This window comes from Corvus hawaiiensis, chromosome 18, assembly GCF_020740725.1.
Source record: "Corvus hawaiiensis isolate bCorHaw1 chromosome 18, bCorHaw1.pri.cur, whole genome shotgun sequence".
Classification (NCBI taxonomy): domain Eukaryota; kingdom Metazoa; phylum Chordata; class Aves; order Passeriformes; family Corvidae; genus Corvus; species Corvus hawaiiensis.
This window is the reverse complement of record NC_063230.1, coordinates 5,368,413-5,929,951: the sequence shown is the minus strand read 5'-3', so window position 1 is coordinate 5,929,951 and position 561,539 is coordinate 5,368,413. Positions and strand designations below refer to the sequence as shown.

The 561,539-nt window shown below is 42.1% G+C and overlaps 17 protein-coding genes and 1 long non-coding RNA gene across 73 annotated transcripts; 5 read left to right on the top strand and 13 right to left on the bottom strand.

Annotated features, from left to right (window-relative positions):
* Positions 1 to 16,544: 16,544 nt before the first annotated feature.
* ADORA2A (adenosine A2a receptor) lies at positions 16,545 to 46,327 on the bottom strand. Of its 6 annotated transcripts, none has more exons than XM_048323068.1 (4): positions 46,243 to 46,327; positions 44,836 to 44,961; positions 29,786 to 30,663; positions 16,545 to 22,486 (listed from the first exon to the last, which is right to left on the bottom strand). In XM_048323068.1, exons 3-4 carry the CDS (start codon positions 30,133 to 30,135, stop codon positions 21,526 to 21,528), a joined length of 1,311 nt encoding a protein of 436 aa, XP_048179025.1. In that variant the 5' UTR covers positions 30,136 to 30,663; positions 44,836 to 44,961; positions 46,243 to 46,327; the 3' UTR covers positions 16,545 to 21,525. The 6 variants fall into 6 exon arrangements, with proteins under 6 accessions (XP_048179025.1, XP_048179028.1, XP_048179027.1 ...); XM_048323071.1 differs by having other exon boundaries at positions 44,934 to 44,961; positions 46,243 to 46,319; XM_048323070.1 differs by lacking the exons at positions 44,836 to 44,961; positions 46,243 to 46,327 and adding exons at positions 37,024 to 37,145; positions 44,584 to 44,639.
* A 6,494-nt stretch (positions 46,328 to 52,821) lies between these two features.
* On the bottom strand, positions 52,822 to 116,360 carry SPECC1L (sperm antigen with calponin homology and coiled-coil domains 1 like). 2 transcript variants are annotated; one of them, XM_048322755.1, is made up of 16 exons: positions 116,249 to 116,360; positions 102,383 to 102,572; positions 96,946 to 97,105; positions 94,590 to 96,223; positions 92,989 to 93,196; positions 86,824 to 86,897; positions 86,161 to 86,336; positions 84,775 to 84,941; positions 83,052 to 83,143; positions 78,273 to 78,363; positions 76,292 to 76,375; positions 74,960 to 75,116; positions 71,452 to 71,554; positions 62,374 to 62,490; positions 61,778 to 61,837; positions 52,822 to 60,019 (listed from the first exon to the last, which is right to left on the bottom strand). In XM_048322755.1, the coding sequence occupies exons 2-16, from the start codon at positions 102,533 to 102,535 to the stop codon at positions 59,930 to 59,932; spliced, it is 3,366 nt and encodes a 1,121-aa protein (XP_048178712.1). In that variant the 5' UTR covers positions 102,536 to 102,572; positions 116,249 to 116,360; the 3' UTR covers positions 52,822 to 59,929. The 2 variants fall into 2 exon arrangements, with proteins under 2 accessions (XP_048178712.1, XP_048178711.1); XM_048322754.1 differs by lacking the exon at positions 116,249 to 116,360 and adding an exon at positions 106,174 to 106,264.
* A 9,729-nt stretch (positions 116,361 to 126,089) lies between these two features.
* Positions 126,090 to 219,523, bottom strand: BCR (BCR activator of RhoGEF and GTPase). 3 transcript variants are annotated; one of them, XM_048322752.1, is made up of 24 exons: positions 219,288 to 219,523; positions 217,402 to 218,949; positions 171,705 to 171,889; positions 161,745 to 161,849; positions 161,059 to 161,244; positions 157,374 to 157,481; positions 155,916 to 155,976; positions 155,413 to 155,465; positions 154,929 to 155,069; positions 146,107 to 146,228; positions 144,697 to 144,865; positions 143,259 to 143,378; positions 142,255 to 142,330; positions 141,567 to 141,671; positions 140,894 to 140,968; positions 140,218 to 140,315; positions 139,418 to 139,549; positions 132,303 to 132,362; positions 132,061 to 132,170; positions 131,094 to 131,233; positions 129,539 to 129,673; positions 128,835 to 128,940; positions 127,868 to 128,030; positions 126,090 to 127,150 (listed from the first exon to the last, which is right to left on the bottom strand). In XM_048322752.1, the coding sequence occupies exons 2-24, from the start codon at positions 218,909 to 218,911 to the stop codon at positions 127,061 to 127,063; spliced, it is 4,050 nt and encodes a 1,349-aa protein (XP_048178709.1). In that variant the 5' UTR covers positions 218,912 to 218,949; positions 219,288 to 219,523; the 3' UTR covers positions 126,090 to 127,060. The 3 variants fall into 3 exon arrangements, with proteins under 3 accessions (XP_048178709.1, XP_048178708.1, XP_048178710.1); XM_048322751.1 differs by having other exon boundaries at positions 217,402 to 219,523; XM_048322753.1 differs by lacking the exons at positions 217,402 to 218,949; positions 219,288 to 219,523 and adding an exon at positions 182,133 to 182,230.
* A 2,907-nt stretch (positions 219,524 to 222,430) lies between these two features.
* On the bottom strand, positions 222,431 to 238,744 carry RAB36 (RAB36, member RAS oncogene family). 4 transcript variants are annotated; one of them, XM_048322409.1, is made up of 14 exons: positions 238,559 to 238,744; positions 237,807 to 237,883; positions 237,481 to 237,683; positions 235,936 to 236,073; positions 235,136 to 235,224; positions 233,887 to 233,975; positions 231,323 to 231,388; positions 230,568 to 230,669; positions 228,923 to 228,987; positions 228,288 to 228,339; positions 226,819 to 226,900; positions 225,923 to 226,013; positions 225,263 to 225,382; positions 222,431 to 225,030 (listed from the first exon to the last, which is right to left on the bottom strand). In XM_048322409.1, exons 5-14 carry the CDS (start codon positions 235,202 to 235,204, stop codon positions 224,966 to 224,968), a joined length of 801 nt encoding a protein of 266 aa, XP_048178366.1. In that variant the 5' UTR covers positions 235,205 to 235,224; positions 235,936 to 236,073; positions 237,481 to 237,683; positions 237,807 to 237,883; positions 238,559 to 238,744; the 3' UTR covers positions 222,431 to 224,965. The 4 variants fall into 4 exon arrangements, with proteins under 4 accessions (XP_048178366.1, XP_048178367.1, XP_048178368.1 ...); XM_048322410.1 differs by lacking the exon at positions 235,936 to 236,073; XM_048322411.1 differs by lacking the exons at positions 235,936 to 236,073; positions 237,481 to 237,683 and having other exon boundaries at positions 237,809 to 237,883.
* RSPH14 (radial spoke head 14 homolog) lies at positions 238,737 to 315,328 on the top strand. Its single transcript, XM_048322408.1, has 7 exons — positions 238,737 to 238,888; positions 239,316 to 239,764; positions 241,017 to 241,119; positions 241,304 to 241,422; positions 311,276 to 311,501; positions 312,837 to 312,973; positions 313,984 to 315,328. Exons 2-7 carry the CDS (start codon positions 239,566 to 239,568, stop codon positions 314,241 to 314,243), a joined length of 1,044 nt encoding a protein of 347 aa, XP_048178365.1. The 5' UTR covers positions 238,737 to 238,888; positions 239,316 to 239,565; the 3' UTR covers positions 314,244 to 315,328.
* GNAZ (G protein subunit alpha z) lies at positions 244,892 to 272,111 on the bottom strand. Its single transcript, XM_048322407.1, has 2 exons — positions 271,143 to 272,111; positions 244,892 to 246,976 (listed from the first exon to the last, which is right to left on the bottom strand). Exons 1-2 carry the CDS (start codon positions 271,863 to 271,865, stop codon positions 246,632 to 246,634), a joined length of 1,068 nt encoding a protein of 355 aa, XP_048178364.1. The 5' UTR covers positions 271,866 to 272,111; the 3' UTR covers positions 244,892 to 246,631.
* Positions 272,336 to 299,722, bottom strand: LOC125335111 (wiskott-Aldrich syndrome protein family member 2-like). The gene is made up of 2 exons (XM_048322414.1): positions 299,076 to 299,722; positions 272,336 to 272,426 (listed from the first exon to the last, which is right to left on the bottom strand). The coding sequence occupies exons 1-2, from the start codon at positions 299,689 to 299,691 to the stop codon at positions 272,398 to 272,400; spliced, it is 645 nt and encodes a 214-aa protein (XP_048178371.1). The 5' UTR covers positions 299,692 to 299,722; the 3' UTR covers positions 272,336 to 272,397.
* A 3,518-nt stretch (positions 315,329 to 318,846) lies between the features above and the next one.
* Positions 318,847 to 357,604, bottom strand: SLC5A1 (solute carrier family 5 member 1). 4 transcript variants are annotated; one of them, XM_048322404.1, is made up of 16 exons: positions 357,458 to 357,604; positions 346,979 to 347,111; positions 343,191 to 343,262; positions 335,673 to 335,777; positions 333,638 to 333,697; positions 333,187 to 333,291; positions 328,577 to 328,682; positions 328,265 to 328,345; positions 327,689 to 327,909; positions 326,614 to 326,749; positions 325,745 to 325,852; positions 324,663 to 324,813; positions 323,895 to 324,063; positions 322,664 to 322,879; positions 322,257 to 322,359; positions 318,847 to 321,469 (listed from the first exon to the last, which is right to left on the bottom strand). In XM_048322404.1, the coding sequence occupies exons 3-16, from the start codon at positions 343,257 to 343,259 to the stop codon at positions 321,246 to 321,248; spliced, it is 1,854 nt and encodes a 617-aa protein (XP_048178361.1). In that variant the 5' UTR covers positions 343,260 to 343,262; positions 346,979 to 347,111; positions 357,458 to 357,604; the 3' UTR covers positions 318,847 to 321,245. The 4 variants fall into 4 exon arrangements, with proteins under 4 accessions (XP_048178361.1, XP_048178362.1, XP_048178363.1 ...); XM_048322405.1 differs by having other exon boundaries at positions 357,549 to 357,601; XM_048322406.1 differs by lacking the exon at positions 346,979 to 347,111.
* Positions 357,605 to 373,142: 15,538 nt separating this feature from the next.
* Positions 373,143 to 380,370, bottom strand: YWHAH (tyrosine 3-monooxygenase/tryptophan 5-monooxygenase activation protein eta). The gene is made up of 3 exons (XM_048322959.1): positions 380,281 to 380,370; positions 380,019 to 380,249; positions 373,143 to 374,565 (listed from the first exon to the last, which is right to left on the bottom strand). The coding sequence occupies exons 2-3, from the start codon at positions 380,103 to 380,105 to the stop codon at positions 373,909 to 373,911; spliced, it is 744 nt and encodes a 247-aa protein (XP_048178916.1). The 5' UTR covers positions 380,106 to 380,249; positions 380,281 to 380,370; the 3' UTR covers positions 373,143 to 373,908.
* Positions 380,371 to 380,484: 114 nt separating this feature from the next.
* On the top strand, positions 380,485 to 387,065 carry LOC125335387. Its single transcript, XR_007207435.1, has 3 exons — positions 380,485 to 380,551; positions 385,596 to 385,820; positions 386,718 to 387,065. It is a non-coding gene; the product is annotated as an uncharacterized LOC125335387 (long non-coding RNA).
* A 672-nt stretch (positions 387,066 to 387,737) lies between these two features.
* On the bottom strand, positions 387,738 to 399,806 carry ANHX (anomalous homeobox). 5 transcript variants are annotated; one of them, XM_048322365.1, is made up of 10 exons: positions 399,641 to 399,806; positions 398,089 to 398,362; positions 397,345 to 397,469; positions 397,005 to 397,128; positions 395,923 to 396,109; positions 395,314 to 395,446; positions 394,762 to 395,063; positions 393,912 to 394,059; positions 390,520 to 390,607; positions 387,738 to 388,657 (listed from the first exon to the last, which is right to left on the bottom strand). In XM_048322365.1, the coding sequence occupies exons 1-10, from the start codon at positions 399,679 to 399,681 to the stop codon at positions 388,565 to 388,567; spliced, it is 1,515 nt and encodes a 504-aa protein (XP_048178322.1). In that variant the 5' UTR covers positions 399,682 to 399,806; the 3' UTR covers positions 387,738 to 388,564. The 5 variants fall into 5 exon arrangements, with proteins under 5 accessions (XP_048178322.1, XP_048178323.1, XP_048178325.1 ...); XM_048322366.1 differs by having other exon boundaries at positions 393,912 to 394,056; XM_048322368.1 differs by lacking the exon at positions 393,912 to 394,059.
* A 163-nt stretch (positions 399,807 to 399,969) lies between these two features.
* DEPDC5 (DEP domain containing 5, GATOR1 subcomplex subunit) lies at positions 399,970 to 441,121 on the bottom strand. Of its 18 annotated transcripts, none has more exons than XM_048322348.1 (44): positions 441,026 to 441,121; positions 440,067 to 440,181; positions 439,256 to 439,343; positions 438,540 to 438,586; positions 438,128 to 438,213; positions 437,241 to 437,324; positions 436,526 to 436,575; positions 435,957 to 436,026; positions 435,553 to 435,631; positions 433,920 to 433,981; positions 433,424 to 433,493; positions 432,899 to 432,971; positions 432,641 to 432,744; positions 432,184 to 432,258; positions 431,857 to 431,991; positions 431,329 to 431,390; positions 431,158 to 431,231; positions 430,554 to 430,623; positions 429,041 to 429,077; positions 428,500 to 428,620; positions 427,232 to 427,452; positions 425,478 to 425,681; positions 424,848 to 424,983; positions 424,384 to 424,481; positions 423,019 to 423,099; positions 422,401 to 422,466; positions 420,897 to 421,080; positions 419,646 to 419,806; positions 419,140 to 419,257; positions 418,798 to 418,965; positions 417,740 to 417,959; positions 416,755 to 416,888; positions 416,289 to 416,397; positions 413,479 to 413,541; positions 411,767 to 411,918; positions 410,924 to 411,001; positions 410,355 to 410,487; positions 409,426 to 409,534; positions 408,924 to 409,148; positions 404,906 to 405,075; positions 403,778 to 403,949; positions 402,684 to 402,744; positions 401,536 to 401,618; positions 399,970 to 400,757 (listed from the first exon to the last, which is right to left on the bottom strand). In XM_048322348.1, the coding sequence occupies exons 2-44, from the start codon at positions 440,122 to 440,124 to the stop codon at positions 400,462 to 400,464; spliced, it is 4,887 nt and encodes a 1,628-aa protein (XP_048178305.1). In that variant the 5' UTR covers positions 440,125 to 440,181; positions 441,026 to 441,121; the 3' UTR covers positions 399,970 to 400,461. The 18 variants fall into 18 exon arrangements, 16 of the variants coding, with proteins under 16 accessions (XP_048178305.1, XP_048178309.1, XP_048178308.1 ...); XM_048322352.1 differs by having other exon boundaries at positions 408,984 to 409,148; XM_048322351.1 differs by having other exon boundaries at positions 420,897 to 421,053.
* Positions 441,122 to 441,294: 173 nt separating this feature from the next.
* PRR14L (proline rich 14 like) lies at positions 441,295 to 461,575 on the top strand. 2 transcript variants are annotated; one of them, XM_048322692.1, is made up of 9 exons: positions 441,295 to 441,342; positions 442,690 to 443,185; positions 444,285 to 444,366; positions 445,601 to 451,937; positions 454,902 to 454,970; positions 455,727 to 455,901; positions 456,178 to 456,284; positions 457,237 to 457,308; positions 457,931 to 461,575. In XM_048322692.1, the coding sequence occupies exons 2-9, from the start codon at positions 442,733 to 442,735 to the stop codon at positions 458,205 to 458,207; spliced, it is 7,572 nt and encodes a 2,523-aa protein (XP_048178649.1). In that variant the 5' UTR covers positions 441,295 to 441,342; positions 442,690 to 442,732; the 3' UTR covers positions 458,208 to 461,575. The 2 variants fall into 2 exon arrangements, with proteins under 2 accessions (XP_048178649.1, XP_048178650.1); XM_048322693.1 differs by lacking the exon at positions 441,295 to 441,342 and adding an exon at positions 441,441 to 441,610.
* Positions 461,576 to 462,353: 778 nt separating this feature from the next.
* On the bottom strand, positions 462,354 to 475,911 carry LOC125335236 (melanotransferrin-like). Of its 4 annotated transcripts, XM_048322700.1 has the most exons (19): positions 475,834 to 475,911; positions 475,406 to 475,478; positions 472,210 to 472,347; positions 470,556 to 470,719; positions 470,103 to 470,202; positions 469,530 to 469,706; positions 469,182 to 469,344; positions 469,012 to 469,076; positions 468,187 to 468,344; positions 467,525 to 467,711; positions 467,226 to 467,374; positions 466,927 to 467,017; positions 466,554 to 466,622; positions 466,118 to 466,300; positions 465,701 to 465,857; positions 464,920 to 465,002; positions 463,923 to 464,107; positions 463,400 to 463,586; positions 462,354 to 463,108 (listed from the first exon to the last, which is right to left on the bottom strand). In XM_048322700.1, exons 3-19 carry the CDS (start codon positions 472,262 to 472,264, stop codon positions 463,059 to 463,061), a joined length of 2,223 nt encoding a protein of 740 aa, XP_048178657.1. In that variant the 5' UTR covers positions 472,265 to 472,347; positions 475,406 to 475,478; positions 475,834 to 475,911; the 3' UTR covers positions 462,354 to 463,058. The 4 variants fall into 4 exon arrangements, with proteins under 4 accessions (XP_048178657.1, XP_048178659.1, XP_048178660.1 ...); XM_048322702.1 differs by lacking the exons at positions 475,406 to 475,478; positions 475,834 to 475,911 and adding an exon at positions 475,091 to 475,130; XM_048322703.1 differs by lacking the exons at positions 475,406 to 475,478; positions 475,834 to 475,911 and adding an exon at positions 474,985 to 475,006.
* PISD (phosphatidylserine decarboxylase) lies at positions 475,161 to 499,925 on the top strand. Of its 7 annotated transcripts, XM_048322707.1 has the most exons (9): positions 485,961 to 485,978; positions 486,141 to 486,211; positions 490,405 to 490,820; positions 492,441 to 492,606; positions 494,595 to 494,831; positions 494,957 to 495,095; positions 495,830 to 495,976; positions 496,693 to 496,853; positions 497,161 to 499,925. In XM_048322707.1, the coding sequence occupies exons 3-9, from the start codon at positions 490,624 to 490,626 to the stop codon at positions 497,380 to 497,382; spliced, it is 1,269 nt and encodes a 422-aa protein (XP_048178664.1). In that variant the 5' UTR covers positions 485,961 to 485,978; positions 486,141 to 486,211; positions 490,405 to 490,623; the 3' UTR covers positions 497,383 to 499,925. The 7 variants fall into 7 exon arrangements, with proteins under 7 accessions (XP_048178661.1, XP_048178662.1, XP_048178666.1 ...); XM_048322704.1 differs by lacking the exons at positions 485,961 to 485,978; positions 486,141 to 486,211; positions 490,405 to 490,820; positions 492,441 to 492,606 and adding exons at positions 475,161 to 475,237; positions 478,190 to 478,284; positions 482,131 to 482,306; XM_048322705.1 differs by lacking the exons at positions 485,961 to 485,978; positions 486,141 to 486,211; positions 490,405 to 490,820; positions 492,441 to 492,606 and adding exons at positions 475,879 to 476,027; positions 478,190 to 478,284; positions 482,131 to 482,306.
* Positions 496,073 to 526,612, bottom strand: SFI1 (SFI1 centrin binding protein). 6 transcript variants are annotated; one of them, XM_048322694.1, is made up of 31 exons: positions 526,486 to 526,612; positions 524,017 to 524,100; positions 520,774 to 520,845; positions 519,012 to 519,119; positions 518,748 to 518,842; positions 517,144 to 517,261; positions 516,426 to 516,528; positions 515,383 to 515,539; positions 514,064 to 514,225; positions 513,590 to 513,660; positions 512,870 to 512,962; positions 512,395 to 512,492; positions 512,026 to 512,107; positions 510,927 to 511,105; positions 510,624 to 510,699; positions 509,759 to 509,854; positions 509,271 to 509,347; positions 508,534 to 508,624; positions 507,943 to 508,039; positions 507,119 to 507,279; positions 506,632 to 506,706; positions 506,262 to 506,336; positions 505,717 to 505,893; positions 504,761 to 504,897; positions 503,735 to 503,830; positions 503,311 to 503,554; positions 502,507 to 502,654; positions 501,603 to 501,726; positions 500,813 to 500,915; positions 500,133 to 500,269; positions 496,073 to 496,880 (listed from the first exon to the last, which is right to left on the bottom strand). In XM_048322694.1, exons 1-30 carry the CDS (start codon positions 526,569 to 526,571, stop codon positions 500,162 to 500,164), a joined length of 3,393 nt encoding a protein of 1,130 aa, XP_048178651.1. In that variant the 5' UTR covers positions 526,572 to 526,612; the 3' UTR covers positions 496,073 to 496,880; positions 500,133 to 500,161. The 6 variants fall into 6 exon arrangements, with proteins under 6 accessions (XP_048178651.1, XP_048178652.1, XP_048178653.1 ...); XM_048322695.1 differs by having other exon boundaries at positions 526,230 to 526,576; XM_048322696.1 differs by lacking the exon at positions 526,486 to 526,612 and having other exon boundaries at positions 524,017 to 525,058.
* Positions 526,613 to 526,803: 191 nt separating this feature from the next.
* EIF4ENIF1 (eukaryotic translation initiation factor 4E nuclear import factor 1) lies at positions 526,804 to 547,252 on the top strand. 6 transcript variants are annotated; one of them, XM_048322938.1, is made up of 19 exons: positions 526,804 to 526,911; positions 527,364 to 527,487; positions 530,720 to 530,793; positions 531,588 to 531,715; positions 532,275 to 532,555; positions 533,171 to 533,372; positions 534,501 to 534,676; positions 536,204 to 536,339; positions 536,678 to 536,857; positions 538,765 to 538,994; positions 539,886 to 539,957; positions 540,326 to 540,509; positions 540,955 to 541,034; positions 541,402 to 541,541; positions 541,711 to 541,795; positions 542,859 to 542,991; positions 544,121 to 544,465; positions 544,683 to 544,847; positions 545,380 to 547,252. In XM_048322938.1, exons 2-19 carry the CDS (start codon positions 527,392 to 527,394, stop codon positions 545,604 to 545,606), a joined length of 2,934 nt encoding a protein of 977 aa, XP_048178895.1. In that variant the 5' UTR covers positions 526,804 to 526,911; positions 527,364 to 527,391; the 3' UTR covers positions 545,607 to 547,252. The 6 variants fall into 6 exon arrangements, with proteins under 6 accessions (XP_048178895.1, XP_048178890.1, XP_048178891.1 ...); XM_048322933.1 differs by having other exon boundaries at positions 526,829 to 526,911; positions 539,889 to 539,957; XM_048322934.1 differs by having other exon boundaries at positions 526,829 to 526,911; positions 541,000 to 541,034.
* A 1,269-nt stretch (positions 547,253 to 548,521) lies between these two features.
* On the bottom strand, positions 548,522 to 553,987 carry DRG1 (developmentally regulated GTP binding protein 1). Its single transcript, XM_048323153.1, has 9 exons — positions 553,859 to 553,987; positions 553,531 to 553,654; positions 552,563 to 552,738; positions 552,095 to 552,164; positions 551,368 to 551,537; positions 550,504 to 550,634; positions 550,133 to 550,300; positions 549,105 to 549,227; positions 548,522 to 548,639 (listed from the first exon to the last, which is right to left on the bottom strand). The coding sequence occupies exons 1-9, from the start codon at positions 553,898 to 553,900 to the stop codon at positions 548,540 to 548,542; spliced, it is 1,104 nt and encodes a 367-aa protein (XP_048179110.1). The 5' UTR covers positions 553,901 to 553,987; the 3' UTR covers positions 548,522 to 548,539.
* Positions 553,988 to 561,539: the final 7,552 nt, after the last annotated feature.

Genomic DNA, 561,539 nt, shown 5'->3' with positions numbered 1-561,539 from the left:
GGAGAGGAGAAGGTCTAAAATATAGAGGGAGGATAAAACACTAAATTCAGGCTCCTTAATACACAGCTAAAAGAAGCTGTCTGTCCTGCTTTGGTTTAAGGGTTCTGCGATGCAGGAAAACCAAGGTTCTCTGTTTTAAAGTCACTCCTTTGTACCATGACCTCTTGCTAATAATGCTTAACTTTGGTGGGGTTTTTGGGGTTTAGGGTTTTTGCCTTTACAGACAAAGCTCTCTTCCTAATTCTACTTAAATCCTTACAAGCACTGTTATCAGTTTTAGAAATGGGTCTGTATGTAAACTGAAGCTGAAGTGAAATTGAGGATTTTTATATGGATGGAAAATTCCAACCAGCATTTAGATTACCTGTCTCACCTGTGAACTCTGCAAAAGTCATAGTTACAATCACCTAGAGATCAGGAGAGACAAATTATAAACCTCATCTACTTGGCTTTGCGTCCTCTGCGTTTGGCTTCCTGCCGTTCTGAAGACTGGGTGAGGGGAAGTGGCTGAAAACTGAGGAAGTTTATTGTTGACAATACATTTTGTCTGCTTTCAGGCATGCCTGGGACCAATGGCAGCCAAAGTCCCCAGGCAGCCCCAAATGTGGGCAGTGAAATCTAAGTTTTCAGCCACTCTCCCCTCCCTCCCACAGGAAAAGCCCAGCTTACAGTTTTCAGAATTAATGTATCTTTGGAAGATCCCTTCTGTTGTTAGTGCTGTTGTCTTTCTAGCAAGAAACATTTTCCTTGATTGCTTTGACCGAATCATACCTGAAAATGTATCTTTAAAGCAGAAGAGATTCACAAATTCGCTACTTTGCCAATTAAAGACTTCATCCTTCCCTGGAATATGGCTATCTCCCTGGTGCACAGGAAGTGCATTAAAGAAGTAATAAACACTCATAAAACACATTTAGTGATCTAACATTTAAGAGCAGAGTTCTTGTTCATTACTGTAACTTTCTGCTAAATTACCACCAACAAGATTGCTCATGGGCTCAAAAGGTCATTGTTATTTTTGCTGTTGAAATCATGGAGTCTGGGAAACAACTGTGTGTAAATTGCTGATAAACTGGAACAAAGACAGAAGAGAAAAACACTGAACATATAAGAATGCAAGTAAACCAGCAGGAAAGGAGGGGAGGGGAAGAATCTACAGACAGTTTATTAAAAGAACAAAAGAATGAAATCTGGCGCATTTGTTTTCCACGGGTTCAGGAAGCCCGGTCTTTAAGCACCTACTATAAATAGTGTTCTAATCCTTCATCAAAGTGGGTAGTAGTCTATACCAAAATGAATGAATTTTAGTTATAATCTGGGAAGAGGAAGATGTCCCTCTCCTCATGGGAGGAGAAAGATCTTTTGTTTCAATCCTTGCAGAAATTAGGTATTTCAAAGTGTAAGAGCTGGAGAGATGAGGAAGAATCTGGAACATGACATTTCTATACTGGCAGATTCCTGTCAAGAATATTGTTAGAGAATGGAATTAGCAAACATCTAATTTGTAATTGAGTAATCTGATTTTGAGAAAGATGGATTTGAATTTATTACAGGGCTAACTTCAAAATCCTCAAGGAGTTCCCCTCTGAGTGGAAGTGCTATGTGAATTGTATGAACTTTGGAAAAGCATTTGATAGGGATATCATATTGAAAGGAATGGGAGCTTGTTTGAAATTCCGAAAAGGACAATTTTCAGTCATTTAACCCTGTATAAAGGATCTGATTGTAATGTAATCCCAAACAGCTGCCTCAGAGCCATCCAAGTTAAAACCAAATGCAGAATACAGGAGCCTTACATTGCCCTTAAGGGGAAAAAAGTAATTTAAAAAGTATTTCATGCAAAGAACTGCAAACTGTTGCAGGCGAGCTTATTAGATGGCCCCAGGACCTATTATTTTCTAGGTGAGAGCTTTGGTTAACAGCTTGACCAGTGGCAAAGTGGTATTAAATGATTCAATACACTGCCCTGGCTCTCAGTGGTTTAGGGTTTGGTGGTATTCAAAGCAACTCAGCAAGAACCTTGAAGAGGTTTGTTTCCATAGCTTGCCCATTGAACTGGACCCTAATGGGTAACTTTTAGGATAGGCACTGAATATTTTTCAGGGAGGTCAAAACCTGCACCCAGCAGTCAATAAAGTACTACATTAATCTTTAGTTTTACACTTGACAGCACAAAAGGAACAGCAACATCCACTAACAGCCAACACCTTGCTTTTCTGGGAAGGCATTCAAGCTGAGATTGAAGAAATTACAATAAGGCTCTCTCTCACAGAGGATGAGATCCTTCCCACCACTAGAATTATTAGGGGAAAATTGCTAGATCTTTCACACAGGCCCTGTATAAAAGGACTTCCAGTGCAGATTGCACAGGGTGGCCCAAAGACAGGACATTCTCCATATTAAAGTACTTCCTCAGTTTCTCACCAAAGCCATTCAACTCACAGCTCCCACTAACCAGAAGGAACTAGACCTGCAGAGTGATTTCAGTGGCAGGAAAGGGAAGATAAAAAGGGAGCATCTGTGGGATCCACCTGCTGCACCATGATGTGGGAGCACAATTTTGTGTTAACAAGTGGCAAAGGGGCTTCAATCCTTCAACACCTGGGAACAATCTCTCAGGATTTTAGAGGTTTTATACACATGGACTTACACTGACACCCAGCCTGGAAACTTCTGCTTGAGAATAACCTGATCTGCTCTAGAATTTATTCTGATATTGTGAATATTCTTATTCCACGGTGAGAATATCTGTGACATTACTGGGAATACAGGGTGCTAACCAGAAGTAGTATCTCACTTGAACTGCAGACTCCACTGCAACCCAAATCAGTTGTTCATTGTAAACAAGCCCTTTTTTCAGAGAAGTTGGAAGACAGCAAAGCTTGCCATCTTTTAAGGACAACTCATGGAAGAGATGCTGTGAGGCCTCAACAGCACATTTGTGTAGTAAAGGCCAATATCTCTGGCTCACAGCAACATGTGAAATTGGGCAGGCGGCTGCAGCTGCACTTGGCAAACAAACAGTCGTAACATCATCTTGACACTCTAAGTGATGGTTATTGAACTAGTGTCTTCATGAATAGCCTCGATTCTGGCAAAAGGGCATGAGGAAGATAAAACAGAAGTGTAATTAACTTAACAGGAAAGGAAAAATCTCCTAGATAAAAGGAAAAGAGCCATTTCTAAGCCAAGTGTTTAAAGGGTTCTCAGACCTTCCCAGGCTGAAGAGTGTCTGTGTTTAATGCTGACTTCCTTCCAGCTCTGTGCCAGAAATAACTCATCAATGGAGTATATCTTATTAGTATACCTTTTATCAAAGCCATTCCTGCACAGGAAAGTGATACTTGCTGCTGACGTGCTGCTGGCACATGAGGAAGAAGGAAGGTGTACTTTTGAAGAGTGTAACACATCCTACTGTCCTTCCTGAGCCCATATGAATTTCTGCAGACTTGTAATGGCACAAACTGAAAACTTCCAAATGAGAGACAGCACCTGTGCACCAAGGCAAGAGGGGATCTGCAAGGACTGATTTGCTTCTTCAACATCTTGGGTATTTTCAGCATCTTTTAAAGGCTTGTTAGCAGTTTACATCACTGATACTGTCATTGGTGACATGTTCCCAGCCACAGTAGAGGGAACCCAGAGTGATGACTCTGGGTCATCACATTACGGTGGTCACACAACACACTGAAACGTGGCCAGTCGGGTTATACGCACAAAACAGAGTCACGTGGTGCCTCGAGACACAACGCGTAACTTGACTTGAGCGATGCGCAAGTCGCTGGAATTGAAACCAGTGGGACAGAGATGAGAAGACAGGATGTGTTAGAAACACAAAGTAGAAAGAAGGAAGGGAAGAGATTGTGGATGACCTGCTGGTGGAGATAATTTCCCTGCTGAGCAATAGTTACCATACCAACAACTTCTGAGCAAATTTCCAGCAGTAACTCTAGGAAGGCTCTTTGTTTGGCTTTGGGGATTTTTCTGTTTACCAGCTAGACTCCATATGAGACCTTTGGTCCAACCTCACAGTGCAGAGTTCTGTGGGTCCAGAGGAGATGACAGTACTAAATTTATAGCCCAAATATCATTAAGGATGGAATGTAGTCCTTTCCAGGAACGAGTGAGACACTCTTCCCACAGCCAAAGAGAGGGGCTTTTATCTCTTTCCTTCTACACACAGGCACCCTCCTGCTCCCCCACTGTGCTTCATGCATATAGCCATTTCCTGAAACATTTCAAATTTGTTTTCCTTAGGTTATTTGTGTCTACAGCCACCAGATGGTCTGTGTCAAAGCTGATATGTTCAACATATTATTCCATTATCCTATTAGGTTGAAATGTCCTTCCTCCCATGAGAGCTGTTAAGATATCACCCTTACAGAAAAAAGGCAGCTTTAGTCCCACTGTCACCTCCTTTCTCCTTCTGTGTAACACACTATCCTCAGTGATCCTATAGCACATAGCTAACATTTTAGCTTATCATGATATTCTGTGTTCATACTTTCAAGAAATAACATCTAGCCATTTAGTATCCAGCTCCATCAGTGAATAAGCTGCACACATGTATCAGGTGTGATAAAAAATATCTCTGAAGACTTGAAAAAGACAGTGATGGTGCTTTCGTCTTTTCAAATAAAAATTTCCTCTGTTGTTTTATAGGACTCTGTAATTTGAAATGATCCTCCATCAAGATACCAGTCATATTTCCAAAATTGCTCTCTTGATCTTAAAAAGTCTTGGAAAACATCTGCAATTCAGGTCAATGACATTTAAACTGAGGAAATGGTCACCTTTGGTTTTCCTCTGCGGGCTCCTCATGCCCCTGGGAATGGGAGAGCAGAAATTCCTGGCTGGTTTCCATGACCCCAAGGACTGAACTTTCTTTGCTTGAGGAGCCTTCCCAACCCCTGCAGCATCTACAACTAAGACAACTTGTGTCAACGAAGATTATTCAAAAGATGCTGTTTCAAGTTGGTAGGGGTAGAAGGAAATGGGAGAAGAGAGAGAGGCAGAGAAAGCCCCACTGTTGGGGATGGAGGCAGCCAGCACACAGGAATGAGCCTGCATCAAAGATAACACAGGATCTCCTGTGGGAGTTCTTAATCCCTAGCAACAACAAGAGCACTAACTCTTGCTTTTCTCCAGGATGCAACTCTGGGTGAGAAATACCCTGAACGAAGAACCCTTCTTTTTACATACCAAAAATAAATGTTTTTGGAAAAACGCATGCCCCCCCTTTATTTGCATGCCTGGAGATTTTTGCTATCTGCTTACTGACCCTTTACATCCCCTGTTCCACAACAGGAAGCAGTCACAAGTGTGTCACTCACAAATATGTTGACACTCAGTTCAGTTCCTCCTGGCCCCAGCATAATGACAGTCAGCAGCATCAGCTCAGTTCCAGGAACTGAATAAAATTAGATATTTTTTAAAAGACTCCATCAAGCCAGGCTGCTGCTCGGAAGCCCCTCTAGCACAGCCTCCTCCTGTGTTAATCAGAAAGAGCAGTGAAGAGCACATACCTGCTCACCTACACATCCACATTCCTCACCCCGACTCCACAGAGCATTAGCAGGCACTTCAAGTGGAGGTGAAGATGTGTGAGTAGGGTCCACACATCTCCTTCGAGAGGCACCAAAATTCATAATTGTCCCAGGAAGAGACAGTGTTCATCTCAATTACTGTTGCATCCCCTTCAGCAACAGAGTTTTTATGATCCTGTAACACACGGGTTGTATGTTCTCCCCAGAGAGGTGGGCAGTGGCAGGTGAAAATTAACCAACATGCACCTAAAACACAGAAAGGTAATTAATAAATTGATATTAGGGCAAAATGGTAGAGGCTATTATCAGTAGTTCCTACTGCAAGTGGCTGATGGGTCACCATTTAGATGATGGCAGAGGAGCTCTGAGAGATATTTTGGCTGAGGAGCCATCCCTGTGAGCAGCAGTTCCCAACAGTGGAACTGCTACTGAGCGACGGGACAGTTGGGGGATGCTGGAGAGCCTCTTAACATGTGCTGTAACTCAGACCATATCTAGTATCTCTTCTAATCCACAGGGGTACCATTTCTCATGCCCTTTCTTGCTGGATTGCTTTTGTCACCATACATCCAGATGTTTAGGCTTTGTGAGGGAAGGAGCAATTACACTGAAGGGCTGCTCAGCATTGCAAAACAACATCCAGGTAGGCTCTGGTCCTGAGGAATTGCAACACTTCAGAGATTCGCTTGGACCTTGCGTTCAGTGTATGAAAAAATGATACACTGACTGTCACATCTGCTGGTCTGTGCTTCTCTGGTCACTTTCTGTGCCTAATTTCATGTTAACTATTGCAGGTGTTCAAAGCTTCCTTCTAGCATAATGCAATTTTCCACTGCAAGCAAGATCTTTCAGAAACGAAACCACTGGGAAGCTCTGCATATACAAAGCTGTAGTTTTCAGAGTGGAAGCTCTCCCCAAGATTGTAAGCAAAATCTCAGTGGAAAGATTCCTCACTTCCTACAGGTACAAAGAATCATGCTCTAGTCATGTTGAATTACAGGATCTTGAATTACCAGTCCTAGAGGAATGCTTACTTACAAAGCAGAGATTTAACAGAATAATAGAATATAAAGGTGAGAGAAGCAGCAGTATACAAATACCTTCTGTCTCACCGCAGTTTCAAAATGTCCCCTGCCCCTGGAGCCATAGATTACTGGACAGAGGCTGGGAGCAGCAATAAAAGCTGCCTGTAAATGCTGTTCCTAAAGATTGTGCAATTTAACCCAGCTATTATGAAGATGAATGGATGCAGCATGCACATGTATTGCTGTCTGCTCCACACAATGGCTGAAATTGGGCAGAGGGAGGGAAGACATAGTGCAATTTGCAAATAACTAATATGCCTGTGGCCCTTCTTCACCTTTCGATCTCCTTATGCATTAGGCAAAATATTAATATCCCAGGCAATAACCCTTCCCAGTTCAGACCTCTGCATCTGCCTCTTTCTTCCTGCCTCTGATTTGCCAGTGATTCAGCTTCCCTCATCCACATGTACTTGGCCTATAAGTATGTTCTCACTTACTTTCATAAACTTGAACAAAACTTCTAAAATTACTACCATTTTGTCTCTCAGCTGCCTGCTTACAATTCACAGCTTCCATATGGTCTGGATGAACTCAGATACACGATCAAATTGGTGCTTGTTTCTGTTATTCCTTTGTCTTATTTCTATATCTCATCTTTTTTAGGCTATATTTTATTTTAGCTTGTTTAATGTGTACAGCTGCTAACAAAGCAAGAGCCGAACATAACAACAACAACAAAGATGTTTAAGGTAATTTCCTTTCTTACATGTAAAAAACCATCTAATGCCCAGCCTCTCAGGATGACTTACTTTGCTTAACAATGAGCCATTTGGGTTTATTGAACCTCCACGTCTTGTGCATGCAGGGACATGTTTGCAATTTAAACAAGGTGAAGAAAAATAGCACTTTTATTACTTACCAGGCCAGTGAACAATCACAGCCAGAAAACCTTGTTGCTTCTGACCAGTCACTCATCCTTCAGGGGCACCTGAACCAAATGAAATACCATAACAAAGGATCAATTATGTTACAGCCGAGAAACACAGAAATGTCTTCCTGAGCACAATTCCAGAATGTGGTTTGCAAATAGAGAGTGCTGAGCGGAAAAAAAAAACAACCACAAAGCAAGCAAAGGGGAAGACCCTCCAAAAGAAAAAAGGCCTCATAAACATGAAGTGAGAAGCCACACAAGTCCAAGGCAAAGGGAAGAGCTGCCACCCAACTTGCTGCTGCAGTCTGGCAAGGCACCGTCCAGTTCAACTAGCCAGAATGTTTTCTATCTACAACCAAACAAATAGGGACCAGGGTTATAAGCTCAATAAACCCAACATTCAGAGTCATTTATAGGAACTTTTTGGTCTTAAGTTACTTTTAAAAATCCTTTGTGGTTGCCCCATTCTCCTTTGACTTCTTGGCACCTTCCTAAGGGCTTTAGTCTTGATGCTGAGTCAAGTCATGTGTCCTGAGTCTGAGTCTCCATCGTTCTCTCCTTTAAGAGTGGAGAAACCTCCCTGAACTAAACCACCAGAGAAGTCCGCAGAAGAAGCTGCTTTACACACCTGAGATTTCTACCCAAAATTGAACAGGATTTTATTTCCTCTTGCCTCACGCAGAATGACACATCACAGGTGTCACCTCCTCAGGAAAGACCACTTGCATGAGTGTCCCCCAGTCCAGTCCATCCTCAACTGAATACAGAACTGACATGTCCATCCCTTCTCATTGGGGTATAACAGTCCCAACCTGAATTCACAGTCACGCACAGGCTGTGAGTCACACTGGGCCTTGCATATAAACAGCAGTAAATATATTTGATGGGTTCTTTATAGAGCCATCTGTAGACCAAACAGCTTCCCGTGTCATCTCCAGCCTGGCAAAATATTTAATCTGAGCAGGGACCAGATTAGCCGGGAACCTGAAAGACCACAGACAGCAGAGGGAGCACTCACTGCTCCTGTCCTCAGCTCGAACATCCTGTCCGAGTTCACCAACAAAAACCAAAAGTAAAAATTACCCTCGGCGGCCAGCTGGAAAAATGGAGGTACCACTATGCACACACTGCACCTGTGGTTCAAATGCTGCTCAATTATTAGACCAAGTTAATGCCCAAATCAGGTGCTTAAGAAGGGCTGTGTTTTGGAGGATGTTTCCCCTGCTGTGCTGCACCTAGCACACAGTGATCATAGCACACACTTAGTCCAGATTCAGGTTTGTATCTAGAGTTTCAATGGAGATATGGAGATGGAAATGAGGTCTGGACTGGACTGCTGGAGCCACCAGTTTTGGTCCCACCTTTCCTGCAGTGCTGCTGGAAATTCCTGTGAAGACTCCATCCCACCACATCCCAGCCTCCAACTGTTGAAAGTGGAGGCAACACTGAGCTCCCTCATGAAGTGTGGAGACCTCTCATGACAGTCACTAGAGATGAAACATTTGGTGAGCTGAATCCCATCAATTTAGTGGCTGAAACATTCCTGTAAGTACCAAACTTTAAGCAGCTAAAAAAGAAACAGTCAGGGGTGAAATGTCAAGTTTACTCTATTGAAGTGCAGGGCAGATGCTTCCTAGTCTGTTTACTGGCACCTTACTGGTGGGTTGTTGTCGGCAGTCCTGTCAATCCAGGCTTTCTAGATGTGTGAGGAAACACCCCAATCTCTGGGCTCCAGAAGTCACCTTTTCCCCACCATGTGTTTCGCAAGGTATAGGAACAGCAATTGCCTCTACTCAGCAAATCGAACTTATTCAGATAAAACACAAGCCCTTTAGACAACCCTTTCTGCTCCCCTAGCAAGCAAAAGGAAATGCTGTAAATAAGTAGAAAGGCTCAATGCTGCCACTATTTCCTGACTCCCAGCACCAAATGAGAGCACAGGGGTGTGTGATCAAGGAGAATATTCCTGATGACAAACTATCTGCGACCTTTTGGAAATTTCGTATTAAAAGGGCCCCGTTTGCCTGCACACCCACCTGAGCCTCAGACCTGGTTTCTTCCAGTGATGCTATTCTTTTCTCCCTCTTCCCTTCTTGCTGCTATTTGGCACAAAGAATTATCAGGGAATCAGCTAGTATACCCTTGGATACCAGTGTAGAGAGGTATGGCCAGCCTCAGGGCCTCTGCCTGACACATTACAGCATGCAGCTTTTCAGGAAGCAGGAGAACATGGGGCAGAGGAGAAGAAACCAGCAAAGAAAAAGAAAGCTAAAAAATGAAAAAAGTGCAGAACAGATTCACAAGATGAAATGAAAAAAAAAATAAAAAAGTGAGGAGGAGAGGAGGAGTGCAACCACCTTCAAAACACAGCACAGGTAGAAGTTGGGGAGCATAAAGAGACACAACATACTTGAATTTATTGGAACAATAAATTTTCATCTATTCTTCCTGTGATCTTTGCCAGCAGTTGCCTCCACCCACCCATGCAGAGTCAGCTTCAATTACCTTACCTCAGGAACATGCATTACAATAAGATGCCCTGTGTGTATCAAATTAGTGCCTTAAGAAAGCCCATTCAGGAAACATCTACATGCTCCTTATTCAGTTAGCAGGAAGGGATGGAGTGGGGATGCCAGCTGAGAAGGGGATTTTATGCAAACACAGGACTGATGGACTGACAGGGACATGTCCTGCCCGTACCGAATCGGTGCAGCCTCACAAATGCTTTTGGGCACAAAACCCATCATATTTTAGAGTTGAAAAAATTCTTAGATGGAGAGTGCTGAGATGAACAACTGGGCCTGGAGGTACCCACAGGGGACATCCCCTTTTAATCTACATAAGAGACCAAGGTTGATGAGCCTTAGATGCCTTTGGAAGGTGTTTTAATCTCAGAGTTTTGGTATGAACTTATGGCATTGAAACAAGCAGCCAAGTCACTTGGAGCAACAACAAAGACAATACCAGTCCAAAATCTCTATTCCCCCTGTAGCTGGGGTTGGGAAAAGGTGAGATTTCCATGTTGCAATACACAAAGGTCTTAGATGCTGCAAAATCTACCTGTCAGCTATTGGAACAGCCCCTGACACACTGGTGCAAGTCTTCAGCACATTTCCTAAAGTGATGAACAGAGATCTCAGAGGACATAGCCACAGACTAATACCTCTTTTAGGGACATGGTGTCTCACAGAAATGTCCCGTTCTCCTGCTTTCATTGCCCCAGAGAAATGGGATGTAACCTGCTGCCAACAGCTGTGGGCAAACAAGATTGTCCACACAGCAGCTGTAAAGCAATGGAACTGAGGAGAGAGAAATTTCTGTCTCTGACAATAGCTAATGGGCTCCAGGCAGACTGGCAGCTGCAAAGCACCCAGTTCACTGACTAGGCACCTCTGGGACTGTACTTTGAGCTGGTGAAGAAAAGAGGCAGAACAAGTCTGCTTCCATCTATTTTTATACTGCAGATCCATCTGCTTCTCTCCACAGCTGGCAAGGCCTGGAGCTCAGTTTAGATCCTCCCAACAAAAGCCTCTTTATGAGGCATGGGAATCCCCCAGCACTATCAACACCATTTGGATTGGATTGCCCAGGCACGGGCTATTTTGGGCACCACAGGTGGCTTCTCCATCTCACTGAGCACAGGGATGGAGCCAGCAGATGCCTCACCACAATAGTGCTCAGCCATTCCACCAGGGGTAAACTGAGCAGTGTGAAGGCTCTGATAAGCCCATTGGATCTGGGGGGATGGGACACAAAGGGAAGAGTTCAGGGAATGGATTTCACAGGTGAGACAGAGCAGAATTTCCATCAACACCAAGAACTGCTTTTGAGACAGAAAAACAGAACAGAGCTGATCAGAGCCTCTGCCCTGAGCAAAGCACTAACTCACCCCACATCTAGACCCAAGATCTTCATTCCACAGACCCCACACCCTAGAGGGCAATTCCTGCTCTGTCTGGGCAAAGCAGAAACCTCTTTTTCTCTCCTTTCCTCTCTGTCCAGGCAGTAACCCCTTCCTTTGAGCTGAGGTTCAACATCTGCTTGCTCCTGTTGGAGAGAGCTCCAAGCTCTGTGTTTCCCCCCAACACACATGCAGCAGAAAGCTCTCCCAGCCTCTCCTTTCTCTGTTATCTTATTGCATGGATGCTATTTCCTGTGTTTATTTTTCTTGTCTGCTTAGCTGGTGGGTCTCACCTGCTGGAAAAATGCCATTACTTCTCCATCTGCAACACTGGCCAAGGGTTAGCAAAAAAAATTAGTTTTAGGTCACTTCTAGTTTCCTTAGGATGCCTGACTACCAGCAGAAGCCAAAGGCCACAGATGCTGAGGGAGAGCAGGTTCCTGTGTGTCCTTACCTGGAAGTTGACATCAGCAGATGCATCTCTTTAGGAAGAAGAACAGGGACACATTTCACAGCACTGGGATTCATCTGGCATGGAGAGAACAAGCCACCTGGAAAACACTGAATTCATGGCCCTGTCCTCAAGGACCTCTCTTTGGAGAGTGTGAATATGTCTGTGCAGCAGACAGAGCACAGCTCTTCCAAGACCTGACTGACACACAGGCTTCAGTGTTCAGTGTCAGCCACATGTCACAGACATCCCGACCCCAGGACACAGCCTCATGCTTTTGATGGGAAGAAGGCATTAAACTCTCCCTGGGAGGATTGAATGTCCCACACAGTGTTTCCAAATCAAATGCTGATGGAAATATCCTCCTGCAAGGGAATCAGAGACTTCTGTTAGCATAGAGAGCCCATCCTTTCCTCCAGCTACAGAGTGAAAATCTACAGGAACATGGTTGCTACAGTCCTTGAAAGTGCAGGTAGCGCTGAACCATGGAAAGGCACAGACAGCCCCTACAATCTTGGATAAACTTCTTGAGCATTAGGTCTGGTACATGGCAGGAAAGAAGGGATCATCTGCAAATGTAGAATTTAGGATGGGAGAGAAATTGCTTGGGAAGCAAGTGCTCAGAGAAAGCAAGCTAGAAGTGTTTCTGGTGAAGAGACTTGATTCCTATGCATTGGCTCAATCCGTAAGGAATAGGGGATCTTGGGTTTAATTTTGTTGCAGATGAATGCTAGCTGGGTTAGTTCTGCAGACTGGAAGGCCTAAGTGCAAGTTAGGGATATTATTGTGTATTTCCTCTGGAAGGAAATCAAAATGCTGTTTCTCATGACTTCAGAAAGGACGCAGCTGTAGAACAAGCAGCTGAGTCTCAGCTTTACTTGTGGCACTGCATTACTGATGGTGGGAGAAAATACTGTTTCTGTTTTTCGAATGCAACCTTTAGCATTTTGATCCTTCTGGAATTAGAGGAGGATCTTGAGGAGGGTCTGAGATTTTTTTTGTCTCCACCCTATTCTGTTAGTGCTTTTGGCATGGATATAAAGAAAGGCAGGAAACACTCGGAATACTGGACTGTTCCCAAATGGCCGGCACCTCAGAAATGAGGCAGTCAGTTGTCCCTTAAGGCGCTGGGTGCCATGTAGCCCAGCACCCCTGTGCTGGTGCTGGGTGCTCTCCTCTTGAGACTCTGCCTTTGAATTAGTCACAATCGTTGTGAATTAACTGCAGCTGTCCCCTGTTAGCCTCTCTGGGACTGGGAATGCAAACATTAGCCCTCTTCTCCCCGATGCCTTTTGGATCTGCAGAATAACTTCACAATCACATCTGTTACCAGCACAGAACAGCTTCAAGTCAGCAGCACGATCTTCAGTTGCCTGCAAAGGAGCCTTGTGTATCACAAGGCTGGATCAGGAAACCTGTGATTGCTCACAGTCACATTATCAGAGAAGACAGGATGTCAGGCAGTCACTTGGCAGCAGGCAAGGCTCAGAGCTACCATTCCTGTCACCTGTGAAACCAGTCAAATTCTCTGGATGATGGAATGGTTTAATATCACAGGATCCAGTGTGTGTGGCAGGGCTGCTCAAGACATTAACACAGGAAGCAATATTGTTCCATGTTGACTTAACTGCCTGGCAGGTTATACAGTAATGTGGAAGGATGGGAGCCCGCTTGGGCCCAAGACTCACACCCCAGAAAACAGCATTTCTCCTTGGCAGGACTCTTCTTTCTATGGCTTGGTGGTAAAAGGTTGTATGAGCATGGTGTCAAAACGGCCTTCACCCAGCCCAGATCAGCATGGTCAGAGGTGCCGGGCCCAGTGCACCTGTCCCACAGGAGGCTCCAGCATCTGCCACTGCTCAGCCCTTCAGCACCTCCAAAATAGGAACTTGGCAAACAAAGCTAACAGAGTGCATTGCTAAGCAGAACATTCTGCTGAGTCCCAACACCAGGACTGCATGTTATAGGGCACTTGCCAATTCCTGAGTCAACTTTATTTATTATACACTAGAAAGGTCATGACGAATCTCAAAAGATAAAATCTGTGTCTCTCAAGTCACCTTCCTTATTTTCATTGGCCCAGACCCTCACGTTCCACACCAACAATAACAGGACATGGGTTCAAGAGGCACCATGAGTGCAGCTTACCCTGAAATGGCCCAGGCTTGTTTTGCATTCTTCATAGAACTGATCCAGGCTGCTCAATTCTCTTTATTAGGAGGTGGTTTTTTCCCTGGATGCAATCACCACACTGCACAATAGCCCTGCATCCACAGAAATCCCAAAGAACAGGCACAAGCTTTCACAGCCCAGATGATACCAAATACGCAAATGATGCAGCTGCAAGTTCTCCAGCAACACGAAGATATGCTTAACTCCCATTTAGAAGTAACATCCTGGACCAATATCAGCCCAAAAGACATCCCCACGATCTCATCAACAGCCGAGACAGCAAGATGCCCCATGCACTTCATTGTCATTATGAGCTGCTACCTGGGAAAGGCAAAAGATTGGCGCTGCCTCAGGCTCTGGGTAAATCCTTGGCAAAACCTGAGCAATTGCAGCTCCAGTGCTGTCGGTGTCCAAACTAGAAGGTTAAAGACTTCCCTGGGACCTGTAGAAGTTGCAGTCACCTCTCTGGATTGCAGCAGAACACTCCCAAAAACCACAGTCCCTGCTTTGGAGGTCAGCGTAACAGTCTTGGACCACACAGTATGGATCTGCACTCCACATAACCTCATCTTTACACAGCTGACTCTGAACTTGCAGATGGAAAGTTTTTTTCCCTCTCCTTGCCTTTCACTTGCTGAAAAATCAGCATGCTACTCTCAGACCCAAACTTGGTTTAATTACTTTCTTTGACGTGTTGCAAGGACTCCAACTCTTGAAATGAAATTCTGATTTCCTGAGATCTAGACAGCACTTTCCTGATACTGCAGGATCTTAGCAGTGACTGCAGCAGTCCCAAAGCAGAGAAATGACTGCATCTTACAGCCAAAACTCCTCCAACAACTCCACCCACTGGGTCATTTCTGAGGAAACATCTCCGATATCCAGAGATGCCCCTCTTTGTTATCCGAACAACACTGAAGAGGAGATTGGGAAGTCAGGGAGGAACACAGCTCCACTTACTATTCAGTGAGACTCCAACCCACAGTGTGTCACGTCATCTAACCTGAGGTATTTATCTGTGGGATCAGAGAAGTGGATTCCTCCCAGAATCACTCCAAGCTGGCAAAAGTCTGTCTCCTTCCCATGAATGAACACACAGAGAATCTCATTTCTCACGTGGTCACAGTCAAATGCAAGACTGGAGGCATCTTTCCTGTGAAAGTAAATTGTGAATTGCACAGGACATCAGAGGAGGCGCTCAGAGCTTTTTAACTACCTGAAACTTCTTGAAACACATGCGGGCACTTGTGTGTATTTTGCTTAGCAGCAAAGGCCTCCTGTTTGGGGACAAAAGTGGCAAGGAAGATCCTGCTGCTTTAAATACTGTGAAAAGCTCTTTAGCCAAAATCATTATCTACCATTAGTAGGGAAAACCTACTAATCCTCCACAGCCCCATCCTACTTCATCATTCAGAAATGTCAGCAGTTCCCCAGTGCTGCAGTCAGCTCTTGTCTACAGCAAAAGCCCTGCAGAGTCTAATTGCTCCGGGTGACTGAGCCAAGGCGTGGATCTCTGAGCAGAGATTTCCCGATCAGGCCAATTGTGTTGTTAAGCTGGGAGCTCTCTCTGTTCTTCCAAGTTCTCTTTCTTAGGTAAGAGCATTGTTCCCGCTGGGCTCCTGCAGACGCCCATTGTTCCACAACTCCCAGCCTTTGATGCTGCAGAACAAAACGCTCAGTGTTTGTGAAAGGAGTGAAAATCAAAAAGATTTTCAATTATACACTTGGTTGAACAGCTTGGCCAGTTGGCTGCAGAGCACCAGGGTGCCAGCACCTCTCCACAACCTGGGGCCTCCCATGAGGAGGCCTTGAGCACAGCTGCAAAGTGACCCGAAAGAGGGTTGATGGCTATCTGGTGAACTTTCATTTCAGAACCTCCCAATTCCAAGTGCTCTTGGATTGAACAGACTTTCATTGACCTCCTTAGACACACATTTAGTAGCTGCCAGCCGGAAAAAGCTGGAAATTACTCCTGCTTCAGCACTGCTCACATTTGACAGAAGAAGCACCACAATAGCATCTAGATTTCTTGCCTCCATTTCCAGACTAATTTGGCTGGCAAGAACTGGGCGGAAGTCTGAAAGAGCAATGGTCTGAGGTGCACCGGCAGGGCCACATGGAAGGAGAGCCAGCAGGGTGGGATGGCCCAGTCACAGCTGGCAAAGCTGTTGCACGGTGCAGTTATGGACCCTCAGGTCCTGCTGTGGAACACCTCCTTCCTGCCAGGGAAATGGTTTGGGTGAAAACAGCTCTACTTTGTGTTCCATACACAGCTGTGAATGATTTCTCCTACTGCCACGATGACAGATCCCGGGACGTCAGAGATGGGAGGAGCCTTCTAGTCCATTTGGGTCTGTCACCTTAGTCCATGCTAATCTCTTCTGTGAAAGTACAGGCAGCACCAGGGAGAGAGCACTCCAGAAGGATCGATCTATGGAGACAGCTAATAATATAATAAGAAAATACTCGCACACAAGAGCCAGCCAGCCGGATCTTCCTGGGACAAAGGCACTTACACTCTCTTTTACAAATATATTTTATTATTTTAATGCTTATTAAGAAACGTAACCAAGACAGACTCCGCAGCACCAGCGGCTCCTCACTGCCCAGCAGTCTGGTGACTTCACAGATATGAAAACTTCACAGATTCAAAAAAACCTTTGGTCAATGCACTTGAAATACATTTGCATGCACAGATTCTCCTATCCCCTTCCCCCCTTCCCCCCTCCCAATGGTTACTGACAGAGGGAAAACAACACCTATATCATAAAACATTTAAATTAAAAGAGTAATTGTTTCATACTGACAGCATGTGCAGCAGGGTGTTCATAGTGTCTTGGTTTGCAGACCACAGAGAACCTCTTCATAGGGCAGGAACACCAGCTCCCGAGACAGTGGGGGGAGCGAAGGATGTTCCCAGGTCCCAGTCTTGATTTTAACACATCCCTTGTGTGAACAGCCCCAGCAGGCAAGTAAGATGGGGAGTTACACACAACATTGCCCCAGTTTGGGGATTCTCATCTGTCAGTGTTAGTCACCTCTCATGCAAATGAAGAACTGGTGATTTTTGTTACTCTTGATGTGTTTCGCCATAATGCAGCCAAGAAGCTCAGGGCTGGAAAGACAAAACTCTGAAATGACTCAGTGCAATTTGATGCCCAAAACAAATTGGGAGAGAACTGACTTTTAGGCAGCTGAACTTAGCAAACACCACCAGAGAGTATTGCATGCAGGTTTAATGCATTGCAGCACCACTGCAGCCTGTTTGTCCTTCCACAGAACTTGGCTGGATGGATTTGGTGTTAGGTAGGGCCCATGCTCATGGAAGCAGAATGGGATTTGTTATAGCTGGATGTGCTCATGGAAGGGGACAAGGTATCTGGAAAGGCCAGAATCCATAAGAACCATCCCTGCCTCAGTCATTACAGACCATACAAAGTCAACCCTCTGCACACCCCAGGCAGGGCTGATCCTTGCAATGACCCCAGGAGAGCTGTAAGTCTGTACATCCCTTCCAGAGTCCTTCCTCAGCAAGTCACACACTAGGTCTCAAACCAGCATCATCTTTACACCCCACAGCACCTCCCAGCACATTCCTGCTCCCCTGAAATCCTCCCAAACACCCACTCTACAAATCCTCCTTCACTACTAAGATTTCTTGTCCATCCTGACCCTCCAGTCTCCCACAACTTAGAGACTTCTCTATATCCACCAGCATCTCCTGAGGCCTCTTTTCAAAAACTGATCAAAGGTTCAGACTATTCTATGTCACTCCAAGTCCACCTGCACCCTAATACCAGCTGGGACCAGTGAGAAACCCTTTCTGCCTCCAGTATTCCCAGCTGTCCCACCATGCCAAATTGCTTCTCTGTTCAAGAGCTGCAGTTCAAGCTTGCACAGAGCTTTGAAATATCACCGATCCAAAAGGGACTCTGCAGGACTCAGCTGTAAGTGCATTTATTTGCACACACAAAAACCAGTGCCCTATTGAGGAGAGAGCCCCAAGAACTCTTGATAAAATTACTCCTGGCAACTGATCAAACTTTGCTTTCTTCAAAACTCTTATAAAGCAAATAAACCCTGGAGCCTACGAGTCTTCAGGGAATGATGAAATTCATGGAATGCCCTCACGCCAAATCAGGCACCACATGTCTCTATGCATCTTCAGATTTTTTAGCAAGAAGTTCTCATTCAATGAAATTAGTCTCTTCTGACCCCAGCTCCTACTCTCTGGACCCACTGCACCTGGGATTCCCAAGGTCTTCTCCAGCCTCTCCTGATAGTCACCTCATTCTTCCCTTTGTCTTGGCACCATCTCTGTTTATGCAGAACAGCTGGATCAGCTAAACGTTCTCCAGCTGGAAGAAAAATGGGGGTATGAGTGGTCCTAGGAAGTCTGGAAGGTGGGTACTTTTCTCAAGAGTGGAGAGCTTCCAGGAGAAGGAAAGAGCACACTTTATTGATGGGACCTATTGCTTCTTTTTTTTTGAAGGAAAACAAACCAAAAAGCAGGAAGCCCTGAAATTATGATCACTAGGAAACAAGAAATAAGAAGTCCAAAATTCTGTTCAAAAGGCTCCTGCTCTCCCCAACAACTGCTTCAGAAACATCCGCTGAGGGTCCATCTCGGCCATATGTTTGCCACAAGGCCTAGCATGTGGTGCAGCTGCCACCCCTTCCTTCCTGTGACTGCAGAGAGCTCCACAAACCACACTCTCTGTGCCCTGCACTTCCTCCTGCACACAGCCCACCCCCTTCACACACCCTTTTCACTTCAAGTCTGGATCACTAATATTGAAAGAGACTGGACACACTTGGAGGGCAGCTCAAGCAGTAACACAAAAGCTAAATTCAAGACATCTGGAAAGTCAGTAAGCTTGATCTGGTTGGGCAGGAAAGTTTTCCAGAGCAATCTGGAAAGCAAAACAATCCTAAGTTTGTCCATCAACATAGATCAACTTGATTCTTGGGGCAACCAAGCAAGAAACTGCCACAAGTGAGTGTGGAGACGCTCAGGAAACAATAGAAAGCAACCAATCCACACCAGCTGTTGAAAGCCTGATCCAGTGTGGTGCAAATCATCCCTTCACAATGGTAACTAAAGCTCAATAGGCAACACTTCTGCACTCGCGTGTGTTCCAGCATGAGAGCCGTGCTGGTATTTTCCCACACTTCCTTCCCTGCTCTGTGTCTTTGTGGACCTAATTGTTATTGACATGAGTGCCGGATGTAATCTTGTGTTATTCTTAGAACCATTTCAGCTCCCAGCTGAGGCCTGAAGAGAACAGTCCCCCATTTTCCTGAGTTCCTCTGCCACTGTTACAGGAGGTCAGAAGAGCCATCACACAAATAACCTACAGAAATATTCCATCAAGAAAGATAAAGAGTAACGAGATCTCGAGTCACCCTACGGAGGAGCTACCTATGACATCAGTCACAGAGAAATGGCTTAGTGTTCCTTAATGGTGCTGCAGTGATAATCCTCTCCTCTGACATCAGACTAAGGGGGAAGAGCCCTGCCAAGAAAGCAGCAGTTCAATTAAACCATGAAATCTATTGTTTCACAAACTGGCCTGTCTTTCTGCTAAAGACTGTGGTGGCAGCCACATCTTTTTATCCATCTCACAGTAAGCTTTGTGCTAGCCCGGAGCAGCTACGTACTCAAACACATTCAGCATCACAAACTTCTCCCTACATTCATGTAGGGAAATTGGCAAAAAGAAAATTCTCCTCAAAATAAAACTGATTTTTCTTTTCAATAGTTTACAATATATAAAATAAACATGAAATAAGAACACACAAACCTAGCCTGCTCTTCCTCAAGTACGAAAATCCAGTTTCCCTTGGCTTCTGAAATGTTAGGGGACAGGCACAAGGAGGAACCAGATTGGGGGATGATATTTCTGATGTTTTCAGCTAGGGAATAAGCTTCAGGTAATTCCATTGTACCTGGAATTACCAGAGTTTTCATTTCCCAGTAGGACCACTGCTGCCTCTCTCTCCGGAAGGCTGGTAGTATTGAACATGGATTATTTGTCTGAAAAACAAAACCCAGAACCAAATCTTCAGGTAGAATTCAAGCTGATGTGGTTTTCTGCTGTCCTTGAGCTGCCAGACTTCCTGTGACCCAGAAAATTATCAAATTACTGTGAAACACCTCTGCAACAAACCACATCAGTGTGTACACTCGCTGCAGCACAAATTTGCCTGTTCTCTTCTACAGAAAGTAGAAACTGCAGTTTCTAAGCTGAGTTCCAATACTACGGACACCTTTCAGCTTCTCAGAGTAGGAGCATCTTCTAACCAGACAGGCCCAGCTCTGCTGGCCTCTGCACCACAGGGACACCCCAGGCTTCACAGGAAAAAACTGAAATCACAGGAGAAAAGGTGTTTAAATAGAGCTCATTGGAATTTCAAAATTAAGTGGAAGGTGTGTGTGTGGATTGCTTCCTATCCCAAGAAAGAAGAAAAAGTCCCGCAGCCTGTTGAGTGAAGATGAAGATGACTGAAATTTGGAGTATCACCTCGCACACATCTGGGGCCGTTGGAAAGAATTTGCATTCTAGGAGCTCAGGAGGACAAGCACAGAGATGGGGGAAAGCAGAAAGTGCCACGAGCCTACAGAGAGCTCACACACCCACAGCCCTTCACAGTCCTGCTGGGAGGACACAGCTCACAGCCCTGGCCTGCAGCACCACGTCCTGCCAACAGCCCTTTTGCCAAGGGACATCTGTATTACAGGCTCTGCTTTGGTGACTTGTTGGACAAAGTGGAGAGCTAAGAGGTTATATTTGCCAAGGGAATCTGGAACACTGAGCGCTCAGGGAATGGGTATGAGTTCTTGCCCATCTTTTGTAACTTAATGTAAAGTAACCTTATCATCATGTGGGAAAAAAATGTTGGAGCAACCTGTTGCAGTATAAGCTTTAAAAACACAAACTGAAAGACAAAGTGCCATGGTTGAAAGTATCCAGAGTTCCCATCAGGTAAATTCCTTCCCTCTCCAAGCAGCTCTTGGCATCCTTCCTGACAATAGATTTTGCTATCCCCCCTTCTGCTTGTTGCAGTGCCACAGGAGGCCCTTCCCAGTTGCTTTTTGTTATTCAGGGAATACTTCCAGCCACGCTTCTGTTTCCACTGGTGAAGACAGTGAAACCAACATACAACCACAGGCACAGTACAGGACAATGTCACGAAATCCCTGAATCAGCAGTCTCCCAGTGCTGAACTTGGAATGCCATCCTTGACCTTGGCACTGCTCTTGGTGACAGGTCATCGATGGGTAACGTGTCCCTCCTTCCTTAGTCCACTTCAGTGGTCTCTTGGCTTTTCTCCAGTCTGGTGTTTAGGATCATCCAACAGTCCTGGATATGGACCCCTTTCTCCACAGCAATCTGAATACACTGCTCTCCCCCCGCCCCCCAACCTCCCTTTCTGCCATGGCAGAGGTCACCAATGGAAAAAAAAATAATTCTACCAGGAAAACTTCGAAAGTCTCATCAGGAAACATCAGCTGCAGCAAAGGCTGCTCTTTCCAGATCTGAGTAAGACACCTGGGCATCAATTAGCTCTTCACTCTGAAGTTCCCTGTTCAGGCATGCATCTGAGAGAATTCCATTTTTGCAGGAATGTGGGAGATGCCCATTTGTCTCCAGGTCCAGAGCATTTCCATTCTGGTGCCATTCCAAGCCAGCTTTGCATCTGTTTAAGTCCTGCTTTTCGGGATCCCTGTGGATCTCTCCGTTGGTGTATACCTCTAGTGCATACTCACTGATCCGTATGCTGGCGTTCTCTGTGTCCCCACCATGGGTGGAAGTCCTGGAGCTGGCTATTCCCGCCTTGAACGGCTCCTTCCGGCCCAGGATATGCTGGCTGATGATTTTACGGAAGGTGTATCGGAACTCCCTGATCCGGTAGGCATAAATAAGGGGGTTTACAACCGAGTTAGCGTGAGACAGGATAATAGCCAGATACATCAGCCAGAGGGGAGCGTGGGCACAATTTGGGCAAAAAAGGGTAAAGCAGTTAATAATGTGTAGTGGAAGCCAGCAGACTGCAAACAGCCCAACAATGATGGCTAAAGACTTGGCTGCATGGACTTCCTTCTGCAACGTGGAGCGGGAACGTTCCCCATGTACCATCTTGTTCTCCATCTGCTTGAGCTGGCGCCGGGCTGCCATGAAGATTTTCAAGTAGATACCAAACATGAGAAGGAGGGGCAGGAGCACACAGGCAAAGAAGTTGTAGTAGACCATGTACTCCATGGTGACCACGGCCTCGAAGAGACACGCCACCATGCTGTTGCTGCAGTTGATGGGAGAGGTTCTGTTGGAACCCAGATCTTCGATCTGGGCGCGGTTGTGCCACCCCAGCATTGGGGTCAGGCCGATGATGAAGGACAACACCCAGCAGATGGCAATGATGCCTTTGGCTCGAGAGCCGGTCACCAAGCCATTGTACCTGTAAAGCAGAGGAGATGGGAGCTATATCAGTGTCATTCAACAAGCTCCTGGCACCCATGCAACCTCACAATGGCCCCATGTTCCAGAAGACAGTGAGAAAGGCACCTGCTTGATCAGAGGGCTCTCTGCTGTGCAGAACTCATGCAGCACAGCAAGGACTCCATGGTGACACTGTCTGCCACCTATTTCCCTCCCCTTTCCTTTAAGGGGTGAATAGTTGACAGAAAAGCAGGGAAATTAATTCAGTTTTCATCTGTGCTCCTTCACTCCACCAGTCCACTTGGGTGTGCACACAGATCTTGCAGCCTGGATAACCAATAGTACTGCTCTGACCCTTGTGATGAAGATCACTGTGGGTCTCTTGCCAAAGGCTAAGGCAGTGTCTCCTTCCTGGCAAAAGAGCAGCCTTTTAGCATGGAATTGTTAGGTCTGTCTTGCAGTAGATCTGTAAACCAAAAAGCACAAAAGAACCTGGAGGCACAGTGCCACCAGCCCTGTGTCCACATTCTGGTGCGCTCCAGGGAAATCCTGCTGGCTCAGTTGCAGCAGCCAGGTTGGCATTGCTTTGCATAGCATCTCACTCTGCTCCACAATGGCACTTTTAGGAAGACCAGCACCACCAACCTTCTTGAAATAACTGAGACAAGTCAGCAGTTTTCCTCACCAGCCCAGCTAAGCCAACCCCATGTCTTTCTCAGAAAGGAGGAATTAAGCTGAGGACAATTGTCAACTACAGGTGTGCCATGGGCTGCACTGCACACACCAAAGGGACCTCAGGGGTGGAGGTACTGATACACCTGGCTGAAGCCAGTTAACAGTAAATTCTCCAAGATCTGTTGAAAGAAAAAATAAGCAACATGGTAAGAATCTGACAGTGTAGCAGAGACCTTGGTTTGTTTGAAATATCAGCCAGTTTCCAAGGCCTCGCAGGTTACTGCGAGTCCTGAGCTGACTCCACCAGTTCTTCCCTCTGAAAATGTAAATCAGGGCAGCAGTTTAACATTTCAGTGCAACTGCCTTCCCTGGGTAATGCTCAGCATGGAAAGTAGATGGCTGGATTCCCACATTGTCCAGCGTGAGTCCCACACTGTATTTGACCCCGTGTGTCTGCGATCCGATGGTAGCGCTGGGCTCCCAGTGTTTACCCAGTGCTCCTTCTCCCTCTGTCCCCAGAATTCTCTCAGAAAACAAACATTAAAAGAAATAATATAACAAGCCACAGAAATCTTTCCATCTCCCAATGAAATAATTACTCCCACAGGTTCATGCTCCTATCCCAACACAACTTCAAGACAGGGGAGGAGAGAGGCTGCTTTTGCACAGTAAAGAATGGAGATCGTGCTTTAAATCCCTGACAATGGGCCTTGGAAAAAAAAAAGACCCATCAAGCTTGAATTTCCCTTTCTCAGTTGCATTTCAAAATCAGAAAAGAGTGAGTGGATAAGGGAGCCAACCACACAATTCCCAGCATGCAAAACACACCTAAATTGTCCTTCCAGAAATGAGGGAGGAATTCAGCTGATTCTGAGGGAGAAAAAGGTTTTTTCCAGCAATTAGTGGATCCTGCCCAGTGCTTAAGGGATGCAAAGGGCACAGCATGAATGGTAGCAAAGAGCTGCTCCATTCAGACTTCATCAACACATCAAAACAGCATCTTCACTTTGAAATGTACACTCAGGGAGCAAGAGAGTGGCTGAAGGCCCTTGAAGCTTGGAAAAACAAAAACCAAAACAAACAAACAAAGCAAAACAAAAAACCCCCAAGAAACAAAAAGAAAAAAAAAAACAACCAAAAAAACCCCATCAAAACCCTGCAGCCCTGGAATTAGCTACATCTTGTCAGAGGAATTTTGAAATTGTGCAGCTGTTATCCCACGACTAGAGATGTCCCTTCCCTTCCACTAAAAATATATTCCTTACTTCTCCAGACAAACACTCCCCCCCACTTCCCCCTCCCTCTTACCCTCTGGGAATTCCCATGCAAGAAACTTTACAAGGCTTTGGAACAGCACTCAACCCAAGCAGCTTTCCAGCTGCAGGGTATTGTGCTGGAGTTCGTGTCCATAACACCTTGCTCAGTATCTCCAAAGGTTAAGACAGAAAGCTCACAGCATCTCGTGACATAGTCAATGGCCTTGTGTTGGCCAGGTACCCACTGAGAAGTGTTAATTTGTTTAGGAGAGCTTAATTTCTAGGATCCACATGAGGCACCTCTGACTGACTTGGCTGAGGTAGGGTTACAGTCCAGATGGGCTTTCCTGGACTCTTTCCTTTTATCCACTTAGAGATGTCATTGAAGACTTTGTGTACATCTTTGTGTACTTTGTCTCAGTATCTCTGCAGGCTCACAGCAGCCAGGTCAAAGCCACTCTCCATATTCTCCATGCTGCAGAGCTCTACAGGGTAAGTTCAGGGCTTCCCAGACACAACCCCTATCCTGTGAGTTGCTGGCACCATGCAGGAGACACAAGCTGCTGAAAGGAGCTAGTCACACCTGCAGCTCATGTTCTGCACAGCTGGTAGGTGACTTTGCAGCACGTCTGATGTGTCCAGACAGCACTGGATTGTCTGTGTCCTGCTTCCTGGAAATAACGCACTTGCCACACAAACAAACACTTCTACTTGTGAAATTACACAAAGGATGTTAGTGCAGAGCACAGGGATGCTCATGGTGGCACTGGGTGTGGGGATAGGGTCACCTGCCTCCTCTAAAAAGCAAAACCAACTATTGCAAACACATGAAAATGCGAATGTTTTCCCCAAAATAGTTTCACCTGCCCTGCTGCTCTCCCAGCCACCCAGCTGGCAAAATGACTGCAGGAGAATAGCTGCCCTTGGTGAATGTACAGCTCCTCTGGACTGCCTAAAGTAACTTGGCTGTGGATGTGACACTTCTGAGTCCTTGGATTAAGTTCTGTGCCATGGAGACAAAGATTCCTGCACAGAGTCTGTGAGACTGGGTGGAAGGCAGAGCTCGTACTCTGTCCACAGAGACTTCAGGGAGCACTTAAAGTCTTTCAATACATTGCACGGTATGTAGCTGGCCTAACTCACCATCACAGTGTCCAGCCATCCTGCTTGTCTTCCAAACCCTCCTCTGCTGGACAGCACTGCACATCCTCTGCCAGGTGTGGAGCATTTTTCAGACACCTCTACTGCATCACCCAGAAAGCCTGTGCTCAGCTGAGGGCTTTCATCTGAATTCCAGCAGTGCTCAAAGGTGTTTAACAAATCACTACAAAATGCTGCTCCCTGAACACATCCACTCAACAGCCAAACACCTCAGGCAGCTGCAGCCATCAGGGACAGGACCAAGCAGGATATTCAATCCCTATTACATGTATCTGGAAATGAGAGACTCTGGCAATCCCAGGTCATCTAGGAAATCTGTGGCAGGGCAAGAAATAAAACTGATACCTTCACATGTACCAACTAAACAACCTTTCCCAAACCCCTCAGTGAGGAACCTTTCTCCCCTGTTGCCAGGTACCAACTGATCCTGGTGCTTGTCCATGCTATGGGGATGGGGGAGGTGGAGTCCTGCAGGTGGGCACAGGTGCCCAGCATTAGCTCTTCTCTAAACAGCGGAAGAGGAATGGTGGGCAGACACAGTTCTGCTTGTGACATGATCAGCTTCCTGAATAAAACCTTGGTAACAGCAAGTTCTGTGCAGGCCATGAAGCCACTGCTTTTAAAGCCATACCCATATTCAAAGAAGGAGGGGAATTACTCTTTTCTCCCATTAGGCTGAACCTGCCCTAAATCTGTTTAACATGAGCATATGTAGGAAATGCCTGCCATAAAGTCAAAAGGTTTATGGTGAGCAGGGAAAGAAATATGGCTCAAAGTGACAATAAAACATTAAATCACTGGTTTAGATGCTCACATATGAGCATTTCAGAAGGCAACCCTAGAGAATTAAAGCAACTACTGAAACAGGCCATTCTCAGCACAAAGGTCCCTTGCACATCCTATACTTTATTCAGGGTTGGTGTTCATCTCCCCTATTCTTCCTACTCCAGACTTTGAGAAGCCAGTTCTTCATGTCCTCTGTCAGAAAAACATCCCAGTGCCACCTCAAAGCTGCAGTTTAAATCACCACCACATGGGATAAATCAGTCCCAAAGTTCCAAACAGCTGGGATCTGCACCTTAATAATGTTTCCCCAGAGAAGCATTGCAGCAGCAAAAGCAGCTTTCATCAGAGGAAAAGGCCTGCAGTTGGCACTGTATGACCTGCATGTTTCGTGCCTGAATCCAGCACAGAGAGCAAGCAGCAGCCTCAGTAACTTCAGAACAGTTTTCTGTTTGGCTGCAGGAAGGAAAATTTCCCCTCTCTTTCCAGGGTGTTGGAGCTACCTGTCCTCCCCCTGGGAATATCTTTACACAAATGCCTGCACAGGGGCACGTGGCTGGGCACAGCGCCCACAGAGCCTTTGCTGGCACCATGGAGCCTGGAAAGCAGCAATTGTTCTTGGCCCAGGGCTTCATCCTGGGGCTCAGATTCAGGGCCAGTTTTGTTCAGAGCACCTGGGGGTTTGATACTAGCCAATGCAGGTTTTCAGGTAGCTGCCATGTGAGAGACCTCATTTAGTCCTAAAACGAACAATGGCTCGGGCTCCCTTCCTTGGGAGTGCCTTACTGCCACTTGTAGAGTGTTACATTTTTATAAAACTTGGCAGAATTCAGCAAAGTGCTTGGGAACTTGTGGAAAATTTACCAAACTCTACAAAACGTTTTAATTGTTTGAAAGGCAGAACACATAAGATATTCACAAATTAGTTTTTATCCATTTTAAAATTTCACCTATAAATGTCTTTTCCCATTGCAGTTTTTTGGAGGAGGGTCTCTTCTCCACAGAAAAATAATTTCAAAGGTAACTAATAATGTACTGAGGGGTCCAAAACCAAGCAGTATCAGAAAACCCACTCTTCTGCCTTCTTAATACTGACACAGTTTATTTCTGTTGGTATACACATCCACATATGCAGCTACCTTCATTAGGACAAATCAGACATGAAATACTTAAAGAGAAACAGAAGAATAAAACACAGGTTTGACCCTTTTTGGTTTCACTAGAGTGAAGGAAGTCTGGTTTATTAATGATTCAGCTAATGAATGTTAGGAATACCTGGTGGTACCTTTTATGTGCTGTAAGAAGAATTATTAAAGGTATTAAAGGATGGGGTGAAAACAACACATTGTTAGTGGCAGAACTTTCCTTCAAATTGTTTGACCCATGTTTGAGACAAACAGGTATTAGAAGAAGAAAAAAACATGAGGATGTGGGCAATCTAAATTATACCACATTTCCCTCTTCAGATAATCAGCTTTCACTTTCTTAGCATGTCTGAGGCTATAAATCTAGCACTTATTCATCCATAAATTCTTAAGGGGAAACACAATTGACAAGTTCATCACTCCTGTTGTGAAAGGACAAACCAGCAGAGGACAGGGAGGAGGAGGAACCCATGGATGTACCTGTGGGTTTCTGCATCCAATCAATCCCTCTGTTACTGGGGCAGAAGAGGGTGTGTTCTGTTTTTTCCAAAACAAGATAGTGAAACCGGTGCTGTGCCCAGCACTGATGTAGTCTGTTTTTTTGAAAAGACTCTTTACCTTGGCTCTTCCAGGAAATTACATTTTCAAGACAATATAGTTACAGTGATAGCCCAAAAAGTGGGCAGAAATCCAGATTTTTAAAATCCTATTCCTGGCAAGTCATCCTCTAGCAATAAGAGTGCTTAAACTGTCAGCAGGCATCCTCAGAGTTAGCTCGTGAGAGATGAAATCAAGACATCTGCCCTTCTCAAAATCATTTAGAGGCAGCTCCCAGGGGCTACTCTACATGTTTCCTTGTACCATTTATCATTATTTTGGTTCATAAAATGAAATCATCTATAGCAGGACTGTAGAAAAGTGAAGACAGTCCATTTTATAGGTAACTAATATTGACAGAGTTTTCTCTGCAATTGAATGGAACAGTTATTCCTTACATCTACACCAAAACTATAGAAGCTGTAACAAGTATGACCAACAGGTTTTGGAAACCACCCATTAAAGGTAATGTTATAGCAGCACAGACTTGCTGAGGCGAGGCTTCAGGAAAGACTTGGCTGCACTGATCCACATGGAAAGGCAATTTCTGCTCTCCAGGGCACCCATTCTGGTTTTGAACGGGAGGTTTGTGTTAATTGACATAAATGCTGCATGACCAAACTATTCAGAAGAAACAGAACTAAATTGTACAGATCAGCACAAGTGATTTAAGCTCAAGAAGAGTGAGGATGTCCAAAAACACAAACTCGAGAGTACAAAAATCAGAAATTTGTTCCATTTTTGCAGCCACATTGGTTGTTCAGGAGAGGAAGGCAGTCTCTCCATTCCTGAGAGCGTGCTGCATCCTCCTAAGGACAAGACAGGAAGGAAGAAGACTCCTACAATTCTCCTGCACCAGCCTCCCCAGGGGCTTCCTCCCCATCTCTGGAGCTCAGTGAATGACTCGGAGCATTGTCACAGAAACGCGGCGCTGCCTCGCGCCCACAGGCAGACACAGCCCATCTCAACAACGCGCTCCTGGAAAACTGAACTGAGCAGCAGCCTCTGTGTGTGTGGCAAAACTTCCCCTTGTTCCATGTCAGCCTCCCTGGTTGCACACCAAGTAGCAGCCAGCCTGTAAATAAAATGTCCTTTACTTTCTTTAAACTGCAGAGACCACAAAATCACCATCTGCAGACGTGGGTTGGGACAAGCCTCCACCTTGACCCAATATATGCTGTGCTTCCAGAGGCAGGGCCTAAGCCAGTCCAAATCTTCCTAAGGCCCATTTCTTGGTAGCCTGCTGCTGCTTCTCCTGTCATATTTAATGGACTGAGAGAAAACCCTACCTCCCTCTCCCCAGTCTGCTGCTACAGCTTCAGGCAGAACCTCCCTCCTCCCCACGGGGAGGGGGACAAGCTAACCTCACCCCCTTTCTGCCCTCTACCTTCCCAGTGATCCTTCTGGTGCCACTGGCTTCAGGGCACAGGCTGCCTAAGTATGGAATGGCAGCTCCCAGGCAGCACCTCTGTGATGCAATGGACACACACCATAGGAGAACAGAGAAGAACAGGAAAAGGAAGCAACCAGAAAATCCAGCAGCCAAGGCAGACTTTAGGACCTAGAAAAGTTTTTTTTCAAAATACGAGAGAAAAAGCACTGATCCTCATTTAACTTTTCCTTCCTTGATTCATCTCCAGACCTGTGGTTTCTAGGGATGTTGAGCCCTTACCACCCCAGCCCAGCCCAGCCCATGCTTACCTGAGGGGTATTCGTATGGCAATGATTCTGTCGATGGCAATAGCAAGGAGGCTGAAGATCGAGCTCTGAGTCAGGACCAGGACAAAGCAGGCAATGAAAAGGCAGCCATAGAAGAAGGCACAGAAGCCAGTGCTGATGGTGATGGCAAAGGGGATTGCCAGCACGCCCACGGCAATGTCAGCAGCAGCCAGGGACACCACAAAATAGTTGGTGACGTTCTGCAAGTTGCTATTCAAATAGACGGCCCAGCAGACCAGGATGTTCCCCAGGATGGCCAGCACTGCGATGATCAGTTCCAGGATGATGTAGGCTATGTCTGAGAGGAAGTCGTCCTTCCCATGTACTAGCATGGTGAGAACAACCAGGCCCAAAGATCAGCGTTCATATCTGCAGAGCACTGAACAGCCAAGACACCTCAAAGCTGCCTGGGGTCCATGGAGCACTCGGCTGCCAGCCCAGGAAGGCTGCTCACACACACATTTTTCTCCCCATAGCTGTTCAAGGATTTTACAGTAGCTGGTGTCAAGAAAAAAAAGCCCAGGGTTTGCGAACTCCAGCAAAGTGATTAACCAGGTGCAGAATAATTCAAACTCCAGCAGACAAACAGACAGGAGAGTCTCTCTCGGAGACAGACACTGCTCCCCAGACCTCAGAGTCCAGCAGGCAGCACAGCACAGCAACTGTACTGTACAGCAGTGTCACATCAGCTGTGATGCTTTGTTTCCTGTTGACAGTCACCCTTCTAGTCATGGCTTCCTGTCATCTCCATACCTACTAGCAACATTCTCCGGTTCTCTTTTTCACCTTTTCCCACTAGGACTTGGGCAATATTCTCTTCAGCTGAAGCAAACATTAAACTTCTTCACTTGCAGTTTCCTCTAAAAAGAAAAAAAAACACCAACCACATACACTAAGTAATCAGCTCTACGGAGGAGATGGAGAAAGCAAAATCTCATTAAAGCGGCACATTAAATTGATAACGGATATTAAACAGACCTAGAAGAATACATTATCGGCAAAATTCTCACATTTTGTCTATCCTGAAAGCTGCAGGGCCAAACCCAAGTTCATGAAGGCAGCATTTCACAGTGGTGATGAGAAACAAGGGATGTTTTGTTTTCAAGGCTACCATCTGAGCTGGCACTTCAGCAGCTGCTCCGTAGCCCACCCTGAAACACGAGAGCCCCACTAATTATGTCCTGGCAAGTGCTGAGGCTGCACAGAGGAAAGGTTGAGGAGCCTTTCACACACACCTGTCTCCCTCTGATTGCAAACACTGGATTTGAGCCATCATGTGCTGCCCATCCTCACGTGCTTTGCCACAGAACTGCTGCACCAATACCCTGCTCTGCAAGGACATGAACCCTCATTCACAGGGGGGCTATACTGCTGGCGTGTGTGGTCACCCCTCTGTGGCCATACCTGTCTGGCCTTCACACACACAGGCCCTGGAACAAGATCCACGGCTGGGAGAAGTGTTCAAGGTATGCCAGACAGGGACATCTTTGAGGACATTCCTGCTGACCATGCACACTCTTTGCAAGGGTCTCTGCAGGCTTCCCTCCTGCAACTCCATTCTTTTTGCTCATGTAAGTCTGTATCCTATAAGCAAACTATTTGTTCATTATACCTGCACTGTCCATAGTGTTTGCTGCATCCAGGACAGCATCATTCTTCACCTACAGGCAGACAAAAACATGTCCACCAAAACACACCTCTCCCAGAAATATACACATAGGCACGATGCCAGTGTCATGTCTCAGGGCTACATTTGAGTTCCTGCAGTGTCATGCACACAGCTCTGGGAGTAAAGCTGGTGCTGCTTGCGAGGAAACAGTCCTGCAGCTGCGTTTCATACGAGCAGATACACGTCACCTGCACGCCCTTGCAGGTCACCTCATACCTCTGCTTCAGATATGGGTGCATTTCACCACAGCCTCAGCTAAAAATACAGAGGAGAGAACAGTTCCCTGAGCTTTGTGCCACAGTAAAGAGATAATTGCTTGCTATCCTCGCCTGTCACTTCCAGAGTGGGTTTAAAACCTTATTTAGTAAGCTTTAGCAATAATATTTTCTCATAAATTTAAGAAACAGCTTGATACATCAGAGGGCTGGAAGACAGAGGAACACAGCACTAACGGATAAATCACCAAGCTCAGTTTTGGATGCAACATGAACCTCCAAAACACAAGATTTTTGGGCCCCATCCATGGGTGATCTGGCGTGGTCTGATCCATCAGGGTTTGATGCCTTCACAGTTCACTGTTTTCAAGTCAGAAACCTAATTTCTCAGGATAAAATAAAAGGGTAAAGACAGTGATAATAAAAGAAAATATGATTAACTTGTGATTCACATCTGATCTCAGGAATATAATCTAATTTTAGACCTTTCATTGATTTAGAGCTCTATTGCTAATGCTGCATTTGAAAGGAAAGTGAATGATTCTTGGTGGTTTGGATGTGCTTCAAAACTCTTGCTTTTCTCCACCTTCGGCTATCTTGTTTCTGTGTTTTGTTTGGTTTTGGTGGAAGAAATCAACAGAAGAGATTAGTGTGTGAACTAGCTATGAAGAGGAAGATAAAGATCATCCATTTAATCTTTTTTAAAGAAGAAAAACCCCAAGAAGTCTCTATATTGTCTGTGCTCCTACAGCAAAACCTCCAATTTTTCAGTGACTTCCTAAAGATGGCTTCTACTTTCTTGGATTTCAGCGATGTCAGTGATATGCCCCTACATCACTCTGCAAGCATCTGCTTGTCCATTACAAATCCCAACAGGTTTGTTTCAAAGCAGCGATATTGAAATCTAACCCTCCAGCCCAACTTCCAAGGAAGGGGATTGAAATTAATATAAAGTAGAAATAAAGAAGATCTGGAGGGAGAGAGAACAGAAGGGGCAGGATGAGAAATAAACAATGCTTTGTGCATGTGGGTGAGCAAAAAGGGAGGAAAAAAAAAACAGGAAAAAGCTGGTAGGAGGAAAAAATAACCAAACGAAGGAAGCAGTGAGCAAAACAGGCCCCGAAGAGGAAGAAGGGGTGCAGGACAGCTATGCCTGAGACTCTGAGGCAAGTGTGAGCCCTGAGTCCCTCAGCAGGACAGGGTTGGGCACAGAGTGGGAGCACACACCTCCCACAGGCTCACACCTCCCACAGGCTCACACCTCCCCATGCAGGACGAGAGCCCGGCCAAACTCCAGTGCCAGGCCAAGTTTAGAAAAACGTAACAATTTACTGTGACATACTTAGGCCAAAACTACTGCTCTGGAAAATAAACCCAATATAATCCCCTGCCACAAGCTGCTCTGAGATGGAGTCAGAAGAACTGAAGGAACCCCTGTTTGAAAGGAGCCAGCCTGAAAACAGGGCACCTTAATCCTGATGCTCAGAGCATTTACCTGAAGTCCTGCTATGTTGCTCTTGCCCATCATGTTCACAGCTCATACACCTCAGTGAAGAGAATCAAAGCAAAATTACTGGATATTCTTCCCCATTTGAGTGCTTCCTTGAGTAGGATCACGAATCCATACTAATCCTAGATGCATTTTGTTTAACCTGACTCTTTCAATGGCTCATCTCAAACTCCAACAGGACATGGAGGAAAGTTACAAACTTCACTGTGGAGGTCCTGCACATACTAATTGCTCAGCACAAAGCTAAAATTTCCTACACCTCTGCATGATCCTGAAAAAGCACAATATTGGAATCTGAAGTTTAATGACTACATCACACAGTTTTCTGACACAACAGAGCTTTTAACCTTCTACTTTAACTGTTTCACGGCCTGATGTTAAATTTGAATGTTTTATCTCTGAATTTGTTTAGTCCCTTGCTTCCCATCTCCCTACGCAAACAGTGGCCTGATCATTCATCCCAAGCCCCAGTCATTTATTCTGAAGCAATCGGAATGTTATGTCCAGAAAAGGACAGCATGTCCTTCCACTCTCTGCTCTCAGATGGGCTGGAAAGAGTTCTGCAGAGCCAGCACATCTCAGGGGAGAAATGGCTGGAGCTGAGCAGGTGTCCCAGCCACGACGAAACAACATTTTGTGTCTGCTTCAGCACCGCTGAGCAGCCACTGACATTAGAAAAACAAATTATTGGCCACACAACCCCAGCCTCACCTGCTGTTGACAGAATGTGCCACAACCCGAGAGGATTCATGTTCAACCTGAGCTCACCCACATCCCCTCATTCCTCTCTCACAGTGTCAGTGCTGTAGTGCTCACCTGACACAACAAATCTCCATTTTAGGAGTACGTGCAACTTGCTTTAAAACAAGAACAGGCTCCGTCTTTCTGCTTATACAGCCAGAAATTCACTGCACAGGGACAAAATGAAATAGAGACCACCTAGAGAAGATGACATAGATCCAGAGGCAAGATGAAATTTATTGTAGAATTGTCTACTTCATGCAAGACCCAAAGGCTCAGCAACCAGGTCTAATAAGAAAAAATTAATTAACAATATGCTTTACTCACTGAGGAAGTGTGTATTTAACATCTCAGGCCCTTGAGGGATCAGCATGGCAAGCTTCTTGAAACCTAAGAAAAATAACCTGTATCACCCAACAGGGTGGACAGCTACAATTAGTATTTCTTTATAAGCCCTTGTTTTATGTTGTTAATTCCTTCTTGATACCCCGGGCTATGTTCCGGCCTTTCCCCCATTATTAAATAAACCTTTTTTGTCATTCACAAACCTGTAAAGCTGGTGTTCTGTTCATTTGTAGTGACTTGGAACACTCTGTTCTCTCTCATATTTCAGTCCCAATGAGAAACTCCTCCTTGAAAATTCAATAAAGCATCTGCACAGCACGTTCCCATGAAGCAATTCACCAGCAGAGCCTAAGCAAGCTTTAGTTTGGCATCTCCAGTTGACTTTGAATGAAGGTGTTGCCCCTTCTCTCTCCTGAGTGCCAAAAGGAACAAGCTGAGCCCTTGGCCACTGCTTAGTTCAAATCACCCACCTCAGACAAGCCCATCTCCTGCTCTCGGCCCCTCCGGGCTGAGTCCATCCTGCTCTGGGAGGTTTTGGCTGCCCAGGCTCTGCCAGCTGGTACAGAGCAGACGCACCCTCTGTGCCTGCCAGGCTCACAGTGCCTGTGACACTTCAGTTTGACAGCTCCTCTCACATATTAGCAAAATCTCCAGATGATCAGCAGCCCTTAGGGCACCCAAGACAGTCTGTGGGCACGTAGGTGACAGACAGCAGCTTCCCCAGGCTCCAGAGAGGTTGGTTTCTGTGTCTGCTCTAGGATGGGGCAGGAGAGGCAGCTCATGGGCCTATGGGGGGGTGTTCATCAAGGCTCATTCCACAGATCACAATCTTGCATCTCCTTTTGACAACATGGCCCTTCCCAGGTACCAGCCACATGCAGAGTACCTAATTCCCTTAGGGGACATCCTTGAATTCACGAATGGCCGTAAGCGAAAAATTGGTGCTGCTAAATAATTTGTTTCCTACTTTCCAAAGCCTGGAGGGGGAGATGCTTGTCAGTTTTTATCCTCTCTTTGAAATGCCTTCAGCTCAAAGAGAATCTCCCTATCTTTTAAATCAAAAACTCCAAGAAATCTTTTCTCTCCCTGCCACTTCAGAGAATCAAGTCACGATAAAGGAGCCGATGTGCTCACAGGCAGTACACAATTTTGCAAAACAACTGGGGCTGTAAAACATAATGAAAATAGGTGTCCTTTGGGGAGAATGATAGGGAAGGGAGCAGGAGCACTTCTCTGTGTTTCTCAAGGGTTTCCTTTCTGAAGTTCAGTATTTTATGAATACTTCACATAGAGCAGCTTCCCTGGGTCCCTGACTGCTCACACACAGCTGTAGGGAGCATCCTCAGCCCTGCCTCCCATGGAAGGATGAAGAGCTGTGGCGGGGTGGGGCAGGAAAGAGGAGGAAGGAGGCATCACCCACCTAACCAAGACATACATTTTCTGATTCCTCTATTTGCTTTATTATTGGCTGCTGTCTAAATGATCTTTTAGGTCATCTGCTTACAGTAGTAGGAGGAAATTAAATATTAATAATAGACTATTTCCCTCTAGACTGCTCTTTGTTAACAAAGGATACAAGTGAAACAAAGCAGGCAAAATTATCAGCACACCGTGGTCTTGGCTTTCAGGTACCTGCAGCACTTGCACTTTCCCTCAGCCCTTCCTGGAGGCCCTTGCACGCCTGCCTGTGTGGACACCATTGCAAGTGCAGAACACAAGGAGGTGTGGAAATTTTTGTTCTATCAAGGGGCTCCACATGCCAGTCTGACCCTTCCAGGCACCTTTCCGATTTTATCCAAAACATCATCTGAACCATTGATGCTCTGACTGCAAAAATGCAAGGCCAAGGATTTTTGGAAGCACAGACTTTGTCTCCTCTTGGGAAGTGAAGTCTGCTGTAATATAAAGCCTACAGTAGGGTTACAAGCGTTCTGGATAGGCTTTGCAAATTCTCCTGAAATAATAAGTAAAACGAGAGCTTCAGCTTTGCTAAATTCGGTGTAATCCCCTCTTTACAGGAAAGCAACAGCCCTCCAAGACTTAAAACCTTCCCTCCACGTACTTTTGAAAAGCAGAAGAAATGGCTCTTCAGAGACCTGCACTGTCCCTGAACTTTGTCTGTCAGTTTAAAAATGGGTAATAGGGGCAACAATTCTTTTTTACATTTCCATCCCTGCTGCAGTCCAGGCCAAGAAAGGAGGCTGTACTCCAGCAACAAGCATGGTGAACCCGGGTGTAAAGTCTTGATTGATTTACCAGAGACACCCAGACTGCTGAATCAGTGACAGCAACCAAAACCATGACAAAACCACACCCTGTGAGCCTGTCCTGTGTCTCTCTTCTCCTGTTTATGCACATTAAAAAAAAATTAAAACCAAAACTTCCTCAAAAGTGAAATCCCACTGGACAACAAGCAAAGGTCATAACACAGATGGGCTGGCTGACAGGAATGGCTAATCCCAAACCAATATTGCAGCTTTGCCTCCTGCCCTCCAAGTGCTAGAAGTGGATTAATTTTTATTGTGGTAGCGGAAGATTAGAACAGAACACATTTGACCATATTTTTTTCCTAAGTGGATGCTATAAATGTTTAAAAGCAAGGAAAAAACCTCACAGTAATTATTCCAATTCTAACGGTCACAAAAAGCCAAGGAGGGCAAAACTAAGTAAGGCTGAATGACCAGCAGTTAAATAAGCCAGATCAAACAAACAGAAGGGAAAAAGGCTCCCCTGTGCTCACCAAAGTCTCACTGGACAGCAGGCATCGTGATATATTGCCAAAAGACACCGAAACATGTTGGATTTTTGAGCAAACTATTTGTACTCAGGACGGCTGATGTTCATTTATCTATGGTGGCATTTCTAAAAATAAAAAAAAAACCAGAGCATTTGGATAGGCTTTCATAAGGCAGACAAGTAAAAAAGCATAATTAAAACCATGTACCATGGCCAGAAACAAGTTAATACTGCCAACATCATCCACGATGTCTCTGAGGAGCCAGTTTTCCTTTCCTGTGTGAGGGAAGAACTCAAAGGCAAATTCTGCCTCCTCACAGCCCTACTAAAGCCAGCTGTGTTCACACATGAGGAGCATTTCCTTCAAGGACAAAATAAGAGAAATGAGGAAACAGAATATAAGGAAGAGGTGACCCACTGAGGAATACAGGCAAGGGAAGAATTTACTCTGAAGATATTATCATATTGCTAATGCGTCCATTCTGGTCTATTTTAAAGTAATGAAGTAGACTTCTCTCCAGATGTGACTTTGCCTCTCATTTCTGTATGAAGTTTCCAGACAGGCAGCTGAGAATTGGGTACACCTGTTAGTTTTCTTGCATTTTTATCCAGTTATTCCCAAACCCTATTTGCCTTCTCTAAGTACAGGTCTTCTCTCCACCATGCCCGGTGATCCCTGCTCCAGCTCCCTCGAGCACTGTCCTGCAGGTTGCCAGGAGTGTTTGTGTAAACCCTGATAGTGAAACAAAAACTCACCCCAGTGCGGGGAGGGCTGTTGTAGCCGGTCAACCAACATCCTTCTACAGCAGAAGGAACATAACTCTTTCCATCTCTCTCCACATAACTTAAAATGATTCCCCAGCTGTCCTTCCCTATCCTGATGAAAGCATGGTACAAGATTGTTCATCCCAAAAGCAGGCAAAAGCCACAATAGCAAATTTTCTGTCCCTTGAGTTTGTTTTCAGCAACTTTCCCTCATCCATTTTGTAAGGTACTCTGACTGCTAATGCTTATTTGCTCAGTGTCAGCCTCACCATCCTGTCAGTGTTTCTGTCGCACCCTCAAAGCTATTTAAGCCATTTTTAGGACTCTGCCACCCTCTGTGGATAAGGAGTTGATGCTCCGATGATGCCCCAAGGCCACATGCCCTCACTTTGTCATTCCTTCTCCTCTTTGATGTGACTTACACCACACTGCTGTCACCCTTGTCAGGTGACTTGCACTTCCACTATCACAGCCAGCCACACTGACACTAGAGGTACTCAAAGGGACTGTTTTTTTCCCCAAGTCCTTGATTATAATCCGATTTATTAAGAACTTTCCAATGTCACTGTTATTGATCCCAGAGTGTCAGTGTTGGGCTGGTGCTCTGAGGACTCTTAAGTCCTTTTGTCATTTCCTAAGACCCTGTGCTGTGGTCAGAGCACATCCACTCCAGTGACAGCCTTGTACCTCTCCCCGCTTCCTGCTCCGACAGCTCCAGCTGGAGCTGCTGCTGGGCTGGGGTGGAGAGCACAGAGCTGCTGGGGAAATTACACTCCTCACCAGTGACTGCTGTCCTTCTACATCAAACCGTCACACTGGAGAACTAGCAGCCATTCATAAATCACTTCAGAAACCATTTTACTGCATTTGCTGGCTGCTCATGAGCTGCTGTTCTTGTCCAGAGGGAGCAGAAAGGAGAGGAGAGCAGCAGTCAGGACTCACTACAGCAGAGATACCTCCACCACCCTTGGGAAGTGGCCCTTCTGTCCAATGAAAACTTTAGACATTTTACAGCCTCTGCACAACAAGACATCATAGAAAAGCTCCATCTGTAAAGAAACCTGTGATCTTTTCTCAAATGCATGACAACCATGATCCTCACACCTTGCCAAACAAGGATAAACCAAAAAAGACCCCAAAGGCAAATTCCTTAGGGACTGTGACATTTGACTCCAAACACAAAAGATATTAGTCAAGCAGAGATGGATCCCAGGGAGGTGCTCAGAACAGATACCCCCAAGCCTTTAGGATGGTTTCTCCCACGTGGACTGTGTCCATCTCTTGCCTGCTGTAATCATACAGCTGGGCTGTACAGTGGCTATGTGGAGAAAAAGGAAGATTTCCCTTTAGGAACGGGGTAGGAAAGTTAACAAGAACCCTAAATGAATCATAATAGTCAAGCAAAATTTGGATCAACATTTCATAAGACACAGGATGACATAAAAGAAAGTATTAATTGTTTTTTAGGTGTTTGACAAAGTTAGGTGCCTCAGATTTAAAAGGTTCAGCTAAAGAGGTCTGAGTTTTGGGATTATCAGAAACAGTCCCAGACTATCCCTCACTAGGCAACCATTAGCACAGGTAATTTTTTTTACCAAAATCTGGGCTGCAGAACATTTTACAAACTTTTTAAAAGTCAGTGTGCTTCCCCACACGTGCTCCAGGAGCTGTAATGGTGCTGGTGCCAGCCCAGGTCAGTCTGATGTGATTTTCCACCGTCCCATTGAACCTGGGCACTGATCTGTGGATTGGACGTATGTGGAAACTGTAATTATTCAAATCAATTTCAATCACGTGTCTCTCTTCTAAAGATTTTATTAAAAAGCTGCATACCTCTTAGCTGTCTTTTATCCAGGGGAATGTTTCCTATGGAAAATCCCAGTCTGTGCCCAAGTATATGGATCTCATACTGAAACCAAAGTTGTTATTATCACAGAATATGACATTTAACCACCTACTTTTCTTAAGTCCTTGAGCTCAACAGCTGATCCATACCAGGATCTCACAGTCCTGTTCTATTGAGAAAAACTCAATAACCAAAATGATAGGGCTGTTCGTAGAAGACTTTCCAAGTACAAGAAGGGGGATTTGCATAAGAGGCCAACATTACAGAACGGGCAGAGAGAGCAGAAACATTTACGCTGCCCTAGTTAGAAAAAATAAGAGGGTGGGGGGAAAAGGAGAGACAAGAAGCAAGAGGAGAACACAATAGTGCAAACCCAAACCAAAACATCCCCAACAAAGCAAAGGTAAGAGAAAAACGGAGGAAACTCTGAGGTCTGAATACTAAATGAGGAAACTTCTAACAGGAAAAACTGCAAACCTCACCATTCCCGAAGGGATGCATTAAAAGATTGCACTTTGCTCCGTTCAGCTGCGTTCCTGCCCCGGATGGGTGAGGGACTGCCCTGCCCGGGGGGATGCTCAGACGTGACCCGGCGGCTCGGGCTGCGCTTTGAGAAGCTCCACCAGCCAAGCCCCCCGGGGCGCTGCTGAACAAGGGCCACAGCTGTCGCTGGGAGCCACAAACACCGGGCACAGGGAATGCCGTATCGCAGCCTGCCGCAGATAAAACAGCCCCAATCTGCAAGGACTAGAATGCCGGAGTGCCTTCCCCCTGGAACTGGGAGCAATCACAAATGCTAATCAACACACAGACAGGAGCCCAGCATGTCACCCGTCACGTCTCCAAAGCTCCAGGAAAACCCCCCTTTCCTCTCCTTGTATCAGAGAGGGACAGGAAGATTCCCTTATCCCCTGCATGCCTTTCCCTCCCCCTGTCCCTGGCTCAAACCATCCCTGCAAGAAGTTCCCTCCCTGCTAACTTCTCCATTGTCTCAGATGCATTGTTTGCAAATGTTCCCTAAAAATGCTTTGTAAAGTATACTTTATTCCTGTTTCAGGTCTTTTCACATCCCTGTGTAACACCTGGACTTTATCTTGTTACCTGTCAGATAGTGATAAACCTACTGCATGCAACCCCTGGCTTACCATCTAAGATAAATACAATTTGTCTTGTAGCTGTCATTTCTTTTCAAACCCTGCCTTCCGCAGCTGCATTTGTAGTGGTAATAAAATTACTTTATTTGGGCTTGAAATGTATAACTTTAAAAGAAATAAAAATTTAAAAATCCCCATCAGCAAGAGCCCCAGGACCCAGGTTGAGGAGTGAAAGAGATCACACCTTTACCTGCTCACATTTACCAAATAACTGCATTTGGTGAAGTGCTCTGACACACTCTTTGCTGATAGTCTGTGGGTTGCCCACTGTGGTCAGGATGAAGAACGAGTTAGAGCAAAGCAGGTTTAACCTGGGCATCAGGGTGTTTCCTGCACACCAGGAAAGTGACGAGTCTCCACTGCAGGTCTTTAGGAGCAGGATAGAGAAAGATGTCAGAAATGGCAAATCCATAGCAGATCCTTCCTTTGGGCAGAGGCCTGGATTAGATGACCTCCAGGTGCCTCCTAAGGATGTTTTCCATAATTGAGAATTGTATGTGCCATCTGTCCATTCTGATCTGCAGAGATTTACTGCAGAAAAAAAAGTGCAATACAACCAATAATTATTCCTGATACAGATGCAACCTTTGTGAAAGGAGAGGCACCTTCTGACTCTACAGAAGGAACTGAAGCCTTCAGAGGTTAAATCACCTTCTGTGCATCTGCCCAGACCCTCCTACCCTTCCAAGACAGAATGCTTCCAGTTCTCTACCCCTAACTGTCCAACCCTCAATATTCAACTACAAAAGCATCTCATTAAGTAGGCAGCTTCCTCTTAAAATCTTCCATTCTTAAAATGAGCAGAGAGGCAAGGAACTGGTGCTATTTTGTTCAAGCAGCTTCACCAAGGCTGTTCAGGTGCACTGATGCAAAACCTGAAGATAGTCCATGAAGCAACCAAACCTTCTGGTCCTAAATACCAGATATCAGAATAAAAGGGAATAGCCCTCCATTGATTTGTGACAATCTTCTCTGATTCCTTGACACACAGCTCAAGATCTCTTTCCTGATTTTTACTTTAGAGTCCAACAACAACAATAAAATGTTTAATAGTCCATCTCCATTTTCAGATGGAAATCACACAATAAAGAACAACCTTGGGAGTTAATCACAATCCAGATCAGATGAGAAAATGAACAAGCAGAGCTGGAATCTGTCCAAGCTGAAGACAAGGACAAACTTTGCAGGACACCAAGAGAGATGTTGGTACCAGCCGTTGGATGGAGAACACCTCACTCCCAGCTGTGCAGAACTCAGAGACCTTCCCCAAACTGTGCCTTGTCCCATCTCACATAGACTGAAATGTCAAACCAAAGTGAAGAGCTGAAGCATTGAGAAAATGGTGGGAAGTCTGTGAAACTTTAAACATCCTGTACAGACAAGAAATTATACAGCCATCAGTCTGCCAGGCAGAAAGGAAGTGGTAAAGGGGGAGGCTTTCGCTCAACACAAGATGGAAAAGCAGCCAGGCTCAAAACCAAAGGGGGACCAGAGCCTTCCGAAAGACAGGACTGAAAGGAAGCATGAAGATTCAAAGCAGTCCCCCCAAACCTTCTGTGGGACTGAGCTTTTCCCAGTGGTTCTTAAGAGAAAACCACACGGCTCTACGTGAAATCCATTATTGAAGATTAAACAAAAAAGATGAAAAACTTTCAAAAGATGAGTGTATCCAAATGCACTAGCACCAGCAGTCCTTATGAAAACATCCTATTAAAATACCAGCAAAAACAGAAATGCAAACATGGGTAGACCTGGCAGATGCTTTCCAGCTCAGACCTTTAGTGCCTTTTGCACCCACTGATAGAAGGGCAGAGGCTAAAAACATCATTATTGGGCCAACACCCCTTGACCTAGTACAGGGTGATGCGGATTCTATTTTTTATGTATAAAAATACATATGGCTTCAAACCATATGGAAAAATACATATGGAAAGACATAGATTATATACACATGAAAATTACAAACATGGCCACCATTAAAAAGGAGACCTGCTTGCCTTTTTTTTTTTCCACACACTGCAATAGGTCGTTTTTATTTTATGTACACACATACATGTTTGCAGTTTGTACCAACATGTTTTCTCTACAAATTCAGAGGTTCACAGCTTTCCTGGTTAATTCAGAATTTAATCAATTTGCCACATTAGACAGGATTTCATTTCCATAGGTTTTCGTGATACATGATTACATTTATATTGACTTTTTTATTGAGATTCAAAATAAGGTATTTCCTCCACAGACCTAATTAAATTGAAATATTTCTCATATCCCTGCTGGTCACTTTATCTAATCTTTTTCTACTTCACTTGGGCAATACGCTCCGGGGGTGTCTCTAACAGCAGAGGCTGACCATGCTTTCTCTCTTTCTGTTAGTTTCCCCCATGCGGAAGAACAAATTTATCAATTACTCCAGTTCTTGAGTTACACGTGTCTGAGACTTACGAGCCTGATAAGAAACCTGAAAACAAATACATCCAAAGACCGAGTTATCTAATAGTTGGCCATCTGCTTAGGAAAATAATTTTAAGTAGTTACAGCAATTCTATTAACTATTTACCAAGTGAGTCATGTTATTCTCTTTAAGTTAACCCTTCCTGTCTCTCTCTGGGCTCAGTGCCCCAAGCAGTTCTGAAGAAGGTGCTCAACCACCTTTCCTCCTTTCTGGCTATAGCAAAGCCTGCAGTCCCCCTGCACTCGGGAGCCCCCAGACTCACACTGACCAGGGCATAAAAGAGCAACAAAGCAACCGTGACTCTCAGACCACACAAACGACCGTGCAGAAAATCTACTCCCAGGAGCATCCCCGGCAACGGCATCACACAGCAGCACTGACACAGCGGAATGGGAAAGCACCTGCTGCCTCGGGCACTCCGTGAGGGCAGGTCACCCCAGAGGGCTCCGGAGCCCCGTCCACCAGGGCAAAAAGCCTGCATCCACATCCTGCCCACAGCTCTGGGGACACCCCGTACCTTGCAACCTATTTCCCTGTCCTTCATCCGCCCTCTTGCCCAGCACAGGGGTACAGGCCCCTCTGGGAGTGGAGACTCCATAGACACGCTAGCAGGGTACCAAGGCTGAGCGCTCCCGGGCACAGGGGAAGGCACTCCGCTGAGAAACTTTCAGCGGCTCGGCAGAGATAAGGCAGAGCTGGGGCTTTTGGGGGCAAGGAATAGGATAAGACTGCACAGGTTTGAAGCCATCTATTCCGTCTCTACCCTTTCCCCCTTAACACGACTGTGAAAGTGCATGGAAATCTCCTTTGAAAGCACTACGGAGTAGTTTACAGGATGAGGGGTGCTCCTATGGAATCACTATTTTATGATAAGCACAATTATCCGCTGAAGGGCGGCAGGGAGGCAAAGTCCGGCACCTGATGTTTGGGGAAAGATCCGTGGAGCAAACATCTTGGAGCGCGGGGGTGTGTCGAGGGCCTGACAGTTGGGAATCAGCACGGAGTGAAAAGCACCGGCTCCACGGGGGAAACACCATCCGAGCCGGAGCAGGAGAAAGCGGGAGCAGGGCAAAATCGCCCCGTCTTGGGGCTGGGGGCTCGGCTGCACCGAGAGAGCAGCGGGCAGCCACTTTTCAAATTCGCGGGACAGGCAGGAGGGGGACCGCGGACGCCGTGAGGGAAGCCGAGCCGCGCACCGCGGCTGCCGGGGCCGGGGACCGCCGCGCTCGGGATGCTCCAGCAGGACGAGCCCCGCAGCCCGCCCCGGCCGGGAGGTCCCGCTCCGCCCCGGGAGCTGCACCCCGGGCCCTCGCCGCCCCTCCCCGCGGGCCCGCCGGCCTCACCCACCTGGCCTCAGGGCGCCGCTCCGCTCCGGCCGCGCCCGGAGCCGTGTGGCGGTGTCGGCGCTGCCCCGCTCCGCTCCGCTCCCGCCTCCGCGCAGGACGCGGCTGCCGCGGCTCCCCCTGCAGGGCGGCGCGGGGCGGGCGCGGCGGCGGCCACGGGAACGGCACCGGCACGCGAGGCCACGGGAACGGCTCCCGCGCCCGGCCCCGGCCCCGCTCCCGGCAGGATGGGCGCCCGGCAGCCCCGCAGCTTTACCTGGCGGCCGGCGGCGACCCAGCACCGCGGGGCTCGGTGCCAACACGAACAGCCCGGAGCAGCATCCTCGCAGCGGGGCTGGAGGAGAGGCCACTTACTTGAGAGTCCTCGCTTGTCGTGAGGGACCTGCAAGTGACAGAAGCGGGTTTGACTGGGCTTGATCTGCATACAATGAAAGGAGGAAAGAAAGGAGAGGAGAGGAGAGGAGAGGAGAGGAGAGGAGAGGAGAGGAGAGGAGAGGAGAGGAGAGGAGAGGAGAGGAGAGGAGAGGAGAGGAGAGGAGAGGAGAGGAGAGGAGAGGAGAGGAGAGGAGAGGAGAGGAGAGGAGAGGAGAGGAGAGGAGAGGAAAGGAGAGGGAAAAGGGAAGGGAAAAGGAGAGGGGAGAGGACAGAGGGGAGGAGAGGAGAGGAGGGCTTTCTCACTACATTATTTTAAGCATCTACTTCTTTCCAGGCTGGAAAACCCACCCAGCGAGTCGAAGCCTACAGCTGTACCACACAGGGCTGCGGTGACACCGTGCAGTGCTGCGGGGGACACCAGGTCAGACTGCACACACACAGAAACTTCACTCTCTTCTCTTCCTAATTGCCATTACTACCTGCGGAAAGGAACCCTTGTGCATTACTACTCTGGAAGTGTTTAAGAGTTCTCTGCAGAGATATTGACTATTTGACAGCAGTTTCACATTCCCACCGGCTAGGTGGCTGTGGATCCCACCAGCACACAGCACATTTCCTGCCTGCAGTGCCCCTGGGGCTGCGCCTGTCCCCAGCCAGCTCCCGCTCCTCCGAAGGACTTGGGGACAGCCATGACTCATCTCACAGCAATTTTGAAGCAGGGAGAGAACCTCTCAAGAATTTGGTCCCACTGGTCTTTGTGGGCATCTCCTAAGTTTTTTAACTTCTATTTTTCAAGTTTACCTCTTAGTAAGTAAGTAATCTACGTGTTCCTATTGGGTGGAGATTACAAACAGGAAAAACCACCAGTGTGACTCCACACTTCCCAGCAACTCCATGGCAGGTCCCAACTTCTGATAGACTGATCCATCTCAGTGACTAGCCAGCCCAAGCCCCTCTGTGCAGGGACTGCCACAGGTCAGGTGCTTGTGTCATGCAGTGAGGTTTTATTCTAGGATTCCCCACTCCAGAGAGACTTTGCTCCTGCCACCTTGTCCAAAAGCATTCCCACATCACTGACACACAGCACCACTTACCCTGCCTTTCCTGGCAGCAACAGTATAAACGATGCTTTACATTTCTTCAGTGTAACAAGACAGTAGGAAAGAAGTAGCAGAACTGGCACCAGCCCCTTCAGTGGCAACCTCAAAATCTATGAGCATCTAAGCATTAAAAATTCAGCACTGGCAGCAGCACCCAGCGCCTGAGCCACCCTCCCCTCCACTCTTACCCCAGTCAGGAAGGCAGGCTGGTTCATGGGCTGTCTCAGACACGCAGCTGGGAACTACAGCATGGAGTGAAGGCTGCTCCAAACACAATGGGAATCCTCTGGGGAGAAAAAAAAAAAATAAGTAATTTTTCCCAGGAAGTTACAGAAAAGGCTGGAGTAATTTACCACACAGTAACATGAAATGATTTTAAGGAACACATACAGTGACTAGCCAAGTCAAGAGAAAAAGCAAAAGTGGGAGATGAGAAAATTAGAAGCCTCATCAAAACGTGCTGCATAAAGGATAGATTTAGAAACATCTACACGATGTTTACCAGAGCTCTTTAAAAAATGCTGACACTAGGAATGGGATACTATTCATGCAATGGCCTCATGTTTGCCCTGTACAAGAGGTAGTATTTTCCCACTCCTAGTTGATATTCCAGGAAATTTTATGCTGTGCGATTGTTTTCAAACTAGAGGGGCAAGTCAGAATCAGCTGCCTGCCAGGCTCTGCTGTGTCTGCTTGGTGTTGCTGCTTTCCAGGGCAGTATTTCCAGTATTGTAGAGGCTGCCTCACTCTTTGGCCCAAGAGCCTCAAAGCCATCCAAATTACTCTCTGCCACAGAAATCAATTAAAGCTGGAAATCAAAATACTTTTAAGGAGCAGGGATGCATTTCTAAAGATTATTTTGTTCCTGAATACAGTAAACCCAAAGCTGTTGCAGTCAACCCCCTTTGCTGAACTGTCAGGCTGGTTTATTCCAATCTCAATATATCACCTTACAAGTTTCCCAAGTCACAAATGTTGATCACCATACCTTTGAAGGACCCCAGAAATGCATCGAGTGTTTCTTTTCCCAGTCGCAACTCTTTGATTTTTGCAGCTAACCAATTTTAAGATTATTTGATGTAGACTATGTAGATTTTCTTTTAAATCAGCAAGTCATAGAAGATCCAGAGCAAATGTCCAAGTACGTTCACAGGACTGGCTGATAAAGGCTCCCTGACCAGCTTCTAAAGTTTCCTAGAAATTGCTTTCCTTCCATAAAAGCATTCTGACACCAGAAGCACCAAACCACTGGTTCCTTCCCTCACTGGCCATGCCAGTATGGATAGCAGATCAGATCCCCATTGTTACCCAGTGATTTTATCCCAGTGCAGCTAGGAATTCTGCAGTGATCCAAGATGTTAAAAATCAGTATTAACACCTCCCAGAGCAACTGGGCCAGACCCTCTATGTCTTCTGCATGCTCATTTTTCACTTCTGTACAAGTAACTGTGTTTATAATGAGCAGCTGCTGTTTTATGTCCAATTCAGCAGTTGGATAGGATAACTTCCATTACTATAGTAAGATCCAAATAGATCTGTTGCCTTTCTTTTGAACTAAAAAATTAACTGCTTTTCTATTGGTTTTATGCCATTGTCCCTGTCAAGTATCAGACCATAATTCTTGTGCATGTTTCATGTGCATTGTCCTTATCTCTGGGTATTTCTACTTATGCCCTCCCTTACCAGTGGCCAATGACAGTAAATGGACAGTAAGGAATACAAACAGCTTCTATATCTTTTGTTTTTTATAATATATGCAGGGGTAGCAGCACCAGGGAGTACAACTTCCCTTGGTCACTCTGGAGAATAAACCAGCATTACTATGACTGCTGTGCCCTGGCACAGTTTGAGAAGGGATGACATGAAGAGACAGGCTGAAACCACCTGGAAACAAAACAGCTTCCAGCAGCCTCCGCAGCCATGGGAACGTACTGCCACATGTTCAGAGCTGGCTCAGAGGTGAAAGGAGTCCAGGACTGCAAGGACAGAAACTAAATTTTCTGATTCTCTTGTAGAGCCAAGAAAAGCTTTCTCATTCCTGGAAAGCAGAGCTGCAGTAACATCCTGTTCACGGTTTCACAGAACAAGCCAAACTCCAGAGTTTTGGGCAGCTGAAAAGTAGTGATAAGAGTATTTGCACTTCTCAGACTTAGCAACTCAGCTCAAGCAATAAGCTCTAGAAAGCCTGTGTAGATCAACCCTTGAAATACTTCCTTCAAAAAGGTGAGAGCAAAGTAAATAAAAACCTCATGCTTGAGACCTATTGTGAAACTCACCCTTTTCTTTGCCGGCACTGCATGAGTGACACCTTGGGCATGTCAAGGATACCCCTGAAACACAAAACAGGCTCAGAACCAAATGCAGCCTGTCACTCTGGGAAGCAGAAAATCATACCCAGGTACTGAGGCTTTCATGTGGAGGACTAGAAATGATCAGTTTGCCTAAAACAGAACCTGGAAGAATTAATCTTATTTTAAATAGAAAAATTATTTCTGTCTTTACAAAGAGATGAATGCTTTATCAGTTTTGAGGCTCTTCTCTGTCACGAAACCTTTCCTTCTAACAAGAATAAATTATTTAATATGTGCAAAATTACATTTCAGGGATGCATATTTTGCCAAGAAACATCAAACTGAGTATTGCATTAGCACACGTGTTCAATGTTGTTAAACAGGACATTTAAAATGGTGTGTTCTGACTTGAACATATCCCATTCCCACAAATAGTCCCTGAATCTCCTCAAAAGCAATGAAAGACACCTGTGGTTTTCAGGTGAAAGGATGAGGGCACAGTTACTTGAGGTCCTTTGAATACAACAGCAAATCCTTCAAAATTAAAGACAGATATAGATACAGATATAGATACATAAATAAAAATCTGTGTGTTTGTATATATGCAATTACTTCACTCACATTGTTCAACATTAAATATTTGATAGCATTAAAATCAACATTGGGAAAATCTAGGTTTTTCTGAAGAGCGTCTCCTTTAACAAAGTTACACATGCAAAATTTTTCTGAAAATACCCATGGCTAAAATCATAATGAAGGACACTCCTGTGACAAAGACTGAAGCCTTTGCACAAACTGTTCAATTCCAGCATAGGAGGAGTTCAGCCTTTACCAAAGGCTTAAGGAAAAGAAGCTGAAGTCAAGGTAAGATTTGCCCTCACATGGAAATGCAAACAATATCCCCAACACAGTCTGAATCCAGTCTGGGTCAGGAACGAAGGAAGGATTTTCAGTAATTTCTTATCAGGAGTTGACTACTCTCCGTAAAAGGCACTGCCCAAACAGACTGTGGCTTTATTTCTCTCAATGCTATTCAGCATGACAGACTATGAGATGGAATTCAATCTAAATTTAAGCACTCTCTGTAAACTATTAATAGAAGAAAAACTGGCAGCATGAATCATCATGTGGGAGCTGCAGAGCAACAGCTAAAATATAACTTACCTTTACACAATAAATGAACTGTTGGAGTTGAAAGGCCCAGCAGAAGTCACTTGATTCTTCTTCACTTGAACTATTCTCATTTTATTCTGAGGAGCAACGAGAGGGCAACCCTTATTTAACTTGACAAAATACACATTGTGTTTAACCCAGTTTTGTCACAACACAAATTGGAGACAAAAAGTAACTGCTGACCCTGCTCTCCACCACTCCCTGCTAGGGAATAGTGTGTGCTGGAAATGTTGGTGCAAAATGACACAACTTCAGAGGTTTATAAAGTTGAGCTCATGTTTTAGCACCCCATTCCAATGCCAGCTGTACCTCTGGCCAAGAGGAGAATGGCAGCAAACATTCCCTTTACATTTCTTCTGTGCCCAGACCAAAGGCCAGCTGTATTAATTTCTTAGAGCAGCCGTTTCAAGGGGGGATTTTTTTGCAGCTCCTGAACTGCAAAGCTGACAATGCGAAGCTGAGATTTTGCAGACAGCCCTATGACCATGTGCCCTGGTGCAGCCCATGGACTGAGTGTGGCCGCATGGAGACACAGCCTTAACTCAACACAGTGGCATTTTGGTGCTCTGTGGGATATTTATTTTTGAAAAATATGATATTGTCAACAGCTTAGTGAAGTTGTCTCCAGACTGTTATGTCTCCTTCTCAAGTTTCTTTCATTTTTAAGAGCTTAACTTTTAGGCTTCTGGCGTGAGGAAGGAGCCTAAAATGGTTTAAGAAAAGGACATAAACGAGGGATTGAGCTATGCACAGCACTGGAGAGAAGCACAAATAGTGCCCTGCACTATAGAATCAATGCAAATATCTAAGAGCAAAAATACTGTGATAAGACACTACTGTGTCCAACCCTATTTTCATAATGAGATTAAGAAGGTTCCAAAGAACTGAAAATCCTGAAGAACAAAGACCATTTAAGAAAAGTTGACATCATATTTTTCAAATAGGACATTTCATATACAGAAATTCAGTTCTACAAAAAGGGTTAAACGATGGTGACACAGAGGGCAATAGCAGTCAAAGACTAATGCAAACCTTAACCTGGATTAGAATTGGTGGCACCCGTCCCTCATCTGCTTCTTTAAAAATTCATAGACAGTTTTTTCTGAACAAAGACTTGCATGGGAGAAGTTTCAAATAAACTCTTCTAATAGAAATGAAACTAATAAAAATAATTAATTAGACATAAATGCTCTTCTAATCTTCAGCTGCCAGGAACAGAGACACTAATTAGCCAACTTCCCCATTCAAGGTACTGGGCTGCAGCACCAAGCAGTAATTCGTAGAGAAGGCACCGGAGCTTCCTCAATGCCATCACAACTTTTCAAGCAAATTCAAAGAAGAATTCACTCAACCTTTAGTATTGAGGATGAAAACAAAAACCAGCTTAAGATATGAGAACATCTCAACATGAAATGCTGGGCTCAAGGAAAGATAGTACTGAAAAACAACACAGACAAAGCACTGAGTGAGGGAGCTGAGAGGGGCACAGAATTCAGCTCCCTTTTTGTCTGTTTTTTAAGTTCCATCAGTAGCTGCTGGCTGCAAATAGCTTCCTACTTAATAAGAAAGTTAAGAAAGGAGTTAGCTTTCAATGATAAGGGTCTCCTCTCAAATAATTTTGTGTGGTAATAGCACACATCTTCATGAGCCCCTCTGATCTCTGCCCTTTGTGGAACTACACCCAGCTCTCTGCAACATACATTATTTTTTCTGTTGATCAAAGCAATTGTGAAACAATTGAATGACAATTTAGCAGAAGTTCTGTATTGCTAACCTAGTTCCTCCACAGAATTCAACTGCAGAAAAACCATGACTCCGATATTAGCTTTTGTGATTTAATACAGTGGAATATTATATTGCTGTTGCTTCTGAGGTATTTATTTTACTATTCCATATAGCTGCAGCTTTTCATTACAGTAAGATCTTAGAAATGAATGAACCAATTTTATTATATTCAACTTAGACACACTTATGGAGCTGGTTTCACATTTTTAACAAAATTTTCTAGTGACAGCTTGGAAGGCAATCCATGAAAATACTTTGGTGAGGGAATGTTATTTCAGTGGATATGGGAAAGAAAAGTTGCAGCTCTACAGACTGTGCAGACACTGCAGTTTTAGCATCCCTCAGGCCTGGCCCATGTCCTGCAGTCCAGATGCCCATGTAGGTGGACAAGTCCCTCCCATGGTGCTGCCATGCACTTGCTACAGAAAAGAAAAGTATCTATTTTCTGATATCAGTCTACTACACTACACTTCTGAAACATGTATTTGCAAAAGAAGTATGAAAACTGAAGATCCATGCTTAAAAACAGGATATAAATCCATTTTAAGAACTAAAAAGAGTTTTCTTAAATCAGGCATGTTCTTAAACCACACACCTCCAGCACAACCAGACACTGCAGGAAGGACAGCACGGAGTTCTCAGGGAGAATATTTCACCTCAAGAAAGGAGAAACAACACATTTTCTTGCAGAATAGCATTACTGAGACAAAGACTTTCCTGGATTGCTGAACAGTCAGAAAACACCACACAAAAATCTCAAAAAAAAAAAAAAAGGCAGAATTAAAATACCTTTACTAGCCAGTGCATTCCAGAACAATATTTACAATAATTAGGAGCTCAGTCCAAACCTCTGGGTCCAATTTATTCCAGAACACTTGAAATTAAAGCTCCAAACGAGTATTTGAAAACAGTTACCATCCAGGATGATTTGAGACCAAACCAGACTTAAGGTGTTCTAAGCTTTATTTTCACCTGGAAAATTTATGTTTAGGCATCTGCTTTAAATAGTGTGAACTGTTTTAGAGATTAAGTCCCCAGCCTCTCTCCAGCCCAACTCCTTTAGAGACAGAGAGGGAATGAGCACACAATTGCCTTATTTGGGTTGGGCTAAGTAATATTTAAATAATTCTAATCCTGCAATGTAATCCTGCAATGTAATCCTGCAATGTATTACAGAAGTTGCCTAAACTGAACATATTCTCTGCAATTTCCTTCTCTAGAACAATACAGGCTCAGCAGATGCCTTAAACATGTCCCTCTTATCTGGGGTATTCACTGTCTTATCACCTAAAACCCTTTGGGGGTAGATCCTGTAAAGGCTGCTGGTATCCCAAGAGAGATATGACTTCCAAAAAAAATCCTGAGGTTATGCGCACACAAGCCCTTCACACACACACTAGCGGATGAACCTCCACAGTTGCTTCCTGCAACCCTTCTGAACAAACACAGTGCCAAAACCAGAGTTAAAACAGCCCCTTCTTGTAGCAGCTTCACCCAAGAAAACAAACACACGTTCTGCTATTTGCAACCTTTATTTCATGAATAATTAAGAAGAAAACATGGCAACATTGGCAAATTGAAGGCATACATACTAAATACTCATACAGAATACATTATGGAGAAAGTAAAATGCCCAGATCTTCAGTGGTCCTTGCAAACTGAAAGCATATTGGGTCCTTCAAAAGGTTTAGCTTAACATAGGCTTGCTGACTTTTCAAGGTCCAATGATTACCAACTTGTGCCTTTCAAACCAGAAACAGGGTGAAATACAATTGGAACACTCATCAAAATTTTCCTCAAACCTTTATTTCTCAGCTCTAGCCAGAAGCAAACAAAATGTTTTTTTCCTCCTTGCCATTTAAATTTATACACTAATACACCAGCCTAAGTATTCAAGACACAAGCACTTCTTGAGACATGTTCGTGTTACTCAGAACCTGCAGGAGTACAGATCTGTACACACACATTTATGCATGTGCATATAGGTACATCTATACATTTATGCAAAGCCTCTCTCTATGTAAGACGTGTGTAAACTATTCAAAAGGGTTCTGGGAAAAAAGCAAAGTACTTGTACTTGTCTAGAAGAAGAATTACTAAACACATACACTGACATACAACAGCTGTTTCAAGGGAGAGTAAAACCAATACAAATCAGAAAAGCTGGATGGATGAGAAGAGCTTTTAGAATCACTGGTTTTTATATCATCTTTAAAGGCCATGGAAAGTAAGCTTTAAATTAGCTATTTAGGAGATATCATTACTGGCTGCAGTGTCATCTCAAACAAGGTTACTCCTTATCCAGTATAGTGCTGTAAAGTCAGACTGAGGCATCAATAAAATTCCGTTCTTTCACTAAGCCCAAAATTCATCACACTGTTCTGTCAGATCTGCCTCACACCTGAACTGGAAGCACCCTCATCCTAGAGGTGGAGGGTACCAATTAATGCCCTTCTGGGTTTGATCGGGAGAGTTCTCCAGTATTAATTTGGATCACTGATTGATTTCAGATACACTGAACAACTCTTGATCATTCCTGACCTAAAATGAACTTACAGTCTGGAGGCAAACTAGTCTGTGCCTTGTTTAGTAGTGTTATACTTTCTTCCCATTAGATAATATACAGAAAAAACACATTTCTGTTCAAAAAACCCTTCAGATACACATAAAAGTGCTACTCATAGACAGAAAAATTAACTTTACAATACACATAAAACCAAAAGTGTCTATCAAACTGAAATGCTATAAGTTACAAGGATTAATTACTTGAGTATGTTACATGTATTTGTGCCTAGCTGAACTGATTCCCAAGTAACCATCCTAACTGAACATATGCAATAATTGGAAACCATTAAAAGCCTCCAGAGAAATTTCAACAATGGAACAACAAAAAACCAAACCAAACCACCAACAAAAAGAAACAACAAAAAAAACCCCCAAAACCAAACAAAAAAAAAGAGCCCCCTTCTCCCCATTTGTTGAAAGTGTCTTCTCTCCACTTGTTGAAAGAGTTCAAAATCAAAAATGGACTATTCCACTATTGCAAGTGCAGTCTACAGTCAAAACAGGCCAATTCTGTGGAACTGGGACTGCCAATGGCTCCTCTGCAGCAGGAAATGTCTGCTGGGCTCCCTCACTACCATATAAATACACCAGTTACATGCAATTAAAATAATACATGTATCACTAGGGTGAAAATGCACATAATACATTGCTATGCTGGGGCAGAGCAAATTTTAAGCCTTGGCCTCCCCAAGCAGATTCCTTATATTCCCAAGCAGCTTCCTTATATTCTAGAACTATGCAAAATACAAAAGCCTTAGAAAAGTGCAACAAAACTAGCTTTATGACATTTTTCTTTCCATTTCCATAAATACAATCTCATAAAAATATTATTAAACAGAAGCATACTTCCCAGTGGAGAACTAACAGGCCACATTTCAGCTTTTAGTAAATGATTTTGCCTAAACTGAAAACCCCTGAAAATAGGGGATTAAAATGAAACCAGCTTAATTACATCAGGCTGCTGCAATATTCTGCCAGAAGTTTACCCTCCTGCTCTGCATCCTCAAGTCCTGCTGGGACCGATGGGAACTTTATGTGCAACTCTGAGGCAGACACTGGCCTATTCCCAGTGGTAAGGAATATTCCAAGCAAAAGCTAATGTCAGTTGGAAGGAAGTCATCTGGTATTCATAGGTTTTACTACAGTTTCATTGTTAGGAAATAATTCTAATATCACAGAATGAATTAGCTCAAGGAGATTAGGACAGTGGCTTTCTCAAACCGAGTTCAAGGGTGTTGCATTCAAACAACTGGAAAGTGTAGCAAAAACGTAAGAAAAAAAGACACTTGTATCAATTGACAGAAATCAGAACTGTACAAACCTCAACCTTTTAAGTTATTTAGGCATTAATTATCCACAGCATACTTGCTACATATTCCAGATGCTTAACACGGGTTTGATAATTATAGAGCGTACTACAACACTGATTCTGAAATCAGGGAATACAACAGAAGGAACTTAGATGAAGGAGGGACACAGCAAGCCACACAGTAATTTAAAACCCATCCAGCCACTCTCCTGTGAAAGCAGAAACACTATTTAGGATACCTTTCTAAATAGGGACAATTAAATGTATTAAGAGAAGTCTGTGTTTTGCCAGTCAACACACACTAACTTGGGAAAGCACAATGGCATGTCCAGCACTCATGAATGATGAAGACACTTTAATAGCACTTCTCACCAAGTAATTTCTCAAACTGCTTAATGTTAGCTTAAAGAAAGGGATACAATAATGGTAGCTTAAAGAAAGGAATTGCAGAAATAGAGCTTGGTAGAACATAAAAATACAACAGAAATAAATATTTACCAAATCAAGGGAAGGACCACAAACAAGCTATACAGTTAACTCAGTCCATATATGGACATGACTATTTTAAGGTCCTCCTTCTAGGCCACCTCAGCATAACTCACAATAGGCAAAAAGTAGCATGAAAGTGTACAACTGCATTCCTTCCCAGAAGAATTTTGCCCCTTAGTAGCTCCTACTTGGGGCTGCGTTAGTTGCAAGAGGCAAACAAGAAGTCAAGTCACCACAGGAGTCACAGGAGCACAGTTTAAAGGTGTAACTACATCACTTCAGCCAGCCCGGGGCAGCTTTGGAAGGAACTGTCACACACCATCTGAACACCAGGCAGTGTCCCCAAAGCAGGCACAGGCAGTAAGAAAAACAACCACAAGTTCTCCAAATCTCCAGCTTCCCAAATAATCTTGGTTAAAACTACACTGGCATAAAAATTGTGCCCTGGGCCAAATCTGTACAGAAATAGAATTGAGTGAAAGTAATTTTTTGGTGGTGCAAAAGAATCCAAATGCCTAAAGTGTTGAAACTGAAAAAACACTGAGATTAGTAATAGAAGGGAGACTCCAGTGTCACAGCTACACGATTCACAAGGCAGATCCTCAGCAGCTTAAACCACTGTACTGCACTATTACAGGAGGGGTTTAATTTATTTCTCCCCATGCACGTAAAACCACAGCATCACTGCTGCCAGGGATATTAACAGGAGTTTACACCAATAAATTAAAGCAGAGTTCATTTAGCTCTGGCAAATTAAGGGCCTCCTAAGACATGATGATGGACTTTACAGAAAAACACAAACAGTGGAAATATTTCATAAAATTGGAGACAAAAAAATATCAGAAACATTACGTGTAACTTGAAGAATATATTTTATGCAAAAGAGAAAAAAAATCTACCTTTAAATCAGAATCTGTGATAATTATATACTATATTCTGGATAAACTACCCACAAACACAAATTTAAAAGTGAAAATTTCACTCAGTTTTTCAGAGGCACAGGAATAAGACATTTTTTGTGAGGGCCAGACACTGGAGATCCTAAATTGGTGTTTCTATTTAAATAGACAGCCAAACCAAACTGGATTAAACAAAACCAACTGGAAACCAAATCAAGTGTAACACCCATAGAAGTGTTTCCATCCACAGGATCCAGAGGCTGACACAGCTGTACCTGCATCAGGATGTCCCACAGCTGCACTTGGTTGCCCACCCTACAGCTGGCCATGAGTAACCCTGATATTCTACAGCACAGGCACTTGCAAGGCACACAGTAAAATATAAATGGATAACAAAATATTTTCAGTACATTCAGAAATATTTTCTGGATTAAAAGGAAAGTAAATCAGCATAAACTTGCACTTCACATGAACAAAAACCCAGGCTGTTTCAGGATTAACTATGAACAGAAACCAAACACAACAGTATATTTATTCCACATCCAGAAGGGCTACAGCTATTTTTCCTCTTGAACAACTGAATGTGGTTTGAACCTTCAGAAAAAAACAGATTGTAGAGTGCAGCAGGGCATTATGTTTGCTTTAGATCTTCCATTGCTTCATTCCTCATTTGTAAAGGCTCAGATACATCAGCACACAAAAAAACTCTTCACAAAGCCCAGTGTTCCTGGGCTGGATTCACAGAGTTTTATCAGACAGATCACACCAAGAAAAAGTTTACAGAGCTCTGAAATTTGTAACAAGATTCCTTTTATAATTACTGCTAGCTTTTTTCTCTCTTCCTTTCTGAAGACCAGCAGCTCATGTTTTTTACAGAAAGGATCTGGCAAACGTGATTTCTCTTTTGACAAATGGTTACACTCTCAGTGTTACTGCAGTTAAGGACTCGGACAACATTCCAGGTAAACGAAGATGACCATTGGACAGAAAAAAAATCAGCTCAAAGCTCGAATTACCTCACCAAAACAGGTCATGAGTGACTTTAGATCAAGAAATGCTATCCTTTTCATTAGAAAAATATTTTTTTTTAAATCTAAGGCAATGAATAAGACAATCATAAATAAGGATATCTGTTCAGAGGATAAAGAGAAGGGTTTTTTAAACACTGACTGGCAAAATCTGGAATTTAATAGTAGGAGATAGAATGCAAGACAGCAGTAATGCATATTTCCAGTAAGACTATTCTTATTGGAAACTAAGAAATGAAGTAAAAAAAAAAAAAATTTGAAGAAATATAGAGGAGAGGAAAATGCATTTCAGACTTATATTAAAATCTATTAATGAAGATTTTTCACTTGAAACCTCTCTTGCAACAACCGTCTTCAGATTATGTTGGCTCTTCAAATGCACCAATTAATAATCTGACAGTATCTACTTCTAGTTCTAAAGAGCTGTAAGAATGTTTGAGACACTGCTGCTCTGAAAACTTCTCCAAAGGCCCTCAGCACAGGTTAAGTAGTTATTCTGCAAAGTTCCATAGTTCTCACAGGCACATATCAGTATAAATGTGTATTCTTATACAATGCTGGAGACATGCTGAATTATTACTCTTCACATGGGCCATGTTCTTCAGATGATGGGGTTTTGGATTTGGCAATACTTTTGAGTTAAATCTGTGCTTTTATACCACGAAGAAGTTTCACAGATGCCAAGCACAGTTGCATTCACTGGGTTAACATCTATGACATTCAAACTGTCCTTAACAGTCGTAAGAGCACCATAGAACAGATTTATTTTCTTTACAGTGGGGTTACTGCTGAAAGAGCCTGTGCTTATAAATAGCAGCTGTTACAGAACTCACTGCTCAAGTTGGCTTCTGCTTAATATTAATGAGATGTTCCGTGGCTGAAGTGCTGGAAAGTGTTCAGAAAAGCAAGAGGCAGAAGCAATGACAGAGTGAAGTCTCCCCTCAATTTGACAAGCAAGATTACAACAAACAGCTCGTGACAAATGGAGCCATGAAATCACCGGGAGCCATTAACATTCCACACCAGGCCCTGAAGTGCCAAGACGTATCAACTCAATGATCGCTAAGGCACTTAAACTCTCTTGCCCAAGAGCTGCTAAATGAATTCAGGTACATTTTCAGAAAAAAAAAAAAGAAGTTGAGCAGACTAAAGTTTCTCAATTCCTTCCTTGTGACAGTGAGTCATTTCCACGCAATATTTGAGACTACTGGGTGTACACACATTACATCAGTTCCTCCATAGTCCTTCCCAGAGAACATCTCACCTTCTGTCACTCAGATGAGGATGTGCAAGACCAATGAAAAACACACAGAAAACATGGCAAAGCTGGATTTTGAGACAAACTATTTCATTATTACAACTTATTGAGAATATCTTCTCTGCAGAGGAAATGCTATCCCAGTTCCAAACTTCTACCACAGACATCCACGACATGTGCTCATATTGCTGTAGAGGAAAGCCCGGGGTAGCTGTGTGTGCTGCACAGGCAAAGGAGGAAGAGAGGAAAGAACAAGCCAGACAAGGGGTGATTATTGATTCATTTCTGTTACAATGGAAGCACAGGGAGTTTGCACAGATTCCTTGAAGTATAGTATACCCTGAAAGCCAGGACCTGCATGTGCTAGTCTTTAACAATCCATAAGATAAAGATGAAAGCCACATCACTGTGACAGAGGTAGGCTTATAATGAAGCTTTAGAATGAAGACTTCTTCTGTGCCAGATTTTTCGAGGTATCGAGAGCACTTTTCCCCTCAGTTTATCATTATGGAATCAAAGCTTGTTTTCCTAGAATACTGTGCACATTTTAAAGGATGAAAAATAGGCAGTAACTAAGTTACCATTAAGAACTCTACTGTATTGGGCTGCCATATGCTGTGGGTAGAACATTCAGAGTCTGTGGAATCAGGATACTACAGAAAGTCCAGTAATATGATGCCATGTTATCCTTTTCTTTCTCAAAGCTTTATCTGTACATTTAGTCTCCTATATGCTAGAGGAAGCATTCATCTCACTCTCCCAGGAAAGAAAGTTTCAGGAAGTCTGACTGGAAAGGCAGCACATAAGTAGTCCAGGCTCTTTAGGCTACATAATTAATCTGAATAGCTTAATAACCTGGGTTATTCCAAGCACTGTGGCAACAAGTTCTTGCTTTTAAACAGTTGTTTCCATGCTTAGTAGCTGAAGCAATCTGAGGCAATCCATGATAGAGTCACTGAAGTTTGAGGGGACTCAAATGTTGCCGGTTTTCAGTGAAATGGGGATTAGCATTTCAGTAAGATTTCCATCTGCTAGCTCATGTTGGTTGTATCCCATGGATCTGCCGAATGATTAGGGTTCAGGTTTCAAAGTATTTGTAAATTGCTGTAACATACAGCATGACATTCTGCCAGTCTGGACGCTCAGTTCGCACCATTTCATTGATGTCCTGTCACAGAAAACAGATTGGTCAAAATCAGAAATGAAAACCTTGAGAGCAATGCAGCAGTGTTTTCACACATTCCTGGGAATGGTAAATCTGTCAAGTTTCCACAATTTAAAGCACTGATGAAGAAAGCTCTGTTTTCCTCCATATATCTTGGTATTACTTACAAAATGTAATGAATAGCATATCTGTAGATAGTTCTTTTGTTGACTTAAGATTGAAATGTCTGATGCTGTGCATGCTCAAGCTGTCCCCCACTGAGCACAGCTGGTACAATAGTCAGACTTTAGTGTTCACACAACCCTGCGTCAGCCTTGCAAATCAACTCAACCTACCCCAGGAACTGTGAGCCACAGAATCAAGACCCAGATATTAATTACAGTTCAAAATTCCCATCAGGTTAAGCATCAATAAATACTTAAATCCCACCTACTCTCTTCAGCATGTGTACAAAGCAAAACAGAGTGATGTAGTTTCTAGTAATTTCTGTTTACTGTAAAGCTCTATTTGAAAGCTTTGGATGCAGGAATCTCCAGAACTCAAAAAAGAAGTTGTGAGTTTTTTTAGCTGAACACCTTCAGAGGATGAATAACTTCTACTTGCATTCCACTCCTATTTACATACAGGATTTTCACACCCTTCTTCACCCTCTACTCATGTAATATGGATTAAAAAAAAAAATCCTCAAACATACACATCACATACACTGTGCATGTAGGTATGTAAATAGATACTAACTTATTAAGATGGATACAATTTGCACTTAGACTTAATTCCATTCAATTTGTCTGTTTATGGTATCAGTAATGAAGTACATCAGAAAAAAGGAAGGACAGACAGCAACCATTTAGATTAAGGCTGAATTATGCAAGAATTTTTGCAGTTATTTTCCACAATCTCATTCTTACATCAGCGCTTGGTAAGAAACTTCCACATTTCAAATCAGTGCCAAAGTCAAAGTATGAAAGCCCAGGAGCTGCACTGCCATTGTTAGCAAACACAATGCTGGGGGGGTAAAGCACTGATAAGGATCAAGGAAAGTGTTATTTTTAAAAACTCTGTCATACTGTTAGTTGCTAACTATGGCAGCTTTGTTAGAATTTAGGTTGCAAAAGTATCACTTAAGTATAATTTCTGATAATGGCCATTTCAACATTTTCATGACCACTCACAAGGGTTTGGGATCCTCCCAATTCCGCACCTTCAGAAATACTCCTTTTCTAGTAAACACTCTACTATTGAAAACTAATTATTTTTCTCTAAAATTTGTGTAAGACAACTTATAAACAACCACTGAAAAAACCTTACAAATATTTGCAATGCTGAAAAATTAAAAGTCTAAACTGAAGAGGCAAATCTCAACTCTCACAGTACACTGAGAAAAAGAAACAAATTACATTGCTTGATTTGTAGCTCCAGAGTTCCAGAAATCCCAAATAATATAGAAGTATGTCAGAGACAGGAGAGATTTAATGGATTCTTGAAAACTGTATCCCATAACTATTTCCCAAACTATTCTCAAACAAATTCATTGCCGTTATTAATATTTCTTTTTGTATTGAGAGATAAGTGTTGGTGAACCTTCCTTTTAAAGCTTAATAGGTCTGTATTTCAGTCATTATTTAGTGCAAGAACCTCTAGCTGAGCTCATCTGCTGCTATTTTTAAGTATAAACATCCAAATCTTTTGAGACTACAAAATAGAGTAATTTTGATTTTTATAAATGGGTCATAATTCATTCAATATGCATTTAAATCTTACCAGAGTAGATTTGATGCCAACACTTTCAGCTGCCTGAAAAGCCAAAGTAAAATTTCTTCTCTGCATGAGATATAGAAACATGTTAGAAAACAAGGAAATACTATTTCAAACATAACAAAATGATCTTAAGAATGTTCATAACAATGCTACTACTTTTGCTTCAAATGGAGTTATAATTTGACTACAGTAATTCAAAGGAACCACAGGAATTAATGTGTTTTAATATCATCCAAAAATTTATGAAAGATTTTTATTAATTGCCTGTTCAGAAGATAATGCTGAATATCATTGTCAGTGAAGAACAACTGATTTATAAAATACTAAAGAAGAGATTATTTATTCTCTAAAAAGCATGAATAAAAAAATCTCTTCATGCATTAGTGAAATAATCTTATGTTTTTAGGATCTATTATTAATTGTACATTCTGGGCTAACACACCAATAGGTAGGAACTGTGGCAGATCAGAACACACAGAGATTATTTGGAAATCCTAGTAACACTGGGGTTTTTAGAACTCAAATTAGTTCATTGTTCTTTATTAACTCATATTAATTAAAGCATTGCAGTGCTGGGAATAGGATTTTTAATGTCTTACCTTGTCCTGGCTGTTCAGTTCTTGATAGGGAATATGGGCTGGGAGGTAAGTGTGGAGAACTGCACAGAAAGCCAGGCCATCATTCCAGCTGCTGCTGAAGTTTGTGATGTCAATATTCTTGAAGGGAAAAAAATATAAGCAATATCAAAGCCATAATCTAAGAATTATTACATGCTACCAATTCATCAATACTTCTTTTTAATGCCTTTGAAGAAATTGGCAGAGAAAGCGGACAGCCCAATACCAACATTCTGTGGTAAGAACTGCACTACTAAAAAAAATATAATGATAAGAAAGTCAGTTATTCTACATATTAATTTCAGATAATATTAAGCCCTCCCTCAAAAGAAAGTGCAAAATGTATGCCTGAGTGTGTGTTAAAAGCTGTAAAATGCTGTGCTAGAAGGTAATGGATTTGGTGCAACTGTACACCCCAAAACAGAAAAGCAAACGAGTTAAATATGTGTATCCCAAATCCCTGATCAGGAAATGTGTTCGTATCTCTGTTAAGGTTCATTCTATTTTCTGCTTCTACTACATTCATATCCAGACAAAATTTCTAAAAGATGAGGACAAATTTTCTCTTCTAAACAAACCATTTCTCTATAGAAACTGATGTGAAAAAGATCACAAACAAAAGTTAACTTTCATTTGGAAATAAAGATGTTCCAGCACATTTAGTGCTGACAGTAGCAGAGAATCTTTGGGATTGAAACTGGAATTGAAAACTGCTGTCTTGCACTCTTGATCTTTTAGTTCCCGTAGGAAACTCAGTGGCACTAGTAAATGCATCTCCTGAGACTGTATAAATTATTGTAGAGTCAGCCCAGTCCAAAAGAATTATGAATAAGATGCCTCAGTGACCTTTTAAACGACTGTATATTTGACTGTTGGCAGTTAAACAGTGTTAGAGAGGCTAAGTGGATAGCAGTCAGTTTAAACTTCAGTTAGGAAACAACCAGTAACAACAATATATCATCTATCTTTTACACTTCCATGGAGAAATATAAATATGGTTTAATATCTAACTCACTTAACTGGGCTCAAGCAGAAGCTTACTTAGTTTTCAAAATTTTAACAGCAGGAACTAAAACCTCCAGTCACAGAAGTGCAGAATCACAATCACCTGAGCAAACCATTCACCTGACAGCAATTTAGTCATCATCATCACCTGTCTTTGACAAGACACTAAAACTTGGCACTCCTAAGGCAGAAAACTCCACCCAGAGCCAGTGTTCTGTGCCAGGCAGAGTGGGAATGAAGGCACTTGTACTTCTTGTCAAAGCAGTGCTTTGGACTTCAAATGAACAACAACCACAGTCTCCTCCAACAAGAGGACAAAACCAAAACTCTGGACAATTTCTAGAAGAATGCAAGGGAAATCTTTGTTTCCTGCTCAGCTTTAACACTTTTGATGCGAAGTGGCCCCGGTGCAGGTCCAGGCTCTGATGTCAGTGTACGTGCTGGGGCTCACAGTGCCCGGGGCCGGAGCCGCTCCTGCCGCACAAGGAAACGGCGGCGCTGGAGACCCCCAGTCTGTGGGAACAGCTCTGCACACAGCTTCCTCCAGCCACAGGGGTGGGAAAATTTAAAAGCAAAAGGGAAAAAAAAGAAGGGAGAAAAAAAAGTGCTCCTTTCTCCTCAAGAGAGACAGGAAATTGGATTTAAATTAATGCCCAGTTAAAACTTTCTCAATGTTACTTAATTAGGGAAACATATGCAACACACAGTCTGAGGTTTTAAGGGGAAAAAAAAGGAAAAATGTCAGCTTGTTAAAGCCAATAAATTTCTACTTGTGTCCATTTACAGAAGTTACTTTTTGGAAAGTTCTTTCCTCCTATCCTGTAACCAGTAATACCTCAGCTCACATTTGTGTCAGTAAGATGGATAAAGGTAGGGAGAGGAGCTTTTTCTTGTCACAGTCATGTGTGGCAAGCTGGCTATGTAAATCAGGTGTGAATGATCATATTTGCTTTGCTATACAATCCACTGAGGGAGAAAAAGCTTAGTCCTGAGCTTTTCAGCTCTTGGCTGAAATGTTCTCCCTCTGTCCCTGAGATGGCCAAGTGATGTGGGAATGGTAGGAGAAAGATGTAAACTGGCATTGCCACAGTGAAATTACAACAAGCAAAAGTCATCTTCCCTTAAACATTACAATAGTATAAACTAAAAACTTCGCTTTAACTATTAGTAAGTATCCATAGAATGCTGAATTTTTAATATAAACACTGGAAGGGAAAAGGGCCACTTAAAGTGCGCCTACAAGTTTGGTTGGTTCTCAAACAAAACCAAACTCAGAATACCCTTTTTTTCTAAATCATCTTGTAGGGTCCAGCTTTTATTATTAAGACAACAAGCAGAAAACAAACCCATCATCCAAGAATTTTAATGTATCCAGAGAAGCTGAATTAAATACAACGGAAGGAAACAATTAAAAGGGACTGGTTTCTGTTTCCAATTGCTCTAAGCATTATGAATTATTATTACCTCTCAGACTAAAAGAACTATAATATTGGTCAGACAGTAAAAAACAAATCTAGAAATGGGACAGATTGTCATTTAAACTGAAAATTTAATTTTTCATGTAGGGCTTTGAGCACACAACTGGCACATTTAAATACAGCAAATTTTATTTCCTAAATGCTTTTAACTACTTGTGGTTTTTTTGAAAAAGCTTGGCCAGTATAATGAAATCAATCTTGCATTAAGCTCTTATTTCTCAAAGAATTGATGGTAAACAGAACATCAGCCTAAAATCTCTGACATAATTTCTTCTTTGTTACTGCTTTTATTAAGTAATTGGCTCTATTAAGACAATTCTGCTGGAATCTAATCTAGAATTATTCTTCAAGACATTTCAGACCACAAAGTATTAAAGCAACTGAAGGACATACTTTCAGATAAATTGTCAAATGAGGAATAAGCCTTTCTGGAGAGAGATGAACTAGAAGGGGATTTATCAGCCCTTGTCTATTAGTGATTAAGATGTAGGATGGGAATGAAGCTATCTCTAGTATTTGGGGTAGATGTTTTTTAAAAAGGCAATTCTAACAAAAGTTAAACCAGTAAGACCATTGTAATAAAAAGATCTGTAGAAGCCACTTTCCAAACAGGAGTAAGTAACAGAGTTAAAAATTTTTAAGTCCTTTCTGGAGACAGAACATAAAAATATAAAGTGAAAAATAGATGGTAATTAAACAACCTGGTAGATCCACAACCAAGAAACATTTCAAGCATTACTCAAGCCCCTATTGAACTGGAAACTGCAGAGTAGGAGTCTCTCTCACCACAAAATAAGTATTCCCTTGAGCTCATACAGAAAAAAAGACTAAAAACAGTATTCCCCATGAAACATTCTAGACTGCTTAACAGACTGGGCTCTGCATAACATCAACCAAAGATCTCTGCAAACCTATGACTTTTCTAAAATTCACCATTTAAAAGTGGTTTTAACCAGCATACTGCTAATTTAAAAATTTTCTTCTATTGCTTTTTGCAGTAATCCTAAATTAACAGGGGGTCTTCTAAAGTCAGTGAAATACTTTTTTTAAAAAAAGCAAGAAACAAATGTTAACTATTATAACCCAGAAATTCCTTACTTTTTTTTAGCCCCCCAGAAAACTTCCACAGCTAAAAAACCCCAAAAACATCAAGAAACCCAACTATACAAAACATGTTTTCTAACTCACAAATTAAGAACAAAGTCATTTTAACCACTTGTTTAGACACAGCCACAGGTTCCATCTGCCTGAGCTATGGACATCAGAACTCCAGCAGAAGAGCATCCTGCACAGCAGCTATTTCTCCATCCCTTGTTCTGCACAAGGAGGAGAGATTCCCATATCCAAACTTGGTTTGGCTCTGAAAAGAGTCAGGACATGAAGAAAATAAAAAACATATGTCTATGTCTCTGTTGTATTAGTTAATTAAATAAGTGGGTTGAGAAAGCAAAACCATTAATATGATTCTGTGCTATAATATATTAAAGCCTTAAAATAAGATTTGGAGTTTAAGTGTACAGACCTTGGCAGGCTTCTTCCCATGGTAAAATGTAAGTAAAATGCAAGTAAAATGCTTTTAAAAGCTTTTACAGATACATACACAAATGAAACGAGTATCCATTACAGAAGATTACAAAGGTAAACTATGAAAGAACTGCTATCCACGCTCCATTGAATCAGCATTCACTGACTCTCAAATCATGGAATAAAGCTGTGGCTATCTACTTCGGGCAGTAGGTAAGAACATAATCTGAAACAGACTTAGCAGCAGTCCCAACTACTGCCTCTCCAATCCCAGCTTCTGCAAAGGCAATAAATGGCAAACATAGACCATCAAAACCCTTAACCACTGACTGGTAATGTTCCTTTCCATACCAAACACGTTATTTTTCAGTTTGGGCACAAAAAAGAACCATAAAAGAAGCAGTCATTCTCACAAAATCCAGTAATAGCTTCAGACATTAATGTCTGAAACACTTAGAGGTACAGACAGCTTCATAATTTATTCTAAATTTTGTCATAATTAAGTCTAACAAGTTGACATTTCTGTTGTATCAGAATCCAATCCAAACACAAAAAGGATGCATGTCCTTCCTTAACTCAAGAATTTTTGACTAAAGCATCAGCTTAAACCAAGGAGAGAAGTGTTTTGGCTTCCTGACTACTCTGATGAATCAACCAGACAGCACAGAATGCACACCCTAGAGTCAGTATTTGAACACAGGCTTACATAAGCATAGTCATGTCCTTTTCTTGTGCATTTTTAAAATCAATGTAGTACTTTGAATAGAATATAACCTAGCTTAGCACTGAGAAGTTTAAAAAAAAAAAGCAACCTGAACCATCTTTTACATCTAGTTTTGTTATTCTACACTTACTGCTCAAGCACAAATGAAAATATTGCTTGATTTCAAGGTGCATTGAGCATAGCATTCCATGTTTTGTAAGACATGTAGCTTTGATCTGTACAGGAGGTAAAAATTAGGCGGTCTTTCCAGCAGAAAGCAGCATTGCATGAAATAGAGGACAGGTACTACAGGGCTACACTAAGAGTATCTGTACCTAGGAAGTGTGGAAAGCTTAAAGTTTAAACAAAAAATGAGTCAATTCTTGTTGCTATTTTGTGACAATTGCTTTTTTGGTGTCAAGACTTCTGGAAGTGAATTATCTCTCAGAATGCTGACAAAAATGGAAAATAAATTGAAATACTGCTGGAGATAAGAATGGGTAAGGACGTGTGTATCCTGTTTATTGGTCCTCTTTTAACATGAAACATGCATGCTCACATCCTTTTTGGGATTTTATTAGCTGCGTACTCAAAATGAAAGTAGCTGTGCTCCAGCCAGGGTAAATGCTCCACAACAGCTGGATGGGATTACTTTATGCTTTGAAGATATCTGGAATTTATGGCAGTTTCATGACACTGCACATATTTTAGAGCAGCCAGGAGGATTCCCTCCTCTGAAAAATGCAGGACTTGGGTCTGTACTCTGAAGCAGTGTCAGATCCTGAGCAAAGCTAACACACGATGAAATTTCAAGTATTTTGTGACTGTTGATCTGAAAACTAAAGGTGATTTGCTGCTCTTTTATCTAAATTCTTATCTTGAGAGCAGCTCTCCTCTTTCATGGCTTAGAGATCTGTTCAGCTCAGAGTATAATGCAGCTCAGTAACTTAATGTGTGCAATTGTGTCAAGACTGAACTGGCTCTGGATGGAAGTTAATACAGAATCTGCCTCTGCTAGCTCTGCACTGACCTTCTGCAGATCACCATTCTCAAAACCTAAGCTCCAAGGAGAAATTCTGCCTGCAAACAACATTCAGACAGCATATTAAAAGCTACAATACAGTAAGAGATTAAGTCATTCAGGTTTTTACACCAGTAATTTCTCTTATTTTCACTGGCTTATCAATCTAATTTTTTTATTGAGGTCTTGAAAAAACATTTGGAACACAGTTAAACATTAACAACTACATTTAAAGGTGACTATACATTTATTCCCCTCCAAATTTGCTTGAATAAATCAAGAAAAGTGTACAATGAAGTAATTTATAGGGATTTTTAACAGGGCTTATTCCACTATAATGGACTGAAATCAAGAGCTTCACCACACTGTCATATTTGACTTATTTAGCATTCGCAAAGTTTCAGGCTTCTAAAGCAGAAATAAGTACTTAAGACTTTTAATCAAAAGCTTGAAAGCAATTTTCTGGAAGGGATAGGAAAGCAGGAGTTACTCTTCCATTTTACTTGAGCAGACAAAAAACCCCGTACCAGTTGTACCAGACAATTCTGTAGTGCTGTATTCTCTGCAATTATCTTTTGAATAAAGAAAACCTTCTCTCTTTGAAACAGGACAGACTTTGGTGTGGCTTTTTTCTTCTTTAGTATTTTATCCTGCTGTTGTTGATAAGGATAAACCAACTCCACCACATCTGGTATCTAACAGGCTGAAGCACTAGCAGCTCACCTATAACCCTGTACACCTTAAAAAAATTTTAGAAATTAAGATTTGCATCTGGCTACTTGTGTGATTACTATTTTTTAGTATTTATTAGCTATTTTCCACTATCCAGTGCAAAATATAATGCCAGGGATGAAAGGGAAAACAGTGCCAGGAGCAAACATGTCTCTGTTAGAAATGGAGCTTTAACTCAACATGTACAGTTTTATCTTCCCTGTGAAACACCAACAGCTGAAATAATTTTCTGTAAATACCTTACATGCACTTATCCATAAAAACCTACAGCTGTGGGACATCACCTCCAGGTGAGAGGGAGAAAACAAGACAAAAAAGTGATTACTGTTGCCAATGGATATAGAAGGAGACACATCTTTCTATGCTGGCAAAGACATACTTGAAAAATACTGGTTTACAGGGTTTTACTTAAGTGTGGGTAGTTTAATATGAATAGGACAAAATTAACAAAATAATTATTCTGAAGCAAAAGGCTTCTAACACTTCCTTTTCTTTGTTTCCAAAGGATGGTTACCATCTTCCGGGTCATTTTGGAACTTGTTACAGACTCAATTTGCAAGTATCTTTCCTTTAGCCTGCCATATTTACAGCTAATATTGGCCAAACTGGTAACTGTATAGAAATTGGTGACTGGATAGAAAGTGACCTACTTCTCTTCCTAGAGGAAAAGGCTCTGATATTTAGGACTCATGTTCTGTGAGGCTCCTGCAGCAGCTCAGCGACAGAGGAGGGCTGGGCAGCCAGCATGTACCTGCAGCTCAGAAAAGCATGTGCTGGCTCTTACCCAGGTGCTAAACCAAACAAAAGCAACAGGGGTACAGAGGAAAAATAGAAGTTCTAATGATAGGAAATGCTGGGGAGAAAAGGGAACTGTGGCAGAGTGTGAGACACCAGGAAGAGCTGGAGGTAAAGAGGGTATCCTGTCCATGCCTGGAGGACAGGGAAGGAAGAAGAGGTGAGTACCTTTAAGCAGGACTGAATGAAGAAGCTTCATTACGCTGATGCTTGTTTACTGTTCGTCAGTTTTGAATACACATAGTTTTTTAAAAAAATTAAAATGAAGCAGAGATTCATTGAAAATAAAAAAAGAAAAAAAACCTTATCTGGTATTGATAACATTGAGATGCCAGAAAGCTGGATAAGCACTGTTCACAATGAATACAGTGCTGGGTATGTTTAAAACATTAGAACACCACCAACACGGTGTTCAACCAGAACTGAATTTCAGGCAATGCTGAAAATTATCAAATTCTGTACAACCAAGAAATGAAAAATGAGTGTGCCTAAAGCAAAAGACATTGTTCTACAAGAACTAACTTAATATAACCTCCTGATACTATCTTGCAGTTTCAATGAAGGCATTGCAGCGGCTCTGCAGATGCTCTGTGCTCAGTACCATGCTGCAGGTTTTGAAGCAAGTACATAAAATCTCAAAACCTATCCTTTTACCACTGTTTATAAAACTCAAGAAATTATAAGCAGCAATCTGTAGAATCAGAAGCAAATTCTTGCATGTGCACACAACTACAGAATTAAAAGTTTGGAATAATTTCTATCACTTTTCCTAACCAGATTAGTGAAGCTGTCAAATTCATCTTTCATTTCAAGACAATATGGGAAAATATTTTTGCACTTAGTTCGAGGATTTATAAAGAAATATAACATCCTGCCTTTTTTAAAACGTGGGGAAGGAGAAAGGCTCTTTCCACAAAGCTGCTTATCCTCAGAAATAGCACAGTTTAGTACCAGACGTGCCACAGGAAGAGGGGGAGGGCTTATATCACAGCCTGTCCATTGTGCTGAAGGAGGACTTTTCCTATGGATGGGCGACCATCCTGTTATGCGGCTCTCAACTTCCTTCTGCATTGTGAGGCTCAAGTCATGGAAAGAGTAAAGTTCTTAAACTGAGGATTGTGTTGGGAACTCCAAACACTTTCAATACAAGTTAACCAAACAAATACATCATGGTCAGACTATTAACATCCTGGTTTAGTTTGCTGAAGCCACTATTCTTTTGAAAAAATAATGTAATCAGCAGAACTCTGGACAGTTATCTTGTTAGTTCTTTTGGCTTCTGATAACATTTGGACCAAGTGAAAAAAAAAAAAGTCTGCAACCACAGTGGAGAGCCAAGTTCAAATGCAAGACCATGCCACCTTCACAAATCAAACTATCCCTAATAGGCTAAATGGGAGTGCATTCAAAGATCCTAAAATACCCCTACGATAATTACCTATTAAAAAAATAAATCTCTGGAATCTGAGAAATGGTACTCTAGCTGCATTTGGAAAACATTAATTTAAACCTTAAGTTGATAAAGTTTCAGCTCCAGTTTCAGAAGTGCAACCTGTGAAAGGCTGATTTCAAGTGCCTCAATGGGAGGGCAGCTGCCCCCTTAAGAAAAAGCTGTTACTGCATGGAGCAAAGTGACTGAGGAGCTGTTGGTGCTGGAGCAGGACTCGGAGCACACGTTCCAAGGGGAGGGTACAGTACATGCCAGGGCCACTCAGTATATGCAGTCAGGTGTGGAGCAGCCTGGGCTGTGTCACGGGCAGGCTCCACTGCTGGCCCACAGCGTTAGCCAGCTCTGCAGGTACCTGATAGCCCTCTGTTTTCTTCTGGCACCACTTCAGCAGGGCGTTCCTCTTGGAGCCTCCATACTCTCTTGCTAGGGCAGACAAGGGATCTTTCCTCTCTTCCCTAGGAACAAGGCCAGAAGAGCTTATAACGCAACAGAAATAGGTATTTATAAAGGCTTAAATAGAAGGACAAATTCTTGGCACATTGAAAGTAGCAGGATACAGCACTACTGACTGAGAAACAGAACACACAGGAATACCTGCAAAAGACTTGAGACTTAGTTTGGAGTAATTCTTTCATTAGCAAATCATCCTTCTTTTTCCTTTAAGCTTTTTTTTACTAGATCTTTCCACCTCAATTATATTTCTTTCTAAGAATTTGAAAAATTAAACTGACAAACAGTAAGTTCTAGCCTGAGCCATTAAGCTAACTCAAGTGACTTTATTTTGTATTTAGAAAGAGAATAAACTGATGCTATCTCTTTTGCATTTCATGGCTGATTACAAATGTCACCTTGAAACAACAAGTTTGCATATGAGCAGCACGGCTTTATTAACAGAACATTTGCCTGAGACCTGAAGTTCTCAAAAAAGAAGGGGGAGATCTATGTAGGCTGATCTGCCATTTGCTATTAGCACAATAAAAGCAGTCAATTCATTTCAATTCCAGTTTGTCAAGCTATCTTAAGTAATTTTTTCCTTAAGAAAAAACTGGGGAAGAAAAGAACAACCTAACTAAGTTGGCCATTTTTTCAGGAGTTTTACATTACAAGCATCTCTTTACCAGGCTTCAGAAATTAATTCTTAGATTAAAAACCATATACTATAGAGACTAATACTTCTTTAGTGGCCTAGTTACATGATTCAGTATTTCTATAGATATTAGAATAAACAGTCTTTGACAAAAAGAGCAAGTACTACACCACTATGGATATTAGTTACTGCACGTAAAGTGTGCCAGAAGTTGTTCTTATTTTTAATAATCTCCATTTAGAAAATTAAAATCAGATAGCTATCAGTGAACTGCAAAGACTTCCCCATATGCCATTTTTAAAGAGCACTATCAGATGTAAGCAAGATTTTCAGAGCATTCTCAGAGATGATACCCTAAGTTACTCTTTGTGAATACTTCCCAAAAGACAAAGGGATTGTACACATTCAGTCTCAAATCTTCAACTCTTTGTTTTTTACAGCCCATGTGGTGACTGGAAAGAGAGGTGGAATGTGGAAATACATATCATCTGCTGCAGATTTACAGGTAGCAATTCTCTAGCTCCTGCTAAGGGAAAAGAAAGCATCCATGGAATGTGGATTTCTTCCTGCGTGTGTGCTATAAACAGAACACCAGAGACTGTTCCATGGATCAGCATCTCTTGGTCAATGCATAAAAGACATCATGGCCCAATAGATAAAGAAATGTTTTAAGGCACTAATCTTAAGTATATGTATTGCAATTTTCTTGGCCAGTCTTCACCGACATATGGATGGGCAGGATCTCAAAGTTACTTAGAAAGAGGTAACAGCTGAAATAGCCATGAAAATATATGCTCAGCAGGACAGTAAACACAAAACAGTAACTGCTATCTTTGATGCTGAGCCTTCAAACCTAACTGCTTATCTTGATTTAACACAACAAGGAAGTCAATAATTGTGTATTTTAAATATGAAATCAATTATCTGAATAGGTCAGTGTACCTAAATTTCATAGGCACCACACAGCCAGAATGATGCTTCAAGAAATTCTGTACTTCAGTTCTTAAATCAATACAAATATCAACAACTTACATTGGTGTACTTTTTCCTTTGGTGATTGAAACAAGTAACAATGGAATTGCATATTCAATCTATAATGAGGGTTACACAACACTATGAGAACTGAAGAACAGAGATCTGGGGCAACAATAGAACTCAAATAAAAATATCCCTCTCTCTTTACGCTAAACATACTGTTTAGCCATGAGGGAGCTGTACAGCCTGTTCTCAAATTCCAGCAAGAGCACACGGCTTATATCAGGTTCTCACAGTTATGAAAACACTGCTGAAAAAAATAAATTAGCATTAAGTTGTATGGAGACAATGAAAAACGGCTTGACATACAAATCTTACATGTTCACACATTAGGTCAACTGCATTTCAAATCAAAGAGCTAATGAAGTTTCAACTAGAAGAGGGAACAGAAAACTGCAAGTATTTATTCTAGTGAACTACACTGATAACTGTTTATCTTACAATAACTTTCAGAAAAAGGTAGGGCAAAACAGAGAAACATGATCATGTAACAAACTGAACTCCAGCAGTGACACTCCAAGTGGCTCCAAAGGCCACACTCATCACCACACACCCACTGCTGCACAGTCCATTAAGTCTTTTGTAGTACTGAACATCGCAGGCAATGGTTGGGCAGCACAATAATGATTTCACAATTATAACTGTACAGTTTCACCCTGGAATGCCACACTATTTGCTCCAGTCTGCAGGCTGACACCAATACATCTCAATGTTACCAGTTCAAAGTTCATACACAGGTGTTTTACGTTTTTTTTAAACTTATTTCTGGATGTACTCAGTTTAAATGTAGGTGCTAACATACACATTAATTGTTGGTAGTAAAGCACCCACAATTAAACTCAGTTTAATTTCTGCACAACAAAAGGAGGGCAGCACTGAGGCCTGTCCCAGGCTGATTTCAGGGAAATCACTTTCAAAAGCACCCACAAGCTGTGAATACATCAGAATTTTTTACATATTGCAAGTGTCTCTGAATATTAAGGGTTTAATACTTCTGCTGTACAAAAGCTTTGTCAGGAAGCTCTGTGAGAAATGGTCTTGACAGAGTTATTTAACATTTGTCTGCCAGTTTTCCAACCTATGAAGCAGAGCTGAGGACAGACTTCACTTGGATAACATGAGGACTAAATACTTTGAAGTCCTCTGACTGATACCACAACAGAGAGGAACAGCTTTAAATTTACCACAGACCTATCTTTTGTCTTACTAATCAAAGGAGGTTGTCTGGCCATTTGTTGCTCAGACTTGCACTATGATTCCATCTGTGGGACAAAAAACCCCAGGCCCATTCACTCATGGTTATTAAAAAAGACTTGCCAGTGTCTGAGATTAAGACCTGGGCATGCTGCTTTTTGACTTCAACTGGGATTACAGAAGTTAAGGTTTATCAGGGTCTCCCTGGGTCCAAGCCAGTCTGCATGATCGACTCCATGTGCTGTAAGTTCACTTCCTGAATTTGGCTTCATGGTATTTTGAACTGGTATTATTATTTAGTGACATGACTTTGCTTGCTTTTCTAGTGGACTATAAAGCTCTGGTATAAACTCATAAGTTTTAAAAAGCTTAACTTTTAGTCTAACTTTTAAACATATACTGAGCTGCAGAAAACCCTTTCTGAAGCTCTTACAGATTAGTGAAGATCATTACTGTGTGGGGTCTGCAGTCTCAACACCAATATTATATACTAGGGGTATCCAGACAGACAGCTGTGGAATTAACCCAAATAAAGGATTTTTACCTTATTCTGCTTCTGGTTGTAGGGGTGACTGATGCTGTAGGAGAAGATGAGAGGGACAGCTGTGGTGAGGTGGTACCCATTGCCATGAGAGATGCTGGAGATGCTCCATCAGGTGCACTGATGTCCCGCTTGATTTCTTCACTACTTCTTCGAGACACTAAGGGGGGGGGATTGCCCATACATTTATCATTTGCAAACATAAAAACTTTCAAACTTGCTCTCAGACAAGCATTAGTTCAGAAACCAAGCATAGAAACCTATATCTAATACTAGGTTTCAGCATTCTTTCCACTTTGGAAATATGAAGGATTTAGACTGCACTAGAAACATTCATGATCAAGCCTGTATTTTGAAGCAAAGAAAATTTTCATGGATGTATCTTAATAGAATATCACTACTTCCATTTGAAGGATTTAATGAATGAGAAGGAATTTTAACATCAAAGCATTTACTTTCCTCTAGTCCATATACTTACATTGCGAAGCTTCACGTAGTTAAGGAAAAAGAAAACCAAATCAGTTTAGAGATGACAGCTGTTTTATTTCCAATTAATTTTAATGAAGAATTTGCATGTATGTGATGCTCTGGACATTAATTAAATATCATCAAGTATATCAAACGTTGACCTGAGACCAGTCAGACACATTCCACAGAGTTTGCTTCATTTTATCAGAGGAAATGATTTTTCTTTCAAATGAAAGCACAAGCATTGTACTCTGTAAAACCAAATCTGGAATTGTTACATGTTCTCTACATGGAAGAGTTTCCAGTTAAAAGTATGAGGCTTGCCTTTATACTTAAATGGTCACCATTGTTTATGTTTCTGCAAATCAAAGATTCAACTCTCCACATAAATCAGAGACTTATTTTCTAATGACCTGGAGGCAAGTACATTAATTTATAAATACCAGACACAAGAATTTTGTTTTTTAGGACAAATAAAACTACCTAAAACTTGTAAGCATTTACACAAATATAGGCTTTTAAAAAAAATATTTATCTAAAATCAATTCTGCCTAGATTATACAAAGCATCATTTTCACAGTATCACACTATTCGTGCTGTAATTCATAAAGATTTGGTTTTAGAAGCCCCTGCTGATACTGACATATTAGTATATATAGCTTGATAGTAAATTAACACTCTGCATAAACTTGTATTTAGCAAGTCTGGTTTTTTTCAAATCCAAAGTTAACATCAAATGTCTGGCAACCACCATCAGCAATACTGAAGAATATTTGTAGGTTATGCCAGTCACAAAGTAGACCTGTAAGTACATGGCTGAAATGAGAGTTCCTGATTTTCCTAATCACCTAAAACCCATGGTATTACCTGAAATAGATTTGGCACTTTCCATAGCAGGGACTCTTGGCAGAGACGCTGGCCGGCTGGTGGAGGATGTTCTCAACAAATGTTCTGGACAAAGAAAAAGGAGGGCGATCATCATTACTGAAGATTCCAGTCAAATGTAAGACATTTAGGTTTGAGTCATGAATATTGCCTGAGTTTGGCTATTTTAGGGAGAGCAATTGATTTAATCTGGAAGATAGAGAAGCCCTAAAATTGCCCATTGCCAATGAAGTGCACTAGGAATACAACATGACCACCTTAATCCTTTTTCCCTAAAGCCTCTTGCTAATCTGCATGCCCTGGTATAAAAAAAAAACCCAACAAAAAACCCTTACACCAAAGGGCTGAGAAAGGAACCCCCATTCAGCACATGGCCAAAAATACTCAACATGCCCTTCACAGTGTTCAGTGGTAAACCAGATTGCTTTGTCCCTCAGGTTATTTCTTTTTTCCTCCTCTCTGGTTTGTTGTATTGGCATTTTTTGGGCTTTAGGGGTTTTAAAAATTTTATTATTAAATAAAACTACACATTTTTTCCTTTCTTCCTCCATGGAGCAGAGTCTAAAAGGTGCCTTTACATACTGTATTGCAAGATTAGTTCCGCCTAACGCCAATGAGTTTAAAAAAACTACATCAAAATTAATTTTCTGTAGCAACAAAACAAAGCTATTTCCTATTATGAAATATTCCTTCAAGTAAAAACTGCAAACAAAAGGTTTACATACTCCTATGTAGAAACACTTAGAAGACAGTGATTTGAATATAAAACCTCATGGAAACAAGGATTAAGGAAAGTGAAACCCCATTTATTAGTTGAAGATGTGACATAAGAAACATACATTGCTACAGACATACATTAAAAATATATCTGTATGGCTGTAAACAGGAATTCTGTCTGCCACTCTCACTACTGGAACACAGTCCTGGCTCCTGCATTCACTGACTCTAAGGAAAACACAAAAGCCATGTAAAACATACCACTCATTTTGTGTTTAAGCTTATGTCTACCCATGAACTCTGTAATAATTAAAGAATCCTGAATTATCTTCTTGGAAAGGCATTTCAATATTCCTAAAAATATCAAAGTTTCTAAAATTAAAACTGCAGCTGCATTGTACAAATAGCCTCAATATGGATTCAACAAAAGCAAGAAGGAAATCTGGCACATACAGACTATTGTGAAGTGCTACAGAAATAAGAAACCCAACCCTTTAGAAAACATCAGGCCTCAGGAATACTAAATTGAGAGGAAATATTCTGCCTGGAGTCATATGGGGATTATCTTGAGAAACATCTACACACAAAAAGCCCCTAAAGCAGGCATAAATCAGAGAGCTACACCCAACACATGATAGCCATTCATTCTCACAGGAAGAGCACATTGTGAACAGTGTTTTGAGAGACAAAACAAAGTTCACAGAACAGGGAAATATTGGGAAATAGATAAATCAACACTTGATTCCATTCAATTTTTCATCTGGCTCCTGAAGATTCAATACTTAATACATTTATTTTATTATTCACATGCAATACAATGCCAACCATCATCCTTGTTTCGTTTCGGGGGGTTAAAAAGCCTGCAACCACACAAATAATGTAACCCCAGAGGTGGGATATTTTAGTATCTGGGACACCTGCAAGATATGTCCCTGAAATTATCTTATCTTGATTTTACAAGTGGTCTTAGTTTATGCACACACTAAAACTTGTCAGAATAATATCAAGTTATCAGCATGCAATTGTGGTTCTGTTGAAAATTCAAAAAAGCATCTTTATGTTACACCACCACGTGTGGTGAAACACAAATAAAAAGAACTTAAACATGAGATATTCTATGATTCTATGAAGATATTTCAATAATAAAAAGTACGTAACATGATCATGTCTTGGATACTAAATAACTTTTTTTAAAAGTATTAATAGCAGTGCTAAAACCAAAGTTTAAATGAACTTGAATCAGTACCTTGAACAGGAATTTCTGCATAGCTTGGTCTTTTGTCTGTCAGTGTAGCAAGGGGTTTTGAAGCCGAGATTGGCCCACTTATGGAATGCCTCTGAAATGGAAAAATACTTCTGTCAAACCTAACTGGAAGGTAAAAAAACAAATGTGGAATTGCAGAATCAGCTTTCGAAACTCAGATATTACAGTATTACTAATTTTTAAAGAACTGTGAAATTAAAGGAACCTTTGAAAAATTTTCCTTCTTTACTTTAAAAACCTTTACTTTTGCCAGTCTGACTATGCCTTAATCCTGCAACATTTACTTCTTTAAACTGAAACCTGTTCCTCAGATCAATGTCAAAAATTAAGGCTGTGAATTCTCTTGCAGTTTTTATATTAATTCTCACCTTCATTTATATTTTGTTTGAACAAACCTGTTCTGGTTAAACTTGATGTGTTTATTTAAACCAATACAACCCCCTATATAAAGCCAAGGGTTTAGTGCATGATTTGTGTTATTAACATAAGCCTTTATAGCTTTGTGCCTCTTCCTGGAAAATTGGGATAATGGTGTAATGGGTACAGTGACCCAAAGTACTCTTTGCTAAGAAAAACACTACTGAAAAAATGGAGTTTATTCAGAATGTCAAGAGCTTTTGTTCCCACATATTTAATTGAGATGCTCTGGGAACAAATGGAGAGAGACATTTTATTATTTGTCGAAGATGTAATAAAACACAAATTTTTTTTTTTTTGCCTTCTCAGGTCAGTTTAATTTTTGTTCTCCTCTAAATAGCTACGAATTGAGCATTCTCAAGTTTCATATAAAATATTTAGCAATATATGACTTTTAGCAAGGACATGATCACAGATATGCTAAGACTTATATCACAATTCAGTAAGCACTGAATAGGACTAAAATAAGCATTTTAGTCTCACACGGTGAACTGTACAAAGCAATAATTACCCTTATAGTTACTGAAACTCAGATTCAGTTGCTGAAGACTCATGGAGGATCACCCACAATTATTTCAAATTAATAATTTCAAAGAGCCTATTGCAAATTATAGTTCATGTTTTATTCACCCTGTCCTTTCTATTAGATTCCAATATTTAATCATAATCAGTCCACTAACGTGTTTATCATGAAAACTCTTTCAAGGTCTCCATCTGGCCCAAGGTTAAATGAGTCCTATCTTCATAAAATACTAAAGGTCAGATGTTTCTCATGACAAATTACGTAGGCAAGACAGACAAATCCAGAATTGTGATTAAAACAAGTTAACGGTATATACTTTACAGCACCCCATAGCACAGGCAGGATTACAGGGCTATTTATTCATCACTTAGAATCAAACTAGAGTTATGCTTTTGTGCTAGAAGTCAAATGGAGAGAACAACTGCCAACGTACAGCATGAAGAATTTCATCACTTCATATATCCAATGTCCTGCACATGCATGACAAAGATTATACCTTTAAAGGTGAAAGTGACTGTGGTTGTGAGCCATGCACAGAAATGCCCACAACAGCTTCCCCCAAGAGCTAGTATTCCACACTTACATCATCTACTTAAAAAAACCCCAAATATTTCCTAACTAAAGGACAAGAACTGTACCAAAGTGAGCCATTTAACTGCATCTCCCCATCCCAGGAAACAGCTAAAATGGATAATGAGGCTAAAATAAAAATATTTCATTTTGGTTAGCTTTGGGACTGGCACTGCAAAGACAGGAGAGTACAGAGCTCAACCAGGAAACACAGGTATGTACAGAGCTGGATAGCCATGTACCTTTATCACTTAAAAACAAACATCCTTTATGGATATCGTCAGAAAGCAGCTGTATCACTCAACTGATAACTTACTGTGTATTGGTCTTGTCTCTTTGCAATAAAACAAACTGATTGTCTTTTTGCTCCTGTTGACACTGCAGCCAGGGCTGCATTGCACTGTTTGGTTCCTTATTACATATCTTACAGCTGCCCGCAGTAACACAGTGACTAATACACTGCAAACCAGAGGAAAATGAACCAACTGATGTTTATCTACTTTCACCTGCCTTCATCTATGTATTAGTAGTGGTGCACAGGTCTCTGGGAGATGCTTTAAATTTGAAACAGAACTATGGCAGGATGAGCTAATCACTTCAACTCCAAATATTTGGCTTCTGACTTGTCACTCTTGTGTCTGTTGTCAGCTATGGAAGGAAACATGACCATCAGCCACTATCCAGGTACCTCTTTATGATCACTTTGCACTTCATGCCAGTGCACCTACACATGGCAATTGCAGAACAAACACAGTTTTTCACATATTAACTAGTTAAGATATAGGAAGTCTTTGACACTAAATTGCTTGGACCCTGGAAGTTTATACGCTCAAAGCAAACCAGGACATTCAGTGGTGACCTGTAAATCTGAAACCATGTCTGCTTCAGAGAGCCCTCCAGCTACAAAACAGAAAAAGAAAGTACCCAGGGAAAGCAGCAGATATATTCCCTTGTCCTTATATTCCTCCCTAGGCATCTGCTTTGGTCACTCCCAGTGGCATACCAGACCAGCTAAGCTTTGGGCTAACCCAGCAAGGGTGTTTTCACATTCTGAAGAGCATTCTCTTCATACTTCTCTTCCTAAATTGTTCTACAGTACTGCTAAGAGCCATAGTAAAACACAGCTGTGTTCCACTGCAGACTTGGACCTGAAGCCAGAAAGGGTTTTGTTTGTTTTGGGTTGCAGAATATCCAAGAATCTATCTCCTTACACATGCGCACACAGCTGTAAAGAAAAACAAACCAAGCAAACAAAAACTCTTCAAGACTGAGGAAATTCATGACACAGTCCAAAGACAAAGCACATGGTTGATGCATCTGTACTTGGACAATATTTTTTGCAACCAATCCATCTTATCAAAGTATCAACACTGTGCCAGGTTCTTAGTAGGTATTCATGTAAATATTTCCCCTGTGATAGCATTTAAAAGCAACCGAGATTAATGATAATAAACTGCAACACCCATACAGAGATCCACCTTTCCGCAAAGACCCTAAGCCATGGATGACTTCTATAAGGTGGGAGCCAATAAGTCAACTCACATTGTGATTACTTATTAAAATCTTGCTTTTCAATTTCAAGAGAGCACAAACAAAAAAAATGTTTAAAAAAATACCACAGAACACAACAGTAGAAAGTAAGGCAGCAATATGAAAACAAAGAAAACTCAACCCCCTTTCTCTCGAGCAGAAAATATTCACATAACTGAGGTCATGAAACCAAATTGCCTTCTCGATAATTACTCGATAAGCACTTTGAAGAAAACCACCTATCTTCAGAAAGACAATAGAAGCTGTTTTCATTTACACACCCTCCTTTTTGTTTTTCAGGCAATGTTTCCCACTAATGAGTATCCAGCTGTTAATGACTTGGGTCTATACCAGAAGTTGAATTCAAAATTCAAGTAATTCTGGCAGATCAAGTACATCAAACAAGAGCTTGTAAACCTGAGCAGCTCTGCTGTATTCTAAGAGATTACTTTGGTTCATGGTTAATTTACAGGTAAATAAAGTGAGATAAGCCTTAGGCTTCACCAAAAAGTCTTCTGTCTGCCAAAGGTCTAGTTCGGCCCTTTAGAACATGAGATTAAGTCTGCCTTCTCCTACAAGAGCACAGAAACAAACAGAAATATAAAGACACATCAATAGGAACAAAGCATCTGTTAGCAAACTTGTCACATTTAACTAATTTAGAAAACTGCTGTAAAGAGTGACTGAACCACAAGAAGCAGCAGAAGCTCTCCCAACAAAACATTTAATTCTTTCTCTTTGCTTTAAGGCTATCTATTTGTTTCATGAAATTCACTCTTAAATTAATAAAAGCTGCATTAGTCTGAGAACAGGAGAACAGTCAATCTGTTCCAGGTACTGTTCCTTGAGGACTAAAAGCTAATATGGATACAGAGTCCTCAGTTCAAGCAGAGAGAATGTATTACCAAATCACGCTGACCTACAGTAAAAATCAAGTTTTGGAATTTTGGATGGCAGTGTCTTGAAGGCAACAGGAGAATCATGGATATTGAAGGAGTAAAACAAAGTACATTCTTTTATTTTTCTTTATGAATCTGGTCCCCTCTGCTTTGTCCTTAAACTTGTTGGGTTCTGCCAAAATCTCACTTCACACAGCAAGTGAGATAATAAAACCAGCAACGATCTATAAAGCTGAACATCAGAGTCCTGGCAATGCCATCTCAGTGCACCCAGGCTGCTGCAGTACCTGAGCAAAAGGACAAAGCTTCAGAGGGGACAGCACAAAACACACAGCACCATCACACACTGGCCAAACCCTGTCAGTACAAAATGAACAAAGATCATAAATTTGCAATTATTTCAATCCTCCCTCGTCAGGCCTGTATTGAAAGATACATTTACACTGATGATTGCTGACAGATTCTGCACAGACCTTAGTCCACTGCCAAAGGGGATTACTGTTGTTTTCCTGCCAGGCACAGGACTAAGAACTGACTAACAGCAACTGTACAGCTAAGGAATGCAAATAAAGTCTTCCTCTCATGATTTTTAGTAGCACAGGAATAGCAATGGTTGGGAATATTTAACAAGAACTTCCAAATTTCCAACATGGTTCTCAGTGAAAGACTCTTGTTAGACTGAACAGTTTAGTAATTACTTACTTAAGGCAACATTTTATCATTATTTCCCCAACAAGTCAGCCAACATTTGTATGTTACCACCTGTAGTTTCACACAGTCTTCTTCACAGAGCAGGATTAAGTGCAGTCATAAGACACCCACCTGCATAGGGGATACAGCAGCAGCTGGGGGAGTTTTCATGGGACTTGGGCTCAGGGGAGTGCGAGGAATTGTGGCAGCAGCAGGGCTTGGAACTAGGAGGAACATGGAAAGGAAGCCATTGTGAGCATGACACTGTTCTGCAGTGCAACAGGAGACTGCTAAAGCCAACTCTCACCTTGTACTTTACATTACCAGTTTTACCAGATCACACTTTCAGAATTTCAATTAGCAATTGACTGAAAAGTCATTTGAAAGTATGCCTACACATTTACTCCCCTGCAATTACCTTCATTTTCTGTCTTTCTATCATCCATGGTAAAAGCGTAAGTTTGCTGGGGGTGGACAAGGCTAAGGTGCAGGATACTATTACCTTGGCAGATGTAAATCATGGCATTACTAGTTCTCTGATCTTCAGACAATTAAAGAGATAGCAGCAGGCTCCTGGCTCTGCCAGTAATACAAGAAAGATAAACGATACCACCTGCTTCTCCTTTCTAGTTTCTAATCAAAGTCCACAAGCACTAGACATTATATACCTAAATTTTGGGATTAAACAAATAACATGTTTAGAAATATACGAAACAGAAAAATTCTAAATTGGTGAATCAGTAATCTGATTATTTAACAACATGATTAGCATGAATACTGAGGTAGAAGGCAGATATTAGTTTGAAATAAAAGATTACAACGAAGGAAGAGGGGATTTATCATTTAACTAAACTAACTCTGGCAAGAAAGCACCTTCCTCCAGTAACACACTAAAAAAACTTTCTAAATTAACACCAGAAAAGTAAAAAACTGTAAATACCTATGAACAAAAAGAGAAAGCATGGAAATAGAAGCATTTACAGAATCGTTAAATGACGGAGATGGTTCTATATCTTAAACTTCCTGGTTCTAAGCAGTCAAAAGCAGCTTTGCTGTATACAGTGCTGTACTGTAAGTCTCTGCTAACTTAGTCTGCTTCAGACCAAGCCTTTTCACATCAGACTTTATTGCACATGAAATTCAAAATCTAAAGACCTGGCAAGGGCAATATTTTAATCCATACAAGGTCTCATACGCAGTTAAAGGTGAAACCCAAGTGTTTCTCATTTCAGAATAATAACTTGGACTCCTTATTCTGGTCATCTATAGAGAAGAACAGCACTTGTTCCCACAATCAGAATCATAGTAAAGTCTCAAGAGTGAGACTCTTTTCATGTTAGAAAATATTTCCTACATCTTTCAAATAGGTGATACTGGCTGGATCTTACTTTTAACTTTCATCAGAGCTCTGAACATAAGAACATAAGTTATTAAAAGAAATAAACTCAGCTCTAGCTATTACATGGCTTTTAAAATGCTTAATTTGGTACACTAAGTTCACATTTTAATAATCAGGCTGAAATCAGCTGTGCTTCCAGCTATAATTATGTGTGTCATATGTGTTTATGTATTTCTAATATACAGGAGCACTGAATCAAAGCATCCAGCATATGAGTCACTGGCAATGCGATAGCAAAGAAAAAAAAAAAGACAAGACAATAAAAGGATGCTTATACTTAACTGCAGTGAACAATCTGTTCTGCAGTCCAGTTTGGGTTGGTTTGTTTCAGCCATCACTTATAGGTCATGACAGGATAAAGCAGCTTGCCTCTTAGCTGAGCCATCAGAGGTGACCACGTCAACACATGCAGAAGGGCAGCCTGGTGCAGCTGCTGCTCTGGCTGGTGGAACTCACCTTGGGAGGAGGCACTGTCAAAGGACTTGATGAGTGTTTTCACAGTGGGAGTTGGCTCTGAGGAGGTGGATGATCTGCGACTCAGGCCCATTCCTTGTCTCAGAGCTGCCAAATCTCTCTCTACTGCATTCATGTAATTGTACACTCGACCACGTTCTTCTTCCTGCCTGAAGTCAATGTGCAGCTCATTTAGGGTATTTAAAAAACATTTTAACATGCAAAGTCTTAAAAAAATCAACACAAATTGAAGCTGAATTAAAATCTATGGTCCAAATGGGTTATTACATTAACCTAGTTTTCTTTCCACTGTAATTTAGAAATAGATTATCAACCCAAATTATCACTGTAAATTCTTACTATTTGTCAGCAACAGAGCTTAGCATCTGGTAAAAAAGTCTACCAAATCAATATTTGATATAAGGCTTAATTCCTGCTCCTATCTCTCTCACACACACAGATGGAAAAAATTAATACTTAAGGATTTCATGATTCCACATTAAAATAATCATCTCAGAGGGGAGAATTTTTTTCCACCTGAATAAATGGAAAACAATTTAATACTAAGGAGGTAAGAATATATTTCTGGCATACATCTTCAGGCAGCATCAGCTTTTCCCCAAGTTTCACAGCCTGTGCTATCTCCTATCCTGTTGGATACTGGGCTAAATGTGATGTAAATCCTACAAAATTCCCATTCATGCAGAAAACAATTGTTCACTATATACACAACAAACATCATTACTGTAAGCTATATACATATCTGACCCCTAAAGACAATGCAGTCAGGATTCAAATGGTGCTGTCCAAGATGTTCCTGTTTGAGGACACTCATACTTCTGAAAGACTCAGTTTCTAAGTATCTGGAGCACCTAATTCAAGCCACAATACATCACAATTTGGATTATTTTTGTTTTTATATACAAAGCACCTCTAATTATCAGTGGAAAGAAAACAGTACAGGTTATATCCAGAACTAGATGATGGTTTCTTCTCAGGTAAAAACCCAGCTGTGTTTTTAACCACACCAAAAGCCTTGGCTGCTAATAAGAAATATTAATGATGGTACAGAAAAGCCAACACTGCTTGTTTTTCACGCTGTGGGAAGCGAAATCATGTTTAGCTGTTAAACTGAAAAAATCCTCCACTCCAACCTGGTTTCGTAAAACCCTGTGTGGATGAAGTATACAGTATAAAGAAACAAATATTGCTGTTGTAAGTGTACCTATTTTGACCGCTGAAAGCAGCATAAAGCAGCTTGCTGAAATATGGATCCTCACAGTGGGAGGATTTAAAAACATCTGGAGTCTCAATAATTAACAATCTGGATTTCCAAAACTGCACCTCCCCTGCAAAAGAGACCATATATCCCTGCTGTCATGTGCATACTTGCGTGACTTTATCTCCTCCAGCTCCTTAGTGAGCTTCTCATTTTTCTCCTGAGCTTCGTGCAATCTGCGCTTCAGGTCCCCGATCTCTTCCTGGGCCTCGGACTTGATATCATTGGCTATAACCACTGCAGTCTGCAGGTCTGCCTGGAACTGACGCCATTCTGCTGACTCCTCCTGGAAGCATGAATTTGGAAGTTAAAAATAAAAGTTATCCTTATTATTCATAGTTTTCCTATGCTGTTAAAGGAAACGATTTACAGGAATGGCAGAGGCACTCGTCCAGTGTTAGGCACAACCTAACTCCAAGTTAAATTGAAGAGGTTTTGCTGGAAGTAACTAGACTTTGAAAGTCATTAATTTCTTTTCTGGAGACAAATAAAATGTTCAAAGTGGTGGAAAAGAATATATAATATTAAACTCCACATCAAAATACACAGGAACATTTTCTCCTAAACCCAACATCATATCTTTGTGACACTGAGAAATTTTTAGCATTGTTTGGTGCCTATAGATTAGTAAATATATTCCCATTATGCCTGTCTCTCAGAAATAATTATTTTATTGGCATTATATCTAATCATATTATCTTTTCACAATTTCATATGCTGGTCTTATGACATTCTAAGCTTACAATTTATTAACTTTTTCGGTTTCTACCCACCCGGAGTCTCCTGTGAAGATTCTTGATCTCTCTTTCCATGTCATGCTTTTGGTCCTGAAGTTTTTTAACTGTATCTGGGAAAAAAGTTAAATTCCCTGTAAGATCTTAGTCAGGGATTAATTTACCTAAAAATGAGTAACTGAAAAGACCTGCAAATATTTTTGAAGACTTACTCAGAGAAGATATTTTTATAACCAAAGACATCTGAAGAAACACAGTATGAGAAGGAATAAATTTGCCAGAGGGTGTTAATAGGTACACATTTCTCTGTGACTGGTAAGGTGAGCAGCATAAGCAAGTCAATTCTTATACAAATCCCAAATCACCATATTAAAATGACAAAGCAATAACAAAGAGCAAGTAAACAAGGTAGGTAATTTAACATGAAAGGATCCTAAAAACATGGATGTCTGGGGGTTTTCTCTCCTCAAACATAAGCTGCAGCTACACGAAGCCTTTTGATTCACAGTTTAATTTCTCCACAAAGCAGCTGACACAATACTCGCAGCAGTGCCTTCCACAGGGATAAAATTGAACTCATGTCCCCAAGAATCTGACATTCTTGTCTATCAAGCTACTATTTGAGGTCAAAGCAAACTATATTTACAGCAAAAGGCCAAACAGTCTGTGAGCTCGTGTTATGAGAAAGATGGTCCCCCTAAATCTGTCAGCAGCAACACAAAAGGGTTCACAGCCCGATCACCAGCAGCTCCTGTGTGGCGTCTGACAGACTGGCTACTGCAATTATTATTCATTTGTGACTTTATTCAATACACAAGGACAATGTGATTGATGACTCCATTCTTAAAACAAAGCAACTAATGAAGAAGAACACAGCATAAATTTCTAATTGGTGTGTCACTTCACTGAGTCTTGGATTCTAGGATGTTTTATTTCTATAGCATCGTGTGACCGTAAAAACTGTAAAAATGATGAAGAAACTGACTAAATGCATTTTTTTCTTCAGGTTAATTATCCTAACACCTGCTGGAAACAAATACTTTTCCTGTATATTAGCAATGCTCTTTCCACAACATGACTGAACATGCCTAATATATTTAGGCTATTCAAAACACAAAACCTTCCTCAACAGCACCAAGTACAGGGACTTTTTAAGGCACAGTTAATTTCTTTACAAGAATCATATAAACCTCAGCTGGCCTGAAAACATGATAACCTTTCAAACTTGGAAAAGTTGGAACATTAGACAGATACTTCTGTATTTATCTCCTCCTTGTAAGACTGCCCATTTCAAGTTGCACCGAGCTGATCTTTAAGCTTTGAAGATAAGCCTACAGGGTGGGCCACTCAAATCTCATGCTACCATGATACTCAAGCAAAGCCCTCCAATTTTTAGCTTGTCTCTTTATACACAACTTGTTTGAGCTAAATTCAGAAATAAGCAGCCAGCTTTAGGTCAAAGTTATAAAACTTGCTCCCCCTGATGCCTTAGGTTTTAACTTTTATATTTTTCAAATCCTGTACTGCCTAGCGTGTAACTCTGAAGTTTCATGTGGCCTGTTAACTACTGTTCTCTCGTGCTGGTCAGACGTAACAAAGCCTCTCTAGCTTTGCTCTTCAAGGACACCTTGATTGTCCCAGTCCCCAAAATGTGTAAACTAAAAGTCTTTGAAAAGGAGGGGCAAACTTGGGGTAATTACATCATTAACTGAAGTTATAATTGGAGAATTAACCCTGATATGCAAACGGACCAAACTTATAAAAGTGTGAAGAACCCATGACCCAGCACCCATCTCGGGTGGAGCCCCTCGTAGGCTTTACACTCCCAAGGTGTACCTTTGAAGGCCCTCAAATAAAAAGCTACTTTTATTCTCTTATTCTTGTCTAGCTTCTGTTTTCAGGTAGCCACTTCAAGGCATCACCCCCACCTTTCCCTTTAAATACATTTTGGAACAAGTCAAGCTGATGTTCATTTTCACTTTTAAAATAGTTCAAAGAAAAAATGTTTTTAAAAACAAAATTTGCAGTAGTACTAAAAGCAAACTATCTAAAAATAACTACAAACCAGAAACCATAAATGCACCCACAGCTAAAGCTTGTGTAGTGCCACTGTTTTGAGCTTCTGTGAGTTATGAAACGCACCATTACATTTTAGTGTATTTATGCTTTGAAGTAAAACACAATGGTCTGAATATGCTGCAGGTACCATAAACAATACAGAGCAGTTTACAGCAGATGTTGGAAACAGTGCTCTTTCTCCTCCTCAATCAATCAAGGAGATTAAAAAAAAACAGCCCACCAAATTGCAATTGAATTTGAAATGCGGTGAGAAATGATGACTAATAGAAGTGATTTCACCTCTTCCACCAACTACAGCCTGAAAATTCAAGTAGTCAAAATACGTAGAAGTTGCGATTTGGCATCTTTCCTTTCTGCGTCCCCACAAACTCCACATTCTTCTCTAACACACACAAACTCTTTCCACCTCCACATGCCTAAATTTTCAGTATGGTAGGACAGGTACTTCTAGCATTATCCAGTCTCCTTCTTTTAAGGATCACAGACAATAAAGAAGACTGAGATAAAAGAAAAAGTAACTACACGTTAGGGTAAATGAAGAACAAGGAGACTCTTCTGATGAATGAATAGGATAATCAAAAATGGCAAATCAGCAAGCTTGTGTTTTACTGCATGATCCAATTACATCTACATTTCACAAAATTATATTAATTTAAACCACAGTTTGACAAGGCCTTGCCTCTACCTAATAGGCAGAAAAAAAAATTATGGGACGTGCAGACTACAAATGGTAAAGAAAACCATTACAACTAGAGCTAGGGGTGGGAGGAAGAATTTTGTAAGGCTACCAGGGAAAAGGTATCATGATGTTCTATATCTGCAATTTTTACTAATTATAACTAGCAGTTAGAATTTATCACTTTGAAATAAAAATGAGTATCAACGTTCAGTTGTTTAATTTCAATCATTTCTGGTGAAAACATAAGGGAAAAATACTAACAATATTCAGATACGTGCAGTAGTTTCAGAAAAAAATGACATGACAATTCCTGGGAAAGGACACTAAATGAAGCCATTCTGACACAGGCAATTCCACAATGGACACTCTCACAGTTTTTGTACTGGTAACACAGGCATGCCTTCTACTGGGAGAGCATTTTGATTCTTTAGCCTAGAAATAGCTATCCCAGCACAATCACAAATACACAGCGTAGTTTAAGAAATACAGCTTCCTTCTGTAAGGAAGAGGAAATGGGTACAAATACCAAAGCTCAGGCAACTTGTAGATCAATCTTACTTTTGAGATCATCATGTCAGACAATACGCCTATACAGCAAGAAAGCTGACTTTTTAAGGGACCACCATTAGCAAAAAAAAAAAAAAAAAGAAAAAAGAAAAAAAAGAACAAGTACTAACAAAATATGGTAATGTAAACATTTCATTTCATAACTGCTGTCAAGATCCTTTTCAAATGAGATATAGCAGAATTAAAACTAACGCTGTCAGCTCCATAAAAGAACTATTCACTGAAAATTAAATATATCCACCTTCTAGCTCACCTACCCTTGTCCTAAAAATTTACTGACTTAAATAGTTACAGACTAGGAGAACCTACATGCACATGCACCCTGTGCTAAGAGAACAAGCAATGATTATTTTTGTTCTTCAGAAGAAACCTCTGAGAAGTGGTAAGCTAACCTACAAATACACAGTTTCTGCACATCAGGAGTCAAACTCTTCCAGAAAAAATTTCCTCACAAACTCTTATTAACTGCTTGGGAGAATAATAGGTTTCTATTTCCCCCTTAGTTACTGTGGATGACTAATGTGCCAGCTGGGCTACCTGACTACTGAGTTTTTGAGAGTCAGAAGTGAAACCCAGAGGGAACGCGCCATCTAGTGCAGTGTCAGCCTTCCCCACTGCCTGTTCCAGCTCAGCACAGTAGGGAGGATATAAAACATACAGGTTATTTTAATATTTCTTAGACTTTTTACATAAAATAGAATCATAGAATATCCTGAGTTGGAAGGGACCTATCAGGATCACAGAGTCCAAATCCCGGCCCTGCACAGGTCACCCCAACAACCCACCCTGTGCCTGAGAGCATTGTCCAAACACTCCTTGAGCTCTGTCAGTCTTGGGGCTCTGACCACTGTCCTGGGGAGCCTGTTCAGTGGCCAACCACCCTCTGGGTGAAGAACCTTTTCCTGGTATCCAGCCCAAACCTCCCCTGATTTAGCTCCAGCCATTTCCTCAAGTCACCAGTCACAGAGAGCAAAGATTGAAGACCACAACAAGGTCTCCCTTCAGTCTCCTCCAGGCTGGACAAACAAGTGCCCTCAGCTGGTCCTCATTAGGTTTCCCCTCCAGGCCCTTTTAGCACTATGCTTAAAACTCCTCATCCCACCAGTAACGAGCTCAGCTGCAGTGACTGCAGCTCTCACCACATCTGGATGGATGTCTGGAACATACTGTGTGTTTTTAATCAATGCAATTTGCATCCTACTGCACACATCAAAGAGATCCCTGTTTCTGCAGCCAGACATATTAACAGCTAAAATATGACAGTTCAATATGCGGATTACTGTGAAAAATGTTCCGTTCTAGGTTCCTTGTGCCTCTTTTTGGTGTTTGAAAAGCCCACAGTGAAGTGTGCCCTAAGTACCAGTGCTTGGAGTGTTTCCATTCCTACATTACTATTTGTGTTGATTAATCATTAAACTGAATTAACACTCACCACCTCATCTATGAGGCATCTTTCTCCTAAGTGTAAAGTCTGTCTTTGGTAAATCCTTTAAGTTACAATTTTCCATTTTGTGTTTAGAATTCTATCTTTTAAATGTTGTATGTACTACCTCTAAGTCCCAGATTTTTCACAATGTTCTATGCTGTCAGTACTTAGAGACTACCTCAAAACCCCGTAAGAGGTTTAACTATGACTCTACAATAAACAGCATTTTAAAGTTGTCAGAAAAAATACACTTTTTAAAGTCGATATAATTTTTCGGGTGCCATCCTTTCTTACTGCCACTAGATGCCACTCTCCTTCCAGCCTGTAACTAAAATAACAGCTTGCTTCCTCCGAAAAGATCGTGTCAGGACATTGGCTGGTCCAGATGAATTTTCCAAACTATTTCAAGACCAATGAATAACAAAGACTGTCGCAATTTTTGTTGAGAATTTCTCCCCTGGCAGAGGTTTGTCTGCCTGAATTTTTACCGTTTGAAATTAAGTATCTGACAGCTAGTTTGTACCCACAAAGCAGAAGAATCTAAAAATCAGAGCTGCCTCGTAATCAGGTATTGCTGGGCAGATACCTAAATATCTACTTGACTATGGTGCTGTTCCCTGTATGAGTGTATTTCAGTTAATGGACAAAACAAAACAAGTAGAAAAGTGTTCAACTTTTTTGAGTCTTTGCTACAAAATGACTGTCTTTTAGCACAGAAAGGGAAAAAACTTAGAACAATTTTGTAAAGAGAAACGGTGATTGCCTTTCAAGATAAAAAAGGGTTGCTCAGGGAAACAACACTCACAGCCATGTCTGAAGATACTGAGCTTGAATAAACAATTTAGCTTGCTTAAGATACTAACTTTTCTTGATAGCAGACCAATTTAGAACCTTTTCTATGAATATTTCCCTTGCTGTTAGAAGGAATCATGCTTTGGTTTTTTTGCTATCTTGTTTCATCTTTGAATAACATGGAAGACTAACAGATATTTGAATTCTGTAAGTAGCACTGTGCAAATATAGCTTGCCAGGGTAGAGTTGCCCACGTTCTTATTTAGATGGAGATTAATTGCAGAATTCCAGCCCGTGGTAGGAATGTCTGAGCAGGTCTTCAAGATCAGAGGGGGAACTAAGGCACAGAGAGCTAGACAGGTACACAGTAAACATGTGTTCTACTAAATGTTTTTCTGCTTTGAAGAACAACTTGAAAACGGTATTAGCAGATTTCATATTTCTTCTTTATTCACAGGTTTGTATTCCCACACCAAGTGGGTCTAGAATAGCTAAGCCGACTTGATTTTTTTCTTCCCCAGTGTGTAAACATTCTGCAAAACCCAGTCTGACTTGAATTCAGACATACAAAAGACAAGTGAAAATATTTTCAGAATTACAGTGTTCTTCTTGAGCTTTTCTTAAATTATCCTTTCTCTCAAGAGAAATGCGTAATACTTACTCTCCAAATCAGATATGATAAGATTGTCATGAAGCTTCACAGCACGGTGCTGCTCTACTTCATCCTCCAACTCAAAGATTGTTTCTTTCATGTCACTCCTCTCAGTCTCTTTTTCATCTAGTTCTGCCCGAAGTTTTTCTAGAGTCACATTGAGATCCTCAATTTGTTTCTTGGCTTCTTCTTGGAACACTCGGTATTCATCTTCAACCTGAAGAATATATCTTAGTTGAACATTAAACATACTTTCAGTTTTGTAACTACCACATTTAACAATCTATTTCTGCAAACAGAAAAATATAGAAGTGCAAGCCTTTGACTATGCAATGTTCTAGTGCAACTGTTTTCCTAAGCCAAAGTTAAACTTTTTTCCCAGGCTGGGTATATGAGCATTCCTGGCTACTCTAACAGCAGTGCCCTGCATACAAGTGAAGCAGTTGTACCATGGCTGAGGTTTCATGAGCAGCTGATCCAATTTAACATCCAGCTGCCATGGAAAAGGGACAGGGTGGTGGGGAAAACTCTTTACCCTTCCTTTCTCTTGCCAAAAAAGAAAAAGCCTGCTCTCTTGTGCATCAATTTTAGTGCTTGCTGGACCTGTGTCATGAGTGATTTCCTTAAGCAAGTTTCACACTTGTGTGCAAGGTGCATTAGTGAGTTGAAGCAGTTCTCAGAGGAGTCTGATAAACTATTAAATTGAAAAAGAAAAACAGGGAAGGGAAGAAGTGGTTGACTTCTCCCTGTCAGGAGCAGGGGAAGAGGCTTTTTTATCCTACCTCATAAAACTGTAACGTAAGTAACAGGCTACGATCAGAGGCACCGGAACATTAACCCAACCGCAAAAATAAGGTGTCAGAAAAACAAGAGAAATAAGGCTGTGTCTTGGGGTGGGCAATGCAGGCAGGCACCAAGTTTAATAGACAAAATACCCTGCTTTTAAGTCTGTTTCAGTGGTTTTTATTTTAATAGCACTCTCCAGCTTCAATTATTAAAATTATTTTTTTTTTTTTACCCCAAATTAAGGTTGATTCTAACAGGTTCGTGATCATGACCAACATGTTCATTTGCAGCTAATACATAGTTCACACATTAAATTTGGCATAAATTGTCTCTTCAGGAAGACAGACCTTTAAATGCATATGTAAAGTTATTAAATAAATTGTGTGATTCTTGCTTTTATATTAAATTACAGTAAATGCTTTTACTAGACATATCTACTGCATAAATTAGAAATATTTGAATCAAAACAGAACTGGAAGTAAACATGTTCATCCAAAACCTAATCAGTCTTGCAGAAGGTGTGCAATTTAAGCACTACATTAGTACAGTATCTTAAATACTGTTTAAGTTTGGCCATTGAAATAATTTGTGGAGTTTAAATATTTTTAAAAAGTAACACAACAGTTACCCTGTAGCTCAATGTATCCATATAATTTTTTCAAATACTGCCATCCTTTTCATAACAAAAGAGAAAGTAACCAGTCCTAACATTACTGTAATCCAATGAACCTCACAATTAATCTTTTACTTCTAAAAGAACTACAGAGGCCAATAGGTCATCATGTACATGGGATGTTAGAATGCAACAGTGTTTTAAGCACTACCTTAGCAAGGGCATCTTGCAGTCGATTGGCATCATTGCGGGTGTGTGCCAGCTCTTCTTGCAGACCACTGGCCAAGGTCTCTGCTTTTTCTTTATCCAGCCTGACACTCTCCAGAAGATCTTGTATATCTGATTTATCTCCAGAGTTGTGTATAGAATACAACTCAGCCACTTTCTGCTTTTCATGCTCTAGCTGAGCTTTCAGCCTGTTCATCTCAATCTGGTCACTGGCTACTGTGGCTTTGTACTCCTCTAAGGTAGAAGCCAGAGCTGTTTTGCTTTTCTGCTCTGACTCAATAATCCGTTCCATGTGGTGATTCCGTTCTTTTAATGCCCCTATCATTTCTTGAGCTTCCTTGTTGTCTTGTTCTGCCATCTTCAAAGTGTTGCTCAAGTGCTGCTGAACCCCCAGCAGCTGCTCCCGCTCGAAGCGAGCGTTCTCTGCCAGCTCCATGTAACGCTGCTCCAACTCCATGTAGCGCCCACTCTTCATGTCTTCATCAATTACATAGGAAATATGGTGTTCATCCAAAAGGGACCGGAAATACTCGATCTGACGGCTGAAGTGTTCCAACTTGTCACTTTGCTGACACAAAGACTCCATCAGGATTACTTTTTCCTCTCCAAGTCTTTCATTCTCACTGTTCAGCTCTTGTGTTATTTGTTGCAAATCTGCAAGCTCTTGCAGCGTGGCTTGGAGCTCTTCAGCTGTACTGTGTTGATTCTCTTCCATCTGATGTATCCGTTCTGTCAGACAAGCTACAGATACTTCACTGGCATTGCCACTGCTTCCCTTCCTAGATCTTTCTATGCTTGGTACTCCTTCAGATTCTGAAGATGATGGAGCATCTAAGGCATCATCGCTTGATGTCAGTGGCTGATAAACTTCACTGCACTCACTGTCTAAATTATCCATGGAGTTACTGTGTTGGTTGTCCATGAGAGTGTTTTCATCCTGACTTAATAAGTCTTCCATTGATCCAGGAGCAGAACCTTCCACTGAAGATGTCAGAGTGCCCCCACCGTCGCTGTGGTTGCCAGCTGTAATCTCTGGACTCAAAGACTGATAGCCAAAGAGCTTTTCAGAGTTGTCTAGCCTTTGTTCCAAAGAAAAGCCCAAAGCATTTAGTCTGTCTTTTAACATTCGATTCTCATTCTTCAGCTGGTTGAGCTCTTCTCGGATGGCAGTGTTTTGCTCCTGTAACTGGAGCAGTGTAGACTCTACATCAGTTGGCTGATGGACAACAACGGCTTCTTTCTCTTCAGATTTTTCATCCCCCTCGAGATGATCTTCGTTGAGTCCCAGCTGAGCACGCATGTCCCTTAATTCATTTCTCAGATGCAAGATTTCCACATCTTTAGTTTTTGCTAATGTCAGAAGATCATTCACCTTTGCTTCCAGTGCAGCTTTGTCACTGATCTGATTGTCTGACTTGGACTTGCTCATCCGGATATCAGATTCCGGATTGGTGCGGCTGCGGGAGCGCTTTGCCAGCACCGTGTCACTGGGCCCCTGGCCCGCCAGAGGCAGCTTCTTGCTCTGGCTCAAACGAGAACGATCCCGGATTCTCTCTCTAGAAGAGCTTGACTCTTTATTTCCAGATGAAATGCTACGCTTCGTTGTAGAACTTGTACCTGTATGTTTTTTGAAAGTTAGGAACATGAATTTAAAATACAGTATCTGTCACAGAAGGCTGTGTGCCTGGTATCAGCAACACAGTGGTTGATTTTCTGAATCACACTGGTAAATACACTTCATAGAAAACATTGAAAGTAAACATTAACCCAACATTCAGCATTTTCTATTTTCTGTATTTTCATCTCATTGCATAAAAATGAGGATAGATTATTATTACTTTATTTCCAGATGCTTTACAGCTTTGCAAGCGTTACTGAATCCAAAACACAGCAACGGAAGGCAAGACCTATTTCAATCCATATCGATAACACACTAAATGATTTCACTTTTCTGAACAGCTTCTGAAAGCCCTCTTACTTTATTTCTATAAAGCAATACAAAATGTTCAAAATGTTCACTATAACAAGCCATCTTAGAGATTTAGTGCTTATGTCATGGATTTTTTAAACAGACAATTTTAGAAAAATCTGCAATTCTCTAAATTAATTCTATTATTTCATTTTATATAATAGTTGCATAGTCAGTACTGAAAAAAATTAAAAGGAACACCCTCCAAAGAACCAATTACATTATTAAAAACAGGAAAAGAGTTCAGAAGGTGTGTGATTTGACCGTGGTGTTACTGAGCACTTCAATAGGCAGCATGGATCCTCAATATATTAAATGAAAATAAAAAGCTCCCCAGCTTCCACCTTTCAGAATCAATATATCTGTTTACCTGCAATAGTTTTGGGTTTGTTTTCCAGACTGTTCATGGTTGTCCCTGGAGCTGGAGATGCTGTTGATACACAAGTGTTCTTCTTGGTCTTGACACCATTGGTCATTGTCACTCCACCACCACCAGCCATCCCTGCTAAGAGGTCATCGTTACTCTTAGTCTGAAAGAAAGGGAAGAAGCAGCTTTAAGGCAGCTGGCCCAGAAGTCTGCATAGCCAACATTTCTACTGTTAAAGATTCCCTCAGTTTAAAAAGTACATGCAAGAATGTTGAAAAGTGTAAGTGCACTGCACCGTGCAGAGTTGGTAAACTGAAATGGAAGTTTAACTCCTTACATATGAGTGACCATTGAAACTGAGTCTTCTCTCCCTCCCCAAAAAATTCTTAATGTTTCAAGTACCAAAGAGAAGGGGGAAAAAAAAAAAAAATCAGTTAAAGCACAGTAACACATCATAGCATAAAACTTCTCAATTTTGACTGAAAGTTTGCTTATGCATCAAAGTGAAAGCAATTCTTAGATAATTAAACCACCAAATACCAGGAAGTTAGTATAATATCCTTCAATTGAATATGATCAAATGTTTTCTGGTGGACAAATTCACAACAAAAACATCAAATCAAAGAAGAACAAAAATCAATCCAACATTAGCAAAATACAATTTCTAGCTCAAAATACTAAACTACAAATCACTAGAAACTAGGACAGAAGCAGGGGGAAAGCCACCCTCACCATATATCCTTGCTTTGCTTTCATGCTCTTTACTAGGAACTCTCAGAAATGGGGTATTTGTTTGATGAACTTTTTGTCTAACCTCATATGATTGTTCCTGAAACTACTGTTAGCCACAAAATCTGCCTGGAAGGTGACAAGGCAGCAAGCACAGGATTCTCAACAACTAGAGAATTCTTCCAAACAGAGAACACATCTTTCAGCATAAAGCAGACTCTGGAAATACTAAGCTCTTAAGCATTAATTGGCAGACTTTATACTCTTTAAAATGCAATATTTCAAATGGTGAAAATCAAAATACGCTCAACATTTTTCCCATTATATGGGCAAAAAAAGAAATTAAAAGAAAACAGCTGTGCTAGCAGCATTCCTTGAGCGACTAAATTATTCAGCTGGATAACACATTTGAACTCTCCTCCAACATCCCAGCTAAAAGGTAGTGCTTAGGACTTAACCACTTGCTTTACATCACGTCTGCAAGTTTGTAACTTCCAGCTCCCACACATATTCACATTAAAAACTATATGCCAGACATTACAATTCTATACATTAAGAAAAAAGGTACACTTGCTTAATTTAAAAAATAGTTGCATGTCACACTATTCTCTACAGTCTCTTTTTGCAAGTGCCAATTCCAGAACAGCTAGGAACACTGATCACAACATTGTGGAAAGAGCAGGGATGGGATCTGTGCCATTTACAAAGAGCAGCTGCAAAACAAAAGGGAGCTTGGGAGGAGAACATATTTGCTCTGCATGCAATTGATAGAAATATAGAAAATTTACAGATAGAAACATCTATTTGTAAGGGTAAAATCCTCTAGGACAAGAATGCTTTTATTGAATCATGTCAGAAGTAGTGTAGCATTCTAAAAAGGTTTATAAAAGGCTGGAAGAGAACACATCACTCCAAGGATCTAGTCTGGTGTGCATCTAAAGCTGGCTTTTCTGCTGTGAAAATGCCATTGTTGTTTGCTGTGCAAACAAGGCTTTTCCAAGGGCTTCTTCATCCCAGAAGTCAAACCAGCTCCTTGATTTGCCGTGTCACACAGGCATGCAAACAGGCATAGGCGATGGAAATACAAATAGGAAAGCAATCATGTCAGAGGGCTACAAAACCCATAAAGCCCACCCAAGTCAGGTGGGGAGGATGGGCTGAGCACAAACTACGGGTGTACAACAGTCCTGGTCCTGTGATCTAATTAGATTTTGTACCTAATTGAAACTGATTTTGTGGGCATGGGGGTAGAGGGGGAGGGAAACAACCCTGTGGAACTATTACCTAAACCATGGTATTACAAAAAGGCACAGAACAGTGATTTTCTGCTTTGCTGCTGAATCTGCCCACCCCCCTGCAAACGGAAGAGTTCAAACAGACTATGAGCTGTCAGCATTTTTACCCTGCTGAAAGAGTGGGGAAATTAGACTAAGCTTTTAGACACTTACAGTACAAATACATGTTATCAAGCCAAATAGGTCAAGATGTGACTCAGCTTGAAGAAAAAAAAACCTAAGTAAAATACACACTTTCAGACATTAGTCATCTCCAGTCCTTGCTGAACAAAGGAATTTAAGACAGCCATTCTTCTTCTGACTTACCCATAAACTATTCCTGGTCTAGGTTGGAAGGCACTGCCTCCACTGAAGCCAATTAGTAAACAGTTTCTCAAAGCTGTAACATTATACTCTTGGCAAAGAAAACTACTTAGCAAAGCTTTGGAAAAATTACAAACCAGCAGCTCTCTTCTTAATGGCCCACAATGGCAACCATTCAGAACTTTTAAAATCAAAGTATTTTTGTAGCATATCTTTTTAATCGAAGCAAAAGCAATGGTGTATATTTATTAAACAACTTTTTCCCATTTACTGAGAACTGTTCCATCTTGCTTGGCATTAAAACTCCTACATTAGAATATGAAAAATTAGAAAATATCATAATTAGAAATGTTCATCCAGGACCTATTTTGATTTTCTGTATAAAAAGCCACTTTATAATTATACAATTCACATTCTGTTTTCCTCTCACAACTTTCTTTCAGTGCAACGAAACTTGAATAATGACCTATACAATTAATTTCATCTTAGTTTCTCAACAGGTACATCCTATTTACTGCACCTCATTCAAATCCCTTTATATATATATAATTATTCCTACCTCAGATGTTCTTTGATGATTGCTGTTGCTGCATTAGAGTTTTTCAAACATCAGACTTCACAACAATCTGTAATTAAGTTACTGCATTTTGCAAACAGAATAGAAGCCTAGACACATGAATGCTGAAAACACACTCTAATTTTTAATATTCAAATATTGGTCTCCAAGTCCTGGCTTTTCAGGGACACTGGATTTTGCAATTCGTCTGAACTACAGCTGCTGTCTAATTGCAGTTGGAAGTGTTAGCAGGATCACAAGCTCATTAGCTGAAGAAGTCAAAAAATAATGATCTTAAAAATAAGAACACATTATTTGTATTTTTTGACAGATTAAAAACTAAAAGTGGCTGGCAGTTAAACTTCTATAATAATAATGTGTGTGGGGTCCTGAACATTTACACAAGTCCTGGGCAAAGTGGGAGACAAAAACTACAGAGAAGGAACCGACCGAGCGCATTCAGAAGCAGCCAGACAAACCAACCCCGGGGCAGGCTCAGCTGTGCTGAAGAGCGGGTCTCAAAGTTTCTTCCTGTGCTCATTGTCCACACACTTTGAAAACTCCACAAAAAAGGACAAATGTATGGAACAATGCAGTTAAAGAAGCCCACCCAAAGCTGAACACTGGCCTATAGTTATATCATGAGGAGGATACTATAATTACAAAATAATTTTCAGTTTTGCAACATTATTTCTGACTGAACCAAGATTGTTATAGTACTGTATTTCTACTCTTTAATAGGGGCCTTTCATTCAATATCCAACTCAAAGGACTGAATAAATCAGTAAGCATTGCAATGAAGTTATTTAATACCAGTGTTTGTTTTTTGTCAAAGAACATTAAATGAAATTCAGAACACACACCAATTCATCAACTCTAAGAGAATACCTTACAACCTCTGTGAGGAAAACAATGTGCCAAATGTTTCATCAACAGTATCAAATATAAAATTATACTAAAAAAAATTTTAAAATGCAACTTTTATTGATACTTCTTTCAAGCCAGTAATTACGTGATTTGTCAGTAACAGTAAATAAAAAACCCCCACAAACAACTAACTTTGTTATATAAGTACAGAACACTCAAAGAAGATTCATCACTATCACTAAGTCACACAGTTGGCACAACAGCACCATAACTAGTAAAAGACATCCAACTGTATGAGTAAGCCTGGCTGTAACATAAACCTGAGATAAGCCTTAGTAATCAAGAGAAAACTTTCATTGTGCCTCAAACATAAGTCGTCATGAATTCCAATCCCACACCCAAACACAGCCAGAAGTGTTACTAATATAAGTAAAATTGTGAAAGCATACCGGGTCAAATTTGTTCAGTGTTAGATCATCCTCCTCCTTTATCTCCCTGAGAGGTATGACATAAGAAACTTGATAAGTAAACTACAAAGGACTTTAGTTGCTTTGAGAGGTTTCTAGAAATATAAAGTAAGTAGTGTCAACAAGCATCAAAAGAATATTTAAAGCTAAGAAAACTGCAAGATGCATTGGGTGACGGAAGAAAGGAGGGGCACTGGGAGAAAACCTCCCTGAAACCTGGCTTGCAAGTTCATCAGCAAAAATATTAACCATTCTTCCATAAAAGAAAAGGAAAAGAAATGGAACACACCTTTTGACTTCAGTAATCCTACTGAGCTATTACAGAGAGACCTCAACCCTTACACTTCTTTAATTTTAGGTCTTTATTTGCCAGTTACTTAAATGGCCTGCGTGGCTTCCTGTATGTCAGTGACAGTGGTTCAGGTCCCAGCTGTACACCCTGTTCCTTGCTCTGTTCATTTGCTCCAGGGCAGCAGCAGCACAGCACTGCACACTGGGCTGCAGAGAGCAAAAGGAGCTGGATCCAGCCACATCTCCATGCCAGGAAAAGGAGGCAGACCAGGCAGGATCATTCCATCCATCCAACCCAGATGTGGTTGCTCCCAGGTGAAAACTCCACACCAGCACACCTCAGTATGTCTGAGTGTTTGTTGGAAACCATATGCTCCTACATATACTGCCCTGTAAGAGAAAACCTCTACCTTTGAACTTGTTCTGGGAGCAAGAACCAACTTGTGAAAATTCAGCTCAAGCAGTACTTCAACACATAGCAAAGGCCAAAACAGCCAGAAGAATTCAGCTGCACTGACCCGACATGGATCACTGATATAAAGAAGTTCTGATGTTAGATACTTCATTAGTTCTTTTTTCAGAATTAGTAAATAACTCTTATCAAATCCTATTAGTCACTGACACCATTCAAGCATAACATCACACAAATAACATTGGTCAGAACACAACTTCCACTCTTCTCCTTTTGCAGAACAGCCAAGTCCTTCACAGCACATTGCTCTCCATCTCATCTTGCAGTATGAGAAGTACAGCATGAATGACACACAAGATCCTGTCACCCTGCCCAGTGCTCTGTAACTACCCAGATTCCCTCCAGCTACCCATGCAACCTCTAGTCTAAGCTGCATTACAGACAAGCCTTGAAATTCTACTCTTTTTAAAGCTTTATTGTAAAAAAATACAAATAATCAGAATGTTCTACTGGTTATTACCTTCAAAAGAGATGCCGATGTCCCGGTTTTGGAGAGTTTTGTTACTGCAGACACTGAGGAGCCGTTTTCTGGTTTGGCTTTTTCACTTGTTTGAGCTTTATTTACTCCAGGCACTTTGGGCACTGAGCCAACACTCCTGTTTGCTTTCTTCATTCTGGGCTGTCTGTTTATGATGCATTTACAAACAAATCTACAAGCAGAAAGAAAGAGACTTTAAATATAAAACACAGATGAAAAGCAATGTCTTTTTTTATAATGTTCTATTAAAGATCAGAAATCCAGAAGAGCAGAAAAGACCACAAATTAGAGCCAAACAAAATGCATGTGACTGACCAATGGTTTTTGCCTTTTTTTAAAGGGGATTTTTGCTAAGGACTAAGCACTTCCTAGAGCTCCACTCCAAATTATAATCTTTTTTTTAGTTCTCGTTCCACAAATGGCATTGAACAGAGGATATTTTATAAGTGACCCATGTTGCTGAGTTCACTCGTTAGCCAGCAAAAGAAAGGCTTATTAGGGAGCAACATCCTTTATTTCTGACTGTGGGAAGGAAAACATTGTGGGAGTATTCAGGCAACAGCCTAACTACCAGCAACACTGGATTTGAGAAAACATTACCACCAGCTCGGTAACTACAGTACTGAGAGAAAAACGGCAGCCGCAGGAAAAAACTTACTCCACAAAAAATCCAAAGAAGGTGAAAAATTCAGATTCCCTCAAACCACTTATTATTAAAATTCACAATAATAAACACATGGAATTTTACAAAATTTAACATAAGTCATGTGATTACAAGGATTATCTCCAAGAAGAAACCAGAAGTAGCTCACTGGGTTCCATGGCCCACAGTGAGAACACTCCTGCAGCTTGGCCCAGCCTGCTGTCTCCAACAGCAGAGAACTGCCAGCACTGCCATTCCACCCACAAGTACAGATGAAAGTTCAGAAAACAAAGCTGACTTTATCCAAACCAGGAGCAGCCACAGCAGACCCAAAAACTGCAGGTATCACAACAACTGCTAATTCCAAGGAAGCATAGGCTAACAGGAGAACAGCCACAGAACAGCCATGACTTGAAGCATGGGCTACCAGAAAGACCAGACACATCAGGATGTTCTCCTCCTGCAAGAGTGAGAGTTGGCAGCTGTTTTCTTCATCACACTTGAGTCAGATGTCATGGGATGGAAGATTAAGAGGACAACATCTCCATTCCACTTTCAGTCTTACAGACTCCAGGTGGAAGTAAGTGATCAGGTGTAGCTGAGCCCAGTATCTCACAGCTGATTAGAAACATGAAACACATCTAGTCATTTCCATCTCTTAAAAACTGAAGCATTTCAAAGGCACAACAAGCAGACTGATGACTGTGTGCTTGAGATATTTGACATAACAACACAGTGATCAGAAGTACTAAATAATTTCAGCTAACAAAATTAACACCATACCCTTACAAACACTCCTTCCTTCTGAACACCACCTCAGCTGCACACAAGCGTATTTCAATTCTGACTTTGATAAAAGTCAGTAAAACTCCAGGAGTTTTGCCTCCTCAGATCCCTAAGTACTGTTAACAGAAGCAACATGAAGCTTCATCGTAAGACACTGAAAATATTTGTTTATAGCTTCCAGATTCCCTTTAGCTCTGAAAGCTGCCATGAACGGACACAGAAAACTTAGTTTGCTGTTACATTTTCATCATCATGATGTCAAAAATGCACCAATCCTGCCATGCACCTACTAGTAATCAGAACGCCTTCACAGAAGACTAAATAACTAAGAGATAATTTGAAGTGAGAGTCTCCTAAGAAAACCAAAACCCAAACTAGAAATGCCCCAAGAAGGTAATATGTTTGCTATACACACATAATATAAAGTGGTACAACTGCCTACTAAATTCCAGAAGCAGATGGTAACACTGGTTACCATATAAGTTGCCACACTTCTATTTCTTGCCTTTTTCATGTTTATGAGTCAAACACTTACTTGTGCTTTTGATCTTATTCAACTGAAAACTGAAACTGAAAAGACTAAAGAGGATAGAGTTCTTTAGTAAAACTGGCATCTTTACTATTGAATGCTATTTTGACGTTCTACAGATAAAAATTAATTGCCCACAGCACGCTTGAGGAATAACCAAATGAATTTCCAGAGCACAGTTTATAGTGAAGCTCACTGCACTTAAAAAATTATCCCAAAGAAGAACTATACACTTGCGATAAATCCAGTCAATCAAAACCATCACTTTTTGACAGCTCACAGAGTGAGAAGGCCAGTGCTCCAAGGAGCGTTAGGGCACTGGCAGTGATATGACTATAACACATTTGGGCAAAGCCTGACAACCTTGCCTGGCAATGTAAATAAAGCGGTGGCTCTGGCTGGCACGGAAACACCCAGCACTGGCCACTTGCAATGCACATTTTTCAGGTCTACAGAGCACATTCATCAGACCTGACACACCTTGCCAAGACAGACACAGCACACATGAGCTTTGCATGCACAGTAAATACAGTTGGATCTGTTTATTACAGCAAGTAAGACAATAACATAACCCACTGGATGGATGGCATCAGAAAGAAATGCAGGCTAATGTTAACTTTCACAGAACAAACCATTTATACTGTTATCAGTATATCTCAGGGGGTCAGCAGTGACAAGACCCTGTGAACTCAAATGTTTCTCATCCATGAGAAGTGTTCCTGAAAACACGCCACAGTATTTGCTTCAAGAACAGCAACTACAAAGCACAGTGATGGAAGCAAGCGAAGCTCAGCAAGGTAAGCTAAGTATAATCCTCATGTTTCATCACAGCATTATTTTAAAATAACCATAAATTTGACACGCAAGACCACTATTTTTGATTCACTGAAACTCAAAGGTAGACCCACCTTTCCAGAAACTTTAAAGATACATAGAGGACAAGAAGGTTTAGGTACCACTGTGCCTGTTTTAATTCCAGAGAAACTAAGCTCTAAGTAGTTACTTTCCTAATGAAAGAAGTTTATGTCATTTTAGTTTAAAAACTGAGAAAAATATACAAACGGGTCACACAAAGTAAGAACAAGACATCAATTAGCATTACAGGTTTTAAAAGCAGCTGCTCACTAAGACTCCTAAAGTGAATTTGTGTCCTCATTGTGCCAATTGCTCCCCTCCTGCCTTCTCCAGGAAGGAAAAAGAAGACGGGGTTTCAGCACTGAAAACAGAAGACATCAATATTGTTGGACTGGGAGTAGGAAAAGCCCTACTTCATCCAGTTTCTCAAAAGGCAGGTATTGCAGATAAAGACTACCTTTATGCTTCTAAAGAACACCACTACATTCCTTAGGAAGAAACTGTATTAGGACAACAATAATCTTGTCTCTGCCCAACAATTAATTTTAAAATAAGAAATGAAACACTCTCTAACCAAAGAAAGCTTTCTGAAGAGTAACATACAGCACTAACAATTCAAATGAGAACTAAAATATTATTTCACTATTGTTTTAAAAAGAAAATACTGCATATAAAACTGTAGTTTATATTTTGCCCAAGGGAGAAAGAAGGAATTACTGAAGAGTTCCTTTCCCTTTACATACACTTCTTCCCTCCTCAAAAAAAAAAAAGGAAGGAGAAAAAAAAAGCCACTACTAAAGAAAATACTCATCAACAGGCACAAGACATTACTGGAAAATATTTGATTAATGATAGCACAAACAGTATCAATTAATCAAAATGGAAAAAAGCCAAAACAATGCCAAAATATCAGATAGAAAGACTGCATTCCTAAACTAAAATGTAACTATTCACTCTAACCTGTATGCTTTCCCAGCTGTCTCTCTTTCCACAGCACACATAGTACAGGAAACAGGAGAACCTTGCTCAGGAGTGTGCTCTCCCTGCTCCGTGGAGGCATGTGAAACCAGTCCTGCACTTTATACCAGCTGCAAACACAACTGCATAAATAATAATTTAAAACTGTTTTACCCAATAGCATGGCTCTGCTCCTGACTGTAAACTGATATGATACATCCACCCAGCCAACACACAATGCTTTCAGCATTACTCTTCAGAACCCTGAGCACTCAAGCAGGGCAGGGAGGGTATGATTTCTTACTGTGATTATTTTAATCTCATCCATTATTTAATATTGTTGTCAAAAAAGTAAAGCTCAGTTACAAGAGTACAAAATATAGCTTCCTGTGCCTGGAAGACAATAGAGGGTCAAGCAACAAAAGTATTTTTTTCCCTTGGTTGAAAATACGAGGCATCAAGAGACATTAAGCAGTGTTACCTGCTAAAAATTGCAAATTATTAAGAAAATTATAAATAATCTTAGAATTTTCTTTTAAGAAACCACAAGAAGTAGAAGCAAGTGATCCTTCAAATCTGAGGATACTGAGCACTTTTGAAAAATCAATAACCCAAGTTACAGGGGAAATTGCTCATGTCTAAGAGCAATACAGCCAGTACACTTTCACTCTCTATCTGTGCAAATTCTTTGTGTTTGATATATTTAGGCTGACAACTTTGCCCAAATAATTAGGGAATGACGTTTTCAGGTCACTTATAAAGTCCCAAAAGGCAGAAAAGCGAAGAGATTATAAAATACAGCCTCATCAACCCCCTGTAAAACACAGATACAGAACTTTCCCAAGTCTCTGCAGAAAAGACAGCACAGACACCAAAAAGCCTCATATCTGGAGTATGAAATAAGCTATATAGAAAGAGACACATCTCTCTACATTTATAACTTTCAGCCTGCAAGCTGCACAAGCACTCTGCAACAATGTCTCTTGCTCAATAATTCCAAAAACATGATATATAAACCACTGGATTCCAGAAGCCCAGAGCAAATAATGCATTTCTTTTATTGCTTAAGATCAAGACATCAGTTTTAGTGACTTGAAAGTTTGTTGGCGCTAGCAGGTAATTTAAGACACCAAGGGTAACAGGAGAGTCCATGGAATCACAAAGACTCTTATGAGACTAACTGGACAATAGAAACAGCAAATAAAATTAAATATCGGTAAACACAAACACATCTATCTCTTGGGGAAAAGCAACCTCAGCTTCAACTATAAATGTGCTCTCAGTGTATCAATATTGCTCAGCAAGACTACAGTGTTCTGATTCATAGCTTCGTTAAACTATCAGTACAGTGTTTGGAATAAGGAAGAGAAAAAAGCAAAGCAATTCCAGGAATTATTAAAGAAAGGAATAGACAATGAACCATAAAACACAAATATCACACTCAACAAATCAATATTTTGCCCATCTACCCACACTTTAATTGCTATGTGCAGCTCTTCTCTCAACTTCAAAAAAAAGTTTTCTTACAGATCTAAAAATGGTCAAGCAAGGGGCAAAAATAAGATCAAAGGTATATAATAGCTCCCATGAGATATCTCACAGGGAGCCTATCAAATCTGGAATGGCATCGAGAAGGCAGACTGGGAATGGCTGTTAATCATCTCTTTCAATATTAAAACTAAGGACCAGCAAACAAATTTAGAGCCAGGTTCTAAATTTAAAAAAGTGAGCTGCATTTTTAATGTATATTGTGTGATGGGATAGGGAGACTGGCCATGCACAAGGTACAGAAATTTCCTAATGGCTCTTAAATAGCTGAGTGCAAAGGGCTCAGAAACCCCTCTGAGCCAAAACTAATTGTAGGGTGGGAAAGCAGTCAGGGTGGGAGGGAAGACTTTGGGGTTGGGTTTTTTCCTAAGGCATCTGCTCACAGCTGCAGGCGGGATGGAACTCCAGGTGGGCTGGATCCCTATGCCAGTGTGGGCAGTGTCTGCTCTGTTCTTCTGCTGCAAGGAAAATACACAACTGTGCATTGCAGTGCAATACAGATGGAGCACAGAGGGCTGCGCTCCCGGAACAACAGCTGCAGGGAGTCATTTAGACAGGAAAGACCTTTCTGTTACTTTCTCTCTTAAAAATTCTGAAGAGCCTTTACAGTTTTCCATTACAAGTTGTGGAATTAAAAAATAGGAATTCTGCATTCAAGTTATGCTATCCATCCACTGTTTTCAAGCCACATTTGCTGTTGCTACTTCTCTCAAACAGAAGAGAGGAAAGACCAGAGCTTTGAGCCAGAATTGCCTATTACACACCTCAATTTCTCTACTCCTTCTTTGGAGAAAACTTCAGAGCTGTAGCTGCTGCGAGTGATGTGTAACCGTTGCAATACTTAACATTCCAGACAAGTGACAGGAACATTTACAGAACTCCTGAACTCACAAACTGTGCTCTAAAAGCCTTTTCATAACAAAATTAAATTATGTAGCCTTGTTTTCAAGCTCCTATTTCAAACAACTGCTATTTCAAACCATTGCCAAGGAAAGAAAAAACAACTGTTCATCAACTAGCACGGGGAAACTGCTCCACAGGGAAGGGGAGCACTGACATAACTCGGTCTCAGCATGAGCTTCTACACTGACTGCAGCTTCAGAAGACTTTTTTTAAATTATAGCTTTGAAAAACAGAATAACAGACTAGGTAAATCCATACCTTACTGGTATCCATCACTGAGCCAATTAAAAAATATTCTATGTAGGCTCAGTACCCTTAGCATTCCCATTAACTACAGCTGCTCACACTACAGATCAAAACACCATCCACATCACTATTAAGTAGGGTTTGTTTCATTGGTGTTGAAAATATAGGTAATTTAGTTACACTTCTATGTCAGATTTTACATGCTTGAACAAACATCAGAAATATCAACCTTCCCTGTAAAACCCTTAGGTTAATATTCCAATAAAACAGAGCCAACTCCTACAGTAACACTTTGGCTTTCCAGGAAAATAAAAAAATTAACACACTCATTTTTCCAGCCAAAGGACTGGCCAGCTTTAAGTACAAACCACACCAAACTAAAAGTGATACTTGATCAGTTAACTCCATTAACTGGAAGTGCTCTTACCTGTTATTCCAAGCATGCTCTAAAGCAAGTGTTATTCCAAAAATCAATAACCTTTCAGTTACAAAGGTGTATTTAGTGTCCTATAATCTTAAGTATATACTGTATTCCTCACACAACAAACAAAGTCCACTGGTGGAATGCTTACACTGTTAATTGCTGTGATTCCTACAGCCATAAGTCCTACTGACACACACGTGGAGGTTCTCCTGGCACTGCCAGGCAGCATTTTCAAAACCAGCTATGTCAATTTTGAAACCAGGGGAGTTGGTAGAATAGCACAATAAAAAGTGTACAACCAACACAACAGCTTTCTTCCCTTTCAAACTGACTCGCTCAGTGTACAACATTTCATTGCAATGTTCTCTCTCGAGCACAGCTGTTCCCAAAAGTGCTGCCTAGAGCAGGTGACCAGTGGTAACCTCCTCCCTTCGGTCCACTGTAAATGTTGTCAGCTGAACTCTGATCAACAACTGCAGCAAAGGCTTCTGCTGCATCAAGTTCCTAGGGAGGAGTAAGGCAGGCAGCAGCCAGGTTCCATCACAGGTAGGGGGACAGAGAAAGGACATGCAATGGACCATTTCAGGAGGCAGACCAGTGGCTCCCAGCACATGTGAGTTACAGGTAAAACCCGTAAGAGAAGTGATTAACTTTGACTAAGTCTCATGTTCATCCAAAACACTCCACCAGATCTTCAGTTCATGCAAAATCCAAACACTCCAAATCCTGATACTAGGATAGTTATGATGATAGATCTGCTCTTACCAGCAGTTGATTAATTATCAGCTTGAGGACTTTCTGTTGCCGGGACTTCTGGAACTGGGAGGTGACTGGGTGCTCAGTATGTCCACTTCACCACCAGCCTGGTCTGACAACATTCTTGAAGGCATTGCAACAAAAAAGTCCCAGAGAACAGAAGAAGCATAAAGAGATGCATCCCCTGAGGACCTTCCCAGGCCTCAGGTGCTTACAGCTCTGGAATTCCCAACCCCAGAAGGACCATCCTGGTCTCAGATGCACCAAGAGAATGGCCTGAATGGGAATGGCTCATGCACAAGTCAATCCTGCTAAGGCTGAGGGTGGGAAGTGCCTGCTGGGATTGCTTAAGTTAAGTCATGAAAATAATTTAATTATACCCTGCCACCTAAAGAGGCAGTTCCCCCCCTTCCTCAGTCTTCTCCCTTCTCTCCATTCTAGAGATCACAGCTCATTTTTGATGAGTTGGTCTTTCAGACAGATCAGGACTGATCTGACTCACCTCATAATTGCTAGATACTATGAAAAGGAAGCAGTGGTACTGGGAACAAGAAGGAAGTCTCATTCTTTCAGAGACAGTGTAGCCCCAAAGTTGTTTTAATTTAGTTTCAGGCTATGGGACATTCAGCAGCAGTCCTGCTTTAAATGGACCTCTTACTGCCACCCACCAAACCACCAACACTTTCCAAGCCACACTATTCCAGGGCACAAATGACCTGTGCTATTTTTAAGCAATCAACACAAGACAAAACAGGACACTAAGAGGTCTGAAGCCTGGCTATCTATGGGTTTGAATTTGTGCAGCGGCCGACATCTTCCCTCACCTCCAAGATCTGTCAACAGCACACTCATTACATAGTTTAAAGTCCTTCAGGCTTGGCAGACAGAGAAGAGACAGAGCCACATGCAAATCCTTCCTAAACAGTCTGGTATCACTAAGGGAGGAGCAGTTACCTGACCCGGTGTGGAAGCTCAAGGACATAAATTTGAGTCATATGGAAGAAAAGTCCTTGCAACAGGATGGAGAGGCTCCCATCTACTGACAACTTTTTATTTCCCAAGGGGAAAAGGGTAAGACTATTTCTCTTCCAAATTTTATTCCAAGCTTTCCTGAAAAGGGTGAATCACCAGCCAGTTTATGGAGTTCCTGTTCCCTGGGACAGTTTAGTTGTTGGAGCAATGCAGGATTCTACATGGGACAAAGCCTAGGAAAGCACTAAAATCCCAATACAACATCCCTAACTGATGTAACTGCTGATATCCCCATGGAATGCCAAGTGCACTTTCCACTGTAAAAATATAAAGTATTTCTTTGAAAAGCTCCTGTATCTCCAGGTTTCCTGGCAAGCCTTTGATGTGTGACTGAAGGCCTCAGAATAGCTTTTCCTCCAGAAAAATGTAGTCTATTAAAAAAGGCTATACTGAAGTCTTTTTCTTTTCCTTCAAATATCCTTTATATTACAACACTAATGTCCATAACTGATAGACTTAATTTTCTTCTGTAGATAAACACTATTTATTTATTACGGATGTATATATTAGAAAGATTTTCAGGAAACTTTCAATAAGTTTTGTAACAAGTATTTGTATGATTTCATGTTTTTAATATAGTAAATGTAGTTCTGAATATGAAATGAAGTAGATTGAAATTTCATGTGCACACTTGGATCTATACCCTTTAAAATGTCTTTACGATTTTTCCTGAGTTTTCACAAACAGAATTTACACTGTTTACAGTAATATCTATCCCTGCAAACTATCAAAACCTTCAGAGAACAGCATGATGGCACCTTTAAACTTTTTCAAAGTCACAGGCATGCCCATGCTACAGGGTGAGGAAACCCTTTCTTGTAGTTTTGTATAAAACAGAAAGAACAGCAACAGTTACGGGGGAAAAGCTTGTGTTACAAAGTTTTTGTTTTAACATGTTAATTCTCAATGAAATGTTCTCAGTATAGTCAAATCCAATGATACTGCCACATTCAAGGATGTATGTCATATTTACAAATCCTAAATCAAGAATAATTTGATGACAACAACTACCAGCAACTGTATGTATTTATGAATTTCATCATTTTCAAAAGAGACACTAATTGTCCATCTCATATAAGCAAGTGCACATATAAAGTAGCTTTGCATGGTTCTGTCAATGACAGGAAAGAAGGTTCTTTTTTTTTTTTGTCACAGAAAGAAATAAAAACAAAACTAAAACTTCAAGTATACAGAGTTACTCAGATTTGTGGAAGGAATCATGTCTATAAAAGTAGCTTTAATTTTTCTTTTTTCCTTCAGAAAAGCCTGTATTCCTTTAGGGACTTGAAGGAAGTATTTGCCATTAACTATTTAAACTGCTGGTTACTTCTTAGGGAAGAGCAAATTGAAACAGGCAAGACCATTGTCTGAAAAAACACTGCACAACAGATGCTACTTTAAATGCACACCCTCGGTGTAATTTATTTTGCTAAATAAACTTTTAGTTCCATATAACCTGGCAGCTCAGTAAAAAGCAAAAAAAATTTTAAATCCTTTGCCTAAACAGTGAAAGTCAAGCTCTAGTAGATCATTTTTATAAACTTGCCCGTGTCACTTAAGATCTGTCCATACAAAGACAGCCAACATTCTAGCAATGAACAGTGAAATATGTTGAAGGAGCCTCTCCAGCACCAACCCTCACACAGCAAGGAAATTCTGCAGCTGAAGCTTCAAGAAGGCTCCATCTGCCAAAACCACTGTGTGCTTTTAATTAAGAACATACATAGAAATGTATTAAGAAGAACACAAAGTTTCAAGGAGTGGTAAGAACGCCAGCCTCTTGGTCATGCTTTCCACCCACCTCCCCAAACACAGACCCCACAGAAAGCCCTCACTCACTGCATGTACCTGTGAAGAACGTGTATCCTACATTGGCTAAATGACCAAAGTCAAGCAAATGTTTTTAGCATCAAAAAAATACAAATACTTTCAGACTGATGTAATCAAATACATCACTCGAGTACTTCAACTCTACCTTAACTCTTTTTTACTATTATTTAAATACTACATGTTAGGTGCTCAGTTTCTTTTCATGAATAAAACTGCATATGTAACAATTAGTTACAGCCAATCATTAGCTTGGCTCTTGGCTCCATTCTGGCAAACAGTGATGGAAAATAAAATTGATGCAAAACTTATCTTTCAAAAATGCCAAACCAAGTCTTGAAGTAAGTAAAAACTTGTTATTTACTCTTCTGAAATTTTGCCTTCGTGGCTTCACAACCATTTAATATGCAACAAATGACTAATTCTACTTTTTTTCCTCTCTTTTTGGTACTGAAACCTTGCAGATTGAACCCTTTCAAAAAGTCTCCTTTCACCTAACTTTAGAATTTTTTCTGGTATTACTCTTGCTTGCAATTTGGGAAGCTACTAGTTCTGCCACTGGTTTGCAACATAGTGTCAGTTCTTTGCAAAACTGAAGTACCCCAAGACAGTTACAAAGACCAAAAGTTGTAGCACCTTCACAGTAAAGTCCTCTTTCCCAAAGAAAATCATGCATGTACGTGTGAAAACGCTACTAATGAATTATTTATGTTTAAAGATAGTATCCTGTGATTACTTCCAGGCTGCACTATTGCTAAGTGCCCCAAATGGTGGCTTCTCTGATCACTTCGGTTGGAATAAGCTCAAAAGAAACAAGTAATAGGTTCCTTGTAACTAGTCATGTAAGGATACCATTATGTACATAAATCAGCTTCCAACACTTGCTTTTTCTCCCTTTTTCAGTATAAAGACCGAAAATAAGACAAAATGGGGTGATTTTTTTAAGCCAGGAAGTACAAGCCCGACATTTCTTATGCTGTTTTTCCCAAGGAGCAATAGTGATTCAGTCCCATTAATAGCATTACACACTTCTAGGACTGGATCCTTGTTGGCAAGACAGGCTCCAACATCACAAGGCCAAAAAGAACTTCTGAATTACGTTAGTGAAAAATCTCTTAAGGAGTTTCCGTAGCCTCCACCTACAGAGAATCTACTTTCCTCTTTCATACCAACAGTAAAGCAAAAACGACACAAATTAGTTTGACTTCAAAATGTTACTTCTAAGTATATATCTATTCCTATATAAAATGTTGACTGTACCTCACATTTATTTTGTACAATTAAATCTTTGCAGCATAAAAATATCCCAACATGTGCTTAGACAGAAACTTCTAAAACTCAACAAGTTTTAGACCTGGCCTTTGCCACCTTTAAATGATGTCCAGGTATGGCTCAGGGAAATGCCAGCTGGCTCAAGCAAGCCGTGCCAATGTCCATGCTGGCAACGATGTGGAAATCATGTGCCAGACCTCAGCCTAACACCCAAGTTGTCTTTGATTTGCTACTATGGACACACTCTCCATTAAGGAAAACCTTTGCTCCAACCTGCTGCAGAAGACACTTTTGGCAGATGCCTGGAAGGCCACTGAGATCACACCACCCTCGAGCACAGAGGGAAAGGGAAAATACCCTGGAGCCTCAAGGTATAGTCCATGACACCTGGAAATCCCTGCACAGACTGTTTTCCCACTGTGATGTTCCACCATCATCAGACTTTAATAAAACAATCCCTCATACAAGCAAAGAGAGAAGACAGATCTTTACCAATGATCACACTAAAACACATGTCAACAATTAGCTAGAGCAGATGAAATAATTGGGAAAATATGGGCTGCATTCTCTAACTAGATGGCCCTTCATTTGACAGAAATAGAAAAATACGTTAAAAAGATTTGAGACGTTTTGTTCCCAATTATGTATTGTATTCATTAAAGAAAGAAAAAGACAAGTATCCTCAGCCACACAAAAACATCTGAGAAATCAAGGGGGTTTTTCTTTACTTCACCTAGTTTACCAGCCTGGAATCTGGCTTTTCCATTAGCTGAAAGTGAAGTGGCAGTGTTACAAGAAACATGAGACTACTCCCATCTCAGTTTCCCAGTTTTAATCTCGGACTATTTACAATGACCTTCTATTTTCATTTTGGTTAACAACTACCTAACAACACTCAACTAGGCTGGAGACGGAGAAGAAACTGTACTTCTGAGCTACTGTACTGCAGCACTATATTGTGATCCACAGTGTTAAAAGCAGACACTGGCTTTAATTTGCCTATCTTTCAGCAGCCAAAGTCCACACCACTAATGAAGCAGGAAGCAGCTCCAGAAGGCTTATGTTTGCTTTTGGGGTGAACAGAACTAACACAGACTATGCCCTTCAACAGAACCCGTGGCTTCTTAGAGCTTTTTTCACCCAGCAGAACCACTTACATGACACATTTTCTGCGACAAGAGAGCTGTGTTTTCCAGACCCCAGCACAGACAAACACTTCATGCAATCACAGACAGTGAGATGCTGTTGTGGAGAGAAGGGTGCAGTTTGCTGAGCATCAGCACTGCAGTGTTTTTCTCTCTGAGGACACAGCGTACAGAACCTCTCAGAATAGGCTGGTGACTGGTTTTGGCCCAGCTATAGGAACCTGCCTTCCTACATCACTGGTAATACCAGGTCATGACAGACTTGGAAGCTGAAATACTGTGAGGCACAGGATGGCAGACTGCAGGCACAAAACTGGAACTTAAGAGGCTCTTTCAGCTATAAAAAGGCAGAAAAACCGCGCTCCAGAAAAGCATGAGACCAGAATCCAGACAAAGGTGCTCCCAAACACACCAAAACCCAGCTAGAAAGATGCTGAACGCGGGCACTCCGCGTTTCTCCTCAGGGAGCTGCACACACACCCACCATCCCTCTCACAGACACCAGCCAGCAGCGTGAAGCGAATGATTCCACCGCGGGATGCAAACGCGGGCCAACCTGCGCCTCCCCGCCAGCCGGGACCGGCGGACGCTCCATTCCCTCACCGCCTGCCCCGCGCCCCGCGGCGCTCCCGCAGGGTCATCGCGAGGTGGGTGACAGGGAGGACGCGGCAGGGCGGGTGGAGGGTGCCGCGGGGGTACCCGAGGAGGGCGCGGGGCGGTGTCACCGCCGCGGGGTGATAGTGCGGCCCCTCGGGGGGCGGCGGTGATGAGGGGCCGAGCCCAGGGCTCCCCGCGGCCGTGAGGCGCTGCGGCCAGGGCGCGGGACACAGGCCCTGCCGGAGCCTGCGCGGCCGCGGGCGACCCCCCGGTGGGCAGACGGGCAGGGGTCGGGGCCGGGCTATGCCCGCCGGCGCTTGGCGCTTACCGGGGCAGCCGCCGCCTCCTTCCCGCTGCTTCGCAGCCCCGGGTCCGGGGGCGCCGCGCGGGCCGGGCCGGCGGGAGGGGGGGGGCGCGCACAGCACGGACCCCTCCGCCCGCCTCCGCCCCGCCCCTTGGCGGTACCGCGCACGCGCCCGGGGGCCGTGAGGGGGAAAGGGCGGGGCGCGGCCACGGGTGGCGCGTGCGCGGGGCGGTGCCTCCGTCAGGGCGGGGCTGCTCCGGACCTGGGTCACAGAAACACGGGGGACTGGAATCTGTTAGGTAGGAAAAGAGCTCTGAGGTGGTTGGGGCCGACCTGTGATCTTACACCACCGTGTCGTCTAGAACATGGCAGTGAACTGAGCGCCACGTCCAGTCTTTCCTTAAACACCTTCCGGCACGATGACTCCATCGCCTCCCTGGGCAGCCCGTTCCGATGTCTGATCACCCGTTCTGTGGAGAAATTACTCCTCGTGTCCAACCTGAATCTCCCCTGGCACAGCTTGAGGCCGTTTCCTCTTATCCTGTCCCTTGTTCCCTGGGAGCAGATCCCTCCTGAGCCTCCTCCACGCCGAACCCCCCCAGCTCCCTCAGCCGCTCCTCACCACGCTTGTGCTCCAGACCCTTCCCCAACTTCGTTGCCCGTCTGAGGGCGGGAGGGCGGCAACAGCCCCGGCCCAGGGCCGCAGCTGGGACTGGTGAAAAAATCAATTATTTTGTGGGATTTTTTTGGGGTGGGGGAATAAACATGCATATTTTAAGCTCTGGCACCAAGTGTGCACAGGGCAGGCAACGTAAGTGTGAGTGAGGGGGCTGTGGGTCTTCTAAACGTGTGCCTTACTGTCCAGATCTATAATTGCAGCTTTTCATTCGAGTGAGAAGTAGATGTTTAAATGTGTGTCGTGGCTTAAATGGGCTAGAGTTTTCTTCCCCGTGTTCAGCACAAACCCAAAACATATCCCATACTAGCCACCTTGAAGAAAATTAACTCTACCCCTGCCAAAACCAGCACATTGTGGTAGGAAATAGCTTTGTCTTCTTAGGTTACAAGAACTCATGTGCACACAAGCTTTCAGAGTCTGAGCTGCCTTCAAATGCTCTAAACTAAGCTCAGCTTTGTAGCCCATCACAGTGCAGAATGTTTGACTTGTCATGAATAACCAGCAACTGAAGTTAATAAACCCAAATTGCAGCGTGGGTGCGTTGGTGGGAGGTATAGCAGAGTTTGTATTTACAGGCACTGGCTGGGAAGTGCTACAAATACAGTAATGAAAAAAATGTGCTGATTTGACACATCCCTGTAAAAGTTTCCCCTCTGTTTAGGTTAAAGCTTCTCTCCCAACAGCAACTCAGCTGTTTTAGCAAAAGAAACATTTCAAGTGTAAGATTGAGTTGCATGTTCTCCCTTGAATTCCTTCTGAATTCAGAAGAACAGAATTCACAGGAATATGGAATTTGTAGGCTGCAGACTGGTAGGGCAAGTATGACTTACAGTCCCCTCATTATCTTTGGTGAAGTTAAATTTTTAATATTATAAATCTAAGTAAATGACATCTCTATGACGTCAGAATTGCCTTTAAAACTGACAGGATGTATGCTGCCAGAGATTGCAACATAGTTTGATTTACATGGTGGGAAAATGTTTCTGTTTATGTGTCTTACAAAGGCATTTCACTGAGATATCCTTCCCTGTCACTTTCTCTGTCACTCTGCCTGTTCCTACCTGGTGGGGATTCCCCTGGCAGACAGCTGCACAGACATGGTGTACTCATTTGACAGTGAAATGCTGCTTTATGCTTAAGTAATAATCCTGATGTTTATTTTCACAATATGACCAGTGTCATTCTGCTAGATTTTCTGATCCATGATACCTTCAGCAAAATGTTGTCCTGTGTTTCCACCTTTGGACTGAGTTTTAAGTTATCAGCTAAAAAATGGCATTTCAGTGGCACTACTTCTGTATTAAGGATGTGAAAAATGACTGCAGTTGTTTTGTGCAATGTATTTCTCACAGTAGCCCATAAAGGGCTCAGCTTTCTGTTTTGCAGCAGGAAGTAGTCACTCAGCTCAGTGAATTAACGAACAAGCTGCTAGCTGACGGTGCATATGCCTTGGATCTTGGTTCTGGAACTTAAAAAGACGCTGAAAAAAATGAGTAAAATTGCAGTATTATGTGCTGTAATGTGTGCGAGTGGTTCAGCTGTCTGCTAGGAAAGCTTTCTCATTGTGGTTACGCTCTGAGTTAGATTGCCCCAGAGGATTACAGAATCTCCATAACTGGAGGCTTCTAACAAAGAGCAGACAAATGTCTCTCTGGAGTCAGGCAGGGATGGCTGATCCTGCCTCACACTGACATCTGTATCCTGAGGGCCTCAGGGGAGCTGCTGCCCCAGAGCAGCCTGTCCGAGCCTCAGGGCTGCCTGGAAAATGGAAAGACACCTGCTCAGGTGGAGCAATTTGCACAGAATATCCATGGGTATTATATTCATGGTCTTTCTCATGCTGCTCCAGCCTTAGGTTTTGTTTGCTCCCTCTCATTCCAAGCGCCGCAGGTGTGTGCGGGCTGCTTTGCACAGGCCTGCACGCCACAGCTCGCCTCCAGTCCAGGGCAGCTCTGCTCACCTGGGGCCTTCAGTCAGGGAAAAGCAGAAGTGGCTGAGAAGCTCCAGGCTGGCAGTCAGCAGAGAGCTGGACATGGTAGGAGCGTGGTTGTGCACAGGGGCAGAGTGCCTGGTGCAGGACACAATCCCTTCCAGGCTCATCCAGGGGCTGCTGTTCCATGTGGTTGCACTTCAAGGGTTCACTTTCTGGGAGAGGGAGAACCATTTGGCAGAAGAATTCCACATTGAAGCTATTGGAAAACAATTTTATATTATACAGCCACACCACTGGTCGGAAGTATTAGTAATAGTCATTGAGTTTCCCCTTCTTTGCCCAGTTCAGGGGTAAGTATGATGCTCAGTGTAGTTCCAAACACTGCAGTCAGTTACATTTTACCTACTTCTGCCATTGAAATGCAGTCCTGTCATGTTTGTGATCCACACTTAATGAAATCGGCTAGAGAGCTTTCAAGCAGGTATCTTTTTATTGTAGAAAGGTTTATATATATTATATTAAATTGGACTATATTCAAACATAAATGTACTTTAATTACATTAATAGTTTAAGCAATATTTAAATAAAGCACCATGTTAACTTGATTTAAATAACTGATTCAGCTTCCACACTGATTCCTACAAAATCCCACTAATTTCATGCAGTGTTTGAAGAACTAGAGGCCAGAGCTGATTTCTTAGCAAATACTGACTACAGTTCAAGTGCTCTGCACACAAATGTAAAATTGACAAAGTCTGAGACGGGCTGGGTTTTGAAGCCGAACTCCTACAAAAGGATTCATACAGATCTGAACATGGACTGGGTTGCTTAGCTATTTCTCTACCTTCCGTGTAAACTATTTCCACACATTAAAGTTGTTCTAGTTTAGTTCTCTGTATTAACCTCTAGATTTTAGGTGATACAGCTTTTACCTTGTAAAACAAGAAACAGCTTTTATTTTGAAACAGCAGTGTTAAATTCCATACCCCCAGCAAACTCAGCTGAATGCAATTCACACATTCAGAGTAATGTTGGCTCACTTTTATTTAAATAAGACCAAAAGAACCTGACAACATAGATACAGGAGATTTTATTTAACATTGTGTACAAAGAAAGGCTACAAATGCCTTAAGACATTTTTCCCCCAAATACAGTTTTTGGATCCCTTTTTCATACCACTTTTCTCAAAAAGTTAAAAAAAAAAATAAAATCCAGAATGACAATTTTCCCCTTTCCCCTTCTTTTTGGGCCTAAACTGGGAGACATTTAGCAGTATGCTTTCAACACTTTTCAGTATTAAACTATTAGGATTAGGTTTTCTTTCCCCAAAACAGAGCACTATGAGATACTGAAGCACTAGCAACAGCAGGATAAAATGTCAAAAACTGACTCCCTAACATGGTAGTGTTTAAAATAATGCCAACAGTATTCTCTCTGATGAAACCCAAAATTATCCAAACAATAACAAGTTGTTTGTCTTCTACATCTGATAATTTAGGACTAATTACATAATTTAATTGTATTTATATTTAAATAAATAGTCTTAACTCCTTTCCTTGGAATTCTTCATGGATTATAAACACTTATAATACTAGAGATAAGAACAAACTACACAACTTACATAGGCAAGAGAAGGCTGAGGTTTTTTTTTTTTTTTGCTGGACAGACACAGAAAGGACAACATTTCAGTGTCCTGCTGTGACATCATTTTTAAATTCACTGTTTCATTGTGATGCTTTTCAGTTATCCCAACACAATAATTCCTTACCCTCTTTTTGCTACCTTGGTAATCACTTTTAGTACTCCTGAAACATTGGTCCCTGCATAGCTAAGTTTTATCCAGGATTCTGCAAGTTTTGTATGTGACTGTGAATCCCAAGACAAGATTTCTTTTAGACTGTGAGAAGCAGTAAAGAAGGCAGGGAGTAGAACAGGCTCCTGTGGAGAAGTGACCTTTTGCTATGGCAGCTTTTACATTACCTTCTACTATATATGAAATAGGGTTTAGATACAGATTAGTTTTCAGCTATTTGTATAATCCCAAATTAGCATAGTCCCTGTTTCTCCCAAAATGGGACTAAAATAGAGGAAGTTTGAGCTACTCTAGATCAATATTTGATCACTTGGTTGGGTGCAGTAAGAAGGAACTCACAACTGCCTTCTGAGCCTCTCAAACTGCCTCAGGGGAGATGGGAGCACCCAAGCAGCAGCAAGGCCTTTGCTCACTGGTGGGCTGGATCTTCACTTGAGTGGGCATCTCCAGGAAGCTGCTGGAGTCTCCTTCCAGGCAGGAAGCTGTTTTGTACACAAACCTGCCCTTTTGTACATCCACAGGGATATAGAATGACATGTGGTATAAATCATTCCACAGATTAGAGAAACAGTCTTAGATTCTCAGAACATCCTACCACTGGGGAAAAGACCACAGCAGTTACACAAGCAAAAGCTCTAGCGCAAAATACACTTTTTTCTATTCTGGTGAACCATTTTTGACAAGAGGATCTGAACATGATTGTGATTAAGACAAAGCAGTAGAGCAAACACTTCTGCTAGGCTTGGGCACTCTGTAATCATATTAATTCCCAAATATGCATGAAATGCTGTAAATAATAGAATTTTACTTAGCTCACAACACAGCCCTGTGTGAGCCTAGAACTTTAGCAGTACCTGTCCCACTCTGCACAAGAAGACTGGAAATACTTTAATTATCTCCAGGGCTCTGCTCTGTAGCTCTGCTACAAACTGAACCTCTTGGTGTGGTAGTTGCTATAATGCAGAATGATGTGAAGTGGTTCTGTTGGAAAAGGAGGGGTCTGTCTTATTGTGAGATGAAACATGGCAGGAGGAAAAAAATTGTGTAGAAACTGCTGCACGTTTTGCAGTGGTCTCCAGCGATGTCACTGTAAGATGGTAACACAAAGAGAATCAACAGTGGAGGCAAACTAGGCAATTTAATAATTTTCTAATTCTTAACAAGAGCATTTATGAATTTGCTTGACCCGAGAGGCATAAATCTAATGATACGGTCACGGAAGGAGGAGAATCAAGATGACACATACACTCAGGTTTGCTTTGGTCCTACTGCCCCAACCATTTTGTCATTACAGCTGTTGTGGCATTTTATCCTTGCAGCCCAAAAACAGACTTCTAGCTTAAACAACAGACCAGGTTTGTGGTTCTAGGAGCTTTTTACTTCCTTGTGGTGGTGGTTCACCTACGCTAATATACAGGCACTATGGCTGCTGCCTCAGCGGGCAAAAGGTAGAGAGCAAGTGATAAGCTTTGCTTTCTTAGCACTGAACTAATGTTCAGGAGCAAGAAAGAGGGGTTGCAGCACATCAGAACTGTGAGGCTGCTGTAGCTAAATTCCTGGCATTCCCATATTCATGTTTATTTACTGGCAAGAGAGCCTTTGCTCAGTTATCTAGGGCATGAGCCACCTTCTGTAACTCAAAATGAGAACTTCATTCTAGTCCCAGGCAATGTGACCTGAGCAATTCCTAATTTTACTTCCCTTTTCCATTTTTGTTGGTTTTATTCCCTAAAGATTGTTAAGGAATAGTCTACTAAGTGCTTCCTTTACAGCTTCTGTTGATTTTAAGGGCAATCCATGGATTTAATTCTCTTCAATTAGAAAGTTCATAGAACACACATGAACATTTATTTCATCCTAGGTCAGAATGCAGAATTGCTAATACTAGTCCAAGGCTCCAGTATCTCAGTTGCACAGGCCCTTTGTTAAAGGAAGGGAATGGTCCCATGTTTATTTTTCACTAACAGTAGTAGGACAATATTAGCAAAGACTACAAAGAAAAACATCCCTGGAGTAGAAATTTAAGAGGGCATAAACAAATTACTATCTCCAAGAATTTGATTAATTTGATTGTATCTAGGGATTGCCCTTTCAGATTTTTCTTCTTCAAGGAACAGAAGCAAATCCCCCCCAAGTTCCTGCATAAATGTATTTGTCTTCTGTTATTACAAGTCCCTGTCATCTTGAATTAAGGTAAAAAGAGAAAGGGGAAGTTTTTTTTCTTAAAACATTTCCCACTTTATACTAAAATTTCCATAAGAATAATGCCACATCTAATAAAGTTATCCCAGTAGGTGATCAAGCACTGAAACAGAAGGATTACCTAGTGAGGAATCAGAGAAGGTTGAGTTTTTGCCATCAGACTTTACACATTTTTAAAACCACATTGGTCAGTTTACATTTTATACACACTTGAGAGAATGGCACATTAAGGCAAATGAACACATTGTGATGCCTTCCAGTGTTACACAGGTGACAACCTAATCTGGAGATCCACGTCTGCCTTAAAGAATAGTCCACATGTTTAAACAAACTCATAGAAAACTAACAGGAACAACCATAAAACAGTTTTAAACAGGTAAAACGAATAAACTATAAAAATCCTGCACCTCCCATAAATATCCTCTGTGGTTCCACCACCTCATGGCCAACACCACAAGAGCCATGTGGCTCCACGCGGTGCCAGAAGATTCTGCGTGCGTGCGATGACAGCAGAGCCGAGGCGGGCAGTGGGCACCGGCAAGGACAGGCACCACACTGCTGGATTTTGCCCTTAGCTGATACACTGAAAAATAGCAGCATTAAGATACAGCCTGAAATAGCTTAGCTACTACCTCAACTTGTTAAAAATGTGCAAGAATAAAGAACACCAGCAGCATTTGAATGGATGTATTTCAATTTGGTTTCCAACACTTCCCTCCCAGACAAAGCATACACAAACACAAAGCTGACTCTGAGCTAGTAACTGTTACTTCTTTTCCATCTTTGAAAACTTTTCCCTTCATTTGCTTAACCTTTTAAAATTTTACTTAAAAACCTATTCAGTGTTAAAAAACCCACGAGGATTTTAAGGTAGTTTCTAAATGCCAGGAAACTGATCCTTATTCCCCTCTTTAGTCTGGAGAGACACAGACTATCCTAGTCACCTGAATTTCCTTAGCTGAAAATTTAAACATTTCAGATTCCGGTTCCTGAAAGTGACATTTGTAGAAAAGTCTCTCCAAAACAGTAGAAACTGAAGGAGCAAAATCTCCCAGTGCACACATAAAGTGTAACTTTTCGCTAGTTTGCTCTTGTGTTGTTTATATTGTATCTTTTAACATAGAAATTAAAGAGTTCAGTTTTCTGACAAAACTCACAAGGGAATGTGTAAGAGGAGAAATTGGAAGGCCTTCTCTACAGCCAAGTTTTGCATTTCCCTTTTTGTTTAAGTATGATAAGGCTTATTAAAAAAAAAAAAAGTAAAAATAAAACACAAAAAAACCTCCAAACAAACAAAAAAGCCCAACCAACATCCTAGGGGAAAAAAACATAAAAGCTTTTTGGAAATACTTAATTTCTGAAAACATAAGACTATTGAAAAAAACTTAATTGCAAAATTAAAGGAAATTCAAGAAATCAATTCTCGTATTCCAAATCAGTCCATGATTTCATCATCAGCAATACGATCCACTATCTTTTCCAGCCCAAAATTACCAGCTTTGGGGAAAACATATTCATACTTAACAGAAATAATTAACGGGTTAAGTTAAATTAACTTTTTTCCTTGATCCACATGCCTGCATGTTAGATAATGTTACATTAGAACTGAGCATTGTAATGAGAGACTGACAGCAACAACCTGTCACAGTAACCAAAGCAAAAGCAATTTTCTCATGGTTACACACTATAGCAATTTAATATTAAAACTAACTTCCTATATAAATAAAAATTTAAAACTTGGGCAAAAGTAAATTGGCACAGTCATTGTGGTATTGCTTTCCAGTTTCAACCTGCAAGGAGCAGCCACAGATTCCAAACACCAAAGGAAAAGGCTATCACCCAGCACCAGGTGTAGCTTGGGGATTTTCCCTTTTCCATGGGGTCATCAGCAGTGCTCCTGCCTCAGGTCCATGCCCCCAGAGTGGGAGCAGGCAGGAGTGCAAGGATTGCTGTAGAGCTGCTAGGGAAAAGGGAGAACAAATACAGAGAAACAAACCCAGAGAATGTTTTACTGCTCTGCACAACATGGCTCACGTTAATGTTTTTCAGGATTGTGACTAATTTTTACCTTCAAACAGGCAAAAAATGAAAAAAAAAATTTAAAAAATCAAAATATTAAGCCTTCAAGTTTCCTTGCCTTCATTCCCTCCCTCCCCCAAACAGCACGTCCTACTACAGACATTTTTTTCTTTTTTGCGGGTTCAGAAGTTGGAATGTCATGGAAATACATACAAGAGAGAAGGAATTTCTAGTTGTACATTACATTACAAAGAGGTTTGCTCCCAGACCTAAGGAGGGAGGGATACTAAAGCAATGTTAAATTCCTATAAGAATCCTTACAAAGCATGCAAAATATTGATATACTCACAAAATTGAAATTTATATTTTTTCCTTTCTGATTTTGCAACTTCACAGTACAATAATTTCTAATATTCTGCAGCAGTCAGAATTACAGTGACTACAAAATCATTTCCCTTTAATTTTTTCTATTTGCTTGAAACACTCCTTTGCAATTCTTTTTTTAAATTGAGAGTTTGTAGATCACCCATCAGAAAATGTGCAATTCAGCACAAAGAGGGGTCGCTTTCTGTGTCATATTTCCCTGCAAATGATGTCGACAACCTGACCCTACCAACCTTTCAAAATCTTTCCCTCCCTTCCCTTTTTGTGCCGATTCCTTCCCTTGTCTTCCAGCCATACTTTTCTTCTCACTGGGATGATGATGGACAGATGCCATTAAATGGATGCTGCATAACTGGGTAGGAGTAGCGGGGGCTGGAATAGTTTAGGAAAATGGCATTGCTCCCACCTGCAGGATGTTTGGCACAACTGCTTCAGAGCCAGAATCTGGGCTCTGGATACCAGCAATTAGATTCTGCAGTTTCAATTCCCTGGACAAACACTGCTGCCCTTTTCACCCCTGTAGCTCCAACTGATTTAGGGAGGGAAATACAAAACTGGTGTTTGGCCAGACCTTTTGTACTGCTAAATGGAGTTCCACAGAAATTTTTCCACTGCTCTTATTTAAAACAGTTGGAATTTCTGGAGAATCCACAAGGCATGCTACTTGCTAGATTGTCCATGAAGTACATTCTGGTGTTTTTTCAGAGTGTTTATATCTATCAGAAAAAGACTCTTGTAGAAACAATGTACAAAGCCTCCAAAAATTCAAGTATCAAAAAAAAGATGTTCTGATAAAAGTCTGGAGTAAGCAGCCAGCCAAACTGAGAGCCATTGATTTTTTTTTTTTTTTTTTTTTAATCCACAAATTCTTCAATTACTTTTGCAGAGATAACATATTTTCTTTGGAGTGTTGGGAATTAACAATCTTCCCAATTAATTTACACTAAGTTTGGTGGGGTCTAAGGAATTTATTAGGATAATATTGCCCCTGCTTCTATAAGCAAACAAACAACAGAATCACTGACTGTTATCCTCCCTGCCTCTCTTTAATTTGCTGTATTTACTTAATTAATTTCATTGAGTCTGTCTCAACCCAACAAAACCCATCAGAAGTGCAACGTAAGCAAGAGCAGGGCATCTCCTTCCCTGGGGTGTACAAACATTTGTATGGGAAAGGGTGGGTGAGCCAAAAAAACCCAGCCCCCAACCAGACAACAGTTCTAGCTGTACGTAAAACTGTTTGATTTCCTTAGAACCATATTCAAGACTTGAATTTCTGTGGAGAGAATTTTAGATCCCAGACCCTTCTCTTCTCCTTCCTCTTGCAAAGCAATGCTATTTTTGTGGTCTAGAACAGTACTTGAAAAACAGCAGTTATTAAAGACACAGTTGTGATATATCCTTTAACACCCCCTCACCCAAAAAGGGGTGTCCTATCAAGTGGTCCAGTAGAAATCTTGAAGTTTCTTTATGATAAATTAAATCCATAAAATGAGGAATACTTTCTGTCACAATCCCAACAAGAATAATTGCCACGCTCCGTGCGCATTCATCCAAGTGTCTATTGCTCCTTCTAGTGGAGATTCCGCACAGCTCTATCTCCGGTTAGTTCTGGTTCTACAGCACAAGGAGAGGTTTTTCTCCATTCTCTCCAGCTTGTCTCTGGTTAACAAACAGCAGAAGCTCTGAGGGCTGGAATTCCCTGGCACAGGAACAGGCCAGTCTGAGGAAACACCAGTCATCTTTTTCCCAGGAGTGACAGGGTTATGCCAAAAGCAGTTTGTGTCCTCTTGGTACCGCAGGCACCTACACCTCTGTGGAAAAGAGAATGCTTTGCCTCTTGCTGTCCGGGGTAGGGATAGTCTCTAGCTGCAGGAAGTACAGAAGAACTTGAACCTGGAAAGAGAAACTACAAGGTAATACTAAAGCCCTGCAAGAACTCATTCTCATCCTGGCTATGTGAGAGCTGGTGATACAGCTCTCTCAGGGAACATCTAGCAGCTATGATTTAATACACTGTATAACAGCAGTAGAAATAGTAAAACTTGCAGTGCTTCAGAGACACTCTTTTTAGATTCCAGGTGGAACAATGGTGCTGGTGTTCCAGCACTGAAAAAATTAAATCTAGAATTTGCCATTACTCAACAGAGAACATATAAACCAGTCTGACCCAGTGACACAGGCTCTGTGCTCCAACCCTCTGCATCGCCTTCAAAGGCCACAGTGGCCAAAGCATTTTGTTGTGCATCAGTGAAGGTGGTTTAAATGCCGAGGAGCATTGTGGAAACACTGCCAATTCTTTTACCCCAGGCCAGCAGCATGGTGCTGGGACACAGCTTCCCAAAAACTTCCCATGCACAAACAAACACAGGATGCACACATACAGACATTCCTTCATGAAAAGCTGTATTTGTACAGATGCAAACTGACCTGCCTGAAGGAACACTGTGCTACAGTCAGTCTAAAATGTCTGTGTGAGGGCAAAAGTTGTTTTATGTTTATTAAAAAAACTACCATGAAAACCCAGTGGGATAGCTGAGCCAGGCCTGCCACAGGACTGCACTTTCCCAGAAAGTGTCTCCACGAGATGCAATGGCACATTCAGGATTTTACCTGGGACATGACTTCTAGTGACCAGCTGTCAGTCATTGTGATGGGCTGGGTTGGGTTAGCAGGGATTTTACTGTCCTTCTCCGAAGGTCTGAGCAGTGTTGGTCCAAAGACAGTGGCAAGATTATGCAGGGACATCTTGTTCACACTTTCCCTCTCAGCAACCCTGGGAGAAGAAACAATGCACAAGGCAGACCTTTATAAACATCTGAGTTTTATAAATGAGAAACTGAGGCACAAAGTTTAAAAAATTTTCCCAAGGGCAGAAAAGCCTGCAGCAGAAACACAGGTAAAGCCCAGATTTCCTGGATTTTAATCCAGAATCTCAATCACAAGATGATCTTTCATGTCTCCAGGGACAGTCTCTGGCATGTACAACATACTTAGGCAAATCAACACATTGGGCAAGCATTAAGCCAGCTTAATGCATTAATAGCAAAAGCATGGAAATATTTCTTCCCAGTTACAATCATATTACAAAGACATAGACAAAATCAGAAAGACTTGACTAAAAAAGGAACTGACAACTGCAGTTAAGCAAAGTGCTGGAATTTTAAAAATAGATCATACTGGATTTCAGACACCTTCTGAGACAGGGCTCCCTAGATCTTAAATATGGCCAAAGCTTCATGGTTTATACAAAAACCTTTCCTGGTCTGTTTATCCAGATGCAGGTACAGTCTCAGTGACATTGCAGCAGGAATCTGCATTTGCCATAGATAAGCCCTGACTCTTCTGTTACTCCTTTCCTCCAGTTCTAATCCTTTTTCAGTATGAGTGGGAATGGAATTCAGGATTTACTGCCTCACTAAGTGAGTATGAGACAATAATTATCTGATGAGCATTCACAGCAGATCAGCAAATACTTCTTCATTTATGTGATTCAGCAGGCATTTAAAGAAAAGGCTCCACTTTTCAAAATAGCGATGCTTTACACATTAAATGCATTTCCCAAGGAACCACATATTACCTTTTTAAATGGTCCAGAAGGAAAAGGAATGTCACAAGGTTGGGTTCTGGAAGTGACAGCAACAGATTCAACATACAGCTCTCCTTTGCAACAGGATCTGAAAGTGCTACAAGACAGAGAACGAAACATCACCACAGGCAGCAAGCGTGAATCTGACTGAGCCATGCCCCAGAACAGCCAATACAGATGGTCCCAAAAGGACTGTGATTACATCATCATAGGCTGGAAGGTCAGAGTTGCACATCAATACCCCACAGCATCTTGTTCCTTTATTTCACAAATGCATTAAGAATCCTTTTCTCTCAAGCAGTTCAAGTGCTTTGAGACTTTCAATCATTGATGTTTTTCTCTGCATCAAGATAAGATGAGGTCTATATCTGCCCTTCCCTCCAAAGGGGGCTTCCCTGAAGCCTGCCTGGGCAGTCAGTGTGTACAGCCCCAGCAGGTAGGCTGGCATTCTGTCCTGACCCTATCCTTCAGAAACCTGGGCTTTTGCAGCTTGCAGAGCAGCATGGCAAGTGCCCATATTCCACCACGTGGCAAGGTGATGTCATTCCAACGCTCCATTCTGAGCTCCATTCCACTCCCCTCACAACTTGTTCCAGGCTTCTGTCCAACACTATAAATATAGGGTTTATGTTGCTTTAAGAGCAGCTACCTATGGAAGAGTTTCCATTATCAAGGGTTCCTTGTGTGGCACCTACCAATGCCTTCAGCAAAGTTGGGATACAGCTCGTCTGTGAAGAGGGGTTCCGGCAGCTCCCGGAAGTACAGTTTGAGGGTGCCTGCAATGGCATTAACGTCCATCTCACTCATCATCACTGACACATCCTTGTTATCTGAAAGAGGGGAGAGCAGAGGCAAGGTAAAGGAACTCCTGGCCTTGCATTCCTTCTTTTCCTTGCTTTGGGTCTGTTTATCTTTTATCTCTGTCCAAATAGCTGGGAGTTTTCCTGTTTACATTTCTCCAGATTAAATGAGCAACCTTCCAGCTGAGAAGTGCTGCACAAATGATTGCAAACACTTCATTGCTTTACATCAAGCCAGGGAACCTCACCCTCCCAGGGCTAGCTGTGCTGTGCCAGCAACCCTGGCCGGATCTGAACAAGCCCCACTTGACTGTATGTATACACATTTCAACTTTTATTACTGACAGCAGTTGTTATTCCAACTCCCTGCCTCTAACAGCTTAGAATAAGAGATTCTGAGATTCTCAACTCCCCATGGACTGCAGCTAAAGTACACAGGTAATTCAGGGCTTACACTTCAGTTTTTTACTATTAAGAACAACAAAACCACCCCCTCTCCCTAAACTAAGCATTGATCAGCACTGCTTTCATAAAACAGTGTAAGCCAGCATTTAACAGAAATGAAAAACGTTGTTTTTCAAACTGTGAAAGACCCTTACTTGCACTAGAGCACTATTTCATCAGTGGTTTTTGATAGCTTAGGGTGATTGAAAAGAAAGCACAAGAAGGAAATTTCACTAAAAAAGTGAAGGAAAAGTGCAGGAAGGGTGAATTTGGGTGTCTGGCACAGGCCCTATGTGGCTTGAACAGTTCTTGGACCATCATGTGGAAGCTGGAAGTAGGGTAGAAACTCACTTTTTGTACCTCAGCAACTTGGAGATGTTTCACCTGCCTGATCTCAGGTGTCTTTTGGGACATACAGGCCACACTTTTAAATGTAGCACCAGTAAGGAGCCTTTTTCTGCTCAAGATCAAAGAGAGCTTTGCAAGGGTTGCTCAAAGTGATCTAATTTTCTGAGGCTGTGCACATCAGTCCAGATGGAGTTAGGGAGAGAAGCCCTGACCACCCAACCCCAGCTTCATGAATACCCTTACTAGTTCTAAGGAACATCGGTTTTCACAAAACGTTCTTTATTTTAAGGATTTCTATTAATCTGGACACCTCACAACAGAGAGAAAATTATGACTTCTGATTGGTGATGTTTCCCCCAAGAAAGGTGTCTGCCATTTACAGAGATTTGGCAAGGCGGGTAAACCCATGATGTCATGGGAAGAAAAAAAAAGCATGCTTTGGTGCAAGGATCCATCCTGTTGTGTGCCTTCTGTTATGTCAGCAGCTGAAGAATATTAATAAAATATGCAGCCAGGGATAAAATTATTTTCCTTGAGTGAGAATCTCTACTTCTTAACGCTTCTTGGGCAACATAACATTAAAAATAGCACAGCCACCTGACAGGGCGCTCAGGCAGGTTCTCACAGAGCAAAGGAAACATCAGACACAAATACTTACTGACATCAAAGGCAGCTTTCAAAGCCTGGATGTCGGTTGCAACCCCAGAGACGCGGTAGATCCCCACCTCCTCCATCCCACGCCGCTCGATCTCCTCCACGCACTGCCGTACAATGTACGGCACCTTCGACCTCTCTCTCCTAAGAAAGCCAGACAGAAGAGTTCAGAGTTCAGCCCAGGCCCTCAGTGCCTGTTCCCCAGCCAGCCAGGACGGCTACAAGCACCCCAACATTTATTTCCCTGTGCAAACTTCTTCTGGAAAATGGAGTGGTAGGATGTCTGAGCAGGCAGTCAGGACTGAGCTGAAAAACTCCTTTTAAAACTGGAGAGGGTTTTCTGACTGTCTCAGCCTGGCTTTGGCTGTTCTGCAGCTTCCCTGAGCACTTGAGCTCCTGGCCAGGTCCCAGTGCTCCTAGAGCCTGCGGCTCTGCTCAGGTAATCAGAGGACTCCCAAACAGTCCTCAGATACTTAGTAACTCTGTTGCTTTCAAACTGATGCAATTCCATGGGGAGGAAATACCACACTTCCCAAACCATACAACAGAACAAACAGGTTTCTGCTGGCAAATGATTCATGACAAAGGATCAGGGGTTAAAATAATACAATGGGATCCAAAGACCTCAAACATTTTTGATTATGGAAAGGAAACATCACTGGTCAGTGGCTCTGGAAATTTGTGACCACATCAGCTAACTACAGAGAAGGCAAGGGCAAGGAGGATGTCTAGATTCAGAGGAGTGATAGGCTGTCAGTAAACAGCCTGTGTGCACATTTGTTTTTATCTCTGCAAAAAATGAAGCTCAGAGATTGTAAAGCATCTCTTGTCTGCAGCCACATCTACACTCCTAGACTAGTGGAGCAGACTGACTGAACTGCCTAATCCCTCAGGAGGACACCGGCAGGTGCACCCCACTGGCCAGCTGTCTTCTAAAACACAATGGGCAGAAACGTGACCCATCAGCTCACTTGGTGACAATAGCAATCTTGACCCCAAACACGCCCGTCTGCTTGCGGGACGGCATCCTTTTCAGGCTGAACTCCCGACTGGTGAACTTCACCGACAGCTTCACTTCCACCTGAACCAAAGAGAACAGATGTGACTTCTTAAACATTTCTTTTTTTTTTTTTTTCATGCTGCAGTGAAGAGCAAAGAAATGAAGCCCACAGGAGGTACAGAAGCAGAGCTAATTTCTGTTTGCCACACTTACCCCATTCATTGAGATGACTGTGCGCTGCCAATCTTTGTCCTGCAGCACCTGGGGGTCCAGCTGGAAAACAGAAGTTACCCATGAGCTAGGAACACACTTCAGAGAAAACAGCTAGCCTGGAAGACCTCTGCAAGTGAGCAGAGCACAATCACTTTTACCTTGTTATTTCTTTTCCATAGCAAAACCTACACTCCAAGGTTTCCCTGGTTTCAGGGAAACCAGGTTTTGGATATTGTGCAGTTCTCTAAACAGGGCTGATGAGGCTTCATACACATGAAAAATCCAGCAACATGTGAGCAGTGTCAGCTCAACAATAAAGGCAACCTCAGGGAGCACAATCAATGTTTGAATCGGCTGAGAAATCCTGGAAAGTTGTCCTCCTTCAACCAGCCTCTTCCTTTTAATTTCTATTTGAGCACAGAGGTGGGAAGACCACCAGGCCCTGCTATTGCAAGAACTCATTAAACAATAACAAGTTCCAATCTCTCATTTTCAGCTTTGCTTGATCTCTTGAGTGGACAGTTGTGAGCTGGGGAGCAGCTGACTCAAGTGCTAAAACATCACTCAGCAATTCCAGTACTGCCTGGGAGAGCCCAAACACATCCAAATGCCTGAGGAGTGGCACTCAGCTCCAGGTAGACTGGCAAGAGAGGAAGAGCTGTCTGCCTGGGGGCTTGATCAGCCATTGGAACCAGCCAAAGCGAGAATTCAGTGCCTCCTGAGACAGCTTTGTAACACTTGGCTCTTCAACACAAAGGCACAGTAAGACCAGGAGGAGGCACCTGCAGCAAACCTGTTTTGAGTTTGCTGCTGTCAGCAAACAAACAGTCATAGCCAGAGCTGCTTTGCAGCACAGCTCCCCCCTCTCACAGAGCCCCGTGCAGGGCCAGAGAGCTCTGGCAGGGGAGGGAAATGCTGGAACAATGGCAGCTGCAGGAAATTCTGGGAAAGCTTAGACACGGTCACGGTCACAGTCAGATCATCAACAGAGCAATCCAATGCTGCTGACAGCTACAGAGACAAGCCCCCCCATACCCTTCCCCACTCCCCAAAGAAAGACAAGCAGCAGAGAGTGAAGTTCCTCCCACTGCAGAGACCCCAGGCAGCAACAGAACAAACGAGGCCAACCTTATCCCTGCGCACTCTGTTACGGACATGAGCCCACAGCGGGATGCTGCTGGCACACACATGCTTCCCTGTCGAATTGGACCGGCTCCTATAGGTGCAACTCCGGCAGAAATTCCTGAAGAGCCCTTGTAAGGAATAGTCAGTAACCTGCAGCTCCCACATTTTGGGACTGTGCAAAGGTCCAGAAGGCCAATGGGCAGCAGTACTTGGCTTCAGTGCCTCAGTGACCCTGAACACAGGACTGCTCGCCAAGGGGGTTCGCTTTTAACTCCAGCAGAAAAGATCCGCCCCTGCCTGCAGGGCTGGCCGAGGGCCCTAGGAGCTGGCCAGTTTCTAGGTTGTTCTACCCTGAACTTCCGTGCTGGAAGTTTGGTTTCTTTCAACAACTGCATTCTTTCCCAGAATCAAGAGGAAACCACTTCTGAAGTGTCTGGTTTCCTATGAGGAGCAACCATGAAATTGAGTATTCCTGAAAGCTTGATCTCCAGCTCTAAAGAGTCATCTGGTTAAGCTGCCAAAATGGCCCTGCTGATGGACACAGTAACAGACAATCCTCTTGCTGGGAACCAGTTTTTCATACACTTTTAGAATGGAGTCACTGAGTGTATTATTTATAGCAGGGAGAGACAGCTCAAGACTAAAGAGGAAAGAGGGTTTGAATATTTGCCAAAAACTTTAAAGGAGGAGTCCAGCAGAATCCAGTTACAGCTTATTTAAGCTAACAGGTATTGCTGAGTATGTCTCAGTAGCGACCAGGGAATTCCCACCACTGCACAAAACAAAAGAATGTCAATAGCTGTTAAAAAATTTGAGCCAAACACCACCCTGCTCTGTCTCAAGAGTGACTTTCACACTGCTGCAAAGGACAAGCAGAAGCAGAGTGCTGGAGCCGAGAACTTGCAAAGACTTCTTCCTGGAGCTGAGAGCTCACAGAGACTTTTCCTTGCTGGGTACCTGCTGGGGCTGAGCCAGGACTGCGAGTAAACCTCCATGTACCTGCTGCTGCCTCTTGCTCCCTTGTTTCCAAACTCCGCTGCAGAGCTGGCAGGACCCTGCTGGAGAATGCCTTGTACTGAGTGGGGGCAGCCAGGGAGAACAGGCATCAGGGCTGGCTGACCCAGCCAACCCTGCATAAATCACTGGCAATAACAACAGCAATTAAGGAAAAAAAAAAAAAACAAACCCCAACTCCTCCAAGGTGCTTTTTAAATAACAAAGCAAAATGATGGAAGCTATTAAAAGAGCAAAGCTTGAATAAACTCTCAGCAACACTGAGTGAGACAGGAAGATCAAGTCTAAGTCTGGTAAGTCACAATAGGACATAACAGAGTCAACAGGAAACCAAGAACTGTCATTGAGACTTCCATCAAGCTTCAGTCCTGATCCCAACTGATGACTGACCTTCTGAGGCCAGCAAGAGCAACAGAGGGAAAGGGCAGCTGGAGCAGGCAGGGAGAGAGCACACTGAGGACAATGAGTTCGCAAGAGTGATGCTCCAGCACAGAGGACAAATGGGGCCATGCTGTCTTCTGGCCTGATTTGGAGATAAGTGACCTGAAAGAAGGAACACCAAGTAGAAGAATGCAATCCACAGCCAGCATGCCAAAGGGAGGCAGCTCCGAGCAAGTTGTGCCAGCTCAAGCAGGGGAGGCAGTGTGCAATTGCTGCCTCTGCACTTGACAGTAGAATTTACTGCTCCTCTAGCAGTTCCTCCAAAGAGTTGCTTGGTTTTAGTGACCTGCCCCATCTCCATTGAAACAGAGCCACTGTGTTGTTTCCATGCCCGTACAAATAGGACAGACCTGCTAAAACCCTCACAGACTGTATCGCATGGGCTTGTTTGCACAGTCCCCACCAAAAGCTCATGCTGAACAGGAAAATACAAACCAACCACTCTGCCTGTTTGCTGCTTCCTCCAGTCCCCTTGTGGCCTTTGATATTTGCAGTGGCAAGCTACAGCCCCAAATTCACTAATGAATCAAGCCAATACCTCTCTGTATCCTGCCCAAAACACAACAGAACCAAGCAGCTCAGCACCACAGGGGTATCTGAGTGCAGGTCTCTGGCCCTTGCAGCAGCTCAGCACTCAATTCAGACAGGGCACAGCAGTTAGGAAAGTCTGAGAGCGCACAGCAGAGTGGTGAGAACCTTGAAAAAGGCAAACTGGAGATGCTGCTCTGGCAAATGCAAGCCAGGCACTAGGAAGGGTGTCTGTGCTCTGCCCTAGGAAACCACTACAGAGAGCTTGATCATGATTTCTTTTTCCCCAGAGAGAAAAGAAAACATGCAGAAGGAGGGAAAAACAAAGAAGCCACAGTGGAAACGAAAGAGGCAGGACCGAGGAACATTAAGGTTAGTGTGTTTTATACATTCATTCACATTACTTCTTCCCTTTATTAAGTTTCCCAGGCAACTTTACACTCCATCAGTTTTGAATTGTAACTGATGTGACATACATGTTGTCAAGAGTCTCACTGCTGCTGGAAACTCCCAGTCCTGCCATAACCCCATTCTTCTCACAGCTCCCCACTGACAGGTTAATCTTTCCCACCATCACCCTTCAGCCATGACCCATTGCCTTCTTCATTTCCCCCCTATTTTCATTGCTGGGACAATGTTCTGCTTCAGCAAACTGCTTAAACAAGCTTGAGTGAGTAGAAGGTTTCCAAGCTGACACTTGGGACGTACAGCATGGGACAATCTGGTTTACATGGAAAACAACTTAATGCCTGAAATAGCCATGGGCACTGCTATGAGACATCCCAGATAATTAAGATAAGAGTGATTGTTTTGCAAGGCAACAGAGGAATGGTGCTGCGCCACAGAATGAGTGATCTAAGGTCACATCCTCCCTGATTTTCCAGCACTGCTGTGAGGGAGAAGGAAATATTTAGCTTGAGCTGATCATGCAGAAAAAGAAAACAAAGGAAACGGCATTTCTAGGAGGCACCAGTGGGAGGAGCCGGATCACAGGGTGAACTATCACTTCACTCACGCAGTCTGTTCCCAAGGCAGAGAGGTTGGTCCTGCTGACAAATGTGCCCACTTAGGTACAGTCTCAACGCCAGACAAAAGGCTGCTACACTCCAAACATGGGGATGTGTCTGCCACGTGAAGTGCAAACTTCAAGGAGCCAAAGGGCCAGCCCAAGTACCAAAGATGGACTGCAAGGTAACAACAGAAAGAAAAGCCTGGGGTGCTCACAGAGGAGCTTATGCCCACGTCTGAACTAAGCCTCACATTTCCTCCTATCAGGTGATGTCCATTCCTTCCTCCTCCAACTCCCCCAATAATTTCAGTTTCACAGTGTACCCAGGAACAGTATTTCTCATGCCCGAGGTGCACCAGAAGCCCCCAGCCATGTGTGCCAGTCAGTTCAACACTGCACACCCAGCACTGCTGTGCCCAGGTCTGGTGAGGACTTCACTTCTACATTTACAGGAGGTTCTCCCACATTAAAACCTCATGGGTTTATGTTTCAGAGATAAAAAACTTGGAGACTGGCAGGAAAGAAGCAGCTCTTGCATCTGGCTATAAAGACAGGCAAACAAAATATTCCATAGGAAAAGAAAGTATGAGCAATGGGAGCTATTAAAATTGCTGCTCATTCCTGGAAACTTGTGACTACACGGACCAATTTCCAGCCTTCCTTCCTTCCTTCACTGCCATAATGTAACAGAGAGATTTAATAAACATTTTCACAGCCAAAACAGTCCTCGTCTCCTTGATTGTCTTCATCACTGAGGCTCAGAATTTGGTGAGTCATAATTCCCAGTAGTGGGAAGTTGCATATTTACAATAATACATGGCTTAACAATACACTGCAATTTAGCCAACAGAGAAATTTCTCTGCTTTTATCATCAGGAGGATGCAGGCACGACTCTTCACGTTCCCAGAGCTTTTAACTAAAGGGAATTTATGAAACAAAAATCCTCATCCAACTTCACAGATCTTGCCTTTAGACAGACAGACTTGGGCTGAATAATGACAGTACAACAACAACAAGAAATCAGAAAGCCCAGGATAAACTACAAACTCTAAGGTAAACAAAATTTGATACAAAAGCACCTGGGAGAACACAGCCAACCTTCAGCCGCAGACTGTAATCAGATTTTGTTGCTGCATTATTACTGTTTCTTAATAGAGAAATGGTGTTTACTTCAAAAATAGAACTAAACCAAAATCAAAACATTTAATAATCTTTATCAATCCAAAATCTTACCAGACTGTCATATGACTTCTCTTTGATTCAAAAGTGTTTAAAATTTGTGATGGGATAGAAATCACTGAGAACTAAGAGGTTTTTCCGGTAGTTCATCAAGTATCTTTATAAATTGCAAAGGGGATTTACAGAAAGCAACAGAACTTTTGCATGTGCCTTTTATGATACAACAGAATGCAACATTTGTACATTAATTAAAAACATTTTAATTGATTTTTTCTTTTTTAAACTTTCCTGCTGTTTAGGTTTCTCTAAAAGAATCAAGATGCAATTAATATTCAATTGCCACCAAAGAGTATTTTTACTTACTAAAGTACAAAATATATTTACAGAATATACAATTGCTGTGCATAAAAATGCCCAATCCTGAGAGAAGGAAAAAAATTGCTAAAAATTTAATTAATTTTTTTTTTTTAATCATTCTATGTAAAATATTTGTAGAATTTAGCGGGTCAGTGATTTCAGGGTTCTCTGTTATGAGCACACAAATCTCCAGGGGATCTCAGGGCTGAAAACTTGCTCTTTTGTAGTTGCTCAGCTCCGTGGAAAACAGCCTTTGTTAGCAGAAGGGACATAGGGATTTCTGTCAGCCGAGACACACACACACAGAGGAGACACCCTGTGCTGGCATTTATTGATCTGCACACGCATTCCCTTCCAAATTCCACCATGCATTTGAGACAAAAGCTCTCCCTGAAAACAGGAGGGAGGGAAGGAAGAGGCCTGATCAAAGTCATTTAGGCAATGAACCCTGCCATAGCAAAGGTGGGATGTGATCACACAGGCCACCCTCACCCCAAGCTGCTTCTGCAACCCCACAAATGGCCTTGGCCTGCGTGACCATCGCTCCAGTGCCAGGGGAAGCTGTCATCCATGGGGAGACGGACAGCCAGACGTAAAAGGAGGGGAACTGGTGAGGTCTTTAAACATGCCAGAAAGGAAAAGGTATCTGGGCAAGGTCTCTGTTCTGTTCAACAGCCACTCCAACACAAAGGATGTGTTTGTTCTCAGAGCAGGCATTTAAACACCCTCCTAAAGTTGTGGACAGACAGTGCAACAAACTGGAACAAGATGGGGGACATATGTTCCCCATGTTTTCCTCCACAGATGGCCTGATTTCTCCTACATCCAGCTTTAGTGCTCTATCACACAGCAGCCCCCCATAAGCAGCAGCTCTTTGGAATCATCACCTCCCCTACTGTATTACAAATCTGCCACACAAAGTGTCCCAGGCCAATTCTCAGCAGTGGAAATGTTCCTCGGATGCTGCCTGCTGCCATGGACACCACACTCTGGACATGGCAGTCACGACAACAGTCAGGCTGTCCCAGGGCCTGGCCAACACATCCATCAACTTCCAGCATGCACAGATGGCAGCCCTTCTGCACATGACTTACAGAGCAGACACTATATTCTTGTGTCCTCCTGTCACAAGTGGAGCATCCTCAACAGTGCCCAGGGCCCAGGGGCAGTGCAGTTCCTACACACTGGTCTAGAAGTTTTGAAGTTAATGGGCAAATGAGAGATCAAAACAAGCAGCTATTCCATAAGGGTGCTGAAGTAGGCACATGGCACAAAGCAAGAGGGACAAAGCTGCTGATTTCCTGCCTGTGAATCACCCTGTGTACCTCACAATCTGAGGGAAAAATCTTCAATGCTGAGACAATCAGAAGGCAGAAAAAAATCTCTGCAGTGAACTCCAAGATTCAAAAGTCCTGTGATGTTCTGCTGTAAGGGTATCAGGAATGAGCTGAGCAGTTTTACCTGGATCTGTCCTTTCCCCATTATGCGATCTGTGCTCTCTCCATCCTCTTTGGTGAGCTTGGTTTTGTTGTAGCACTTTTCATAGCACAGAATCCGCAGTGTCTGTGAGCCCTCCAGCTCAATTTCGAACTCCTGCAGGGCACCAGGAAAGGAAAGAGTAATGGCTGCATCACAGCAGGACACCAGTCTCAGAATAATCAATACAGTCTCCTTAATACTCATCAGAAGAGAACTTAAGGACTGGCCAAAACCTCCTCCATACTGGAATTGGTCTAGAAATAAGCTGTAGTTGTATTTGTATCTATAAGGTGGTCAAATCGGACACTAAGATGGTTCACTCGTTAGTCAGGTTTCAAAGGTCTCAGCAAAGCATTATTCAAAGACACAAATTTGCTCACCTTCCTTGTAAGAAATTTTGCTCAGCAGCAGGTCTGAGCTGGCTGTAAACAGGCAAAATGTCTATAGCTAATTCTTCCCCCTCTCAATTAACAAAACCATCTCCTTCAACACATTTTTTACTTGTGTTTTTAAAAAAATTATCAAGCATGCATCTGTTTGAAAGATTAAATACTGGACAAGACTCATTTGTACCAAATTGTTTGTTTAACTACCGCTAATCAAGAGAAAATATGCAAGCCCTGACAGCCAAATGAACCTGGCAGAAAAGTGTTTTTTGAAAAGCAGCATACACAGTACAAATGCTGAGCATGCAGCAAGCTCTTCCACTGGCAGGTCTTCTGCCCATCATGCATTGATGTTTGGCACATGGAACAAGTCATATCCAGAAAGATCAAACCCACCTCATTCCAGTTAGGCTCTGTGGTGTCTCTGTAAACTCTAGTTTTGGCCTTGTTCACAAAATACCCAAAAGAATCCACCTCTAACGTGCAGTACAAATCTGAGGAGGGGAGACAGGGACAAAAACTTTTAAGTAATAGCTAGAATCTCCTAACTTGCATTAATCACTTGGGCACAGGGTGTCTTCATTTCCATCATCTCTGTACTAGTACCAGTAACACCATCCCCATACAAATCTCATCACCTTGATCAGCCCAGCTGTCCTTAAGAAGCTCTGTCACCTTTTTTGATCCTTCTGTCAACTCATTCCCCTGAATTTTAACACCACTTTCTTCACAACAAAAAATCTGGATGTCAGAGAACACTCTCCATTCTTTCATTGCAAAACAAAATACAGCTGAAAGAATTCAGGGTAAGGCCTGAATTGTTTCTAGAACAGCTGGGTAATCAGAAAACACTGCTTAAAACTTCAAACAGACTAGGCCTAAAAATAAGTGCTGTGTGCTTGATCCTTTATGGTGATCTTTTTCGGAGTTAAGAGTGGGAACTTCCAGTTCCCCAAAACACCTTTCCTCTTCACCATCATCACAGATGCTGCAATCCACGCCCAGCTGTCCCAGCACGTGGCTTATCCAACCCCTATCAGTACCTTTTGTGTGTCACAGAACTATAACTCACTTGAGCTTTGCTTGAATCCCATGGCAGAATGGACAATGACGTTCAGGAATCCATAGAGACCTGGGGACTCGTCATCTGTACAAAAGATCCAAGGAATTTTGTTACATTCAGAGTGGAGCCAAGAGTGAAAGAGTGATGAAACTGATATTACACAGGTTAATGAGAAGAGGGTGAACGGTCCCCAAGGATGGCAGGAGCACGTTAACAGCCGGTTCAGCAAGAGAGGAGACCGTTCCATAGTCGTTGTCAGTGGCACCTGTAATACCTTCTGGCACTGGGGGGCTTTTACAGTGACAGTTCTAGCATCAGCAAGACAGCATGGAAGAAATTCCAAGGAGAAAAAGTAAATTATAGAGGTTATGTCTACACTAGCAGATTAAGCAGTAATTTAGGATAGTCCCTGACACAATTTTGGCCAACTAGTGTTGTTCCAAAGGATTCTCAGACATAGCTCAAAGCTGTCCCGGGCTAGGACTCTACCAGGCACTCTTAAACCTTGCACAACAGCTGCATGAAAGGACCGTGTAATAGTTGATTAATGTATACTGGAGGATGCTTGCAACCCGTAGCAAAAGGGAACAGCAAGAGCAGTTCCAGGGGAAAGCACAAAATCAGGCAGGGGGAGAGTTTCACTGCAGCTGCACCATGTGAAAGCAAAACCCAAAAATCTTACCTTCCTTATTGATAGTGAGGGGAATGTTGTGGACTGTCTGAAGCTTCACACAGGAATTTGTTAGCATCTGGAGCTCCACCGATGTGAGAGAGAAGCTTTTAAAGCCTGCCATGGAGATTGAAAGAGAGAGGAGTTAAAATTCCAAGGAGAGGCTGGATGCATTACCCCTCATCCTGGGACACATAGGATAGTGCTCCCTGGGCAGTGCTCAGTGGCAGCACCGGGGTGCTCAGGGCGGTATTGCTGCTGCAGCCCAGCTCTACTGGGGGCATACTTCTTTCCTCTTCCAAGTAAAGTCTCAGGATGGTTCACAGGAAATAGAGGGGCTCTTGGTTCCTTGCAAAGCCAAGAACACCATGCCAAAAAAGTAGGTTTCTTTTGAATGGAGACAGGTAAAAGGGTGCGGTTCTTCCCTCTCCCTGGAACTGCACTGAGCTCTGATCTCTAGGGTAAATGGGAAAATCTCTACACACATTTACTTACTAAGTGCTCTCTCTACACATTCCTCCCATGTTGCTGCAGCCAGAAGTTCCCCAAACAGCCTCAGACAAGAGACATCCATATTGCACTGTGGATTTCAACGCAGATCTCTGTTTTGGCAGGGAAGCCTGTCCCACACCTTATCCTCTGGACCTCTGCTCCCTTAAGATCACAGTATCTGTACCAAAGACAGCTGAGGGATACTCACATTTCTTCTGCTGCTCCCGGATATTCTCCCTCCACTCCGCCCTTTCATAGTCTGATGAAATGAGGAATGTGTAACTCTACCCAGGAACATGGAAGAAAATAGAATATAAGAAAACAGAATAGAATATAGGAGACAGAAGAATATAAAAATATGCATTAGTCTGATGCACCACTGTGGGCTGGGCCTGCCTGCTCCCACCGTCCTCCAGTGCAAGTTGCTGGATACACTGTTCTGCTTGTGTATATATGTATAGCACTTGTCCTGCATCACATCTCTGTCAGGGCAGGCAGGGCTCTGGCGATGTGCCCGTGGCACCAACACAGACAGTCAGAGCTAACAGAGCCCCACCCTGCCAAGGGCAGTTGTGGCCCTGCATCAGCTCCCATGGCAGCTTGTGCTATTCCTCACAACCGGAATTCAGTTGCACCAGGAATGCCAGAAGCCTCCAGCACAGGCCTAGACACTGATGAAGCAGTGACAGTCAGGAAGCAGTGACCAGCTCAAGGATTTTCACTGAGCAGCAACACAACCTTATCAGACTCCTTTGCCATGTGCACGGAAAGGCCACGGTGAGAGGTTACAGCACTGCCATAGCAGGGAACACCCCTGACAGAGGATGACCCTGGCAGGGGCAGCTGCAGCCCTGAGGACACTGCCCTGAGTGTGCCAAGCCTTGAAGTCACAGGGCAATTTAGAAGGCAGCTGCTGCAGAGCTGGATCTTGGATGAAGGGCTGTTCCTACTGCTCCACCAGGACTGGTGCTGAGATACGGGATTCATTTCTATGGTTATTTCTTAAATGCCAGTCTTGTATGCAAATTAGTCACAGCCTTATAGGATGCCATCATAACCTTGGGCACAGCAAGGGTGAGGTGTCTGCTGCTTGCAAAGTGCTTTGAGGACACACAGCAGAGGCCACAAAGCCCTCCCTGTGCAGGAGCATGTACAGTCACAGACACAAGCCCCTGATCTCTGGCCCCTGAGGGTGACAGGGTGTGCTCTCACCTTGCCGTTGCGATTGTGTACCCGGAAGGCCATGTTGGGAGACATCAGTAGTAGGAGGGATTCCTGCTCCGAGAGCTTCTTTTTCAACCTCTCAATGACCTTGCTGCCTTTATTGGCCCTCTGAAGGGTGTGGGAGAGAAGGAGACAGAGGACACGTGTTACACTCCAAATCTGCCCCCATTTAGATTAACCACCATTTTGAAAACCACAGTCTCTACCCTGTGAGTAGGTAAATGGCCCCAGAGTAGAAGAAATGCTGTCAACAGGATCCACAGGGCTCCCAGCTGCTCAGAAAGGTGTTACTTGCAGAATCTCCACTTGGACTGGGCTCTGTTTCTTGATTCCAGCTGTCCCAGCTGAAATGCAGAGGTGTGTGGCCACTGTCCCAGCTGTAACCTGTATTTTCTGTTCCAGAGGCTGCAGTAGCATCATGTCACTGAGCAGCCATATCACTGCCAGGTCCTCCAAGTGTTCTTAACTAAGAAGACTCTAAGGAACTTCTCTAGAAGCCGCCCAGAACACTCCTACTCACCACCCATTGATCCATTTTCATCAGAGGTCCACTAAAAATACAGTTTTTCCTGGATAAAATCCAGTCCCAAACCCAGCCATGTGTATTGTTTAGCACTGATGCACCAAAGCACGTCTTAGACACCTGCAGCTGGTGCGTAAAAGGCTTCCACAAAGTGTTCTTCCTAATACCTTACTTTTTCCAGGAAGCCCTCTTTAAAAGCCAGCCAGGACCAAGAGGCAGAAGCGTATTCTTTGGAAGCGTGGGGAATAATCTTCTCACAGCACATCAATGTTACTCATATCCTGCTCTACACATCACCAGTGTTCAAACTCTTATTTCTCTTTTAGGGTCCAGGAAGCTTTGTGATCTAACAACTCTCAGAAAACATGTCTTGCAAAAAAGAGAAGCCTGGGCCAGAGACACTATGTCCATGTCAGACTGTCCAGTCAGCATAATTGCTGTTTTCCATATATTTGCTGGTGCTTTGACATCTGTGAAGTAGGAAAAAGCTTTAAAGGCATAACTGAGCCTGCTAAAATTCAAGAGTAAATGGCTTCTGATCAAAATCACTGGCAGGATCATAATTCAACAGCCAGAAATTGGCAAGTAACACTTCCAGTCCTTCTCATGTCTTCAGCATAAGATCCCTGCCCTCCACTTTGATGTTCATAGGTGGTTTTGCTGAGTAGAGGAGCTGCTGGGTACAACTACAGGGTCTTTTTATCTGTGCCTCCTCAAAGGGCAGCATCACCCAGGCTGTGCACTAGCATGAGCGAAGCACCTGGCTATCACAAGCCCCTGCTGAATGGTCTGTTGCAGCTTGGCTCCCCACACTGTGCAGCCCTGGGAGAGCTGCTGCCACCAGCACCTCATCTGAGCACAGACACTGAGTCTGCATTGCCTTGGAGTGCTCAACTCCTTTACCTTTTCCCGCTGGATGTCATTCTTGATCTGGGATATCTTGATCTTCATGGCATCCAGTTCCTCATCAGGTACCAATGGGATATTGGGCACTGCCTCAGACTCATCCACCATTTGGAAACTGAGGTCAGTGAGTGGGATGTACCATTTGCAGTCATACTGTTGGCTTTTTCTGAAAGGCAGAAGGTCCAAACCTTTTACTATTACTGGTAAACACCCACTTGGTTTGACAACACCCACTCCTTCCCACAAGTCCTTCCCTGCTATAGTGCATAACATACAGATACTGGCCCAATTTTACTGTCATTCCCATATGGAGAAAGTCTGACAAAAGGCTGCTTTTCAGCAAGACAGACTAGCAGGGCCAGTAGCCAGCACAGCATATAACAAGGCAACTTATTTTGTTATCTAGTTCTTTTCATCCTAAGGAACCACATCCATCTCCTGCAGACAATTTCAGTCTTGTGTGCTCTCTCTTCAAAGCCCCTGGTGTTGCAAAGTTCTAAAGCTGTGCCACACCTGTGACCTGGTGGCCCCCTGGGATCTGAACCTGGGTCTCTCCTGCCTAAGCTGGGGCCAAGACGGGGCAGGTGAGCCAATGGATATAAACCTCTGTGTAATCCAACTGGGGAGAGAAACTACAGCTCACAGCTGCCATTCTCCAGGGATTTCACCAGGATAAGCAGCTCCCTTTTTAAATGTTTAATGTAATTTATTCCCTCTTCACTTCTACTGTCAGGAACATCCACTCTTGGGAATGTCCCACCCCTTTGAAGATTCATTCCTCACTAGCACGTGCTTTGAAAAGGGCAAGCAAAACTTTTTGCTTGAGAAGGGCAATAAGCTGAGTGAGGTCTCCCCAAGAAGAACATTTACCAAATGAAGAAAAGCCCTATTTGAGGCAAGTACATTGGTAATGGTTCCTCCCCCCTCACTTGTGAAAAATGCCAACAAAACTGCTTTTTAGCTGCACTTTAGGGTTGACACATAGTCTGTTTACTGCACCTTTACCATTTTTCTGTAAAACTGTTAACAGGCTGTAGCTGCAAAGCCAAAATTAACAACCTCAGTCACAAAAGAAAGTGAAGAATGTCACCTATTAAAAGAAAGGGGAAGTAGAAAAATGAATTCTGGACATTTGTCCAGAATACCAGCAGCTACAGCATATCCTGCTCTCCTAGGTAGGTTCAGGGCATGGATGGGAGAAATTAACCTTTCCTGAGGGGTCAGGACTTAGACAGGATCTCATACAGTAAACATTCCCAGCTTGCCAATCATTTCTTGTCTAACTACATCTTGTGGATTATGGTTACCCAGGTCTGGTCCATCCATATGCAACTAAAACTGCAGGCCAAACCCAGGGTTCTGTTGCAGCTGAGGTGCAAAGCACGAAGTCCAAAAGGAAACTCTCACCCTCCTATCTGCTTCTTGAGCTTGGCACACAGGAAGAGATCAGTAAAAAGAAAGACATGACGTAGCTTGCGAGCCCCCTCCACCAGCTCCACCATGAAACTGTCCTTCAGCAGCTGCCGGTGCTGGGAAAAAAACAGGGAAAATGTTTCAGTGCAATATGAGCTCCACATGTGGCACTAGGGCAGCACAGTCCTTAGACATGACTCCTACCAGAGCAAATTCAGTAAATCTGTCTAATTCAGAAAATTAAAAAAGCCTACTAAATACTCCTTGCTGTCAACTCTGCTCCCTGCTGCAGCCCTCTCTCCCAGAGACAGAAAGAGCCATGCATCTTCTCCCCTGCCTGGTATTGGGTCAGACTTCGGGCTTCTCTCCATCACCTGTTCCTGAACCCAAGTGCAGTTTGCTGTGAGTCACTGCCCAGCTCCTTCGTACCAGAATCCCTGAATCCCTGCCAGCGGATCGTCTCCTCCCAAGCCAGCAGAGGGCAGCAAACACCGCTTCTTCCAGAGTCGCTTCTCCCAGAGTCACTTCCCAGCATCAGCCTCAGCCACCCCAGCAGGGATAGCAAAACTCTCCTCGACCCCCTCCTCTCCCATTCCCATAACGACTTTGTCAACATTAACAGCTGAATGCCATTGCTGCTCCTTCATTACAAGTGCTGTTAAGGGATAATTCCTGAACACGTGTATCTGGCAAACTTCTCAGGAGTCCCTTATCAGTCTGTGCTTTAAAAGGACCATCTGGATCTACCCTCACCATGTGCCTATTGGAATCTTCTTTATATACCATATAAAGATTCCCCAAACCTAGAAGATGCAAAGAAGCTGCACAACTCTGACGCCTTTAATCGTGTTTCTAGTTCCAGGGAGTTTTACAGCCTCCTAAAGAAGGCGCACATATCGGTAGGCAGAAACACTGCTTTCCTAGTTCCCTTATGGGGGAGGCAGGGGGGATGAATGACTCCATAGTCAAAAGACCAAAAGACTGGAATGTAGGCGCTTAGACAGGTGGCTGTGTGCTCATTTCAGTGACCATGACACGAGTTTCATGCCCTGCTCCATGCTCAGGTCCTCCACTGTGCTGTCAGAATCAGCAGGACTCAGTGCACACCTGGAATAGATACCTCCCACAGATTTTCAAACAGAAGGCAAGGCATTCAGCTCTGGGCAAAGTTTATTTCCACCAATATGTATAACTGTCAGTGTTGCCTCACTTCGCAGCCAGTACAAGCAGGAACCACCAGGTTCCCCACACATGCTAAGGAACTCTTCCCTGACCTGTACTTCCTTTGTTATTCCAGCTAAGAGGATGCTCTTCTGACACCACTAAGTGACACATCAGATGTCCCACATCTGCCTAGACAGCACTGTGGCTGGAGACAGGAGAGTTCTGCTAACCCTGTCCAGGGCTAACCAGCATCTCCCCAGCTGTCTCACTGCCAGCCTTGCCCATCCCCATGCTCAGGACTCGCCCCTGAGGCCCTGCTGCCCTGCCCCATGGCTGTGACCCCCACCAGCGACACACACAGAGAAGGGTCTCCATGGGGCACCACGAGAGCAGCTCCCCTGGGCAAGGTCAGGACACCCACACCAGAAGTGATGCCTCAGTTTCTCAGGTGAGGCCCCTGGGTTCTGTTTGCTGTGTGACTTAACAAACCCTGAACGCATTCCCTGCTGAGGGCGTGGGAGTGCAAAGCCCTGCGCTGCCTCTCCTGCCTACCATTCTTCCCATCTTGGCTCTCCAAAATGAAAACAAACCACATCAGTCCTGAGCCTAGCAGGCATCATGGCAAGGAACACGTGACAAAGAAATGCCCCTGCAGACATCATTCTTCTTTCCACAGTCTGTCCCACAGCACCCTACACTTCCTGACAGGGACTAGGAGTTTGCATTTTCCTGTCTGCAGCTACACAAGCACCACAACTTACTGTGAAAGCACATGCACTCAGCAGCTCATCTTGGTGCTGCCTTCCATTACACAAAGGTCCTGGAAATCTGTGAGCAGGGCAGCAAAAACTGCACTTTTCTCAGAACTGCGGGAAGCAAGGCTGCTCCCTGGCAGACTGCTGCAGCATCTCCGGGCAGGACTCTGGGGAGATCTGGCATCCAGCAGTGCTTCAGCTCAGAAAGGCCTGTACATATGTTAGTGTTTATTTTTAGGTGGGTGTGATCCTCCTGGCTTCTTCTCTATGCTTTTTGAGATAACTCCTGCCTGCACTAATGCCTTTGCTGCTGATGGGCACTTGAGCACGCCTTTCCCTCCTGCCTGGAGAGCAAGCCCCAGATAGGGAACTAGAAACATTGAGCTTTGAAAATAAATAAACAAACAGGAGGAGGCATGCTGTCAGTAGCAAGAACAATCTCCTCTCCTGCAAAGAATTTCATTTGGGAGCAATAATAAGCAGGGAAAGATATTTTGTGAGCAAGCCAAACCCCTGATCTCAAGTTTCTAGATCTGATGCATATTAATTACACTGCAAATCAGCTCAGCTCCTCTGGAGCAATGAGAATAGCTGCTTGCTGCCAGCTCAACCTCTGCACATTGTTCGTAGGTGTAAAGATGTTCTCACGGCTTACTCATCTTTGCTACCCATCAGGATGTGGCACTGTCCTTCCCCTGCCTGGCAGTGACAAGGCACAGTCCTGACCTGACCTTCTGTCCACCTCTGCCAGGCACTGGCAGTGTGTGAGATGAGCCAAGGCCCCAGGCCAGCACCCTGCCGAGAGCACATCTCCCCAGAACCTGAGCAGAAAGCTCAGCCATTCCATGCCAAACGACTCAACAACCTTCACAGTTCCCACCTGGGGCTGAGGTGGCACTGAATTTATTTGGGTTAGCACTCCTGGGAACCAAACCCTATCACTGACACAGACACAGTGCAACCCCGAGGCAGCAAAAAATCCCACAAAGAGAGCTGGGTGGGAGAGGACAAGCCTGTACTTCCTAAGCTGGGCTGGAACAGAAGGAAAGAGGTGAAAGGGGTATACTCCAGTCAGTCAGAAGGAAACACTGAGCTTCCCAGACCCTTCATTCTTCATATCTTCTTGCTCGTGGGAGCTAGTTGGGAAGGTCTGCCTCCAGCAAGCAGTGGGTTTGAACTGCCACAAGAGCAACCAAGCATTTGGGGAGGAGAGTACAGGAGAAAACATTTGTGGATCGAGTCAGGAAATTTCTCCTTACTACCAGCTTTTCTTGGAAAAGAGGGCTTTCATTAGGGCTGGGCACAACAGGCATGCCCCAGGCTGCTCAGCATCCGTGGGGCTGAGGAGGGGCACTTCCAGCAAAGGGGCACATCCTTTGCTGCAAATGAGTCATCTTGCCTGAAGGTGCAGCAGGTCAGAGGGAAACAATAAAAGGATTTCCCAATGGCTTACCAGATCCCTGCCAAACCCCACAGCGTGGGAGCAAAGGGCACCTTCCTGGACCTCCTGACATGAGTCAGCCCATCCTCTCCCAACCCTGGGGGAGCCAGCAGGCCCCTCAGACAGGACTTGTGCCACTCAGGAGGCTTCCTCAGCTCTGCAGTTTTGGAACCAACACTTTGGTCAACTCCTCCCACCCAGGGCCACCAACAGCTATTCCTTTGGTGGCCTCCCATTAAATGGGGTCTCCTGAAACACAAGGTCTTTTGGCTGGGTGATCCTGCTGAACATGCCATACAATAGCTCTCATGTTGGAAACCATCTCTCTACCTTGTTCCCGGAGTTACTGTTTGTTACAGTTACCAAAGGTGCTGAAGATTTCCTAAAATAGCCTGAAATAACACTAACAACAGAAACACCAAATAAACATCCAAGAGAACATAGGATTAGGGTGATAGGGCGACAGCAGCAGGAGAGTGGCAGAGTGATCCCCTCTCTTCCACAGAGGGCCTCCAAGACTGTCAGGTGTCCAGCACAGGAGCTCAGCATAGCTTCAGAAAGATGTTCCAGGAAGTGTGGGTGAAGATTTTGTATCATAATAGAGTGAATTAGGATCATCTTTAGTCTCTCGCACAAGGCCTGTGCTGTTACCTTCAGTGGCTCTTGCAAAGCTCCTGTACTGGTGCAATATAAGTTCCAAGTCTCTTTTCCAGGCCCTGCTTTTCTTTGCGTGTTTTCATCTGCTCCTCCCACCCGCTTCAGTGCTCTGAACAAAAGAGCTCTCCCTGTACCTTTTCCAGTGCTTGGTTATCCTGTTTGGATTGCCTATTGCTGTCCTCCTCCTCCTCTTACCTCTGTCACTGAACATCTTCCCCTCCTCTGCTACCAAGCTCACGACTACCTTGTGCTCATCTATTCATCCTACAGTGTTTTTGTGCTGTTTGCATATGATAAATCCTGCCGCTGTCACAGACTGATTAACTTCAGGAAGTGTGGCCAACTTGTCTGAGACACATTAAAAAAGTGGAATTTAAAAACCTACTCAAGCAGACCCACAGCTGCACAAAAGGCCATCTCCCGCCTGTGTGCCGAGGAAAGAGCTCATCCGATGTGGTGACAGCAGAGGCCTGCAGTGCGTGTGGGTGAGAGCCCCGAGAAGGGCTGGGACATGTGTGAGGCAGAGGGAGGAGGGGAAAACCAGGGGATGGGTATTGGCACGTGTCAGTGAGGAAGAGGTGGTTTGGCTTTCTGCAGAGCGTAGGAAGAAAATGATTCCTCGTGTGTGTAAGTGTGTTGCAAGACCAGCACTGCAAAAAAAACCAAAAGGGATGCTCTGCCTAGGGAGTTAGACTGGCTGCTCTTTGAGCATTTTAATAGTCTTTTTCTTCTTCCCAAAGCTCCTGTCACCAGGAGCTCTCTGGCTCCAGCTGTAAGACAGTGTGAAGCAGCCAAGATAACTTCTGAGTGCTCTATTGCCAACATCTGCCCAAGGCCTCCAGGAACGGTAGGCACCAGGCCCCATGCTGTGCATGGCTGTGCCTAAGCTTCGCTTCCAGCTTTTCAAAGGCTTCAGTTTGCACTTCTGCTCCCTTGCACATGTCCTTTGTCCTTTTCCTTCTCTAGCACACTTGGCCTCTACAAAGCCAAACAGAAGCTTAAGGCAATGATACCCAGTCCTTTGACTGCAGTTTAAAACCACATTTAGAAACATGGTAGAGCAGCTTGCCAAGCAGCCTCTTCTCTCCAGGGCAAGGACAAAGGGTGTACAGTAGCACAAGCTGATCTGTGATGTGATCCACTGGGCTTGATCGCAGAAAAAGCTGCCTGTCAGCTCCCTTGTGTCTGGACTGGTGCTGATGAGACCAGACATGAAGCCGCTCAGCCAGCAGTGACCCAAAATTCCAGGTTCCATTCCTCTGTGCCACTGTGGGATCACACAAACATCGGTATGAACACTTCAGAGAGAGTGGGAGTACATGGTCAGGGCAAGGCAGAGTGGCAGCCACCACACTCAGGTTGATCTGAACTGCCCTGGAACAACACTCTGCAAAGAGCACGAGAGGAGCAGCAGTCAAGAAAGGGACCACCACCTCTCAAGTGAACTCTGCAATTTTTTGCAGTTTCATTTGTGCTTTGCACAAATGGACTGAATTAGCCGGAAACACCAGCCTTGACTTCTGGCAGGGAAAGACACAAGCACTACAGTCATTTGCATCTGGGCTTAGCTGAAAAAAACCCAACATGCAGTACCTAGAGCTGTTCTGTTAGTAAGACTAGAGAAGGTTATTACTGCCCTCCTTCTGAATGTAATAGTGGCACATCCTTCATCGCAAAGCATTTGTTTTCCTTCTTCCCCACGGCACTGTCCCTAGCAGAACCTTAACCTCATTCCCTGTTTAAACCAAGACAACAATAGGGGTGCAGAAGGATCAACAGCAACAAGGAAGATGCCTCTTCCATGGCCCCAGTGGGTGACTCTCCACCACTCACATTCCGAGCCACAAAGTATAGAGCTACTAAGATCCCCTTCCCCTCCATGCATTTGCTTTGTTATTTAGAGGGTTAGCAAAGTGGATACCTGTAGATTATTCATTAAAAAGCAGTTAAAAAGGTAAAACTATAAAAGTAGAAAGATGGGAAGAAAAGAAGGGAACAAGAGAATGTAGTGGATCAAGCTGAATGGAAACAGACCCAAAAGGCCAGAGATGGCCCCCCGGCTCCCCTGTGCTGCCAGGCTGGCACTCTCCTGGCTCCTCTATACCGTGGTCCTTAGCAAAGTCTGCTACAGTCAGCAAGGAACAAATTTTCTGTTCACAGGCTCACTCCACCAATATTGCCTTCCCTGCTGCAGCTCTTTCTGGCCCTCTGGTGAGGGATTTTACTCCCTTTGTTCCCATCTCTTTGCACTACCTGCAATACTCATCCAGCCCAGCAAATTAAACCACATGACAGAAACCTTCCAGTTCCTATGCATAAGTATAGATTAGAACAAAGCCTCTGGAGCCCAGCAGAACCAGGGGGCTGGAGCACAGGATGGACACCTGGCATCACACAGGGAGCCAGCAGGCAGATCAGGCTGAGTCACTGCTCCCAAAGCAGGGAATCACCTCTGCAAAAGAGAAGAACACTGTGCTGATGAGCCCGTACTCTCTCCTGACCTACACTCCCCTCCTTAGCAGCCTGTCACTAGGGAGATTAACAACTGGCTGCTTTCCCCAGTTCAAAGCAATCCTGAAAAAAAGAGCTGGAGCAAGAGGCTGGCAAAGGAGATTTGATTCCTCCCCACAACACACTCAAAGGGAAAAAATATTCCACATAAAAGGCAAGGACTGGGAAAAAAAGATAACTGAGATCAGCACCTAAGCAATACATGAGGGGAAAAGGCTGTTTTACCCTCCTTCCTTTCCGCCAAGGAAACTTCAATGGGAGGAAGACAAATAATGAAAAAAGCCATCAAAGCAAGCTGGTGATTCATTAAAATAAAAAATGCATTATGCATTGAGAGCAGTCAATTAGGAGATGCAATCCACACACTGTCCTGTCACCCCGGGGGAAGCACCAGCAAGGCGAGTGGGAGGAAAGGATAAGTAGAAAAGGGAAGATTTACAGGCATAAACAAAACCCAGCTATGACCCCAAGCTGAGCAGCTTGTAGAAGGAACAGCCATCACTAACCCACACAGAGTAGCCGGGAGCAGATTTCTGTCTCTGGATTACTACATGGAGAGTGAACATACTGACTCTCAGGACACAGAGGGCTCAACTGGGGCACTACTGCTTTGATAGAAGTGGGATATTGGTGCCAAATGACTAAAGAAAATATTCCCGGTCAGATTCCCAGAGTGGAAGGCAAGTCCTTTTCTTCCCTGGGCTCAGTAAAAGCTGTGTGCAGTGAGGAAGGGCACAAAGGGCTCCCAGTACCCCCCAGCATACCCACGGCGCTCTCCTCAGGTATGTCCTCTTCCTCCCTCCCCACATCATACCTGGAGTCACTGCAGGACCAGTGAGAGTGTGAACAGGCCTGCTGAGCCCAGTCCTGCCGTGCCTCCCTTCCTGCTTTTTAAGATCTGACAAATACACTGCTCCAAAAAGTGATCATCAGGTTCATCCTCCTGAGCCTGCCCCTCTGCCTGGGCTCGGGCACCTCATTAGGATTCTGCATGACACGTTTCAAAGCCTGCACCCCTCATTGAGATGCTGACAGACAACCAGAGAACACAAACTGCTCCCTCCCCTTCGAGGGGCATTCTAGCCTGTGCTTTCTGTTATGACTCAATCAGCAGTCACTTTAACGAGGCCATCCCCCATCACTGAGGCACTGGTGACTGATGGCTGAGCTTCTGCCTCAGCCTCCAATTGCCTGGCCTCTCCTCTTCTTTTCTCAGCTGGAGGTGTCCTCGGTTGACAAAATGAGACAACAAGCAAGACAAAGTGCACCAAATTCCCAGAACTGCAGCTTCCAGCAAACCTTTTGTCAGCTGAAAATCAGTTTAACAGCTAAAAGCAAGCACGTTTAGTTGTCAGGATTTGGGAAAAAATCATGAAGGTTCATGGTATCTTAACAATCTCCTGGGCTTTGTAAGAGATGTTTTTGCACAGGGTAATTTGGGTCACTGTTGATCAGCCCATGTCTGGAATGCTGCCATAGTTCCTCTTACACATTTACTATCTGAGCTGCACCTCCCTTTGTCCAACCTCCTACATCCTTCTCTCTCTCAACACTTCCGCCAGTCCTGGCCTTTCTTCATCAGGAGGGACTGAACCCCTTTTTAATGGAATTACAAGGCAGCCGAATCAAGCCATTGAGGAATGCAGACTCCACCACAGAGAAACTCTGTGGCCTCCCTGCACAACACTGCATGCAAGTGAAGGATCTGCACGTCTTAGACCTTTCTGGGTGCAGTCCAGCTCCTAACAGAGCCGAGAAGGGTTATATTACACTCTTAGGAGTCAGTCATCTCCCTGGCTTTCCCAACCTATTCCATTTGTTTTGCTTTCCAGTCACATTTAAAACACTCTCCTTTAGAAATAAGGATGCAGAAAATTAATTTTATGGTGAAAATTAAGATTCTGGAAAACAGCTTTTCCTAATCTTTCATGACTTCTGATGTTTCCTCACCTTCTTCTCCTCCCTGGCTTCCCATTTGGTTTCAGTTTGCGGGTAAAATACAAATCCATTTAGTGCATGGCAATGTGCATCATAGAAATGGATGTATGACAAATGATTATGACAATGCTAAGGACAAAACTCTAATCATACTTTTCCTCTCGGTTTCCAAACTGTTTTCTGAAGAGAAAACAGAGGGAGCTGTACCACATCCTTTAGAGAACAAGGACACTGCATAAACTGTATCTTAGCAACAAACACATTAACAGCATAACTTCCTAGCCAGCTCTACAGAAAAGACATAACTAGTATTTAGAAACTGAGAAAATAACAAGAGCAGGAAGACTCACCTCCCCTTTCTTTACAGTCATGGATTGCCGGCGAGGAGTGATCTCCTCGTTGATGCTGGAGAGGAAGTTCTGTGATATGCGCAGAGCATCCTGCAGCAGGGGATGGTCAGGGTGGCTCACTGGAGTGTGCTTGAGCAAATCCTGACAGTAGGAACACAAAACAGAGAACACAATCATGAACAGCACTGGATGGCAGAAGGGTTCGAGTGCCCCTAATTAGAGCTGTAGGACAAAATGCTCCAGCTTCTTCATACAGATTAGAGCAAGGATTTATCTCTAGAAGATAATAATACTCTGCACTTGGTGATATCACTGAAAAGATAGCAGCATCCTACCTACAGACTCCATCTCCTTAGTGTAAAGGGAAGAAGCTCTTAAGCAGCACAGGTTTATTTTTGCAGTCCTGGAGCTCCATGGAAAATGTGAAGGTCAAAGAAAATAGGACAGCGGTCTAAAGTTTGAAAACTCCCCTTCAGATACTTACATGCAAGACAAGTGTGCTGCGAGTCACTCGATCCACTGGCTTGTACAACAGAGCTGTGAAAACAAAGCAGCAGGAATATCAAGAAGAGTGGTATCAAGAAGAACCCATTCTTCTAGCATGGGTTGTCTTCTACTCATGTGCACAGAGACAAGCCCCATGGAACCTGATCTTGACCAGGCTCTCTCAATGCCCCCATAAAACCATCTGAGATTGCATTTGTGCTATCACTGGGTAGCAGATGTTCTCTTAAAATCACAGCAGCCCTGTGGTTGGGCTGGCTTTGCCCAAAGGCACTGATGAGGTTTGAAGTAGGAGGCATTTCCCCATGCATGCAGCAGGCTTTGCATGAGCTCTGCTACTTAGCAGAAGGGAACTGACTTCGCAGGTAGAGCCAGCAGACTCCATAACCTTCCAGCATTTGAAAAGAAAAAGGGAGAGTGGGGGTTTGGCAACAGCCTCCACACAGTCCTGACAGACCAGTCTCCTCTCCATGGATCACTCACTTTCCAAGGAATTTTTCGTTGTCTGATCTTTAGATTCCTTTGTGCTTCTGGCCTTTAGATTCTAAAAGAAAAAAAAAAACCCATGTAGCAGATGGTCAGTCACCTTGATATATCACATGGGAACACAACAGACTATCTGCTCCTCCAGGGGAAGACCTCCATGTGAAAGGAGGACAGCCCTATCACAGTTCAAGTCAGTGATGGAAAAATGTGCTTTCCTTCTTGGTAAATCCACCAGTGCCATGCCACAGGCACCCACACATCTCAAATACTAAGCAATGTTCTAAGGAGCACCTGTCAATAGACATGAAGCAAAGCAGGGAACCACCTACAGCAACAGGGATGGGGGAGTTTTTAAATCACCTGCAGAAGAAAGACATCCGTAAGGACAAAGCCACCGTCCCAGCACCAATAAATAAAGTACAGGATTGGGATTCAATACCCCCAGGTTATAGTTCTTATTCCTGTACTCAGAGCTGGGTGGCAGTTCTTTCACAGCAGCAAAGGAACACTGTCTGTGACTCTGCTCTTTGCCATGGGCCATGACATGCATTAATGTGCTCAGCTCCAAAATCCTCACCAGGACACAAATGCAAAAGTACCATCACTGTTATTCCAAATATAGTAGATACTGGCATGATTTCAGAATTATTCTTCAGAAACAGCAAAACTGAGGGATCATATTTTACCTCTTTATCATAAAAGTCTCAAGGGACGTGTGATATAGAATGTACTCAGGAGTTTTCTCAGACCACTAAACACCCCTGGTAGTATTCAGCTCTGATTATTCATCTGTTTTTAAGGAGACACATAGGAAATTCATGTTTTCTTGGCAACTGAGTTCTTCAAGAAATAATCACTACAATCCAAACAGTCAATGAGACCATGCACTGCAGGGAAAGCTGGTAGTCTGGGAAGCCTGAAAAAGTATTCAAAATGCTTTGACAAAGGTACTCCTCTGACAGGGAGGAAATCAGAGCAGGCCAAAGAATAGTATTACAGATTTATGGTTGACACACTTGCCTTTTTCAACAGAGAATTACTGTCTCCTCTCCATGCCGGTGAAGCCTGCAATCCCACTGACAGCCATGGTGCCAGCCATTAAGGATGGCTTCTATACCACAGCCAGAATCATCATTAGCAAGAGAAAGACTTGAGAAACTCACATACAGCTTTCCTTTCTAGAAATGCATGAAGGTGGCACAGAGCTGGAGAAGTTCAAAGCAATGCCAGTTTCTACCAGATTCCCTGGGTGGGGACAGAACACAAAGGCTGTGTCTGTGACCAGCCCAAGGTACAAATCAGTGTAAGAACAGGAGCTGAAGCAGGGAGTCTGTGGGAGCTCACAACTCCTCCAGAAGTCAGGGCTGCAGAGGTACTTGGAGAATAGACAGGAGTGACATGGCAGGGTATTAGTCAGCCCCAGACAGCTCGTGTGTCTGAACACCGTGACATTACCTCAGAGATTTCAGCAAACTGAGCATTGGCTTGGCAGCATTTCTCTGCTGTCTCCATAGCAACTTCATAGTTATCCACAAAGGCCCGGTACACTCCCAGCTGGCTGGCCTGCAGGAAGCAAAACAAAATAAAATAAGTGCTGGGGAAGAAGGCAGTTTGGGATGGTCAGCCTTGATATCTAATGATCAGATCATGTTCCTTCACAACAAACAACTACAGGGAATACTGAGCAGGCCCAGAATGACATCTCTGACCTGTCAATTTTGTCTAACCAGCACTGTTGTCCCCGTGCACCCAGTTCCGCCCTATGCTGAACAAGTTGACTGGTGAAGGATGTGAAAGCCTATGAGAATGACACATCCTTATTTCTGACATCTATTTTTCCCTTCTGAACTGCCAGATTAGTATCTATTAATATTGCAGCTCATTAATGTAACTGGAGCTGCTGGCTTTTTGCCACAACATATGAAGGAATGATTCAGCCCAACAGCACAAATGTGACCCCAGTAAGCTACTTGTTGGCTTTTGCATGATGGATATACTAAATCAAACCCAGATACTACCCATATCTGCATTAGTGAATATTATTATAAGGGCAGTGGAGTGCTGAAAATACAGAAGAGAGATCCAGAGCACAATCTGTTTGGATGGCAGTGACTGGGGCACTAGGTGACAGAAAATGGCATATTTTCCAGCAGAAGGAGCATGGAACTGGTCCAGAAGAGGACGGAACAGGCCTCAGAGTGCAGTAGTAAGTCATTATTACCACAGAGTCTTAGCACTGATCCCGTTTGCTGACTTAGGAACTGCAGCCATATTCATGCCAGAGAACACAGGATCCAGCATGGGAAATCCCTGGGTAGCCTCCAAGCCTGTCTGGAGTGCAGAGCTGGCTTTGTGCTGCAGAGCTGCCAGGCTGGGCTGGGAACACCTCGGCAGCCTGAGCCTGCAGTGCCGGCAGCAGCCAAGGGTGCAGTAAGGAGACACTGCCAGGAGGGCTGCACTCACCTCTGCACTGCTGCACATCCCTGCCCGAGATGTGCAAGAGGCAGAGCAGGGAACTTCCTCACAGCCACTGCTCCTTCCCTCTCCTGCTCTTTCTCATAACCACTGTGCTCCCCATTCTCTGTGAAGCTTTGTGCAAGAGGTGATGGAAGAGGAAAAACCACTCTCTGGACAACATTCCCTGCACAAACTTAGTTAACAGAGGCTGAGAAACAGTTAACTATTTCCTAGGTCACATTTTACTGAAAGACTAGAATACAATCTCAACTCTCATACAGAATTACACAGTTGTGACTGAAGCTGAAGAAAACTGTGCTCACTTATACCAGGGATTACCCCAGCAGCACGGAGAGAGAAATCTGCATTTGCCACTGATGCACAGTCCTATGAAGACACTGCAGTCAGAATTACTGACCATTTGCAGGGCTTATGCCATTCAGATTTGGATGATGCCAGCTAACATGGCAGAGCTTTAAAGTTTCTCCATTCCCATGTGGTTCTTTCATTTCCTGCTACTCCTAAACAGTCTTTCTAAGCTTTCATTTTCCTCCTCTGAATGTGCCATCACAAAGACATCTTTTTCATTAAAAACTGAGCTTCCAATCAAAGTAATAATGCTCACACACCATTTTCATGCTGGTTTATTTATTTTTTTCAATTAAAAAGAACACACTCAAAATGAAACAAGAGTTGGTAGAAATAGCTGGCTTTTGGATGTATTTTTTTCTATTTCTGAGGCCTATCAGGGAGGACGTTTGCTAAATATTTCTTCATTTCTAAAAACAGCTCTAAAGAGTTTCCTTCCTAGCTATAAAAAAAATATGTACAATATATTCCCCAAAAATGAGAAGCGTATTTCACTCCCACATGCCTGGCATCTTTTCTTTTTCTCAACAGGAAAAGGTGCAATAACAGTCAATTTGATGTTGCAAATAGATCATACTTTGTGCCAGAACACATGAAATTCTAAAACTCTTTGCATCCACTATCTGTAACTTCAATCTACTGTGCTGTTTTTTGCGTGAGAGTACAGAAAATTAATGTCCTCAAGGACATCTGGATAATAACAAGTATTTCAGTGTTTATCATCAGACTGCCTGACATGACCACGAGTAAACAGTCTGCTCCAAAAGATTTGATGTACATCTACTATAGATGCCTTATAAAGCCTGATGTTCTTGCTGTCATTCTCATCTAGTTGCTTCCCAGTGCCTGCCAAGAATTATTAGCTTTATCTCATCCAGCAAAGTGTTTGCAATTCCCACCGATGCTGTACCAAACCACCCAAAACTGAAACTGCTATGCCAGCTCAAAGTCTCCTGCACTAGGGCAGTTTGTTCTTTTGTTTCCAATGCTAATCCAACAAAATCAACAATTCTGCCACAAACGCAGAAAAATCAGGGGAACATAAGAGAGGAGGAAGGGCCAAACTCCTGCACCCAAAATCAGCCAGCAACAAGAAATAGTCTCAAACAAAAGCCTGAGTAGCCGTGCAGCGAGCAGAGGGATGCTGGACAGCCCTGCCAAGGAATACGTTCAGGTCTTCTCCAGTTAGTGCTATTCCCACTGCTGACCACACGTCCAGTGCAGCTTGTGAGGCTGCCACTTCCAGCAGCCTTCTGTGTCTGCTTCAGCACCCAGCAGCAGCTGGGTTTGTCCTCTCAAACCAGCTGCTCAAATTGCATACCATGAACTATTCACCAAAGCACCAACTTGACCCCTCCTGGCTAAAACATGCTGGCAGTGAAAAGCAGATTCCTGTATTTTCATCTTGAGCTGCTGGCATGTGCAGAAAACATCATCTTCCAGGCCAGCTCCCCCTGCTCCACAGGGGATGGAGCTGATGCTGAGCTACACAGCTGCTAACAATTGATCGACCCTGGTAAAGCATACTCCCCAGCCAATAAACCCCTCACTGGAATGTCACTCCTACCCTGAGAACCAGAGGCACCTCAGGAATGCAGAGCTTCTTTTCTTTTCTTTTCTTTTCTAAAAAGGAAAAAACAGCTCCTTTAATCCTTTCCTCTCTGCACATGCTAGGGGAGAGGCTAAAGGGGCAAAAAAACCCTCCTAGAATGCAAACAATTTGTCATCTGGCTCAGAAACTCAGCAATTTTAATTCAGCCTCAGGAATATGCTGTATATATCTTTGTCCTGTTCTGCACTCAGAGAATTTTGTTGAGGTTGCTTGGAGGATTCTCAGCTGCAGGTTAACTGCATCAGCATAACAGCAAGGGGAACAGAAAGGCCAGGATAGTGGCAGAAAAGCAAAGCCAAAGGTGATGACCATAAATCAGCACCAGGCAGAGCAAAGCACCAGAGAGAGAGTGAGGGAGTTCAACAGTAATGAGGAACACTTCACCATTGGTGTTAAGAAGTTCACTTTGTAATACTGCCACTCTCCCATCTTCATCTAAAGGAAATGCTTTGAGGACTCTGCAGAAACCCTGGAGATTCAACATTTATGTGAAACTGTATTTATTTTCCCACCACAGCTTGCTGCAGTCTTTAATTAAAGACAGTGAAAGAGTCACTTTTGCTGTAGGGCCCTCACTGCAGTGGCAAAGTGAGGAGGTGAGAAGTCTCTCATCTATTCCAGCCACAGACTGATCCCTCTGGTCTCAGCTCCTGTGAGATGGGTGAGGGGTACCAGCACCTTTGGTGATGGCAGCTGACTCACCAGCTTTTGGAAGAGGTCCCCAACACGTTGCTGGTGACTCCATTGCTGCACTCGGGGAAAGAGCCCATCATAGAACTCTTTGTGGATCTCATAGAGCTCAGGCACTTTGAAGAATATTGTCTCAATCTGCTGACTGGTCAGCACGGGCTGGGAGGTTGTGGCAGCGGCTTTCAAAGGCTTCATAGGCTGAAATGAGGAAAGAAGGAAATCATTATCATGCAAACCACCATAAACATTCACCTTTGCCACACTGCAAGTCATTTTTTATCCTATTAAAAACTGATATTTGCATTCACACAACTCCTGAAAGCTACACATGAACAAGTTCTCTCATGGAGATCAGCCACCCCTCGTACATGAATTTTCCCTGGATATTAATGCTGCAATTAAAATCCCTCTGCACTCCATTTCCCTAATCTCTGTCCCACTGTACAGCAACATGTGTAATAATAACCACAGGATACTTAAAGATGGAGCTCCTGGATACTACCACATTAGCAACTCCCAAACTGTGCTATATCCAGTCCTTCCTTTAAGGCTCTCTCTCTACTGGAGGAGTAGCAGGTACCTTTTGCACCCAGCAACTTGTAACCCATGGCACATGAAGTTCAGGGGAACTCTGGATAGAAACAGCAGTGAAAATTCAAGTACCAGTGTTTGAACTGGCATCTGTCCCCAGCACTTACCAGCAGCAGGGCCTCCAGGTGGCTCAGGTAGGTTTCCTCACTGGCTAGGATTCCTGACAGGACCCATTTTCTCATCTCCAGGCCTTTCTCCAGGTCTGGCTCACTCTACAAAGAAGTTGTTTAAGAGAAAAAAAAAATTTAAAAAAATAAAGAGCAGGTTGCAGGGAGAGTAAGAAAAAACACCAAGAATGAGGATGGAGAATAAAAACCATTCAGTTGACCAGAGCATACTTGCTTTTTCTGTTTACTTTCAGACTAAAAACCAAACAAAAAATCCACCTATGCTCAGCATCTTGTTTCTAGAAATATGCAAATGTAAAACATTAAAGAAATTTTTATTTACCAGAAACTGATGCCATTTAGATTATTTACAGGTGTTAGCTTTAGTCATCCAACCATGGTGCCTCAATTAGGTGCCCAGACCTCTTCACAAAATTCAAAACATGGAACTTAAAAATTCAGAATTCATCCTCCTAAACAAATCCTAGGGCCCTTGTTCTGTGCAACTCCCTCCCTCCTCCCACGGGAGCTCTCCAAAGCCATGTTTCTGTGAGCAGACAGGATCACTCCTCTGCACCTCCCCAGGTGTGCACGAACACGCCACAGTCACAGCCTGACCTGGCTCCACGGGGCTGTTCTTCCTCCCACTCTCTACTGTTCCCTAACTTATTTTTCAGTGTCAGCTCGCACAGTGTCTATTTTTAGTGAGAGGATGGAATAATCAGCATGGCTTGGAATGCACATGCTGATTTTCTTATTGGGATTCCATGAAGGAGTTCTTAACCAAAACAACCAAAGAGAGGGAGGAAAAAGCCCCACATAAATATGTTCATGGGCTAATGGGGAAGACTAGCGCGAAGTGTTAAGAGAAGTAGTAATCCCTTCTGTTGAATTTCAATTATCCTTCCTCTCAAAACTGTTACCTGAAAAAGTGTTTAACCTGATAAAGTGAAACTGAGTGTTTTCAAAAACTCTAGAAAAATTTGGTCAGGCAATGAAGGTTATAAATAATGAGAAACATTCCCCTTTTACAGAGTCTTATTTCCAGTTCTTTTTATTTCTGTCATTCACAGAAATAGCATTTTAAAACTCTCACAACCTTTTTATGTTGTTAAATGTCTCTAAGAATAGAGTCAGAAGTTGGCTCTGAAAGGGTACATACTTTTCAAGGGATTTGGGTAGGTTTTTTGGGGCTCCATCCTACTCTTAATATCCAGAGGAATCTTCAGCTTTTGATTTCACAGTGGGAGGATTAGGAAGCAGAGCAGTACACTCCACTCTAGTGACGTAACATACAGCCCTATAGCTGCCCCCAAAAAAGCTCCACTTAATTTAGGGCCCTCTGCAGATGTATAGATGAGGTACCTGGGCTATAGGTTCAGTTTGCAGGAACTATCACACCCTGAGTGTGACTTTGAGCCTACGCACAACACAAAGAAAGAAACAGATCCTCATGCTCCCAGATATTTCTGGATTCTGTCTCATCAATAACCGTTCTGATTTTTGAACAGTTTCATTAAATTTCACAAGCTATATTCTAGCCTAAAAGACTTGCAGCAACTACTTCATAAAAATTTTGTGAGGTGTCAAATACCACCACCACCTCTTATATAAAAGTGGCAGACAGAAGCTGTTCTAAGGAAATGAGTAAGATTTACACACACGTTAGGTACTACATGGAAAGAAGAACTTCTCTTTGCATCCCGCCCTTCAGTGACATTCAGTAAGAACCGCAGTGCCTTTTAAAATCTTGAAAGGGCATCTCAAAGAAGACAGAAATTTGTAATTCACCAGTCAGTGTTCAGAAGACTTCAGAAAAACACCAGTGACAAACTACATGGTAAAATGAACACTGCACTAGACTCTGTGCATCTATGGAGCACTTGTGTGACTGTCACAGAAATGTTCAACGAGGCTGTGACCATTCCTTAGGGTTTCTGTGCTGGGAGTGCCTGGATGTCCAGCTCATGGACCATTTTGTAAGGCATGGTACACACACGTAATCAAGACAGGCAGCCCCAAGACATGGAACAAACATTGCCTTCATCCAAAGAGGAAGAGATGTGGCAGCCCTGGTGCAAGAAAAACACAATTGCTCTTGGTTTCCAAATATTTCTTACAACACTTACAAAAGAAAAGTGCAGCTACACAAAGAAGCATTGAGAAAAACTAACAGTGCTCCAAAGTCCCCACTGCTGAGGACGAGGTAACCGGTCAATATTGACACAGCACTATAATTATCTTTACCAGGTTCTCTTGGAGGAGGTGAGGATTTAAAAACCAGCTGGGTATGTTTGTAACATCTGTAAAGAGCAGCACACAATGACAAGTTATTTAAATGACTTAAACTTCCCCATCACGACAGTGGCACAACAGTTTTCCTTATAGCACTGAGAACAGTTTTCCTCTTCAAAAGTAAAAGCTTTAATTTACAAGCCAGTTCTTGCTGGGCACCGTCAGCTGACGGAGACAGCATTTTCTGCCAGAATGTTAATTTCCTCCCGTTAAAAGAGATGCACTTTCAGAGAGAAAAACATCTCCCAGGACATACTGCAGGCCTTCCTTCCTGGCCATTACCACAAGGGCACTGTGCAAAGTCCACGGTTTTGTCCTAACCCTTTTTTAATAGGGGCATTTTTCCAAGTGTGATGCTTGCAGAAGTCCAGCCTCAGCCACAGCCAGCCAGGACACAGGGCAGAGCCTGGCTGCTTTATGCTCTGCACAGCAACTGCTGAAAAAACCCTCAGGGGAGTTTATCCAACAATCACAGGGCACATTACAAGATCTCCAACGCAGAACCTCAAATTTACATACGGCTTTCTCCAGTGTGAAAAGATGATCCCCTGCTCCTGCTGCGCCAGGGATCAATGCACCACCAGGGTGCTGCTCTGTGCATTGTGCTGCTGCTCCTGTTCCCTCCCGGGAGCTGTGTGCTGACAAGAGCTCCTGCTGAGGGAGGCCTTTGCTCACAGCGTCAGCTGGGGCTGCATGGAGCACGAGGAACATCTGGAAAACAGCCCCCGTGCTTCTTGAGCCTCAGGGTGCTTTTTAAGTCACACTTGTTATGAAATGTACTCCCCAAGACTCAGAAAGTCACTTGGTGCCAAAATCAGGAGGAAGAGGAGTAAGTTTATTATTTGGTATTATAACATTCCTCACTCACAGATTTGGGAACAGGCTCACCTGCTCACCCAGAACAGGACAGCAGTGAGCAGGCAGAGACTGGGTGGGACTGTCCTCCCACCCTGCCCACACAGCAGCCAAGCTGTGATGCACTCAGGGCCAAGGGCATTTCTGCTTTGCCCATATCTGACACAGAAGGGAAACAAAGAGCAACACTGTGACTACAACAGCCTCGTTGCCCCTCTGTTCCTGCAGTCCAGCCAGGACAGTTAAGAGGGAACATCCTGGGCATCAGAATCAAGCTCCCCATCAGTACAGGGAGACCTGCCAAGGCTGAGGACTCCTTTCCCCTAGCCTGGCAAGAAGGGAGCAGTCTGAAATCCTTGAGCTGCTTGTAGCAAGTGGAAGAGCTGGTACCACATCTACCAGACCACAGAGGATGGGGAAAATACACCTATCACCAAAGTGCAGATGGGGTGCTCCCAGCAGGAAGTGGGAGCAGCCTGTATTGGCAAACTCTAACCGCTCAGCAGGGAGTGCCAGGTGGTCAGCAGTCCATCCCATGCTTCCTACCCAGCTTGGTTAGCCTGTTTTCCACTTGTACAAGTCTGACTAGTATTTCATGCTCTGTCTGTCCCTGACTCTTTGATGCCAGCATCCATGTCTAGCCCTTCTCCCCTGCCCTTCCATTTTCTGGCTACCTCTCTACCCACGTGTTTCAGAATAAATCTTACAGGACTGTACCAGGGCAGCAGCCAGAGCATTCCTGTCTCCCTGCCATGGGAGCACCCAGCCAGATCTGAACAAGCAAAATACCAGTGCTTTGTTCCCACTCCTCATGAACTACATTTAAAAAACACCAAAACAATAAGGAAGGTAGAAAGCAGGCTACAGGAAATTACACAGGTATCTCATGCCTACAAGATCCTGGTGTCCCCTCTTCTCAACTGGGTGGTGCTCTTTGCTATTCCAAAGTCTTAAAAACCAAAAGATTGAGTCACAGTGCAATTTTGCAACCTGAACCATGGCCAGTGAGAGGGGTTGGAAGCTCCGCAGATATCAGAGCACACACACTGGCCCTGAGCCATGGCTGGGTTGAATGTGTTTACAGCTTGTCAGCCTAAGCACTTTAGTTTACTAACCAGGTTGGCATCGCATGTTGTGTTCAATTACTGCAAGGCTGACATTCACCAGCTCCAAGGTTTACACAGATTCAGCTCTTCCTGACTCTGTTTAAAGAACTCGGGGCTTCCTGGTTCTTGTTTAAATTAACAGCAATAATTGTTTTCCTGAAAATGCTAGGAGAGCACAGATTAAGAATCTAGAAACCACAACACATAAAATTTTGCAAAGAGGTTGCTGCTGGCACAGCTCTGTAAAGAGAATCAGTGATTCAAAGTGGGTGTATAAAAGGCACTTTAACTCTTCCTTTGGTACGGGGTGTTCATACGCCATGCAATGAATGCGTTCAAAGGCAAGGTTTCCCATAAGGACAGTTTGCAATCTCATACAGAAGCTGACAGCCTACAAAGGAGAAAAAACATTCAGCTCCATTTTTGAAGCGTAAATATATTTGCAAGCTTCTGCTGGAGGTGTCTCATTGTCTTGGTGATATTAAACAGGGCAAATTCTGTAATCAAGAAAATCATGCTCCATGTGGGGAGGGGAAGGAGCAGGGAGAGAAGCCAACATTATTTATAACATCAGTACTGGTGTGCCAGCTCTCTTCAGGAAGGGCTGTACATCCAGGCATAAGGAGCAAAGAATTGGAGAATAAAAAGGAAAACCTGCATCTGTTGGGGGTGGTGAGGGGAAAGTGACAGTAAAAAAACAAACAAATCCATTCAAATACTGAGAGGAAGAAAGGAGAATGATTTAGAAATGCTGGAGGGGGAAGGACAAGCTAGCAAGAGTAGTACCAAGAAGAGCAGTAATCCCAGTTACTACTGTAGCTTCAGAGGTCAGCTTCTCTGCATCCCCTTGGGACCAAGCTAGGAGCAAAATCCACAACCTGCTCTGCCACAGCCCTGCTCTTGCTGAGCTGGCAGACAGCAGGAACAAAAGGATCTGATCTGAGGAAAGGCAATGGCTGCCAATGCTGCACCAACCATGAATGCACAGCAGAAAAGGAAAGAGAAATTCTACCTGAAAGTCTGTAAGTACCAGCCAATTTCTCCTCCAAACAGAACAGACAGTAGGAGGCGGTCGCTCAGCTTTAGCACTCCTGCCTCACTTGCTTTGATATATGCAAGAATTGGAGAGATCTATTTTGTCAAAAACTCATCTTCTAAATTCCTGAGAAGGGACTCCCTTCATTTCCTAAGGCAGTGGAATGAGCTTTGCCTTTCCACTGCCTGCCCTGCACCCACCTCCACAGAGCGCCACGCACGTCTCTGAGCCTGGCTCTGCTGGTGAGCATCCTGAAAGGCCTTTCTTATTTCTGCACCTCCCAGGGCTGCAATCTCTCCTCATATGAGGAGCAGCAACAGGATGACAGTAGGTGAAGCTTCCCCCTTCTCCTAGCCTTCTTTTGCCTCCAGGCTGCAAACTACCCACTCCAAAACTCCTGGCAGTAACTCTTCCCTACTGAAGGGTGTCAGTCACTGACATTCCAGCTGTGCCAACACCTTCCTGTGGCCTAAAAATACTGTAGCAAGCTCTCACTTTGTCCTCCTCTAACCTTATCCAGGTATTTTCTCTGCTCTTCACACTCACTGTATGGGAAAGACAGACACATTCTCTCTCATTCTGGGAGTGAATTATCACTACTTTTTACCAACAGTCTTCAGACACCTTCTGAAGCTACCAGCACTGTCTTATTTGGCAAACATTTGGGCTGACATTTTCCAAGAGAGGTTTCCAGAATTTCTGTAGAGTTCAATCATAACAGTTCAGCTGTTACAGAAAGGAAGGTTTGGGAAAATTCAATCACTCCTCAAGTTAAATAAACAAACAACTTAGGCATTAGTGGAACCTGTTTCTCCTTTTCCCTCTCTCCCTGTAGGCTTGCTTAAGAGCAAAGTTTGGCAAAAGCACTGGTTTTATGGCAGGACATGCATCAGCAGCCCAGCCTGAGATTCTAGAAGAGCCAGAAGAAAGGGTCTGACCCAACCTGCTCCATACGAACATTTGTTAAGGCCTCCTTACCACAAAAATGACAAGTCAAGGGCTGTTGAGATCCACACTACAAATGCCTGTGTTGCTTGTCCCTGTCTGGGTCACAGACAAAACTAATGCTAGTGCAGCCTTGTCCTCCTCCTTGGACAGCAACAGTTTGTGCAGTGGGCAGGGAACAGGTGGAATGGGAATACACCAGCTGTGGCTGAAGTGGCACAGTTTGGAGGCCGAGCAGGCAGCATCTCCTCATCTACTTATGAGATACAGGTGGTAGGAGGGATTAGAAAACACTGCCCAGATGACAAAGTGTAAACCCCGCAAACCTCTGGAAGTCAACTGCAACCCTCAATTCTTGGAACAGAATGTGCTGGGAGTTGGTCACCCTACACACTGAGGGAACAACAGGAAGCCCCTTCACAAATAGTCCAGGAGGTTTCCCTTCACTCTCTTCTAGCAAGAGACAATGCTTTTGGCACTCTGCACTTTCTCTATGGTGGCTGGACAGAGCAGGGGAACCCTGATGTGCTACCCAACCAAAGGCTTTAGCTGCTTTAGGGAGATGAAAGAACTCAGTCAAACACCTGGCAGAAAAATACAAAGCCCAGAGCAAGCCCATAAAATAAATCAAAGCAGAACGCCCTTAATATTCAGATAGCAACAATGCAGTCCCCAAGAGGGAGGCAGGTCTCATGGATAAGGCAGATGACCACCACAGCAAAATTCTGCGAAGTCTGTGTGACAAGTGAATTACTTAGATTTATATTTATAAAAAATAAATTTAAAATATCATTGCTTGCAACATTTTCCGTTTTCTGGGTGCCTGACTGGAGTGCTGTTAACGCTTGGTTTCCAAGTGAAATAAAGGGAATTTTACTTTAATGTGAAGAAAGCTGTGTTAAAAGTCAGAACCTGGTTTTGCAGAATATTACACATCTCACATTAAGCCCCCAAAACTAGCAAATGCTTCTCCCATAACCTGCCTGCCTCCATTACCTGTGCTAAGTGAACATACCATCCTCTTACCTCACAGAAACACTGCTAGGATAATTAAGATCTGTGTGACATTCCAGCTGTATTTGAAGTTAATGGAAATGAATACTTTTGTACCCAGACCAGAGTCTGCAGTGTCCTGTAAATAAGGTGCACATGCAGCTCTAGAGATAAAATATTGACTCCAGTGAGTATCGTTCACTATACCCACTGCACAGGGCAGGAGCCCACAGGAAAAATGGGACAATTGAGTAATTCAAAGTTATCACAAAGATTCAAGACTTCTTAACTTCTGAATTACTTTACAACCCTAATGTTTTGCTATGGTGTACGTAGTGCATGCATTGTGTTACATACAGTTCACTCCCAGACTGGTCATAAAAATAAACTGAAATTTTCAGAAGTAACTGCAGGCACCTAATGAAAAAGTAAAAGGACAAGAAGACAACGTTAAAAGCAAACGCATCTAAACAAAACATGTTTTCTGCTAATCAAGTTTAGTGCAAAATAAAATAGCAGAGACATACGTCCTGATATTTCTGGTCCAACACATGTTTTGCGTTTGGCTCAGCAATGTGTTTAACACCTAATTTTGTTACTGATGTGTTTTCCACTAGAGCTGAAAACCTAACTCAGCAAAAGCCATCTAACAGCTCATGATGACTGAAACTTTAACTTGCTCGGGATATACCTGGACATAAATTAGTCTCTTTATCTTTGTCATGGACTGTCCAGGGACTGTCATCTGTGGACTGATTACAGACAGGATCAATTGAATCAACTAAGGTTCACGATTAAAAGCCTACTCTGTATCAGGACACCCCTTTCTTTTGGAAGCCATGAAACATCTTTTTATAGTCAGAGAAAAGAAAGCAGCAACTTACGTTAAAAACTATTTTTGAATAAGCAGCCTTCAAGCATTATTAAAGTAACTTTTAAATTAACTACTGTTAAATGCTTATGAGGCAATATTTAAATAAATAAAGCACAACATTAACTATTAGGCAGTGTCTCTTCCAGGCCTCCAGTCACAAGCACTATCATAACTGGTTCTTTGAAGATAACTCTCAGCCATGTGTAGTCACACGGTGTTTTTCCTTCATCCTGAGAAACATAACCTGGAAATCTCAAGCCAATATTAAAATGGTTTTGGAGCTTTTTAAATTTACTAATGATAATTTCTTCATTCAAAAGCCTCTTACATATCACAAGAATTCTCATCTTGAGAGATAAGAAAGCATCTCATAATTAATAGACTAAAGCATAAGCAGCTAACTAGGTTCCACACTTTACAGTCAAATAAAATTAAGTAAACACTAACAATATATGTATTTGATAATGCTTCAAGAAATCTTGACAATGAATTTTATAAATGAGAGAGAAAGAGGACACTGTATCAGGAAGGATTCTTAACCTAGAATTCATCCTGGAAGAAGTAAGCATAGATATATGACAGTAACCAGTAGAGAGCAGAAAGATGTGTATAATGAACTCTGAGCACTGGTGGTTTGGGGAACTTCTCAGACTTGCCTTTTGATGCAAGATAAATAAAACTGCCTGATAATGGTGATGGTGTTGATTTACACGTACACTGATATCTCTAAAATATCCATAATTATCTTCCATGACCTCTTAACTAAGAGGGAAGAACAACATAAAGGCAACACAAGTTAAAACACTTGGATGAGAGATTTCAAAGTGTCATTTACAATGTGGGAATTCAAGGTTGTTTGGCACTCTTTCATAGAAATACTGTAGGAAGGAAGTGACAGTTGGCTTTGCGCTATTAAACATTTTTATGAATGATTTGGGGAACCCAGAACTTTGAAAATGACAAAGATATTTAGGGAAACAGCAACTTGGGACTCAAGTGCTCTGCAATCTATTGCAAAAGGATAAAAAGAAGCGAAAGGTTGAAAGTCAAAGAGATTAATCCAAGCTGAAACTAAGACATTTTGGACTGTGAAGACAGCAGAGCCAATAGTTCTTTACCAAGTCATACAGACGACTCACTACCAAGACTATTGTAAAAACAAAAATAGAAATTTTCCTGAAGTTCCAAGCTATAGCCATGCTATTCAACCTGAAGCGAAACCAAAGCAAGGCAGACTGAAGGGCCATGTTAAGCCACAGGTCAGGCAAGGCAGTCCCTTCTGTACTTTTTATCTATGATAACTGATTATACAGACAGCTATTTAGTGAATAGTCAAATCCATCACAAGCAGTGGCCATCTCCCACCCAAAGTCACCACTTCAAAGCTGGCAGCTTTAATTCTTTTTGCTCCATTTTCACAGGCTGAAGGAAATAGGTCTTCCAGATGCTTGATCAAAATCCTTAACCTACCTGAAAAGAACTTTTATTTTCCTAGTGAAAGGCAATGACAACTCACATGCAGAGAGGTATGAATGTATTTCGTTCCATGGTCTCCTTTCCAAAATATCTGCTGTTTAGAGACCCTCTCAACTGCAATTAGTCACCAGTTCTCTCCACTAAAATGCACAAAGTGCTCAAAAATCATATACACAACACTGACCCCCGAAGTTTAGGCCTAGCATCAGCTAGAAGCCTCAGTTTAGCTTTAAATGTACACCCTCAATAGGCAGTGCTGCATTATGTCAGGTAATGTGTCCCACAGTGCTGGCAGTCCCCATCTGTCCCCTGCTCAAGCTGTCCACCCCCTGCAAACCTACAAGGCTTTGCTGACTCCACAGAAGCAGGACAGGACTCACTGATTTTGTGGATTCCAGAGAGCCCGAGGACAGCGTGTCCCGGCTGCCGCGGCTCTTGGAGCTGAGGTGGGGCGAGGAGGATGGCGAGTCGTCGATGTAGGGCATCATGTCATGGTGCCGCCTCTGCTCCTCGGCGCGGTCAGCATCATACGCGTAGCCAGGCGGGGTTCCCCCGAACGGGGCATCTGCAAAACACACACACAAGGGTCTGCTCACCCTGCAGCTGGGCAGGGCACAGGCTGGGCAACAGGTGCAGCCTCCCAGCTGCTGTGGTTAGTTATCAGTAAACCCAGAGTCAGCAATGGTTAAATACAGATCAAGTAGAGGAGTAAATATAATTAAATTCACGTTGTCACCAAAAGTTCATTTCACTTATTCTAAGTCCTAAAAGGCAAAGTCCTTTCTAGCATTAGTGGTCATTTAATTACAGCACTTTCCCTCACATTTTCCTTCAAAAGCATGAGCATCAAAATACCAGTCTGGGTTTAGGAACGTACTGGGTAACAGACCCTGGGTTTTCTGTCGATCAAGAGCAGATGATGCCCCTGACAGTTTAGGAAAGATAGGTAATACATAGCTCAGGGGAGAACTGTAACTCTCTCCATACCTCTCAGCAACAAGAGGACTAGGAAAGAAAGGTCCTACATGTCAAGTGAACCAACCTACTGCCAAAAATAAAATCCTAAAAGGTCCTTTTCTGTTGGCTGCCCCACCTCCTATTTTGAGCTTAACCCCTTAAACAAATAAACAAACCACCACACTGTTCCCTTCTATACATCCCGTCTCCCCTCCCCCAAAAAACCCTAAAACGACACATCCAAAACACAAGCAGAAAAGGATGGTGGTATGAAGGGTCAAGTTAACCATTACTGCATGAGACATCAATGAACTTCTGCAGGAAAAATGAGTAGCAAAACTGGTTATGGCATCTTCAGTTGCTGCGTACAGAGACTGCTCCTGCAAAAGTCTCTAACAAGAACACATGGCTCCTTCTGCCATAAGCTAACAGGCTTTTCACCTCTCTGCACAAAGAAATATACACAGAGGACCCAAATTTGGTGTCTCTACAGTGACACCGCACCACGATTTCCACGGGCCTGTGAAGCACTTTCACCTGCCAATGCCCAGAAGTGTCCTGTGTGTGATAGTAACAGCGATGCACAGGCCACTGCCCACAAAATGGTAGAGTTGTTCCTCTCTTTCAGCTACAAGTCACAGAATGCCATTCTTCTCCCCAAACTGAAGAATAACCCCAAGAAGATAAGCTAGATCTGCCTTTACAGTAGCCAGTGAGCCTTATGGAAGACAAAGCCATCAAAAGAGAAAAAACAGTTATACTTGAACAGATGTAGAACCAATTTCTTACTTTTTTCACAAAAAATAATATCGTGAAAATATTATTTTATATATTATTTTCATATTTAATAATATGAAAATAATAAGCAGTTGCTGCCAAGCATACTAATAATCTTGTTATACATCACTTAGGCAGGGTGGAGGAGTAACATTTTAAAGCCCACTTTCCTCCCTCACAGTAAACTCAGTTAAAGCATGACTCATTTCAGTAAAAGATGTGAACTTTATGTGGAACAGAATAAAACTTGATCTATGTGGCTTTTTCAGGAGGGAGAGCTGGTCTGGGGAATTTACACAAACAATATACTGAAAACCCAACAATAAACTCACTGTAGATGTGAGCCTCTGTCTCAGCTTGGACCAAATGCCACCCAGCTAAGTAACAGCCTGATGCAAAAACTTTAGGCTGCGGAGAGACTGTGGCAATATTATTTTAACAAACTCAGTGAGTTTTATGTCACCCACCTGCTCGAGTTACTACCTTGTGCTCAAGCTCTCAGAGTTCCTCAAAAGACATGTTAGATTGTGCGCAATCACAGGAACAAAGGGCAGAGGGAAGGTAGTACCTGCTCTCTGGAAGGAGCTTTGGTCTAGATGTTAGAGGTTTCCAGGGTCCACAACCATTTAGAAAACACCATAGAAGTTGATTTGCTAAACAGCGGCTTGAATGGGAGTTACTGAAAAAAAGGACCTTCTAACCCAAGAAACCTGTGATATATTACTGCCAACTGAACACTGGCATTATCCAAGGAGGAACATCAGTACTGGGCACTTATGCTGGCCTCAAGCCTACTCAAGGAAGAGTTCCTTTTCCTGCAGAAGTTTCTTCAAACTAATCTTATGCAAACCAATTTCTCCACACTCATGCAGTAACAAGACCAAGTCGCTGTGTGGAAATTAAGGCAGGAATATTTTTTTCACTCCCAGTGCTCACTCTCAGAATGAATAGTTTGCTCCACTTTTTGTAGTGGGGGAGTAAATGCAGACTAAAATACATTAGTAGAAAGGCTTGCAGCAAATAACAGTATTTCCACTTTCCTCACTTTCTCCAGCTAAAAAACAGCTTTGCACTTCTACCTCCCATAATGTGTTCTGTCTCCTACTGCACAGGAAAACCTTTACCTGAAACTGGAGGAAACAACAGGTGGAGGATCAGCTTTGCAACAAGATTCAGTCTACTTTTGAATCATTTTGTCTCCTTAGCCATAAAAAAAGAAAACAAGACATCTCAACAAGGAATGAATCTATCAGTGTCACAGACTGCTATGAGATCTGTTCATAGAGCTCCACACGGGATTTGAAACTTTATTTCTGTATCCTCCAGGGATTCTTCACACATTAAAAAGCTTAGAAGTAGTTGTAATCCCTCTTTCTATTATTGCTGCATACAGCACTGAAATCCACCTATGGAGATCTTAATTATCACAAAGGCAGAAAGACCTTCTTGCATTTATTCTGCCATTTTTTCCAAGAGAAGCGAAGTACTGCCATAGCCAGATACACTGCACGAGCCTGAACACCAGGAACAGAGGTAGCCTTGTATCTCGGTGATTAAAGAGCCCACTGTTGCCACGGAAACTGGGTTATTCAGATCTCCTCAGCCCAGCACAATGCTCACAGGCTGTTCAGCCTCCACCTGGGAGCAAATAGACCACAGCAAAGAGAGCAGAGCCAGGAGCTCACCTGCTCTGACACTTCCAGCTGCTCTAGGCGCTGCCATGCTTGATGGCAAGTGGAGACAGCAGATGGGCTCAAGCAAGAGCACTTGGTTTCTTAGCCAGTGCCTCTGTTAAGGAGAGCATTAAGAGGGTTCTTATTCTCATGTTAGGGCCAGCCAGTCTCAGACTTACTATCAATAACTGAGCCATCGAGGCCAGAGGAAGATGAACCACAGCAACAACAGACAACTGCTGACAAGAAAAAGGGCAGGCAAACAAGGACGATAGGCTCCAATGGGCTCTCTCTGGTGTGCTAGCACCAGAGAGAGACACCAAGGACACAGCTAAATGAGGGTTCTGCTTCTCATCTCACCACCACGCACATCCCTGTCTCCTCCTCTCTGGGTAACCTGAAAAAGATCTCATCCCATAGAGAAAAGCAGCAGCTGTGACTTAGAGAAATGAGCCCTCTCAGGACACAAGAGGAACTATTTCTACCCTGGCCTTTCTCTTACAGTACCACTCTCCTGCACCAGCACAACGGGCGGGTGAACCACCTGGGGTTACAAAGGCTCATCATTAATTCACACATTCTGCAAAAAACCTCTCAAGCATTTACCTCTACCTTTGGTTCTGACAGAAACAGCCTGGCCTTGCTTTGCTTCAGCTTATATGAGTCTGTTCTAGCATTTTTCCTTCCTCAGTTACTGCTTCCATCCTCTCATCATCTTTCTCATCTCTATACCATTTTCATTTTCTTCTGTTTTTCTCAAATGTAATATTCCTTTTCTCTACAATCTTGTGCTTCCCCTCTTCTAAACTGCTTCCCTCCTTCACTGCTTCAAATTTCACCTGGCTGGGGGGTAAGGAAGAATCTAACAAATTTACAGTTACAAATTCACTGGCACTCAGAGCAGAGCAACAGTGCTCCCTTGTCCTGTTGCCTACACCCTTCCTGCTGGGTGCTGCATTCATTCTTTGGAAATATGAAATCATAGACCTAATGTGAAAGCAGGAAGGGTAAAAGAAATTAACTTCTAAGTAAAAAGAAAGATTATCTGCATCTAATCCACGGCCACACAATGGTTCAAATGCACGTGTCATACTTTCACAGCAGCACAACATCCAGAGCTGCTTGAGAGGCTTAACAGCAGCATGCAGAGAAGATTCCAGGCGAGCTGTGCTCCAGCTAATCCCACTAAAAGAGCAGTGAAGCCACAGCAGCTCAGACCTGCCTGCCTAAGTAAATACCTAGAATCCTGGAGGGGGAAGGGAGCTGTACGTCCTGCCAAAGCCCCACATCACTGTGGCTTCTTTGTGAATGGTACCCAGGCTAGCACAAGTTTGTAATGTCTACACTCACTCCAAAAACATCCCCACAGCTGCAAAGCAGAACAGAGCTGAAGCAGTTTGCACCCTTGTGCTTCTATGCCAGGGAATGTGTGAGGCCATAGTTTGACAATGCACTGTCTTGGCAGCAATAGGGTTTTAGGTTTCCCCCACCAAGCCATAAACCACTTCATGGCCCTTTCCCCTCTTATCCCCTTAGTTCTGCAACCCCGCAGATGCCTGTGGTCCAGATAAAGAACTCAGCCAGCTCAAAGAAAAATATCTTTGACACTTCCCTTCTAAGCTGGATCAGCTCTCTGATCTAGTTCATGGCTCAGAAATCCAAACTGGAAGGATACACGCACAGTAGATCAGGGGTGGGTACACTTAAAAGCTTCTACTGCAACTAAAGAATATACTAGGAAAACACTGCTTCATTTCCTTTAGGCTGAAGCTTAGTCGATTCTTGCGATTTAGACGTGGCTGCTTTAGGGATAAATTACCGGAATGCAACACCGCTTCTATTCTTATTTTTCCTTTGTAACCTTTAAGTTACTAATTACTAAGTGCCTTCCAACCTTAGCTCCAGCTTTTACATATCACTGCTTACTTGGTGATAAACAATTCAGAAGCATGTCATTTTATTTCTTAGTGCTGGCCAGGCTACTTGGAGAAGGATCAGGGATTCAGGCCCAGTGCTGAGTACATGTGGAAGTGCATCAGTGTGGATGGGCTGTGAATGCAGTTGCCTGGGGAATGCAACACCATTCCCTAAACGATACAGTAACTAAGCTGTGAAAAGCTAAACATCTTGCTTATTTCCTTGACATATCCTGAATTATTATCTCCAAACCCAGGAAATAGTACACTTAATATGTACCCTTTCACACCAAACTGAGATCCACAAATGATAATTATGGTGTTTACCTATACCAGGAGCCTGTCTCCCAGGCCATAAAGATCATATATCAAGAGAAAAAGAACAGATATATTTGGCATGTCAAATCCCTACAACTTTATTTTTCTCAGATGTATGAAGAAAAGGCTAGGCTAGGATGCTAAACAGATTCAATACAGTTTTCTTCATCCTTTCTATCTCTTCTCTATGTGAAGACAGTACATGTAAGGATGTTTAGTGAGCCCTGAAGTCCCCACTCAAGTACAAAACCAGTTCATTTAGCAACAAAAAGTCCCATTAATTTATAAACCCATTCTTTAGTATGAGATGAAAACAAAGACAAAAAGCATCACAAGTTAGCTCCAAGCCTGCCTATGGCCTCAGACCATATTTCTCCTTTAGACACATGAACTAAAGCCAACTGCAAGTGCTGACAGACTCCTACCAGGCACCCCATCACTGGCCATAGAAAATGTCCAGAGGATGATCCCGCACACTGCTGAACAAGCTGACTGGGAGCATGGGCTGCAGAAGCAGAATTGCAGTGAAACACATAACACAGCTCGCCCCCAGGAAACACCCATCAGCTCAAACCCAGAGTTAAACAAGCCATTTCACACAGGCTGCACTGTCCCTTCTGCAGGAGACATGAAACCCCCCCCCCAGGGAACAGAACAAAAGGTAAACAGCACCCAGGAAGGGAGGTTTCTAAATACATTGCTGAACACTAGAATGACAACTGCAGCTTATGCAGCATGCAAAAAAGGAGTTTGTGAATCCAAAATTTCAGCAGATTTTCCAACAATCACCAATATCCATTTCAGGTTTGCATCTTCTGCTCTCCCATTCCTGGAAGTAATTTCTCAATCATGTGGAGTGGCTGCAGAAACAAGACCTGTCACATATAAATTTTACACAATGCTTCAATGTCTGCTAAGGAAAGGTAGAGCCCTCACATGGGAGTCCAGTGTGCATGTGCATGTACAGATTGAGAACTGCATCTTATTTTTGAGATGGAAGGAGGAGAAAGCAATGTACCTTGCGTATGGAAGCAGCAAGACAGCTGGTGGTTCTCTCCACCCTCCCTCCCCTGGGGGATCCCAGGCCAAGGATGTTAACCAGCCTCCAAGAAACTTCTGTCTCTACCACAGATGAGCTTTATCCCCATGGCAGACAGCGCCCTTAAGCCTTCAGGAGATGAATTAACCGCAGTCCACTTTTAATCTTTTAGGTGTGTCAAACCCAGATCATTAAACATCTAAAAAAGAAGATCAGAGTTCTTTAATCTGCCCATATATTCCATGAAGAGTTCATGCAGAGACTAGAGGACAGGTCTGATCTGTTTGTAGCAGTCTGTTACTGAGACATGCTGCATTTGCTCTCATTGGTGTATTTGTGGGGACAGATTAAACATCCACACAGATCTAATGCCCATGCAGAAGAGGTTCCATGATCCAGCCATAATGTGAAAGCTGGGACTACTGAGGCCATTCTCCACCTCAGGGAAACCTAAGGCATCCTCCCACAGGACAGAAAGAGCTGCTCACTACAGCTACTGAGAGTCATTAGAAAAATTCAGGAAGCTAACCTGATTATCCAGCAGACTCCAGACAAGACTGCCCTGTGGCATGCAAATTCCAACGATGTCCCTTCTGCCAGCACAACTTCCCTGCTGCTCATCTTTACTCCCAACAACTCCAGTCAGCAGCCCCGGAGTGCTGCACGCTGAGGAATCACACACACCTCACACCCAGCCAGGCCTGCACGAAGTGCACAGCACAGCAGTCAGCAAGGCAAGAGCAGCAGAGGTGTGAATTCCCATCTCTCCAAGGCATCGGACACTTTGAGCAGTTTCAATCCAACTGAAATACTGGGAGGGAAGCACAACCACAAACCAGACAGGGGAGTCCAACCGATAACAACAGTTGTGATTAGGAGGACAACAGGTTACACATTGAGAAGATGTGGCCTTTCAAATACAGGGTGTCTCCACAGCCATTTGTAAATTTTAGGATATACTACAAGCAGTAGGGTGTGACTAACATTAGGAGACAAAGTTACACCCATTGTCACTGCAGAAGGCAAGACTTGAGCATGTCTCTGATAGCTCACAGTGCCTATGTCCTACTGGTTGCTGCACGTCCTCCCAGGCACTGACAAGGTTTAATCACCCCCACTTAGAGGCCTAAACAGCAAACACACACATACATGAACGAGGTGTGCTCCCAGCATGACTGGCTGCAAATATCTTGCCAACAGGCAAAGACAGAGAAATTTTGTCAAGCCTGAATTACACAGGTACTACCCATTCAAGGAAGAAAGTGAGAATACTCACAGGCAGGCCAAGGCCCAAAGCAGTGAAACTCCTGTTACCTTTTTTCACTGTTCCTCCTAACTGTTTACCACTGAGTGATAATGGCACACCATTACACTCCATAACATGGATGAATACCTCAGATTCCTGCCTTAGAGAGAGCAGAAGCTGAATCTCTTTCCTTACAGCATCTATGTCTTTAGATTCCTCTCCTGTTCTATGTTTTCTCAGGCAAGTTGGAAAGGTTTCCATGTTCAGTTCATATTGGCAGTCAGCAACATGATGACACTAGATGTCCATGGCAAAGAAAACTCCAAAGCAAACTGGAACACCTTTGCAGTTTTCTTTTTCATTCCTCACTCAGGACTGTGCACCAAGTTAAGCTGTCCTCATTTACTGCAAGTCTAACAGGCAGAAAGCAAATTTTAGGCCTAGTTGTTCACACATAGAGACTTTTCAGCACAAAGATACATGTACAGGTAGGCATATTCAGAAGTACATGTGGCTTTGTGCCAAAGGCACCAGGAGCTTTAGCATTGACTAGATCAGAGGTGCAAACTGACTGAAACAGAGAAAAAGTTTCCATGAAAAATAAGGTAAAAAACACCAAGAGCAAAATCAAGCAAGTAAACAACAAGAACCATGTACGGCTGTAAGGAGAAGAACCTGGAAGTCAAACTTCAAACTATCTCCCAAAAAAATCAGGGCCTGCATTATGAGGGCTGAAGTTTTACAATTCAAGCAGTTTTCCTTGTGTATGTTCCTGTCCATGTCCCCTCCACTGTCCCCTAAATCACGTTTGCAGGGACCATGACAAACCACAGTAGGAGCTGGCTAAGCTAAAAATAACTGGAAAGAGTGTTATTTTATAACCCAGAGCAGTTCCTATTCCATTTCACTGATCCTCTCCACACAATGCAGCAGCATAACAGCACGGAGGTGGGATGCAGCAAATGTGACTGTTCAGGTCAGCACTACTACTGCGCTCAAACTACAGCCTTCATTTCAGTTCTAAAAAAAACAACCCAGCAACAAAGCCCAAGTGGAAACTGCATGTACTGACTGCATTGGGAGGGCTGCTTCTCTCATACCCAGTGTTGCTCTGTCATCTGCCAGGTGAATGGAAGAAAATTCCAACCATGATCAGCATACTATTTACTATTTTGCTCTTCACAGTTGTCTCAGAGTTTTGCAGTCACTTCAAACAACATTTGGCAGCAGGAATCTCCAGAGAAGTAGATTATAAAATTAATTGAAACAAAATGGAGCAATTGTCACCCTGTGATCTCTTAAACCCCCTCCCCATTTATATATACCTTTTCCTGTATTTAACTAGAGCAGATCAACAGTCCCGGCATGTGGAGAGGAAAGGGCCTGTTCAAACAAGAGTTTAACTGAACTGACAATTCTGTGAGAAGGGGAGGGCCAGCCCTAGGCAGTGTGGGGTATTAAAGTCTATTTTAAAAACCAGTAAAATGTCTGGTAAGAATGCTGTTCTGCTTCTAGATCTTCAACCTCTTTCAAGATGAGTTGCTTTGGCTTTATTTTTTTGCAATATTTTTTTATGTTCTCACTAGTGCAGCTGGGACACTAAGAAGCCAATAAAGGTAGCTGCCCTCTTCCTGTTTACACTGTAAATCTACCCACTGACATCTTACTGGTAACACTGTGAAAATAAGCTATTGATTTACTATCTTGGCCTACAAAAAGCAACCCAAACTAAATGCCTTGCTAGGCAGATGGTTCTGCCTACACCACTGACAACCCTTTCTGAACACAGCTGCTGCCCAAGCTCAATGTCTTCCTGTCATCTGGCTGAAGAAGAAAAAACACTTTTGTGTCATTCATAATCACGGCAAGATAGTTATAGGAACTCCTTTTACTTAAACATGCTGAAAGTAGAACACAGCTTCCTACCAGTATTAATAAACATCATCTACTGCCTATCTCTTTCCCCTTGAAACTACTATTAAGTTTAAGATGAAGGTGTCACACATCAAGGTCTGTTCTGGGTTAGTAAGTTCTCAGCTGACAGACCTTTTTCACAAACTGTGTGCTTCTGTGCAGAACCTGCTTTTAGAAGTGGAAGTCCTCCTCTAAATATTAAGAATAAATTTAGAAAAACATGATTCAAGAACAAGCAACAGAGTGGTGCCAGAGTTCTCTGAGAAGCTAAAAAGCAGATGAGAGGAAAGACCTCTCAGTCTGAGCTCGTGGTGTACTTCATCAGACACCAACAATGCCGGTTTACACTTCAGCATTATTGACTGATTCACTGCTGCTCAGATTTTATTAAAACATGGGATAAGAGGGAGCTTATTTCGGTAACACAGATGTGTTACACCACCACTTCGTTAAGCCCTGCCATCCCACAGCATGAATGAGCCAACAAGTGATTTTGAAGCCATGCCAAGGGGAAGCACTAAAATGCCAACAAATTTCAGCCAAAGGAAAACAGGACCACAGCAGTCCTAACTAAGACAAAACAACCTGTGTAGATGATGGTGTCCCCCAAGAGCTTTGTTCTGTACCCAGACTTGTACACACAAAGCAGAGCTCCTGCTCAGACAGCAGCTCCCAAAGCAGACTGACTGTTCTCATGCCCAGCAAGTCACAAAGCAGTTTCACTCAGTAACTCTGCATCAAGGCCAAGAAATGAGCTCTTGCAGTTCCCCAGAATTTTGAGGGGAGCTGTGGACATGCAGGGACACACAGAGCCAGGCAGGATCAGAACCTGGCTGCCTGCACAGACAGCTGTGACTGCCACACACACACACACACACACACACACACACACACACATTCTTCAGGGGCACCCAGAAGCTGCAATTCAGCTCAGCTGGTGCAGGAGAGGGCAAAGCAGAAGGACTTACCTGTGAGAACAGCTCTGTCTGCTGCAGGCCCCAGAGCAGCCTCTGCACTATTGCTGTACTGCAGATGATGGAACTAAGAATTGCCCACAGTGAGGACTCATCCCCAGGCAAGTCAGAAAATAAACAACAGATTTTCAGGGGAGTGTGTCTCCACACCCCACATCCCTGCACAAGACCTCTTTCCCTTGAGGTGAAAAAGCTTGTTACGGAAACACTCTGGACACAGAGTTAAAAACCACAAAATATATACACCAAGTATCTGTACATAAACACACACACACACATATATATACATGTACACCCCACAGGACAAGACGGATCAGTTGTCCCAGCTATCTAGGAGCAGGATTTGGTCTGCCAAAATACAGGCTGAACCCAAGCAATCCACAGCAGATTCCTACTGAGCAGTCTGCACAGCAGGATAAGATTTTAAAAGATTAAGCAGTACAGCATGGACAGTCACATACAGAGCAGACACAGCCAATGATGATGCTTACTGCTGTTAACACTTTCATTTCCAAATTCCATTGCTTAATAAAAACAGGTGAAGAGTCTGAGCAGCTATTCCAGAGCATAAAAGAAGCCAGAAGCCAAGATTTCTCATAGGAGCTAGTTTACAGTAAGAAAACTTTAAAACCAATACAGCAGCAAAAGAAATGCTTTCTCCATATGGTTTTGGAATTACTTTCTCCTTTTATTTCCAGTGGCACACCCCTCCCAAAAGAGCCAGACAACTATCCTTCAAGCTGAAGCACTGAAATTCCAGAAGGAGTGATAATCACAGTGGTCTGACACTGGCACTTAAGGCCTGCTTCTGGTTTCAAGCCTGAAAAAAACCCCAATTATTTACCAGAATTATGACCTACTTAGCAGATAATAGCCTGGGATCTCCTCCCTCCCTCCTTTACAAGCAACATTTTTCTAGAGAACAAAGCACTAAAAAGGAAAGTATGTGGGAGTAGCAGGAACAGGGGCCGTTTTCAAGAGCTCTCAAGCCCCAATGCACCCACATCACTGCTCTGGGCAGCTCCCAGTGGGCAGCTGGTGACAAGAACCAGCTCCCCTTGTGCCAGGGACCCCTGAGCCTTTTGATTTGGCTGAGTGCTGCAGTGAGCAGTAAGCTGGCCTGGCTGCCTGTCACTGGCACCACACCAGTGGCTGTGGAAACCCTGGCTATGACATGTTCTGCACGAACTGACACTGAAATCAGTATTTTGAGAGGAGAACAGTTCTACAAACCCAGAAACACAAAGAGAAGCTCTATGGAGGGCAAGCTATAACCACGAAGAGAAAAAATTCAAATATTTGAGACAAGATCCCAAATCTTCAAGACCGCAAGCCCTTTATGTCAGGCAAGAGATAACAGAACTTTGTGCCAAAATGCATTACAAGTACACATATGGTCTTAGCACCTTAACCAGACACCTTAGAAAGAATATAGACCTAAATGATTCTTTGGCCTCATTCAATTCAAGTTAACAGAGGTGGGGGTATAGAAACTCACAGCCATTTGTATTGCAGTGGAAGGTACTTTAACCCCACCTACCCCCAAGGAACTGATTTAGAAATTATGTCAACCTAAACTCCTTATATAGTCCCCAAGCATGTCCGGAAGCAAACAAAAATCTTAGATGGGATAAACTGCTTACTGGAAGGGGATCAATCACTTGTCAACACAAGAAATCCTCACAGTTATGCTCCCCCTGTCAGAGAGAGAGGATCCAGGCCATGGTTTCTGGCTTGACTGGACCATTTTGAAAGGGAAAAAGATTAGCCAGGCCTAGATACTTGCTCTGAACTGAGTAAATTGTATGTACAGCTGATCTTTGTGCCAGTAAGGGAGCACACACCCAGAAGGATGGCTGCACTCCTCCAAGCAGCACAGCTGCCTCAAATCTTCATTCCTTTTACAGGAAATGTATTTTTTTATTTTCATCTCCTGCCTTTTATATCGTGTTTGCAGACAACCAAATATTTTGAGTGAAAACTTCAGAGAAAAACCTAACCATCTTTAAATGGAATACACATACAACCAGAAGCAAGTAAAACACAACAGGGGGAAAATAAAGGAACACTTGTACATCAGCACTATATTTAGATACTGCTTTATTGGGACATTTACAGAAACTTGGAAGACGTGTTGTGTTGATGCTTGGTCCAGCCCTAAAAAGCTTCAAGCAATTTGCCATAGCCCTGAAATAGAAGTTCTGACGTTTCAGACTGCAAGCTGCACAGAGCAGATACTGTTCAACAGCACAGTAACTGTTTTCTACAAAACCTCTGCACGCTGCTACATTTCCTGCATTAATGCTTCCTTTAATTTTCAGCAGCAATTTTAAACAACAACTACACTGGCAGACTCACACACTTTGATAGGTTTGAAATACTGAAGAAGTAATAGGATAAGACAAGATTCCTGTCAATATTACTACAGCAGAAAGACAAACACTACTTCTAAGTTGCTATATGGAACTAGCCAGCCAATTATTTCAAGCATGGCATCCACTCACATAAAGAGGAAAGTCTAATCCTGCCCCAAGAACAGGGTTTGACAGACAGTCCCCCAAAAAATAAACCTTAACCTGGGATTTGTTTTACTTCCTCAGAGTGGGGCATGCCCCAGTCCAGATTTTTTATAGCTCATAAAATGCACCCACCCAGCACAGTAGGCACGTATTTTATTACAAAAGCTGTATGCATCAATGGAAACCCTGTTCAGGACATCACTACCATAAAACAACAATCACCACCTTCAAGAGGCTCCTTTTCTGTCTCAAATATTAACTACTCCTTCTAAAACCAAAAACACTAAAAATAAAAAAGAAGGATCTTGGGAAGGTAAGTTAAAATAGGGAATTTCTGGGACGACATTGGTACCTCACAAGCCCAAGTAAGTCATAAAAATAAGACTTAGACTCAAGCTATTTAAGCAAATTTTAGCCTAGATCCTTGGCCAAGAAGCTTTCAATCAAATAAGTGTAGACTATGAAAACAGCAGGTGTTAAAGATGCCATAGAGAATGACATCAAGTTGTAATGGAAGAAACACAGTTCACGCAAAAGAGATGACAAATATCCTCAGGCACTTTCTTCCTGTTAATAATCACAACCGTTTAAGCTGTTAGTTTCACATCAGCAACCTAAGGGCTTGGGGACCACGAGTGGCTACACACAGCAGGAGCTGCAGGAAGTGAAACAAGCCTCTATGTCTCTTCTATCCTAAAATAAAAATGGGCTGGACCTCAGCACTTTAAAGGGAAAGCTGTTTTCTAACAGCAGCCTGGTAGAGATGAAAGATGATGGAATAGCCTCATGTTTGTTTAAGGGTTTGTTTTTAACAGATGGGAATGAGAAGAGAAACAAAACAAGCGTAACTCACTTAATTTGCATATTACTCCTGAATGTAACAGCTCAGAAAAAAAATGTAAAGTTTCATAATCACCTGCACTGCTGATCCATGTGCATTAATTAATCTAAACACAAAGTTTTCATGAAGCTGAAGGCTGAACTCAGCAAGCCAGGTGAGGACTTCCCAGGTAAAGCCAGCATATCCTTGTGCCCACCCACTACATCTCAAAGGGTAAAGTACTCAATCCTCAGTTGTATGTCAAGCAGACGGAGTCTCTTGCCTTTGGTTACTATGTCCCCCTTCAGCAGGGGCACAAGGACCCACACTCTAACTCTGCTACAAGACAGTCCTCCAGCACCTACGATCAGCACCTGCTGTTGACAAATGCGAAGGGAACAAGAGGAAAACCAAAAAGCACAGCTGAGCCTTATCAAAGGGCGGCACTGCAATGGCCTGGACATCACATAAGCTGGATGTTAACCAAAGGACTTGGTTCCTTACTCACTATCCCTGTTCTCTACTAGTCACTTCAGGACCTTCAACTGCCAGGTCCCTCTTCCCAAGCCTGGAGATTTAGTCTTGGACTAAACCTGAAGTTACCTTGAAGTCATGCTCTGCCTCAAAGAGGTACAAAGGGTCATGGGAGCAAAGGCAGTGAGAGTCTCAGGACCTGAAGTGCTCACACAAGGGACTATTTTAATTGAGTACCGCAAAGTATCCCTGCTGCTGTTAGAGCCTAACATGTGATCCCTCCTTTCACAGCTGCCTCCCTCTCCCAGAGAAGGATGAGCACTGCAGGTCCAGCAGCCACTATTCCTTTTCTGTAACATCTTCTTGGAAACCAAGGTCCCCATGGGACCTGTCAAAAAGCCAAGGATGAAACGTAAAATTTAGTAACAGTGGGATCTGCATCACAACAGTCTCACAGCACACAGACTTTTCTAAAGGGATTACTGGCTATCAGCCACTCTCAGAGGGGGCTCTTTACATGAGGCTGGCCCTTGTCCTAGCACGAGGGATGGCACAGACACGAGGGAACACAGCCACAACAACCCAGCTCACTAGGGATGAACCCCCTTGGAGAATCAGGGCAATGCAGTTACTGCAGCAGGAGGCCTTGCCAAATGACAGCATTAACTCTATAGCTATCAACAGTGCACCTAATGGGGCTTAACCTCAGAGCAGCCCTTAAACATTGGGAGCTTAGGCCCCACTCCCACACTCCAGGGCAGGCAAATGGCACAGGTGAAACCCATGCTTACCAGAGACCAGCAGGTCTTGGCATCCCAAGCCCAGTCTCACAAGGACATGAGAGATCAATGCTATTCTTCACCAGGTATGGTAAACGAGCAGCAGATACCACTGTCACATGGAAGCACAGGCAATTCCATCCTATAACTGGGAATGTGAAGAGATGGGCACCAGCTGGCATTAAGGAGACTTGTGCCTTCAAAAGACAGGGTTTAAAATCCACTTCTCAGCTAAAACTTGGAATGACCATATTGCAAAATGAGCTTCCTTCTGGACGTACAACTTCTTATTCAAACCCAAACTCACCCTTCAGGCATATGAACAGTCCAGAATTAAAATATCCCTCTCTCCCAGTAACAGTATTTTCTCTCTAATCTGCCCTCTAGAGAGGACAAGTTTGCCTCTCCTCATTGCCTCTCTCTGAACAGAATGTAAAGCTTTTTCTTGCCTTCCAAAAAGCTGAGACTCCTCTTGCTTAGCCTACAAGGTCTGCCAAAAAAATCAAGGCTGGAAAAGTTTTTGGATGTGAATATTCCTGTTTCTCTATCCTTGTTTTGTGAAAATGCTGGGAAGAATGCTACACCCTATTGCTGCACAGAGGCCAGGAAACCTGGCTTGCAGCACAGCAGGTTGCCCTACGCAGCTTGGTAAGAAACTTGGAAGAGGACACTTTCACTGAAGATCCCACTTCCTTCAAATACTGTTAATAATCTGCTTTTCCTACTGAATGCTGTCCATACATTACAGAAATCCTAAGAATGCCAGTGTGGGTCATGCACACAGCCCTCCACAACTGGAGGCATCTAAGCAAAGGAAGGCCAAGGCCACAAAGCTTCAGGCACCACTCAATGAGCTCAGCTCTCTGGTTTAGTGCCCAGCCTCTAAACACCGCATTCCCATTTTGAACCTACCAAAACCAGCTCAGTTAATAGGCCCAAAAGCTGTGTAAAAAATACATATTATTTAAGGGAAGCAAGGAGGAGGAGAAGACATGAATAGAAGCTTTCATGTCAGGAGTTACTCCCTATCTGTTTGTTGGGTAATTTAAATCTCCCTCTCCACTGTCCATGGTTATTGAGTTTGATAAAAGGGAAGGAGGAAACCACCTTGGACAAGCCCCTTCTGCTTAGTTTTTTTAAATAGTAACAACAGGTCTAGTCAAACCTATTTCCCTATTCCCAGTGCTAGTCTTTCCCTCTGTTCTCATGCCAGATACAAGGAGTACTATACCCAATGGCAACCAATGCCAAAACCTCTTCCATTCTTTAAACAGCAGAGCCCATGAGTGTGGTCCTACAGAGCAAGACTCTCAATCAGTGATGAAAAGAGCTTACACATGGAAAAAGAAGTGGCATTTCTGGGGATGCCATTCCTTGCAAGAAATGGAGCAGACATCCTGCAGTACTGTCCAGAAGAAATGGAAGAAAAGACTGAAGAAAAAGCTTGAAATACAAGTTCAAAAACAGTTGCTTCAAACAGAAGCACAGCAAACAACTTTCTTCTGCACAAGCAAACAAATCCTAGTAATTTCTAAATGTTTCCTCAGTATTTCAATCAAAGGGTCAGGAATTCCTAGCTACACAGATTTTTACCCTGTTAAAGGAATTGAAACCTTTTTCTCCCTTACCTGGGGAACACATTTAATGTCAGCTGTGTAACAGATTATAAATCCATGTAAGTTAATGCCTCTCCTGGCAGTGGTTAATAAATGATCCTGGTAACATCAGAATTATATCAAAATTCCACCACAGAGGATAAAACTAATTTACAGGGAAACAGTTTTGTGCTGAGCTAGAGCTGCAAATCAGGAGGACTAAAGCCCAATTTAGGTACACTTCTGTCTGCAAGGCTAGGAACAAAAATTTCAGCTGAGGAGGCATAGAAGGCTAGAAGAGCTGGTGACAAACAGAGAATTCAATCCAGAAAGACCGGATGGCAAAGAGAAGGTGGATTCTCTGAGAATGACAGCTGGAGAAAAGAAGTCCTGGCATGCAGGAAATCCAAGGCAGAAAGCACTTTCCACGCCTCCAGGACTGCTGGAAATTAGAAGTATTCCAGTAACTTAAATTCAATTGCTTATAACATCACAGCTCTCTGAGTGCAGACTGCTCTGGAAACTGGAAAAACAAATCCCTAATTCCAGTATCACCTGGGCAGTTCATGAGACTGGCACCATGAACTTGTACTTCTCTGGATCTTGTAGATGTACAAAGCCTAACTAAAAAAAAACCAAAAAGAGTCAGTGATTCACAGCAATCACTGGAGAGGTGTCTAGGAAACTTCTGCAAGGTTTGACAGCATGGCACCATGGTTACTAAGATAATACATGACACAAAAGCCTTCTGTATACCAAATCCCTTTGTGTCTAACCATCTGGGACAGCAATTCCTTTCATGTAATAGGGAAAAGCCATGGCATTTTAGAAATGTGGCTTTTCAAACAACACCCCAAGTTTTTCCATGGTTTTTTAACTTTCTAAAATGTATAGATGTGCTAAATTTATTATTTTATTCATTATTATCAGGACATATTACAGAAAGACAACAGCTAAGATCAGGGTCTTTTGCTCTGCAGGTGAACAGTTCGACTCCAGGAAGAGCCAGATTAGCATCCAGCAATGTCTCAATGTTCTCCATTTTTAAACTGAGATAATATCTACCTATACTCAGAATTGTAAAGTAAAAGCTAGAAAAAACCCCATATTTGCACTTTTTTGGGAAAAAGTCACTTACTACAGGTAACGAACTCTTCTTAGGCTATTCACTTGCACTTTTCATAGCAGGGAGGGTTTGGTAAGCGACTTAGGATAACCTATACAGTTAAAGGCCAAATTATTCAATTCAGCAAAGAAGAGAAAATTCCAAAGCATCACTCAGGAACAGCCTTCTGAGACAAGAAAAACTAGACAGCTTTAAGTTACTATAGAAACAAGCAACACACACTGCCATACATAACAGAAGAATTTCAGAACTACATAAATCAAAGACCCCCAAAATCTTGCATATAACCCTCTCATTACCAAGTCACAAGGCACTATTTTGCAATCAAGCTCTTCTGGATGTGGTACTTTACTCCTCTTTTACCTTTTCTACTACCAATCCTTTAGTCAAAGCTTCTGCAAGGGCATGGAGAAAAATCTGCGTCAGTCTCAAATTCACTATGTTTACAGTTTTTACCCCTCCACACCCTCTTGAGCTGTGACTTGACGGATGCCAGTCCCAGCAGCTGGTCTTCAGACAAGCTTACAGAGTAATTGACTTGACATGTTCTTGAATACTTATGCATTATTATTTTGAGACCTTACAGGCAGGAAGGTCATTGTATAAGGGCATGCCTCCCACACAACCTGCAGTTCTCCTGAAATCATGCCCTGCAATACAACATCACATCTGCTGTCATGAGAACATGTGAGAAAGGTATCGACATGTGAGAAAGGTTAACAAAGATTGAGCAAGCTCCTGTACATATCCTGCCCCATCCCTCTGCTCACACCTGGAGTCTCTGCTCTTCCTTGAGATGAAACCTGTTACACATGCTTCTCCAGAATGAAACTTCAGAAAACAAATAAAAATAAATCTGTGGGATGCTGCTCTGACCTCCAGCATACATAACCAGACTTCTGGTGCAGCCCAAGCAGCGCTGCTCTGGGAGCTCTGCATCTGCAGTGGGAAGGCAGCTGGGCTTTGGCACCCCTCAGCAGACCACAAATACAGCTTCAGCCACTTGATACCAATTCCAAATACTTGGTGTCTTTTTTGTTTGTTTGTTTTCTCCAATCAATCATCCCCTTTAAGTCAAATTCTGGGTTTTCCTGTTGTTAGGAACAGGGATTCATTGCTTCAGCCTGGCTTCCTCTAGGACACATGGGGAGGAGAGATAAGCTCTCCCTTTCAGTCAGTGCTGACCACAGATAAGCTGAGGGGCTTTATTATTTTCCACCTGGCTCTACCAGCAGAACACAAGCAAGGATAATCTGAAAACCTGACAGGTTGAGGAGTAGAAGAAGCAAATGCTTCTTCAGCAAGCCTAAGCTTGCTAACAAGGTTTAAGCAACAGGGCACATTATTTTAGGCTCAGGAAGTAACCAAATCGTGTGATTCCACAGGAAAGAAAATTAGTTCTCCTCCCTAGAAAAAATGAGGGTGAATAGCTGATGTGCATAACCATTCTTTGGAGAGCAACACATACTGGCAAAGCTTTTCAAATCAGCCTTTAGCCACATTAACTCCCTTTAACACAAAGGAATTTGAAGACCACAGTCTAACAGACGAGGAAGCTTTGCAGGGAGGCACAGGTAGCATCACTTAAAGAGTATCAAAGAGATGACTGAGCAAAAAGAAGAGGTGGGGGGCATTTAAAATACACTGTAGTTCTAGTACTGCAACAAATGCCAGGAAATTCCCAAGTCCTGCCTTTTATTTTGTCCCAAAATACAAGGGTATGATTTAAGAAGGGTGTGTGAAAACTTAGTTGGTGCACCTTAACTGCGCATGCTGCTGCCCACAGGCAAAGAAAATGTACTCCAAACATGGTGGCACTGTAAAGCCTGGACTTCTTACCACCTCAAGCTAAAATGGAACAGATGCACTTTTAATACCCCTGTCACCCTGCCCATCTTTATAGATAAAGTTTGTCCCCTGGAATAAAAGAAGGCAGACAGCATTTGGAGAAATACAGAAGCAGATTAAGTGAATTCCTAAACCCATTTCAACAACTGTGCTTCTCATTTATGCTCATGTGCTGCATTCTCCAATGGTTTTTAGTTGTTGCCACATTCCTAAAGACAGCTATCAGCACAGCAATTGCCATTACAAAGCTGCAGTTCCGTCTTTAGACTTAACATGAAATAAGGTCACAGAAATGAGATGCAAGAAAACAATGTACTATCTGTTTGATGTACTATCACACATTTGGAAACTCTTAGTCAAACAGCTGAGACAATGTTTCTGCACTCAAATAATGTGCTCTGTTCATCAAAATGCTGCCCAGGACTTTAAGAAGATTTTCTCTATGCTTCCACTTCCAAGCTGGTTTCTTCTACTAACTCAAATCCTATGTGGATGCTTGTCAGGCCTGATCTTCAGCAGACAGTCTACACTTCAGAGACATTTCTAAACTGAACTCCCAAGGTGATCCCTACACATAATGCACTGAAATATTTACTACTGTGGGCTTAAAAATTTCCAGGTTTCTCCCTCAGAGACTCTTTTTTTTCCCCCAGTGAAAAGTCTGAGATACCTGTGGGCCAGGACCAAGAAATATGAAAGAAATTGTTACCAGAAAAAGATTCTTATAATTAATTTGAGAAAGTTCTTTTCACTGAACCTAGTGGGACTGTACACTTTTTATCAGAAAGAAACATTTTATCAGAAGAAACACTAAAAAGTCAAATATTCCAGTGCTTTGAAGCATGTAATACTTAAGAGACAGAAAGTAATTTGTAAAATAATCCAAATTAGAACAACAAAACCACTCCTCCAGGAACATAAACACACAAAGCAAGATGCTCTCAGTATGTACAAGCAGGCACAGCTAAGATCTGCAGATCATTTGACCTATTGCAATTCCTTAAAATGTTTCTGTAAAAAAAAAAAAAAAAAAAGGCACTTAGATAAGCAAATCCAAATATTCTGTTTAATTAATGGCCCCTAACAGTGTGCTACAACGCTGCCTGTCAATTTTGAAAAAAAGATACAGCATTTTATTTAAAACAGAAAGAAGAAACACTCATAATTAAAACAAGCTGGAAAGTACCCTTCAGTGAGGAAAAGGAGTAACCCTGGGGCAATGATTGGGGCAAGTCATTGAAAAGGGGCTTAGATTTGACAAGTCACACAGTGAGCTCAGGGGCTGTACAAGCAGTACACTGTGCAGCACACACAGATAACGAAGACCACACTACACACACACATCGATGGGTAAGCTACACCATGCAATTAAATATTTAGGGAAATTAGGGCCTCTACAGAACTCTGCAGCAGCCATTGCCTCCTTACACTGACTCGAAGAGAAGCTCTGCATCAGCCTCTGCACAAACTATGCCCTGAGAAAGGATAACTCTCACCTTTCATGGGTAGTTGTGGCAGAGCTGTGATGCTCCAGGTGACCAAGCCACTCCACTCAAGGCTTGTACACTTAGCAAGTAGGAAAAAGTTATGCAGTGCCAAAGACTTCCAGGGTCAGAGCTCTTATGCTGACTAAACAAACAAATTTACATCATATGCATACAGACAATACCGGATGTCAAAACCTGGCATGTGTCAATGAATGAGATTGTGTATTTTCTGACACAAGACTTTCAAATGAACTCACACTTTATGCATCACAAAAATGCGAGGAGAAAAGGCCTTACTGCTGAACCATAAAGTATTCTGCACATTGCAATACCAAAAAACCCCACAAAAACCACTAACACTCTCTATAGGGCTTTTAATACATTTGATAATGAGTGCATCGCAATCCATGACATCAGAACCACATCTTTTATAGCACACGTGAAGGAATGTATCTGTCTTGCTATCAGAACATTATAAATCCAGATTTCCTAGGGAAGAAGCCTCTCAACTTTGCCACAGTAGAGCAAGTGAGACCAGACTGCAACAGCTATCCAAAAGAACACAGATAAGGACATTATGCATGCATAAAAATGGTGTCAGTTGCCAACTTGTACATGCATTTATCTGCAATTATAGCTTATTACGGCTGCAGTCATAACACAGTTATTCAACAAATTCTGAAGACATTAGCCTCCTGGAGAGTATGAAGTAGTTTTTCACCACCAGCAGAACCAGCTGTTTGAGGATTACTGCAGTGATAAAAACCTCTTTCCCTCTGTATCACCTTACAGTGACAGCAAGGACATCAAAGGAAGGGACAATGAACAAGCCATGAGTCTGGTTAAGTAGACACTGACAGAGCAGGAGTGTAGCAAAGAGATGGTTCTGAGAACAGTTACCCCAGAGGCAACACAGAGCAAAAAGAATGGATGCCAGTTCCAACGAAGAACCTGCCTGATGCCAGGCCAACTCATAATCACAAATTACACATCACGACAGGAAAAAAACAGGTGATGTTACTTGCTTTATATGCTGCTTTTCTGACACAGGGAATTAAGAAGTTAGTAGGTATTTCTGCAGTCTCAGTTCTGATCACAGCAAAACTGTGTCCCCAGAGAGGAGGGGACACTAAAAGGCAGGAAGGAGCATCTCCTGGCAGGAGAGGACACAGCTTGCTGTCCAGTTGGATAGCACTGTGGGAACATCACTCTGCTGTACCAGCACAAGGAGTCTGGCCTCCTGCTCAGAGATAAATCATGACTTTGAAAGCTTCAGTAACAATTCTTTAATAAATGACCCTTGTCTCACACAATTTTTCAGTTTCAGTATAAAATCTGACCTTGATTAAGACAGACTGGCAAAGAAATTATACAAAAAATAAACCAAGAGATACAGATTTTCCATTAAGTTGATCTATTAATTTTCATTCTTAAGTCCAGCTTTGCAGCTAAAAGAGGACACAGTCTCCCAAGGACAGTGTATCCCCCAATTAAACATCATCCAAAGGGAACATACTGATTCAGCTGTAACAATTTAGCATTAATCCACTGTAGAATCAGACTTCAATATATGATGTCATACTCTGTAGACCAATGTCTTTTGAGCAAGAAGGATTTCTGTTATGTTCACATGGACAAATCAACATGAGACAATGAACAGGATTCCAGAGCTGTTACTACAAGGCTTTTCTAAATCACGGAGTTTCACCCAGACAATGCTTCAAATGTGCCAGGCAGAGCTTTGAAGAACCTTCTTTATCAGGATTTCACAGGTGTGCATGACACATTTAGATTTTTAAGGTTACAGTACATTCCCACATACTTCAGACTCATGCAGAAAAAAATACTCCCCCAAGCAAATTTATTGGCACTTTCTGACCAGTATTTCAGCAGTTAAAGAATTAGGATTGTAAAATATGCTGGGACTTGGAACTCTGGGTGTGGTTACCACTAACCTGAAAGAAACAAGCCAACGCAAGAACAGGCTCATGTTTTGTCAGGGAGACAGAAACAACACTAAATTAAACCTGGAAACTGTGGTAACAGATACTAAGTGTCATTTTGAGTGTCATTGCCTTCAGCAGTGCAAAAGTTACAGAATTGACTGCACTTCAGGAGAGCCAGACATTCTGTTCCTGTTAAGCATTAAGTTTTTGCCGGAAAATGCACGAAGTTTATCAGTGAAAACAAACACAAAAAAAGACAATTTCAGTTTTGTTTCATCTTCACAGCTTTCAATGCCTGTCTATCCAAGCAGTAAGTTTCTCAAGCTTTTTAAATACAACTATACTCATGTAATAAGGTGACAGTTTTCTATTTAAAACACAAGCAGAAAATTCTCTGTCACACTTTACACTGTCCTTAACTCACTCCTTTGTATCTGGAGATGGCACACTCTGAGCAGTACCTAAACAAAGACTACAGAGAAAAAAGCCATTATCAAAGATGAATACTCCTTCACCTCAGCCTTTACACTAAGGACTTCTTTGTATCCCTACCACAATCAAAAATAGTACTGTCTTCCATACTCCTCTCCACTTCTCACCATTCTCCACTATCCCTATATAAACAAATATGGAAGGACAAAGTCTGCCTGTACACTTCAATTTACAACAGATTCCAAACTGATCCAAATAGCTCTTAATCAGAGCTGAACAAATACATGGATTTCTAGGGTAGTTTTCTCAGGAATGGCTCAGAACTACCCTCACTAATCTCTTTAAAGGTGATGAACATTTATGAGAGACAGGGTACCACTGAGACAATGCACAGAACTTTCAAAATGCAAATTTTGACTTCAAATTCCTCCCCTTAAGAGAGAAATAACCTTTGTTCTAGACCTGCACAGCAACCTTGACAAAAGTGCTTGTGCTCCAAAATCAACCCACAGTTCTTTCAACAAATTAATCTGTGTAGCCGGTAGAGGAAATCCCATCTTGCTACACTGGGCAGGAAAGGGATGAAGATCCTTCAAAGCGTGTTTGTGGAGGATCCCTTTCTGTTACTCCCCATTGCAGTGGATAAAAGTTCAGAAATTCCCACCAGTCCCCAAGGAAACAGCAGCAGAGTGTTCATCCCCCGCCCAGCACCTGTAGCAGAGCACAAGTTTCTAAAGCACTGCTGAGCCATCAGCTGTCTCCCGAAGCCGGCAGACAGACAGCTTTTGTGCCTCCCTCCCCTGGCAGCTGCAGGGAGAGCTGTGGGGGCTGGGAGCAGGGTGTTCTCCCCAACACACCCAGGGGAGAGCATCAGCAAGTAGGACAAAAAAGGACTCAAGAAAACGGGGCAACGGAGCAAGCACACAGCTGCCATGTATTGACATCTTCTCCTTCCTTCCAGCTTGAAGTTATTTATTCTGAGGGCTAATGTTTAATGTTGGGGAAATTCCAAGTCCACCTAAGGCTAGAGAATTTAAAAAAGAAAATGTGAAGCACAGTACAATCTTACCTGCCTGCAGCCTTTCTGGGAAAAGGAGTGAAGAGAAGCCTGTCTGACAAAGCATCTCAGTCACCCAGAGCTTCCATCAGCCAGGCTTCAGGAAGATGCAGGTGACAAAGGACCAGAACAAACCCAAGTGGCCGTAAGCACTGGCATGTGGCTGGAGGGCTTCAGTCCTGCCCCAGAGCCAGCACCAGATGCCACCCCGGGGTGTGTGACAGCTCCCATACCGCAGGCAACAGCTGGGTCAGAACAAGTGGCAAAGTGAAAAAGCCACAGAAGGGAAGCAGCAGCTGAACAGGTGACAGCTCTCAGCAGAACCCAGCTGGAGCCCAACGCAGTGAGTTGGGAGGGTGGTGGCCACAGCAAGTGAATTTAAGCAGCAGGAAAAGCTGCAGCTTTCCCTCGAGCCAAGTCCTCCAAGTTCAGGCCACAAAACATAAGATAAAAAGCAAAACTGACAGAGTAACCGTAGGAGGGACAATGGGAGAACCAATGAAACATGCCTGGGTAACATTCCCTTTTAAAAATTCTTCTGTGCCTTACTCCAGTCCTCAGTGTTCCTTCAGCTAAAAAACTGCTACTCTGCTGAACTCAGGTAAGCAGTGATACTCAAATGTAGATACCTATCACATTCCTCTCAGGCCCATCCTGCAATTTTCAAGCTAAGCAGGGAGTTTCACTCCACAGCACAGCTCAGGTAATGAACATCAGCTCAGCTTTGACAGCACCTTCTGGTTTTTAATCCTGTCACAGCTGGTCCACCAGCTGTTTTCTGCATGTACTCTTGCAAACTTAAGGGGCAGGCCAGGCAGCAGAAGTTTGAGCACTAAATTCTTGGATTAACAGGGGTTAGATGAGGCAAATGCATAAGCAGCAGCACTCTGAGGAAGTCAAGAATGGAAGCGTAGCTGCAGAGGCTAGAATGCAAGAGCCACACAAACAGTATTTCTCAAACTCTTTAAACATATACAAGCAGTGGCTGAAACTACCTAAAGATATGCACAGGCAAATTTCTCTAACACTGACTTAATTACAGTTAAATTAACACTACCATAGATCCACACCCCATTAACAGAAGTCCTAAGAAAACAAGAAATAAACAGGCAAGTCATCCAACTTTATCACCTACCTTTCCTGTATCCCTTTATCAAGCCCAGACTCTGCAGCATCCAAGCTGTTGCCACATTCCATGCAACTACAGCCAAGAGCCTTCACCTGGCAGTTCCTGTGCACAGGTTTGGAACCATTTTTTCCATTAACATGGGCTCCACTTGGAAACAAAAGGCTCAAAGGACTGATCCATGCAACTTATTTTCTCCCTCTAGCTATTACAGACTAAATACTACAGAGCTGCTGGAGCTCCCTCATCCTTACAGATTTAGGAAAAAAAAGGAAAGCTGTGCCCAGCTTGCTTCAGGAAAGGTATCCAAGTCAAAGTTAACTAGAACATGTGAGCACAGCCAAAGCTTGGCAGTGCCATTGGCTGTTCCTAATGAAGGCAGTTGCCACAGGGTGCATTTCAGACACATCCACAGGCAGTTCTGACATGGATTTGGTCTCCCTTTGTAAGTAAGTGACATTCAAAACTATTTACAAAGAAAACCTTCATCTTCCACAAAAAGATGACAGAGGTGCAAAGAGGCAAAGCACATCCCCCTCAACTTTTTTCCACGGTCCTGTGCCATCCCTTCAGGCTTTCCTGTACAACAGGAATCAGCACAGTCAGAAGGCAAACTGCCTTTTACCATCCCCAGTAAGGTGATCAGGAGACAGGAGCTGGGAAGGCTGGGCTGGGCTCTAGGAGAACCTTGTTTACCAGTTTAGGTTAAGTAACTTCTCTGCAAGCTACTCAGCACCTGCTATTCACGGAGGGTGTAAGAGTGGTCTAGAGATTCCCCTTTCTGTTTCTTTACTTTCATTCAACCTCAAGAATTTCCCACTGAAGGCACTCCATCCAACACCCACCCAAAGCTATGGCATCAAAAAAGAACTGTAAGATAAACCACCTAAACTGGTAGGATGTCTCTATCTGGCATCTTTAACCAATTTTTGTGGAAATCTTGAGCCTTCAACTTTGCCAAGCAGTAACGTGATGCCTCCTAAAATGCTCCACTGACAGATTTTTGTTGTGCTCACCACAACTGTTTCTGTCCATCCCTCAAACAGTAACTGCTGGGTGTGCAGTAAAGCTGTGACACTCCCACCCTCTTCTGCATAGCAGAAACAGGAACCAGGGTCCAGAGTCAGCCAAGTGAGAAAACCAGTCTGAGGCAAAACAGGTCATGCTGAGCAGCCCCTCACTGCTCTAAATGGCTCCCTCCCTATGCAGATACAACTCCCGCAGTCAGCTCTCCTCCACCCCCCCTTCTGCTCTCAATGACTAAATGACAATACAGAAGTAAGGCTCGCTTCTCACAGCCAGAGAAAACTGAGGGCCTCTGCAGCCTACAATGTGTGAATATAAATCACATCCCATCCAAACCTCACACTGTAGTCAAGGCAAGTGGTTTCTAAACCTTCTTTTAAAATAGAAACAAACCCAAAACAAACAACGAAAACAACACAAAGCAGACCACAGCTCCCCTGCTTTTAGCTCTTCCTCACCCTTCCAGGAGTTCAAAAAGACTCTCTGGTGACCTCAGAGAATATCAACTCCTTCTCACTGACGAGTAAATAGCTGCTCTGTGGAGCTGCCCTATGAAACCAGGGGTTCCTTTATTTACAGTTTCTTTCCTCCTTTCCCACCAGTTATTTTTAAGGGATTATGTTTCCTGTTTTCACTGCTTTGCCTCCATTTGTCATTCAACACAGCCATTAAAGTAGGAGGGAAGTGCAGGGGAGCAGACCAACACAAAGCAAACCTTTAGGGTTCAGCAAGCAAGGGATTAAATGTCACCTCTTCCCCCCTCAGCCTCACCTCTCTCTTGAACACCATCCAAGACGTTACGTAAATATGGCTTACCCTCCAGCATATACCCAGATTCTGACAGCTTTGACAGATTAGACATTTCAGGATGAATGAGATAAGCAACCTATTCATCCTGGTTTGTGACAGCTACTTACCCTCCCTCTGGCTGGTCCATTTTGGATCACAAGCAACTTGTTCTGGAAAACCCCTGCCTGTATCTTGGAGCTAGAAAGGGTGCCACAGAAGTTTTTAGAGACAAAAGCGGAACAATAGAACTCAGATACTCTTTCTTGTTATGCTGTTGATCTGCAGACATTGCCCCCCTACCACCTCAGCACTGGATGTGCTGTTTTCAGGGAACTGTAGTCAGAGAAAAAAAGAAAACAAAAAACCCAAAGGGTCTGGCAACAAGTTAGAAGGACGCAATCCACAGAACTACTGCCCTTTCCTTAAGCCTTTGCTTACAAGTGTGTTGGCAGCAGTCTCACAAACCCTCTTGATGAAGGTTGTACTGAATAACTCAGATGCAGTGTAGTTCCTACAACTCTACTGCTCCTCAGCACAGCTCTTTTGCAACTTGTAGAAGTATGGTGGCCCCTGAGGACAATAAACACAAAGCTATCAAAGGTTAAGGGTAACAGAACTGGCTTTGAGTAGATAAAGGGCCATTTTGCTGTACCTTTTCAGATATCTCAAAGCTCTTTGCTCTCTGTTCATACATTCTTTACTACAGCCTGACTCCCATCCATCACCTGATACTCAAACACATGGGCTCTCCATGAAGGATAAAGAATAACTGTTGTAGCAGAAGCAGAGTCAGAAGCATTTCTGCCAAGTCCATTAGCCCCCTCCAAGAGTTCACATGCTCCTATTCACATGATTCTATGGTTCCCCAAGGCTGCTGCTGTAATTGCAACCTTCCCACCCTCCTCTCTCCCAATCACACCGTGGGGCTGCCCCAAAGATGACAGTGCATTGCACTAGAAGCAGATGATGGCCAAGGGATGGAGGGAAAGGAAAGATAAAAAGCAAAGTGCTGAGACAGGAACACAAAGACTCTGAAATAAAATTTGGTTTTAAGCCAGCTCAGGGTATGGCTAAGCTAGTCTAATGGGGGAGTGCAGTTTGTGCAGCAGCAAATCATACACAGAAAGAATCCTTACACAGGTATCAGAGAGCAATTAAGGTTTAATTAGGCTCAGGATAGACAAATCAGCACCAAAGAGGAAACTTATTACATATGAAACTGAATCATGTATGGCACACACACACCAGGGATACCAGAATGGTAAAGGGCACTGAGATGGGAGAAAAACATCACAACCCAAAACTGTCAACAAGGAGAGAAATCAGCATCTGAGATGGCAACAGCCACTCCTGGAGAAGATACATTTCTGCTCCCAGGCAAAAGTAACCTTCACTTTATGGGACTGCAAAAATGACCATATTTCAGCAGTGAAGAAAAAAACAACTAAAATCATACCAAAGCATCAGGAGATCCTAAGCTCAACATCTGACAGCTCAGACTGCACAGCTGGGCAGAAGGGACAATAACACTGAAGACAAAAGCAATTTCCCAATGCACAAACCCAGCTGACCCTTTCACTGCATTAGGAAAGGCAGATATCCTACCAATACCAGCTAAAAAAGGGTGTAGTCCTCTCCAGCAAAGTGTGCCACTGTGGAAGTGCATCACAGCAATGCCTGTGCATCAGAGTGCACTGCTGCTGATAAAAGGCCACGCTGGGGACCACATGGTGCACATGCAGGAGGGCTTAGCTCAGCAGGGCTGTTCTCAAGAGAGTCAAGAAAGCTGTGTACGTACTGCTCCTCTCAAACCATGCATTCCCTGAGGGCTGGGTATTTCTTTTTCCTTTGAACAGTGCCACCTTATTTCTTGTTACTACTGTAAACAGACTCACCACAGGAACTGGTTTAGGGAGCTGCTGATCCAGAACATCAGCAACTTCACATTTTAAAGTTCTCCTTGAGAGGTAGAACAAGCAGAGCACACAACAGAGTTTTGGAAAAAATAATAGGTACAAAGGGTATAAATAAGCAACCACACAGTGCAAACCTGGACAAAGCTGCTGCAAGGAAGATACTGAAAGTTTCTAGGCTTGCTAGTATACTACAGATCACAAGACAGCATTCTTGGCTGAGTACACCAGCTTCTCTCACTGATCTTGCAAGAGAATGTTAATGAGACCTACCTGGAAGGCTCTAAAATTTAGGGGAGTACTGTTCTGGCAGGAACTTACTGGTTAGTAAGCCAATCTGAAACACAAATTACCTTTAATGTAAATGCATCTTTCTAAGCAGTTAAAACACAAACAACAAACAAACAAAAAAAAATCCAAAGCAATCAAACAAAAACCCCAAACCAAACATCAACCCAAAAAAACCCCAACATACAGATCTGCCTTTGGAGAACTGCAAATAAGAAAAGCCGGTTAGTCTAGCAGTCAATCCTGTAGCACAGGAAAAATGGAATTTTTTCAATTCCTGTCTCCTTTATTGTTGCCAGCTAAAGGCTTGGTTGATTTCTTAAGCAAACTCAGTGGGAGAATAGACTGGACTTCCCTGAAATATTCTCCTGCCACAAAATTTCCGTATTGCAACGTACCATTCAATTAACAACAGTTATGGTCAAAAGAAGTGTCTCTTGCACTGTAATAAGTGAACAAAAGTCAGACCCCTGGATTCTACTGTGCCAAGAGCCATAGAAATTCTGGGAGAAAAAAAACAAAGACAGAAGAGCTTCCCTGAAAGGAGCCTGGTAATGAGACACAAACTACTTTATAGCTTCAGTTCATTTACATGCATTAGTAATTAAAAAATAGCTGTTTGGTTGGTTACATAAAAGAAAACGTGGTCACCAGTATGGTTCTTTATCATCCAAATACTGCAGCATAAACCAACAAAAAGGCAATAGATCCAACTAACATTTCCCTTTAGGTCCTATCCACAGCAGGGCTCTACCAGAAACAGTGAAAAGAAAGGTTAAACCATACTTATCTAACCACTACAGGCGGAGATGAGCAGGGATAAAGCTGATTTAGCATCGATGTTACCACCTCACTTCATGGATGAGATGCACATAGTAAGTTCTAGAACCAAAAACTAAAGGTCAGGGTCAAGATCCCAGACCTGTCATCTGTAGATGATCTTGGAAAAGAAAACCCTTCCATTTCCCTGGATGGACAGGGAATGTACCCACATTTCTGAAACACCTGCAGATCCCAAGAGCAAATAAGCCCATATAATTACAGCAGTGCAAGACAATATATGGAAAAAACCCCCCAGTTTTAACAGTGTGTATCCTTCCTCTTTCATGCAGAAAATCTTAGATTGAGTTTTCTCCTCCCCCACTCCCATGTCAGGAATAGGATCCTTATTTACATTTTTTTAAGCCAACCTCCAATACAGCACATTGTAACATGAAATGACAAGTTATCCTTTTAAAAGTAAATAACTGAACTTAATCACAAGTTTCACACAGACTTTCATATTATTAAAACTACAGTTCAATATACTTAAAACAAAACCCAGGACTTTCTAAGCACAGGACTCCCAACATCCTTAACATTATTCCTGTCTCCAGGCCTGCTTCTCTGAAAAACATTCACCCACCCAATTTTTGCCTTATCAGGAACCTGCTACATTCCAAAGGGCTGTGCTCAAGGTTGTAATGCTTTTTTCCAGGCATTTTGCTGACTATTTCAGTGCCAAATACGGCCCTTTACAGGATGCACTTTTTTGCAGGAACTCAAAACTGGAGACATTTCAACAGGGTTGCACAGCATTGCTGACAGAAAGTAGATTGCTGTTTACTTCAATCAAAGAGAAAAAGTGTGTCACTTTGTGTATTTTTAAAACTGAGAATTAATAATTGATATTTGCCTTCACACAGTCCTTTGATCCCAAAGCAAATCAAGCTAAAGGGATACATTCAGTAGTACAGCTGCCCCTGGGGTGAGGCACTGGACACCTGCAGGCTGTGCAAGACGGAGAAGAAAAGAACAGGCAAAAGAACATGAGTTTGCCCTTGTAACAGGGTGCTGAGTCCTGGCAGAGCAACGAGACTTTCTCAGGACCATCTGAGAGACCGAGCTGTAGACAGCACAGTGTTAAACAGAAGTGGTTTGCTACTCCCTGTTTTCCCCTACAAATAGCAACCCCTCCCCACTGCCTACGGCACTGGCTGACATCTCCCAGGCACACCTGGTATGCACGCAGAGATAGGACACACTCTGACAGGTTTCATTTGGAGCCACCTTCAAGGACATATTAAACGATGCAGTCAAATCCACTTAAATACCCAAGAGAGTATCAGAATAAACCCGTTAAAAGGATTATTCTACACACTAGTTGATTTCTACAACAGTTGTATTTGTTGCAAAAGCCCTTTAAATGAATACGAGCTAAGGAAATCACCTTGGAGCTGAGGCAGAGCACATAGCCAAGAACAAGAAATAGGCTATTTTAAAAGGTTCGACAGTGGAGAACCAGACCCAGCTCTGCTGAGTTGCTCAAAGTGCCTCAGATAGTAATCCTATTTCGGGAATATAGGGAGTGCTCTGGGCTCAATGAGTCAGCAGGGTGGGGCATTTTTTTTCCATGTTTGTGGACTGAACAGGAACAAAAAAAAGCAAAAGAAGCTGGAAGCCAGAAATGTAGCACCTGGCTGGTGCACAGGCAGGAATTCAGCAGAGCTAAGTCAGAAGAGTTCACAAATCTCTGCAGAGCCAGCAGTCACAGGTAAAAATAGAAGTCTTATCTGGGAGTCACATAAGCATTCAAAGTAAAACTGAACAGAGAAACTGTAAAGATACTACAATGCTGTAAGCTACTTGCATTTTCTCCTGATGACTCTTGCCCTCTCCTTGTTCAAGACTGAGCTTTTAAAGGAAATCACACTATCTGACAGAAATCTTAGTTGGACTATTAGACCAGGACATGACATTTTATATTTCAAAGCAAACAAATGTAAAAAGGCCTAGGAATAACCTCTAAGCCTCCACTTTCCCAAAAACACTCATCAAGGGAAAATATTCACATAGTTACAAGATGTAATATTACAGATGTCTCATTACAGTAATTGCATCATAAAAAATGACATGACATCTCAGCCCATGAACACTCACACATACACTCCGAGAAAGCAACCACAAGTTACTGAAGGAGGTCCACTCACCTCTAAAAGCTGTGCTGACCTGGCATTCATTCTGTCCTACTTCCAGATGATTTATGACCTAAACAACCTTTTGGCAGAAGCTGGAGACCTTTTCAAGTCTTAGTAAAACCAAATAATTGTATCTTCGTTTCCATTTTCTCCTGGTCATAAGCAGTCAATGTATTTGCTGATGTAATAATTAAAACCACAAAGTACTTACATAGGCAACTGGAAGGAGAGTCAGTCATACCGACCAGGACGTCATCAGGTCTGTCTTGCAAATACTGTAAATACACCCTTCCCCCCATCTTCAGTCCTAGCGTTCCACTTAGATTTATTCTACAAAACAGTTTCAAATATCTGCAAGCCCTTAGGCAGCTTTTACTCATTCATGCTTCCCCAGCAGCAGAAAGGGAAGAGGTAGTACTCTGCTCAAAGGACAGCCCAAACCTCTTTGTGAAACTCCAAAGCAGCTAGATAATCATAAGCGAAATTGCTGAAGTTAAACATGACTCCTCAGCATTAATGTTCCATTGTTACTTGAATTAACAGCCCTGGAGTCGCAGGGGACTGGGTGTTCAAGTGTAAATTGTCTTGCATGGCATTACACTCTCGCCCCCAACACCAACCCATCAGTTACTGCTCCACCAGCAACATTTGTAGGAGGATAGATTAGGATCCATGGTTAGAGGGGTTTTGTGCTTTGGTTGGGTGAGTTTTGTGATTTTTGTTTGATTGATTTTGGCCCAGAAAAAACCAAACAAAACCCCCAAAAATGCCACAGATAAATTCCCTGATCCAGTTCTCAGCATGAACCGAGAAATGAGCAGTTGCTGGCACGACTGACAGGGCAGCAGGTCACAGCATGAGGCTTTAGCACCAGAGACAATTTAAATCAAGGTTTAGCCTCAAGGGGCATAATACGAAAATACTGAAAGACATACACAGATACATGTGTAAGACAAGGCAGCTCATGCTTCAGGTTTTAATCAAATAAACCAAAAAAACGAAGAAGTAGAAAACCCAGAAATTAACACATACACAGCAACCACAGCCACAGGCAAATATAATCCAGATTCTGGACTTAGACAGGAAACCAAATGGGTTAATATGAACACAGAATTAAGGAGAAAAAAAGAAATAGTGGAAGCAAGCATATTAATTGTAGAAGTCAGTGAAAGGGCAAGCCCTCCAGCAACAGAACTCAGGTTTTTTCATTGTTTTGATTTTTTCTGTTTTTCCTTTAAAAGTTAAATACAGATATAAACTAATTTCTAAACACATACCTATAGAGGAAGTTAATCAATTTACTAATTAAAGCGTGATCCAGGAGAAATGCACCAAATTTGATTCCAGGACACTAGAGCTCACAAAAATTCAGCTAAAACCCCGAGTTTCAACAACTCAAAAGACTGAGCTGCATATTTCCTCATTAACACACTGGGAAATCTATTTATGCAAATCACTATATTAAGATAAAAGCTTGCTATAAACCTAAGGCTGTTTTGCTTTTTAAGTTCCCTTTTCATTCTTTACATGTGCTTGGAAAAAAACTTGCAAATGACCCGTTTCCTTACAAACCAGAAAACACAACCACAAAGCAACCAATCATTAAGTACTATTAAACAAGCCTGTTTCAATGTGCGTCAGCCTTACATGGCAAGTGTCTATTAATGGGAAAACCAGTTTTAGCATCAGAATGTTTCCTTAACCAGCAGTTTTACATGGAAAAAATTACAAGGAAAAGTTCCTAACAAAGTTTAGGTAGAACTCTCTAAATTTGCTTGTGTATTTGCATCAGTGCATATTTGCACATACATTGAAACCAGTCTGAAACACCAATATACAGAATAAAACATTCAAATTAAAAATTCTTCCTCTTCAGATTCTTCTTGTGCACATATATATTCAGAACACATTTACATAACAGATCATCAGGTCTCCTTCCTTGCTTTAAGTGGAGATACTGAATTTCAAACATGCTCTGGAATGGAGGACAGGCACTACATGTAGGAAGATGTGTAACCCTTTATCTGCAGTAGAAATTTTACTACGTTTATGTATCAGCACAGAACAAAGCAGAGCTTAAATCACATTAGTATGTATTTCAGTTTGAGCAGAGACCACAACAAATTATGTATAGGTCAGTGCTCAAGCCTGAGTGAATTTGGGGTAGTCAAGGTCAGGCCTAGGGCACATTTGCTGAGCACACACATGACAGGTCAGTCCCATTCAAACAGCCCCGATCACACCGGGGTGTGACACAACCTCAGCTGGCTGCAGACAATGGCCCAGCTGAGAAGAAGGCACCTTCTGGTGGTGTCACAGATATTCTAGAGACATAATAAATATATTTTTCTCTCCATGAATACTGAAAAAACCCTACCTAACCAAAACTGATTTTGAGAGAGTCCTAGCTCAGATGACTGGGTAAAATGGAAAGCACATACCTGATGTTTTGATGTAAACACCATTTTATTGCTTTGTCAGGCCATTTTCCCTTTTAAGATGGCAGATGCAGTATAGCTAAAAGAATTATTAAATGAAGTAAAAATGCTCTCCAAATTACATTACTGTTTCCATAGCACCTGTCCAGGAGGCATGGCAGATGCATATGGACCGCTAACACAGTCCTCCAAGAGGTACAAGAAACTTCAAAACAAAATTACAGTTCTGAACTGCCTGCCCAGCATAGCTCTGAGCCAGCTCTCAGCCACATCAGTGTTGCTACTGAAACAGCGTAACTTGCATGCATGTCAGTTTTAAAACATTGATAACCTAAGCCTGTGAAGACCCTATCAGCTCTTTTGAAGTCAGAGATCAAGCCCACTTCTGAATTTCAAAATCAAAGTATATTGGGAAATTCTGGTTCGGGTAGTTATATAGAAACAAACAGCTAGTGCTGTGGAGTTTCACTCACAGCAAAACAGTCACTAGAAATTCCCTGGCATTAGCAAGACCTCGATCAAGTCTTTCCCAAGACACTGTTAGAGATCTTAAGAGTAGCCACTAGTGTGTTCAACTACTCAATAAAACAAAAACAATAATCCAAGCAAAAAAACCAACCAATCAAAATTTGTTAAGGTCTCTTGCTCCTTCCTTGCTACTTATCCAAATGCATACCTTCTTTCCTGATATTTTTTTCCTATTGAGAACACTGACCCTTTTAGCAATACAGAAAAACTGCTAATAGCAAGTTAACTTCAGCTCTGTGACTGCATATTTCACTCAGTGCATACAGAAGTTGCAAAATCCATTTGGATTAGGAAGGGTCAAAGTGATGTATAAATCCTATGTAAATATTTCTATACAAAGCAGCGTGGTTGCTCAACAACTGCAAAAGAAAAGGCTTATGGGTCTGTGGAACTGCTCAGCTGTGCTCATGAGGACCTTCAAGAAATTCAGCAAGCCAAATAGAGGAAGTGCCTCTCCAAAGCCTAAGTGGGTGCAGTGACAGGTCTGCATTCTCTGCGCCGTGTGTTCGTACATCGCTTAAGAATACAGGGAAGTGGAAAATAATTGTCTTCACTGTGGTCTCATACAAATTCATAGGATATCAGAGACCTTCTGCTTTCACATGAAGCAGAACCCAGCCCTCATCTGAATGGCAAGAGCACCAGACCATGTAAACCGTCTCAAAACTGCAATCAGTCTCTCACCCCTGCCATGCAGTACAGATCAATTCAAGAAGGCAGTCAGGCCTGTAGCTCAATACACTACCTGAAACACCAAAGGAAAACCAGGGAATTTGCTTGATCCCTATCATCTGAAAAGAGCATGGGGACCATCAGTCAGGTCTGCCAATGGCCCTTTTGCCAGAAAAAAACTGAACTGTTGCATAAGTGTAAGACAGCAAATGGTTTCCAGGTTCCCTGTTAAGGTGAGCACACACTGGCTCTTCTAGATATCCTCAAGAACTAAACACAATCCTCTTTGTCAAACACCAGCCCCCTCACCTGATCAGATACATTCTTATCATGAGTTCTGTTACAGCAGCACCTGCTTCTGGGCCCATTACAGTCACACGTTTCAAGGGAAAGAGGGCAACAGCAGACCATGGAGAACTCAGTTCAGCATACTCCATTCCTATGAGTAAGTTCCTCAGGAAAGATGCCAATGGAGAAAAGGCTGAACAAAAGATTCACCCAAACAATTATTCAGGAGACTGTTAAGCCCAATGTATTGCTCACGTTAAGTGCACCAGCTTTCTGTCAGAGTTAGAAGCAGCTCTTGAGGGCCTCTGAGGATCTTGCTTACATGAGCTGAGAGATACTTGTTCAAGCTTAGGAAGCCTTTGAGACAATACTCTGGATTTGACTAAAACATTCTCTTCCCGATATCCATTTCCCCATATCAGGAGACACAGATGATCAATACTAAGACTAGAGAAGTGGTGTATGTCCCCAGGCTAAAGAGTGTATTTTCATATGACAGCTTGTCAGATTTTCCTCCTTGCAATTCAGATTTCACTCGTCAGCTTTCTAATAGAGAAAAAACAAGGAAGGGACTGTAAGATATGCTGCTCCTCACTGCAGCCTCTGATGCAGTGCAGGATGCCCATCACCTATACAAGACACTTTTAATCCCAGCTAAGCACTGGCTTTGGTATCCACCCCAATCAGGCTTAGGTGGGAGAACTGCAATAGAATTTTGCAACTGGACATTCTCTGCTGGCTAATCTAGAAATTCAAATAAGTAATTGATACAGCTGGAAAAGACAAATTTATTCATCCAAATACCATGATTTCCTCAAAGACAGTTGAGGCATTATCGTGTTTTCTCAGAGTGATGTCAGTGATTTCATCCCTGTCAGACTGAGAGGTCCAACAACCACCTCAGGAGAGTGTAAAGCAAAAGTGTCCTACCCAGGGAAGGGACTCCCACACTTGTTCTACCTAAAAGGATTCAAACAAAGGGGAAAGTTTATAGAAGTGACAGGCAAAGACAGGGGAAACACATCCAAGTCTTCCAACAGTGATCTACTGGTCTGAGCATATTATTTTCTGAAACTTTATGGCATAATGTCACTTCAGACCACTATAAGAAAATTTCTGGAACAGTTCTAGGTTAGCAGGAAGCAGAACTGAAGATGAGGCAGTGAATTATGAACTGAGGCAGCTGGACTAACAGTCACAGAAACAAGTGTTTTGTGCCTTTGCTCACTCTAAGCACCATAACCTAACCTCTTTTGGGAAGCCCTGAGCCCAGCCAGGGACTGTCTTCCTGGGCAGTCACACCCTGTGATGTAACTGCACTGCAGCAAATCAGTGCTGTGTTCATATGTGACATCTCCCTAGTGACAACAGACCAATTACATTCACTTTCTAGCAGCTCAGATACATTTGGAGCCTGATGCTCCAGGGAACAAGGTATTTTCCTTCAGAACAGATTACTCTAGGAAACTGCTGGCCCATTTCAAAAGAACACACAGATGTGACTGCAGGCAACTGAGGGTTTTGTTGGTTTTTTGGTGGCTTCTTGTGTGTTGGGTTTCTTAAAACTATCCTAACAACAGCCTGCTCCAGCCTCACCCATCTTGTGGGTTCAAAATGGGCACTCCTTCCCCAGCTCTGCAGCCAAGGGAGTACGTAATTGCTGATAACAAAATAGCTGGCAGATACTCCATCAGAGAAGTAGCTGCATTTCAGTGTGGAGTCTAGAATATTCTGAAGTTCTTAAGAAGTAAACACACACAGTGAGCCAAGGCTGCACAGTGCACTTCTCCACACATCAAGGAGAGGAGCTGGAAACCAAGTACACGAGTTACTCACTGTTAATAACTCCTCCTGCAAGGGCTGCCTGCTTAGATTTCAGATAATACTGTGTGATCCACAGCAGCCTGCCATAGTTGCTACTGTGCTGTTGTCACAGATCAATCTGCAAGTAATTTCAGGCTTTTGGATACTTCAGAACTTGTGCAGAAGTTCCTGAGGAGGATGGGGTGTTTTTTAGGGGTTTGAAAAATATATTATTTTTAGAAGAAGGAAGGTTGTGGTGGATCTACTCTCCTGGAAAAGAATCCTTATCTTCCACAAGATTAAAAAAAAAATAATCAAAAAAACCCCACCCCACCCAGTAGTAAGAGATGGGTTGAAATGACTGCAAGTAACAACAGAAGGTAACGACTAGGCAAAAGGCCTGTAATACCAACAGACGTAATTCAGTAGTACAAACCAACACACTGAACTTTACCAATTCACTCTTCCTACAGGGCAGTCCTTGTGGATTCTCACACACATACTCCTCATGTACCCATGAGCAACTAACTTGACTCCAGCTGCCACATTTGGGCAGAGCTTTCTCTAAAGCAGAGACTCCAATTACATTTGCAATAATCTGATTACTACACGAGCCATAACCTGGTTAAGAAAGGGTCTGAGAGATACCATTCTGGCAGTTAGGAAGAAGACAGAAGGGAGATGGAGATGTGCTTTGTTGTTTTAGTAACAGACAGATTTGCAAACTGCAGCCAGATTTTGTGACAGAAATACACCACATTGTCCTACACAGGACAATTTTACCGTTTAAAACACATACAGTACAATTTGAGAAAAGTTTAGAGGAGTTACAGATTTGTAATACTGTCTCAGCAGTAAGACAACATTCGAGGATTTACTTACAACTTACAGTTACTTTCACATCAGTTGTAATTTAAAGCTATGATCAGGAAAGCAATCCACTTTGTCATCAGTGAACTGGCCAAAACCTGCTTTGTACTCAAACTGGTGTTTTGGAAGTACTTCATTCACATGCAGCTCACCCAAACTAATCCATGCCAGCATTTCTCCAGTCACTTGCAGTCTACCCCTCCATCTATCTGCCATTCAACCTGGACTAAAACACCATTTCTTTTCCTACATGTGCCAGCAAAAGGTTATTAAAGCCAACAATATTTCATCAGGGAAGAACAGGATCAGGCCCTTATTATTCTTTCCATGCTTATCTGACTGAGCAGAATAAATCAAAGAGGAGACAGTAAAAAAAACCCCAAACTGCTGGTCGTGGTTTCTCTGGGGAAAAGCAAGCTCCAGATAAGCTGTGCCTCCAATCAACACTCTGATTTTCATGACCAGCAATATGCTTCCCTATGGTAATTGAAATGGAGCAATTCTCAAACAGCTTGCCAAGTCTCACCTCATTAACCTTTATGGACTGACCTCCAAAATTCCTTGAAGCTGAAATACAGGTCCCCCTTGCCTCTGCATGATAACTGTTTACCCCTAAGAGGTTGGGGAGCAAGGGAGGGCATTAGAGAGCAAACTGCTAAACATGCTAGAACTGGAAGAAGAACTGTTTCCAGGCTATTACTGGAGCCCAAACCTTCACAAGCTTAGGCCTCCTTTGTTGGCCCTTCTTTCAGATAGCCTGCAGAGCCAAATTTGGATTACAAATCACACTCCCCGCCCACAACTCTTCTTTTAAGAGTCAGTATATAGCTCTAGTGTGCTGCCCAGTAGTCAAAAAAAAAAGCATTTCCTAACGCACACTTGAAGGTTTAGCAAATTCTCTAATTAAACCTTATTTTTCTTTCATGCCAAATCTGTTACTCAGGATGCCTCCTTGCCATTCCAGTCAACTCATTTTATTACTTTTGCTCAAGTCTCAGTGAAGCTTTCTGGTGGCAGTGAAAAGCAAGCTGTCCATGAAGGAGTGACTGAACGTGGTACTTAGCATTTTATCCAAATATCCACACCAGAGAGATCAGACAAATGGAAGCACTTAGGAAAGACGGCAGAGCAATTAGTTCCTCAAATTAGCAAGCTCCTAGCTTTCTTTTTCTCAGCATTAGCTTGAGATAGCATAACTGCAAGAATCAAGAGTATAAGTTCCAGTTTTGTACCCTGGAAGTCTGTACATGGGGCCATGTATATTTACACTAAACAACAAAAATCTTCAAGGTTAAAACCACACCCATCAACTGCTTTGCTAGAGATGAGAAAACACAGGAGACCAAAGCACTTCATTCACCAATATAATTTCACTGCTTTGAAGTCCATCACCTACACACACAAGTAAATCATTCCTAAATCACTGCAAAGCTCTAGGGCTCTAGCCCCTGGCTCTGCAAAATCACCATGCTAGAATCACCTGGGTCCAATCATTTTGGTATACAGCACAGCATTCCAGTCTGTGGTCATCACAGTATGGATGGTGCATGGACATCCCTATGACTCTGGGGCTGCTTGGTCCTAGCTGAGTTCCTACAACACTCTCAAACTTTAAGCCTGCACTGGTAATACATTTCACCTGCCCAGCTACAGCCCACTTGCTGCCTCCAATAGGCCCAAGTCTTCTTGCAGCAATGGCAGCTGCACAAAGTGAGCTTATCTGCACTGCCAGAGAGACCACTTTGAAACTGTTAGTAACTGCGCAGTGAGGACAAGCAGCTTTCTGACCCACTACTTGCAGAATTCATAGCTGTCTGCTTACTCCATAGGAAAGTCAGTCCCACTTTGATCTCCCTGTCACAGACCATGAAAATGAGCTTCACACAAACAGATGAGGTGACACCAGCAGTCTCCAGGGCTCCCCAGTACCAGACAACTCCTATGTGGGCTGGTTTACACTCCCATTTCAAAGGCAGGTGCTTTGTGACTGCAGAAGTACCCGATCTAGGGCAAACCTAAGAAAAGAAAAAATAAAACCTATCTACATGCTATTACTTCTTGTAGGCCTGAGGTAAACATTAGCAACTCTTTGTGGAAGAAGGAACAAAACGAACACTTTAGAGTCCACTATAATCACTGGGAACATAAAGCAGCTCCATAGAATCTATTAAACTCTGCAGGAGGGGGAGAGAAAGAGAGGGAGCTCTTCACTCCCCCAGACTAAGAAGAGGGGAGTGGTAGTACAAGCATCCTGATAATGTCTAAAATCTCAAAAGCCACTAAATCGCTGAAAAGCAAGGCAGGGTGGGGGGCTGCATTTAAATAGCATCTTGGCATCAGTGCTCCTAGGAAATCACTGATCATCACAGGAAAAAACTGAAACATTTAAAAAGTAATAGCAAAATGAACTAAACAAGTGTCAGAGAAAATTTAAACTGCATTATTAATCCAATGTAAGTCACAGATGGAAAGCAGGATCTGTGGCCAGCAATCCTTAAAATTAACAAGCAATCTGCACATTTTAAAAGTTCCTACATTTCAGCTCCCCAAAAGGAAATATCTCTACACAGTGGACTGAAGTCTGCCTCAGCTGCTCAGAGGAAAGTTGTGCTCCTGAACTACAGCAACAGGACTGGCATGTTGCCTCAGGAGTCTGCAAAATCCTGCAAAGAACTTTTCCAATTACATCTTGAAACTAAAATTCACAGAATACAATAGTGGGTGGAAGAAGTGCAAAATTAAGAAACTTGTCTAAGATCTCAGAAGATGCACATAACTCAGGAAGCAAACCCTTGCAGAAACTGGTACAGAACAAGGTCCTTCCATGATGATGCAGTACATGCTTCCTTGGGGCTTTACAAATAAGTAGTGTCAAGGTTTGCCTTAGAAGCGGGAAATTGAGATACTTGCCTGTCTGCTCAGGCATTTAAGGCACACAAAAACTGAAGAACCTACAGCTTTAGGTAAGTCGGAGTTTTAAAATGGCCTTCTGCTGACAGAACAGGAATTGTGAGGTTTGCAGTTCACATGCATAAATTCCACTGCTCTTTTCTCTCCCTACATTGAACTCACTAAAAATATAGAGAACGTTCCATGCTCTCCAGAAAGGGACATTCAGAACTCCCACATTTAGTAGAGGCTAAAATAAGTAAAACTTCACTCCAATGGAATTAAATGACACATATCCCCAAACTGACCTCATATTGAGCACTGTGGTGGTTGGTGGCTGTCTAGAGAAAGAGCAGGCATGACTCTCTCAGAGCACCACCAAGTCTTCTCATGTGAACAGAAGTTACTCCTGGGGCACCTTGAGGGAAGCAGCTGTGCAGGTAAGTATTATTTATGTGGACTCCAGATAGTTTCCATGTTATTATGCAGACAGATAAAATCATTTCACACAGAGTGAGAGAGCATGCACGGATTTTATGCAGCAAACTCTAAAGCCAAGCAACAGCTCCAGTGTGCTCCTTCATTAACAAACTGCTGTTAGTTAAAAAACTGTCCCAGCTGAGGCCATGGCAAGGCCTCATCAGTCAGTAACAGCACTGTGCAACTTTCCCCTTTACCATAAGCAGAAATGCACGAGTCACTTTTCTCCTGTCTATTTCTGCAACTAATGTTTAACAGAAGGCAGAATTTTAAAAATCTTGTTCTTTCTTCACAATCATAGTAAAGATACTCAAGCTTAATGCAAAGTTAAGATGTAATTTTTTTCTATTCCCACTACAGGAAATTAGTGATACATAATTAATCCTAATATAAATATCTTTGCCCAGGATCCATTAAGTACATTTAATAGAAAGTACAGCTATTACCAAATCTCAACCCTGAAGCTCTCATGCTGCTCCTTGGAAAAAACTGAAAGTCTACTACACCTTGGTCTGCCTTAAGGTTTTTGATAATCCATCTTCAGAAACCCAGATTCCAGTTTTGGCTGAGACCCCATTCACTTGAGAGTTACGTCCTTTTTTTGTAATACAAAATCAGGAAAACATCACTTAACTGTGAACTCATGAAACAATTTGGACAGAACAGCACGTGTCTGCTGGCCAAGCTCAAGGCACATTGGGACAGATCCAGACAGAAATTTCACATTGCACTTGTCCACAGCACACTCAGCATTACTATGGGAAGAGTCACCAAAGGCAAAGCCAGAAAACACACAACAATCTGAATTTGACACAGGGAAGTCAAATACTATTGAACAAACCCTACTTGATGCTAATTAACATTAAGGCTGGCCAGAACCTACTGTGATTCAAACTTGCACTCTGCTCAAGGAAAACTTTAGAGAAGCCTGGCAGAACCAGTGACTGAGCCACAGGTGCTGGAAAATCTGTCTGGATTTGTGAACGGCTTTGGTATCACATGGTCATGGAGAACAGTCCGCATCAGAGCAGGGTAGCTGGGAATGGGAGCCAGCCAGCTAATCACACAGTGGTCTCTCATGCCTTTTGTTTGTTTTATGAAAAGGAGGTTCTGCCAACTGGTTTCAGATCAAAATTCATCCTAATTGGGAAGGAAAGAAAATCCATATAAAATGATGGTCAGTAGGAATTAATCAGAAACACAGTCCTCCTGAAGGCATAAGCCTTTTCGGTTAAGTAAAAAGTTGCCACCAGCTAATGTGCAAGACAGTACTGATTAGCCATCTGGTGAAAGTTCCTGCTAAGATTGCCATGTCACCCCCTGTGCTGAGGAAAGCAGAAGGTGGATCGGTTACATTCTGTCCTTGCCTGCAATGTGTGGTCATCCTTAGGAACATGACACAAAGCTTTCCAGCACATCTAGGAATTTTAAGTGTTCTGACTTTTCAGCTGCCTTTTTTTTATCACTGCATCCCGCTGAATTATTTAAAATAAAAATTATCTACTGCCTTTTTGAAAACTGAATTTATCCTCAAGCTCTCTCAGCCTTTGTTATTTTTACCCCTTTGTTTCCTTCTGCAAAAACTGAAATTGTTAGGAGGCTTCCCAGTCATCTAAAGAGCATCAGTAAACAAGAGCAGAGACAGATGGCTGAGCTCAGTTCAAATGAGCACAAGACTCAGCCTCTCCCCTAAAACCCAGGAAGAACGCAGCAGTCACAAAGAGAAAACAGGGATGTACATCCAATCTGATATGGGAGAAGTCACTGTGAGGAGGTGCAGAGCTTCCATGTACGCTGAACATCCACTACAACTGTCCAGCCTTCTAATAATACTAATGGGATAAGAGGATGGCAGCAGGGGACAGAAGAGTTCTCCCTCCATAGTTGCTCCCAAAAGTATAGCTGACAAAAACAATCAGCAGGGAAAGTAAAACCAGGCATCTTCTGCCAGCAAAGTTACTCTTCTGAGAAGTAATAGAGCAAATTCTCACAACCTGAGAAAGTGACATCTCTGACAGGCCTCTCAATTCACCCACTACTACAGCAATTTGGTCCCATTGACGAATAACATGTTAACCCCTTATTAAAATGAAAGATTCAAAGAGACAAATAAAACCCATGAGAGATTTGTAATCACAGATTTGTAATTAAAGAAATCTTTCAAAACAAACACTCCTATTTTTTTCATTCCTGGATTTGATTTTCATTTACTGCATAGGAGACTACTGATGTTAGCACAAGGTACTATTTACATTACATGCTTTGCCTTGCTAAATACATTAGACATCCACATACATTCAAAAAATCCATCTGAATTAACATAATTCCTTGTCTCTTCCACCTATAAACTCACTGTGATTCCACAGACACACCTGCATGCCTGAATGACTTACATAAGAACGGGTTCAAACATTGCCCATTCTTCCCCAAAGGAAAAGTTTTATTCTGCTGAAATTTAGTTAGCATTTTTCCCTCAGGGCTTCCTGATATTCCAAGTTCTTCCTTCACTCAGAGATAGCAGAAAGCTCCAAGAACAGGGCTGCACAATCATCACCTCCAATCAGCTCTAATTGAAGACAGACACGAGACAGAACGAGAAACTAACACTGCAATTAATACAGACAGGAAAAAACAAGATTGTGGGAGCAGCATCATTATCGGTAAAGCTCTGGCAAAACCCTCAGGTTGTGGCTTGCTGGCACACTACCACCTCTGAGGTAGAGTTTATGTACTCCATAGTGCACGAATACGAGGGAGGGAATAATCTGGAGGTGAATTCACCACAGATGGTGAATACCTGGTGAAGTTCTGGCCCCTTTTTACCTCAGTGTTCACACTGAAACTTTTAAGAACTGATTAACATGGGACTCCATTGATCCTCTCAATAGAGGCCTGAATCAACCCTTCTGGGAATCCTGAATTCCTAAAATGCTGTCTGACATATACGTTCTATAGGATCTTCCTAAAACAGCAAAACTACAAATTAAAACACAGAAATCTCACATGAAACAGTTGCCCCCTCACAGTGATTCACCCAGGGTCTCCCATTCATTTCCACGATGCCATTCCCTGCTCTGTACCTTTAAAAGACTAAGCGAAAAGCTGGTACACACCTGTATCCCCATGCAAACAGCTGTCCTGGTGACATCTCCCAGAGGGTAAATCTCCATCACTTGGCCAGATCTGTCCTGTTTTTCGTACACCCACAATAGTGGCCTCAGACACGATGACCTGCTGCTGCCGGTGCCGTTTTTGAGACTGGGGGGTTGGTGGGCTGCTGCTGTCAAAGGACTGCTGTGAGTTCTGGGAAGGGGAACGGCTTTTATCCCGATACATGCGGTAAGTGGTGGGGCTGGGGGAGACATGGCTGGACTGTCCTGAGGAGAAGTCTTCCTCACTGGAGGTAAGGTTCTCATTAGAGCTACAATCAGGAGTATATCCTCCTCCAATATCTTCAAAACTCCTGGGGGAATAAGATCTCCTGGGCCACGTGAGATGTTTTTCCTGGTCAGTTGGGCCCTGATTTCGCAGAATAGGTCCTTTTCCTTCTCCTTCCCCCATCATTCCACCAACATAGATACTCTGATACGGCTGAAAGTCCATGGGCTGCCAAGGTGAGCGGTTGCTGCCATTGGCATTAATCAGGTTATCTTTAAGAAACTTGGGGTTCAGTTCAGCATCCTCATATTCTCCATCATAGAGAAAGCTGCTCTCTGAAGACCTTCCCCTGTAGGCCGGCCTCTGGAACTCGCTGAAGCTGGGTACCATGTTAGAAGGGAGGGAGTGCAAAGACTTTTTGCGTTCCATTTGCATGGCTTGGCTACCAAGGGAACTTATTTTATCAGAAACATCTTTATTGTTGACCTTTACTAGACCCTTCTCATGATGATACTCCATGTTCACATAAAAGGGCTTTTCAATAACATCCTTGCTATCTCCAGAAGAATGCGAATTAACCTTCTTCATTCTCTCAAAATTGGACCTTAGGGCTGCCACACTGGTGCTGTTCCCTCTCTCCTTAGGTTCAAATGACCCCTCCTTCTCAGCAGATCCCACTAGTCTGCGAGTGGAAGCCGATCTGTGTTTTGAAGGAGAGCCATCTGTATCACAGCGATTCTCCATATCTTCTACAACTCTCTTCAGTTTCTCTTCACCATAATACTTACACCTGTCCTGCTCTCCTTCTCCATGGTGGGGGCTGTCCAAAGGTGACAGGTCTGACCCATCACTCTGGGTAGACAGCTTCCGCATAGAGGGTATCCTAGGTTTGAACTTTTCCTCCCCATGGTGTGACTTGCTTTTTTCATATTCGTCTTGGTCAGCAGACTGGTTATGATGCAGGTCCTGGATCTGCTGCTCTGCACCCCCTTCAGGCAACTGAGAAATACGTTTAAAACCCCATCTCTGTCTATCATAGCTTTTTTTCTCCTTTGCCAGAAGAGTCTGCAGGTAAATCATGCGGAACCTCTCCTTGTTAACCTCCATCTCCAGTCTCCGGATAGATGCTTTGCACATCTCCAGTTCCTGTTCGATGTCTCCCACAGATTTCAGCTCCATTTTAGGAGGCTCAGAGTCTGCAAATTGTGCTTTCCAAGCCTCTACAAACCCCACAGGGTCCACCATTTTGCATACGGGAGTAAGTGGAGGATACGAGAAGGAGGCTGAAGAGAGAGATGGAAAGAAAAAACCAACCGGATCTCACATGTAGAAGCAGAAACAGCTCGGGCAGGGTCAACTCAGCGCGTCTCTTTCACGGTCCATGCAGGGCACTGGGACGCAGGCAGCAATCCTCTCTGGCAATCCTCTCTCCTCCCCGTCTCCTTCTGCTTTTGCCGGCCCCAGCCCCGCGCACATTCGCTACTCTCTCTCCAGCATGACTGATCGTTTGCTGGCGAACAACAATGCTCCCACCCCGGCGATCCCCCAGCACTTCAAAGCGCGTGGACAAAGGAGCGGGCTCGGGGCGGGGGAGGGAAGGTAAATATCGCCCCCCACCCACCTCCTGTCGCCGCCGTCCTGGGCACGGTCCTCAGCGCGGCCACGCTCCGGAGCCCTCCGCTCCGCGCTCCCTCGCCAGCCCCCGTGTTGTGCTTTCTATTTCTCTCTCCTCCTCTCCCCCTGCCCCTTTCCCTGTCTCCTCCTCCCGGCTATTGTGCTGCGCTCGGGGCGCACACGGTCCCCGCGCGGGGCGGCGATGCGGCGGCGCGTCCCGGCCGAGGTCCGCCGTTACCCGGCGGTGCCCGAGCGCCCCGCGGCCCCGCGGGAGCCCCCCCGGCGGCGCGGCCCCCGCTGCCCGCGGCAGCCCATCGCGGCCCGGCTCCGGCGGCGCTGCGGAAGGGGAGGGGAGGGAAGCACCCGGCGCAGGCACTGACACGACGCTGGGGCCTCTTAAAGGGGCAGCCGGGCCGGCCGGGCCGGGGGATCCCGGGGAGGTGGGGGGGCCGAGGGGGCCCAGCGTCTTCCTGACGGCTGCCCGTGAGACAAAGGCAAAGTCGTGAGCGGTCCTGCCTGCTCGCACTTGCAGCCACAGGCCTGGGCATCATCACACCATGCAGACATGACCGTAGCTAAGCCTGGTTAAGAACATGCCGTGCACACAGCCCTGTGTGCACAGGGAGGTATCCATTCCCGTTCATACAGCCATGCCCTCATATATTATGTATAAACGCCAGCACGTCTCTCTGCTCTCTCTTGAGTTCACACCAAGGCTCGCCCCCCAGGCACTGATGCAGCTCACCTTCAAAGGTCACGTTTTCCCCCACTCATGTAAGTACTGAGTAATAGCAAGCTTGTCATTCCCTCAATCCTACCTTCCTTGCCAATAAATGACAAGCTGGATTTCTGAAATGGGCAACTAGTATTCCAAAATAACTCTGATATTGAAAATAAAGGCTGCTTTGTTTGGGCATTAGTCTCACTTTTGTCTTGTATATTATTTAGCCCCAGTAACTCAGTCCCACACTTCACTTCTGGATGAAGGATGGCAAATGATTTAAACAGAATTCTGGCTGCTGGGTATTATTTTACTTCTGAAATCACACTTCCTTCTGAAGTACACAATGTTGCTTAAGGTGTGTGTCCTTTTCATGTATTAATTCAACCTCTAGAAAAAGGGTAACGAATACAATCAAAGTTCCATCTTGCCTGTTTGGAAGACAGGAAAAGGTGATATGTATCCCTCATATCCCCAAAAAACTGTTTCTTTCATGTTTGTGGTGAAGCATATCTTTTCTGGTACATGTTGCTAGAAAAGAGAGTGGTATATAGCCCTGATAAGAACTAATAAAATCCCATAGGAAGGAAAAGCACAGCTCCACAGGAGTAGTTCTCTCACCTTTGAGATATGTACTGTTTCAAAATACATAAAACAGTTTTCCTCTTCATGCTTTTTTATATGCCAATCAAAATATTTTGGGGTATTTTCAGATATATCACAAATGGCAAATCATGTATTCATTCATATTGCATAGTTCATCCCTCCTGGTTTTTGTTTCCTGGCTTTAACTGCTTTTCCTGCACTTGTTTCCTTGGCTTTTAACACACAACAGGCAGTGGCTGACCTATATGGAAAACAGATTATGACCTAAATGGTAATAAAATCTATATGTTTAATAAATAACTCTATAAATCTTTCAAGAATTCTGAATCTGTCACAGAAATAAAATAAAATGTGTTTTATCCATTCATACTATTTGTTTGCTTAGTGCCAGTTTGACCAACAAAATTCTGACATGCAATGTATTTCTAGGAATAATAAGATTGTACTGGTATGGTTATAAACAATGGTATCTCACATCATTGGGATATGTTCTGTATTCATAAAGAACTTTTACTGAAGATTCACCATTCTGATTTATTTCTAGAGCAGTTTTGATCTGGGTTCACTTTTCTGACATTTGTGTCCTTTCTGGAGAGACTAAGAATTCTGATGAGTCAGCAGAGGGATTTCTCTATGCACACTTACCTTTTAGTGAATAATACTGTTAAACAACTACACCCTATTTATCTACTGAGGTAGTGCAACTTCAGAAATTCCACTGGGAATTGAAATGTTCTCTGAATTTTTGCTGATACTTTATGCATTCAACAGAGTAGTATTTTAATAGGATACAAAATTTCTTTAAGACTACTGTGGCAGAGACACAACTGTGATTTGAGACTGAGAATCTTGCGATGAAGGGATAAACTCGGGCCGGCCTGCCCAGCACATCCCCTCTGCTGGCTGGTGAGGGATCGCAAAGCCCTTCCGAGCCGGCACAGATCGGATCCTGCAGTGACCGCCGGGCTCCCTCTTGTGGGAAGAGGAGCCGCTTGGCTCTGAAAGCTCTCGAGCTGTCACTTGGGAACTGCTCTACAGCGTCACCCCATGCGGAAGAACCGGGGGTTTTGTAAGGACAAAAAAAAACAAAAACAAAAAACAAAACAAAACAACAAAACAAAACCACCAAAAAACTGTAGGACATAAGCTGAGCTTTTAAAATGAGAAATAAAACATAATTTTTAATTAATATGTGGCTTAAACGAAAAAATCGTATTTTTGTTAACACAAAGCAGCACTCTTGGTAGAGTTTAACAAAGCTGACAAGTCTTGGGAAGTCCCATCCAGTTTAAATCATTTTATGAACTCCTCCAAATTCAGACAATGGCAATCCCTCGCTGTGAGAACAGCTTTCTGACCAAAAATACAGGAAAGTGATCAACCCTCTCCACTACCAAACACAGATTCTCCTACAATCTGCCCAACATTTAATTTCAACGTGCATGCTCAGAGGATGTGACACAGTGTTCAGAGCATTCATTCACCAGTGTGTTACATTAGAACAACCTCTAACTATTGATGGAAAGCTAAAAAAACACAGAGGGGGAGAGATTTAGTCATGGAGAATGGACTCCAGTTCCACCGCAATGTAAACCTGAGCTGGGAACCAACAGGATTCAGAAAGCTCTGAATCCCATGACCTATGTGAATATAAATAACCATACCTTAAGAGTCAAATAATAACTCAAAAGGTGAAATAGCACCATTAAAAATTAAAAGAATGGCCTTTTATAGTAAGAAATTAACTTTGTCAGGTGGCTTTCTTAAATGGCTTTTGATCCATTACCCGTGGGTTTGCTCAGCACAAATGCATGCACAGCCCATTAACACGTTAGCTTTTACTTACTAAAGACAAGAAACAGCACAACATGTACTTCTTTTGGGAAATGGATTATTACAATTGCTCTTTATCTTAGGCTTCAGACTGACTCCAAATTTTACTTCAATTTCTCACCTGCAAATTCCACAAGGAAGCTGAAACTGTGACTGTTGTGATGATCACTGTGGGAATTTCAACTGGTATAGAAATTGTGGTTTAGCCTACCTATGGTTAGAGTTAATAAAGTTTTTTCAACACTGTTTTTCAAAATATTAAGGCTTCTTCAAAGTCAATTAAGTTGCTGATAGAATGGATTAACATACATAGATAAAACATTGGCCAGGTAGAACTTATAAATTTATATTTGTTTTCTATAGTTAGTTTCCTTTGTGCTTTCCTAAGCAACTCATCATTTGCAACATGATCCGAGATTCATTTTAGATTATGAATTATTAATACAGAGTTCTTTGTAGGGGAGGCCTCAGTGGTGCTAAAAGCACCCTTAAAACCAACCAAGCAAGCAAAAAAACCCCAAACACCACAAACACCCAAACAAAAAAAGACAACAAAAAACCCAACAAACCACCAACCAAAAAAACACCCAGTCTCAAAGTCTTCATCATTTAATAGACAGACTCAGGCCACTGTCCCATGATAGCTGATGACTGACAGAGTATTGCCTTTGTATGTGGAGTTTTTGGAGCTTCAGATGATACAAAAAAGTAATGACATCATGCAATGTACTGAATCCCTAGGAAAAAACTGTCCCAGTAGATTTTCCAGGCAACATGATCATGTTGTTGAAGAGATTGCATCTCTGTGACTTTGTACAATAATTGAGCCCAGCAACAAAAGAAACCCTTTGGAGAAACCTTTTCCCTTGGTGGGAAAAAAAAACCCAAACAAAAAACTGAATATTTTCTTAGATTTGTTCCTGACTCACTTTGCAGGGTAAACACTATCTCATGTCAGCACTGAAGCCCAGGTAACATGACTTGCTGCAGCAGAGTGAACCATCTCCTCTACTCTCATTCAGGCTCAGGAAACACAATGGCTGTGGCCACGCTGCCCACCCAGCACAGCATATGCTACAAGCACAGTGTAAATTCACCTTCCATGTGAGACTTGGGAACTCAACAACTGCATAGAAAATCATAAGGTCAAAATATTACACATTTGGATAAAGAGCTCCTTTTGTACCCTCACAGATTCATTTTTTACACCAAATGCTACATTTGTGCCCTTGCCAACAGGCAGCACAATTGCCAAAGTGAAGATTGTCCGATAAAAAAAGACACAGAGTTCCTAGATCTCTATTCATCATATTCTAGGAAGCTGCTCTAACTTACGTAATAAGAAAAAAGTAATAAAAAGGATGTTCAAGATATCTTTTCTCCACTTTTTCCCATTTCTTATCAAAGTGGGGAAAATGGCAGAGAAACCAGAATATTTTCAGATTGATGCATTTCTTTATTAACAAATGTCTTTATTTCTCAGCAGCTCAAATCTGAAAGGTCCTATTGTAATTATTTTTCTGGATACTGTTGTTTCTGCAATGATTGAATAAATATCTCAAGAAACTGTACCTTGTAATTGTTCATAGGTTTTCTTCTTTCTTTCCATTTAAAGTAATTGCAGTATGAAATTTAGAGCATTATATATAATTTTTTTAATGCCAGCAAGCTTGAAATGCTGAATATGAATCCTAGAAACATGGAATTCTAAATACTCACAACTAAATATTAGAGTTCAGAGAGCTATTGGAAAAAACAGAACGAACTAATATATTTTCCATATTATGCACCTGTGTGACCATTCTTTCTTATTCAAGAGAATGGAAAAGAATAGCATTCTTATCTGGCAAAGTTTTCAAAATACTAGACAGCTGTGTTAACATAACCAAGTTCCTACCTGGACTTCTTCTAGGCTTGGAAATATTTAATACTGGGCTCTGATTCTCAAGTGGAAAATGAAAAGTAATACAGATTTTTCCTGGATGGAGAAACCACAGTGGAAACTATGCAGTCTGCATTTGTGTACTTCCAGACCTGATACTTAAAAGAATTTATTTTCAAATAGTTTTAAAATACTTGGAATGCATAAAAGCAAATCAGAGTTATTTTACATGATGATTTTAAAAGGCAAAACCATATTGATAGCACCCTTCATTCTGAACTGCCACTTGTTTCTTGCTCCCACAAGAATGCCAGTTCACTAGCTAAGACTTCTAGAGAATTATCAAAGAACAACACTAAAATGATATAATTTTTGACTACAAGCCTTTCTAGCAGACAGGTGAGCACATGGCACTGGCAATGTCTTCTTGCATTAAGACAAGGATGTTATGTTTCAACTACACAGAGAACGGCTTACTTAACAATTGTACCACCCTGCATGGTGAGCCTGCAGCAGCAAGGGAACTCTCAGCAAGAAAGTTTGGGTAAGTTTTTCCTCCCTCGTTTCTAAAATTAAAGCGCTCTGTTTCTGGTTTGAGAGCATTGTTGCAGAGAACTGTGGCACTTGCAGAAACAGTTGACAGTTAGCAACAACTCAGGCTGACTTGAGCATTGTCTTCTGCAACTTCCATAATGTTGTTCTCTAGTTCTGTGGAAACAAAAAAGTTATAAAATCAATTTACAAGAAATTATACCATCTGATATTAAGGGTAATAGAAGCTGGATGCAGGCCCAGTCACTCCTGTAGGCTAAAACCTGGGCAGACAATGATATGAATATGCTTGCAGGTGTTTGAAACTGGCTCTAATGCTTGAAAAACCTCTCCAATCCTTTGGACTATAAACAAGGAAAATGCACACAAAAAGCAAAACTCCACATACTGATCAGATTTCCTGCCCCAATTTGGGCCCTGTACCCAGGAGTGTTCTCCAGCTCCTTCATCATGGACTGTTCAAAGGCCAAGGCAGCAACTCGGGAAAAAAATTCTTTGACATTTTCCCCTAGGAAACAAGACAGAAATTATGTGTTTTTATAAAGGCACATCAACAGATGATCAAGCATAACAAGCACATCTGTGAACAGCTCACTGCTCAATACTGGGACTGAACAGGCCTCTCCAACAATCTGTCTCCCATTCTGATCACTGCAGAAAGAATTTCTAATTTCCTTACTCTGGAATACTGTACCCTGTGCTGCACCTTTATTTTTAGCCAGCAACAGAGAGAATTGAGTTTGTGGTATAATCTTTTTCCATTGCAAACATTGAGTAGTAGTGCACATGTGTATTTATGTAACTATCTATGAATTAAACATGCTCAGATATTGCAAAGCAGCTTGATTAGTTCTTTCTGCAAACACGACAGTGAAAGCACACATACAAATGCTCAAATAAAATCAGCCATTAATAAGCCTGAAGTTTCTAATAGCAACAAAATGCAAGAACAACAACAAAAACCTGGCAATGGGGGATAATAGGTTCCTCCCACTTCAACATCAGACCTTGTGGTTATGCTATTTTTACATCCTTTGCAGTAATTTACCTGTTTTGGCTGAAACCGACCAGTATTCTGCCTGCATCTCCTTGGCAAAACAGATTGCATCCAGCTCTGTCATTTCACACACAGCATCTGACTGGGCAAATAAACACCACGGAACAACTTGAACATAAGAAGTGTGTCTGGGCTGGTAACAGCACAGAGGTACTGCCATAGCACCTACACTATGATGCTTCCAGTTTTCTCAGTGGCCTTTTTGACCTTGCCTAGACTTGGGCAATCAGACATGACTGAAAGAACATTCAAGTATATAGTACTGGTTTTAAATGGATGTCTCCACTCATTTCCCACAGCACTGAAACAAAACAACAGTTAACAAGTGACCCTTGTATCTAACACATTGCCTGGCAAAGAGCTATCAAGTACGAAGTCCAGTTACTGGTCTTCAAATTCTTGTCACCCCATCATTCTCAGCAGAAGAGTTGGGGACCAACCAGTAACAGAAGAAACAAGTTTGTTTTCAAAGCTTTAAAAATGAAGTATTGATAGCTACAGAAAGATAAACACAAGACTGAGAATTGTATGGAGTGACTGCATTCAGCTTATTCTTTTGAAAATTATGTGATATTCAACTAGGTAAGAAATCTCCCCTGTTCCTGAATAATGAATACACTATCCCTTAAAAACTAAAACAACAAAACCTTTAAGATTACTAGATATGTTTAAATATGCTTGAAAAATGTCATGTAAGAAATATTTCACTAACTACCCATTTTTTTCAGAAAGTCTTTTAAATTGGTTCCAAGTGTGCTGTTCAATTTATCTTTTAAAGTTTTTCACTCAAGGTCTTTATCTCAATGACATTGTGCACAACTTGTAAGAGAAATCACCTGAGGAACCAGGGAAAATCTGATTTCCTTATCTGCATTCAATTTACTTACCACCAAATCTTTTTTTGTTCCAACCAGAAAGATGAAGCTGGAATATGGCTCATTCTCCCTCAATGCATCTTCTAGCCACTGTCTGAAATACAAAAGAGAAATGACAGAATCAGTCAGAGGGAACGAGGAGTACAGGAGAAGGTGACAGATAAATAGGGTCACAAGAAAAGTGAGAGAAGAACTTATGTGAGAGTATCAAAAGCCTTTTTTTCTAGACGGAGAGAGTGGTAGCTATTCCAACTCCTTTGAATACACATCTTCCACTAAGGAAAAATCATACCCGTGGCAGAGTACAAATTCAACAATCATTTTAGCACCCAGGGAGGATATTTCTCAGTGTAAGGGAGAGGGCAAAGTTTGGTGCAAGATAAGGAATAAGAAAGCAAGAAGCAAATGACAAGATATGAACCACATAGCAGGTTAGATACAAATGGGAATAAAGAAGAGTGAAATAATCTATTCAGCATTATAAAACAGCTCCCTATGAAGGCTGTATGATTCTTGTCTCACAAGCTTTTATATTATTGTTACTCTGGCAATCAAGTTTCTCTTGAGTCATCCAACACAAATCAAGGAGGGAAGGGAGTGTGTGCATGTGTGGGAAATCAGGTTCACAGGCTTCAATTACTTTCAGCCAAGCAAAGACACTAATATATATATTATTTTACAAAGTCCTATGCAAATGAGCTAAGCACCATAGTACACATTCAAATAAGACAGAGTACAGGTTGTAAAGAAGTCTGTACTTGCATTACAGTCACAACCGCACATTAGAAATATATATGCTCTGAGCTGCGACAACAGTGTGGATCATTGATCCATGCAGGGTTTTGCAGCCTGCACTAAAACCAGAACAAGTTTACTAATAACGATTACCGTGTTGTTGTAACCAAATCATTACAAGGATCTGAACTAGTAAGTTTAGCTATATCTACATATAGTTGGAGTTTTTAATTTTCCATCCTCTTTTTGACAGTCTGTCTCCCATCAGAATCACAGAAACTAGAGAAAGAAAATTTTGGAATAACAGCGTACCTAAAAAATGAAAGGCTCATGAGAAATTATGCATGAGATGCATCTCATCAATTTTATCATTGACATTAGATCCCAGCCTGTTATTCTATTTGTAGCAAATGAAGTAAAAAAAAAAAAAAAAAAAAGAATGCTTTTAGGGTGCACTTCATCTCTTCCTGCATGTCTAGCTTTGGAAGAATCAAGCTTTTACTGAAGTGCCTCTCTCTCTGTACTGACTTTAAAAGAAGTCAAGTGTAACTAGTCCAAATTTATGCCCTCCAATTTCTTCAGGAAAATCCCACCCTATGTAATCCAAACTAGTGACTGTAATTTTTCATTTCTTAGCTCAATAGAAAATACAGTCATGATCCAGCAAGTTCTTAACACCTACATATGCAAGGCAATTAAACCTGTTGTAAAACCTTTAAAAGATAAGCCAAAATGCAGAAACTTACTTGGTGTGATCCAAAGTTTGGATATCAGCCAGATCAAACACTGTTATTATAACTGCAATAAAAGACAAGAACAGAAAAAAAAAGTAATTAAATTAGAAAGTGTATCAGAAGTCTCTCCAACCCATCTTGTTAAACAGAGAGAATGTTTACATATAAGGTGTAAGAACAGATTTAACATACAGGAGGTGGAGGATTATCCATTTTCTCATTCCTTTTCCAGCACCCAATAAGACCTAAGTCCTTAGTCTTCAACCTTGTATCTATAGTCTGCAGTCTATAGTGCTATTAACCCTTTCATTTTGGGACCACTAATTCCCACAGGATTGTCTCTTACCAAAGGAAAAGCCAGAAATATCCACTTCTAACTCCAGCATTAATCTGACCCAACCTCAAATTCTTTTCCTCCTAGGCACAAGTGCCACTTTTTATCGCTGCATCATCAGAACACTCAGAGCTTGCAGATGTGACAATACATCAAGTCATAAACTTCTTCATCCCTTCTTCCCTGCAATAATGGACAATCCGTTCCACCACAGTGTCTATAGGTACCCTCCTGAGGGGCATATATGGATATATGTTGCTGTACAAAATACAGCCTCCTGACATAGGCAAGATCAAATTAATATTGTTCTCACCCTCTGCTCCTCGGTAGTAAGCAGATGCAATGCACTTGAACTTCTCCTGACCTGCTGTGTCCCATCTGTGCAACAGGGAGAAAAAGAAATTTCAGGTTAATGAAACCCAGGGCAACCTGAGTAAACACGCTAATGAATCAGCAGACTGGTACAAGGCAGAGAAGAATGTGATACCAGAGAAGTGTCACCATCTGGAACATGTTATTCATTAACTACTGATAGAAAAACAGTAAAGCTCTATTATTCAATGAAGACATGCGAACTCCATTTTTACCTTTTTTAAAAAAATACTAATAATTTTGGAGACAATTCAAATATTTGTATTCTGCATGGTAATATCATTTTCTTAAAACATTTTTTCTTTCATCAATGTAATTTGCATGCATTTCTAGGACAATCTAATTTTGTCAATTTTCTCTGCTAATACTAGCTAAGTCATGTATTAGCCCATGTTAGAATCTTGCAACTGCTAGATAAGATATCTGTCCCTACACTACAAATCAGAGAACAACAGCTCGGTCTACCAGGTACTAATGACACCATGAAATAAAATCAAGGATGTCCTTCTTATTAATGAATACGATATGCAGTGCCCTCAGCTACTGCCAGCACTACAGAGGTTTGGGTTCTGTCGAAGCCTTGTACTGCCAGTCATGGATACTTGCAAATATATCTGGTATGGAAATCTCTCAGCAAGAGGGGGCACTAGTGCTTATCATATGGAAATGTTCTACCCAGCTTCTGAAGATTTTGCAGAAAATGCAACCTGACCCTATTGCTTCAGTTTGACTCAAGTTCCAAAAGGATAGCACCTGGCAGAATTTCCCAAACACAACTGCAGTGAAATCAGTGGGAAATGGATTTCTAAATATTTTTCAATAAATATCACAAGCCATCTATTTACATCAGTGAAAAGGTTTTTAAGATTCATACACTAAAACACCTCATGCAAAGCATCTTATTTCTACTCTGGGTCACACTACAGATGATTCAATAATGCCCTCTACAGAACAATGTTTCTGGCTACCAGAAACATAAAGGGACACCATTCTGCAGACCCAAAGAGGTGGGAGAAGGGCAGGATTCCCACTAGTCTGACAAACAAAGTTGAAAATCAAAGATATTAGGTTCATATTCAAATAAAACCACTCCAGCCTTTCTACGATTTAGGGATAATTAATTAGTTACTAATTAAGAGATGTTGAAATCACTGGACAGCTTAACATTAATTACAATGACTGCAGGAATAAAACTCCTAGTAAAGCCAAGTTCAGTGCTCATTGTGCCTACTAAACCCGAATCACAGACTGGGGTTACACTAGCACTAGACAAAGCTGTGGGAAAAGCTTCCACTTCTCTTTCATGAACTTCAAGTAAAAAAGATAGAATTCCACTGAAATAGTGCAAGACATCCAAGACACGTTTTCATTGACAAGCTTGTAATATTTTTTAGGGATGAGAAATCCCAGAGTAAAATTTCTACTAAAACTGCAAGTCCAGAGACAGAATCTTTTCTTCAGATCACATTATTCTTTGTGCAATTGTATTATACTTTTAAAATCTTTATTCCACTACAGCCTGCAGCAATTCAAGCTCTGCTGAGACTGTACTCTGTGCAGTGCTTAACCATGCTCTTTCAACTCACATCTGGAGGTTATATGGCATTCCAATTATCTCAAAACGTTCAATTTCAAAATCTACTCCAATGGTCGCCTTGTAGTCTCGGTCAAAATTATCTTTACAAAATCTGCAATTAAAAAAAGGGAATGAAATACTAGTAAGACACAATTACAAATAATTGCAAAACTAACACTGTCTAGGGTAAATTATGACGAAAAGAATAAACTAACTGTGGATTTGATATATAATGAAGAAGTAGACATAAAAACATCATGACACTAATTAAAAGGAGATACTATTTAACAAACTAGAAAGCACATATATCTAGTAAGCTCTCAGGATAGTATGAGACTCAGTAAAACATCTTTGGGCTCTCAAGGGAGATACAGTATTTTTCAGTTTTAGTTACAGGGGAATATATTTTGGGTCATAAATAATGAGCCAAATGAAATCAAGACTCAGACACCGGAATTTTTTTCCAATTGTTTAGCCTTTAGACTGGACTCCTTAAGAAAACACTGTATCATATTTTACTGGATACAAACACTTCAGAATATAACATACTGATTGAAGTGCTAGAGCACAACTTTCTGTGTTGATGTATCAAGCCTGTCTCATACTCCTGACTTCGTTCTGTCTTCATTTAATAACAAAACCATGAAGTACTGGTTCAGGTTCAAACCAGAACCATGAAGTGCTGCTCTAAAGCTGGAAATGGAAACGTTATAACATTTATTTGAGAAACAGGAGAATCAAACCATCAGCTAAGATATACTGTACCTGTTGATAAGACTGGTTTTCCCAACATACAGGTCTCCTACCACAACCACTTTGGACACTTTCACCCTGTTATAAATATTTGAAAATGTTATATACTTTTAGTAGTAATTTCAACAGTCTCTTTCTAAAAATTCTGATTTGGATCTTTAAATTGCAAGTGAGAAGCACATGTACCTGTGACTTCAGTTTACCTACCTGCCTCTGCGCTGCACGATCAGAGTCTTAAATTGCGAGAAAGAAAGCCACCAAAAAAACCAAACCCTTCTGGAGCAGAAATAGTCCATTTCTTACTCTGTTTATTTTTTCTTTCTTAATTTCAATTCAGTGGGGCAAATTTTATTCTATTAAAACTGCTTTGACTACAAGTATATACATTTGGCAGGTTACACATAAAACCATCTACATCCTTTGCATTCCAATTTATCCCACAGTTCTCATTGACTTTAATAGTACAAATGAAGTCCCAAGGGCAGAAATAAGAAATTGCTGATAATAAAATAACCCACTGCAGAATGTGTCTCTGGGAAAAACAACCCACAGGGTTAGAGCCAATACATTTTCTGACTATCTGGAATAATATTAATCTGAACCCGGCTTCATGCAAATAATCCTCTTTGCTCTAGGTCCTCCCACAGGATACAGCGGATGGGCTTTAGGTGACTCAACCTGCATTCTTAAAATTGAAACTGTATCTCTTTTAGGACATACCAGTGGATAAGTGAATTTAAATTTATTTGTTAACCTAACTTGGATTGACATCTCCTGTGCACATGCTATAGAAATGGCTTAAGATGTTTAATGTTCTTTTCTATCAAAGAAGGGTTTTTAAACAAAGGAGTTAATCTTCTATTGAATACTATTTCTGGTTACATCAACTTCCATGTGATGCTGATTCCAAGTTATCTATTCTAAATAGTTGAAAAATTGACTAGTAAACTGCATGACTAATATTTAAAGAACAAAACAAAACAAAAAAACCCCACCAGTTTTATGTGCCAGTCAACATTAACTGGGTGACCACAGGCCCCTATGCTCCTGATTAACTGTTACTGAGAAAATACTGAATAAAATCAATGACCTTAAGGGAAAAGCCAAAAAGTAAGTGATGGTTTAGAGCTGTGTGTTCCATTAATTTGTATTGGGGAAAAAACTCCCTAGATTAGACCATTTAACACAATGATGGACTATTGGGAGAGTATTAAATGCAGCCATTAGCTACTGAATTTATCAGACTACCTTTCCAAATGACAAAGAAATATTTTATTACTTGGGATAATTGAAAAGGAAGATAATGGTTATTCCTGTCAAGCTTTACCAGTACTGTACAAGACACTCTGGCTGGCCCTCCTATCCCCATTCCACCAAAAAAATGACCTAAATGACCAAATAATAATCATATCTAGAAAGCAGTGACAGAAAAGTAGTTTAATTCAATTCACAAAGACAAAATATTAGCTTTTTAGTTATACTCTGTTACCAGAATAAATTACTTAAAGAGTTGGTTTACTATGGAAATAAAAAAATACTACTAATAAAAATCCCAAACAAATACATCTTAGTAATGGAAGGAAAAAATACCTCAATTCAATAAAGTATGTCTTACTTGGAAAATTGTCCAGACACTTGTAACAAATTTATATGAAACTAAGATAGTGACTGTGTTTCTAAAAAAGGAATAAAGTCACTGATGTCTCTCAGGGTGACATATTTTGGCTTTAAAAGTGGGTTTTTTTAGCAAGACTCCCTAGTGAAATGAATAAAAAGTTGCATTTAAAGATGGATATCATGACAAGTCTCATGTCAGCAACTCTAGAGCTGGAAGAATAGTGAGCTAATTGTCAGTATTCATAGGAGCTCCGCTTTATGGAAGATCCTTCGTAGTGAAACCAGAAGCATTTATCACTAAAATGTACAGCTATTTATTTTAACTGAATAGTGATGATTTCTAACACAGTTTAGCTTTCTTGCCTTGCTTCAGAGATTAAATCAGTAATAGAAACAGTTCTGGGGGAGAGATAAAGTGGGGGGGAAAAACAACTCCAAGATTATTAGTAGAGCATAAACCAGCTTATTTTGATTTTTAAATGCTATATATTTACCAGAATTTTGCTCCAGTTTTAAGGAACTATTTAAGAGAACTTCTTAGAATGTATACTTCAAAAAGACTACAACTAGATTCTTAGATGTTTCGAGAAGGTTAGAACTGCTGCCTTTATATCCCTCCAAAGCCTTTATTAACTGCTCCTTTGGAACACTTACAGAGAACAGTGCAAGGCTGATCTGTTAGATCTTTTGAACTAAGTGTTTACTTAAAGGGTGCTAAACATCTTTTTCTTGCTAAACTACTACACGATTTTTTCAATGCTATCTATACCAGCAGACGAAGAGGCACTTGACTCATTTACTGTGGAACTGCCACATGCAGGGGCTTAGCTGCCTCGAAACATACTGGAGTGAGGAACACGAGGAATAGGGGGTGGGGGGGGGGAAGCCTATGAAGAAAGGAGGCTGTAAAGAGCTTAAAATACTTTCCTCCTTGCATACCTGGGTTACTACAAACTTACCCAGCCGTTCCAGTGCTCTGCTGACAAGCACTCCTAACCTGTGCATAGAAGTGCTCTTTAAACTGCAGACAGGCCTCAGGCGTGTACCACTGAAAAGAGAGAACAGCTGCTGGGACAAACTGGGTGATAGCTACTTGGCAAGAAGTCAAACAGGCAAGGAAAAACAGATAAAATGATTATTCAAAGGGTTTGCCAAGAACAGGGTTACCCCGGCATAAGAAAAGCAGTACATTGGGTTAGAAGGCAGTAAGGTTTCCCCACAGTTGTGTTTGTAAAAGCCCCTTGGGACACCATCCTTTGAGCTCCATTCTGAGTGTCAGTGTCCCAGCACTGCCTAAGCGCCCATGGCCAAATCCATTTGCTCAGCATTCTGTACAACAGTAAGTGCCTTCAATTATCCCAATGATCAAAGACACACAAGACAAACACAGATGGGAGCATACCACCAGCAAGTCATTATCACTATGAAGTTTTTTCAGTCTTTTTAAAGTGTGAAGCACTGTTTTTATTACTAGTCCTTTAAGTAGGAATTAGTTAAAAATGAGGAAAATATATTTTACCTTGCATTTGCTTAAATACCTGTAGTATTCTTCATGAGAAAGCAAAATACATGGCTGAGATCAAGAATGGAAAAAAATGTTAACTCCCTTACAAGGATCTTTTGAACAACTGAAAAAAACGAAGTGGTAATTCCTTGCCCTTCCCTGTCCTTAACTGTTCTCTTACACTTCAAATACAAGTCTTTGGAGACATCAAAGGTATTTTGTGTGTGTTTTTCTACAGTGCCTACTAGATTTGATCTACTTTATGACTAAAGTTCTTATACAAACAGAAAATTAAAATTGCCTCAAATTCTTCAACCAAAGCCTCCTAATTAGATTTTTTTGCAAACTTAATGTCAGCTGTGGTTCCTCTTTGCCCTCGGTGTTGGAGCTCTTTAAGCATGTAATTATTACTGTTTTGCTGAAAAAACAAGATAAATGTTTTAAGATGACACTTCCGTAACAAGAGTCACTTTTTGTAAAGGTTAAAAAGAAGAATGAAGATTATTATTATTAAAGAAATCAGCATCGAACGGGAATATAAGATCACATTAAACTTTGAAAGAATCTTAAATAATTCGTAATTTTAACAGAAGACAACAAGTGTACATTAAATTAAATTAAATTAAAATACCATATTAGCACAATGGAAAGATAGGTCAGTGTGGAAAGGGCTTCATGTGATCAGAGGGATAAAAAATGCTTACCTTGGGAAACTGGGAGATTATTCTTTCTCTACTCAGTGGAGGAACCAAATGCATTAGGCTGGACTTCATCCTCCAAATTCAGTTAAATTCTACAAGTATGTAAAGAGAAATACAATATTCAGGAATTACCTCAATACAGGGACCACATGATAGAAACTAACCAAGTTCTTCCAGACTTGCCATCTTTTTTTCTTTTTTCTTTTCGGTAAAATTGGCAGTTCTTCAACTCAGTTTGCATGCAAGGAAACCTGATTCTCATGTAGAAAGGACCACCTCAGTGTGCATAGCTGTAGTAGCAAACAGTGGCCTTCTGAAACTACAAGGCACCAACTCTTAATTCCCTGGGAGGGTGGAGAATTGTTCACTTAATTCAACCTAATTGCTTGCCCTCAAAGGATTTTGCAGTGTTTAATTTAAAAATCTTGCTCATCATTGTTTCAAATGCCTCTGCACTAAGCACATTAACTAATGTTAGAGGATCCCAGATTTCATGTGGTCAGAAGAAGAAAGAAGGAGAAATGAAGCTGCCACATTTCTGGGCACAACATCAAACTTTCATCCAAGATCAGCTCAGAAAGAATGAAATCCATCTGACATGGAAAAAGAAAAATGTTCACATGAAAATCACAAATGCATTTAGATGTCTCACCTGAGACATATCAATTTGGTTATGTAATGAAACCTTGTGAGTTGCTGGGGGAGGAGACCCTTATTAGGGTACCGATTTCTTACTGGTGTTCCAAAGAACGTTTCTAATGAGAGCATTTTCATCATGTAGCAAAGTGTAAGGAAGGACTCACCGAGCAGCAGCTGATGCAGCAGGATTCCAGCCGCACAAACAGCTCAGCCCCTGCTACGTGGCCATAGCAACAGGTTTGCAACAATTCCCTTCCTCCCCTTCTTCCACAGACCAGGAAGGCAGAGTTGGAGTAATTTAACTATACATAAAGCCGTAGTTTTGAAACAACAAACTCATTTTAGTGGTCATACAGATTCCTTTGATCAGAAACTGCTCCTCAATAAACCAAATGGTCCCTAATTCTGGATAAGGAAACAGCCAAATTTTTTCAAAGATCATTGTATATATGGATACAAAGAGCAGGATTAACCCGGCAGAAAAGGAACTAATGGAGTGGGGAACTGTTACAGTGCTAATATTAAGCATAGCAGCAATTATAAAGAAACTCTCTAGGGATTTTTTCAGCATTTCAACTTGATTTCATCTCAGCTTTAAAGTCAGGATGCGCATGTCACTAATGAGACATTCTGAATTATATAAATGTCTTTCTACTCATTAATAATCTTGCTTTCTAATATACAGAACACCAAAGACAAGGAATTAGAAATTACACAGCTCTTTTGCATTATCTGAGTATTGTCAATCAACTCATTAATTTAGACAGCATTTAGTATGCCAGACTGCAATTTAGGATGCTAAGGGATTTTGCTATGTATTTTATTAGGATTTAAATTTCCAACTTTCAGGAGAAAGCAAAGCTCTCCCATTCTAACAGTCATCTTTTGATAAAGCTGGAACAGGCTTTGAACCAGGAGACAAGCCTCTCCCACTTCTGCAGCAGACTAAAAAGGTTAGAAAGGGCACATCAATGCAGCCCAGTAGTTTTAAACAGTGAGCAAGTACAGAAGAAAAAACCCTACACTTGTGTTTTACAAGCACACACAAAGAACAACGCTTAACAAAATTGCTAATCCACTACTTAGAATTAATGTTTTATTCTCTTCCATGAAGAATTGCTTTTAAATTGCTTTAGGCACAAATATGATCTCAACCATACCCAAACAGCCACTTCCCCACAAAGAATCCAGATTTGTAGCTGATGTGTTATTCACCAAAGAAGGTGACATTACAGTATTTATCTATTACCATATGGATAGTTCAACTTATGCTACTTTTGACTATATAGAAGTCGAGAGATCTAGATCCTTGTCCTTCTGACCTTTTGGCAAGCTTGAATGATTTTATGGCAATATTAATGTCTTAATTAATGTCAGAACTATTAGTATAGTTCTGAAAACAAAAACTCCATGAGTTGGTAAGAGTTTCAAACACTAACTTGCTTTCTGCATTTTCTAGTTCTAGTTCAACACCTCCTAAGCATCATAATCACCTGTCATGTGTACACAGATTGACTCATTGCTCCTCTCCTAGAGCTCTTTCACAAATGAAGCTACAAAAAACCCAGTTCAACAATCTCGGTGAATACAAAGTACAGGAGGGACCAAGGCAACCACACAGAAATATTTCAAAATTGAGAGGCCATCTTCACTTATACTTAGTGTATTTAATCTAAATCTCACACACACATAAGCATATCCCAACTTACCAAATCAACAGATAAGACACCCCACTACAGGAGAAAAATTTAAGAAATCAAAAACTGCTAAAAATACTGAGAATGATCCTTATTTTCTCTTCTTAAAGAGCTGAAAGGGGATTCAGTCACCAGGGAGGGCTGGGAACACAGTGTCTCCATGGCATCACAACGCTCTTATCTCAACATTGCAAGAACAGTAGCACAAGCAGCTTCTGTGGATAGACAAAGGATGTGAGGAAGGCATTCAGAAGGCATACATGAAATAAGTTAACACCATGACCACTAGCAAAATCAGTATTCCAAGCTACAGTGAAGGAGAAGACAGAACAACTCACACCAAAAACAGAGTTAGCACTGAGGGACGAGTCTCTGATTTTGTCCTGCTCCTTCGGAGAGGAAGTTCATGTTCTTCCTATGGAAATCAGGTAAACTTTTACAAGTACACAGTTAGCGGAAGTCTAATCTAATTCAGGGAAATCACCTCTACTTTAAATAATCTGCTCTAAAATGTTGCAGAAAAATTAATCCCTTCCAGAAAATACTTTTTAAAGTAGTAATTTTTCTTTTATGGATTTTGAAGATCAACAAACCAGAACCTATTCCTGTGATGCATTTTAATCCGGCTGATCAGAATTACTTTGGATTTGTAAAATCCTGTTTAAGAACTTTGATTATTACAATTGTTACTCAGACATAATGAAAAACATCCCAACGGCTTCACTATTTGCACTTCCTTTCATAGCACAAGCTGTTCAGAGCTTTTTCGTGATGCCAGATCACATCTGACAACCCAGAACACCCTTAAATTGTGCCACATTGCAATGATCCGTTCTTCCCGTGTACCTTCCTGTGAAGGGTTGTGTGAAACTAAGTAATAATGGGAACCCTTACTACAGATTCTGGCTGTTCATAGTGACACTCTGGAGAAGATTAGGAAAGAAAACCTAGAGACCAAAACTACTGCGCTCCCTTCAGCTCTTGTACCCCAAGGCTGCTCGCCGGTACTCGCCTGCTGTATTTCTGCCCTTAACTCGACCACCATTTTGTTCACTCTGAATTCTTCTCAATTTTGTTCAACTAAAATTACTTTGAAAACAAGGGGCGAGGAGAGAGACTCCACACTTTAGCAGGGAAGCGAGGCAGAAAGGCTGCCACGCCGGGACTTCACGGCGGCATCCTTCTCGCCTCACGGGTCCCCTCAGCGGCCGCGCCTCAGCCCCCGCCCGCGCCCAACTACGCCATTGAGCTCACTGCCTCAGCGCGGGCACCGTCAGACGCGGCGCTCACGCCGGTGACGCAGGCCGGAGCCGCGGCTCGGCTGCGTTAGTCGCTATTCACGAAGAGGCGCGTACGCAAGAAACGGGCGCTGTGGCAACCAGGGCACGCGCGAGCTGAGGGCCGGCCAGCCCGGGGCTTGGTAATGGCACACGGCGCCTTCGATTATTTAGTCTATTTCGTTCGCTGTGAAGGGAGAAGTGGAGTTGTTTAGAGGCTGTTTTGTTTTTGTTGTTAGCAGTTTTCAATATTGGAGGCCGTAGTGTTCAGTCAGCTGAGCCGCTTTCCGTGCTGAGGGAAGGGCGGGGCGGGGGGTGGTTGGAGAGCAGCCCTCACGTATTCTATCAAACGTTACCGAATTCTGAGGGCAGATTTTAACCAGATCCCTTTAAAAAATGGTTTTTTCTTGGGGGGGTGGGGGGGGAAGGTATTTTGTTTCCTTTGCTTTAATTTTATTATTTTGAGCCCACTCCTATTATGGGCATTGGGCTGCTTCACTTGAACCTTTTAAAAAGTATTCCCTCCTTGCAATTTTAAGATCTCTCTCTCTCTCTCTGTTTCCTTTTCAGTGCTCAGTGACAATTAAACCAGATTAAGACAATTCAGATGAACACACAGTGTTGCTGATGATCACGCACAATTCCAGCCTCTTTCACAGCTTCCTGACAGTGTATGTTTGCTAAAAGAGCTCCTTGGGGACACAGAGCACTGTTTAAAGTCAGTAGGCGTCTTTATGGTACATTATCTGTCCAGTCACCAAGTACAGCCATTTTGGAGTATTTTTAGGGATAGGGAGAATCCTTCTGAGGAAAATTTGTGATGGCACAACCTCGTATCTCAGCCTACCTCCCCCCTGATATAGACCCCACAAAAGCTCCTCTGGCATTTGGGAGGAGGGCCCTTCCTAAACTGAATGAGGAGCTGCAGTCTCCCGAGCTGCTGACGCAGCAGCGGGCACTGATGGCACTCTGCGATCTAGTCCACGATCCAGAAAAAGTCTACCAGGCAATAGCATTAGGTAAGTTATCTCGCAAGCTCTGACACAGTGGGGCAGGCTTTGAGGGGAACCCCACTTTACTTTCTTCCATTATTTTCCTTACAATATCTTTGATGACTCAAGATGCCCAGGAAAAATTTTCTGTTTGTTTTATCTTAGAAAGGTAAAGAATATTATAGTACCATATGTATGACAGTTATTTTAAGAATTATTGTCACTTTAGCATTTATCAATGGCTCACTATATGTTTTATCAACCCCTAAATACAAAAATAGTGCAGAATCTTTCTTTCCATGGAATCATAGAATTGTTAAGGTTGGGAAAGACCTCTAAGATAATCCAGTTCAACTGTTAACTCTGCCCTGCCATGATCACCACTAAACCATATCCCCAGACTTTGTTCTGATTTTAGCTAATTCCTAACATAGGCTAATAAAAACCCCCCCACGTAATTAGTTCAAAATTAGAACCCCATCACCATCATCACTCACTTGCCTGGAACTTAATGAGAAATTTAAAAAGAAAGGAATATAACCAGATTTATCATACTCATCAGGACTACATCTAGCCACCACTATTTTCAAAAGCCTGCAAGAATCCTGAGTTTCGTCTCAGGTGGGGGGGTGGGGGGGACCCAACCAGAAGCTTATTTATGCAATTTTTAGCAGTCTGTGGTGAATCTACATAGCTCATTATGTAACACTGAAAAAATCCTTGTTTGCTACTGCTTTTTTCTCCATTTACTTCTTTTGTATTCTTTTCCTCTCCTAAAAGAGAATAATCATGTTCAAAATTTAAAAAGTTAATGTTTTATGAACAGTTTGATTGCCAAAGCAATGTGAGGTTGTTGTTTTTCTGGTGGTGTTAGGTTTTTTGGCTTTGGTCAGTGCCATATGTACATACACAGTCATTAATGGTTCACCACATTTATTTCTGTTCAAAAAAACCAAGTGTCAATCCTGAAAAAACACGCTTTTCTAAAGACATCAATAGCTCTACTGACTTATTTTTAGAGTTATGTCACTTTATATTTGCAGGATTAGGATTTAACTTGATAAGGAGTCAGGAGCTTGTTTGTAGCATGGCATTTTTGGCAGTAGGCCTTGAAATTTGAAAGTTTCTTCCTTACTTGAGATATGACAATGAGAATTTCACTGTCAGGACAGGCTGAAAATTTTGAGGCCCTTCAAATTGTGAGATAAATGATGAATATTGCTATTTCAAATTAATGCTGAAGGTAAGAAGCGTCAAAATGAACTCTGATGTCTTATAGGATTCTTCGATAACCTGAAGACTTTGCTGGTACATCATGACCAAACTGTCCGCCAAAAAACAACAGAAGTTCTCTCTATAATGGCTTTGCATAGTATTGGCAGGTAGGTGCAATTCCAAAGTTTACTGAATGGTGTGGGAAGTGACGTTTCAGTGAGAAATAAGAACAGAATTCCTAAGTTTTGTCAGACAGATGCTGCATGAAGAAGAGCAGTTAAGATTAAATATCTTAGATATGTACAAGTTTTATTATGTTGTGTTAAATCTGTCCTCCATTGTTGTTTTTAGGCAAGGGCTAATACAAAGTGGAGTCATTTCTGCCCTCACTGGGCTCCTGGATGATCCAGTAGATATCTGTCGGAAGAACATCCATCAGATTTTTGACACGATGGCAAAATTACCTGAAGGTATGAGGTTTTAAGCAGTTAAGTATTCAAGTAGACAACGCAGAGAGGAACTCAGGTAAATTCACCTGTGCTCCAGATTTAATTTATTCCGTTTCCCTTGAAACTCATATTTAAATGTCTATTTTTGCTTATCTTAGTTTTCCTTAGTAAACTTTCTTAAGCCCTGTGCAAATTAAAACTACCTACTCAAGATACAGATTCTGTGGGCTGCATGCTTGAATTGGTATTTCAGAATCTTGCATCAAAATTTCACTTTGTCCCTTCTGTTCAAGGTGTGGATCAGCTGTTCATCACAGAGCACTAGTTTCATAAGTGTTCCAATCTGAACATTAGTTTTAAACTTCTCTTCCAGTTGATCAAAAGTTATAATTTTAAAATTAAAGTTTCGGTGCAAATTATCAGTTAAAAAACCATACTCTTTAAATTCATAGCAAAGTATATTGTCTGAGAAATTCAGTTTCATTACTGATGCTTAAAAAGAATTAAATGAATGTTTAAAGCCTTGCTAACTGTACATAAATTCTAAAAAATCTAAAGAAGTATTTTTACATGCATGCAGTCCTTTTTAAAATCCTAAATAATTCCATTCATATGAGGGGTGTTACTATGTTGGGCTAAACAACTTTGTGAACATCGGTATAGAAAAAAAGATTTTTTGAAAAGTCTGTAAAAGCAGCTCTAAGTAATTACTCTTGGAAAAGGTGTTTTTTTGAGTCATGTATTCTGTTTATTTAGATAAAAATATAATGTATATATAAAAATATACATGCCTGTATTTAAGGGTTGGAAGATAAATCCTGGAGCAGAATTGTGTCACTGTAGAATGGACTCACATACAGAGAGCTACTTCAAAGAAAAACGAAAAGGTGCAAAACTTTCTGCCATGAGACAATTTGGGGAATTATCAGAAATAACCACAAATATTTTCCAATAAATTGTAAGAGTCACAAGGCCTGACATAATTCATTTGACATATTACAGATACAGAATTAGTCTCTGCTTGGTAATTCAGCCTTTTTCAGCTAGCCAAGAAAGAGTCTTTCTCTTTGCATTCACTTCTACACCTCACATCCAGATAATGAGATAGGATGTACCTCGTATCAGCTGGAGGAGGTCAGCAACTAATGCACCACTCCACTGCTCAATTTCTGCTGTTCTCTAGAGTTGAGGTAATTTGCAAGGCAAATAAAGCAATGTGTTCTGTGCTAGACAAAAATGTCTAGCATTGGCATGATGTGTAGCTGTTTTAACTGGGAAGTGGTCAGTGACTCCAGCTAGCTCTACGCCAGGCCACCTGGTCTCTCTCCAAATAGGAGTAATTTAGGAAAATGTGGTTATTTTAAGCAAATCCACTTACAGAGTATTTTCAATTCCTAAATTTAAGGATGTGTACCAGTATCTTCCAGGAACAGTAGGATAGTTAAAAACCAGAAGGTGGGAGAATGCACAAAGACTGGAAGAACACCAAGGAGTAACATTTCCAGAAGAAACTACAACTTAGTGAAAAGAATTAATGGGCAGAAAAAAGACAAAAATAGATAGATATATGTGTTCAGTAGAGGATGGAAGAGGGAGAAGGGCCAGCAGGAGGAGGAAATTAAAAACATTAAAGAAATTATTAGCAAAACTTTCTGTCTTTGTAAAAACAGTTAGTTTGCATACATAATACTTGACAATGTTAGTGAAAAGGTGTTATGCAAGGATAAATGACCTCAGCAATAGCAACTGCAAAAATAGTTCTAGGAAAAAATATCTTTCATTATGATGTGGTTAACACTGGAAAGGTTTAATAATTCTTACCCATTACATATCCTGTCATTTATGGGTACTTAATCCTTTTCAACAAAGATTGAGGTGGAATGGATGGAGCAATGGATTTTTAAGCTTGCCAGAACCTCTATTTGGGAAGAGCCCAAGAGATAATATTTCTCCTACATTGCTGACTCTCAGTGTCTCCACTCTCACCCTCGAAAAATCATAACCAATTGAATATGTGGATAAGGACTCTTTAAGGATACCTTTTTCCCTTCAAAACTTGTTTTTCTGTATGGAGTGCAAATGCTGAAAGGACAGATGGCATTCTTACTGCAGCAGATGGGACATCTCTTCTGTGAATGTCATTGTTGCCCAGGTGAAGAGAAATCCCAGCTGTATTAATGCAGCTCTTACAGGTGGCAGTGCACTGCATCACTGATAAACCTGAGAACTGAGAAAATAGATGCAAATTTAATTGCATGATTTATCCAGGTGGATGACTAAGAGTCAAGGGATTTAATTTCAACACCTGTCTTCAGCCAACAGACTTTTTAGTTTTAACTTTGCTATGCCTCAGTTTTCTTATACATCAGAATTTATACAGAACACTGTATAAAACAGAATTTATTTTAACATCTTGAGTTCTTCAGAGAGAAAACAGAGTAACCATGAATTACTCAGAATACTAAGATCAAAAAATCACAGGAATTAAATTATTAGAGCGTTAATAACAAGAAATTGCTATTCAGTTAACATGATTATGTGACTTGATTATTTGAACTTAATTATTTACTTCTTTGTTCCTCCATATGCCTCTGATTTTAAGTCAAGTAGGAGCACAGGTGGTGCTTCACTTTCTTTTCCCCTTCCCAAGATAGCTTTCACTCAATGAGGAATGGAACTGGCTGCTTTCCTTTAGAAATCCCCTTGGGCCTTTGTTAAAATATCCTGAGTTCTCCACTTCATCGTCTCTAATACTTCTGGTAGAAAGACCTTCTTAGTTGAATAAAGATTTGGTTTTTAATATAAAGTGTCTGTTACCCTCCTGATAATTGACTACACTTTTGATTTTATCCAGCTTTCTTACCTCGAAGCTATGCTGTAATGAATGCTGGTGTTTTCTTGTCACTTCTTTCACTAATCTGAAATGGCCACAGTCCGGTGAAAGAAAGAGGTGAAGGAGGCACAGCATTTAATAGACCATTCGTTGGAAAAGGGAACCCTGACTCACTTTCCACCTTTTCCACAGTTCAACTGGCTAATAATTGGATATTACATGGAAAAAACAAATTAGACTGGAAATACTGCACAATTTCCCAGGTAAATGATAGCAATTTAATAGTAAACAAAGTTTAGAGGAACCTGTACTAGCAATTACTGTGGATAGATTGTAGTAAACTTGCCAAGCTAAGCAGCCTGAGTGCAAATATCACAAGCAGGCAGCAGTACCTTCTCACTACAAGTGAGACCTAGAAACTGTCTGTGTGCCATGACAGACCTTTTATACCTTGAAGGCTCATTTTATACCTCATTGGCTCTTTTGCCTCTACTCTTCAGGTGTAACAGTTGGCAGGGAACGCTTAAAGGGACCCCATGACTTCAACAGGGATAAAATATCTTGTTCAAAATTAGACTAGAAGAAAACTTCACAAGCATTATCCAGTTAAGTAACTGTCGTAACACTACTTAATGAACACACTGTAGACACATTCAGTATATTTTGAATTGTTTATTTTTGAAGTGGACAATTTAGATGTTGATGTTATTAACCATTTTGTTTTAATTTTCTTAGAGCCCTTGGCTGAGATTTCTTGCACTAATCATAGTACATAAGGGGAACAAAAGTAGAAGGTGATTTTCCAGTGTGCATGTGTGTCTGTGTCTCTGTGTACGTATGTGCTTTACAGTTATCAAACATATATTTACACACCAACTTTACACTGAAGTCTTTAAGAAGTCTTTTCTATGGCAGGGGAAAGAACCAACTGACCAAAGACTTAGGTCTATATGATCCATATGAGATTTTCCAGTATAGTCCCACAGAGCTTCTTATGCATTCAAACTTTTGCCGGAATGTTACTCCATCCAGTAGTGTTTCTTTATGAGATGAAACCTGGAGGTGAAGATTGCATCTCTTCAGTTTCCTTAACTTCACTAAACTGTAAATAATTTAAATTATTAGATTGAAATATCAAGACATTTAGTTATTGTTCGTATCGCTCATCTTTAACCTTCTAATAACACATCACATTTTAAAAATAATTTTAAAAACCAACAAAAAAAGACTTTGGAGGCTATATACTACACAATCTTCATGGCTCCTGCTTCTTGGGAAATCTGTTACAATATTACAATACCCAGAAATATTTGGAGCAGGGGAACAGAATTGTCCGTTGGCAATTTTCACATTCAGCAATCCAGACACTACAACAATAATTTAAAAAATTGCTTTGTGATATATTTTTTAAATCTGTATTAAAAAAGGAACACTAACCTACTTCTTAAATATAATTTGGTTTTTCATGAAACACCACAAGATTTGGCAAAAAAAGATGTAAAAGAAGACTGTTTTGATGTATAAAACTCCTTATCAGTAAAAGAAACACCGACCTAGGTTGGCCTATTCAAAGACTCATTTCGTGTAGTTTTGCTGCATATTTGAAGCCATAAAGAGCAGAAAGAGCTGCTAGTCAGTTTGGAAATCACAAAACAGTTGTGCACCAACAATTCCTTTAATAGGCAAGGTGTCCATGAGAAACAGTAAAGTAAAGCAGAAGTGTGTACATAGTATATGCTGAGAGTCATGTGCATGTGCATACATGATGGATGTGTACATACTCTTGACTGTGGATACCAATATTGTGGGCACATGCCCATTCTCTACAAATTTAAGTAGTAGTTTCCTTAAAATCTCTCATTCAGTAGCTTCTGGTTTGAACTAGCTTTTCTCCCCAACACAAGCATTCTGCTCCACACCCTGCAAATGAGTTCATCTGTCACTCACCAGATTCGTATTTTTATGTCAATAAAATTTTAGGACAACTGCATAAAGAGTCATTTCTTACACAGAACATGGTAACACTCCCACTGTAGGAAATGGAATGAAACAAATGGAATAAAAGTGCAGTGACTGTGGTGGAACATCTCCACAGAGTTAGGCCTCAATCTCTTTTTTTGTTTCTGTTTGGGGTTTTTGAGTTGTTGGTTGGGTTTTTTTTTTTTTTTGCTGGGGGTGTGTTGTTTTCTTGGAGAGGAGGCTCTCACTCTCCAGAACAAATATTTGGGGAAATGATGTAGCAGGTTAAGGGGCAATAAGAGGAACTGTGTTCATGTATCAGATTTCCCCTTTTCTCTCCCTGGGCTATTAAACGTTGCCCAATTTTTTTCCACTAGAAATGGAAGAGGTTAGCCCCTTTTTTATCACTCCAGGAAAACAGATTAAGCCCAAGGATTCTTAGCAGAGGCCAATGTATTTGAGATTGTTCTGAATGATGACATCTGTCACTGCATCAAACACAAATTGTATGTTACTGGTATCAGTGGCACAGGTGAAGTGTGAGTAGATCTCCTTAGTCTCCTTGTTGCGATTCAAGTCCTCAAACTGGCGTTGGATGTAGACTGCTGCCTCCTCGTAAGTGTTTTGGCCTTTGTATTCAGGAAAGCAGACTGTTAAGGGGATGCGTCGGATTTTTTCTGCCAGCAGATCTTTCTTATTCAAAAAAAGGATGAGGGAAGTGTTGATAAACCAGTTGTTGTTGCAGATGGAATCAAACAGACGCAAACTTTCTGCCATTCGACTCTGTAGGAGAGGAAACAACAGTGTCAGCAATGCAGCTCTGTCTGCTGCCCTGAGCAGGTAAACTCCATTTGTGAACAATTGAGCATGACTACCACAATTACGTTTGGAAATTAAAATCCAATGCTGCTATAGACTGAAAGCAGAGAGGCCCCTTAGAAATCAGCAGCCATCTTGAATGTTCCTGAGGTATTGCTGCCGCTGTGACACTTACACTGATGCTGCTGGAGCTGTCCATGGTACCAGGCTCTTGGGAGGCTGAGTTTATTGCTTGGTTTACACCTATAAATAGGTGTAAATAGACGTAACGTTTTGAATAGAAAATATTCTAGATTATTAAAAGAAATATCACTCAAGTATTGTCAAAAGTAGATACAGAAAATACCTTAATCAGGTATTTTTGGCAAGGTCAGTGTTTTTCCATCATGTTTAGGTTTCAGAAAATGTTATGCATACATCATGAGTCATGGGAGTGATCCAGGGTAAGTGAACAGCAGGGATTTGGGCTATCAAAAACCAGGGGTATATTTTGTTCACAAGACTATTTGCAAATATGTATGTGTTCCATTTGTCTGGCTTGTGTTCAGAGGGGATGAAAATAATCAGAGTCTGGGCATTTTTGTTGTTTAACCGTGAAGTATTCTGGCCAGTTCTTCAGTTTTGAAGGAACAAACAGTGGAGGCAAGAGGATGACTTTGGCTTTTAATAGAAATAAAGTATTTTGGGCCTAATTCTCCTGAAATTTGTGTCTAGTTCATCTCCCTTGACTTCACTAGAGTCACTTGGTGAGATGAAGAGAGAATAATCGTTCATTGTTTATTACACAGAAATTAATATGAAAATATTACTTATTTAAAATCTAATTTTTTTTAGATTTGGGAATGAAAATACATTGTATTGTTATTATTTCAAAGAAAATCTGCAACTTAATGTTTTGAACATCATTAAATAATGTTTTGAACGTTACTGTTATACTAAAGCTGTATACTGAAAACATTACCCCTTAAAAATGCAGGGTTGCTGAAATGGGAGCAGACGGGTTTACATAAGCTTTTCAAATTATCTCTTACACCTTCCTCACTTTGTGTTATTACTCCTTTTCATTTTCTAAGGATTGACTTGGTCAGAATTGCATGCTGTGTTCTCTGAGTTCCATGAAGGCATTGATTTAGCTCTGTGTTTACAGGTGAAACCCACAGGCTGGTGGCAGTTCCTGGCCATTTCCGGAGCCCCAGGAGCACAGGGTGCACTGGGAGGGCTGGCACTGCCTTGGCAGCCAGGGGCAAAGCTGACTCATGAGCCTCTTAAGGCACACTGAAATACAAGCTAAGTCAGACAGTTCTGATATTGGGGACTGTTTGTTTACTTCTTCCTTTGTAAGGTGGGGTCATCTGACACTCCAGCCTACTGTATATACAGACCGATTTATAGGTGTAAAAACATAGCTTTAAAAATATGTTTGAGCATTTCTTTTCACAGTGAAAATACTGACACAACAGATAATCCCCTAAAACCATCATAGGTCTGTTTTCAAATACTCAGAGTTTCCTTTCCTGATTTTGTAGCTGATAATAACCAAGCAAGAATTTTTTATCTCAGTCAAAATGCTTTTGCTACTAATACTCTGAAAAAAGTCTTTTAGAGCTAATATAGGTTTTTGGCCAATTCTCAGAACAATCATGCCAACAGGATATTGCATTTTAAGAGGTTTGTGTTCATTATTGTATTTTGTAGTGAATCATAACACTGTCCCTCTACTACTAAATCCTCCATTGGAATCTGTAATCCAAGGACAAAAGCAGAGAGTTAAAACCTTTCCATAAATTGTGAAGTGTTATGAACACGTAGAAAAGGACAGTCAGTTTTAAATTATTGTAAACTTGGTGATCTCTTGTGTGATGTAAAGAAAAAATTAGTAAATTGTTGATCTTGACACCTAAGAAATTTCTTCTTCAATGTAATATTATAATATTGGCTCAATATCTGAAAGTCTTGCCATATTTTAAGAAGTGATATATCCACAGTTCTAAGGTCAAGGCTGACAGTAAAAATACATTATATATCCACTCATATACTCCCAGCATAACAAGCTCATTTCTGGTTTTGACAATATTGTAAAACTACTTCACATATCATAGGGAAAGTGAACTTGAGAGGGTTATGGCTTATTATAATAAAAATAGAATAAATTGTTGGATGACTCCCAAAGGTGTAATAAAACGTAGTAAAACAATGATAGGCATTCTTCTCTGCAGTGTCTTTACCAGTTCTGGAACCTTGAAGGGAGTATATAGCCAGGTGGCCAAAAAAAAAGTGGTGCTGTAATTTTATAATTATACACAAGCTGGGGTATAAGCAAGATAATGCCAATGCCTTATCCAGATGGCCTTGTTGGGGGCTAATTGCAAATTCTTCTCTGAGCGTAAGAACAAGGAATTGGTTGCTTAAGGGAAAGAACATGCTAAGGAACAGATGGCTGTTTCTATGTTTCCAATACTTTGCAGATGCACAAACATCCCTGGTCATCCTCTGGAACAGTAGAGGTGTGCTTAGGAGAAAGAGTTCTGAACAAGTAAGCGTTTCCAAAAGGGAAGACCCAGTTATCAAGATAGCAAGTAATTAAAAAACAGAGTTGATAAATGGAGCCAAATTGCAATGTAGTATCTCCTTACGGCACTCACGTTAAAGCTTTCTAATCACAGCTGGGAGAGCTTTGAAATTAAAAAAGAAAAATTATGAAGAGAGAAACTATCACAAATAAGGGAATTAGCTGTCATTTGTATTAAAATCTTAAGAACTTCATCTTTCAGTCATTATTTCTCTTTCATCATCAGTATTTTAAAACTGGTAGGCACTTGGGGATTTGAACACCTTAACTAAACCAAATCAAATGTATCTTGTGTAAGCCATAAACAATAATGAATAAAATTTGTGAAGGAATAGTAATATTTGCTTTCCAGAAAAGTTAGGAAATCTTTAATGTCAGTAAATCTTGGAATAACCAGTGGAAGCTGTTGCTATTTTCCTGTAGAGGCTTTTCCTTGCAATAGTGGTTGGCATTTCGCATATGCTGGTAGCTATGAGCTATTTCACAAAATGGCATGACACTCTCTGTTTCAAGTATCTTCTTTAGAGATCCATGACTTAAGACCTTCTGAAGAAAGCAGAAGAAGCTAAAGTATTTGAAGAAGGAGTAGTGAGGTAAAAAGGTAATTGAATCAGTTGGATGCTTTTTCCTTAAGGTTAATAGACAAAAATAATGGAATCCATTCTGAAATAAGGACAGTCTACAAAATAAATGAAGGAAATACCATTGCCCAGGACAGTCGTAGTCAAAGCAATTCAGGAATTCAATCTATGCTTGAATAAAACCATAGGGAAAGCAGAAGAATTTCACAAACAAAAATACAGAAAGCAAGAGATAGCTTGGGTAAATACAAAGAGACACTCTTTTCTTGTAGAAAAGACTATAATGAGTGCTAGTTGAAATGTCCTTCCAGTGTAGCAGTCAGGCAGTCCTGACTGAGTGCTGGATAAGGGAGGCATACAAGACTATTGTATGATTCGTGTTTTGTTCAAAGGAAGAAGACTTCTACAAGAATGTATAGGCTGAGGTGGCTGCTGGTCTAAATGGGAAAAATTATGATAATTTAATGAGTTTTAAAAAATTTCTTTCATCTAAAAATGAAAAAGAAACTATCTGTTGGAGGGAAGTAAATAGACTTAATCCAGCCTCTCTCAAAGAAATTAAGAACCCCACTGAGGTAGAATTAAACTGAGATGAAACACTTTACCTGGATTGTCCTGTATATACCTGTTTCTAGCCTTAGTATCTCCCAGAAGGGACAGGGTAAGCAATAAAGATTTGACTAGACAAAATTGTTTCCATTTCCAGACCTTTTTTCCCAATCCTAGGAGCCCAAAGTTTTCCTGGAAAATGTTGGAAACCTAAACTGTCAAAATTAGAAGGGGTGGCATGGAAGGGTAAGTCCCACTGTGAATTCACTAAGAAGTGGTCTTAAATCACTTAGCAGCTTAACTTATTCTACAAGCAGACAAACTCTTTATCCTGTCACCCAAACAATTTGTTACACTGGTCTACAACCACTGCAGGAAGTCCTGACCAGTCATGCTGTAAACAAAACAGGAAGGAGCTCAGGATAATTAGAAGCAGCTGTGTCAATATAGCACCTATCATACATACATGCACATGCCATCTATTTATGTCCTTCCTACCAAAATTCCTTTCAGCGTCTTGCATATATGAGGACTGTGAAGTGTAGAAAGGTGGAAGCCTAATGTAGCATGTTAGTTTATGCCAACACAATGAAGGGAAATTGAAAAGGATTGTAAAAGGTTTTATATTATAGGAATATTGAATCTTTATGAAATCCTATGACATTAACTTAGAGAAGGCTGAAAAACATATGTATTATGAAGTGGAGCCCTGAAGAAATCTCATGTGATTTTGATAGGGAGATATCTATTTATATGGTGAGGGCAAAAAAAATTAATTAAGCATGAAACAAGTTTGCTTTGAGGTTTTTTTAAATCAGATTCATTTTCAAATCAGGAGGAAACAATATATTAGCAAACAAAATTTGTAAACTACCAAATTAATTCTTCTTTATTTTAAAGAAAGTGTCCTGTAATTGTTCGTACTTACAGTTTATACGTGCGTACATGTAGAACTGGTAGAGGAGGCAGTAGTCAGTATTTGATACCTCTTTTTCAGAGAAGCAAGGGAAAATAAACCTTGTGAAGTGGTAATGCAGCATACTATCTCCCATGATGGTTTCCTGTTGAATATTGCTATTGTCTTTACATAAAATTCTGCAGATGATAACTGAATCTGGCAGTATGAATGAGAATTACAAGAGGACCTTTAGTCTTGGCTATTGTATAGGATGACAATGAACAACATTATGAATATTTTATCATGTATGTTCTCTGTGACTGAGAAAACCCTGTAGTGTTACTAAGCCTTACTGTGGACTAGACCAGACAAAGCAGATTTGCTTGGGAGTATTACTTTAAGAGTCCTGAGCATTTGTCTTTGAAAGTTGGTGCCTGAAACTTCTCAGGCCTGCAATGAAACAACAAGTCATGTCTTAGGAGCACAAGCTAAGTTAAACATTGGTATATAGTAGTTACATACATGTAATACATGAGCCAGTGACAGACTGGGGTAAAGCAATCTTTAATACTATCTATCAAAACTGTTTTATATTCCTAGATCAGGAACAATGCAGATTTGTTAATCCTACTAAGTACAGTCAGACACCAAGCTATGGTTGTAGTAAAGGAAGCTGAGCTGAGAAAGAAGTTTGATTAAATTTCTTGACTGGAGGATTAGATTTTGAGCCAGGGGATTTCCAAGGAAAGAGCGGGACAACAGGTGCTTCTGCTAGGACCTATAAATTGAAGGGAACTTAAAGAAAGGATATATAGAAAACTCTCAGAAGAGCAATGGAAAAGGTTACTGAGTTCGAGGATCAAAAAGGGTGGGACATTCATCATTCCACAGAAATGCTAGAAGATACAGATAAAGGCTACTCCTGTATGTCTGGCCAGGGTATTAAAGGCTGTTCCACAAACAAGGAAAGGGGCAAAATAGAAGTGGAGGCATACTCATAGACTGTTTTATTGCTTGTGACCGGCTATACATATCTTTTAAGTAAGATGAAGTAAAGGAAAATTATATTTAGAAGTCACAAAATGGGCATGTGATACGTGTTATATTTATCACTACCCGTAAGAGAATTACAAGTCCAGAGGAAAGTTCTAGAAAAAGGTATGTTCAAGAGAATAGAAATATGGGGCAGTCAATATTGGTCCTGTGCCTGATAGGACAGACACGCAAGTCAAGATTTCTGGAAAGCAGTAATAGATTGGCCAAAGTAATGCTGCTGCAGCTGACAACAGGCCAAAAGAAACTTAATGTTGCAATGGGCCAGCATATTAAAACCTGTGCATTTCACAGACAGTGTCCAGCTAGGGCTGCAGTAAAAGTACCCAAGAGAATTAAGAAATGGGCAGGTAGTTTGGTTTTTCTCCTTAAAGGAGGGCTTTCTATGCTTCAGTTACTCAGCAAACGACTATTAACACTCTGTTTTTACTGCCTCAAAGGTCAGCAAAGTTTCCCGCTACAGAAGCCTCTGGACGCTGTGTTATGAGTGCATATGCTTCTCTGTGTATCATTTTGGGGCACATGCAGTTCTAAGAGGGCAAACATCCCAAAAAAGGAATATAAAAATAAATCTCTAGGATCTTTCACAGTGCCAGAAAATTAAGATTTTCTGAGTACAAATTAGGATCTTCACGTAGTTCTAAGAAGTAAATTTGCAGCGTATAATACCTATGCTTGCTTTGGGGGGTGGAGTTTTTTAAGCATTGTACAGTATCCCAGGCAAACTGCATATTTCTGGAGGTTAGCAAAAATCTAGCTTAAAAACATTTTCTTGATAAAAGCATATTCATTTAAAATCTCACAATTCTTGAAAATATATTCAAAGTATCTTTAACATCCATATTTCAGTTGTAAATACCTGGATGTTTTATCCTTAGATTGAGTTTTCTATATGGTCATAAAATCCAACTTTTCTATTTCTGGTAATATATTTCACTTGCTTTCAACACTTACTCAGTGTTTTCAAGTGGGGTGGGTTTTTTTGTTTTCTTCCAGGCCTTTAGATTACTTGCTTAGCTCAAGAGCAAAAGGAACATTTCAAACACATATTCCACATAGCTCCCGTGTTGCACAGTTTACCACATAAAGTGGTCCGGGACTTTAGCTGTCCTTGTTTGAGACCCTTAAGTTTGTTATCAGCCTTCTGTGTCTAGACAGTCATAAAATCACAGAATGGTTTAAGTTGGAAGGGACCTTTAAGATCATCTATTTCCAACTCCTGCCATGGCAGGGACACATTCTGCTAGACCAGGTTGCTCAGAGCCCCATCCAGTCTGGCCTTGGACACTTCCAGGGATGGGGCATGACAGCTTCTCCGGGCAACCTGTGCCAGGGCCTCACCACCTTCATAGTTAATAATTTCTTCCTAATTCCAGTCTCTGTCTACCCAGAAGACGTAACACCGCACTGACCTTCAAGGAGAGGCTGAGGGAACTGGGCTTGTTTGGGCTGGGAAAGAGGAGGCCAAAGGGTAACAGCCTACAATTACTTGAAGTAATGGTGATGCAGAACTCTTCCCAGCAGTATCAGAGGAGAGAGTAAACAGCAATGAATATGAATTGAAGCTCGGGAGGTTCAGATTAGATGTTAGGTTTTCTCTAGAAGACTAGCACAGCTCTGGAAGAATTTGCTGAGTTTTGTGAAATATTCATCCATAGAGGATTTTCATTCAGCTAACTGATAAAGCCATAGCTGGCCTGGTTTACTGTTGGCAATAGTTCAGACCTTCAGAGATCACATCCAGCCTACATTTCTGTAATTCCATGAAATGTAAAACCATATTCGTAGTTGAATGCATAAAAAAGAAGTCAATTTTATGCCCACAGTTCTGAGCAGGTCTCAGACTTTGCCTTCCAAAGAGACAAATCCAAGGACAGGGGTTATTCTTTGATGGAAAGAGTCACTATCCTGTTGTTGAGGCAGGATGAAAAGGAAATAGTTAACAAATGGAGTTGTGGCCTTTGTGGAATACCCAGGATTTACTATTTTCTGTTCTTTTATGCTCTCTGATCCTTAGAATAGCCCTTAAGCTATTGAGATAGTGCAGAATTCTGCAAGAGAACTACATGGAAATACACAAGTAAAAAGAGAAATGTTTATTCACTGTTGCAGGCTACTGACTAACCTACCTTTCGTATAGTTTATTCATAACCCAAGCTTTGGCTGATACTGTATGTAAAAGGAGAGAACACTTTTCATTGCACCTTCTTTGAAATGGGCGTTTTTCTAATACATTGCTGGGTGGTAAAGGGTATTAATAGGGTGAATATTGCTTCCTGACAATTGTCTTAATTGAAGTAAAACAATATATTGCATACATAAGAGGAAATTAATTTTTTTTTAATGAAAGGACTCCATTACTTTTTCCCATTAGTGTGCTACTAGAATGCACTAGTGAGTTCAGTAATTTTGTGTAATGAAAAAATGGCAGGGGGACAGATTGCAAAATCTCATGCCTGTGAATGCCCTTTCTCTGGAGAAAAACCCATATGATATAAAGAAAAGAGGGCTTATCAAATAAGTAGGTTTTCATTTCAACCCAGTCAAGTCCATCTTTCAAACAAGACTCTCTGGATCTTTCTGAAAGCTAAGGGATGTAAGATGAGGAATCATTTGTAGCCGTAGCATTAGAAAACAGAGAAAACCAGCAAGAGTTATCATAAGCATGGCATGAATATCATATGAAATTAAATAAACTAGTTCTTTACAATCTGGAAAAAGAAATAGCTGAGAGAGAACACAGGAGAGCTCACAAAACCATGAATGGTATGGAAATGTTGAATAGCAGATGATTTTTTCACCATTTCTTACAATGCTAGAAGAAACATGAAATTCATTTCTCTGACACCAGACAAGTATTCCTTCCATACAGTGCATAATTAAATGTAAAACTCTGTCATGAGATGTTAGAGAATCATAATGATAATAGTAAAAGTCAGAAAAGTGTAATTGGGTTCAAGGAGCAATTAAATTAAAAGGGCACTTAAACAGAAAGATGTTGATGTAATCTGCTGTTCAGTTACCTGGGAGGGTAAATTGCAGGAAATATCAGTGTATGCTTGATCTGTTCCCATATTCTTTCCTAAATGTCCATTGTTGCCCACAGTCAGACACAGACTGCTGCAGGTACTGGCTGTGACCTAGTACAGCTGGTTTATGTGTTTTGGCTGCCAGAACAGCTCATCCTTGGGGAAAAATCAGTTGTTTACTTCCCTGTTGGTGAAAACCTCTCCTTTATGTAACCCATGTAAAATCGCTTCAGTTCCCAGGCAATTTTGCCTTTCCCATTAGTCTTGCCCAGTTTAGAAAAAGTTTGTTTCACACACTTCACTATCATTTGAAGCAGTGAGTGTTTCTCATTGAAAGGTAGGCAAAGGCTCTTGGCACTAGAAGTACTGACCTCTAGTAATTTGCATTGTCCAATGCTGGAGTGTTTGAATGACAGGAAGATAACTACATTTTCTCAAAGAAAGAAAGAAAGAGAGAGAGACTGGTCCACACTGATGCTGAACCAGTTTTCACCAGAAAAAGTTGGCCAGTCGTTTCATTCTTCAGTAGTATCTGAACAATAAAAGCAGCCTATTATACACCAGCGAAGGTAAATAGCCATTTATACTGATAAATTTACTGCAGGGGAGAAAAAAATTCCCACAGACCCTGAGACCATTTCTCCAACTGTGGGACATCTGGAGAGGGATGCATTTTGCCCTCAGGCAGCTGAAATTCTTGCAGGAGCGCTGTCTTCTTGTTTTATTGCACCTTTAAGGATAGTTCAGATAGGATGCTTACAGAGTTTAGTCCAACAAGTGTTATTAGTGTTGTTCTTGTGGAAACAACAGCTGCATTCCCTTTGTAGCCTGTCCATGTTGCAAAATGAAGATAGCAGGAGCAAGTGGTTATTTTTAGCACCCTTGCCTGTAATTCTAAAAAAGTTCTTCCCATCATGGGTGTTCTGAGGTTGCCTCGTACTAACCTGGAAGAAACAAAGGCTGAGGGGCACAAAGGTCAGTGTTCAGAGTCATGAATGGGAAGGCAAGAGGAAGAAAGCTGAAGGGAAAACTGCAAAGCAACCTCAAGCAGAGGGTCTAAATCTGGATCTGATCTTGGCCTTTTTTGCAAGCTGAGAAAAGTACTAAGAGTGCAAAACCAGCATGTTTATCATCATGGAGAATCTTGTCTTCACTTTCTATAAATTCTTCTGGTTTTAAGCAGCATTACTGGGATTCAGATCAAATCAGTTTCAAGAGATAATTTCTATGAAGTTATTTTAGAGCAGTTGGAGAAGAATGAAAGAAATGGTGATATATGCTGAAAAAAATGCTTTTCTCATATTTGAGATGGAAATTCTAATCTGTTGGGCTACAGACAAAGTAAAAATAATTCTGTTTGATAAGATTGTAATTAGGAAAACCCCAAACAACCTGACATTGTGGTCTCTGGTTACAGGAACACATTTTTTCTTCACTGAACTCTGTCTCATTCAACTTGCAAGATGGACAATGTCATGTGCTAGTCAATATTTGTCTTTAGAGTCACAACTCAATTTATAAACTTGTGCTTTACTATAGACTTACTATTATGAACTGCTCAAAAAACAGAATTACTGGTTTCTTCTCAAGCTTATAATTATCGTATCTGAATATTTCATTGACTACATTTGTTTCCACAGCATGTTGTCAGATCAAGCGGTGCTGTTAAAAGGAACTTATAAATAGGGAATGAAACAATCTATACAATGAGAAATTATAGTTAGAAGGAACCCAGTAATTCTAGACACCCAATCTCATTTTCTAGAACATATGTTTTCAGCACATACATTAATTTATTTAACAAATTTTAATAGGTTTTTCAAGCTATCAGTGATATCTGATACAGCTCTGAATAATCAGACCTACTACAAATCAAATCACAGAATCTCAAATTAGGTCCCTTTGAGAAAAGTAAAGAAGAATATGGGATTATCTAAGAAAATTGTCATTTAATAAACACATTTGGAACTAAAAAGGAACATGGACCTATGCTAGGTTCTAGTAAAGTTTTTCAGTAGCCTTCCATTGCTTTAGCCATATTAACTTTCTGTTTTCCTATTATCATAAGATTCCATTCATTTCACATTTTCCTCCTTCTGCTAGGGATGATGGCAGTGTTCCTGCAGTTGACAGTCTTATTTATCACAGGCCCCCATTAATCATAGAAAAATCACTGCATTCATTGAAAGAGGCATAAAACCTATGGAAAAAAACTCATCATCAATATAGTCGGAATCAAAATATAGAGAAACACGACAGTCAAATTAAGGTTACAACAACGTTCTCCCATTTACTAACTTGATTATTTGATTGTACCAGTGCACTTAAACTCATCTCCACCTCATCCTCAACTCACAATGCTTCACAATCTAAACTTACTCCCAACCTTCTCACTCTTCCAGTGCTGTTTCCTCCCCTGACTTGTACATTCCATATGAGAAACAGTGCTTATATAATTTTGTACCATTAGAGGCTAATCAGATCTCCATAATAATGGTTCATACCATTCATATTAGCACAGAAATTTGTACAGTTTAAAATAATTCAAACTTGCAAAGGAATTAGGAAAAAAACCCAGCATCTCTGAGACCATGTCTGTGCCAAATATTAAGGAGATCTTGTTAAAATTGTGGACTTCTTAATTGTGTTTCTTTTTTAATAATGAAAGGGGTTTTTTTCCTGCAAATGAGTATTTTTTTAAAATCACCATACACTTTACCATTTGCAGAAAGGTAGAATTCTTGTCTTCTGTCCCCAGCTTCCTCATGACTAGTCTGGTACAGCAAGAGTCAGTCATTTTGGTGTATTTAAGTGTGTCTCTAGGTATCAGGCATCTGATAAAGAATCTTGGCTGTGGCTACTTCTAAATTGATCCTACTGTATTATTCTAAAATTCCTTCTCTTCTACACTGGGGAAAAGCTCTTATGGTACTTTACACTAATCCTAGAATATGCAGTGCTAGAAGATAGGGCTGTGCCTTTTGTACATCCATCACCAAATTTTATTATTCATTGTGTGTGTGCATTTCAGGTAGACTAGATTGTTTTTCCTTAAACTGCAGAATTCTATACATCTAAGTATGTCACATTATTTATTTTAACTTGCCATCTAACAATTCCAGCTGAAATTGATAACTGAGATCAGAAGGAGTGTCAGAATTGCTGAGACTAATTGAGTTACCCAAGGAAGTGTCTCACGGGACGCTCCTGCTCTCAGGAGACAATAGAAACAGCATTATTTGCTTATTTCAAAAACATTACCATGTCACTTGTATTGGTTCTTGTGGGATGACAAGGGGAATCACAGGAAGTGCTGGTAGAGTAAGGACAAGTTGGATAACAGAATAAGCAACAGGGAAGAAAAAAAAAGGAAGCTGTTGGAACATTTGATCTTTTCTGTTAATACAGAACTACAAGTCATACTAACTTTTTTTAAAAAATGTTTACTCCATGTGAGTAACAATGCAGTAGCCTTGGCAGCCTGCCTGATGTCTTTTGCAACAAATGAACTTGTAATGTTGTCTCTGTAAAATAGCTGCTGTCTGGTTGGAGGACTCTTAATTAATGGATCTAGGATTGAATCAAGAAAGAGACATTCTGAGAATTACTTATACCAGAAGAAACAAGGAGAAAAACTAACCAAGTTACCAGTTTTGCAGGCTGGAAGGGATTTCATTTATTTGCAAGGCTGCCTATCACTTGTCCATTTCTTGGATTTCTTACGTAAGTGTAGATTGATTTTCTGTTCAATCCATTAAAAGGGAAAAGGCTGTATTTTGGGTTGTGTACTGCTTTCCTATTTTCAACTTAAGTGTTTAAATATTAGGTCAGAAATACTGTAATTAATTTTGTACCCAGTAATAACAAAGAATAATTTTGGTCCAGTGACTCCTGAACCTGTCCTAAGCACAGAGAGAGAACCCGAGATGCCTTCTCCTCCAACTTCTGTTTTCTACTGCATTCATTTCAAGTCCCTCTTCAGGTTTCCATGGAAATAGCAGAGAAGTGTGCTTATATTCTTGGCATTAAAATATTCATAAAAAGGGATAAAGAGATGGTTTAAATGACAGATGCTGTATTGCTGAAGCAGGCAGTCAAATTTAGGGTTCTTGTCTGTAAATGGTCATGTGTGTGAGTGAATGCATTGTGGAGAGAGCAGACCCAGAATTAATTCCTGACAGCAGTAGAAGGGATAGGCAGGACAAACCTGACCTGCAGAAAAAGCAGGAATGGAATGTAAGATTTCCCAGAACAATGCAAAATAAAATGCTGCTAAGTTTTTGCTATCAGAAGTTGAAAGCTTTCTCAAGGGCACAGAAGATGTTTTAAACTTGTAGAATTACTTTTGGTAACTGAAAAAAATATTTCACAACTCCAAACTATTCTAATTAAATTTTAAAGCCTTACCTGTATAAAGCTTCTAATTCCTTTCACTTATTGCAAATAGAATATTTGATATAAAATTAAAATTTAACCCTTTCGAAAAGGCTCTCATACATTTGAGCTGTGAGTATATTTAATGTTCTAAAATAACTCTAAAACCTCAACATTCTTTTAATCTTAGAAAATCTAATTGGAAGCAGGAAATACACGGACTTACCTATATTTTTATTCATGAATCTTACTCAGACTAATTATTTTGGTTGTTTGCTCATTATAGAGATTTGAATCTTGAGCACTACTAAAATTATTCTAGTAGTATAAATAAGCATTTATATTCTAGGAAATTTGTTTTTCTGATTCAAAATATAAGCTCCAGTCCTTAAAAGACCATAGTATGGGTGGATTCCACTGTAGTACTTTGACCCTCAAGGAGAATGGAATACAATTTGTAAAATAAAGGCAACTTTTAAAAATCTATGAGAAACAAACAGTAAAGAGATGTATAATTTAAAACCTTGCTATTAGAATATTTACTGCAAAAAGACTTAGTGTGTTTTCCATTTTCCAAGAACAAAAGTATTTTTAAAATATAAGTTTATGAAGACAAACACTTAAATGTGTCAAAATACTGTCACTTTTAGTAGTGGAGGTCAAGAATGTGGTATTGACTTGTTTGCATGAAATTACTCTCAAAAAACCTTGCAAATCATAAGGCAGATGACCAGTGCATACTACTGAAGATCTATCAAAATGTTTATTGGTCTTTACCTATAAAATCAGCATGACTTCTGGCATGTTTATTGGTAAATCCTTTTTTTGAAAGACATTCAAACAAGGGTAACATACCAGCCTGCTAAACTTATTATCCAAGCTCTGTGTGCAACTAATACTCCAAGATATTGTTATGCTACAAAAAGTGTTTAAAGAAGTATCTCTTTCAAGAACATCTTTTTTTTAATAAGCCATACACCTCTGGAACTGGGAAAAACAAGACAGAACAAAGATTAAGCCACTGATGCAAGTTGATAGAACAATCAAGAAATAAAGCCCTCATCTCCACTGCTCTACCACAGAAAAGGAACATTTTAACACAGAAAAGTTTAGGAATTGTTGTTGTACAGTCACTGCAGATATGCTATTTTGACTGCATTTATGAAGTTTAATAATTAAAAAATAATACACACCCTTTCATACACCATTCTGTATTCTCATGCCGACATTCAGGGCTCAGCTCTGGGGATTGGGCTCCTTCCTGAATGGCAGTGTGTGACATAAACACTGAATCAAGAGGAGCACATCAAAAGGAATAGCAAGGATTTAGAGGAAGCATTTGTCATCTGATGAACAACGAGAAAGAACAGCAGGACACAAAACAAATATTGAAGGAAAGATCCTTTGAGGATACATTAGAGGATTTAGACAGCAATGGCTCAGTCATTCTTTCTGGAAGGTGCATTTTTCAGTCATATTACACTTCTATTTTTTAAAAACTTATATTCTTTCTCCCACCAGAAATGCCACATGCCCTAATCAGAGCTGTATGACAGATACCACTTTACCACTTAATTTTAAGAACAGTGGAGATATTTTATGTCCAGGATTTATTACCGTGGAAAAAACCCGTTGGTTTCCAGCTTGCACTTTCGGATAATAACGTAATTTCCCTATCGTTCAGAGGATAATCATATTCATAACAGAGAAAGCGTCCCTATTTATATTGTACCTATACATTGAGCAATACAAGAAATTGCATATAAAACTGACTTCTAAATAGGAAATTCAGCTTTATGAGTCAGAAAGCAAGATACCATCCAGGATCTATTTACCAATAAAGGAAACAATTGAGAATGTGCAGTATTAATAAAGAGAATTCATACTAATAAAAATTAGCAATTTCCTCACAGCAACTAATGAATGCGAAGAGCACAGAAATACAGAAGTATTAATCAGGAAAGCAAAGTACAAAGAATTAAAATATGGAGCCTGGTTTTGCTCATATTAAAATCAGTGGCAATAATATTTTCATTCACTTTGTTGTTTAAAAACTACTGTCAATAAAATGAGATCAGCATCTACAATATAATCTGCTGGAATTCTGTACAATTTCCCAGTACTTCTTCTCCAGTAAAACAAAGATTTCAACTATTAAGCTACATGTATGATGATATGAGGATTTTCATCATCTAGTTGTCTATTTTACAGGACTCTATTAAACCACTACACCCATCCAAGCCAGGAGCAGACATTTTGCCAGGCAGGTTCTTCCCCACTGGCTCATCTTGTGGCACATGGGGACAGCCTGCCCTGCTCCTGTGCCTTTAAAATTTCCTTCTTGAAGAACGTCCAGCTTTCCCGGACTGCTTTGCCCTTCAGGACTGTCCCCTCAAGGGACTCTGTCAACCAGTCTCCTAAGCAGGAGAAGTCCAAGGTGTCAGTTCTGCTGACCTCCCTTCTTACTTTCTGAGAATTGAAAACTGTCATTTTGTGATTGCTGTGCCAATGCAGCCTCCAAGCAGCACATCACCTACCACCTCCCCTATTCCTTCTGAAGAATTTCTGGCCACCTATTGCAGCACTTCATTTGTGCCAGTCATCCCCACTATGTTTCTGTGATGGCAACTATGTCACAGCTTCCCCGCTGTGCAGTAGCTTTCAGCTCCCTGGTTTGTTGCCCATGCTGTGGGTGTTGGTATAGATGCGCTTCAGTTGAGCTACTGATCTCACCAACTTTTGGGAGGGGAACGAGCACTCATTCCTACACATGACCATTGTCAGGCTTTTCCATGGTTTCTAACAGATTAATGACCTTTATGTCTTTGCTGCACCCACATCAGCCTTAGCTTCCAGAAAAGGTGGTTCAGCCCCTTTCCTAAAAAAAATAGAATTAAAATCCCCACTATTTCAAGCTGGTATTTATCCAACCTAACTTCCAGCCTTTTGTTCTTACTTTGCCTTTCTCTGTTAGATTACATATTTCTTTAAATATTGAGCATTTTTTGTTCCTTCAGGTATTTATACACTAAGCAGGTATTTTCACAATCTTTTTAGCTCTACAAAACTAATTAACCTTTTGAAACCTTTTAAAATGCTGTGAGTCTCAGTCTGGATTGCTAGATAGCAATGACAGCCAGATGCTCTGCAGAGCACTGCCTCCAGGACATTTTAGACACAGCCACAAAGCATTTACTCTTGTCGACCTTTCATTTTATTTTTTTTTAACATATCTTTAACCGCCTTTGTTAACCTCTCACATTTCCAATTCAGTTGGACTATTTTCCTTTTTCCATGTGTGGGTTATTGGGGGGGTATTTATTTATTTCTAAATCCTGCTTTCATTTGATTTCTGAAGAACAGCAAAGGCACTATGCAAGCTCTTACTAGAACCATCCCTCTCTGTAGCACTGCCAGGAGAATCCATGCTATCAGACTACACCTAATACAGGCTTTATAAAAATTAGTGTACTCTGACAAGTCAAATGACATCCCTTGTCAGTATTATCAGGGCGCTACTGCATAAATATTTACACCAGTGGAATTCCAACTGATTTGGAGGAATATTAATGGAAATAAGCTCATTGCTATGTCAGAGTTGCAGTGGGAAAGCTCAGGCTGCTGGAAGCACTGGGAGCTTTGGCAGGACACAGCTGAAGCCCATTGTCAGCTGCTGGGACACCCCAGTGCCATGCTGCCAGAGAAACAGCAGAGGGAGAGAACATCAGGGTGTTGAACTGGAGGGCCTGGCTGTCCTGGAGGAGGTGCAGCACGTCTGACATACCATCCTGGTGTTCTGGAAAATCAGTTTAGTCACAAGCTTTCTCCCCATAACTGATAGACTGATGGATTCTTGCTTCTCATTTTATGCTAAATTGTCTTAAACTATTATCAATAGTTTATTTCTTCTGATGGTAAATGGCTGGGAGTTGGTTCCTGTATGCAAAGTAAAATATGGCAAATCAGTAAATAATGAGAAAAAGTATACAGAGAATATGTGGACTGTGTATTTTAAAAGCAAGTTGTTTCAATCAGCTTAATAATGGAAAGAAAGGACAGTATCAAGCTTAAATGTCTAAAAAATAAGTGACAGGAGTTAGAGAGCTGAATTAATTGGAGTAGAGGAGTTATTCATTGTCTGCTAATTTTGAAGTATAATCAGGGGACACTGTCATTGGTTGACAAGTTAAAAGTTTAACTGAGCGTATTAATAGCTTTCAAAAATGCATTTTGATGCTCAAAAATCTTTCCCAAGATACAGACATAGGTATTCAGTCTTGGCAGCGCACAATCAAAAAAAGAAAAAAAAAGGCTGAAAGCAGTAAAACTGCAGCAACAAGCACATAGGACTAAATCTCTGTAAGTGTACAGGATATATTTAATATCCAAGCTTCTTTAACATCTCAGTTAATGACAGAAAGAGTAACTATATTCACAGATAACACTACATTAAAACATGCCATAAACACAGGCCAGGATTAAGACAACAATATAGCAGAATTAGAATTCATTTCAGCTGCATGCCAAGTCACTGAGATTTTTAAAAATTCATTTAAGTAATTAAATTCAGGGATTTTGCAGAATTGACAGAGAGTAGTCACTAATTATCCTTACAAAGAAAACAAGCAAAATGAGTTTCCAATTGGGATAAGAGTTTTGCATCCACAGAATATTTTCAATGAAAAAAAAAAAAAAAAAAGGAACAAAGAAAGTGTATCTGAAAGGCTCTAGTCTAGATTAAGTACCACTTGAAACTGCCCCATGAAAATATTTCTAGATATGGTATGGCGGTCAAATATTTGTATTTGCAAAACTTTATAGCTTAAATAAAACTGACCACCTCTCCAGAAACCTATTTAAAAACCCCTATGTTTTCTTAAGCTGTAAAGTTTCCTTGAGGGCCTAGAATGGCTCCTTTTACCAGTGCCATTCAACTCAGCCAGAACATCCTGATAGTATAACCACCGAGTGGTTTTGACAGTGTTGCATTTAGTGTAAAAGATTATTAGGATGATTACCCTGCAAGGATGTTAGTATAAAGGCAGTAGGCAGACTTAATAGTGAATTTTTAAAAAGAGAACCTGATGAATCTTGTAGCCCTCCAAGAACAAGAATGCTCAGGGACCAGTCCATGGACAATGCTGACCTGACAATGTAGTTGATTTGACCTGCAATCTAAATTACTGACTTGTAATAATGGAAGAAAGTTCTGAAAAATTCACTACCACCAAAACTCACTCTGAAGCTGTCTGAACAGCAAGGATCCTCCTTCGTTCCAGCATTTCTGCTTGTTTTTAAGGCTAATTGGGCTCCACTACACTCTCCAGGGTTGGCATACCACAGAGAGTTGTTACAGCTTATAAACTTACAAAATAACCCAAAGTAGCTGTTTTTCTAGACCAGTATGGAATTTTCCTTTTTTTCATGTTGGCACATTCCTATTCGCTGTGATTGTTAAGTAGACAACATACAGAATTATGAGAGATGATATCAGCACTTCTCTACACTGGATTGATTCTAAGTTTCGAAACTCACATTATTCTTTTCATGGCATTGGACTTCAAGTGGGATCTAGACCCCTTACAATACAGTCAAGTGAATTTCCAAGCTTCATCTATATCATCAATGTTTCTCATGTGTCTTTTAAAAGTTGCTCAGTTTATTGTAAAGTTCGCATAAAAAGCTACATATTTTCATCTCAAAGAAGTAACACTGATTGCCTGAACTATGCCACTCTACTTCATATGCATTAAATTTCAGAGAATCCAAGTAACTTATGAAGATTAAACCTCTAAATGTCCAGGAAGCATATTTTCCATAAGGCTAGGCTAGGCCTGTCACATGTGTCTCACAGCCCTAAAATTATGGGGCATTCCTTACTGTTCAAGAGATTCTTCAAGGAAAAATTTAGGATTTGCTTTTAAGTAAATGATTTGCAATATAGTCATCTAGACAGCTGCACATAAAGATGACAATAGCTGTCAAAGAACCTTGTATTGCTGTGGTGTATTCCTCTTCTAACTCCTGTCATTGCCTTCCCATAACCAGTTTTCTGATTTCACTTGTATCTTTTCTATGACAATATATTTGGGAAGATGTTCATGGCTTTCCAACCCTGTTGAGAGAGGCAGAGACATTCAGTTCCTTTCCTTCACAAACTGATTCTTTATCGAATTGATATTATCCAGTGTATATGATCAGCTCTTCTGCCTGTCAGTGTCAGTGGCTTTCTGACTCATTACAATTCTCCCAGTGCTTGACAGGTGCCTTGTGTTCATGTGTACTACGCTGGTGGCTGCTTTAACCCTGCAGTTACAGAGCAAGCTTTACTACCTCTACATTGATAGGCATTACTGTAATTCAGCTGGGTTTTGGTTGGGGCTTTTCCTTCTTTTATAGTTTGAAGAACAGTAGTGTTACTGGGTAACCAAGATTTTAACTTAGGTTCTGTTTATTAATCTGTCAGTACCCATATCTTTCCACCTAAGAACTATTCTGAGCCTGAAGTTCATAGGATATTTGGGAGCATTCTGCCACTCCTAATGCCTCAATGTTTTATTTACCTTAGTGCTGTAATGCTTGAAATTTAATTTAAAAATCACAGCAAAACACCTTACCTAGTCTAGGAGTTTTGAATACAGCCAGTCACAGAGACCAAAAAAAGAGTTACATAATTTCTCAGGCATTTGTCATAGGGGGATTTGAGCCATTGCCTGCTGTTACCTAAATACACTGGGAAATTCAGTCATCTAATTCAGGTGTAAGTCTGACAACCAACACTGGATACCAAAGCAGACAAATACTGCCCAGTAGGACCATTAGTTCCATGTCATGGTTTTCCAGAATGCATAAAAGTCTTTCTGTTGTTGCCCCTGTGAATTTCTGCTAATTAAGCCTACTGCTCTACAGTGACAGAAATACTTATTTATCTGTAGGTTTAAATGCGGGATTGTCTTAGGGATTAGTCTATTGACATGAAATAGATAAGCCTCACAGGAAAGCTTTGCAGGCTTTTACAATCTGATATTGGTATCTTCCTGCAATCACACAATGGCATTAGAATGTGTCTATTTTTTATATTCCATAGGGTGACACATTATCATATTTATGACTTTTTTTTTTCCAACTAGAGAAAATAATTTAGTGAACACACAGACAGAATTATTTGCCTATAAAGTTATTGTTAGTATCTGAAGTTATATCTGAAGTTAGTATCTTTACATAGAATGTAAAGTTCAGGGTATGGCAACAAATCCAAAATATGAAAAAATGCTGTCCTGTGTGTTCTATGTGAATTCTCATAAGGAGCATACAGTTATAATGAACAATGTAACCAAAAAGAAATCCTTAGACTTGAAAGAATATCTAGTAAAAAACCTGAAAATTGGCAGTTGATCAATCATTTCCTGTTATGTATATTGGTTATTTTACTGCTGTTTACATGTTTTAGAAGGTACATGCTTGCATACAAGTCCTGAGGCTGGAATTGTGGTGCATTACTACATAAAGTCAAATTTTGGTAAGGGACTATATATATTACTTTCTTAAGTGAAAAAAGGCTAGAATTTCATTTGCAGTGCTGAAAGATTACACACATGAATGCTGAAGTCATCTAGGCTTTTCTCCCACACAAACTTCACTCTGAAAAATCTTGAAATGGAAAAGCTTCATAAAAAAATTGAACAGTTTAGGTCAATCTTTTTCTAGGATTCCCAAGTGACTTAGTTTGTCAGAAAAACGTTTTCTGACCTGACGTTTTACCACTGATAATAACAGGTGCTGGAAGGGCTATGGGTACATGGATCACAATTTCCCCTCTGTCCTGACTGTTAGTATTAGCATTGCAGGAAAAGAGCTGCATGCCAGAAAGGATTTTTAATACCCTGTATTACTCAAAAAGCTGAACTATCTGGAAAGGCAAATAAGCCCCTTAAGTATTTGGCCTCAGGGAAAAAAAAAAGAAAAAAATGTTACCAATGTTGTTTACTTGATAAAAGAATTCCTGGCAGAAACAGGATTTCTGTTCAGAATTCATACAATTAACATATGACAGAAGGCTTCCCAGTTATTAATAGATAATTGAGAGGTTCCATTATGACCCCAGCAATTAGTGTTGCATGAAGCCTACTCCAGCCTGAACTGTTTGCCAGAAGCATTTTGGCTTTTTCATCTGCATCTTCTTTTTAACAAGATACTAAAAAAATAGTTTCAAAAAACCTAAAATTTAATTTTTATATTCATTTGCAGTGTCTGTAAGAAAGGGAACAAAAATTACTTGTTACCTGCAAGCAGTTTTCCTCTAACATCCATATTTATAAAATTACTGAACTAGTGTCATTTTTAGATCTGCACAACCTTTACTTGGTATCTCCTGCACCATGTGGCTCTCTCTTGTGACTACTGACCTCAGGAATTCTCAGGCACACACTCATGTGTAACTCAGTTCATTATGTATTTTAGTATTGCATCTCTGAAATGTTTCCAATAGTCTCAAACCCTGTTGCAGCTACAGGCTGTGGAAGAAAACCATCCATGAGAATGTATAGCAAGACAGAGCTGGACAGATGGGGACACTCACAGAGAAACTGCAAGAGTGCTTTTCATGGTGACAGGCAGCAGCACTAACTTTTGAGATTGTTTAACATTCTCTAGCACACATTAATTTAAGGAGAAATTTAAATAAAGATGAGACACTTAGATATTAAAGGGTAGTGCCTTCAAAGTGCATGATGCAACATGTAAGAAGGCAAAAAAATGATTGTTTGATAATTTAACATTATCAAAGACAAGAGATGGCATCTTAATATGTAATAAAAGATAGAATGGGTCAATCAGCTGCTAAGGGCCATGAAAAATAGAACAAGTAATTTATTTGACATAATAGAGAAGAAATCAGCGTGGGATATAAAAACTTAAGGCAACCTTCTCAGAGTGCTGGTCAGGAATAATAAGCATACAATAAATCAATACCAATCCAAAGGTATTTTAAAAACCAATTTTGCAACTGTGTCAAAAGAAGAGGTGGCTGTTACATGGCTGAGTCATGCTAACTAGCTATGGTACATGGAATGATAAATCTATATTTATTATGTTGGGTAGGGGAAAAAAGCCTCCCAAAACATTGTAGAAGTGAAACCAGACACAGATCATATTTCCAGATAACCCTAGATAAGCAGGAAAAGTATTGTTACAAGGTGACAGAGGAAAACACACAAGGTGGAGGAAAAAAGTGAACTGGAATTCTTCATTTATCTTTCTCTTTAGTAAACAGCTAAATATCATATACGTTAAACAGACAAATAAAAAATTGGTTTGTCCAGTTCCACAAACTGTCAACTCAGGTGATTTTGTTCCTGTACGTGATGTTACCCAGAATAAAGCATATCAGGAGAAAGACAAAAGCCCCTGAAAAAGTCAGCCTTCCCCTTCTGTTATTTGTTTTCAGGCAGGATAAATTTAACTTAGTCACTTCAAATTACACTCAAAGGAAAAGTTGTCCAGGCAGCTGATAGTTTAGGCATTATTTTTGTTCTCCCTTCTGCACACTGGTGTCACTACAACAATCTCACTTTCAGCAGACTTCACGACTCAGCTATAATCAGAAGCCACAGTGTGCAGAACCGGTTTTCCCCTCATTTTTTACCATGTCTGTCAATCATTACTTTAATGCATCTGCAGTAAAGACAGAGTTCATGCATAGCATTTCTCCACTCCTGTCAACAGGATCACAGAAGTTACCGTATTCATGCAGATCATTCGCTCAACTTTCACAGTTTATAAATCAGCCAGATTCTTACATGCTCTCTCAAGCAGTAAGTTATGTTTGGCAGTTGACTAGTTTTATTTAGCAATTCTCTTCACCATAGATACTACACCAGGAAGCATTTTACACTCTGCAACTCTGTAATTTGTAGGGCTTTTCTCATGAGTGGAAGTCTCAGTGTTGCAGTTCCAGTAACATACCAATGTAGGTACTATTGTTGGACGTGTATGGACCAATGTCCATAAGGATTTTTCAGAGTATATTGATTTTTTTCCGTTTCAGGTAGCACTTTTTGATTTTTAAACCTGAACAGCAAGGCAGGAAAAGTCAAAAGAATTGCAAGGAACTAAGTAACTCCTAGTCAGGGTCTAGATGTAAAATACTTTTCCTAATATGTCTGAAAATAAGGAGAAAGAATTAGTGGCAATATTTCTCTCATGTCAAGAGGAGGTTACTAACCAAGAATCAAATACAGGAATCTGTTACAATAGGAAGGCACTAATGCTAAGACAAGAATCTCCAGATAATGAAGCGTAAGTCCACACACAGGACAGTGGAATGGCTCATCAGAACAGTACAGAGAAGAAAATAGAAGAGCGGTTTATAAACTGTAAAATCACTACAGAAGATAAGAATAGGGAAATATTATCTATGTGATAAGATATACCAACAAAACTGTATTTGCATGCTGTGAAATCCAGAAGCTAACAACATTAAAGACTATTAAATGGGAATAGCTGTTCTTCAGACAAGGCAAATCAGCCATTTAACCAAAAACAGTCAAAGAAAATTTTAAATATAAAAATGTTATACTAATTCAAAACCATATTTAATTACTTTTAAAAATTAATTTCATCCCAAATTCCTATTGAAAATTCTGGGGGAAAAAAAGGCAGGGCAGGGGGAGGAAATTGTTACTTATGATTATTTTACCTTCAACATTTCCCAGGACCTGCACACATGGTGCCCAAATGAACCATCCCTGTACACCAGAATGTCACCACTGCCTGCCTTTTTAAGTGGTGTTTGAAGTAACAGTTAACCATGTAAACATTTAGCTAAAAGGCACTAAAAAAATAATAAATTGGCTGTCATGTGAGGAGCACCTCAATTTCCCGAAAGTAACATTAAATAACTAACTATGTCCAGCGGGGAAAACAATCCAAATAAAGGAACCATAGCTTCTGGGTTTTCCAAAAGGTTGGGGATTACTGCCTTGGGAGGGAAGGAAGGAGGGGGAGATAAAAGACCACAATACTGGTGAAGGAGAAAGGAGAAGAAGGAAAGAGAACAAGGAGCAGAAGTTGTACTTACTGTTTGGTTATCTTCATACAGCTTCAAGTCATACCCACTCAGCTCCACACAGAAAATTATTGCTGTAACCCCCTCGAAACAGTGGATCCACTTTTTGCGTTCAGATCTCTGTCCACCCACATCCACCATTTTGAAAGTCAGCTCTTTGAAGGTGAACTTATTTTCTACAATCCCTGTGGTCATATCCCGAGACCGCAGAATATCTTCCACTGTGGGGATGTAGTCCAGAGCTGCGATCCGTTCCAGGTCGTTCAGGTAGTACGCAGCGTTGTCCTCCAGGTGGTACTCATTGGAGCGGCAAAAACACTCCTGCACACCGGGGTCTGCCCAGAGCCTCTTCATGACCCCTAGGAGCTCCGGGGTAATCTCACCTTTGCTTTCAGCTGGGCCTGTCAGGGCAAAAAGCTGCACTGCATCATATGCTCTGTCAGGATTGTGAAATTCTATCTTAAGGGTGGCCAGAGCCCGAATGATACGTGTGAGAGAGTCAATTGCATTATAGATAATCAGAGGTTTGTATTCCTTACAGGCCTCCAAGTTAAAGCCACCACTGTGAATGATTTTCATCTGCTTTACAATAGTGCTCTTCCCAGAATTGCTGGTGCCCAGGAGAAGGAGTTTTATCTCTCTCCGTTGTCGCTGACTTTCAGAGCGCAGGTGGCGGTCAATCCTACGGGACCGCCGCGCTGCCTCTTTCTCCTCAGAGCTTTGCCGACATCCCATGGTACAGCAGGCAGTTACAGAAGGGAAAGGATGCAGATTGTCTCACTCTGTGGCGTCTCTCAAAAAGATCTGTGGTGTCTTTCAGTTCTTGTGCCAGGTACACCCTGAATGGAAAAAAGGTCGCTATCCAACACCTGATGATCCCCGATGCCTACAGACAGACACCTAATTGAGTCCCAGCAGGGGTGCAAACACATGTAGATATGCAACCACAGAAATAGTCTCTTCAGTAGATCTCATGGCACTCCCCTTTCCAGTGCATAAACTGTGGCACATTCCTGTTAATGACGGGACACTTCCCTTTGCCACAGTTTGTCTAGAACCATCAAATACCCTTTTCTGTTCTGCATAATTATTTTGCTGCCTTCTGTCCAAAGGTAAGAAGCCACACTTTCACCTTCTCTGCTCTAGCCTTTTCTTCTGATTGTATTCTCTGGTTGCTGTGGTGATGCTGCAAGATAAAGCTGAAGCTCTTTTCACTGGTACTGTGCTTGTTTTGTTTCTCTTCCCCCACTTCTTCAGCTGATCCAGTTCAGCTCTGTAAATCTGTGTTTTCCACCTGCCAAACAACGGGAAAAGAAATGAATGAGAGACTCTGCTTCCTTGCAGCAAGTCACTCACTTTCTCCTCCTCTTCTAGGCTTCTAAACCTTTTAACATGCCAAATGGAAAATACATATGGAAAAATTATGTAAAGAAAAGCAAATATCTAAAATTATAGTAAAAGCATAGGGACAGCTGAAGCTCGCAGAGTAAGAAAATGTGGTTTCTGAACAATAGAAAATCAAATCTCCCTTTCAGCCTTCTGTGTTTTATTATCTAAACCTACATGAAAACAAACAGTGCTGAGCTGTGCCCCAGTTTCTCCCTCAGCAAGAGCTTATGGCAGTGCTTTTCCTGCACAGTTCTGTTCCGACTGGTTTGTCTGAAGTAGAAAATGGAAGACTCACAACTACTTTTCTCAGCCTCTCTATTTATATCAATATCTTGTACTCAGACAGATGTCCTCCTGAGTTTTCTTTCATCTTATCTATTTCCACTGAACATTTAAATAACTAAATTAAAAAGCAAAATATGCTGATCAACTTCACTTCATGAATTTGAGAAAGAAAGAGTTACTGATCTTTGTAACAGCTCTTTTTTTCCCCTTGGAGAACAGTATTGTTAAACACAGTACCTGCATCTTGCTTCATCAATAAAGAGATGCACTACCACAGCAAGCCGCAGTAAGGTTCTTTCCACAGCCAAGCTAAGTGTTAATGAGCCTCCTCTCCTTCCATTTCAGTACAGGAAATTCTGAGATGCAATAAAAGGCAGCAGTGACTACAAGGTGAATTTTTCACACAAGAAGCACAGGAAACACCATCCCAAGCAAGGGCAGAGAGCTTTTCAGTGACTGTTAGAGCAATTATTCTTTCCCAAATCAGAGTTTAAGCCTACTAGCTGGAACTCTGCAGAAGGCAACAGCAGGAAGCAGTTACTCTCACAGAGGGAAAACACATTACTAAGAGCTGATTGGTGACCATTTGCCTCTCTTCTAGGAAGGCCTTGTTGCTCCCACTAAGCTTTGAGCACAGTGGGCAGCAGAATCACAGATGTCAGGGCTTCCTCACCGAGTGCTGCCCCAGCACACCTTGGCACCTCTCCTGCTGCCTAGTTACTTGTGCCTAGAGGGTCCTCAGTGAGTATATTTGCAAACGAAATGACATGTCGCTGAGATCCCCTCAGAGGCAGCCTTACAGAAAGTTTCAGAGGATACTAAAGAAAACTTTCTACTACATTTTAATAAAACTAAGTCTCCCAATACCATTTTCAAAGTTGCCCTAAAAGCCTTCAGAAGTTCTCCTGCTTGAATTTAAATGTAGATGTGACAATAAATTAAAATACATATTAAAGAGAATGATTCCACACTACCAGGAGAGAGATAGAATGTTCCAAGCCAGATGTTGAACCTCAAGCTTTTGTGAGAAAAGAAATATAACTACAACTACTTACAGCCTCATGTACTTGACTTTCTAACTAACCATGACAATCTTATTCTGAGTTGTTCTCAACTATCCAGTCAGTACAGAGAGTCACCTCTCCATAGCAGCTTGAAGTGCTTTTCTGTTGTCTTTGCCTGTAGGGACCACAGTGCTTGAACACGCTGGCAATTTAAGGATTTTGGGTATCTTAAATGTAAAGACATCCAAATCCTTTGCAAAATGCACCATGTATTGCTCTTACCTGGTCCAAAATTCTACAAGAGAGTCTTAATATCAGCTATATTTATCTTACTTCTCTTTGTATGACAGGACATTAGCACATGAGGAGCAGATTAATCAGAGAAAAATTAAAAGAATAGTGTACACATTAATAGAATGGTAATTAGCACAGCTTTACTTACTCTGAAGATGTAGAAAGAAAAACCCTCCCAAGGGAGGAGTCACACTTTCTTCAAATAATTCACTTTTTCCAATAGTCACAGAAAATGAAAAATCAGAGTTGAGGAAGCTCTTTCTTAATGAATAACTTCCTAGCCACACAGAGAGAATGAAATTCCTGTATTAGATATCAGGCCAGATTCTTATTTTACATATATAAAAATCAGAGTTTCTTCCATTAATCACACTTACTCTGACACATTCAGGACATTTCAAACTGGTTCTCCTTTAAATCCTCATCATCACAGGCCTCATTTTCATGTCATTGATAAAACCACTTGCTGAATTCTTTATGACATTTTCTATGTATCTGTGTGATTACAGATGAAGAATTTTGCAAGAAACACATATAAGACTCCCTCTCTTTATTGTAGTTCCATCCTGAACAAAAGAGGCTTGCCTGCAAGGAGCAGCAAGAGGCCACATTCCTTCCAAGAGGCATCAGTGCTTAGGATAAATATGGAGATTCTATGACTATATAAAGACAAGCAAATCTTTTTTAAACTTCATGTTATTTGCCTCAAAACACTTATGACAAATTATTTGGTAGTAAGACTCTGTCAAGAATATTTTTTTCTTTTCATTCAGCTCAAACATTCTGTAGAATATTCCCTATTGCCTATTTTCACAACACATTCGGATGCATCATTCATATTCCACAGTGTTTTACATATCAGCTATTTTGTTTGCCATTCATGAATATGTTTAACACCAAAAAAAAAGGTAAACTAGGATCTCCTTATTGTAGGAAAGACCAGGAATATGTAAATACACATTAGTTTTACATTCTCAAATTTTTTTTTTGACTTCTAGTCATTCTTATTGCATACATTGTAATGATATTTGGATATCGCTATTTCAAGTTGTAAGACAATGAGGTAATTATATTATTGCTTTGTGAAGCAGAGTAGTAAATGCTATTTTCAAATAGGCACTACAGTAAGAAAGTTTGGTTTATTTGAGCAAGTTTTCCCATATACCGTGAAAGGCATCTCTCATGTTCACAGTCAATACTTTCTAAAATTCAGGAAACTTCACAAATTATTACATTACTACAGTTTACTGCCCTGGCTACATACAGATGAACTTTCTCTCATCGGGTTTACTTTTCCTTGAAATACACTCAGAAAATAAGGCAGTCTAGAATTGGCTGGGTTTTTAAAATCAGATTTCGTATTAAACATGTAAGTGTTTTATGGCTGCAAGTTTCTAATTAGAGAAGTGTCTTTTCAGTTACTCTAGTGGAAAGCCTCATTGCTTCCTTTCACTGTGCACACTTGTCTAAAGTTTGTTTAAAAAAATCTTATTATTGGAATCACCAGATTATACCGTATATGTGTGTCTAAACTAACACATCTGCCTTCTTCTGACAGTTGAAGGCTCAAAATGTTAAGAAGATACTGGTTTTTAAGTCTGATATATAGATGGGCTCTTTTGTCATGACTAGAATGGGTAGCTTTTCCCACAAGGTAAGATTAACATGCCCCAAATCCTGACCTAACACTGATCTATTTCCATTATCAAAAGAGTAATGCTACCAATTTCTGGAGTGGGAAGGATACTTGAACAAAATTCTGCACTGGCTACTGTATTAAAGCGTTGAAGCTCATTAAGCTGAGCAGCTGTTTAGTGCTACCATGTTCTTCTGACCACCCATTTGTAGCCAAAAAAACCAGTCATTATTGTTGGTTTCATATCTAGGCTCATTCTTTGCCCCTATCCATCACTTCTGGCTTGTGCAAACTGATCAGTGTGTGTATAATCATAAACACTTATCTGTTTTCCCAGCATGTTCCCAAGTTATGACAGCAGAGGGAGAAGGGATAGGGAAGGAGAATGACACACCACCACAATTCAGTTGTAAACACTTCCATAAGGAAAGATCCAAGTATTATCTCTGGATTCATTAGCTACTGACACATCATCATGGAGCGCAGAGTTACAGAACCTTCAGAAGTTTCCCCCACAATCTTGTAAAAAGGTAGTGACTCCTAAGCTGAGAACAAAACCAGTGGCTATGGCTATCACAGCACAGAGACCAAGCATACAGTATGCTGCTGGCAGCAGGAATTTCAGCTGGAATTGTAGGCACAAAGCTGTATTATCCCTCAAATGCAAGTTGGTACCAGTAGTCTGATAATGTAGCTTCATGACCACCAGCCTACTCACAAACAGTAAAAAGCTTTTACGCCCATGTAAAAGCAAACTCAAGCAAATCTAGCGAGAAGAGGCACAGAACACATCTAAGACTCACAAGTGTAAGCCAAGCTACTGTAATCAGCTTCTAATGATTATACATACCCACTGAGAATTCCAGTACTTTAACAAAACCTTAGTTCTGCACGTTTTAACTTCCAATCATTTCTCATACTATTAATGAAAGAGAAGAAGACACAAGGGATTATGATATATCAGGACATACCCAAGGTACTTACTGAGGAAGAAACCAAGTGTTCTACTAAGCAGGCTTTTTTTGAGGGAGAGAGAGAAAAAGAAAAGAACCGAGGCTCAGAAGAAATGGGAAAATCAGTCCAGATTTTTGAATCTGGGAAGCATCCAGAAAAGAATCCTAGAGATGCATGCAGTAGAAATGCAAGGTTGAAATAACTTCCCAGGAATTAATTTACTGTTTAATGTAGGGTGATTGAAGTCCATTTATTACAGAAGAAAGTTATTTTAAATCTGTGGCCACAGATATTACTGACATTCTCTTTATACAATCATTGAAACCTGAAAGACAAGAAAGTATATTCAAGTTATGACAAAACTTTTAATTACACATTAAGGCACTACAATCCCACCCAAAACAAAGGATGGGCCAGATGTAGTTGTTGAACAAGAAAACAGCAGAGAAAGCTGTTGTCTTTTGTGATTTATTTATTGCAGCAGTTAAAATGCATATTCTGTTAGTCAGATGAGTGAAGAAAGAAGTGTCATTATTTAATTAGCTGAGTGTTTGACTGGACACTGCCAAATTCTGTCCATTTTTGTCATGGGGGTTCTTTGTGACATTAATTAACTCCCTTAAGCACATCTTTGCAAAGATGATCTCTGCTTGTGATTTTCATTTCTTAGATGCCCAACTCGAGATACTGTTTGTGACCAAGAAATGCACTGAGTTTTCAAGTATAATCAGCCTCAGTGATAGCTGTGCTCTATATATTCAAATATTGAAGAAGTAATCTTTTTTCACTTGATCCATTTTGATCTCTATTTGAGAAATAGGGCCTAACCTCTATACCAACTCCCCAAGGTAGAGCCAAGAAATTATTAATGTCTATGCAAAAAATAACAAAATGAGAGGAATAGCAAAGTCAGTCAAGAAATGCATATTCATGGCACAGGACCTTGCCCACAGTAAACAACATCATATAACAGAAGCTGCTTTGTAAGGATGGGATTCTTATAATAAAGGTTGCTGAAGAAGGTAAAAGAACAATGATTTAAAAAATTTAATTCGGAACTCAGTCCAAGGCAGGGGATGAGAAGGGCATTGACCAGAACTAGAGCCATACCATGAGCTCCTTAGCGTCACCATCACTGACTGTTACCAGCCCCGCAGACAACTGCTTCCAGCACGCTTGCCAGAAGAATAATTGGTAGGTCACGTAGGTTCTCATCTGCTGATTCTCACTGTGATTTTATAGAAATACTCAGATTTGTGGCATGAAATCTGAGCTCAACTAATAGAATTGCCACCTAGGGATACCATTCTGTGATACATGACAGAAGGATGTTTAGCAAGGAAATAATGGCAAACCCAAAGAAACTGACTTGCTGTGTAGGCATAGACCTATCAGTATGTAACCAAGTATACCTGACGTGGGATAGAACAGATTTGCTGAAGCGAGATATTATATTCATTAGCTTAAACATCTCTGTCTGTTGTTTGGAAAATATCCAACATACCTTAGCAGAACCACAACACAAATTATGCTGGTTAGGGGTATCCGCTAGCTAAGCATATCATCCAGCCAAAATTTAGCATACAGGCTTCATCCAAGATTTAGGGAACCTAAGAACATAGTGTTTCTTATAAACCAAGCATTCAACAAGAACCTACTAGTTATTTTTCTTTTAACTGTGCACACCCCACTTACTGCAGGAAGTTGGAAACATAAATCCTGTGAAGCATTAATACCTAAAATACTTGGTAGGTATTTACATTACAACTGTTTTAGCAACATCCACAAACTACTGTGAAACAGTGAGAAGAAGCACCAACACAACCAGTACATAAGACTGACTGACTCTTGAATAGAGCCAGATACACAACAGTTCTGTTCTGAGCTGCATGGCCAAAAATCCAGAGCAGTGTCAGTGACTGCACGGGGAGTTGCCTGTGCTTCACAGCAGTTTGACTAAGCCCAGAGCCTGCCACAGCAACCGGTTTAGAGGTGACCTTTAGACTGGCATAAAAAAGCATTACAAGAACAAGAATATTACAGTGGGTCTAACAGTGGGTGTGCAGGAAATCCGGCTGCTAGACAAGGGTGAGAAGAAACACCACACACAGCATCTGCTTTAGGGACATACAAACATCAGACTCGTTTAAAAGTGTGCAGGAAAGCAACAAACAAACTGCAGTAGCCACTCTGTTTTGTAAGCACCTCAGGTGATGACAGCAGTGTAGGTTATGCGTTCATTAGAGTTGCTGTTTGGCTTTTGTCGTTAGTGGGACCATAACCCTTATGTGGGTGATTCAAGAGCTAAGACTCACTACCACAGGGTTGCTGTTTCATGAATCTCACAGGGCTAAGGAGATTATTTTATTACATTAAAAAAAGCATTAGTAAACATTAGGTTTGTTCATGAATATAATGGCAACTTTCCTATCACTCATTTAACCTTATTGCACACAATGCCTTATGAAAGATAAGGACATTTTGGTAGTTACAGCAAAAGAAATTTTAAGAGGGATTTGTAACAGGAGAACAATATAGCCTTGTAAAAGGAAGTTTCTGTTCCTGTGCATAAAAGGTGACATAATAAAGCAAAACCATGCTTGTTTTAGCTGTTCCAGTGACAGGCATGAGCTAATGACAATCTCTGTAGTGAGAGCATGAGAGTTTGGGTACAGGTAACAGTGTCCTGAATACAAGAGGTTTGTTTAATGCAATAGAGAAAAGCAGCCAGTGAAGATGCAATGTTTGATGCTCAAGGCCAAGCAAGAGGCAAGGAGAAGATGCTCCAGTAAATGGGAATCATGGAAAGAACAGATGAGTTGTATCTGTGGTGATGCATAAGAAGGCATGTTGGAGACAGAAATATATCACAATTGTTCTGCTTTGGGGTTTTAAGAACTAGAGGAAAAGCAAAGGTTAAGGCAAGGAATGAGAGAATAAAGTCACAGAAGCTAGGTAAGATTTCTTGGGTAAACTGAATGGTATATAAACACAGGAAGCGAGAAATTCCTGTATCTTTGAAAAAAAGAAGGAAGAGAGAGCAATAGAGGAAGGAAAGATGAGGCAAGAAGAGCAGATGGGCACATCTTACTATATCATACTGGCATAAGATCAGCAGAAATCTGCGCACAGAAAAAAAAAAGACCAGAGGGAAAGGACTGACTCAGAATCTGTAAAGATGGGTCTGCACATATGGAATTTAATTACACTAGGAGGAAAAAAAAAAAGGGAGAGAATAAATCCAGGGTGCCAGGGTGTTCATGGTGGAAGAAATTGCTTAGGTCATCAGACTTCGATCAGAATGGTTTTGCTAGAGAAAGGACGTTGCTGGGAGTGGGTCAGGACTAGAAAGTTGGCAAGAATAGACCTTGCAGGGAGAGGCAGAGCAAAAGGTTTTGGAAGGGGAAGAGCAAAATACAGGAACTGTTTCAGTAGAAGTAATAAACACTGAATTCATGGAAAGGCTGGGTGAAAGCATGGGAGAAGAGGACTGTCGATGTGATGAAGTTGGAAACTAAGCAACAGAGAATGAGTAATGTTTCACAGAGAACAAATCAAAAGAATGGTGAATGAAAAAACAGAAAAACAGACATAGATTGAATGAGTATGCTGGAGCAGTAAGTTACCAACATGAGAAAAAGTCAAAAAAGGAATATAGAAGATTCACCTGAATCATAAGGGAGTTCAGAGGCAGCAGTTCAACGAAAGCATGAGAGGAAAGAGCAACATGGGGCGGAAAAAGCATCAAAGAACTGGTCAAAATGGAAGACTAGGAGTACAGTGAAAGAATAAAGCCAATAATTCTCATAATGGTCTAATTTAGGGACAGACAAGAAAACTTCAGCAGTTTTGTCAAGTTATCAACATCACAAGAAGACAGAATCATGGATTAAAATGCTGTTCCTAATAAGAGCAAGAAAGGAAGAAAGAGTGTCAAAATCAGCATGAAAAGCAGGGCTATCATCAGGGATTAATTTGGTAGGTAGGGTAGAGAGTATTTTCCAGCCTTAGGCCACATGTAAAATTAACCATATGAACTATGTCAGAAGGTATCTACATCAGGACTGTGGATTTTCTAGGTTTCATCTTAACAACTCAAATTAAACATGATTTTATCCACAGAAGGGAGATGAGAAGTGGAAGAAGTATTACACTGCAGTCCAGGGCCAAAAAGAAAACATCCCAAGAGGCTAAAGAGAATCCACGATGTTCTCAGAAGTGTGACTCATGGGAGAGGACTTGGATGCTACCAAGCACAGATTACAGCTGCAGCCTACGCCTGGTCTCATTCTGCTTCTCTTTTGAAATTCAGAAGCTTTGACAGTCATACAATCCTGCTGCCTGCAAGAGCTTCAGTAGGTACATCTCAGACAGCTGAGCCATTGCTGGAGTTACTCTCTAATTCTAAGGAGCTTTTTTAATAAGATGAATATGAAGGAAGTTACCCATGTTCTGGTTTTGATATGAAATTGCTTTGTGCCAAATGCAAAACACAGATATACTTTACTTCACAGAACATAACTCTGCAACCAGAAACATTTAAGTACAACATTGTACAATAGCTAATAAGCTCCTAGTTTCAAAAGCCAAGACTTGTACATCATTTTGCCATCCAGATAAAGTTCTGTGTAGACCTACAGAAACTAAGTTCTTTTTCACTCACAGTAAAGCAAAAAGACCTTGGTATCTGATGCATCAACTTCTTTAGCTCCCGTTTTTCCTTCACTGACACCTCCTGCTGAACAAAACCAAAACAAACCACCAACACAAAACCCCACCACCCACTAATTGCTGCTGCCAGAAAGAACCTAACATCCTTTTGAGGTTTAGCAGCTACTAGGATTTCTCTTCAGTCTCTCCTTTCAATTCCCTCCCCCTGGAGGGGTGATCACACCCTCCTCACACCCCATCTGCAGTTGCTGCAGTTACACACCCACCACCACTCAGAGGGATCCGAGTCACTCCCTGCTGGCTCCTAACTCACGAGTGATTACAAGAAGCTTATGTTAAACATACAGTGAATATTAGAGAACACTGGAGTGGTTAAATTCCTTTCATCAGATTTAAAAAGTCTTTTAATAAGCAAATTGGTCATGGATGGAGATGCAGGTTGCAGATTTGAAGAGTCTGAAGGCCTGATTTATCCAAAGAGTGAAGCCAAAGCAGCAGTGCAAATATCGCTAGCAATAGTCTCAGTGTGTTTTTCACCACTTGTGCTCTGAAGAGTTTAAGTTCCTTAGGTAGTGTTAGGTTTTTCCTCTTATTCAACCTTGTTTTTTCTACTGAGATGAAGAATATTTCTCTGTGGCACTAAATGAGAATGCAAAGTGACCTAGAGGAACTTAAGTAATTGTGCTGAAATGGTGCCCTGTGGTAAGTGACACTTTGGGGCGAGGGTATTCATAGTTCTTCCTCATAAGAAACAGTGACAGTATTTATTAAGGAGAAAATAAGAATAAAAACATCCCAAACCCTGTAAAGTGCTGTGGCTGTGATCCACTTACCATAAAAAGTAGTGATTTTGTTGACGACTTCAGTAGGTTTTGAAATAAGCCTGTATTTGGTTTTGAACAGGATGAAAATAAACACAATGTATTTAAAAACACTGCAAGCATGATACCAAAGTGCCAGCAATGTAGACTATTTTACTTACGAATATTTAGTATTTAGTGCGTGATATTTAGTGCTCTTCATATATCAGAATATCTATGCTGAGAACTTTCGTAAGAATAGATATGAAAATAGTTTAACTTTCAGCTCCCCACTTTTATATGATCTCAGCATTACTGTATTACTAGGAAATGCTGAAGCATGATCAGTATCATTGTGTTTCAACATTAATTTCTTGCCTCTGTGCACATGTTCCCAGCCTGGCTTCTGCTGGTATTCACTGTGTTTATTCATAGGTCTCATCAATCTTAGAAGAACAGAAGCCAGATTTGACCACATATATTTGGAATCATACTATGACAAGACTTGGCCGGATGGCTTCACATATTCATAGGGCTATACTGATTCTGTCAGTATTGCGGATCACTTTCATATCATGCCAAGAATAGATTTTTGCCTATAAACCAAATATTTTTAAAATTGTATATTGGTTAATATTAATTACTTTTTAAATGGATAGTTAACAAAATAAGCTACTAAATATAAGTCCATCTTTTGAGGAAGCTTGTGTAGATTTTTAATCTGGGTATTTACTCCAACACAGGAGTACCATGATTTAGATTTAGCTGGGCAAAGTTGTTATTTTTCAGCCTCAAGCAAGCTTGTAAATAGTTATTTTTTCCCCAAACCTGAAACATATAAATGATAGATAGATTTATGTTTGTTATTAGAGATAAACCAGAATCCAGTAATTTTTCTTGATGTTTTATTTTTCATTGGTAACTGTACTACTACTACTAATATTAACAGGTGTAGCTTCAAACTTAGTTACACATACTGATGATTTTTTGGTGTTGTCATGGGTTGCAGTGTATTCTATTACCATCCCCATCAGCCGTTGAAATCAGGTGGGGCAGTGTTTCCTTGCCTCCTCCCCCCAGACTATCTTTCTGTTAATTGCCCATCATTGTCCTGCCGCCTGACTCAGAGATAACTCCCTCCGAACTATCTTCTGTTAATGAGCCTAATCAACACTTTGCCTCATGACTCATTACCCCATTGTGAGATGCTCCACCCAGAGGGAGGAACCAAGCATCCCATCGTGGATATAAGCTGAGGCTGAACACCAGAGACACCGGGCTTCCCACTGGATTTCCAGAGGACAGGAGCTACACAGCCACCATTGGACTTCCTGAGGAAGAGCAGACTGTTTTACTACAGGATCACTGCTTCAGAGGACTGCAGCCACCTTTCTACCAGACTGCTACCACCACCCTGCCTAACAGGGTGTCAGGTTGTACCTTGACTCTGTCAGTTTGACAGTGTTTTCTTTTACCGTTGTTTTTTCCCTTTTTCTTTAATTTCCATTAAATTGTTATTCTGACTTGGTGCCTCCCACTGGTTTGTTTTCAAACTAGTACATAATTTGGCGCCCAACGTGGGGCTTGCTCTGAGAAAAAGTCAGAATTACAATTTTGTATAAACAGAAATCTATTCACCATGGTGCTCAGCTGGTCTGCATGGGTACTGTATCTTGCTCTCTATATTTTTCCTCACATGGGGAACTACCTGCCTGTTGTATTACTCCTGTTAAAACCAGGGAATGGTATGAGAATTGCTTTATTGGTTTATTATGTCTATAGCATAATAACCTGCGAGGCGATGAATACCATTCGGAATATATACTCAATTTTGTTTGGCTGTCCTAGTCTGGGCTCCTATGTCTGGGACCTCTTCAACAATCACAGCCAGCCCCTGGTGGGAGGAGTAGAGAGTGGTTTCTTCCAGCCTTTCAGGCCAGGCACAGCAGTTTTTGAAAAAATTGAGTTCCCTCTGGATGTTAAGGATAGTATAATCTTCTTGTCAGTTCTCTTCTCTTTTTTCTCTATGGCCTGCATTGTGTACACCATGCTTAGAAACAAAACACTACTTAGTGTGGTGCAACGTCTGCTTGAGGAGGAGGTAAAAAGGAGCAAAGCAGCAAATACCATGTCTACACAGACTGTCACACAGAAAGGAGCCAAAAGCAAAGCAACCGCATCCATTTCTACGCAGACCGTCACAGAGGAGAAAGGAGCCAAAAGCAAAGCAACCGCATCCATTTCTACGCAGACCGTCACAGAGGAGAAAGGAACCAAGAGCAAAGCAACCGCATCCATCTCTACGCAGACTGACACAGAGGAGAAAGGAACCAAACAAAAAGCAACAGTGTCCATCTCTACACAGACTGTCACAGAGGAGAAAGGAACCAAATGTAAAACAACAGTGTCCATGTCTACGCAGACTGACTCAGAGGAGAAAGGAACCAAAAGCACTGTCAGCGTCCCCATGCAAACCATCACTGAACCAGAACAGCCTAAACCGATTGCAGTTGCCCCCGTGCAGAAGAAGAAATCAAAAAGCAAATCAGTCCACATAGTGACTGACGAGGATGCAGCAGGACCTTCGCACCCAGCAGAAGAGGCAGAGCCAGAGATCATCACTCGGTCGCTATCCCTGGGTGAGCTGCGAGACCTGCGGAGGGAATTCACCCGCCAGACGAACGAGTCTATCCTGACCTGGCTGCTCCGCATCTGGGACGCTGCAGCCAATGACACCATTCTGGACGGAAGTGAGGCCAGGCAACTGGGATCTCTGTCCCGGGATGTGGTCATTGACCAGGGGATCGGGAGAACCCAAGAAACCCTTAGCCTCTGGCGGCGACTGCTTACAAGTGTAAGGGACAGGTACCTTTGTAAAGAAGACCTCCAGGTGCACCAAGGAAAATGGAGCACAATGGAACAAGGTATCCGGTGCCTGAGGGAATTGGCTGTGCTGGAGATCATTTTCTCAGAAGATGAGAGATTTCCTAAGAGCCCAGATGGTGTCCAGTGCACGTCACAGATGTGGTTGAGGTTCGCACGCCTTGGACCAGAGATATACTCCCGTTACCTGGCAACGCTGCAATGGAGGGAAGGCGAGGACAGGGTGGGCGTCTTGGTGAACAAACTGAGGATTTACGAGGACACCGTCACAGCCCCGTTTCGCACCCATGTCTCATCCGTGGAAACAAGTCTTTTGGCTGAGCAAGTCCGGAGCTTGATTGAAGAAGGCCATCAGAAATTGAAAAAGGAACTTAAGGAAGAGATTTACCAGATCTCACCAGAACCAACAAGAGTCTCTGCCATTAGGAGCCGGCGACCCCCAACCAGGGAGAGAGGATACACCCCACGAGGTAACCTCTGGTTTTTCCTTCAGGAACATGGAGAAGACATGAGTAAGTGGGATGGAAAACCCACCTCCTCCTTAGCAGCTCGGGTACGTGAACTAAAAAGAGGGACAACTACCACAAGAAGCGCATCTAGAGTCAACATTGCTCCGGTCTCCCGCACACAGAACTCCAGACGGTACAGGAATGATAATATGACCGATCCTCTTGAAGGGACCTCAGGAACGTATTCACCGGAAGGGAGCAACATGCAACATGACCAGGAATAGAGGGGCCCTGCCTCTAGCCAGGTAGAGGAAAGGGAGAATCGGGTCTTTTGGACTGTGTGGGTCCGATGGCCTGGCACATCTGACCCACAAAGATACACGGCTTTGGTTGACACCGGTGCTCAATGTACTCTGATGCCATCAAGGTATGTGGGAGCAGAACCCATTTCTATTTCTGGGGTGACAGGAGGATCCCAGCAGCTGACTGTACTGGAAGCTGAAGTGAGTTTAACTGGGAACGAGTGGCAGAAACACCCCATCGTGACTGGCCCAGAGGCCCCGTGCATTCTCGACATAGACTGTCTCAGAAATGGATATTTCAAGGACCCAAAAGGACATCGTTGGGCTTTTGGGATAGCTGCTGTGGAGACAGAAGATATCAGAAAACTGAGTACATTGCCTGGCCTCTCAGATGACCCCTCTGCCGTGGGACTGCTAAGAGTTGCAGAACAACAGGTGCCAGTCGCCACAGCAACAGTGCACCGCCGGCAATACCGCACCGACAGAGACTCTCTGGTTCCCATCCATGAGATGATTCGCAAACTGGAGAGCCAAGGGGTGGTCAGCAAGGCCCATTCACCTTTCAACAGCCCTATATGGCCAGTGCGTAAGTCCAGTGGAGAATGGAGGCTGACGGTGGACTACCGTGGCCTGAATGAGGTCACGCCACCATTGAGTGCCGCTGTGCCGGACGTGTTGGAACTTCAGTACGAGCTGGAGTCCAAAGCAGCGAAGTGGTACGCCACTATTGACATTGCCAATGCCTTCTTCTCCATTCCTTTGGCAGCAGAATGCAGGCCCCAGTTTGCTTTTACCTGGAAGGGTGTGCAATACACCTGGAACCGACTGCCCCAGGGGTGGAAGCACAGTCCCACCATTTGCCACGGACTGATCCAGACTGCATTGGAAAAGGGTGAGGCTCCAGAACATCTGCAATACATCGATGACATCAATGTGTGGGGAAACACAGCAAAGGAAGTGTTTGAGAAAGGAGAGAAAATCATCCAGATTCTCCTGGAAGCTGGCTTCGCCATCAAAAGGAGCAAAGTCAAGGGACCTGCCCAAGAGATCCAGTTCCTGGGAGTAAAGTGGCAAGATGGACGACGTCAGATTCCCACCGAGGTCATCAATAAGATCACTGCAATGTCTCCACCGACCAGCAAGAAGGAAACACAAGCTTTCCTAGGCGCCATAGGTTTCTGGAGGATGCACATTCCCGAGTACAGCCAGATCGTGAACCCTCTCTACCTGGTTACCCGCAAGAAGAACGATTTCCACTGGGGCCCCGAACAGCAGCAAGCCTTTGCCCAGATCAAGCAGGAAATTGCTCATGCGGTAGCCCTTGGCCCAGTCAGGACAGGACCAGAGGTGAAGAATGTGCTCTACTCTGCAGCCGGGAACAATGGTCTGTCCTGGAGCCTCTGGCAGAAGGTGCCTGGTGAGACTCGTGGCCGACCACTGGGATTCTGGAGCCGAAGCTACAGAGGGTCTGAAGCCAACTACACTCCCACAGAGAAGGAAATCTTGGCAGCCTATGAAGGAGTCCAAGCTGCCTCAGAGGTAATTGGCACTGAAGCACAGTTGCTTCTGGCACCCCGACTACCGGTGCTGGGTTGGATGTTCAAGGGAAAGGTTCCTTCCACGCATCATGCCACCGACACCACATGGAGCAAGTGGATCGCCCTCATCACACAGCGTGCCCGTATTGGAAACCCGAATCGCCCTGGGATTCTAGAAATTATAACAAACTGGCCTGAAGGTGAGACTTTTGGATTATCTTCTGAAGAAGAGGAAGAGCAAGTGACTCGTGCTGAGGAAGCCCCACCATATAATGAGCTACCGGAGACTGAAAGACGTTATGCCCTCTTCACTGATGGTTCCTGCCGAATTGTAGGCGCTAACCGGAAGTGGAAAGCTGCAGTATGGAGCCCCACACAACGAGTTGCACAAGCTACCGAGGGACAAGGTGGATCGAGTCAGGTTGCAGAGCTTAAAGCCGTCCAGCTGGCTTTGGATATTGCTGAACGAGAGAAGTGGCCGAGGCTCTATCTCTACACCGACTCATGGATGGTAGCTAATGCTCTGTGGGGATGGCTGGATCGCTGGAGAAAGGCCAACTGGCAGCGCAGAGGGAAACCCATCTGGGCCGCTGAGATTTGGCAGGACATCGCCGCCCGAGTAGAGAAGCTGACCGTGAAGGTTCGACACGTGGATGCGCACGTACCCAAGAGTCGGGCTAATGAAGAACATCGCAACAACGAGCAGGTGGACCGAGCTGCCAAGGTGAAAGTATCACAGGTGGATCTGGACTGGCAGCACAAGGGAGAATTATTCCTAGCTCGTTGGGCCCATGATGCCTCTGGTCATCAGGGGAGAGATGCAACATACCGATGGGCCCGTGACCGAGGGGTGGACCTTTCCATGGACAGCATCTCACAGGTCATCCACAGTTGTGAGACCTGTGCTGCAATCAAACAGGCCAAGCGGGCGAAGCCTCTGTGGTATGGTGGACGATGGTCAAAGTACAGGTATGGTGAAGCCTGGCAAGTTGACTACATCACCCTTCCCCAAACCCGCCAAGGCAAGCACTACGTGTTGACCATGGTTGAAGCAACCACTGGATGGCTGGAGACTTACCCTGTGCCTCATGCTACAGCCCGGAACACCATCCTGGGCCTGGAAAAGCAAGTCCTGTGGAGACATGGCACCCCTGATAGGATCGAGTCAGACAACAGGACTCATTTTAAGAACAGCCTCATCACCACCTGGGCCAGAGAACACGGTATTGAATGGATATATCATATTCCTTATCATGCACCAGCTGCTGGAAAAGTTGAACACTGCAATGGACTACTTAAAACTACCCTAAAGGCACTTGGTGGGGGGACCTTCAAAAATTGGGAAGTGAACTTAGCAAAGGCCACCTGGATAGTCAATACCCGAGGGTCCATCAATCGAGCTGGTCCTGCCGAGTCTGAACCCTTGCACACAGTGGATGGAGATAGAGTCCCTGTGGTACACCTGAGAGGTATTTTAGGAAAGACTGTTTGGATTAATCCCACCTCAGGCAAAGACAAACCCATCCGTGGGATTGTCTTTGCTCAAGGACCTGGTTGCACTTGGTGGGTAATGCAGAAAGATGGGGAAACCCGTTGTGTACCACAAGGAGACCTAATGTTAGGTGAGAACGGTGTGTAGGTTTCACTGTGTGTATATATATATATATATGTATGTGTGTTTTAGAGTTTAAGAAGGTATTGATTTGGGATAATGTAGATGGTAATAGAATAAGGGGTGGATAATGTCATGGGTTGCAGTGTATTCTATTACCATCCCCATCAGCCGTTGAAATCAGGTGGGGCAGTGTTTCCTTGCCTCCTCCCCCCAGACTATCTTTCTGTTAATTGCCCATCATTGTCCTGCCGCCTGACTCAGAGATAACTCCTTCCGAACTATCTTCTGTTAATGAGCCTAATCAACACTTTGCCTCATGACTCATTACCCCATTGTGAGATGCTCCACCCAGAGGGAGGAACCAAGCATCCCATCGTGGATATAAGCTGAGGCTGAACACCAGAGACACCGGGCTTCCCACTGGATTTCCAGAGGACAGGAGCTACACAGCCACCATTGGACTTCCTGAGGAAGAGCAGACTGTTTTACTACAGGATCACTGCTTCAGAGGACTGCAGCCACCTTTCTACCAGACTGCTACCACCACCCTGCCTAACAGGGTGTCAGGTTGTACCTTGACACTGTCAGTTTGACAGTGTTTTCTTTTACCGTTGTTTTTTCCCTTTTTCTTTAATTTCCATTAAATTGTTATTCTGACTTGGTGCCTCCCACTGGTTTGTTTTCAAACTAGTACAGGTGTTCTGTTAATGCTACCAGTACTTTTGTGTATATATGTGGAGAGAGAGGAGGAGGAGGGTAATGACTGCTCCTGTTCAAGCTGTGTTGTATGTAAGGGCATTCTCATCATTCAGATATTTTCCCCCAATTACAATTTTTTAATTCTCTATAGTCCTGCAAACTTCCTAGGTATGCAGGCAGTATGTCTATATTTTTACTTATCCTTTAGCCCTTCAATTCTGTCTCTAAATAATTCATCTCTCTCTTGTTCTACAAGTTCTCCTTTGCTGAGGTCAGAGAAGTTTCCCTTTTGTGTCACATCTCAACTGGAATTGTCTCCTCCTCTTTAAGGTCATAGAGGTCAGCTCACCATTTTGTGACCCTTATAGTTTCATTCATTTTGTTTGAATCAGGCTCTTGAATCATATATTGAGAACTGATGGGTTGATTTATGAGCCTACACACATGATCTACTGCTACTGTTAACAGTAAAACCCCCAAATTTTGCAGGTTTTTTCTGCATGAGGCTGTCCTATCAGCTCAAGGGGGAGCCTCATTAACCAGCCAAATGTACACCACCACCCTCACAGCACAGGTTTAACAGCAGCATCTCAGGTAGTTGCTTTTCTGTTCCTTTTACTCTCTGTGACATCTCTTCTTGACTCAAGTAGCTGCAGCACTAAAATTATCTTAAAACTGAAAGGTGCTAATCGAGCCTTTAGTTTATTCATTATTCAGCAACGGATCCTTAGTTATTCATTTCTCATATTACCAGGAAAAAAATACTTCTGGTAACACTCTAGCCTACTATTAAGATGGCACATAAAGCTGAAATTTTATCGCTGATTCCTAACTATTCTAGTTAGCATTCTGCATTTCACATAGATGAGATATGCAGGGAAAAAGCTGATGACTCACCATTTTATTTCTTTTTGCTCGCTAAAAATCTGCTGTTGATAGTGTTGTAAAAACAACTATGTGAAACAGGCACAGATCTGGGACACGAAATAATACATGTGATGGAGGTTACCCAGAGCACATCCGGCCTTCAGCGGAGGGGTTATACACAAATTTCTCAGCAAGCCATATTGGGTCAAAACAGTGCAAAAGCTATTGCAGCTGTAGGGATTCCAAATCTACGTTAAACTTACAAAGCAGATTTACCAAGGGGAGAGGGTGGGAGGGAAATGGCCACAGTGCACAGCAGAACAATAAATCATCTTGAAAACTTCATTAAAGGACTACAAGGACACCTCTGAGGGCACTCAGATTACTTGGCTGACTGGGATGAGGTGCGGGGTCTGCATTTTCAGGATCTCAGGTACTACTGGTTAGGTATAACACTGTTCCTTGACTGATAACCACCAGGATAATTGTGCTTAAAAGCAGAATTTTTGTTATGTTTTGGTTCATTTCCAACACACCTCAAGACTTTTAAATTGACATTTTGGAATCAGGGTTATAACTATGAAAAGATGACAAGGGCTACTGCCTTTTAAAGCCATCTCTGTCTTTCAAACAGCTTTTGCATCTTTGTTGTAGCAAGGCTGAAAAATTCAACCCCCCAGGATACACCTTAGTAGCAAGAGAACAACTCGTGATCTACTAGCAACCCAAAAAGCTACAGGCATTCCAGAAAACAAGGTGCATAAAATTTCTTACCTCTCAACTCCAGGAAAATGCCTGATAAGGTGTCTTCCCGCCTTGGCGAAAGGCACAAAAGCAGGCAATAGCTACAGAGCTCAGCTGACTTAGCTTTCAGCCCAAACCCACCTTACAGCAATTCCAACTTGGTTTCAATTTCTTCCAGCTGGCTGCAATCCCATTAGGTTGCAATGCCGCTGACACACACCTACTGGCAGTCTCCCCATCCCAAAGTATATTTTGTGCCAAATAGCTCAGGAGGAATAAACCCCAGTTTGTGTCACCTCTTTGCTGGCTGAAGGTTCAGTGCAATAGGGAAACCTCCACTAAAAGTTGTAAGTAGTTTTGCTCTGTTAGAGACACAGGAATGGCACTGACCAAGTCAGTATATTGTCATCATGATACTGATTGTGTCTCCTTGGCTATTCTGAGAACTCTTTTTTTTTATTCGGTTCTTAAGAATGAGGTACAATTTTGGTTTGTATTTCAGATTCTCATGTCTACTGTTAAGTAGTGTAAATGACTGCTCTGCACAAAAATAATTTTAACTCTCCCTTCTCATTTTTTGTGTTGATTGCAGGAGGGAGCTCATTGATAAGGGTGACATTTCTAAAGGTTTTTTCAAAAGTTAAAAGGAAGAGACGAGTCTTTGACCTTTTGCACACCTGTATTATTTTCTGAAATCTTTTAATCTTTACCTTCTACTGCTTATATTCTGTTGATCACCACGTGCCTCTGACCAATCCTAACAGAAGCTGAAGAAACTGTAGTGAAAAATAGTATTTTCTACGTATTTTGTAACTAAATAAGATGCAGGCAGCAAGTAAACAACGAGATTGATGTACTCTTAACGTACCTCTATCGACTATAAATCTTTGCAACATAGATAAAGACATAAACACCACGTCTAAGAAATTCCATTTGCACTTCATATCTCACAGCTGAGTAAGAACAGTGCTGCATAGATTGACAGCATTCCATCTGGTCTCCTTTAAAACAAACACTTTACTATTTTCTTGAATAGACTTGTTTATGTAAACTTTCAATGAAGTCTATGAATAATTCTTGACAGATTAATCATGAAAACATAAAGTATCCAAAATCCAAAGTTACAGTTGTATAGATAAACTTTGATTAGTTATAGACTCCTGTCATTGGAGATATGCAACACCACAAATAAAAGAGTGAATGAAAATACCTAGAGACTGTAATTGTGCTGCTCACTGAGAAGTTCTCCCATCACTTGGTAATTAAGTCTACAATATTTAAAGGTACTCCCAGAGTTCCATATGCCTGTGTGTGCAACTTCCCCTTCAAAGCACACTTTTACTATAATAGGCATCACCCATTTCTTTCAGATCAATTCTGCCTAAATGATTTCTGAATTAGAATATTCCGGTATTTTCTACTTGGGCTTCATTGCTTTCCAGTAGCAGAAGACACAACTAGAAAAGCAACATAAAGTAATCAAATATACAGAGAAACTCTGATACTTCTAGTCTTAATCTGAGGGAGAAAGGAATTTTCATGATCCAGCCTTTATTGTAGAGCCAGGCTGGGGCTGCCTAAATCGCAGCATGAATTAGAACAGTTTCCAGGTATGATCGCAAGAGGCCACCATATCAATGGCTGTTCTTGGTTTCCTTGACTGCAGAAGTGGGAAAAGGGTAGAATTGCTATGCTATGGATACAGCAAAGAGAGAGGTTTTTCTTATGACAGACCAGGGTAATATCCTCTGTAAACATTTAATTTTAGTTTATAACCTGCTTGCACTGACAGAGAACGGGAGATTGTATGAGATTCAATAATTCGGTTCTTTGTCTATATGGTAGGTTATTACTTTATCGATGTTTTAACTTCTGTTATATAGAATTTGCGCCATTCAGGACTGCAATGTACAATCAGGCCTCTGGAAAAAGGGAGAATTGTAGTCTGTAGTGGTAAAAGTCACTAGTTCCTACCTCTTCTTGGTGCTGATACCTGATACTTTAATTTGTTTAGACCATTGTATATTAACTTGACCTGTGAGACCAAATAATATTGTGCTGATATAATACTGAACTGCATGTCAACCTCCAGTCTTGCCACATTTAAAACAATTGTTGATCCCTTGAAACTAGAAGCTGAAACTTTGCTCCTGTTACTTAAAAAAAATACATAAAGTCTTCAGTATTCCATTTCTTTTTGTGACCACACACGCAAAAAGCAAACTTGACACACCTGTGTAATCACACCCATGAGGCAAAGTTCAGATTTGCTTTTGGTAACATTCACAGCATGAAACATAATCAGAGGACTTATTGCATATCTAGTCAGGGAACAGAAACAGTATGATAATAGAACAATTCTTCAAATTTGAAGTAGACTAGCCTTAGAATTTTAAGTACCTACATAAATGTCACTGAATTACAAATTAAGGTGAGTTTATCTGCTGATGGACATAGATGGATTGAAAAAGATTAAAAACATGTCTCTGAAATGACTGGTTAAGGTGAGGTTCTACCATTACTGAGCAATACAACATGGAAGCTCAATAGGTTCTTAGCAATTGTAAGAATATATTAATATCGTCCCATTATAAGATGGCTTCTACTGTGGTACCCTGAACTCTGCCAAATTTAAAAGGTCAGGCACAGAAAGGCATCCTGAGAGAAAATCTTCCTGCCAAGGCCCCGTTGCAACAATCAACTTGCTGGCAGTACAGAGAGATGCTCCAGTGCAACAGTGTTAATTCTGGAAAATTTTAGTTTGTAATGGATTTGGTTAGCATCATATGCATTAATTTACTGAATTGAGTGCTTTAAATGATATAAAAAATATTCCCTGTAGTATTGGTTTGAATCTTCTCCTATAACGTAAACACTAAAGAGGGGTAACAGCCAATATCCTGGTCTTTCTTTCCTCATAAGACATCCAAACTAAAAAAATACTCTAATGCATATATATGTATAAATAGATATTATATATCCAAAAGAAATCATGTTTTGTTAATACATTCCAATATTTGGATTATATGACTTGAGCTGGTAATATTCAGAGACAGAAAAATCCAGCCTAGTAACTCAAATTGTATTATCATCAGAAAGATGTTCCCTTAGATGGTAGGTAAGTATCCTTTTGAATCATATGTACATTTCTCTTTTAAAGGAAGAAGTATAATAACCAGGTGCATACCCCTCTGAACAGCAAGCCCTCTCAGAGCTAAACATCCTGTTGGGCTTTTGTTACTGTGCCATAACACTGAATTGTAATCAATTCAGCTCAATTGTGTTATTTCCTTCCACAACACAACTGTATCAACTGTATTTGTACATCAACACTTGCTATGCTGCCTAATTGTATTTGTGTTCATGCAATTTATGAAGATAAAGGTGCTTATTCCACACTGTCTGGGTAAGGTTTGAAAATATTGAAAGCAGGCACAGAAAACCAGTAGAAAACCACTGGGAACGTATGCTAGAATACTGCCTGGATCACCAGGAAAAGCTGATAAAAGATTTGGATTACTGGTGCTGTTTCAGTGAAGTCTTTCCAGTGCCATGAGCAATACCATTGTTGAGATACTCCGAGGAAGAAGCCAACACCAGCCTAGTTACTATCAAGGAAACAGGGCTGGTAGGTAGGGAATAGTAACTGCATTATGACTTACAAATATTTATGGTGAACCATGAAAATATCTTCATAATTAACTAGTAAAGCTTGGTTAAACATTACATTATAGACAGTAAGAGTGGGATTCATCTGTGCAGATTTAGCATCTGCATGTAGGTGGCTACCTCAGAGCTACTCACTTAGTGCTTCCCTCAGAGGCTGTGGAGAGGAGCTGTCATTTCCAGAGGTCAGCTCGATCTCACGCTAACACGGTAGCCAGAAGCTAGTCTGGTTAACTCCAAGGGAGAAATCTCTTTTTCTTCCACCAACTAAAAGTGAAGCGTTAACAACTACTCCTTATGTACGTGTCAGTGTTATAGACATCTGAAAGTGATGAGAATATATCCTTCCAACTGCCAAGTCCAGGCAATTACTATTTAATAAATCCACTGTAAAAATAACAGATTAATCAATTGTAGTTCCTATGAAATTATTATTTACTTTGTGGTCATTATTCTTGATGTGTGTGAGCAAAACGAATACTTAGAATTTTCACATTTGCCTCTTTAAGTTTTTCTATTGGCCAAGATGTTGACTGGTAATCCAACAGGTTATCTGCAATGTAGAATCACGTGGAAGTGTTATCACATTTGTCTTTTTGATATGATGACTTAGGAATCCAGAGAAGAAATAACTCTCCGGTTTAAGGGGCTTAAAGAGAAAACAAAAGGCAAATAGGATTTGTTGGGTAAAACTGTGTTCCCTAATGATTCACTGGGTGTCCAATACTAAATAATAAAATGGGATTCTGAGGAGAGTCGAGCTTCTGCTGAACCACAGAAAATGCTCTGAGCTGAAGAAGTAAAAAAAAAACCAAAACAAACGGTTGCCTTCTGAATTTTTGCCAGTTGTTAGCAAATGTTTGAAGTCTGAGTAAGATGGAAGAGATGGCTGCCATCACTGATCTGTTCCTTCCATCCAACTCCACCAGTGCCCTTCGGTGTTAAGGAAAAGCAACAGTTGAGAGAGGAGTATTTTCTCTGTAGCTTTCATGTCAAGGGTGAAACTCTGTGCTTGATTACACTTGAATAAACCACTTAAATTGCTAATATGTATCAACTCCTGATTCAACAACAGAATAAGTCAAGCTGAATTTAGCCCTTCTCTGTCTTCTTGTCTATTCCACATACCTTAAATTGCCAGGGAACTTTGCGAAGAGAATTGCTTTGGAACAGTATAGTTTTTCCCTCTTGGAATTATTCTTTCATCAATATAATAATTGAAATTTGGACTTCCTGATCACCACTCTTGAATTCTGGAAAGTTTTAATAAAAATGTGAACTTACAAAATACAAGTTGTATTATCCTGTCAAGTAGAGTGAAGGGAATCTGTTGTAACTAGAAATGGATGTGGATTTATTCTGAATACTTTGTGGATCACAAAGAACAAAATTTAGCCTTCTTTTTTAATAAAAATAGGACAATTTTTCTCTCCAAGTATAAATATGATTTTATGCACTTAGGCCAATATTTTGATTTTAAGGGCCTTTGAATAAGTTTTCTCTTAGATAAAAGAAAATGGTTGATTGTTTGTGTAGAAACTGTTACTGCTGAAAGTGGGTACTATCAATCAACATGGGAATAACACTCCAATTTTCTCAGTTAAAAAAGCATGATTCAAATCACTGATAATTTATGAATTAAAGTTTATGATGCATGTAGAGAGTTACTGAATTTGTCATTGAGCCTTTGACCTCGCTGATACCGACTACAAAACTGTTCGACATTGTTGTTCCTAAAGGCAAGGGAGAACCTGATCAGTGAAACCGTGTTTGGTGGCCTGGGCTCTCTCCCACTGAAATTAGTGACAAAACTTCCAGTGACTCCTGTGAAAGCAGGACCAAAACTTTAGAAGAAATAGTCAGATTCAACTCTCATTTTCAGTTACATAAATCTGAATAATCTCTTCTCAAATAAGTGGGATTACTGTGATTTAACCCAAAGGAATTGAGAGTATTTTTCTTTAATTCATGGAGGGGGAGAGAGAAAAAGACATCATTCCCTTATAGTGCCTCACCTCTGTGTATCAACCAAGGCTCTATCTGCTGTCAAAATCCTTATCTGCTTAAGCTGGAGAGGAAGAGCTGACTTCACCACTTAAGGATCTGGGTTTTTATTGCCTACTGCATTTTCTGTTATCCTTATCCCCTTCCCCACTGCTTAGCAGGTAGATTCCTTAAGAAGGGACAAATTTCTGTTTCTGTCTACATTTCTTAAAATTTAACATACCTTGTTTCATCTGTGTGTAATCAGAACTGAGACAACCAGAACACTTTCACTTCAGTCCTTCAGAGCTACCTGGCTGGTTATTTTTAGATTATCACCACTAAATTCAAAACCAAGGCCTGCAAGTGAAATATGAAACTGTACTGGAGGCTTACAAAACTCAAGGTAGTACCTCCAGAAGACTTACTCAACTCTGCTCACCAGTGACCTGTGAAGTGACAAGCACATAATCTCAGACAGAGGTGTAGTATTCTTTATGTAGCTTGCGGAGTTTATTAATCTCTGTAAGGTCCATTGCCAGAATGAAATTTCCATGGCTTACACAGAATTAATCAGCTGTTTTTACTTATAAGCATACATATTACACAGAAGGGGATTCTTGTCTGAAAATATAAGTCAGTGCTTTGGTAATGAAAGATAGCATGAGTTTTTCTCCTAAATATGCCTTATAACTAAGAGGTTTTCTTTTGATTACACCTGTCACTGGCTTCTTGAAGACTGGATCTTCATCCTTCTATACACATAGGCCTCTCCTCTGATAATGTCCTTTATCCAAGGGCAGGGATCTGTGCTTTTTGCATGATAGCTTCCAAACAAATGATTTGATGGGAGACAGCCAAGTAAATGGCAAAACACTCTCTGTTCTGCAGAGCTGTGTCTGTTCAGCTGTCAAATCTGTGCCTGTTGAAGAAAAGCGAGTATTTCTGCCTATAACAGCACCTAAGCCATCAGCTCGGACTTCGAACATCTATATCCATAAAGTCAGAAAAATTTCCCCTAAGTTCAAAATACACACTGATTTTTTGCTCCTCTGTGATCCACAAGTAGGTATTCACAGCACCTGACCTGCTGCTGTGACCTTTATAGATGAAATGTTGATGGCCACCCGAAGGGTGTGACCCACAATGGCGCGAAATACAGAGCCCAAATAAAAATCAAATTGTGGGTGTGATGTTATCAGAAAATGGATATAAACAATTATAAAGAAATGATGGAGGGAAAACTAGTGATTTTTTCTCAAATCTTCACAGGAAAATGTGGAGATAGGTCTGTATCTTGCAGAATAAATACTGCAAGAACACACGTTAAACAGCTTCTACAGAAACAGCCAAAAGCAGATCAGATCAGTTCTATCAGCAGAAATTAAACCAACATGTATTTATCTGCAGCTCTCTTAGCTAACATTGAAGGCTTGGGGGTTTTGTGTATGAATCACTCACCCAAAATGCAAATGCAAAGGTACCAAAAAACTTGTGGTTCACAAGTGCAGATGGGAGCCGTCCACAGGTGCAGATTAATATAAACCCTCCTCATTCCTTCACATGCATGGGCACACATGGAGAGGGAATGCATCCAGGCTCTGCAGAGCCACACATCCTTCCAATGAGCAGAGTGACTGTTACCAGGAGGATTTATTACAGAAATTCGGCAGCAGGAGCCTTTTCTGATAGAATGTTATCCAGGCAGCATTTCCCTGGGAGGAGGTGTTACATAGCGTGGAGGTTCTTCTCCCAGCACGCAGATTCTAATGGATTATCTTTCTGAAGCATTAAGAGAACGCAACGAATCTTATTAAGGCTCAGGTATTGGCTATTAATGCATTACGATTCAGGCTAGGAAAGGGAGACCACTTCATTTTTAGAAAAAGGGCCCAAGCTGAAGCAGCAGCTAATAGAAGGCCAGTATCCCTTGAGAAGGTCATTTTCACTGTATCAGCAGCCTGTCTCCCCTTACTATTTTTTGTCTACACACAGTGAAATGTTCCTACCTCACAGTGACACTCATATTTTTTATCCTGCAGAAGCATAGCTGATTGTTTCAAAGTGACATCTTTTCCTTCTTGCTTTAGCAGTGCCTTTTTATTTTGGAAATGTTCATCACTGAACTGATTTAAGAGAGAAGGAAATACGGAATATTGCACTCACCTCTCCAGCACCAGGCAGGGCGCCTCCACCTCCTCAATCCATCAGTACAAATGCCCGCATCCACTGACGCCTCTCCTCTGCTTTGGCCCTTTTTCACATCAGCATCTGTGATTTGCCGAGCAGACACACCGCGACTGCAGGGACTAGCCCCACAGCCCCAGCAGGAGCAGGAACCTACCCTTTCCCATCTTCTCCCTAGAAAACACAACCGTAAAAACCCGGGCTGTTCTAAAGGCGGCAGTGGGAACACTTGTCCGGCGGCCCCCCGCGGGAGACAGGGAGGTGCTCCGTGCTCTCGCCGGGGAGCCGGGCAGGGGGAGCGCGGGGCTGGCGCTGGAGGAGGAGCCGGAGCCGCCAGCCCGTTTCCACGCCAACGGCGGGGGTACCGCGGGCGGGGCGGTGGCGCGGCCGGCGGGCGGCTCCGCTCCGGCTCCGGCTCCGGCTCCGCGGCCGGGCCCGCAGCCCCCGCAGCCCCCGCCCCGCCGCGGCGCAGAAGGAGCTGGGTGTTGGCGAGGGGTTTGTGGCTTTTTCCCGGCTCGTACGCTCCGTTGCACTCGCTCGTTACATAATGTGCGGGTACAGACGTGCCGCGGGCTCTGCCTCTGCACAACTGCATCCGCACCCGGGGCCGCTCCGCGGGTCCATGTTCGCTGCAGCACAGCAGTGCCCGGCTCTGGCAGCAGCAGGAGTTTTATGATTGATTTCACAATGCATGTTTTAGGGGGAACGAGTCACATACATCTTGGAAGGATGCGGTCAAGGGTAAAGGGAGAAAAAACTGTTTCTTTAGTTACATGGAATTTATCTACTGTTTGCTTTCCACTTTTGCCATCACTCAGTTGCTCTCAGTACTGGGCATATATTTTTTTCTGATTTTCCCTTTCTGCCTTTTGCATTTGTATATGTGTAATTTACCACAGCTTTTTAAAATTAACCATGAGTATAATTTTTAAAAATCTCATTAATTGATTTACCCAATTTACATTTTTCCTCGTGTCTTTTTCCTTTTGGCTACAATACCGGTTGCATTGTTGAATCTGCAGCCCTGATCAAATAGCTGATTTCTCCCTACACTGCTAATTTTATAAGCTTGATTTGTTACTGATACACTTCTGCTGGAGATAGCAATAGACTCTCACACACAGATGGGATGCAGGCATTTTTTCCCACAATAAGGCTAACATAATACGAAGCAGAAAGCATCTGATTCCTGTGAATGATAGCACTTCCAGTACTGATATTATCTGCAGAGCTGTAGCATTGACGAATTATAATAATGAAATACTTCCATGTAAAAATCAGTATACCATGTAGAGGAAATTTTCCTATAATAAGGAATCTTAAACATTGTTCCATATTAGAAGAGTTTGCCAGTACATGTAGACTGGCAAATTTGTTCTAGTAAAATTTGTTAGAAAAGAAATTTCATATACCTAACTTGCATTGTTCTCCCAGCAAAACAATATTCAAATCATAAATTTCACCTGCTTTAATAAAAATATCTCTACGGTCTTATTTTGAAATTTTGCTTTCGATATACATGCACAAATATCTCAGTGCATTTAAAAGATCAGACAGTGGTCAATTTAAAACTTCTAAGTGTTTTGTTTTTTATATATACTCTCTACTTGCAAGTGCATAAATCCCTGATATAGTTATGTTGGCAAGGGAATAGAATAAAAAAATGTATCTGTGGTAACTGAGTAGTCTAGATAATAGGATAAAAGAACAATAACAAGGTGTACAGGTTTAATCTGCAATTCCATAAAGAACAAGTAGTTACTATAGAAACTGTCACATTACATGTATCTTTAGTATAGTACTTGATATGTGAGAAAAGGCAACTTCCACACACTAACCAACTGTGGCAGAAATAATAGCACGAACCACCATCATCCTGGGTAGGAAGATCATCATTTGCATGCTGTCTACAGAGAGAGCACTTTTAGGCATTTTCCATTGCTATAACAAAACACCTGCTTTTCTCCAGCTTTGAGGGAGACACCAGACCATAGATCAAATGTTGGCAGTGAAGGAATTACAAACATGCAGTACCTGAGTAATGGGACAGGTCTGAGAAGTTTGGGGGCTATTATTTCAACACCACCATATGGGAGCTTGCTGTTGATTAATGGCAGAGTTAAAAACCAACTTCTCCAAAAAATGCCTCAGCAGATATGTCTAAGTTTTCTTCAGTCTTGCCTTGTCCTGCTTCCAGAAATTCTCAATTAGGGCCTTTCAGCATGTATTGATTGCATTACATCTAGCTAAGCTCCCACAGGAATTTAAAGAGAAATACGTCTCCAAGTAGCATAGACAGGTGATTAAATGCCAAAGTCAAACAGCACAGAAATCCAGGTCCTTAGCTTAGGACTCTGAATGTTGTGCTTTGTATATGGATAGACTGAAAACACAGAAATAACTATAGAAAGTGAATCATTTGTGTGGAAATATAAAGAGTAATGTTAGGGACCTGTGGCAATCTGACTGGTTCCCTTTCAGTTCCCTTTCCCACATCAGGGAGGTCACCATTTTTCCCCTACCACAGCAGGCTTGAATGTGAAGGGAGCAGCATTTGACTGTTGAGGTGCAGCATCCAAAATGCAACTTCCTGGGCCTGTTGGCTGCAGGAGTTTCACTCAACTTGCCAGTGCTGTTCATTGACCAAAAGCCAAAGCCTTGCCTGTTTACTGTTGCTTTCTACTGGATCAATCAAAATAGATGCATTCATACATGTTTATTTTGAAGACAATAGTACTAAAACAAAGGCGTGCTCTTAAGTGGAAAATCCCATGGGGATTTTTCTAATCAATTACCCTTTATTATATCATGACAACATCAAAATATTTATATGCACACATGCAATGTTCTTGGTGAATGTACATCTCCAAATGATAGAGGGTAAATTGAGAGGCCACATCTGGTCTCTAATAAAAAATATAATAAAAGACATTTTGTATTTCATTCAGTCTTCTACCAAACACCCTCTTTTTAACAAGCAATTGTAGATCTGGGTTAGATATTTATAGACAGGTCTGTGATTCTCTCAGCATGAAGAACTGAACAGAACATTTAAAGGAGAATAAAAAGGCTGTATTTTTATTTTTAACCATTTTTCTCACGTGGAAGAGTTTAAAATAGCATCACGTACAGATGATTGGGATCTGATATTTATATCTATCTGATATATTGTTGCTTTTTATCAGTGACTGTGAGATGGTGGGGAAAAAAATCATGAATGCACCTTCTATCAGGAAGTATCAGCCTGACATCATTTGGCTTTATCATTTAGGATGAAAATTCACTTTCTACCAGGATTTCACCATTTTATCTTCTCTCACCCTTCAGGTAACTGAGGGTTTTGCTTAATATCAACAGTTTACTCTTCCTATGAGACCAAATCATGAGAGACATTTGAGAATGTGAACCCAGACAATGCATTACCTCTAATATCAGAATCAACTGAAAAAGGGCTCCCTTAAAAAGAAAACAACCAAGCCCTACAAGTTGAGTGCTTTACGTACCTTCCTTCAAAGTTTTATTATGTACCTCCTGTGTTTGCAGCTCAGTCATTGTTTCAGCTGCTGCATCACCAGTTGCCACTGAAGCCAAGTTTAGAAAAACAAACATTAAATCCAGCAGCTGTAGGAGAGCTGCTCTCCTGGAGCCCTGGAAGATACCCTGGCTTTCCTGTGCAGGAAACTACACAGCAGTCCTTGCTTATCCAAACTTTGGGTGGATACATGGACCTCTATTCCTTCAGAGCCTCCATAGGAAGAAAGCTACAGAGATATTGTGAAATAAGGTAAAGGAACATAGTTCTTTGTAAAGAGCCCATCCTCCAAGGCTGCATTATTATGTTATTAAAAAAAAAAAAAAAGGCAAATTAAAGTACTCCATGCTCATTTTTCACTATTAAGGGCAAAGGAATGGGGAAAAAACCAAAACAAAACCCCTCAAACTTTAACCCAAATTGGGGATCACTTAGTAAAGTATACAACAAAGGATCTGTGAAGGTTGAACAGACAAAATCACTTGAGATCAAAATACAGAGATATTTGGGAATTACACCCAGGAGATGCAATTAGAGAGTGCCAGGAATTTTTTGAAACCGAAGCTTTTAAAACAAATTGTACCAGCTTCAGATCTTCTGTTAAAGTGGTCTGAGCAATGTGTTGTTGGTTACTCTTAGGGTACCCACTTCCATCCTGCAGTCTTCCTTCCTGGGGGTTTTCTACTTCATAAGAATGATTAAATATTCACTCAAGATTGGCTTGAAAGTAGTCTCTCCCACTTGAGGATACAGGTAGGCATTTAGTGGGTTTTAAAAATTTTTGTAATAACACAAACAAATGAACAAAAAGAAGAAATGTATTGATTTCAAATATATTTAGTTTTGCCACTTATGTTCTTACCAGCTAAAGAAGCATCAAATTGGGACCTCAAAAGGATTACATAGATTTTAATAGATACTTGGAAAAAATGTTATAATTGGACTTCACATTTTCTTGTATCCTCTACTTCATATGAGAACCACAAGATGTAACTACAATTTCACCAGGCACTGTTATTTATCTCTTCTATAACCTCCTTGTGTCTGATTAACAGAAATGATTTGGTAGTTTAAAAAAAAGAAAAAGACTGACAATTTTTTTTGAGGAGCAAAGGTAATTCTGGGAAGCTATGGAAGAAGAGTTGGGGACATCCAGGTAGCTTTACTATGAGGACTTCAAATGCCAGTCCAGTTCTTCAAAAATTTGGAATATTGCAGTCAGGACTAAGTAATTGGTTTAGACAATTGTCCACTTATTCGATGTCAGGTCCACAGGTGGTTTTGCATCTACATAAACTCTAAGAGTTTCCCATCTATCTACCAACCCGTTTATGAAGCACAAAGTAGATACAAAAAGTGTACTCTCTGTTTCTGTTTAACAGTGTTTTGAATCCTCTGTATATAATGTTCTTATAGATAAGCACATAAGTAGTACTGTTGAAGTGCCTGTGCTTAATCTGGCATGTTTACAGAAGCTAGACCTAATATTCTAGTCCAGGTTAAGTAACAGGTTCATTTTGCTGTTGTGCCCAACATTTACTGGGGAGGTACTTCAAAAAACAAATCATCCTCAAAGCAGCCCACACCTTGGCAGGCTTGTATTCAATTAAGATTTTTTAATTTTTCACTGCCTGAAATAAAATATAGGCTAAAACACACTGGAAAGCACTATTGTAGAACCTCGGTCAGAACAGAATGCAATTTTCATTGAGTAGCAGAAAGTAGTTTTCCTTAAGAACATGGCTTCCCATGGAAAACATGAAATCTGCAAAGTAGCAGAGTGGAAAGGGGAGGCTCAATCTGCCTTTTCCACACAGCTCCACTCACGTCGTGCAGCCATCTGGGCCTGCGGTTCTAATCAAGATGTGTTTCTTCTACTCCCATTTCAAACAAAATTGCCAAGCCGGAGCATCTGAAGCAGAAAAGGATTTCACCCACCTCTAGTACTGTATTCTTCTTTTCAGGAGGTTTTATCAGTTCTCACCAGTCAATTATGCTCCTCTTGGCACCAGTGGAAGCAGTGTGAACTGTAGGATAAAATTGTCTTATTGCAGCTTTGCCAGCATGTCTGACCAGCAAATATAAGCAGTGGATTTGTCAACACCAATTTCTCCAGTTCCTTCTTCTTTGAAATTTCTATCAGGTCATTTTTTAAACTAAACTAAATCAAATCATAAAACCTCCCACCCTTCTAACAATGGAGAAAATGTAAAAAAGAAGTGCTTACACAATGAGACTGCATTCATGTTCCCATTAATTTCCTCCTGTTGTCTTCTACCACTATTTTCAGTCTTTCAGTCTGTTCAGTTTTCAGTCTGTGCAATGATTCATATCTTCAAAGTAAGTTTATGTTAATGTTCAGGAGAAAATTCTTCAGAATGTGACACATAATTAATTCTAGATATTTGGTTGCTTTAAGCCTCTCATTTTTAATGTTTGACAGTAGTATAATCAAATCTCTATAGGCAACTTCCTCATTCATATACCTCTGTTTCTGATGGATTGCCATTCAATTGTACTATGGAAGTTCAGAGAATACTTTCACCATCTTAATGGCATGTTTCTCTTAAGGAACAAAACTGAAAAAAATGCTGTTTAATGCCTGAGCATGCATGGGATTAATTCACTAGTTACAGAAGGTGAACCTTAAAGATAACCAAGATGTTATCATGGTTACTTGGCTATGTAATCCCATTTTGTAATGCAGAATTCCAGTTGCACAGGTATAACTTCCAGGTATAGAAATTTAAGATCGCTGAGAAAACTGTTTCTTGAACTTCCTTCACATTGCTTTAATTGTTTGGCCCTCTGTCCCAAAAGAGGAAAGATTTATTTTTCTTTCAATCTATTTTCTCAGCAGAAGTTCTGAAAACTTGCAATTGTGCATTGGTCTCACATTAGGGGCTTGTAAGGCAGTTGGACTTAAAAGGTTAAAACTCTTTTTATTTGTGTAAAACATTGTAAAATGGCTCTGGATGGTTTCTCAGCTGTTCAACTGACTTACTTGAAACCAATGTTTGCCTTTAAAAAATGTTCTCATGATAAAGATACTTTGTCAGAGAAATAAAATCCAAGTAATTTCCCAGTTTGTGTGATCAATATGCATGGAAGATCGGCGAATGCATACTACGTGTATGCACATGCATTCACACATTTAGGTACATAGGAGGTCATCTCATTGGTCCTGAATGATTTAAATAGTTAAACCCACTCCTTTCAAGCAGCTGATTACAGGCAGTCTTAATTACTATCAAAATGACAATTTTTTTTAAAGTAACTTGCTTCTTGGATTTTTAAATTATACCAGAGAAGCTAATGCAGATATATCAGATGTAGTTTCTATTTTAATTTTTTCAGTGGTGCTTTGATACTACAATTGCACACACTCTAAAGCAAAGTTTCTAACACAAAAACAAGATATGCAGGAATCTCTTTGATTCTTTACTGAGGCTTAGGAATCTCTTGTTTATCAGACCAATCTTTCCTTTTCCTTGTTAATGCTGGAAACGTTTTAGGTTTTTAAAGCATCCCCAGAGGCAGCCACATTATGTGTTCCTGCAGGGTACTGCAGACTTTATAATATTTTTATAACCTTAATTTCTGTCATGTCTTTCATTCAGACAACATCCCAAAATCCTGAGTATGGGAAAAATTCTCAGTAGCTTCAAAAGCAGATCACATAATGCTTTTATAAAGGTTATAAAGTTTTATAAAGGTTTTGTATTTTTAATAAGGATCTGACAGACACTACTGTTGAGGTTGTGATTTTGTACCTGGTAAATCCCTAGGGCTCTCATAAGACAAACACACCCAGCCAATGCTCACATTTGAAATGGTTTGATACAGAATTGTTTACTATTTGTAATAGATTGGATTGTCTGATCCAATCTCTGCAGTGTTTTCCTCAGTTCTCTTCATATCCCAGTAGCTCTTCAGTTCATGTAAACAGAGACTTCCCACCCCTCAGTCCTTTCAGATAAGAGACACCCTCTGTCTCTAGGCATAGTCATCCTTTGGGACACTACTGTTTGTTCCTGTTAAATTGTTATGGAAATATGGAGAACTGTTCTTGCAAAGAAGAGGAAAATATTCTGGTTTTCAAAGACATCAAGAGAATTCTCCTCTTCAGGTAGAAGGCTTGGTGAAGCCTTCTGGGTTATAGGCAGGTGATTAAATTCATTTAATGTGGTCTGCCTCCTGCTCCAAACTCACCAGAAGGTTCAGCCCAGTTTTATAGTATTTATAGTATTATATTTAATCTACTCCCTGACACAGCCATAATGCTGGAAGCACTGCGAATCAAAATGCTGAATCTTAACATTAAATAAGCTACTACAAGGTTCTCAAACTGTGCTCTTGTGACAGGTGACTCAGAGATCTTCCCAGAATAAATTGTATTTTTTCCATTTAAACAGTAGTGAGCAAGGAGTCATTAAGGAAGGTGTGCAGGGGCAGCATCCCCTGCGCTCATCTTGCCACTCAAGGTATCACTCTTGTCACAAAGGAAGCATCACCCGAAAGCATCACTGTGTTTGCCAGTGTCTACAATATAGGGTGGCACTCATAAGGTTAATAAACCCTTTATTCCCTCTAAAATGATAATAAACTATTGCAGGGCAAGCAAGAGAGCTGCTGGTCTGGGAGTTTTGTCAGGATCATTTGGCTCCTCAGTCAGTGAGCTCCCACCAGGCTGTCACAGCTGGGTGTGATGCCAGGCAGCAGGTTACCTTCTCGTGATGTCTGGCTCTGCTTTGCTTTTCCTGGTTTGCCCCTTCCTAAGCACAAATGCCTTTACTGAGCATTTCAAATAGTTGTGTGACCATCGCAGAGAGACATCCAGAGTGCCAGCAAAGATTCATATTCTAGATAATCTGTGTTTCCATACTATTTTTCTGTGTTCTATTACACCAGTTGTCACTTTGTGGCCATGCATGAGGCATATGCTTCAGATCAAAACAAACATATTGAATTTAAAACCAGCATTTTTAAGGAAAAGGATTTGTAATGTGATTTAATTGATTTATGTAATTGAAAACCAAAACAAAACACCCCTGTTATGTACTATAAATGACTCCTTTGTCTTCTACTAAATTTAACTTGTTTACATGCCCTGCAGCCATACTCAGAGAACAGAATAAATGGCAACTCCTCTTTGGGCCTATTTGAAAAAAAATCAGGAAAGGGAGGATGAGAGTGGCCAGAGGGCTATGAGAAGGAAGAGATGAGTTCTCAGATAAAAAGCAGCCCAAGGGAAGATTAGAAGTTCTCAGAAAAACAGATCAATAATGATGTTAACTACACAGCTGCAAATGCAACTATTTGCATTTTGAAAACATTTTTCCCAACTACTTCACTGGGCCCAGGGTATCTAGAACACTCTCTGCAATAGATAAATCCCCTCTGAAAGGGCAGTATTTTAATGAAAAATTCGATATCCTGCGGATGCCACTGTATTTTTCAGTATAGGACTACTCAAAACCCCAGCTTACCTTCCCCTCCTATTGCTCGCTCACTAAGATCCATGGATCTGAGACTGCTCTAATTTACAAGTGACTCCCAAACAACTTGCCACTGCTTTTGCCTCCTCCCTTTTCCCTCCCTAGACCTTTCAACCTGCAGTTCCCCTGGTAAAACCATGACGAATTTCCATGTGGAAATTTGAGTCTCAGTTTTAGGTAGTCTTTTTGTTGTTGTTGATGGCCTTTCCTCTCCAACCTCTTTGTCTTCACCACACTGAGACTTTTGACAAGGTCAAACAATTAATCTTTTTTTCTATATTTATATCTGGGAAGCTCCCTCTAGTAGCATGACAGCATTTCAGCTCGGACAGCTTGAGAAAAACAGTAGACCAGAAAGCTCCTGGTACAGAGACCTGGCCTGGTAAAACAAAATTAATTAAAAAAAAAAATTAGAACATCCCAAATGTTCAGACAAAATAAGCACCAGTAGCCCCAGAATAACTACTGCTTAATGGCTGCACAAAATCAAAGCTGTTCTAGACAACACTGTACATTATCTCAGCAGCTTATAGACATAGACACAAAGTGGCTTTGTTGGGTTTCACACCCAGGACTGCAGTGCAATAGTAAAGGCCATCACTAAAAGAAGACATGAAGTGCAAATGCAATGAATGAGGGATGACTGAGGCAAAGAAAGTCAATAAACATTAATTGCAAGGAATAAAGCCAAGGGCCAGTGAAAGCAGCCCCGGCTGGGTGAATGTATTGGTGGAGTATATTAAAGATAATTGAAACACAGACACTAAGAAGTGAAACCTGAATGCTGGTAGTACTTCCTGGCTGTATGATGATAAAGTGATCGAGAGAATTGAGAGAACTTAGCAAAAAGTCCTGAAAAAGAGGGAATTGCAGGAAAGTGAAAATGAAGATGATGGGTTAAAACTGGCTAGTAATTATTTGAAAGTGAGTACAAAAAATAGGAAAGAACAAAGTACATCTCCCTGCATGAAGGAGGTAGAGGAAATGCTACAGCAGCAGTTGTTACAGTCAGATGGAATGTTGAGTTAAATCAAGCAGTGGTTTCTCTGGGCTCAAGCCAGAGTGTGTCTGCTCTGTTCAATGAAGGTTTGTCCCAAGGAACAGTGGGATCCATGGGAGTTAAAGCTACACACAGGTGCTTGTGACAGGCAGTGTAAGCTTAAGTCTGTCACCTCCGATTCATTACTCTTCCTCTGAAACTGCACCTCCCAAATTGCGATTTTGTATGGATTTCCACAGCAACCCAGAATTTAGAAGTGCATGTGGTGACTCTGTGAGCAGTCTAGGGATTCCAATTTCATGCACTCAGGCCATGGAGTTTCTTTTCATGAAAAACTTCGGGAGGAGTTCAGAAAGTTGCCTTTGAAAAATCTTGTCTTTCACAGGCCATTTCAAAAGACTGTTGAGAAGTGTGGCTAAAGGAATTCTGGGCACGATTTAAAGTCATCTGAGACTGCTTTAGTCTGCTTCCTTGGGAGCAGTTCACTAGTGGGTTCCCTACTGCCTGGCGTTCCATAAGGCACGGAGAATTCCCAGACACATTCCTGCTGTTGTCTAACCTACCAAAATCTTTCTGTACTATAATGTCCAATCCAAACCCCAGCAATCCTTGTCAAGAGGGTTGCTGCTGGGGATGGACGAGCTGGGCCTCCTTCTCAGGGACCCTCCAACAGAGTCCTTTGCCAGAGCAATACTGCAGCTGCCCCTTATCACATCCTACTGCAGGGACAGTATAAATGGGCTGGAGTTACTCTTGGACAATTTTCTTTTGTTCCTCCAGGGAACAGTATAGGGTTGGTTGGGGGTTTTTTCACTGTGAAAGCGCCACCTCCCCCGTGCAGTGACACACAGAGCCACAGCTTCAAAGAACATTATTTCACTGTCCTTTCCTGCTTTGCCTTTCTGGCACAAGGAGAAATCCTTGTTTGTAAGATGCTATTAGCCTTCAAAGTAAATTGTCTCAGAACTGGTTTTCCTTACTTATTTGAATTCTCACAGAAACTGACCTCCAAATGTAGTACAGGTAGTAAAGCTGTAGTATCACCCCAAGGCATTTCCTTTGCTCTGGCATTGTAACATGGATCCTAATAAGTCAGTAACAGAAGAAGTTATTCAGTGTTAGCAAAGCCTCAGAAATATGTACAACAGAATAACCTCTAGATTAGAATAATGTTTTTCATGCAATTGTCAAATTGAGGGATTTCTCCTATGCACTACCAAGGGTCATTAAAATCTCTTTCCCACTTGTCTCTGCTGTGGAGATTCATTTGAAAATACCTTGATGACTCTTATCCACAAAACTTCCTTATCTAACCACATATGAATCACTTTGAAAGGAGCCACATTTCTCCTAGCAACCAAAGAATCAGTCCTAGCAACAAGACAAGCTGGAGAATTTTGTTTTCACATAGTTACTTGTGGACAGTACATTCTGCTTTCCCCTGGTATTGCTGTTGCAGGGTTGACTTAGTAAAGGGTAAGAAATGGTACAAATCAGACTCTTACTCATAGCAAAGACATCACTTGCGAGACAAATTATGATGTCTCTGCCTTTGATGTTATATTTTATGAGCCAGTGCAAGAGTACTGACTGCTAGAAAGTTCTGGATTTAAATTTTTGCCTGGACAGAACTACTACAAAGAAATGTGTGAGGAAGCTGACTGTTCCCAAAATCTTAACTTCCCCCACCCCCCCCCTCCAGAAACCACCATGGAGAATCAAAGAGTGAGCTCTAAAGGCTAACATCTCTGCCTCTCTTAGCATCTGTTCATGTTGAGAACAGTTGGGAAGGCTGGATAGAAGGTGACTTTGTAATGTATATATATTTCCTATATTTTCCTTGCAAGAATAATTTTGGCATAAATATTATAGTGGAAGAAACTGGGGACATCAGAGCAATTGTCATGTTGGTTATTACCTGGTCCTGATTTTTTTACAGGCGTTTTGGGGAAGCTTCCTGAAGAAGCAATGCTAAGATGACATTTATAAACAGGGCAGTGTTGGAATAGTTTCCATCTCTCAATCCCACTTCTGTGTAAGGAATTGAGTTCCCACATGTCTTTTGATCCTCTGAAGAAATTCCAGGTGCAGGTAGCAATAGTAACTGCATTCAGCCCTCATCCACGTTCCTTCCCTGTCTCCTCTGCAGGGGCTGGTGGTGTCCTGCGGGCCAATTTGATTACCCCACTGGTCCTGAAGTTGAAGACGGAGTTGGATGAGATCCAGGAGTTAATTCTTGATACCCTCTCCAACTGTCTCCATGTGGAAGTTTCTGAAGCCCTGGCAGCTGGTGTTGTTACTGTCCTGAAGGAAAAGCTCTCACACCCCTCCACAGCCACCAGGAGCAAAGCAGCCTGGGTCCTGTTAGAAATCAGGTAAAGAAACCTCTCTAATGCTTACGTCCAAAAAAGAACTAATTCCAGGAGTAAATAAATGCCATTCACTTACAGCTGTGTTCCACCACACACTGAAGCTGCCATATTTCACACATGAAGCACTATCAGCCTGAATGCACACATGGGTAAAACAAAATGGGACACACGAGACTTAAAAAATTCCTAACTGTTATAAATCTCTGAAGAAAGCAGATGCTGATCAGTCATTCCTTCTCCTTCTGTTCATTTTCAATATTGGCAGTGGAGTCAAGATTTTTTCCTGGTACAGCACTGCTAGGAAAAAATTCTTGGTTGAAAAATCTTGTAGAAACAGGATTCTGACCACTACAGAGATAGAGAGAAGCTCCCTTATGTTTTTGGAAAAGTGCTCTCTCTCAGAAAATTAAAGGTCCTGGGAAACTTTCACTGTGATTGAAGACAGAAATAGTTTTCTGCCACAGGCTGCCACATACGTCAGTGATGGATCAGAAAAAGCAATCTTTATATTAAATTTGTGTATCAGAGAATGGATGAAAGGAACAACTTAAGTCCACTGTCCTGCAGTCAGAAGATATAATAAAGGTGTTCAACAAATGTCTAGTTTTAAAAGGTCTACAGATGATGTAGTTTACATATCAACTGGCACAAAACCTTTCCTCATGGCCTATAATAAAGCGGGGTCTTAGAGGAAAAGAGTATTATTAATGTGAGTCATAGAAAGAAAGCAAAATGCAACTGAAATATGGACATGAGCTACATTCTCAGTCCCTGCAATAGCTGGGCCACATTAAATACTCTCCTCATTAGAGAGGCTGGAAAGAAAGAGATAAAAGTGACCTGGGAGAAGAATTCATTTCAGCTCCTTGATTTAGCAGGTTTTAAAATCTCTAGAGGCTTCACCAGCGAGGTTTGTAACTCCATTGTAATTAGGACCAGCAACACCCTTAATCCTACATCCTGTTACATGCAGCTGCCCATCAGTGTCCAGTGTACCATAGAAAGCTTTTTTAAAAAATCCAGATATCACCTAGAAATAACCTAAAATCCTGTGAAGCTCATCCACCCAGGCCGGTGTGGTATCCTCAGGACTGCGTCAGCACGTGGGTTCAGCAGCCACCAGGCACAGCCATCCCCTCGGGCGCCTCGGTGGCTGGGCAGCAGCACCTGTCCTGTGCCTCCCAGCAGGACAGTCCCTCCAGGGGCAGCACAGCAGGAGTGGGACAGTGCTGGTGGCACCGGGGGCGGGGCTGCGGGCTCCAGGTAGACAGAGGCCGCGGGGTTGCTCGGGCAGCAGGCACTGTTCAAGGAAGCAACTTAACCATCTTCTCTACACAGTTCTCATGCAGAGGGGAAAATCGCGGTGTGTAAAGAAGGAGTGATTCCTCTGCTGGTGAGCCTGCTGGAAGACACACAGCCCGAAGTTCGAGTTAACACAACAGGAGCGCTGATGTTTGCTGCTGTTAGACCTCAGGGTGAGAGACAGAGGCAATTCTGTTGGGGTACCTCCTAGAAATCCAATTCTAGGGCAACTCAGCAACAAAACAAAACATTTTCCCTCCCCCCCCCCCCCCCCCCCCCCCCACTCCCCAAGTCCTCAGTTTCTGACAGTTTTAATGCTCGTCAAGAAACTCTAAGATTGGGGCATTTCTTTATAATTGTCTTGAGCAACTATTGTTGCTTCCTCAGTGCCTAGGGGGGACAGGATATTCCACATTTCATTCCCCTGAAGTAGGCCGAGAAATTATTTATCTACCTCACCTGCATCATTACCGTCCAGAGGGGGAACATTTTCCATCCAAGTCCAGACCACACAGAGATCCACATACCTGGAGCTACACTGAATCACCAGTGCTCAGCAGAGGAGCGCTGCTTTCTGGAAACATTCTGGGATTAGAGGTAGCTCCTCTCTCACAGCTGGGAGAGCAATGAATATTAATAAGGTCTGTAGCTCTCCCAAGTAACTTACATGACACTGAAAATACTAACTGCTAAATTTCCAGTGTGATGAATGAGTAATTAGACATTAAGGGCTCTTAATAACAGCAGTTGTGTTCCAGTCCTCCTCTGCAAACCTTTCTCAGGCTTCCAAAGACAACTCAGGAATGGATCTCGGTCTTTGAAGTATCTTTAAAAATGAAAGGCTGGAGGATGTTCTTAAAGGCATCTAACACACTCCACTCCCCCTCACCCCCCTCCAAAACATAGTTTATTCTATCATTTGGTGCCTCACTTAGATAATTTGTTGCAAATGAAATACTAATGTGCAAGGCAGATAAACTTAACTATGAAAGATCTTTTTCTTTAAAAATGAACAGCTGAGAGCCAACCCTGGTCTCTGAAAAAAAGAGCATGTTCTGCCTCTGTGCACTGCACCTCCAGGGCCGTTCAGAGCTGTAGCTGGGCAGGGAATGGAACGTATCAGTCCGAAAGGATGTTCATTAGATGTCATAACACATTTCAAAGCCAGTTTATTTCCCTACAGGGAGATCCTCAGCTACGGGTGCTGAAGCCATTCCACCTTTACTGAAGCTGGTTGCTGAGGAAACCAGCAAAGCCCGTTTGAATGCAATCAAAACCCTCACCCTGCTGGCTGAGCTGCCAGAGGGCCGCCAGACACTGCTGGATCACAGGGACACATTTCAGCGGTGTCTGGATGATCCCAGCGAGGCCGTGCAAAGAGCTGCCCAAATCGCCATCACCGTGATCGAATGGAAACCCCTCTGCAGCCAGGATCTTTTCTAGAGATCTATTGCCCTCTGTTGTTGTCTGGATGTAAAAGGTACATGATTACATGAGACCTTCAACACCAGAACTCTCTTCCTCACTTACTCTGGATCAGTTCCTCCTGAAAAGTCACTTGCCAACAATTTCACATCGATATTGCGTGTCACAGTGGAGAAAAAAATGGAGAAAGAAGTTAGGAAGTGTGGAGTTCTCCAATAGGAGTTATTGCCTAAGTTACCAAGAATTTCTTATGAAACACCAACCTTTTTTGTTTTCTTCTTAATATTCTCTTTTTTCTTTTTTTTGAAACCTCAGCCTATCAAGCATTAATCAATAATTAATTATATTAGACAGAAAGATTCGCAATTAGCCCCTCCAGCAGTCTTGTCTGTACTGACAAATTGATCTAACAACGGGAATTTACATGAATTTTGCTGCAAACATTTGTTGAACATGGGATTAAGACCAAAGTCGAAAAGCCTTTACTAGAGTAGCCTCTGGTAAAACTAAAAGAGGGCCAGACCCCTCTCCTGTTGAAGGAGAGCGGTCTGGCCCATGTTTGGAATTGCTGATAGTACAGAACAAAAGCACCTCAAGGTTTGAGCTGAAAGGCAGTGGAAGTGGTGGGAAGTTTCAGTAGCATTTTATTCACTGTGAGTTCGAGGCTGGTCACTACAGACATGTTGCAAACTTCTGTCTGCAGTTACAAGAGTGTAGTTTAAGAGGCTTCAGCATGAGGCCTGGGCAAAGAAGTAACACAAATGAGCAGGACAACCCTGGCTATTCTCAGCCACCGAAGAAGATGTGACAGAGCAGCTGGTGCAGCTTCACAGCACATCCCATTTGTTTTCACTTGGGTTTTGTTCTCACATAGAAGTTTTATATCTAGAATTGTAGCTACAAAGAAGCTGCATCAGGTTTATAAAAGGGGTTATTTGTCAGGGCTGCTTTTCCATTCAAACCCACGGTCACACTGCACACTGCATTACCCTTACACACAGTATAAACTCTTCCTGTAGGAATGATTACAGTTAAAATGTTTCTCTTCCGTAATGTAACCAAAGGGTGAATTTCTTCTCCTATAAAGATGTCATTTAAAAATATTGAGTCAGTTGGATTCATTCCCTCCAGGCAGGATCTTGGAGGAACTCTGCCTTTTAAACACATAAGGCACTTGTACGTAATACATATTGGTGCCAGAGTGCATCCAACTCAATAAGAGAAGCCAGGCAGCTTTAATAACATGCTGAAGGACTAGAGCAGCACAGTGTACGCTCAGCTGCTCTTACTGGTAACAATCATCATTTTAGCCCAGTTCCAATCTTGTCACAGCCTTCCCCGATAATTCAGGTATTGCCCTTCAATGAGTTCCCAAAATAATTAGCTTGTTCACATGCAGAAATAAGACCATCCACACTGAACTTCTCTGAGTAGAAGAAATTCAGCTGACTTGGACCTTAAGTACTGCATTCCAAATATCTGCCTGATCAGTGCTTTAAAGACAATATAAACTGCTCCCAAAAAAGCCCCTACATGGATCAGTGTTCTCATCTTACATACACACACAGTACAGAAATGGAACAAAGCCGCAGGTGAACTCTGAGATATGGACACTAGTGGTGCCCTCCCACATGTCCGCCTTTGTCTCAGCACTTTGGCATTGTTACACCTGACAATATGAAACCATCATAGTCCAAGCACAACAGGAATTCCCTTGGGCTGTTCTGACCACGGGCTCCCTCTGTAAACACCAGAATTCAAAGTCTACGTACAGAACAGCCACAAAACACTGTTAGTTGGGGTTTTCTACTTACAAAGCTGCATTGTTGACAAAAAGGTTGCAGATAAAATAATTGAAAGTCACATGCTCTGCCAAGGGCTAATTCCCTACTTTGGGATGAGAGACAAGAGTCCCTAGTTCATGAGGCTGGGAATTAATTAGCACTGTAGGTGTCAGTGAAACAGTTGCGTGGATCAAAGAAACAGCTGATGAACACTTTCCCTGGACTGACTTAGCTTTCAGCTGAGAATACTCCATAATATAGCCACCACAGACTCGGTCACAAAAATGCTGAAGATCTTTTTGAATCGCTTCATGCACATTATAAATACTTAAATTAACATCTCAGGATCTGGCACCTCACACTCTAATTAAACTCACTGTTTCAAAGGAAATGCTGTGTCTACAGCAAGTCTCTGGTTTTAGCACTCTGCCCTCCCCAGTGCTCTATGCTCCAATGGCTTTAGCACCAAGGCAGATTTTTAACATCAATGAAAGCGATTTGCCTTTGTAGCTTGAAGCCAGCAATTATTAAGGCCCAGTTATAATCAATACTGGAATTAATGCAGTTACACTCTATACAGACTGAGTTTTCAAACCAGTTGCCCCACAATCCTCAGCAACACCAGAAGACAAGACAGCTGCATCCATGGGAAACAAGACCTCCTGTGGAGTCTTGTGTCCCACCCAGGCAGAGTTAATGTTGCATTTTTTCTAACAGCTTCCAGAGGGTTAAGAATGTCATGGCTCTTTGCTCTTGAAACTACAGACTCATTTCCCCTGTCCCTATATGCTTTCAGAAGGCCAAGGGATGGAAACCATTCTGTCCTGCTCTGGAAAATTGCAGCTTTTAATTCCATGTCTTCATGTTCCAAAGCAGGAAGTATATTTGCTTCCCAGCACTACATTTTCTATTGAAAAAATATTAGAAAACCATGTAGTGAGAGATTTGTCTAAGGACAAAATAGTCTGGAAAAGTCAGATTTGCCTAATTACATTAAACCAGAAGGGCAGAGACAGCTTCACACAAAGGTAATATGCTCAAAGCACGGAACCTATTTTTAGCAAGACAAAATTTGCAACTTGAATGAATAAAACACATTTTTTTAATTTGTTTTAGGATACTCGGCATATAAGCTACATTTTTAAAGTTATAGGGTCCAGTATTGTAAACAAAAATACTACACAGAGTAACAACAAACTCTCACTTACCACAGCTTGAAGCTCTTCCAGGTACCTTAATAAAAGTAGGGGAGGTGCTGACCCAAGCAGGCACAGCTGCTCTGGCCTCAACTCTGCCAGGTGGGGAGAGGGTGGGCATAGGAGCTCCAGGGGAATTATTCTTTCTCAGAGCTGCCCCCTATTTTTTTAGTAATAAGAGTGATAACCCAAGGCACTGGTTATACTGTCTTGCATCAGAACAACAATTAGAAATTGGAGTGAGTGAAGTTTTGCTCTGTCCTATAGGCCTGCAATACACACTCCATGAGAAAATGCCACGAATCACCAAGTAAAACCTGGGGTTTTTTGCATTACCCATCTTTCTCAGCAGTGTATTGCCCACTGTTATTAAATCTGGGACTATGGATTTTCAGTTCAGCACAAGCGAAGGTCTCTGATTGCTGCTCCCTTCCTTCACTATGGGTTCTCTACTCCCCCAGAGAACACTGCAGGGCAGGGCACAGACACCCGCAGCTGGCGCATAAGACCACTAAACAAATTAAAACACCCAGAAGCTTTCCTGAGAACAGCTTTGCTGCCACCCCACAACCTGAGACCAACCCTTCTCTGTGCAGTCTGGCCCCAGAAACATCAGCTCTAAAGTCCTCTGGCTCAACACTTCAAACCAAGGAGCTCAAGTGCCCTTCAAATTCAATGACTGACAACACATGGATTTATTGTTTACCTTTGCTCCTCGTTTTTGTTTTGGCTTTTACTTCATACCAACACTCCTGGTTTTGGCAATTAAGAAGGTCAGGGAGCAGGAGCTGAGGCCTTGGCAATCCCAGCGGCTGATGGGGCTCCAATCACCACAACTGCCTGCACCTGAGGAACTCAGCCTTGTGCCATAGCCTAATTCAACACGGCCAGACAGTCTCCTTAAAACCAAACCATGGTTACTGCAATTTGTTCCAAGTGAAGTCAAAGACCTTCCCTCCCCCAGCATTGCAGTGCATGAGCTTTTTCAGTAACAAAATAGGAATAAACCCAAATTCTGAGTTCTAAGAACCAAGTGTTCTCATCATCATTAATACTAAACATTTGTGAGATGCTTGGATACATTTTTGTGGGCCATATAGAAAAATTAAAACATAAATGAACAGCGATTACCCTTTTTCAGGATTTTTCCCAAGAACTACGTAGTAATTCTTAAATGGAAGATTTTGCTTAGTGTGTGTTTTTTACAGTGCAGTGTCACAATTGGCTGACAGTGCTACTAAGTGCATATTTTATTTTATTTTATTTTACTAAAATAATTCTGCATATCTAACTAAAGTCCATTAAAATAAACTTTAACCCTGTATCTTACCTGACAGAGTAAGATCAGATTGTCTCAAGATCCCCTGAAATAGAGCTGTTATGCTGTACATGCCATGCAGGTACTTTGTGCTGTGAGGCAGAGATTTATTTGGAGTCTCACCACTAACCGGAAGTATTTCAAATGTAAAGTCAAACATGGGGAACAAGAGTGTGCTCACAGTTCTCATCTCTAAAGCATGAGAATGCCCAGGACAGTGAGCTACTACTTTTATTTGAGTGTCCCCAAAACCAGCTCATGGACAGAGCTCCCCTGAGAACTGAAGAAAAGACATTTTCTTCCTTAAAATCATGAAACGATCCTTGAATGCAATAGCTACCAACCTGAATTGGCATTTAATGTTAGCTAAACATTATAATTTTATCAGCTTTTCACAATATCAGGCAATATTTCTTTGAAATTTTACAAAACTACAGGAGTCAACAGTAGCTGTCAAACTTCATGTAAACACTTGAGCTCTTCCCACCACAACATCCATTTTCAGACCAGAATGAAATCAGGTTGCTGAGGACATACAGTGAATATCCCATGGAAACTGCAGGTTAGATTTTCAAATCTCTGTAGTTCTGAGGAGCAAAATCATGCAACAATGCCTGATTAACCAGGAGGTCATCCAAAGGCTGCTCAGACTGCCAGAAAATCACTTGTGTTATTTGTCTTTATTCAAATAGCTTTATAATTTCACCATATTTTTGTAGCAAAGAATGACAAAGAGGGATCTGGGCAGTCCTCAGTGACATCTTCCTTGTTTGCTTTTCATCCATTACTATTACCCAGAGCTGAAACCTAGACACCAAATGAAGTTTCTCTGTCTTCTATCATATTATATAAAAACCCCATCACTTTGTGGATACCAAATACTTCAAAATATACAAATACTTTAATACATAGAAGTCTTCATAGTTCATTAAATACAGTTAATTCCATGGTCTTTAAAATACTCTATCACTGTGTTAAGTGTAAGGAAAACAAGGTTTGCACTGATATTTCTGAGGTATTGATTTGATCTGGTGTATGCAAAGGACCCTGCAGGGATTATGCTGAATAGAAGCAGTTCTACTGAAGAGCAGCAATTCTGCTGGAATCCAGAACATTTGGGGTTAGATCCAAATGAAGCAAAGATCATGCCAGGAGATTATGAAGTGCGAGTGATGAAAGCCCAGGAGCCAGAGCAGTGTGGTGAAAGCCCAGAGCCAGAGCAGTGTGCTGTGGCACATGGAGGGGTTGCACTGCTTTCCCCTTCTGCTGCACTTGCTGCCAGTCCGGAGGATCCTGTGGCAGAACCTCGGGAATGCTTTGGGACAGCACAGTCCCACCAACACGTGCAACAAGGAACAGGGAATTGTGGCGCTGCCTGATTGAGCAACCAGCATCTTCTTTCTACACTTGATTCCCCAGGAAGCTGAATGAAATGAAAAGAAGATCTATTGTTTTTTGCTTTGAAGTGTTAAATCTGTCTTTTCCTGTGTCCCCAGCTGGTACCAAACTTATCAAGTGGAGACAATCAGCCTGGTTTAGCTGATATCCCACAGCTGTGACTATTCTCCTTCCTGAACTGCTAACTCATGCTACCATGCAGCAGGAATCCTATTTCTCAATGAAATCTTTAGAGGAACGATTTATAGCTTTGCAGAAAAGTGGTACAGAGCCCTTCAATGTATTTGCAAAATGCAGCCAGCATTCCAATGCTGTGGATGTTTCACCATGGGCTGGTTTGTAGCATAGTCCATACAGAGAGGCAGTGCATTGACTCTAACCTCACAGTAAAGAGGTCCTTGACACACCAGGGTGGGAACCGATCAGTAAAAAATAAATATATATACACACACACATAAATATATATTTAAAATATATGTAATATATATAGCGCATATATAGAATGTATTGCCTGTGTATATATATGTATTTTGTATAAAAAGCTTCACATTCAAGTATAAGTACATATTAAAATATCAAGAGAGGAGGACGTTTGGGGGTTAACCTTAAACAGACAGTGTAATGTAAGCAAAATTCTTTTTAGGATCATCATGACAGGTGTTCCCCAATTTCAAAATGGGATCAATTCAGAGGTTAGTGTTCCACTGACAGCTGAGAAACACAACCCAAAGGAAAGTGAGAAAAAGGGGGGGAAAGTGATATGGAAAGTTATATATAGGGTCAAATACATTGATATATACATAAATCCTTTACTTAAGATATCCCATGTTTGGAGGGACAAAAACAATGTTTTAATTTGAGTTTGTAATACAGTCCCTCGATGGTTGTTGGTATTTTGCAATCAAATTATCATAGCCAAAGGAAAAGGAAATTGAGTGATCAGAAGATGGGTTGAAAATCAAAATAGTATCGTCAACCCTAAAAGATAGTTCACAAAACCTGATATGAAATATGGCTCACGCAGCCTTATTCTGAACCTAAAATATGAAATGTATCATGAGCAGAGAGAACATTGGATGGAAATTCTGAACCTCAGTTAGCCCTGGATTGGTTCAATGTCTAAATAGAAATTCTCTCTCTTGAAATCCCAGTGGCCTTCATGTTTACATTGTTGAAATTATGATCACAAAATCACTGAGTAAATCACCCTGATGTGTTACAAATGTAGATGATGAAAATACAATGTGTATCTAATTCTGTAAATCTATAAGCCATCATTTTTGCTTGAACAATGCAGTATAATTTCAGGACTGTGATCAGAGTTTTATGCAAAGTAGCCATGGCAAAACACAGCCACAGTCAAGAGGATGATGCCATTGATATTCACAACGTTTCTCCACAGTGGCACTTCACTGGTGTCCGTCAGTTTCTTCTTCAGTGCCTCCTCTTCTTCCTTGCTCAGTTTGGGGCCTTTCTGTTGATCCAAGCCACAGAACCAGTTGTAAGCTTTCCTGCAGCATCCCGGGTCCTCCTGGTTTTCCTCATTAACTGGAAGGAATAACACTGGTCAGGAAAAGTGAGTACAGATCATGGCATGTACTTGATCTCTGGGATTGAGCACATTCCCGTTCCAATTTATGGTCATAATTCAGTGGAAACATTTTAGTACGAAACAGTACAGGAATCAAGTTAATACTGTGTTTTCACAGCTCACCTGGGAGAAGAGGGATTTTCTACATGTTCCAAGAGAGCCTTCTGCAGAAGGAACTTGGGCCTTTTGCAGCCAAGAGACTTGGCCTGGTATTGGAGAAGCAGACTATGCTTCAAAGCTTAAACCCCATTTTTTCAATACTTTCTACACTCTTAATTGAAAGACAACTAAATGAATTTGAGGATACTGATGAACTTGGGAGCAGAACCAGAAACCCAGTAAAGAGAGCAGGTGGGCTTGCAGTCTGCTTTCATGGTGCCTTCAATCCTGACCACAACCCACTATTTCCAGGTGAATTCCCTCCAAGTGCTGGAGTCACACAGTTCTGCCAATGCACAGTGCCTCTGACCCAGAGCACTGCCATTGGTTTAGTCCTAGAGCTGCCACTCAGCTACCACGAGAATAAGATTTTCTCCCTTCAAATCCACTTCACTTCTGATTTACACTGAACTTGACAAAGCTGCCTTGGTAAAGGCAGCTCATGAGCCATTTAAATTTGTGCGGGCTGAGGTTTTGTTGGGGGAAGGGAGGACGTCTTCAACTATCAAACACGTCAATGTTCCTTCAGGAATGAAGTAGGGATACTCACATATATGACAGAATCTCTAGGTATTCAACAGTTACCTGATTCATCATCTTTTTCATCAGCTTTGTCCTGCTCCTCATCTGCATCGAGATCAATCCGTTCTTCTTTGCTGTTCCGCAAGGACCAGCACAAGCGGTAAAGCTGCCACGGAACAAAAGGAGTTTAATTGATCCATGGTCTGACTACAGAGAGACCAACCAACCTGGCCAGCACCTGAGCCAGCTGTAAGACCACAGCATCCCAAATGTCTGGTATGTCTAAGGCTGTTAGGAGTCACTGAAGATCTGTGACAGGTAAATGAAGACTATTTCCTTTGCTTTTGTACAAGAGCTGTATGCTGGGGGTAGCTGAAATGTCAAGAGGTAATACACCAAGTACCAGGCTTTAAAACTGATGGTTTCATTGTGTTCCATTTCTGGGGGAGCAGGACTGCAGTAATACTCACGTGTACATCAGGAATGGGCTTGGTCATGAAGGAGACTGACAGGATGACGATGGCGGAAACCCCAAAGAGGATAATTGCAAAGTAAAGGTAGTGAATGCCACAGATGATGAAGGGGCAGTTGGAAGGGGCCACACAGCTGCCAGTTCCGTAGGCAAACTCTGCAATCATCCTGCTGAGTCCAGCCAGCAGCCCAACAATTAGGCCCCAGAAGGCACCCTGCGGACAAGAAGGGATCAAAATGAGTAATTTCAGGATGGAAATAAACTCTGAGCTCTCAAACAGTTGCTGGAGAAAACACAGTTGTAGTTATGTGTTACAATGGCTTTGGCATGTGGGTTTTAACCCAGATACTTCAGTGACCTTATTTACAGCTCAGTGTATGAGTACAGATGAAAGGGGCAATGACCAGCTCTGAGATGTCAGGCACACCTCAGGACACCTCGTCCATTTCTCACAGTCCATCTGGCTCTCCACACAACTCTCTCCTACAGGACAGGCTTCAGCCATGGATTGCACACCCCAGGGCCTGTTCTCATACCTTTTTACCTTTGAAGGCCTAATCTGTGACAGCTCTGGCACAATGGAACCAGCCAGAATGTTGTGTCATCCTTTCTGAAATATGTGTCTGGTTTACCTGCCAATGGTCCTGAGAGTAATGAGTTAATTCTCAGTAGTGTTGGTGGGTGCCTGGTGTACAGTACTCCAGCCCAAAGTATAATAGACACATGTGTGGGCACAAATTGAAATATGGGAAATTCTGTTTAAACGTAATTTTTTTTTGTTTTACTGTAAAGATGCTTGACCATTGGAACAGGTTGCCTAGAGACACTGTGGAGTCTCCATTCCTGGGGATATTCAAAACCGAACTGGACAGGACAGGTAAGAGGTGATATGTTTGGTAAAGCAGCTTGGTGACCAATATCCTAAATGATAACTTTCAAATATGAGTCCAAAGATTATCCATTTAACACACTTCTTGGCAAAGTGATAGATAACCTAAGCTTCAGAGCTATCTATGAATTCCTAGGTGACTGTTTATCTATCAGACTATGAAAGAACTTTTTCAAACTGATGTCTGAAATCTTGGGCCTTGGGGTATGGCGACACAGAATCCCTGGGCTATACTGGGATTAAAATAAACAAGAAGCAGTTGCTCATAAACAAAAAACAAAACAGTTCTCCCAATTCCTAAAGGAACATGCAGCATACCTGTTTCCTAATTTGCACTTACCTGCTCATTGACACGCTTGCAGAAGACAGCAAGCAGGAAAACAGCAGCAATGGGAGGTCCCAGGTAGCTGGTAACTGACTGAATATAATCAAAGAGCTGCCCACTCTGAGCTGACTGCACCACAGGAACCCAGGCAATGCTGATGCCAATTAAAAGTAACATAAAAGCCCTGTGAACATAGCCAGATATTCAATTAGCCATCTGCTTAGAAGTATCTATGATCTATCAGAAAGAAAAAACCCCAGCAATTAATCAATAATTTACATGTTCATTTTGTATTTCAACTAGTGAAATCAATTATAATGGCCAATTAGCACTGAACAAACAAAAGAAATCCAAGTTAGGTATTGTATTTGTCAACTATCCATCAGCACACGGTTAAATGTGCAATCAAAACATAGAAAATAACTTTTTTCCTATGGTTGTTATGTCCAGAGACAAATCAATAGCAGATCAACTAGAACTAGTTCATTGATGCTGCAGTCTGGTGCAGCACGGAGCCCAGGAAAATAATTGACAATATTTCCCTTCGAATAGCAGTGGGAAGCAGTGGGAATTAGCTTGGCTGCTTCCTGCACACCGTCTATTCCTTCGGGAGCACGGTGCGTTTTCCCAGGAGCGCGTGGGGCGGGACAGCCGCTCCGGCCACAGGAGGTCACTGCAGCTCTGCCAGGCAGGCTCCAGCCGGCGCTGGGATTTTGGGAGGAGGCAGCCTGCGCCCATGGAATGCTCGGGATCTGTGCAGAGGGGAGGCTCGGCTGCGCTCACCTGCCAGCCAGCATCAGCTCCTTCTCGGATGGCCGGCTCCGAAATTTGGTGTAAATGTCCATCGTGAACAAAGTACTGGCACTGTTAAAAATGGAAGTCAGGGAGCTCATAAGGGAGGCCAGCATGACTGACAGCATCAGACCGCGCAGACCTGAAACAAGAAGATGGGAATGAGGGTGAGCATTCCGTGGAGAGCCTCAGTACCTGGCACCAGGTGCTTCTCCGACCCTTTCCATCGGCCAGCTCTGAGCGTATCTGGCACATTTATGTGCCTGACGTAAAATCCTGCCTGACGTTCCCTTGCCAGGCAAGCAGGGCTTGGAAAAAGCTATTTAGAGCAGTGCCAGGGAAACTCTTGAGCTTTTAGCACATAGCTACTTCTTTAGTGAATGCTGCCTGATTAAATGCTGGAATAAAAAGAAAATAGTATGAAGCAGACTTTTCCCAACAGTTATAAAAATAATTCCTCTTGTTTGTGCTCACTTGCTTGTAGTATATTTGTAAACCAGGTATTTGCCAAAAACCCCAAGTTTTTTTACTGTCTAAAAACCAGAGTAAGACACTTTTCCAGGTGGTGTGGTCTGGTCACAGAGCATGGGGAAGTACTGCAGGATTTTAACAATCCTATGAACAACAGTTATCATATGATGGGGCAGTACCAAAGCTATCAGGGAAGTGCCATGGTCTCTATAATAATAACCTGGCTTTTTTGCCTTATGAGCCAGCACCCACCTTCATGGGGTTGGCAGGAGGACCACAGGAATAGGCCTCCAGCTCAGACATCTGGCAAGGAGTCTTTTATAAATCATTGGCCAAGCAAGTTATTTTTTACCTTCACAAAAAGGGAGTTCATTTACCATTTCAACACTGAGTATTTGCCAGCTGAGAGCTGACACTGTCAGTGTGGAGCTATTCTGCACCCACAGCTAATACAGACAACCACTTTGGTTAATAGTACTTAATTCTAGCAAGAATTTTGGAACTAAAGATGGGTCTTGGACTCCCTCTATCACTTGTTTTTACAGTCTGGCAGCTCCAGCTTTCCTAAAACAAAGAAACAACAAATACAGACAGTGTCTTACCCTTTGGCATGAGCTCCACTACCATTTTTGGATAAGCAATATTTGTACAGCCCACTGAGGTGCCACAGTAGTGCTGACAGACTTCAGGCACAACACAAGCCACCACATCTGAGGAGAGGATAATGAGACACTGAGACAAGGTCCTATAAACAACAGATTGCTCCCAAATTAATACAGCTTCTAGAATGTATCTCTGTGTTGAGCCACCGGATTGTTATGTTTGATTTCATCCTTGGTTTGCTGGAAGGGAGGAAGGTGATTCTAAGCCTTTTTCCCTCCTTTCCTCTCTAAAAGAATACTGACAGGTGCTGCAGGTCAAAAGAAAATCAGCAGTCATTTGTCAGACCAGGGCTGAACACAAGGAGAGCAAGTAGAAAAACAAGCAGAGGAACACAAAGCCCACTCGCTGCAGCCTGAACCTCTCTCCTCTGCCTGCTGCCAAACAGCCAAACTCTTGGCTGGTCAGGGAGATTGGGAGGGTGGCATTTCCCCAGTCTGCCCTCAGGACTGCCCATGGCCCAAACCCTGCAGTCTGTGACTAATGGCCCTGTCCCTCCAATTGCCAGCAGAGTATCCATCCTGGACAGCATTTTCCACTCATTCAGTCAGAGTGGGGCTGTAACAAACAGACAGCTGGGGAGGGACACTGTGGCATTTCTTTCCCCGAAAACAGACAGCAATAGCATCAGCAGAAATCTGGGAACAGGGAAAACAGGAAGACCTGTGGCTTCTTACAGTGTAGTTAGCTGTAGGTGCCTGGACTATTTGGATGAGAAGATGACAGTCTAACAGATATTTTGGAAGGGACAGAAAGATTGGCAATGAAAGGCAGGCAGCAAGAACTTTGCATTTCTGTATCCATATCATACCTGTGTACAAAATACGGCTGATCATTCCAGGCATCACTATGATAAACATAGGCAAGAGTTTGAGGTACCCACACATGATACAGCCAGCCTTCACATGGGACATGTTCTTGCCAGAGAGACATCTTTGGACAATAACCTGTCAATGAGACATGGCAGGTATAACATTTCCATGATCACATCATGCCGTGTTCCAGATGCAAGGTGCTTCTTAAGTTCTATGATAGCAAAAGAGCCTATTTAGCATTTCTGCCCCTAGGAAAAATGAAAACTACATGAAAATCAAAGGATATGAATGAAATAAGTAAAGGAAAATATCACTTATCTGGTGTATATTTGAGAGGTAAGACTTCTCTCACAAGCAGTTTTTTAAGCAGACAGACTAAAAAGCTAAAAAGGAATAGAATATTTAACTGAGCAGTAAATACAGTTACATTGGGGGTTTTGTTAATTTGTTTAGAAATTGTGAGGATGATCTTTCTCACAATTCAGGATGCAGATGAATCACTTGTTAGAGACACATTCACATGTTGCAGGTGCAGAGGCACACTTTCCTTTTCTCATGTCAGTGTGATCTCTTGGGCAAACTGTACAGTAGGTTTTAGACAGAAGGATGATTGGGGAAGAGTCTCCAGGCTGAAAGACCAGACATATAAAGAACATCCCCCCAAGACTATGCAGACAAAGAGGAAAGCTGCATATATAGGAAACAAACTTGTCTTACTGAAAAGGGAATGGTACCTAGACCCAGTCTAACAAGAGTCATTTGTTGCATGGTTTCCTAAGTAAGTGTTCACAGCATGACCTCTCTGTGTTTTCACACATGGTCACACACAAAAAATGATAAAGGAGGCAGACACAGAATCTGCTGGGCACAGTTATGCAGGAAGATTTGAAAGAACACCCATTCCGTTTTCTTTCATGTGAGAGGTATCTAGAAACCAGGAACTGAAAAGTCACTGACCAGTCTTGAAATAACAGCCAGTTCTGTGGCCCAGCTTTGCATTACAGGGGAAGATCACACTGGACCCCAGAGTTCTGTGTTTGGCCTTTCCAAGGCATTTGGCTCCCACAGTACCTGATCCGTGCACCAGTACCACATGGCAAGGATGCTCATGCCAAAGATGAGCCCTGGCCATGGCAGATCCCCGGTGACAGCGTCTCGGAAGATGTGAAAGGCATCCTTACGAGGAGCGTAGCACTCCGGATCCACCACGATATTTCCATAGGATATGTTGGATGGAATCGCTTCCATGTACTTCTGCATGAAAGCCTCGTACCCTCCTACTTCAGCAAATGCTGAAAAATACAAAATAAAAGTAGTGATAAAGGATTTATTACTGAAATCTCAAATAGAGCTTGAGAGAATGAGAAGGGAAACCTCCTTAATGTGGACATAAAAATACTGTCATGGGATGCTGTTTATTACCTTACACATTCACTTGTGCTTAGGAGACAGAGTGACTCAGTGACTAAAGGGCTTTGGCAATATGCCTGACTTTTGGCAACATGCCTATTTTCTTCCTTGATTAAATAGATATATGAGCTGAAACCTGCTGGTTAAGGTAACAGTTTCACTCTGCAGGATTCATTCCCATATCCACTCCAGGATTTGTGGCTGAACATTCCAGTTTAAGTCATCTGATTTACTTACCATATCCCATGAGAATAAAGGATCCCACTACCATGATGAATGTTTGTAAGGTGTCTGTGTAAATCACAGCTGCAAGGCCACCTGATGGCAGAGAAAAGTCAGGACAAATAAGTCAGCTCTGGGCAAATGTCTCTGTGGATATGCGCTGCTTTTTTTTTTTTTTCCCTTTTCTCACCATCTCTGTTTTTCAAAGACCACTGTAAATAACCTCCCTTTCAAGTTTTCATTTCTCTCTTTTTCTGCACCTTCCGTCTTCTCTTTCTTCTGGTTCCCCCAGCTTCTTTGATTTATCAGACTGCTCTGCAAACTCACCTGTGATGGTGTAAAGAGCAGTAATAAAAAGCAGGATAATTATGGCCACATAAAGATTCAGCCCAATGGCCAGCTGGATAAATACAGCTCCAGAGAATATGTCGGCCTAGAAAAGAAAAAATGATAGGTTCAGCAATGTTTAGGTTCATGATGACATGTTACACTTCCATGATGAGGGCACTGAAATACACAACTCTGCCCCTTGTAGTACTACCCACACAAACCAAAAAGAAAAGAGAAGCCATTTTTGTGCCCTTGCCAATGTCCCCTCAGAGCTGTGGAGTTCTTAGTACCAGAGGTGTAACATTTCTCAGAGAATTTCCAGGCCTTTTTCAACAGGAGTGTTTTCTCTAGACAGTCACCTCACTGATCAGTGCTTAGGCACTGAGAGACAGATTCAAAACAAACTGCTTAAAACCGAGTGTGAGTTCCATTTGTGCAGGGCTGGACTGTGTGACACCTCTAAGACACAGCACAGTTCTCTTCCTTCAGTGCCACTCCACAAGCCTCTGTCCCTTTACTGCTCACATGTGGTGTAGCTCATCTTGCTGGTTCGGGACAAACAGTGTATTTGCATTAAAGGCAAACATCTTACATTGTTTCTACCTTTAAGTTCCTGTTACAAGAATTGACAGCAGCTGGCTAACAGAGGAGACCTTTATTTAGCTCTTGCATAAGAAAGGAATTGTTCATGTTTCAGAGTAACACTGGGATATTAATCACATTAAACCAGTTCCTGATTTAGAGATAATTTGCATCAATGTCATTTATACAAGTTTGCAATCAGAATCATCTGCCCCAGTGCACTTGTGATGCAGTACTATAAATTATGCTTTCATCCAGCTCGTGGGGTCCTGTGCAGCCCACCCACCCTCCTCCCTTTATATCCACACCACCGGTCTGAGGGCTCTGCACAGGGGCTCCTATCCCCAGGTAACAGCAAGTCTCCGTGGGATCACAAGCTGAAGCAAAGACACACAGCTCTGCCCGAGCCCTGGGCTAAAGCCATCCCTGCGGGGGCTCCAGGGGCCAGCCAGAGCCGGGGATCACAGCCCTGGCCCTGCTGCTGCCCTGGGGAGAGCAGGGCACACATCCCCACAGGGAGTGATGCAGCCTGGGAGCTGTGAGATTCCAGAGAGAAAAACCATCTTCATTCCAAACACTGAAACTAAGACTGTAGGGGCAGGACCTCACCCTGCTTCATGCTGAAGAACGAGGAAGAGGCCGGACTTCTGTGGCCCCAACTGCCCTGGCACGATACAGCAACTTCTGTGGATCAGAGTGTGAGTCACAACAGAGTATCCCACTCCCAAAACTCTGACTCTGGAGCAGATTTCTTACAGGCTTTAGTTTGGAACTGGGCACCAGGACCTTTAGCTCTTACCCCGGTGGCTGTCAGACCATATCCTTTGCCCCATCTCTCTATGGTAATTTCTTTCCTATCTTTTCACACCACTAGTCAGTCTATGTCCCAGAGCTTTCTTTTAATGTTCTTGGCTTTAGCTTAGCCTACCTTTCATTACATATTAATGGTCCTAAAATGATTCCCAGAAAGAAATGTAGTTAATTATTGAGCATTCTGAGCAATGTATTGGTTTCTTCAAATTGCTGAGTTACCTTCCAACTTCACTGCTCCTCCTTCCCAGTTAGATTATTGCCTTCCAATATTTCCTTGTTTCTCCATTTATACTGTTTTATGGACACTATTTAATCTTTATCACTCTTATTAGAGTGACTCATTCCTTTATGTTACAAGCTATCTCTACAAGGCATGGATCACAAAGGAGCAACTGGCCAGACCCATGACAGCTGTGGGCATCAGGGAAGGGGCACCTACTCTTTAACGTCTGCACTGTGCACTCCTAGGAGGAGGTTATCCTTCTCTTCCTCTTCCCCCTGGCAAGTCTATGCCCATAGATTTCCTATTGAAATTATGCACAATGAACAGAAAGGAAATGCTGTAACAGATTTAGAAGCTCCAGTTTACTATTTCTGATTTCTTCAAAACACAAGGTCTGATTTCAGACCTTAATTGCCTTTTGTCTTGTCATAACTTAGTCTATTGCTATCCATCAAGACTTTATTTTTACCAGACCATTTCCTTTGGCATAATGACCAATATCATCAACACTGTGGCTAAAAAGCCTCTGCAAGCTGCTGTGGGCACTACTCACAGTGTGCTGCACACTTAGGGAGCAGGTACAGGTGAGGCCCCTGTATGACAGAAATCCTTTGGGCTCAAAGATCACGTGTCCTGATCCCAAGGATGAACTCCTTGCAGCATGTCCTTGTCTGTCAAGTGGCTGATTAGCCACAAAGCGAGGTAAGAAATCAACAAAACCCACAGAAAATGGGTTTCTGCAGGGAAAGAGAAATGGTGAGGACCTTGTAGAGGTGTGCACAGGGAATCTGATCCTCACATGGTGGTGGCACTGTGCCAGAAAGAGCACAGCAAGAGTCACACAACCTGATGTGTGATACTGCTCACTAGAATGCATTGTTATAACTATATTAAGTACACTACGTAGTATTTCAACACATCAAGGAAGAAGCACATGAAATAACTACCCCAGAAGCAAGAGATGCCACTCTTCTGCAAGAATAAAGGGCAGTGAGAATCACTGCCAGTCACACTGGTAGGTGTGACCTCCCTCAGGGCAGGGCAGAAGCCCATCCTTCTCTATCAAATCTCAAAGAGCCCCAGAGATCACAAGGGACTGTTTGCCAAGGCCAGCACTCAGGGAAGTAAAGTACAATGGCTTGTCAACACGTGCATGTGTTTGGATATCCAACGTGTCTGTGGGAAGGGAGGCCTGTGCTCTCTCCCTGTGTTTGCGCCTCTTCCCACAGCACAGTTCCCTACAGCCCAGCAGGGAACAGCCCTTCCCTCCCTGTTCCAGGGCTGCTTTCTCTGGGTACCACGTGGACATGGTGTTGCACAGCATGGCATACAAAAACCTACTCTGAGATCCTCTGACAGCACCTGAAACCTCCAAGGACTGGCTGCTCTGCCTAATCTGAATCAGATATAGCAAGTAAATCAGTCCTGGGCAGATCCTGCCCATCCAAATGCAGTGACATGAGGCAGCAATGCAGAGACCTGTTTGTACACTACAGGAATCTCACTTGTACAGGCATAGACACTGCCAGAGCTGCTTGGGGCAGGTGGGGAAAACAGAAGAAATCCTTAGAGGAAATTGTACACACTTATTTTTCCTCTGCATAGCACAAAGACCCAGCTCCATGGCACTTCCCCACAAACACCTAGAATAAATGGGTTGATGGGGAGCTGGGATGGGCCAATGGTAGAGTGGGGCTCAGGTAACCTGCTGCTGTATGGATCCCTCGACTATGGAAAGGGTGTTTCATCCTCATGACCACACTGGAAGCTTAAATTCAGAACCTGTCTTTCCTGGAAATAGGACACTCCAACTGAAAGTGTAAAATCCCATAATCAGATCCTTAGGCATGACACAGGCTGGAAATCAAAGCTAGACAGTAAATTCAGAACCTACATAGTACCTTAATAGGCTCACTACAAACACATGTTGCTGAAAAGGACTGAGTCACCCCACTAGAAGAGTTTCTCTGCTGTTGGAACTTCCAGAACTCTGTGTTGTACCTGGGAGTTCTGATTATGATAGTTGAGCACAACTACAGCAAACTGTCTAATCCTTTTGAAATACACAGAAATCCAGCTCTGAGGCCAGCTCACGCTACCAGCCTGTTTAATTTATAACCTTTCTAATGATCAGTTATCATGATGTGAGAATGAGAGCAAAAGGCCAGTCTTTTAGCTTAAATTGCACTATTATCACTCAGCTCCCATTCAGAGGGCAAAGAGTAATCTGCTATGACAATTTCTGCAAAACAACAGACTGAGGTATGCCTGAACTGTGGACTTCTTTAGAAGCTTGGTAGTTTCAAGATATATGGAAAATACCAGCTCCCTTTACTACTTCACAGAAACACATCCATTTACTTAATAAACATTAATTTCATAGCACCTTAAAGTTTACACCAACCACTTGCCCATTAAAAGAATCTGTCCTCTTCCCTCCTTTCACCTCAGCTGTTACAATTTCCCTCATTTCCATTTCCCCACTCTTCCATTTCCTAATTCCTGCTGTTCTTTTTTTATCCATAGCCCACTTGCTCTTTTCCCTTATTTGTATTACTGATGGCATGTTCACCAGAGGATACTAAAACAGATAAATACAAAATCGAGGGACAAAAATTCCTGCCCCAGGTTTCACAGATCCATGAGAAACAGGCCATAATACAATACAAGTTTCCCTCCACTTTGATGTTTTCTAGAAGAGAGCAAATGTAAAAGTAAACCCTAAAACTTTAAAAAGAAAGACAAAGTACAAAAAGCATCAAGAGACACTGCCAGGAAGAAAAAACCTTGAATTGCAGCACAGATCTGGATACAGAGTCTCACTGGACAGAATAAAGAAAACACAAAATCATACTTTTACAGTTGTTAATTCAACCAAGGGTCCCAAACCTGAAACTGTTGACCAGTTGTGAGAGCAATATTGTAAAAGGGAGTTTCTTGTCTTTAGATCACCGCAGAATGGAAGAAATGCTGTAGAAGTTTCACTTACTGAGATCTTTGTGAAAATATACAGCATCAGAGAAAGGACTGACAGGTAGACCTGGATCCGTTTCCCACCAAAACGCTTCTTCAGGTACTCTGGCATTGTCACCACCTGTGGGGGTGGAGAAGATTTTAGATAATGGGGAACAGGTACAAATCAAATCAGAGGAAGATTTTTGGTGCTCAGATACTGCAAGAGTGGAGCACAAAATTAAGGGAGCTGCAAATGCAGTTTCAAGGAAGAGCAGCTCCAAGAATCAAAGGAGAACAAGGAGAAAGCACCAAGTACTTCTTAGTTCAGGTCTTAGAACAGAAAATCCTAATTTTTCAAGTACACAGATATAGTGCTGTTCTGGCACACTCAGATCTCATGCTATTCATAATGACTTTGCAATATTCCAGCCCTGATCTGCGAATATGAGCAGCAAAGACAAGTGTAATGTAGTGGTTTGACTTACCCCAGCTTTGATGTAGATGGGTACAAAGATCCATCCTAGAATCACCACAAATATCAGAGCCTGCAGCCAAGACAAGATCAGCTGAATTAGCCTCCTCTCTCTAGGCACTGCTCCCAAACACCATTTATCAGGCCCAACAGCAGCTAGACACCAGTGAAACTACAAAAAGCTGCATACTGCGGGGGTGTGGGGGGGGAGGTTCTGTTCTGTCCTTTGATTTACAGTTGAAAATTTGGGGATGAAATCTTGGCTAAAAACTTCAGGTATAATGCAGCCCGGCTTTCATGCTAAAGCATGAAAGAAGAAGCACACATGATTATGTCTTTTCTACAAAACCAGCTGATTTCTCCTCACAGGGTTGCCATCTAGTATTGAAGCACAACTCCAGCAGTGGCACCAGACTATCCCAGCTCTCTTCAGAGCAAGCCCATGATGGTTGAATGTTTTACAACAATCTCATAGACTGTACAGGATGCACCACATGCAATTTGTAAAATATTTTGTATTTTCATATTACCATTTAATAATACATTTTGTGTATCCATGTGTATTCTGTGAACTACTGATCTTACTGTATAGCAGTGCCACAGTTTTCTGACTTAAATGGCTGGAATGCTGTCCAATATCGAGTTGTACATACTTAAATCAACAAATATAAAACAAATTCCCGCCCTCAGAGATGCACTCTGTATTTATTTTGTCCACAGGGCTTAGAGGGCTTTAAAGCTCTATGTTTTAAGTTCTGCTCTTAGGTCAAAACTGTAAGATGGACAAGAAATACTGGGTCAGCTTCTGCTGTCATTCTGATACAAGAAAGAAACAATTTCAATGGAACAGGGATACACGAGGATGACAACAGTCAAATTTGGTATTACTTTCATTACTTCCACTATGTCTGTTAACTGTCATGAACTCTACAGTGTGCCTGCTCCAACACACACAGATATCATTGCTGCTTCCCAAACAACCGTTGTTGTACACTGTGCATTGATACTGGGCCACCAGAAATCTCCCAGGAGATGAAGTGTTAGAGATATTTGAAGAAGTACATGGGCTTCTGTTTTTGTGTTCTGTTTTGTGTTCTGTTTTGGTTTGCTTTGTTTTGCTGGAAAAAGGAGAATCAAGTCTGTCACAGGCCTAATGTAACCAAGAAGAGGGAGCTGACAGATAAACTGCACATCTTGTACAGTTCATTTTAGGTTATGTCCTTCTCCTTAAACATTTATATCACACCAGTACTTCATTATTTGCAACAACCATTTATTTGCTAAGGAACACAAGCCAAATCCCTCAGGGTGGGATGATTCTTTCACTGCTCAGAAGTAAATGTGAGGGAAGTATCGACCTGTGGAGGCTCACTGAACCCTTTGTGTCATGGTCTAATCCCTTCCTTGTCACCCACACCCACAGAGCCTGAGAACACAAGGAAATGGACCGCAGTCGTTCATGGGAGTGTCTGTGCTGCTGCAGTTTACACTTCCCTGGCACTCCAGGAAGTTCATTTAAAGTCAGCTTGGATATCTCTACCCTGAACTGGAACTATAACAAAACACATGCATAATTACGGGAAGGAAAAGGTAAAGAGGAAAAGATTTGTGGAATGCAGGTGCTTGTGAAGGATGTGCAAAATTCCTTACAGCCTGTGAAGAAATCAAAGCCCTTTCAATAATTTCTACAAAGCAAAAATTACCATGGATTACAAACCTGATAAATTCTTCCCAGCATCCTGCAGACTGAAAATGTTCTTCATAAATACTTTAAAAGTAATAAAAAGGTATGCATAGAGAAGAGAATCCACCAATTTATTTGGTTCAAATTCTCTCTAAAAAGCCTCAACAGAAAAGTGTCATCTTTTTCCAGTGGCTTGGACAGGTTAAATAGTAGATTACATTGGCTCTTACGTGTCTGTGCAGAAAATGAGTGTTGCCAAGCCCAAACTTTGACAGTCCTAAATTATTAGGCAATGTTATTTTGATTAAGCTGAGCAGACAATCCAGATGTCACAAGTACTTTCGTTGACATATATGCCACTTACATTCCATTCATATCCTCCGATGGCAATTCCTCCAGCTGCTGCTGTTCCTGCTATTCCCACAAAGTGCCCACTGCCAATGTTGCTGGCAAACAGAGAAGCACCAATCTACAAAGAGAAAAAACAAAAACTGGCTCTTATGTTCATGGTAATTTTAAAAAAATCACCTTCATTTGGCACATTGAACTCATGCCTGTCTATGGCAGTGGTGATGATGAGAATGACTGACAACCAACTTCCTTGATAACTTTCAGTATTTCCACTCACTGTTCCCACTGAAACCAGGTCCTCCAGCCATCACATCTACAACAGCGAGGGAGAATAGGATGTTGAATAAAATGTCTTCCAATTGAGTCAGAAAATATATTACACCAATATAGATTTTAAATATTTGCAAAACTTGCCAAACTGACATTGGGATGATATCCAGACAAACAGGGAAGAAGACTGATCTTCCTTGTTCAAGGGGGAAATGACAAGGACATCCCCACTTGTCAAACCTGCACTCCTTCTTCCACATTGCACAGCCTGTGCATCCAAATGTGTCATTCGTGAGAGCTGGGCTTGGTTCACTTTTAGCCAAAAGGTATTTGATTACTGGATTAAATTCTAAAAACTGCACAGCAGAAATTTCTGCTGAAAAAGTGCTTCTGGAAGCTACAAAAAACAGCAAATCAAGGAGTTATATTTAAGAAGTCTGAATCTTTAAGACCCCCAAATATTGCACTGATCTTTCAAACAGAACAGTAGGGGCAACATGGGAATTGATAAACAGGGAGAGATTAAAAAATGAAAGGTTCCTGTTGGTTTACAGACAGGCAGGAGCCATTCACAAAGATCTAATTCTTAATTCAGTATCTTAGACAATAGAAAAGATGAAAAGGAATGAGCTTCATTTCCTCAAAATGAACACATTAAAGGCAGCAGAAATACCCAGTGATAATTTACTGGGTCAGGTACTGAAGGATGCAGGGTGAGAAGTCGAGCATGAGAAAGAGATTGGATGGGGTGTTGTGAGCAAAGGACAAGGAAGCTGGAGAAGTTCCAAGATGAAAAAATGGAAGTGAACATTTTTTTATTCTTTTCTGTTTTTTTCTTATGTCCTGTGAAAGCTTAAAAAAACAATAAAAAAAACCCCAAAACAGGGTTAAAAAGAAAAACCACATAGAAAGCAGGCAAGAGAACTTCTGCTGACCTCTTCTAATGCTGTCATTTGGATCATTAAATATCCTGAGTTGGAAGGGACCCACAACAGATTTGAATAGCAGCAAATATTCAACCAATGTTTCTGGCAGCACAGGGATGATCACCTGAGTTTTGGGAGGATGAAGGATTTCATCATAGAAATCTACCTCTAGAGAGCATATTTATTCTATAGAGCTATGCCATAGCTAGAAATAGCAACCATGCCCTTCAACCCACAATCCTGATCTCTGATAACAAATAGTTACATGCAACATACAAATAAAATTCAGAGGTTTCCACTCTTTCTTTTCCAGGCTTACTTTTTTTTTTCTCTTTCCTCAGTTTGACTTCTTGATTTCTTCAAGTCTTTTTACAGACAAACTGTTGTTTTGCTGTGACAGGAAATTTATGTTTCTAAGTTCATTAGGTTTGGATTTGAGGTTTTTTTACACTTTTCTAAAAGTCAGTTGTGCCCTACAGAACTGTAACCAGTTTGTCATATGACATATTTCTACAGGAATGATAAGTTTTGCAACAAACATTGGCAAACAAAAGACCTGTGTTTCTTCTAACCTCTTTGTGACAGCAACAGTTTTTCCAGAATGATAGTGAAGATAAAAGTACCACTTATACCAAGCATTAGCACTGTTGCCCAATGCTTTCCTTGGAGATAAATAATTAAACTTAAATCTAGGTTATTAGAAATGCAAACACCAGAAAATATTAACCACATTAATCTCTGATTTTATTTAATGTGTTCCCTCTCCTGTTTAAAAGTTTAAGGGCAGATCCAAGTAACAAAAGCAGCTAAGGAAGAACTTTGAGAACTGACAGGCACAAGCTTCAGCTCAGTGCCTAAAACCCCAGGACATCCTGTGGGCAATGCTGGTGATGCTGTGTTCCCAGCTTTACCAAAAATACAATTGTATTGAAAGAAAAATACAAAACCAAACCAATGCAAAACTACCAACATATTCAGGACCAGCACAAGGACAAAACAATGTGAATGCAGAGCCCACATTCACATCCTAAGGGGTTTTTTTGCTGAATTAGGGAACATCCAGTGCAGCAGAACTCTAAGATCAACACATACCAATAATGGATGCAATTTTAAAAATGGGTTTCAGTTATGTATACATGAGAAGGGAGAACATGGCTTCATAGCCAGGAAAATGCAGATTACCCTTTAAACTGTAGCACGGTCACAGCAAGAGCAGTGCTGACCAAAATACCCTCACAGCCCATTAGTTGCTGATGCCAGAGGGGGAAGAGAAATTTCCCATTTGCCATATTTTAAGGATGAGGAAAGAAGGCAGATGGGCTCTGGGCCTGAGCTGCCTTGCTGAAGAACTTACTGCTGTGGTATTTTTGTGCTGGAAAGGCTGATTACTGGAATTCTTGACTTGCCATTGGCAGATGCTGCTGAACATCTAAAGAACTCTGGGCTGAAATTGGGAATGGTAGAGGGAAACAATCTCTGGAAGTATTAACTGTTCTCAGTGAATGTGTGAGTGAATTGATTTTAAAGACAGATCTAGGAGGAAAGGTAAAGTAGAAAGTTGGTTGAAAGGGACAAAAACTGCTAAGAGGGAAAGAGGACAAAAAACCTGAACTAACCTGAGGCAAACGTGGAACATTAACTCTTTTAAAATATTTTAAGAGGTCAGGTCTTAACAAGAGCACTCTGTTCAGCAGAAGTAACACCACCCTGAAACAGATGACGATCAGAGTGGTTTTTCCTGTTATTCATTAACTGTTTCACCTTGCTCTTCTCATGAAGTAGAGGATGCACTGACATCCCAGCCCTGGCCATTCCCAGTCAAATGGGATGCACTCTGCAGTGGCAGCTGCACTGACTGTGCAGCATGCACAGCCTGTGGCTTCTCTCCCTGCCAGGACCTGCCGGCACATCCCCCTGCCCCCATACCCACCCACCTGTCGGAAGGCATTAGCTCAGTACCAAACCCTTTTCCCAATGGATTCTTAGCCCCATTCCAGAGAACAGCAGGGGCTCCTCTCACACCACTGGGTCCTGAGATTCATGCCCTGAGTTATCGCTCCTCGTGGGTCACCTGCAGAAGCTGCTTCTCAGATCCCTCTTCCCTGACACATTTCTCATTACCTGGATTGACAACTACTTGAGACCATTCATGCTTTTCTTTAATTCACAGCTGTTCCCTGCAACGTGGCTTTACTCTGACGCAAAGGTGTAATTTTTCTTGCCTGAGTTTTTTGGGATCATTCTTAGCCACTTCGGAAAAATCAGTAAAATGCAATATTACTGCCATGCTTCCAAGGCTCTGAGACTCAGAGAAGGAAGTGTGGGGTTTTACTCTTCTTTCCCGATTAATCTGAAAATTCTATGAATTATTACCCAACTAAACCACATCTCTGCATTTCCCAATGTGCTAAGCAGGAGGGATGGATATACAATACTCATCAAAATTTCTGTGCTCCGACAAACCCGATGGTTACTGGAACAGCACAGGCTCAGAAGGCTGATCTGGTACCTCCCCACATTGTACTCTGAGACAGAAACAACACCTCCCAGCCAGCTGGAATTCTCACGGATTCTGTAGAAATCCATTTCACTGAATTTTTACTTTTGCATCAGAGCTTTGCTTTGATTATTTTATTATTCTTTTTACCCTGAAAACTATTGATTTAACCCTATATTTTTTGCATGGAACTTGACAAAATAAGGTAATTTCTCACTCTACTTTACCTAAGAAAAGGAAATGCAAATCTTATTCACAGCAGAATTGTCGCTCCTGGTTCCTCATAACAGTGTCAGATTCAGCAAGTGGGGAAAATTCTGAGATTATGTAAAACTTAACTGGCTGCAAAGATCAGAGAAATCATGCCAGTAGTCAGTTCTGATGGCCACAAAGATAAGCTGTGCACAGCCAAAGCAAGAATCTATTGGGTTTTTTCCCCTAATTCTTATCTGTCTCACAAAGATCTAAATGTACATGACAACAAACTAGCTGAGTTACATTTTTGTTTGGAGTGCCCTTGACCCTGCATCCTTCCTACCTACTGTTCAGTATATCTTTCTAACAGACCTGGGCTTCAGATGCCCAGCAGATAACTCTTTGTCCTATTACCATTCAAGCCTCAGGAACTGAGGTGTAGAAGGTAACCCATAATTTTGTGCAGACAGCTCTGTCTGCAAAACTACAGAACCTGAAGAAGAAAATTCAAAAGCAGGAGAACTTCAACAGTTTGGGGATTTTTAATTGTGCGTGAAAGGCTGTTAATCTTGTGAGAGTGGCTGCTACCAAAGCTGACTGTTCTGCAGGAACAGATCTTCATTTCGTACAATGGCAGGAAGTATTTGGCTGAAACCAACTCCTTCATCTGGCAAAGGAAGCTGAAGTTAGCAAGGCCCATTGCTACAGAGCTGTCACTTGCCTTGAACTTCTCTGTGTCTTTTTGGAAAAAGCAGAGCTGATTATGAGGATTTAAAGAGCCATATGAATCTTTCCTGAAGGTATTTCCCTCAAAACCCAAGAGACCAAAACCAGTTTCTTGAAGATTCTTCTCTCAGTTTCTGTAAAAAGACTGTGGAAAGGGCACAGCATTTCATACCATTATGATTAACCAACGACAGATACCAGTTTCTAGTAATCAGTGAGAATGTTCTTACATACCTTTATTCCTAATTAACCACTGGAACTACTGAGATGGCTCAGCCACTGCACAAGGGTGGTGATTCCAGTGAACTAACAAGGGAGTGACCTCTCATCTCAGCCAGAAAACTATCTCTGGGCTTGGTTCTGCAAAATGTTGAATGACTTTCTTGGATTCTGCTAAAGCAGAACAAACAGAGCCAAAGCAGGACAGATTTGGCCCAGGATGTGTCTTGGTCCTACCTTACACATTGAGAAATTGAATCACAATCACAGTTTGCCAGTGAGAGACAAACACTGAAAATCCATATTAAAAGTAGGAATAACCTCTAGCCCTTCATTACCAGCGTCTCCTCTAGTTTACCAAACCACAGCTATTATATGGTTTAAGTGAACAGAATCCCTTTCCCTGCTTGTCAGTAGGAGATCCCAATACACTGCTAATGAGCCTCTTTCCTCGTGGGGTCAGAAAAGCCACTTGTGGGTGCCCTGCAGAGCATAGAACACAGGCAACCACTGAAAAATAGAATTAGTTTAGGGGCAGTAAGTTTATAACAAGTTTGTGGAAGGATTTTTTTCTTCATTTTTCTCTGTTCCAGAAAGCAATTACATGACAAGGGTCATTATCCTGAAATGGCAGGGGAGAAATCTGACAAACTAGAGGCCGAAACAACTGCCCCCACCCTGACTGTGGAAATGCATTGGGTCTATTCAGAGCTATTCCAGGTTATTCCAGGTTAGCCCTGACTTGGAACAAAAGAGAAGTCAAAGCACAAAAGTAAAAGATCACACACAGCTTTAGCTGTTGCAGAACTGAGATCACATCTCTGACTAAACTTTTCTATACTTTCATTGGCTTCCTCATCATTTCAGCCTAGTTTGCTCTGGGTGATGGACATCTCATCTACATGCTAAACCGTGGGAATTGGTGTTTTGGAATCTCTTTTTATCCAAGGCAAACTTTCCAGGGTGATGCTGCTGACACGGTATTTAGTTAGTGGTTTTGGAGTGCTTGCTCTTTGTTTATTTGGAGTGATAAGAGGAATAGCAAGAAGGGTTTATTTTTATGGCATGGGAAGACACTCCTGGCATTCCAAAGGGAAGGATTGAAGAGGAGATCTAGGACTCCACTGAGGACTAGCACTTTGTCCATGCCGAGCTCACAGAGTTTGGGAAGGAGAGAGGTGATCCTGGCAGGAACTATGGGGTGATCCCTGTTAGCTTCCCCCTGGAGGAGGAGAGCTTGCTGAGTCTGTTGGGTTTGTGTTGGCAGAGGACTCGGTGTCAGATCCTCTCCCCCAGGTCTCATGGGAATCATTAGGAGTTCTCAGTGCCACTGCAGCAAGACAGAACTTTTCTATGGTGAGTCTTTGCTGCCTTGCTGCCTCCATCTCAATTTACATCTGCACAAAAGGATATTCATATTCCCCCTGACAGGCAGACAGAATTGCACAAGGTTAAAACCAGCCCACCAATTAAAGTGACAATTAAGCAAATTAATCTGGTTTTAGTTTTTTTCTCTTCTCCCAGAATTATGGGTTTTATCTTAAAATAACTTGGAAACTTTCTCTTTCCTCAATCTTTCAATGGAACCTGAATTTTCTTAGATCTACTACATCAGATGAGGAAACCTTTTACTGTCATTGGGGTTTAATCCTTTCCTGTCCTTAAAGAGGCTGTCCCAATGTCTTCTAAAGGCAGAGGGCAGTTCTCTGAAGCACAAGACTGAATGGTGTGTAGGTATTTCTGCAGCCTACTTCAAGAAAATTCTTAAATCTTTAGGGAACCAATATTTACTCTCACTCTTCTGGTCCTGTAACTGAACCAATGTGTGCAGAGTCTTGACTCCCAAACCTTAATGAAGTGCAAAAGCATTTTCTGAAACTGAATGCAAGATCAGGAATGTTGAGGAATTCCATTCAAACAAATGGAATCATGTAAAACACAAGTAATACAGAAAATGCACGTTTGTCTAAGTTTTCTGCTTTTCATATTAAAGAGACTGTATGATCAGGAAGAAGTAGATAATTGTTTCTAATATAATTTCTGCTAAAGGCCTGATGGAATGGATGGCTAAGAACACTTTGTGCCTGTGACTCCTGTTCTCTACCTTGGAAGATAATAGAGACCCACAGAAGACAAACAATGTAAGTCACAGCTAATCTTTAAATACATTTAAAATATATTTTACCAACAACATATCAGAACATTTCCAGGATTCTTCTCCTTGTATAAGACCAGAACTTGCTATCAAAAGTAGAAACAATAGAGCAATAAATGGGAAAATTTCAATAAATTAATTCCTGTCTCTGATAACCTCAAAATGAGCCAGCTTCTTTGAGTGCAATGGAAAGAATATATTCCAAATATTAAAAAGTTTTAAAGTAGGATGAAAGGCAAAGCACTGGATTTGTCTGTACTGACACTACTAATGTATTTATGCTCAAACAAGTTGATCACATAATCAAGGCAGATCAGAGCTGAATGCAGACAAGTTCTGCCAACACTTTCTCTGCCCATCCAGTGGCTTTGTTTGTGCAGTTTGCCCTGTGACACCATGGCTGGAGAAAGAGTTGGATTTGCATCTACACAACCAAGCTACCACAGCCCCAGCAGTATCATAGAGATCTTGATATGTAAGGACAGTCCCAGGGGTGCAGATGCACATCCTATGTTTTATATACATACACTACACAGCACTCACCGGCCACCAAACCATGCTCCGTCCAGCCAGGAAAAACCCACCCACTGTGCCTCGGTTGGTGGAGTACATAGCCTGGAAAAAAGGAAACCAGAAAGTTTTAATTGTATTTCAAGTGTACTAGGCAAGAGTACTATACACAGACTGAGAACAAACAGCTAGAATTAAGGGATAATAAAATACATGGGGGCAGGGTAAAGTGAAAGAAACAGAGTGGCTGAAAAGAACAATCTTATGATGAAGAAAATAATACAATGTAGCAATGATTCTTTTATCTAGGTCTACGTTAGCCATTCGAATTTCATTGCTTCACCTTTCATTATAGTGTGAAACACTAAAATAAAATTAAATTTAACCAAGAAAAGTCATCACACAAATAAAAGCTCACATGAATTTTTCATTGGGGTGAAAAGCCTTTAATTTCAGGCATCAACACAGACTATAAGGTGCAAGTTTATTAACAGAAAGTATGCAGCTTTTTTTACTCAATATCATCCTGCTTCTACAGGTATCTGTTTTCTTGTTGTGATATCAGCATTGTGCCTGATTCCCTCTGAAGTTCCAAAAGAAGAAGCCAGTGAAAATTTCCTTTTCACAAACTCATTTTGTCTTTGTCAAGGATGGGCTTTAGAGGGAAGCTTCCTCCAATTTTTGTTAATGACCCTGAGCCATTATTTCCTGGATTCCCATTGTCTTCTCTGATGGACTTTGAACAGGCAAATAAAGAAGATCTGGGAAAATCAGCCATATATTTTCTTCTGATGCAGAAGAAATGAAGTAAATATGATGGATTTACATTTAACTACACACAGCAACTGAGTAAGTATTTGTCCAATAATGATGTCATCGTGGCTGGAAAGAAACAGTTCCAGGAATTAACTCAGCACACAATGGCCTGAGAAGCCACAGATCAGCCCTTTATTGTCAGAGATTTTTAACATAAAGTTCAACTACAGCAACAGCCAGACTCTCATGGCAAAGACCCAGCTCCCTCCTGCCAGACAACAAGGTGTTCTGGTGAACTGGGGCTTCAAATTTTTGGCTATATTTTTGGCCTCTACTCCCATGCTGAAGAGGCAAAGAAAAGGTTGTGTCCACTTTGTGTGAACCCTAAATTTTTGGTGGCCTTCAAAATATTGCCAGGCTGTTAGAAAGGGAAGTTGGTTCTGCAGCTGACTTTTCTGCACCGTGAAATGTTCCTGGGATGCTCCTGGAAAGCAAAGGATTCCTGAGGGGCATACCTCCTCTCTGCTTGTTAATGGTCAGGTGTTCAGGTCACCAGGAGAGTCAGGGAAACCCGAATTCAGTGACATTCCACTCTTCATACCACTGTAGCTCAGTATTGTCCCATTCCCTCCAAACACTCCAGCTCTGAGGTCCCAACGCTGGGCTGGGAGCTGCGTTTCCGCGGGTTCCCGGTGCTCTGTTTCCCTCGGCTCCGGGCTCGCCTCGCAGCGCTGCCGGGCGAGGCCAGAAGGCACCGCGGCGCTGGGCCACGACCACAGAGGCACCGCCAGCACCTGCCGCCCCCGGAGCTGTTCCTGCCTCACAGGTACAATGATTTTGCACCCTGGAGTCAAGAAACAGCCCCGGCAACGCTGCCCTCAAACGGCACCCCCAGCCCCGGCCGAGGCGGATCCGCCATCCCGTCCCTGCCATCCCGTCCCTGCCATCCCGTCCCTGCCATCCCGTCCCTGCCATCCCGTCCCTGCCACCGTCCCAGCCCCAGCGGCGGCGGCGCTGCCACACGGCCACCCCACCCCCGCCCACCCTCCCTTCCCGCCACTGCAATTCCCCCTTCCCGCTATTTCCTATGGCGTCACCTCACATCACCAATTCTCCCTGCAGTCCCAGTGCTCCGTGGCCAAATGCCACCTCTCAGGTCCAGCCTGTTTCGAAGAGGGACCCTGGCTGATCTTTACTGATCACGTCTCTCTGCTCTGTCCCACACAAACCTCATTACTCCACCTTTCCCACTAGTTCCATTCATCCACCTAAAGGGATGCCTCCCTGGGTCACCGTCCCCTCTACAGTAAAAAAATGCCCACATTTTGCCCACCATGCAGTTGTTAACTATCTCAATTAAGCATCAAAATCTTTATACAATTACACATTCTCACTTACTGAGCCATTTTGCCAAGACTCTATAAACTACCTGCTAAGTAAAACAAAATAAAATCCCAACATACCCATAGTCCCACTGCCAGAACTACCAAAAAATAGATGACAATAACAGAGATGTCCACAGGATTGTTGATCCTTATGGTGGATTCCATCCTGGCTGCTTCTCTGGCTTTCTTCTTCTTTCTCTCCTTATATGCTTCTTGCAGAGTTCAGGTTAATGATAAACTGCTGTCATCCCCTACGTCTTATATAATATATAACTTCAGATTCACTTGTCTCCAACGGGACACAAGTTGAAGCTGCTGCTTTTCCTTGGACAACAACTCTTTCCCAAATAGTGCTCCTCTGTTACAGGTGCTGCAGATTTCAGAGTTCAGTGTCCCTGCCAAAGGTGCTCAGGGTTTTAACAACCATGAGCAGATGTCTGAGAAGGAATGACACGGAAAGGAGTGGCTTGGCTGCAATAAACCTGCATATTTACCTCACTGTGGGTGAATACTGTTGGGTTGTTGGTTTTTTTTTTTTTTAAGTGGTTGTACCTGTAAATCTAGTCATGGAAGATGTAGTTCTTTTAGTTGGTGATGGTAAGCAATTATCTGTGAGGAGTGATGTGACACCTGGGGAAAACCCAGGGGTCCAGGATCTGGGACACCCTCTGTGTCATCTCTCAACTCAGCAGCATTACTCAATGGAGAAACAGGCCTGTGTTTATGGGAAGGAGACAACTTGAATCTGCTTCCATCTCTCACATGGATACATGGAAAGATGCATGTGAACACAAGACCTGGAACCAGGAGCTTACTGGGCTGAATTTCAGACTGTTTAGACCATGGTGTTGGCTCTCTCTGTTGTAGCTAATCAGCTTCACGTTTAAGTAAGTTCAAAGTTCATCAGAGCTTGGGTCTGTTCTCCCTTTATTTGCTCCTCTGACTTCAGAATTAAGCTAAGCAAAGCAACTGGTCACAAAGATGTGGAACACACTGGTTACAGACAGATCCTCACAGCTCTGAGTAAGGAAGCTTCCCCAAATGATGCCCATGATCATCTGTTTGAGCTCGAAGAGGTCAGAGAAATCCAGGGTATTTAGAACAGTAGATAGGGGTGCCAGGCACATTTCTGGGCTCTGAGGATATCTGAAAATCCCATTCTCTGCTTGATACTAGGGAATCATTCATTATTCATTTACAGCCTTTTGGGTGTAAAATGTGACCCTGAAGTTACACTGAGCAGAACAAGCAGTCCAGGACATGGGAAGCACAGCAGGTCTGACTGATCTTGCAGGTGTTATTTCCTTGGAGATGAAATCGAGGGCTGGCACTCTGTTCATTGGCAATGATTTTTTCCTAGGCAAACTACCCTGTGGTAAGTGTGGCTAATAAAAAGCAGCAAAGAAGCTATAATACAGTGGGATTACTTATAAGAATAAAATTAAAATCTCTCTATTGTTTGAGCACCTATACTCTTATAAAACAATGCTACCCTCTGATAGTTTAGGCATCTCTCCCAAAACACATTCTTCAGTTTGTTCTACATGACTGTGAAATGTTAGCTTTAAATCCAACGGAGAAAAAATTAACCCTGGAAGCTGCTGAGCATCCAAAATTCCCATTAGTTCTGACCTTCTCTGCTGTGTATTTCAGTAGAAAATAAAAGACTTATTTACTAACCTTAATTATCAGGAAACAGTTTTCCTAAGATAGGCTGCAGATGGCACTTCTTTACAGAGATTGACATATATTCCTCCGAGTCCTTGCAACTAACAAAAAGTCTGGTTTTCATTAATTCCATTTCTGTGTCAGTCTACAGAGGCAAGCAAAAAAAAACATTAGTCAGGAACTGATCTACTCTAATGTGCCTCGTGTTCTCATCCAGGCCTCTGCAGAAGAGAGCTCAGAGGCTGAGCAGTACCACAGCCTCTGTCCACAGCTCCTAGTATGGCCACACCAACAACATTCCAAGGTTTGAAACACTAATGGAGAATCAATGTCTAAAAAATACTAATCACACAATTCCTATCTTCATGTACAGTGGAAACAATTGGGTTTTTATTTCTGTACGCCACAAACAGAAACCAAACAGAAACCAACGTTATTTACAAGACTGTCAGAAGGGGAGACAGCTTTGTCAAGTCATCTCCACATCCTCATATCTGCAGCCCAAAGAAAAACTTGGAAGCACTGTAGGCTGTTGGTGTACCCAGTGATTCACTGCATGAATTCAGTGCATTTGAAAGATCTCTGAAAGGTCAGGCAAGTTTTAAGTTTGGAAATAGGCTAAATCTTCCTTTGTGTTAAAGCTTTGAAAGATAAGCATGAGTAAATCTCCTGATGTGATGAGTGAACACTGCATCAGAACACAACAGTAACCTCTTTTCCTCACACTCAGCTAGCAATGTACTTCAGTGGGTCTCTCATCATCCTGGAGGGTCTCTTCAAGCAGGTTTAGGGTTCCAGTACTAGACAGATTGACAAATAATTTGATATACTGGAGGTATTTCTCTACTCTTGCCTGTGAGCCAGGGCAATTTATTGAAGTAAGAGAGATTTTAAGGGGAGTGAGAAAACCAAGTAGTTTAAGTAACATAACACAGTGCCTCTGATCCACATCTATAATGATTGCTCCCCTCTGGATCAAGCCTGATGACATTTAGCTTATCACGAATATGCCTGCTCATACCTGATAGACAAAACAGAGAATGGAGGAGCAGGCAATTAGCTACAGACCAGCGAGGAACTGGTTCAAATTCCCACCCCAGGTTGCTGATGGAGACTAAACAGGATAAATGTCATGGATCTGCATTCCTGACTGACCAGCCACAACAGTCTGATGGGACACAGGGCAGCTCATGAACTGTGTAGAAGCTGCAATTGCTGTGTTGTCATTAGAAAATGGAACTGTAGCACAGAAAATTTGAGAGTTACTGGCACTTAACCAAGGCTCTTCCAAACTCATGTGTAAGTTTTCCTCCTGAGAGGAGGAAGCGACAGTAAAACAAACAAACTACAAACAAAGAGAAAGATGCATCAGCATGCAAAGTACCTCCCACGGAGGAACTCCTCTAATCTTTTCCCTGGCATTCCTCCACCTCTCTTGATAAAGCAAGCAGATTTCTTTGGGGATGCTCTTCAGAAATGCTAATTTATACAGTATTTATTGTACAAGTAATAAAGGACAAAAACAGACAAAAATTTGCAGTTATTTTATTTGCAGGAGGCCATATACTATGTCAGTAAATTCTCTACCCTCCTTTAATGGTTTCCTAGTCATGCAGTATGAATTTGGAAAAGAGTTCATATTTGCAAGTGGACAAAATAAGGCTCTCAGCACAGCTTTCCTGAAATGGTTCTAATAATAAGGGGTGGCAGATAGAGAATTGTTTAACACCTTTTGCTGATGCCAAAAGTCTTTTTTCTCTTTCTGCAATCTTGATTAAGTGAGCAAAACTTGGTTCTAATTAGAAGAATTAGTCACAGAAGGATGACAAAAATGTGGGAAACTAAAATGTGGAATAAATTGAAGAGGAATTACTAAAAGGAAAAAAGATCCGAAGTCCAGTAGGTGTGATGTAGATAGAAGAAAAAAAATCAGTAGGAAAACAGGTGCTTTCCTAAAAGGTTATCAGAAAGAAAGCAAGGTCATTCTTTTCTTATGCACTGAGAGGATCAGATTAAGAAACATGAACAAAACCACATATTTATCAAGAGACAAAAGAAATAACAAAAATGAACACTTTCAAGACTAATTTTCTGATGAGTATCTCTACAGGGGAGAAATACCAGAGGACATAAAAATAGGTCTATATGCAGATAGACCAACAGAAATGAAGCAAGGAAATACATTCACTTCTCCAGCAACTGATTAAACTATCTGTGTGATCACTAAAGTACACTCAGCCCTGCAATATCTCAGCATTGCCAATCTTACAAAAACAACAGTCTCAGGGCTCTATTCTTCCTACAGGACAGGCCAAGACAGCAAATAATTTAATTTTTTTGTTTGTTTATTAGTGTTTTATTAATTCTTTTATTTCAGGAGGTTAATAGGGATGAACTAATGGCAAGAGATGGGTTTGAAATTTCCACTGGGACTAATAAAGCTGAATAACACATTAAAAATTACGCCCCAAAGCCAATCCGGGCTGTCACAAGATTTAGCCACCTGATAGCAGGGCAGATTATTCCTCACAAGCAACTTCTCGAGTAGCATTCTCATTAAAACAGGAGTAGTAGTAGTAGTAGTAGTAGTAGTAGTAGTAGTAGTAGTAGTATTATCTCATAAATAATAGACTAAATAACACATGACATTATTCATTATCCTCATGATCTAATCCATTATATTTTGTATACATTCGAGTCTTGTTAATCCTTCTTGGGCCCTTGAAACAATATGTCCAGAAAAACATTTTTTAGAGATGGATGCATGCTGCCACTTCTACTATTGCTTAACCTAAATAATAGAAGGAATTATGCAGAGGAGCTGCATAATCAGCATCCCAACTCTCACAAATACTTTTACCACTCATGTTTCAGAAATGCTTTAGGGAAAACAGTATCTCCACTGCATAGAATACAGGAGAGAAATTAACAGGAGCTGAGCTGCTGATGTCCCTTCCACTGAAATAATTCTCCACTTTTCCAGGTGACCCAATGAAAGCCTTAGCTGCCTTATTCCATTTTCTCAAAACCAATGTAATTACTCTTGAAAAACAGACAGCCTCAGCCTTTGTTGGTATGTTTTGATTGCCCTACAGCAATAAACAGCAACAAATATATTATTATTTGTTGTATCTGACAGGTTAATTTGATTACAGAAATCTCAGTGAAGGGGGAAATATATCATAATCTACTAATGTCATAGCCTAATAAAATGTCCAATTTGCTCCACAGGGTCCCAGGGGCTCTTCAGTTAAAAGTGTTTGTAAAGTGTCTGGTTGTAAAATTAAATGAGGACAAAATCTTAATAATACTGTACAAAATACATATGAAGCTTCTTGAAAATGAGAGAGAACAGAAAACATTGTTGGAGAGAACCCAGGGGAAATATTCTTCAAGGAAACTCTGGTCAGGATAAAAGTGAAAAAATTTGCCTGCAAACAAATTCCTGCTGGGGCAAAGGAAAAGCTAACAAACTTAACAAAAAAACCCCAACAAACAACAAAACAGATTATACACAGATTACTATTGGAAAAAGAAAGGAGATAAACAGCAATAAGGAAGAGTGTGAAAAAAATACTGACATCTGAAAACAAATAATATCAATAAATTACCAGATATATTTCTGCAGAGGTACCTCCCCCCAAAAAAAGTGTGACGCAGTCTTTGGATAGATTTTAAACGTTCTTTTGAATGAAGAAGAACATTTCTATAAGGATTCATGGGCCTCAGAGATCAATCGTTTCATCCATTAGATCTATGTTATTTCAGTCTATGTGTGCATTTAGGTGAGGATTTCTCCATGTGTATCAGAACATCAGGACACGATGAGAGATGACGTCTTGATAGGTGTGGATGTTTCCAGGATTTTGACTGAGGCACAAGTTGGTTGCTTACATTTTCAGATGAGTGTTTGCTGACAGCAGCACATCAAAAAAAACCCTGCTTGGTCTTTAGAGGTGCCATGAGATCTATTTCCTCACATCATGATGTAAGGAGCTACGCCGAGACAGACAAACTGATAATTAAATATAATAGTCTCTTTACAGGAAGGAAGCTCTTCAAAATGTCTCTAGCTCTTGCTGAGACAAATCAGCTCCCCCAGTTTTGGCACAGCTAAACCCCTGCTGCAAGCAGGTCGCTGATGTTTTAGATGTCACGTTTCAAACTGTGCCGAGAGCGCTGTTTTGAATCGGTGCTCAAAGCAGAGGCAGCAGTCAAGGACCATCAGCATTCCCAAAGTTAGAGCCACCTGCCCCTTTGTTACAGGAGCACAGAGGCTGATTACGCCTAAGAATGCACCACTCAGGCACAAGGAGGAAAATATTCAGGAATACACTGGCTTCAAAAGTTATATCTTTCCTGTTATCTGTGAACCAAAAACGGCAGAAAGCCCGACTAACTGGATGAGCAGGTATTCCCCAAACCACTACAGAACCTAGGGAATACAGGGGGTGAGAGTGGGACTCAGTTATGGATATTCTCTACCAGAAGAAATGTTCTTCAGGGAGAAAACCTCCTGGAGCATCCTGCCATCCCAGGATTACCATAAAAAACCTAAAAATTCAGCATTGTATCCTTTTTTCTTTCTCTTTAGTGGTGTCAGGCTCTTGCTCCAAGACTTGATACAAAATTATCATTTCTACCCAAACCAGTCATTACAGTAATATTTTTCATTCATCCAATCCATGGCACAATCTGTAGCTACAGCCTAGAATCACATTTACTACCATATACCAAATTATTCAGCTCAACAGTGTTAAATGAAAACAATGACACATCCACATATAGGATAATTATACCAATACTAAAGGAACAGAGAGAAATTACTGGTATGCTTTTCCCTTGCTCCCCACCCCCTCCAAAAAAACCCTCAGAGAAGTTGTAATCTTGGTCCTATGGGGACTCCACATTTCCAATTTACTTTTTCAAGCCAGAGAAGGGTACTATTAGCAATTAGGAGTGGGAAATCAATACGAGCCTAATAAAGAACAGTTTTAACAGCAGGATATAACAACTTCACCTATTTTTTCAAGTAATAGTGCTGACAAGGAAAAGCTCCTGTGGGCTTGGATAGCTTTTGACAGCCTGTTTAGCTGCCAGGAAGCTCGGGGCCCAGCAGGATCTGTAATGGATCCACAGAACAGGTCGTAACTACATCCAGTTTGTTCAGCAGCTACATTTGTTCTGTTTCCTGTACCTACAGTAATAATTCCTATGCTTTTCCCCCATACACTAACACAACATGTAAAATCCATATATGGATCTATCAGAAACAAGGATCCTGGAATAAAGCTTTTGACAGCCCAGCTCATACCACAGATTGGGAGTGTGAAGAGGGTGGTAACTGGGCAGAGAGATTAGCACTGATGACAGGTTCTCTGTACCTGCTTACAGGGGGAGAAGGCGGAGAGCTTTGAAAAGCCCTGTACTTTCACAACCTTGCAGGTGTGGAACTGGGGTGATTCAGATGCAGTTGCATAGTGTAATACACTATATTTAAGAAGGGTGTGTAGAATGTGGAACATATTTTTCAGCATTAGTTAACAAGTTTCATATCATCAGGACATTGCTTATTGGAAACTGTGCTGAGGACTGTAAGACTGACCTGTGCAGATCAGGGGGAGTACTGAAGTCACCCCAGCTAAGAATGTATCTTCCAACACTATCCAGACAGATCACATCCAGAGGGAATACATCACACTGGAATACAAGTTCACAATCTGCTCTGAAAGATTAGTCCCAGAGGACCAAAAATCTCTTCTAACTCCTCAAATGTCAGTGGTCCTCCCTCAAGTTCATGCAAAAGAAGAGTAAATGTTTAGGGAACATCATGCAAAGATCACAGATAGAATGGGAGATGCACATTCCAGAACACTCTGGGTGTAGCCCAGAGGGACTGTTAAGAGTTTGAGCTTCCATTTGTGCTTGCAGATAAAATTTGATTTGAATACTTTAGAGGGCAAGCAAATCACACATTTATTTTTTAAAAAGTAATTTGATGACAATACCAGTGAGGCCCTTTCAGTTGTCAAAGGACTAGCACGTGTTTGCTGAAAAACTGTATATTTGCAACTTGTTGGTATTCTTTCCATGTCCTGAAACATTCATTTTAACACTACATTGCCACTTTGAAAAATTCTAAGAGATTTCCTACCTATCAGTAACAGGAGTTTCTATAAGAAAGCTGAACATCCAAATTAGGAAACACATAAAAAGCTATTTTTACATGTTCATACATTAGAAGTTACCTCACTTGACTGAAACAGTATTTAAATTGTACTTTCTCTAAAGAGATCACAAGGGGTAGAGAATAGTAATCATTGTTGTACAATCACAGGACACCAAACTGATTTAGAGTGGCTATTGTTTTGCTACTTGTTAATGATTCCTTAAGAGTCCAGAACAACTGGCAGTAAGAGAAAGGAGACTTATTTTACCATGTAAGACTTTTCATCATGATCAGATGCCTCAGTGAATCCAACACAGGGCCTCACACCATGTCAGAGCCAAGGTGACCTTTATGAGCAAATCACTGTTAAATAACATCCATCAAGACGAACTTGTTCAACATTTTGGGGACAGAAGGGGATACCTTCACTGTCAGAGGTAAGAGGAGTAAAGGCAATTCCCTACAGCCGCACAAAGGAAGCCTGCTACTAATACTTGTGCATCCATAACAACGGGCCGAGAAATTCCTACATGGCTGAGGTCACCTCCCAGATTGTGGTGGCAGATTTTAAGTCCCAAACTGCTCGAAAATAGTGCAATGCAGGCCCAGATTTCAAGGCTTCCCTTCTCACTGCTTAGTCCCTGCTCCATGCTGGTTGCTGCTTTGCCAAATAAGCATTGGAGTCCTACCAATAACAGAAATGTTGTCTCTCCCAGTCTCAGGATGCTTTTTGCCACAGCCTAGCATATTGTGTTTGAATGGGAGATCAAAAATGGGACAGTATCCAGGCACTCATGAAGCTCAACTACCCTTGCAGTAGTTCAGTGTTTTTCCTGACATTGAACCTGGAAAAAAGCTAATATCAAAGAACAAACTTCTCCACAAACTTCTGCATTATACAATTGTCCTGATTTCCTGCTTTGAAGAGGAAAACACATGGATATAAGGACACAGATCATTTGAGGACATCCTTTGGTACACTGTGCTAGCAGCAAGCACAAACTCTGCGATGGCAACGTCTCTGCTGAGGGCACCCAGGGCTGCACTGGCAGAGCACAGGTAGCAGGCAGGGCAGGGAGCCCTGCTCGCACCTGTGAGGCAGCACCTGTGTTGCGGGTTCGGTTTGTAACCGGGCAGAAACACCAATTTAGTGTAGTGGTTTGGTCCAAAATACTCATTACTGTTTATCTGCTGTGAGATAAGAATTAGGAGAAATGCAAAACAGGCACCAAACTTGAAAGAATATAAAGAAGTTTATTAACAGACCTAAAAGAAGGAAAAAAAAATTATACCACCTTCAGAACTCTCCTCCTCCCCCCACCTTCCTCCCTTCTCCCACTGACAATGTGAAAAAGACAACCCTTCAGATGTTCAGTCTGTTTACCACTGCCATAATAACCTTGTTCAGTCCATTTAGAAAGAGAAGTCTCTTCTTGCTCATGCTATGAAAACATTATCACAACGAGACAGCCGCCCACTTCCAAATATTGTTCAGTCCATTTAGGAAGAGGAGTCTCTCTGCCTGCGTGTGAGTCCTTTCCCCCGACTTGCAGCTTTTCCCGCAACTGCTTTCGAGGGTCCACTCTTGAAGTTTTCTGGGGTACAATTTTAAGGTTGAGCCATTCAGAAACAAAAACAGAGGCCCTTCTCCTTCCCTGGGAGCAAAGGGTCTTCATCATCTTCATCTTTAGGACTATCTCTGGGAGCATCTCTAGGAACTGAGGTTTTCTCCTTTCCCATTTGGAGCAAAAGTCCTCATCTGGTTCATCTCTACGGACTGAGGTTTTCTCCTTTCCCGTTTGGAGCAAAAGTCCTCATCTGGTTTATCTCTCCCTGTCCAAACTTCTCATGAAATTACAGCTGCGTCAGCATCTGCCTATCTCAGCGCAGGTGCTTTTGCTTATGAGTTGAACACTCCACCCCCCATATCTTCATGAAATTACAACAGGATACTCTGATATATCATAGCTTCACAACAGAATTTCAGCTTTAAGCATCTCCTCTCTCTCTTCCCTCAGGTTTTCAGCTCTTCACAGCAGTAAAAGGGTTAATCTCACCTCGGCCTTGCAGCTTTGCAGCTGGAATGTTGAATTTTTCTTATCGCAGTGGAGAGGGGGGAGAGCCGAGCCACTCCGGCTGCCCACGGCAAGGCAGTGGGGGGGGTTCCATGGCTGGAACAGGTCCATGGCTCCAGGATGGCCGTGGCCCGGCCCGGCCTGGCCCAAGCAGGGCCTGGCCGGGCCCGCTGGCCCCCACTCGGGGCCTGCAGCCACCTGTCCCAGCGCCGGAAACGAGAGAGAGCTTGGAGGGGGAGTTTGCCTATTCTTAAATGTGGATCACAGAGGTGATCACAACTTTAAGTGGCTTAGAGAATTGTCCATATTCAAACTGGCCAGCTGGTAGGTTCTATCAGGTCCCAGAGGAAACTGTAAGCACCCCTTAGCAAGGACGTCCCTTCCGGGACTATGCTTGCTAACCTATGACAACCTGGCACACTGTGTCCCACCTTGGGCTTTTTGTCAAGTGATACTGATCAACTGGAGAGAGCTCAGGGAAGGGTCACGAAATAGTGAAGTGCCTGTACCACATGGCATATGAGGGGAGGCTGAGGGTCTGAGTGTGCTCAGCCTCAAGAAGAGAAGGTTTGGGAGAGGAATCCAGTTGTCATAACCAAACATTTAAAAGGCAATTACACATAAGACAGAGACACTTCTTAGAGGTAACAGTGCAAGGGCAAGAAGCAATGGTCACAGATTGTGGCAGAAAAAATCACGAGTGGATATAGAAGGAAAAAAATTCAGTATAAGTGCTCAAGTCTTGAAATAGGTTGCCTAGAAAGACAGAAATCTATGTTCCTGGAGGTTTTCAAAATTTGTTGGACAAGGCCCTGAGCAATCGATTTAGCTTTGAAGGTAGCCCTGCCCTTCATGGTCTCTAGAGGACCACTTCAAACTAAATTATGTTATCTGGAGATCTCTGACACTTTTCCTTTTCTTTAAGTCTTCCCTGCTGCACAGGGCTGTTTGACAAGCTCATCTGTGCACTCAGGTCTACAGGCTCACAAGTCAGAGTTTTGATGCACATTCTCACAATTATGCCACGGAAAAAGGCAGAAGTGTCATATCCTCATTTTTTACTAATCACTCACTGCCAAATCCTTGAGGCTGTTATCAGGCAAAGTCCCATAAAACGCTGGAGAAAGCAGAGTGTACCTTGGTGCCACACTTCATTGTGACCAATCTGAGCAAAAACTGTGTATGGGCTGACTGAAACCATACCAGGGCTGTGGGTGCAAAGTCTGGGAGCTCCTAATCACTGCTCTGTTCCTGCACAGATCTCTCCAGAGCTCCAGGAGAGGTGCTCAAATAAAGTCTGGACAAAGCTGGCAATGGACTTCATCAACTGACTGTAATTGATTTATTGCACTTAATTGTTGATGGATGACTTGGTGACTGAGGCTACATATCGCAGTGATTCATTAGCCTCACCCCATTACAATTCAGCACTTTTTTCAGACAGCAATGTTAATTCTGCTCTCAAAAACAGAAATGATGGTTCAAAATCGGTGGAATGCCTGAGAATAAGGTGCAGTAAGGACCCTGACTTCCCTTTGGCTTCTTGATCCCAAAGCTGAACATGCGTGACCACAAGGTGTCAACAATAACTCAGGCCAGCCTTGGGATCCTGACTGACGGTAGTCCTGGACAGCACTTGAGAGTGGCAACTAACAGTTTATACTAGACAAAAATTGAGCCACATTCACTTTACTCCTCATTTTTCTGCAAGAAATATTTCCTAGAATACAAGTACAGTGGATTTTTGGCACAGAGCACCTGTGAAGCCACAGTGGATTCTTCACAAGAAGTTTCTAAGTGCTTTTCAGTATTAGTATGAAAAAAAATTAATGAATACAATTTAATTTCTAAAAAGAGAAGGAGGAAGAGGAAGAATAGAGCTTCCAGATTTTAAGAACAAATTGAGAATGACCAAAACAAAATGGAACAAAAACTATCTATAACCGCAATTCATGTTAAACTCATTGTGAGCTATCTAATTATAACAGAATACACATACTAAATCCAGAGAAGTAAAAATTAAAATTACTAAGATATTAAATCTGAAACCAATAGAAAATACTTCACTTTTTCCTTTCCCACTCCTAATTTTTATTGTCATATTCCAAATAGACCTGTTGGAAAATACAGGCCTGATCTTTCCTTGCTTAGCAAAGACTTGTCTTTAATGTGATTGATAATGTACAGTAACAGGAGTGGGATAAACAGGTGCTCAGTGGCTTAGGAACACAAGAGATGAAAACATACCCAGTCCTGCACTCTCCTTACTCCAGCTGTACTTCGAGCTCAGTGAATTGCAATCCCTCGTTTCCCCTCCTCATTCCCAGTTATGTCATACCCATTAGCTGGAGACTGCAAGGCTGTTTCATGGAGGTTTCATGGCACTAATGGAGAAAGTAGACGTTAATAGCTAAAATTTTGGTTTTATGAATTATGTTTCTAGGGCTTAATGGCTTATGTTTCCTTGGCAACAAACACATCATGTACTTTTTAATAAGGTTTGTACATGAGCTGTGTACAGGACCATGCCAGAGACCCCTGCTGATAAGGTTTCTAAAACATGAATACAGAAGAGTGGATTTACCCTTTGACAAAGCAAGGACCACACTGGCAGAAGAGCAAGAGCCTTCCCTAGTCTTTATAGAAGTGCTCCAACTGCAGTTTCCTGCTTTTAGTATCTAAGTCCTTATTCATGCAAAGACCATCTTCACTTACTTTACATCAGTAAATTTCATTAACTCCGTGGTTATCCCCTTAAATATTCTACAATAAAAAAAGCAGCATAATTTTATTCCAGGAATTAAATTTGTCCAGTAAGGCTGCACTGTGGTTTATCTGGAAGAAAGCTTGGAGAAAAAACAAGTTACCTATCTAATTTCATGTTTTTCTATGGAACAACTTGTTACAGGAAATAGGCTGCATTCTGTTACAGAACTTCAACATGCTTTGTGATCCAACAGAGGGTATCCACAGAAAAAAACCCCTAAACTACACAAACTATACTGGTGAAAAAAGAGACTTGTGTTGAATATGCACAGGCACAGCGAACTCCTGTGGCTGAAGTCAGCAGAGATCATCACAGTGCCACTCTTAAGCACCTCAACATTCTGTTTCACAACGAATATAAAAGCTCCCGGTACAAGTCTGGAAAAGTTTAGTGATAGAGATGAAGACTTTTTTTTTAGTATCATGTCCATGAAAGCAACCATATAAGTCTTGGCTGGCTCCAACCTTCCTAACACTATGACAACAGCAAAGGTAAAAAGGGGTGGGACACCCTAACACAAAGTGTCAGGTAATTAAGTCATTTATGTTCTTAGACTGTCGTTCACATAGTAGCTGATGCAAGTAGCAGAGTACAACCATGTGATCCATAAGCACCTTAAAACATTTACTAACCAGTAATCCATGCAGTGCTCAGAGTTAAGGGAGCCTGACATCCATTGGCATCAGGACTGAAAAAAAGAGGAAAGTTACAATCAGCACTCATCTGTTTGGCTTATTTATTAAAGCAATCAGAAACTTAGAAAGAAACAATTCCAAACATGGAAAAAGAGTGTTCTATTGTTGCATCTGAACCAAGAAACACAATGAAAGGATTATTAAACATGTGGAAACAAGATCTAATAGATAGGGAGGAAAAGAGAAGGTGGAAGGAGCACCAAAATTTACAATGGAACAATTAGTATGGGAGACATCTTGCAAATCAGACTGAACATAATTGATATTAATAGATAAGGTGTGCACTGAACCAGTACAGGTGGCACAAGGAAGGAAAAAAGACAGCAAAACTCTTACATCAGGCAAGCTTGTGTAGGCAGAGAACCCTGTCTCGTTTCTCTCCCATCACACTGGGCTCGATCAGTGTAATGAGGACTCCCTGACTGCTTCTGCACCAAGCTGAGCATCACCAAACATTTAGAATGCTAAAACAAAACTGCCTCTGTTTGCTGCTTCACAAGATGGAAGAGAATGACACTGAAAACCGACCTCGACACTGCACAACAGAGCAGCCCCAGCTTGCACCAACCCTGCCAGAGCTCAAGAAGCATTTGGAGAACGTGCTCAGGCACATGGTGGGATTCTTGGGGTGTCTTGTGCAGGGCCAGGACTTTGAATCAATGATCCTTGTGGATCCATTCCAGCTCAGGATATTCTATAATAGCAAAAGTGTAGAGAAGACAATTTCTATAAAGCTTGCAAACAGGTACATCAGCCACAGTTTCACCTGTGAATGTTGCTGACATCATTCAACCACTGGAAATAAATCATTATTCCCAGTTTAACAAAGCATCCAAGGCATAGCAGCTCTCTGCTTCAGAACAGAATTGCTCTCTACCCCATCAATGACACAAAGGATGAGGCAGTCACGAACCACCAGCTGCAATGCCATTCTCCAGGAACTGAAAAGCAAATTGATTTCCATGATTCAACTGCTCAAATCAATACTCACCCTCCCACTCCCCCTGTACACACACAGACACTTTTCTTCCTTTAAAATAAACAATATTATCTTCAAAGTTAAGGAGCATTACTGTGTTTAATGTGACATAAATACATTTTTCAGTGGAAAACATTTTCTGCCTATTACTTTATCCAATGAAAAGTTTGTCATCAGTTCTTGTGACTCTGATCATGGACAACTGGGGTGACAATTTTGCATTCGTGCTCTTCACCTGCTAGGGAACTGGTTCTGAAATTTTATGCCAATTTATGATTTGAATCATGTCCATCAACCCAACATCCCAACATCTCTGTGTTTACAATACTATATGAAGGACATAAAACATAATTTCCCTGGGATGTGGCACTGTCCAAAGTTATGACATCACTCAAGAGGCAGTTAAGGCCACTTTAAGTAGATTCTTAGTGAAAATTAAAAATTGACAATTGGCTAAATACTAAATTACTAATCACTTTTTGAGAAAACAGTTTGAAGCAGCAAGAACAAATGCATCCATTAACAAGGAGAGTAAGTAGCTTCATCTCAGTTCACAGGCAGTAAAAAGAAATTAAAGCCTCCTGTGTAGAGACTTGCAGGTGTGAGTTACAGCCTGCTAAGGTATGTGAGCCATAAAGATATTGATAGCCAAAACACTCTGAGGATGAAAGCACACACATCAGCAATGGAATGTGCTCCGGCATGGGCACTCAGGGAAAAGCACTTCTTTTGCCTTTATTTGCATATATAATAACACGATGGATGGACAGCCTGGGGGTTTTCTTAAAATCCAAGGAAATCCTCTTCATTAAATTACTACCAATGGGACCTTCAGATATTGTTGCCCTGCAAATGAAGTTACAATACAAGGAAAACAATAACTGCCTAAAGTTTTGCTGCTGGACTCCACATGATTTTTTAAACTGCACATCCAGCTCAATTAATCCTCATCAAAGATAGCTTCTGATGGCTGCTAAGGTAAACAGTAGCTGTTTGTCCACACCAATTATGGATTTTGGACATAGACTGTAGTGTTCATACCATTTACAAATTCGTTTCCCACATTCTCAACACCCAGAGCAGAATATATGCTGCCTAGAAGTACTGAGCTGTTTATTTTCAAAAAAGCACAAATCCACACACATATAGAATCAATTTACTTACAAAACATAGTGCCATCAGTGAAAGACACCTTGAATTATTTTTCCTTAGCAGTAGAAGAACAACAAAAGCAAATCTAAAGCCTCTATTTCCTACCACTCATCATTTTAAAAACATTAAGCTCCTGAAACCCATCCCTGTGTTTGGTGTTTGACCATGTTCCAACTCCCTGCCTTAAAGCAAAGGACACTTGGCGTGGTCCCTGCACAGGAAAGTCCAACACCTGGACTCGCTAAATGTCTAATGTCACTCGATAAATGACTAAATGACACTCGCCCTGTGGAGCCCAGGGATTTCAAGGAGATGAAGCTGATGTGTTCCACAGGGTTGGCTGTTGAAGGACATGTCAAACTTTCATGAGCACAGTGGAAGATACTTATCAAGTGAAATAATGATCCCAAAGGGCACAGAACTGCAGAGATTGAAGGTAAGCAGGGGCAAAGTGCTCTGACTTTATTGTTTATTGTCCTTTTTATTGTTTATTGAATTAGTATTTTTAAATAAATATAAATAAACATATCTCAGTACGTAATCCTCATCTAGGATTATACTGTATGTAAGAACCTACATAGTTTGTATGAATTCCTCTAAAATGATCCTTAACTTGTACATCTAATCTTATATATAAGCTTATAAATTTTATATATACTTTATAATTCACTTCATATCTAATTTTATATTTATAAGTTTACGATGTATATCTAAGATAAGAATGCTGTATTTATTTGTAATGCCACTGTATCAAGTCCAAAGGTGTTCTGATATCACTACTCTTAACAACACTGTCATAAACAACAAGTAACACAGAACAAACCCTATTTATACATTTTATGATTTGGGGTGGGGTTTTTTTATTTGCACACTTTTCCTACACAACCTAATAAGAATAAAAAAATAATGCAAGGATGGAATAACCATCTCATGCTGTTCTTTCAATAAATCAATGTATTTGCAGGAAAGAATGAGAAAATAACCCATTAAGGAGATAAAGGTGGGCTGGGAAGTACTCTGTTAGCTGGGCTAGAGTGTCTCCAGACACAAGTTTTTTCGAAGTTCTCAAGTTTGCTGCAAAATAAGTTAATTCCAAAATTCAAAAATATGCTTTAGGAGCACAGATCCTGATGTACTGTGGCAGTGTAAATAATACTGAGTGAACTTTCTAGTCCCAGCACTGAAATACATCCTGTCCCAATGGCTATCTGCCCCCATCCTGCTTGGCCATGATGTGGAAAGGGACAGTCCTACAGCCTCTGCAGTCTCTCAGTGAAAGCACCAGTTTGAGTCACAAGTCACAAAATCACCCACTGGGAAGATGTTTGTAGTATATGTACTTTAACTTATATTACTACTGTGTAAGTTATTGTATTTTAGAATAAAACATAAGAGTACTGATTCCAGCTAGGCAGAGTGTTACATCTTTTAGATGTAACTAAAAGAGCACCTAAGTGATTTGTGTTAGCTGCTTAAAATCCCAGATGAACTGTTTTTGTTATAGTAACTAATGATCACTAAATCTTTGGGGTTTTAACGAGCAAGATTTTATATCTCTGAGTACAGTACAGAGTGAATTCTGTGCAAACAAAGTTCTCCAGCAGATGGAAGCACTAGTCAGCAAAAGCTGAGCTCTCACAGGACTGTCCTGCAGCACCACAAACCAGCTCCACTGGTACTCACAGAATTTCACCACGTAAAAACTCCAAGTGGTTCACACTGGTGGAAAACAAATCTATAATTCTGTACCACTCGAGATCTCCAGTATTGCTATTGCAGAGCATACAATTATTATTTAAATATTTACAGAAACCTGACACTGGTGAAAGTCTAGAGACAGGAAAAGCTGGAATATGAATCACAAACATGTGGATTTCAGGTAAAATTTACCAAAACCCCATAAGCTCTACCAACCTTTTCCCACACGTCCCTGACAGTTAAACAAACACAGCCAAGTTTCTTGCTTTCTTTCTCATGTTTTACCAATAAATGTCATCCAAACATAAATGTTTAAAATGTACTTAAATACAATAACCTCAAATTGCCAGGTAGAGTGTTGAAATAAAACAAACCCAAGTTCAGGGGTCATTCTGAAGTTCAGTTAACAGAAAAAGTAACACAAGTGGCCATTAATAGTAGGATAAAATATCCCTTCAATTACAGATTCAGCAGCATCCCAGACTAGTAACTGCAAGGTTGTTCCAGTTCCTTAAAGCCCAGGAAAGGCCGTGATTACTGACACGTATTTTACAGTGATTCAAGTCCCTTTGCTCACCATGAACAGAACAGCTTGATCTGCAAATCCCACCACTGTATGTTGATAACTAGACACTGTTACCAAACTGGAATTCAAGAATTTACATGCAGATCTGAAGCACAAGCGACTATTAATGTCTCACTTGATTGTTGGGAACACCTGAGCACAGACTGGCTGCTGCTTTCCCCCTCTATGAGCTGTTCTGTTCCTTGCCATCTGATTAAAATTAAATTAAATTATTTCAGGTATGAAGGACAACTGTCTTTTACAGTTAATCTGGCACAAAGGCTGAGATTTCTTTGTTCAGTATGCTGAACAAATAAACAGTCAATCAGACAGTATTTGTAAAGCATAAGGAGGGGAATCCAAGATAAACAAATATCAAAAAACCCCAACCTCTATCCCCTTGCTTCCCCCTGCACCTAAGTGGAAATTCTGTTCCCTGCCCAATGAAGTCACGTTCCCTCTTCTGGATTTTTCTCCTAGTTATGCCAGAACTGAGATGTTATCCCCATTCCAGCCTACTCCCAACATTTCTGGAGTCCTTGATTTCAATGAATAGTTCAGGTGCCCCAAAACTCCTCATTACCTGGCCTGCCACCAGCACTCTCCATAGCTTCTTTGACTGCATTCCTGTTTGCAGCTCCACAGTAATTGTAAGGATTTTGATTTTCAGCTTGAAGATGACTGCACACAGTGGGGCCAAAGAAGGGCTCATTCCAGTTTCTAGTGAACTCCAGAGCATCTGCAGGGGTTCTGAGAGCAGAGACTTTATCTGAGATGTGGAGACAGACACTTATACATGCATAATTTGACTAACATGCCCTAGACATGTAATTCACTCAAATTGCAGAAAGTTTGGAAAAGCTTATTTTCATTAGAAGTTACTTATTTATCCATAGAGCAATTGCATGTATGTTTATGTATATACACAAAAGCTGCCAGAGGTACAGATCTACACGTCACAAACAGTGCTAACCACTGTTTACTTCCCCACATCCCTACATGAATCACACACGCTCACTAAACTTGTTCTTGCGTACCTTTCTCATCTCTACTAGCTGCCTCCTACTTCTTATTTAACCTCTGCTTCATCTTTCACACAGGACATTTCTGGGAACTGCTGGAATTATTAAAACAAGACAGGTACATGTCAGCAGTGATGAAATAGAAATTGGGAAAGGTAGGAAAGAATTGGAAAACAAATTATAGACACACACAAAGCCTGGTGTAGACGCAGCAAGCTCAGGCTGTGACATTCACTGTTACTGCACCTCTGATGTCTGCTGGGATGAATACTGGGCTGGGCTATTTATCTCAGAAACCAAAGGAACCAAACAGGAAAAATCAAAGAGCAGTAAAAGCTGCAATTCCATCTCATGCAGAAACACAGGACAACACAGCTTTTCTCCATTTTATTGTGGTTTGATGTTCACAGTAACATTCAACAGCAGAAACAAGTGGGCAAGATCCCAGAGACCAATGGAAATGGCCCAGCCGGAGAACGTTACAGGACGTAAAGCAATGGGGTCTTTGAGTCACAGGCGGCCCTCCCTGGAACACAAAAATATAAATAAAAGTCTCTTCTTTATTCCAGTTAATGGGAACATTTCCTGGCACCCGTCAGATGACAAACCCTTTTTCCCAGTTACCTCAGCCAACTCAGTAACCACGGCAACTGCCTCCAGTGCAATGACATCATATGGTTTCCTAGGCAACTGTTCCCAGTGCAATGATGTCATGTGGTCACCATAGCAATGCTCCATGAGGCCAGGAAGAAAGTATTTTAAGTGGGAAGATAGGTCAGAAAGGACAAAGGAGGGCTCAGGGAAGAGCAGGATAAAAGATAATTGAGGTAAAAATATGAACTTTATAAGAGGGACAGATGCAAGAGAAAGGAATGGATGGATGGACTGGAAGACAGCCAGAAAACAAAAGAAGAAAAATTTTAAGTAATTTGAACTATGATTTGTTTTAAAAAATCTTAATTCTATAACTGCTGATAGGTTATTTAGGTCAGAGATGCTGAAGCAAAGTATGCATGGTCATAGGAAGTTCAGGCATGGTTGAAATACTGATTTACTGGAGGGACTTCTGAAAATCCAGAAGAAACTGTCAGAAATCTCCAGAGACACTGAAGGAAATCCCACTACATAGAATATATAGGTACATTTTCTAATATATTTCCATTCTCTGATGATTACCCAGGGCTCTGTCATAGCAATGCCAATAACCAGGTATTGCTGCCACGCCTGTTCAGAGCTTGAAGAGAAGATTTCTTTGCCCTCTTCCTTCTGTTCTTTGTACTTGAAGCCAAATAATAAGAACCTGGCCAGCTGGCAAATGAAAATGTGTTTTCCTTTTACTGAAAGCTCCTTCAGACCCTCACCAAGATGGAAGAATGTCCCTTCTTTCTAATTTTCTAGATTAATTTTCTTTAATTTTCTTTAATTTTAATTCTGTTATACTCTCATATGTTTGAGTTTACTTAATACAAATACCCTTTCTGCATTCAATCCTGTTTTAGTTCTGGACAGTCTCAGCCAGCAGACAATGTTACTACCAGCTTTATGTTAAATGGCTATAAAACCCCTGGGAAAAAGCTTCTTGGCAATAAAAGCCCAGCTTTATTGATACACAGTGTTTTATCCGTGTACACAGCCTTGAGTGCAGGATAAAGTAACAAAAAGCTCTGCCTTCTGAGGACAGCCTGCAGGCTAAAAGCTTAGGGCAATGTTCTTGAGGAAGCTTTCAAGTCCATCACACAGTTTTTTTCTATCCAGCATCCAGCAAGGCATCCTCACATAGTCTCTCTCTAAAGCAAAACCTTAATATAATTTAATCAGCACAGTAATTGCCCCCCACCACTCTTTTCAGATGGAGTTAATGTAGAATCAGATCTAGGGATTGTGATTTTAAACATTGCAGTTCAGCAATGTAGGGTTGCAGCTGTGACATCTTCTACTAAAAGTGACTTGTTTTTTACAGTTGAAGATGAACTTCAACTGGTCTATTCAGACCCAAAATTCAAATAATGTGAAATTTAGAAACCTAATTTGAGCATGGCTGCAGATGAGATATTTGTCTCAGACTAACCCACAGACTCTCACAAGTCACTGGCAGCAGTGCCCATCAGTTCAGCTGTCTGTACAGTTCAACACAAAGGAAAAGAGCAGATTTCTATATGAAGGACTTTGTACGGTTCATCACAAGGAAACATTTTTGTACCTCAAGACCTCATGCAGATTGTTGCTGTTGCTCAGGTAGCAACAACACGTTTAATATGCCAAGCACTTTCCAAGTCCCTACAAAGGCAGGCATTAGGGCTCATAAGTCCAACTCCTTCAGAGCAGCCCACTCAGTAAATCTCCAAGGGGTTTCATTGCAAAACCCTGCAGTCATTAGGCTGGAAATTTTCCATGTGCTTAATCACACACAGCAGAGTGGGAACTGAGAGAGGGAAGAAAATTCTCAGAGATAGGCAGCACTAGCAAGGATGTGGTGGCTGAGGGAGAGAAACAGGAAAAGGGGAGGAGGAGGAGAGGAAAGGGAGAATAAATATTTCACGCTGCTGATGAGCAGAAACACAAACACCAGAGACAGACACAAAGAAGGCCAGCAGCGGTTTCCCCAAGTTATTCTTCTGTCCTCGTACAATTCCTCCCTAAATCAAAAGATATTCATGGAGCAGCCAGCTGCACATCTCACACAAAAATCAGGCTAAGCTGGGCATTCTCAGACAATCAACAGGTCTCATCAACCAGTTACATCTTCATGGAGTTATCAGAATGTATTTCTGCAGAGGAGTGGAAGGATATCTCAGCAGGGTCAGCAAAAAATGAAGGGAAATGACTCCTAGAGAAGAAATCAAGTGGGAAATAGGTGGTGAGGACTGTTTTGGTTTGTGGGTTGGGTTTTTTCAGGCTGAGCTGTGAGACTGAAACATCTGCCTTAAGCTATGCTTCAGGCTGCATTCTTATTTCAAAAACTAGGAATCTTTAAGAAATTGTGGCAAAATGAAAGATAAAGTCCTTTAGTTTGACTTCTGATAAATCCCTTTGATGAACAGTGATATATGCAAACATAAAGTAAAACAAAATGAAATGCTGAGAATTTACTTACAAGGGAGAAAGAGGAAAAAATAGAGTAATTACTAATGGCCAAGCAAAACCAAAATCTATTATAAATTGTGTTGCCTTAAGTAATAAAGATTAATATGCACAAATATCTAATTCATTACCACAATAAGTTCCATGCTTTACAAGTGAACATACAAGTTATAGATGAATTAAAAATAAGACAAATTCTGCTCTGATTGGTACAAGACAATAAAGATCACACATAATAAAAGAAATGGTAACATGCAGCTCACCAAAATGGACAAAGTATTACAGTGAGGAATAATAGTAAAACTGGCACACAGCTGTCCCAGAAGCTGCTAAAAGCTTCAGCTCTCAGGCCAGTTAGCCCTAAAAAAGTAATTGATTTTTAAAAACGAAAGTTGAAATAATAGAAAGAAAAATAAGACTTGTTTACATTGAGTAAGAAATAAATTATAAGGCCAGAAAATATATTTATCATCAGGAATTAGAATATAGGTTGAATAAAATATCTCCTGGGTATTCCTAACTTTGTGTCAGCCTATCCACCTGCTAATTAGCACCAAGACATTATTGTGATTGCACTGGGATAACAGGATGAATAATTCATTATAGCTTATCCAGAGATCTGGCACATTAGTGGTTCTTAATCAGTTCCTAATCCAAGGACTCAGCATAATCTTTATGGCAGAATTAACAACACATAATGTGTTTAGTAACAATTTAAAGCAATTGTCTTAAACACAATTAACACTGGGCTAATAAGCTCAGCTAAAGCTGGGCTTCACTAACCTAAAAATAATAGTTAATTCTGACCCTTTTTAGCCTAGGCTCATGGCCAATCTCAAAGTGAGGAAGTGTCAGCTGTGGAAACCCAGAGAATGACTCAGCAGTGGTACCAAAGCATGTTCATCTCTTAGCAATGTTGGGCTCTGATGATAACGATGACAGGAAAAGTCTTAACTTCCCAATCCTTCCATACCATTTTACAGCCCAGACAGGCTCAATAGAACTTGTTTCAGAAGAGGAAAATAGCAGTCCTTACACAGCTTGAGGTGGCACAAGAGAACAGAGGAGATGTTCCTGCCCTTTAAAGACATGCTGGAATTTCGCTCACCCCACAGATGGCCAGCCAACAAACACTTGGAGCGACCTGGGCCATTTCCTGCCAAACGCAGGCCTGGCCTTCTGCTCCCTGCTCTGGATCTGGGATGCAGTCACAGGAACAGAGATGATTGCTCCAGGATGCCTCTGGCTGCCATGGAGACAGGAAACCACTACAGATGGTGGCCAGGCTGCCCCAGCATGGTGCCCACACCTTGCATCCCTCTGGGTGGTGCTTTAAGGCCCCACACCCTGGGCAGGTGTGTCACTGGAGTAACTGGGTTGTACTTCAAAAACAAATAACCACCCGGGATCTGGCTTTTTGCTGGGAGTCAAAACAAAGTAAACATGGACAAGCACAAGTTTCTCTTTGCAGAGAGAGAATATGATCCATTTTACTCAGCAGGGAAACCAGTTAATCACTGTCATCCCTCTACTTCTCTGCCCTCTGCAAGAGTCAGATGTCCTTTTGTGCTGTGAGGGCACAACAACAGCCACAAAGCACGTTAGTAAAATGCTTCTCCTGCCAACCCCCTACAACTCCTGCTTCCTTCCAATGTGCCTTACGTACTTGGGAAAGGAATCAACGCTTTACTGCCATCCCTGCTCTTTCAGTAGCCTCCGCTGGAGAAATCCCTGAATAAAGGACATTCCTCAGATGCTCAAACAAGGATGCAGTTCTCTAAATGCCACATATTTTATAGACAATTACTGCAAATATAACTGGCTTCTATTTCTAATAACATAGATGTGTTACAGTGCAGATACTGTAACACGCGTATCAGACAACGAGGCCCGTGGAAAAGAAATATATATGGACAGATTCTTGCTAGATGTTTCAGAGATGTTTATTTCTCCAGCCGCATGGCCGGAGCTCTGTCGAGGAACTCCTACAGTCCTGGGACCGAGGGTCCTTGCCCGCGCAGGGACACACAAAACACCCAATGGGGAACGAGGCTGCCCAGGGGCTAGGAAAACCCCATGCCTCCCCCCCCAGGGCCCCTCTCCCAGGACCACATGGCAGGGGGAGGGCCCCAACATATATGTTTACTATAATTTATAAATAATTATTATATCTAATATTTATAACTGGCAAAACACTGAAAGTCATATGGACAGTGTTTTGATCTGTTTCTTCTCTTAGACATGTTGTTAAACCACTTAATTCTTCAGAGATGGAAGAGTTCAACTACTATTAGATTGAATCCTAAAGTGGAATCGATCACATTCTCAAATTATCTGAAAATAGCTCATACTAATTTAAGTACATCGCTGTACATAAGCGATTTTTTAATGATCACCTCCATAAAAAATATATATTCACTGCTGAAGTACTCACAGTACTTTGCTTTGGTGCACTCTGGGGTTTATAAAAACCCAACTGAATGAAAATAATTCATCTGGCTATAATGTTTGAGTTGGGACTGACCAAGCTGGTTCATAATCATTAGTTAAAATCATTTAGACTAAAATATAAGACAACTAGTACCACTGAAGATTCAGAAAAAAGAAATGTGTATACTTGAAGTATATGTATTTATATATATAAGTGTACTACTACATTTATAGTTATGCAATATTAGATCACAATTGGCATATAGGAAAGAGTCATAATAAACACTGTTATTTCTAACAGATGGTTCAATTTCTAACACCAACTAAAAATCCACCTGCCCTGAACTCAGTATTCAGAAAACATCTTCCTTTATCTCAGAAATCATTAAGGCTCAGACACTAAACCATCTGCATCCATGGAACTTCAAGTACTTTAGGCTTGTTCAGAACAAGATCTAAACATCTGTCAATTATGTGTATCATCAACTTCACATTCTTCAAAATCTGCCACTGATTTCAAGGAGCTACTTCAATGAACCTAAGACCTATCCAAATAGGTTTCTCGTGTTGTTGAAGTGGTTTAGCCAATTTTTCCTGATCAATTATGTTAAATTAATTCAAAGATGTGGTGGGGACAGAATTAAAAAACCACAAGGATCCAAAGCACTGGAATATTTTTCCTGTTTTCTCTCTGTCCTTAAACTCAAACTGGTTTATTGAAAGATTTCCAGTTGGTCCCATGCTGACAGAAAATGTTTTATAATGTATAATGACATCAGTTTTCACTCTTCTAACTCCCATTATCATTAAGTCATTCTCTTGTATGACTTAAAATACAGCCAAGACTTCATTTCCCTCAACCTGAAGTGTACTCACATAATTTTTTTCTAGATTATTATAAAGCAGCCTATTGCAGCTGCTGGAAGAGGCCCCAAGAGTAGGTTAGGAAATACCCTCATGCTCCTTTGGAAATAGATTCGGCTCTGGAAGTCAGTCCATCCAACTTACAGATGTAGATCACAAGTGTGAGTATTAATGATGGAAAACCACAGCCAGAAGTTACAGCAAGGGAAAGGGAATGTAGAAAAACTGTTCAAATTCACAGTGAGACCAAAGTAGTAAGAGTGAATTGTTACTTACCAGAGGAGCTGTGGTCCTTTCATATGTGTTATCCATATGGACAACCAGTCTCATCACTCTTCTTAGGGTTTCTGCTTCCCTAGAATCTTCACATTCTCAGTGCCATTGCTTATGCTGAAGAACAGCCTCTTGGTACATAGTTTAGTGTCCCATAGCATTGGCACATTTTGTTCCAGTGGGTTCAATAGGGTGTGGGTGTGTTTGTACTCTGAGAGGTGAACACAACCATTTCTATAAAACTTGAACATATTTGAGCAGATTAGGACATAGATTGAAAGCATCTCTGTCCCTATAAAGACCACATAATTAATTTAAGGACTGACTGTGCCATAGCTTTCAAGTTCCTTTAACACTACAGAAAATGCTGCTTTACTGTTAGCAGCTGTCAGGTTGCTAAAAATTCAAGGATATGTACAGGCCTTGTTAATATTATATCAACACTCTCAGAGTGACTTAATCTGTCAACAAGGATTGCCTGTGAAGGACACGAAAAGTATGGTTCTGGGCAAGAGTAATGCTCAGATGGACCCTAAGAAAACCCTCACCATGTCAAGAGCAGCAAACAATCTTTTATGCCTTCAAGGAGACATAAAGAAACCCTCCTGGGGGCAGGGGGGGAAAGTTTTGAGTCTTTCATATGGAATTACCCCTGCTTCAAAAAATGTTGTGAACTTCAACTAAGCACCTTTGGTGAATATATCTGGTGTTTTCAAACAATAAATTGGGCATACCCTAGGATTTTATTTCTTTTAGAGAGTGATAGGCAGAAGACATGACTTGGGAGTCACCTATGAGAAATACCAGTACCAAAATACCTGAATCCTGTGATCTACTGAAGAATATTGGAATAAACAACATGTGCTATTCATCAGCTTTGGTTTCCTCCAGATCACAGTAAGGATTACAAAAAAGCATTTAGCAATCCTAGGGCCCAGGAAATGAAAAAGCTGCTGAAGTGGAAACAAGAATATGGATTGCACTGGAGCATTTTTTTTCTTGCTCTACAGAAAACTCTCTACTAACTCCTACCAAAACACAACCACAAAAACACGCTCACCATGTCATTGGCTCATTCACTGACAGCTGGAAAACACAGGAAAAGTATCTGCTTTCATACTGGGAATCTAATTCACTGCTACACAGCATCATTCTGCAGAAACCCTTTGGTCTCCACTTTGGATCCTATGCACCAAGGCAACAGCCAACCTTCAGCTGCCCAGTCCAGATGCCAGGCCTGCTGACTCACTTGCAAACTACATAATGCTCATAGTTTTGTGATACAGGGTCTGCACAAGACAGTAACTAAAATGAGAAAGGACTCCTTGGCTTTTGAATTAAGAAAAACATTAATTAAAAAAGGTAACAAAAAGACAGGTACTTCTATCAACAGGGAAATAAACCTACTGATTGCCAATATTATTAATTATTAACCATCCAGAGTGTTTCAATGTAAAAAGGCAACCTTATGGCCAAGTTTTACCTTGGTTACACAGGGGCAGGTAGGTAGGCGTGTACCTGTATTTTCATCTTTTTCAGATGTTGCATTACTCTTTCAATCATTGTCAATTTTACTGATATAATGAAGCTAGAATTATCTCTAAGATGATAGAATACATAAATGCACACAAATCTACCATTAAAAAATTCTAAAACTCCATATACTTAAGAACTAGTGCACCTGTTTTAAAAAGTAAGAGCAGTTGTTGTGGGTAATTCAGACTAGTAATAACTATTGCACTAATTAAAGAATAAGAATTCTGATAAATGAGAACTTACATGATTCTTGAGCTAACTTGGGTGCCAGTGGCAGTCTGGATACAGCTAACTTTTCCTGCTTCTAGGACATACCATTACAGAAGTATGTACGGCACCAATAAACGTACATGTACACTAACTGCTGGGAGAAAACAAAAACAACAGTGTTAAGTTTGTGGACTAGACTTAAGTGAGCTAAATAGAGAAAGGCAGTCTTTAGCAACAAGTATTGCCTCTGTTTGAAGCAAGTAAATATGAAATAGCTACTGGGATATTCACATGTAAAGCTGATTTGGTGATCAGCACTTCAGAGAAACAGCTTAAAAGTTACAGTGGACAGAAGCAAATACAAGTCTCTGCATTGATGTAAGTTGTGGGCTTTACAATTGTTCAGCAACTCTTCTACTGAGCAAACAACTAAATATACCACCTTGGGAAACTCCACTTTAACAGAGGTGACCCCCGCTGTGGGTGCTTTGAGGTTTTGTGGGTTTGGGTTTTTCTTCTTTCAGCATACTATGTTGTGTTTTTGTGTTGTTTAGCATATGTCAACCTCTCATTAAACTTTTGATTAAATATGTTTTAACCCGTAAGTGATGTGTTATATAACTCTATTTCTGCTCTGAACAAAAGACAGGACAGCTCATGTAGAGATAACATCCCTGAAGCAGCATTTTATTTTATTCACTTAATTCCAAAACATTTAATTTAGAAGTCTGGCTTCCCAGTCATCCATCTTAACATGGGCAAATATTGACATAGAGTTGTCAGAATACACAGACAACTAAACAGCCAAAGAGTTTACAAAAAATAAATTCATGATTCTTCAAAACAACTGCAAAAGGTTACAAGTATCAAAACTCTTAGGTAGATGCACTGCATTTAAAGAAACTGTGCACAAGTTAGAGGCAAAAAAACCAAATTGCTACCAAAACCTCACATTTCAAAGAGTTTATTGTAAACTGATGAACAGAGTTGTCATTTCACATCAGCTTAACTGTTTTCATTGACTGAAAAAAATTTGGGGTGGCTAATTTATTTTGCATGCACAAAATGTACTGCTTAACAGAACTGTCAGCTCATTTCAAATGGAAAAAATTTAACTGGAATCTAGTTATCCTCAATCACTTTCCATTATTCCTTCCCATATTTTCCAATCAACAGGCAAACTAAAAATGCCTCCTTCTGCACTGCTCAAGTGCAACTAAGATAAATAGGGCCAATAAACCAATCAATCCATCAATGCCCATGAAGACTCATCTGAAACTGCTTCTTGATAAAGTAGACAGCAGATCTGAACAGCTGTACAATACAGATATGCTTAGCACTAGATATTTAGTGTGACTGTGGCAAGGAAATATTGGTGATGATGGGGATGGCCAAGTGGATGAAAGAGGGATCAGAGGAAAGCTTTTTAATTATTGCCCTCTCCTGCTTCTTCATCCTGCTGATCACTCGTCCACAGAGTGAGGTTATCTCGAAGTAACTGCATGATGAGAGTGGAGTCCTTGTAGGAATCCTCATTTAGTGTGTCCAGCTCTGCTATGGCATCATCAAAGGCTTGTTTGGCTAAAAGGCAGGCCTGCTCAGGGGCATTCTGGATTTCATAGTAGAACACTGAGAAATTGAGGGCCAGCCCAAGCCTAATTGGGTGAGTGGGCTGCATGTGCTCTTTGCTGATTTCAAAAGCCTCTTTATAGGCAGCTTCTGAGGCTTCCACAACACTGTTCTTCTTCTCTCCAGCAGCAACTTCTGCCAAATAGCGGTAGTAATCCCCCTTCATTTTCAGGTAAAAGACCTTGCTCTCATACTGGAAGTCATTGCAGTTCTTGATCAAGTATTTATCTAGGAGAGCCAAAACATCATTGCAGACTGTCTCGAGCTCCTTTTCTATCTTCTCCCTATAGGCTTTAACTTTCTCCAGCTTCTTCTCATTGCCATCTGCCATAGTCTTCTGCTCTATGCTGCTGATGACCCGCCAGGAGGACCGTCTAGCTCCAACTACATTCTTGTAGGCTACAGACAGCAGGTTTCTATCCTCATTTGAGAGGGGCTCATTCAGCTCAGTTACCTGGAAATACAGACAAAAAGCAAATTTAAAGGGTTTGTCTTAGAGAAGAGTGTGCAAACTTCCTTCAATACTTTCATCATGAAGTGCAATATTCCAAATTTCTTCTAGATGCCGAAATTCCTTCTACACCCCAAAATTCCTTCTAGACTGGAGTAACTTTGCAACATTGAAAGTTTAAAACTGTTCTGCAGTCAGGACTTAAAACAGTGAAATCCCCACAGTTCTGCTGTAATAGAAGGGGTATTTAGAAGCCACTGCAAAGAATATTCACTGAATAAGAGTCAGGTTTGTGTAATTGAGAAGCAATCACAGAGGAAGGCTCAGTTTTTTTAGGAAGTCTACTATAATGATACAGACTACACATTTAGTGATGAATTTAAATGTACCTAGAACACCAGTTTTTTGAATCTGGAACACAGCATCAACACTGGAAGCTGGTGCAATTCTTGCATTTCTTTCCCCTGCTGCTTGCTTCCATTCAACAGCAGAGATGGAAGCGCTGCAGCTGTTAAGCTCTGCACAGTACAAATTGAATTAGTGTTTCATAGTATCTTTCAGACACGTAGTTAGCGATTATACAGTGTAATACAAAAGTTACCCTGATTTCTGCTAACTGGCTGCAGACAAATTCCAGGGATAGAACATGAAACTGCATAGAAATAGGACAGCAAATCGGGAACGAAGCCATGAACAGCTTCGAACTCCTCCTTCAAAAAGCTGAGATAGAAGAATAATACTTCTAATACTGTATATTTAGGCCTATTTCACTTGTTTTAATTTAGGCTATTAGACTCACAGTCACTTGAAATTGTTCTACTTTTTAAAACTTATACGCATGAAATTAAACTCAAAGGAATTAGGATGAAAAATGTACCTCCCCTACCTCAAGCATATTGCTTTAAAAGTAGGCACTAGAATTCTAAGGATATGTACTTTGGTGTGAAAATAAACTTATCCTTGTTCAGACACACTGTTAAAATCATTAACTATTTCTTTTTAAAAATGTGCACATTTACACTACTTGACAGGCACCGAATACTTACATACTACAAACAATCAAGTCACAAGTATTTGCACTATTCTGAGACTGCTGGTATATAGACAGTGAACCGTCTAACAAATGTGCTTATTTGCAGATCTAAAAAAATACTTTATGCAAATTATAACTCTTAGAGCAACAGAGAGCTTACTTCCAAATTTAGGTTTTGTTCTTAAAATATATTATGTCAATTATTTTTATCTCCAAAATGCCTTTCCACACTTCAGGAACCTGAACTCCAAAAAGACACTGCTCTGCTTGTCCTAATAGAATTAGAGGCAACCTATAGAGGATGAAATGCACAAGAATCAACTCTAATGACATTTTGAGAATCTTCATCATAGCTCCCAATCAATATTTTCCTCAACAATCTCCACTACAACTCACCTAACTCATCTTCTCTAATAAAGATATTAACAGTTCTTTTGCAGTTTAGTGACCAAAATTTGGGAGTATATAAAAGGAATCCTGACTATAACCCTGGAAATTCCGAACTCCACGTGCTAATGAGCGTGGCAGTACTCCATCAGCTCAGAAATTACTTCTGTGTGTGATCCCACATACGCCATACATCAAGCTGAGCTCCTTCCACATGGAAAACACCCCAAAGTGAATGTTCCACAATGGAGAGCAGATCCACAACCTGACCCAGGTCAGTTGACTGTCTGTGATTATACTTGTTTTGTCAGCCAGAGCACATCACTCACAGCTAGAGCCAGTTCTGAGCCAGCTGCTGCAAAAATGACTGTACTTGAGCCAGTATAAAGTCAGGTTTAATTATTAAAACTTGCCTGATAGAAACTTACGCAGTCCATAATTTTGGAACAAATAGAAACCAGACTAATGAATTTAAACCAGATCAATTTCTTGCATCACGTGGTTTCAGAGCTATATACCAAGCATTGGAGGTTCTATAGCTACATTTACCCTAGAGAACCCCATGAGGAAGTCATCTCCCAGCAGGGGAGGGCACTACTTACATTAAAGACAACTCATTCCCCTCTCCTACACAAACACCCTTCACTAACCCCAAACCAGACACTCAGGGATAGGTACTAAAAATATAGAACATCCCAAACTTAAGTCCATTTATATATACAGATAAAAGCCTATATAACAAACTAGAACCTCAAACTATTTTGTTTCAAAAACTTTAGTTCAAGACTTACATTTATTTCACTATGTAGTATTTCTCATATGTCTAATTTTAAAATTCTATATCTCACATCACTCATGTTACCAATTGTAAAAAGTAAACTATTTTTTACCACTATGTAGCTATATTGGAAAAGCAACATAAACCAATGGAGGTCCTAAGCACTACATATTAGGATTATTAATGTCTGAAAAATGAAGGGCTTATACATTTTTCATGATTTCTGGAATTATCTAAACCAAAGGTACTCAATCCTGTAATCTCGGGAGGCTGATTTGTTGCATCAACTGAGAACCTTTCACATGTACACCAAAAGCATCTTTCTCCAGTGTGTTGAGAAACAATTCTGTACCTACCATGTAAACTTTATTTGAAATAGCTGAAATCCTGGAGCAGCATTTAATGCAATGGGAACGCCATGCCCTTTGGAAGAACGCCATTTACATATGACTGTATTTTCTATTAAAATAACTTCATCTGGGAAAAAGTAAACGAAACCTATCAAACTATTTTTCTTCTCCTGTTTACACATTACAAGCAAAAATACTGGAGTTCTTCTATGAAAAATAAATTTACAGCAACAAAAAATTTGTAGTGAGCAGTAAATTCCTTATTTAATCTACAACTGCTACTTGGTCTGGTTTTTTTTTTTTAAAGAAGGAATTGATGGGAATAAAAAATAAATGTTTCTCCAGCTTTATGCTGACAGATGAAATGGCAGCCCCGTCACACTTTTTTCTTCAGTGGCAGAATCAAAAATCAAGCAAATACCCTTTCACTAAAACAAATATTTGTTACTTTATGTTTCTGAAGTAACTACCAGGCTGTTGGCTATATTCTGTATTGTAAAGTGTAGTAATATCCAAAAGTGAAATTAATTGTTCAGAATTCAGTTTACACTGAAAGCACACTACTTTCATATAGCACCTTTTTAAAGCATCAGATGTGTTACATTCAGAGATTTAAAAAAAGAAAAAATTTAAATAAACTTTTCAAATCCATGTATCCTGGAGAATTAGAGTTAGAATACTGATTTCATTCCTTTTGGAGGAAGTCTAAGTTCTCTGGATTGCAATATTACTTCAATATTAACCTATACGGATAAAAAGCTCTCTTAATTATCTCTCAGTTATTTCCAATCACTGAAACAGAAGTATGAGCTGTGAGGACAGACAGCCCTCAGAGCATTCCACAGAAGCTTATGCTCAGACCTACAAAATCAACCTCAAACACTAAAGAGCATTCTGGAAATTGCCGTATTAGAGTGAACACCTGTGAAAGCCAAGTAGCCAACAGATGCAACATTACAGATATGCAACAGTATATGAACAGCTCAAAATAAGGGAACTGTTGCCTTTTAAATTGAGATTGCCATTTGTATTTTAAAAGTTAAAGTTTCTGTAAGCTTCAAGACTCCCCTCACTTACAAAGTGTTCTCAAACTCCCAATCACACAACTTATCTGCGAGCAGAAGTGGCATTACAGATGAGAATACCATGGCTCCAGATGAATGAAAATTTGCATAGTAATTAGAACAGTTTACAAACAACTAGACATACACACTAGTTGTAAGTACTTTATTTACACACTTCCTGAAGCACAGCAACTGTGTTCTCATGGTTTCACATGTGCCCAGAAACCACACATACACTGCAGGTCTGCAGCTCTTAGAGAAATATAAAGCTTTCTACTAACAACAGCTAGAAATTGTCTTCTAGAGCAGCACATTTTAGTGCTTTCTCTATTTCATCTTTTAAAATTACCATCCAAAAGCAGAGCTGTTACTATTACATTATAGGTATTAAGAACTCTAGAGATATAATTAAAATACAACTTATTTTAACATCTTGTGGCTCTGGTTTGAGATACTCAGAAGTATCACTGTTTTAAAACTGGACTGGTCGTAATATTTATTACAACGTAACAGCAAAAGCGAACAAGAGCAGCAAAATTAGAGTCTTTTTACTGCCCTCACTTAAGGGAGGTGACATAGACATTCTTACAACAAAAATGTGGACTCCATTTGAAGCTGCTCTTTCAAACTAAAATCATCTCGTGCCTTCAAACAGCAGCACTCTCACGGGAAAAAGTTCCTCTTGGGGTCTTTGGTATTCAGAGGACAGATCAGCAAGAACAAACCAGTTGTAAACTGATAACAGCAAAGATGCTGCTAAGCATCGAACGGCATTAACATTACCCATAACATTCGGATCGTGTGAATACTTTGTTTTCAAAAAAGGGACTAGACATAATAGGTTTGATCATTCTCCAATTTTATTACGTATCAGTACAGGCAGATCAATACAAATAATTTTCATTGGTTGGTTCTGAAAGAAGCAGAGTTGTAAATGTAACATTGTTTAAACATATGTCAGTGTTCAACAGGGTACGGAATGCACTGAGAAACTGTTACTCTACAAAGAAGAGGCAAAAAGGCAACGTTAAAGCTCGTGAAATGCTCCTGGAACAGGGGGTAGCTTTGACACCTGGATGCAGCTACTGTCTTTGAGTCACTGATGTGAGTGAGGCCTCTATTCGCGTCTTTTACGGCGAGATAAAAGAAACGTCTAGAAGAGGAAGGGGCTCCTTTTGCTGTGTCCCCAAACAGCCCCCGCCGCAGTGCCCATTCCACCGGACCAGCGCCCCCAAACGCTGGCGTGTGCCCAGAAGGGGAGACGCACCCCAAGGACAAACCCACCACCCCATCGGGGTGGAAGCGAGGTGGGCGAGGATGGGCCCCATCTCTAGGAGAGAAGGAATGCACAGCGTTCCCGCCGCGAGGAGAGGCGGGCGGCATTCAAATGGCCGCACTGCGAGCCCGATTGGCGCGGTGGGGAGACAGAGAGGAGGGCATGGGAACAGCCACACCCCCGGGACAGGGACAGCCGGGGAGCGGGAGGGCTGCGAGACAGCCCTTACGAGGGAACGGAAGGAATGAGGGGGGAAGGAAATAGATTTTTAAAGGGAGAGCTAGGTCCGGTTTGGACCGGCTACTCTTTGTCTCATCTGTGCCGAAGGCAGGTAGTACTGGGCACCGCCCCACGCGGCGGCGAGGTGTCCCGGCGGGATGGTCTGGCTCCTACTCCCGCCCTCCTTTTTTCACCGCGACGGGTGGGACCCGGCGGCTCGCATCCTCCCCGGACCCAACCCCGCCTCGGACCAGCCCGCACTTCCTTTCCCTCCCTCCCCCGCTACTATTCCCCTACACACTCCTCTCCGAGTACGCCCCACGGCCGCCAGACTACCGGCCCCACTCACCGACTTCATGGCCGAGGCCATGTCATCGTATCTCTCCGCCTGCTCGGCCAGGCGGGCTCGCTGCAGCAGCTGCTCTCGGTCCCCCATGGCCGCTTCCGTGGTGGCTGCCGGGCTGGGCTCTGCTCGCCCCTCAGAGAGAGTGGAAGGCGGGCGGGGATGTGCGGCTGGACGCGCACGGGTGGCGGGAGCAGGGACCGTAAGCCGAGCCGCCCGCTGGGCTGTGCCGGGCTGTGCCGGGCTGTGCCGGGCTGTGCCGGGCTGTGCCGCCGCTCCCTCGCCTGCCGGCCGCGCTCCCGGACCGACCGCGGCGTGTGCGGCTCGGAGCCTCGCGCTGCTGCCGCCGCCCGCGCCTGCGCGCCGGGAAGGCAACGAGGGGGCGGAGCCGCGGTGCTGCAGGGGAGGGGAGGGGGCGCCGCTCCCCCGCGCTCTATTTCTAGGTGACGTCACTTGCTATAAATAGCTATCGCGGGGCGCCGGCCGCGGGACGCGCGTGCGCGCTGAGAGTGCTGCATTTTCCTGCTGCAAAGGTGGAGGTGGGTGGGGGGGTGCGGGCACTGCGGGACGGGACGGGACGGGACGGGACGAGACGGGTTTGGACACCGCCACCGCCTCACCCGCCCTGCCTGGCCTTGGCAGAGGCACTGGTGGGTCACGGCTGTGTGACTGCGCTCGGTGTGACCACGCTCCGCGTCCGTGTGTGCCTGCCTCCCTGCCCAGCGCCATGGCTGCTTTGTGCGGCCGCAGCCTGCCAGCGTTGTCTTGCAGTAGTGGCACGGTTGTGCCTCTTTCGGGGAAATAAATGGATCTCGCATCCCGGCTGCCTTGAAACAGCCCTAGTCGTGGGGGTGGTACCACGGACCGATTCTACTACCTTGCCTAACAGATGCAGCTAAATTCAATTTTACCATGTATTTTAATGTGTAATAGTCAAGCTCCTCTTTCATAAATTGACAGAGTACCAGTCTTACATAAAAATCATCTCAAGGTGAGAACCTTGCACAAACCACAAACTACTGCTGGCATTCACAGACACGCTGGGAGCCCCGTTACTCATCTCTTACAATAAACCATGGATTAAGTTTCCTATTCAACCCTGGCCAGCATTTAAACATCCCTGCACCGCGGTAGGTATGGGGAGCTGCTGTACAGCTGAGTGGAAGGTTTGCTCACCAGCAGACAGTTCAGCACCAGAGCACCTGTGGCAATTTAAGCTCACATCTGTCCTCGCCCCCCAAAGACAAGGAAAGAAAGTCCATTAGCACACCCCGGAAACACGGACAAGGCTGTTCTCACTCCTCCGGACGCTGTCCCACTACCCTCAGTACTCTTGTGCTACCTCAAATGAGTAAATCCAGTCCCTTGTGTCAGACAAAAGTTTTTAGCCTTAACTCTAATGCTGCTGGCTTTTGTGCATTAAGCCCTAATGCCATTTAAAATAAATGCTGCGGTTTTAAAAGGGATTAGATGAATATTGCTATCTTTTTAATGGACATAAATAAATATGACAAATAAGAATAAATGATAGTTATATGTAATAAGGCATGAAAGATAAAAATTACACCCAGCAAGTTAAAAACCGATTGGCAGAACATTCTGGAAACAGCTCTTTGCAGTAGTGTGAAGCACATACACCACTGTGCACACATAGCAGCAAGCCAAATGAGGCTTTTTCCTGCTGGGATTTTGTTCTCACTATCTCTAAGAGACGGCAGTGACATCTAAAACCTTAACAGAATAGATCCCAAGTATCATTTCAATTTATTATCATAATTATTGTAAAACTTGTATTGATTTTACCTTAGAATAAATGTTTAGCTGAGGACAGAAGGGATATGATTTTGAAAAGATATGAATCCATGTAAAAATAGAGATTTTAAAGTATCTGACCCTTAGGCAAGAATAGTGAGAGACAGGCCAATCCTACTTGACCAGTTCTCTTCAGTTGGGAACCTTTGCAGTTGTAGTAATTTCTCAGTAGAGATTAGTCAGTTTGCAAAACATTCCAACAGCTCTGAAAATATGCAGGGTTTAGCAGAAGCTTTCTAGTCTTGTACAGCAGCTTCAGACTCCCCAGGGAAACAGATTACAAAGTATTTTTAAAATGAGTTATTCACCCACTGAACCAATCTGCATTAATCTGCCAAATATATGTAGATATAGCTACACGTGCACAAACATTCTTGTGAAATGCTTTGGTTTCCTTAATTGAGGCTTCTTTAAAAGAGCTATTTCTCAGTCTAAAGCATCTCAAAATTTTGTAACATTGAATCCACGAGGTCATGTGTAACCTCACTGTTCTAAAACCAGATACACATCTAAATTCAACAGTTGCAAGAAGAAGTGCTAAAATAAGGCAACCTTGTGTGCAGCACTTCCACAGTCTGACTGTAACCTAAAGAAAGGGAAGAGATTGCATTTCACATCCAAGGTCCGGAGGAGAGTACCTATATTCTCCTGCGCATACAGTGCCTAGCGCTCTGGATCTTCATCCTCAATAGTGGCTCCACACATCTACTGAGGTACAAATAAACAGAAATTAGAGCTCATGCAATGAGTTTTATAATCTACTACAATATTTATGAGTCACAATGTCTTAAAATAAAAATGGAAAGGAAATGGAAAAATCAGCAGGCCTTTTATTAGAGTGCCGAATCGGGTGCAAACAGTGCCTGACTGTGGTTCCCCTGCTGAGCTTGGATGCCAGGCAGCACTCCGTGATTCCCATCAAAGCTCAGGAATACTGCTCTCATGAGGCAGGACTCAGAATTGTTCCCAAAGTGACCACACCCAGCAAGAATCTGTAGATGGAGAAATTTATGGCACTGAAAATTGCACTGTGACCTAAGGCTATGGCTCTGCTCCACAGGCATATCTGATTATTGGACAGCACCCATGTTCCATAAATAGCTTCCTGCTGAAATGCCATTCCAGTTCAGTGCTCACTCACATAGGGGCACTGGGGACACCACAGCAGTCTCAGAGGGTGTCTTCCCCAGTGCTAATGTTTAGCTGCAGGGACACTGGTGAAGAGGCAACACCACAAGGAAACCACCATGTGCCATTCCCAGGCTTTCCCCACGGTGGAAGACCTCCCCTTTTGTTGTCCTGGAAGCACTGAGGGAGCACACACATTTTGTGGTATTCTGAGACTCATGGAACTACAGCAGTTCTACAAAAAAGTCCCTGCCACTAACATCCTCCTGATCCCTGGAGCAAATGATCTTCCCTCTCCTTTCTGCAGCAAGGAAATGTTTTATTTAGGGAGCTGCTAAATGATGAAAGTCTTGGGGACAAGATACTGAAAAACAGAGAACAGAGAAACCACCCACTGGTGGGGAAGGTTAACCAGCTTCCACATCACAGCAAATGAAATAGAGACAACTGTGGAAGAGAAAGAGAGATGGAGTCTGTGAACATCTGATCTTGGAAATACTTGTGACTGGCCCTTACATGGGGCATGATGCTCAAATAGTGCTGTAAGGACAGATTCTTCCACAGGCTTAGGACTATCTGTAATTTTTATTGTTAGAATTCTAGCAGCACATTCCCCCAGTAAAGTGAGATAAGTGTGCATCAGGAGGATAAGTGTTGTAACCAATGACAAGATCAGAGCACGAGATAGCAGTGGGTGTAGCTGTAGTGTGATGATTCTTTCCCAAACCACAAGGGACTGTAATTTCAGAGACATATTTCTAGCCAAACCATACACCACAGTTCAACAAGCCTCTAGGCTGCCACAGTGTGTGAAAATACTCTACTCTTTGTCATATTTCAATTTCATATTAATCTTGAATCACTCTCACAGAACCTCCCTCATAACTCAAGGGTAAATCCTGGAATGAAGAAAGATGACACTGCCCGAGTGCTGCTCAACAACAGCAACAGGGTTCATGCCATACACTGTGGTGAAGTACGTTGTGTATCTATTCCCCTGCAGGGGAAGAACCTTAAAAAAGGAGGGTAGTGATTTGTACAAAACCTGCAAAGCTCTTTCTCCCTCATAGAAAGGGTAGGTCTGTACCCCGAAGCCTATTTGGGATCACTGCAGTGTATTTTATATCATTTGGCATTCACACACAGTAGCCTTTTGGATGTTCAAAATCCTGTGCAGACACAAGCTGATAAACCCTCAGAACCCTCTGGCAAAATGTGCTATCTTCCAGCACCTGCTCATTTCAGAGTCCAGTGAGGAAACAGCACTATGTCTGAATAAAAGATTATGGCAGTTTTTCCTTGCCAGAATGATTCAGGGATATGCACAGGGGGTTGTCAAGCATGCTCAGTTGTGGGGGTTCCTTTAAGTGGTGAGAACACAGTAGCTAATTGAAAGCAGCTTTAACTCCTCATGAGCTACTTCAGACTATGGCTAGTCCTACCCAGACAGAAGAATGCAGTTTTACTCTTTATATAATGAAGGGAAAGTAAACCAGAATTCACAAGCTTCAACAGGAAAACATGAACAAGCCTGCTTATCAGCAGCTGCCACCAGAGTACCATTTTGAAAAAAGGCTCTACAGGTAAGAGGAAGAAGAAACAACTTGTGTTAAGAAAATACTGGAAGTAAAAAAGCAATATGAATACAAAATAACTCAATCCGACTAAATCTCAGGGTTTTTCCAGAAGTCCTGAGCGCTTGCAGCCTACAGATAAGATCAGAATTTGGATGCCCATGATTTCTGGAACCTCTCTGAAGACACCTCATGCTGAGCATACACAATTAAGGACTCAGCATCAGCAGCCACATTAAAAAAAATAAAACCAGATCTGTCTTAACAAATGAATTTTTATTGCCCTTCAACCTTTACCAAAGTGGATTAGTTTGACTTAGAACGGGATTAAATCCCACTGAAAATGATTGATCTGAAACAATGACCTTTCACTGTAGAACATAACATGAAAGACTTTGGGGATAAGACTAATGAAGTGCAGAGATAAAACAAAATGCCTTTGCCAACATTTTCAAAAGTGGCCTCTTATTCTGGGTGCCCTACTTGAGTCACTGCGTAAAGAGCTCGTTTCCTCTAAAAATGAGGCCCCAAGCAAGGTAATCCAGGCATCCAGAATGAGAGACTGCCTGAAAATACTGCCTTGAAGCTGTATCTCGCAGCATTTGTCCTGAGCGGGTGTTGGATGCACCAGTGACTGTGACAGCAAGCGGAACTGCCAATGGGACTGCAAGCAGAAAAAGCTGCTACTCATGTCCTCAGTCCCCTCTAGCAATTTCCTGGATTAGTTCAGGGAAGTTTTCACGGCAGCTGCTGTGCAGGTCCTCCACACAGCCATTTCCACACCATACCTCCAGGGTAGAACCATCCTCAGCCTCTGACCTTGCCAGGCTCAGGGTTGTCTGCTGAACTGCCAAGAGAAAAGCTATCTCTAGCAGCAGTGCTGGAAAACATGGATGCTGCCTATTGGGAAAGTGTCCCTCTCACCTCAGGAGAGCCAAGTAACGGAACTTCTGAAAGTGCTCCTAGATTTCCATCCCCTTTCTGTGACCAATTAATACATACAGGCTCTGTTCTTTGGGCCCTTATATGCATTTTAGGATAAAAATAACTTTGTTTTTTTTCTATCTAGGGCAAGCTCCTTTCTTTGCTAGGCCATGCCATGTCGAGGAGGAGGAATGACAACAGCAGGTACAGCACATTCAGCTCAGGGCAGGTCAGCCACGTGCTCAGTGTGCTTCCAAGTACAGCTCCAAGGAAGAACAACATAAACACATCCAGAGCTTGCTACAGATGGTAGGATAAGGAAAGCAGAACATGGTGGGGACGCAAATCACATCTAGGAAACCAGAATGAGGTAAGACACAAATTGAACAAACTGCTACCCCAATGTAAATACAATGGAAAGAACTCCACTAGGCTCTCCTTGAAAGACTAACTCCAGCCAGCAGCACAGGCAGAGAAGGCCTAAAGCACCACTGGCGTTCAGCAGAGTTTCACTTGTTCTCTTCCTCTACTGCATGGCCAGGCACCCCATCAGTTCTGGCTCATGGATGGGGAAGAGCAGCCCACCCCTGAATTCTGCTCAGCCTCCTGTAACCCAGCTTCGCCAAGTCCTGTGAGATCACCTGTAGGCACCACTTGCAAATTCCTGTCCAAATGCAATTAGCTCCTCAAAGGTGCTTTGTGCAGGTTCAGTATCCAGATGACATGGGGCAATAGTGGGCCAGAATACACTGTACTTTAACCACCTGACTTTACATCTCTTAAAGGGCAATACTTTTAATTTGCTTGATTTTGCATATCAAGCTTTGAATTGTGTAAGATAAATTTACAGGAAATTACCTAGAAAATTCAGTTGTCCTCCAGAGAACAACTGCACAAATTCAGAAATGAAATTCATGAAGTATAAGAGAAAAAGCTTTAATTCTGCTTTAGCTGAAAATCCTTTTTCATATCTAAGTTTGGAAAAGAGACTTGTTCTAGCACTCCTGAGGAATTTTGCTGTATTGAGCCTCTTCTTTTTAACTAACAACTAACTAACAACTGCGTTCTTGAACTATTTAAAAAACTTACAAGGCCTTAGGACACTGGTGTTGTTAAAGGTGGTAGAACAAAGGTCACTTATATGCAAAGCCAAAATCTGTGCATTCCCTAGCATGGCTTGCTTTTTTACAATAGAACCTATTTAGAATGACAGGTATCTAAAATTTCTATACCGGCAATGTTAATCTAATCTTATCTCCCCTCCCAGGGAACAGAACTAAGTATTTGAAAGGAACTGAAAATACACCTCTTTGTAAGAGAGGCATCATTCCTCTTTACTCCAATACATCTTCAACAGCAGGAAAGTGGAACCTCCCTGGCTTTCATCCACATGTATCATATACCACTGACCGCCTAAATCATAGTCATTGTACTGACATGTCATATCAGCAGGGATGAAAACTAAAGTACCTTATTTGGGATCTCAGACAGCAGCCCAGAACGATTCAGTGGGAATTTTGCTATGGGGCTGCTGCCTTCGCATGGAGCCGCGTCCCTGCCTGGTTCCTGACCGTGTCCCGTCTCCGTTCCACCGCAGGCCGCAGAAGCGACGATGACAGAGCCTAGAGAATGGGTTTCCACAAAGCGCGGCCGTGGCGGCGCTCCCTGTGCATCCCCCGCCCCTCAGGGGTCCCGCCGCTGCCTCAGCCTCAGCCCCCGCCCCGCGCGCCCCCTCAGGCGCCGCGCGCGCCCCGCTGTTGCTATGGCCGGGCGGGCGGCGGCAGCCAGTCAGGGCGCGGCAGGACAGAGCCGTCGCTGTTGCCAGCGGCCGCGGACCAACGGGGAGGCGGCGGCGGGCGGCCCGAGGGCCAATGGGGAAGCGGTGGCGGGCGACGGGAACGGCCCCGAGCGGAGGAGCGCGGGCGGGCGGTGGCCGGGGCTGTGACGGCCGGGCGGGCTGGTCCCTCACGGGTGTTCGTGCGGGCCGTACAAGCCCGGCGCCTTTGCTCCCTGCACAAATGCCCTCATTCACTCACGGGCCCGCTGTTGACGGCAATAAGCGATAACGTGTGTGACCCTTCCAAGCACCGCTGTTCCAAACACGAACAAGAGAGGGGCATTCCTAGTGAAATCCACCAAAATAAAGGAGGCTTCAGGCTCTCACCACCCACAAGTGTTCCCAGGGCAGCTGGGTCCTGCGTTTTAATACATAATTGCCATGTGAAAATTATCACTTCACACCCTTACCTTGAAAAAAAAAAAAAAAAAAAAAAAAGAACCCTGGAGAAACAGTAAATAAAATTCTTTATTTGAAAACTTTGTAACAAAAGGTAACAGAGGCATCTTCTCCCTGTATCTCCGGGCTGGAGGTTTGGGAAAGAGGACCCATTTTGCAATACAGATTTTTTTTAAAACAGTAACACTTCAGGAAAATACCCTAAAACCCACCCTATAACTTGCAGGATTAGTTTTAAACCTGCATGAAGGGCCTGCCTTGCTACTTCTTGTATTAAACACCAAAACAATGGCATGCCCTAGCACTGAAAATTCTGCTGTGCTCCAGTTTGTGTCACCTGTGGCACTATGGAGTATGGAACACTCCAGAAGTTACACCCTGCAGTGCAACAGAAAGGCAGGAATAAGAAATAGCAGTATTTTACCAGCACTTAGCTGAGACCTTATCTTCCAAGCCTGAGAAAAAGTTATCCAACATCCACTGCAAGGCAATGTAACCAAATTTTACTCCTTTGAGCACAGGAGCTTCATTTACCTTCATGATGCAACCAAGGACTTGGATCTGACCAGTGCTATGGGTAGATCTATGTTACTGCCACAGAACCAGTGCCTTGATAATTTTAACACCGACAGTGCAGTTTCAGACTACTCCAGGAAAAACCTACAGTCCACGCTGCACCCTTCCTTTCTTCTATCCTTTGCAAATTCTTAATAAAACTGTAACTAAATCAAACTTTGTAACCATTTGAAAACACCTCCATCCTTATCCCCCACTCTAATCACCTCCTTGTCAGACTCCTCTTTCATTAAAAAAAATTAAAAAGGAAAAAATAGGAAGCAATGGGAAGCACAGACACATGGAGTGTATCTGCAGGCAGGTCACATCCGTCCACTGGCAGAAAATTCAAAGAGCAGGCGTGCTGCCTGGAGCATCTCATTGGTTAGTGAGCCAACAACTGGATCCTCCAGGACCTGAAAGACACAGGAAGGAGCCAAAGCCTCACTATATATGATTTTTAACACAGTTGCTTATGGTGGAAGAGCTCCTTTGGGCAGACAGCAGCACAAGGTGTGAGATGGGAGGGAATGTCACTGGTCAGGGCTGTGTGCATGAAGAGACAAAGACCTTCTTCCCCTCTAAATTCAGGTAGAGTAATCCATCACTGGGTGTAGAAGTGACAAGCACAATCAGTGCACAATCCAACTCCTAGGAATTCAGAGCAGAGCAATTCCCTTCGCCTTGCCCTAGGCATTGACTCCTATAAAAGCCAGTAACTGACAGAGGGTAAGACCAGAACTAAATAATCAAAGAAGTGATGTCCTGAACAAGGGAGCTCTGCTCTGGAATTTTTGTTTGCTTGCTTGCTTTTGTTTTACTCTCATTTTGGTTCTAACGGGATGTATGAGCTACAAAAAAAAAACCTGAGTCTTGTGGAGAAAAAGGAAGTTTTTCATCTGCACCTCTGTGGTTCAGACATAGGAACCAAATATCTCCATATTGTTGCCAGAAGCCCAGAGCAAGTTAATTCAGCAAGAAGCAAAGTGCCCAGGAAATCTGTAGAAGGCTGTAAGATCATTTACCCATTCAAGCTCTTCTTTTCCCCTCGAGCACACATTAAAATATGCAAAAAATTGCTTTTCTGAATTCTTGAACTGAGTAATTATTACAAAGATTTGAAGATGTCCCCTTTGACATCTACAAGCATCACTCAGTATCTTGCTCACCAGCCCACAGTGCATTGAGTGTCATGTTTCTTCACCACTGCAAAATCAGTGCAAGAATGCAGAACAGCAAGATGAAAACTAGCTAGAGACAGCCTGCTCTGGGAATCTTAGAAAAGGCTCATCCATTATTAATGCCCAAAGCTTTCCTTCTTGTCTGGCTTACATTATGGCTGGTAAAAAGGCCACTTTCCAAGATACAGATCTTTATATTGATGCTTTCAGAGGCTCGAAAGAGGTTCTGTTACTGCCCTCAGAGCTGCAACCACTTCTCATAATGATGCCAGCAGATATGGGCTCCTGCTTTTCATAATCTCTTTTGAAAAGGTTTTCCCCAGCAGCTCACACTGCAAGGGAAACAGCAATAGATGCTGACTGACTGTTAGACCAACATACATAATGCCAAAAAGTACCTCAATGTACAGCTTAGATAGGGCTTTCTTTTTAGGTAACATTGAATTCAGAGATGTGCTCCCATCCCCTTGAAAGCACAAGATTTCTAACTTTTATTCTCTACTGCCCTAAAGTCCCCATCAGAAGGCAGGCAGACTGCACCCACAGCATGGAAGTACCTTCTCTATCCCGGCCAATAATCACACTACTCTGTATACTGCTATCAGCCACCTCAGAACAATGCAAAATCCCTTTTCCTCAACAATAGCACAGACTTGCAAATGAAAATTACATTAAACATTTTAAGAGGTCTGAGAGAGCAGAGTCAAATTGTGCAAAACCGCTCAGAGGGGAGGACCTTAAGCAGCCATCTTCATGTGATTGTTCTATAGGTGAGCCCTCCATTGCTAAAAATTTAAATGACACTTGGGATCTGCACAGGTTCCCTTGGCCACCATTTCAACAACACATTTAGTAAAATTAGGGTCTGATTAGCAATTCAAGTAGGAAAAAAAAAATCAACAAAACCACCTTTCCTTCTACTATCTGCTGGATGTTACCCAGGGAATGCCCACCTTGCTCTGAACTGGATTCCAAAAGGTATGCTTAGATCAAATATGTTTCATACTAAATATGATATGAGATTTCACATCTCTGAGAGAGCTGCAGGGGATCATGTGTACAGAGCTCCTTTCTCTGAACATTAGGTATGTTCTTACCTGGCTTTGTCCCAAGGCTTGGCTTTCTTCCATGCAGGGTGCAGAAACAGGTGGGCACTGAGGCTTGCCAAACACAGTCTGAGAGGAACTGGAAAAAAATTATATACAAGTGCATTTGTATTTATGCTCTACTTGCCACTTACTGTAATGTTTTGCAGCAGGACAAGAGGGGCTGTTGGCAAGACTATTCAGCTGATAGAGCTGTTAAGTTGTCTACACACCTGCCCCATTTCTCAAAATTCTTATGGCCTGAAAATACAGGCTCTGCAGTGGGAAGACAGCCCTGACCAGGAGCAGTATACAGGGAATCATATTTCAATTTGCAACTTTCCTTCTGCCCCAAAACACTCCATAAACAAGGAGGTGTCTACCAAAATGTCTCTCTCAAAACTATAGACATAGACATAACATTGGCTCCGCTTCTGCTACAGCTTTCCAAGGCCACCAGTCCAGTCTGGGGACATGCCTTCCCCATCTAAACTCCCCTGGAGGCTCTGCCAGCCTCTCAAAACAGATCAGTCTGTGGGCACTAGGTCAAGTAGGAGACACTGAGTGCTCAAGAATGGGATGTTCTCTCCTATCATCACCAACTCAAAACTCTCTAATCCAACAATGCTGCCTGTACCACCACCAGGAATAGCCCAAGGTGTGAGTGTCCATACAGGTCCAGACAAGAGGTGCCCACTAGCAGAGTATAGGAAAAAAGTAGAAGCAACGGGGCAAGTGTCAAGTTGCCCTTCCTTGGAATGCCCCCCAGCTTCCAGCACCCAGTCTTGGGACTCCTCTGCTGGAGAATGCATTCAGAGAGTCACATTTCCTGAAGACAAATGGGCTCAGCTCCCTCTCCCACCCTCTCAAGAATTTGTCTCATGGTTTTTCATGGCCCACTTATGCCGATATGCAAGGAGTTCTATGATTCAGTTATGCAACATGCCAAAAAGTAGCCTCTCATTGTTGGTTTGGGACTTGCTGCCTGCCAGTGTCAGGATGCTAGGTTATCCAGAGGGGAAAGCCTAACAGCAGGAGGATTCCCAGCACTCTGAGATGGAATCCCAAAAATGCAGGCAGAGGCTGTAAGCTGCCATGAACATCTCAGCACTGACATTTTCTAAATCAGTATGCTGGCTCATAAATGTAGAATGCCTTGCTCCACAGAGCTCAGTGTGCTTTTCTTTCTGAAATGGAAGGCACGAGATTTCTGCTCTGCAAGAACCATTAGCTGGGCTACATTCCACCTGTCCTGACTTGCAGAATGAAGAGGATACATCACCACTATCTGTAAAGGGGAGCATCTGTTTGGTGTCCCACAGGGACTTCCAGTCCGCTTGCTGGATCAAACCCTCCTCTCAGGCAGCAGAAGCAGATGGAGACAGTCAGCTTCCAGCCTGGTTCCCTCTCACACTCCCACCTCACAGCCCTGTAGATCAGAAGAGGTTTGGACACAGCACAAGTGCGTAGGAGCGGCTGTAAAAAGCCCGTGAAAGAAATCAACAGGAATTGTTCTGATAAGCTTTGAGGACATGTCCTTTCCAGGTGAGCATCTTTAAAAATGAGACAAGCAGATTAAGGGTCCTTTGGCTGACTTGTAGCTCTATCCCAGTGCTCAGGAAGCAAGGAGAACATAACACTGAGTCCACTCCAGATAGGTGATCTTGGCTAAATAATTTCCTTCTCTTTGTGTTATTTTTACCTCTAAAACCGAGATAACTTCACTGCCCTGTCCTTCCAGGACAGCAACACTCGTTTGCCTTACAGTTCGATCTGTTGCCCTCCTGAGACCCCAGAAGGGTGATGCTCATTGCAACATGAGTGCTCAAGAGGACTCTGGTAACAATACTCTTCTCTAATCACTGACTCTGTTAGAGGGCTCTGCCTTATAACACAGATGATCCTCACTGACAGAGCAGTGACCTTACCCAAGACTACCCACATGAGCTCTCCTGGCTCTCTAGAGAGAAACTGCAAAATGAAATTGCTGGAATTGCAGCCTAAGCATCGCTCACTTCTGAAAAAAGATTGATGTTCCACAGCATTCATGGAATTTTGAGGAGCTCAAGGTTTTGGGGGGAGCTGGACCAGGCCACTAAACAGGGTTTACAAATAGGATTCAAATATCTATATCCTCACCAAAGGTGCCAACAAAGCAGCAAGTCCTGCCCCTCATAGGAATATGATAACGGGTGCGTGGATTCCTGGCACACTGAAATACCCAACAAGGAGACATTCACCATAGATTTCTTCTACTGGCAGAACATATTTTAAAAATAAAAATGAGCTCACTCCAGAGTCAGAACATGAAATTTTAAATCCAGCCAAAATATTGCCAGCAAGCCTTGCTGATCTTTCATGATCTTTAGCCACTGTTTAAAACTGTGAATCCTAAAACACAGCCCAAGGTTTATAATGCCTGACCTAGGTTCTCCCCAGCAATTCAGAGCAAGGAGTCTGACATGAATGGGAGCAAGGCACCAGGCCAAGTGGGAAACAGGTAAAAGGCAGAAATGTTTTTAGCAGGGAACTGGGGCCAAAGTCTCACCAATCTTTATCTCCAGTGAATCACTGCCTTTACCTGTTGTTCAACAAGCCACGAAGCCATCTGTGCCTCTGCTTCCTCATCTATAAAGCAGGAATGAAGCTTCTTCTACCTCCCTTTTTGACATACTGACAGTGTCATGCTGGCACAAATGCTGGTCAGTGTCAAGCAGAAGGGTTATAAAATGGGGCTGCTGCTCCTGCTCTGTCTTGCAGATCAGTAAATTAAAGGAAGCCCATAATGTCTGGCAGTGTTTATTTTTATGTAACATTATGGAAGTTGTATAACATATGGAAAATAGCATGAATTTTTGTTTTGCATTCTCTGAATTTATCTCTATTCCCAGAGAAAATCTGAAACCTTTGTTCTACGTGGAAAACAGAAAGACAGAACAGTGCCTGTCTTACTGTCTTCCAATTTGGAAAGCTTGCACTATGGAATAATCTTGTCATGAGGTCATTCATGAAGCTATAAAAACTATTTTAAGATTAAGTACAGGCCCTACCAACCCAGCCCAAAGAACCAGCCCTCACTGGATCAGTACAGGTTATGCTTTTCTGCCAAAACCAAGCCAATAGTTCAGAAGCTGAACCTGCCTAAAAAATAGGGGGTCATATCTTTTCTGATTAGACTGGTTCCAAATCTCCTTTGTGCCACACACACACATACACACTTAGACAACATTACCCATGCACAGATATAAATACCAGTAGGATGGACACAAGGAGAATCAGTCCCTGGGAATGAGATGTATCACTATTTCTGCAACTCTCTTCAACAGGGCACCAAGACATGGCTGGACTCACAGCATCATTTTTATTCCTGTCTTTAGGCAGCCCTGTGCTTTCCCTCCCTTTACCTGTGGGGAATAGATTCCAGGGTCCCTAGCTGTCCTCCTCTAAGGATTAAGCTTTCATCCTCTAAATATGACTCCTGAATGATTCTTCCTGAACTGTCTTCAACACAGCCACCTTGACAGACTGTGCTCAAGGGAACTCTGATACCTGCTGAAAAAAATGCTCATATTAAAAACAAGTACAGACACAGATAACATGGCTGCAACCTCTGACCCAGCTATTCCTTCTCTCCTTGCTCCACCTTCACCAGAGCCTGGGTGAATCGCAGTTACAGCACTTTCTACTCTACAGACCTACAGCAAAAACAAGTGGAACATTACTTATGCATCCTATCAAGCCTATTCTGAAGAACAGGGAGAAGAAAAGAGATGGTGGGAATGCTGAACAAGACTGGACAGGAAGGAGACAAAGAGAGAAAAAATAGCAAGAGAGAGAAAGGAAAGTAAGAATACGTGCTTGAAGACAAGCACCATGTCACAGTTAAGAAGTTCTCAGGCAGTATCTTAATGATGACAGGCATTAAAAACCCAGAAGCTTGCAAACAACAGGGTGAGCAGACAACACCTGGAGGGACTCTCTCAATGGAAACACTAAAAGGAATGCACCACTATCTTATGGAAGTGGTTACAGTTTAGGCAAAAGAGTAGGTAAGAATGTCTGTTTCAACACCTTAAATCAACAGATTTTCTCACTGAACTACCATGGAAGCAAAACTCCAAAGCTCAAAATAAGCCCTGCTCTCCTTCATCAGGACACTTAAGTGAGCAGGAGTGTTTACAACAATGTTTACAACAATGGGAAGAGAAGCTTGGAAACTCTTAAGGTCAACAATCTGGGTGCAGTTTTACCAACCTTCTACATCTGGGGTCCACACGGAGCCAGAGACTCCTCTGATGCTGTAAGGGGCCTGCCACATGGGCAGCCAATGATTCACAAAGGGAAGGGACTCATAAGAGCCCAGGTCAAAGCTCCCCTGCCAGGGGCTGGCAGCAGCACTGCTCACTGCTTCTTCAGGCAGCACCACAGGAGAGCCAAAGCAGGTTCCTGGTTCCATCACAGCCTCAGTGCCAAAAGGTACAGGTTGTTCAGTGCTGTGAGTGGTGAACAAAGCCAAGCTTGTTCCAGCTTCATACAGCTCAGAGCTCTGCACACAGCTGCAATGATGGAGAAAATGAATCAGCCAGACATATTGCTTTGCCAAAAGGGGACCCCCAGCTAAACCTTTGAATCCTGCCCTCCACAGCTGGGAGATGAGCTGCTCTGACTGGACATGGAACATTGCCATCAGTGGTGGCAAGGTTCCTAAGTGATGTCCCCTGGGAACTGACATGGAAGTCAGTTCTGTGAATATGTTTAAATGTTGCTTCATCTCTGAACTGTCACTGTAGAGATGCCATACATCACCTGGATTCCAGCATCTTTAAATACGTTCCTTCAGGAGGCTTATACAGAGGTGCAGCTGACTGCTCCCATCCTGGCTCACAGGGCATGAGGGTTATCTCCATTTGCTCAGGGCTGATGCCCACATGAGATCCATCTGAAAGGTGCAGGCCAGGCAGGTGAAACAACACTAATGGCTACTCCAAAGGGCAACAAAACAGGTCTAATCTGCCAAACGCAGCACAACCCCCCTGTTCCCTGTGACTGAAGTTTGGTTGTCTGTGGAAGGACATGGAAATACTGGGTTTTCCGGAGTACACTGCCCTGATTCCAGAATCTGAGAGCTAAAACCTGCTGCCTCCCATCTATTTGCCTTCATTTGGTGCTTTTTTAAAGCCAGGCATCTCTTTTCACCTGTCCTTGCACAGGCCTTAGCAGTGTCTGCTCCTCTGGATTGACAGCCTGGAGCCAAACAATGAGGCACTCCACTGAAGCAGAGTCCTCCAGCATCAACTTGATCCATCAGCACATGATGCTGTTCTGAAGAAGCAATATTGTTCCCTTCCTGAGGGAATTTAAAATTGATTTTCACCTCTCTGGACCACATCCCGAAGACATTAGGAAGGGACAAACCTGCAGTTTGTGGAGTGTTGGATCCTTTATCCTGTGGCTCATTTCTGTGGGAAGCCAATGCCCTCTCAGGACATGAATTGTTGAGCTTTTCCATACGAAGGAGGCGAGATTTTTGACGTCGTCGATAATTTGCAAACCAATTATAGACCTGAGTTGGCTGCAGGTTCATGTCCCGAGCCAACCCCTCCTGCAAACCCAGGTGCAGGGAGAAATCAAGGGGAAAAAAATCACATCCAAATAATCAGACTTTTCCCTTCACTTCCAAAAGCAGTCCAGCAAAAGAGCTTCCAAACCCAGATACATTGACTCACTAGGTCTCCGATAGGCCTATGTGGATCTGACTGAGGAGACCATTTTATGAACTCAGTTGATAGAAAACACATATTCCACCCTGCACACCCAGACAATTTGTTTGCTAAGGGAAGCCACTGCTATTCTATAGTACTCGCCAGATAATGCCCTCACCAAATCATGCTCATCCCACAGAATGACAGCTTCACAGAGGTAGACATTAAAGTCTGAAGCCTTCACCTGGCAAGGTAGTGATCAACAATGACTATTGATTTAATTCATACATCTCTTCCATTACAAATCTGTCCCTGTCCAAAGAAGGTAGATCCATGTATACACCAACACAGCCTATTGTGTTATCACATTAAATTACCAGCATTTGAAAAGTCAGCACAAAATGTATTCTGGTGAACAAAGTGCAATTTTATACAGGCTGTTACTCAGTCAAGTCAGAACTATTTATCATTGTAATAGAGCTTTGCTGAGTGATGGCTGTTTGGCTGCCTATGCTCAATCACTACAAAATTAGAACAGTGAGGAATTTATTGTCCCTCAACTTTTTGTCCACAGCAAGAGAAATTACTTAGCATGAACCTGATGATTTTTTAAAGAAACCTTTAGGGAAAGATCCAATATGAGGAATGCCAGCCCCAATGAGCCTTCTGAAAACAAGCATTTAGAATTAAACCAGTTTAATTTAGAAATTAAACCAGTTATAGACTCCTGATCACAGAGTCCTGCTTTTCCATGACAGAGAGACCTGACTGGAAATATCCCTAGCATATCCCTACCCGCTGTTTCTTGTCTGGATTTGCTGTCACCTCTGCAGCAAACTTGTGCAGGTGCTGGCGTACTTCTTCTGAATAGTTTCGATTCTTCAAAACTTCAGGACAAAGGGAAATAGGTGGAGGATTCCTGTACACGGGAGAAAATGGGATTAAAAAGGACCCAAAAGGAATAATTCACATTCATGGGAATTTTCTCACATTGCCACAAATGATCAAAATACCAAGAAAAACCAAGCTCCAAGAAGCAGCATCTTGAGGTGCAAAACCAGCCTCTGCATCTGTAGCCCCTGCCTCTGAAAACTACAGCAGAGAAAAAAATCTTGGTCTCCCCACAATGCAGTACCTCTTCCTGCAACGAAACCTCTGCAGTGGTGTCAGAAAATCTGTCTGGTGTTTCTCCATAACCCTCCGGTAGTGAATCTCATGCCAAAGTTGCACCAGTTCTTCCTTCTCTTCTGCCTTGCAATACTAAAACAAAACTGTGTGTAAGCAAACCTTCCCAGAGAGTCACTCAGACTGCCTATCAAGGAGAAAACCCTCAACAGAAATTTTACTCAGAGATTCCTACTGGTTTGACAGAGCTGGGAGCATTATCTAAGTATATGGCTTGCTGTACCGTCTCCAGCGTACACAGGGAGTTGCCTAATTCCTTCTTTTTCCCTGGTGAAAAGGTCTACGTTACCAGATCTAGAGGCCAAAAATTCCTCACCTTGAGTGGCACGATCCAGCCTTCCTCATATACTCCCACCCTGTCAAGCCCCCTAATCTTGGGCTTCCCAAGACTTTTGTGTCCTGAGCCCTAAAACTGTGAAAACCAAGAACCACCACAGTAGAGAACAAAAATCCTGCTACAGCTAACTCCATAATCGCCCAGTTACCTTCTTCCCCTTGGCTGATTAACACCAAGTGCCTGTAGCAAAGGCTTTGTCCTGTGTTTCAGGTCAACAATGCACACTTATCACCTTCCACTACCTTACGCCAGCTGGAAATGCTCCGTGTGCTGCAGTTTGGGTACTTCTGCACTAACAGCTTTAACTACTGTTTTGCTAACATGTTTTCCATGAAGAACCGATGAACACATCCCTACCTCCAGGAGTCTGCAGGCTGCATCATGTTGCCCATTATGGATATGAACGGACACACAAGCCCGGACAACATGGATGTTAGTGAGAAAATATCTCGTGTTCTTGCATCCCATCATGGCTTCAACCAGCTTCTCCAGACTAGGAGACGAGCTCTGGAGCTCCCGGCAAAGCTGTCCTGCTAGATCTATCAGCTTGGTGGGTGGGGGATGCTCATTTTCACTCTTCTTTAACATGGCCATGAACTGCTTCATCATCATGTCCTGTTGGAAGCTTTTTCTATGCAATGCATAAAGTTGTGGTTAGATAAAAACTCTTTTATCTCCTATTTTTAGCTTCTATGGTATGCTTTTCTCTTTTTTTAAAAGGAAAGAAATTCACTGTGCTGTTAAAAGCAGCCTAAGAACCTCAAAACGCTTCAAATAAAACTAGCCCTAAAGCAGCCCTGAAAAGCTAAAGACGCACCAGATTTGCAGTTGAGAAAACTAAGCTCAGAAAGACACATTAAACTTTCCCCAAACCTCAGAGACTAACTCTGGGGTTTACATCCACCGCTTACAGGTTAAAACTATCAAAACATTAAGTCCAGAGACATTCAGGTGAAATTAATTCGGTTTTCTCCGAAATGGCACATGACAGGCCCGGGCAGACCGCAGTTACCGTAAAATGTAAAACCACCGCTGGAGCTGTTTCTCGCCCGTTTTCCTGGGAAAAGGAGGCCGGCGAAGTTCCCCGCGAGGACACCCCACCCTTGGGCCAGCTCCACCCCGCCGGCCAAAAGGGGGAAAAGCTGTTAAATAGCTGCGAAGTACAGGAGCAGGGACACGCGGCAGCCTCGTCCCCTTCCTCCCGTGGCGAGACGACGGTCCCTGCCCGCCGGCCCGCTCCCTGCAGCCGGTCCCAGTCCTAGTCCCGGTCCCTGTTCTCACCGTAGCCTCGTGCAGGTCCAGACGCTTCCCCGCGCCGAGGGCACTCCGGGGTCAGGTGCGGAACCGCCGTCGGGTTTCAAGTCCCCGCCCAGGCGGGGCTCCAGGGCCGCCCCTGCACTCCGCCCCCACCCCCGCTACAGCTTCGACCGAGCACCCGCCGCGTGCACAGCTACTGCCGGAGTGCAGAATAGATGTAGAATGGTGTAGAATAGATGGCAGCAAGTTCCTTCCATAGTAGAGAGTATTTTTAAGTCGCTAATCGGAATCAGACAGGGACTGATAATTTTGACACACTTAGAGCGACTGAATGAAGACGCATGCAGTCAAACCCACCTTTTTTGTAGGTGGGTGCTGTCTAAAAGCAGATGACTCATCCTGACTCAGTTTAGGGGATAAAAAACTGAAGCAGCTACGGTTTGCCTTGAATCACACCTGAACACCACTGTGAAGGTGTCAGTCCTCTCCTGACTCCAGTTTCTCGATGGTATGTAACAATAAGGAACCATCTCGCAGCAGGAGCCAACAGCCTCCACGCATGGCACAGCTGGGTGCCGGCTGTGACCCACTCTAAACCTGTGCTTAAATAACCAACTCCTGCCAAGGCCCGGCAAAGACAAAGGCTACGTACTTGAGGTGCAGGCATCTTCCTCTTGCGGCATGCAGATACATTCTAAAAACCTGCCCATAATCCTCAGCAGCAACTTGCGTTCAGTAGCCCTTGATTTCTCCTCAGGCTTTGTTGCCGGCCTTGCAAGACAGTGACTGGCTTCCTGCTCTTGCTGTGTGACACTGTTCTAGATCCAGATGTGAAGACAGAAAATCCTGGATGATTACAAGACAAAGCCCCAGCACTGAACTTTGAGCTGAACATAGAAAGCAGTATTTTCTTTTGGCAATTGCTCTCTTTTACTCACAAATTCTGTATTGCTGTGGAGTTACAACAAAACATCAGGTCACTTCATTTTCTGCATTTTACTTATTTACATGTAGGAAAATTTAATAACCATCTCTTACATCTTATCTTACATATTCACACAATCAGGTACACCTTGGAAGGGGGAGGGGCAGGCTGCTGCCAGGCACATCAGATGCCAATGGTACCGATCATTTCCAATGACTGGAAGCTGATACCATCACACTGTGCTGAATCCAACTGCCCTTGAAAACCATTTGCACTCTCCCTCTTTTATCTCTGCTCTAACTTAAGTTTTGGCAACCAATGACTGTAGATACTTGAAACCAAGCTGAGGTCAGGTGATAGATCCTGGCAAGCCAAGAGCTCAAATTCTTCTCTTCCAAGCACTTAATCAAATTCTGTTGAATATCAACAGCAATATTGCTCAGGTCCTCTTGGAGCCTCAATATGAATCCAACAGAGAGACTCTTCACTTCTACTTCCTTGCCACAAGGTAAAGCTTCTAGCTGTCTCCCTAAGAGATACAACCCTATTCACGGAGCACTAGCATGCATCTTGTCCAGACAATCAGTCCAGAACATAACAAGCCGGCTGTCTTTGTTCCAGCAAAAGTCTGTGAAGTCTTTCAGCAACCGGTCTGCGAACTTCTCATCGCCAGTGGCACTGGAGCGCCAGGTTTTGGTCAGCATGGTGTTGTAGGCCCAGTTGTAGCCAATGCGCTCCTCACAGAACATGTTCTGGTTGGTGGAGCTGGTGGAGTTGCGCCGGCGCCGCTGCTGCCCACTAGAAAACTTCCGCTTGGAATATGGCAGCTGCAAAAACACTGTCCCTGCAGGAAAGAGACAGCACTTTAATCTGAGGCAGACCTAAGTCCCTACTACTGGTAGCTGACTCCTTAAATTCTGAAAAGGAAACTGGCCTGAGTTTCATTTAATTGCCTTTTAGCATGAGAAAATGGGATACACTTTTCCCTCTTGGCTCTTATGTGCTACTTCTTCCTGTATGTTACAACACTGGGAGGGATTGCATTTCGTCTGCCTTTCTCTTACAAGCACAGAATGAAGCAAAGATATTTGGTCCATCTTGCTAACTTACCATGAATTTCCATTCTCTTCTGCAATTTTCCAAATGCTGTCTTCCCGTCATTGTTTTCATGTCTCAGCAAATGGACCCTAAATGCTTGATCTGTCTCCCACACAGTGTGCATGGGTAGAGATGCATCTACCACAGACCTTAAGCACAAGAACAGAGCGCTAACTTCTCCCAACACCTTTTCCTCCTTCTAGCTTCTGGGTACCCATTTATTTACATTGACCTTGGAATAAGCTTTGCCTTATTTTTTAAAATTTCCTTCTAGAAAGAAAAGTTTCAGAGCCATTGTAAAGCAAGATTTCAAACCAACACCATTTATTAGCAGCAACACTTCGTGCTTTTCATACTGCCCCCTCCGGTTTTCTGGTTTGTGTTGTCTGACACACCTACTTCTCATCTGGTTAGGGACAGAACAGCACCAGCATCACTAGCACGAAACACAAAACACATGTAAAATGGTTCTCTTGTTTGTAATAACCTCCTCCTTGCCACAGTGCCTCCCAAATATTGCTCACCTGTGACATGGATATACTGGGGCTTGTTCTCTGCTGGGAAGTTGAATGCAGAGGCTGAATATTTATCCTGTACAAATCCAAATCTGAAGAAATAGAGACAAGGGGAATTAAAAAAGCAAAGAAAACAGAAAGATAAAACGAGCAAGTCCAGGTAGGATTCCTTAGCCAAAGGCAGGGGCACCAGAGGAAATCCGTCCACTATCCCTTTCTTACGGCCTGAAGGCAAAAGGAAAAGGGATGAAGAGAGCTGAGCCTCTCCAAATATTCTCTGCCCCTGCCAGACACAGCGTGAAAGCCTGTCACCCCACACTGTTCCCTGTCCTGACTCGAGCTGGAAACAAGGGCAGCAACTCCAAGCAGTCTCTGACAAAATGGGGTGGCTGCACCCGAGGGAGGGAAGAGCAGTAGTCACGACAGAATTCCCTGGGTATGTTTCAAGCTGCAACATTAGTTTTTTCATGATGGGCAACGCTCCATGCAGAACTTCAAGCAGCTTACCTGGCAGTTCTCTGCTGTTTGTAGGATACTTGTTCTTCTCCTGCTTTCTAAACTAATTAAAGCTGATTTCCAAGCTAAAGTCCATTACAAAAGGCAGCCCTCTCTGTTATGAAAAAAAGCCTGGCAGCACCATCATGAAAGAAACTGGCAGCTCAATCACTCAAAGGGATAAGGCTAGATAGTATCCAAAGTTTCCAACAATTCCTTCTTAAACTGGGCCCAACCTCCTCTGTACAGGTCCCACCCCAGTCTCCTGCCTATTATCAATCGTAGGGTGTCATCCAGTTCAAGAGTGTGCTAAATACACAAGAAGGAAATAACTGCCCCTTCTCAGGAAGAATCTATTCACACTCTTTCTGCTTCTAACTTAGAATAATGGGCATTTTCCAAAGGCAAGGCTCTCCTTAGGAGGAGAGTATGGTTCCTAAGGAGTGACGGGCTGAAACACTACACAGCTGCACTTTGCAGCCACAGAACCACCTCCAGTCATGCAGGCTGTATTTTAGTCTAACAGTCTGTAAGCAGACTTCAGAGAGGCAGACAGCACAGAACCCAAGTGACTCAGGAGTGACTGATCAGCACAGGCCTTCATCCCACATTATCCAGGGAGACAGGAACTGTTTGGTCACTCCACTCCACTGCAGACATACCTGTGTGCTATTGCTTCCTGGAGCAGATGCATTCGGTCCCAGTATGTTTCTGGTTCAAAGCCTGAAACAAACAAAAAGGTAACAATTATCTAATAAAGCTTTATTACCTTCCTTTTCAAGACTTCAGTTTTTCTCAGGAGGCTTCTGTGCACTCTTTTTTTTTCCCTAGCCATTTCTTTCAGTCACATTTTTTCCTGTCAGCTGTCTCTTAGAGATGTGTCTTGTACACTCCAGTAGCAGACTCATCCCTGAATTTATTATTTGTGTCTCTTGAGATGAAGGAGAGGAACATAAAGGGGGTGTGGGAGAGGGCAAGGAAGAAGAGTGGGCTGCTGAGTATCACAAGAGTGCTCTGAAAATACTTAATTCAGTCAGTGGGGCTATGGTGACCTCACAGCATATGGATTTGTCACATTCATTTTACAGTTACACCTGGACACTGAGTCAATGGTTAATGAAAATACCATATTTACTATTTTAAAACAGAGCCTTTTGCTAATTGTCCCTTCTCATGACGCAATTTTGCCCTTCTCTTCATGGGGACAGTTCTCCAATCTTTGGGCTTCCACCTGAGATTTACCACAACTCACTGGAAAGGGCAAGGTCACATTGCAGAAAAGGAGATTGCAGTTTCTCGTGCTTAATCTCATGTGCAAACACTGTAACCATTAAAGTAACCATGGCAACAACAAAAAAAGGATGGCAGTGGTGAAAGCCCAGTCTTAGGGAGGGGGAAAATAAACAAATGGAGGATACAAATGCAGAGCAGCTGTGGGTCTATGAGCAAAACAGACACAAGAGTCTATATCAAACACACCAGCTACTTGCTATGGGTTCTTGTAAGGGTGTGCAGGTTAAGGATCACAGGTGAGACCACCTTTCCTGTGTGTTAGTGCTTCCGGCTGCCCACCCCACCCCACACACAATCAGCCTGCCAGCACAGCTTCCCTCCAGCACCTCCTTCCCGAGGAGGCTGCTGACCTGTAAAAACAGCTCCTTCAGTCCCCTAAAGCTGGCTTGTAAATGAGCTTCTTTATACCAGCTACATACCAGCAGTGACCTGTTTGCACAAAGTATCAAAGTGCATTTCTTACCATCAAACAAATGCTCACTCCCCTCCTTCAGCAAGCAGCTCACATTGAGTGGGATGAACAACTGAGCTCGAAGTGGGTCCCCGTACAAGTAACTGGGCAAAGCAAAGGGGCCTTCCAGGACTGGGACCAGCAGGAACCCACAGGAGGTGGCTTTCCGATGCCAACCCTGAACCTGAGAAGAAATTCAAACAATGAATCATAGCACATATGCCAACTGACGAAGGGCACTTACGTGCCTAAGAGCAACTCATTCCCCAAGAATAGATCAGACATGCTCAATTCTCCAAAGGCTCAGCTTGCTCTGCATGGCAAGCACACCAACGTCCTTGCAAGCAAAGCAGTACAAGCACAAGACATCAGGATTTCCTTTTCTGAAGTGCCCCATCAATCAGAAAGCACTTTAAAATAGGACATTTTTCAGGAACTGATTCAGCCTACTTATCACCAGTGGCTTCTGCTTTACTGGAACAGTGCAATCGATTTTAAATAAAAGCCAAACCAACTACCTAGTGCTGTCCGGCTGGGTGGGGTAAAACCTGGTGTTAAATAATTTGAGTTTTACAGAAGCTACACCAGGGAAAACCAAAAATCTAAAAATCAAATCTAAAAAATTAATCTAAAAATTAAAAAGTGAGATGTTTTCAATTCAAAAATGTCTTCAGTAAGTTGGAAAAAACCCTAAAACATTGCTGAACAGGAAGAACACATTGCCTGGAAAAGCTCTGTTATGAAAGCAATTCCACTGAGATTTAAAGTTTTAAGGTTTGGGGATAGAAGGAATGTAATGAGAAACAGATTTTTTTCCAAAGACCTGGCTCAGGGCTTAAAATTTGCCTAAGGGGGACTTAAATTTATCACCTTGACCTGTACTGATCTCTGCATTCTGTGCATAAAACCCACTAAAAGCAGAACACTCTCCTGCAGACAGAATGACTATAGATGGTGTGATAAATGCTGACCAGATGCAGCAACACTAACAACCACCAGGAAAATTACTTATGGAAATAAGGGCAGATGCAAGCCACTGTCTCTCTCCCTAATACTTCCTAATACAATGTCCCCAGTTGTCCAAGGGATACAGAGGCCAGACAGGCATTTCTGTGGCTGTCCAGAACACCAGGATCTCACCATCTCAAAAAGAACAGCTGCAGTCACTGCCATCCAGTGTAACTTGATTTCAAAGGCAGCATTGAGGGAGAAATTGCCATGGTAATAACAACTGCACCACTCCAGCCGGTCCGTGCGGTTGTTCACATCCACGTCCAGCGTCACCGTGCGCTGCTCGGGCACTGTGGCAGCTGTGCAGCCAAGGGACAGGGGTGTTTAGAAGAGGCATTAAAGAGAAGATGGGAGACAGGATGAAGAGAACAGAAGAACCAAGATAAGCCATTTGAAATTAATTTGTTCTCCCATTCCTCCCCAGATATTTTTGGGCTAGCAGAATAGTCCCAGAATGCCGCTCATCCAGGTCACAAAAGACAAAAATCCTGAAGTATTTCTCATGTCAGGGGTATGTGCTACAGAATCACCTCCCCAAGCAGTCAAAAGACATTTCAGCTGCAATAAGGAGAGAGAACCAAGAGTCCAGCAGTTAATCAACAGGCAACTGGTGCCATAATTAAGCATGGCTAGATAACACCAGCTTCTTCACGCCCAAAACATTCCAAATATTTCTATATGCCTCCACCAGAAATCACAACAGGGTGCTGTTACACAGGGCAGGAGCATTCCAGGACTTTCCACAGCTAAAGGACATTAGAAGTTAAACTTCCTGTTTCTTTAATCCCGTATCAATATCCCACATTACCGCATCGTTAAAAGTGCACATCCAACACTTTCCGTAAAAGCACGAAGAGTCAGCCAAGACATGCAGCAGCATTCTGACCACTGCAATACCTCCTAGTGCTTTGCAATAAGTGCTGGGATAGTGCCCAAGATCCAGCTCCCTTTGTGCCCCACACCCCAGCATCCTGGTGACAGAAACCCTCCCAGGTATCAGGCAAGAGAGGAAGAGAAGCACAGCAGTGGAAGTGACCTGGCTGGTGTCACACAGAGGACTGCAAGGCCAGGGACAGAACCCAGATCTCCTGACTTGGAGACCAAAGTCCTGCTATGAAACACATCATCACTTTCAACTTTTCTTTAGACAAATACATAATTTAACATTTCTGTAATGTTAAAAATTGACATAAAACAATGGGCTGCAAGGCTTCTATGGGAAAACTGCCTTTTTTATTATTGCATGCATGAGGCATGGGTGTTGTTATTTCTTGCTGACGTAAATGTGCAACCCTTTATAGGGTCAGCTTTTAACTCATCTTATAATTTGATGGCTTGATGGTTTTTAAAAAAAAAATTTAAATCTTTCCTCGAGGTAGATGGAAAGTTCCCACCTTCACTTCTAATGCAAGTTAGCTGGAGGCATTTTCAAGGTTGTAAGGAAATCCTTTATATGCTATTACTGCAGCGCAGAACATGAAAAAAAAAAAACCACAACAAAAATGAAAGAACATCACCCAGTTTTGTTTCATAAATAAGACACATTTTTGTCTTTGGGAGATTTGTCATCTGCAGTTTCTGAGTTGATCTGGTAGTCAGACAGACCAACACGTGTTGTTGAAAAAGAGCTTCTTTTTCTGGCTCTTTTGGGATATTGTGAATACAATGTTTGTGGTCAGGAGGTTACGGTGCCAAATTTGTAACAAAGTGTGTTGGAAAACAGCATCCTGGAAGCTGTGAAACCAAAGCAGCTCAGTCAGGTAGGTGTCGGTCATTAGCCAAGAGGTCAGTAATAACACGACAGCCCAGTGTGCCCAAACTAGAACACTGTGAAGAATGAGCTCCCTGAGACTGTTCCTTTTCCCAGAGAGTGCAGACTCCCTGCTAGGGCTGGACTGTCTCTCTCTACCTTGTCTGCAGCTACAGCTTGCAGGCAAAGCCAGAGGAACACAGTCCAACCAGGTGAGCTAATCAAAAATACATTAAACACTGAAGAGAAATGTCCACGTGTCTGAATTCAGAAGCTTCTGATTAAAACCAACTTGTTTTAATAGAATAAACTCTGGCTTCCATAGGTCAGACTTTAAGAGGACTCACCTGCTTCCCAATTGTCTTGTACTATTGAGTATTTAACTAATGATTTGCTGAACAAATCGGAGAGGAGCAGGCAGGTTATTCTCCAGTCACAGACTCCACTACATATATGACTACAATTGCTAGTGCATGCATTGCTATAAATCAAAGGGACAAGATTAGCTGTGTCACAGGTCAGACTTCCACTGGGAAGGGGGACAGTCACTGGGCAAGTGATTGGGGAATTGGGAGGGATAAAGATTTGAGAGATACATGGAGCTTGTTCCAGAGCTCCCAATACTTGCATGCAATTTTATGTCACAGCCTGACATTTAGGGAAGGTGGGGAGGGGAAGAAATAAAAACCACAACCAAATCAAGACCAAGAGAGGAACAAATGAAGTCACGTGGACCAGGGGTCATCTGGGTTTAGTAAAGCTCTTTGCCTCAGATGAACGGCTCAAGTTTTTTTTTTTTTGAATACTGTTTAGAAGAGGGACAGCACAGAAACATCATTTAAATCAGTTCCTTTGCAGGAAAAACCTTCCACACCCAACTTTTCTACAAGAAACTGTAATTCCTGGAAAATCCAGACTGCACGAGAGTCTGGAATCTGAAAGCATTTATCACTCATTCAAGGGCTGCAAATTAGTTAAAGAGTAAAATGGACATAATCCCAACTGAAAAGAAAAAGGAGAGCTACTCAGGTGTGTAATACTCCACATGCTGCAGGAATACACTGTTTTCCTGGCTGGTGTTAAATGCAAGGTGAGGGGGACACTGAGGCATACTTCTACTCACCCCCATGGGTGCAGGCCATCAGTCTTCTCACCTCACAACAGAGCACAGACAGAGGAACGTGAACTGGTTTTCTCAGGCTAAATATTGCCTAACAGATCAAACCACGAACAGGATCTGGCCCAAGTGCCTCCAGCCTCCACAATACTTTCATGCCAGCCTACGTTCAGGCTTCGGCTTTGGCCAGCCACTGAGCTAATGAGGTTGGATACCAGCCAAGGCAACAGATTTATCATGTGACAGGGAAAATAACCGGCATATGTTGGCTTCAGGGAATTAACCATTAGTTCAGACTTCCTATCCTTAATGTTTTCCCATTTCTGATGCTGTTCCGCTTCAAACAAGGCTCTCAGAAATACGCAAGTAGTACTGTGACTTCAGGTTTAAGAGATACTACACCAGCAGTAAGGCACTTCTCTTCAGAAGATCAAATATACACAACAGGAGAACAGCAAAATTTTTCATTTTATCCTTCATTGCTAGGCCTTTAACAGATGCATCTAAATAAACCTGAAGTTGCAGTTCCATAGCAATGATTTTTCTCTTAAACAAGGAAAGAGGAACAAAAGCAAGTGACTCAGGCTGGCCTAGAAATACAAGAAGCTGACAAAGCAACAGGGTCAGTCATGCAGCCAGTGTGTTTCACGGGCTGTTAGAGGCAGTCAGTGTTATTCTCCACACGTTAGAGAACATTAGATACTAATGGTATCCCGCCTAGCAGCAAGATCTTCCTACTGCTTCCATACCACAGGGATCATCTGCAGCTGGGCTTCACAGACTCACTAATGTACAGAGCCTGGTTCAGATTAGTTAAAAAGCCTCTAGCACATCACAGAAAACTTCTAACACATCTGAACCTCACTGTGGCTTTTGCCCCTAGGAAGCAATTAGACATGTAATTTTAAGAACAGTTTGGTTGCTTTGCTGTTCTCACAACTTATCCCTCGATACTCCTTACAAGTTGTGAAGAGTCTCTCTGCGCCTGCAAGGAGACAAAGTATCTTCCTCCCTAAATTCTAGAGGTTCAGGAAGAAGCAATATTTTAAGAAATATTTTTTATTGTATTCCAGTACTCTGAAGTAAAAGTTACCTGCCCAGCCAGTGAAACACACCTCCAGCATATGAGAATGAATCCACGTGCAAGACACTGTAAGGCCAGCATGAAATTTGCAGCTCTATTGCTGGTCCACGTGAGATCATACCCTTGGCTGGCTGCTCTTCCCCTTTCAAACTATTCCCTTGAACTTCCCCAGCTGTCACCTGTGCTGTGCATCTACCTAAGAGTGCAGCTGCCTGGCTCCGTCCTCCGAAACTGCGGCTAAAGGAACTGTGCCTACTTGCATAGGAGGCTGGGCGGCTGGGCAGCCAGGGCAGGAAGAACGCCGGGATTTCTGAGTGCAGGAGCTCTTCTGCCACAAAGGCCACCTCAAACCATTTCCTCTGGAAGGTGGAGAAGTCATCCATGGCAGCCGTGTGCCACATGGCAGGCTGCTGCAGCCCCACTGCACAAGGGAAAGGGCAATTCCAGTTAGAAACAAGTCCTCAAGACTCAGAGAGAAAAGTAGTTCTTGATGAAAAAGAGGCAGGATAAAAATTACTTTGTGTTTTCTGCAATTCTTTTTTTTTTTTTTTTTTAATTAAAAAGGCCAAATTTCTCAGACTCTCTTGAGATCAGTGTTTTTGGTTGCTCCCAAAATGCATTCCTGCTGCAGCACCCCTAAGAATCAGGAACAGCCTAGTAATTATGCAAAGGGAAAATCTTGTAATAACAATGCTGACCTCGGTCTGGTTCTTTGTCCACAACAATCTTGTAAAAATAAAAGCCATAAATAAAGGTTCGTAAAGCTTCTCCAGATGCATGGACAATAAGCTGCTCTTCTAGCATTTTCTGAACAAGAAAAGAGAGAACAGAGCAAACATGATAAAAAAGAAATCACACTTCCAGTTACATAAAAAGGTTTTTAGAGAACATCTTTTTCTTGACATCTTTTTGTCCAGGTATGTGCCTAACAAGAATACCAGCAAAGTTATCTCGATACTCAGTAAACGTAACAATTTCTATCTCCCTGAGAGATTGTGTTTGACCTTTCCACAGATGTCTGTCTTCCTCCCATACCCTGCTCTGGTTTTATAAATGGATTTATAGATGGTAAGAGTTTGGAAACATTCTAAGTTTTCTGTTAATTGATATGAGATCCCAGCAGAGTAATGAACTCCAGAACATTTCCAACTTTCTGCCCCTGACATAGTTCAATATAGAAAAATCCCTTGATGAATACAAGCAGTGTTCCTCCATAAAGTGTGTCTGCTTCAGCAACCATAACAGAAAGGTCATATGCTGGTTTTAGTACCACTTCATTAACTAATTACTAGAAAGGAAAACCAAATCACTGCCTAGTGCCTCAATTCCAATACAAGGCAGAGTACTCGGTAAGTACCAGCTAATTGGAGGCTATAAACAGAACCATCATCATGTAAGCAGAAAAAAATACATATTACTACTGAAGAATATGTTGCTGTTTTGTGATAGGGAATCCAAAAAATGCCATCATTACTTCATATTCTGTTGAGCACTGCTTTCAATATTCATCCATAAGAGGATTTTAATAAGTAACAGAAATTATTGCTACGCTTTGCTCTAAAACTTTGCATTCTTCACAGAGTGAGGCATTTCTGGCCCTCCACATGCCCCTGGATAGTTTCCTTACCTGCATTATGTCAATGGCCATGGCCTGGGTTTGCACCCCTTCCACATTATTCACCAGCCAGTGCACAACTTCTGCACTGATGAAGCAGTACGGGGAGAGCCCCTTCTGTTCAGAGAGCAGCTGGATCCCTGTGCTGAATCACAGCAAGTCACACGTGTTAACGCAGGCTGATTGAGAGCTCTTTTAAGTAACAAAGACAAAAATCACTGCTGGGTGAAAGAAAAAAAGCGGGGGGGAGGATAAAATACAGGACAAGAAATGCATAAGGCCCCTGGAGTGATGTATCATTGGCTTTTGGTAACAAGATGAAGAGTTGTCATTGACAGCACTTTAGTGACTTACTGGGAATTCTTGATTTGACAAGGTTCTGGGACTCTAATAATTGAAGTCTTTGCTCATACCTCAATTTCTATACAATTCCTTATTGGAGAGTCTGGAACTGAATCACAAAAGGAAGTTTAAAACTCTTCAACAGCTGACATGAGGCTCTCCTTTGAGTGACTCCACTTCTCATGTCCTCTTACAAAACATCTCATCAAATGTTAAGCACATTTATATTAAAAACTTACGTGGGGTGTTTCATGGCTTCAAGAATCTCTACCAAAGTGGAGGAGGAAGTCAGAGCACTTGTTGAACACTGCTGAGAGCTGGACAGTAAACGCAAGCACGTTCAAAAATCAAGGAAGCTGCCAGATTTGTTCAAATATGTACATTTAGGAAAACTGGTCTCTCTTCTCAAGAATGACTTTGCCACATTTATTTCCTTTTTCATTTCAAGAAGGACATCTAAAAGCATCAGATGTGCACTTCCCCCCTGAGGTCACCAGGACATTGCTATATGGACCCAATGCACACTGTGTCACATACAGCTGTACTCAGGAGCAACTGAGAGCAAACATTTTGAAGTTGGCTAATTTTTTTTTTTACTCTAATATACAACCACAGGAAACAGGTGCTAATAAAGTTTATTTTCAATATTGCTTCCTTCCCGGTGTCTCACTTCCAGGTTAGAACCTCTTGGATTTCATCAACCTACTTGATCCAAGTAGACCTGCAGGGCCCCCCCCCCTTGCCAAAACAGACTGAAGATGTCAATTCAAAGCCTGGTTTCCTACTAGCAGATTTCAGAAATGGTATTTCTTCATTTCTTCAGGAATGAAGCCCTTCTTGTGGTGGAGAAATCAGGCCTTGTGTTCATTTAATTCTGGAAAACTGGGTTGCAGGGCTTATTTTACTACCACTCTCTCTGCACATGGAAATGCTGCAGTACGGTCTTGTGACAAGTGCCTGCTCGTGCCGACAGGCACAGCACAGCCTGTTCTCAGGTTCCTGTTTAAGTGCCCATTCCCTGACACCAGAAAGGGGCTGTAACTGAACAGCTCTGCAGTACAGCACTGCTGTGCCTTTCCTACCTGCCCTCTGCAGCACCAGCTGTGTTGTATCCCAGGTCTGCAACATTCTGGGTGCTTCCCAGGGCCTGGGTGCTGCCCCTGTCAGGGACCTGCCCCATGGTTATCAACATGTTGCCATCTGAGGTTGCAGGAACTGATTGATCGATAGAGACCTGTGAGGAGTAAATACAGCAACATCTCTATGAAATGCATAATGTAATCCATTTCCCATCTTCTCCCCTCCCTACATGATCTGTGTCTCACCCCAAGTTAGTCAGCAACAAGCAATACTCTAAGGAAGCACAAGCATATGCAGAAGGGATAAATTCAGTCTTATTTTGTCATCACTACAGAGCTCCTGACAAACAACAAATTCAGACCCAAATAAAGACGAGGATCACCAACCTGGCAACAACTGTGTTGAGAGAACTACTGGCAAACCAGCAACACCAGTCCAAGCCTGACATTTTCAACCCAAGTGAATAATTATGATTATAGGCACACAATAGACAGAACAGGACACTTAATCACCATGGTAAGCATTTAGCAAATATAGTTTCAAGTCTAACTCTCAAAAATATGCAAATGTATCACATGAATTCAAGTTTCATAATGCTCAAAAAAATCAGCTCATCTTCCCTCCTTTCTCAGGGCAGTATGAGAAGGCTGGTTGGCACCCACCCACACCTGTCACCAAGACAACAGGAACACTTTCCTCCTGCAGGAACACTCACACTATTCTAATGGTAGACTGAATAGTTCACAAAATTAACATAAAATCATTTCAGAAAGAGCATGAATGCTGAAGGATTCAGCTAAGTACAGGCTGTAATTGCCATCTGTCATTAACACGTATGGTTTAGTAAAGGCACATTATATAAAAGCTGGAGAGGTGGGGGAGAGAACACGAATGGCAGAGTAACTCTAACTCAAGCTGGTGTAAATATGGGGGCTGCTCTGCAGTGATGAATCCACAGCACATACACAGCTAGAAATCACAAAGCTGGTAGCTTGACTTAGGTCTGAGAGCCAAGAGTCCTTTATTTATGCCATTTCTCACATCCCAAAAATCTCTAATGGCAGATGTCCCTTTTTGGGCAGCCAAAACCAGCAGATGCTCCAGGGTCAACTCTACAGTGCCCACAGCCAGCAAAAGCCACTCTCCCTCCTCAGGGCTCACTTCAACTGGCAGCATTTTCTATGGGCACACTGTATTACTGCTAATTCCTAACTGGTGTTAAGTGGACTAACAACTTCGGTCACAATGACTCTTTTAAACCAAGATGATACTAATATTCTCAGCCTCAGTTGTTTAGGAGTCCAAGTACACAATTTGATTTGGATATCTCCAGAGTCACCTGTCAATCAAATACCACAGAAGAAATTTAGCCAAGAATCAGACAAGTGAGCTGTTGCCATTTTGTTCAGTGAGGGAAGATGGAAAACAAGCACTTACTGAAAAACAAAAAGAGCAGCTTTAGTAGTTTACAACACAGTACTGCAAAGGACAGTGAGACAGGGCACATGAACATCCAAAATGCAGCACAAGCACTGAATGGTGGAAAAAAAATGATTGCATCTGCCCCTTTGTCCTGCCAATGCTGTGCATCCCACTCTCAATGAGAGCATGTGGAAACTAATACAGGTTCCCAGCATGGCAAGCTCAGGACACAAATGCTGTCCATCACCTCAATCCAAAAGCTAGAGATGACAACAACCCATTCAAAACTAACCTGTGAGTAGAAGGCTGAAGCTGTGCGTGGGCTGCGAACAAAATCCATAAAGAAGCCCCCATCCTGAAGGCATCAGAGGAAGTAGGCCCATTAATGGCAACAGCAACAGGAACAAGGAGTTGAAGAAAAGCAAATACAAGGTTGTGCAAGTATGAAATGACCAGAGATAAAGTATGAGGAGAATGCAAATCCCAGACCCAGAAGGTCAGATGCAGCAGAATGCACAGCATCAGGAATTACTCACACACATATCCTTACTTTCTCTCTCTGTAACAAGACATTGCTCTTCCTTGGCACAGATGCTTTCCCAAAATTTAAAACCCACATTGATCAGAAGCCAATTGAAACTGCAGCTTTCCCTCCATACTTCAAAGGAGAAAGTCTTGAGCTCTGAAGTATGGGGGCTTCCATCCCAAATAGAAAACTGAAATACAGAAACCACAGGTGTAATGACAAATATCCAAAGAAGGACAGGGGTTTTCTTCTAATCTGTTAGACATTCAAATGTTAAAGAGGGAGAGGCAAAGGAGCTCTTTTCAGGAAGTGCACTCTTCCTCTTAAATGCAGGTCTGGTACGGTGCAAAGGAAAGGGAAGAAAAACTCTTCACAAAGATCCTTCCAACACTGTGTTTAATACTTCATGCAAAATTAAAGAGATACTGCCTGTGCTATGTTCCTGCCTACTTACAAACCCCAGTGAATTTATCCCCAGCTGCTACTCAAAGACGCGTCAAGATTTTCTTATCATATAAGACAATGCAGTGGAAGTCATCTAGATTTTCATTCCTTATTTGCAATTCCTTATTCTGTTCCCTCAGCAAAATATTTTTGTCGTGGCTGCAGTTAAGATGCTGCTTACCTTGGTATGTACATATAAAACATTTTCTGGAAAGAATCAATGCCAGGGTTACGTGACTGGCAATTTACACATAGCAGAGGCAGAGCCAAGCACCCTGGATCCATGAGGGCAAAGACTTTCCAAAGAGATCATGGATCAAGCAAACTCACGGGGTTAAAACTACACTGTGTTGCCCAGTAACTGGCTAAAGTGACTTGTCAATTCTACTCTGAAATGAAGTAAAGTGAAGCCAATGGCTCAGTTTTGGTCTGGAGTAACTCCAGCACTGAGGAGCATGCTAGAAAAGCACTTGCTCCCTCGGCTGCTGGCAGAGCTCACAGCTGTGACAATTTGTCAGTTCTCTGGCTTCAAGTGTGTGGAAAGTCAGACTTCCCTGTGCTGGGGAGCCCTGCAGGGGCTGTGACACGAGGCACACACTTGCTGCTGTTCCCAAGTGAGCACAATGCTGCCTGTCCACTGACATCTTTCCAACAGGCATGAGCCATCAATTAGGAGATTCCAATTGCTTATGTCCCAGTCTCTGTGTGTAAATATTTACAGGAGTGTTTACTGCTGCAGCATGAAAGGCCTTCAATTGATAACACACTCTTCCAGAGTCTCCAGTCAGCCTTCCAGAGAGGCTTTTGAACATTACTTTCAACATTACTCAAGATGGCATTTTCTGGTAGCACAAAGTCTGCCAATTTGGTCCCAGCACACCCCTATGCCACTGCTAGGGAAGCCCACTCTGCCTTTTTCCCCCTTTGCCACACAGAACAACTGGACACAACATTCTTTCCTCCTGCACTTCACACGGAATTTTTATCAGTTTTACTGGTAGAAAGGGACATTTAAGATTTCTGTATTTAAAGAGGGAAGCTGATTTTTCAAAATGGTATTAGAGGAGAATGCAAAGCCTGAATTATGATATGGAAGTTTGCAAACACACCTCAAGTCAGTTTGAGCACCTACTGTTTCCAGGCCTAGCACATCCTGCTCCAGATTCTCATCTGTGTTCTCCAAACACTAACACTATGAGTAAGTGTCTAGTACAGAGATGATCACAGTTACTCTATCACTTTAACTTTCAATATCTGGGTCTCCAGGATAACACAATACTTGTTCCTGGTGGTGGCACAAAACAGTGGACATAGAAACATTAGATGCTAAGAGAAAAATGCTGCAAGAAGTGGTTGACAGTGGTGAATCTGAGAACTTTTTCTTTTCAGTATTTGAACTGTTGAGCCCAAAGACAGGTCATATTTAAATCCTCTATTTTTATTCAGTTCCTTGTTACTTCTGTTGGAAGACCTTCATGCCAGAACACAGAAAAATAATCGAATATTTCTGGGTGGACCTGGAGGCAGAGTTCCTGCTCTCCTGGCTCTCACAGGACAGTTGACAGAAAGGCTGAGGGATAGCACAGTCTTTTCTTTAAGTGTCTGAAGAGAGCTCCAGGAAGACCACTTTCGCTAGCCTGGAGTCCAGCCAGTGAAGGAATAACATCTAAATCACTTCTCAGGAACACATCCCCTCCTTTAAACGGAGGCAAAAGACTCAAGTTCCTGCTGTTAAAATTCCACTCAGTGTTCACACAGTCACAATCTAGAGGCTGATTTTCTCTCCAAGACAGCCTGCACACAGATCCAGGCAGCACTGTACTGCTACATCTGACAGTCAAGCCATGACTGAAATGAAATGTGCTACCAGCAAAGGAACTGCACTAATTAGCAAACAGCACTTAGATCAGCAAAACACTGAAATGGCATCCCAGGGATTCCATATCATTGTCACACTTCCAGAATTTAATTCCTCTGCCCTTGCACACAAAGGCCAGTACAGGATCAGCTCTTACTGGATTAGAGAGTAAGATGTGGTATGAGGTAGCCAAGTGCTCAGAGAAATAATCTTTGGTTATTGGAAGAATTTTTATGTAGAAATAGCAGCTAAAGAAAGACTAGGAAGTCTTTACCTTCCGAGGGCTGTCCATATAGGTGGGTGTGATAGCAATGTTCCCACTCTCCGAAGGCTGCCCAGAGCTCTTCCCAGAAAGCATTGCTGCTTGCTGCTCCCCCAGTGTCCTAAAAAAAAAAAAAAAAGGAAGGAATACAGAGTTTATTCAAACATACTTTGTGTCAGCTTCCCCCCCAAAGGCAACTGTTGCAGAGGGGTACTGCTGTATATTCATATATTTGCTTTCCCACACACTGAGGGACAGATCCAACATTCCCTAAGTACCTTTTACCCCCCACAAACAACATGGACCCTTGAACTCAGTTTTATTATGCACGTGTAATACTAACTTAGCATTAAAAATATTATTCTCCTATGTATGTAACACAACATGAGACAAAGTTCCCCAAATGTGCTTTAGCCAGCCTAGGTGCAATATGTAGGAAGGATGTTCTAGGCTCTTCGCACAGCCTGTTGAGACTCACTTCTGACTGGCTTCCATCTGCAGCAGAGCTGAGAGTGCTGAGGTTCCTTTTTTCCCAATGGGAGGCCCAGACTGCTCCAGAGAGTGAGTGGAAATTGGACCAGCAATCTGCAAGCCTTTCATGGCAGACCCTTTCTAACAAAGAAAAAATGGAAGCACAGACTTAGTCAAGCTAGGCTTAACTAGTAAGCAAGAATACAACACCTCATGTCAGTGGGGGTTTATTGAGTACATTTTAAAAAGGGAGGCAAACTATTGGTTCCACAGGAAGTGGAATAGCCTAGTGTCTTGTGTGGATGCTATTCTGAAAATAAAATGTTTGTTATCCTGGAAAAGGTGAATTTGCTTTGAAGTAAATTACCCCATTTAGTGCGTGAACGGGAAGAGAATTTAATACACGAGCCAGTTTCTCTTCAGCCTCTTGAAACTACTGTTTACCAAAAAATTCACCCTTATGGTTCTCTTTTCGCAATCCCTCTCCTGAATCTGCAGCACAGAACCAACTCACGTTAACCCAGAAGTGACCAGCTTAACTACCTCAGACCCCTTTGATCAACTGTCTGCATTACAAGGCAGAGAGGTGTATGCAGGCTAAGCCCACCTGAAGCACAAAGCAGAGCACACCTGCAAAGAGGAGGCATCAGGCTCCTGGGTAAGAAAAGACCGGCCAAGGTATAAAACAGACCATTGCCAGGCTAAGATATGGCTCTGCTGCGCAGAAAAGCCTGGCTTGTCCCGGAGCAAGAACTGGCTGCAGTCACAGCAGCACAGGATGCTCATCCCGGGTAAATTTCCTCAAAGCTGTTAACAAGCCCCCACCGTTTGAAAGCTGACACAGCACACGGGTCAGCATTGGCCTTTAGGGATGGATTACACGGACACAGGCACATGTGCCCCAGCCTGCCTGGGAGGGACTCAGGTCTCCCTGCTAACGCTTCATAAGCAGCTCAGGTCACACCTAGCCTCAGCGAGGGCTGGGGACTCACTCGGATCATTCGATCGGAGCGGTGGCGGCGGCGGATGCGGTTCAAGCCCTCCACGAAGCGGATGAAGCCATCGAGGAGCTGCCACTCCTCCTCGTCGGAGCGGGGCTTGTCGCCGTACACGTCGCAGTGCGCCTCCCCCTCCATGATGCGCTTGGTGGCGCTGATGCAGGCGGGCAGCAGCAGGAACCGCGTCCTCCAGAACTTCAGGGACTCGATAAGGCTGCAGGAATGTGGAAGACAGGACAGAGTTCAGCCGTTTCCTGGGAAGGATTTTCCAGAATCTAAAGTACAAATCTACCTGCTGCACGTTTCAGTGAGTGCAGCGACCACCCTGCTGCTATCCCTGAGTCAGAACAAGCACGTGTGCAAAGGAATGGCCAGCAATTTGAATATCACTGGCAACAAGGCTATCCTCAGAGTAATTGTCACACAGATATGCTTTCTTTTCTGTAAAAGATAGGCCCCAAAGGCTTTTTCTCTAAAAATATGCAAGCAAAAAGGATTTTTCAAGGTGCACATTATCGTAGGAGGTATTTTGACTGAGACCTGAAAAGAAAACATGATAAAGACTGGTTGTGTGGAGAGAAGATATCAAAAAAGCTATTGATACTAGTGGAGATATTCCACATTTCTGGTAAGCACTTGCTCCACAGCTTAGGAGTAGGACTGCAGTCAAGCCCAGTACTCAAGCAAACCTACAAAGCTCCAAAATAAATCAAAGTTTTGAGTCAGATCCAGAAATCAGTAAGAAGCCAAGAAAAGCATATGCGTGGTACAAAATGCCATCTTATTTCTTTGCATTTTTAGGAGAGAAAAAAAGAAGTCCATGCTGAATTTTGTGATCAAGAGTCTGTATCAAAGGTCAGATAATGCACCAGCAATAGAGAGCAAGGTTCCTACAAGGCAACAGCTGCTGGAAGCTGACAGTGAAAGCAGGCCAGATATTCTCCCTGGAGTACTGAGCATTTGTGGGTTGAACTTGGTGACGAAATTTTAGGTCAAAAAGGAAAAGAGGCAATTAGGACACAGAACAGTCTGGATGGAAAAGGAGCTCTCACCTGAAATCCTCTGAGCCAGCAGAGCAGATATACTGATCCAAGTAATTCCACTTGTACTCTTCTAGTCTCTCATGGGAAAATTCTACCCAGCAAGAGACAAATTCAGAGTCAGAGTGTGAGGGGCACAAGCTGTAGGTGTAGTTTATCTGAGCAGATTCATATGGATACCTGAAAGATCAAACACAAGCATTAACCTCAGTATTATTGATACTGATGCTTCTCTTTCTTCTCCTAAAAAGAAAGAAGGTTCTAGAGTGTGTTCTTTCAAGCAAGCACAGAGAGCTGGAAAAGAATGTTCATCTGAACACTGACAGCAAACTGCTCAACCAGAGAGATACTTACTTTGGCAGGTACCGAGTCACAGTAATTATTTTGTCTTTTAAGGTGACTTTGTGGAAAGTACGGCCCATACTCAGCCAGTACTGATCCTCTTCCTCAGGTCTATTTCTCGACACAAGACCTAGTTGTAGAAAGCAAAACCCTTTCAGCTTACTGCAGTACTCAGAACTTTATCAACACACTGTGCATATAAAAAGGGACTCCAGAACTGGAGTCCAGAAGTGGGCTTCTGAACTCAGGACAAGCTAAAAATCCATCTTTCAGGCCACACTTTTAGGGAACAGTTGCACAATGAGTCTTTTGCTCTTACGGTTAAGATTTGCTGATATCAGAAGCAAAGAAGAGCACTTGGGATTCATATACCACCCATTTAGAACTTCCCTAGGCAGAATCACCAGAGAACAGCCAACATAAAGTGTTGAGGAACGGGTGGATGTGCCTAATTCGAGGTTACTGGGACTGGCAGAAGGAAAGACAAAGGCCTGACTTGTCAAGTCCAAGTCACTCACCTCGACTGTAGAGGGGACTGCTGCTGAGCGGGGGTGGCACGGCTGGGGCCGGTTTCTGTGGTTTGGATTGCACAATAATTTGATAGCCTTGCATGAGACGCTGACAAATAAACTCCTCAAATACCTGCTGGGCTGTCATCTGCACTCCTTCCTCATCCCTCCTGGACACAAAAGTTAAGCAGACTAGAATAAGGAAGCTGACCACATACCTATTCTTAGCTCTGCTCCGGGCCCTGAAGCCCTCTGCCTGGGAACACCTGTTTGTGGGAGCAGGAAGGAAAATGGGCACTTTTTGAGACAGGGTGATTAATTGTCTGGCAATATTTACTGCTGCCTTTGAAAGCAGTTTGACAACTAGTAACAAATTTGCCTGCAACAGTTGTGAAACAATAAATTTCCCAAAGATGGCTTTTTCAGCACTTTGCAGGCAGCCTCAGTACAGTTTGTACATGTTCAGGAGAGCTCAGAATGCCAGTGGGCAGCAATGCTCCAGCCTCTCCCACAGTGGGAAGTGGAGAGCAGAGAGGTTGTGGCATCTTATTACAACTCCTGCTCTGAACTTTGCCTTCCTACTGACATTTTTTTCAGGTGTTTCTTCATTAATCCTGTTACTTCCTATGTATTTCAATCACCCTGATTAATATTTTTGTTTTGTTCCCATAAAGCAGCAACACGAACAGGTCTTTTGATGTCTTACAAGTTATGGAAAGTCTGAAAAATGTTTAAGATAATGAGATTGCTTCAGTAAAAAAAACCAAACTAACCCTATTAAAGAATAGTTACCAGAGACCTCTAAGACAAGCAGAGAAGTTCTATTTGTTCAACTAACACTGTTTTCAAACAAGATTCTTTAAACTAAATATCCTTTAGAGTGAGGATAAGCATCTTAAACACTGTGTGTCCACATGCTTTGCTCATTTAGTGTTTCCAGAACACTAGAATGTAGATTAACTACTAGAAAGCATATTAAAAGAGATGATAGCTTGAGGTTGAATATTTTGATTGAAACACAACAGAAAAGAGACATAAAAATTTGTATGCAAACAATTTCTAACATAAAATCTACAGAGTGCACCATACTGTCTGATGGGAACATCAGAAAAGGTGCAAAGCTATCACTGGAAAAAAGAAAAATATAAGTATTCTGCTGCTCTGCTAGCAATCTATCATTCACTTGTACAGACTGCAGCGATCCTCTTCCATCACCTGCTCCTTAAGCACAGGACTGTACAGAGAAGGTGCTGGCCAAACCTGTCAATGTCAGCCTCTGGGAGCAGGTCATAGCAACCCTCCGTGTAATCGTTCTGCAGGCTCTGGCGGTCGGGGAAGTAATCCGTGGTGAGAGGGAGACAGGCCGGAGTAGTGAGGGATTTCCAGTCCACTCCAACTGTACAACAGAAGCCTGGCACTACGGGGGGAGCAGACAGCGTCAGAACTGCCTCGTTGTGTCATGGGGGGCACACAAGGAGGGCATATGTGGTCACCCATGGAAAAACAGGGTGCACAGAAGGATGAAAGAAGTGCATGAACAGGAGAGTTAGAAAGAATGAGAGACAAAAAACAGAGTTGGCATAAAGTCAACAGGGACAAAAAGGGGAGTGGAATGGGAAGGGAAAAAGAAAATAGGACGGGAAGAAGGGAGGGAGAGAAAGAGACAGAGTTTGTTAAACAATGCAGTGCACATGCTGATTCAAACCCATCATGCAAAAGGCATTCAAAGTTAATACATTTAATTTCCTCTTGATTGAAAGCTAGAGCTGACATAGCCACTGCTCTTCCAAAATTACAGCAAGTCAGGTGCAGTTACTGATTATTAATAAACAGATCAACATTCCAAGTCTGAACAAGAAAATCAGACCAGTTTTGTGTCCTAGACAACTGCAGAAGGAGCTGGAGAGGAGAGAAAGAATGACAGACCAGCCTCTTTCTGGAATAGTACAACAGCAGAAAAGGGAGTATTTCCACAGTTATAAAAACAGAAGATATATCCAGAGGGGTGGGAAGACCAGAAAAATAGTAACTTGGAAAGCAATCTTTTCCCACACCCTTTCCTAGAGTTATGCTCCAGTTTTAAGATTACAGGGATGTAAAACTAGACATTAAAAAGGAAAAGCTAACTAGATTATACCAAATCATCAGCTCACCACTACATTACATTCTGACCCAATTCAAACAATCCATATCACCCACTGATTTTTAACTTCTTGTCATAGAGATCCTACAGCTAGAAATTTATTTTGCTATAAAAACATTAACACCAATGGCAGGAACACTGCGCAAGAAAGTAATACAGGACAGACTGCTATAAAGAAAAAGCTTTCTTAAGCAGTGACACACTTATTTTGCAAGGAAGTGAGGGCAGATATTTCTCAGTAAACGGTACCAAATTCAGAAACTGACTGTACTAATTCTAATTCTACAAGCTGGTACCAAACAAACTTTTCATACTGAGAGACAGATACCAGCTCAGCAGCTTTAGCTTTCTGCGTAATAGTGTCTGGTAAGGGAAGTATTTCAGATGTAACAAAACAAACAGCTTCACATGTTCTTAAGAGCTATGGAACTGCAATCACAGTGAGACAGTACAGGGAGATCCTGCAAATTACTGCAGGCCAAAATAAACCACTGCCAAAAGCCAAGGAGGCTCCTCAGTTTCTTGCCCACCACCTCCCGATGCCTCTATATATGTACATGCCCTTTCCCTCCCCATCTTCCCACCTATGCAAACTCTCTTCCAAATCTTCCTTCTGCTTACTTGGATCTGGAGAATTAGAGACAGCATCTTCCAAGGCATCCTTGTTCTGAGTTTTGAGATTCACCCCTACAAGAAAGAAATATGTGTTTTATTTTAACCAATTATGCACTTCTCTCAAATTTCAAACAAAAATAAATCAAAAGCATGATGGTGTTTTAAGATACAGAATTTCTCTCCATGGAAAATCTCTGGGTTCTGCACAGCAGAAAGAAACACTAAGCCAATTAATGAGGAAAAATACGTCTTGGATCAAATTTGAACATCACACTAGAAGTGTTCAATAGCTAAAGCCCAAGCAAAACCCTCCTCCCAAAATGGTGAAACATCTTGAAAAGTAGATGCTATAAGCTCCTATAAACAACTGGTGTAGCACATGAGAGAAAAAGAGCTGCCAAGGAGGCAAGAAAAACTGCTGCCTTCAAAGCCATTTATCAAAATAAAAACTTCAGTAAGCTTCCAAATATTTAAAAGGAACTATTTTTCAAAACTAGCTTAGGTAGATTTACCCAGGAATTTGGTAGCAACATCGTAGCTGTTCCCTTGTAAAAGAAAGGGTGGATATCTACTACATGATGATGCCAGTAACCCGTACAGGAGCTGGCTCTAAGCGGCATTCACCTTTGACCAGCTCCTCCTGCCATCTGCCATCCAGACCGGGAATTGCAACAGGATTTACTCGCTCTGAGCTACCACCTCCATCTGCGGGGCAATAGCGACAACATCCTGAACCCCAAGGGAAATAGATGGGATCATTTTTCACTCTGAAGCCCGCGTTGCACCAAACCATGCTGCAGGCAGCAGAGGAGAACCAGACTCAAGAAATCGTACTTTTGGAAATTCAGAAAAACAAGCCCCCCCTTCCAACTGCTTCATTTCGTAGGTGACTCAAACCATAAGGGAGAGCCCTCAGTCCAATCACTGAGTCCCAGTGCGGCCCCTATAGATAGCTGAGGGTCTACAGACACAAATTCTGTAAAATGCAAGTATGTTTATTGCCAGGATTTGCTCTACAGTGTGCAAACTGCACCCAGCTGAAATGCAGTTTAGCAGTTGCAAAACCAGAGCCTATCTCGAAGCCAGAAAATACTAAAAATGTAAAGCAAGAAAATTAAATGTATTCAGACGAAATTCACAGAAGGAAGCAACAGAAAACAATTTTAAATGTGACTATGTGAATACAAGATGAGGCACAAGAAAATTAAGTCTGCTAACTTCTTCAAGGCTCTACAAGGCATAAGTGAAAACAAAATTGTTTTAATCCAGTGTAATTCAGAAGGGCAAATTTATTCTTAAAAAAATCTTTAAATTGGTTTTGAGAAAAGAACATAAATCTTGAATGCTGTAGTCCAAAAGTTCAATTTTTTTCCATGTGCCCAGCTAAAATGTATGTTCACAAAAGCAGAGGGTAGGTCACAAAAAAACCAGACAACACAGCAGAATGCTTAACATGGCATGCTGTTCCATTTACAGGGCTCAAAAGAAATGTTGAGAATTTCCACTAATTCAGGTGTCTAGGTAAGTTAAGGAAGATAGAGCTAATCTTCAACTGAAAGTACAGACGTGTCTTCTCTCTAAAGGGTAACAGCTTAAGGCAACCCCACCTAGAAAAAAAAAGGGATCTGAACACCAGGGCATATTTAGTTATTTTTTGAGTCTCGACATCACTGCTTTGTTACTATGGAACTCAGTAACTGCCTGAGAGCTTATTTTAAGAAAACAGTGAGCATCTTTCTATAGTAAACCTTGTAAGACAAACCTAGAGAAGTAGACACCTTGAACAAAAACAAACTAAAACCAACAAAGCAACCCAAAGAACTACCATATACCAAAAAGTCCAAGTAGGAGCACTAACAGATCACCGTTTTCCCACTCTTAATTCTTCCTGCTTTGCAGTGCCTGTCCACCCACGTGCCTCGAGTCCTGCCTCGATGCCCCAGGGCCGCCAAGGCCAGCACTCTCCCGGCCCCGCCTCTGCCCCGTTACCTGCACCGGGGCCGGCCCCCAGCCCGTTCCCGTACTCCTCTGCTCCGCCGAAGCTCAGGAAGGAGCTACTGTCCCCTGGATGCCGAGAGCTGACGTGCCTGCAGTGAAACAAACCAGCCTGTTTTGTATAACCCTCCTCACTCGTGCCATTCCCTGCTTTTAGCAAATATAACAACAAGACCTCAGCCCCTCTGCCTCAGCTGAGCCCGGGCTGGAACCAAGCTCATCCCTCACTGATGTTGGCAGAGATGGAATGGCACAAGGGCAGCACAGAGAAGGGTGTAACAGCATTCCACATCTGTCCATACTGTTTGTTCTTTGCCTCCACCAATAACCAAATTGCAGGACAGCAAAGAACCAGCTACTCGTGTCCTCTCAGGAGAGAAATAAAGCTTAGCTGGCTATTTACAGATCTGATTTCATGGTTTATAAACCCAACATTCAAGACTGAGCAAATGGCTCACCTGCCAGTTGCCTCATGGTAAGCCAGCTCCAGCAGCTCCGCAGATGAATGCGTCAAATCCTGCTGCCCGCTGCCCTGCATTTCTGCCATATTCTGGCGGGTTTGATGATGGATCTGGATAGCTTCTCCTGAGGGACCTACACAGTTGCAATTGGATCACTGATCACCACATCTGCACTGACTCCTCAGTTGCTTGTACCCTTCTTTTGCCAACAGAATAGGCACTGACATTAAGAAAGCATGTTTACAAGATCTTCAAAGCCTTTAACCTCTGCCATCTCCTCTGAAGCAAGTGAAGCAGAATATTTTTAAAAACATTTTGGAGGGCCTACTTACAAGGCATTAAACAATTATGTGAACAATTCATCATCAGAAAATCTACCCAAATTGTAGTTACAATTCCCTTCAACAGTCTCCATTTACTGTAAGATTGTTCTGTACCTGATCCTGCTCATTTGCAAATAGAGGTGGTATTTTCCAAAAGAGAATTGATCAGGCCTGTACACTCATTTCAGCCTCTGGTAGTGTGCAGAGCACTTTAATGCACCAGAGCTCCTACTGGCTCTCTTCTTGTGCTAATCTTGGACAAGGACAAAGTAGCAGCAGCCAAATGTGCTGTGAGGCAGCTCACCCACAGGGAAGGTGTGCATCCAGCGCCTGCGGTTCGACGTCAGCTTCATGGGCATGCGGGACGGGGCGAAGGGGTTGATGAGCGCGCGCTGGGGTGCGTATCCCCCCGGGCGGATGTGCAGCATGGACTCAGCACTGCCCACATGGAACCTCCCCGGAGCGCTGGAGTCACGCTGCTGCGACTCCAGCGTGTTCTCAAGAAAATCTAGAAAACACCACAAAGTCAGCATGAGATCGTGCAGGAGCCAAGCACAAGAGAATTGACTGCTCAAGGATATAAAGATTGCCCAGGATAAGTGGAAATAAGGAGACCTAAGAAATAAGCAGGCAGAGAAGCTGAAAGCAATTCCTATCCAGCCTGAAAATTACAATGTAAACAAGAACCCAGACAAGAAAAGGTAATATTCCATCTGCCATTACAGCACTGCTGTAAACTTCTACTAAATTAATCCATAAAGAAACCACTTGCTAAGCCATTTATGAAGAATTACTCGGACCTTTGAGAATTCCTGAGAAATCAAAAGACTGACATAACAGAAACTTCAGGATGAGTACCAAAGACATGGCAGAAGCCACAGCTGAGCCTTGTACACATGCCTTTTCTGTAACACTCAGATCTGAGCACTGAAATCAGGGATTAGTCCCAGAAGACATGGTACATGATCTCCACAAGACACCAGTTAGTTGTCACTATTCAGTGTAGAACAGAAGTTATTCAGAAACAGGAGAGAAAAATATACCAGATGGATAAGTAGTAATTACAGTGCCCAACAATTGAAAATCCTAGAGAAGGAAGGGCCTCATTTACCATTCTATACTGTCAAATGCAACATATGAAAAACCTCAGTTTCTTTGACTCTTTCCTCCCCGCCAGTCCTAATCCACACACATCCTCATCCTGCTGAACACCTTCAGCTGGGTCACACGACTATCCTTCAAACTAAAGGAGTAACAGAAATACCAAAGAAAGAAAAGAGTTGTATTAACTGACAACAGGGGAAAAGATGAAAGGTAGATGTAACATCAAGTACACTGTGTGAGAGCAGTTCCACACTAGTAACTGCGATTCCTGTAACAGGATAAATATGATATCAGTGTCATACACCATGGCATGAAAAAAAACATGAAGAGGGATAGAATTTTATAGAGGATAAAGCAGTTGCGGGAGGAATACAATTTACATTGAGACGAGCTGGGTTTGTGGAAGATACTGCACTCTGCCTGAGAACAAAATTAAATTGGGAAGGAAGAAAAGGGGAGTGCTAGCACTGCTAACACACTGAGACAGCTCAGCAGTACACTGTCAAAAGGAAGGATCCAGAAAGTGAGTCTTAATGACAACAAATCCCCACAGAGAGATGCTATAAGCAGGGTCCCCCAGGGCTCACTGCTAAGGCCAGTTCTCATTTGACAGATTATAGGTGACCTGAATAATACAAGTTCCTTGTGTATGTCCACATTTGCAGACAGGCACAGGAGAATAGTCAAGTACTGAAAGAAGGCAATAGGCAAGGGAAAAGAGAAAATCAGTGTCAGGACACTTCTATTTACGATAAGCCATTAAAAAAAAGCAATGGAATTGGACAAGGATGACAAGGGGAGAATGCACACCCAGCTGCAGCTGGAGTTATGGAAAAGTTGTACCATGAGTGCCAATATAAGCACCATCTCCACTGTGCTGGCCTGGCAGTGGCCAACACAAACGTCCACCTTCTCTCCCCACCAAAGATACCTTCCCATCTGCCCCAGGCTGACCTCTGGTGCTGGTATAGCCCAAGGAGCTGCTGACTTCACACTGGTGCAGGTGAGGCCGCGGGATCATCAGGATGTTGGAGATCTTGCCCAGAGAGCTGTCATCAGAAGCCTGGCTCCTCACCTCTTCCGGGGGCAGCGTGCGGCTCTGCAGGGAGGGGCTGCACGAGACATCGTACGAGCTGGAGCTCTTCCTCGTGCGGCTTTCCCTCTCCCTCACAGACCTGATGAAAGGGATGCGCAGTGACAGGAAAGAGAAATTAATCCCCAGGTTATCAGGGGGCTGGAACAGGCCAAAGTCATGCAAAAGACTCAATGCTCAGCAGGTGAACTCAAGAAGAGCATTACAGGGAAGCCATCACTATCTTTTTTGACTGTTTGGGTAATTTATACTTCTGTGCATCACACAACACAAGAACACTGCAATGCTTCCAGCACAAGGGCTGTGAAAGGGCCTGCTCAACTCCCTGTGCAATCCTACAGATATCACACCAACCTGGTAGAGATGTGGCCTAGAAGATACCAGCCTACAGCTCAGCCTACAGCGCCAGGAACATGTAGCCATAGGGAAACTACTTGGAATTATGAACTATTTAAATTGTGCTGGCATCTTTCAGCATGGGCTCCTACAGGCTGCTCATATTAACATATTAATAAGTGAGTCCACATGCTCAGAGTTAGGCAATACTACTAAAGAAGCAAAGCAAAAAAAGTACTTCAAAACAAGCTTGTCAACCACGTATTTCTGAAAAAGCACTTAAATTTATAGTTTATTCAACTGATTTGGCCAGGACCTGAGAATAATCAGCCTTTCTCCTAAGACAGAAGGACATGAAATAGTTGAGAACCTGCACTCAGCTTTTCTGTTTCTTCTCTCATTCAGAGAGGCATCATTTTCAGGGAGGATTCCTCACCACACTCTTCACCAGTTACTAAACAGTGCATCAAACAATCTATTTCTACAACTATGTGCAAATCTACTGTGCAAATACTTTCTTAACCCCCTTGAAGAATCTGCTAGGGAGACTAGCTTTATTCCACTTCAAACAAAATTAAAGATTTAAGGAAAAAAATATATTTATGCCTTATCCTAGACCCCACACATTATTAAAATACCAGAAAACCAGTCTCAAAGATCAGGTACAGATGAAGCTTTTTGTTCAACTGTGAGCATGTGGAGATCAATTCTCCTTGTATTTCTCCAAGTATTTTATGTATCAAGCATACATAACATGGCTACTCTAGAACCAGTGCACTCACAAGCCTCTCACCTGAAAGTGGTACAGCGCTGGGCTCTGGATGGGCCTGGCAGTCGGAACACTTGGGCATCATAGCCATCATAATCTACCTGGATAGGCAAGGCATTCTCAGCATCCTTTGGTGCTCCTAATGCTGAAATAAAAATCATACAGCACTGGAACCTCTTTCAAGAATGTTCAAGATCTGCAAGTCAGAGTATCCACCCCTCACCCCTAAAGAAAGTATCTATTCCAGAAGAAATCTCAAAGTGTCATGAGCAGAGCAGCTGGAGCAGCTCAATTATCAATGCTGGTGCCTCTGAATTAGGCTTGCTGAGGCCATAATGTCTTTCCTCCGTATATCCTAAACACTAAATGAGTTAATTGTCAAGAAGTCAACTGGCACATGCACATTAACATCCTGAGTAACAAATACAGGAAACACTTAAGTATGGGTCTGATGGTTTTCTGTAACAATTGTCCCTTCCTTGTGCTGGAGTGTCATTCTCTTACTGCAGCTGTTTGTTAGTTTGGGAGTCAGTGGGACAGATAATTCCAGAACATAATTACTTACAGGCATCACGATTATTTTTTGCTTTTTCCATCAATGGCTGGAGAGTCCAACAAAGAAAGCACGAAGTGACCAAAAAAACAAAGAAAGAAAAAAAGAAAGAGCAAGAGAAAAGACAGAGGGAAGGGAAACAGTCAGCATGTTTTAAGGAAACATCCCCAATGTGATCAAGCAGACAAGGTTTAGCTTGCTGACTCAGTGAGGCAGCCAGATAACTTCAGAAATATTAAATACTGATACTTGGTCACAAACCTGTGTGAAAAACACAATGCTCAACACCTTTCCTCCTCTCCATAGAGTTATTTGTTACAGAATGAAACTCTGATTTTTATGGTGGCTAAAACATTTCTCACCCAATTTTATCCTAGAAAGGAAAGACCTACAAACTAGTCCCTCATTCACAATCCCTACAACAAACCTTGCAGCTTTGCTTTCACAGCCTTTTAACACAGAAAGTTAGTTCCAGCTGTTGGAATACTTGCTAGAAATATTCTGATGCTTGACTAAGAAGAGGTATCTGACATGCTAGCTGTCTTGGGGTGATTTTATGATAATACTGTGTTCCCCTATCATCTGCTTATTGCCCAGAAATGGGTCCCACAGCCTTAAGCTGGGTCCAGAAGAGGGGGGAGAGAAGCTGGGCAAATTCTTCAGCGCGCGTTGTGTTCAAGGACTCACACACACTCCCCTGCGTTCTCACCACTGCAGAACCGAGGGAGCACCTTCCTGCTTTTAGCCAGCCTGTTAGCTGAGACAAGAAATTTTCCCATGCCAGCATACCAAAATCCTCCAGTAGCTGCCCCTTCCTCTTCTGGAACTGTTGGGCCTAGCTGTGATCCGAGAACCAGATCATCAGATCCCACGGACCAGTGGGGAGGCTGTGGGGACGCCACATCCCGGCCCAGGACCTCGGGAGGGGCCAAGCCAGATACAGAGGGAACTCTAAATCCACCAGCTTTCTCCACATTGAGGAGGTTTAATATTTTAACAGTTATTCTTTTTTTTTTCCTGTGCTGTAGCGGTACGGAGCAGCAAGGAGACCCCAGGCAGGTGCAAAGGAGGAACTTCATTGACAAAAAACCCGGCCTTTTTATGCCGTTAGTCGGTTGTCAGTTTACATAGTTTTAAGGCACAACAAACCCAATTTAACCGAACACCATACACCATGTTGCGGGCACGAGGCATTCACGTGGCGTGCTTCACTTCCTCTATTCTAGCTGAGTCACTCTCCCACAGTCCCTTTCTACTTAGGCTAAGTAACAGGCCAGAGCCATGATTTTACCAGGCCTTCCCTTTACAGAGCTTTACCTATTGGTCACACTGTGCCTTGCCAGCACTCTGCTTGCTAAATAAATTTTTTTTTTCACTTTCATCCAAGAAATTCCTTTTGTATTGGTGGGGGAGGGGTGCTGAAACCTGTCTTCTGGGGAGGACACGTTCCTTCCAGAGCATTTCCCCCTAAACTTGTCTCAAACTGAGACACTAGTAAGAAAATATAAATCAGAAAGATACCCACCTTCCTTCCTGCCAGCTTGATCCGTGGAGTGAAGCTGTTACACAAGAGTTGGCTTTTGGATGTATAGAAACTGAAAGAAAAACCAGGGTGGCTTTAAGGTGTTCTAAGAACTCAACACAGTTGGTTTGCTACACAGTAAACAGACCAGGAACCTGAGTCAGCTATTGGATGGAGAAAATGGGATACCTTTCTGTGCATAAACAACATATGGAAAACATGGAGGTATGGTTGAGAGAAGCTACTCTTTGCCTAAAGACAGGGCTTTGATACTTGTAGAGCCTCAGTCTAGACACTGCTTCATATGCTTAACACCTGCACTGCCCAGTTCATTTTCTTTCTACAGAAAGACATCCACTTCCACTGTGCCATTTACACAACTCTCTCTGATTTGCACAGCTGTAGTGACTCACACCAGCTGTTTCAAAACCCTGTCATTTGTTATGTTGCATTAATGCCCAGAGTTCTTCAAGAGTAATGTAGTATTTCCTTTGCCTCAAAAGGAAAGCAGAGGAAATAAACAGTGAAAGAAGAAAGAGAATTCAAGACATTTTGAGGAGGAAAGCAAAGCAGAAGTGTTTAGCAAAGGCTGACAGAATTCACCTACCTATGATTTATCCAGTGTGGAATATTGTAGTCATCACCCATTCGTGAGTCACCAGGGCCACAGCGATTATGGAGCTGTAAGAGTAATTCAAAAGCAACTAATTGTATCCAGCCAGTCACAAAATGAGTAACGTTTGTAGTAGGAACAGAGAGAAGGGAAAAGCAGCCTTACCTTAAAGAGCGGTACAGCATGCAAGGGTTGCTCTCCCATGCACACCAAATCCACACCTATCCCTGTAAACAGACAACAGTAGAGTTCAGCTATCAACCAAGCAGGACTGATGTGCTAAGACAAAACAGATCATCAATTTGAAGACCCAATTTGTATTCACATACTTTAAGAGGTACTAATACTGAAAACAGTAGTCAACAGTCCCATGGTATGGTTACAAACCAACAGTACCTGTGGGAATATAAGAAATGTTTTTTCTAAATTAATGCAACTCATGCAAGATTATCCTTTAAGGGAAAGGTTTGCATGGACAGGTGAAGCTCTCTATCACAAACAAAAGAAATTAAATGCCTGTAAGGACTCTGAAAATCCGCCCATTTCAATATGAAGTGCAGACACAAGTCTTGCAGCTGTAACCCCTCCTCCCAGAGCACGAGTTACCGCAGATACTTTTTCACAGCCAGAAAAAGCTAGATCTTTTCCAAATCCATGTTTGCCTTCAGAGAGACTGCAGGCACAGCTACTTACCATTGTCAATCATCCGCTGCTTGGTCAGGATCATGAGGAGCCGATCCACCTCGAACACCCCCACCCCGGGGGTGATCACCACCGACATCTGCCCGGTGCGGTCGAAGTTCCGGTTGATGTAATGCTTGTCAAACACTGCCAGAGAGAATGCAGGAATACTTTAAAAAGACCCTGGATGTTTCTTTTCAGAGCAAGGCAGGTGACCACCTAATACTCGCCTCCTTTTCACAGTGTTAAGGGAAAAGTAACAGAAGTCCACACCCATTTATTGGCAGCTGCTTTAATGGTTCTTCTCCTGTATATTTCTACCCATTGCTCATAACTTACCATTGAATGAAAGATTTATAGCCTCCAGGTAGTTCCCTTGTGCTGAGGTAGAATTGTAACCTGGAGGAAAGCCCTCTGGAAAAGTATTCAGAAGGCAAAAAAAAAAAAAAAGTCACCATTCCTGTATAGACTTGCTTTATATAATAAAAGAAAACCACAGAAAAAATACATCTGTACTAAATACTACTAGTTCAAAAAGTACTGGCAAAATTGATATTATTAAGTTTTACGGAAAGATCCAGGCAAATTGCTCAGCCAGGAGAGCACTAAGAGGCACAAGACCAGACTCCAACTGAAACTGGATAGTTTACTGACAAACCAAAAAAAAACAAAACAAAAAAACCCACAAAAAAACAACAACAACACCACCCAAACAAAAAAAAAACCCCACCAAACCCAAAGAAAGAGAAAAAAGAGAGAGCAAAGGATAAAAGCAGGGAAAGGAGGGTTCTTGTACCTGCTTGCTCGAGTCGTACCAACACAGGATACTGGATGAAAAGCTTTTTAATGGTCACAAGCAACGAAGTCCACTCTTCCCGCCTCTCATTCTGAACTACGACTCTAGAAAAAAGACAACCTAATGAGGCCCATGAAAGGAAGTCATGAGGGGAAGTGAGAAGGGATTAACAAACTATAAATAAATGCACAAAAGAGTGCATTGAGTTGCACATACACAGTGGGATAAGAGGTGAAAAGAACTGGGAGGAAAACATACTTGTAAAAATCTTCATAAAATCTTCCCTCATGATCCTGCCGAATCGATGCACGATGTGTTTCAGGAAATTCATCTGAAATGGAAGGAAAAGCACATCTTATCCCATGCTCTTGTATAGAAATGACTCATCTTTTCCAGCAAGAAGCTATTATTTCCATTAAAAATAAACAACAGAAAAACCAACCAAAAAAAAAAAAAACCCAAACAGAAAAGCCCCCACCAAACAAACTATAAATACAGTTTTTTATTTTATAAATAATTGGAGAAATATCAGACTTTCTATACAATATAAAAACTGCTTTTAAACCAATATGACAGCTTGAGTATGGTAAGGAAAATTTGTGACATTCTTCTACATAAGGTTTTCACTGCAGTACTTTCATAACAATCTCTATGTACCTAATGTGTTTGACAGAGAATACTGTGAACATGGCAATTAAGAGAAGTCCCTGTCAGCCTGTGACCAACTTTCAACAGAGGAGATAGGTTTAAAAATGGAAACATGAAAACAGAGAATTTGCGTACCTATAGATTTTGCTTCATAAAATGTTCTTGAAAATAGAACCACTGTCACTTCATGGCTGCAATTCTTCTCCTGTCCAGGAAGAACAAATGCAAAAAGAAAACCTTAAAAGTCACATTCTGTAGAAAACTGTGGATACACACATATAATAACACCCTGTCTCCCCTCACACCCAGAAACAAAGGTAACTAACAAAAACTAGACTGTGGCATTAATGGATCTGCATTAGTGCTCCATCTGTCTCTCTGACATAACAAAAGGGTCTGTCCTGCAGATTCTGTGCTGCTTGGCTATATCATATTTACCGGGAACACTCTCCACTAGTCTCTAAAGAAGCTCCTCTCTGTAGTTGTCAAGACGTTTGTTTAGAAAACAAGACAGTTGACACAATTTGTTTATACCTACAGCAATTTGATATTCTGATGTGTTACTGTTCAGAGAAATGTCCCTAACAATTCCAGAGAAATAAAAAATTAAAACTGAACTTGATCTATTTACCTTCCATTTTGTGAAGAGGTCAGCAAGGAAACCATTCACAGCTTTCTCAAAGTATAGATCCCCTGCAAAATAAAAATCTCCCAAGCATCAGAAAACAACAGTTACTTCAACTATGGGGCATATCTAACCCTAAGATTCTAGGACAACTATATTTATTAAAATTAGAGCAGCTGTGTGCATAATAAAGGCCAATATCACTAAAATAACATGATAAAAAGATTAAAAAGCATCACTTTTTCAGAGGATGTAAACATGACTCCTACTGCCAGAAGGATCTGACCCTTAATTCATTTTTCCAACACATTTGCAGCATGCTGGGAAAGCACCTGCACTGTCTTTTAGGCATAGAATGCACAACTGATCCCCTGCTCTGTTTTGAATAGTTGCCCAGTTCCATATGCCTAAACACATGGTCAAAGGAAGTGGCAAGAGGTTTGCTAAAGAATTAAGCCAGAAAAAAAAATAGGATGACACAGAGAAGTGACTCACTCTTAATGCCTAAAGTTGTAATACCTCCAGCTGAAGTTACCAACTTCTACCTGGGCTAAAGCAGGTTTTACTTCCTCAGTAAAGCCAATGTCAAGAGAAATCTAAACATCAAGGTCCTCTTTGCACAGGACTTCCATAGATTTCTGGCTTCAGGATTCACAAACTTGCGCCTGCTCTCATCACCCAACATGTTCATATCTATAGAAAACCTTTCCAATGCTCACAGTGATTTCATCATTGAGATAATGATACCCAGGCTCTACGCGGACAGGAAAATGACAGCACAGCCAGGGACAGAAATGGGTGGTGTAGAACCCAGAGTGCAGAGAGTATTTCTCTGCCTGTTTTGAAGGGTTCTACCCCCCTGGACAACACTGTTTTTGACCTTTGTCCTTGGAGAAAACTGCCTACCCTCTGGGAAGAACTCAAATCTACACTGGTGTGAACTAGGTGATAGAATATTATGTAAGATTGTCACAGGGTGAAAAATTTAGAAGATTTGGGTTTGTTAATGTAGTAAATAGATAAAAGCAAAAAACTTCAAAATGGAGGAATGTTGTTGTTCTCCAAACCTTCTTCTTCTTCTACTACTCCATATTCTGCAGTAGAAGTAGTTTGGGATGACTGGATAAAGAATTCCGCAGTTCCTGTCTCTGTGACTAGATGATTTCTTATACATTGGTGGAAAAGTAAAAATAACGTACGCTTTTAGTAACCATCGGTTAATTTACCTTTGAAAGACTGTGTAAATCTTGATAACGGGGCATTCTCCTGCATTCTCTGCTCTGTGCTATGTCTAGATCACATTAAGTGGCTCTATTTCTCTGATAAGACTTAATATTAACAACTATCTGAAAGCAGAGAAGGCTGGAGGTCCGTTTGTCTCTCGAACTCCTGGCAAGGACTCTAAATTTCTCCCCCAGCAGGGGAGGCATAATTACAGCACAGTTAGTGTCAGGGTGGGACTGAAAGTAAGGATCTAAGGCAACACCACAGCAGACCTTGGAGCACTGCTTAGGCCAAAGGCAGGACATTTTCGTTTGCAAGTAGTGGCAGAAATAAACAGCAGTGGCAGTTTCCTAGTAGGGGCAGAAAGGACAGCTGCTACCATCCACATGCACAGGCAGGTTCATTACCTACGTACCATAAATATCAAAATCCCACATTTCACAGCTCATCTGGATAAAAATATAAACCATGGCAGAAGTGGAGCGGAAGACCACCTGCAAAGGAATGAAAGACCTTGTTTAAAACAAAGTACATTCATTAAAAGGCCCAAATGAAGAGGTTAACTACACAGCAAGTTATACAACTGTGGCCCTTGCATCACAGGGAATTTCCCCTCTAACAAGTCATTCCTAGTGCTGCCAGCACAGCAGAGCTGAAGTTTAATAATGATTCATTGTCCTGAACTTACTGCCATTCTTCACCTTACAACACAGCCAATTCCAACGATCCATACAAATCTGCAGGCAAGATAGAATTACAAAAAGCCTTGCAAGCAAAGGAAGGGAAAAACTGCTTTCTCCCTCTTTCCTGAACTCTTACCCGGGTGTCCTCACTGATGTATCCACAAGTGACTTTCTCACTCTTTACCCACAGTTCACCTGCCTGGGCCCTGGAAGGAAAGAAGAGCAGAATATTTGAATATGAAGATTACACAATCAGTATTTGAGCAAATAAGAAATGTACCAAAATCTGCACTCAAGGATGACTTATTTGGTTAAAACCTGATCTTTAACCCAAAAGATGTCAAACAGCCATTTCCCTCTGCATCTGCACATCTCCTTGTCCCTGTGTCACCCCAACAGCAACTGAATTAGCCCACTCTGAACTACTAATACAGCTTGGGAAGGGGGGGAAGTAGTCAGAGAGATAAAAAGAAAATTATTTGGCCTTAATCAGAGGCCACGAGTGTAGCTGGCTGCCCTACTATTAGTTTCTTTCACCCCAAATCAGATAGAAGCCTTTCCCCACCCCATGGTGCAGAGGTCTGTAGATGAGTAAGATAACAATGAAACATGAAGGATTTTTCAGAGAAGAGTCTCCAGTTGGGTACTTAGAACTCATGAAGCTAAAGCAATAACGAACAGTAAGCCCACAGAGGAGGAACTGACCTGATACCTGCAAACTCGACTTTTTGGGTGACATATGCACACGTGCTGACCTAGGAAAGAAGAGTTACATTTGTTAGAAGAAGAGCAGGATCAGAGTGAGTAGAACAATGTACAAAAAAACCCACTTGCACTCAAACACATGATTTTTACAACAGAAGTCACAAAATCCATTCAGTGCAGTTACTAATAATAGCTCAGCCTACAGAACCTCTGTAGTAGACAACAGAAAATCACTTTTAACACATATAAACTCTAATTTGCCTAATTCACTGCACTTAGAGGAGCCAAAGACTGCACTTCAGACATGCAGGCAGAAAATATTCTAATAGCTGCTTATTAAGTGGTACTCTCAGGGAGGGGATACTTCAGCATACTTCTACTTGAAAAACATTTGGATTCAATTCCTTCCAAATGTAGAAAATTATCAAAATTCAGAACATAAGCAAAAAAACTTTCAACAGCATTTTCAATGCCCAAGGCAGTCATCAACATTATAGCAGTGGAGTAGGAAATGATGGGATTTGTTTTTCTACAACACATTTATATCCATTTTGCCAACTCTGATGTGCCACTCACAGCACAAGATCCTCAGGAGCTGCTGACACTGTCTTTGTCTTCGATTTTCTACATTTTGTAAAGCACTTATTTTCTTTCACAGCAAGCAAAATAAAAGGTACATCACCTGCACCCTGCACAAGGGCAGCAGAGGCCTTACCAAACTCTTCTTCAGTCGCCACATATCCCCACGCCCAATATACTGATCTTTAAATGTCAGCTCCACCAAGTCCAAGGTCACCTCCTAGGAAATGGATGAAAAACAGTGCTTAGATTTTACTGGTTGTTTTTAAGTAGGGCCCACCAATCTGTTCATTTAATAACCAAATGTTACAAGAAGTGCCATTCAAAAGCAAGTCAATATCTCTAAAATTGCAAGATAAAAGGGAAGCCCATACAAATCAATACCAAAGTTGTGCACGTATCTCAAGTACTTTGAGCTGCAAAACATTGCACAGTGTGACCAGAAAAAGCCCAAGGACTAAATCTCTACTACGAGTCTCAGTGCAGATTGGAAGCTCAAATAAAACAAATTACTGCAATTCATGACATTAAGGAAGCCTCATTTCCTTTTTGTATTGTATTTTTGTATTGTGCAGAATATAAGTTCTGACCGCAGCTCTTTTAATAGTTGGGACATTTACAGGAAATGCCTCTCCGTAAGAGGCTCTGTGGTATCAAATAATGCAAACCCAGGCCATGGCTCTTCTTTTGACTAGGACACTTTCTGTTTCTCTTTACTCTGCCTGATTCTCATGAATTTCTGAAATTTAAAGATATGTGAAAAGTCTGCATTTCTACCAAGCTCTGTTGAAGCTGGATCATAGAGTTCAAAAAGAGAACAGAGATAATAGGGAGAGAAGAGACATATAACAAACCAGGAAATAATTCAAAAGTCTAAAGCTCATTTTCTTAGGGAAGAAGACTAAATATCTTTCAATAAAAAAATGCCTTTTTTTCCCCCAGACTACTGTAGATGGAAAGTCCCAGGACTCTGATTTGAGTCAAGTGATTAAATGGATGGAAAAAAGCAGCAAACCCACACACCTTTGGGTCAACAACATTGACATGGACATCCTGGTACGGCCGCAGGCGGAACACTTGCGCAACTGTCTGATCCACACTTATCGTTTCTGCCACAAGAATGAAAAAGGACAGCAGAGAAGTTAGTGTCCCCAAAAGGTTTCAAGGGCTTTACAGGTACAAAACCAACACAGTGAGACTGACATGAAACACAAATTTTGGGCTAAAAAGCCAAGTTTGTTTAAACCATACCTCACATTACTCCAACAAAAGCAGATTTAGAACTAACTGCTCATTTTCTGTTAAAATTCTAATCCTTCCCTTGCTAAACAGACAAAGCATTGATTTTCTTACGAAATTAAAATACATCAGTCACAGGTACAGCCCAGTCATGTAACCCTTCCTATGATTTTACTGTGCATAAGTCTAGTTTTACCTTTCTGCAAATCTTCCTTAAGTGATTTCACTTGTAGAAGCAGGGGACTAGCATAGAGAAGAGAAAAAAGGTAGACAAGTTGAGATACCACCAACAGTCTCTCTGGTAAATCGTACACTCAAAACTATTTAGTAACATGGACCATAGGTTAAGCTAAAGAGAAACATTAATATTTTCTAGAAAGCTTCATACACCATCCTTTCCACCTGTCACTCCGTTTTGTTCCTTACACTCTTTATAAGGTACTCTTGAGATAAAGATGATACTACAAATGGGGAATTAGGTCACACGAGAACTTCTCAGAGCCTCACAAGTGCTCTGCTGCTTTTCAGATACAGGCTGCAGGATGAACAGGTTCATACAACAAGGCCACAAAATTTTAATTTTGCCTAGGATACACTGTAGGATAGAAGAATAATCCTTAGGTAACAGCAGATGTAGGAAGAGGATACAGACATTGCAGATTCTAGATTCATGTGCTACTTGGCCTATGGAAGATCAGCAAACTAACACCAAACACAAAGAATTCCACAAATTTTAAGGAAGCACTCTTGCTAAAGTTAACCTCTTTACTTCTCTTTATGCAGAAAAAAATCATGGCAGCATCCTGAAGCAAAGTTATATCAGCCCTAAGAGCCTCTCACTCTAGAAACCACTACACACGAACAGATCCTTTCAGTGCTCCAACCTGACTGATATCAGCAAAGAGAATTCACCTGTATTCATCATTGGGATGTGCAATTTCCACAACATCTCCCAGCTTGATTTGAAGAAATACTTTAGGATTCACCACCAATTCATCATCTACAAGACATAAATGAATGAAGGCAGTGAACAGATACATACTAAACACAGACAGCTGCATGTTTGCATACAATAGCTCAGTATGCATAAATACACCAAACCAAGATGAACACATCAGCAAAATGCTTTCCATTCACCACATGACAGGATCCCTACCCAGCCAATTTAGATCAGCCACTCTTGCAGGCACAAACAATTCAAATAACAGAACTTTCACAAAAGAAGTGTTCAGCAAAAGACTGTGTCTTATTTAGGAAACCAGAATCAACTTCTGTACTTTTCATACAATGAACACCAGCAGGAAAGTAGACAGCCATAGAATCTCGACAAGGTTTATCAACATGCTGTAAGCCCAGAAGTAGGGAGCAATGAAATCAATGGCACTGTTATTAGTGCTCAGAAACACATCTACGTGCAGTCATAAGTCACTGACATGTATGTCACTCATTAGGGTGACTGAAACACCAGATTAAGTGTTGCAACAAAAGAGGAGGAAGTAAAAATAAAGCAATTTTTTTTTAGATGCAATGTTGCTCTCTTCCAATAAATGTTCATTTATTTTCCTGTAATCTGCTATTAGAAAGAGCTTTCCAAACTCTGGCTGGCAATACTGCTTGTTATATCAAAGTTCCATGTTCACTCTTTTGTTAAAATGATCGATAGAACAATCGCTTTCAAATAAGTGAGTGCTGGTCTCATTGTTACAAACTAGGAGATACTGACCACTGCCTCCAAACCCCTTCTTATGTATGACGAGCTTGTACACCTTGTTAGTTCTCATCTTGAGGTCCAGTTCTCAGCCACTTCGAGCCAAGACGGTTGAAGGCATCTTACATATCTAACACAGAAATAAAAGCAAACACAGATCTCTTGTCAATACAAAACGATTCTCTATGTTCTGCGCGTGAGTACAGCACGTTATCCCAGTCGATTTCACTGCAGCGCGGCAGAGCTCCGCCCAGCAGAGGGGAGTGCGGGGCAGCTATAGGTACAGGCACAAGGAAAGAGGAACCTAGAAGTGTGCTTTTCAAATAGATTAAAGGGTTGAGCTTGCCGATGTGCTTGGCAGAAAGTCAATTACCAAGCTACAGAGTCGTGGTGGGAAAAAAATCCGTACATCCAAAATTTGTTAAAATAAATTCTATAACTTGGAACTGATGCGAGTCTGGAAAGAAGCGCCGCTTGGTACTGCGAGCCGGCAGAGCCGCATCGGGAACGCCACAAGGAGCAGGGCCGGAGCGGAGAGCAAACAAACCCGAGCAGTTACAGTCCCGCTCCCGTGCCTACAGTCATTAACCCGCTATAGAACCGCAGCGTTCATTCGGCTGCCCGCTTATAAAAGAAAGAGAAGCCCGGCGAGATACCAGAGTTCCTGCCCGGAGCAGCGGCGAGGGGCGATCTGGCACAGGGGGCCCACCAGGGTCCTTACCCTCACGGGGGGCAGTAGCGCACAGCGAGCAGCGCGGCGGCTCACAACAGAGCCCCGGGGAAGGACGCCGGGGGGAACGGCGCAGTCCGGGCGCGGAGGGAGCTCGGACGTCTTAACGCTTCGTGCCGCTCACAGCCGCCACGGGCCGAAGCAGCCCCAGAGCAGCGCGGCCGGGGCCAGCCGTGCCGTGGCAGAGCAGGGCAGAGCGCAGCCCCGCCCCTGCCCGCGGAGCGTCCGAGCGCGGAACCCTCACCTGCCGGTGCGCGTCCCAGCGGTCCCGCGGGTAGCGCGCAGCACTTCCGCGTCCGGGGCCGCGCACCACGTGACACCCGCGCCACCACCGTGGGAAGGAGCGGGCCGGGCCACGCCCATCGCAGGGGCGGGGCTGAGGGACACCGGGGCCGGTGAAGGGGCGTGGCCATGTGGGGGTGGAGCGGGCGGGGCCGCAGGCGGGGCCAGAGCAACGGCTGTGGGGGCCGTGCGCGCGGCAGCCCCGGATACGGAAGTGATGCGCGCGGAGCGGGGCGGGGCGGGCGCGCAGCAGCGGGGCTGGCGGCTGCAGCCGCTCAGGTAACGGCACCAGGCGCGGCGCGGCGCGGGGCGGGGCGCGGCGCGTCCTGTCCTGTCCTGTCCTGTCCTGTCCTGTCCTGTCCCGGCGGGGGCCCGCTTCTTCCGCCCGCCGCCGCCGGCTGGTCGTTGGACCGGGCACCGAGTGTCCGGCGAGGGCCCTGCCCAGCCCGGGTGCGGCGGGGTGGGGGATTTGCGGGGCCGAGCCTGCGCCCTGCCTGCACCGGGGAAGACACCGGCGGTTGTATAATTACCGAGAGCGGCGGCCTCGGTAAGCTCTGCCGCAGGGCGGGTGCGGACCCTCGGGGGCGGCCGGTGCCGCCGAGAAGGAGCGGGGCTCGGGCCCGAGTCCTTCGGCGCTGCTGCGGCGCTTGGAACAAAGGGTTGCCCCCGGTTGTCCCGCGGCTGGGCTCGGGCAGCCATTGCTGGGAGGGTGGTGGTCTCCCGGGGACGAGGGACCTCGCGTGGTCCCAGGAGGCTGGCGCGAGTTTCACCTGTTTCTGTACAGGCTCCTCTTGCTTAAGGAGCAGAGATCAACGCTCGTCTGATCAGCCCGTGTTTTGGTAAACTGAGTAACTGGTGCTCCTCTAAAGGCCTGGCTTAGCCCGTTCCTGTCCGTGAGCCTTCAGGAGCGATTTGACGGCGGCGTTTTCACGTCGGGGTTTTCCCGATGCCGGCAAGAGCGGTGTCAGGTCAGCCGGAACTCCTCTCCTGTGCTCACAAAGCAGCTGCCGCGCACCGGGGTGTTCGGTTCTGGGCTGAAGAGGATCCGGGGACCGCGGCTGTGTCCTGGCAGACGGCATCCTCTGTACAGCGTGTCAGGTGCTCACATGAGAGGCACAGTCTGCTGGCTGCTGGCTTAGAAAGTGTTCATTTGAGGCACAGAATGTAAAGAAAAGTTGGAGCTTTTTTCCAAGGACTGGAGACTCATGAAAATCCCAGGAAATCAAACGATGCTTTAGTTTTAGTAAAGGAGTAGGACGTCTAATACAAGCCCCAGTGATTTTCTTTAGAACGTCTTCTCAGGTTTTTCAGAAGATGTGGTTAAATCTGCAGGGAGATGTTTGAATGTGAAAATGAGGCCTGGGAATATCTATTTGTCTCTATTGTCTTCTTTCATTCATGAAGCATTTCCTTAGGTACTGAAATGTTTGTCAGCTCCTCTCTTAAAGACATATTTGGAAGTATCTTTCTTAAACATATATACTTGAATCTTGAGGAATTAAGCTTTTCCTTTTCATTTAGTCCAGGAGTTGGACTTCAGTGATCCTTGCTTGAGAGTCCCTTCCAGCTCAAGATTTTCTATGATTAATCCTATGTACATTGATTTAACATCGCTCTTATTTTTAGGATAAACTGAAAAGCTCAGGACAGCTGATCTTCAAGAGCCCTGATGCTCTCATCTGGGGTGGATTCTCTCCTTGATTCTTCTGTGTCTGCTGTAATAGAGGAGTTGTACACTGGACTGCCGGAGAGCATCTCCACAGAACTCATGGCAGTACCGGCGCCCGGCCTTGGATTAGATGCACAGTCTGATGGGCCAGTACCTGTGCTAGCACACAGGGATGGGCCATGGACTTCTGCAGTAGGAAACTTTTGCCAGAAGACAGAGGATTTGGGTGATATGCTCGAGGTGATTTCTCACAGGCCAGCAGAATCCTTTCCTGAAGAATTACTACAGGCTGGAGACCTTGAAGAGGATGAAAAAAACAGAAAAAGACACTTTAGGAAACTAGACTATTCTAGTGATGGGTACCAGAAAGAAGATGAAGATGCACAAGGTGCTGAGGACTGTCATGCTGCTGAATGTTGTCCTTTAACTCTGGGGGAAAATTGGTCAGAACAAGTAAGTGAATGCAGAAATGAATCGCTGTGTAATAATTTGAATTTAGGGTTAGAGTCACTAGGCAGTGGGTTTGGCTATGGGTTTCCTGGTTCTTTTTTGTGTTTTGTAGTACAGAATCATAGAATGGTTTGGTTGGAAGAGGACCTTGAAGATCATCTTGTTCCAACCCCCATGCCCATGCCATTCTACTAGACCAGGTTGCTCAGAGCCCCGTCCAGCCTGGCACTGGACATGTTCAGGGTGTGTGTGTGTGTGTCAGTATCTGGATTATCATGAGTCCAGTGAAAAATTAGACTGTAGTTCAGTAGACCAGGAGCATTTTAAAATATCAAGGTTTTCACTTTCTTAAATACTGTTGGAATGGTGTAAGGCAGATATGTAACAGAACAAGATGCACAGGTGAGTGTTTTACCTTAATTATTGCATGTTGCATAATGCTAAAATAATGTGTGTTTAAATACAGATTTTGCTATCTCTTTGATTTATCTGAAAGTTTGTGAAATTAAAATTATTAAATTCTTCATAGTTATTCAGTTTTCCAAGATGAATTTTAACATATTTCTAAATGCAGGTAGTTTGGTTGTGGGATCATGGTTTGGTGTTTTTGCTGGCAGACCTAGATCATCTGTTCCTGGGTTTGTGGTTTTGAGCTCAGGCAAGGAGTAGAAGAAGACAAGTTCTAATAGAGACAGAAAATGCACACATCTTCCCAGAAGTCTAGTGGTAGTGGTTTGGGGGTGTGGGCTAGACTTGGAGACTGGATTACTCTTTTCATTCCAATTTTCAACAATTTGCATTTTAAGCTATGTACTTTTATTTTTTTTTAATTTTTATTTTTAAATTTTATTTTACTTTCATTTTAGCTACCACATCACAAGACTTCACTGCTGCTAAATACAGATGTTTTGGGGATACATCCTTAGTGCTTGTGTGAAGCACTTGCAATGCAAGGCTGCCTCTGGCCAAGGCTAATATGTCTGGAGATTTCTTAGTGAATTTCTTATTCTGAAGTAACTCAGCTGAGCAGATGCCAGTCCCTGTGACATGTCACACTTCAGAATATCCAACCATTTCCACTGATATTTCTGTCTTGTTTCAGGAGAACCCTCACTTAAACCAGCAAGAGACAAAGTCTTTGAGAACCTGTTGCACTGAAATTGCAGGATCTCTGAGGAACACAGGTAGTTATTTTAGCTGTACATCACTATTCAGCCCCTGCTTATCTCCCAGTTATTTATTGTTGATTTAAAATGGATAAGTGATTGTGGGATGGCTCCTTCATTTTTTTTTATGGTAGAAACTATTACTTTGTGTAGCTATAACAATATCAAAACTTAATGCTTTACTTTCTCCTGGCAGTATATGTACTTGCCTGAAGACCTTTTCTGTAGAAGATGTGTTTTAGTTATTTGTTTCAAATACTTATTTACTCCAAAGCAGAAGAGGTTGTTAATAGCAGATGTTTTGCATTTCCTTTTGTTTCAAAGATGGAGTGTATGAGAGCAGTAATAGCATACATATAGAAAAGTATTACGCATTCATTTTTGAGCGTTCTAAAAAATAAAATTAAAAGTGCAGAATCCAAAGAAAGAGGACAGCTAAACTAATTATTAATTTCATTATGAACCTTCATAATCTTCTAGCTTCAAGTACTTTCGTCACTTTGCCTGCATCTAGTAATTATTTTCTTTCTCCCTCCCTGCTATTTTTACCTAAACTGTATTTAGCTGACAAATGCCATCTGGTCTTGGTGCTTACTAGAAAATAGGGAAAAGATCTGCAGAAGTCTGAGTAAATATGTTCCATGTAAAGTTTGGAGTATGAAGATACTCTACAGTAACTGTAATTTTTTTCATTAGCACCTTCTTTGTGATTTTACAGAAGAAGTTTATAAATAATCCTAATTGCTTGGGCAGATGAGATATGTCTTGTTTTCCTATGGATGAGTTTGTGACAGACATGTCTTAAAGGAAGAAGAAATGGAAATGGCCACTCAATGTACAGCCATATTTCTAGGCTGGAGCAGATCAAGTCCCAAACTATGCTGAGTTTTGATATTACAAATAATTATTATTATGTTGGCCATGGCTTCCTATATGTTAAGTTACAGGACCTGCATTCACCTAGCTTGATATTAGAGGAATCTGAAATATACAGGACTTGGAATGCCTGCTGCTCATGGGACTGTCTGTATTGAAAAGGACTGTTTGTTGCCTTAGCTTTGTGGTGAAGTAGTTTGTTTTTCCCTCTAAAGATTTGTAGTAAAATTGTTAGCATCAGTTCTCACTTCTAAGAACGTTTTGGTAACCAGTGCTGGAAGGAGTGTTGTGTACACCACCAAAAGGTACTTAGTAAGCTGAATGCCTTCTAAATTTAGCATATGGTTCTGATTTGCTTTATTTTTTCCTTACGCAGAAGAAAACCAAACAAATGTTCAGGTGACAGCTGAAACTCTGACAAAGCTCACTGAAGAAGTGCAAGGTATGAAGGCTGATGGGACTAGGATATTTAGTAAAGCAGGATACAGGAATGACAGAGTGAGTAAAGGTCTTCCACCTGAGGGCAATCAATGCCCAGATGTACACACAGTCATGGCCAGAGCTGGGGCTTCAGAAACCAGCATCTTAGATTTTTTAGAGCCTTTAAAAGTCACAGACATTGGAGCAGCTGTAGGTCATCCACAAGAAACAAGTGACTATAGTGGGTCAAAATCCCATACTGCCATGCCATTGAGAACAGGGGGGAATGGTGTATCTCTTCTGGAGATTAGAGAAGAAAAGTTACCCAGACGAAATCCTCTTAATGAATTCAGTACGTCATTTGCTAATTTCCAGACTTGTCAGCAGGATGAAGAAAACAAAGCTTATGACTTCTTTAAGGGTCCTGTACCTAAACAAAATGAACCTCATGGGTTGTTCTCAGTAGAAAGCTGTGGAACACCCTCCGCACAAAGTTCCGAAGTGTTATGTCCAGTTCTGAAAAGCACATGTTATCTGGACTTTGGAAATATGCCACTAGAAAGCAGTTCTGCAGTTCATGGAATTATCAATGAAAACCCCCAGAAGTACCTTCCCCAAGACATCGAACATCACGCTCTTTATGATCATGGAACTGGGTTTGTAGAAAACCAAACCTCCACATCTGTACCAGTAGAGCAGATCTCAGTAGTAAGGAACGAAGGATTATCTAGTGCAAAAAATGATCCTAGGGAATTAAGTGCCACTATAGGAAAATCATACTGCTCTGAATCTGAAGAGGCTGCTAAAGTCTGGAGAAAAATTGTTGTGGGAGATAACACTGAAATTTGTAGCTGGCCTGAAGCTCAAGAGGTTGCTAATTCTGAGCACTTTCATTCTTCAGTTTTTAGTTCTATTGCTTCATCTCCTGAGGAGTTCTCAAAAGAAAAATTGAAAATATTCTCATCAGAAGGTGATAAGTTGAAAAAGGACCAGTGGCAATTCTCTGTCAGTGACCCGTACAAGGATGATACACAAGAAAATCGTTTGTGGGTGGAAACAAGTAACGTTGCTTGCCATGAAACTGGGCAGAGAGACATATGTTTTTGTAGTACTGCCAGTAAAATTCCTCCTCTCAGTAACCACAGCTGTCTTGATCTTAGTACCAAGCTAGAAAAAGACTCACCCAAGGCACAACTGCTTGAAAAGGAATCTGAGAGCAATACAACATCAGAAGAGTTGTCTGGTGGTTCAGTTGGAGCTGCAGAAGCTGATAGTAGTGACAGCTTATCCACTGGGAACAAAACAGATTTGTTTTATACGCTAAATAAAACTCTACCTCCCGTTTTACAAAAATCAAGAGAAGCTCATTATAATGAGTGTCTTCCTTGTATTACTAATGAAGTTTCATGCAGGGACAAGGCTTGGGATAATCTATCTGGAAAAGAATCACTTGGTGCTTCTGGAACAACAGCAGAACAAGTTGCTGACGTTTTGCTTCATAAAGACAAATTCAAGTGTTCAGTAAGTTCCAGGACTTTTGATAACCCTAATACGGCAAGCAGAGTATCCCAAATGAACATAAAATCTTCTGCAGGAAATACGGACAGAATGGTCACTGGTTTAGAAAATGAACATTGTCACACATGGAATTTTAATAATCAGAGTATAAAAAACCAGTGTACAGCTGCCAATGCTTCCTGTATTTTATCAGGGAGTACACATGTGGATGAAGTTTTCCTGAACAGTCATTCTTTTGGTGTTGAAGTTGATAAGATTGAAGAAAATTATAATTTGGAAGGAGAGTCTTCATCAGGATATAACAGTAAAGAGGCAATCATCTTTCCAGATGCACACGCCCCTTTGGCATGTGGATCTCTTCTTTGTGAAAATGAGCGGGGCAACAGAGGTATAGCTCTTCATGGGATAAATGACATTCCCACAGGAAAAACCATGTTTTGCTTAGCATATACTGCAGAGAAGTCTACTGCTACCTTGGCAAGAGATGAGATTTCAAATAAGAATATGGAAGTTGTGGAACAATTTGATCTTTGTAAAGTAACAGGCAGTGAAATTGTTTGTGACAGAGATGAGGCAAAAGAACAGATTGGCACATGTGCTTCCCAGACAGATGAATTTGATAAAACAAGAACTGTGGATTCCCCAAACGCCCCTGAAGGCAATTGGAAAAATAAGACTAGTGAACTATTAGTCAGATATTTGAACAAAAACACCTGTGCTCATAATTTTGGATGTTACAACTCTCTGTTAGGCCCATGGAAGAGAGAACTCGACACATGTGAGCAGGAAGAAATGCCATTGCTCACATCTGATCTCTCTGGGTGTAGCGCTTCAACCTGTGATCCATGCCCAACACTTGACAACGTGAACATTCCAACACAACATGCTGGCCAAACAGAAAGGACTCTTTGTCCAATGGGATATCAGTTTCATCCACGTCAGAGTGAATTTGATGGCCAAGTGCTGGGCAGTGAGCGACATTTAGAAAGTTTAACCAACCAAACAAACACTGGCTTACAAACCATGGGTGGTTCTGTGGAAAGAAACGAAACTGGTCATAATCACAGTGAAGAGATTCTGCTAAAAACGGGTGGTGACCTGCCTCTGTTAGACCATATATATGCAAGAGAAGCCAGGTTTGAAGGAGCTCTACAAGAGAGTGTAATGGGTTTGGACTGTTTAATTGGTGTGAAAAATGAAGATTCTTCAGGATTCCTGGGCTCCATCAGTGGTCTAACTGGAGAGAAGACGATCAGACTACAAGAACATGAGAACAGATGTGAAAGAAACAATAAAGGAACTCTTGAAGAAAACTTTTCTGATGACAAACCATATTGCTCACAGCATGCTTGTTTTATCAAATGTGCAAAAGAGAAAACAGAGCTGGTGTTTGCAGGAAACAAAACGCAGCAATCTTTGCCAAAGATGAAGTGGTTGGTGGAGAACCAGGAAAATACAATTAGTGCCCAATTTTTGCCCATTTCATCAATTCATGAGAGTCTTTCATACAAGCCAGAAAATAGGAATGTGCTTTCAGATACGGAAAACAGAGAAAGTCTGAGTATAAATCCTACCGTAAATAACTCTTGCCCACAGTTAACTTTTGAGCCTGGTAAAGAAACTGATGGTCAAAGGGGCATTAGTCCATGTCATTTTGGAAAGTTTGACATCCAAGAATCTTCTCTTGAGACTCAGGTGGATTCAGAAACTGTGTCAGCTCTGCACTCTCACATCTCTCTGCCTGAGAAAGAAAAGCTGTGTATGTCACCTGAGAGTGTCCAAAGAGATAATTGTGATTCATATTCAGCTGAAGCTTTTAGCAAAGATACTTCAGTGACAAAAATTCTTTCTGTAACAATTTCCGTTAAGAAAAAATCCAGCAATTTTGAGGTTCCATCTTCAGGGAATGAATTGGCAGCTGGCTCTCTGAATGGTGCCAAAAGCTCAAGAGTTTGTGCCCACAGCAAAGAAAGTCTGAAAGGTGAGGGGCTTCGCACGCCACCTGTGAAAGACATGGACGTGAGCTCACCAAAAAGTCCTTCCGGTGAAGAGAAGTTTAAGAACACAGATAAGCCAGAAAATACAAATGTGCTTTCAGATACAGAAAACAGAGAAAGTCTGAGTATAAATCCTATCTTAAATAACTCTTGCCCACAGTTAACTTTTGAGCCTGGTAAAGAAACTGATGGTCAAAGGGGTATTCGTGCATCCCATTCTGAAAAGTTTGACATCCAAGAAACTTTTAATAAGACTCAGGTGGATTCAGAAACAATGCCAGCTCTGCACTCTCACATCTCTCTGCCTGAGAAAGAAAAACTGTGTATGTCACCTGAGAATACACAAAGAGATATTTCATCTTCTGACAAAAAATTTAGCAAAGATACTTCAATGACAAAAATTCTTTCTGTAACAATTTCCGTTAAGAGAAAATCCAGCAATTTTGAGGTTCCATCTTCAGGGAATGAATCGGCAGCTGGCTCTCTGAATGGTGCCAAAAGCTCAAGAGTTTGTGCCCACAGCAAAGAAAGTCTGAAAGGTGAGAGGCTTTGCACACCACCTGTGAAAGACCTGGACATGAGCTTGCCAAAAAGTCCTTCCGGTGAAGAGAAGTTTAAGAATGCCTGTGTAGAAGAGAAGATAGGAAAAGAGGTAGCCCCTAGAAGAAGGTTGCCCAAAGATTGTCCATGGGCCTTGTGGGAAGATTATAAAGAGTCAGGTAGCAAAATAGTCCCCCTCAGGACTGAGAATTATGGAAAGGTTTTGGAAGAAATCCCAAGATCCAAACTGAATAATCTTTCAAAAGAAAGAAAAAAAAATACAAACCTCCCAAACCTAGCAGGTACCAGTGTACTTTCAGAAACTGTGCGTGATTGTCAGGCTGAAGCTGTATCTGACACAGAGGCTGCCCCAGAACTGCAGGATGATACAATGCCCACATTTTCTCCACCTCTGAGCACGCTATCAGACAGTTGCAAAGAACTGTCCCCAAACTGTGTGGTTTGCAGTGAAGCGTGTGTGCCTTACAAATTAAATGCACCAAGCAAAGATAATGTAAGGGAAGTAACAGAAGGCCAGGACGAAGTACCAACTCATGCAGTTTGCAAGGAAATTGAGGCTCTAGGTTCAGAGAGACTTGATCAAATAGAGAAATGCCAAGTACTTAAACAAAAGAAGTATGGAAAGATGGAAGTACATCAGTTGGACGAGGCACAACAAGAACAGAAGTTAGAACATCAGGAGAAAGCAAAAATCATACTGCAACCAAGTATGTTGCACAGTTCTGAACTCTTAGGCAGCTCTTCAGCTGAGTTGATGACATCTACAAATACAAAGTTTGGAGGCTCTTCAGAGGAGATTTTTGCTGTCAGAGGCAGTGAAAGTAAACTATGTAGCACTTTACAAGAAGTTAAAAGGCCAAAGATTACCACAGATTTTATTAGTTCACAGTTTTTGAAGACTCAGGATTCAGAAATGGAAAATCTGAACCTTAATTTAGGGTATGATGGGATCCCTGGTGCCTTTGGAACTACAAATAAACAAAGAGGAACTACAAATAAACTAAGAGGACCTCTTCCATTAAAAATACAACCTGGAAGGACATGCAAAAAAGTTCCCACATTATATCAGCTAAAAACTGTAAGAAAAATCAAAAAAATTAGAAGTTCGCCTTTCTCTGAGATTCCCCCGGAAATATTCCCTAAACAAGAAAACACACTTCTGGAATCTTTGTACTTTCCATGTAAGCCACCAACAGTGGAAAAGGAAACAGCCATGAGATTTGCGCATATGCCAAGGCAGAGGGCCAAGACATGCAGTTTGTTGAACAGCTTGAAATTTAGAAAACGTACCAAAGAACCAGCATTGTTGAGCAAGTTGTCTGTAATGGCCAGCAAGCTCCTGGCCCCTGCCAAAAGCAGCCGTAACTTAGAACCTCTGCCATATTCTTCTGAAATTCTTCCAGTGGGTGACAGGTACAGCCAATGTAGATCTAAAAATCTCTTGGAAGCCTTTTCTTGCATTGACAGGAACATACACTCACGCTGGGCTGACAGCTGGCGCACCAAGATGTTCAGCTTTCAGCCTTTGGCACTTTATCCTGTAGAAACTACCAAAATAGTTTCTTCAGACTTAAGCCACAAGCCTCCAACCTCTTTCTTGGACACCTCAGTTTTCCCAATTTCTTTTCACATAAAATTGGACTCCAGTCCTGTGACAGACCTCAGACGGATTACATCCCAGCACTCTGTACATCACAGACCAGTTTTCAGAGAAAAGCCAGCACCAGCTTCAAAGTGGACTTTGTCTTTTCTCCTGTCTCAGAGCTGTTCAGATTCAGCAGCTTTCAAGGAAGATTCCAGTGTGACTAATGAGCTTCATTCCTCTCACTCCACAACAACCCCAAGGACTGTTGCTGTTCATCCTGACCCTGGAAGAAACGCTGTAGCTGGAAGAGGAGGAGGTTGTTCTATGCTTGGCCTTCACACAGTGTTAGCACTTTCTTCCCCTGGATGTTACAGGATTTGGACAAGAAAAAGAAACTTAACCAGTCATATTCCTACCATCCAGAGACTATTTATATCCCAGTTCACACAGGGTTTGAAAAGGGACAGGTATCCAAGGTGTGTATCCGATGACCTCGTCTCCTCATTGCCATACTCATTGGGCAGGGTATTATCCATATGGAGTCAGCATGGTCCTTCTGCCCATCCTTCCGAAATCACTCCTCTCCATTCCAATCACTGCAAGTGGCAGCCAAGTGTGGGCATCGAGAACAGGTAAAACCAATCATCTTATTTCTGAGATTAAATATGTACAGGGTATATACTTGCTCCTTTTTGGGAGGGAGAGGGTAATTGCAGCTTGCATTGGAGGGTCAGTTTCCCCTGTTCCAGATCTACACATTCTGCTCCAGGAATGACTCAACGTGGAAGATCCTTTCTTACAGAGCACTCTGTTAGCTGAATTTAAATATATTTGCCTTCACTTCTTTAATACTGTCCTGTTTTGGCAGAATGGCTAACCCTATTTTCTTCTCCCTTGCAAAATATACACACCATGCATCAGAGTATATAATGCAAAAGGTGAGCTACTTCATTAGGTCTTTTCAGAGTGACTGCAGAGGAACTGGATTTCTGAGGTAGGAAAGTTTTTTTCAGAGGTCTGAGCCATAAATACCCCTTGGAACCACTGTAAAATGCTCGATATCAGGTTAGGAAGAATTGTAAAGGGTGGGGGGGTGTCATTCAGTTACATTTTAAGTTGTATTCCATGACCATTCTATGCTAATTGAAACTTCTTTATGCATGCTATTGCTTTTCATATGTGATGTTGGCACAAGCAAACATAGCTCCAGTTAACATTGGTAATGAATTTTTCTTTGTGTGTCAATCTTGTTATGAGTGGGAAGATCACTGAAATCTACTCTGCATATTTAATTTTACTTTGCTATGAGTATTTAAGATCATTTTACTAATAAAAAGAATGAAAGAAGTTCCTAGCTCTGTTACAGGATTTTTGCATGCCCTTGAGCAAAGATTTTGCCCTTTATCCCTCCGTAACATAGGGCAGTTCAGTCCCTGATTTCATCACCTTGTGATTCCTGGACAGAGAGCTCATGAGCACTACAGCAAAGTTTATTTGATTGTTTTGATTAATGTGGCAGTCTGTAGAGAACTGTTTCATTTAGCCTTATGTCACAGACAGACATAAGTGTAACCAAAAATCTTGCCAGATAACTAATGCTGCACTTTGCTTTATATAAATGGATAACATACCTAAAAGTTTATCACTTGTTAGTATAAATTCTAATGTCTGCCAAAGGTGTGAGTGAGCTTATGAAAGCACTGCTCCATTCTGGAGTTGTCTGCACTAAAAGAATTAAGTTGAATAATGGCATAGAGACAACTTGCAGCATATTCTGTGGGACTTGCTTCCATTTTCATTCCATACTCTGGAGTGATCATAGCAGTAAAGTACAGTTTGAGCACTAAACTTAAAAGTAATACATCGTTCAAAACAAACATCTTTTTAAAACTTAATTGTGTGTATGAGGTGAATTTAGTGTTTTGTGGTGCTGAGGCATGCTATCCATAAACTGGGAGATCAGAGCTTTTGGGTTTTCCCACATCCTTAAGTCTGCAGGCTCCTCAGCAGCTTGGGACAGCATATCCACTTAGCTAATGTGTAAGAGGATTTCATTCCTGATGTAAAGGGTAATTGGAAAACTGCATGCTTTGCTATGAGTGATCTTTTCCCCAAAGGTTTTCAAACCTTTTCACTTCAAGTGAAAAATAGCCCAGAGTTAAAATACTCTAAAACTCAGTTTGTTTTTTTTCTCTAAAATACGTTACAACTATGTGTATGAGGCAGATATAAATCTGTCCCAGTCAGATGTTTGTTATGTAAATATAAGAGCTATGTTTGGTGCAGTATAAAAGCATGTTCAGCTCCCATTATGACAGAAATCTTTGCCTGTTTAAAGATAATTAAAAATCAGAAAAATCAAAAAGTTCCCTGCAGGCCATTTTCATCTGGAAAAGATTTGTTCTCTTTAAATTATTTCATTTGCAATTAATGTTTCTAATAACCAGGAGAACAAGGAACTAAAGTAGTTGCCGTATCTAAAAACAAGCTGCTGTCATTTCCACTGCCAAAAACAAAAGCATTCTTTCAGTGAAGTCTTTTTTCTAATTAATGCTTATTTGAATTAAAAATTTCTGAAGTGATTTTCTTCTGTCCTTGTAATTTTGTATTATTATTGCATAAGACAATAAGCTCTGTCTCTAGCACAGAGGGCTCTGCTTCACTATTGATACAGGTTCCAGTAACACTGGAATAGTGAGTGGAATGTTGAAACAAAATGTTACAGTTCTGACATAAGTGATAAACACCAGAAATGGGTGTTTCTGACCTCCTTATGTATAGTTGGACTTCCCTGTGCTTCCAGCATGGCTGGTTTTCATTTCCTTTGTAGAATTCCGGTCTGGCTGTAACATCTTTGCTTTAGAACATTGAAGTGCATTTTGTTGTTGGTTTGAGACAACAGCAAATACAAGATTTACTGTTGAATATAATAAAAGCTGTCCCAAGTGATTTCCTGCTGTTGATATGGGCACAAAAGTAAAGCTTAATATCAAAGGACTTAGAGCTGCTGTGCTGACTTTTATGCCACAGAATTAGGGTAATTACCAACCCTTATGGAAGGGCCTTTGGTTATTCCAGTCGATTAAGAGTATTCCTGGCTGTGGGAGTTAGAGACAACAGGGAGTTAATTTCATGGAAGTACTTCCTTTCTCCTGTTACTGTTGCCATAATGCAGTTTTTTCTTTAGTAACAAAATCCTTCAAGGTTTTTAGTTACTTTAATTTTAAAAACTGGGGGTTTTGAATAAGGAATATAGATTTCATAGAAAGAATTACAATTTTCAGACTTTAGTAATTATGTAGAAATAATTACAACTTTCAATATTGCTGTCTCGCTCTCTTTCTGTACCTTTATTTCCTTTCTCATTACTACCATTTTTAAATGAAAGGAGGACAGTTTCTCTAACAATGAAATTTAGTGGCCTAAATGGCAGATGTGGCTTTCTTTTGTATCATTTTAGTCTTCCATTCTCATTCTTGATATGAGCATCTTGGCTTACAGTCCAGTTTATACTAGTAATTTTTTCCCTCATCTTTTTATAGTGTAGACCTAATTTCTCTCTTTTGTTTTGTTTTTGCATTCCTCTTTTGACCCAGCTATGCAATGTTACCACACTTACCTGTACAGAGTATGGGAGCACTACAGACTGCAGGCCATGTGATACGGTGAGTCTCTGGGATGTTGAGATTTATTCTGAGTAGTGGGTTCATAAGCTTTCTCAGAAAGCCATTGCTTATGTTATTTTGGCTTTCAGCTTTTGGCAGTTTACTCCCAGAACAGCTTTCTGATTAAGAAGTGGGTGAGGTAAGCTGACTGGGTGGTGTAATGGAGAAGAGTGGAGGAGCAATTACGCAAAGACCACACAGATCATTGCACGGAACAGTTCTGTTACTTTCAACCATGTTGTGCCACTTCTATAGTTTCACATAGTCATTTCATAAGAAGTTCGATTCCTTACTTGGATATAAGTCCTTTCTGCCTGAGCAACTGGACAATAGGTGCAGAAACTTCCTTCTATTTTTTTCAAGTGTAGGGATGGCAGGTATCAAAGCTATATTTTATCTGTAAACAAAAAGTATGATTAATAGTTGTGTCCAAGAAATTTGCTGGCAGAAAAGGAAGATTAATCCCTTTCTATCAGTAGTTGATAAATAGAGCTGTATACTGTTTAGCTGTATGAAAAGGAAAAGAGTGCGTTAAAATGACACGTTCAAATACTCTGGCAGTTCAGTTAGTGTCAGTATCAATGTGGGCTGCAGCGGTTTTTGGCTGTCTGTGTGTTCACTTGGGCAATTTCTGTGAACTGTGTTGGCTTTTTGTGCCCATATTGCCATTTAGGAACATCTCCTGAGAGCATGGAATGCTGTTGCATTATCAGTTGGGTATTAATCTATACATGTTCCCTTCTTCCTCTGTTACAGTCTGGAAACTTCATTCCCTCTTCCCTTACCAAAGCCTCATGCACTTCCAGAGTCATTGCCATCTCCCCCCAGGCTTTTAGCATCTGACCTCCAGATCCAGATCCATGCCCTTGATGAAGCAGATGCTTCTGTTCCAGCCTGTCTGAGATCCCAAGATGACACAGAACTGAAAAAAGTGAGTTCATTTTATATTTTAGATCTCTCAGAAGCTGAAGCTGCTGCTGCTGGATATTATCCAGTAACTGTTAAAGATGAGGAGAGAATACAGGCTGCAGGTCCTAATCTGTGCTGCTGCTTGTTTTGATTCAAGCAGAAAGAAGGTGGCAAACCAGAGAGGAATGTTTATTCTATAGATAATGTATATTCAGAATAAAAGGGAATTCTGTTGACTAGTGTGGTTTTAATTTCCTTCATTTTAACTTTTCGTTTCCTTCTTTCTTTCTTTCTTAAGACTGAGCCAGAAAAGAGGCCAAAGAAAGTCTCACAGATCCGAATCAGGAAAACTGTTCCTAAGCCAGATCCTAACCTTACTCCAATGGGACTACCCAAACCAAAAAGGTGAGCAGTATCTCTGAAATGGACTCATAGCATATGAGTATAATCATTTCAATAAATGCTTCTCTTACCACCACTATTTTATACAGCCCCAGCTGAGTGACATCTGATGTTTACTTCCTTTATAAGAAATTATTGACACAGCTATATTCAACTGGATCAAAACTGCTGACTGGAGTTTAGGCAAAATGTGAACAAGGAAGCTGCAATGGAATCATTTTTCTAAAGAAGAAAGGAGTTTTTATTGATTTACATAAAGTGAAAATCAGTCAACCTGCAGTGCACAGTGAGATGAAGTGATCTATTAAGAAGTTCTGTTGATGCAAATTATGGTGGAGTTCTTCACAGTTCTTTCTTTGTTTGGGGTATATGATCTTAAGGAAGCATTAATTCAGTGAAAGTGTGGGGAATCACAGTGCCAGATGTTGATAAAGTCTTCCAGTCAGTCATCTAGTGTGACTTCTAGTCATACTGGTCATATTAGTCATACCTCATCTAGTGTGACTTCTGTCTTTAACACAAGTACCACCTTTGACAAAGGAATGCATTTCTTCAGAGATCAGCTTGGTAACTGTCAATAACTAAAATCAGTCTCAAGAGATGAAGTATTAATCTGTTAAACTGTAAGACTTTTTCTTAGCTTTCACAAAAAAGTGAAGGGGATTTCCCCTTCTTTTGAGCATCATTATTTCAAAGCATCATAGAATGCTAGAAGGAATATTGACCTCTGCAAAAAGGGCAAGTCTTGATGCCGACCTTATAAAAACACTGTATGAAATTATGTACTTAATGAGCTCATTTTTCATTCCTCCTTGTCACCAATTAGTTAAAGCATAATTAGTTAGCATTTAGGCATAGAACGCAAACAGTACTCGTTTCTCATAAATCTGCTTGCTGTGAAGAGAGGTTGTTTTGAAATTCTTCATTCTTGATTGATTTGTTGTTACTTTTTCAGGCTTAAGAAGAAAGAATTTAGTTTAGAAGAAATTTACACAAACAAGAACTATAAGTCTCCTCCTCCTGCCAGGTTGGTTCTGCTTCCTAATAAGAAAACTTAAGATAAATGTAAATTAATTAGGGGGGGACAGAGAGGAGATGAAAGGTGTATGAAAGGTAAGAGGGAGATATATTCTAGTTTAAACTGCTAGAGAAAGTTAATTTGAAAATAGTATCTTTTACTATTTGGATGGGAAAAAGTAAAATAGAATATGACCTAAGAATTTGCAGCTGGTTAAGTATGGATTTGTATATTTTTTCATCTGTTCATTCATTCCAGTCTCCATCAAAGCACAGTACTTATTTTTCAAAATTCAAAGGGAATTACATGTTCCTTAAAATACTAACAATAACTGCCTCTCATCAAATGTTCAAACCTATTTATTCTGTAAGATCAAGAATCTGTAATTGTGCTTTTGAACTGAAATACAAAGAGGTTCTACCCAAATGTCTGCAGCAATAACAACTCAGCTGGCAGTAACGTGCATTATAGGAGGTGTAAGCTGTAGATAACATTACAAGAGGTGTGGAGGGGCTGTAAAAATGTAAAAATTAGAAGTGTGTTTACTTGGGTTATGAAATCCCTCAGTCTCCCTGTCAGTGTAAGGTAGCTGCTGCTAAAGTATTCATGAGTTCTGTTCTTGCTTTACCAGGAGCTTGGAAACAATCTTTGAGGAGCCCAAGGAGAAAAATGGACACTTGATCTCTGTCAGCCAGCAAAAGAGAAAGCGGATTCTAGAGTTTCAGGACTTTACTCTTCCCCGGAAAAGGAAGACACGAGGCAAAATCAAAGCAGTGGGTAGCTTCACCCGAGCAAAAAGAGCTGCACTGCAGAGTGCAGAGTTAGATGTTCTTCTGAGTCAGAAGCTAATGGACCTTGAAGCCTTTTTTGCAGAGGAGGTTGAGCAGGAGCAGGCCTCCAGCATCTGAGGGAGCCACTTAGCTGGAAATGGTCCCGTCAGTTTCTTCAGTATTTTCCTCTTGGGAGAAATCTACTGACTTCTTCATACATTACTCTACCACTCTGTTCTAACATCTGATAATCAGTTTTTGGCTGTGACCCTCTCTAAGGTGCTATTTTATTTTATTTTTTTAAATGCTGTTGGAGGGATTCTTTTAAGTCCCTGTTTGAGTGTAACACAGCCACATGAAACTTACCCTTCCTTTCTCAACCTCTGGAAATTACTGCTTATATTTAATTAATTATGTTTAAATACCTTTGGGAGTAGAGTAGGAGTGGAAAGGAGGAAGTAGTGCACCTTCAGTGATGCTAGAACTCTGTACTCCAGATCATTTGCACATTTGAGTCTGATGTTGTTACTGTAATGGCTGTTTTTAACAAGCTGACAAAATATACCGTGTTTGATGAAGAAAAACTCTAGCAAACACATTCTTGATATACCACTAACCTTTTGATAATTAAAAGCAGATGTCTAGGTTTGTCTTCAATTGTTTCTTCCTTGTTAACTTAAAAGATTCCTTCTAAGTTTCTTTGCCCTTCCTGGCTCCAGGCAGCAGAAGTCCCACATAACTAGACTTCAAATAACTTGCACTTTGTATATGTTTCTTTTAACATGATTCAACTCAAAAAAAGGTAATGTTTTAAGGAAAAATGGTGCCCAGTACTATTTTTTCCCAAATAGCAGATTTTTTTACTTACTTGGCTGATGCCAACCTCTTCTCTAGAGGAAAAGATAATTGGTCCATGAGGATGTTAAGCTGCAGGATACATAAGGAGAGATTTTTATTTAACTGAGCTGAGCTGCTGCATGCCAAGAACACCAGCAAAATCTTTGAGACTTGTTCTAAAGTTATTTTAATTCCATTTATACTCACTTGATTTTAATGTCAAAAAGAAAGGGTTTCTTACCATTTTAGATTTACAATTCCTGTAGCTCATAATTAGATATTCACTGTACAGCACTGTTGTACATAATAGCCAGTGTTGTACAAAGAGCCTCTGAGTATGTGGACATTATTTTCGTTACGTAAGGCCATATGTAATTATCTGATGCAGCACTGGGCAATTTCTCAGCTCTGCCTTTGGAAGGAAGAGAGCTCCCTTCTGGCATTAACTTCTGTTAAACTTAACTTGAAGCATAATTCCAATGCTAGCTGCAGTTCAGGTAATTTCTGTCCCTTAGTGCCTAGAGAAGTTATTCAGGCAAAGCTGTTGTTGCTGGGATGCTCAAATTTAATCAGTCTGTTCTTTCTTTCAGTTGTCACTTGAACTTGCACTTTCTTATTTACCTACCCATATAATAGAGTTTCTATTTACCTTCAAATTGAACAAATATCTAGTGGGTGGGTATTCTTTATAAAGTCCCAATAAATGCAGGACTGCAAATACCATCAATATCTTCTGTTGCTCTACCACTTCTGTAACTGACCAAACAGAAAACTAAAAGTTAACAAGCAATCTGTTGAATTTCAGAGCTTTGAAAGTAGAGAAATGGAAGAAGATTCTTACACTGTGTGCCTGAGTCTTGAAAGAAATCTAATCTGGGGGTTTTTTGCTCCCAGCTTATGTGCTGGGATTTGTAAAAATTTACATTCTTGTTTTGAAGGCTAATTATCTTTAATCAGGAAGACTGAAGAAAAGAGGAGTGCACACTTACAGGAGTAGTAGTGTTTGGAGTTTGAGGGTGAAATAACAAGGCAAACTTTGAACATATTGACACAGTATTTTTCTGGTCAACCTGTTGGGCTGTTGCAGAACATTCTAATTGATCCTCTTTATTTTTGTAAAAAGAAATCCCTAAAAAATAAAGGTCAGCAGCCTCCTAAAAAGTGTTCGAAAGTTTCCCTATACTGGCTTATTAGCCCAATTATTGACTAGCTGGAAGCGGTAGCAAGAGTGAGAGATATATTTTTATGAATTTATGCTATAGAATGGGATTATTACAGAGCATTCATTCACCTTCTCTTAATATGGGAGGCTTCCAGTGCTGTGACACAATTAAGGTGTAACCTTACTGGGGCTTTCAAGGAAATAAAGATTGGGGCAGGAGGGAAGAGACTTGGGCCCAGGAAAAGTTCAGACCTCTAATGTGCTTCAAAACATGGAATGTGTTGAGTCTTTTCCTTTGGGTTATGTTGGGGTTCGTTTGTTTTGTTTAGGGTGGGTTTGGTTTTTTTTTCCTTCCCTGCTCTCTTGTTTCTGATTGCATTGAAATAACATTTCTTGACTTTTTTTTCTACAAGCTACAGCGGAGAGAGCAGAGCAAAGAAAATACTCAATTCCCTTTGGTTTACAGTCATTGGAGGAGGTACAAAATGATGTTGCAGTTGTCTAGCTTCTCCCAGACCTCGGTTTGCGGAAACCCAAATACACAGCATTATTCTCTTTTGGTTTAGTGTTTGTATGATGATGTAAGCTAGTGGAGACCAAGCATCTCTTCCCCGCTCTGGCATACAGGTGTCAGTCCTGCTTGTGCAGTTTTTTGTTTTTTCCTTTCTCACCTCTGTTCCTGTTTACAGCACTCATAGAACAGCCATGTTCCTTGTGGCTACTGCTTGTACACTGGGAGTGATGACTGTGCAAAAGCTGGGCATTTGCCATTCTGAGCTGCTTCTGTCACAAATAATTGAAAGAAAAATGTGTAGAGGATTAATCTTTTGGGGTCTTACATACATCCCTAGCAGGATATGTACACTTGCATTTTCATTAAGGGAACCCACTCCAGTGAGGATGTTTTTGTATCACCATGGAAAGACATGGTACATCACAGATTGATGACTAGAACAGCTTGAGAAGGATTGCAAAGCTTTTGCCATGTCCTGTCTCTTAGTAGTAAGTTATGCAGAGCCAGGCAGCTCTATGCTAAATTTGCTGATTGTCAGAGATAAAAAGATCACTTCCAAAAAAAAAAAAAAAAAAAAAGGAAGAAAACAATCGTTACTTTCATCATGCTATGACTGGAGCAGCTAAGGCTCCTTAATGTATGGTACAGCATTTGCCTGGCTGGCTTGTGTCTGCATACATTTGAGTTCTGGTGCTTGCTGGATATGATTTCCTGCAAGCAGTTCTCATTCATTGTATTTTATTTCAGGTGGGCCTTTGGTATATTATGTTCCAGGTGCTTTTCTAGAATATGGATGGTAATTGTGGATTAAAAGTCTGTATGATGCTATCAAATTAACAAATAGCTCAATGAGAATTTGTACACTTGTGCCATTAGCCTCCATCATGCTCTTGGCATTCTATTTCTGTTCAATATTGTGTGAATCTAAAATTTTACTGTTTCTTTTGTGTGTGTTTTTAATTTATGGAAATAAATTTTTCTGAGAACCTTTCAGTTTTTTAAGGCCTTTAGGCTGGTGTAGGTAAATATGCATGATAGTATGTCTTACATGCAGAGGGGAAAGGTCAAATCTCCAAAGAGATCAGCACTGCTAAGTAACAGGGTATGCTGTTACTGAGGCACCAGAGCAGCAGTTCTGGTGTTCCTTCATCCCAGCCTGGGAGATTTGAAGCATGATCTCAGCTACTATTCATAGCATTGAGGCAGCATCCATCTCTTCAGATAGCAGAGTAATAGGAGCCAGAGAGCACAGATAGTTCCTGCTCAGCTCAGACCTGAGATTCAGGGCTAAGGCTGGCCAGTGGTTCATGTGCCACAGGCTGTGCAAGGCAGCACACTGATGTTTGTGAGTCAAAGCTGGAGCAGGGGATCAGCAACAAGGCCTAGTAAGCATTTGTAATGTCTGTGTCAGAAAACAACATCCCTGCCCTTCCAACCCATAAAATCTTGGGTATAACCCAGATTTTTAATTTATCACTGATCAGCTGCACGCTGCTCTTGGCAAAGCTAAGCTGCCACATGCATTTCTTCACCGTTTTCTCAGAACTCCCTTCTCCTGAGTGCAGTGTCACACAAGCCCCGCAGATGGCATGGAAGCTCCAGGAAAGAAAGGCAGGAACACGTGAGAGGCCTAAACAAGCATCCTGGTCTTTCCCTGCTCCTTCAGGGCTACAGCTTGCTGGCTGCAACAGTAGATGAGGATTTGGATCCATACTGGGACAATACACTATACAGATTATGAACAGATGACTAATGTTCAAAAGGCCTCATATCACATTCAGGCAGTTTAATTGATAGATAACGTTTTGACATTTCAGAGAATCTTAAATTAAAAGTGTCAAAGTACTATACTTTAATGGTTGGAGGTCTTGACAAAGAGGAATATGCACTGCTTTTCTTCGCTCTAAGGCTTCAAGCATCCAGTTCTGCTGGCTATTAAGTGTCTTCATACATTTATTTGTGAGGAAAAAATAGTTTTGATTTACTAGTAAAGATCATTGGTTAAAGAAGAAATACATATGTGCATTCAGCAGGGACTATCTAGCTGCAACCAAAATCACAGATACAGGAAGACAATGCTGCAACTACCAAAATGTCACTTGATTGGGGGTTTTGCATGGAAACTGTTTATAAGACAAACAAGGCAAAATGCTACCAACTAACCTGTGCCACTCATACCAGTCTGTACTTTAGTCCATGGTACTGGCCCTGCTCTTTCCACAATGCTGATCCTAGTTCTGTGTTGTTGGTTGTGCTGTTCCCCATGCCGCCATGCTCCAAAAAAGAAAGGGGTGACATATGAGTAGTATTACATCATCATAAACATAAAATCTGCTGGAAAAAAAGGTGTTCAGTGTACATTTCTAGAGATTACTGTTTCCTTGCTGATTGCATTGCATAGTTTGAACTTGCACGTTTTCCTTGTTTTCAGCAACAATGGTGATGTATGTGCCCTGCAAAGCCTCTGTATTAGCTGTCAGTTGGATGAGGATGCACAGATATCCTGTTTGCAGAAGTCCAGGATGCCTACAAACCAGTAAGAAAGTATACACTTAAAGATGCTATCAGCTTTAAAAGTAGTAAATTCGTCAGATATTGTTCATTAAAACAGCAGAACAGAGGTCAAAATCCCCTTTTGAATTGCAGTTAACAACTTCATCTCACAGAATTCTAACACAGGGCTCCTTAGAAATTTGTTACTAAGAGGATTAGGTAGAACATACTTCTCCATGCAGTCTAAACAAAAGGGCCATAGCTGTGCACAGAAGGCTGCCTGCTGCATTTCTCCCTAACTCAGAATTAAGAACTTGACTTTACCTGCAGGTGTGCAATTAAACACTGATTCTGCCAGCTGAATGAAAGACTCTCCAAGGATCTCCTGATAGCTCAGGTGACTTGCATGAACAAGGTACTGAGTAGTGTCTTTGAAAAGCAGATCACTTTCACCATACTTCCAGGACTGAAAGAGCTGGAACTCAGAATCCAATTTGCTTCCCAGAGAGTCCTGAACAGAAAATGAATAAAAGTTTCACAGCTTGGGTCATTAATAGCATTTTTATCTAGCACTGTTCTTATTAGTACAAAAAGATGCAGTTTTGCAGTGCCTTATTTCTCAGCAAAAGTATGGCCTCTGTGGAATGGGAACTGGTGCCAAAATACCCCTTTAGAGAATCCAAATAATTATTTTCTCAATTTCCCATGCACATTTTTAATTCTTTTGTATTGGATCTGAAGGCACTTTATATATGTAGTATATAAAGCTTTTAATCTTGAAAGGGTTCGCAGCAGTTGTACATAACAAATGGTAACATGCCAAGCTCTTCCCTGTTACCTGTCATACCTGGGATTTCAATAGAAAGTCAGAGATTTTAGTGACAGCAACCGGTCGAGTCATGACCGTGCTGGGGGGAATGGGGCCAAGGTTACAACCTGCCCATTCTGTGACTGCAGCGCGTGCTCCGTCTGGACACAAGAGTTCAAAGTCAAGAGGGGTATAACCTTTTGCCCAGCCAGAGCTGCCCAGATCTGAAAAGAAAATGAAGTGAAAGGAAATCCTTTTGAAAAATTAAAGCAGAAGAGAGGATGAATCTCATAAAAAATGTTAAAACTTGAGAGGAAGAAGTTTAGTCAGTGTGTTCAAAACAAACACAGTGTGTTATGTGGTCATTTCTTAGGAATGCATAAAGACCAGGGTAGTGTTTTCACTGAGGTCAGTGAACTTAAGCTGCACCTATCAACTAAAACTAGAATAATATCAAGGCATATGAACAGCATATCATGTCTCATCTGCATCTGTAACCAGATCCCTTTCTGGAAACAAAGCAATTCGGCCTGCATGCCCTTTGCTTTCCCAAACAAACTGCTCATTGCTGCATGAATTCCCATGGGTTTCCAGCCCCTGTATACCTTCATTTGATTTTAGAGAGATTCCTCTCTTTAAAAAGTCTCTTCTGTTACTGAAATTGCCCAAAATAGAATTTTAGTGCGCTTTAATGAGGGTTCCTTTTCTCCTTGACTCTATGAAAGACTTCTTTTGGTTTGCTTTTTAAAGCTTTGAGCTTTCCAAAAATTTAGTGTAGTCTTCAAGGATGATTATCCCAACACACATCTTTGCACTGGGTGATTCTTCTTCTTTCCTCTCTTACAGTATTTGAATGTTAAGCTTTACTGGAACACCTACATGCAGAAAGCTTCTTGCAATCTTCCATTTACAAACAGAACTTCATGGACCTAGATTAAACCTGTAAAGACTGAGCCTCACGAGTGATGGTCACATTGTGGGGAGTAACTGACATTTATGAACATTCTCAAAGGAAAAGAGAGTATTTCCATCTCACCCTCTATGTTCTGGAGCAGGTTAGAGTGTTCCAGGAAAGCTACATCTCCAAAGCTTCTTCCACTGGGATTGCCAACTAGGCACCTAGTGCAAGAAAAAAACAAGACGCGATCAAAGACAGCACTACATGATGACTGACATTTGGACAGTCACCTGAAACTAAAACAGGAATAGCTGCAAGTATCCCTCCCATCCCTAATCGCTTGGAATATGGCAGCGATCTCAGCATAGAGGTTTGCTAAGGCAATCCTTTTCATCCCTGACAGTAGCTCCCAAGTCAAAGCTGCGGCACAATGTGCACCTTCACCCATGCCTACGCAAGAAAGAGAACGGAATTCAACTAAATGCACTATGTATATTTTGTAAGAGTGCTTTCACTTTTAATAGTCTTCTCTGTCTCTGTCTTCAACTATTTATTTTTTTATATCTCCACTCTATTTAATTATCTTCTGCATGCTACACTGCTTCTTACCACATCACCTCTGCTCTCTGATCTTCTGTCTTCCATCCCTTCCCTTTAATGAGTCAGTACCAATGCTCTAAGCCTTACATGTTTGGAAGCACTGCCTTGCTCTGGAAATGGTTTAATGACCATTTTAAATCATCAGTCAGCTGAACATCCCATAGCAACTGCAACCAAAACAAAATACACACTAGCAAAAGTTTATACAGCCAGATGCTCAACAAATAGGAAAAAAAACCCTTCCAAAGAAAAACATCAGCAAAATAATGAGGCAATTCTGGCTATTGCTCTGCATTTCTGACTCTCACTAAAAGCTCACCTGAGTGCTCCCATATTGCCATAGTAACGTTCATTGTGACTTGCAGCACATCTGCTGGACACTCGAGCTCCTTCCACCTCACTGTCTCCGATGCACACCTTGCACAGGTTTCCATCTGCTCCTGGCATGCAGCCCTTCCAAAAGTAATTCTGATAAGCTGAGTAAAGAAAACTCAGATGAGATTAATGACTCTTCACATATGGGAAAAGGCAGGAATGGAATTTCATCCTAACAACTAGCAAGAAGAGGGCTAAATAGTGTGACACATAGTCAAATATGAGGAAAAGCTGCTTCAACACCCTCTGAAACTGAAGTCAGCAGCTGCTGCTCAGATCCTCATGGCCCCGTTTCTATTTTACTTCCAAATATAGAGCTTCAGATTTTCATGGTCTAGTTAAGAGATAACCCAGCCTTTACCAGAGCCAATATCACAGTTCTCAATATCATTCTGCCGAGCTCCCACTGTGTGTCTGGACAGAAGTAACCATCCTCCAGGACTGTACAGGTGACTGTGGCAGGATCGCCTTCCCCTAAGGTTATTGATGTGAATCTGTTTGGCACTTTTCTTAGCTAGGGCAACAGCATAAACGGGTGGTAGTGCTGTAAAACAATGACAACAACCAGTTATACCAAGACGATGAAGTATACCAGAAGGGTACAGCCGCCCTGCCCTCCCTCATCTTGTCACGTATCTTCAGTTACAGTGCAGACCTACACTCTTTGCTTAGCCACAAAGCTCTTGTCCTTGCACAGAAAATTCTGTTCTAAACCAACATGCAAACACATTCCTACATAAACTCTAGAGCAGTCTCAGGAAAACCTAGACTTTATGCCCTCTCATAGTTTCTGTTACCTTTGTGCTTAAGATGAATTAGTTTCCGTGTTTTCTCCATGGTCTCAGCTGCTGGGGCACAATCTCCCCCTGGAAGGAGAGATAAACATTAAGGATCTTGCAACTGCCATCATTCCTTTTACATGTCAGCACTCCTTCAAAACCCTTGTGATCCTCTTCAGCCATATCAGCATCTTTGTCCGTTTAACAGAAGGCATAAATAAACAGACCAAATGCTAGAGCCAGTTAGTGGAAGAGCTGGGAAGAGTATTTGGACATTTATACTGACTCCTGCTTCCATCACAAAACATCACAAACTGTGGAAATTTAACTATATTCTTAATGGTACTTTTTTGATTCCCTCTCTTCTTGATAGAGTCACATGAAAACTTACCATAGCATTCTGCAGCTACAGGCACCAGTCCACATCTCCCTGCAATGTACACATGCGTTGCATCCAGGGTGACCGCATCAGCCTCACTACTCTGCCAGCAGCATTAGAGAAAATAACAAAACCAGGATTTGCATGAATTGTGTATCTAAGAAGCAGGACTTCTCCACTGGCTGGAAATTCCCCTGCATAAATTCCCTCTCATTCCCACTTATTCCTCAAGCTAGTTTTCCTCTCTTTAGTTCAGACAAAACATACGTACCCTGTGCAGTCTTATATCCTGACCAGAGGGAGTCTCCTACCTTGATCATTTCAATGCATTTGGTCATGGAAGTTGCTTGGACGCAGACCAATGGGTCGGATTTGATGCTCAGTGCCCACTCCTCACATTTGCGAAGTTCAGCGTCGCTGATGCAGCACCAGCGCACAATGCTGTTGTCCAAAGAGCTCCCTGAAATTGAAGCAGATTGTTTTACCAGAGCACCAATCTGTTGTATGTTAAGGTGATGTTCAGGTATATGCATTTGTGCCTGGAGGGAGGAACAATGTGGAAGGAGAACTTTTTCTTGCCTTAGCTACAGTCCTCTAGAATGGTTCTCACCTTCATGGCCAAGTCCCTTAAGGAGAGATACATAATCCAGACCAAGGACATAGGCAATCTCCAGCTTCTCCTCGAGAAGCTGCAGGTGCTGAGTGGCATCTCGGAACAACAGGTTCTTTCCCCCAAAGGGTGCTGAACTGAAGAGTTCAAATCTGGCTCTTTCATTTCCTTTATGCCCAAAGAGGCGCTAGGACAAGAACAACACTTTTAATTGCAACAAATCTGCTCATTCTTCCAGCAACAGGCAGCCTCAGCCTTCCCTCCCTTTGTATCAGTGGTCAAGATACCAAATACTATTTATAAGTTGGAAAAAGAGATGAAGATAAGTGATCCCTGCCTGAACCTATGAGTCTCCCTCAGATACATAAAAATTGATTCAAGTTCCAGGGCAGGATGAACATCATTAGCCATTTTCCAGCTTGTGTATTATGGGATCTTCCCCTTCTTTACGTATTTATTCTCAGCCTCCTACAGAAGAATACTTTAGAAAAAAGTAAAACCTTGCACAAGCAAATGCAAGATCCCTCCCCAGAACAAACATTTTTAGCAATTTTTATAATTTGATTATAAATCTCTCAAGAAAAAAGGCAAACTGGGTGATAATTTCCACACAAAGATGGAAGAAAAACCTGTGTCTGGACACAGACAACTTATTCACTCACCTGGATCATGCTAAGAAATTTGTTGGTGATCTTCTGGAAGTTGTTGCGGGTGATGATGCCACGGCCAGGCCCCTTGCCCAGGTTACAGGTGCTGTATTCAGTTAGCTCAGCTGTGGACCCATCAGGACACAAGAGTTCATATTCCTGTTGTTCTGACTCTGAAACAAGAAGATACTCATGAATCTGTGAAGTGAGCCATGACTTGGCAGCAGGCACAGAGACAGAATATAAAACGCTTTTCAGTGGAGGTTGTTAAAGGTTACAAAGGCAGCACGGTGTACCAAGCACACTTGAGAAAGCTGTCCTTGGTAAGTACTTCTCTTATCAAAGAGAGGGACCTCAAACAGAGCTGTTCCAAAATACTCTTTAAGCTGTACCCCTGTAAATACATTTATTTAAAAACACTTACCTGCAAATACTACTGCTAACCACCTTTGGTACAGAGCTCAACCGAGTTTAAAAATACAAGGCAGGTATGCAGGAACTTTGCAGTTATACAGCTCAATACACTGAACTTGGAAAGGAATCTTGGAAAGGAAAGTAACTCAGGCAAAGCAAATACTGACAGCTGTGTCAGAGACTTTGATCTAATGAAATCACCTGTCTGCTTCCATTCTATTAATCTTCTGTGAGAAATCATTGCTCACTCACACTTTCCTGTTCTATTTCTTTCTGATGTGTGTGGAGAGCCAAGAAATACCCCTGAACTGTTTGCAGGGATTGAATTTTCCCTGGGAAAGACAAAAATATAGGCATATCCCTCAAACACCTATGCAGGAAAGAGCACAGCCAGAGATTAAAAGAAAACTGCATTTTTATGATTACCTGTGGCACTCATAATTCTTAGATGATCTAAAAAGGCAACATCTGCCACTCCATCCTTCAAGCACCTGCAGGAAGACAAATGCCATCCTATTAACATTTCACTGGCTTTCCTCCCTTGTAAGTTCTTTTTCCCCCAAAAGTGAATTCAGCCCCAGTGTCCCAGAACTCACCTGAAGGCTCCCTCAGAGTCATAGAAAGGCTCATTACTGCTTGTCTCACAGAAGTGGTTCCTGTCTCTGACATAGGATTTTTGTCCTTGGCAGAGAGCACACAATCGGGGAGCAGCAACACCAACTCCAGGGATGCAGCTTGCATTGAAATACTCACTGATTGCTGCAGGTGCAGGGGGGAAAAAACCAAAACAAAACAAAAAGAAAGATAAAAGTCAAATGGGAAAAAAATCAAAAGAGGAAAAGGGGCCAAACATATCATGGCCATAACTAGTTCATCCTACATCTGTTGGCATTTCAGTTACTTTTGCTGTGGCCACAGGTAGCCCTATGGCTCCTGTTGCCTACCTTGGCTCAGAGGTTGTGCCTCATCCCAGGAAAGATAATTTCTTGCAAGGAGAAAGCCAAGTGGAATATTCCAGCCCGATGTCCACCGGGCTCCGTTGTGGCAGCTGCGCACACCTCGTAGACTCTGGATATCCAGACCTCCTCGTTTGGCAATGGCCACAGCAAACACACAATTTCCTGCAATAGCAAAAAATGTGTAACAGAAAAAAAATCTCAATTTTGCAGCTTCCATCTGTGAAGAGGAGTTGAACTACTGTGAACATGGCTAAAGAATAAAGAATAGGCCTATTCAACATAGGTACTCGTGCCAGGAACTTAACCATGTACTGGCTACATGGCACCTTGTCAAACAAACAATGCAAGTTTGTCACTACCACAGGCAGAAAGGCTACTGGGTACAAAGGACCACTGCTATTTTATTCATCATCATTAAGTATTTTAGAAACAATTGTTAGCCACCTCCATATTACTACAAAGTTAATAAAAACATATTGACTTTTTTTTTCAAGAAATCTAGAGCCATTTCTTAGCCAAATCAGAAGTACAGTTTATTCTTCAGCTTTACCAGCCTACCTTGATCATAGATCTCCTTTGCCACTACTGCCAAACCGTACAGCTTTACAGCAGAGTAAACATCTCCAGCATCCAAGGAGGCAGCATCTGCTTTATTTGCCTTTAAAACAACAGCAAGACCCTCAAAACAAGTGTGTTTACAAGGAAACAAACGGAAGGTTCAAGACCTGCCTGAACAAATTTTAATTTAGTAGTTTGCTTTTGTCTATTTATTTCCAAGCAGCTTTCTATATTTCTTGGAGATTGCAAAGACATTAGCTGGGGTAAAGCAGTACATCTGGTAGAATGCTCATGGGATGTAATTCTTGCCTCTCAAATGACTGTGCACTTTGTCATATAAGCAGTTAAATTATTTCAGTATCATTTTATTTTCCCATAGATTCTGTTTACCAGTTACTTTTCCAAAAGAGGATTTGGACACAAAATCAGTTTTAAAAATCTCTGTGAACTCACCCTGATTTTATCAATGCAGTCATATGTATTGTGCGCTCTGATGCAAGAAATCCTAGTAAAGGAACTGGCAGTAGTGAGGGGTAGCACAGCCATAAGTGCTTTGGAGAGCTCTGCACACTTTCTCTGTTCCAGGTCAGAAAGGGTGCACCATCGGAATTTCTTCCCTATAGGATCAAAAAGTAGTCAAGATTCGTAGGATTTCATGAAAAAACCCCTCAGTTTAACACCTTATGGAAGAGAGAAGTTATTCTATTTTATTTAACTTCCCAATAGTTTGATTGGGGTCACTCACACCCATATACCCACACATTTAGAGGCACCCAAGAGATGTGCCCACACCTGACCAAGGTCACTTTTGCCCAACATGAGGACAACATTTGCTGCTGAATCTTTACAATGTCTCTTTGCTTCCTTTTGGCTGGATATAGTTTTAGGCAGATTTTTCCAGAATCAACAATTATTATGGCAAGATCTTTTGCCTCAGAATCTTCCTTGCTTCAACCTTAGTGAATTTTAGGTAAGGCTGCCACCCAAAATTAGGAGGAACCAAAGGTAAGGATGTGTTTATGGCTATGGCCTGTTTTCCTGTTGGGATAGCAAGAGAAGGAATGGCACTTACAATGTAGGGTAACCATCTTCCTGTTATCAGAGTGCAGTTTTTCTCCTAACAAGTCAACTGGGATGTGACTCTACCAGAACACAGACCTTCTAATCTTGATGTAAACATGCATTCCCCAGGGTTTATCAGTTTTACTGCTGTCCTTGGTTATCAATACAGGCCATTCTTTTAACCTTTGCTCTGCTGTTTCCTCTGGTGCTTTCACACACCAAGAAGATGTAATTAAGAGTGGAGGGGAAGGTGAAACTTCCATTTCCAGAAGGACTTGGAGGTTTGGTTGGTTTAAACCAACTACAAAGCTACATCTTAAAGGAACCCAGACATGCCAACAAAATTTCCTCTTTTGCTTTAGGCTACAATTATTCCATCTCGTATTATTCCTCTGAAATGCATTCTACTCTGAAATATATCATCATATGCACCTCTGAGAAGATACTAGACATTTAAGGAGGAAAAAAGTGATTGCTGGGTACAAAAACAGCATGTAGTTATGTAACTCAAGAGAATCTTAAGCCATGTAATGAAAACCAGGACTGAATGCACAGAAAACGCCACAATATCTCTACCATTGTCATTTCCAGATGTTTAAGCATTTGACTCTCTGGAGAACTATTAATACTAGCAATGTTTACAATTAAATAATTGAAGTTTTTATTTCTTTGAGCATTGCATCAGACATTAGTCCTCCACTTGTTTTGACGTTAATTCAGCGCAATTTCTAGAAGAACCCGTAGTGGTTTTAGAGGGCAGCAGCTTGAGGTCCACTGCTTCATTTTGACAATATTAATGAGTACGCAGATCTCAACTATTCAAAGGAAACAAACCCTCACTGAATTACTAAGGAAGTTGTGTATCAAGCTGCTTCAAAACTAACAGGGTCACCATCTGCCAATGATCAAACAGAAAAAATACAGGCACAGCTCTAACTGCAACTTCTTTCTTTGCACAGAAGAAAACAAAACCAGAGCATATATTAGTTTGAATGTCACCCACCCAGAGGCAACCCTTCTCTCTCCCTCTCTGCATCAGCCTTACCTGAAGCCAGCAAAGAGAAGATGATTAGGACAATTAAAATCACTGTTTTCATCATTACAGCAGTTCAGCAAGGATCTTCTCTCTACCCTGACGCTCTGCCTTCTCATACCAGGAATTCCACAGTGATGACCAAAGCTTCTGGAAGATAACAAGGCGGGTTTAGACATCAACAAGGATAAATCAAGATTTAAGAAAACAAACTGTCAGAGGATGGTATATCCTCATATGCAAAGGAGAAAGGGACAGTGTCCCTTTCCTACACACAGATGGAAAATATCCATGCATTTTCCACTCCATTTTTATCAGACATAGAAAGAAATGTAAGCCTCTGCTTTAAAAATAAATAGTACTTCTGCTATTTCAAAAGGCACCCAAATGCCTTTGGAAGACAGGCAAGACCTACATCTAACTTACAAAAAAGATATCTCAAGCTAAGTGAATTGTCCAAACTAATGACCATATCTCTCTACAGAATACTGAAGGGTCCTTCTTACTTATTTTTTTTTTCACCTGATAATGGCTTATCTACTCAGTAATTTTAAACAAAAAGTAATCCTATGGCTCCCTAAGAATTCAGAATAGAGCTGGGACACTGCTGACTGTCTTGATTCTCTTCATTCCATTCTAGCCCAGCAATCTCATCCAAACTGCCTTATTCCCCTATTTTCTAACACTTAACCTGAAGTATTATTACCTCTTAATTACTCTACAGCAGCCATTAACATCATTAATTCTATGGCAGGGAAAAAAATACCCTTACTTATATCTTATATATAAACAAGAGTGTCTGATGATGCATAAAATATTGTTAATACACTTTCATCTTTCCTGTTCAGGAAAGAATTAACTATTCCAGGAGTTCTGGAGGAATAAAGTCTTTATCCTAATTTTGTTTCCCTTCATCTTACAGATTTCCCTGGTACTTTGTCTACTTCATGTATATTTGCAGATACTTTTCCCAGATTTATTTTGTTGCCTTATGTACCCTTCCCCAGTGATTCAGTCATCATTCCTCGCTTGCTTCTTTCACACTCATATTGCTTATCTCTTGAGTTTCACAACTTCCCTCTCTACATCTGCAATATTTGTTGAGGCGTTGTTTCCCACTGATCTGATCACAGAAGCAGTTACACAGAATCACAGGATGGTTTGGGTTGGAAGGAACCTTAAAGCTCATCCCATTCCACCCCCCTGCAAAGGGCAGGAACACCTTCCACTAAATCAGGTTGCTCCAAGCCCCATCCAGCCCGAGGCATTTCTCACTTCTTCCTTTACGCCCTGAACAAATGTTCTCAAACCCCAAGACCTCCATTCTCTCATTTGTCGAAGAAGCTATGGTATTAATCCCCTCTTTGACTTGGCTCACCTGCACAGGCCTAGCACAGCTCAGTACCCTTAGGGAAGTACATTTTATCCCTCAGTGAGTACAGTCCATATAATCTTACCAGATGTTAAAAAAACCATAAATGTAAGAACAAGACATATGATAAAAGTAATTTTGCAATAGTTACATATCCTCATATTTACTTATAATTCCAAGGAGAAAGATGAGAGCAGGACAAATCATTAATCAGTTTAGCCTTGTGACAATTATTTTACACTATAAACAAGTGTGTTACATTTAACTACACCTTAACCTCTGAATCACTTCTGAGTCAGTTCTGGGGAAATATGTCTGTCAGGCCCACCAGCAGGGTGCACTTACACATCAAGCTAATGGCTCTTGCAAGGCTTGTACCAAAGCACCTAACACCATCAAATCCCACCTTCTTTGAGGTTTTACTTCCTGCCAATCCTACCATTATGTACAGGATATGTAAATCCCAACAATTCAGTCAGCTAATAATATTACTGTTTCATGAGGGCTGTATCTGGATTTCCCCTCAATTTTTACATATTTAACAATGAAAGGCTTTCCTGTACATTTCTAAGTACTTATATAGACACTACTGCCTATGGTGATGTGAAAAAAGGCAGAATGACAAGAAGGTGCTGTAGACTTCATTTAGGCCTGGTCAGGAGAATAAACAAACATAAATCAGGAATTTAAATGAATCAGTTTGCCTGACAACCATGTCCTAAAGCACTGAGGATGTGGAAATACAGAGCCAGGACTCTGGAACTCTTTTCCTACTGATTCATCATGTGAAACTACCCCTCTGCCACCTTCAGAGAAAGGAAATTAGCTACTTCCCAGTAGTGTAGCATTTATTCATCCAGGGATGCATCTAAGAGAGTGGAAAACCAAATAATCTCTCTAAAATTCACTCTGGGCCGCAGGCATCCAGGCAAGGGACACCAGAGGAGGAACAGATGTTACTGCACTACCATGCCAGACATCTCACTTGGAGAAACAGCATTCTGCCTGTCCCATGTTGTGTGTCCTCTCCCTAAAAACCCTGCCTTGATATTCCTGGTGCTCCCACACCTGGGGCAAATAACTTACCTATCCGTCAATAGCAGCGCTAAGAAGCAGATGAACCCCACCTGCCTCATCCTGAACTCCCCAGCAGCAGCCCCCTCCTCAAAGCGTACCTCCCGCTGGGCACAGCCCACAAACCTTCGTGGAGCGGCTTCATCGCCATAGCACAAACCCTCAGGAACCACCACCCTGTCCCCACGCTACATCTCCCGGGAAATGTCCCCATATCCCGTCCCCTCAGAGCCGGCCCTATCCTCACTCCACATCACCTCAGCGACGGCCCCTTCTCCCCCCGCGCCAAGAGAACAGCCCTCCCCACAGATCAAATCCCGCTCTGAAGAACGTCCTCACACCCGCATCCTCACACATCTCCATTCTGGGTCTCCCCTCACGAATGAACCCCTCCCTACGCCCCGCATTCCCCCAGGGAATGCCAGGGAATACCCCCCCCACACACACCACGCCCGGGACTGCCCGGTCCCCTCACGGATGGCGGCCCCGCCCCTGGCCCCGCCCGCCCCGCGGTTCCCGCCCTCGCGTGCCCGGGACGCGGCAGAGGACGCGGCGGTGGCGTGGGAAGATGGCGGCGGCCGCGGCGCGGAGCAGGTATGGACACGGCGGGGCTGGGGCTGGGGCTGGGGCTGTCGCTGTCGCTGTCACTGTCCGGCCCCGGCAGCCCTGCCTGACAGCCGGCACCCCGCGGGGGAGGAGGAGCCGTGCCGGGGGCCGCAGCCGCCCCCTTCGCTCCCCCCTCGTTTGCTGGCGTTTCCTTACCGGGTGAGTGCGGTTATTTCTCCAGCCTTGGCCCTGCCCTTGGTATGTGCGAGGAGCCTTGCCCTCCTTCAAGCTGGAAAGGAAGATAAGGGGTTTACGTATCTTAAGAACGAGAAGCGTGTGGCCTTGTATAGTTTTAACTAGGTTTTGCAGTCTCTAGCTGTCAATGTGTGAGTACTGAGTAGAAATCGGTGGATACGGGCAGCTACAGCCCCTCGGGTTATGCAGTCCCGGGGGACGATGGCTGTCAGGAGAAGCACCTGGCCGGGCACTAACACTCCTCTACAGGAATTATCCTCTTGCAGGTTGTGCTTTTCATAGCAACAAAGCAGATTAACGAATGCTGTTTCTAGGCCACAGAGTCCCCTTTTTCCCCCTTCTTTCACAAAACCTGGAGAAAACACCTTGTGCACAGAGCATGCTGTTACCTCCGGCCTCAGTAATGGCAGCAGAGTGTTGTCCCTCATCCAGAGATGGCTGAAGACACAGAGGGGCTGAGGTTAACGTGGAATTCGTCGGCAGTTCCTTTTCCATCAGCCTGCAGTCGGGTGGGAGAGGCAGGAGGTCAATACTCCCACATGGCTTTGTACCCATCAAGGTCAGGCTGTCAGGAGCAGGGAAGGTGAGACTGTTTAGTTTTGTTATCTTTACCAATTTTTATACAAATTTCAGAGGAAGGTGGAGACTGACTTTCCAATGTTGGACACCAGAAACAATTTTGGTAAGAGCTTAGGGTTAGGTGTTGTGTCCTTCCACTGTGCTGATCTCTCTGAGGAAGTAGCAAGTCCCAGGTGCCCGCCCTGCCTCAACAGTGTGAACAGCACCTGGATGCTCCTGTGAAGCCAACACAACTCGTTCTGTTCTCACTGTGCATTTTATTATAGACTGTGTAGGAAGGCTAATAAATTTCTCAAATACTAATGCTTTAGGCTGCAGCTAAGTTTGAATAATTTTTTTCCATTACTTTTTAGGATTTGAAAACTCTTCTGGTATATTTAAGTTTAATGCTAACTTGATTAGTTCTTAATTTTTTGAATCCCTTAGAAGTAGCCCACAGGCTCCCACCTTATTGATGAGCAACTGCTCCTTTTATCCCAAGTGTTCTAATATGTTGTAAAACAGGCCTTGTAAGTCCACAAATTAGTGTAGGTCTGGTGTATGACCCAAGAGCAGCAGGTGACCTCGTTGTTCATGACAAATTACAACGTTTCTTTCTAGAACATACCAGTTCCGCAGCAGTGGGAACTCTTTTTCTGTCTTGCTAAGGAAGTAATATCCTGGGAGATGATACAGCAGTGTGGCATGTTTAGCACATGATTACAGGAATCTGGGGCTTGGGGAGGGTCTGTCCTGTCACATTTGGGTTAATACAAGGATTTTAACAGAGACCATGAAGCAGAAGGGCAGAGTGAGATATTCTGACACTGTTGCTATGAGGATAAGTGAAAACTGGAGCTGTTAGTCCTTGGCTAATGTTAAAGCATAGTTACCAAGTGTGTGCTGGCATAATGATGTGACTTCTAGACAAGAAATCTGGTATTTGCAGATTCTTCTTCGAAATAAAGGGATTATGTCTATACGTAACTCAGTAGACACCTGAAATTAATTCTTTAAATTCTTAATAATGACTTCCTGAGATTGAATGGCCCCAAATGATGCAATAGCTTGTAAGCTACTGAAGTAATTGCGTCCTCGGCATGTATCTGATCAAGAGCAGATGAAAGGCCAGAGGGCAGTTGTGGCATTGCTTCCTGGGAATGAGCAGGTTGCACAAAGATCTGGTTCTTCCTAAGGGCCTGAGCCTGTTGAGGTGAGAACACTGTGCCTCTCCTCCCTCTGATCTGTCTGACAGCAGAATGTTGCCAGGCCACAGTCAAATATGTGTTTAAACATGCTTATTTACAGACTTTGAACAGTTCTTGTACAACTGGATGTCTTCTTGTCAGATTACAAACATGAAATTAAATATATATTAAACACGCAAAAAGTCCTGGTTGAACCTTTTCTCTATATTGGCCAGTTCCAAGTCTATTTTATGTATTTTCAGAGGGACAGAACCACTCTCACTGCAGTTCACAGTGAACAGACCAGGAAGGTAAATTCTAAACAAGAGCTGCTGTGCCTGGCAGCCTTTTTACTTTTTCAGCTACACCACTTGGTCTAATAAATGCCATTACTTCTTCATAGAATCCAAAACTTTTCTATATACTCCTCCTCCTTCTCACTGGGATGGTAAGGTAAAAGCTACATGAACCAAATCCTAAGTGTCTCTCTAGATAGTTGCTATTGTAGGAGGTTCTTAAATGTTGTAGCAGCCCAGTGGAGATGGAACAATCCCAAGCACTAAACAATGATTATAAAATTTACCATTCCATTTCTATTTTAGAACTCCAAACAGGCCAAGATATGGTACATGCTGACAGCATAAATAGTTGCCTGTAAAGGGCTATTGGCAAGATCAGCATCTACAATACTCAGAAAAGTATCACTGTTACAACAGCCTAAGAGGAAAATGTCAATATTTGTTAAGAAAAAGAAAAGATAAAGATGCATCATTAAATAAATATCTGCAGGAGCAGTTGGATTGTCAGGGTTTTCAATTTTTTAGGAAAGTAGTAGACCACAAGGGACTAGGCTCAGTGGAAATTTTATTGTAATTTGAGTAGACTTTTCCCTCTGTTACGCAGCTGCTAAATATTAGATTGTCTCTACGCTGAACTGCTGACATTTGCATTATTAAACATTTGTACTTAAGCAGCCACTTCTTGTTTGTTGTATTTGCAGTTTGCTGTGCAGCTGTAACTTGCTGGTATGTAAGAACCTGTGTGTTAGAGCTGGAGTCCTGTGGAAGCAGCCTCCTTCACGGACATTTTTCAGTGGTAAGTGATGGTTTGTATCTACAAGTGGTTTTAAATTCAGGGTCACTCAAAGTTAGGCAAATTGTGGTCTCATATTGGGGAAGGTGAATTTCTTGAAATGAAAGCAGGAGTGGGAGTCTAGCATCAAAGACCAATTCATGGCATTTCCTTAGATAAAGCTTGCAAATTATGTTTTACTGCTTTGGTGTTATGTTTTCCACATAGTAAAAGAAGTATACTTACCTTTTTCATAAGATCCAATACGAGCTGTTGTTGATTGTTGCTTTGAAACTTTACAAAGCATCTGAAACTTTTTCTAGTGAAGATGATTCCTGTATACCAAATTAAAACCCATTAGCCATAGGTTTATTTTTCTTAATTTTCTGCATTTTAGTTAGTTTTCTCAGGAGTCTACAGCTCAAAAATTACTTCTTTTAAAAGCACAGTATAATTTACCAGAAAGATTCATGTTAGGACAGTGTTTTTACATTTTAAAAAACCCACTTAAATGAACTTGATGAGCAATAGTTTGTGTGCTTTCCACACCTACTGAAGTAACTGACTGAGAAGGGCAATATCAAACTTACAAGTATTTAGAATATTCAACTGTATTACCTGCTTTGTAGTGCAGCTCTTATCAGGTATTCACCTTGAAAAGTCTGAGAGATTAGATTTTCTCAGTTTAACAGCCCTATAAGAAAGAAAAGGTATAAATATCCTTTTATATTTTAATCTGTACTTATAATTTTAATGGATCAGGAAATCAGAGTATGTTTATGACTTGGTTAAAATGGTACTTGCACTTGAAGTTTCTGTAGCTGGGTAATGCTGTGAAGATCAGATATTATTGTTTGTTTTTAAGGAATATTTGTAAACTTGTAGCATGTGCATTGTCATATATTAGTATCACAAATCATACAGTCTTCAGTTTTTGTTTCCTTACCAGCTGAGCTATTGGTCCCATTTTCTAAAACCATTTCTTTGGGTTAACTTGCCTGTCCAAATGCTTTGTCTGGCATATCATATATGGATATTTCGTTATTGAAATATATGCTTACACAGATGAATAGAAACAGCAGCTCTTTGTTGTCTATAAATCAAAGTCATTACAGAAAAAAAAATCTTGGAAGTTGAGACATAGTGCAAAGTTGTTGATCACAAGGAAGAAAAGGTCATTTTAGTCAAAATTAGCTTTGAGTTTTGAACAAGTCACCTTTTAGCCTGTCATTTTCTAATTCGTTGATATTTCAGATTCTGATTTGGATTTAAATCTAGATGATTTGCACATGATGTCATTAGAAAGGAAAGATAACTCTTCTCTAGTTTTATCTCTACCCCTTATAATGGCCTCCTCTAAGTGTTTGTGTCATGTCCTAGAAGAAATTCTTAATTTGGTCAGAGTAATGAAGCAGCATTTATATTACTGCATCTAACTGCGTAAACTTGAGCACTCCTGCCATTATTCGGTTTGCTTTCTCATCCTGCATTTTTCAGCGTTTCTGAGGGAATGTGTCTTTTTCACCTGTTCCAGAGAAGGAACCTGCTACTATCTTTTTATTCTCATTAGCTGAATATACTCAGTGTTTAAAAGAATTCTGGAAGAGGTTGGCTTTATCTGTGAGGGCTTCAGATTTAGGGTAGTATCTAAAACTGTTATTAGTACATTAACAGTCCTGCACCTTTTTCCTCTTGTCCTGGACTTGTTTCTAGTGGCTCTTGTGCCAAGGTATGAGCTCTCCACACATTCTCATGCTGCTTTCCAGGGAGCAGCAGTAGCATCATTAGAGAACACGATGTTCAGCTGAAATCTAAGTGGTGCCAGCTGCCTAAACCTAGATCTGTTGCCAGAATCGGTAACTAGTGTTCTTGTCTTAGAATTTGTAAACTTGTGTGAATTCCATTTGTGTCTGAAAAGTGTGGAATTTTATTTTTGTCAGGGCAAAAAAGCTTAACAGTGGCATGTTGGATGCCTTTGCAGTGGTAGTGTTTTGGAGACCAGTTACAGAAATGCTGTTTCATTAATACTGGACATGGGTAAATGTCAGCTCTTCATTTATCAACAACTTAAGTTGTGTTTGCTGTGGCTTGTGGAACACCACATGATTTGGTAACTATTACAGGAAGAGAAACGTTCACATGGGTGCAGTCAATAGAGGCTCTTGAAGCAGAAACAGCTTCTCTCTGGATCCAAACCAGAAAGAGCTGTTCCTGCTGAGGGGTTTTGGTTTGGGAATTTGTGAAACTGCTGAAATTGCTGAGCAGCTTTGCTAACTTAGAACCAAAAATGTGGTGGAAAGGAGTCGAAGGCTTTACGGCTAAAGAGTATCATTGGTCTGTGTACAGACACTTCTGTTGAAATAGTGATGCAAAGTTGAAAGGTTGTAGAGTCCTTGTAAATTCAAATAAGTCTGTCTTTTTAAACATTCAACTGTTCTAAATGATCCCTCTCCTTCATTGAGGATTGTTCTTTAGGAAAGAATAATTTTTAGAATATTAACTGTAACTGTAGTTGCTGCCTTGTTTGTTTATTGAGTTTGGTTTTTTCCTCCAGAAAAGAAATTGCTTTTATTTTTTTAAGGAGGAACAAAGCTGGTTTCGTTTTATGATGCATTTAGAATATATAATTTAAGCAATGTTTTACATCACAAGTGTAGGAAAGAAATTATAAAGAAATACTATTTTGATAAAAGAAAATGTGGACAAGAATTACTTTTATTTGGCATCTTTTTGCAGCATCATGGCTGAATGCTTCTAATCAACTCAACTACTTAGAACTAAAGCTCTTCAGACTGTGAAACAATTATGCTTTGTCTCTGTGTGCTTAGAAATAGAGTTGGTGTTGACTGAATTCTTTTGGTTGCTAATGCATCCTTTCATAGTCAAACTCTAAGAAGCCTGACTTTGATGGAGCAAGATAAAGTCCATTGGGTTTGATTCTGGCACATCCAAGTTAATGATTGTTGTGGAAATGAAGCAATCAGTATCAAGAATTGGTTCTGGGCGTTTTCTGTCAGGTAGTGACTTGTACTCATTGCTGAGAACTTCTGACTGCCTGGAAGACAGACAGGAGCAGCACAGTCTAATACTGATTTAGCCCTGGACAGATTTGTTTCCTCTGAAGATTTTGGAAGGGAAATATTCTCATGGCTGTGCCTGTCCCATGCTTGGTCTGTTGCTTAGTGACCGTGCCGTGTCCTTGTATCTCACAGTGACTGCAAGGCTGGACTTATGCAGGAGGAGCTTGGTAGTTACTCAGTAAAAAATGTAATACTACACATCTCTTTGTTTCACGTGGTGACTTGTATTACAGCAGAAATGTGCTGTTTTCCTGTTTACCAAACCTACTCTAAAACAGGCCAGAATTTCCTTCCCTCTTGCAGTTAGCTGTACCATCTGGGGATTCCCTAACTGTAGTGAAAGCTTGAATGACTTAAAAGCATGAAGCTTCACAGTAGTACAGATTGTTCGCCAGCAAATGATTATTCCACATAGTACCAACATTCTCACAGTAGGAAAGTGTGATAGTGCTGTCAGACACTAATTTTATGTATTTCTCCATGGGGCTTTCAGGGAGCACAATTTATGTATATTTTAGGGAGAAGAATGTTGGAAGCATGTGGGGTGGTAGGGACGGGGATGAGGTTAAAACCACAGATGACCAATTAGTGTTGATCAGCTGAGTTACAGTAACTTGGTAAACTGCAATAACTGGAGTACTCAGGAGCATCTGTACATACCTTCTGTGTCAGATTTATTTTCTAATCACATTTTCATCACCCAAGCTCACATCCCTCACTGCACAGAATTGCTTTTTCTTTATTGTGTAGCTGTACTCCTTCCTGAAGTCTGAGATTTTTTCTGTTACAGACAGGAAGAAGCTTCATACTGCTCCAGTGGGGCAAGTCTTCCGCCTGCGGCCCTTCCATGTTCTGGTAGCTACAGGTGGAGGATATGCAGGATACAGAAAATATGAGGATTACAAGTTGGAACAGCTGGAGAAGAGGGGCATAGAGGTGCCTGTGAAGCTTGCAAGTGAATGGGAGGTAAGAAACTTGGGGCAATTTTACTTCTGCCACATTTGATGCAAGTTCCTTTGCTTCCATTTCAACACAGAAATCTTTAATTTGCCTCTACTGACTACATGTTCTTGACAGCTCATGGAACTAAAGTTTCTGTCACTTCAGTAACTCATTCTGGCTGAAGTCATGATACATTAGGAACTGCCAGCAACTCCTCCATCTTTTAGTGTGGCTGACACCATATGTGCTTTACAATAAAGCTGAGATGGAATTAATTCCTGGTTAATAAAAATCTACATGTTCCCTGTATGAATATATAACAAGACCTTTTTTCCATAGGTTACACTTAGGTCTGTAATTCCTCTTGATCCTGAGGGATTTTTGCCTTTTCCTTCTGGATTCCAATGAGTTGAGAAATTATTGTGGAATTGCAGAGTGTGTGTATCAGATTCATGGGTCAAATACCCATTGCAACATTGAAGTAAGAAATACTTCATGTCTTCCTATAACTGCTATATTGCCTTTGAAGTATATTGTACAACTCCATGCTGGACAGTTTAAAATATATATGGTGTTCTTCCAAACAGTCAGGTGAGTGCCTGCTTCAGTGCCACTTCTGAAGCCAAGGAGTTAAAAATTCTAGGATTGTAAGGTTGTGTAGGAGATGCTTCAGTGTGACCTTTGGCATCCTGGTTTCTTTGCATTCCTGAGCACACTGCCAGCACATCAATGATTTGTTCACATGCCTGTGGGGGACTAGGCTGGAATCCCTAAATTCATTTTCACTAGTGACCCAAATCAGATATGATCCAGACAATCCAGATGCTAACAGCTTAGGTTATGATAGCTCCTGAGGAATCTGTCTGTAAATCTGTTTTCTGTATATTCTTTTCCTGCTGAAGTTTGTTTCAAATGGGTTCTGATTTTAAAAAAACTGGTAAGTGTCCATGGAGTATTTATTTAACAAGGCAATGTCAATTCCATTTTGATACTTGAAAACAAATATTCTTTTGTTAGTGTTCATACTTTTTGGTATGAAATTGGGTAATTTTCTTACTGCATTTGCATTCTTTCATTATACTGATATGCTGGTTTGTTATTATTTGGTGAAGCTAAGAGTATTGCTTTTGATGAAACAGCTCTAAAGGATTTGGTTTTTACAGTGGGGAAACACACAAAGAATTTCAAACTGATAAGCAGGGGCGCAAATGCAGCAGACCATAGTAGGAGACACTAACAAGATGTCCTAGTCCTTCCTGATGTGTTTAAGTTCTGTTGAATGCTTCTGTGGGAGGGAAAGGAAGCTCAATAGTTATGATGAAAAAGAGAAACTGTTCAGACATTGCAAGAAATATCCCAAACAATGGAGGATTCAAGAAAAATAAGAGCTGCATTGTTCCTTTTTATTGTAAAGTGGAGTGGGTTTTTATGCTGACCTGTCACTTTCCATTATTCTGTCTTTTGCATCACTGGACGCATACTTAGGAGTGTGGAAGGGGGTGTTGTCTTGGTTTTAGGGCAGAATAAGCCTTTGCTTAGGCAAGGAGAGACCAAGTGTGATTGAATGGGCTTTGAAAGAGTAATAGAACAAGAAACTGGTGCACATGCCCTCACTGCTGAGCCTGCTGCTCTGAAGTGCTTATTCCACGGTACCAGCCTCATGTTCCTGTGGGAATGTGGACCATCTTCCACCTGCCAGCTCTGTGTGTAAGGCAGATTCCCCTGCTTCTGAGCAGAAGACGGATATTAAATGGGTAGTCCTCACCCTGATGAGCAGGCATGGAAGCTCTTCCTGTAGCAGAGGTACATGCTGGAATCCTCATTGAGGTGTGTGCATCATTTTTGACTGAATTACAGAGAGTCAGTACACTTCGGCGTGATTTTGTTTTGCTTGAGTGTCATAAAAGAATGGGGGGGAAAAAAAGAATCTGGTGCAAGTCAAATGTCCCTTTGGTTTCTCCACAGGGAAAGACAGAACTATTGTTTCTTTAGCACAGACCTTTTCTTTGTGTAATTTTCTTAGAGACATTCTGTCACTAATAGCTTGAGCTGATTAATGCCTTAGTGTCTCCTACTGTGAATACCAGTGAGGATCAGCTTTCATTTAATTAGATGAGGTAAAGCAGAGGGCTTGGAGGGAGACAGGTAGATGTTTATCAGATGGATGGAAGCTTATTGTTCCAAATCTTTGCTGTCACAGAACATTTCCTGGCTGGGATCTGCATGCATGGCATGCCATTCATATGCTAACTGGAGGCATTTTGCTTCTTCTTACCTGGGCACCAGGGCACTGTTGATACAGGATCAAAGAATTACTGTGGGAAAGCCTGGCCAGAGCCGGAGTTTGGAGGAACAGACTGACGAGATGAACAAGAGTTTTGTGAGAGGAACTTGTAGGTGTCCTTTGCTCCCATAGTTTGTTCTGTTCTGTGTAAGGAAAAAGCAGTGTTTGTTGGAGTGACATGTGCCAGGAAAAGCACAGTAAACATTTCTGGAAGTGAGCTGCAGTGTTCCAACTGCTGCTTATTGTCTCAGGCCAGTTTTTAAAAACAATTCACCAGGAAAGCGCTTGAGCATAGGTTTAGGATTCTCAGAGGTAAGAAAAACACAGCCCTTCCTACTGATGTCAGAGAGTGCTTCTATTTATGTAACAGAGGATACTGGTGCTCTTATGGCAGTACAATACCGAACGTGCTTTTCTTGGCCCAGAGGAGACATTTAGTATTATGGTAAGAGCTATGTATCGCGTTCAGGAAAGAACTAATAATGGAAGAATATCTGATTTTTTTTTTTTTATCTGACTTCGGAAGAAACATAATCTCCAGTTGGTCTCTTATTCCTCATTCTTGCGCCTAGGTTCTGATGCTTGGAGTTTTATTGGAGCATATATGCAATTATGAAAAAAAAATCCTTGTAAAGTGGTCCAAAGTACACAAGAAAGATGGTCAGAAAATGTTAAAACCAGTGACATTTCAACAGCATCAAATTGTGTAAAGGGTGCAGTGGTGTAAATGTTGTTCTTCGTTGTCCTGGAAAATTGAAACAAGTAAAATCAGTTTGGGTTTGTGTTTTTTTCTTTTTTTAATCTAAACAGTGGGAAGGCTTTTTGACCAGATGAGTCTGTTCTATCTCGTGCAACTTCCTGAGCAATCCTCAGCATTTTGCTGAGATTATGGAGCAGTTAATCTGAGCGTTTCGGAAGCAGTTTATGAGCCTGCAGCACGCTTTCCTGCTTTGGCTGCCAGTGCCTGTGTGGGATTGTGTTACCGCACCAGGACACGCGGTGGGAAGCTGTCTCCGCGAAGCTGTGCAATGCACAGAATCCGCACCGGTGCCTTGCTCCCCAGCAAGTCTCTTTCCCCATTGTCCGGGCCAGCGGCTCTTTGGGAAGCTGAGCGCTGATCCCCAGGAGTGCCAGACCCTCCCAGGGCAGCCCCTTCTCCCGCGGGCCGCCGCCGGGCAAGACATCACTGTCGCCGCGTTCGGGTGCCCTCCGGTCTCTCTTCCTTTGCGTTCGTGCTGCCCTGGCCCCTCCTCCGAAGGGGCCGGGGCCCTGCAGGAAGGAGCCGGCGTGCAGCGCCAGTGGCTGGAGGCGAGGCGGGGCCCCGCGCCGCTTCCTTAAGGCGAGGACGCTCCGGCACCGCCGCGGGGAGCGGGCGGGAGCGAGGCCGGCGACCCGGGTGCCGCCGCCGGGAGGTAGGTGGGGACCTACCGGGCCGGGGGATGCGGGTGTGGCCACCATCCGCTCCCCTGCCCGGCCGGAGAAGGGGCCCCAGGGGCGGGATGGCTGCGGCCGGCGCGATGGGGGAGTCGCAGTCCACTGAACTTTGTTTACGTGTCTGAAAACTGCTTTGAAAGGAAGGGTCGGTGTCGTATTTCGGCGACTGAAGGCGAAAAGCCGGGACGAAGGAGACTTCCCTGAGCATCAGGTAAGGACTAGTGGACCGCAGGGCAGATGGGCGAGGGCTGGCGGCCAAGGGGCGATTCACTCTGGCTTGCTGGAAATTTCAAGCGATGTTCCAAAGTTGACTCTGTCATGAGTAATCTCTGAGTAGATTTAATCAGAATGAGTCTGTTGGACCTGCCTTATCGGAGTCCAGAGTCCCGCGGGGCGGGCAGGGGGCCGAAGAGCCGCCGGTGCCTTTGCGCAGCTTCCGCCGGGTGCTGCCTTGTGGGGAGGATGTAACGCGGCTTATGCTTCCTTTAGAGATCCTTTACGGAGCTGAGAGTTTGCTTTACCAATATCTTAAGCTAAAATAATGGGGGGATAGTAGGGAGTGGTACTGGAGAGTGCTGTTTTAAACCATTAATTGGAAATTACTACTGCAAAGTATTAAAAGGGTGCCATCAAATTCCATGTCACTTTGTAAATAAAGCTTTATCTCCTTGCTTCACAGAAGAGCTCTTTGAGACTGTGTAACAGGCTTTTTGCATAGAATTCAGATTTAAGTTTCAAAAATAATTCAGTCGTCCACTTAGGCTATCCTAAAATAGTACTTTTCCCCCCTGCTCTATTTATAAAAAGCTACTGAAACAGCATTGTAAAGTTAGGGGAAAACAATAAAAATGTTTTTTCATAACACCCCAAGAGAAAATGTATAGAAAGGCTTTTTCAAATGGGAAGTAAAGAATTTCAGACATTTAAGGTGGATGCAGCCGAGCATGGTACGTTTCATGAGGCAGCGCCGGTAAATCCGCGGAGAATGGTCCCCGTTGGCCCATTCTTCCCGGCAGAGCCGGGGCGAAGGCGCTGCCCAGCAATTCCGCGGCCTTGGCAGGCGCTCAGCGTGTGCTCAGGTTTCCCAGCAGCATCGGGGCAGTTCTGTTGTGCTCTCGGAGTTCAGGAGTTCTGCCTGGGTGTGGAGCATCCAGTGTTTGTCCTGCCGGGTTGCCTGCGGAGAAGGTTGGATGGGAGCAGGGATGACGTGTCTGATACAGAACAGTTACTGCTGGAAAAGGAACGGGACCTTTAACAAACGGTCACCGAGTATCTCTCCCCTGAGTGCAAGACCGTAGTTTTTGTTGGCCCTTGAATACAGCACTGGGATGCATTCGGTCCATTTTTAAAATAGTAGTTCTGTTACCAAATGTAGGAAGTGTGACGAGAGGGCTTTGAGCACTGACCAGCACATTCCAAGCCTAATGATTCATGCTTATGGTTTAAAACCGCGGCTGCACGTTTGAAGTTCAGTTGCACATTAGTCTTTCTTGCAATTGCCTTGCTGTGTTGTTTTGTAAAACTTGAGAGAAGGACTTGAGTAGTTAATTATTTGACAAGTAATTAAAAGAGGTTACTGGATTTGATGCTTATTTGAGCTGACAGAGCAGAAGGGTGGTGCATAGCTGGCAGATTAGCAGTTCTCTATGAGATAATAATTCTCTATGGATTGATACCTGCCGGTAACTGCTGTTTTATTTGCCCAGCGTGGATTCTGAGTGAGTTCAGACAGGTGAGGGAGTTTGGTAATGGTGTCCAACCCCTACAAACCAAAAATTTTAAGATTTTTGTCTAAGCTGATGATGACATAGGCTTTGGGCACTGCCTGCATCCCAAGAGGTCCAGCTGTTGAGATGCCATTTTATGAGTTCCTCTGTCATGAGCTGTTTGATGAGCGGTTCTTGTTCCTTTCCCCATGGAAAGCAGGTAAACTCAGGGTGGATTTTTCATTTCAGCCTTCTTACACTGTAGGAACTGTACATTGCTTCTGGGACAACCACAGCAGGGATGGAAACTCATTAGGTATGTCAGCATCGACTCAGGTATTGGCATCCTGGTGAATGTAATGAGGGGAGTAGAACAGAACTTAAGAGAAACTTCTTACTTGGCTGAGCGTAGTTTTCTTAAGAAGTGGAGGAAAAAACTTTTAACACCAGTGTTTTTCCCTTCCTGGAGAGGAATTTCTTTTGCCCCACATTTTTTGGTTTGGACTGAAGGGTGGTACTACCTACTGCATCAGGCTATAGAACATCTCAGTGTCTGGGTTTTTTTAGGGAGCAGGTCAGCTGTTTAGCTGGTTCCATGCTTTCACAGAATCATGGTTACTCAGTTGAGAATATAATAATTCCTTAAAAGTGTTTTGAGGGATAAAATTGAATTTTACTGGAAGAGCTTGTGGGTTACCTCTCTTATCTTGAAGGGAAGAGCACTGAAGGGAATGTAGTTACGACGTGTGTTTGCTCTCTTGTCTCTCTGCAAGGTCGAGGGTAGCACAGGAGGAGGTGGGATAGGGAGCAGGGTTCCCCCCCACAGCTGCAGGAGCTGGCCCTGGCCAGGAGCTACTGAGCTGGGTGCTCTGCTGCTCCTGCCCAGCTCCACCAGTGCCAAACGAACTCACTCCCCACAGTTCTGTGAACACAGGTGTTCAGTGTGAAAAATAATTTTGTCTTGGCCTGATGAAGTTTCTTTTGAAACAATGTTGATTTAGCTTGTTGCTGTTTAAAATTAAGTATTTACTGGTGATCATTTCTAATGTTCCCAGTGAATGGAGAAGTAGCTCCCCTGTGCTCTTTTCTTTGAATTTTGATAGGATTTTGGCTAACTGCTTTCAGCATTTGACTATACAGATGGCTTCGTTTTTGTTGTGTAGGAGTTTCTTGTGCCAGCCAAAGAAAGACTAAATGATATTTTAAATAGGAAAACAAAAAAAGTTGGCACAAGGTTCAGGGAGGAAGGAGTATGTTTTGAGTGCTTTCAGTCGATCTTAAATTAGCCTTCTTTCAATTAGCTGGATTTTTTTTTTTTTTTTTAAATGCTGTTGTTAAAATTCAGCTTAAACAACATGCACACAGGTCTTGGAACTTCCTGACACACAGAATACCATATAGAAGTTTTCTTCCTGAAAAAAAATACTCTAATGTAGGATCTCCAGAGGTGTTTCTAGGGGGTATCTGTAATATTTGGCATTGAAGGCCAGTCAAAACACACAATTACTGCTTGGATATTTTCCTTTTGAGGCCTGACTGGGGTGCCATTAGCTAGTTAATTCTAGCTTTTCCTGCTGGTCCTCCCACTCCTCCTGCCTTATTCCTATTACGATACAAGCCTTTCCTTCTATCAGAGCAGCAGTGCTCTTTTTGATCTGCTCTGTGAGGCACACAGTTTTCATGGTGCTTAGAAGGCTTTGGAAACAAGGAGGGTTTTGATTGATTGTTTTCAGCCCAGACTTAGCAGAAAGCAGAAGTGAAATGGAGCTACTAGAGAGTCAGCCCCAAAATTGTTCTGGGTATTTGGTTTAATCTTGAGGTAAGATGTAGCTATCTGACTTCCGCTTTCTGAACCAGGGCTCCCTTAACAATCCAAACCCAGTCACAGGAGATACAGAAAGTCTATGTTTGAGGTGTGTTCTGTAGAGTTAAAGAGTGAAATTTCTCTGTACATTTAGAATGTTCAGATAGAAACACTGCAGCCTTTGGTCTTTAAAAACAAAACCAGCTTCCTTTACTCCTGTTTTTTATTTTAGTTCTACTGGACATAAAAACTGTGACAGTACCGAGTCACATAATAGGCGCAACACACTTGTTTTATACCCAGTTCTCAAGCTGGCCCTAAAACTGGCTTATTTTGTATGTATCTAGTTATTTGTAGAAGAATGTCCATTAGGGGAAGGAATGTTCCCCTAAGTGAGTGTTTTGAGATGGAAGGAGAGTTACGGAGATGGATGTTTGTGTCTGGCAAGCGTTATAAAATAGAAAGATGTTCCTTTCCTTTCTGATTTCTTCTTTACAAGCTGGACAATAAGAGCAGGAAAGGATTTGTGGTGCCCAGCAGTCCAGAACTCTTTTAGGAGCAGCTGCTGCACTGCAGAATTGAAGCTGGGAGTTATCTCCTCCTCCTCTCCGCCCCACTCCTCCTCTCCGCCCCACTCCTCCTCCCAGCCTTGCATTCAGGCTGGCGCTGAGATGAGTTGTGCGGGGCCAGCTGGCTGCTCCTCTCACTAGTGCATCGCTGCCCAGCAGCCTGGGACAAACTGCAGGGTGTTTTTTGGGGAGTTGGGTTCCAATGGCCACTCGGACTAGCAAGAAGCAAGGACTGCTCATATGGACAGCTCATTTTTATCGTGTGCAGAGTCTGCTTTGTAGTGGGATGTTGAAATGTGACACAATGCCTGTTTGTTTGCAATAGCTGCAACCCTCCTAGCAGAGATTCAAGTGGGAAACAGAGAGGGAATCCAGAGACAAACCAGCGGGGGATTTAGGAACTGTGACGCCGTGTCCTCTCTCCTGTGCCGGAGCAAGCAAAGGAAAGAGAGGTACAGGAAAAAAGACTGAGCCTTGCAACAGCCGTCACCCTGATGATGTGTCAGTCAAACACCCTGCAGGGACCAGAGCTCCACACAGGGAAATGGTGAGATGCTATAAAGCTTTATCTAACCCTCCACCCTCTTGCTACAACCTCCGCAAAGTTAAAATTCATGTCCGGAGGCTGCGTTCAGGGAACGGTGGCAGCAGCAGCTGTGCCGGGGACAAGCACCCACAGCTGGAGAGTCCAGGTCTGGCTGGCTCTGCCGGTGGGACACCAAGTAGGAGAACTCATTTCAGGTACTGTTCAGTATTTTCTGCTTTGCAGGAATGGTCACTGACGCGGGAGGGAGGCTGGGAGGGTTTCTGGGCAGAAGGAGCGGGAGCCATCTGCAAAGCTTTTGTTTGCCCTAATTATTATAAAGCTCCTTATACATTGCTTTGGGAGACAAAGGCATGCTGTTCCATGACAAGGGGAATGGGGAAGCTTTCATTCTTTTCCCTTCTACTCTCTATCACTAGAAGAATGGAAAAATTAGTTGAGGGGCCGCTCTGAAACCAGGCCAAGGCAGTGAGAAGCCCGAGGGCTCCAAAGCAATGCAGCTCTGCAGGGATTGGTCCAGGAGCGACTGCAGTGAAGGGGGGGGAGAGCAGCAGGAGGGGGAGAATGGGACCCAACCCGGCTGCTGGCCCACCAGCCCTTGCAAGCTGCTGGGTGGTAAGGATGGGAGGGAGAACGTGAAGTGCCCCTTCCTATTCCCATGTTGAGTCAGTCCCACCTCCTGCTGAGAAGCCAGCATTAACTCTGCTGAGACAGGACTTCTGCTCAAGGTTCTTTTTCCCTGTTGCATTATGATGCACAGATTATTCTCTGTTTATTTATTAATTCTTCATGGGAAAGAAGTTGTGTTCACTGCAGAAAAAAAAATCTCTGAGCCAAAAGGCACCATCTTGCATCCCAAAGTGGTGACAGTTGTACCTGTCTGCCTGATATTCTAATTCTGATCCAACTTGAGGAAAGAATGAGTTGGCAAGAAATTTTCTTTTTAAATTCTCAGCTTCTTTCCATCTTGGAAAGACATATGCAGTATTTTGTAGTTCCTCCTTCATGTCACAGAATGAGACAGCAAGAAAACAAGCTGTTGGGAGCAGCCAGACTGTGCCACTTGAGTTTGTGTGTGCACATCGCTGTGTCGTGGTTGCCAGAGAACAGTCTCCTAGCCAGGAGTTCAGTCAGTCATTTGAATAGTTTGTCCTCAGGTAGGCAGATTTCCATTTGATAATGGGACCTTGGAAATGCCAGTGGTTTTTTCATTAATAGAAGCCAAAGAATAAATGGGCACCTGCAAGGCTCTGAACCTCCTGCAAGGCTCTGAACTGAGGCCCTTGATGTCTGTCCTCTGCTAAGAAGCTGAGTGGCTTTTCCTTCTGAGAGTTAGAAGGTCAACTTCTCCTCATGGCCATTTGTGCAAAATGATACCCCTCTCAGTCAGCACATCCATGTAACAAAAAAAATCAGAGATGCAGCTGGTTATGAGACAGAGGAGTTGATTATTGGGCTGTGGAGACTAGATTGTCTTGCAGTAGTAGAAACAGTGGCTTTGTCCACATGTTCCCTATTCAGAACCAGCGTATTCAGTGAAGGCTTTAAGACCTGAAACTGGTCTTACCTTTAATTTTTGAGGGTGTTACTCATAAAATGTGACCTGTTGGTCAGAGGTTTGGACAGAGGACTTCTGTATTTTAGATAAACTGTTCTTTTTTGGGAAGGGGAGGAACTGATCAAAATAAAGGAGTAAAGACTTGTAGTATCAACGATTAAGTAATGTTTAGGAGGAATAACTCACCCCAGCTGTCGGAAGCTGGTGGCTCTGCAGCTGAGATGCCTGACCCTCTGATGCTGTGTATGTAATCTTTCAGGTTGCAATTCCCCCAGCTGGCCCTGAGGCGAAGGTTGGGCCAGCTGAGCTGTATGTCTAGGCCTGCTCTGAAACTCCGTTCTTGGCCTCTGACTATTCTCTATTACCTTCTGCCTTTCGGTGCTCTTAAACCCTTGACCAGAGTGGGATGGAGGCCCATGAGCAGGGTAAGTGTGAGCAGGTCTCTCGTGCACCATGTCTGGGAGCTGTGTGTCCTGGAGGAGCTGGCAGCAGCTGGGGGGAAGAGTTGCTTCATGCAGGACAGCCTGGTGATCACTGGTGTGAAGGCAGAGGTGCAATTCATGCTTCTGTATAGTTTTTACTGTCTGTGGTTGTGTTAAGTAATGCCTTCAGAGACAAGTGACTTTTTCAGGAGCAGAGAATTACTTTGTCCTCTAACAGTCACGGAAAATTAACACAAACTTCTGAAGGAATTCAGTCACCTCACAGTATCAGGGCTAGGACAAGGAAGACCAAACCTCTTGGCAAGTTCCTTTTCCTGGCCACACTGAAATGGTCTCTTGTTTTTTTTTATTTTCACACTGTGAGGGTTTGTTCCTCAAGTTCATTGAGCACTTGTAGTCCAGCATGTCCAAATGATAAGCAAATCTCTGCTCTGACACTGTTGAGAGCAGGCTATGGGATGCCTTGCACATAGTAATTCTCCCCACAAATCATACAGTTTCAGAATCCAACAACCAAGTAAGTATTTTGATTGAAAACAGGAACAAAATTGCCATTCTTAAGCCTATTTCACTGAACATCTGTTCTGTTTGATCCCATCAACTTGAAAACCAGGCTCCTTTGAAGAGAAGAGGCTACTAGGAAATACCGCTTTTGACAATTTATGTGATTTTATAGTTGTATACATTTTCTGTGTTGGTGGAAAACAGCAAAGTTAATTTTAGAAATTAATACAGTATAGGACATGTCAAATAAAATGGCAACACATTTTTTTCATCAGTACTTCAGCTTACATAACATAAGGTACTGTTCATTTAGAAGGTTTTATCTGTTGGTACTTCCTTTCTGAAATATACCTGTATGTACATAGGATGGTGATTTGTAAGTGAAATCTTAATTTGCTGTGTTTGATATGATGGAGCCAGTGTGTGCTTCTGTTTGTGTTTATGGCTGTGTTTTGCAAAACTTCATTGTGAAAGATATGATTGAGAACAAATGATGACTCTCACTAAGAAAAAAACCAAGTTTCAGCTGTGAGTTGAATGTAACTGAGCTGTACTGTTCAAAAACAAAGCACCAGTCAGCAGATCACCACTTCCTTTGCAAAACTGGTTTCAGAGTGTGTTCAGTTCCCTTGGTCCATATTCCCCAGCTCCCCCCAGTTACATCATAGCCATGTGAGCTTCCTGGCTGACAGGAAGTACCACAAACTCCAGAAGAGTTGTCTGCTGGAATTATCAACAGATGTTGTCATCTGTCCACTTACATCAACAGCAGATACCTCTGGCCGGCTTTGTTTCATTTGTTTTCCTTGCTAAAACTTGGGCTTTGGTGCAAGTCCAAAGGTGTATTTCTCCAGAAATAAAGGCACTTTATATTCTTGCAATTAGCAACTCCCATTGTTGTGACAGAAGGAGTAAGGCTGGTGTAAGTTTATACCTGTGTAGCTGCGTCCATGTGGGTACATTTCTTCAATGGTACTTGTCATTAGAGCAGTACAACACACAGTCCTGGGTGTGGGAAACACCCTCAGTAGTAGATGCATCTGATGAGCATGTCATCCAGTCAATTTTCATTTGGTTATTCACAAAAATTTATACATTGGTAATATTAAACCTTTCTGATTAGCATCCTACTAGAATATGTGCAATGTCTCTTTTTTTCTGTAAGCCTCACATTGGGCAGTTTCCAGTAACTTCAGTGTGGAGCTTCAGCCTGCAGGGAGTGGAAATTCTGGCTTCACTATAAAGTTATATTAAGTTTCATCCTGTCTCTTATCTACTCTCAACAGAATGGAGGGAATGAGGATGAAGTGCAGTGTTAATTTTTTGTTGCCTTAAAGGCTACTTGGTGTAACCCATGAATTCAAGGGATGGGTTTGCAGGAACAGTTTGATCCTTCCTGTGTTATGGGGAGAAGTAAGAAAGCCATCAGTGAAGAGAACACTGACGTGCTGCAGTTCTTCCTTCAGGTTGCCCTGTACAAGTCGGTGCCAACACGGCTGCTCTCACGAGCCTGGGGTCGCCTGAACCAGGTGGAGCTGCCCACGTGGCTGCGGAAGCCTGTGTACAGCCTGTACATCTGGACCTTTGGAGTGAACATGAAGGAGGCAGCTGTGGAGGATCTGCATCACTACAGGAACCTCAGTGAGTTCTTCCGCAGGAAACTGAAACCACAAGTGCGGCCAGTCTGCTGCGTGCATAGTGTGGTGAGTGAAAGGAAGTGAGGGCTTCACCCAGCACTGCCAGCTTCCCTCAGCCCCCAGAGGAATGGCACTGCTTCATAAGGAATTAATGAACTTCTAACTGTTTCAGTTTTTTCTCTTTGCTGTAGATTAGTCCCTCTGATGGAAAGATCCTTAATTTCGGACAGGTAAAAAATTGCGAAGTGGAGCAAGTAAAAGGGGTTACTTATTCGCTGGAATCTTTTTTGGGACCTCGCATCTCCACGGAGGAAATGCATTTTAGTCAGGGTGAGTTCTGTGTCAATTCTGCATTTATTCTGCTCTGCCCTTTCAGTGTTCTCAGCAATCATGAGATTAAGAGAGATGGAAAAAATTAACATTTTCTTGCATTGTCAGGAACAAAAGCAAGTCTGAATTTTGGTTCATTTTATTTGGGGGTAACCATGTCGCTGTTCTAGCTCTTCTCTTTTTCTCACCAGTGGCTTTATACAGTCATGCCTGGCTCATTCTGATTATCTGAACTGAGTTGCTTGGTTCCTACATTTAACTCCAAGATCTGTTGCTATACCACAGCTGCAGCACTTTTGCTGTCACACTGAAATGGGCCCAAGCACTCGCTAGCAAAAACTGTATAAGCTACTCCTTAACAAGTGCTCAAGCACTACCCCTCTAATGACTTAGAGGACTCTTAACAAATTCTGTTCTTAAAGGGTAGCTTTAATAAAAATTCTGTTGTACTGGATTTCAGTTTCTGCTCTTTTGGTTAGGGAAGGGCACACTCCAGAAGAAAAATTTTCACTATGATTAAAACAATCCAGGATCTAATTTTGTTGTAAAGGGAAAGGAACACTTGGAAATACTGGATTCCTGGATGAAACGTATGTTTTTGTAGTCTCACCAATCCATGTGGGCTGCATTTATTCCTCTGCTATTGCACTGGCTCTAACATAGACTGTCTGGCTGTGGTAGATGACTTTAGGAGGAATATATTTAACCCCTTCCTTTCCCTGCTTTCTCTGCAGCCCCACCTGGTAACTCTTTTCAGCAACAACTGGTCACAAAGGAGGGGAATGAGCTCTACCACTGTGTAATTTACCTTGCACCAGGGGATTATCACTGCTTCCACTCACCCACAGACTGGACAGTGTCACACCGACGGCATTTCCCAGGTTGGTTTCTGTTCCTAGAAAACAACTGCAGAGCAGCTATGGAGGGAAGCACTGCTGTGCGCCACTGCAGAATGAGACACACCAGTGCAGAAGTTGTACAGTAATATGATGGATAATTGTAGAAAAATGATTTGTCACAAACAGTAGTGAGTTTTACAGCTGTACAGTTTATGAGAGCAAATCACATATAAATGGTGAAAACAGTAATGTTGTATTCAAACTCTGTGAGCTCTCTGAAGTACCCTTGATGCATGCTGACCTGATTTGTTCCCAAACACTGTTCATTCCGTTTGCTCTTGAAATACAGATAGTTCTGCATATCACACCAAACAGTAGCTCAAAGTACGGTCTCTGCTCGTGCTTGGCAAAGAAAATGCAACTGAACAGATAAACTATTGGAGCTGCTATTGGATGTTTTTGCAGATAACAAAAATATTTTATTCTTGGTATCTAGCAAAAACGTAAGTATTTGGATTTGGTTTCAAATACCATGAGAGAGAGATTGACCTGTCACACATATCCTTCTGTGACCCCTTTGTTTTCACCACAGACTTCTCTTTCATTTGCTCTGCCTGGCACTTGCTTCTCTTCCTACAAATAACTGACACAGTTGTTTACTGGATCAGCTCCAGTTATACTGAAAACACCATCTGAGTGGCATTACAATATTGCTACAAACCAGACAACCTAACCTGAATATTTTCTCACTTCTTCAGGCTCTCTGATGTCTGTGAATCCTGGAGTTGCTCGCTGGATCAAGGAACTGTTCTGCCACAACGAACGGGTTGTCCTTACAGGTGACTGGAAACATGGCTTTTTCTCGTTAACAGCTGTAGGAGCAACAAATGTTGGCTCCATCCGCATCTACTTCGACCAGGTGAGCAGGATCATAGCAGGCACCTTTCTGGTGTTAATGGTTGAGATTGGTGCAGCATAACAAAATTGGAAAAAAAAAATCTTATTACCCTGAAATTAGAGTGTTTCACAGTACTGATATTCTAAGACTGATTTCAAGAGTGTTGTCGGCAATATAGACTATTTTTTAAAAATTCCTGTTGCACCTTTGAACTGTGAGTTCCCGCGTGGAAAATTGCTGAGAATGTACAGTACACAGCTGTATGATGAATGAATACAGAGCACTGAAATCCCCCAGTAAATCCTTCTCTTCTTCCTTCTCTGCACAGGACTTGCACACCAACAGTCCAAGTTACTCTAAAGGTTCCTACAATGACTTCAGCTTCATATCCAACAACAAGGAGGGAATCCCCATGAGGAAAGGGGAACATTTAGGGGAATTTAACTTAGGCTCTACAATCGTACTAATCTTTGAGGCACCCAAGGACTTCAAATTCAACCTCAAAGCTGGACAGAAAATCCGCTTTGGAGAAGCACTGGGCTCTTTATAGAAACTGTCTCATCAAGAAGATTTTCTATACAATGGGACTTTTTCACACCACTGAATGTTTCACTTATCAAGTTTGTATCACTCAGCAGGACCTGGGTGAGCAGAAAAGAAGATGTCACTGCTGCGTTAAACTTGAAAGTATTTGGTCTACATTTACCTGCTGCTGAATGTAGAAATGTAATTGAATGATCATGGATGTATCGGGTACAGCTGCCTTTAAAGATGTTGCCCATGGTGGTTTCTGGCCCACCCTGGGCCTGTAGTCTTTCATGTTCTCCTCTGAGTGTGCCACAGGATAATTATGTTCTTAGAGCCTCTAAATCCCTTTTAAGCCTTCCTAGACAAGTGCAATGGGAAAGGGTGGAGGGTAGAGATTACCTGTATTTAAAGGGACACTGACAGGCTGAGTCAGACCCTGTACCTTGTATCTGCAGTATCTGTTTTTCAGACCTTGAGTAAAGAATATGTTCCCATATTTATTTTATTCTAAGAAACTCTGCCCAAATTCTTAGACAAAGGCAGTCTCTGAATGCATAGAGGGCCAAACAGTGAAACTGGCTGGGGTGACTTCATTGCCCAAACAAAGCAAAATATACAACAGTCAGTCAGTACAATGCATGACACTCATCCCAAGTTTTGTACTGTTAAACAATTTTAGTTCTTTTGTCTAACATTGTCCATTTAAAAATGGACTTTGTACTGTATTTTAAACCTGAAAACAGTGTCTACATTCCAGACAACAGAACCTGTCACGTTGCAATTTTCTTTTTCTTTTTAAAGCAGACAAAGCTCTGTGTCCTCTTCCTAATCCATGGTTTTATTTTGCTATTCCAGGCCTTAAAAGTTTCTGTCTTTATGAGAGACAGTTAACTTTACCTCTTGGATCAAGGAGTTAGAAGACACACGGCCTATTTTTCTTGGGTGATGTGATAGCAACTAAAATATGTTTTTACTTGCTATGTATCTTAATTGTTACTTTGTCACTAAATTTTTGAAGAATGAGTTCCTCTATTACAGGACAGCTTCAGCTACTTCAGGACCAATTTTTATTGCACAGAGTGAAATGCCTTATGCACTGACTGTGTTTAAAATATTTATGGCTCTTTGAAGAAATCCCCTGTTGCTTCCCAGGTGCCAATCTGGCCCTCCCTTGACTGGCAACAATTTCACCTTATTCAAAATATAAATAAAATGCCACACGGGCTCTGACTTCTGCCCTTATACTTAATGGTAGGAATGTGCTGGAGGCTGAAAGCTTTGTGCTGAAGTTTATTCCACTGTAAAATTTTAAAACCTCTTTGTGACTTCACATTAGAAGAGTTAAAATCTAACACCTTGGATCTACTGCGTGTGGCACTGACAAAAACCACTGCCAAAGTGAAGAGAAATTGAGTTTTAAAGCAATGTGTCAGTTGTTTTTTGTGAATAAACCGTTTCAAGTCCCAGCACTCAAACATTTAGAACTGATTTTGCTGTCCAGAGGTTGTTGGAGTGGACACGCTTATGAAACCTGCCTTTGTGCTTTCTGAGAGGTTTCTCATACTACTTCCTTGCTTGAGCTACTTTTCTGCTGCTTCAAGGAGATGACAGGCTTTGGACAGCTCTGACCTCCTAAAGAAACCCTTCTTTGTATGCACTGCAGAAAATAGAATATAATTTTGTTGTACAAATGTCCAGTTTGCCAACTCCTGTGTGCTTAGCTTGTCAACAGGAAGGAGGGGATGATAAAACTGCTTCTAAGTGATGTAGCCCAGCCATGAGTCAGATGAGGGTAGCTGTTTGGGTGACAAGCAGGAGAAAATTCATTTGGCTCCAGGAGTCAGTGTTTCCTCGCTTTACAGAGGGAGGAGTTTGAAAGCTTGAAGTGGCTCTCAGCTACCTATCTTGTTGAACTTCTTGGCATTAGCAAGTTTCCTCCTGAAGCAGTATAGTACCAGATACAAGTCTTTTTAAACCTTTGAGAGTGAGAAAAGAGTAAGGCAGATGTCAGCCCTGAGAGGATAAAGTTATGGTGAGCTTTTTGATTAAACTTCAGTGTCATGTTAACAAGAGAAAGTAAATTTGTTCCAGTGGGTAAGAGAAAAAGACAATCTCTTCCCTCTTTTCCACTGGGGCCTATGACATCCAGACAGAGCCAAAGGAAGTTTAAGCTTTAATTTCTTCCTACTCAGCAGCATCATCCAGAGTATCTGAAGGTAACTATTAGCGTAGTGATGGAGGATGGGTTGCTTGATGTTTGCTTTATTAGAAATCTCAGAAGGAGGAGAGGATTCAGCATGCAAGTGGCTGTTTTTATGATGGTTTTAATACTGTGCAGAGCGAGCTAATAAACCAACATTGCTTGTTAGGCAACACAGCCCAGGAGTGAAAACAAAGTTCCTTGAGGGTACTGATAATGCTGTGAATTTCTCCTCCATGGAGAATCCATTTAATTCAACTGTATCAGTAGCACGGTATTTTTGTATGGCAAAGTGTATGACTTACTGACATGAACTCATTTAATTGTAAACATTTTGAAATAAAAAGTCTTATCTGTGTTGCTTATCTTTGTCGCATGACAAGTAACCTAAACTAGGTATTGGAAGTGCAGCATGAGGTAGATGTAGCTCCAGTTTGATCAGGTAGAGTAATAATAAAAAAAGCAAAATTAATTTAACGTAATTTATCAAATATAAATGCCATACATAGAACTAAGTGAATGGATACATCTCTTCCATCATTCCCTCCTATGAAAGGGGCAAAAAGTCCTACCCCTGAGCTGGGAAGTTGGTTCAGATGTATTACAGATCCAGGGCAAGCTGGATATCTCGCAGGCGGGCAAGCAGGGTCTGCACATGATGTCTCTCAGCTAGCTGTGCTTTGGTGAGAGTATTGATCCTCAGCTTTAACTGAAAGGGAAGACAAGTGCATGAGCATAAACATAAATTTGTACAGTGAGACAGTATTTAGTCTTTTTGACAGCAACAGCTGCTCCAGCAGCTTTTGTATTATCTCACTTGAGGGCCAGTAAGTGACAGATTGAGTGACTCAGGAACAGCTTGGTACTGGCTGGAGTCAGAGGTACCAGTACCCACACGTGGCTGTGTGAACCTGGGGCCTGACAGCAGTGCAGATGCAGTCTGCACAGAGGGAATTGTCTTGAGAAATTGCAGGAAAAATTTTGAGATTCAGTCTATGAAAGCCTGATCCATAGGTTGGAAATAGCCTCAGAAAGGTCTATTGGAGCAGGAGTTACATTTCTGAATGAACAGGAAGATGCATCTAGACACAGCCTATTCTGCTCCTCAGCCCTGACTACAAATTTCACTTCTCTTAGCATTTTACTAACAGCTTACTACACAACTCATCACAGCTACCATCAGCCTTTAGGCTAAGTGCATAGCATAGTCATAATCACTTCAGTAGCTTCAATTTAAATGCTGTGTACACACCTGACCCAATTCTTCCTGAACTCCTTGCACACCATCTTGGGCTCCTGCCTGCATGCTCATTTCCAGCCACTGCTGCAGAATCTGTGCCTGCTGTTGACAGCACCTGATAAAACAGATTAGAAAGATTGTTTATCCCAATTAAGAGCTCAACAGTCTAAGCCAACTTAGACTTGCAATTGATACTTGCAATAAGACCCATTTTTTTGTCTCAAAGCAGTCAATGGTTTAAATCTTTTTAAAAAGGGAAAAAAATGGTGGAAAGCAGAGGAATCTGAAAACTCTTGCCTCCATCTCCTGCTTCTAGTCCCTGACTTCTTCCTGACAGTTAAATTCCCCCCAAGCCCCATCTTCTTTTAAGCATTTCTATTTTCTTGTTCTAGTAGAGCAGTTATCAAATACCAGCCATATTTAATTTTTTTAATTGAAAGCTGGAAAAGCTCAGCTTTTCACCTCACTCTTCTTGATAAAATAACTAAAAGCTAAATTTCAACTGCTCTGTGCAATTCATTTGTACTGTCTTCCGATTACACCCAGTGATACCTCTGACATGCTTCTCCAAGAGCTGCCAAAGGTATAATTAAACCACTTGGCTGACTACAGAAGTAGTTATGCACCTACTCTCTTTCACCTGAAGTGAACTCGAAAGGAGAAAATAAAAATCTCTGGAACTTTTCTGTTTCATTCACAGTTCTACTGTGAAAAGACCAATTATTTTCAGAGCAGATACACAGAAAAAGCACAACAGTTGACAACACGAAGAAAGGCTGGCTAAAGGGGCATTGCAACATACTTGAGTTCTTGCTTCCTGCTGTAGTAGTACTGCATCTGCTGCTGGATATGTCGGAGTTCAACTTCCACCTTTCTCTGCAACACCATTTCTTCTCTGGAACTGTGCTCCCTCTTTTCCCCTTCAGCTGAAGGGAAAATACAAGGCACAAGCAATGGAGGTAGAACAGACATCAACTCTTTCTTTGATAAGAAGGAAAAGAAATTATTTTTAATGACAGGAAAAATTGAACCCTCCCAAGTCTTTTTCACATGTTTTGTTTCCCTGTGACATGTACCTGTTGACCCTAAAGGATCAGGTACAGTGAGAGGGCAGGAATTCTGACAGCAGTACAAGCTCTGAAGACTCTGAACACACAAAAGATAAGAAATGCTTCGGTGGATGGTTTTAGTACTACAGATACTGTTTTGGCCTGTTCAGGATTTAATCTTTTACATTTAGTCTAGAAGTAATTAAGTACAGTCTAGTCCTGCAAAACACATTTCTTGCTCTGATGTCATTAAAACACCACAGTGAGAGGTGCTTAGACACCATCTGTCCCCCTTACAGCTATACTGTAAGTACAGGGAAATCTCAGAGAGCCTTACTGGGTGAACTCTTCCCTCCTGAACTAAGTTCTGTTGTACATAAGAACACCCCAGCACCTGAGCACATTCTTGCTGAAAGAAGCTGGCCCCAAGCAGTTCCCATCCTTCAATACCTAGAGGAGGGCTTTAGCCCCCAGACTCAGCAGAATCCATATAACTGCATTTACCATCCCAGAAAGGAATACTGATATCCTTTACCTCCTGATGCTGGCACACAAGATTGCCCTGTCTCCCACACATTTTTGTGGCAGTGACTTGCAGTCTCATACAGATTAGAGAGGAGGATGAGCAACTGCTACAGTTCAGATCTGAGGACCTACCTGCAGTCTGGTGACTCCCTTTTCCCACCAAGTTTTCAGGTGACAGCAAATGTGGCTGCAAATTTGGTTGCAACTTCTTCTCCACAGAATTCTGTTGAGAGTCTTGGGAATGGGCTCCTTTGTGACCATTCACAGGCTGACCTCCTCTCTAGAAGGCCAGAATGATATCAAGTTTTTCCTCAAAGGGTTTTTCTTCAGTAAGCCCTACAAGTAGCATGTGCCTGACCGACTACTCCCACTCAGACAACTCCTGTAGGTGCTGAGCCCCTCTCATAAAATCCCACAGAAGAAGCGAGCTTAAAAGATGGGCTCTTTGATTTCCAGCATGGAGATATTTCTAAAACTTCCCATTCTGTGTGGAAAAAGGAGTTGAAAATGAAGCACCTACTTGCAGGTTAAGTGAATTTCATTTTTTTGAGGCTCTCAGACATACCCACTGCTCCTAAATTTAGTTTCTCTTAAATCCCTGCAATCTGGACAGCAAACTGTAACTGCTCTGAACTCTGAAGAGGCAGCACCCTCACATCACTTGCTAAGAAAAGATCTGGCTAGGAAGACCACCAGGAAAAAGGCATGAAATACAGTACAACACACATGTGGATTGGTTCAGACTAGAGGTAAACAGTTCTTGGGCATTCAAAGGCAGTTCACTTGGTCAGCTTTAAAGACGACAGCTAGAACAAGTAAAAAACAGCTCAATATCCAGGTGGGCAGTTCAGAAGAACCACAAAACAGCAATAAGCAAAAGGCCTGCTGACAGCAGCCCAATACACACACTAATTGTTCCTTCAGCAATACACTCACCTTTTCTGAGCCAGCTTTCATTTGGGACATGAAAGATGCAGGAGACCATAGCTCTGGCCCCTGCCCAGCACAGTGCATGTCCTGTGTCCACAGGGGGAGAGAGGGGAGAGCAGCACAAGTGAGAGAGGGATGGGGATGAGATAGACATTTACAGGTACTTTCTTCCATGTGAGGTGTCAGCATTAAGTTCCCAGTCTGTGCAGAACATTTATTCACACATGTTTGTTGAAAGGGTACCTCTGACCTGTACAGGAAGAAGGATAAGGTCACTATACATTGCAACCTGTTGGTCTTGTCCTTTGCAGTCAGTGCAAAAAAAGGGGAGACTCTTGTCATTCCCTTGCATACAGCTCTCCAATTAGCTGCTCTACTATGCCCACTCTAAATCACCCTCTTTCCTTTACTTTTATAAGTGATTTTCTACCTAGTAAAAGGAGGTCCCAGCAGTCCCTTGCTTTCTAGAGACTCCAGAGGAAACTCAGGCTTCCATGGTGGTAACCTGGCTTGTTGAATAGCATTTCTGAAAAGTACAACAGAACAAAGAATGCCCCAGACTTATGAGTGTTGTAAATTGGCGTAAGCTGGCATTGCAGCTAAAGAAACAGTACTGTTTCATCATTCATCCCTTCTCTGCAACATTCTCCTTGCATGCAATAATGATTCTTAAAGATTACATTTCAGTGTGTATCAATGTGAGAATCTAGTTCACTATGGTTGTGCCAACACGAAGAGTGGTAGAAGTGACATAACTGAACAGAGCAGAAACTCTTCTTTTGGCAGCATAAACTTGCTTGAAGTAATGTGAAGTTACCATCTTATTTCCCTGTAGGGTTCCTGTCCTGCACTGAGAAGCTTCATAGACAATTCTTCCTTGCAACTGCCCCATGAGCAATAGGTATTTTTTTAAGGAATAGCTTCCCCAGGGAAAAGAAAGAAGCAAGAATAAAGTTCAGCTTCTGTACACCAGGATCTTGATGTTTATCATTTCATCAGATGACTACAGTGAAAAAAACAAGAGCTTCAGTGACACTAGGTCACTTGGGCAAGATAAGCTCTCCTGATGACCAAAGTCCCATCAAAGGTATCTTTCAAACATTTCTCTATATAACTGTTCCTATGACAAATGGCCAGTGCTCCACAAATTCAATTGTACCTTGAGAAACACAAAGTGGAAGGTCTATAAGCTGAGCTGGTTCTACCTGTCACTGGCAAGTACAGTCATAAATACCTTCACTATGTGTGGGCTGATGCTTGCATTACACAGCAGCTTTTGTGTAACTCTGTACCACCAGCCACATGATGCAGAGTCAGTTAAGGAGAATGCATGGAACTAAGTCACCAATGAGAGAACTTAGATACACAAAAATGAGACACATGTAGATAGATTACATACATGCAAAGTTACATATATGCCAGAGAAACAGGGGAGGGACTGGAAATTTACACTCACAGGCCACAGAGAACTGAGCCCCAATCAGCAGGGTGAAGTGGTAGATGTCTGCATTTTGAAGGCCATGGCTCTTCCTCTGATGAATGTCCTCTTGTCTCAGGACTAACATCAGGCCTTTTCAATGTCACTTGCTTCTTCTGAGGTGGCAAAAAAAGAAAAAGGCTTATTTAATTTCTGGGAGAGAGCCTTCTGTTTCTACAGCATGGCACAACAATACACTGACTGGTGAAGACTGTAGGCTGCCTGCCAACACAAAGAATCTGATGAGCATCTGATGGCTGAGAGCAGGAAGTATCGTATCACCCAGGGAGAAGGAACCGAGATTTCTGATGCCCTCACAGCCATACCAGCTCTCTAAACTGAATCAAGAGGTCCACTGTAGTAACATTTTGGGTGAGGAAAATTAACTGGGTACTTCTGCACCAAGGCAAGCTGCACATTAGCAAATGGAACAACTGGTATCTTGAAAACACGGAAAAGAGCTGGGAACGCTGCCCAGAAGCAGGAAGAGAGCAGTCAATACAGGCATCCTTTTCACGCACAGGGCTGGGTTGATACTCAAAGGCAGAAGTGACACAAGCCCACATATGAAGGTATAAGCACTGCTAAAGCTAAGACAGGATCAGATGTAGACTCTAATGCTTCATTCTAGCACAAAATTTAGAGATCTGACCCACATGCAAAGGTTTCAATCACGAATATTGTCTACGGCAGGAATTGGCCAGTTTTGAAATAGTTTCATTAAGAAAGGTTCCCAATGAGTCTGAAGTGCTCTAGTCTCAGCTGAATGAAATGCCTTGAACCAGAGATAGAAGTGTATGTAGGATCTAAAAACAGCTGGGATGTGGAGCTCCAAGATACATACATGCACATACACACAAACACACACCCCACACACAGAGCAGAGACCAGAGCAGCCCAGTTCTGGATATGTATCTGAGCAATCACTCTTTCACCTCCAGCTGGTGCCGGGTGTGGAGCTGACCCTGAAGCTGTTTGATGCCAGCAGTGTTTCTCAAGGCACGGGTTGCATCTTCTCTCAAAGGAGTTGTGTGGTGAACTCCTGTGACATTTTCAATGCCATCTTTCTTCTCCTGCTGCCCTTTTGCAAACCCGAGCCAAGCATCAAATGCCTAAAACAGAACAATGAGAGCTGCAAGCATTATATAGACAGGTTCCAGGCCAGGGACTCCCCCTGCAGACAGCAACTCTCCCTTACAATGGATAGGAATAGGCAGAGCTACATCAACAGCAGGGCACTGCCACAATGACAGAGGGACAGAGATTTATATCAGCTGAGGCCAGATGGGGAAACGTGTGCATTTTCTAATCAGTTAAGAAATTTTAGGGAGTTTTCCAGCATCCCAAAATAACATACAGCATCCCAAAGAGGAAAGGAAACAGACATTCAGTGTGCACTCTGCTGACTGCACTCAAATCTGCACATGATCTGTACATCTGCAAACTCACTTGCCTGCCCCTGCCCTGCACACCCCCTTACCTTCCTCTGCACTGAAAGGGACCAGTGCCACAGTGCTTGCACTGTCTTCTGCTTTTCCCATTGCTGCTGCAACAGCTATTAGGGGAAAAAAATGCACAGCAACCAGGTTAGGAGTTGACATACCCAACACCAGCCAAATACCCAACACCAGCCAAAGCATCAAGCAAGGAGGAAGTGATGGTAGACCCAGAGCAGAAAAACCTACTCAGTTCACCCAGTCTATGGCAAGGTGTCCCTTGTGCTAGCTGAACCAAAAAATCCTGAAAATGTTTAAACAAAGTTTTCTTGGTCCTTGTATAAATGGAACGTGAAGGAGAAGGGAGAATGACTAGCAAGGAGCCAGGTATCTACTCAGGGGAAAATTCCTTACCCGAGCTTTCCAGCAAGAGAAGGAAGCAGAGCAAAGTCTATGAGTCATTAGTTCATCTCCCCTTCTCTGCAGCAGCTGAAAGGCAACCAAAAGATTGAGTCACTTGCAGACAAACCCCATTTATCTGAGCCAAATGCTATTAGAACAGCTACCCAACAGCTTTTATCACCCTCCCTTTGCTCTGTTGAGGCCACCCCCAATACCCAAGTGCCCTACAATGTAACCCCATTTGCAGGTATCTATAAGCCCAGCAAGGATTTCATTCGCAGTATATGGTCCCATCCTGGCAAGCTCGGGTTGTCTGGTTAACTCTGTTACTTCTATCCGTTTCTTCAGGCAAGACACAGCCATGCTCCTTCCCCCTCACTACACAAAACTGTCATGCTCCTTCTCAGCCAAGACTGCCATTCCCTTCACCAGGGAACACAGCGTGTTCCTCCACACCCGTAACTTCCCACAGGCTGAGGAGGTTGCTGATCATTCTCACCTTTTTCCCAAGGCATTTCTGATGATAATTTTTCCATTTCACCAGGTACTTCTGGAGCAAGTGCTGCTGGTGGTGCTGTGCTGCCCTATGGTGGTGAGCCTTCAGCATCAGAGACTCCCTTGTTAATTCCTTCCAGTGAAGAAACAGGGTCTGTAAATACACTGTTAGGGGAAGATAAATTAACCCATGTACCAAAAGGAGACTATTAATCTCAGAGTATCAAGTGATCAGCTACTCTTCCAGACTGTTTCAGCAACACTTAACTTGGACAACACTCAGCACTGAGAGTATTCAGTATAGGACAATTGTGAAACACTGCATGTAACAGACGGGGACCTGTGACTTGCAAGTCTTCCCTGTTGCCACTGACATTCTTTGTAACCTTTAGGAAATCATATGCCCTCTGTGCTTCAGAGTCCTCATGTCAAGAATGTACCATGGTGCCATGAAAATGCTTGCAGAGTTTGAGGGTCTTTCAGTATGAATTATTAGAGAATGACTAAAGCAGTAATTGGTAAGACTACTTGCACTGCCCTCAAAAGAGATGTCCGAGGTTCTCAAAATTAGTAATGGAAAATTCCTTTGAAGAAGGAAGCGTTAGCATTCCTTATATAGTACAAGGAACAAACAGAGAAGCAGAAGTAACACAAGCAGCATTCAGCAGATCACTGGAGTCCCAACTCACTCTCCATTCTCTGGGGACATCCTTTGTAAGCCAACAGACCATCCAGTCACTTCATCTGTACAGATGACACAACAGACTGCCCTTGGCTCATACACAGGCAACAAGGTCTTTTGAGAGTTCAACATCTACATCAGCTCACCTATATCCAAATGTTTTCTGGCCTCCACCACAGCTGTCACCTTCAGATGGCGGTGACACGCTCCTAGCCAGGCAGTGTCTCTCCACTGCAGCAGCACCTGAAGATACAATGTGAACAGGAGATGGGACACAGACTGGCACTGCAATGGAAGGGGACACAATGCACTCCCCCCATCGACGGTAACATAACCACTTCCACCTCATTTTTCATATAAGGCTCAGCAGGACAGTAAGAATTTCCTACAAATTAAATACTTCTGTATTTCAGAGGGTCCCCTTGGCATTTTTCAAGGTGTTCATCTCTTGCATCCATCCCCTCCCTGCCCCACCTCACCAATACTACTATGCTGTATCATACTACTGGTCTTCCCTTCCTTCTAAGAAATGAGAAGAAGGAGGAAGAGAAAAAGCCATGAGCTTACAGAGACAAGTTTCAGAGACACCTGTAAAAACAAGATGAGACTCCCACTTTGCAGATCTCTCTTAGTAGTGGCTCTTAGATTAAGTTTTTGGTCCTTCTAATTGTATTACCTGACCCCTGCCTGAATCAGCACCTGTACTGAGACCTTGGCACCTGCTGTACAGATCCTACCTTTGACAGGATTGCTCTCCTGTAGTGCTCATCTGCCTTAGATTCATGTATAAGAGCAAGGGCATTTTCTCTCCAGGTACACAGCACCTGTCTGAAGGCAAAAATACATACAAAATTTAAAAACAAACAAACCCATTAAGAATGATTCTCACTTGTTCATTTGGCACTTTCCTACTCACAGAGGAACCAAAACCAGCTGCATCTATAAACTCAGTCATGCAAATCAACTTCTGCCCCTTCAGGTCTCTACTGAAGATAAGGCAGGGCAAAACACAACACACTCTGTAATACAGCAGCTTCAGCTGAGCCAATCAGGCTCTGCAAGTGACTCAAGCTGTATAGCATTAAAACAAATAAGGTAATTAAAGTAAAGTAACTACAACCAACGCCATGTGGTAGTATCTTTAATCACTCTCCTCACTGTAATGCAAGAGAAGCCTCTGCATCGTCCAGGCTGCTTTAATACCATAACAAATAGGGAATGATGCAGTTTGCTGTCTGTTGACTCTCACAGGACTAAACAGAGATTTAAAAAATATTCAAGCAAAACAGATAGCAAACAGGAAGACATTGTTTTCTTTTAACTAGATGACCTGCATGCAAAGAAACAGCAATGCATGGCAGAGTCAACTCCCAGCACTGAACATTCAAAAAGTTACAAAGGTGGCAGTGAAAGAAAGTAATTAATTTGACTGCAGTGCAGTCCCTCCTCTCATGCTGCCTAGGAAAAGGCTCACCGCAGCAGCAGTCGAGTGTGCTGTTTCTCCTTCTCAGTTACTTGATACAGAATACACTGTACATTTTCTTGGTAAATCTGAAAAAGAAATAGTACTGAGAGGTAAATTTACCTCAACACCTGTGAGGAGAGGCAACATCTAGGAACTCTTAGTAGCAGCTCATACGTAGCACTGGCAGTAGAGTACAGGGGGAAAAAATACAGCTACTGAAAGCAAATGCTGCTTCTCTGTGACAAGCAATCATTACACAACAGTTAATGCTAGCTATGATTATACCATTCATCAGTGCTACAAGATTACCTTGGTTATTCTGCTCCAAAAAGTAATGCTAGAGCTCAGACAGCCCTACATACACAAGCCTCCATTCTACCCTGCAAACGCGGTGTGTATGTGCCTCGAGCGAAGCAGTGTGGCAGCTCTTCAGCTCTCACTGAAACACTACAGCACATGCAGACAAGTGCCCCAAAGGAAAGGCTGTTCCATCCTACCTTCCAAGACGCCAAAGTCTTGCCCAGTAATGTGTGTTGATAGTGCAGGTCTGCTTGCACCAACTTCCTCCATTTCTCACGCTGATGTCCCACATACTATAAGAGGGAAGTGGAAGAAACCCAAAAGATACGTACCCATGAAGGACGGAAAACAGGTAATGGCAGAGACAGGAGGGAAAAGGACCATTCCCAGTCTCTGGAGAAACATCAATCCTTCACCTTGCTGTAACAGGTTTTCACTCAAACTGGTGCTGCACTCTGCTATTTCCCCAAAAGGCCTAGGTGAGGTGCTTTTTTCCCTGCCCTTTGTAGGAATTCTCTTGAAGACTAATGCAATCCATTTAAGTTAACAGGTCTGCACCAACCTAGCAGCTCCAACTATAAAATTTCTCACAGATTCTCAAGACATGATGCAAGGTACATCTAGTACCTCATATCATGGTAAGGAAAAGGCCTAGCATGAAAGTACTCTGTGACAGTGTTTGCTACAACCTGTACACAAATACAAACCATACACGAAGGCCTGGCTGCAAACTTCTAACTTAACTCAAGTTTTGAGAAGGACACACCCAGTACTGGCTAGGGACAATTTCATCACACTAACTCTGGTTACGTTCCCAGGTACATCTAAACTATATTCCCATTCTCAGCATATCTAGATGCACAAACAAAAACAATTCCCTGTCCTCCCTACACAGTTCCTGTTCCACCCACAGTGAACTGGTTTTATCCACCTGAAAAGGGAGGAGAACTTAGGAATGACTAGTGTTTAAAATAAACAAGTTAACTTCTAGCCATATGGGTACAAGGAATTCAAACATAACAGAAAGAATTCACAGTCTTCCCCATCTGTTAACTCTCTCACCTCTCTCCACTTGTTCCAAGTCTGCTGCAGACACTTTGAACAGTGAAATTTTAAAGCTTCTGTCTCCTTGAGCCTCCTATGAGAAAAATAATTATTTGGCCTACAATGCAATCCATGTTACTGAACACTTCTAGCACAGACTTGAGTGTGCATTTGTTATTTTTAGTAATTCATTTACTGGAAGACAACTTAGTAGATTCCACACACAAAAAAGGCGTGAGCACCATTGTGAATTAAATGCTCTTTGTCCAAAGTAAGCTGCCACAGGGCCAATCCAAATCATTGTTTGAAAAAAATTCTTACTCTGTTTCTCTCGCCTGAGTCTTTTGCTTCCACAAACTGAAGGCCTTTAGCAGCAGCTGGTTACTGTAGTGATCTCTTGCACGAACCAAGCCCTCCTGCTCCTCCAAACGTGCAGTTGTTCTCCTACGCCAGCAGCACCAGAAACAGTGCAAGAGCTGCCTTTCGAAATGAAGGACAGCCTGAAATGGACGGAAGACGGCAATGAATGCACAGCACAGGCCAGCTACAAACAACAGAAAACAACTCCTTAAAGATGACATGCACAGAACTGTCCAATGTTTGTTTTTTCTGAGGTTGAACAGCAATGGACATGCCATCAAAGCCCCTTTGCTGTGAAGTTATGTGATGTGCTCTGCAGGCAGCTGTGTACATATGGACGGAGGAGCTGTTAACAAAAACCAGCAGGCCAAAGAGAGGAAAAACACAAATTGATAAAATAACGTGAAGGACTCCTAAGAACCAGTAAGTTTCAGAAACCAGTCCTGTTGAATTTACAAGAACCGATAATCTCACACCACCAAGGGTGAGCCATATCTGCACAAGGACACCCACATGTGCTACTGTCAACTTGGAGTTATGTAACAGACCATAAAAAAGGCCACTGTGGATGCTACATGTAAAGACTCCAGGACTATATACATATATATACACACATCCCCCTTAGAAAATGAAGGGCCCTGGAAAAAACTTAATTGACACCTACCTAAAAGCAGCTAATTTGTCAGTACAACCCTGCACTTCTTAAATAGGCTGGGGTTGGCCCTTTAGTATTATTATTATTTCAACAAAGTAACTATGAGACAGTGTGTGAGAAAAGAGAGAGAGCACACACACATTTACAGGGTGATGGAATAAGTGAATGAACTATGTGAATGACTATCCTCTAACAATAACTTGATTCTATTATTAACAAACTGCTTAACTTAAAAAAGGTGATCAGTAAATATTGGTTGTAATCTATTTCCCCAGACTTGATCCCTCACCAAGGAAAAGGGAATTTACAACAGCCAAGTTCATCTCATGCTAACTCATATTCACAGACAGTGACTATGAAATCATCCCCTCTATTTCCTAAGCAAGGTACAAAAGTTACATTTACCCTCTTCTCTCTCATTCGATATTCTTGCAGCTTGCAGGCCTTCAGCAGCCATGTGTCAAATACCTGTCTCATCAACACCCTCCTGGCAAGCAAAAAGGGGGAATGTCAGCACAGGAGAGAATTCCTTCAGAAAACATACTGATTTTAGGAATTTCAACTGGCTAAATGAGCCTCAGAGCTAGGCTTAACCAATCTCCCTCTTACATTCCACAGAGAAGTAGGAAATGTAAATTGTTCATTACTCACAGAAAAAGTCAGAGCAATTGTCATCAGGTCATGCCCCCAAAGGTATTACCCTACTTTAGAAGAGAATCAAAGGCCCACAGATTCCACATTTGTACGAGTCTGTATTAATATTTCTCTGCATACCTATAACGGGCATGAGCCACTGATGTTAAGGCCTGCTGCTGTTCTTCCTCCTTCTCTTCCAAACGGGACTTCCAATGGTTCCAGTACTTCTGCAGCACCTGAAATAAAACAAGAAAGACACAAAACCCCTCAAAGATACCAAGTGAGGAGAAGAATGCAAAGAAATAAATTATTAAAGTCCTACTGAAACTGCATACGGCAATGGTTGCCTCCTGCACTGCTTCATATACCAAACTTCATAACCTCCAACAAGTTTTTCTGGTAAAAGAAAAAATCCACCATAAACACAGGAAACAAAAAACTAAAATAACATATCTAAGAGTGCCAGTTGACTCATACAGGAGATTTTCTGCGGCTATTAGTATTTAAGTACAAAGCTACTGCTGTAATAAAAAAGTAATTACTTTGTAGGTGACAGTGGAAGTCAATAGGACAGCTCAAGACAAACTAACACAAGAACCAAAGTCAAACCCACTGTAACTCGATGCTGACGGGACGACAGATTTGTTCTCATTTGCTGAAGATGAGTGTCCAGGACATTTTGCCGAAGACCCTTAAAGCCAAGTTCCTGTAACAACAAGAAATAAACATAACTTTCATGTGTAGTCCAAATCAGGTAATTTAGACTGGTCTAGAATCCTAGAATCCCTTGAGTGGGGGCAGAACATGGTAAATAGAATTATGAGAGCATCCTGCTTCAAATCACTAATCATCCTGCTCTTATAATCACTAATGTTTTCACTCCAGGATCCAAACCAGTATATTGGTATTCTTTTAATGATCAGTACTGATTCAACCTCAAAAATAGTTCCGTTCCAAAAAGCTGGAGGCTTGGTTGTGCCCACCTTTCAGACAGCCTTCAGGGATTTAGTATTTCTTTAAAAAAACCCTAAAACCTAAACAAAACCCCAAAACACTCAACCACTCACACATGCAGTAAGCTATCTTTGGTCTCATGTGAAAAGCAGCATGCACACATTACTGCAGAGAAGAAAAAGTAATTCTTCTTCCCAATTGGAAGAATAGCTGTTCTGGACAGCAGCACAGTTTCCCCACTTGGATTCAACTGGCAGATTCCAGAATAGTTGAAATTTAGAAACCTGGTGTATCTCCCACTTGACACCCACACACCACTGGTCAGTATTACAGAGACCCTCCACAGCCCCTGCCACCCACCACATAACAGTACTCTTACCAACAGGTGACACTTGTAGTGCTTTTCAGCCAGCTCACATTGCTGAGCCTCTTCCACACATAGCACAACATCTGTCACTGAGTTAAAGTATCTTTTACACAGAAACCACCTTTTCCCACACAGGGGCACTACATCTCCATCTAAATTTGCTTCAATGTTTGAATTTCCAGTGCCGTTATCTGCAGAAGTTTCGACTACAGTCAAACTTTTAGATTCTGCTGGCTTATCACAATGTATTTCTGATTCACTCTAAAATAACAATCATAAATTATCTTCTGCAGGCTCTTAGCTGCTAATATACTGTAATTACAACAGTTTAATGATTAGTTAGTATAGCATTACATACACCTATCTAATGACAACGTTTGCTGTCACCCGCGCTACTGCACAACATTCCTACTTATTAACTGGATCTTTCCCCTGCGGGGATGCTTCTAACTTGTCTTTGCTAGGGACCAAACACAGATTGGATACAATGCTTCCAGTGTGCAAAGACTCTCCATAAGGCAATCCTTGCTGCTTGTTTTTCCAGGTCCCTTTGGTGAGCATGCATTCTTCTCCTGCACTCCCACAACTGCTGCCAATCAGAGAAGCACCTCCGGAGCGTCCTGCTTCGGCAAAACTCTTGGGCCACCTCTAGGAGACAAACACAAATCACTCATGGCTTGTTCTGTCCTAGGCTCATTCGTGTCAGATGAGATCCTGGCATCTGAGCCACTGGTTCCGAAGTGGCATGAGCTCTAACACTGAAAAATGGTTACAAGAATTCACACTAATGCTCAGCTACAGATCATACGCTTCCTATTGATCGCAAAGGCAGTTTAAAAGCAGTAACCTACTGTACTGATCGAAGAAAGGGAAGTTAGGACACTGTATTACTTGTTCAACATACTCAAGGTTGCTTACATCTCAGCATACCCCTATTACTAATTCCTGCATATCCAAGCTAGATTATTTTCCACTGCCACCAATCAAAAAGCAATTCATACAAATATCTGAACTCATTCCTGTCACTGTTGTACCAGGGACGGTGAAAAAAGCAGCGTAACTCCAGTCCAGGAAAGGAATGGAATTATTTATTAATTTCCAAACTCTTTTATATAACCTGGTTCACTTGAATGGCATAAGGTTATTGGTCCTTTGACCATCCACCTCTTAGAATTATTGGTTAAACCACAACACCCATTTCAAAATATTTCTCCAGTCAGTAACATAACAACACTGCAGCTGCGAGATAAAAATATTAGTTTACAAAAACCTCTCACTGTTCCCAGCAAGCGTGCGTGTGAAATCAAAACTTTCACATGGATACTGGCAGAAAGGTGGAAGATTTCTCTGCATCAATCTTTCAGCATCCACACATTCCCATTCAAGGGAAGAAACAAAAGAACTGGTGTAATAATCTTTACCCTCCTATAGGAGTTGAGATTTGACTGATTATCAAAAAGAAGAATAAAATCCAGAAAATCCAAGAAAATCCACAAACTCATTGATCAAAGTCTTGAATACATCAATCTCACAGATACAAAGACAAAATATAAGACAATATGCAAGTTTTCATCAAGGGAATTGTAAAATATTCTCTTGTAAATGACATGGAAAGCAGGTGATCCTCCTGACAGTTCAGCATATGAGCTGAGCTAGCCAGGCCTGTCACAGTGTACAGCCCAAGCTGCATCTCATGACCTGGTGGGCAGAGACATCACAGTGTCTCCTAGAACAGAAAAAACCATCACTGTGCCCTAAGCAAAGGGGCTGAGCCCTGTTCTGTCCTAAATCACCATTTCCCTCACCATTCTGACGTTTCTTTACTCTGTTGAGGTCCAGGTATCCCAGCCATGCTCCCATGCATCTCCTCAATTCCCAGCGCTGATGGTGAGTTACTGCCCTGGTGTCCTTCTGCTTGTCACTCTGGGTATATAAATACAGCTCTTGCCACTGCAACCAAGCCTGAAGGAACAATTAAGGAGCAAGGGCAGTCAGGGTAAAAAACAAACAAGATTAGGAAAAAGAACAAAGAGAAGGAGAGGAAGCACACACACACAGTAGGAAATTCCGTATGAGGTCTAAAGGTGAAAGCCATGAGCAATGAGACTCCCCCTATAAGAGGGGGAAAAAACCCAACAAAACCCAAACAAACACCAATGGAATGTCAGCATAGAAATGGTCAAAGACAAACATGTAAAAATTAACCTTGTTTTTCACATTTTTAAATACTTTCACACTTTTTCCCATTGAAAGACCAATAAAATACTTTTCTTGTGCCAACAGGCTTTCTTTCAGAGTATTTTCATATAAGAGGGACTCACATCACGAGATACTGTAAGACTTCCCAAGTCACAAGTTTCTTTCCTTAGCAGAATACTGCCCCAAAACAGGCCGTGTTACATCTTACAGCGCAAGTCAAATTAAATATCGTCCCTTCTTTTTAATGAAATGGACAAAAAGCCACAGTTTCAGTGAAAGAAAGAAAGAGACCCATGCTGTTTTCACTTCAGCTAAGATCAACCATCTGGACAACACTCTTAGTCATCTGATTTACTTTAAGTAGTCCTGCAAGAAGCAGGAAGTTGGACTTGATGCACCTTGAACTCTTGACAGGTTTGGTGCCGTGACCACTTCCCTGGGGAGTCTGTTCCAGGGACTGACCACCCTCTCAGGGAAGATCCTTTTCCTAATGTCCAATCTGAACTTGCCCTGACACAGCTTCATTCCATTTCCTCATCTCCTGCAAAGTAAATAAGTACAAGGCCTAATTTTTATTCATCTGCAACATTTTCACATGTGTGCAACTTGAATATTAGAAATGACAGTAGCTGAAGCTCCTGAGACTTACTCGAAATTGCAGGCCCTGGGCCCAATGCTGCAGAGCCAAAATATTCATTTTATGTCCAGAGCATTTCTGGTAGTGTTGTCTTCTCCACACTGCCCATGAAATGCTGCCAAAACAATGTTACAGACAAGTTCAAACACAGGCGCCATAATTTGGTGCAAGAAATCACTTTCATCTCACTGGAAAAATGTATGAACAACAATCTTTCCAAAAAACCACAGACTGGTTTGGGTTGGAAGAGACCTTAATCACCACCTTGTTCCAACCCCCTGCCATGGGAAGAGACACCTTCCACTATCCCAGGTTGTTCCAAGTCCCATCCAACCTGACCTTGAACTCTGCCACGGATGGACCATCAACAACGTCTCTGGGTAACCTGTTTCAGTGCCTCACCACCCTCACTGTAAAGAATTTCTTCTTAGTATTTAATCTAAATCTACCCTCTTTCAGCTTAAAGCCATTCCCCCTTGTCCTCTCATTGTATGCCTTTGCGAAAGTCACTCTCCAACCTCCTATAGGCTCCCATTAGGAATTGGCAGGCTGCTATATAAAGGTCTCAAATTCACAGTCCATAGGTGTGCCAGAAGAACTCACACATCCCAAAAAAGCAAAAGAATTCTTAAAAAAAATCAAACACTGAACGAAGTCACTGCAGGAAAAGATAACACAGATCATGGCCTTATGATCAGGGCTGCTCTGCCTGTTTGTATTCCATCCTTACCGCAAACAGCTTCTTTCCCTGAATGCCAGTGCCACAGACTGCATCCCATGTTTTGTCCTTTGAACACCAACATAAACCAGCCAGTGCTGCCAGGTCCTGAGCATAGCTTGCTTCTTTGCTGTGTACGACAAAAAATGGCAGCATCTTAAGTTCACATGGGAATCTGGCACATCTTAACCACTCCATTGCAGATCGCCCCCGACTCCTGTGCCCTCAGCCTGCAGGGACATCTTGTGGGAAACCCTGAAATGACAGCGACCCTCCCCCCTGGTCGAGGGTGTCGCAGTGAGAAGTCTCAGAATTGCTGACAGCACCATCCATGCCACTTGTTCAGAGCAGCATGAATTATTGGACAATGGCCGATAATCACTTTGTCTTCAGTGCTTACAGGGGAAATAACTGCAGAACAACAATATTCAGTGTAATGACCGTACTGGGTTAGAATTAGAGGATTTTCTTTGGTTTGGTTTAAAAAAAAAAGTTCAGCAGGTTCATCAGTTGCTTTTCAAGAGTTATTCTCTACTACAAGCAGAGAAAATTAACCAGAAACAAGTCAAGTTTATTTAGCAGGCTGGTCAGGCAGCTAAAAACAGAAGTGGTGTCACAAATTCCAGTTTACCACTTTATGCAGTGCGCCACACTTTCTCCTCACAGCAAGCTGGCTTGTCAGAACTGACATCAGTGAAGCAAAGTTTTTAGAAAAAAACATCATTGATTCTACGCCACTTCACATTTACACATAAAAAACCCCAACTTTTTTTTCCAGGATTTCCTTGTGAATCAAGTATTAACCTTGAAACAGGTCACCTTTTTCTATCTTTGACTAAGTAACACACAGCTTCTGCTGTAAATACTCTGGCCTCACTCAGTAAGAAAGGAAGTCTGGATAGCCTGTCAGTTTGTGTCCAAAGGTGTCAGTCTCTACGACATTCTGAGGCTACAGTTCATGTGCAAAGAGACCGGTTAACTTTCTCTGCAAATCAGCATAGAACAAAGCCACACTATTATCTTTAAACAAGGGTAAACCTCCCTTCAGCAAGAAAGTTGCTACCAGTATAGACGGCTCCAAGTCAAATCCCTTGCAGAGCAAACAACCTACACATTAAGACAAAGGGCACTACAAAAGTTTAGGCTTCTTTCAATTGCAAGACACATGCCGGAAGGAACAGTCAATAGACCTTAAATAAGTGCAGTTAAAACCACATGGAATTACTATCTAATGTCTATAGCAACAGTTGATAGAGAATTCCAAGAACACATTCTATCAAAAAACATCTACTCAAAAACATACTAAGTTAAAAAAAAAACAACCAAAAACTAACCAAACAAAAAATCAAACCACCACCTCAAAAACAAATAGTGCAATCCAGAGCAGATGGAGAGGCCCTTAAGCTTATTCACTGGCATCCCTAAACAACTATATAGCTATACCCCTATAACAGAACCCTCCTGCCATCTGGTCCTGCAAGCACTGCACTGCCATGGGGTGGGGGAGCTCAGGGTGCAAACAGGCACAAGAGACACAGATTCTGGTAAGTATTTCCCATGGAAACTCCCATCTCAGTATGTCCCCAAATACTGGTAATTACCATCACTTCACTTACCATGAGACTCTGCAATATAATACTTGCTCCTCTTTCCTTGCTGCTGGCATACATAGGCTCTCCAAGCCTTGAATATCAATTTAAGGAGCAAATGCCTGAAAAATGAAAGAAGTGACATTCAGTAAAATATTTAAATAAGCAATGAAAACATTGCTCTTGGCCTAGACATACCATGGATGTAACTTGCTCACTGGTATTAAAAACTTCTTCAGAACCTAAGCAAAATTTCTCAGACACACCCCAACGGGAAGTCATTTTACTAACCTGTAATGGTTGTCTGCTCTGAGGCTGAACTTCCTTTCTCTACAAACTGTCCACTGCTCCCTCCACTCCCCAAAAGTTTTTTGAAGAATCTTCTGATCATAAAAGCATCTAAACAGTTGAAAGATATGGACATGGGAGACATCATACAGGCTTTCAGAGCGACCACGAATCAGTTTTAATGAAGATTACACCACCTCTTCTCCAGGCTTGCCTGATTAACCTAACATCTAATTGCATTTAAAACCATTACCCTACTGTGACACTTTATTCCAAGACTCTGTGAAGTATTGCAAGAAGCAATCATTTTACTGACTGTAAATGCTTCACATAAAGACAAGGAATGAAAGACAGCTGTTGTTAACTTGTCAAACATCAGAGTGCCAGTTGACTTTAGACCTATTCACATCTTTTATCCTCAGTTCTGTGTTTTATTCTAACAACTAGAACAAATGATAACAACACATGTATTTTCCTTTCTGATTTTGTTCTTTGCTATTTTAACACAAAATATTTTATATATATAAATAAATACAAAAGCTACATCAGATTTTATAATGCTTTGATGTTTCCATCATGTAGTAATAGCAGAATTAGGCCCAGAATACCTAGAGGTCTCTCAGTGAAACACATCAATCCTCTCACAAGCTGCAATTCACAGCCACCTACCGCAAGCCACACTGCTAAGTCATTCCAAGCACTCATGCAGAAAAGAAAAAAAAAAGAAGAAAGAAATGAGCTATATGTTATTTTTTTGGACTTGGTGCGTTAACAGTATTGCACATGCATTAACAGGTATTGCAAATTAAAGCTATGGAGAACCGGGTACTTTTAAATCTAGAAAGGCAATTCATTATTGCTTATGCTCCTTGCTGGTCTTTATAAAATCCCTTTCCCTAAAAAATAAATTAATCATTGTGCTGAATTTGTAGACAGCCAAAGTAGTGACAATTCAGTAGATAGGACAAGAGGAGTGGTGAGGTTCACAGGACAACTTCCATTTACTAACTAAGTCAGAAACAGAATATATTTGATACAGAAAAATGAAACTGAATGACTAAGGATCTGATCTTATTCCAAGTGCAAGTCTTCCCACTGGGAACTGCTTCAGTTCCCAAGGGTGTGGTCAAGCAAGAATGAACAGGCAAATTAATGCAAAACAAGAAATGAGTACAAAGCATGGGTTTTCAGTAGCTCACAGAATACTGACAGCAGAAATGAATTATCTGCCACAGGTATTTCCAAGTCAGACAGATACCAAACATATACAGATATACATTAAGAACAACAGTGCAAATAGTAATATTAACTGAATTTCATATTAAGAGTTAGACTCAATGATCCTTGTGGATCCCTTCGAACTCAGAATATTCTGTGAAATCTCTGCCATCTTAACTTTGGGAAATAGTTAAATTTAAAGCAGGTATCCCAATCACATCCCATCGTTTATATGCACATACTGTTCAATTTTATCAAAACACAATTCCTATGAATTTGGTTAATAAAAGTTTAACCACGATTATTAAAAACAAAAAAGCATGAGCAAGAAAGGTACCCAAAGAAAACCTTCAAGTGATCTCAAAATACATCCAAGTATTTTTTTGCCAGCCAGTACTCTCTTAGCCCAATGGTTTACCATTAAGCCATTAAAAAGAAAAAAACACAAAAACAAACAAACCAACCAAACAAAAAAACCAAAAAAAAAAAAAAAAAAAAAAAAAACCAAAAAAAACCCCACCACCCCAAGTTCTGAAATTTTATGTACCTGGCTTTGGAAGGGAGAACTTGTGCAAATGTCTTTTTTGCCCACAGACAGAAGAATTTCCTTGCTAGATATCTGGAATATAAGGAAATGTTAGTTGCCTTTGTACTCCTCCTCTGCAAATTCCCAGGCAGCCATGAAAATAGGAACTTTTATTCTAGTTTCAGTAATAAAAGTAAGGGTCTGGTTTTCAGAGATCAATGCATATATGAAGTATTTAGACCCTGAAATTAGTACCTGAAACAGAGCAATTCATAAAGTATAAAGAGGCCCAAGCATTACTGCAAAACTTGAATTGAGATGTACTTCTTTAGGAATGCTGGGTAGCCAAAATGCATTCTAAGCATCCCTCTTACACCCAGTGACACTACTGAGCAGGGTGCTGGCTGACTGGGGGCCCTTTCTGAGATTTCAATATGGTAACATCACTGTTTCCCTCAAGTAGACTGGCTGAGTCCAGAACACTTGAGACAATCTAATGTCTGGTCCTGTCTGAAGCCAGCAGATCTTCCTTCTTCCCAACTCCCCTCAGCAGTTCCATACCTCCACAAGGTTCTCTTAACACCAGCTCAGCTCATTAAAGTTTTACTGTGACACTATCACCCTTCTCCCCTTTTTTCCCAATGCACTTCATAGTTAATTGGCACACGGAGGACCCCAATAAGCACCAAAAGCTTCACAGGGTAATTAGTTAAAGCATACAGCCAGAAAGGGGGGGCCTCCCCTCTTCCAGCAGCTCTGAGCTGCTCCATCAGCTCCAGCTGCTCAACAAATGATAGCTTTTTAATCTCTAAACAATTACATCCCACCTTTCTCAAGTTTCTTTCAACAAACAAAAGAAACAACAACAACAAAAAAAATTAGAGGGCAAGAAGAAATCATTACACCTGGCAGTGTATTAAAGAATATTGTTAAATAGCCATTTTTAAATTTGTCTTTGAAAATAAAAAATATGTGAAATCTGACTGTCAGTCCTCGTCCTCAAGTTACCACAAAGCATCTTCAGAACTGTCTACCATGGCCATGAGCTAAAACTTCTGCTGTAACCTGCACTGGTAGTACTAAACCCAGACATTTTTACATCTGATCCCCTGCTCCATTTTATGAAAAATATGTTTTGTACTTATCACCTGCTTTGGAATTTTTTTAACATTCTTCTTTGAATCTGGGTATACCAAACTTGACCTGGCTTATCATGACCTCTGTCCTGAAATTCATGTGTTGCAGACTGGGGAGCAACAGATCGCCCAGCTGCATGAACATGATGCTCAGGTGGTTGTTGGATTTCATGCATCATCAGGGATTTTGAACTTAAAAGGAAAAGAGAAATATTTTGTAGAAAATTGTATTATCTGCAAAGAAGTGGCACTATTTCAATACCTTGGTCTGTAACAAAGGTATCTAATCCCATACAGAACATGACAGCTACAAAATGCTAAAACATTTATTGTTTCTTTATCAGGTGTTCTGCAGTATCTGGAATTTTAAACTTTCCCCAACACAACCAGGAAGATACATTTCAGTGCAATCATGTCAGAGACAAACCTTTTCTCCTCTAATGTTGAAATGAAAAAGCACTCAAATGCATTTATGTGTGTACACACAGGGTGTCTTGACAGAGAAGATCTGACTGTGGTTTTCTGCCTTTTAGTCTCAAACATATCACGGTATTCTGTCTACTGCTGACAAATTCTCTTACGCACTAGTGAACTGAAGTGAGAATTTTCCATTTTAACATAAAATGCTCTTTTACAAGGAACTCTTTCCTAGTTTTGTTCATATTTTAACTGTGTTTTTCCTTTAAAAAAAAACCCTGAAAATCTCTGGTTGTTTTTACATATTTGTCATTAAAAACCAAAATTAGACATATTTTTCCATCACACAGCTTATTTTCATGTGTAGTTCTAATTTGAAAAATAACAAGGGTGTTTTTATGAATTCTAAGTATTTTTTCTCAGTAATTTTCTGAAAACAAGAATTAAAAAAACTCATATGCAGATAAAACTTGCTGAACCAGTTCTATTGAAGCTTCTTTCCCAAAACAAATGCTGCCGCCACTCTGAAACTTTGCACATTTGACCACAAACACATTCTTGAGTTCCAGAAGAGGCAACAGAAGGGGATAATCTGAAATCCCACCCTAATAATCTCCTGAACTGAGCTAGTGAAAACACGGCTGCAGGCAGAAAAAAATGTCAAAGTGATTGAACAATGCAAGTTTCAAAATTTCAGCTGAATAACCACTATTAACAACAAATCACTGGGAAGAAATACAGTATTTTTGGCTTGTTCCAGCAGGCTGCAAAGAGTTAAAAAAAAAAAAAGTTAATGGAAGAAAACAAGACCTATATTTTGTGTGAGAAATTCTTGCTCTATAAAATATTATCTGAATGTTTTCTGAAAGAGGTAGGCCCCGTCCAGCAGACAAAAGAATCCTGTTCACATCAAGATGTACAGTTAAAGCAACTCTATGCACTTTTGAAGAGGAGTTTCAGGCACTTTAAAATTTATGCAAGTTTTCAATACAAATTGTACACACCTATTAGGCCCAACTCCCTTTAAAACTATTTCATCTGCTCCAAAGGTAACCCTGGTCTGATCATATGCAATGACAACCTTACAAAAAGGAGTCAAAAAAAAAAAATCAAACTTCAGTTAAACATGCAGAATTTTTGTAGTAAAGTCTAAGGTGTATGAATATTTAATAATTTCCCAACATATTTACTTTTAAATGGATTATTTCTCTATTTGAAACATTGTTATGTGCTGGACATATTTAACGATGACAGCCTATGTCCCCCAAAATTTATGGCAAGTGACCATGAAAAATAAGAGTCAAAGAAGGATCATTTCTCCCCTGTCAAGTTAGAAAATGAAAGCATGGGAAGAGAACCAACAACATGGAGTAAATCTGTGGTTGGGCCAACAACTGTGTCCAAGTATCTTACGTTCCAGTCTCATATCTCAAGCTCACTAACATCAGTTTTATATTTAAATGTTATAATAATGTAAACCCACATGAAGGTGTCTTTCATGATCAGTTTGGGGGCGGGGTGCTCTTTTTTTTACTTTGCTTTTAAGAGGAACATTTTCTGGTTAACAAAGTTCCATAGAGATCAATAAGCCCTTCTGTGAGAATAACTCAACTTTCTTCTGTCCCATGGAAATCTTAAGATGTCATAAATATAGAATCAAAATAAATTACAGCTGAGGTCTTTAACATGGTAGCTTCTTATTACTGCTTACCTGCTCCTGAAGTTCTCCATTTCACTGTAGTTCCAAGCCTGCAGTACAAATGCATGCTCTGCTCTGCAATGTTGTCTATTAACTCTGGACAAATCATAAATTGGTGCCTGTTACTTTGTGATGGATTCATCACATGGATCTATGCTAAATGCAGTCTTTATCATAAAAATGGCATGACTTCCACTCAGACAACCTGCACTCAAACAGCATAATGCAATTCCAGATGTTTAATATGGAAAGTATCTGTGTGTCTCACAGCCTCACTGCCCTGAGCAACACTGTGCTGGCTTAATCTAAGGCTAATAAATTTATACCCATTTGAATCCTAAGGCAGCAATTCTGCCCACACCAAATGTGCTAGGAAGGTGCTGTTAAAAGGTAACTGCTCCAAGTTATATGCCCCTACTTAAATTAATAAGCAAGGGTGACACAATCAGCAGCTGACTCCTTCTCACCCGTTGTTTTTTTTTTTTTAAATACTAAGTTCCTCTCCTTCACAAGCACTTAAAAATTAAGAAAACAATGAGTTCCACCTAGCTCCATCAAGAACTTCTATATGCATAGAACCCCGTGACTTCCAAAGGTCCCAGGAATAGTCCAACTCTGTGAAAGCATCTGGAATTATGGCCAGGCATCTCCTCTTAAGTGTGAGATCCAAAGTGGATTTTTCTATAAGCATTGGTTAGGGTGTGACAGAAAAAAAAAAAAGGCAACAACCAAAAAAACCCCGAAAACAAACTAAACCAAAACCCTACACAATTTTCCTGAAGCTTTACTGCACGAAATTCCTTTCAGCAGGTAACTACACCCTGAATAAGCTTTTTGTGCTTATGGCCAAACACTTGAGACCCACACGACGCTGCTTCACAACCCCGCCGTGAGGGACTGCGGCAGCGGCTCCCGCCCCGCTGAGGGCGCCCCAGATCCCGGCACCTGCGGATGAGGCACCGGCACACGAAACACGGGGCCAGCAGCGGAGAGATCGACCGCAAAGGGGAGAGAAGCGAAGGGACGCACCCGCAGCGCCGGAGGCGGCCCCGCCGTAAGGGCCGGGTGCTGCTCGCCCCCTCCCGCCTAGGCGCTCAGCGGGCGCGGTGGCGCCCCCGTGCGGCGGGGCGGGCGGACAGCGCCCCCGTGCGGCCCCGGTGTGACCAGGATTTACCGACTACGGGCACAGATCGAGCCCGCGCAGGGAAACGGGCTGAGCGGGCTGTGGCAGGAAGCTGTTGCTGCACTTGGGCAAAAAACAGTGTTCTGCCGCTTCTGTGCCACTGGACTTTTCTGCTGTGAGCATCAATTAACAGGCACCTATGGCAAGTGTGCCTTTGGGAGCCAAAAAACCCTGGTTTAGCTCACAACAGCGATGTACACAAAGGCGACAGTGAAGCACAACTTCTCATAGTTCAGGCCTTCTCAAAGCCTACAGCATCTCGTAACAACCACTCAGCTAGAGGCTGGTGCATAGCAACCACTGGTTGCTACGGTGTCTCCCTGTGCATTTGTTTGCAAAGTACTTGTTGGCTTCAACAGACTTGGCAATACTTACAGTGCTGTTTCATTAATAATGCAGCACTTCGTCACGAAAAAGGTGAGAAATGTTTATTTCTCGTATATTTCCCTCATTCCACAGGTAACCAGTTTTTAATGCTGGTAATCAACTTCATTAGAGATCAGGGAAGAGAACACTTTATTCACCAGATCTTACAGGAAATTCGTTGCTCCTACACAAACCTCTCTGCTCAAGGTGTTTGGAAACCCTGTGGCCCCGCTCGGATCCTGCGGCACAATGAATGCAAGTGCTGGGGACAGAGCTGTGGGCAAACGTAGCAGGCGACCGCGCTCAGTAAAACTTAAAACTGATAACTGATAATTCCTTAAAACTGATACTGAAAACAATGTCTGCTCCTTATCAGCAGAACCTGAAAGATTTGTCCGGTGCCTCCGAATAAGCTGCTCCGCTCCTGCAGCAACCTAGTCCTGGTGTCCCACGGAAATGCCAGACTTCGACTTGACAGGAGACCGGTATGGGTTGAGAACACCGGGACCCTGCGCTCACACTCCCGAGCTGGGCAGCGGTGCAGTCTCAGCCAGACCGCTCCCCACACCCGCGGGAGCCGGGCCGCACACGGCGGGACGGGAAAGGCGCTCTCGGGGAGCCCCCCCGAGCCCTCCAGTGACCATGGCGAACGCGCGGGGAGAGCGGGAGCGCTCACCGAGCGCGCTGTCAGCCCGCCATCGCCGCCGAGGGGCCGCGATCGCCCCGCCGCTTCCCGACCTTCTCTCACCCCGCGCCTCCCGTGAGGCGAGACGGGGACGGGGACACAAGGACAGTCCCGGGACATGGACGGGCCGATCCCGCCGCCGCCCCGCACATGGCGCGCACCGCATCCCGCCAGCGGCCGCCTCCCCCGCAGGGCTGCCCGCCCAGACTGCCTGAAGGCCCTCGCCGAGTTCAGCGCCTCTCCTCACCCATCGCACCGCTCGCAAGGTGAGACGCCGGTTCCGCGGGCAGCCGGCGGCAGAGACACACGGCGGCAGCACGACCCCACCGCCATCACTGCCTCCCACCGCCTATTCCCGGTCAGGCGCCAGGCGGGCGAGCCCCCGGCACGCGCGCCCGACGCGCCTGCGCGCGGGGCGTTAAATGGGTGCGGAGCGGGTGGCGCAAGGCCCCGGCTACGGCGGCTGAGCGGAGGTGGCGCCGGGTGGAGCGGGAGCGGCGGCGGCGGCGCGCGGAGCGGCCGGGGCTGGGGGGGCGGCGGTGGCAGCGCCGGCCCGGGGCGCGCGCGGCCCCTCAGTGGGGGCGGGCGGGGGCGAAGTGGGGCCGGTGGCCAGAGCAGGAAACGCCGCGGGCGGCGGTGAGGCCTTGAGCGGAGCGGCGCGGGACACCCGCCGGTGAGTGCGGCCGGGCGGGGATCCGCTGAGTCACCTGCTCCACTGCCGCTGTTGCCCCCGCGGCTCCGGCACCTCGGGACGGCGCCTGGGCCGCGCTGCCTCCCGCGCCACGGGGCCAGTGGCGCCCGACCCCTCAGGGCCCCGCGGGGTGTGTGGGGGCGCGAGTCCTGGCAGCCACGCGCCCCGACCGTGCCCGCAGACGGATGTTCCTTGTGCTAAAGCCGCTGGAGCGCGGGGTAGGGCTGGCCGGGCTGCAGGAGCGGCTCGGACCCTTCTGCAAGAGCCGCCTGGCTGGGCCGGGGAAACGGGCAGGGCTGGGAGGAGATAGGCGCTGTTGGAGAACGCGGCTCTACTCTGCTGTGCCCAAGTGTTAAACTGACAGGCTGGAGAGAAAATGCACCCTCTGGAAAGGTACGTCTTGAAATCTGACGGGTTGGTTTTGTTTTAATTAGCTCCGCGGTCAAAGGTTTTGAAGTAACCATGGATAAAAGAGGAGGTGCAACAGAAACTGAAAATGGCGATGCTTTCCTCGAGCTGAACAGAATTACAACTAAATACCCCCATCGTTACACAAAGGTCAGCTCACTCTCCTTTCCTCTCTGAGTTGTGCGTGGAACTGTCGGTCACAGGAGTAGAGTGGGAGGTGGAGGCTCCTGTGAGAGGGAAACAGTGAGGTGAAAGCTGAAAAGCCTTTGCCTGGATTAGGATTTGCAAGGTGGTATAAAAGGAGCAGCTTGTTAAATGTCACGCGGTTGTGCAGTCTTGTCCTCGATATGTTTTTGATTCCCACCACCTTATTTTAATAAATCTGAGCACCCCACAGCATGTGCTGAGAGATATGGTAGAGGCTGAAATATGTTGTTCTACCAGCTTTCTCAAGCACTTACACTTCATAGTCCTGCTTCCGGCAATGTTCTTTTAAGAAGTAGACCAAAATGTTTCTTTGCAGTAGATACCATTTCCTAGGAAGGTGTAGCACACTAGATCTTATCAGGACCTATAATACGTTTACTGGATGCCTTTTGTAAGCTTAGAATTGCTCGTATTTGATTGCTGGAATCTTAAACAGTTGTGACTCCAAACAATGTTTAGTGTTAAAATGTTAACACAGGTGCCTTTGTTTAACTGTGATGCCTAAATATGTGCATGAGTGGAAGAAGAACAGCCAAATAACTTGCAAATCAAGATTGTTCCAGTACTAAGTGAGTTTGATATGCTGTGGGATTTAGGATTCAAATCTTGTTTGGGGTTTTGGTACCGCTGCTGAAAAATGCCTTTGGAAAGAGTCTGTAATGGTGGTTGATTTTTCCCATGGCTGCAAGCTGTGGGAACAGGTGGTCATTGCTTTGTGGAAAGCTGTTAAGATACTTTGCAGCAAATGGCCTGAAGTGTGGAATAGGGTGAGACAGTTTACTGTTGCTGACTGTGTTATCTTTCTTGAGGAATTCGGAGCTGTTGGCTTTTAAGTAGGTTGTTTTTTAAAGGAAAAAAAAATTATCATTGTGGCTCTGTTCTGTTGAGATAGTGGAGCTCTGGCTTATTTTAAGTAGACATCAACAATAAACCACGTACTTCAGAATTGGCAAAACTTTATGGGAATAGTACAGCTTTCTAAATCTAACTTCTTAGAAAAGATGTGCCCTTAACTTTTGGGGATGTAAGGTATACTGTTGTTCAGACCTTATTAGTTAGTTAACTGCTAAGTTAAGGAGAGGAGCTGTTTTTAAACTTCCCCTGCTGAAAAAGTGGTATCTATTCTCATTCAGTCTTGCCTAACTTCTTGTGTAGTAACTGAATGCAGCTTCAATTTCTGCTCTACTTTTTGGGGCAGTGTTCAGCCCATGCTGGTGGTGGCTGTATACTGAAACCAATGTAGTTGTAGCTTCAGTTTTGTAATTCAGTACCTATAGTTTCTGATCAGGATAAAGTTGCAGAACTAGTACCAGAACTAGTCTTGTTTGTCAGTTGCTTTCCAAGGAGCCTAAATCAAGAAATACCAGAAATCAGTCTGTTTTAAAATACCTTGCATCATATGGTTTCACAACGTGTAACAGTTCAAATATAGCTGATTTAAGGTGCTGAGGTAATCAACATTGTAGGGTATTTTCATGTGTTCCAGTTTCCTACTAATGAGGGATTGAGGGAACACTGTTTTGGGGTATGTGCTGTTGATTTGGAAAGGGGAGTGATTTCCTTTAATGTTTATATTTACTTACTACCACTAGGAAAACATCTGGCTCATACTATGAGTAGTTCCAAGCTGTTTGATAACAGCTAGGCACACTTTTCCCCTAGCCTGTTTAAAAGTACTAGTGTGTGAATTAAAAAAAAAACCCACACCTGGAAATGCCAGCATTTATCTCCTCTGTTACAGGAGTGCCATATAGTTTAAGCTGTGTCTTTTTTAGTTCTTGGGAAGCTGTTCCTCCAAGGGTGCAGAGCTAATGAGAGAAAGGCAAGAAACAATTCAAATTTTCCTCACTTGAGTAGAAGAATTGCGATAGGATGTGAATGAGAGCCTGTGGACTCCCTCTCGTGGCCAGCAAAACAACCCATTCCTACTCTGGTGATGGACAGGGCTGTTAATACTTGTAGTATCTGCACCAGGCTCTGATAGTATTACAGCACTGATGTTCCTCACAGATTGAGGTTTATTTTGGGAAGCTGTGGGCAGGGAGGCCAGTGTTTTTCCCTTTAATGGAGTCTTTTTTGCCAAGGACTAGTACAGGGTGATACTTGGAGGGGGATGTTAAGGTTTTGTCCAGCTACCAAATTGCCATCTGGAACAAGTGTCAAACTCACATAGTTAATGAACTGATTTTAATCACATGGGAAAAATGATGTAAAAGTTCTGAAGGATATTGTATTCTTGGGGGGAAAGGGTAAAGAGATTTCTTTCAGTTTGACTGATATGTGGTGTCCACTGTTAGGATTTCTTTATTCTTCTAGCTGCCCAGTGATTTTGGCACAGTTCTGAATCAATTCAGTACAGTTGGGAGTGAGGCAGGTTGAAGAAAGGTGATCTTGGGAGAATGAGTAAGTCTAACTAGAAATGTGCATCTTAACTGCAGTAGAGTTAATGATGATTTAAAGCACTGATGGTCATACCATTAATTATGCTTTCTGAATGTAGCAAACTGCAGTGAGACTGCGTTGGTTGCTAGTCAAATGACTGACTGCTCAGGGTGTGCACTGGTAAACTAAGGGCTGTTCAAAGCTGGTAGAAAGTGGGAAAACAAGTTATCATTCAGCATTGATTTGGTGTTGGGTGAATGGGTAATTGTATAACACAATATGGTATCTTGGAGTTGGTGGTGGTTGGAAATGGCAAGCTTGTCTGGAATTTCCAGATCTACACCAGTAATTGGAATTGTGCTAATGCTTTTTTTTACCTGCTGAACCTTATATAGCATTAACCACAGCAATTTTGATTCCTTCTTGGGGACTTGCCAGCTACAGTGTCCATGATGCTTGTGTTGCTTATAAGCTGAACTGTCCAGGGAAGTGAATACATAAACATTTATGATTGTGAACCTTGGAGTGTTCATGAGGACTGAACCTGGCCTAGTAAGACTTAGTGGTTCAAATAAGTGTTTGGTCAGTGGCCACTGACAGAACAACTGAAATATAAACTTTCAGTGCTGTATTTCACAGAGTATGAAACAGCATATTGGGAAACCTGGGTTGTCAAATTAAAACACTAAATGGAGCAGGCAGTCTGGAATAGATGGTTTGAGTCACTTAAATCTTGTCTGGGTGTGAATTGAAACTCATGTTTTTGTTTTTGGGTTTGTTTTTTTTTCCCTAGGAGGAGCTGCTGGATATTAAAGAGCGTCCCTACTCTAAGAAAAGACCTTCTTGTCTTTCTGAAAAATATGACAGGTATTTTCTTGATTATGCAAAGCCTATATACATATCTTTCAAAATCGAAGTTTAAATTGCGAAAAACTCTTAGGTGAGAAGTACTCTTATGTTGATGGGAGATATATGTGCTACAAAGTTCAGACTGCTACAGAGTTCAGTTTTTTCAGAAATACTAATCTACTAGGAAAGGCTCAATGCTCTGGCCATGGATTTTGTTCTTTGAACAGAGATTATTTTGTGCTGGATCTCAACTTCACACAACACAAGTCTTACAGACTTGCAGGAAAAAGTACCAAGAACATAGATGGATGTGTAGCACCGACTGGGTCAGGCTGTAACAAGCTGCCTTGCTTAATGCATTAATCTCCCATGTTGACACTGTACCTCATTTAAAAAATGAAGGTGAGTGTTCTTGGCTGGTGTTTGTAAGTTTATTAAGCAGCAGTTTCTTTACTATTCCAACGAATTTATTGTACAAGTAAGTGTGAGATTGAGGTAAAATTACCTGAATGCTTAAGAGCAGCACCATATGATCTACTTGAACTGTTTTTCAGCGTACCAGGCAAGCTTCAGCAATAGCTAGTCTTTTAAAATCTGATACTGGGTATTATACTTCCTTGCTGTTACAGAAGAGATTCAAATACCATGTGTGAGGTAGTAAACCATAGTAAGGCAAATTTAGAAGTTGGGTATGAAAGATAATTCACTTGTACAGGTTGCTAACCAGTAAATTCTGGGTTTCCAGCAGCAGCACTATGAAGTATTTATTAGACTACAAGGTTGCAAACAATTGTGAAATTTTATTTTCCTAGTGATGGTGTCTGGGATCCAGAGAAGTGGCACGCATCTTTATATCCAGCTTCAGGAAGAACTTCACCGGTGGAAAGCTTTAAGAAAGATTTGGATTCAGATCGGACTTCTCTTATGCGTAGGATAATAGGTGAGTGTGTTCTACAGCACATTGCTCAAAACTGAACCTGGGCTGTTGGCAAAACCTTTCTGTTGGGATAACACAAAGGAAGCTAAACAAAGTCTTTCTGAAAATTGTTTGACTGCATAGGATAAGTGGCAAAGAAATCTTGGTTGTTCCAACTAGGCTGTAGTGGATTTTCTGGTGACTGTTACCTAGGAACAAACATGGGTAGCAGTCAGTTATATTCTCCTATTCTTGCCATGTAATAGTGAATATGTACATAAAATGCAAGTGCTGAGTCAATTTCCCTGCAACTCAAGGCTGAGTACTGAGAAGGTCTATAGTGGGAAAGCAGGTACTTCCCAGGAGACCACAGTGGTTCCTCAATACCCAGCTGTAAATTTTTTGCTTGCACTTCCTGTAGTCTCAGCTAGATTAGCTTCACAGAAATAAATCATGAGCATTTTTCTTTAAAAGCCCTGGGATAGCAGAAAGGCTGTGGAACAGAAGGCTGATATACAGACAACTCACTTGTCTTTACTAATGCATTAAATTTAGTGCTTTTTGTGTGGTCTTTGACTTGCAGATCCAAGAGAGCGAGTGAAAGAAGATGACTTGGATGTAGTCCTGAGTCCCCAGAGGCGAAGCTTTGGAGGTGGCTGTCATGTAACTGCACCCGTCAGCTCCCGTCGGGCAGGGAGCCCCCTGGAAAAGGACAGTGATGGTGTCCGTGTGATTGGCGGCCGCAGGATTGGCAGTGGCAGAATCATCTCCTCTCGCAACTTCGACAAAGACCATAGGGGTGGTGATTCCAGGGATGCAAGAGACCGGGATCGTGACAGGGACTACAAAGATAAACGCTTCAGGGTTTGTTCCTTCTTTTCCTGGTTGCATGTTAAATCAGGGGGTTTGGACACTTGGCACTAAAAGCACCAGGGGCAGGTGAGCTGCATCCAGCAGTTAAGTGCTCTGTGCAAGCAGGCCATTTATTCTTAGGGTGTGAAGGGTGGGCACTTGGTGCTTCAGAACTTACTTACATTTCTTCAGAGAACTTCCACAGGGATGCATGTAATACTGTTTATCTGACAAACCTTGCCTGTGGCTGACTTCTACTAGCAAGATAATCAAAAGTCTATTAGTTCATTTGTAGTTCTTGGCCTGGCAGTTGTCAGCAAGCATTGTCTTTAACCAGCAAATGGAAGCTTTCAATGCTTTCAGGCTTTTGTCTTTTTTTTCTTAAAGAGGAACCACTAACTCTCAGGGTACAAAACAGAGTTTTTAAGAAGCTTTTGGTGTAATGAGGCAGAAATTCAGCTGTGAAGCTCTAAAATTTAAAAGCTTACTGAGCATACAGGGAGGTTGTATAAAGCTTTAAAAATCCCCAGAACTGGTGTGAAAGGTGGTCATTTGCTTTGGAAGTTGGGGAAGAATCTTATGAAGCAGCATTTTATTAATGTTAATGTTTTTATTATCCCACTTCAGAGGGAATTTGGTGACAGTAAGCGTGTCTTTGGGGAGCGAAGAAGGAATGATTCCTACACTGAAGAGGAACCTGAGTGGTTCTCTGCTGGTCCTACAAGTCAGTCTGAAACCATTGAGCTCACAGGCTTTGATGATAAAATTTTGGAGGAAGATCACAAAGGGAGAAAACGTACGAGGCGACGCACAGCCTCACTGAAAGAAGGTAAGGGCAAATTTCACAGAAGCTCTGTTTGTCTGCTGGTGGGGCAGATTGCTGGGTATTGAGGTGGCTGGTACAGATCCAGACAAGTGTAAATAAAAACACGGTTTACCAACCTTTATCTTAAACTTGCATAGCTTTTGGTCATCCTGAAGCACGAGATGTAAAGCCTGTAATAGTATTTGTAATCTGAAAGATGATTTAGGTGATAAATTACCATTTCTTTCCCCAAAGAAAGGCAGGATTGAGAGGCTGGAAAAGAACATTGTGTGGATTTTGAGTGATAATCAGGAGTTGATGCATTTTTCTAAAGCTCTTGTTCATTTCTGTATCCTGCTGGGTGCTATAGGTTGTGTTTAAACTAAGCTAATGCTCTGAGGTACTTGAAATATTTTTTTTTTTTTATGGTAATACTAACATTAGGGTAACTGATCTGGGTATACAGCTGCCAGTAATGTAGCTTTAAGATGAATTTGGAGACTTGAATTTGTGTGCAGTCATTGGATTATTAAAAAAAAGCTGCAGTATGGCAAGAGAGAAGATGAGTTTTTAATGCTAGAAATTCTGCAGGTGGACAACATAACTGAATTATGGTGCAGTTCTAAGCACAGGAGTTGGTAGCCATGTCACAGCTTTTTGGCAGTGTCTGTGCAACCTTGTTGAGAAGTCTTTAAAGTGAGAAGTGCCTTGTTCCTGATGAAGGAGGAGAAGCAGTATTTGTCATATGTTGAATATTAAGAACCCATGTCAAGAAGGCAGGAGATGCCAAAGGATTCTTGATGGAAAAACAGCAGCAGCTGTTGACTTTCTGCAACAGCTGTATGTGCTTGGTGTAGCATAACAGCCCGGGCTGATCAGGATGCAGTTGTTTGTGCACAGTTCAATGGCAATTCTTATTTTTTTTAGCTAGATAGTCTTAACAGACTAGAAGCTCAGTGCTAAGAGTTGTAGTGGGTGCTGTTTTCTCTTGCAGCAGTCAGCACGGTATAACTGATGAGGTATCATTTGGGGGCTGGGTTCCTTTGGGCCTGTGCTTCTAATCCCTAGGCAAGTGCATTGGCTGTCAGGCACTGTTCCCACATGAAATGATCAAGTTCACTGATTCAGCAATCACTTGATTTTCTTTCTAAGGCATAGAATGCAATGGTGGAGTGGCAGAAGAGGATGAAGTGCAAACTGTCCTTGCCAATGAAACTCCAGCAGATCAAGAAGTTCCTAGAGAAGCTGTTTTACAAGAACCAGCTCCAGGAGAGTTTGACTTCAATGAGTTCTTTAACTTGGATAAAAGTGTTCCTGGCCTGGCTTCAGTGAGTTTTCTGGTTTTTAAGACTGGGTATATTCATGATAAGCATTTTTGCTGCATCTGCATTCTGTGAAAGTTAAGACTTCTTGCTTTGTGGAAGTTCCTTTATGAAGTGTATAAGTTTAAGATGAATTTGCAGAGATTTAGCTTTGGAATGTTAGGATGTTTCTGCCAAAGTGTTATCCCTGGGACTGGCTCCATCTCCAAAGTGTCTGAGGCAGACTAGCTGACTGTTTTTCCTTTCTTTTGGTCACTACTTGAAGGCTCAAAATTGACATTCTGAATGGATCTTCTTTGGAATTATTAAAAATAAGTTCAGAGAAGATTCACTGTACAAATTTAGTTTAGCTGAAGACAACCTTTTCCATCTAAGTATGGGAATTGCAGCAAACAGATCTTTTGTGCAGACTTCCTGGCAGACAGTGAGCCTGGAGACACTAGTGGTAATGTGACTGAAAAGATGTATGTCTGAAAGGGTTTGAATCTTTATTACTTAAACCTTTAAGAGGTGAATTAATTTTTTAGGACTATTACGCCTGTGTTGGATAAACATGGCCTACTAATTAGGTCAAAAGTCAAAAATTGTGTTCTGACTGCAGAGAAAAAGACCTGACATGGTTTAGACACATTGAGGTTTAAAAAAAAAAAAAAAAAAGGACCTCTGACCTAATCTTTAATCTGGACAAGCTGCTTGCATTAGAAAAGATTCATCATATGGTGGTGGTAGTAATTTGACAAATACGTGGAGGAGAGTTCATTCTTCCTTTAGAAGTTGTAAATGATGTCTTTAGATTTGTTAATCTGATTTTCAGCATACATGCAAGGTGGTGACTCCTTTCAAAAGCAGGGAATTCCCAAGTGAAAATACCTGCTGGTGAAACAGATGGGCAGATGTTATAACTTGTCATAAAAGTGAGTTTCTTTGTACTGGTGATATGTCTGTGACAAGTGTTATGATAGGGTTGTGCATTTCTTGTCTTGATTCCTCTAATGTGTTAGAATCAAACAGTCAAAACCAAATGGATCAATACTATTTCTTTTCTCTGTTGTAAATAGGGTTGAGAGCTCCTTGTTTCAGGAAGAACAGTTTCTCTGAGAGGAGGAAGCTGTTCTTCCTTTTGTCTAAAAGAAAACAGCTGCCTGGTGAAGCTGCATCTGTGCCTATTGAGCCAGGCTTTAACTGGGTGCTGTCTTGCAGGATAGGAGAAGCTTGAGTTATATTTTTATAATGCACTGTTTTTTAAATACTTGGGGTTCTTTTGACATGTTGATTTTAAAATGGTGTAGCTAATGATCTTTGGGTGCTCTGATTGTGCTGTTTCAGGTACAGTTTCACTGTGAGTAAATATTTGGTGTAATTTAGAGATGTACACTGGGTTATGTTAACTGACTGCAGGAAAAAAGCAGATCAAAGCTTTGAAACTCTGGCAGCAGCATCTGTAGCAGAAGAATCTTGTTTGCACAAGCTTCTCAAAGATGTTGCTGATCTTGCTTATGTTAAGATTTTTTTTCTTTTTTTCCCCTCCCTTAGATGATAGAGGATGTGCTGGGGGAAGGTTCAGTGTCTGCCAGCAGGTTCAGCAGGTGGTTTTCTAATCCCAGTCGTTCTGGAAGTCGGTCAAGCAGCTTGAGATCTACCCCTCATGAGGAACTGGAGAGGCTAGCAGGTAAGGCTGCAGGACAATGCAGGGTCATGTAGCCTCCTTCCACATTCTTTCTTACTCATTCAGTAAGAACATGGCAGATAAGGCTTTAGGACAGTGAATTCTCTCACAGTTTAAACACCTGATATTCTTTTGGAAGCTCTTAGAGTAAGCAGCTCTTAAGTTCTTTTTTAGTAAATGTTCTTGTCAGTGCTTCCTGGTGACTTTCCAGCTGATCTTGGGCAAGGGATGTGAAGCATAACTTTCCAGTGACATGTTGAAGTTGGTTGCCAGTGTATGTTCATCTTGAGCCATTGGGTTGGTAAACTGATGTCGCAGTGCTCCTGGTTTTGCTGTTTCAGGTCTAGAGCAAGCCATTCTCTCCCCTGGCCAGAACTCTGGAAACTACTTTGCTCCCATTCCATTGGAAGACCACTCTGAAAACAAAGTGGACATCCTAGAAATGCTACAGAAAGCCAAAGTGGACTTAAAACCTCTTCTCTCAAGTCTTTCAGCCAACAAGGAAAAGCTTAGAGAGAGCAGTAAGTGCCTCTTCAGCTATTGTCAAGTTCTTGTGATTCAGTATCTCCCAGCAAGAGGCTTGGTAATTCTGGAAACCTCAACAGCCGAATCCAGGAGTAGGCAGTGTTACAGATTTACTAACAGTACTGAAAACTAGTTCAACAGCTCTCAGTTATGTCAATATCATCACTGACTCTTTTCATCCTAGTCACAGGATGACATCAGGACTTTATCAGACTGCTTTAGTGGCCAGAAACAATTATAAGATGATGCAAGTCTTGATCTGTGTTTCCAGCTTTGTGTATGGCGTTTGCATAGGTTTTTTCATACTGGCAACTGGTAATGTCAGCTCTGAAACTGTGGCATTTAAACTCTGGCTTTATCAAAAACTGGCGGTGTAAGTCATCCTTGAAAGTGTCGATGATGGATCACATTGATCCATTAAGTGTCAGTATCTTAAGAAGTTGAATAGTGGCTTGATAATGTGATCCTCTCTCTTTTTTTTCCTCTCCTCTCCTCTCCTCTCTCTTTTTTTTCCTCTCCTCTCCTCTCCTCTCTCTTTTTTTTCCTCTCCTCTCCTCTCCTCTCTCTTTTTTTTCGGGTTAGGGATTTGCATGTCTGGGCCCATAGCATGCACAGAGTGGACAATATGCATGTGTTCTGTGGAGTCTTGAGGTCTAATTCCAAATTGGTTTCTCTTTGGCAAGCAGCATGTATTGCCATGTAAACTGGACTGAAGAAAAGGTGGTGCCCCTGTGATTAGTGTGAAGCAGCTAGGAAAGAAAGCATCTAAGCACTGCAAATATTCTTAAGCATCCATCTGAGACTTGTAGTTCTATTTTTGTTCTGCTTAGTCTGACTTTCCTACTAAAAACTTTCTCAACTTTGATCCTCACAAACCAAGGATGAAGGAATAAAAATCTGTGGGGAAGCTTCCATTCACTCAAAAGTACCTGATGTGGGGCTCTGTATTCCCATAAAATGCTGTACAGTTCTTCGAGTGTTGTGGAGGTTTCAGGTCAATTCCTCTCCACCATCATCATATTTACTCATGTTCCATTCTGCATGTCTACATCATAGTTTTTCTCCACCTTCTTGCCCAAATTTCCAGTAAATCTTATTTCTTTGGGTCAACATCTGCAACCCATGGCATGCTTCTGTCTCTTCTTCCTTTTCTTTTAAGGTGTCATACCTTGTGATGTGTGTTAGCTGGTCCATAAAGCATGTTTAGCTTTGATGTTGGGCACCAGTAGGTGTTTATATAGATATGCATATACAGGAAAAAAGTACTGCTGAGAGCACTGTGCCTTATGCTGGTTATGCCAGTGAAATCCTTCTATAGAGGCTTTAATTTCTGAGCAAAAATCTGCTTCAAACTTTATACACACTGAGTTTAAGTGTGTAACTGAGTCTCTATAGTATCTAGATTTTCCAGGTATGTATTCTTTCTACTTGTGATAGCTTTGGACAATTTGACATGGCTTGCACTGTGGCTGTAAAACCATCTGGTCTCCTGGAGTATAAGATAAATGAAACTTTGCTAGTTGAAAAAGAACCAACTCAGTTGTCACAAAAATATTCTCTGTTAAATTCAGGCAAAGTTGTAAAATGTAGTAACAACATGTCTTGCAGGATAAATGAAAAATAGTGAGAACTTAGTAGCTGAAGCCGAAACAGGTTCTTGTGGAGTCTTACATGGCAGTATTTGTGCATATCAATTCTCAGAATTTGGATATATTAGAATGTCAGTCTAAACACAGGTCAGTCATGGTTTGACAGCTCAATATCAAAATATTTACTGATCAATATCAATAAGGTTTTGGCTGTTCCTAGTTTTCAAACAACCCTATTCAACACCTGCACAAGAATTATTAGCTCAATTGAGAACAGAACTGTGGTTTACCAGTATTTCTCCTGTATTTCTCAGCACATTCAGGAGTTGTACTTTCAGTGGAGGAAGTTGAAGCTGGGCTAAAAGGCCTGAAGGTGGATCAGGAGGGGAAAATTGCCACTCCCTTTTTGGCTGAGCAAATGGAAGAAGCCTTGAATGTCACTGGCTCCAGACAGATGAAGAAGGATGGAGATATGACTGCATTTAACAAACTCGTCAGCAGCATGAAGGCAAGCGGGACTCTGCCTTCACAGCCCAAAGTCAGTGTAAGTAGCAGCCAGTGGCTCTTGTGACCTGTGTTAACAGGGGGATAACAGCCAACCCTTACCTGAAGCTCAGATGTTTTTAGTGACTTTTGTTTAGTAGAGGTATGTCAGTGAACAATCTATTATTTCACACTTGGCTTTTAACATCATTTGTACTAAGATGAAACTGAACTGAATACTCGTTACCTGGAAGATTAATACTAAACAACAGATGATAGTAAAGTTTAGACTGCAAGGGATTGGAGGATGAAATTTCATCCTGCCACTAACTGCCTAAACAGTATGCTTGACCCAGAAGCTGTCAGTAAATACTTCTGGCACCAGAAAATACTTCTAACAACTGAGTAGGTCTAAAGCATGCGTTTTTCCTGCCAAACTATGCCCAAGGACTTTTAGACTCATCTCACTTCACTGAAAGATAGTGAAGAATGTAAATTTGCCCTTTGAAGAATTTGCAGCTTGATTTCAGACTTAAATCAAGACTTTTGCTTCTGGCTGTCTCTTTACATTAGTGTGCAATTTTAATGCACAGAAGAATATCTCATTTAATTTCTTTAATACACAAACACTTTGGAGTTTGTGCTTTTTTTCAGTTAACCACTGGCCAAATGTTCCATCTCCAGTTTACACAATTACATAAATTCATATATTTGACCCAAACTTGAATGAGGCACACCTGTATGCAGTCTAGCACAGGGCATTTTTCTTAGCTAGGGAAGATCTGTGAGCCAGCTCAGCCCTTAACTTTGCTGGAATTTTATTTGGCTGATGCATAAACTACTGTTCTAACCGAGCAGGTGAAATTATTTCTGTAACGGAGATAAATGTAGATAGTCTCTTAATGAGTTTGGTTGTATCTATGTCTAATTTACAGCATTTTCATTTTCTTAGCAGAGCCTTGAAAGCCACTTAATGTCACCTCCAGAGATGTCAGGCCAGCCTCTATCAAAGAATATTCTGCAGGTATTCTTACTGGGGGAGGGAACTATTTAAAAGCATATCCTCAATGGGAAAACAAAAGTTATTTGAAAATAAGGCATTTAAGGCAGTTATGGGATCAGTAGTCTGACATCATACTATGGAGGAGAAAGAGCCAGGCACTAGATCAGTTTACCTAAAAATTTGTCTTGTCATGCTATTTCTTGTAATCACAGCTTGAAAATCAAAGGCTTGCTGAGTGCCTAATTCTGGGCAAACCAGGATTGGTGTATCTGGTTGTACAAGTCCCCCTTGTCCCTAACTTGCTATAAATAGGGTAGCCTGCAGTGTAGTAAAATGAGCTTGTTTGTGTAAATTGGTCATATTTTGAATGTTCTTTCTTTACGTATTAGGAACTCCTTGGTCCACCCATTACCAGACCTGCTTCATCAAATGTCTTAAGTGGCCTGATAGGTGGTTTGGAACCTGCAGCCTCTTTGCTGACACAAAGAGCCCCATCTCCCCCCATTCCACCTGTGTTCCCAACACGAGCTGCTTCTGCAGATTACCTGCGCCACAGAATATCTTCACCCATTGGTGAGACTGGTTGAAAAGTGGGTTTTTATTACTTGAGGTTTTTTTTAAGAGTGCTTTTCAGAACTATAAGAACTTCCTGGCATTTGGTGGGCAACTAGGGCAGTGTCTGCCTTTTGAGTGCAAAGTGCCCTTTACTTGTCTCTAATGTGAAATTCATCACCCAGACCTCACAGTGAGTTCTGGTGTGGAATAATGTGCTCAGCTACTGTGTAAGAATAACTTTCAAGGTCTACTTGGCCATTTGCATTACAAAACACTACCAGCAGCCTCCTTTGTAGCTCTTCAGCTCTGTGACAGGGAAGAGATGTGTGGATTTAAGGGGTGAGCTGAGTGTCTTCGCAAGGAATCCTTAATCAATGTAGAATTATTTTACTTTGGGATATGTGTTCTATGTATTCAAAGAAACTGTTAGTACTTATAAATATAATGGTTAAATATTCTTTAGGTTTTGGACAAGGTTCTCAACAATTGCTTGGTGATCCATTTCCAGGTGTAAGGAAGCCCATGAGCCCAGTTGCTGCACAGGTTAGGTGACATGCTTTTTGCTTAATGTATGTGCATCTCTTTGTGTTCTGTGGTCTAGAACTAACTTGTGGAAACACTAAGCTGTTGAATCCAGATGTTTGTGCTTCATTAAGTTTACTCTGAGTGTGAGGATGCAAAGTCTAATTTAGTACAGTCTCAAAACCTCATTGCAATTTGGCCCATCTAAGGGTATCTAAAGTACAAGATTTTTTGAAACTTCTATTGCCTGTTAATAAAACAGAGACTGTTGGTGGGCAGACACTGGTGAAGACATTAGTGGCTATAGCAGTCAATCTTCAGTATCTTAAAAAAACCCCAACCAAATACAGGCTTTGACTTGTGTGTTCTTTATGCAACTCTGTCTCAGATGAGTCCCCTGGAGATACAGCAAGCTGCGTTAGAGGGACTGGCACTCCCACATGACTTGGCCATACATGCAGCAAATTTCTATCAGCATGGCTTTGGTAAACCACAAATGGACAAAAGCAGAGATGGCTACAGAAACAGGTGAGCACCTGACTGCAAAATTTAAGGGATATGCTCTTAACTGATTTTTAATGTGAATATTGTCTTTCACTAGATATTAGCACTAGTCACTCCGGATTGCGTTGGTTCTTGGCAATACTGCCTTTGGTTCTGTGGCAAGAATCTCTTCTGACTCCCTGTCCCTTAACAGGCAGCAGCGAGTGACTAAATCCCCTGCACCAGGACACAGAGGGAATGCATCTTCTCCAGCCCCTGCAGCATCCATTACAAGCATGGTCAGTACCTGATGTACAGTGGTTGTAGGGAGAACTGTAAAAGTATCTGCAGTAACCAAATTATAGCAATGGTAATCAATGGGAGAAAGGGAGGCCATCAAGTTAATCTTATTCATGTTGTATCTGTGTCCACATGATACAAGAATGAGTTACACTTCATGTTTAACTGGATGTCTTCACCTTGGAAAAGAGTGTTTTCTGACTACTGTCTTATCTAAAACTGAAGAAATATCATTAATGTTACCTTGACCTCATCTTCTGAAACTAAATGAAGGTGATTATGAAAACTCAAGCCATCATATTTTGGTGCTTAAGTTTTCAGAAGACAAGTGCTGAAAGCCATGAGATGCTTCAGAGAACACTGGTGTTTGGGTATGCAGTGTTTGACCTAAGTGTCTGTGGGTTGAAATAATGCTTAGGAGCTCCAGGGTCACTTTCAAAATGAGTAAAATCTCAAAGCTGACCTGTTGCCTCTCTGCCTTCAGTACTGTGTAGAATGCAGTTTTGATCTAAATTTTCCAGTTAATCAGTCAAGTACTTGCAGCTCAGGACTGACACAGACTATCACCTGCCAAATGAAACAAGTAATATGAGTTTGTATTCCAAATGAGTGACTCCACAGGTGCTGTGGAACTTATAAATTGGGGAAAACCCAAATGAGGCAATAGTTCTCTGCAGAACATCAGCCCTGAGTTAATGCAGATGAAGCAGCTCTATAGGAATTCCTATGGAGCTGCTCTTTTGAACCAATAGCAAAGAGTAAACAGCTGTAACTTACACTACAGCTCAGCTATTTTGTTTCAAGCCTGTTAAGGTACATTTAACTTTGAGAACAGCTGCGGATTTTGATATTGGACTTCCAAAAAAGCTAAAGAGAAATGCTTAAACTATAGAATAAAGCTATGAAATGAGGGGAAGTAAAATAATGGGCACACAGAAGATGATTTAAAAGAGCTTTAAATGGAAAGGATGTGCTAGAATTGGTGTCCACCCACAGCTGAGGTATTGTGGCCTGGATAATGAGCACTGGGTGAGGCATTGCTTCTTACTGTGTTCTCTGCAGCTGTCTCCTTCCTTCACACCTACCTCGGTGATTCGCAAGATGTATGAGAGCAAGGAGAAAAGCAAAGAGGATCCAGCTTCTGGGAAAATGAAAGTCAGTGATGTTAAAGATGAAAATCAGAGACCAAATGAAGGTATTGTAATGGCTTTAAAATACCACAAACAAAAGGGATTTGGAATAGACTCAGATTGTCTCAGCGTATAATACACTCAGGTTACCTTTAGACTTTCCTGATGCATGGAGATGAGGAGGGTGTAGAAGCGAGGGAGCCTATGAGAGGAGGGGCTAGAGCTATGGAGGGGGGGTACACTCCCAAGTGCACTCTTACAGTAGTGCTGGGGCTTAATCCCTATTTCCTGTCAATTTCTGAGCAACACTGAGAGGCCTGGACCATAACTGTTTGCAGCTTTTCTTGATGAACAAGCACAGTAACAATAATGCTTCCATAGCTCTCTATACCAGTAATTGAAATCTTAGCGTTCTCTTGAGACAACTGAACAGTCAAAGCTGAGACCAATTAAGCTCTTAAGTGTAGCAGATTAGGGAAGCATTTTGTCACCCAAAGTGATGTAAGGGGCTATTAAAAGGAAATGCTCAACACCAGTTGCCTGACCCAGTCAGACTGACATGGCCGATGGCCATGACATTGTGCTTCAGCACTGGTAACGGCAGAGGTAGCTTGCAGTTTGTGGTAGCAGTCCAACTGAAACACCTCCACTGGTAGTAGTTGATGCCAAGGTATTTTAGGCCTTGTCTGGCTCATCTGGATGGTCTGTGGAAGTAGCTTCTAGAGGTGCTTTAGTGTTCCAAATCTTGCTAAGCAGATATCAGACATAGAAGGCTGCTGTTAACCCCCAAACACAGCTAAATTGAAAAACCACCTTCAGCTAGATTTTTGGCACAACTCCCATTTATAATCTTGTCTAGGGAGAATCTCTTGTACCTCCTATCACCTTTGGCACTGAGTCATCCATGCTGCCAGTTCAAAATTCCTAAGAAAAAGGAAAAATAAGAATTAAAAGGGGAGTTACTGCTGATTCTGGTCTAATTTAGGTTTCCTATAAAGGGATTTCTGTGGAACATATTCCTTCTCATTACTCTTTTGAAATAATTTGGCCAGAAGCATCCAGAAAAAAGATGCTTACTATTCAATATATATGATTACAGTTCAGCTAGTCCTGGAATCTTAACTATCAAATTCAGTCATTAAGCTTTAATTTTCATCTCTAGCTGTGGACTGTAATAGCTGTATTCAATTCTAGCTACAGATAACCTACTGTCTAGTTCTGTGGAGAATGCAGATCAAGGAACTTTGCCCACCTTAGGTACCAAACTACCTGCACTGCAACGCTCTGCATGTTCCACACCTCTTACCCAAGCAAATCGTTGCACCAAAGAGCAAGACTACAGGCCCAAATCAGCTGGTAGGAAGACTCCTACAATGGCCTCCCCAGTACCAGGAGGCCCTTTTCTTCGTCCTGTTCATCAAGTACCCCTTGTTCCCCATGTACCACTTGTACGACCTGCTCATCAACTGCACCCAGGATTGGTCCAGAGAATGATGGCACAGGGGGTCCATCCACAACATCTTCCTCTGCTGCAAGCAGGTAATCCATACTTTTTTTCCTATTTATGCATGTTCTCTTTGAGACTGACTTTGTGTTAGGAACAGCACAAACTGATACTACTGGTAGTCTTTATTATATCAGAACTTATGTTTAAGATCAGACAATAAATTCCAACCCATCTAAATACATATATTTTGTTTTGCATTGAGTTTATGCTTATCAGGTAAGATGACGTTTTCTTGCTCATGTTCAACAGGTATGCTTCCTCCTGGAGTGGACCTGTCTCACTTGCAGGGAATATCTGCTCCCATCCTTGGCCAGCCTTTTTATCCACTACCAACAGCAAGCCATCACATCTTAAATCCACGCTCGGGGACACCTTTGCAGCTTGCCATGATGCAACAGCAGCTACAACGATCAGGTAGGCTAAAACAGACACCAGGAGTGTGAGTTCTAGAAGGCTGATGAGCCTGTCCAGGTGCTGTACTTCCTGGGGGTTTGAGTATCCTGTGCTAGCAGGAAGCTACTTTAGTTATTCATAATCACTAACCTTGTGTGGGTCTCAGGTGGTTTGGGCCACTGCAGGCTGTTCTGCCAGAACAAAGTCCAAGTGAAGTGTTTGGTTTCAGAACATATGTTGCTGCTGACAGATCTGACTCTTGCAGCATGTGTGCAGGCTTTCAGCCTTCCTGGGCCACAGGCTGCCCACCTTCTCCAGGGAAATGCTATTTGATCCTGGTCTTCCCTTCAAACCCATGTGATACTGTGTCTGGAACTGGCAATGTCAGGCCATTTATGGGAGTACTAATGAAAGTAAACACGTGCTACCTGGACTTCCTGGGGCTCAGAATGAATAAAAGCCACATTCAGCTCATGTGCCTTATCAGGTGATAGTTCGAGGGCAAATCTGTGCTGGGTTTTTATTCCACCTCTAATAGCTTTACATTTCACAGGCTCTGGAGCACAGGGATCACCTGCTGGTGCACAAACAACCCCTCAAAATGTGCTGCCTCGGACTGGATTATCTCATGGGCACACACAGCTTGACCATCGCCCCAGCCAGAGAAGTGGCTCTCCCATTGGCCTTGCAAAATGGTTTGGTTCAGATGTCTTGCAGCAGCCTCTTCCATCCATGCCATCCAAAGTCATCAGTGTAGATGAACTGGAATACCGGCAGTGAACAGTGACCACTGGGTGGAACACTTGTGATTCTTTAGACTGGATGAAAATGTCCATAGTCAGGACTTCACCTCTGTTTGATTTTTTGGGGCTTTTATTTTTAGCACTCTGTGCAAAATTTCTTTTTGAGAGACTAAAGCACATGGCACCTGTCCTGGTCTCATGTCTGCATCAAGACTAAAGGATCCATAATGGCTTGGATAGTGAAGCTTGAAGAAATTTAGATGCACGACAAAGCCAGTTTAATCCTGGAAGTGTCTAATTTTTTTTGTTTGTTTTTGTAAGATATGTGAATGAAGTGCTGATATTCTCTAGTGTAGAGGTAGCAGCTATGGATTCCTTCTGCAGAAAACTACATGTATAGACCCTTCTGTACAGACTTGTGTATAAACAATCTTTTGTACATACACACCTAGAATAGCCTTTTTGAAGCTATACAGCTGTACATAAGAGTAGCTGATAACAGTTGAGCTTTAGTTGTGCCTATGGTTTGGACCTTTCTCCATTGTACGTGTGGGACTTTCTTTAAGATTAAAGTTGCATATCCTAAGTGTGAGTGAACAGGATGAAGTTCCTTTGCCTTTTCTTGCTGCTCATCTCCTCTAGGTCTCCCTCTCATATTTTTCTGTCAGTACTGTGCACTCAGTGTAGCTAAAGTGTCAAAGTAAAAGCCCACATCTTGCTGTCTATGTAACAAAGGTCTGATTCCCTGTGACTCTTGCCACCAAATGAGAGAATTGTTTAGTCTTCAAAAGCCTTGAGGATGGGATCTGGTGCAGTCATGATAAAGCCAGAAATTCAGTCTGTAGGTACCTACTGGTTGTTGCTCTTTCAAGAGGGCTGGTGCTGGTCCTTGTTTAGCTGCAGTATTTTTCCTTGTTTTAATCTTTCAAGCCAGTTACTAAAGGTCATCAAAATGGAGCCTTGGAATCCTCACCCTTCAACTCTTCAGTCAAAGCTGTGGAATATTCTGTACTGCCTTCAGTGTTGTTTATAGAAGGGAGTCCCAAGAACTGTCCTCGAATCTAGTGTGCATCCGGTGATGCGATTACTGTGAAACCTGCCTTTGGAGTCTTGTTCTGTGGCTTGAAAGGGGGAGGATGGGGTAGTTTTGTGATCTTACTGTGTATACTTGTTTTAAAATACTATGTTCCTTTTAAGCTTGTTTCACTTCCCTGAACAGTTGAATGTTCTCTTCCATCCTTCTGCATGATTCCTCACTTCACTCCCTCACTTGTGTTGAGTCTAGTACTGCTGTCATGTCCTCTACCTAGCTTAGGCCATTGTGCTCTTTTAAGAGGTGAAAGTAAAACCAGAATTCTCACAGACTTGCTCTTTCTTAGGTCTCACTGAAAGCAAAACCAGCAGCAGGAAAAAAAAAAAAATCACTTTGTCTGTATTGTAACCCTTGCCATCGTGCTGTGGTGGGTTTGTTTCAGTCCAGCAGAGACAGTGTTGTATGGAAATAGCAAGCTGAAATCTCCAACGTGGAAGCTGTTGGAGGTCACCTATACTTCTAGTGGTGGTTCCTAAAACAATCCCTGTAAAACATGCAATCACCAGCTTGTCCTTGTAAGATTGTTTTCATACTTTTTTAACTTGACACTTTCCCAGTAACATTCTGTAAATAAAGTTGATTCTACCAGCTGTCTGTATCAATTTTCTTGTACTAAATTGTCAGAATATTGATTAATTTTCATAATTATTCTTCTGGGTAAGATGGAACCAAGGTTTGAGTTGAGCTTCAATTAGTCTGTGGGTGGGGAGGATCAGTCTGCTTTGATAAGAGTAACTGGCCTCACTGAAGACCAAGGATGGAATTGCTGCATTTAAATGTCACAGTTAAGTGTGAGGAATGAGGCTCAGTGTATTAGAAGCTGTAAAACTAACCAGCTCTAAACAAAGTGTGTGAATGGGTTTCACTGCTCTTTTCCTCACAGTCTCAGTAACAGCCTCATCTTCTGCCCCTTCCACTCAGGCTGATAAACCCAAGCACACCTGCAGCAGTTCAGCTCATTTACGCAGAGATCTAGAAAAAGTACATGTGGAAATGCTTGGAGTACAATCAAGGCTTGGATGTTTCCCTACCAGGCTGAATAGCATCCACTGTTCTAAGGATTTAGTGCTTGAGTGGGTGTCTCTAATCACTTTGTCTTCTTGAATGTATAATAACATGAGGGGGAGTGTTTTTGAAGCAGCTAAATAAACACCCCTATAATTAAACACCCCTAGTTCCTTTTTGTAGGAGAGCAAATGCTAGAGGCTGATGCATTTGATAGCACTCTTGACATGAGCTAAAAGCTTCTTCATCTTTATTAAGCAACAGAACTACTCTAAGAGCTATGTACTTCTCTAGCTAGGCAGGAAATTCTCTTAAGAAAACTTAAAAGCCTTCAGTCATACAGACACAAGCAGCTAGCTCACTTCCACTAGTCTAAACAACTGAAAAAGCAACTGCTCCTGAGCAGAACTGACCAGCTTTTCCACAACTGCAGGACTATTAATAGCCTTGAAGTATTCCAACAAAAACACTTTCAGATTAAGGCAGCTGGAACTCTGTCCTCTAGCAGTTTTATAAGATATGGTTCTCTAGCCTCTGCTTTTCATGTTTTGTTCTAACTTAGAACAAAATAATTCTTGATGTGTGAACTTTTTTCTGATTTGGAAAGACATGTACATGCAGCAGAACCTCATCCCTGCCATCAAAGCTTCTTGTAAGATTTTGCCCTTGTGAGTCATTTAATGAGAGCTGCTCATCTGTAAGTTCTGCTGGAACAAGACACTGCAGTATAAATTGGCCAGAAACATCAGTTTTACCATGCAGCAAGGTACTATAATAAAAGGCCATTTCTAAATCAAAATTGGGGGGAGGGGTTTGTCACTTACAATTAATGACCAATTTCAGGCACAGCAACAAACCATGTAAGAATAACTTTATTTCTTCACAATCTGAATAACATCCTCATCTTCAAGAGTATGGTCTTTACCAACTTTTTGAGGGTTGTGTTTAACAGATGAACCCCAGACCAGTGCACTGAAAGAAAAATCAAATTTAAAAGGCTTAGAAGTATGATATGCAAGCAGAACAGCAGCTATTTCTGTCACAAAGCTAATACAGAAAGCAATGCTTCAGAGCTATTTTTATTCTCCTACAAGTACCTGGCTGAATGGTCTGTGTGAACCAGGGTTACAAGCAGATCAAAACAAAGCATGAAGTTGTCCCAAGTACCAAAGTGTATGGGACAATAGCTTGCAATGCTGTGTATAGTGCTACTTTAAAACAGCAAAATAAATTTTTCTCTACACAAGACCTTTATGTAGGAAAGAGCATGAGACCATCAAACACAGCAACTGAAGTACTAAGTTTGATTGTCATAGGCAGATCTATTCAATTCAACATGAAAAAAAGTCCTGTTATTCCCTTCTAGTTTAGAGGAAGATAATATACCTGAATGCAAGTTATTTTCTATTCTATATATTCTTTTACAATAACACTTACTATTTAAAGTCTTTTATGAGATTTTTGTGGATCTTCATGCAAAAATCCTCCACTGTGGTCTTGCAGTAAGGTAGCACCACAGGAGAGGTGTAGTCTGGGAGCTGCCCTTTAGGTTTGGTGTAGCTGTAACACAGATGGAACTATCAGTCAATACCAAAACCTTTTCAAACCCATAATGATATTTCATCAATGACTTGCACTGTCACCCCCAGCACATGTGCCAAGTCCTGGTGCTTCAGCGGTGACAATGGATACACTGCAAAACGTTTGGCAGACCTAAACTGAAAATGCATCTGGGCAGCAGGTTCTCCCTTGTAACGGCAAAGGTTTCTCACTTGTGAGCTTTCTGAAGGTGCTTAAAAAAAAGCCAAATGCCAATAGTTGTTGGAAAAGAACATCTTTAGTATTATGGTTCCAACTTGCCTTTTTTTTTTTCTGTGAAAATCTCAACATATATTTTAAAAAGTACCTGATAAAATCTATAGCACAGATACCTAAACCCACTAAATCCCTTTTTACAATACATTCTATATTATCACAAGAAGATAGATATAAATTTAAAAGACAACAATTATTGTATTATGAGTATTAGTAAATTCATTCATAAGTTCATCCAAAAATGCGTAAGACTTATGAAGTAAATCTGGAATAATTTGTAGTAAAAATACCTGAAATTCTAGATGGAGAACTAAGTTCTGTTAAGAGAGCTGCATCCATGACAGACTGAAATGATGATTACATCTGGAATCACAATGTTACCACTAAGTTTGACTAGAGTTCCATGTTTTCAGGAATTTTTTAACATGTGCTCTGGTCTTGGTTTCACAAGGTTCTCATTTAATTCCCCTACAAATTCAAAAGAGCACTTGTGGCTATCACACAACAGCTAAGAAGAGCACCATTTCTGGGTTACAAAGCAAACACCAGTTAGAAGAAAAGCATTACAGAATATTCCTCATCCATTCCTGAGACCTTTTTCAGTCTCAGCCTTACACTTAACTCCACAGAAGGCAGCAATTTTGACTCACATTCGGACTAGTTTTAAGTAGTCCCAGATTTTCTCCAGCAGATCATCAAAGTTCCAGCGATGATGAGCGGATATAGGAACACAGTGGGGTACTTTGTAAATGATATCTAGTTCTTCAATGGAAATTTGGTCAATTTTATTTAGGACATAAATGCATGGAATGTAAACCCTGCAAAAAGAAAGAAATTGTTAGAACAACCTGACAGCAGCATACTGCTACCTTCACTGGAAAGAAAGAACATTTTTAAAAAGCTTATCTCTATGTTGATGCCACATTGCTGGCTCAGCTGCTCTGGGAAGCAAACCTGAAAGTCAATTGTTTTCTTTGTAATACAGACTGCATATGTGCCAAAGCCAGGGAGCCAACAATACCTGTTTCCTTCAACAACGTCAATCAGATCATCAGCAGTGGCGTCACTCCGCAGTGTGACATCAGCATTGTGGATTTTATACTCTGCCAAGATGCTCTTCACTGTCTCAGTATCCAGCTCACTCTGAGGACACTGAACATAGACAGACGCAGTATTAAGGAATGGAAGAGCTAACAGCCAAATCAAGTATTAAAATTAACAGTGCTCTCACATAGCAACCACTGCATATACATTACTAGAAAGAATAGATGCATTTTAAGTTATTGGACTTGACTCTGATTTCACCATAGCTGGTCTGAGGAGAGGGAAAAACAGATTTAAATCCTAACAGCTTCATTTATATTAATGCCCCACTGAGAGATGCAATCAGACATTTCAGCAGCAGTGTTTCCTTTCAGTTTGGGACCAGATGCAATACAAACCCACGTATCTACTAGTTCAGAGCCCAGACATCTACACTTCAGGTACTGAGAGCACAGAGTTATGATTTTTGGTATCTCTGGCTATCTCTATGCTTTTAAAGATTCAGGTAAACAGGTTGCAAGGCCTGGAACTCTTGAGCAGTCCTCTCCAGAAGAACATTGTAACCACCAAGTAAGACACAGTTTTTGCACTCTCCTTTGGATCTCAAACTTGTTAAATGTGGAAAGCAACCGAGGCTCTGTTTTGGGGGCAATGAAGTGGTCAGGTTCCAGGAGAGGTGTGGAGAGCCTCTAAGGAAAGTAACTAACTAAGCAGCACAGTACAGCAGTTCAGTTCCTAAAGAAGTCACAGCACAGCATGGTCCCAGACATATCAACTACAAATGCCTCTTTCTTCAAGCAATTTGTTTTTTAATTTTGGTTAAAGAAAACTTCCAACTTACTGTGGCTGTAAGGTTAATGCCTCCTTTATCCTTTTTTTTAAAGCCAATATTGGGGGGCTTACTATTCAGACGAATTCCAAACCCCTCCAGTTCATTCTCAATTATTTTCTTGTGGCCAAGGGGTTTCAGCACATCCAGAACAATCAGAATGAGATTACAGGTTCGAGCAACTAAGAATTACAAAAAGAAAGTCATCTCACAAAAAGCATGCTCACACAACCTGAGACAAAACAACCACAATATGGCTCGGTGGACTGATGACACTATGAAACCCTGAAGGCCAGCACACTGGTTATTTTTAAATACCAGTGTAGGACTGAAGTTTATTGTGCTGGCCAAGCATCACTGACAGACAGATCTTTACATGTTGTAAGAATGACAGAGGCTGGAAAACATCTTCCTGTCTCCATTCAGACACCAGACTGAGGACACTTAACTGGGTGAGGAAATGAAAACAGCAGCCTTGTTTAGGATGCGATCATATCTGCCTGCAAAATTTCCAATGTACTTTCACTCAAGTGTCAATGCAGGACACAAACCCAGCAAGTGCACAAAGCCAGAACTGAAAACAACAATATGAAAGCAGCTACTGCTTCTCAGCAGGCAGCTCAAGTCCAGCAAACAATCCAGCTTTTAAAAGACATCAGAAAGAGTGATTCAACCCTTCTCCTGTACTGTGTTAAATGAACCAGTGATAGGCTGCTGTCTCCAGCTCTAATATACTCACCTGCAATGACCTGCCGTCCTCTGCCTTTACCATCTTTGGCACCTTCAATAATTCCTGGCAGATCAAGCAGCTATTTGTTCACAGGAAGAAAGTACCATATGAGAAAAGTATTCTTGATTAAATCAATCCTACTTTTACCGTTCCAAACCAGCTGACTCTACTGCAAATCTGAACAAACTATGACAAGACTGTTTCCCACTTGATTGTTATATACTGTATTATCCCATGTGCCCATTTGGTACAGTGGAACAGATCATCTCATAGGCAATAATTAAAACTACCACAGAACTTCTTCCCAGAGCAAAGTGAAAAGCAGGGGAAAATCCATACCTCATGGAAACATTTCCAAGGTATTCTCAAGCACTTCTACACATCACTTCTAACCTGCTAATGTCAGGGCAGACCACTCAACCCTAACAGCACAGCATCTATATAGCCCATCTTACCCTCACAGACACAAGAGCTCACCTGGATCTTTGCTCCTTTGTACCTAATGACTCCAGGCACAGTAGTCAGTGTAGTGAATTCATAGGCTGCCACTTCAGAGTACACACCAGCAAGATTACTTAGAAGAGTAGATTTCCCCACTGATGGAAAACCCACAAACCCAATGCGGGCATCACCTGTCTTTGCAACATCAAAACCTACAAATAAGGAGTAGAAATATTTGTCTAATGATTGACATTTTTTATCTTCTAATGTTCTGGACAGCAGACACACTACTATGTTTAATACTGCCTGAGCAAAAGCCAAGTAAGGTTTCCTAGAAAAAGGAAGTGAGAAACAGATTGTTCACAATCTTTATTGCCTTGCACCAATTTGTCTTTTAACACTCCATGACATGTACCTGTCTAATAAAGTCCTGGCTGCAAAGCTTCACAGTGGACTGTATTTGACTTGAGTGTAAGTGTAGCATTCCCCTTACGCATTGCAGCTTAGGCAAATCACACCTTTATATAAGAACAGGTGGCTGCTGCAAAGGCGCTTCTTCAGGTAAAAACCTTAAGACTTCTGCAAATAAAAGATTATATGAGCCGAAATACAAAAGCACTTTCATTTGAACTTCAGGAAGGGTTCCACCCCACAGCCCTAGGAAGGGCCACAAATCATGGTTAGAGATCTTGTACCGGGTAGGACAAGAGGCAGTGAGGATGGAACAGGTTGCCTTAGAGAAGCTGTGGCTGCCCCATCCCTGCAAGTGTTCAAGGCCAGGTTGAATGGGGCTCCGGGCAACCTGATCTAGTGGAAGGTGTCCCTGCCATGACAGGGGGGTAAAACGAAATGATCTTTAAGGTCGCTTCCAATCCAAACCCTTCTGTGATTCTACGACTATTTAGCAGATAATCTGACATGATTTGAGAGGACAAGAGCCCCCACGTTAGATCGACTCCCGTCATACCTCCCGCACTTCGACAGCACCCGCATAGATAACGCACCTTCCCCGGGGCCGCCGCCGCCGCCTCCCTTGGGGGTGATGAGCTCCCGGCGTAGCTTGGCCAGACGGGCCTTCAGCAGCCCCAGGTGGTGGGCGGTGGCCTTGTTCTTCTGCGTCCGGGCCATCTGCAAGGGCACAAGACCGAGGGCTCACACCGGGAGGGCTCTGCCGACCCCAGCCCCTGCGCGACGCCTGGGGACAGGCCCCGCCACCCCTTCACCGCGTGGCCCAGCGGCCGTCCCCCTCTCCGGTCCGAGCCCCCCGTCCGCCCCGTTCGGCGCTCCGTGCCCGGCCCGCCGCGAGGGAGGCGGAGGGCAGCGGTGCGGTACCTCCGCCTCAATCTCCGCGATCTTGGCCAGGGTGCCACTCATGGTGGCGTCAGGCCCGGCCCGCCCGGCCGCCCCTCAGTGCCGCCGCTCCTCCCGCACCGATCGGGCCCGCGCACGCGCGTGGCGACCTCTCGCGAGAGGCGACGGGAACGCGCCTCGGCGGCGGGCACGCGCCTCGGCGGTGGGCGGGAAAGGACCCGCGGCGCGCCGCCGCCTTCGCGCGCTGCCCTGGGGGGGCGCGGCGGAGGGCGCCCTGAGCCGTGTGCAGAGCGCGCGCTGCCTCACAGAAAGAGCGGGCAACGCTGCGAGGGGCGAGTGGGAGGGAGAAATGAGTGTGAGATCCATGTGTGTGAGAGATCCGTGTGTGTGAGGGATCCATGTGCCAGTGAGATCCGTGTGTGTGAGGGATCCATGTGCCAGTGAGATCCGTGTGTGTTGAGAGATCCGTGCGTGTGAGAGATCCATGCGTGTGTGAGATCCATGTGTGTGAGATCCGTGTGCCTGTGAGGTCCATGTGTGTGAGGGATCCGTGTGTATGTGAGAGATCGTGTGCCTGTGAGATCCAAGTGTGTGCGAGAGATTCGTGTATCCGTGAGATCTGAGTCTGTGAGGTCCGTGCGTCTGAGAGATCCCTGCGTGTGTGAGATCCGTGTATGTTAGAGACCCGCGTGCATGTAATATGTGTGTGGGAGATCCGTGTGTGTCTGTGCCCAGTGTCCGTGTGATGTGTGCGAGGCAGAGGGCGGCTGTGGCGGCTGCGGGGCTGTCGGAGCCGGCATGAGCCGGGTTGTGCGAGAGCCCGGACGGGGGCCCGGGGACGGTGTTGGCGAGGCTGAGGCGCTTTGCCGTGAGCGGCACCCGGGCTGCGGCGCCGAGAGAAGCTGTGAGAGAGAATGGTGCGAGCGGAGCTGTGCGCTGAGGCAGCGGCCCCGCAGGTGTGTGAGGAGCCGGGGGTCTCGCTGCCCGCGAGGGGAGGTGGCGTGTGCCCTTCCCTGGGGTTAAACCGGACCAGCCTCTCCGCGGTCCTTCCCGCAGCGCGCTCGGGCCAGGTGTGTGTTTGTGGCACTCCGTGTTCCGCAGCGCTGCTGGACCGGGCGGCGCTCCCGCAGCGCCCGCGGCGGATCCTTCCCGAGCTGGTGCTTTGTCAAACCGGGATTTCATGCTGGAGCTTTCTCACGGCTCCTTTCAGCTGAGCCCTGGCCGTACCACTTTGCCCCAGGGACATCTCTAACTCCACTGAATGCAGGCTAATTAAATAGAGAAAGAATTTTTAAATGGCCCGTTCAAACTTTAAAATGCCAAGTATTTCCAGCTTTTGGCTGTTTCACAAGAAGCCAAACAATTGGATTTCAAATTAAAAGTATTTTTATGACAAGGAAATACAATTTAATCATTGTTCAGGATTTTGGTTTCCAGGTTTGTTTCCGTGTCATATTTTGTCTGAATTCGAATATTTATAGAAACCTTTTTGTCCATATTCAGTATCCTTTCCAGGAAGGCTCTTCTACCTCAATTTATTGCAAAGTCTGTTTTTGTATGGTGTACCTAAATGTAAAGCTTAATTTTTTTTTTTTTTAAACTAAAAATACACTCCCCATAGCCCATAGTGTGAGGACTTACAGACGCACCTGCCACATCTTCAGACAGAATTCTGAGTACGGTACAACTGACAAAATTTAACTAACCTTATAACAGTTTTGGTGATAGAATTGTTATGGAATCGTTAAATCTTCTTTAACTTACAGTGAAAAAAAAAAAGAGCGCTAGTGCAATGGGAACCACATTGCTATTTGTGGTCTCTTTCTGCCTGCATTTCCCTTCTTATCCCATCTTAATCAAAAAAGCAGCCTTTATTGTCATAAACTCTTTATAGTAGGAACTGTCATTAATATAAGCTTATACAGACCTTACTAAAATAAAATCTCAAATAAAATGGGATTACTGTTCCTGGTAACGTTAGTTCAGATAAGCTAGGGTAAATATAAATGCACCTACCACTGTATATTTGCTCATGGTTTTCTAATTATTCCTTGTGAACAATATCTTTTTCCAACATGGGACAGAGATTTGACCCTGGTATAAATTTTTTCCTACTTACTTTAGATGGAGTTGGACTTGTTTATGCCTCAACTGAATTCAGCCATACAATCAGTCTACATTTGTGGTCTTTTTTAGTAAAAGGAAAAAACATGGAGAAAAATACAAATTCTGAATGCTCACTCAGGGTTTAAGACCTCCCCTCTTTTGTGCAGTAGATTGTGGTTAACTTCAGAACTTGTTGCTAGTTGTTCTTACAAACTCACTCCCAATCTCATAAACCGAGTCTAACTTAAAATTATTTTCCAAAGTGGGGGCTGAATGAACAAAGATGTCAATAAAATGCATGGCTTGAAAATTTAGTTACTGGCTGGTTCTTGTGTTCCTGGTTTATGTTTCCATAGTGTTCTTAACATACAGCTGCTCAGTAAGCTCTTAAATTCTTTTTTTCTCTGAAAGTTACTCAAGCAAAGGCTATAAGGAATTTAGGCACCTAAAAACTCCTTTCATGTCAAGTATTGTCGTTAATTACCTGAAGGGAGAAAGAATTTAATTAATAAAGATAATTAGCCTGGTTTTTGGTAGCCAAATTAACACTTTCTAATTCGTTAGGATATTTAAAGTAGCTTATATTAATTTGTAACAGCACCATCTTTAAGCTTCAGAAAGGCTTGTTCAACAGAGATTGTTTCCAGGTTGTGAATAGGGTAATGTTACTTTTATTTATTGTGAGTACTGCTGTGAATTTTTTAATATAAAGGTGTTTTATGTGATGTGGTGCTTAGAGAACAGGGTGCTTCTGACCATGGGAAATAAGGTGCAACAGTGAAAAGAAAAAAATGACTGAAGGGTGGGTGACTGGGAATGGATGAATTATGTCCCCTGAGGACTGCAGTCAAAACTAGAAAATAGATTGCAAATGATAAAATCTAAGTAGAGAAAAAGAAAAAAAAAGTCAGTCAGAGAAGGCAAACATCAAGGAAAATATTAATAGAAAATTGGATATAATGTCAGGAGAGAAAAAAGCCCCCAGTAGAACCGGAGAGAAAAAAGCCCCCAGTAGAACCAGAGAGAAAATGAAAGGAGATGCAAGAGACTGAGATCTGCTCGAAAGGTTAATTGAGCTTTATTGTGAGCACTGATGGAAGATGGAGTATGTGAATTGCCACCTTTTTGATTAAAACGTATATGTGTGGTTTTAAATTGCAATAATTCCATTTAGGAAATCTAGATGAAGTGCAACAGGGGGAACACTTCCAAAGGCTGTAACTTGCACAACAGTCAATCTCCCCTGGGACCCACTGCTTATCAAGTCAGATGACACAGAATGAAGGTTCAGATCTGGAGTAAAACCCACAAATGATTAAGAAGCCATATGAATGACTAACTGATAAACTGGAAGTATATAACTTCAGCACTTTTCTAATAATATTCTTAATAAGATAAGGAAAGCAATATACTAAAGGGTATTCAGCAAGTGGACAAAGACTGCATCTGATGTAAAGGCTGTCTCATCAAACACTTAAGGAACATGACACAGTATGGAGTCAGTGATTGGGGAAAAAAATGGTTTGTTTCATCGAGCTACAATGACAGGAATGTGACTAAAATGGTGCATACCTCATCAGCAAGATCTGAATGATGGGGGGCTGTAGAAAAATGGGTTTCAGAAATTCATATTCTACACACTCCAGTCCTGCTGAGACTGATTTTGAGCAAGTAATTTCCTTTACTTGTGCTTCAGTTTTATTTTTGCACAACAGGAATGTGCAGTTGCCACAGAATGATTGAAACTTTCATGTTTCCATATCATTGCCCTGCAAGTATGATAACTGTAACTCACTTCCATAGGAATGCTTAGGAGCTAATGCATTTAGTGGGTTTTATGTCAAACTACCAGTTTTGAGTAAGCTACGTCATTATGGGTCAAATTCTTTCTAAAACAACCAGTATTGTAGCTTGAGTAAGAGTTTACTTACATGAGATGGTGAGATGCAAATGACCTCTATTGAGAAGAGGCTTACAAGTCGTTTGGATAACCATGTAAAATTTATCATTGTAAAATACATGGTAAATACTGTGAGTATGAAATTAATTGTGATAACTTGTGTATGCTTCATTAAAATCACATAAAGTACCTTGTTAAAAATAAGCAGTGCATGCTCACCTAGTTAGGTTTGGGGTTTTGTCCCCCTCTTTTATATTCTAATAAATAACTCAATTACTTCTGGATATCAAGTTTATTCACAGTGCACTGAGAAGGTCATTTTAGTCTAAGAGCCACTCTGGTAGTACAGCACTTGTGGTTTTGGTAATTTACCTCATGCCAGAAGCTGCAGACTAAACTGGCAACTAGCTGATGCTGCGTGTTTGTGGGCTTGCTACAGGACTGCATTTCTAGATTAGAGGTGGGATTTCTGCAGGATTTCAGGAAGTGGGGAAAAGGTGACAGGGAGGAAATGAAATAATGATTTCAGGTGAAGCAAGGGTCTTGAAGTTTCATATCCTCTCAGAAATGATCACCAGCCCAGTGAAAAATCTGTATCGAATTATAACGGTGACCTGGGTACTTATGATTTTAAGAATTATGGGTGTGGGACTCTAACCAACCTGCCAGAGTTTCCTCATGAAGAAAGGGTAACTGCAAGTTAAGGCATATAGAGAATTGGTTCATTTTAAGGTGGTTTTTCTGTGGGTTTTTGGTTTGGTTTTTTGTTGGTTTTTTTTTAATTTTTACAGTTTTGCAAATTTACCCTATGAATTGTACTGTGATTTGAGAACTAGCTGCTAATTAACCCTATTATTGTATTTCAGGGAAGAACTGCTCATGCTGAAGAGGAGACAAAACTATAATGAGCTATAATGAGTTGACTAAGGGCCAGCTTCATGCCTGTTTGTAGCAAAGAGATCTTGAAAACCCTCTATCAAAAGGTAAGATTTTTTATATCCATAGTACTGAACCTTCAATGGAAGCATAATACTGATTGCCTGAGGTGAAGTGACTCTGAGAGTTGATGCAATTCACATCTTAATTAACTCTTGAGGCAATAGACAGAAAGTTGTGTTTCTTTTGAATGTTGTAAAATGTACACATGTAGCCGTTCCTAGTTGTCTTCTAAGATTAACTTTTTTTTATGCCAGTTTACTTGTTATCTAGGGAAGAATTTTCCTGGGGACAACACAGTAGTTCAGCTGTTAATCTGTAAATACCAAATCTTTGTCACTTGCATTGCATATTTAGGGTTGTATTGTAATGTATGTTTGAGGAGAAAAAGTTGTCTGGCAGGTTTGCTTAGCTAGGCATGAATGCCTAATTCACTGGGAGTCAACGAGATGGAATCCTAGGTTGTATTTCCATGTTGCCCAGATCCCTAATGTGGCAATCTTGTTTTGAATAGGTCAGGTTGCTTTGGTTCCAGGCAGTCTAGAATAAGTTAAACTGGGCAGACTGAAGAAATGAGGAGGAACAAAAGGGAGATTAGGTATCAAAGGTTGGCTTCCAAGACTATGTAAAATTAGTATAACAACTAAAAGTTGTATAGTTTAGCATCAGCTCCCGAGACATGGACTGCCATGCAACACATAGACTACATAGCACATGAGTGCAGTTTGGAGAATGATCAAAAAGAGGAAAAACAAACAGTGCTGTTTTCCCTTTTTAAAGTAAGTCTTTCTGTGTACTTTCCACAGCATCATATACCATCCTATTGCTGTCGGTTTTGTGGGGGTACTGAGTATTTTTAAAGAGTTTTCATCTGCTTCTAGAGGAGAAAGCTGACAAATCACTAAACCCACATCTGGGTTACAGAGGAAACTCTGCTGTCGCCAAGTCTGAGAATCCTTGCTGCTAGGGTTGGCATTCTCATGGGATGATTCCAAATGAAAAACTGAGCAAGCTTTAAAAACTAAATTTAAGTAATAATCAACCTAGTAAGTAATGAATGCTGAATTAATTGCTTGTTATATCAGTAGCAGTTAATTAAAATACCAGTGAAAGCTCAGAAAAACTGACAGGTACTCACTGAAATTGCAAGTGTGCCGTGAACTGCACAGTGTTGTGTATTTCTGTGGAACACACATAGAAAGGAAATGGTTCATATGACTGATTAGCTGGCACAAGTGCTATGCACAAATGTCTCTGCTAATATTATAATCCATGTGAAATAGTGACTAACCTTCTTAAAGAGTATAATAATGGGACTATTCTGAAAAATTTCAGTAGCCTCAAGACCTGCACGGATTCACAAGTTGAGTGTCGAATAAATAGGTATGACTCAACTCTAATTAACATATACCCAAATATGTTTGAATAGATTCAACTGTAACAGTCTTTTGTTACGTCCTATATTTGCACACAAGTTTAAGGCCTGCACTTCTGAGTAAGGCCAGTAGCAATTGATCTGCAGTGAAGCGAGCAATGTACAGTGTGCAGTCCCAAATGGTACACACATGTCCAGAGAAAAGGAGGATTATTAATACTATTGAAATACCAATCAAAGTGCTTCAGCAGGCACGAGGCAGCTGCAAAACATTTAGGGACACCTCAGGAATTCCCTTGAGCAGAAGTGAGACAGGAAACAGTGAGAAGCTGAATAAAGTAGCTGAGGAAAATGCCTTTATTTAAAAGAGAGATGGATTCAAAGAAGTTCAGCACATCCCAGGGCAGAAGATATCAAAGAAAATAGATTAGGAATCATCTGAAAAAGGGAGGAAATACTGGATACAGAAAACATAAATTTTAAAATTGAAATTTAAAACTTTCTATCACATCATCTGGAACTTTGTCTTCAAAGGTAACTAGCTAGTTGTGATGGTAATTGAGTTCAAAGGTAATCATTCCTGTCTGCTTACGGAGTTATGTATGGAGAAATGGCATTTAGTCATCACATTAAATTTAGGGAACTTCACCTTATAAGTCTGTTCATAGTGATAAGACAAATTTTGGCTCAGTGTGTTTAGTTCCTGTTCATTTTCAGAAGAAATTTGGCTATGTTATAAGAATTGCTATTTCAGTGGCTACTTCAATAGTCCCATATTCTGAGACAGGACCAGAAAATGTTCTAAGCAGCAGTCCTTTAAATGTGTTGGTGGAGCTGTAGGGTGTGGGAAACCAGTGTACAAAGACTGTAACTACCAAGACAAGAGCTGCAGCCACTGCCATGGCAGAGTGCTGAAGAGCCAAGGCAAAGGGCTGGGTCAGTGTCCTTGTGATTACCCGGGGGTGAAAGCTGCTGGTGGTCATCTTGAACGAGCATCCAGCAACTACTCGGAGTGTGAGCTCCCAGTGTGCTGATCTGGCACCCTCGTCGCAACTAAATGGGTCACTTGCCAAGAAACAGCCATGCTTTGGGGTTGTTTGAGCTTTTACTTAAAGAAGCAAGCGAGGTGTGTTGGATAGTGTCTTTTAAAAAGGAGGGCTGGAAGCTGAAACCAGAACATTCCGTGGCAACTGGGGAAAGTTCTGAGGAAAGTGCTATGAGAGAGGCAGGACCCCCCTCCCCCTGCTTAGAGGAGAGACAAAGAACACGCGAGGAGGGAACTGAAATAGCAAGCAGGAACCATGTCAGGAGGCTGGGGGCTAAAAGAAAGCAAATTAACAAACCACTGGGGGAAAGGCACACAACTGTCCACAGCCACTAGGAAA

Bases quoted from the DNA above. Each gene is read 5' to 3' on its own strand.
- ADORA2A (XM_048323068.1), bottom strand. From the start codon at position 30,135: ATGCTAGTACATGGGAAGGACGACTTCCTCTCAGACATAGCCTACATC. The intron at 22,487-29,785 runs GTAAGCATGGGC...TCTGCTTTACAG, and splicing joins GCCATACGAATACCCCTCAG to GTACAATGGCTTGGTGACCG.
- SPECC1L (XM_048322754.1), bottom strand. From the start codon at position 106,214: ATGTGTGCTGTGGAAAGAGAGACAGCTGGGAAAGCATACAG. The intron at 78,364-83,051 runs GTGGGTGTCTTA...TTTCCATTTCAG, and splicing joins CTGCTGTATCCCCTATGCAG to AGGCATTCCATAAGTGGGCC. The intron at 60,020-61,777 runs GTAAGATTTAAA...TTTCTGTGACAG, and splicing joins TTGGCATCAAATCTACTCTG to GACATCAATGAAATGGTGCG.
- BCR (XM_048322751.1), bottom strand. From the start codon at position 218,911: ATGGTGGACCCTGTGGGGTTTGTAGAGGCTTGGAAAGCACAATTTGCA. The intron at 142,331-143,258 runs GTGAGAGCACAC...GTTCCTGGGTAG, and splicing joins TACACAATCGCAACGGCAAG to AGTTACACATTCCTCATTTC. The intron at 127,151-127,867 runs GTAAAATCCTGA...TTCTCTTTCCAG, and splicing joins CACTAGAAGTCATGTCCCAG to GTTCAAGTTCTTCTGTACTT.
- RAB36 (XM_048322409.1), bottom strand. From the start codon at position 235,204: ATGAAGTCCAGCCTAATGCATTTGGTTCCTCCACTGAGTAGAGAAAGA. The intron at 228,340-228,922 runs GTGAGAACAATA...CTTTTATTGCAG, and splicing joins TTACTACCGAGGAGCAGAGG to TTATAATAACAGTGTTTGAT. The intron at 225,383-225,922 runs GTAAATTACTGC...CTTGTTTCCTAG, and splicing joins GTCGGTTTCAGCCAAAACAG to GGGAAAATGTCAAAGAATTT.
- RSPH14 (XM_048322408.1), top strand. From the start codon at position 239,566: ATGGCACAACCTCGTATCTCAGCCTACCTCCCCCCTGATATAGACCCC. The intron at 239,765-241,016 runs GTAAGTTATCTC...GATGTCTTATAG, and splicing joins CTACCAGGCAATAGCATTAG to GATTCTTCGATAACCTGAAG. The intron at 312,974-313,983 runs GTGAGAGACAGA...ATTTCCCTACAG, and splicing joins TGCTGCTGTTAGACCTCAGG to GGAGATCCTCAGCTACGGGT.
- GNAZ (XM_048322407.1), bottom strand. From the start codon at position 271,865: ATGGGATGTCGGCAAAGCTCTGAGGAGAAAGAGGCAGCGCGGCGGTCC. The intron at 246,977-271,142 runs GTAAGTACAACT...CCTCTCCTACAG, and splicing joins TGTATGAAGATAACCAAACA to AGTCGAATGGCAGAAAGTTT.
- LOC125335111 (XM_048322414.1), bottom strand. From the start codon at position 299,691: ATGCAGTTGTGCAGAGGCAGAGCCCGCGGCACGTCTGTACCCGCACAT. The intron at 272,427-299,075 runs GTGAGTGCAATA...CCGTTGTTTGGC, and splicing joins CCCTGCCTGGTGCTGGAGAG to AGGTGGAAAACACAGATTTA.
- SLC5A1 (XM_048322402.1), bottom strand. From the start codon at position 345,463: ATGGAATCCACCATAAGGATCAACAATCCTGTGGACATCTCTGTTATT. The intron at 325,853-326,613 runs GTATGATATGGA...TCCTCTCCTCAG, and splicing joins CAGCCGTATTTTGTACACAG to ATGTGGTGGCTTGTGTTGTG. The intron at 322,880-323,894 runs GTAAGTGCAAAT...TCTTGTCCGCAG, and splicing joins GCAAGCGTGTCAATGAGCAG to GGTGCCTTCTGGGGCCTAAT.
- YWHAH (XM_048322959.1), bottom strand. From the start codon at position 380,105: ATGGGGGACCGAGAGCAGCTGCTGCAGCGAGCCCGCCTGGCCGAGCAG. The intron at 374,566-380,018 runs GTGAGTGGGGCC...CTGTATTTCCAG, and splicing joins TGGCCTCGGCCATGAAGTCG to GTAACTGAGCTGAATGAGCC.
- ANHX (XM_048322364.1), bottom strand. From the start codon at position 399,681: ATGTATCTGCATGCCGCAAGAGGAAGATGCCTGCACCTCAA. The intron at 398,363-399,640 runs GTACGTAGCCTT...TGCATTGCATAG, and splicing joins GGAAGATGCCTGCACCTCAA to AAAAAGCTTCCAACAGGACA. The intron at 394,060-394,761 runs GTTGGTAAAACT...CATTTTTTTCAG, and splicing joins GTGGACCCCAGATGTAGAAG to CAGGTATCAGAGTTCCCTTG.
- DEPDC5 (XM_048322348.1), bottom strand. From the start codon at position 440,124: ATGAGAACTAACAAGGTGTACAAGCTCGTCATACATAAGAAGGGGTTT. The intron at 417,960-418,797 runs GTGAGAGCTCCT...ACATTCCTGCAG, and splicing joins GCTGGCTCAGAGGATTTCAG to CCTTATCGAGTCCCTGAAGT. The intron at 401,619-402,683 runs GTATGTCTGCAG...CTATTTCTTCAG, and splicing joins CAGGAAGCAATAGCACACAG to ATTTGGATTTGTACAGGATA.
- PRR14L (XM_048322692.1), top strand. From the start codon at position 442,733: ATGCTCTCATCTGGGGTGGATTCTCTCCTTGATTCTTCTGTGTCTGCT. The intron at 443,186-444,284 runs GTAAGTGAATGC...GTCTTGTTTCAG, and splicing joins GGGAAAATTGGTCAGAACAA to GAGAACCCTCACTTAAACCA. The intron at 455,902-456,177 runs GTGAGTTCATTT...TTCTTTCTTAAG, and splicing joins ATGACACAGAACTGAAAAAA to ACTGAGCCAGAAAAGAGGCC.
- LOC125335236 (XM_048322700.1), bottom strand. From the start codon at position 472,264: ATGATGAAAACAGTGATTTTAATTGTCCTAATCATCTTCTCTTTGCTG. The intron at 468,345-469,011 runs GTAATCATAAAA...TTCTTGTTTCAG, and splicing joins AAGAATTATGAGTGCCACAG to AGTCAGAACAACAGGAATAT. The intron at 463,109-463,399 runs GTAAAGTCAAGT...ACTGGTTTGTAG, and splicing joins GTTTAATTGCACACCTGCAG to GCATCCTGGACTTCTGCAAA.
- PISD (XM_048322705.1), top strand. From the start codon at position 475,879: ATGGCTGAAGACACAGAGGGGCTGAGGTTAACGTGGAATTCGTCGGCA. The intron at 494,832-494,956 runs GTGAGTGAAAGG...TCTTTGCTGTAG, and splicing joins TCTGCTGCGTGCATAGTGTG to ATTAGTCCCTCTGATGGAAA. The intron at 495,977-496,692 runs GTTGGTTTCTGT...TCACTTCTTCAG, and splicing joins ACACCGACGGCATTTCCCAG to GCTCTCTGATGTCTGTGAAT.
- SFI1 (XM_048322694.1), bottom strand. From the start codon at position 526,571: ATGGCGGTGGGGTCGTGCTGCCGCCGTGTGTCTCTGCCGCCGGCTGCC. The intron at 514,226-515,382 runs GTGAGGGAAATG...TTTGTCTCCTAG, and splicing joins AGTAAAGAAACGTCAGAATG to AGGTGGCCCAAGAGTTTTGC. The intron at 512,493-512,869 runs GTGGGTTTGACT...GTTTTATTTCAG, and splicing joins CCCGTCAGCATCGAGTTACA to GTGCTGCAGAAGTACTGGAA.
- EIF4ENIF1 (XM_048322938.1), top strand. From the start codon at position 527,392: ATGGATAAAAGAGGAGGTGCAACAGAAACTGAAAATGGCGATGCTTTC. The intron at 532,556-533,170 runs GTTTGTTCCTTC...ATCCCACTTCAG, and splicing joins ACAAAGATAAACGCTTCAGG to AGGGAATTTGGTGACAGTAA. The intron at 540,510-540,954 runs GTGAGACTGGTT...AATATTCTTTAG, and splicing joins CAGAATATCTTCACCCATTG to GTTTTGGACAAGGTTCTCAA.
- DRG1 (XM_048323153.1), bottom strand. From the start codon at position 553,900: ATGAGTGGCACCCTGGCCAAGATCGCGGAGATTGAGGCGGAG. The intron at 552,739-553,530 runs GTGCGTTATCTA...CCTTATTTGTAG, and splicing joins CGGCGGCGGCCCCGGGGAAG to GTTTTGATGTTGCAAAGACA. The intron at 550,301-550,503 runs GTATTGTTGGCT...TTCTTTTTGCAG, and splicing joins GACGTTGTTGAAGGAAACAG to GGTTTACATTCCATGCATTT.